This window comes from Homo sapiens, chromosome 22 (genome assembly GCF_000001405.40).
Source record: "Homo sapiens chromosome 22, GRCh38.p14 Primary Assembly".
Taxonomy (NCBI): domain Eukaryota; kingdom Metazoa; phylum Chordata; class Mammalia; order Primates; family Hominidae; genus Homo; species Homo sapiens.
In genome coordinates, this window is record NC_000022.11 from 31056807 (window position 1) to 31609118 (window position 552312).

A 552312-nucleotide genomic window follows, 5' to 3' on the forward strand; every position below is an offset into this window, starting at 1 on the left:
GCTGGTCTGCCCTAGATCTTTTCCCACAGATGATGTTCTGACTTTCCCCCCAAAAAGGTAGCTGTTCACCTTTCTCTGCCAGCAGCTCACAAACAGCTTGATGACCCCCCTCCAACATTCCAGGGCAGCTGGCTGGTTTTGCGGGCACCAAAGAGTTTTCTTTGGCTAAAGGTTCAGCCGATTAAAAAAGGGGGCCCCCATGCATTAAAGCTGGGGGTGGGGAACGGGCAGTCACAGAGTAGAGTAGGGGCTGAAGGTGTCATTAAAGCTCGGGTCGGGGGAGTGGAAATGGAATCTGCTAGCTGGCCTGAGACTAAAAGCCAGATCCCTGGATCCTTCCAGAGGACTATGAATGTGCTAGTCAGGCTCTGCCTTAATCCTAAAGCTGGAGAATTATCCAGACCCATGAAGAGCTGCCAGGAAGAAAAAATTCCTCCCCAGTGTGGTCTGCCCTACCCCCACCTTCCATGGTGCCCTGAGAAACTCCCTTTTCCTCTCTTGGCTTCAACATAATGGAGTTGGAGAATCCAAGACAGTGGATCAGAGCTCCTGAGATCATGGACTTAGACTCAGGTTCAGGCCCAGACTCTTCCTCTTGCTGGGCAAGGAGCTAGGGCAAGTCAATTTCAAGCCTTAGTTATCACATCTGTAAAATGGCACTAAGTTAGAGGGATATTGTCCAGATGACTGTGTCTGGTACATAGTAGCAATAAAAAAGACATTAGCTGGCCAGGCATGGTGGCTCACGCCTGTAATCCTAACAATTTGGGAGGCCAAGGAGGGCGGATCACTTGAGGCCAGGAGTTGGAGACCAGCCTGGCCAACACAGTGAAACCCTGTCTCTACTAAAAATACAAAAATTAGCTGGGCATAGTGGCTTGTGCCTGTAATCCCAGCTACATGGGAGGCTGAGGCAGGAGAATTGCTTGAACCTGGGAAGTGGAGGTTGAAGTGAGCCGAGATCAGGCCATTGCACTCCAGCCTGGGTGACAGAGCGAGATTCTGTCTCAAAAAAAGAGAAACATTAGCTAATATTACCCTCAGCATGGATACTCCTACCAGTCTGATGTTCTGTTTTAGGTACTTCGTACCATCATAACCTCATTGTTGGAGCACTCACTATGTTCCAGGTACTACGCTAAGTGCTTCACAAGCATTCTTTCATTTCATCCTCCCAACATCTCTCAAATAGGTACTAGCACTGTCCTCACTATTCAGGGGAGAAGTCTGCGGTTCAGAGGGGTGAAGTGATTCCTCTAAGACTGCATAACTTGTAAGTGGCAGAGCTAGGACCTGTCAGACTCTAAGCGCTTCATACCACACCTACAGGAAATATCTAGCAGCCAGTTCCATGCTCAGTTTCTTGAAGCATGAGATTCCAGGCCCCTAATATGGCATGTGACTGTGGGCAGTACAGAGGCCTCAATTCTCCCATCTGAACCATGGGGAAGGTCCCCCCGCCCTGAATCCCCTACAGGGCTGAGAGGAGGGCTCTGGAAACCTTGAAAAGGACTTTGTAGACTCTGAGCTGGGCACCCTCAAAGGCTTGGTTAGGAGGGAGACAAGAGAAAGAATTAATCCACTTCCCACCAAGGAAGCCAAGAGCTGAAGGAGAAATGGTCCGTGTCCTCCTCCAGGGCCTGCCCCTCAGCATGGTTCCTCCCTTTGTTAGGAGGGTTAAGAACTTGGCCAAGTCTCAGCTCCACTCATCTCTGGCTGTATGTTCTTTGTACTTCCCCTCTCTGAGTGTCGGGCTTCTCAACTGTGAAATGGGGGTGATAATGATAACAGCCTTACCAGGACTGTAGTAAGGACAAGCCTTGGCCCATTGGTTCATTGTCTTAGTCTGCTCCTGTTGTTATAACAAAATACCTCAGACTCAGTAATATATAAACAACAGAAATATGTTGCTCATAGTTCTAGAGGCTGAGAAATCCAAGAACAAGGTGTCAGTAGATTGGGTGTCAATGAGGGCCTGTTCCTCATAGATGACGTCTTCTATGTCTTTACATGGTAGAAGGGGTGAACAAACTCCCTCAGGCTTCTTTTATAAGGGCACTAATCCCATTTATAAGGATGGAGCTTCATGAAGTGATCGCCCCCAAAAGTCCCACCTCTTAATACTACCACATTGCAGATTACGTTTCAATATATAAATTGGAGGAGACACATTGAGACACATGGATATTGGTTGAATAATTATCTTTCTTTTTTCTTTTTTTTTTTTTGAGACAGAGTCTTACTCTGTTGCCTAGACTGGAGTGCAATGGCACGATCTTGGCTCACTGCAACCTCTACCTCCTGGATTCAAGTGATTCCTCTGTCTCAGCCTCCCAAGTGGCTGGGATTACAGATGCATGCCACCATGCCTGGCTAATTTTTGCATTACTAGTAGAGGCAGGGTTTCACCATGTTGGCCAGGCTGGTCTCAAACTCCTGACCTCAAGTGATCCGCCCACCTCGGCCTCCCAAAGAGCTGGGATTACAGGCGTGAGCCACCATGCCTGCCCTGAATAATTATCTTTTGACACCTGGTCTGCAATTCTCATGGAGTTTCCGGTCTGGAAGAAGAGTCTGTATGTAATGTGTTTGGCACAGGTAGGTGCCCAATGGGTGGGTAGATGGATGGATGGATGGATGGGTGGATGGATGAGATGAGTGACTTACTGCAGGTCTCACAGTTATAAAGTAACTCTTCCTGATAGCTCACACTGGCCACCAAAGACACATTAAGCACTGATTAGAGAGGTACTCCATGGACCAAATTACTTGAGCAAAGTCTTAGAATTAGGAATTATTGCAGCATGGATAAGAGGCATTCATTTTATGTTCTCTTTTAGTATTTTTCCCAACAAGATCCTGAGAAGGAGGATCTGGATGGAGGTTCTGCCAGAGCCCCCTGGAGCAGAGCCAGGAAGTTGAGTAGGGAGTAGCGCCCCACAGCCCATATGAGCAGGCAGGAGCAGGCCAAGCCTGAGGGTCGGGCCTCAGAGGCCTGGCCTGGCCGTATTTAGTTTTCAAGGCACTGGAAGGCTTCTCACCTCCTCTGCTGTCCAGGCACAGAAGCAAGGCCACCCACAGTTGCTGAGTCAGGGAGGCCCCTAGGGCAGGAACAGAGGCCCCACAGTGGGGTAACTTGAACACAGTGGTTCAGAGCCTGGTCTCTGTCAAGAAGATATGGTGCTGGGAACAGTGGTGTGTCCCTGTGGTTCGCGCTCCTCGGAAGGCTGAGGCAGGAGGATAAGCCTAGGGATTCTTGAGCCCAAGAGTTCTAGGCTGTAGTGTACTATATTGATCGAGTGTCTGTGCTAAGTTCAGCTTCAATATGGTGACCTCCTGTAAGCAGGGGTGTCTAAGGAGGGGTGAACAGGCCCAAGATGAAAATGGAGCAGGTCAAAACTGTGCTGATCAGTGGTGGGATTGTGACTGTGAATAGCCACTGCATTCCACCCTAGACAACATAGTGAGACTCTGTCTCTAAAAGTAAATAAATAGGCTGTGCGCAGTGGGCTCACGCCTGTAATCCCAGCACTTTAGGAGGCCAAGGCAGGCGGATCACTTGAGGTCAGGAGTTCAAGACCAGCCTGGCCGATATGGCGAAACCCTGTCTTTACTAAGAATATAAAAATTAGCTGGTCATGATGTCATGTGCCTGTGGTCCCAGCTACTCAGGAGGCTAAGGCAGGAGAATCACTTGAACCCGGGAGGCAGAGGTTGCAGTGAGCTGAGATCACATCACTGCACTGCAGCCTGGGCAATGAGTGAGACCCTATCTCAAAAAAAAAATTAATTAAATTAAATTTAAAAATGTAAATAAATAAGTAAATAAATAAATAAAAGCTGTGGGTTCAAATCCTGCTCAACAACCAATAGCTGTGTGCCTGGCCTACATATCACCTATCAGAGCCTTTGTTTTCTTTATTTGTAAAAACAACAACAAAAATGGCGGTAAAAACAAGCACCATTACTGAGTTGGTTATGTACAAGCCTCTGCTAAGCACCTTACCTGCATTATCTTATTTAATTGTCATCACAATAAACAAGTATTATTATTGTCCTCCTGAAACAAAATACATGAGAACGGTGTCTCTCATCCATGCTGCCGTAATTTCTAACCCAAGCCGCTGCTCATGCAGTCCCATCTACCTGGAGTGTATCTCTTTTTTTTTTGAGACGGAGTCTTGCTCTGTCTCCAGCTGGAGTGCAGTGGTGCAATCTTTGCTCACTGCAGCCTCTGCCTCCCGGGTTCCAGAGATTCTCCTGCCTCAACCTCCCGAGTAGCTGGGATTACAGGCAAGTGCCACCACACCTGGCTAATTTTTGTATTTTTAATAGAGTCGGGGTTTCGCCATGTTGGCCAGGCTGGTCTCAAACTCCTGTCTTCAGATGAGCCACCTACTTCAGCCTCCCAAAGTGCTAGGATTACAGGCATGAGCCACTGCACCCAGCCTGTAACCAACTCTTATGCAACCTTCAGTGTTCAGTGTAAGGTATCCAAAAAGTTACTTCCTGACTGTGAGACCTGGATTTCCAAATGAGGAAGCTGAGTCACACAGGGTGAGATCACATTCAAGTAAGAGACAGAGCTAGAGACCGGGTGCAGTGGCTCACACCTGTAATCCCAGCACTTTGGGAGGCTGAGGTGGGTGGATCACCTGAGCTCGCGAGTTCGAGACCAGCCTGATCAACATGGAGAAACCCTGTCTCTACTAAAAGTACAAAATTAGCTGGGCATGGTGGCGCATGCCTGTAATCCCAGCTACTCGGGAGGCCGAGGCAGGAGAATCGCTTGAACCTGGGAAGTGGATCCCATCTACTCGGGAGGCTGAGGCAGGAGAATCGCTTGACCCCAGAAGGTGGAGGTTGCCGTGAGCCGAGATCACGCCACTGCACTTTACCCTGGGCAACAAGAGTGAAACTCCGTCTCAAAAAAAAAAAAAAAAAAGACAGAGCTAGGAAGTGCTTACAACTTCCTCACGCTTACCTACATTTCAATTTCTGTTATTGAATCTTTTCCCCCTCAGATATACCCTATCAGCTTCTATTTTTATTTTTATTTTTATTTTTTGTGATGGAGTCTTGCTCTGTCGCTCAGGCTGGAGTGCAGTGGTGTGATCTTGGCTCACTGTAGCCTCCACCTCCCAGGTTCAAGTGATTCTTCTACCTCAGCCTCCTGAGTAGCTGGAATTACAGGCGGATGCAACCACACCGGGCTAATTTTTGTATTTTTAGTAGAGACGGGGTTTCACCATGTTGGCCGGGCTGGTCTGGAACTCCTGACCTCAAGTGATCCACCCGCCTCAGCTTCCCAAAGTGCTGGGATTACAGGCATGAACCACCACACCCGGCCCCTAGCAGCTTCTATAAAACAACACTGGGCACCTGTCCCATCCCCTGCTGCCTCCTTCAGCTCCAAATTGCCACCAAAGCCTTATTCAACCCTTTGCAACAGCCCTGTGCAAAAGGTAGGCTAGATATCATCCCCATGTCACAGACGGGGAAACTGAGGCTCAGAGAAATGAAGCAAGTTGCTTGAGGCCTTGCAACCAGCAAGAGGAGAAACCATAGGTGGACAACAGTGCTGTCTGACTCCCACCCCAGTGCTGTTTCCCCACCACAGCGAGCTGACCCTCGACCCCTCAACCTTCCCAGATGGGAGACTTCACCTCAACTCTCACACCTACACAGGTGATTAGGATTAAAGAGAAAATCAACATGAGATCAATTTGAAAGGAAGGGCCCTGCAGGACTAATAGGGTATTTTGCAAATAAGTAAAAAAATAAAAATAAAAAGTAAGCCTCCTTGAAAAATCGTAAAAGAACTGGGGGAATGAATAAGCTGTAACTGTTCTAAATCAGATCGTATTCCTACAAGACACAGGAGACCAGAACAGCTCCCTACAGCCATTAGCTCATCTCACTCATTTACAAGGCTCTCTGCTGAGAGCCAAGAGGGGGCCCCACCCAGAGGAATCATTACCTGGCCAGCACTTCACTGGGATTTCATGTCCCAGTAAAGTTTTTTCCTAAATTGGGGTACACAATTGCCAACATCTTGTTATTTGTCAAAGAATATTAAAAGGAAAAATAAATTGCTACTTTCTGCTGTTACCATCATCTCATAAAATTCAATAACAAGGACTAATCCCAGAATTTGGCAATTTTAAAAATTACCTATGTAAGTGACTCACTATGTTGTCCTAGTTTTCTCACTAGCCTTGGGCCAGTGAGAACTGTATCTAAGATGGGCATTTGGCAACCCTCAGATGAGTAGGAGAGAGAAAACATGTATGCAAATAACTCAGAGTAGCTCATTGCAACTTGGGATGAGAACCACATAAAACTCTTCTAATTACTTAATTTAAAAAAAAAGATTTATTGGAAGAGGGTTTTACCAGAAGATTTTTTGGATTCTGAGGGTTATGTAGTGACTAGGGATCAACCAAACAACCACTCTTGGCAAGGACAGAAAACTTCAAGAACAGGTGGAATCAGCCCATTTGCATGCACTCTCTCTCTCTCTTCTCTCTCTCTCTCCTCATTCTGTGTCTCTGCTTCTCTCTCTGCCTTAGCTGTCTTCTCACTCTAGTTACAGACAGGGTTCCTCCATGTGGCAGAGAACATGGTGGCTAATGTTACCAGAAAAACTCTGAACTAGGTACGGTGGCACGAGCCTGTAGTCCCAGCTACTTGGGAGGCTGAGGTGGGAGGATCGCTTGAGCCCAGGAGTTTGAGTCCAGTCTGGGCAACATAGCGAGTCCCTACCTCTAATTGGCGGTGGAGGGGGGGGCACTTTAGGCAAATTAAATTTAACAAAGTGTAACTGCAGAAAGAGCAATTCACAAATCCAGAGCCTTGCAGAACCAGGATAGGTTCACAGCAACTCAGAGACTGCCACAAGGGTCAGATTACATTTATGGACAGAAAAAGGAAAGTTACATACAGAAAACAGAAGTGGGGTACAGAAACAGCTAGATTGGTTACGGTTGGCATTATTGGTACACTGTTTGAACTGTGGTCGGCCTGCAATTGGCTGAAACTCAGCAGCTGTGACTGGATGAGACCTAGCCACTTGTTACAAGAGTACCTTACGGTCTGTTTACATACCTAATTAGATTACAGTTCACAATGTATGGAGAAACCTTTAGACCCAAATTAATATACAACAGGTAAGGAAGAAGCTTTAGGTTAAACTTAACTCAGTTTCAGTGAGAAAGAAAAAAGAAAGCAACTGCCACAAAAACAGGGAAGGTGTCTGATTGGCCCAGCTGGGTCAGATGTCTATCTCTGGACCAATCAGCTGTGGGGTCTGTAACAACATGGCAGCTCCCATGAGAACGGCATGGTTGGAGTCAGAAGAGGAAGAAGCAGAACTGGGCAGGTGAGCTGGGAAGAGAATACCATAGATGTCCACTATGGAGATGATAAATGCCCTAATAGATGCGCACAAAAAATGTCATGGGCATTTAGGGGATGAAGACACAATTTCTAGCTGTGCAACTGTGGTGATCAGTCAGAGCTTCTTGGAAGAGGTGGCATTCGAGCTGGGTCTTGAAGCCGAGAATCATCTGGAACGTACAGAGATTCTAAATGCCACCTCACATTAGAAAAGAAAGATGATCCCTGGTAATGGAGAAGATAGCATCCGAAAGAATTAAATATGAATGTCTCACTTTGTCAAGATTTCATAGGTTTTTTATTTTTACAGATGGTGTGTCTCGCTCTCCCTCCCAGACTGGAGTGCAGTGCGATCATAGCTCATTGCAGCCTTGAACTCCTGGGCTCAAGCGGCCCTCCAGCCCCAGCCTCCAGAGTAGCTGGGACTACAGGTGCACACCACCACACCTAGCTATAGTTTTCAAAATTTAGATATAATTCATATATAAATTATATTTTATAGTTATTTTGGTGTTTAATTTTGAAATAATTTTAGACTTACAGAAACGTTGCAAAAATAGTTCAGAGTTATCCTAAACTCTTCATTTCCTACACCTTCACCTAGCTTTCCCTGATAGGAACATCTTACCTCACCTTAGTACAATTATCAGAACCAGGAAATTAACACTGGTACAGTAACCTACATACCTTATTTGAATTTTAGCTGTTTTCCTTTTGATCTAATCCAAGGTCCAACATTGCATTTAGTTGTAATGTCTTCTTAGTCTTCTCTAATCTATGACAGCTCCTCAGCCTCTCGCTTTTTTTCTCAAATGACCCTGACACGTACTGTTCAGTCATTTTATAGAATATCCCTCAATTTGAATGTCTGATTTTTTTTTTGGTGATTAGATTGAGCTTATGCACTTTTGGCAAGAATATCACAGAAGTAACGTTATGCCCTTCTTAGTGCATCAGATCAGGGGCTACTTTCTGTTGATATGACTTATTACTGGGCATGTTAACACTGATCATGTGGTTAAAGAGGTTATCTGCTGGGTTTCTCTTTTATAATTTTATAATAAGTGTCCTTTTGTAATTAGTAATTATCTTGTGGGGAGATAATAAGACCATGCAAAAATGTAAATTTCTTGACATTTACGGTATGTTTGTTTGTTTTTTTGAAATGAAATCTCCTTCTGTCACCCAGGGTGGAGTGCAGTGGTGCCATTTCGGCTCACTGCAACCTCTGCCTCTTGGGTTCAAGCGATTCTCCTGCCTCAGCCTTCCGAGTAGCTGGGATTACAGGGGCCCACCACCATGCCTGGCTAATTTTTGTATTTTTTAGTAGAGACGTGGTTTCACCATGTTGGCCAGGCTGGTCTCAAACTCCTGACCTCAGGTGATTCGCCCACCTCGGCCTCCCAAAGTGTTGGGATTACAGACGTGAGCCACCGCGCCTGGCCTACATTTTTTTTTTTAAGTGCTGTCAAATGCATGCCGTCTACTTTTCTTCAGTAAATGTCAACTCTTTACCCATTATGTGCCAGTCCCTGTGGGGTGTGCCAAGCAGAAAAAGCACTGATCTAAGATGTGTGGCTCAGTTATGTGTAGATCCATGACCTTGCTGGGCTTTAGGATCCTTATCTATAAAATGGATATCATTATATCTTACCAGTAAGAACTGCTGAGGATAAAGGCAGACCGTACTTGTGAACGTGTTCTGTAATACAAACTAGGGTTGTTCATTCTCCTTCTGCAGTGCTCAGCTCTGGCCTCTCCTCTCCTGTTTGCATTTCCCTTTTCCTTCCTGCCTGTGTTCAGGCCTGCAGACTTCTGTCTGTCCTCCCTGGTCTAACTCCCTTATCCTACTTGCCAAGCCTTACTGTGATGTCATTTAATAAATTTTGGAGACACAAGGAGCGCCTCATAGAGATGGACAATTTCCTTCAGTAGTCTCCTGCTGTTTTTAGAGTTGCCTCCAGGTGCCTGGGCCTGTGGGTGTTGGGCAGGAGAACCTTCCTCCTATGGCAGAAATAAGTGGGAGAAGTAGGGATTGCCTTCCTCCAATAATAATGCTTTGGCCCTAAAAAGGAAACTCTTGAACCCCATAGAATATTTTATTTTATTTTATTTTATTTTTGAGACAGAGTCTCGCTCTGTCGCCCAGGCTGGAGTACAGTTGCACGATCTTGGCTCACGCAACCTCTACCTCCCAGATTCAAGCAATTCTTGTGCCTCAGCCTCCCAAGTAGCTGGGACTACAGTGATGCACCACCACGCCTGGCTAATTTTTGTATCTTTAGTAGAGATGGGGTTTCACTGTGTTACCATGCTGGTGTCGAACTCCTGGCTTCAAGTGATCCGCCCTCCTTGGCCTCCCAAAGTGCTGGGATTACAGGCGTGAGCCACCGTGCCCAGCCAAACCCCATAGAATATTGAAGAAGCCCAAATGGATACTTGTGTCTTACTGAGTGGACACACTTTAAAGTTACTTCAAAACATGAAAGGATGACTTACTCCATATCAAACCTCCTAATTAATCCAACAGTAATTTTTTTTATTTTGTTTTATTTTATTTTATTTTTTGAGACAGGGTCTCACTCTGTTGCCCAGGCTGGAGTGCAGTGGCACAATCACAGCTCACTGCAGCCTCAACCTTTTAGGCTCAAGTGATCCTCCCAACTCAGTTTCCTGAGTAGCTGGGACTGCAGGTGTACGCCACCATGCCTGGCTAACTTTTGTATTTTTTTGTAAAGACAGAGTTTTGCCATGTTGCCGAGGCCGCTCTCGAACTCCTAAGCTCAAGCAATCCACCCACCTCGTCCTGCCAAAGAGCTGGGATTACAGGTGTGAGCCACCACACCTGGCCTGCAATTTTAATCTAAGGCAGGATTTACTTATTTATTTAGAGACAGAGTCTGTCTCTGTTGCCCAGGCTGGAGTGCAGTGGTGTGATCATGACTCACTGCAAGCTTAAACTCCTGGGCTAAAACAATCTTCCTACTTCAGCCTCTTGAGTAGCTGGGACTACAGGCACACACCACCATGACCAGAAAGGTTTTTTTTTTTTTTGACACGGAGTCTTGCTCTGTCGCCAGGCTGGAGTGCAGTGGCATGATCTTGGCTCGCTGCAATCTCCGCCTCCCAGGTTCAAGCAATTCTCCTGCCTCAGCCTCCTGAGTAGCTGGGACTACAGGTGCGTGCCACCACACCCAGCTAACTTTTGTATTTTTAGTAGAGATGGGGTTTCACCATGTTGGCCAGGATGATCTTGATCTCTTGACCTCGTGATCCTCCCCCTTAGGCCTCCCAAAGTGCTGGGATTACAGGCATAAGCCACCACGCCCGGCGCACCTGCTTCTTCTTCTTTTTTTTTTTTTTTTTTTTGAGACGAGTCCCCCTCTGTTGCCCAGGCTGGAGTGCAGTGGCACGATCTTGGCTCACTGCAAGCTCTGCCTCCCGGGTTCACGCCATTCTCCTGCCTCAGCCTCCTGAGTAGCTGGGACTACAGGCGCCTGCCACCATGCCCAGTTAATTTTTTTTTTGTATTTTTAGTAGAGACAGGGTTTCACCATGTTAGCCGGGATGGTCTCGATCTCCTGACCTTGTGATCCGCCTGCCTCAGCCTCCTGAAGTGCTGGGATTACAGTCATGAGCCACCGCGCCTGGCCCACACCTGCTTCTTAAAGGACCAAGTCCTGGCTGGGCTCGGTGGCTCATGCCTATAATCCCAGCACTTTGGGAGGCCAAGGTGGGCAGATCCCTTGAGTCCAAGAGTTCAAGACCAGCCTGGGCATAGCGAAATCTCATCTCTACAAACCATTAAAAAATGTTTTGGCTGGGCACAGTGGCTCACATTTGTAATCCCAGCAGTTTGGGAGGCCGAGGCGGGTGGATCACCTGAAGTCAGGAGTTTGAGACCAACGGGCCAATATGGTGAAACCCCATCTCTACTAAAAATCCAAAATTTAGCCGGGCGTGGTGGTGGACACCTGTAATCCCAGCTACTCGGGAGGCTGAGGAAGGAGAATCACTTGAACCTGGGAGGCGGAGATTGCAGTCAGCCAAGACCGCGCCATTGCACTCTAGCCTGGGTGACAAGAGTGAAACTCCATCTCAAAAAAAAAAAAATGTTTTAAAGGGACCAAGTCCTTTTAGGGGAGCTTCTGATCATTTGAATCTCCAATAACAGAAGAGGTTTTCAAATGTTACCCCGGGGATTCCTCATTGCCTGCTCCCAGTATTTTCCAAGAAAGACCTGAGGCTCCTTTCTGAGCTTCATTCCCTTGTTCTCCTCCCAGCCCCTCAGCTGTCTTTTGTACCAATTAGGTAGTTATTAATTGCTCCCTAATTGCAAATTGGCTGCCTCCTTACTGGCTCCCACCCATGCTGGCTGGCTGACCAAGGGGTCACATGCATCCTTCAGGGAAAGGTGTTTTGTGAATCCAGTGGTTCATTTGTTCCACACGTGTGTTGAGCCCCTTCGTTGACGCCAGATCCTTTCTAGGTCCTGGGGACCGTGTTGAGCGAGACAAACCCAAGTCCCTGGCTTCTCAGAGCTCACAGTCTAGCAGGAGACAAACAACAAAAAAATTAATCATTTCCGATCGTCAGTGCTGTGATGGGGAGTAATTACAGTACAGAGTAATTTTGGGGAGCTTCAGATACGTGCTCTGGGAAGACCTTTCTAAGGAGGTGATGTGTGAGTTAAGATCTGAATGGTAATCTGGAGCCAGCCAGAGTGAAGATGTGGTTGAAGAGCACAGTCCCAGGGGAGAAGAAAGCAAAGGCAGAGGCCAGGGGAGAGAAAGCAGCATGGCCTCTCTCAGGGGCATTCATCTTATCTATGAAGCCCTAAGCGATTCAGAAGTCAAACATCAGGTTGGGGCTAGTTGTAAGGTTTAGGGCAAAACACCCCTCCTACTCCCTGTTGTTAGAAGACCGGAGGCGGGGTTTGCCCCCACCTGGCCCCGCTCCAGAAGGAGGGGTTATTATACGTCTGATTGAATCAACTTCCAGGATCCTTATTGGTCCTTGGTGGTAACTAGGGCGCTCTCTTCCAGGATCCTTATTGGTCCTTGGTGGTAATTAGGCCACTCTCGCTTCAAAGTCCCAAATTCAGGCGCCCCGCTGGGGACTAGAGCGACCGTTCCCCACCTCACCCACCCCAAGCTCAGAGGTTGGAGAGAACTGCCTCCCCAAAGGAACCCAGACCCAGGCTTGAGACTTTGCAAAGAGACACAAGATGGGGATTGCCATGTGAAGTTTCCAGATTTTTTAAAATGTTAGAACGATGAATTCGAAAAGCTTTAAAACACTGCACAGGCCAAACAACAAGTCTATGGGCAAGACCTGGCCAGCTGGCCTGGGTGCGGTGGGGCTTGGTGAACGCCTAGAGGTAGGGACGAGGGAGAGAAGGAGTCAGGAAGGATGCTAACTGCATCCTGGATTCTGGGACACCCATGCCCTGGCAGAGATGTGCCCTAAGAGGAACGAACTCACGGCCACAGGCACAGATTGAGCACCTAACTGTGTGCATGGCTCTGTGCTAGGATGGGGGACACAAAACACTTCATAGGACTGCACCCTCGCTCAGGGCTGGGTGGGCCGACCTCAGGAAACCTGGGTTCCAGCCCTGACTTGCTCTCCTATAATTGCTGTGTGAACTTGGGTTGATTCATCATCTCTCTGGGATTCAGCACACAGCCTTTGTTGACATTAGATTAACTAAATCCAGTAAGGGAAGATTTTGAAGGGCCTCTGGGTGTCTGGATAGGGAATCTGGGCTGGGTCTAATAGGAAGTAGGAACCACCCCAGGTTCTTGAGCAGGGGAGTGACATGTTGAAGAGGAAAGTGAAGCAGGCCACCTGTGCAGAGACACACATCATCCAGGTGTGGGGTAGTGAGGACAGCAACTGAAGCGTATGCAAATCAGATCTGATCACCTCTAGCTCAAAAACCTTCCATGGCTCCCTGCAGCCCTCACATGAAAGTCCTTTCCTCTTACTATGGGCCATGGGCAGGGCCAGCTTCACGTAATGAAGGGTCGGTGTAATGCTCTGCTGTCACTATCTTGAAATACTTCAGAATTTTTGAACAAGGAGCTCCGTTTTCTCATTTTGCACCAGGCCCTGCAAATTGTGAAGGTTCCCACAGGGGCCTTTCAGTCTGGGCCTTTCCCCTCTCCCCATCCAAACCCCACTTCTCCCTTACCCTTCATACTTCACTCACGTTGGTCTTCCATCAGTTTCTGGAGATTGTTCCTGCCTCGGGACATTTGCGTAGTCTGTTCCCCTTGCCTGGAACACCCCCACCCCCACGTCGAGACCAACTTAGTTTTTTGTTCAACAATTTCTTATCTTCCAGACTTGAGCATAATTATCTCCTGAGAGATAACTCCTCTGACCTCCCAGAACTACCTGTTCAAAACAAAACTTTAAAAATTATTTAAGCCAGCCGGGCACGATGGCTCATGCCTGTAATCCCAGCACTTTGGGAGGCCCAGGTGGGTGGATCACTTGAGGTCAGGGGTTCAAGACCAGCCTGGCCAACATCTTGAAACCCCGTCTCTACTAAAAATACAAAAATTAACCGGGTGTGGTGGCAGGAGCCTGTAATCCCAGCTACTTGGGAGGCTGAGGCAGGAGGATTGCTTGAACCCGGGAAGCAGAGGTTGCAGTGAGCTGAGATCACGCCATTGCACTCCAGCCTGGGTGACAGAGTGAAACTCTGTCTCAAAAAAAAAAAAAAAAAAGAAAAGAAAACGATTTAAGCCTGAGTGCAGTGGCTCACTCCTGTAATCCCAATACTTTGGGAGGCAAGGCAGGAGTATTGCTGAGGCCAGGAATTCCAGACCAGTCTGGGCAACACAGCAAGATCCCATCTGTACAAAAAATAAGAAAATTAGCCAGACATGGTGGTGTGTGCCTGTAGTCCCAGCTACTTTGGTGGCTGAGGCAGGAGGATTGCTTGCGCCCAGGAGTTCAAGGCTTCAGTGAGCCATGATTGCGCCACTGCACTCCTACCTGTGCAACAGAGCTACACCCTGTCTCAAAAAAAAAAAAAAAAGCAATAATGGAGGCATTTCAGGCATGTGTCAGCAGCCATAGGTGTTCAGGGGCTTTGTGCTTATGAAGGTTTGTTCAGTAACAAATATTCAGCTGGAGCGGGCATCATGGCTCACACCTGTAATCCTAGCACTTCGGGAGGCTGAGGCAGGAGGATTGCTTGAGCCCAGGAGTTTGAGACCAGCTGGGCAACAAAGTGAGACCTGATCTCTACAAAAAATAAAATACATAAAATTAGTTGGGCATAGTGGCATGCACCGGCTGAGGTGGGAGGATCGCTTGAGCCCAGGAGGTCGAGGCTGCAGTGAGCTGCGATCACGCCATTGCACTCCAGCCTGAGAGACAGAGTGAGACCCTGTCTCAAAAAATTAAAAACTTAATTAATTAAAAAAAATTCAACTGGGGAAATAGTTCTAGCTCTCTCTTTCTCTCTCTCTCTCTCTTTTTTTTTTTTTTTTGGAGGCAGAGTTTCACTCTGATACCCAATCTGGAGTGCAGTGGCATGATCTCGGCTCACTGCAACCTCCACCTTCCAGGCTCAAGGGATTCTCCCACCTCAGCCTCCCAAGTGGCTGGGACTATAGGTGCATGCCACCACACCCAGCTCATTTTTGTATTTTTTGTAGAGATGGGGTTTTGCCATGTTGCCCAGGCTGGTCTCGAACTCCTGGACTCAAGCGATCCTCCCACCTCAGCCCCCCAAAGTGCTGGGATTACAGGCATAAGCCACCACACTTAGCCATATTGCCATCTCTTAATGAAGTAAATAAAACCATTTACACCACAAGAGATAGAGGGAAGGGATAGGATTTGTCCAAAACATAATAAATCCCCTTGGCCAAATTCATGGACCCTGGCAGGGTAAGATCAGAGATAGCATCATTTCTGCCTATGTGGCTGACATTCATTATGTAAGTCCCATGTACCAGGATCCCCATCCCATGCAAGCTCCGTGAATGATCACTCCCAACCTTATAAGGTTGGAAGTATTAGCTCCCCATTTTGTGGATGAGGAAACTGAGGCCTAGAGAAATTAAGTAACTTGCCAAATGTCACACAGTAAAGAATTGACAGAGTTGGGATTCGCACCTAGATCTGTCCAACTCCAGATCTCCCTGAGCCCTTCACTACTGCAAAATAGCTACTCAACTGGCTTGCTGTATGATTTGGGGCAAGTTCCTCAACCTTTCTGAGTCTCAGATTCTTTTTTTCTTTTTCTTTTTTTGAGATGGAATTTCCCTCTTGTCACCCAGGCTGGAGGGCAATGCACGATCTCAGTTCACTGCAACGTCCGCCTTCCGGGTTCAAACCATTTTCCTGCCTCAGCCTCCCAAGTAGCTGGGATTACAGGTGCCCGCCACCACGCCTGGCTAATTTTTGTATTTTTAGTACAGACAGGGTTTCACCATCTTGGCCAGGCTAGTCTCGAACTCCTGACCTCTGGTGATCTGCCCGCCTCAGCCCCCCAGAGTGCTGGGATTACAGGCATGAGCCACTGTGCCCAGCCTCTTTTTCTTTTTTTTAAGACAAGGTCTTACTCTGTCACCCAGGCTGGAATGCAGTGGGCAATCTCTGCTTACTGCAGCCTCAACCTCCTAGGCTCAAGTGATCCTCCCACTTCAGCCTCCCAAGTAGCCGGGACTACAGGCGTGCGGCACCAGGACCAGTTAAGCTGAGCCTCAAATTCTTTACCTATAACTTGTCCCTTATTTAAGCTAACACATGGTAGGTGCTGAAGTTGATTCTCTCTCTCTCTCTTTTTTTTTTTTTTTTTTTTTGAGACAGGGTCTTGCTCTGTCACCCAGGCTAGAGTGCAATGGCATGATCTCGGTTCAGTGTAGCCTCAACCTCCTGAGCTCAAGCGATCCTCCTGCCTCAGCTTCCCAGAGTAGTGGGATTACAGGCATGCACCACTGTTGATTCTTTATAGATGTTAATTCTCTGCTTAACACACATGCCCCTCCAACTCCCACCACACATACAGACACAGACACACATACACACGCACGCACGCATGCACGCATGCACGCCAGCCCCACAACAGGAGGAATGTAACGGAAGCAATGCTTTGTGTTCTGTAACCTGTTTCCTTTTCCTGGACACACAGGAAGGTCATGTTCTCATTTTTCCTGCAGTTAGTAGAGTCACGTGACTACATAAAGGCCAGTGAAATTATACGTGACCCCTGCGCAAAGGCAGTTAAGTGTGGATGTGCCTCCTTTGATTTTCTGATTCCCTTTCCACATGCAGAGGATTCAGGAATAGATTCCAGGGAAAGCCTGGGGTGGAGGCAGGATTCGGGGGCAAGGTCACTGCTTGGAAAAGAGCTCCCTGGGAGAGCCCCAACCTGTATCAGACTTTGCAGGGGTGAGAAATAAACTCTGATTGGGTTAAACCACTGAGATATTTGGTTTGTTACAGCAGTCAGCATTAATTACACTGAATAAAACAGTGTATCAGTTATCAATTGCCACAACAATGCTACATAACAAACCACCCCAAAACTTAGTGCCTTAAAACAGCAACCGTTTTTTTAGCTCAAGATTTCATGGATTGGCACTTTAGCCTGGGCTCAGCTAAAGATTTTTCTGGTCTCAGTTGGGCTTACTCATGTATCTGTGGTCAGCTATTGGATTAGCTGGTGACTGACTAGGACAGCTTCAGCTAGGATAACTAGTCCCTGTTCCAGTGGTCTCTTAGGCAGGATAGCCCAGGCTTGTTCACATAACAGCTGCGAGAGTTCCAAGAGAATAAGTGGAATCTCTTAAGGCCCAATCTCTTAACACCCAGGCTTCGAACTGGCAATGCCACTTCCGTATATTCTATTGGCCAAAAATAGTCACATGCCTGCCTGGGCATGGTGGCTCACACCTGTGTAATTCCAGCACTTTGGGAGGCTGAGGTGGACGGATTACTTGAAACCAGGAGTTTGAGACCAGCCTGGACAACATGGGGAAACTCCATCTCTATAAAAATTAGTCAGGTGTGGTGGTGAGTGCCTGTAGTCCCAGCTACTCGGGAGGCTGAGGTGAGAGGATCACCTGAGCCCAGACAGGTCAAGGCTGTAGTGTGCCATGATCGCACCACTGCACTCCAGCTTGGGTGACAGAGATCCTGTCTTAAAAAATAAAAAAGAGCTCAGCCTCTAGAATCACAGCCCTGGGCTTAAGTCCTGACTCACTTGCTATTGATTTTGGGCAAATGCCTTCCCCTCCCTGAGACTGACATTTCCCTTCTATAAAACAGGTGCTGGGGCTGGGCATGGTGGCTCACACCTGTAATCCCAGCACTTTGGGAGGCCAAGAAGGGCGGATCACCTGAGGTCAGGAGTTCAAGACTAGCCTGGACAACATGGTGAAATCCTGTCTCTACTAAAAATATATAACTTAGCCAGGCGTGGTGGTGCACACCAGTAATCCTAGCTACTCACTACTCGGGAGGCTGAGGCAAGAGAATCGCTTGAACCCAGGAAGCGGAGGTTGCAGTGAGCTGAGATTGTGCCATTGCACTCCAGCCTGGGTGACAAGAGTGAAACTGTCTCAAAAAACAACAAAAACAACAACAACAACAACAACAAAACACAGGTGCTGGAAGAGAGGAGTCCTAACGTTGGGGGCTATTGTGAGAATTGACTGAGGGAATGCACCGTGGAAACGTGTGCTGTAAATTACCTATTTTATTACACCCAAGGTGGGCTTAATAGCTGTCAGGGAGTGTTAGTATTATCTCAACCAAACCCCCAATTTACAGAGGAGAAAACAAGAGCCTCAGGCAGGTGATGTGACTTGCCAAGGCTGCATAGCTAGGGAGCAGTGATGTCCCCACCGTACTCAAGTTTGTCTGTTTCCAGAAGCTAAGGTCTTAGCCTCTCTACAGTTAGAAAGTCCTAGGTTTGAGTCTCGACTCTGTCCATTATAGCTGTGTGACCTTGGGCAAGTCACTTTTCTCTCTGGGCCTCATTTTTTTTCTTCGTCTAAAGAAATTAGCATCTGTCTCATAATGCCATGGGGAATCAATGGGAAAATACAAAGAAAGTGCTTAGCAGAGTGCCAAGGAGGGACAGTGTGCATGCTCAGCAATTGAAGGCTGCCAAGTTCCTGTTATCATCAGGGGCAGTGTTCCATCCATCAAAAGGGCTAAGAATAGTCTTAGCCCGGCCAGGCGCGGTGTAATCCCAGCATTTTGGGAGTCCGAGGCAGGTGGATCACCTCAGTTCAGGAGTTCAAGACCAGCCTGGCCAACATGTCAAAACCCCGTCTCTACTGAAAATACAAAAATTAGCCAGGCGTGGTGACGGGCCCTTGTAATCCCAGCTACTTGGGAGGCTGAGGCAGGAGAATCACTTGAAGCCGGGAGGCAGGGGTTGCAGTGAGCCAAGATTGCGCCACTGCACTCTAGTCTGGGTGACAGAGCGAGACTCTGTCTTAAAAAAAAAAAAAAAAAGGAATAGTCTTAGCCAGTGGGGGTAGGGTGAGGAATAAGTAAGTTACTGTGGGCTAAGCTTTAGCCCAGTGCCCAGCACATATTATAAACTTCATAAGCAGTTGCTATTTTAAAGGGTTTTTGTTTTGTTTTGTTTTGTTTTTGTTTTTGTTTTTGAGACAAGGCCTCGCTCTGTCGCCCAGGCTGGAATGCAGTACTTTTAAAGTTCTGAACCCTGTTGGAGGCCAATATGAGACCATGGGGGACCCCAGGCCCCAACTGGCAGTGGCTCCAGGCACTGCCTCCGTGCCATTTGGCTATTATTAGGCCCGGCGTCCTCATCTCAAATCCAGATGGGGATCGAGAAGGGCGGGTAGGGCAGGGCCTGGCTGGCGGAAGGCTGGGAACACGGCTTGGAGGCTGGGTTTGGGTTTGGGCCCCACCCTGCCTGCCTTCCCTTGCTTGCAGCTGGTCCAGCCGCCACGTCTACACTTGGCTCTGAGGTTGTTGCAGAGCACTCCCTCCCACCGTGGCCGCCTCCTCTGGGAAGATGCAGAGCCCTTCTGCAGCCTCAGCACTTTTCTCCCTGCCCCAGAGAGGCCAGGCCTGCGTGGAAACTCTGAATTGGACACTGCGTGCCTTCAGAACCGGCAAAGGAGCCATCCACCCCGCTGTCTACAGGTCTTCATGCCTCCAGTGAGGCTTACTGGATCTGCTGAGGGGGAAGGGCCTATATACCTGGGTTCAAATCCCTTCGCTACCACCAACATGCAGTGTCAACTTGGACAAATGACTTCCCCTCTCTGAGCCTCAGTTTCTTTGCCCATAAAAGGGACAGAACATTAGCATCTGCTTTATAGGGCTGTGGTGATGGTTACATGAGTGCATGGTATGCCATAGGCACTCAATATGTGTCAGTTATTTCATGCTTAAGTGTGCCAGGCCCTGAGGAGGAAACAAAGTTTTGAGAGGTTGAGAATCTGGGATGCAGAATGGCTCTGCTCCTGATTTGCTACACTACCTGAAGCCTGTCCCTTGTCCTCTCTGGGACTCAGTTACCTATTTGAACCATAAGGTGGGTATCTAGGACTCTGTGATGCCAAGATTCAGGTGCTATGTTCAGAAGTAGAGAGAAGGGTTTGCTGGGATCCCACACTGACAGGTTGGTAAAATATTCATTCTCGGACTGGACTCTGGAGCCAAAATACCCTCAGCCCCTGAGCTGCTCCAGATACTCCCTACTCTGCCAGTCCAGAGCTGAACCTGGAAGAATCTAGACCCTTCTTGTTACAGTTTTTTGCCCTAGGAGGGCCTGAAGGAGGCGAGTCAAACCCCCTCATTTTACAGATGGGCAGACTGAGGCCCAGGTCTCCCCAGTGCTCAGGCGTCATCCAAGTGGAGCTTCCAAATGGTGGATGGTAGAATATGGTGATTAAGAACAAATGTTCTGGCCGGGCGCAGTGGCTCACGCCTGTAATCCTAGCACTTTGGAAGGTCAAGGCAGGCGGATTTCTTGAACCCAGGAGTTCGAGACTAGCCCCGGCAACATAGGGAGACCCTTGTCTCTACAAAAAATAAAAAAATTAGCCAGGCATGGTGGCACGTGTCTGTAGTCCCACTGTGAGCCTGGGAGGTCAAGGCTGCAGTGAGCCATGGTTGTGCCACTCCACTCCAGCCTGGGCGACAGAGTGAGACTCTGTCTCAAAAACAAAACAAAACAAAAAAAAAAACAACAAAAGAACGAGGGTTCTGAGCCTGTCTCCTTATCTGTATAATGGTGGTCCTACCTCACAGGACTCAAGCTGTGAAGGTCATAGTGGTAACAAAATTGCCACACATGTAGTATAAGCATGATCAGGAGCCAGTGTCCAACCCATCAGGTAGCAATTACATAGTGTCCCACCATGAGCCTAGACCCCCACTCCCTGCGCCCAGGCATCAGGGACTCCCAGAAGTCTAAAGAGGTCCAGGCTGGCACATCCAGAACTCTCTCCTTCCTGTTCCAGCCCCTTGCCTCTCCTTTGTCTGTGAGGCTGGGTCTCCTGGAATTCACTGCTGCCCAGTGGGCATCTGAGGCCCCTTCTCCTCCTGCAGGGCCAGAAGTTTGCCTGGCACTGTTGCCCAGAGAACACAGCGGCTGGATGACATCCTGGAGATGATGGCCTTGCCAAACTGGTTTCCCAGCAGGTCCTCAGTCCCACTCCGAGGGCTGCTGGCCATGACCTAGGACGCATCCAGTTCTGCACATAAGGAGGAAGGTCATACCCCTTGGATCCAGCCAACCCCAACAAGAACCATCCACCTCTAGGGGCTCCATTCTCCAGCCTCACCTGCCTGTCTGTTGCCCAACAAGGTCGTCACAATCCTACTTCCGTTCCTTTGCTAATGCTGTTCCCGTCTCCAGAATGACAGTGCTGTCCTGGGGAGAGAGGCTTAGAGAGCCCAAGGCACAGCTCCTCCATTGTGCATATGAGCAAGTTGAAGCTCCAAGAGGGCCAACCCTTACCTAGGGTTGGAGCCAGGGGTAAGACACCCATCACCCTTCTTGCCTCCTGACCCAAGGCCTGGGCTTTCTCTGAAGGACCCTGACTGGGTGGAGGGTTAGCCAGGGTGACTTAGGGATGCAACACAGACAGCTTGGTAAAATAGTCATTCTCAGACTTGAGCTCTGGAGCAAAATATTACCCCTAGCCTCTGAGCTGCTCCAGCCACTTCCCATTCTGCCTTTCCAGGGTTGAACCTGGAAGAACCTAGAGTAGACCCTTTCTGTGACAGCCCCTTGCCCTAGGAAGGCTTGAAGCAGACCAGTCTAATCACCTCATTTTACAGGGGGCAGGCTGAGGCCCAGGCCTCTCTGGTGCCCACAAGATACATTCATCCTGCTCATCTGGCATTCAGAATCCTTGGCAAAGAGAACCACCCACATTTCCTGCTCCGCCCACAGCCTATCCTCCTCCTTTTCCCAGACTATTGGTCTTTGCTCACACTGTTCCTCTGCCACAAATGCCCTTTCATGCCTTTCCCCCTCTTCTATGTGGGATGAATTTTAAAAATTAGCTGGGCGTGGTGGTGTGTGCCTGTAGTCCTAGCCTCTTGGGAGGCTGAGATGGAAGGATTGCTTGAGCCAGGAGTTTGAGGCCATGGTAAGCTGTGATCATGCGACTGCACTCCAGCCTGTGGGACACAGCAAGACCCTGTCTCCAAAAAAAATAAAATAAAATAAAAACAAGTGTGACACACAGTTTATACACCACTTCCCTAAGAAGTCTTCCAGAGCTTCCCCCATCCTAGTGGCAGCAAAGTGGAGGGAAGGGGCTTCAGCATCAGGCAGAATTCCACTTTAGTCTGAATGCCTTTACTAGGCCAAGGTGCCTTCACCTCCCTGAGCTTCAGCTTCCTCTGTCGAATCAGAGTGTACCTATCTTGCACAGTGGTCACCTGGCAGTAGTGGGAGCCCCACGTCTGACATGCAACAGGTGTTCAGCAAATGCTGGGGCCCTCGTCACGGGATGTTTACTCTTTCCTCGGCTGTAGCTGTAAACTTCCCTAGCACTGTACCGGACTGCCCTTTGATCTCTAGATCACCCCCACTCCCTTGCAGAGAGGAAGACAGAGGCAGGCGGGTATGTCTGGAGGTGGACCCAGGCACTAAGGGCTTGAAGGGGCAGGACCCACACATCCCTTCCATAGGGCCAAGGGCTAGTGAGCGCATGTGCCAGACAGTAAATCCAAGCATGGAGGAACTCACCTGTACCATTCCTCCTAGCCTACAGTAGGGCAGGGAGAAAGGAGGGCATTAGCACAAAGCAGGCCATTCATTGGAGCTGGTGACCGCCATTCAGGCAGGCCCTGAAAATCAGAGGTGGCCTAGGTGTGCCCTGCATGAAGGGGAGGTCCCAAGGGACGCGTGAATTTTGAAGTATTCAGAATTGGTCTTAGAGGGCGCCTGACCCTCGTTCTGGATAATAACATGGCATCTCGCCCAGGTAGAGAAAGCCTAGGACCTTGAAATATGTCCTCCGAAGTGAGCTCTGTTTGCCTCTCCTGCTGTGTAGCATTGACAAGTCGCTTTCTTCTGTGCCTTGATTTTCTTTTTTCTTTTTTTGAGACAGAATCTTGCTCTGTCGCTTAGGCTGGAGTGCAGTGGCACAATCTCGGCTCACTGCAACCTCTGCCTCCAGGTTCAAGTGATTCTACTGCCTCAGCCTCCCAAGTAGCTGGGATTACAGGTGCATGCCACTTGCCCGACTAATTTTTGTATTTTTAGTAGAGACGGGGTTTTTGCCGTGTTGGCCAGGCTGGTCTCGAACTCCTGACCTTGGGTGATCCACCTGCCTTGGCATCCCAAAGTGCTGGGATTACAGGCATGAGCCACCGCACCTGGCCCGTGCCTTGGTTTTCTGATGTGTAAAATGGGACCACTTCTCAGGGGTGTGGGGATGAAATGAAATGACACATGGAAAAGACTCTCAGTGTGGAGACTGGGCCTTTCCTTAGATGGGGGCTGGGGGGTGTCACAGAGGACCTGAACCGGGGCTCTTCTGGGTTAACAGGCTGAAACCACCTCCCCAGAATCCCACATTATAGTGGTTAAAAGCAGGGTCTGGACTCAGAAGGTGCTGGGTATGAATCACAGCTTTACTACTTATCAGCTGTTGTCCTCATCTGTAAAATGGGGCAATAGTCATGGTCTCATGTGCTTGTTATGGGCATTATATGCCTGGTACATGGCAAGTACAAAATAAATGATTTGTTATTGTTTTTATTTGACAGGACTCCAGACCCCATCCTCCCAACTCCACCCACTTTAGTCTCCATGGAGACCCAAGGGCGGCTTTAGGGCCTCTGGCACTGAAGATGGAATAGCTTTGCCTTGTGGATCTGACCTCCTGGGTACCCTGGCTGATTCCTTGTTTGGTCTTGGACATGTCAGCTCTCTCTGGGCCTCAATTTCCCCCTTTTGCTGAATGACAGCCTGGACTCCATATTCCCTATTTAGGACTCCAGCGCTCCTAAAGGCAGACTCTCAGGGCTTGGAAGGTAGAAGCATGCTACAAGAAGGCAATGTCTGTTCAAAGGTGTGTGGGCTGGGGGAGGCGTGCTGTGTGATTGATTCTGCTCCACCTGAGATGGTCCCGGCACTCCAACACAGGGTCAAGGTGCTGCCAGTCACTCAGTCCCTGCTCTGAGGTGGCTCAGACCAGGTGTCCCGAAAGCAGCCTAGGGACGGCGGCCAAGCTTAAACACTGACGCGAGAAAGGGGTGGAGTCGAGGGAGGGGACGTGGTCTCAGGAACAAAGAGGAGGGCGGAGAGGGGCTGTCCTGAAGGCTCTGAGACTCCTACGACCCCAGGAAACTTACCTCGGCTCGGGGCGCCCCCCCCGACTTGGCGCAGAGCCTGCGTCCCCCTGCCGATGCCCACCCGACTCGCTAAAGCCACCGAGGCAGACGACCCCAAGACTCCCAATTTCCGACCTCCCTGGCCCGCGAGGGGCGGGGCCTTCCTCTCGGGGCGTGGCCGTCAAATTGAATTTTCCCAATGGGGCACGAGAGTGGGAGGTACCCAATCGAGGGTTGGCTGGCGCGTCGGGGCAGGGCGGGGCCAGCCGGGCTGCTGGCGCGGCTGGACGGGCAGCTCTCCGCAGAATCCAGGGGACGGTTGCTGAGCGGGCCTGGGACAGCGGGTCGCGGCACCTCCGGCCTGCGCGTGTCTAATCCGTCTGTCGGGTCCCGAAAGAGCTAAGCCGAGCCTGCGCCGGACGGGTGGGCTGGACTGAGAGGTGGGTGTGCGGACCTCGGGGGGGATCCTGGTGCTGCCCCAACGTGTCCGGGGGTGGAACCCGGATGTCTAGACAGGAGTTCTGGAACGTCCAGACCTGGGAGCCCCCACCCATACGAGAGGTCTAAGCCATGGGATAAAGTTATGAGACTGTTGGGGGAAGACGCCCCCGGATTCCTAAGAGACTCCACGCCCCACAGGGGCGCTAGTCTGTGGCGGCAGAAACCCTGGGGAAGCTGCCACAGAATCCTGAGGCCCCTCACAATGTCCGGCGACCCCAGACTGTGTGACAGGGAGATTGGAGAAGAGCAGCGGCAGGGATCTTCTTATAATCCCATGGGTGTCCTAGATTAGGCATTAGGGTCAGCTGCCCCATAGAAGAACAGACATGGGGGGAATCAGAATGTCCGCAGAACCTAAGGCTGGTGACCACTGGACAGTCTTGAAGAGGTTTAACCCAGACAGAGTAACTAGGTAAGAGGCAAGGATCCTAACAGGCAGAGATTGGGAGGTTGACACCTCTGAGCCTACCAGGATGGGAGGGGGAACAAGCAGTGACTTGAACAGGCTGGGACCCACACACCCCAACTGTGTGGAGCGGTAACCCTCACCCCCCACCCATGCACCGTATGGGGTGACTTCCCAAGTGACTGTTCTGAAGAGAGGGAAGGGATGATTGAAAGATGAATCAACAGGAGGTGGGGGGCAGGCCTGGGGCCACACATTAGTCAGTCACCATACATTAACTAAGCATCCACAGTGTGCCAGACCAGGGCCCCTCAAATTCCAGACAGACATTAGTTGGGGCTACAGGAGGAAGGAGAGATCTGCGCTGGGAGGCTGGGCCAGGATTTAGGGGTCCATTTTGATGGGCAGCACTGGGGCAAGATGGGGCTCTTGCCTCTGTCACTGAGAGTGTTCCAGGCCCTTGAGGGCACTTTGGAAGGGAGCTTCGGAAGCCGGAGATGACGAAGATTTTGATTACATCCTTCTCTGCCCTCTAAGTCTTTGGCTTCCTCCTTGCTCAGTGACAAATCCTTGGCCCTCTCCAATCTTCTCAGTTTGCCTGAAATCCAGGGGTTGGGCAGGTCAGCTTCTGAAAGCCCTTCCAGGTGGGGAATTGAATTCTGTATGAATTGGCAGGAGGTGCTGGGTGCCTGGACACCTGGCTTCAGGAGGTCTGGACAGCAGAGCTGGCTCCAAGAATCGGAAGACACAGTGTACCTTCCTATACCTGGGGGAATGACAGTGGTGGTGGCAGCAAGAACTACGGGTTCAGCCCACAGCCAGAAGCTGAGCCTGCGGAGTGGGTGGGGGCTGGGTAGGCCCTGTGGATGGGTGGGTGGGGCAGGAAACTGGAGACTGGAGTGCACCCCCTGGTGGTAAGCACAGCTTGGGTGGGTCTTGCCAGGCCCTGGCTTCTCAATCCAGGTCCCTGCCCTCCCTGTTTTGAGGTTTAGACAGGATGAGAGTCCATCCCAGGCCACACAGCAGACTGGCGGCCAAGCTGGCAGGGCTGGAACCAGAGACCCCCTACCCTGGGTTTGGTGAGTTTTCCAGCAAACCACCCTAGGGCAGAGGGCAGCTTCCAGCCAGGAGCCACATTATAGGATGGGACAGTAATGGACGCTCCTAGGTTAGAGAGGGAAAGTAAGGCACAGAGCCTAAGTGCCTGTGGTTTCTGGAAGCCCCAGCATGCCTGATTCATGTCTGTCCCCTGCAGAATTCTCTGAGCTGGTGACAGGTGCCACAGGCACTGGGGATCTCACCAGAAAGGAACCGACGGAGCTAGGGGCCAGCGAGATGGCGGACGAGGCCTTAGCTGGGCTGGATGAGGGAGCCCTTCGGAAGCTGGTAAGTGGCCCCATCACCCACTGTGGGGACAGGAAAGCCAAGCCAGAGAGGCAGGGTCAATCCAGGGTACCTCTCAGCTGACAGGAAGAAGTGATGGGGGAAAGGTCAGGAGGAGGGGGACATGGGAACAGGGGTAGGCCAGTTCCATGTGGCTGATGCAGAGGCCCTTGTGGCATGTGCCTGTCCATGCCTGGTACTGAAGCCTAGTCCCTCCCAACCCTCCACAGCCACCACCTGTTTAAACAGTAACTGCTGTAGACTCGCCCGTATGCAGCCACAGGTGTGGGGAGGCTGGATATGCCTCTCCAGAGCAATAGCTCGGGCAATGCCCACCCCTGGAAGCTGGCCCAGTGATAATGGTAGCAGCAATGATTAATAATGCCAAGGCCTGGCAGGGGGCAGGCTGGGTACTGGGTATACCATGTCACAGAATAATCACAGCAGCTCTGAAAGCCTGGGCACTGCGACTCAAGAGAGTTAAAATCACCTGCTCAAGGACACCCATCTAAGAAGGAGCTGTGCCAAAATCCCAACCCCATAGTGGGCCACGGGGGACCAGAGTCCTGGGAAAGTCAAGGCTGGACGAGGCCATAAGAGAGAGACAGGTTTTGTGGGCCCTTATGGATTCTGTGGCTTCTCATCTCATTTTTCTACTCTTGAGTCTCAGTTCCTCTACCTGTAAAATGAAGGGAGGGAGGGAGATGTGTTTGCACACAAGCTCTAGGTCCTAGAGTTGGCATGGGGACAGAATGAGGCATGGACCCAGATCTCAGGTGGAGGAAAGATGAGCCCACTCCATCCCCTTTCTTGTTCCTCTTCCTGAGAGCCCTGTCTACCTCCATGCACAGAGGCCGTAGGGCAACCCAGTGGGGCAGGGCTCCTTCCCCAACCCCAAAGGCCAGGCAGCCTGACCTGGAGGAGGGGCCAGAGGAGCTCCATCTCCTCAGTCCCTGACCCTTGTCCATGGGGGTAAATTAAAGATTTACTTTACCTAGAAGACAAGTGACCCACCCCACTCTCATACCTTCCCCCGCAGGCAGAGGCTGGAACCAACCAGCGTAGCCCAGCCACTGGGCAGTGCCCAGCTGCTGCCATGACCTCCCCAAGGCACTCTGCCTGTATGTTCTCGGACCAGCGCATTAGACTCTCTGGGTGTCTGCCTCTCCACTATCACCGCAGGATGTGTGCAGCCTGGAGGGGATGAGGTTAGGTTTCCAAAGGTGCCCGCCAGTCAGTTCGACCTTCCCTCAGGAAGTCCAAGTCCCAGTGGGGGTCGTAGAGGCAGCACAGTCCAAAAAGAGGGAATGCCAGGCCTGGTTCCCGCACATCCTCATCTCAAGGTATCCACAGGCAGGCTCAGGGTTCTTCAGCCGCCACCTCCCTCTCTTAAGCGAGGCTCGGGCGGCGCTGGAAAAGAGTTTTGGAGAGAAGCTGGAGCAGTGGTTGAATCTCTGGGAAAGGACAGATGAGAACCTGCCCCGGTCTCGGGATCGGTGCCTCTCGAAGTCTTTCCGACCCCGGGAGCGGCTCCTCCAGCACCCGGCGCCCGCCATTACTGCGCCCCGCGCGCCGGCCCGGCCCCCGCTGGCCTCGTGGCAAGAACGGGGGCGTCCCGAGCCGGGCTCCTCCCCGCGGGGCCGGGCCATATAAGGAAAAGCTAGGCCCGCTCCGCCCGCCCTGCGCCCCAGCGTCTGGCCGATTTGGGGACGCGGGCAGTCGCTTCCGGCCCCGGCTCCCGCACATTCTTGAGGATTGGGCCGGGGATGGGAGGAATGGGGACGCCTGGGGACTTGCACGCCGCGTGCCCCTCCACCACCCGCCGGGACGCCCTCTGCCTCGGTCCCGAGTTCGAGTTCGACCTCCGCCACTCAGCTGGGTGTCCTGGGGACCTTGGTTTCTTCCCTTTAGATCCGGACACTGAAGCAGGCGGTAGCGGGTGTCTTCCTACCTGGCTACCCCTTCGGCGCCTAGCGCGAGGCAGGGTGGGCGAGGCGAGGGCGGCGCCCTGCGAGGGAGGGCGGTCGCAGAACCTGCGGGCCTTCAGCGCCCCCTGGCGAGGCTTCCCTCCACCGCCGGCGGGACCCCCATGGGCAACCGGGGGAGCTGGGACTGAAAGCCTGGAGAGCCCCCTCCGTTGTGCTGTTGGGGAGACTGAGGCCCAGTGAGACCTCAGGGCCTGCCAGGCGTTCCCAACAGCGAGGGCAGAGAGTACACGGAGAGCCGGCTCCCCAGGGGGAGGAAGCACCCTCTTTCCTCCCGGGAGAATTTCACTGGGCAGTTTCGGAAACCGCCCCATCCCCTTCCCCTTCCCCCTCGGTAGACAATGGCGCTTTGTACTTCCTTCCCTCCCTCCCACAGCTCCCTCCTTACACAGCGGTGGGGCCTGGGCGGGTGGAACTCGGGACACACAGAGGAGACACTGTGGTCCAACCTTTGCCTCCAGGCCCAAAGGGAAGGGTCGTGCCAGAGGGTGACCAGTGGAATGAGGTTGTCAGTCTCCAGCCTTGCCCACCCACTTTGGGGGATCAGAGGGAGGCTCCCATTTTCCAGATGGGGACACTGAAGCTCCGGGGGTTGTGCTGTAGAGGTGGCCAAGTTCCTACATCAGGCTTTTGTCAGAGACAAGGACCCCATCTCCGAGCCCAGAGCACTGAGAATGGGGACCTAGGAGACAAAAGGCTAGCCCTTGCCCCTCTGGGCCTCTTTACCCTCTGTACAGAAGGGGCTGGACCCTCTGTCCCCTCCAGCCCCCAGCCTCCAAATGTACCACAGAAGGCTCTAGGCCTGAGACACAGCCAGCACCGGGGGCTGGGGAGTGAGCCTCATTCCCCCCGCCTCTGCTATAAGGCCTCCTTAGGCCTCAGAGCATCTCTAGTCCAGGCTAGAGGGGTCTCCAACACAGTGCCAGGATCCCTGAGGTCCCCACCATGACACACAGACCCCAGTAGCAGAGCTATCTTCAGCCTAGGGCAGGCCCTGGAGTCAGAGAGACCTGGGTTCAAATCCTGGCTCAGGTCATTTGACCATGAGCAAATCACATGTCCTCCCTGGACTTCAATCTCCTCATCTGTCAAATGGGAATAACAGTAGTATCTAGGGTTTTTGTGGGCTTAGGACAAGTAGGGGGCTCAGCACAGGGTTTGACTCACAGGCTCTCCATAAATGTTACTGATGCCTCGGGGTATCCTGCCCTTCCCATTTGCCCCCTTGTCTCTCTCCCTCCTCCTGACTGGCTAGAACCAAGTATGGGGGTGATGCTTATTGCAACTGCAGCTATGTACAGGAGAGGCCAAGTCACTGTTCCCAACCCCACCCACTGGCAAATGAAAAAACCAAGACACAGAGAGTTTAAGGGATATGCTCTTGATCACCCAGCCAGGATTGGACTAGGGCTGGAACCAACTAAGGGCTCTGGCCTGAGTTTCAGGGGGTCTTCTCATAATTCCTCAGGAATGTGGAGCCTGGAGGGCTCTTCCCCCAAGACTCTCCCTGCTCTCTTCAGACTAGGACAAGCTGGCTCATGGCTGAGTTGGGCCAGCCCACACTCCCTGCTGAAAACTATCTCCATCCCATCCCCACCCTTGCCACCTGGCCTTCCCGCTAAGCAGAAAGGAATGACGGGGGGGCGCTAAAAAGGGAGATGATAGAGGGTTCTTTGGCCCTACCCCTGAATGATTTGGGGGGTGGGGACAGAGGAAATCACCCCGCCTTTACTGGCTCCCGTCTGGTTATCAGACCCACACTGGAGGCTTATCTCTGCCACTATCTTCCAGGGGAACCCTGGGCCAGTCCTCTCTCCCTTGAGCCACGGAGGATCTGTATGTAGCAGGTGGCTCTACATGGTGGAGGTGTGGGGGAGGCAACAGGATTGGCTGACTCACTCCAGAGAAGGTGTTCTTTCCTGAACCTGGTTAGACCAGTCACCCCCAATTTCCCGGGAACTGAGGGGTTGAGAACCGGTAGAAGCAGCTGTCACCCAGGGATGCCCTCTATAAGGCCCTGGGGTGGCCCCTAGTGCCAGCCACCTTATATGTCTGGGGGATTGGTCCTCCCACTCTGCACCCTGGCTTCTTCCATGGTGGCTAGGTCCAGGCCAGTGCAGTGGGGACAATAGCCCTCAGCCAGGCAGGACTCCTGAGCACCTGTCCTCAGTTTCCCCATCTGTGGATGAAGCAGTCAACCCCCAGCTGGGCTGTGGTGTTTGGTGACTAGACCAGGGAGCCTCCCTTGCTCAGAGGGTGGACTTCATCTGTCACCTTTCCCTCTAGGGACCCTGTTAGTGACCCACAGGGTGGCCTCCCTCCTCCTCCTACAATAGCTCCCTGACTTTTGGGGATCTGGGCTCTGAGAGGCAGGAATCGAGTTGTAGAAAGGAGTGCCTGGCTTGGCACCTGGCACAAGTGGGCAGTTTCTGGCTGTCCACTCACAGTTGTGTGCTCTGTGAACCACAATGCAAAGTGGACTACCCAAGATCCCTGAAACAGTGGGCTGGGTCTACCCCCGGGACCCTGCGTGGGCAGGCAGGCACGTGAAGAGCTTGGGACACAGGGAGTGGACACAGGCCACACATTGTGCCCTAGGCAGAGCCGTGGGCAGCTGGTGCCAGCCCTCCGCCCCTGGCAGCCAAAATGACCTGCCTCTCGCACCCACTGCAGCTGGAGGTCACAGCAGATCTGGCAGAGCGGCGGCGCATCCGCTCAGCCATCCGGGAACTGCAGCGGCAGGAGCTGGAGCGCGAGGAGGAGGCCCTGGCATCCAAGCGTTTCCGTGCCGAGCGGCAGGACAACAAGGAGAACTGGCTGCAGTGAGTAGCGGGGGGTGGAACATGCGGGTGAGAAGGTGAGTGTGAGCCCTGGCTCAGCTCATGTGTGCAGGCAGGCGTGAGCACAAGTGTATCTGTGGATTGCATGTGCTAATGGCAGTACGTCCACACACGCTTCTGGAAAAACAGAGATGTTTGTGGGCATGGAGCATGTACTGATTGTGGCGTCGCGGCCGTGCTGATGTAGCCAGCACGTCTGAGTGTGTGGTATTAGTGCCCACGTCCATGGGCATATGTGTATCAGTGTGCAGTTAGAGGGTGTGCACAGCCACATGCCCTTCTGCCAAGGTTCTGGGTACTCTGTTCTGGCTCCTACCCTTAGCCCACATCCTCCACGACCTGGCCATGGCAGTGGTGGTTACAGTCATGATGTCTCTGCAGCTCTCAGCAGCGGGAAGCTGAGCAGCGGGCTGCCCTGGCACGGCTGGCAGGGCAGCTGGAGTCCATGAACGATGTGGAGGAATTGACTGCACTGGTGAGGCCCAGGCTGGGGCAGGGGATGGGGGCAGGGCAGGTGAAGACCTGGACTCCACAGCCCAACACCCGCGACCTGTCTCTTACCCACAGTTGCGAAGCGCTGGTGAGTATGAGGAGCGCAAGCTGATCCGAGCTGCCATCCGCCGTGTACGGGCTCAGGAGATTGAGGGTATGTGGCCTGTCCCGGCCCCACCCCTGCCCTGCTGTCTGCTGTCCACAGCACCTCCCTGTCACTCACCTGCCACTTGCTCCTTCCCTTCCAGCTGCCACCTTGGCTGGGAGGTTGTACAGCGGGCGTCCCAACAGTGGCTCAAGAGAGGACAGCAAGGGGCTAGCGGCACACAGGCTGGAACAGTGTGAGGTAAGGAGGGTGGGAGAGTGGCCCAGTGTCCTGTGCCCATGGATACCGGTAGCACAGAGTGCCTGAGTGTCTTTGCTAGGCTGGTATTTCACTGTAAGGGGCCCACCCCTGCCATCCAGCCTCTATTTAGCAGTCAGAGGGATCTCCCAGAAATGCAAATCCGGCCCTGGCACCTCCCCTGCTTCAACCCGTCCCAGGGCTGCCCCTCACCCTCCACACAGCCCACATCTTTACCTTGGCTTATGGGGCCTGCATGTCAGACCCCAGCTGGCTCACAGTTCACTCTATTTTCCAGAGTGTGGGTGAGAGGTCAGGCCATGCAGGTTCCCCAAGTGGCCAGCAGAGGCCGCTGGGTCCACGGTCCTGGCAGGACCCCACTCCCACTCCAGATGAACCAGGCTGAGGCCAGGAGTCAGGAACCTCCACTCCAGGGATCTATTAAGGCTCCCGTCCCCAATAGGTCTCCTGCCATACCCACCCACTGACATCAGGACCTGGTCCTCTCTGAACCCCTTTGGCTAGGTAGTGCCAAGAGATTGGGAAGTGGGGATCAGAGACTGCCCTTAGCATGCCAGTGCCAGTGCTTGCGCAGGTGTGCCTACAGGAAGCCATGCCCCACCACTCTGCTTTGCATGCCCTGCCCTGGGCACTTGCCAGCCTGGCCCTCAGTGGTGGGGGTGGCGTTCAAAGCCTAGGGAGCCTTGGTTGCATCCTGTGGGTCCCTTACAGGTGCCAGAGCGAGAGGAACAGGAACAGCAGGCAGAGGTTTCAAAGCCAACCCCCACCCCTGAAGGCACCAGCCAGGATGTGACCACAGTGACACTCCTGCTGCGAGCCCCACCTGGGAGCACATCCAGCTCACCTGCCTCACCCAGCAGTTCACCCACCCCTGCCTCTCCTGAGCCTCCATTGGAGCCTGCCGAGGCCCAGTGCCTTACAGCTGAGGTTCCAGGCAGCCCAGAGCCACCCCCCAGCCCACCCAAGACCACCAGCCCTGAGCCTCAGGAGTCTCCAACGCTCCCCAGCACTGAGGGCCAGGTGGTCAACAAGGTGAGTCTGGATGAGGGGCAGGGATGCCAGGCAAGTGAGCAGGTCTGGGAGTCAGGCCTTGCTCAGGCCCTGTTCTTCTCCCTTGCAGCTTCTGTCTGGCCCCAAAGAGACCCCTGCTGCCCAGAGCCCCACCAGAGGCCCCTCTGACACCAAGAGAGCAGGTGAGGGTCCCAGCAGGGGTAGTCACAGGCATCTTTCTTCCCCTCCCCCTGCCTCCCTTTCCCTGCCTAGAAAATGGGCTCTTGTGCCTGGCAGCTCTAGCTTCCTCAGGTCCATGCAGTCCCTGATACTGCACCCCACCCCTGAAGTGTCCCCGCCCCCAGCTAGGCCAGCCTCCCCCTCCACCCCCATGGCTAGAGGCCTCCCCTGCAGCCTTGAAAGGCAACGGGCCTCAGGCACATTCTTCTCCCCAATAAGGGAGTCCACCCATCTCCCAGCTGGAGCTGTGGGCAGCACTGGCCAGGAGGGCTGTCCCCCCTCCCCATCTGCAGAAAGGATCTGGGCACCCTTCCTCCAGCCTAAGCCTCGCCTGGCCCCCAGGAGTGTCCAAGTCATCCTAGGGTCAGTGTGGCAGGAGAAGGAGGTGCCTGTAGGAGAGATGCAGCCGAGTGGGGATGCCGGAGTGTGGGAGATCCAGGAGGGGATGGAGAGGTGGGGTGGGGGTTGAGTACAGGAAAGGGTGGGAAGCTAGGGAGGTGTAGAGGAGAGGATTATGAAAGGTGGACACCCACTATCCCCTGTCTTTTCTCTTTCCCCACATGGCCATCACCCCCTCCCCAACCTGCCAGACGTGGCTGGACCCCGACCCTGCCAACGCTCCCTGTCGGTGCTCAGCCCCCGCCAACCAGCCCAGAACCGAGGTACTACCTATTCTCACCCTGCCTAGGATCTGTGCAGACCCTGTCCCACCCAGTTGCTGACAGCCCTCCTGTTCCTTCTAGAGTCCACCCCCCTTGCCAGCGGACCTTCCTCATTCCAGCGGGCTGGCTCTGTGCGGGATCGTGTCCACAAGTTCACATCTGATTCTCCTATGGCTGCTAGGCTCCAGGATGGCACACCCCAGGCTGCCCTAAGTCCCCTGACCCCCGCAAGGCTCCTGGGCCCCTCCCTCACCAGCACCACCCCTGCCTCCTCCTCCAGCGGCTCCTCCTCTCGGGGCCCCAGTGATACCTCCTCCCGGTTCAGCAAGGAGCAACGAGGAGTAGCCCAGCCCCTGGCCCAGCTTCGAAGCTGCCCCCAGGAGGAGGGCCCCAGGGGGCGGGGCTTGGCTGCTAGGCCCCTTGAAAACAGAGCAGGGGGGCCTGTGGCACGTTCAGAGGAGCCTGGTGCCCCGCTGCCCGTGGCCGTCGGCACTGCCGAGCCAGGGGGCAGTATGAAGACCACATTCACCATCGAGATCAAGGACGGCCGTGGCCAGGCCTCCACAGGCCGGGTGCTGCTGCCCACAGGCAACCAGAGGGCAGGTAGGCGCCCCCCACTGCCTCCCCAATGGGGATGAGTGCCTGCAACCGCACTTCTGCATGCAGGACAGGTGCTGCGGCCAGGACTCAGGGTGTCTCCAAAGGGTGTGCTGGGAGCGAGGGCATTATCAACCTTGTCTGGCACTGCCCTCACTCCACCTGATCCTCCTGACAGCCACCTTTCTCCCCACTCAGAACTGACACTGGGGCTGCGGGCGCCCCCGACCCTACTCAGCACCAGTAGTGGGGGCAAGAGCACCATCACCCGTGTCAACAGCCCTGGGACCCTGGCTCGGCTGGGCAGTGTCACTCATGTCACCAGCTTCAGCCATGCCCCCCCCAGTAGCCGAGGAGGCTGCAGCATCAAGGTGAGCCCCTCCTCACCCCACCAGCCTCACCATCCGTCAGCCTCACATACACTGCTTCAGGGTGTAGGGCTAGCAGGGTTCCTCTGCTCCTCCCCTACTGCACACACAGAGAAACCGAGGCCCAGAGAGGGAAGGTGGCTGCTCACAGACCACAGCCAGTCGGTGGCAGAGCTAAGGCCAGACCCTAGCATATCAGTCCCTAAGTGTGTCGGAAGCTTACTCTGTACTGGCGTTAAGCTTCCTGGATGCTGATCTCTGATCCTTAGTTCGAAATTGGTTGGTTCATTCCTGGTGAACAGATGGGGAAACTGAGGCTCAGAGAGGGTGGTAAGGGCTTGCTCCCCTCTTCCTGTGGCAGCCCCAGTGCCCCTGCGCCCACCCACACTGGACATCAGCCCCGAGGTATAGAGCAGCTCATCTGCTCATCCAAGATCAGCCTGGCCCATTAGGAGATTGGAGATTAGTGATTAGCATCTGCGTCAACCTCCCTGTGGGGGTTGGGCAGAAGCTCTGAGGGGGGACAGACAGGCAGAGGGGCGCCAATCAGGTGAGGCAGCAGCCTAGCAGGTGCCTTGGGAACTGAATACGCAGCACCCTTCCATTATTCATTCCCAAGCCCAGGATCCACTAGCCGGGAGCTCAGCCGGGAAAGGGATCCCCAAGCGGGCCACCCGGCTGCCCAGGTAATGCCCTCTGTGCTAAACCAGGGACTGAATGGGACTTTGGCTGAGGTGAGATGGCTAGACCAGCTTTGGGCCTTCTCAGGGGAGACAGGGAGAGAGTGAGGGAAATAAAGCACCCTTCCTTTCCAAAAAAGCAGGATCCAGCTGCCCTCTGACAAGGGATTGTGTGGGGTGGGGTGGGGGGACCCGCTGAGGCCCTTGAGGTGGATGGGAGGTGCCACAGTGAGACCTGGGTCTGACACCACCAACTTGCCTCAGTTTACCCATCTGGAACCAAAGGGGACAGGTGATGTACCCATAATGTGCTTGCTCAAAGTCTGTGGTTGGACGTGAGCACCATGGGCAGGCCAGAGGGCATTTATGTAAGACCAAGACACTTTTTATAGCAGATCACTCAAAGTCCTGCCTCCCTGTGCCTCCATTTCCCCCATCTGTTCCAGCTGTCTAAAACAGCTGGAGTTAGGGTAAAGGGTAAAGGAGTACAGGCTGTGGAGTCCAGCAGACTGATTCTCACAGCTAATGTACATGGTGGCTAGGCCAGGTCCATTCCCTGTTCCCTGCCTCAGTTTCCCCACCTGTGAGGCATGGGGCCCCGATCTCAGTGATCTTCAGAACCCATGCAGTCTTACTGTGCTGCAGGCCTATGATTTCTGTAGGGCTATAGCCAGGCCTGGCGATCCGCCTGCTTGGGCAGGCCCCCCCTCCCCCACTGCCCCTTCCACGGAGGAGCCCAGAATAGGTTTCTATTTGGGCTGCAGCTCCAGCTGGCTGGTGGCGGGCTGGGAGGCAGGGGCGGGGCAGGCCCGCTGCCCTTGCCTTTGCCCTCGGACCAGCTGCAAAGACTCAGACACTCAGCCAGAGACAGCAGCCCCTGCCACTGCCCCACCATTACCCCCCATAGAGTCCCCACCAGCACCATGCCGGGGGTACCAGGGCCTGGGCCTGAGCTGGCCGCAGCCCTTGAGGAGCAGTTGGGCCGGGCACTGGAGGAGCTGCGGGCGGTGGCTGAAGCAGGCCGGGTGGCAGTGACCCAGGCAGCCGAGGTAGCTGTAGCCACCGTGGAGCCGGTGGCCCGGGCAGCTGAAGAGCTGCGGGCAGAGAGAGCAGCACTGAGCCGGCGGCTGGATGCACTGAGCAGGCAGGTGGAGGTGCTGAGCCTACGGCTGGGGGTCCCACTTGTGTCCGGCCTTGAGCCTGAGCTGGAGCCCAGCGAGCTGCTCCTGGCTGCCGCCGACCCCGAGGCCCTCTTTCAGGCTGCCGAGGATGCCGGGACCCCCGTGGCCCACCCACCTGCCTTCAGCACCCGCCGCCGCTCCTCCACCGGCACCACCCGCAGCACTAGTCTCGTAAGTGCTTCTGGGTTGGTGGGAGGGGTAGTTTTGAGCCAGGCTCTGCCTCCTCTTGACTTTAGGTATGTCACCACCTTCTCTGAGCCTCAGTTTATCTATCTTGACAGGGGACTGGGGCACTAGTGCTCTAAGACTAGGGCAAGAGGGTGCCAGGCTCCAGCCCTGAGGCATGTGTGGCAGCTGCCTTGGCAGCCCCTGGCATGACCCAGGCCCCAGCCCCCAGCTCCCTGCCGCCCTGCACCCTGGCCAGACCAAGCCTCCCTGAAACAGCTGCCACCTCAGCTCTCCTTACCCTTATAGCAGACGGAGAGGCCCTGCCAGGAGAGGAAGGGCCATAATAGTTGGCTTGGGGCCTTGTCTTCAAGGGGCTAGGGAGATGCCCTGGGAGGGCTGCAGGGCTAGAGACTCCTTAGAGGATGGTTTCCAGCAGGGGCGAGGCAGGGGGAGGTGGTACAGAGGAGAGCTTCATAGAGGTCTTGGCTCAGGGCAGCCCCAGTCAGACACCTGGTCAGGAGCCTACAGGCCCCGGGCCAGCCCTCTTGGCAAGGTAGCAGGCAGATGGGGGGCAACATGTGCTGCCTGGGCACTGGCCCAGGAGGACCTAGGCCTCGGGAACTGGCAGCACAGAGCAGAGCCTGCCTGGGAGGGGGCTGGGAACAAAGCAGCAAAATGAACTAAGGTTCAGGAGTTAGGCTGCCTTCAGCTCAGATCCCAGGCTGCATCACACTTAGAGAGAGACTGTGGGCAAGTCAGTTAGCTGCCCTGAGCCTCAGTTTCCCCTTCTGTTTTTTTTTTTTTTTTTTCCGGTCTTGTTTTCTTTGCAACAGGGTCTTACTCTCTTGCCCAGACTGGAGTGCAGCTGCATGATCATAGCTCTCTGCAGCCTCTAACTCCTGGGCTCAAGTAATCCTCCTACCTCAGCTTTCTGAGTAGGTGGGACTACAGGTGCACACCACCATGCCTAGCTAATTTTTTATTTTTGTTTTTGTAGAGATGCGGTCTCGCTATGTTACCCAGGTTGGTCTCAAACTGCTGGCAACAAGTGATCCCTCCCACCTCGGCCTCCCAAACTGTTGACATTACAGGCATGAGCCACTGCGCCCGGCCTTCCCTTCTGTTAAATAGGGACAGTAAAGTCCCTAGTGTTTATACAACACTTACTATGGACTGGAAATCATCATTATTATCACTATCCATTGTATTAATACAATTCGGGGTACGTGGGAAGCCCTACAACAAAACTGTCAGTGCCTCTTCCCTGACTGACGCTGACATGGCCATCTTTGGGCAGGCAGGCTGGCAGGCTAGTGGTTATTTCCAAGGCGTGCCAGCAACCCTAGGATCTGCTTCCCTATCCATTGGAGACATGATGAGTTTCACCCATACCCCTGCTTAAAGTCCATGCCCTCTCCCCACCCTGCAGATGGAAGCAGAGCCAGCAGAGCCTCTCGCTGCAGCAGTGGAAGCGGCCAATGGGGCTGAGCAGACCCGAGTGAACAAAGCACCAGAAGGGCGGAGCCCTCTGAGCGCTGAGGAGCTGATGACTATTGAGGATGAAGGAGTCTTGGACAAGATGGTATAGCCAGATCCGGTGGGCTGGGGGTTGGCAGAGGCCAGCAGGCACCAGGTAGGCAATGATGGGCTCTATATGCAGCTGGATCAGAGCACGGACTTTGAAGAGCGGAAGCTCATCCGGGCTGCACTTCGTGAGCTCCGACAAAGGAAGAGAGGTAGAGAGCCAGTTGCCCTACCCTAGATCCAGCTGCCCCATTCCCCAGCTGCTCCCCTCATACTCTGGGGTCCATTTGTGGACACCCCAGCTTAATAACTGCCCTACCCAGCTTCTCCTTCTCTAGACCCAGCAGTTCCCTTGGCTATTCCCTGCTGGATCCAGCTGCTCCTTCCCTAGCTCCTTCTCTCCCGCTGGTGACCCCAGTTATTCTCCCCAACCAGCTTCTCTTCTCCTTCCTAGACCCAGATACTCCCTCCCGCAGCTACTCTCTCCTTGGATCCAGTTGCCTCTCAAAGTACTGTCAACGACTCCTTCCCTGAATCCAGATACTCCTTCTCCCTGCTGCTCCTCTCTCCCTGAAGTCCATTGATGGCCATCTTAGCCTCTGCCCCATCCAGCTTCCCTTTTCCTGGACACAACTACTTCCTCCCCCAGATAGTTCTTCCCTGGACACATCTATTCATTCCCTTAGATTCTGGGTTCAATTGCTTCTCCTCTCAAACACTCTCAATTACTCCTCTGAATCTAGCTGCTTCTGCCAGGGCCCACTGATGGCCACCCCAGTCTCTATCTCTACCCACCTACTTCTATTTTAAGCCCAGTTAACCCCCTTCACTAGCTTCTCTCCCAGCTACTCTTCCCCTGGATCAGATTGCTTCTCAGATCCCATCAATTGCTCCCTTCCTGGATCTAAATATTCCTGCCTCCAGCTGCTCTTCTCCTCCAACCAAAGACCTGCTGATGGCCCACCCAGCTACTTCCTCACTCAGCTTCTCCTTCCTTGGACTCAGCTACCCCCTCACTAGATCTAGATACCCCTCCTGACTTAGCTACTCATGCCTATAGAAACCCTTTTTGGATCCATACCCCTTTGAGTTTAGCTACTCCGTATTCTCTAGTTTCTGCCTGAGTCCATCAAACCCTTCCCACACTCCATTCCCTGTCAAGTTATGGCTGTCCCCTCACCCCAGCTGCTCCTAGAGAGGCCCTTGTTACCTGTGTCATTCATGTTTCTAACAAGCCACCCTCCACCCCGTCTTGTGTGCCCCATGCACCTGTGCATCTGTGCTGTGTGGGTGTTGGTGGCCCTTTTGCGCATGCATGGGGCATCCCCTGCCCAGACCAGCGGGACAAGGAGCGGGAACGGCGGCTGCAGGAGGCACGGGGCCGGCCAGGGGAGGGGCGCGGCAACACAGCCACTGAGACCACCACGAGGCACAGCCAGCGGGCAGCTGATGGCTCTGCTGTCAGCACTGTTACCAAGACTGAGCGGCTCGTCCACTCCAGTAAGGGGCCAAATGGGGCCGGCCCAGGGCTCAGGGTGGGAACACATCCTCCCCCAGCCCCCTGTGCCTTTCACATCCTTCTCATCCCCTGCCCCTGCAGATGATGGCACACGGACGGCCCGCACCACCACAGTGGAGTCGAGTTTCGTGAGGCGCTCGGAGAGTAAGGCCACCTGGTGTCGCCCTGTGCCTGCCTGCCTGTCCGCCCACCTCCTCCGGCTCTTCCTTGAGCTCTCTCTCCGTGTCTTCAACTGTGCCGTCACTTTCTCTTCTCTGCCTGCGGCTATCACCACCCCTCCATACAGCCTCCCATCCCATCTCCTGATGTCCAGCCCAGGCCCTCACCTGGTGCCCCTTCCCCTTTTTTGCAGATGGCAGTGGCAGCACCATGATGCAAACCAAGACCTTCTCCTCTTCCTCCTCATCCAAGAAGATGGGCAGGTGAGCACCAGCACCCAATCCCTGACCATAGAGGAGTCAGTGCCACAGGGGACCTAACTGCAAACCCGTTTTACAGAGGGGTGGGCTGGGCACAGTGGCTCTTGCCTGTAATCCCAGCACTTTGGGAGGCCGAGGTGGGCGGATCACTTGAGGTCAGGAGTTCAAGACCAGCCTGGCCAACATGGTAAAACCTCATCTCTACTAAAAATACAAAAATTAGCCGGGCGTGGTGGCAGGCACCTGTAATCCCAACTACTGGGGAGGCCGAGGCACAAGAATCACTTGAACCTGGGAGGCGGAGGTTGCAGTGAGCTGAGATCACTCCACTGCACTCCAGTCTGGGCAACAGAGCGAGACTCAGTCTCAAAAATAAATAGATAAATAAATAAATAAATAAATAAATAAATAAATAAAACAGAGGGGTAGACTGGGATGCTGGGAGGTAATAGGTCTATAGCCAGGGAGGGGCAAAGTGAGAGTTAAGGATCCTGCTCTCCTTGGGATCTCATTTTATTCTCAACCACACCACAGGAGAGGTGGATGCTCAGGGAGGCCAGTGAGTTGCTTAGGGGCTCACATCTCTGAGTGGCTGCAATAGCATTGAACACTTACAGAGGCCTACCTACCACACTGAGCTGCCTGGTGGCACTGCCACTTCCCAGTATCTGCAAACCATGTCCCAGGTCACACAGCACCTTTATACCTTAGCCCCATGAGAAAGGAGGGTACCCCCATGTAACAGAGGCTGTTGGGGCTGGCAGAAAGCAGGAACAGGATCAGAATCCAGGATGAGAACCAAAGGGGTCCAGAGACTCTGAATCAGAGAGACCTTGTTCAAGTTCTAGTTCCGCCCATCACGTCCTCTGAAATCTTAGGCAAGTTACTGCCAGAGGTCTCAGTTTCCTCACCTTTAGTGGAATTGGTAAGGCCCCTCCCTGCTCTTGTGAAGTTTAAAATGGCACACAGGAAAGGATCAACAGAGATGAATTATTATTATTACTATTATTATGCTAGTCATCATTTTTATTATCGGATAGTGCCCAGAAGCTGAACTCCCCTGTAACTTGAGGGTACAATGAGGCTTCTCAGAGAACTACTCGTGGGTGGGGGAGGGGGAGGCGGAAACCTGTTGAAAACCTTGCTGTCATTTGAGACTCAGTGTACTCCTCTAAAATGCGTGTGATGAGGACGCCTCCCTCCCTGGCAGGCGTTTGTGGCAGTGGAGATACTAGTGTGCTACAAGACCCCCCCTCCTCCTCGCGAGTGGTGGTCCAGGCTGGGGAGCAGCCCTGCTCTCCCTGCCTAACATGCGCCTCCCCAACCCCTAGCATCTTCGACCGCGAGGACCAGGCCAGCCCACGGGCCGGCAGCCTGGCGGCGCTCGAGAAACGGCAGGCCGAGAAGAAGAAAGAGCTGATGAAGGCGCAGAGTCTGCCCAAGACCTCAGCCTCCCAGGCGCGCAAGGCCATGATTGAGAAGCTGGAGAAGGAGGGCGCGGCCGGGTGAGCTGCAGAAGTGGGCTGGGCAGTGGGGGGCGGGGCGTGATAGGCAGTGGGGGGCGGGGCTTGATAGTTGGCCCGGCAGAGGCGGGAAGACCGCGCGGCTAGATCTGTGGTGCAAAGGCCCGAAGGTCATGGAAGGCGGGGCCTGGGATCCACTGGGTGGGCCCACCGAGGCATGCCCCTTATAGTCGTGTGACCTGGTCCTGACACCGCCCCTACAGCAGCCCTGGCGGACCCCGCGCAGCCGTGCAGCGATCCACCAGCTTCGGGGTCCCCAACGCCAACAGCATCAAGCAGATGCTGCTGGACTGGTGTCGAGCCAAGACTCGCGGCTACGAGGTGAGCCCCGGGAGGCCAGGGGGCCTGGAGGCCTCCCCAGACCCCAGCTCAACACCTCCTTCTTAGCAGAGCTCCTATTACCCAGTACACTTCCTGCCACTGTGTGGCCTCACAGGGAACATGGAAAGGCTCTTGGGGTGAGGAAACTGAGGCTCAAAGAGGACACAAGGCAAGCCCTAGATTCCAGAATCAGTGATGAAGTAACAGGGCCTCTTGGGTGGTGGGCAGGGTTCAAGGCCGGATCCCACTCTTGGAGTCCCCTCCTTGTTGCTCTGTAGGAGGCCCTGAGTCAATTTCTCTAAATGAGGGAAGGAGTGATGAGGCATGACCATAGCCTTAGCTGGGTGGCGCTGGGCCTCTCAGTAGCTCTGTCCCTTGAAATTGCAAATATGGGAGTTGACAGGCTGACTTGGAGGAGGCTCATGTTCCAACTATTCACTCATTGTGCAAGCTACGGGGCCTCTTTGTGCCCAGTGCCCTAGGTCTGGAATAACAGAATGCTGAGGGGTAGACAGCAGGGGGGAGTTGCCCCCAGGTTCCTGACCAGTCCTCCTACGGCTTATAGCACGTCGACATCCAGAACTTCTCCTCCAGCTGGAGTGATGGGATGGCCTTCTGTGCCCTGGTGCACAACTTCTTCCCTGAGGCCTTCGACTATGGGCAGCTTAGCCCTCAGAACCGACGCCAGAACTTCGAGGTGGCCTTCTCATCTGCGGAGTAAGTGTGGGCCCTGGCCCTGCTAATGTTGCTGCACATCTGGGGCTGGACATCGGGACCAGGCCCAGTTGCCCTGAGAACCCCTGGAGCGGGCCAGCCACATTGTCAGTCAGCGGCTGAGACCCCCTTCCCCAGAGAGTCCCCGTCCTTCTCCATCCCCACCCCCCCGCTGCTGAGCGTGCCAGGTGCCCGCCGGAACGAAGGAGCCGCAGGCCGGCCTACCAGCCCGGGCCAAAGCCCACCAGGTGGCCCTGTCCATATCCCCTCCATCCTCCCTCTGCCCCCTTCTCCCTCTCTCTCCCTTTCTCTGTCCTGCTCTCCTCCCACTATCACCAGAGCTTCCTGCTCCCACGGGATCCCGGCTGGAGATTCCAAAAGGAGGCTCCTGGCCCGGGCACCGTGCCCGCCCAGCCTATATAGTGCTGCCAGAGGCTTATATAGGACCTCAGCAAGCCCTCCACTTTGGAATCGTTGCCCCGTCTGCTCACCTCACCCTCAGCACCCTTCTCCATCTGTCTTCCCTTCTTTCCCCTTCTCTTTCTGGTTTCCCTCAAATTTCTTCCTCCTCCTCCTTCTCCTCTTCCTCCTCCCCCCACCTCCTCTCACGCCTCCCTCACCCCCTCTCCCCGGGGCACAGCCCTCCTCTCCAACCTTGGTGCCAACGCCATCGCCCCCACCCCGCGTTCCCGCTTGCCCCTAGAGTTCTCTGCACCTGTGACTGGTTTGGCCCCCACCCTTGTCTGCATTGCACACCATTAGTGATGGGTAGTGAGCGGCACGTCCACAGTGGGGAGGAGGCATGCGGGGGGCTGGCAGACTGCAGCACTGGAATCGTAATTGAACTCATGTCTCTGTGTGTGTGTGTGTATGTGTGTGTGTCTCTGTTTCCTCCCCTCTCTCTTCTCTGCCTCTTCCCTCTCTTCCCCACCCGGGGCCCTGGCCTCCTGCCCCCGTCCCCCACCCCTTCCCGGCCCCCTACCCTCCCCAGGACCCATGCGGACTGCCCGCAGCTCCTGGATACAGAGGACATGGTGCGGCTTCGAGAGCCTGACTGGAAGTGCGTGTACACGTACATCCAGGAATTCTACCGCTGTCTGGTCCAGAAGGGGCTGGTAAAAACCAAAAAGTCCTAACCCCTGCTCGGGGCCCCACGGTGAGAAACGCCGCCTCTACCACCTGCCCCGTTTCACCAGAATCTGCTCAGCAAGGCCAGAGAGGGTCCAGGGAGGCGGGTGGGGGAAGTAAGGGGGGCATTTAGTCAAGCCAGAGGAGCCAGACATAGCCCTGTCTTCTGGCAGTTCAGGGCCCAGCAGGTGAGACCATTCTAAATGGGCAGTGATGACCCAGGTGGGCAGCACTGTGATGGGGGAAGCCCAGGGGAGATGCCTGACCCAGGCTGCAGGTCTGGGCCCCCCATCTGAAAAAAGTGCAAACTAAGCTGGGATCTGAACAAGTTCAGGCTAAAGGAGGGAGAGGGAGTTCCAGGCAGAGGAATCAGCCTAGGCTTAGCAGGGCAAGAGAGCTGGAGAGCACAGCACATCAGGAAGGGAAGAAACTTGAGTCTGGATATGAGGGAGGAGGGGGCCACAGTTAGAAGTTTGACCTTCTGGCCGAGCACGGTGGCTCATGCCTGTAATCCCAGCACTTTGGGAGGCCAAGGTGGGCAGATCACGAGGTCATGAGTTCGAGACCAGCCTGACCAACATGGTGAAACCCCATCTCTACTAAAAATACAAAAATTAGCCAGGCGTGTGGCGCACACCTGTAATCCTAGCGACTCAGGAGGCTGAGGTAGGAGAATCACTTGAACCCAGGAGGCGAAGGTTGCAATGAGCTGAAATCATGCCACTGCACTCCAGCCTGGGTGACAGAGCGAGACTCCATCTCAAAAAAAAAAAAAAAAAAAAAAAAGTTTGACCTTCCTCCTGAGGACAACAGGAGTTATAAAGGGTTTCCAAACAGAGAAGGGATGGATATAGCATTCTAGGACCTTCCTCGGATGAGGCTTGGATGAGAGATGGGATGGACTAGATGACTGGAATAGCTTAAGAGCTAGAGAGACAGGCTTCCCAATAGATCTGGTTTGGAGAGGGAGAGGGAAGGTCAAGAAGTCTGCCAGGCTCCTGTGTGGGCACTGGGGAGTTGGTGGTGCCATACTCCAAAGTGGGGAGCTCAGGAGCAGGACCAGTTCAACAGGAAGATGTTTCTGGCTGGGGACTCTGGATCCTAAGCCAGCTGTGGCATTTCCTCTCTGGTCACCTCACCTCAGTACCAAAGTAAAGAATTCAGATCCTAAACTAACTACCCCATTACAGACAAGGAGCTCAGAGAGAGACGTGGGCTAAGACTGTCCTGGGGGTGGGAGGGAGAGGGAAGATGGTTAGGTCAGAGCTGGGGCCAGAAACTGAGACTCCAAACTCCCCACTTAGTGGCTGTTTTCCTTGCCCCATCACTGTGTTCCCGCCCATTTTGTAGAGAGGATTGAAAATAGAGGCCCAGAAGGAGCAAGGGGATTGGCTGAAGGAATGTGAGTCAGTGACAGGTAGGGGCACACTCAGATGCCCCTCAGGGCCTGGAGCCATTGTGGGGGGCAGTCCACATGTGCACACACACACTCAGAGAAGGAGCACAGATGAGTGGCGGATGGGCTTGGTGCTATCTCCAGATCATATATGGACTTAGGAGCTGCTGCCCAGCAAGCCAGCTTGGAGGGAGAGGGGCCCAGCCCAGCCCTGATCCAGTTGGAAAGTGTGACTCAGCCGTGCTGTTGCTCAAGTTGCCTGGTGTTTGGCCTGTCACTGGGGCAGCCTGAGCCCTGAGCCCTGAGCCCCAGTGTAAACAATGGCTTTATAAGGTCTCCAGGGAAGGGAGTGGGGCGGGAGGGAGCACCAGGTTGGAGAGGGCGGTCGGGATCCCCAGGACGATAGCCACAGCTGGAAGAAGCTTCAGAGAGAGGCTGCCTTTGCATCATGGTACAGCTCGGGAAACAAGCCCAGTCTGGGATAGGGATGACCCTAGGGGCACGTGGCACATCAGCAGCAGACCCAGAACCCTCTCACTCATCCTAAATTCTTGTAAGGTCTCAAATGAGATAGAGAATAACTGTCCTGTTCTAAAGAGGGGGAAACAGTCATAGAAAAGGGCCTTATCTAGCACCCACAACTGGTTAGGGATACAGTCTGGACTAAAACAGAGGTGTTCGGTGTTCTGCCTCCCAGGTTTCTTCTCTGAAGGAGTCCAGGTGAGCTGGGGGTAGGCCCAGCCCTACCACAGTTCTGAGTTTGTCCATAAGGGCACGAGATGGGAGGTGGTCTTGGGTTCTCAGGTGTCTTGAGAATAAGGAGCAATTGTTGCCATTATGCCTTCCCTGCCATAGGAAACTCATTCAGCAACATTGAATGCTTGCTATGTCCCAGGTATGGCAGATAGGAGGGATCAAGGCAGAAGAGGTCTTGCTCTGGGGGTTGAGGGACAGGGGAAAAGGAGCCAGAGAGCAGACTCCAGCTTCAGAGCTCTGGGAGCTGTCAGTTGCTTAATAGGCACAACCCACTCACTCCAGAGTGGGGAAAAGGCTTTGCCAACACCCAGAACTGGGGGCCTGGGTCCCATGCGGCCTAGCCTGCACTTACTAAGCCATGGGGCTTGAAACAAATGGCTCCTCTGCTCTGTGACTCAGTTTCCTTATCTGTGAAGGGCAGCTAGCATTCTGAAGGATGGCCAGAAGGGTGGTCCCCCCGAGCATGGCATAGATGGTCCATTGGTATTGGCTGGGATCCTCATCTGCCTCCTCTGCTCTACCCAAGGCAGGTGATAAGGGTTAGAGAACCCCTCTGCTGCCCACACGTTCCCTGGCCTCCATCTCCAGCAGCAGGGTTATCCCCACCCCCTGTCAAAGAATAGGGGTCCCTGGGCCTCTCAACAGGAAGTACCAGATCAGGCAGCTAGCAGACAATCATCGGTGGACCACAGGGCCACTAGAGTGAGACCTATCCATAGATAAAGATTGGCCAGTGATGAAGCCCATCTGGGTGCAAAGGCCGAGCTGAGAGGCTTCTACCAACTGGAGTGTGCCAGTGAGGGTGAGCAGAAGGTGGTCTCCAGGGAGAACATGGGCAGGGTTTGGAGCCAGCACCTCCCCAGGGTTGGAGGAAGCAGACCCAGGACCTGCCTGACTGGGATGGGGCTCTCTTCTGCCATCTCCGCCTCCACCTGCCTAGCTCTGCTCCCCCGCCCCGAGAGATGCCTCCAGGCTTGGGTAGATGAAGCCAGGGGCTTCCTGCCTTCCTGGAAGGCTTTTCCCTGTCTGGAGTTTATGAAAGACCAGCAGGCAATGCGGCAATAAAAAAGACCTTGGGGTAGAGGGGCGCCACGAGAGGCGGGTCTGGCGCTGACATCCAACCCCGTGCCCCCTCCCTGCAGGATGCTGGTGGACTGTGTGCCCCTGGTGGAGGTGGACGACATGATGATCATGGGCAAGAAGCCTGACCCCAAGTGTGTCTTCACCTATGTGCAGTCGCTCTACAACCACCTGCGACGCCACGAACTGCGCCTGCGCGGCAAGAATGTCTAGCCTGCCCGCCCGCATGGCCAGCCAGTGGCAAGCTGCCGCCCCCACTCTCCGGGCACCGTCTCCTGCCTGTGCGTCCGCCCACCGCTGCCCTGTCTGTTGCGACACCCTCCCCCCCACATACACACGCAGCGTTTTGATAAATTATTGGTTTTCAACGATCCTGACTCCTCTCTGCGTCTCCTGGGGGTGGGGAGGGGGTTTGAACCGAAGGCAGCTCCGCAAGGTCTCCAACTCCAGCAGGGATCCTCAGAGGTTCTTCTTCCGACCTCCCACCCCACCCGCCCGCAGCAACGAAGGAGTCGAGCCTCAGTTAAGGCAGGAGGGAATTTAGTGGAGCTGGGGAAGGAAGAAAGTGGGGTTGGGAGAACCTCCCCAACCCCATCCCTGCTGGCCCGGGGACGGGCATCGGCTCTCAGCAAGAGAAGTATTCCCGGGATGCTGAGCGCTTCATTCTGTCTCCAGGACTCAGGCAGGTAGGTCCCAGCTCCGCCGCGCCCCCGGACCTACAGGTCAGCGTGGTCCGAAGTTTCCTCTGGGGGCTTCGCGGGCGCCCACACGTACTCGGGGGGCACCTGCGCGTCGGGCGCCGCCTTGCGGTAGAAGCCGAGCTCCTGCACTAGCGCATTGATCTCTTCGCGGGTCATTTCACTGAGTGGGATGCGCTGAGGCGGAGGAGGGGCGGGGTCAGCAGGCTGGGCCTCGCCTCTGGCCTCGCCCCCAGCCCACCTCCCACGGCCTCACCTCTAGTTCCTCGTAGCGGCGGCCCAGCAGCACGAGCTCAGGGTCGGCCCCAGGGAGGTGTTTCATCACCAGGTTGTGACTGGAGGTGGTGTTAAGGAGCGGGGTGGTGGGCAGAGGGAGGTGGTGGTTTCCGCAGCCTTACTGATGGGAACAGCATTGCCTCCTTTGCTCAGAGCTTACTCTGTGCCCGGGAGGGGCCAGGGTCTCCGCTTATACGTGAGAAAATTAGGGTTCAAAGAAGTAAAGGGCCCTCCTCTCCATTCTGTGGCAGTCATCACTAGTCAATCTCTCTTGCCCACCCAACATGGAGACCACCTCAGAATCCTCTGGGAGCCACTACCAATCAATTCAACTTGTCAGTTGAAAACCATCTGCCACCCCTTTCTGAAGTTACGTGGAGATTCTCCCAGGTGCCCATCCCATTTCCCCTCCCCCAGAACAGAAGGATACTAGAATGGAATGTCCTGCGTGACGAAAGCCTTCACCTGGGGAGGAACCAGAGCATCAGAGACCATGACCTCAGTCTACTCGAGGTACAGACGAGACACTGAAGCCCAGTGAGGTCATAAAGCAAGTCAGGTGCAGGCTAGACTCTCAGCCTAGGCTAGACTCTCAGCCTAGGGATCCTTCCCCCCTCCCCGCCCCAGTCATTGGGACCATGTTGCCCACTCCCCAAGAGGCTCAGGGGGAACAGAGCTAGGGACCTCTTCCTTCAAACTCACCTCCTTTAGGCGGTTCAGCTGTCATCCCCCGCAGGTCTGGAGGGGGATAAAATGGGATAGGTCAGGAGTCCTTCACGTTTATTCCAGTCACATCCCCAAAGCCATACTTCCTTATCCCTGAGTTGGGTCGGGCTGTGAGTTATCCCCGGATCAGCAGTTCCCAAGGTCTGAAGGAAATGCTGGACCCTTGTGGGCAGAAGGGGGAACTGTGTATACAGGTGGGGAGACTCAGGCCTAGAGACACCAGGGGAAAAGAGCAAGGCCAGAGACCCACAGTGTGCCTGCCAGCCTTGGGGCCTGTACATCCTACTGGCTGTGGACTGACTCCCAATGCCCAGGGGAAATGATCACCCTGCTCCTCTTAAGCAGTAGAGACCTGGGCTTGGCCTTTGATCCCTGAAATCTCACAGTGGAGGCAGAGCAGAAGGAAACACCTCAGAATGGCCCTGGGGGCCCCCATTGGAGACACCTACCATCTGGTCCCTACTCTACACAGGCAGACCTCACCCTGCCTGCCACCTGCGGCCCAGCCCCACAGACCATGTGGTTGCTTCCCTGACATGGGAGGATGGGAGGGCTCCTCCCTGCCTTCCCTGAGGAGATGCCACCATCCAGCAGGAGTCTAGACCCCAGGACCACCCACTCCAGCCCTCCTCCATCCTACCCTCAGCCCTTTTCTTAGAGACAGGGTCTCACTATGTCCCCCAAGCTGGTCTTGAACTCCTGGGCTCAAGCAATCCTCCTGCCTTGGCCTCCCAAAGTGCTGGGATTACAGGCGTGCACCACCGGCACCCAACCATTCTACACCCTTTTGTCAGACAGAGCTGACAAAAAGCTCAGAGGCGGGCTGTGATGGTCAAAGTCACATAGCAAGACAGGGACTCCGAACGGGAATTTCCTGGTTGGGGGAGGATGGGAGGCTGCTGCAGAGTAAATGTTGGCAACCAAGTTCCCAACTCGGTTGCCCCTCCGAGTTGGCCCCCTTCCCCGGATCCTGCATATGGGAGGAGGCACCCAGAAAGTCTTCTTTCCCCCCAGGAGAAGGAAAAGAGACTTTCTGGAGCCTCCAGCCCTGGAACCGGGTCGGGGGGGAATTCCAGGAAAACATGAAGTGATGGGGGATGGGAAGTTGGGACAGGATTGGGAGTCATAGGCCACGAGAAGAGTTAGGAGACTGCGTCAGTGTGTCTGGGTGTCCGCTGTCGGACCGGGTAGGGGGAGCTGGGGAAGGGTTCGGAGTTCCAGGCCCCAAAGTCGGTGTCTCAGGCTTCCACGGTGGATGCTGGGGCCATCTGGGGCTAGGGAACAGGAGGGATGGTCCCGGCGCCAGGGGGAAAGCAGGGAGACTCGCGGTTCGAGGTGGTCTTGGGGCCGGGACGGACGGTGCTCCCATGGGGCCGCAGGGTTGGGGAACGATAGTGCCGGGGCTGGAGGCCGGCGTACTCACCTCTACCCGGGCGCGGGTTAGGCCGCTCAGACGGTTCCAGTCCGGCCGGTAGGCAGTGGCGGCTGTGGCTGGGGCCACAAGCGCCGCGAGAAGCAGCAGCAGCGCCAGCGGAGGCAACAGGAGGCTCATCGGGACCCGGCCGCAGATGATGCGCAAGCTGGAGGCGAACCTCCGAGTCGCTGCGCCACGTCTGGGCCCCCAGGCTGGCCCCGCCCCCGCCCCCGCCCCCACTCCCGCTAGAGGCCCAGTCCCGCTGGAGACCACGCCCCCAGCGCTCGGTCTCCGCCCCAGGACTCCCCGCCGTTACCTCCCGCTAGCTCAGGGCGAGGTCCTGGCTCCTCCCTGGCGTTTGGGCCGTCACTTTCCCAGGTCCGAGAGTGTCGACGCTCCTTTTGTCGACCGAGGATGTGGACGCTCCCCCAGGATGCGGCCAGGCAGCGCCACCTCACGCCGGCAGAGGGTGCCGGCGAGACGCTGAGGGACACTGGAGTTTCTGAGCCGAACCTGCGACTTTAAGATAGGGAAACTGGTAGGACATCCAAGAAAAAAAAAGGAAAGAAAGAAAGAAGAATAAATAAGGGAAACTGGCTTTCTGAGGACTCCTCGCTTTGGAGCGTGGGAGATGAGGAGTGAGGTTCGGTGGAGGGGGTGCGGCTTCTGGGAGCCACTGAGACCTACCAGCGTGTCTTCTTACCATCCACAGCTACTGCTGAGCAGACTTTCTGACCTGGGGTGAGGAAAGGAATTTGCTATTCAAAGGTGGGAAAATGCAAGGAGGGTTACAGCTGATAGGCCACAACAGGGTCTTAAATCAGCTGGGTTAAATTTATGGAGTCAGGATTTACTTTTTTTTTTAATGTGGCTATCCAATTCAATTAAAAATCTTGTCTTTTTCATTGCTACTCTGCCGCGTTACCTCTGTTATATATAAATAGGCAACCACGGCCGGGCGTGGTGGCTCACACCTGTAATCCCAGCACTTTGGGAGGCCGAGGTGGGTAGATCACTTGAGGTCAGAAGTTCGAGGCCAGCCTGGCCAACATGGTGAAACCCCATCGCTACTAAAAATACAAAAATTAGCTGGGCGTGGTGTGGGCGCCTGTAATCCTAGCTACTTGGGAGGCTGAGGCAGGAGAATCACTTCAACCTGGGAGGCAGAGTTTGCAATGAGCCGACATCCTACCACTGCACTCCAGCCTGGGCGACAGAGACTGTCTCAAAAATAAATAAATAAATAAATAGGTAACCATATAAATATATGGGAGTCTACTTCTGAATATCATACCCTATTCTAGTCCTTCAGTGGGTTTGTCTAACTACGCTGTCTTATTAACTATAGCTTTATAGTCAGACTTGACATCTGGTTGTGTGTTGGTCCTCTAGCTTTGTTCTTTCTTTCTTTCTTTTTTTTTTTGAGACGGAGTCTCGCTCTGTTGCCCAGGCTGGAGTTCAGTGGCCTGATCTCGGCTCACTGCAACCTCCGCCTCCCGGGTTCAAGCAATTCTCCTGCCTCAGCCTCCCGAGTAGCTGGGACTACAGGCACGCGCCACCACGCCCAGCTAATTTTTTTGTATTTTTAGTAGAGATGGGGTTTCACTGTGTTAGCCAGGATGTTCTTGATCTCCTGATCTCATGATCCGCCCGTCTCAGCCTCCCAAAGTGCTGGGATAACAGGTGTGAGCCACTGCGCCTGGCCCATTTTTTTTTGTTTTTTTGTTTGTTTGTTTTTTTGAGACAGAGTCTTGCTCTGTCAGCCAGGCTGGAGTGCAGTGGCACGATCTCAGCTCACTGCAACCTCCACCTCCCAGGTTCAAGCGATTCTTCTGCCTCAGCCTCCCAAGTAGCTGGGATTACAGGTGCCCACCACCACGCCCAGCTAATTTTGTATTTTTAGTAAATATGGGGGTTTCATCATCTTGGCCAGGCTGGTCTCGAACTCCTAACCTCAAGTCATCCACCCGCCTTGGCCTCCCAAAGTCCTGGGATTACAGGTGTGAGCTGCTGGGCTGGCTATTTTTTTTTTTTTTTTGAGACAGAGTCTTGCTCTGTTGCCCAGGCTGGAGTGCAGTGGCTCAATCACAGCCTGAACCTCCCAGGCTCAAGCAATCCTCCCACCTCAGCCTCCTGAGTAGCTGGGACTACAGGCATGCACCATCATGCCCAGCTGATTTTTTTTTTTTTTTTTTGAGACGGAGTTTCACTCTCATTGTCCAGGCTGGACACTCTCATGTCCAGTGGCATGATCCGGACTCACTGCAACCTCTGCCTCCCAGGTTCAAGCGATTCTCTTGCCTCAGCCTCCTAAGTAGCTGGGATTACAGGCGTCGGCCACCACACCCGGCTAATTTTTTGTCTTTTTAGTAGAGACGAGGTTTCACCATGTTGACCAAGCTGGTCGCAAACTCCTGGGCTCAAGTGATCCTCCTGCCTTGGCCTCCCAAAGTACTGGGATTACAGGCATGAGCGACCATGCCTGGCCTGTGGCCTACATTTTCCTGTGGTGAGGGCCATGTGTGATCCCACAGCCTCAGTAAGCCATCGCAGTCTAGCTTTGTTCTTCTTGAAGGTTGTCTTGACTATACTTGGCCTTTCACACTTCCAGGTACAATTTAGGGCCAGCTCGTCAACCTCCACAGAAAAACCTTCCAAATTTCTATCAGGATTTCAGATTCCCACTGGGGAAATCAATGTGGGGAGACTCTACAGCTTTACATTATTGTGACTTTTCTTCCACGAACATAGTAAGTCCCTCCATTTCTATAGGTCTTCTTTAATTTCCTTCAATAATATTTTGTGGTTTTTAGAATAAATATCTTGCATATCTTTCATTAGATTTACTCCTAGGTATTTAATTTTTTATAGCATTACAAACTCTATTGTTTTTACATATTCATTTTCAAGTTGCTTGGTAGTAGCATATAGGAAGACAATTGATTTTTGTATATTAACCTTGCAGCCAGTGACCTTACTGAATTTTCTTACTCTAATAGTTTAACTGGATATTTTTTTTTATTTTCTACATATGCATATTATATCATCTGGAAATAAAAGTGGTTTTCTTCCTTTCTGGTCCTTATACCTTGGTTTTGTTTCGTTGCACTGTCTTAATTTTACGGTCTGGGGCCTCTGGTACAATGTTGACTGGAACTGATAATTGTCTTTTTCCAGATATCATCTTTAAACGATCATGTTTGCTGTAGGTTTGTTACTGGTGCCTTTTGTAAAAGAAAGTTTTCTATTTCTATTTTTCTTAGAGCTTTTATCATGAATGGATGTTGAACTTTGTCAAATGTTTTCCTGCATCTATTGAGATGATCATGTGGTTTTTCTCCTTTATTTTATTAAATGTGGTAAAATATGTGAACTGATTTTCATATGTTAAACCTTGCATTCCTGTAATAAACCAATTTGGTTGTAGAAAAAAAGAGATAGGAAAACCGAACCCTAGGGAATCCCTGTTTGCGCTGTTTGTTTATTCAGTAGATTACGGGGTCTTGCTGCTGACCAGGCTGGTCTCAAACTCCTGGTCTCAAGTGATCCTCCTGCCTCAGCCTCCCAAAGTGCTAGAATTACAGGTGTGAGCCACTCCACCTGGCCTTTTTATTTCTTTGGACAAAAATTCCAATCAAGGTTTTTACTTCCCAGAGCACACATTGTGGTGATGCAATATTGTGTACCCTGTTGGGATTGGCAGGATAAAGGGGTTAACACATATAAAGCTCATTAGAACAGTACCTAATACAGGACGGGCATGGTGGCTCATGCCTGTAATCCCAGCACTTTGGGAGGCCAAGGTGGGTGGATCACCTGAGGTCAGGAGTTCGAGACCAGCCTGACCAACATGGTGAAACCCCCCACCTCTACTAAAAATACAAAACTTAGCCAGGCATGATTCTCATGTCTGTAATCCCAGCTACTCGGGAGGCTGAAGCAGGAAAATTTGCTTGAACCCGGAGGCGGAGGTTGCAGTGAACCAAGATGGCGCCACTGCACTCCAGCCTGGGGAACAAGAGCAAAATTCTGTCTCAAAAAAAAAAAAAAAAATTTAGCTGGGCACATAGTGGCGGGCACCTGTAGTCCCAGTTACTCCAGAGGCTGAGGCAGGAGAATCGCTTCAACCCGGGAGGTGGAGGTTGCAGTGAGCCGAGATCGCACCACTGCACTCCGGCCTGGGCGACACAGTGAGACTGTCTCAAAAAAAAAAAAAAAAAAAAAAGACTGAGGCGGGCAGATCACGAAGTCAAGAGATCAAGACCATCCTGGCCAACATGGTGAAACCCCGTCTCTACTAAAAATACAAAAAAATTACCCAGGTGTGGTGGTGCATGCCTGTAATCCTAGCTACTCGGGAGGCTGACGCAGGAGAATCACTTGAACCTGGGAGGCGGAGGTTGCAGTGACCCGAGATCGCGCCACTGCACTCCAGCCAGGCGACAGAATGAGACTCTGACTCAAAAAAAAAAAAAAAAAAAAGTACCTACTAGGACAGTGTTAGCTTTCATTATCAGTTCCTTCCTTACCTCATAAAGACCCCGTGAACTCCATTTTGCAGGTTAGGAAACAGGCTCAGAAAGGTGAAATGAGTGAACTGTGGATTTGGGACTTGAACCCAACATGTCTCTGCACTCATCTTGAGAGTCCGGAGTTTCTTCCTTCCAGTGGGTTGGTGGTCTCACTGACTTCAAGAATGAAGCCGCGGACCTTCACTGTGAGTGTTACAGCTCTTAAGGATGGTGTGTCCAGAGTTTGTTCCTTCAAATGTGTCTGGAGTTTCTTCCTTCCAGTGGGTTAGTGGTCTCACTGACTTCAAGAATGAAGCCACGGACTTTCACGGTGAGTGATACAACTCTCTTTTTTCTATTTTTCTTTTCTTTCTTTCTTTTTTTTTTTTTTTTTTTTTGAGACGGAGTCTCGCTCTGTCGCCCCCAGGTTGAAGTGCAGTGGCACAATCTCAGGTCACTGCAAGCTCTGCCTCCTGGGTTCACGCCATTCTCTTGCCTCAGCCTCCCGAGTAACTGGGACTACAGATGCCCACCACCATGCCCAACTAATTTTTTGTATTTTTAGTAGAGATGGGGTTTCACCGTGTTAGCCAGGGTGGTCTTGATCTCCTGACCTCGTAATCCGCCCACCTTGGCCTCCCAAGGTGCTGGGATTACAGGCTGTTGCAGCTCTTAAAGGTGGTGAGGACCCAAAGAGTGAGCAGCAGCAAGATTTATTGGGAAGAGCGAAAGGACAAAGCTTCCACAGCACCGAAGGGCACCCAAGCAGGTTGCCGGCTGCTGGCTGGGGATGAAGGGTGGCAGTGGCGGCCAGCTTTTAGTCCCTTATTTGTCCCCGCCCACATCCTGCTGATTGGTCCATTTTACAGAGTGCTGATTGGTCCATTTTACAGAGTGCTGATTGGTGCATTTACAATCCTCTATCTAGACACAGAGCACTGATTGGTGCATTTTTACAGAGTGCTGATTGGTGCATTTACAATTCTTCAGCTAGACACAGAGCGCTGATTGGTGCATTTATAATCCTCTGGCTAGACAGAAAATTTCTCCAAGTCCCCACTCCACCCAGGAAGTCCAGCTGGCTTCACCTCTCAATCTCATACATAAGCAGATAGCTCTTTCTGCCATGTGCTGCCATAATGGTGTGCATGAATGTCCCGGCTGATGCTCTCAAGAGCATCAACAATGCCAAAAGAGAGGCAAACACCAGGTTCTTATAATGTCGTCGTCTGGTTTCTAACTGTGGTGATGAAGCATAGTTACACTGGTGAAGTTGAAGTCATTGATGATCACAGAGCTAGGAAAACTGCTGTGAACCTCACAGGCAGGTTAAACAAGTGTGGAGTAATCAGCCCCTGATTTGATGTGCAACTCAAAAATCTAGAAAAATGGCAGAATAATCTGCTCCCATCCTGCCAGTTGGGTTTCATTGTACTCACAACCTCAGCTGGCATCATGGATCACAAAGAAGCAAGACGAAAACACACAGGAGGTAAAATCCTGGAATTCTTTTTCTAAGGAGGTAATATGCATTTGCAGATAAAATGCCTACAATTAAAAAAAAAAAAAAAAAGGAGAACGGATCACCAGATCACCAGATTAGGATGCCAGTTCTCTTCTTCATGCTTTCTTCCACAGACACAGCAAGTTCGTCACTGTCCTCTTTTCCCATTGAATCTAGGGACTCCTTCTCAATACCGAGCCAAGGCTGCATTATGACTTTCATGGATCCTAGGGTTTTCTTTCTTTTTTCTTTTTTTAATTTTTATTTTTATTTTGAGACGGAGTCTTGCTCTGTCGCCCAGGCTGGAGTGCAGTGGCACAATCTTGGCTCACTGCAATCTCCACCTCCTAGGTTCAATCGATTCTCGTGTCTCAGCCTCCTGTGTAGCTGGGATTACAGGAGCGTGCCATCATGCCCGGATAATTTTTTTTATTTTTAGTAGAGACAGGATTTCACCATGTTAGGCTGGTCTCAACCTCAAGTGATCCGCCCGCCTCCGCCTCCCAAAATGCTGGGGTTACAGGCATGAGCCACTGTGCCTGGCCTCTTTTTTCTTTTTTTTTTTAGAGACAGGGTCTTTCTGTGTTGTCCCAGCTAGTGTTCAACTCCTGGCCTCAAACAATGCTCCTGCCTTAGCCTCCTGAGTAGCTGGGATATGGACACATGCCTCCATTAAATATACATAATATACATAAATATTATATATATTTGATTTTCAATTGCTTTGGTAAAAAGATAACTATAATCTAGGCTGGATTCATTATTATTAGTATATGTTTCCTTTTTTTTTTAACCTTAACTTCCCAGTGTATCCTTCTAATTTTAAAGAATATTAAAAACATTTTCGACCAGGCGCGGTGGCTCACGCCTGTAATCCCAGCACTTTGGGAGACCGAGGCGGGCGGATGACAAGGTCAGGAGATTGAGACCATCCTGGCTAACACAGTGAAACCCCCCCGTCTCTACTAAAAATACGAAAAATTAGCCAGGCGTGGTGGCGGGCACCTGTAGTCCCAGCTACTCGGGAGGCTGAGGCAGGAGAATGGCGTGAACCCGGGAGGCGGAGCTTGCAGTGAGCCGAGATCACGCCACTGCACTCCATCCAGCATGGGTGACAGAGCGAGACTCCGTCTCAAAAAAAAAAAAAAACACTTTCATGGACCCCCTAAAAGTATAGTGGGCCCTAAACACTGAGCCTACTGTGCCTTCTAGAGAAGTTAAGTCTGCACTGAGTCTTTTGTTTGCACCCTGCTAACTTCCCCTTTACTAACTTGATTGTAAAGATATAAAAATAATAGGCTTGGCCGGGCATGGTGGCTCATACCAATAATCCCAGCACTTTGGGAGGCTGAGGCAGGGAGATCACTTGAGTCAGAAGTTCGAGGCCACCTGGCCAACATGGTGAAACCTCGTCTCTACTAAAAATACAAAAATTAGCCAGGCATGGTGGTGCATGCCTATAATCCCAGCTACTTGGGAGGCTGAAGCAGGAGAATCACTTGAACCCGGGAGGCAGAGGCTGCAGTGAGCCAAGATTGTGCCACTGCACTCCAGCCTGGGTGATAGAGCAAGACTCCGTCTCAAAAAAAAAAAAAAAAAAAAAAAAAAAAAAAAAAATATATATATATATATATATATATATATATATATATATATATATATATAATATGAGTATGTAGTCAATATGATTAGTCTTGTCCAGACTATTCACACAGTAAGCTATCTCTAACACTCTGTTCACTGCTGGGGAAGTATGAATTCACCCTGGCTTTCTGAAGGGCAAAATCAAAACTCTAAAAACTTTTTTTGACCCAGTAATTCCATTTTTCAGAATTAGCCCCAAAGTAATCATCAGAGAGAGGATTGTTAGGTCAAGCTTGTTTATTAGAATACCATTTATCGTGGTGAAGAACTGGGGATATAACCTAAGCATGTCACAGCAGGGGATGAGTTAAATTAATGAGTGTACCTCCATAGGATGGAAAACCATGCAATTGTTAAAAATGATGCAGCAGGCTGGGCGTGGGTGGCTCACGCCTGTAATCCCGGCACTTTGGGAGGCCGAGGTGGGCGGATCACCTGAGGTCAGGAGTTTGAGAGCAGCCTGGCCAATATGGTGAAGCCCCATCTCTACTAAAAATATAAAAATTAGCTGGGCATGGTGATGGCTGCCTGTAATCTCAGCTACTTGGGAGGCTAAGGCAAGAGAATTGCCTGAACCCAGGAGGCAGAGGTTGCAGTGAGCTGAGATCGCACCACTGCACTCCAGCCTGGGCGAGTGAGACTCTATCTCAAAAAAAAAAAAAAAGATGCAGCATAGATGGAATGACATGGAGAATGTTCGTGGTTATGGTATTAAATAGCAAGAAAAAAGCAACAAAAACAGTAATCTGGTAATATCAATTGGGAGTTGTGATGCTGTGGGCTGCAAGTCATAGAAACCCCAATTTAAACTGGCTTAAACAATAAAGGGAGCTGGTTGTGGTGGCTTGTGTCTATAAACCCAGCTACTCAGGAGGCTGAGGCAGGAGGATAACTTGAGGCCAAGAGTTCCAAACTATCCTGGACAACATAGTGAGAACCCATCTCTAAAAAAAGATATTTAAAATCTAGCCAGGCATGGCAGTGCCTGTAGTCCCAGCTACCCCAGAGGCTGAGGTGGGAGGACTGCTTGAGCCCAGGAGTTCAAGACTACAGTGAGCTATGATCATGCCACTGCACTCTAACCTGGGAGACAGAGTGAGACCCCATCTCCTATAAAAAATAAAAAATAATACAGTGAGCCAAGATCGTACCACTGCACTCTAGCCTGGGCAATGTGAGTAAGACCCTGTGTCAAAAAATAATAAAAATAAAGGGGCTGGGCCCAGTGGCTCATGCCTGTAATCCCAGCACTTTGGGAGGCCGAGATAGGCAGATCACTTGAGGTCAGGAGATGGAGACCAGCCTGGCCATCATGGTGAAACCCCCTCTCTACTAAAAACACAAAAACTAGCTGGGCATGATGGTGCACACCTGTAATCCCAACTACTTAGGAGGCTGAGGAAGAGAATTGCTTGAGCCCGGGAGGTGGAAGTTTCAGTGAGCCAAGATTGCGCCACTGCACTCCAGCCTGGGTGCCAGAGCGACACTCAGTCTCTAAATAAATAAATAAATAAAGGGACTCTGTTGGCTCAAATAATTTTAAAAGTCCAGGACAGGCACAGTGGCTGACGCCTGTAATCCCAGCAATTTGGGAGGCTGAGGCGGGCAGATCACCTAAGGTCAGGAGTTTGAAACCAGCCTGGCCAACATGGCGAAACCCCGTCTCTACTAAAAATACAAAAATTAGCCAAACGCAGCGGTGGGCACCTGTAACTCCAGCTACTCGGGAGGCTGAGGCAGGAGAATCGCTTGAACCTGGGTGGCGGAGGTTGCAGTGAGCCAAGATCGTGCCACTGTACTCCAGCCTGGGCGACAGATTGAGACTCCATTTCAAAAAGAAGAAAAAAAAAGTCCAATGGCAGGTGGGGCTTCAGGTGAAGTTTGATCCAGTTAATGAAGTCACCAAAGCCTGGTGTCTCTCCATTCTGCTTTCCATAATGTCAGTTTATCAGTAGGCCAATTTTCTACATGGTGTAAAGATGGCTGCCAGCAGTAACTAGAGCCATTGGCCTCTTCATTTACATCTAATGGAAGGAAGATCATCTTTTTTGGCAGCCTCCTCAGGAGAGAAAATAAGCTTCCTTTCCCAAAAGCCCTGAGCAAAAATTTCCTTGTATCTTGCTAGTTCATTCGTGATCTAATCATGTGCCTGGGGAAATGGGAATTGCTTACTGGCTTAACCAACTGGGACCCATTCCTGAAGCTGAGGGTGGGGTCCACCATATTCCAGTTCCTGTTAAGAAGGAGATGGGCTGCAACCTTAACAGGATCCTAACCCTAACCCTAACCCTACTGTGTTGCTGGACATTGTGGCAGCAACACAGTAACCAACCAATTCTATAAAACATGTATAGGCCCAGTCTTGGTGGCTCACGCCTGTAATCCCAGCACTTGGGAGGCCAAGGCATGTGGATCACTTGAGTCCAGGAGTTCAAGACCAGCCTGGTCAACAAGGCAAAACCCTGTCTCTACTAAAAATACAAAATTAGCTGGGCATGGTGGTGCATGTCTGTAATCCCAGCTACTCGGGAGGCTGAGGCAGGAGAATTGCTTGGACCAGAGGTGGAGGTTTCAGTGAGCTGAGATCATGCCACTGCACTCCAGCCTGGACGACAGAGTGAGACTCCATCTCAAAAAATAGATATAGCTATATAAAATATATAACACGTATATGTAAATATACATGTATATAAATATATATGCATATTATATACAACATGTATATAAATATATATGCATATTATATACAACATGTATATATAAATATATATGCCTAGACCCCCGCCCCCACCAAAAAATATCTATAAGGAAACAAACCAATAAGTCAGAACGATTATTTCTTGGTGGATGAAATTATAGGTAAATGTTTTCCTTCTGTGTTTTGTGTAATGGGCATGGATTACCTAAACACAAACAGTAAACTTTATTTACGAAAATAATGGGACATACCCCACTATTTCCTTCTACTCCAACCCCTACCCCAGCAAGGGCCTCAGAGTAACTGAAGCCAGAGGCCCCACGGAGTCGTTCTTGCTGCTGACAGAGCCAAACCCCAGTACCCCATGGGCCCTGGTTGTTTGCTGGACAGATGCCACCAAACCACTCTCATTGCATTAGCCTGGATGCTGTGGCCCCTAAAGGCCACAGCTTGGGCTGCTGAGGGTTGACCAACCAGCCAGTGGAACCAGTGGTGGAGACTGTGACCATAACAGTACCAGGAAGGAACACTGTGGCATCAGCAGCATGAGAAGCCCAAGATCTCCCAAGACAGATCTCTGCCCATAATCCATGCCTCTTATGTGGCAGCATGTAATTTAGGCCAGCAGTCTTCCTCAAGTGGGGCCAAGGTTGGGGATTAGTCTGTGATGGGGTCAGGCTCAGACAGGGTCTAGGTCAGCCCTTAGTTGAGTAGTCTGTAGCCTAGGGCTAGATACAGGGCTCAGTCCATGATTGGGCTTAGTCTTTAGTCTGTGACCAGGAGCCAGGCTCAGTCTGTGACCAGGGTCATGTCTCTGTCAATGACTAAGTTCAGGGCTCAGTCTGTGACCAGATTCAGGGCACAGTCTTCCGTTTAGGGCTCAGTGTGTGACCAGAATTGCATGATCCAGGGTCAGAATTCAGTCTGTGGTCAGAGTTCAGTCAATGATTAGGCTCAGGACTCAGTCTTTGACCAAGATTAGGGCTCAGTCTTCTGCCAGAGTCAGGGTTAAAAGGTTAGTCTGACTCTTCTGCCAGAGTCAGTCTAAAAGGTTAGTCTGGGCTGGGGCTAGAATTCAGTCTGTGACTAAGGCTCAGTCTTAGAGAAGGATAAGGGCTTGATCTGGGCCCAGAACTAAGGTCTCAAGTTGGGATCAGCCTAATTCAGGCTTAGATCAGTATGTGACTAGAGTCAGGGTTCATTCTAAGGTGATGTCAGAGCTCAGTCAAGAGCTGGAGTAGAGGCTTAGTCAATACCAAGAGTCGGGTTCAAGTTGGAGGATCAGGACCATGACCAGGGCTTAATCTGGCTCTATGCTCTGTTCTGAGCTCCAATAAAGAAGCTTCTGGAGGCATAGGAGCCCAGAGCAAGTCAGTCTGCAAGAAATGAGAGCCCCCAGGCAAGCTTAGCAGGGTCTGGTGGCTGCAGGAAGTTTCCCCTGGACTGCTGAGGCCGGGTGTCCTAGAGCCTCTAACCTACATGGCTCTGCTGCTTGAGATCCCCTCGCACCAGAATAAAAATAGCCACTCACTTCAGAGCAGCTGACAGCGGGTGCTGGGCTGCCTAGGAGGAGGGGGAGCCGAAGAGAAGGAGGAGAGAGGCCTGAGCTCAGCCCCAGCTGTGTGACCTTGGGAAAGTCACTCCTCCTCCTCCAGCCCATTTCCTGAGTGGCAGAATGGGGAGTGAGGATGACATCTGCCTCAGAGGGTGAGAATGAAGTGCTGGGGACATAACATGTGAAGCTTGTTACCAACAAGAAACCCTGGAGTGAAGCCTTGGGAGAAGAAATGCTCTTTTGTGCCCTGTATACTTCCTCCTCAGGGAAGCCCTCCCAGATAACCCCTTCTTTCACATTCCCACAATATCCTGTATCACCCTCTACACCTTTGCAGATGGTAGCCATAGCATGACCTCCCTCATGGCGGGCCTGGGTCAGGGTGACCAGGGAGAGAAAGGAAGGAGGACAGACCCTCGGTACCGTTGCCATCCTCAGGTGCCCCTGGAAAGTGAACCGAGGAAGAGGAGGAGGAAAAAGACAGGAAAGACTTCTCTCCCTTCCCTGCTCATGTTTACTCCGAACCAAAGGGCAGGAGGGTACATGTCCAAATTTCTCATCCTTTCACAGCCAGAACCTTCCTTCCCCATCCATGCTTTGTACCTGCTGTTCTCTCTGCTTTCCAGCCAGGGCGTTTCTCTTCTTCGATTTGGCAGCACGGACTCTCCTTCAAAGAAGGGGTTCAACAGTCAGCTCCTCTGTCGGGAAGAATTATCCACTGCCTCTCCAGGAGCTCCATGCTCTGTCCTCTCTCTACTGGCTGTGTAATCCCTGGGCCTCGGTTTCTTCCTCTGTCCAATGGGGGCCTCATTACCAACCTCACAGGGTTACTATGGAGAGTAACTGGGATACTCCATCTATCACTGGCATCCTGCCTTCCTATCCCTGACCCACACAGCCTGAAGGACAGCACTGAGTTTCCAGGAGTGGGCTGGATGAGCCCTGGACCCTGCCTCAGTACGCCCACCCCCCTCCCCCACCAAGAGTGAGGGCAAGGAGGGAGCCAGAAAGGGCCTCCAGAGACAGCCGTCTCCAGGGGGGCGGTTCTCCCTGACAGCTGCCCCCAGCCTGCCGCCCTGAGCCCCAGAGCCTGTTATCAACCTCCTTAGTCATCACACCAGGAGCTCAAATATAGCTCCAACTCACTCCCTTTTCAGCTGGGGTCCGCCCCCTACCCCCTTCTCCTGACAAGACCAGGCTTGGGTCTCAGAGCCCCTTCCTTGTCCTCCCAGGAGAGTAACCACCCTCAGCCTGTTTCAGCATCCACCACATGGGCAGGCTGAAGTCAATGGTGGTGATGATGATGATGATAAATACAGAGCAGCCACCTTTATGGAGAGCTTGCTGTGCCAGGCAGGCTCTATGCTAAACATTTCATATATATTATCCTGTTGAATCTTCACCAGCAAACTTAGGAGGTGTCTGCTGTTTTAATCTCCCTTACACAAATTGGGAATCAGAGTGACCTCCTCAAGTAAGTCAGTGGCAGGGCCAGAAACAAAGTCCCCTGCAGGGTCTGAGCTCAGGGAGCGGGTGGTGGGAAATCCTGGGTTGCCCTCCTGAGGCAGAGGAGCCCTCTGCAGACACATTTGCATGACATTTGCCTGGCTTCCAAAGGGCACTGATGCCCCTGTCCCAGCCCTAGATGGCTGAGCCTTAGGACTGGTCCCAGAGGCCTGGATCTGCCCATCATTCCCTCTAGGATTGCATGAAAAGCTGGGTAGTCTTGGGGGCTCCCATTTTCTTTTTCTTTTTTCTTTTCTTTCTTTCTTTTTTTTTTTTTTTTTGAGACAGGGCCTCTCTCTGTCACCCAGGCTGGAGTGCAGTGGTACGATCTTGGCTCATTGCAACCTCCACCTCCACCTCCCAGGTTCAAACAATTCTCCTGTCTCAGCCTCCCAAGTCGCTGAGACTACAGGCATGTACCACCACACCCGGCTCATTTTTATATTTTTAGTGGAGATGGGGTTTCGCCATGTTGACCAGGCTGGTCTCGAACTCCTGACCTCAGGTGATCTGCCCACCTCAGCCTCCCAAAGTGCTGGGATTACCCGCACTTTGCCAGTACTCCCCCAGCCCGGGGGCTCCCATTTTCTTATTTGTAAAACAGGAGACAGAGGATAAGACAGGATGAGTTCGAATCTTCCTTTTTCTGGTAACCTGAGCATCACCACCAGGTCTACTCTCACATCCTCCCTGACTGTCACCTCCAACTCCAACACTACCTCTTTCATTGACACAACACCATCATCAGTATTGGTATCATCATCACCTCTACCTTTGCCATCACCATCACCTCCACCACCTTCACCACAACCACTGCTAGCCCCCTACTTCCATCATCACAGTTACATACATCATCACATCCATCACCACAGTCGCCTTCCCCGTCACCACTGTCACCATCTCCACTATCGCTGTCCAAAGACCTTTCTACCCCAACACTCTAATATGGCCTGAGTCTCTGCCCCTGCAAATTCCAGCAGAGATGCTGGCCTGAGAATACAGACTAGACCTACTGACAGTCAAGCAGAGGTAGGAAGTGCCTTCAGGAGAGGAAAGTGAGGCATCTGCCTTCATGTAGGAGACTGCACAGGCCCATGCAGATGCTCCATGTTGGTTAACAGGGAGCTCTGCACACACAACTCTGAACACTTTCTGCCTAAAGTGGGTGGGATCACTCCTCTCTAAGCCATGAGAAACAGATCCCACAGCCATCCCAGCCCAATCTGACCCTCATCACCCATTCACTCTTCTAATTCATTTATTCATTCAACAAACACTCCCGTAGGCCTGTTGGGGACCATGTCCTGGGCTGGGTCCTGGCTGTAGCAATTCTCAGGCCTGTTTGTAACTCTCTTGTCAGTCTGTTACCCCACTGCTGGGCCCTTCTCCACCCAAGTTCCCTTCCCCCAGATAGCTCGAAGGGCTTGTGCTCATCCTAGGTCACTAAGTTTTCTCACTGAAACACAGGAGACCTTCTCAGTTCACCAGGTGACCTTGAGCAAGTTCCCCTCCCAAACCACACCCAGTGAATACTGGAGAGAAGAAAGCTGACAGAAGCCGGGCTGGGTTAGGCCTGGCTGTGGGGACATCTGAGGGCAGCTAGGTGTCTGCAGAAGAGGAGGGGCTGGTGCTGAGGCCTGAGATGGGAAAAGACTGCAGTGGCTGGAGCCTGAGTGTCTGGTTCTGGGTTGGGAAGAATAGAGCCTGGGACTGGCAGTAGGAGTGGAGAGGGTGGCACCAAGACCTGAAAATGGGGCAAGGGTGGGGGCCGGGGCAAGCTCTGAGCTGGCAGGGAGCCAGGAAGGTCACAGGATCAGGGCAAGAACTCAGTTGTCTCTGAGGCCCTGGAGAGGGTGCAGACCTCTGAACCACCTGTCCTACCTTAAGGCAGGTGTGTTAATGCCCCTCCCTGGAGCAAAGGGCTGACCAGGCCTACGGCAGAAAGGTGAAGGTAGACAGACAGCCTCCTTCCTGCTGCCAGTTGGGACCTGGGCCAGGCAGATGGGTACACTCTCCCCTCCCCACTCCATGGCTGTTCCAGCCTCAGCAGCCAGTTTGAAGGATTCCCAGGGGGTAGCCACCTTGCTTCGGCCTCTTCCAGGCTGGGAAGTGGGAGCCTGTGCCTTTAAATTCTCAGCAGGTTGAAATGGCTGATGACATCACTGGTTCCCGGGAGCGGTAGAGCTGGAGCCGGAGCCAAGGGAGTCCAGGCTGCCGGGGGCTGCAGACATGGAGGGCCAGAGCAGCAGGGGCAGCAGGAGGCCAGGGACCCGGGCTGGCCTGGGTTCCCTGCCCATGCCCCAGGGTGTTGCCCAAACTGGGGCACCCTCCAAGGTAAGACCCCTGAGACCCAGTGCCCCCCGCTTTCCTGATCCCTGGTTCCACACACCCCCCCCACATACACTGCAGGCTCCCTGGTGCTCCTGACTGAGGGGCTGGTACTTTCCTCTGCTCAGCGAGCAGGGGCTAGGTGAAGAGAGCACCCTGGGGGCTGAGGGGCAGTGACAGGATGCCCGGAGACAGATGAAGTTAGCCATCTCCAGGAGCCCTTGGGAGAGTCCTGGACTGGGTATCAGAGGACCCAGCTGTGCTCCACCTTTGCTGTGTGACCTTGGCCAAGTTGCTTTTCCTCTCTGAGCCAATGCAAAATGAGGGGGCTTGTCGCTGAAGACTAAAACTGTGACATCTGGGATGGCTAAGTTGTTAGTACTGGAGGCGGTGTGATAGTTGGGGGGAAGCCGGCACACAGTGTGACACTTGGAGCCAAGGAGGGTGCCTAAAATGCCACCTCAAAGAACTGAGTTTGAGAAGGGAGGTGGAGATGGAGTTTTAGGTACTCTGAACTGAGAAGGATACGGGACAGAAACAGAAGTGCGTCTCCAGAGGCAGGGCCTCCCTGCGCCCTGTTACCCTACCTAGGGCCATCCTGGGGCAAGTATAGACATTCTTCTGCCCTCCTTGGTGAAGGACACTTTATCCTGTCTTCTGGAGACAGGGGACATCAGAGAGAATAGATGGGGAAGGAGGATAGGTCTCTACAGGACTCCGTGACTCCCCACCCCTCCCACCTGCCGGACATAAATGGGATACCTGCTTGCCTGTCCTTTCAGGTAGGGGAGAAAGTGGAGGATGTAAGAGGGCACAACCTGGGCACAGAGAGATGTGACACCAGGATCAACTTAGAATCCTGGACTTGCTCTGAATGCTAGATTCACACTTGGTGAGGATGGACTATTCAACGGGGCTAGATGGAATTCTAGCAAATGTTGGGCTCATAAATGCAGACAATGGGAGATGAAGATTCCCCAGAATATAATGTGGCCAGGAACCCTAGACCCCATCCCTTCATTTTACAGACAGAGAAACTGAGGCGCTGGGCAGAGAGGTACTTGCCTAAGGTCACACAGAGCTGGGCTTTGAATCTACACAGCCAGTCTCAGCTCCCAGCTCTTGCTCCTGAGTGGAGCTCTGGGAATGGGTAAGAGAACAGAGAGGGCTGTAACCAAGGGATTTGGATGTTTAGGGGGCGGTGGGGAACTGAGGGTTTCTGGGCATTATGAAGGAAGGGAGAGGTATTTAACAAGCTGCACCTGTAGGTCTGTATCTTGACAATAGAAAAAGAAAAGAAACAGGCTGTCCCCAGTGTGCCCAGACCTGGGATGTCAGGTCAGTAGCCGTGGCTGGGGGAGCTTCAGGGACTGCAGTGGGAGGGTTGCCCAGGGAAGCTGCCCCGAATGGGCAGGGTGTGGGTGCCAGCCAGGAAGGCAAGGCAAGTCCTCAGGTTTAGGTTCACACTCTGCCTCATTTGAGTCAGGGTCTGAGTTTCCCCATCTGTGAAAGAGGTTTCAGACTTAAAGGAGGGGTTAGGGTTTTGTGTCCTATCTCCTCCAAGACAGAAGTTGACCTGCAGCAGAATAGATTGAAGTGAGATAGTAGGAAGAACTTCCTTGGAAAGATGTGCCTTTCTTAGCTAGATGAACTCTGCCAGGGTCTATATGGAAGTTGGGGCCCAATGCCCTGGTTAGGGTCACTCTGAATCTTTGACTTGTCCTCCACAAGGTGGACTCAAGTTTTCAGCTCCCAGCAAAGAAGAACGCAGCCCTAGGACCCTCGGAACCAAGGTTGGCTCTGGCACCTGTAGGGCCACGGGCAGCTATGTCAGCTTCCTCGGAAGGACCGAGGCTGGCTCTGGCATCTCCCCGACCAATCCTGGCTCCACTGTGTACCCCTGAAGGGCAGAAAACAGCTACTGCCCACCGCAGCTCCAGCCTGGCCCCAACATCTGTGGGCCAGCTGGTGATGTCTGCCTCAGCTGGACCAAAGCCTCCCCCAGCGACCACAGGCTCAGTTCTGGCTCCGACGTCCCTGGGGCTGGTGATGCCTGCCTCAGCAGGGCCAAGATCTCCCCCAGTCACCCTGGGGCCCAATCTGGCCCCAACCTCCAGAGACCAGAAGCAGGAGCCACCTGCCTCCGTGGGACCCAAGCCAACACTGGCAGCCTCTGGCCTGAGCCTGGCCCTGGCTTCTGAGGAGCAGCCCCCAGAACTCCCCTCCACCCCTTCCCCGGTGCCCAGTCCAGTTCTGTCTCCAACTCAGGAACAGGCCCTGGCTCCAGCATCCACGGCATCAGGCGCAGCCTCTGTGGGACAGACATCAGCTAGAAAGAGGGATGCCCCAGCCCCTAGACCTCTCCCTGCTTCTGAGGGGCATCTCCAGCCTCCAGCTCAGACATCTGGTCCTACAGGCTCCCCACCCTGCATCCAAACCTCCCCAGACCCTCGGCTCTCCCCCTCCTTCCGAGCCCGGCCTGAGGCCCTCCACAGCAGCCCTGAGGATCCTGTTTTGCCACGGCCACCCCAGACCTTGCCCTTGGATGTGGGCCAGGGTCCTTCAGAGCCTGGCACTCACTCCCCTGGACTTCTGTCCCCCACCTTCCGGCCTGGGGCCCCCTCAGGCCAGACTGTGCCCCCACCTCTGCCCAAGCCACCCCGATCACCCAGCCGTTCCCCAAGCCACTCCCCGAATCGCTCTCCCTGTGTTCCCCCAGCCCCTGACATGGCCCTCCCAAGGCTTGGCACACAGAGTACAGGGCCTGGCAGGTGCCTGAGCCCCAACCTTCAGGCCCAAGAAGCCCCAGCCCCAGTCACCACCTCCTCTTCTACATCCACCCTGTCATCCTCCCCTTGGTCAGCTCAGCCTACCTGGAAGAGCGACCCCGGCTTCCGGTGAGGGGGCCCTCTCCCAAGAAAGGTGGCTGGGGCTTAGCTCTGAGGTTAGCCATTCTTCCAGGGTGGATGGTGTGCTCTACCTCAGCTTCTCTCTCTGAGGAAGAGTCTTTGGGGAGGGGGTTGCTGGGCCCACTCTGTGACGCTCAGAAGATAGCATCCCCTCCTAAGGAACTTGCCGCCTCTCAGTTGATCTCCCCAGGGAGAGTGTGGCAGAGGGACAGGATTCGGGGCCTCCTGTGGGTCCTTCTTAGGGCTTTGGCCCACACCTGCCTCCATTTAGTTCCCCAGGGAGTCCTGTGAAAGGAAGCTTGAGGGTGAGGGAGTGGTGCCAGGACTACACCCTCATATGCCCCTGCCCTCAGGATCACTGTGGTCACATGGAACGTGGGCACTGCCATGCCCCCAGACGATGTCACATCCCTCCTCCACCTGGGCGGTGGTGACGACAGCGACGGCGCAGACATGATCGCCATAGGGTGAGGTGGCAGGGCATGTGGACCCCCTCCTGAGCCCCTCGGGCCTTCCGGGCCCTCCACCCATGGCAGGGGCTTCCAGGGCACCTCTCCAATCCCATGGCCACCCTGCCCCCACCCCTCCAGGTTGCAGGAAGTGAACTCCATGCTCAACAAGCGACTCAAGGACGCCCTCTTCACGGACCAGTGGAGTGAGCTGTTCATGGATGCGCTAGGGCCCTTCAACTTCGTGCTGGTAACGCACCCCTCACCCCCTGGACAGCCAGAGACCCTGCTGAATTCCTGGCTCCAGCTGTACCCTGGCTCACTGTGGGGCCCGCTGGGCCTCTGTGGCTGGGTCCGTGACATGGGTGGGTGGAGGAGCAGACCTGAAGGTGGGCGCGAGGGCGGGGGAGTTGTGTTCTGTCCCCCAGCCACGTGGCCTCCCGCTGCAGGTGAGTTCGGTGAGGATGCAGGGTGTCATCCTGCTGCTGTTCGCCAAGTACTACCACCTGCCCTTCCTGCGAGACGTGCAGACCGACTGCACGCGCACTGGCCTGGGCGGCTACTGGGTGAGCCTGTGAGCAGGCCCAGAAGAGGATGGGACATGAAGGGGGCTTTAGATTAGTCCCCCCGCCCCATGCACAGCAAGGTCCCCTTCCCATCCTCCACCCTTTACCCTGCGGCCCAGCCCCCCCATGCACCACCCAATACCCCATCCTATTCCTCTATACCCCCGCCCTTTTCTCTCCCCACTGTGTCCCAGCGTTGTTCCTCATTTCTGTAGGACCCACCCACCTTCCACCCACATCTCCTCTCTAACCCCCGCTCCCAGTGCCTCACCTCCTGGCCTAAGCCCCGCCCATGAGCCATCCGACCCTGCCTCCCTAGGGTAACAAGGGTGGCGTGAGCGTGCGCCTGGCGGCCTTCGGGCACATGCTCTGCTTCCTGAACTGCCACTTGCCTGCGCATATGGACAAGGCGGAGCAGCGCAAAGACAACTTCCAGACCATCCTCAGCCTCCAGCAGTTCCAAGGGCCGGGCGCACAGGGCATCCTGGATCATGAGTATGGGCTGGGGTGGGGCCAAATAGAGCTTGGGTGGGGCTAGTGATGGGGGTTTTTGTACCACCTTGGGTGGGGCTTATGGAGAGAGGCAGGGCCTATGGGGTTTAGTGCCCACCCAAACTAGTTGTAGGAACACGAAAGCAGAGAGCAGTTGGATGGGGAGGGGCGGAGCTTGTAGGGTGGAGCTTTGCTGAGGGGCCCCGCCTTGCTGAAGGTCAGAACCTAATTTCCTGTAGACCGGTCCCTCTGCTTTTCCTCTGCCCTTTGGTGGGCTGGAGGCTCTGGCACCACTCACCCACTCACTACATCCCCTCGGGTTGGATGGGCTGGAAGGATCTGGGCTGAGCCCTTATCCTCCATGGACCTGTTGACACCCCCCACTGCCCCCCACATCTCTCCCATCCCCCACCCCAAACAGCCTCGTGTTCTGGTTCGGGGACCTGAACTTCCGCATTGAGAGCTATGACCTGCACTTTGTCAAGTTTGCCATCGACAGTGACCAGCTCCATCAGCTCTGGGAGAAGGACCAGGTGGGGTCCTTGTCCCCAGAAGCACACAGAGCATGTCCCAGGACACGCCTGTACCTTAGACTATGGTCCCTGTCCTCACCTGCCCCACCCCCTCCCTGGGCACAGCAGAGCCCAAGCTGTTGTCCAATCTGCTCTCCTGGACCCCCCACAGCTCAACATGGCCAAGAACACCTGGCCCATTCTGAAGGGCTTTCAGGAGGGGCCCCTCAACTTCGCTCCCACCTTCAAGTTTGATGTGGGTACCAACAAATACGATACCAGGTGAGCTCAGTCCGAGGAGGGACTGAGGGGAAGTGGGCTGAGGTCTTCTCGAACAGGGAGACTTTGGGAAGAGGGGCAGGAGGCAAGGTGGAGGGTTACATCTTGATCCCCAGCCCCTGAAACTTGGGGTACCCCTGCTCACTGCAGTGCCAAGAAACGGAAGCCAGCTTGGACAGACCGTATCCTATGGAAGGTCAAGGCTCCAGGTGGGGGTCCCAGCCCCTCAGGACGGAAGAGCCACCGACTCCAGGTGACGCAGCACAGCTACCGCAGCCACATGGAATACACAGTCAGCGACCACAAGCCTGTGGCTGCCCAGTTCCTCCTGCAGGTGAGTTCTGGCCTCATCCTCCCCGCATGAAATCCCCAGGCCCAACTCGGCATACCACTGCCCCTCACCATTACCCTTTGTATAACCCCTTGTACCTGCCCTCAGCAGCATCCATTTGTTGTAACAGTGGAAATGGGGTTGCAATCTACATTTTCAGATGAGGAAGCTGAGGCTCAGACACATGGCATCACCTGCCCAGGGTCACCCAACTAGTAAGAGGAACAGTTAGGATTTGAACCCAAGTGAGTCTGGTTTCAGAGCCCATGCCTTTTCTTTTTTTTTTTTTTTTTTTTTTTGAGACAGAGTCTCATTCTGTCACCCAGGCTGGAGTGCAGTGGCACGATCTTAGCTCACTGCAAGCTCCGCCTCCCGGGTTCAAGTGATTCTCCTGCCTCAGCCTCCTGAGTAGCTGGGATTACATCACCCGCCACCACGCCAGGCTAATTTTTGTATTTTTAGTGGAGACAGGGTTTCACCATGTTGGCCAGGCTGGTCTTGAACTCCTGACCTCCTGATCCACCCACCTTGGCCTCCCAAAGTGCTGGGATTACAGGCGTGAGCTACCGTGTCTGGCCAACTTTTTTTTTTTTTTTTTTTTTCTTTGAGACGGAGTCTTGCTCAGCCGCCCCAGGCTGGAGTGCAGTGGCACAATCTTGGCTCACTGCAACCACCATCTCCTGGGTCCAAGCGATTCTCCCGTCTCAGCCTCCCAAGTAGCTGGGATTACAGGCACCCGCCGTCATGCCCGGCTAATTTTTGTATTTTAGTAGAGACAGGGTTTCACCGTGTTGGCCAGGCTGGTCTTGAACTGCTGACCTCAGGTGATCCACCCACCTCAGCCTCCCAAAGTGCTAAGATTACAGGCATGAGCCACTGTGCCCGGCGCCCTTTTTTTTTTTTTTTTTTTTTAATGCAGTCTCACTCTGTTGCCCAGGCTGGAGTGCAGTGGCGTGGTCTCGGCTCACTGCAACCTCTACCTCCTGGGTTCAAGTGATTCTCCTGCCTCAGCCTCCTGAGTAACTGGGATTACAGCTGCCCGCCACCACGCCTGGCTAATTTTTGTATTTAGTAGAGATGGGGTTTTGCCATGTTGGCCAGGCTGGTCTCGAACTCCTGACCTCCGGTGATCTGCCCACCTCGGCCTCCCAAAGTGCTGGGATTACAAGGTGTGAGCCACCACACCCAGCCTTAGAGCCCGTGCCTTTTCTGCTAATCTCTAACTCCTGTCTTCTGAGAAAGGTTTAGAGTAATTTATCTTAAAATTCATTTATAGGCTGGCGCAGTGGCTCACACCTGTAATCTCAACACTTTGAGAGGCTGAGGTGGAAGGATCACTTCAGCTCAGGAGTTTAAGACCGGCCTGAGCAACACAGTGAGACACTGTCTTTAAAAAAAATCAAAAAAAGGCCGAGCGCAGTGGCTCACGCCTGTAATCCCAGCACTTTGGGAGGCTGATGTGGGCGGATCACATGAGGCCAGGAGTTTGAGACCAGCCTGGCCAACATGGCGAAACCCATCTCTACTAAAAATACAAAAATTAGCCTGGCGCAGTGGTGCATGCCTGTAATCCCAGTTGCTTGGGAGGCTGAGGCACAAGAATCACTTGAACCTGGGAGGCAGAGGTTGCAGTGAGCCAGTATCGTGCCACTGCACTCCAGCCTGGGTGACATGAGCAAGACTGTGTCTCAGGGAAAAAATAAAAATAAAAATAAAATTTAGCTAGGTGGTGCACACCTGTATTCCCAGCTATTTATGAGGCTGAGGTGGGAAGATCACTGGAGCTTGGAAGATCTAGTCTGCTGTGAGCTGTGATCGTACCACTGCACTCCAGCCCAGGCAACAGAGCAAGACCTTGTCTCAAAAAAAAAAAAAAATTCACATATGCATCATCATTTTCACTACTAGTGTCTTAAAAATAACAAAGAAAAGATATAAAAATTCACATATATAATAAGACCAGCAAAATCAAACTCCATGTAACATTCATTCATATTCATTCATTCGTTATTTACTGAGTACTTAACTGTCTTACCATATGCCAAGCATTATGAGAGTGTGTAGTGATGGGGAGGGAGAGCAAAGATATAAAAAATACAAAGCTGAACTCTTAAGTAGTTACTATAATTTATATTGTATTTAGGATTGAGGTTCCTGGTTGCCGACATCAAAATGGGAAATCCTAGAATCTCAGAACCAGACCTGTGAGACCAATTTGGCCCACTCCCTTTTTTTCTGTGGCGGGATCTGAGGCTCCTCATGGGGTAGGCACATGCCCCAAACCATACACAGGCTCTGCAGTGGCAGAGCAGGGTAGATCCCATCTTTTCAGCCCTGAAACCCAACTCTGGGCTCTTCAAGTCTCTTGATCTGATAAGAGGGAGCCCAGCAGGCCAGAAAATGTTTTTCCTGGTAACTTTGTCACATGGCCAGTCAGTGGGACATTGGCCAATATCTTTAGCTGGGAATGGAAATATCCCCACGCTTGGCCTGCCATGACCTCTGGCAAAAGTGTTGGGCATGAAGATTTAACCCACAATTAGGGACCTCACCTGAAAAATCACTCCTTTTGACACCCCATCCTGTCCTTCCCACCTCCTCCAGGACTCTGTCCCTTTAAAAACATTTCCCAACCAGGTGCAGTGGCTCACGCCTGTAATCCCAGCACTTTGGGAGGCTGAGGCAGACGGATCACTAGGTCAGGAGTTCGAGACCAGCCTGGCCAACACAGTGAAACCCTCTCTCTACTAAAAATACAAAAATTACCTGGGTGTGGTGGTGCGCACCTGTAGTCCTAGCTACTCGGGAGGCTGAGGTAGAGGAATTGCTTGAACCCGGGAGGCGGAGGTTGCAGTGAGTTGAGATGGCACCACTGCACTCCAGCCTGGGCTACAGAGCGAGACTCTGTCTCAAAAAAAAAAAAAAAATTCCCATTGAGTACCTACTACATGCCAGGCCTGTGTAGTGCACTTTACATATGTCATCCTTTTGAATGCCTCAGTAGGCCCTGAGATGTCCCAGTTTTCCTCTCTGTTTTACTGGTGAGGGAAACTGAGGCTCAGAGAACTTAAGTCTCTTAGCCAAGGCAATGCAGTCAGAATAGGGCTCAGTAGGGGTTTTGATGCTGCAAGGCCTTGGAGGGCATTTTCAAAGGTCTACCCTTGCCCGCCCCTGCTGTTAGGAACACAGGAACAGGGAAAGAATGTGCCAGTTACTTCTGGAACAGATTGGCTCGGAAGCTGAGGGAGGGAAACCTGAAACTAGGTAAACAGGGGATCAGACAAAGATCTGGTGTTGGCAACAACTCAGTCCTTCCCTGAGGGACAGAGGTGGGGTCAATATCCTGGCAGCCTGCCACCTCAGCAGCTCCACCCATTCAGGTGGCGCCCCTGGTGGGTCTGGGTTGACCTTGGGGAAAGGATACTCGTGGTTATAACTTTCCTTCATGGACTGATGACAAGGTAATAGTTAGTAACCGCTTAGTACTTAGACTCAGTTGGAGAAACTGAACCTTGGGATGGTTAGAGCCTGCCCTGGGGTAACATAGCGAGTTAGCAGTAGAGCCTGGAAGTGGACTGAGGTCTCCATCCTCCCACGCAGAGCTCTTCTTGCCTGCTCAGGAATATTCAGCTTACCCCAAATACCCAGTGCATCATAGGATTTTATTGGTCTTCCTTGCTAGCATAGAGACAAATCATTTATTGAGCACTTACTGGTATACTGGGAAATTTATGGGATGCTTTGCAAATGGTGTCTCACTGAATCTGCTGAACAACTCCAAGAGTAAAATAAGAGTCTCTGAGTTTGGCCGGGCACGGTGGCTCATGCCTATAATCCCAGCACTTTGGGAGGCTGAGGTGGGTGGATCATTTGAGGTCAGGAGTTCAAGAACAGCCTGGCCAACATGGTGAAACGCTGCCTCTACTAAAAATACAAAAATTAGCCAGGCGTGATGGCGGTACCTGTGGTCTCAGCTACTGGGGAGGCTGAGACAGGAGAATCACTTGAACCCGGGAGGTGGAGGTTGCAGTGAGCCGAGATTGCACCACTGCACTCCAGCCTGGGTGACAGAGCGAGACTCCATCTCAGAAAAAGAAAAAAAAAAAAAAGAGTCTCTGAGTTTACAGATGAGGGCCCTGGCATTCAGAGAGGCTGAGGAACTCACCCAGCCTGTCAACGGCAGAACCAGAGCCAAATCCAGGATTTGCTAGCTTCAAAGCTATGTTCTCACTCACTCCCTAAGGAGGCTGTGGGCAGAAGGAACCCTGGGCTGGGAGGCAGCACAGGGCTTGGTATTTATACTAGACCTGTTCTGCCTCAGTTTCCCAGTCTGTAAAGTGGCCCTTTGTCTCAGGCAATTTGTGCTAAGACCCAAGAGCCTTAAGTGTGTGGGATACTAGAGGGTCTCCCCTGATGTGGCCCCCTGCCCCTGCCTTGCCTGGACAGTTTGCCTTCAGGGACGACATGCCACTGGTGCGGCTGGAGGTGGCAGATGAGTGGGTGCGGCCCGAGCAGGCGGTGGTGAGGTACCGCATGGAAACAGTGTTCGCCCGCAGCTCCTGGGACTGGATCGGCTTATACCGGGTGAGAGGGGCAGTGGTGGTCAGCGACTCAGGGAAGAAAGGGGCCTGGAGGAGCAGCTGAACAGCATGGTGGGGTCACTGGCTTGTCCAGATCTTGATGCCACACTGGGAGACTGCTGGGATCAGACATTATAGGGTCACAACACTGATTCCACAACACTGATCCCCCAGGTGGGTTTCCGCCATTGCAAGGACTATGTGGCTTATGTCTGGGCCAAACATGAAGATGTGGATGGGAATACCTACCAGGTACTTAAAAGGAGTGGGAGAGTCAGGGCAAGTCCTTGTTGCCTTTGGGACCTCAGAACTCACCTTGGGGGCTCTCAGGTGGCCTCCCTGACCCCCAACTTAGGCTTATACCCCTGGGCCTACCAGGTAACATTCAGTGAGGAATCACTGCCCAAGGGCCATGGAGACTTCATCCTGGGCTACTATAGTCACAACCACAGCATCCTCATCGGCATCACTGAACCCTTCCAGGTAAGTAGGCCAGACTGCTGGGCTGGGGGTGCCTAAAGACTTTTGTCAAATGCCACAGCCTCTACATTCTGCTCCTTGAGTTCAGACAAATAACCTGACCTCCCAAGATCTGCCAACGAGAGAGGCAGACCTCGGGAGGTCAGGCCTCAGTGGCTGGGTTGGGGAGCAGGGCGCCCCAGTGACCAGCATTTCCCCCAGATCTCGCTGCCTTCCTCGGAGTTGGCCAGCAGCAGCACAGACAGCTCAGGCACCAGCTCAGAGGGAGAGGATGACAGCACACTGGAGCTCCTTGCACCCAAGTCCCGCAGCCCCAGTCCTGGCAAGTCCAAGCGACACCGCAGCCGCAGCCCGGGACTGGCCAGGTTCCCTGGGCTTGCCCTACGGCCCTCATCCCGTGAACGCCGTGGTGCCAGCCGTAGCCCCTCACCCCAGAGCCGCCGCCTGTCCCGAGTGGCTCCTGACAGGAGCAGTAATGGCAGCAGCCGGGGCAGTAGTGAAGAGGGGCCCTCTGGGTTGCCTGGCCCCTGGGCCTTCCCACCAGCTGTGCCTCGAAGCCTGGGCCTGTTGCCCGCCTTGCGCCTAGAGACTGTAGACCCTGGTGGTGGTGGCTCCTGGGGACCTGATCGGGAGGCCCTGGCGCCCAACAGCCTGTCTCCTAGTCCCCAGGGCCATCGGGGGCTGGAGGAAGGGGGCCTGGGGCCCTGAGGGTGGGGTAGGCAGATGGGCCAAGGTGACCACCATTCTGCCTCAATCTTTTGCAAGCCCACCTGCCTCTCTCCTGCTGCTCCTCCAGCTGTATCTGCACCTGCCTCTCTGTCCTGGCCAGGGGTGGACAACTGGGGTCCCCCAAAACTCAGTCCTGGCACCTCAACTGTGACAATCAGCAAAGCCCCACCCAGGCCCCCATCTGGGATGATGGGAGAGCTCTGGCAGATGTCCCAATCCTGGAGGTCATCCATTAGGAATTAAATTCTCCAGCCTCACTCTCGGCTCTTTCCTACTTGTTAGTAGTCTTGGGATGGTGGTAGTCAGAGGCAGGGACTGAAGAGGTGAGGGAATGACAGAACCGACATTTACCAGGCACCAGCTGTATACATTACACATGCCATCTCCTTTAATCTGCATCACAACCCTGTGAGATCAGTGCTATTCTTAGACCCATTTCACAGGTGAGCGAACTGAGGCCTTTAAAAGGTTACATCAACCTCTCAAGATCAGACACCAAACCATAGTTCAGCTAGGTGTCGCAGGGGGGAATACTTATTAAGTGCTAAGCACTGTATATGTATTGGTTCACTTAATCCTCAACAACCCTATGAGGTAGCTCCTGTTTAGAGACCCCCTTTTTTTAGAGGAGGAAACTAAGGCTTAGAGTGCAAGAGGGAGGTCCTTTGCGCAAAGGCATGGAGGAGATTTGAATTTAGGTTTAGGGCTGGGCCAGGAAGGGCACGGCAGCCGTTAAAAAAAGAGGCCCCCCTGGGAGGAGGGGAGCTGAAAGCCCTCTCCAACACCCACCCCAATCCTGGATTCAGACACAGACATTTCTGTGACATCCCTAACTTCCCACCTGCTACCTCAGGCCACAGCACCCAGGCACTAGGGCTCCCCTAGGCAGGTTTTTGAGGCATGTATTATTTTTGCAACACGGACATACATGTACCTCCTCCTGGTACTGCCTGGGGCTGCTGCAATAAGTTACCCTTTCCCCATTCTCATCTGTATGTGAAGTTCCCTGGCAAGGCCAAAGCCCAGGGCATCAGAATGAGCTTCCTGAACACCACATCCAGGCATAGAAGAGTTGTGTCATACATAGCTCAAGGTTACCCAGAACAGCAGGAGATGTGGTCCAGCATTTGGGCCTTGAGATCCCCCCATTCATCCTCTTGATTGTCCACAACAGCCTCTGCCATGCTTCAGTCTAACCTACGGAGGGGAGGCTGAGATTCCCAAGGCTTGGCATAGCCATGGGCAAGGTCCAGGCTGGTGCCCAGGAAAGCTGAAACTGAGGTCACTGGCTCCAGGACTTCTGCTGCCTGTCGGGTCTCCTGGCTGCCTGGGTTAGCTGCAGGCACTGGTTGTAGAATGACATGGGGCCTCTCAGGGGCTCTGAAGGCCATGGCTGCCTCTCATCTGTGCCTTTATCCTGGAGCTGGTGTCGCCTCTGCTGAAGCCTCCGCAAGTGCCGGGCTGACACCCTGATGGCCCTAGGGTCTCTGGAACAGCTGTAAGGAGAGAAGAGTGGGGCAGATGATCAGGGCTGACAAGGATCCCACCTTACTCTGCAGACAGTGGGCTGAGGCCCAGAGAGAGAGGGGGCTGGGGCCACAGTCACCAGCAAGGCAGAGAGGGGTGGGTTTCACGGAGAAAGGGTATAATAAACCGGGCTGGTACCTGGAGGCCTGGGTTCTGCCACTAGCTGGCTGTGGAAACCTGAGCCAGAAGCCTCAGCCTCATCTATGAAATGGGAAAGTTAAGAAGGAGCTGGCTTTGAGAATCGGAATCCAGATGAAAGCAGAGCACAGTGGCTCACGCCTGTAATCCCAGCACTTTAGGAGGCCGAGGTGGGAGGATCGCTCGAGTCCAGAAGTTCAAGACCAAATGAGATTGTGGATTAGGAGTGAGTTAAGTACACATTTTGCTGTGTGCCAGGCGGGGCATGACCTATGTGCATCCTGCCGTTTCCTTGGTTCCTACGACCATTTTACAGACAAAGACATGGAAACTTGGAAAGGTGAACCAGTTGCCAAGGTCATGTGGGAATCAAATGACAAAGCCAAGATGCGACCCATAGAGGCCAACTGCAGAGCTGGACCTGGGGCAGCAGGGGGTAGAGGGATGAGGCTATGGATAGGAGCTCAGAGGTCTCCGGATCCCTTCCCCTACCCCTTGGCCCAAGCATTCAAAGTGGGTATAGGCAACCCACCCTTTGAGAAAACCCCCCATCCCTCCTGGCTCTGACATCACTTACTTTTTGCCTTCCACACAGTCCAGTGGAGGGGCCAGCTTGAAGCAGGTTGTGCCCAGCAGCTCCCAAAGCATGTTGGTAACCTCGGGTGGGCTGTGGAGCCTCAGGAAGCGTGCCAGACTGAGAACAGAGGCAGGCTCAGGCCGGGGCAGGGCCTTGCCAGCCAGGGGCCCCTTCCCATGCCTGGCAGCAGGCAGCCCACCCCGCGAGGGTTCAAAGGGGCCTCACCGGCGCGTGCAGTTGCAGTGGAAGAGGGGCTCTTGGGCGCTGTTGAGCAGCTGGAACTCGATTTCCCGGGGCCCAATCTGGTGCTCACACTGGTCCAGGTGGCGGCGGAAGCTGCGGCAGACCCAGCGGGCACCTGAGGGGTGGATGTGGTGTTGATGGGAGCCCAATCCACCAGGGAGGCCCCACCAATGCCTGCGCCATCCGGGAGAAACACCAGCACGTGTGCTCAGTCACACACACAGATTCCCTCCATTTCATGCCTTCTGAGTCTTTGTGCCCTCAGTGTGCCGCCCTTGTGGCAGTGCCTCCCTACCCCCAAGCCGCCAAACACGGTAGTACTGCTATGGGGGACACCCAGAGTACTGACGGTAGTCAAGAAAGGCTTCCAGGAGGCATAGGCTGCTAAACTGAGGGTGGGAGAGAAGACAAGGAGAGGAGGAACAGCATGTGCAAAGGCCTCACGGTAGGAGAGAGCCTGGCGCTTTTGAGGAACCAAGTGAAGTTTGTGAAACTAGAGTTTTGACTGGGGGTAGGGTCTGCAGGGCCAAGGCTTGAGGGCCTCTGGGTGTTGGGACATCATTGGCTGAGATAAAGAGGAGTGGTGGTGGGTGCACAGTGGGGCCTGATGTGGTCAAATTCGTGGATTATGAAAATCCTGTGCTGCAGTGTGATTTCATGGGAGAGGTTGGGAAATCCCAGGAGGAAACTGGTGCAGGAAAAGAGGCAACACATGGCCACCCCTAAACAGAAGCAGGGACACCCCCTCATGTCAGGAACCCCCAAGGTTAGGTTCTGAGCTCACCCTGAGGTTTTAGGCCACCCTGTGGGCCCTGGAGGCCTGTGGGGGCCACATCAAGCCTGGGAGAGACCATAGGGTCCTGGAGGGCTGTGGTGTTGGCTTTGCTGGGGCGCTTGGACCCTTTCTGATGTGGTGGCCCCTTCCGAAGGTGCTGCTTCTGTCGAGGCTTGGGAGGGGCTGGGCTCCGGGAGCTGGGAGTTGGGGAGGTGGCCCGGGAGCTCCAGGAGGCATTGTAGAAGGTCCTGGGCTGCAGGCGAGCGAGGGGCACTGTGCCGTACATCCTACACCTGGGTGGTGGCAGTTGGTGGAAATTGGTGACTGGGAATCCCCCTTCCAGAAGCCCCCAGGGTCGTCTCCATGGAGATCAATGCTCTGCCAGTCCCATCCCCCATCCCGCTGGGTTGTGGGGGACACCCAAGGAGGGTCTGCATCCCGGGCCCTCAGGAGAGGACATGCAGGATGGGACATCATTCCCTGGAAGACAGACAGACAGATAGCTCTCCCTCACCAGGCTTGGAGCCTGGGCTCCCTCTCTGTCTGGAAAGGGACATGAGGGGGTGGCCACGTACCCGCCCCACCAGTACCACGCCACACACGCCTCCTGCTCCTCCAGCACAAAGCAGGGGATCTCCAGCACGTTGAAGAAGGCCACGCCCACGATGTCCGAGATGGAGTCGTGCTGATTCTGTAGGCATTGCTGAAACCTGCCCCAGAACAGATACCCAGGACCCTGGGGCATGGAGGGCTGTCTGGCTCCTCCCACAGCCCACTGTGCCACTACCAGCTGGGTGGTTTGGGGTCCAAGCATCCCTTCTTTCTGGCCTCAGCTTTCCTACCTGCACTGTGGGGTCCAAGCTGGCTGAGCTTTAAGATCCTCTGCAATCCCAATGTCTAGTTACCCAGGAACTGGGTAACTCTGCCCTGTCCCTGAGCTCTGGGCCCTCGCTGCCTGCCACCAACCTGGTGTCACAGTCACAGTGGGAGATGGTGTGGAATCGGTAGTTTCGGATGCCATAGTTGTACTGCAAGGGTGAGATGTTCTGTGGGCAGCGGTCATGTTCCCGGCAACAGAGATCAGGTCCCTGGAAGACCCCTGCAGGGAGGGGAGGGGAGAGGGCACCAACTCAGCAGGGTCCTAGGCATCATGCACCAGCTATGCCCCCCTGGTAGGAAGAGGGCAGAGACCTGGTTCTCACCCCAGCCCTGACACAAACGCCATGAGGGTCCTCAGACCAGTCACTCTCCCTTCTGTGGGACTCTCAGAGTTTCAAAGCTGGAAAAGAGAAGCCAAGCTGCAGCCTCTGTTGGGCAACTCTAAATGCCAGGTAGCCCACCCATAAATACATGGAAAGGTCTTCCTCAGGGGAATTGGAGTCTGCCTCCAGAGTTCCCAAGCCCACGCCCCAAATAAAACTCCAAAATTATGAATGTGTGTATGATGGAATGGCAAACAGGCAGGGTGCAACCTTTCTCACTGGCACAAGGAGGTGTCGCCAGGATGCCAACCTACTCTGACTCAGGTGCCAAGCCCTCCCCCAACCCTGCACACAAACGCACAGACATCTGTACTGATAGTGCAAGAAATTCATCTATGTTTATTACCATCTAAAAAATAGCACTCTTTACTAAGCATTTCCCACATGCCTGGCACTTCCCACATCCAGGTTCACAGCCAGCCCTGAAAGGGAGGTATCACCTTCATTTTACAGGTGAGGAAATAAGTCCAGAGAGGGGAAGTGACTTGCTCAGCTTGTATGTGCTGAGTTGGGATTTGAACCCAGGCCTTTCGTCTCAGCATCCATTCCACTGGGCACCCCGTGCCCACAAAGCCTCCTCCTGGGTAATGGCTTTTTGGCTCAGTTGACCCTGGATCCTCCCCCAGCCTGCCCAGTCCCTCGGATGGCATTTAATGAGGACTCCCAGGTTTGAATAAGACTTTCCCCAACCGTGACCTCATTTAAGCACCCCATGATGAGATTCGTGATTGCCCCCACTTTACAGATAAGGAAATTGAGGTTCACCATGGTCAAGTCACTCCCCCAGGGACACACAGCCTAGGAGAGTAAGGGCTGGGGCTGAAGAAACCTTGCTTCCCCGATCGGACCCCCCAGCCCACACACCCCTCATGGCTCACCCAGCTCCGAGGAGTTCCCAGCAGAATCTCCAACTCCACACCACAGTGTGCCAGGCATGGTCCATCCTCTCTTCTCTCGCTGGTGCCCTCCACCAGGGACTCCACTCTGCCCTGCTGCTCGCTTCTTCCTGGCCCCTGCTGGACTCTCCTCAAGCGCTCGGCATGCCTCCCACTGACTCTGAAGAGTGGCCAGTGCTCTCTGCAGCTCGGGTCCGGGGGTGTGGATGAAGGAGCCCCAGGCAGTCTCATGAGCACAGAGAGCACCGTAGGCTGCGGTGAGCTCCGGCTCATCCTCCCAGCTACATGACTGCAGCCTCCTATGCGCATCCCAGCGGGCATGGATCAGGGCCAGTCCCTGAGCATCCTTGGCCAGGAAGCTCAGGTACCCCAGTGGGTTGCCAGGGACGGCCTTGGTCAAGTGGCAGGAGGTCCTGTACCAGCGGAGGGCAGGGGAGCCCCCCAGGGCCACCCCCAGGAAGCCCAGCATCCCAAACAGCCCTGCCTGAACCCCCATTCTGCACTGGCCCAGTCCAGTCAGACAAAGCCCCTGGGATGCCTGCCCTTGGTGGCCCCACCAGGCGGCAGCTGAGCAGTGGAACGGAAGCGGAGCCCAGCAGGCCCGGTGCGGCGGGACCAATGAATGGAGCTGCGGGAGGAGGAGGAAAGAGGCTGGAGTATGGGGTGATCTTGGGCTTGTAACCGAATCCACCAGCCGGGCAGGACGCTGATTGGCTGAGGAGTGCACTTGCCAGGGCCCACGCCCCCATTCTGCCTGCCTTCTCAGCACCATCCAGTCACCTGCTGCCAGCCCTGCCTAGATTGGGACTATGGGAGCCAAAGCCCTAAGCTGTGGGATGGGGACCAGGCTGGGGCTTTCACATCTCCTTGAAGGGAAGGAAAAGGGTTCAGGAGCTTGGAGGAGTCCCTTAGAACCCACCCTTCTCACCCTTACCACAGCGGTGGCTGCCACATCCACCTCCATCAGGCTGGCAGGGGGCCATGGGCCTCTGCCAGGGCTGGGTGAAGGAAGGGCTGGGGCTCTGAAGCTACCACCCTGGGAGTTCCCAAGGCTTCTGGGAAAGGGAGTGCCACCTGGGGTGCTCCCCTGCCAAGTCCTGGTTCTTAGAAAGGCTCTCGGCATACTCAGGGGACAGAGCCCCAGGGCTCCCCGCTTCCTAGGACTCCAAGCATGGGCCTGGCCTTGCAGCAACCCTCCTGGTCTGATAACTGGGGGAGACGCAGCGGGAACAGGCCTTGAGAGCCACACAGGGCAGGGCTGATGCTCTGGATTTGAAAGAACTATGGTCCCTAGAGTGGCAGAGAGTGGCCCAGGGTGTATGTCTGTGGCCACCTCCATCCCTGGCCACCTGGGGGGACACAGCAGGCATCATGTGTGCCTCATGAGACAGGAATCTCTCCATCAGGAAGGGGCTATACCCAGGTATTGTTCCTGGATCCCAAAGCCCAGCTTCCAACCATCTAGTGAGGCCAGGGTGCTTACACCCATAGTGCAGATGAAGAAACTGAGGCTCAGTGAGGGTGGGAAAACCTCAGGTGACAGGCTCCAGCTGGGGAGGGCTTAGAGGATGGGAATGCAGCGCTTGGGGATCTGGATGGGAGTCAGGGCTGGCCAGGACAGTGACTTGTCTGTCTTCCATCTGCCCATTAGCCTGCTGCTTCTCCAGCCTCCCCCTGCCCCAGGCTCCATCTGAGTCTCTTCCAGGGGATGAGCCCCAGTGAGGTAAAGCCAGGGGCAGAGCTGGGGAAGGAGAGCTCACTGTGTGGCAGAGGGGGAAGGGGGCTGCAGGGTGGGCAGGTCCATCTCTGTAGCTTCAGAACCAGCCTGGGCCTGTGGCTCAAAGCATCATAGCTGGGAACAATGAAGAGAAGGGAAAGAGGGTAGGGCTAGTCCAGGGACCAAGCGCCTTCTTGCCAGAGGTTGAGAAAGGGGGTGTGGAATACAGCGAGTGGTGGCAGAGGAGGTAGACCTGGGGTCCCCAAGGGCAAGGATGTAGCTGAACAAAGGTGAGTCCTTCTGTGAAGAGTTGTGATGTTTGAAAAATCATCATGCTGAGACTTCCTCCCATCATAGGAACTGCCACCCACCTCTGCCCCCTTTTCCACATTGCTGAGCCCTTCCCTGCCCATCACCTGGGGAGGCTGGGAGGTAGGATACGAGGAGCCAAGCTTTCGAGGTCAGACAGGTCCAGCTTAGGTTTCCACACAGACCCTAGGCTTGGAAATCTTAACTTCTCTGAGTCTTAGTTTCCTCATCTGTATCATGGGCATAATCACAGTAGTCACTCCACAGGATGTTGGGTAAGATTCCCAGCACAGTTCCTGGCACCCAAAACACCATCACTAAAGCCTCAGGATACCCCTGGCCAGGAAGCAGTTTACTCAGGAGAAAGCAAGTCCCAAGATTTTGGGGCCACAGCATCTGTGATATCTGAGAGCTCGGGCTAGATGGCAACTGTGGGAACAGTGGCCAGGACACTACCTGCCTGGGTCACTCCAGGCTTGTCCCTGTCCCTTTCTGGGACTCAGTTTCCCCCACTGTACAGTGAGAAGTACAGTGGAGTTGAACTTTGAGGTCTTTTCCAGTCTGGGTCTCAAAGAACATCAGGCTGGGGCTTGCCCAGGCCTCGAGGGAGGGTGTCACTGAGCTTTCTGTCCAGACTCCACCCAAAAACAAGTCAGTCAGCCACAAGACAGGCTCAGAGTCCTGCCTTCCACCAGGGTGTCCCTCAGAGGCCCTGGAGCAGAGGGGCCAAACCAGCGAGACAGGAAGGCCTGGGTCCTGCAGACGGAAGAGGGTCTGAGGCTTTTCTCTGGCCCTCCACCTGTCTGGGTGAGGCAGGGTGCATAGTGGGTGCCAGTGGGGAGTAGGGGTGGGGGTTCATGAGAGAAGGAGGGGCAGGGCCTCTCCTTCTTCCCTGTGTGATCGTCTATCCCTGTCTCTCACCATCCTTCCCCATACACAAACCCCCAAACCCCGTGTGCCCTGCCCTTTCCCATTCATGTTTTCCCAGACATGACTTCACCTGAAGCTCACTACCCCTGCCTCTCCCTAGGGAGACAGGCAGGGTGGGGCTTCTCATCCCATAGTCCCATAGAGGTATGGAGTAAGGCCCAAGAAAAGGAGTGACTTGCTCACCCAGCAGATCCAGAGAGAAGCCAGCTTCGACTTCCCCTGGCATGTGAGGAAGGCCTCCCTGGGATCTGGGAGTCTCTTGGCTCTCCCACAGCCTCCTAGCCTCAGGCCTTCCTTCCCCAGTCGCCTGAAGGGTGCCTTCCTTCTGGCCCATGGAGCTGGCACTCCCAGCCTTACCCAGGGGCCTCTCTGTGGCTCTCTATGCCAGGAGAATGGGGGGGGCAGTGCCTAGCTCCAGAGTATTCTGTGTCCATTCAAAAACAAGTAGTTACTGAATCTACTATGTGCCAGGCACAGGTTGAGACTGTGGACACAGCCTGCGAAAGAGAGGAAGGAAGAGGGAATAGAGCGGTCAGGAGGGGTGGAGAGGGAACTCATGCCCCAGGGAACTGGGATCTGGCAGCCACAGAAAAGGGCCAGGGCCAGGGTGTCAGCTGGGTCCTCTAGGAAACTGCTGCCAACCTAGAGTTAGAAGTCCAAGAGATTCATCAGAGGAAATGCCTATGAAAGATAAAGGGGGAAGAAGCAGGACTGGGCAGGGAAAGCCTTCCGACTGTGTTTCAGATCTGACATCTATGGGAAGAGAGGGGAAGGAGGGTTGGTTGAGAAGAGCCTCATGTTGAAGTGCCACTCTGAAAAAGTCTCAGCCAGCCAACAGGGAGCTCTGGTGCAAAGACTGCCTGTAGAAGAGTCCCAATTGGGCAGAAATGGCCAAGCCCTAGTGTCCCAGCTGTGCCCAGACATTGGCTGGCAGACTTCCCAGGAAGACAGTGGCCTCTGCTTTGCAGATCCTGATGGTGCTCTGGCTGGAGGTTGTTAGGAGACTGCTGCCACATCTGGGAACGTACGCACCCATTTGGCTGGGGCAGCCCCCACTGCAGACCAGGAGAGGAAACCCAGTGAGACAGACAGAGTCTGGCATCTGGGGAGGAAGCCCAGAAGGCAGTCTTCTTCCAGGAGATCCTAGGGTTATGGAGTACAAATCTATGGCTATAGGACCATGCCTGTAACATTTCCAGGTAGTTCAGCCCCTAGCATACCTGCCATCAATGAAACCCAGCCCTAAGTATGAGGGAATAAAGAATGAGACACAACTTGTGTCTAAAACTAAACATCTCAGTAGATGGGAAGAAACACATTATTCAATTCAATAGCTTATTAAACTAGAATAAAAGAGACAGAGAGAGATGGGGAGTCAGGGACACTACAGAAATCATTCTAGGTCACAGAACAACATTAGAAGCTGTGGTGGTTTAAGAAGATGTGCAGAAATTCTTTGATACTCCTCCTTTCAAATGGTGGAGCCTAATTCCCCTACCTTGAGTATGAGCTACACTTAGTGACTTGCTTCTAACAAATAAAATGTGATGGAAGTGAGGTAACTTCTGAGACTAAGTCATAAAAGGCATTGTGCCTGACTTCTTGCTCTTCTTCCTGGATGACTCACTCTGTGGAAGCCAGCTGACATGTCACAAAGACATTTAAGCAGGACCAGGTGTGGTAGCTCACCCCTGTAATCCCAACACTTTGGGAGGCTGAGGCAGGAGGATTGCTTGAGGCCAGGAGTTTGAAACCAGGCTGACCAACATGGCAAGACCCTGTCTCAAAAAACAAACAAACAAACAAAAACAAAAACAATTAGCTGGGTATAGTGGCACACACCTGTGGTCTAGCTATTTGGGAGGCTGAGGTGGGAGGATCGCTTGTGCTCTGGAGGTGAAAGCTGCAGTGAACCATGATTGTACCACTGCACTCCAACTGCAACAGAGTTGCAGGATCTCACTGCCTCAAAAACAAGACAAAAGAAAAACAAAACAAAACAAAAAACAAAAAGGACATTCAAGCAGCCCTATGAAGATGCCCATGTGGTGAGGGAGGAACTGAGGCTTTCTGTTAACATTCTTGTGAGTGAGCCACTTGGAAGCAGACCCTTAAGCCCCAGTCAAGCCTTCAGATAAGTACAGCCCCATCTGACTTTTTTTTTGGAAACAGAACTTTTAAGATACAATTCACATACCATACAATGCATCCATTTAAAGTATACAGTTCAATGTTTTTTAGTATATCCATAGTTGTGCAACCGTCACCACTATCTAATTCCAGAACATTTTCATCATCCCAAAAAGAAATCCTGTAAGTCATTCTGCCTTCCTCTCTCCCCCATCCCCTATAAACCACTAATCTACTTTATGTCTCCATAGAGTTGCATATTCTTTTGTTTTGTTTTGTTTTGTTTTGTTTTGAGACGAAGTCTCGCTCTGTTGCCCAGGCTGGAGTGCGGTGGCGCAATCTTGGCTCACTGCAAGCTCCGCCTCCCGGGTTCACACCATTCTCCTGCCTCAGCCTTCTGCGTAGCCGGGACTACAGATGCCTGCCACCAGGCCTGGCTATAGAGTTGCATATTCTATACATTTCATATCTAGAGAATTGTACAATGTGTGGTCTTTTGTGATTGGCACTTTTCATTTAGCATAATGTTTCCAAGGTTCATCTGTGTTGTAGCAGCATCTATTTGTACTTCATTCCTTTTTATGACTGGATAAGATTCCATTGTATGGATATACCACATTTTGCTTTTCCATTCATCAGCTGGTGGACGTTTGGGTTGCTTCCATTTTTTGGCTATTATGAATAATGCTACTATGAACATTCATGTGCAAGTTTTTGGACATACTATTTTAATTTTTTTTTTTTTTTGAGATGCAGTCTTGCTCTGTCACCCAGGCTGGAGTGCAGTGGCATGATCTCGGCTCACCGCAACCTCCACCTCCCGAGTTCAAGCAATTCTCCTGCTTCATCCTCCCAAGTAGCTGGGATTACAGGCGTGCGCCACCACGCCTGACTAATTTTTGTATTTTTAGTAGAGATGGGGTTTCATCACATTGGCCAGGCTGGTCTTGAATTCCTGACCTCATGATTCACCTGCTTCAGCCTCCCAAAGTGCTGGGATTACAGGCATGAGCTGCCACGCCTGGCCATGGACGTATGATTTTATTTCTCTTGGGTATATACCTAGGAGTGAAATTGCTGGGTCATATGCTAACTCTATATTTAACATTTTGAGGAACTGCCAGGCTGATTTTCAAAGTGACTGCACTATTTTTTTTTAATTTATTATTATTATACTTTAAGTTTTAGGGTACATGTGCACAATGTACAGGTTAGTTACATATGTATACATGTGCCATGCTGGTGCGCTGCACCCACAGTGACTGCACTATTTTACATTCTTTTTTTTTTTTTTTTTTTTTTTTTTTTGAGACGGAGTCCCGCTGTTTAGCCCAGGCCGGATTGCAGTGGCGCAATCTCGGCTCACTGCAAGCTCCGCCTCCCAGGTTCACGCCATTCTCCTGCCTCAGCCTCCCGAGTAGCTGGGACTACAGGCACCCGCCACCGCGCCCGGCTAATTTTTTGTATTTTTAGTAGAGACGGGGTTTCACCGTGTTAGCCAAGATGGCCTCGATCTCCTGACCTTGTGATCCGCCCGCCTCGGCCTCCCAAAGTGCTGGGATTACAGGCGTGAGCCACCGCGCCCAGCCACTATTTTACATTCTTAACTGCAGTGTATGAAAGTTCTGATTTCACCACATCCTTGCCAACATTAGTTATTGTCTGTCTTTATAGCTGTCCTATTGTGAAGTGGTATCTCATTGTGATTTTGATTTGCATTTCCCTGATGACTAATGATATTGAGCATCTTTTCATGTGCTTATTGGCCATTTATATACATGTTGAGTATCCCTTATCTGAAATGTTTGGGACCAGAAGTGTTCAGATTTGGGTTTTTTTCAGATTTTGGAATATTTGCATTATACTTAACCAGCTGGGCATCTCTAATCAGAAAACCCAAAATCTTAAATGCTCCAACAAGCATTTCTTTTGAGCATCATGTTAGCACTCAAAAACTTTTGGATTTTGGAGCATTTTGGATTTTGTATTTTTGGATTAGGGATGCTCGACCTGTATTTTCTTTGGAGAAATGTGGCTGATGTCATCACTGTAACCTCATGCATTCTGAGCCAGAACTATTCAACTGAGCTACTCTTGAATTCCTAACCTTCAGAAACTGTGAGTTAATAAATGTTTGTTTGAGATGCTAATTTTTTTTAACACAGCAATAGGTAACTAACATAGAAACATTCTATTAAAATCAGGAACACATCATGGGTACCTACTATTAATGCTACTAAAAGTCCCAGCCAATGCAATAAGACAAGAAAAAAATACAAATTGTCAAGTTTGGAAAGGAAGAAACAAAACTGTTATTGTTTGCAGATTAGTCTTCCACCTAAAAACTCCAGGTGTATCTAACACCATTGGTGTAGGGAAGGCAGTATGGTAGGATGGAATAAGCCCAGATCAGACCCAAATTTGAGACCTAGACTTTTTCTCACTTTCTGTGTGATCTCAGCCAAGTCTTTTTGCCTCTTTGGGCCTCATTGGTAAAGCGGAGATAATAACATTTATGCCATGAGGATTAATGTGAGTGTAACTAAAGTGCCTCAGTGACTGACACACAGTAGCCTTTGACAAATGAGATCTTCATTTAAGGAGGGCACTTGAGGGCAGAAGCCAGGCAAGATGGTGGTGTGACTGACCTGATATTCAGTTCACCAGGCTGTAGAATGTGGGCTCCTTGTATGTCCCCAGATGACTCCAGCCTGCTAGTGGGGTTCTAAGAAGCCCAGGAGATCCTTCCCTATACCCTGGGTTCAACCCCTAGCTCCACTTCCCCTCCTGGGCAGCCTTGGGCAAGTCAGTTACTTTGGCTGAATCCCTGTTATACACTCTACTGATTGGGATGCTTATGCCTACTTTTCTTTCTTCCCTGGAGTGCAGTGAAGATCAGAGTTGGGGAAGGAGCTCACTGAGGGGAATGCCTCACAGTAAGCCAGAAACTATAGGGAAATCCAGTAGAAACAAGGGGCAGAATGGGCTGTGAGAGATCTACCTACCTGGACAATGAAGCCCCAAAGGACCTTGGGGTATGGGATAGAATGATGCTGAGTGCAAGATTCACTCCCCTCCTGTTCCAACACCACTTGACATCCTACCATGTCCCAGTACTAGAGTTGTCAGATAAAAAAAAAAAAGTCTAGTTACATTTGAATTTCAGAAAACGATAAATAATTTTTATGTAAGTATATGCCCAAACATTGCAATTATTATTATTTATTTTTATTTTTATTTTTTAGATGGAGTTTGCTCTGTTACCCAGGCTGGAGTGCAGTGGCACAATCTCGGCTCACTGCAATCTCCACCTCCTGGGTTTAAGCGATTGTCTTGCCTCAGCCTCCTGAGTAGCTTGGATTACAGGCTCCCGCCACCACACCCAGCTAATTTTTGTATTTTTCGTAGAGATAGGGTTTCACCATGTTGGCCAGGCTGGTCTTGAACTCCTGACCTCAAGTGATCTGCCTGCCTTGGCCTCCCAAAGTGCTGGGATTACAGGCATGAGCCACTGTGCCTGGCTGCAATTACTTTTTTAGTTATCTGAAATTCTAATTTAACTGCATATCCTGTGTTTTTGTTTACTATATCTGGTAACCCTGCCCAGCAGGAGTGAAGTGAAGACACCCAGGGACTCTTCACCTCATTTCACAATGGAGGCCCTAGGAGGAGATCAGATTTGCCCAAAGCTCTGCGACATATCCACTATTTTGTTCTACACAAGGCCCCTTGGCTGAGGTTTAAACCTGGGCTGTTTGTGTTGGCTCTAACTCAGAGAACTTAGCTCACATCCCTTCCTTCCCTCTTAGGGCTGGCCTGGGCCTTGGGGCCATTGACAGTCTCTGGGAGTCTAACTCACAAGATAGAATGAAGAGGGTGGGTGGACAGGGAGCATTAAAGGAGGATCAAGAGGCTCAGCAGGAGATCTAACTACAGAATGTGGCTCCTGGTAGACTAATAATGCCACTTCTATTTCTACAGCCAAAGACTCAAGTTCTCAAGCAGTTTTTAATCTTTGAATTTGCCCTATGTCAATGGCAGAGGGGAAATGGAGCTAGGGCTAGTCTCTGAGCCTCCTGACACCCAGGGCTCTCCTTGCTGCTCTGGGGTCTGGAGAAAAGGGTTAGGAAAGAGGCCCTCTGATGCCCAGACCAGGGAAATGGAAAGAGGAAGGCTTGTGGAAAAGCAGGGTGGGTCCTGCCCGAAGCCCCTGGAGTTTGGTCCAGCCTCTGCTGTCATCTAGTGGACACCCCATGCCAGTGCCTCCTTGAGACTCCTGAACAAGGCTGTCTGCTCCTTTCCTGGTCGGTTGTGCCTGCTAGCCTAGTCCTTCTTGGCTCTGATTCGCTATATGACCCTGAACAAGCCCTTTTCTTCTCTGGTTCTCAATTTTATCTCTTGGAACAGTGGTTCTCCAAACGGTAGCAGGCCCAATCTTTCTAAAACACAAACATAGCCAGTTCTCTCCACTGTCTACATCTGTCTTCTGACCAGAGAGGCTCATGCTGAAGCCTGGTGGGCACTGCAGGATCTGAGCCCAGCTGACCTCACCTACTCCCCACATCTCTGTTCTAACCACACGGAACTACATTCATATTCTCAATTAACACACTCTCTAAGAGCCTTTGCACATGCTGTTCCCTTTGCCTAAAACACTTTTCCCCCTTCTTTACCTGGCTTGTTCTTACTCATCCTTCAGATGTTGGCTTAGCCATCCTGAAACCACCTTTGCAAAAATTATAACTGAGGAAATCATGACACTGAAAGAAATCAGACCTCACCGACTCCATCTTGCTTCTAACCTTTAAGCTGACCTTGTTCATTCCTGGGCGTAGGCCAAACTAACTTTGGGAAGGAATTCAGTTAATCATTTGACTCTGAAACAAAATTGGTAATAGCCCTTTTCCAAAAAGACCCTTTTCTTGCCTGGTGGGGACCAGTCTGTTTTTGCAAGACTAACAGATTAGCTACAAGATTAGAAATTACAGTTTAGGGTCATGCAGCCTCCGGCTCCAAGAGTCTGAACCTCCCCAAATTGCTCCTGGGGATAACATCAGTATTGTAAAATCTAAGATCAGTGCTTGAGGTATTTTGCAGACCCTGCACTGGATGGATCAGCTGACACTACCCAGACAAGTAATGTGGCTCAACCAGCTCTGCCATCCCACCCAGGAACAGAAGACAGCAAGAAAAACTCCCTTCGACCCCCTATAATTCCATCTCCAACCTGACCAATCAGCACTCCCCACTTCCTAAGCCCCTACAAATTATCTTTAAAAACTCTGATCTCCAAATGCTCTGGAAGACTGATTTGAGTAACAATAAAACTCGGGTCTCCCCCACAGCCGGCTCTACATTAATTACTCTTTCCCCATTCCAATTCCCCTGTCTTGATAAATCGGCTCTGTCTAGGCAGCAGGCAAGGTGAATTTGGTGGGGGGTTACAATCCCATTCAGGAAGCCCCCGCCCCCACCCCCACCCCCAAGTCCCCACACTAGGATGGGCGAGCATACCTTAGGTCTCCACTGAGGACTGGTTGTGGTTTCAGGAGGGCATATGATTCTGGAAGAGGTCAAATGTCAGCCCAGGGGGCTGACGGGTAGCCATGGGCTCAGGGTTCAAAATAACCTGATTTCCCATCCCACTATGCCAAGGTTGGACGCTGCGTATGACTATGAGCCAATGACTCCACCTCTCCAAACCTATTTTACAGATGAACAAATCAGACCATGTCTGCACCCACACTGGTCAACAGAATTCCAATGCTAGCCACAAATGTAATCTGAAATTTTCTAGCCATCGAGAACATAAAAGAAAGAGGTGAAAGTAATTTTAATAAGACATTTTGTGAGCTGGACCTGGTGGTGCACCCCTGGTGGCTGAGGTGGGAGGATCACTTTGAGTCCAGGACTTCAGGCTGCAATGAACTTTGATCAATCCTGCCACTGCACTCCAGTCTGGATGAGAGAGTGAGACCCGGTCTCAAAAAAAAAGATTAATAATACACTTTATGTGATCCGATGTGTAAAATATTATTTCAATATGTAATCACTATTTTTAAATTATTAACAAGCCATTTTACACCCTTTTTTGGTACCAAGTTTTTGATATCCTGTGTGTATTTTATTTACACTTATTGTGCATTTCAATTTGGATTCCATCTCAAGCACTCAGCCACATGAGACCGAAGACCACTGTTTCGGATAGCACAGCTCTACATGTAGCATTGGGGAAACAAGAATGATTCCCAGGTTTTTGGTCTGAACATGGAGGACAAAGGATAGGGTAATTTCTTGGTATGGAGGAGGGTGAATAAATGTGGTACAGGGTTGGGGAGAGTCTGAGGGCCTTTGTCCCTTTAAGTGTTCATTGCCCTACATCCTGGGAAAGTTTCTAGACACCTGTCCGGGAGCTGTGTAGACCCTGGTTTGTGTAGACCCTGGTGGCTTGGTGCTAGTGCCTGGGCCTCCTCCTTGAGGCCTGAGAAGGGGTCGCGAAGTCACTCTCACTTCTCTCCCAGACCCCACAGTCCTAGGCTCTGCCCTTTTATGCCGTCAAGGTGTAGGCATTCCCTCTACCAAAGATTTAGCAAAAAAGAAAAGTCAAGTTAATTTTGAATTTCAGATAAAGAACATGTAATTTTTTTTTCTTTTGAGACAAGATCTTGCTTTGTTGCCCAGACTGGAGTGCAGTGGCACAATCATGGCTCACTGCAGCCTTGAATTCCTGGGCTCAAGTGATCCTCCCATTTCTGCCTCCTGAGTAACTGGGACTATAGGCGTGCACCACCACGCCTGGCTAATTTTTAAAACTTTTAGTAGAGATGGGGTCTATGTGGCCCAAGCTGGTCTCAAATTCCTGGCTTCAAGCGATCCTCCTGCCTTGGCTTCCCAAACTGTTGGGATTACAGGCATAAGCCACCGCACCCAGCATAATAATTTTTAAATGTAAGTATGTCCCAGGTGATATTTGGGACATATTTATATTTTTTAAAATTTGATGTTTATGTGAACTTCAAATTTAATTGGGCATATCCTGTATTTTATCTGGCAGCCCTACTTCTAGTTCACCCTTCTGGACTTGGAAGCACTGAATCTGGCTCTATTTCCTTGTTGTGTGACCTTGGTCACATTTCCTCACCTCTCTGAACTTCAGCTTCCTCCTCTGTAAAGTGGCCACAAATACTTCTTTCCTCAATGAACTGTTAAAAGGACTCACTGAGAAAAGTATGAGAAAATGACCTCCAGGAGTTTGAGACCAGCCTGACCAACATGGTGAAACCCCGTTTCCACTAAAAATACAAAATAATTAGCTGGGCGTGGTGGCGCGCACCTGTAATCCCAACTACTCAGGATGCTGAGACAGGAGAATTGCTTGAACTCGGGAGGCAGAGGTTGTAGTGAGCAGAGATTGCACCACTGCACTCCAGCCTGGGCGACAGAGTGAGATTCTGTCTCAAAAAAAAAAGAAAAAAAGAAAAGGACCTCCCGGCCAGGCACAGTGGCTCACATCTATGACCTCAGTAATCTGGGAGGCCAAGGCAGGCAGGTTGCTTGAGTCCAGAAGTTCCAGACCAGCCTGGACAACATGGCAAAACCCTGTCTTTACAAAAAATACAAAAATTAGCTGGGCATCGTGGCACATGCCTGCAGTTCCAGCTACTCAGGAGGCTGAGGTAGGAGGAGCACCTGAGCCTGAGGAGGTTGAGACTGCAGTGAGCCAAAATCGCACCACTGCCCTCCTCCAGCCTGGGTGACAGAGTAAGACCCCGTCTCAAAAAAAAAAAAGAAAAAAAGAAAAAAAGAAAAAAGGAAGGACCTCCCCATAATGCCTGGCACATAGTAGGCCCAGAGCAAACATCTGCCCTTCCTTCAGTCTCCCAGATGTGCAAGGCAGCTCCACTGTCCAATGAGTGCCCCACCTCCCTCCCTCTCCACACTACCCAGGATCCCATAATTCCATAATTTCTCAGTGCCTTTTTGTATTGTCCTTCTCTTCACTAGTATTTCTTTCCCTGGTTTCCAGACTTTTTTTTTTTTTTTTAGAGAAAAGGTCTCACTCTGTCACCCAGGCTGAAGTGCAGCGGCGTGATCATAGCTCACTGCATCCTGAAGCTCCTGGGCTCAAGCCATCTTCCCACCTCAGCCTTCTCAGTAGCTGGGACTACAGATGAATGCCACCATGCCCAGCTAAATTTTTTTTTGTAGAGACAGGGTCTTGCTATATTGCCCAGCCTGGTTTTGAACTCTTAGCCTTAAGTAATCCTCCCTTGTCGGCCTCCCAAAATGTTGATATTACAGATGTGAACCGCTGTGCCTGGCCAGCTTCCTGAACTTTTGGCCATGCTTCATCTTTGCTAGGAATATACTAGAATCCTCTGGAAAGGGCCTAATTCCCAAGAATAGAGTCCTGCTGACCTAGCTCTCAGAAGATTCCAGAATATGGCTCAGATACTACCTGGTGGCTATGTATCTAAACAAAAAATACTATCACTACCAGACGTGAATCTGAAAGGTCAGGCTGGTTCACTCTGCCCCTGACCAGCAGGGCCACCATAAGGGCAGAGCCCTGGGCCAGGCCCCAGTAGAAGACTGAATAGACGGACCCTGAGCTGTCCTGGGGCAGGGAACTTGATGGCAGGGGAGCAGCAGGCTTCAACGTGACCCTAGCACCCATACACAGAGAATGAGAGGAGCCTGAGGCCCAGGGGTGGGTGGCCTGTCTGAGGGCACACAGCAAAGATTTGCCTATTTGCCCCAGATCAGGGGACTAATGAGGCCATGCTCCTAACCTGCCCACTCCTCTGTGGAAGAACTGGGATTTAGGAGAATCAGGGAGTGCTTTCTCTGGCTTATTCTCACTTCTGTCTGCAGACACAGTCTTCCTCTCTCAGCCTCCTGTACCCATGAGGAGAGACTAATGTGGGGTAGGGGTAGGGAAATGGCTAGGTCCAGGGAACCTTCTCCCCCATGTCAGGTGAGGAGACTGGAGGAGAAAGTGATGCTACCTCCTTAAGAGCTGGTGCTCCCTGGGATGCTGGAATCCTCTCTCTCTCCTTGCATTGAACAGATCATAAAATTGAGTCCCAGAGAAGAGCAGGGACCTGTGAGTCCTAGAAGATCAAATAGGCCTGGCTGATGCCTATAATTCTAGCACTTTGGGAGGCCAAGGCAGGCGGATTGCCTGAGCTCAGGAGTTTGAGACCACCTGGGTAACATGGTGAAAACCCGTCTCTACTAAAAAGACAAAAAATTAGCCGGGTGTAGTGGTGAGTGCCTGCCTGCTTCCAGCTACTCGGGAGGCCGAGGCATGAAAAATCGCTTGAACCCAGGAGGCAGAGGTTGCAATGAGCCAAGATTGTGCCACCGCACTCCAGCCTGGGTGACAGAGGGAGACTCTGTTAAAAAAAAAAAAAAAAATCAAGTGGGCCAGAAGGTCCCCCAGACTTCTTGCCTCTCCTCACTTGGCAAGTAAACACCTGTGGCCCAGGTCCTTAATCATGCCCTTCTCCCACCTTATAATTTACCCACTCTTTGGTTGTTGTTTTTTGTTTTTTGTTTTTGTTTTTGTTTTGTTTTTTTGAGACAGAATTTCACTCTTGTCGCCCCGGCTGGAGTGCAATGGTGTGATCTCGGCTCACTGCAACCTCCGCCTCCCCAGTTCAAATGATTCTCCTACCTCAACCTCCCAAGTAGCTGGGATTGCAGGCACCCACCACCATGCCCAGCTAATTTTTGTATTTGTAGTAGAGACAGGGTTTCACCATGTTAGCTGAGCTGGTCTCGAACTCCTGACCTCAGGTCATCCGCCCGCCTCAGCCTCCCAAAGTGCTGGGATTACAGGCATGATGAGCTACCGCGCCTGGCCTAATTTACCCACTCTTCAACCTTCCTGGTCCCCCAAACTCATGGCTCCCCCTGAGGTTCTACAGGGGCCTCCTATTTGTGTTGTGTTCCTAATCTCCATCCCTTCCCTCTGCCCTCTGGAGAGGGTCTAAATGCCTCTGCATGGTCTTCCACTCCCACCCACCCCACCCACTACCCCAAGCCCTTCCTTCCTTGCCAGTCTATCACTCCTTCCATCCCTTCACAGACCCTACTCTCTGTGCCAGGGTGGTGAAGCAACATTTCAACAGGAGCAGGTTTTGAGGGCGGATTCCAATTTTGGGCCTGATTCTTACCAGCTGTGTAGTCTTGGGCATGTTGCTTAACTTCTCTGGTCCTCTAGCCTCTCATCTGTAGTAAGACTTCCTTCACAATCCTGGGGTGAGGGTTAAATTGCATAAAGCCCTTAGCACAGTATGCAGCACTTTATAAACATTCAATAAATGTTAGCTACTGCTATTATTATTATTAAAGGAGTAAGGGCAAAGAAGGGGAGGGGGCAGGGGGACTTGGGAGCAAGCAGAGGAAGAAATCAGAAAATTTATATTTTTAAAATTATTTCCCACCGGAATGAATATTTTTTATTCAGCACAATGTTGTAGGCATCAAATAATATTAAATCTATGCTGGGTTCCAGCAGGATAAATGCCAACATCACCAACAGGGCTTCCAGGGATTATAAGTGCCTTAGTGTGCTAAAGCAGAGAAGATATTACTTGATATATTTTTGAAGCTGAAGTGCTTCCAAGTTTGGTAGTTCCAATTCTGCTACTTCTTGGGAACGTTTTTAATAACAAGAACATGAAGAAATAAACAGTGCTGGTTCCCTAATGTTAAAGTTTCAGGAACGTGGTTATTGCTTTCCAGAAAATACCATGAGAATGACCTCATTTCCGACTAAGGAAAAGTTGAACTCTCTCCATTTTTTCCACCTTATGAACCCAACAAAAAGAGCAAAGAGGAATATAATCAGGGAGTTTATCTTAATGAAAGCTGATGGCTTCAATATCTTTTTTCCCACAGTTTAATTGCTTTAGGCATTTATTATTAGCTATGATTAACGCAGAAAGAAGGGACAAAAAGCTCACAAACACTATACAATTTCACAAGATGCATTGCAGGGGGAAAAGTGACTGAGATGGATCAGCAATATCCCAGGGTCTTGGTGGATGCATTCCTGGTGGAAAGGGTCTCATTCCTGGAGGGGGCATGCCTACTGGCGTCCCTCTAGCAAGGGGAAGCCCAATTGGTGGGCCCATGGGTGGTTTCATACCAGGTGGAGGAAACATAATGCCTAGAGGTGGGGCTGCTCTGCCAACAGGTGGGGGTGGAGCCCCCGGTCCTGGTGGGTACTGTGTTGGGGCTCCAGTAATGCTCTTCTCTGTGGAGTCATTACCTGCTGGGATGGTCCCCCAACTCCTGGGACGGGGCCTGCTAATCCACCAGGAGCCTGGGGAATTGGTACACCAGCTGATACTCCTCTACCAGCTGCCCTAACAACTCCAGGGCCTCCTGCAGCTCCAGCAAGTGGTACCCGAGCAATGCCAGTATATTTTGGGGGTAGCCCCTCCACAGTCATGGATACCAAGTTCTCCCCATGCAGCAACACCAGACCCCAAAAGTGCTTTTCTTCGAGCTCTGGTTGCTTCACGTTCTTTGGCTTGATCTTTCTGAACTCATCACAATCGCAGAGGATCAAATTCACATGCTTGTCAAACGCCTTAAAGATGCCAAAGAAGATTGTGCCTTCCTGTAGGATGCATTTCATTCTATAGTCAATGTGCTGCTGCAGCCTTGCTACTCGTGCCCACAGTCGTGATTGCTGCTTCACCAAATCCCGTGTCCACAGTTAAAACTTCGTGCTTCTTAAGACCTGGGGGAAAGCTATAGATAAAGGTATGGTGCAGGTTCTCCCAGAAACAATGCAAGCTGAGGGGGAAACGTGGTGGCTCACGCCTGTAATCCCAACACTTTGGGAGGCTGAGGAGGGCAAATCACCTGAAGTCAGGAGTTCGAGAGCAGCCTGGCCAACATGGTGAAATCCCATCTCTACTAAAAATACAAAAATTAGCTGGGTGGTAGTGGCATGCACCTGTAATCCCAGATACTCAGGAGGCTGAGACAGGAGAATCGCTTGAGCTAGGGAGGCGGAGGTTGAGGTGAGTCAAGATGGCATCACTGTACTCCAATCTGAGTGACAGAGTGAGGTGCTGTCTCAAAAATATATGTATAATTTTTAAAAGTATATTGAAAGCATTGGGTGAGGTGGCTCATGCCTGTAATCCCAACACTTTGGGAGACCAAACTGGGAGGATCCCTTGAGGCCAGGAGTTTGAGACCAGCTTGGGCAACAGCAGGACCCTGTCTCTACAGAAAAATAAAAAATATTAGCTGGGTGTGGTGCGTGCCTGTAGTCACAGTTATTCAGGAGACTGAGGTGGGAGGATCACTTGAGCCCAGGAGTTGAAGCCTGCAGTGAGTTAGGATGGTGTGCCACTGCACTCCAGTCTGGACCACAGGCTGAGACCATGTTTTTTTAAAAAAATAAAAAATAGATAATGGATCGATTGATAGAGAAAGCTCACTCTGTGATGAACCTGTTCCGAGTATCCTCATAACAACTTTTTGAGGAAGGAAGAAATTGGAACACACCTGTGGTTAAACAAGTTGAGTTTATCACTTGTTATGGGGTAAGGGTGAGAGGACATGAATCATGAGAAACAATAGGGCAGCTGGGCTTGGTGGTTCACATCTGTAATCCCAGCACTGTAGAAGCCCAAGGTGGGAGGAACACCTTAGGTCAGGAGTTCGAGACCAGCCTGGCCAACATGGTGAAACCCTGTCCCTACTAAAAATACAAAAATTAGCCGGGAGTGATGGTGGGCGCCTGTAATCCCAGCTACTTGGGAGGCTGAGGCAGAAGAATCACTTGAACCCAGGAGGCAGAGGCTGCAGTGAGCCGAGATCACACCACTGCACTCCAGCCTGAGTGATAGAGTGATACTCTGTCTCAAAAACAAACAAACAAACAAACAAACAAACAAAGGGGCATCTCAGTAACAAAGTGTTACAAAGGACACATAGGATTTGGGCTTGCATTAGGTGATTTGGACGAGGGCTTAAGAAAATGGGGTTTTCTGGATTGGATGCTGCCTATGAGTGAGTACCTTGATAAACATTATTTAGAAGGAGGGAAGAGTAGACCGAGGCTAAATCTATAATCTCTATACAAGCCAGAATAGGGAAATGTTTGGCCATTTTTGTAGTTCGAACAATGCTCATGTTTTGTCTGGGTTTAGACATGATTCAAGTGGTTTTGTTATTGTCTTGATCCATCATGGTCACATAGTGGCTTTGTTTGATGTTGATGTTCTGTGAAGTTTTTATGTTCAATAAGAGAACACACCAAGGTCTATTTGTGAGTGCCAGACCATCTCCTGGATGTCAGGGGCTGTTTTTCTCTTAGCGCTTGGTTTCAAATCCAGGTTTGTGTGACTGGAAACATCCCTTGTATTACTTCTTGATCACAGGAACTTGCAAAGGTGGCTGGCAGACTAGGACTTTCATCTATGAGCTTATTTCATCTACTATTTTTTATTTTTTTTTCTGAGATGGAGTTTCACTCTTGTCGCCCAGGCTGGAGTGCAATGGCACGATCTTGGCTCACTATAACCTCTGTCTCCTGGGTTCAGGCAATTCTCCAGCCTCAGCCTCCCAAGTAGCCGGGATTACAGGTGCCCGCCACCACGCCTGGCTAATTTTTGTATTTTTAGTAGAGATGAGTTTCACCATGTTGGCCAGGCTGGTCTCGAACTCCTAACCTCAGGTGATCTGCCTGCCTCGACCTCCCAAAGTGCTGGTATTATAGGCGTGAGCCACCGCGCCGGCCTTTATCTACTATGTTCACCTCCTACTCAGGTCCGATCCCTAACCGTTCCTGGGATAACTGTAGGTACTTAATAAATGCTTGTTGAATGAATGAAGATGGCTGTCAAGAACTCCAATGACTGCTTGAGTGCAAATCACAAGCTCCATCACCTATCAGTATGTGATTTGATACAATATGTATTAACAGCTAATCCACAATCCATATTCAAATTTCATTACTTGTCCCAATATTGTCCATTACAACTATTCCACCACCACCACTACCCCAGTCCAGGGTCCTATTTAGAATCACACACCACATTTTGTTGTCATGCTTCTTTAGTCTCCTTTAAACTGGAACAGTTCCTCAGCTTTTCTCTGTTTTTCATGACAATGAGTTATTTTGTAGACAGTGTCCTTCATTTGGGGTTCTCTAGCACTTCCTCATGAGATGTGTACGGTGCACTTTTGACAGAAATACCACAGATGTGTTCTCAGTGCATTTTATTAGGAGGCCCTTGATCTGACCCATTAACTAGTGGTGTTAACTTTGATCACTTTGATCTGTTTGTTCTGCTAGGTTAAACCTCTGTAACATCACCATTTTCCCTTTGTAATCAATAGCTAATTTATGGGAGACACTTTTGCTGTTGTAAACATCCCGTTTCTCTAGTTTTACCACACATTATTGATTTCCTAATTCCACCATGTTTATTAGCTAGCATTCTACTAAAAGGAAGACTTTCCCTTCACCCATTAATATGCTCACTTCTTTATGTTTGTAAAGACTCATGGATTACTATTTTATTCAATTAGTTATACTCTATTACTATCACTCCATATTTTGATTCTGAAATTGCCCTGACTTGGCCAGTAAGATCTCCTTAAAGACAGCTCCTGTGTTCTTTGACACATTCCCATGATTCTTATTACCATCATCCTTATATTCTGGTGTAACAAGATGTTCCAAGTTTATCTGGTACTTTCCGGAATGAGTTAGTTCTTTCTCTCTCTCTTTTTTTTTTTTTTTTTTGACGGAGTCTCACTCTGACGCCCAGGCTAGAGTGCAGTGGTGCGATCTCAGCTCACTGCAACCTCCGCCTCCCGGGTTCAAGCGATTATCCTGCCTCAGCCTCCCGAGTAGCTGGGATTACAGGTGTGCGCCACCACGACCGGCTACTTTTTGTATTTTGAGTACAGAGGGGTTTCACCATTTTGGCCAGGCTGGTCTCGAACTCCTGACCTCAAGTGATCCATCCGCCGCGGCCTCCCAAACTGCTGGAATTACAGGTGGGAGCCACCGCGCCCGGCCGGAATCAGTTTTTTTCTTTTAGGAGCCCCGAACCCAAAGCTCTTTGAAAAGCTGCCGAAGCTCCAAGGTTCCTCCGCTTCCTGCCCGCAGGCGGAACCTTAGAGCTTCAGCCATGGAAATTAACCTCTTCCGGTTGGGGCCGGAAGTCCCTCCGAGAGGGGCGGCTCCGCGTCATGTGACTGGAGTCCGCGTAGGAGGGGTCGGAGGTCTTACCCAACAGATTGACGCGGCGTTAGTATTGGCCGTGTACCCGAAAAACTGATTGACTGGGCTGGCGTTAACTGTGCGGAGGCAGGTATGTGAGGGGCTGGGGTTGGGGCGGGGGCGCCAAAGTTTAGGGACGGGGGCGGGAGACCCGGGTCCGCCTTCCCAGGACACACGGGCTTGAACATCTGAGCCCAGGGGCCCAGAGACAGCAAGACCGGTCGTGTCTGTCCCCGAAAAGAGGACGAGCTGGCGTTGTGGTTCTGCGTCCCATGAATACAGATTGGGGAAACTGAGGCCTTGCGAAAGAGAAGGGCTCCCACAAGCTCTCCTTTCGAGGCATGGGCACTGATTCCCATTCTATCCCCCGTGCGAGACCGCCTCTATCATCTGGGAGTGCATTTCACGAGTTTGCCCTGAGTGGAGAAGCAGAGGCCGGGGAGCGCGGTGAACAGAGTTGGGCTGAAAGTAAGAGACCTGGATTCGAGACTTCGCCACCGACAGACAATTGTGCGTTCTGGGCCAAATCTCTTCCCTGTGCTGGGCCTCAGTTTTCTCGTCTCTAAAACGGGGCAGTGTTTTTCAAAATATGGTTCTTACACCATCTGCTTTGTAATTCTCTGAGATGCCGGCTTTACAGCGCGGGACTCAATTCAGACTTCTGGTTTAGAATCTGAACTTATGCGTAGGGGGGTCCTGTATATACTAATGTTTGAAGCTCATTGATTTTAAGTGCTTTCCTGCTGTGAGCACTAGATATCCATTCTTCGCTTTGAGGCAGCTGGTGCCAGTTCAGGAACTTTGAAAGAACTGGAATGGTTAGCTCAGTAAAGAGAGCACTGGAAGGGAATTAACTTTTTAAAAATTGAAAATACTGTTACGGCAAAGAGGGCTTCCACTTCATCTTTAGGCTAAAAGAGGCAGAACTAGGACTAACAGGTGAATTCTACAGGAAGGCAAGATTTTTGCTTAATAGAAGAACTTAAATGGAAGAATCGTCAGAGGTGACCACCGATGGAGTGAATGGATTGCCTCCGTGCCTCCTTTCGAGGGAGGTATATAGGTATTAGATGAAGGTCCTTTCCAACTTGAAAGTCTGTGATTCCAAGGAGTTGTTCTGCATCTTTCTGGTGCTGACTCTGCTCTCAAGGCAAATGTGACTTTTTTCTTCTCTTTTGACACTTCCATCACTTTAGCCTACATCTCCTGTAAATAAGGCCAATGCATCTGACCTTACATAATCTCTTCCTGGTTGTCCTGTGCACCATCCTTCTTTTCAAGGACTTTGGAATGACCCAATATCTGATAGAGGCACCTTAAATGTTTATTGAATGAATAAGTAAACTGGGTCCCACCCCATGGGTTAGTAGCTTTTTTCTAAGAACAAGTTGGAAATGCCTCTGAAGATTTTATGTTTGACCAGGAGAAGCCAGTGAACTCTGAATCACAAAATTGAGGACTCTCAGTTGAAAGCACCCCTTGAGGTTGTTCAGACCAGCCTTCTCTTCCCTGGAACATAATCCCTGCTTGAATCCTCTCTTCAGCAATATGTGTATAGATGTGAGAGAATTTTTGCAGTCTGTTGGCTAGCTTTCCATGCATCATATAAAAACAGTCCTCTTATAGACTTGACTTGCCAGTTCACACACATGACAAGTTCCAGCTTTTTTTTTTTTTTTTTTGAGTATTTAGTAGAGATGGGGTTTCACCATGTTGGCCAGGCTGGTCTCGAACTCCTGACCTCAAGTGATCCGCCTGCCTCAGCCTCCCAAAGTGCTGGGATTTCAGGTGTAAGCCACTGTGCCTGGCCTCTAGCATACCTTTGGTTTTCTAATCAAACATTATTATGTCCTTATTTTGTGCATTACAAAGCTCTGCCTAAATCACTTTTTCAACACCTGCTAGAATGCTTAGGAATGTTTATGTTGTCTTAGGGAGCAGAGGCTCCATATTATGACCCAGTTCTGCTGACTTGCTCCCCCGCCGCCACAAAAGTTAGGGTTGAGCCAAAACTTCCTGCCAGTTATCGACTTGTGTTTCCCAAGATTAAAAAATAAAAAAGTTGTGAAATGCTTATTCAGATGTTATCCAGGTACTGGGTAAAATGATCTTAATTTGTTGGAGTTTTTAGAACTTCTCGATCTAAAAGTTTCCTTTTAAAGAAGTGTCTGAATTGACATTCTCATAAGTATGTTCTTCAGGCCACTGGTCTGAAGAAGTGGCTCTGAAAAAAGGATTTGATGCTAATAATAAGTTTGAGAAAGCCACATACCATTATTCTTTCTTGGAGCTTCTCAATGTGTAATACCACATTAAAACCACTGAGAGGTCCTGCAATAAGGAAATGTGCCTTATAAGCCAAGATAATAACTTGTTCCATTTGTTTAATCTACTTGATGTCAAATCTTTTTTTTTTTTTTAATTGAAGCACACGTTAGCAAATTCTGACCTAGAGTGGGGATCTGCATACTATATATAGGCTGTGAACCAAACCTGGACCTACTGCTTGTTTATATGGTCTGTGAGCTAAGGGTGCTTTTTACATTTTTCTTTCTTTTTTTTTTTTTTTTAAGACGGAGTCTCGCTCTGTTGCCCAGGCTGGAATGCAGTGGCTCCATCTCAGCTCACTGCAAGCTCCGCCTCCTGGGTTCATGCCATTCTCCTGCCTCAGCCTCCCGAATAGCTGGGACTACAGGCGCCCACCCCGATGACTGGCTAATTTTTTGTATTTTTAGTAGAGGTAGGGTTTCACTGTGTTAGCCAGGATGGTCTTGATCTCCTGACCTCGTGATCTGCCCGCCTCAGCCTCCCAAGGTGCTGGGATTACAGGCGTGAGCCACCACGTCTGGCCTGCTTTTTACATTTTTAAATGATGGGAAATAAAAGAAGAATAATATTACATAGGTGACAATTACAGGAAGATAAAATTTCAGTGTTCATTTCAGTCACACCCATTTATTTATATTCATATATATTTACATATTGTCTTTGGGTGCTTTAATGCTACTCAGTGGAGTTGATTACTTCCCATAAAAACCATATGGTCCACAGAGTCTGAAGTATTTACTCTATGGCCCTTTATGGAAAAAAAATTGCCAATTCCTGACCTGCATCGTGTACATTTTTTTTTTTTGAGACAGTGACTCGCTCTGTTGCCCAGGCTGGAGTGCAGTGGCACGAACATAGCCTACTACAGCCTTGACCTCCTGGGCTGAAGCCATCTTCCCACCTCAGCCACCCGAGTAGTTGGGACTACGGGCACACACCACCACACCCAGCTAACTTTTAGGTTTCTTGTAGAGATGAGGTCTCACTATGTTGCCCAGGCTGGTCTCAAATCTCCGAGCTCAAATGATTCTCCTGCCTCAGCCTCTCAAAGTGCTAGGATTACAGGTATGAGCCACCACTCCCAGCCATGTATTGTTTTTTAACTTTTTATTTTATTTTATTTATTTATTTATTTATTTATTTATTTATTTGAAACGGAGTCTCACTCTGTCCTCCAGGCTGGAGTGCAGTGGCGCAATCTCGGCTCACTGTAACCTCCACCTCCCGGGCTCAAGCAATTCTCCTGCCTCAGCCTTCTGAGTAGCTGGGACTACAGGTGCACGCCACCTTGCCTGGCTAATTTTTGTATTTTTAGTGGAGACGGGGTTTCACCATGTTGGCCAGGATGGTCTCAATCTCCTGACCTCAAGTGATCCACCCACCTCAGCTTCCCAAAGTGCTGGGATTACAGGCTTGAGCCACCGTGCCTGGCCCCTTATTATTATTATTATTATTTTTTAGATGGAGTTTCACTCTTGTTGCCCAGGCTGGAATGCGGTGGGACAGTCTCAGCTCACTGCAACCTGTGCCTCCCAGGTTCAAGCGATTCTCCTGCCCCAGCCTCCCAAGTAGCTGGGATTACAGGCATGTGCCACCACACCTGGCCAATTTTTGTATTTTTAGTAGAGGTGGGTTTCACCGTGTTGGCCAGGCTGGTCCTGAACTCCTGACCTCAGGTGATCCACCCGCCTTGGCATCCCAAAGTGCTGGGATTACAGCCGTGAGCCACTGCGCCTGGCCTTTTTATTTTGAAATAATTTTACTCTTATACTAAACTTGCAAAAATAATTCACAAACTTTCTGTATATCTGTCATCTAACTTCACCTAATGTCAAAACTGTACATAATTATATCAGAATTATCCAAACAAGAAATTTAACATTAATACAATATTACTAGCTAATCTAGAGACTTTATTCAGATTTTGCTATTTGTCCCACTGTGTCCTTTTTCTGTTCCAGGACCCAATCCTGGATCCTACATCACATTTAGTTGTCAAGTCTCCCTGGTCTCATCAGATATCTGGGACAGTTCCTCATTGTCTTTTTTTTTTTTTTTTTTTTTTTGAGACGGAGTCTCACCCTGTCACCCAGGCTGGAATACAGTGGCATGATCTCAGCTAACTGCAACCCCCCTCCCGGGTTCAAGCGATTCTCCTGCCTCAGCCTCCTGAATAGCTGCAATTACAGGCGTGTGCCACCATGCCCAGCTGTTTTTTGTATTTTTAGTAGAGTGGGGTTTCACCATGTTGGGCAGGCTGGTCTTGAAGTCCCAACCTCAGGTGATCCACCTGCCTCGGCCTCCCAAAGTTCTGGGATTACAGGTGTGCCACCACACCCGGCCTGCATTTGCACTAAAATTTATTTTTTTTTTAATTGTTTGTTTTTGAGATGGAATTTCACTCTTATTGCCCAGGCTGGAGTGCAGTGGCGCAATCTTGGCTCACCGCAACATCTGCCTCCCAGGTTCAAGCGATTCTCCTACCTCAGCCTCCCGAGGAGCTAGGATTACAGGCATGCACCACCACGCCCGGCTAATTTTGTATTTTTTTTTTTTTAGTAGAGACAGGGTTGCTCTATGTTGGTCAAGCTGGTCTGGAACTCCCGGCCTCAGGTGATCTGTCTGCCTCAGCCTCCCAAAGTGCTGGGATTACAGGTGTGAGCCACTGCGCCTGGCCATTTGCACTAAAATTTATGAGGGTTCCAGTTTCTCCGCATCCACAACACTTGTTATTGCCCACTAAAAAAATTATATCTCTCCTAGTGGGTGTGAAGTGATATCTCATTGTGGTTTTGATTTGCATTTCCTTAATGGCTGATGATGATGATGATGATGTTCTTATTGGCCATCTGCATATCTTATTTGGAGAAATGTCTGTTTAGATCTTTTGCTCATTTTGTAATTGAGTTATTTGTTATCGTGTACAATTTTGAATGTAGGTATTCAAAGAGTTTGCAGATCTCTTGAAATAACTCAGTGATTTGACCTGCAAATTCTGAGGCAATGCCAGTATGTCCCTGATCTGAATGTAGTTGGATTTGGACATACTAAAGCACAAAGTAAATTTCCATTTGAGGCTACTGACCATGCAGAGCTTGACTCAAACCCAGCCACTTCTGGCCATGTGGAGTTGGAGTGGCCATGGGCAAGTGAAAGGAAGGGTACTATTTGCGTCCAGAAATGAGGTTGTCATCCAAGATATGATAAGACTAGTCAGGGAGCCTTCATTTTGGGTGCCACTCTGCTGTATGTCTGGTTATAGGCAGGGAGTAGAGGAGTCAGTGGTGGTTTGAATGCTCAGGACTAGCTGCTCATAGCTACATAACTACAGTGCTCCTAGGCCTATCTTGACCCTACAGCATTTGGCCATAACCAAACCATCTTGGACACATACCTTGAAACAAACAAAAGCTTCAGTAATGTAAATTGTGAAAGTAGTATGTGCTTATTTTATTATTATTTTTTTTTAGAGATGGAGTCTTGCTCTGTTGCCCAGGCTGGAGTGCAGTGGCACAGTGTTGACTCACTGCAGCCTCCATCTCCCAGATTCAAGCAATTCTCGTGCCTCAGTTCCTGAGTAGCTAGAATTACAGGCAAGTGCCACCATGCCCGACTAATTTTTGTATTTTTAGTAGAGATGGGGTTTCATGATCTTGGCCAGGCTGGTCTCGAACTCCTGACCTCAAGTGATCCGCCCACCTCAGCCTCCCAAAGTGCTGGGATTACAGGCATGAGCCACCATGCCCTGCCGATGTGCTCATTTTAGACATTTTGGGAAATACAGAAAAATCTCCCTCTCCCCACCCTAGTCATCCCTAGCTCTAGTATCTAGAGAACCTTTGTTGCAGTTGCTATATTTCCTTCTTGTTTCCTGCTACGGGGCACATTTTTAATAGTTGGAATCACTCACTGTACACAGGTCCATATCTTGCTTTTTCTTATTAACATCTAAAACTGAAGAAAACACACACTTTAATTTTAATGTCTCCATGTTTTTGCCAGCCTCTTCTATAAGCATTTCTTCTTCTTCTTCTTCTTCTTCCCCTTCCCCTTCCCCTTCCCTTCCCCTCCTCCTCCTCCTCCTTCTTCTTCTTCTTCTTCCTCTTCCTCTTCCTCTTCTTCTTCTCGAGACAGAGTCTGGCTCTGTTGCCCAGGCTGGAGTGCAATGGTGCGATCTTGGCTCACTGCAACCTCCACCTCCCGGGTTCAAATGATTCTCCTGCCTCAGCCTCCCGAGTAGCTGGGATTATAGGTGCCTGCCACCATGCCCAGCTAATTTTTGTATTTTTGGTAGAAACGGGATTTCACCATGCTGGCCAGGCTGGTCTCGAACTCCTGACCTCAGACGATCCACCCACCTCAGCCTCCCAAAGTGTTGGGATTACAGGCGTGAGCCACCACACCTGGCCTATAAGCGTTACTTCTGATGGCCTACATAGATTTCCATTTCCTTAACTGTTCATTTATTTAATAAGTCTTACTATGTAGACGTAATGTGTATAATAAGTACTTGGTGTGTTCTTAGTGGGATAGAAATGTAGTTTTGATTTTTAAATAAGGAGCATAGATTTTCTTAAAATTTTTTTTATTGTGGTAAGATGTACATAACAATATTTACTGTTTTAACTAATTTTATCTATTTAAATTTTTTTTGAGATAGGGTCTCACTCTGTGGCCTAGGCTGAAGTGTAGTGGCAACTCACTGCAGCCTCAACCTCTGAGGCTCAAGCAATCCTCTTGCCTCAGCCCCCTAAAGTGCTGGAATTACAGCAGTGAGCCATTGTGCCTGGCCCATTTTAATTATTTTTAAATGTACAATTCAGTGGCATTAAGTAAATTCACAATGTTGTATAACCATCACCACTATTTCTAAAACTTTTTCAGCATACCAAACAGAAACTCTACCCATGAAGCAATAACTCCTCATTCTCTCCTCCCCCCAGCTCCTGGTAACCTCTGATCCACTTTCTATCTGTATGAATTTGCCTATTCTGGATATTTCTAATAAGATTCTAATAAGAAAATCACACAATGTATGACCTTTTATGGAAACGTAGGGGGGTTTTTTCCTTTTTTTTTTTTTTTTTTTTTGAGACAGTCTCACTCCGTTGTCACCCAGGCTGAGTGCAGTGGTGTCATCTCAGCTCACTTCAACCTCCGCATCCTGGGTTCAAGCAATTATTGTGCTTCAGCCTCCCAAATAGCTGGAATTACAGGCGCTCACCACCACACCTGGCTCATTTTTGTATTTTTAGTAGAGATGGGGTTTTGCCATTTGCCCAGGCTGGTCTCGAACGCCTGACCTCAAGTGATCCGCCTGCCTTGGCTTCCCAGAGTGCTGGGATTATAGGCATGAGCCACCGTACCTGGGCCCAGTTTTTTAAATTGTAGTGAAATTCATATAAAATTTACCATCGTAACCATTTTTTTAAATGTACAGCTCAGTGGTATTAAGTACATTCATGTTCTAGAAACATCACCACCATCTACCTCCAGAACTGTTTTCATCTTGCAAAAGTGAAACTCTGTGTCTATTAAACAATAACTCCCTATTTCTTCTTCCCCCTAGCCACTGCCAACCACTATTCCACTTTCTGTCTCTATGATTTTGTTTACTCTAAGTACGTCATATAAGTAGAATCATACAGTATTTGTCCTTTTTATTTTTGAAGATGAGGCCTAACCGTGTGGCTGGTGTCAGACTCTTGGGTTTAAGTGAACTTTCTGCCTCAGCCTCCCAAGTAGCTGGGGTTATGTGTGGGCACCACTGCACCCAGCTTAGTATTTGTCTTCCTTTGACTGACTTACTTCACCTAACATGATGTTCTTGAGGTTCATTTATGTTGTAGCATATGTGAGAATTTTTCTTCCTTTTTAAGATAAAATGATTTTCCGTTGTATGTATTTTGCTTATCCATTCATCTGTCGATGCAAACTTGGATTGCTTCCATGTTTCAGCTATTGTGAATACTGCTACTGTGAACATTGATGTATAGCTATTTCTTTGCGACCTTGCTTTCAATTATTTGGGTACATACCTAGAGGTAGAATTGCTGGATCATATGGTAGTTCAGTTTTTAATTTTTTTGAGGAGCCTCTGTGCTGTTTTCCACAGCAGCTGTACCATTTTACATTCCCACCAACAGAGCACAGGGGTTCTATTTCTCTACATCCTTGCCAAAACTTGTTATTTTCTGGTGTTATAAAAATAGTAGTCATTCTGATGGTATCTCATTGTGCTTTTGATTTGCATTTCCCTGATGATTAGTGATGTTGAGCACCCTTCTGTGTACTTTTGGGACATTTGTATTTCTTCTTTGAAGAAATGTCTCTATTCAAGTCCTTTGCCCCCCCGCCCCACCACCACCCTTTAAAAATTTTTTTTGAGACAGAGTCTCTCTCTCTCTTGCCCAGGCTGGAGTGCAGTGGTGGAATCTGGGCTCTGCAACCTCCACCTCCTGGGTTCAAGCAATTATCTTGCCTCAGCCTCGCACGTAGCTGGAAGTACAGGCGTGTGCCACCACACCTGGCTAATTTGTTTTGTATTTTTAGTAGAGACAAGGTTTCACCATGTTGCCCAAGTTGGTCTCAAACTTCTGACCTCAAGTGATCTGCCTGCCTAAGCCTCCCAAAGTGCTGGAATTACAGGCCTGAGCCACCATACCTGGCCCCACTTTTGAATCAGGTTGTTTGTTGTTAAGTTTTAGGAGTTATCTATGTATTCAGGATATTAATTCCTTTTCAGATATATGATTTGCAAATATTTTCTCCCATTCTGTGAATTGCCATTTTACTCTATTGGTAGTGTCTTTTTATGCACAAAATTTTTAAATTTTTATGAAATCCAATTTGTCTACTTTTTCTTTTGTTACCTGTACTTTTGGTGTCATTCCAAGAAATCATTGCCAGAAATATAGTTTTTAAAGTCATGACCAAGTGGCTCCTGGTTTAAAATTCTCAGAGGCGGCCCTAATTGCTGCCTGGTTATCATACCCTACTTCTCTTTTTTTAATTTTTAGTTTTTTAAAGACAGGGTCTCTCTGTCGCCGAGGCTGGAGTGCAGTGGCGTGATCTCAGCTCACTGCAACCTCTGCCTCCCGGACTCAAGCAGTCCTCCCACCTTTGCCTCTTGAGTAGTTGGGACCACAGGCATGCGCCACTGCTCTTGGCTAATTTTTGTATTTTTTTGTAGAGATGGGGTTTTGCCATGTTACCCAGGCTGGTCTCAAACTTCTGGGCTCAAGTGATCTGCCTGCCTCCACCTTCCAAAGTGCTGGGATTACTGGCTGAGCCACCACACCCAGCCTTCAAACCGTACTTCTCTACTCTGCATCTGCTGTAGATGACAGGAGTCCATCTCTTCATTTCATTGGTCGTTGGGAACAAAGCTCCCGAGTGTTGGATCCTTGTCTTCCAGCTGGCCTAAGGACATGCAAAGATTAGAAGCAGCACTTCTATGTTCATTGAGCCAGATTGTGTCTGCTTCTGTGGAAATGGCCTAGGGGACTCACTGGCCATTCTGTCCTGGGTCCAGTTGCCAGGTTAATTCCTGTGATAGTTTCTATAGCACCTGACTCTGATACTCGCTCTCTTAATTGCTCCTCAGAAGTGCCTTGTGATGTAACAGTGATGTGGTTTTTTGTTTTTTTTTTTTGTTTGTTTGTTTGAGACAGAGTCTTGTTCAGTCGCCCAGGCTGGAGTGCAGTGGTGCAATCTCTGCTCACTGCAAGCTCCGCCTCCCGGGTTCATGCCATTCTCCTGCCTCAGCCCCCCGAGTAGCTGGGACTACATTTGCCTGCCACCAGGCCTGGCTAATTTTTTTCGTATTTTTAGTAGAGACGAGGTTTCACCATGTTAGCCAGATGGTCTCGATCTCCTTACCTTGTGATCCACCCGCCTTGGCCTCCCAAAGTGCTGGGATTACAGGCATGAGCCACCACCTCTGGCCAGATGTGGTTTTTATTTTTTATTTATTTTATTTATTTATTGAGACAGAGTCTCACTCTGTCACCCAGGGTGGAGTGCGGTAGTATGATCTCAGCTCACTGCAACCTCCACCTCCAGGGTTCAAGCGATTCCCATGTCTCAGCCTTCCAAGTAACTGGGATTACAGACATGTGCCACCACACCCAGCTAATTTGTATTTTTTAGTAGAGATAGGGTTTCACCATGTTGGCTAAGGTGGTCTCGAACTCCTGACCTCAGATGATCCACCCACCTTGTACTCCCAAAGTGCTGGGATTACAGGTGTGAGCCACCACGCCTGGCCAGGTTTTTATTTTTTAATATTTATTTATTTATTTTTGAGACAAGGTCTTTGTATGCTGCCCAGGCTGGTCTCAAACTCTTGTCCTCAAGCAATCCTCCTGCCTCAGCCTCCTGAGTAGCTGGCATGTTCCACTGTGCCTGGCATGTGGGGGTTTTTAAAGATGGACAGGTCTCTGAATACAGGAGTGGATCCTGGGCAAAGCCTAAGGAAGTTTGTTGTTTTTTCTTAACACTATCATCTCTGCCAAGGCACTTCTTAGTGTGAGAAGCTTTTTGTTTTTTAATAGTTACATTCTGACTTGGTTATAAACTCCTTGAGCACAGGAACCAGGACCTTCTCTGATTTACTTATTTATTTATTTATTTATTTATTTATTTATTTTTGAGACAGAGTTTTGTTGCCCAGGCTGGAGTGCAATGGCGCCATCTTGGCTCACTGCAACCTCCGCCTCCTTGGGTCAAGTGATTCTCCCGCCTCAGCCTCCCTAGTAGCTGGGATTACAGGCGCCCACCACTATGACCAGCTAATTTTTTTTTTTTTTTGGTGTTTTTAGTAGAGACAGGGTTTCACTATGTTGGCCAGGCTGGTCTTGAACTCCTGACCTCAGGCGATCCACCCGCCTTGGCCTCCCAAAGTGCTGGGATTACAGGCGTGAGCTACTGCACCCAGCCCTGATTTATTTTTATCATGGGTCTGGTAGTTGGCATTCTCTAAGTGTTTGCCAAACAGCACTGGTAACAAATACAATGGAGGTGGCTCAAGGCACAAGAGCAATTTGTAAAAGTCAATATTATAGACTTTTCAAAATGGTATCATTTTGGTTTTATCTTTAATCACAGTTGGTCCTAGTCAGGACCTTCTGTTGAAAGAAGTGAGAGGCTGGGCATGGTGGCTTGTGCCTGTAATCCCAGCACTTTGGGAGGCCGAGGCAAGCGGATCACCTGAGGTCGGGAGTTTGAGACCAGCCTGACCAACATGGAGAAACACCATCTCTACTAAAAATACAAAATTAGCCAGGTGTGGTGGTGCATGCCTGTAATCCCAGCTACTCAGGAGGCTGAGGCAGGAGAATCGCTTGAACCTAGGAGGCGGAGGTTGCGGTGAGCCAAGATTGCGCCATTGCACTCCAGCCTGGGCAACAAGAACGAAACTCCATCTCAAAAAAAAGAAAGGAGAAGTGAGATCATTGTTTTGTCAAGTATATACCGGGTATTAAAATTTAAAAAGTTTTCTACTTAATTGGTTAGATCTTGTCAAACTTATTGTTTTTATACTCTACCTTCAGAATATCTTAGAGGTCTTTAGCTCAACCTCAGGTAAAATATGAATTAATGACATTTTATAGAATATGAATTAATGAGATTTCACTGACTGTGTGAAAATAAAAGTGAAACCTGGCCAGGTGTGGTGGCTAATGCCTGTAATCCCAGCATTTTGGGAGGCTGAGGCGGGCAGATCACTTGAGGTCAGGAGTTCGAGACCAGCCTGACCAACATGGCGAAACCCTGTCTCTACTGAAAATACAAATAAATTAGGCAGGCATTGTGGTGCACACCTGCAATCATGAATTCAGAATATTAATCTTACTGCTTCCTCATTAATTTCTTTGTCTAATAGGGGCTAGGCACTGTTTCATACTTATTTAAAATAACAACAAGGCTGGGCGCGGTGGCTCATGCCTGTAATCCCAGCACTTTGGGAGGCCGAGGCAGGCGCATCACCTGAGGTCAGGAGTTCAAGACCAGCCTGGCCAACAAGGTGAAACTCCATCTCTACTAAAAATACAAAAATTGGCCAGTCATGATGGTGCACACCTGTGGTCCCCGCTACTCAGGAGGCTGAGGCAGGAGAATCACTTGAACCCAGGAAGCAGAGGTTGCAGTGAGCCAAGATCTTGCCACTACACTCCAGCCTGAGCAACAGAGTGAGACCCCGTCTCAAAAAAAAAAAAAAAAAAAAGCAAAACCCTTATTTTTTAAACTTTTCTCATGACAAAGGGATGGCTGGAACAATTATTCCCCATTTGCAGGTAAGGACACTGGCATAGTGAGTGACAGACCTGAGCCTTAGGCTAAGTCCTCTGGCTCCAGATTATTTCTTTCATGGTGTTATACTAGAAATTCACAGCCCTTGACTGGTATCTGTCCAGTCTGAAGAGCTTTTCTTTAAAACACTATTTTCCTCAGCTGTATTGGTTTGATTGAAATTAAATCCCCTTCATTCATTCACATACCTTAATCAAACATCTACTTCCTGTCAGGAACTGTGCTGTTGGCCCTAGGAGGTATCTCACTGGAGTGGGTAATAGTTCAGTGGATAACCAAACCTCTGTGTGAGTATGTTATCTTTAATAGGGAGAAATTTGAGAAAACTTGAAACTACTTCTGGTTGCAGATCCCTCAATTTTTTTTTCATTTGTGTAAGAGTTTTGGGTAATACTTAAAAAAAAAAAAATTGACTCTAAGTTATGTAACATTTCCAGTTCTGAACAGCATGTTTTGCTGTTATAGGATACTGATTTTCCACAACTCTAGTTGGCTATATTGAGTTGTACAGTTCTAATTGCTCCTGGGCATCAGATCTGTCAACTCATTCACACACACACAGACACACACACACACACACACACACACGTATGTATATATCAGGTGCTCCTGAGGCACCTAGCCCTGTGCTGAGTAAGGAACCTGGAAGCTGGGTCTGCGCTTGACAAGACGCACAAGAACAGATCACTGAGTTACCATTTGTTAAGGACGTTGGCTTGGGTTGGGAAGCTTTGCCTCTGACTAGGTCTGTGACCATGGGCAAGTGACCTAACTACTCTGAGCCTTTATTTAACATCCCAAGGGATGCTAATGATGATACAGTAGTGTTTACCTAAAGGCAGGCCATAAAGATTAAATGAGATAATTCATGTAGAGGGCTGAGCAGTGTTAGCTATGTTACTTATAGTGATAAGAAATATAACAAGTGTCCCCTAATTTTAACACTTGGGGAAAATCTGATTTTCTCTGGGTCAAATTGTATCTAATTTTAGATTTCCTCTCAGTTCATAAACATACACAGTTCTGATGTCTCATCTACTCTGCATTCAAGGAATGATGCTCATTGAGAAAGGAAAGTTGTGACTCATTTACTCAGCAAATTAACCAAGTACCTGCTGGTTGCATATGTCTATGAGGAATATACAAAAACAGTTTACCTTCAGTGAACTCAGAGACCTTAAAAGGGAGGGGGATTAACATTTCATGAGTACTTAACTATGTGCCAGGCACTATGCTAGTCCCGTACTGTTTTATCTCTATTTCTTAGAACTGTCTTGTGAGGAAGATATTAGCCTCATTTTAGCAAATGAGAAAAACAAAGGCTCAGAAAGAAAATAACTTGTCTGAAATCACAGAATAAGTTGCAGAGCTGAGATTTGAACTCAGCCATCACATTCCTCTGTGCCGTGCTAGTTTTTAAGGAAAAAAGTTAAGGAACATTTTATGACAAAAGGCAACTTCTTAGATGACACTTAAAAGTTTGTGCCAGTGGTAGTACAAATCCCATTTCACTCTTTAAAAAAAATTTTTTTTTTTAATTTAAGAAACAGAGTCTCCTTCTGTCTCCTAGGTTGGAGTGCAGTGGCGTCATCATCGCTCACTGCAGCCTTGAGCTCCTGGGCTCAAGTGAGCATCCTGCCTCAGCCTCCCAAGGAGCTAGAACTACAGGCACACGCCACCATACCTGGCTAATTTTAAATTTTTTTGGTGATGGAGTCTCACTATATTGTTCAGGCTAGTTTTGAACTCTTGGCCTTAACTGATCCTCCTGCCTCGGCCTCCCAAAGTGCTAAGATTACAGGAGTGAGCCACCATTCTTGTCCTCCATTTTGTCCTTTTTTAAAAATGAAACATGGTAATTTTTCAAAAATAATTGAAGCTTAAAACCCAACAAATGAACAAAACATTCTTTGTATTTAAAAATAATGGAAGAGGCTGGGTGTGGTGGCTCATGCCTGTAATCCCAGCACTTTGGGAGGCCGAGGTGGGCGGATCACCTGAGGTCAGGAGTTCGAGACCAGCTTGACCAACATGCTGAAACTCGGCCTCTACGAAAAATACCAAAAAAATTAGTTGGGTGTGGTGGCGGGTGCCTGTAATCCTAGCTACTTGGGAGGCTGAGATGGGAGGATCGCTTGAACCCAGGAGGCAGAGGTTGCGGTGAGCCGAGATCGCGCCGTTGCACTTCAGTTGGGCGACAGAGCGAGCCTCCGTCTCAAATTAAAAAAAAAAAAAAAAAGTAGTGGACGAAAATGTGAAAAAGTAGGAACAGCTGGCTCTAGAATCCCCACTCAGATATGTGTTATCTCTGGGCTTGGTGGCTGATTGCCTGTAATCTCAGCAATTTGGGAGGCCAAGGCTGAGGCAGGTGGATTGCTTGAGCCCAGGAGTTCAAGACCAGCCTGGGCAGCATGGCGAAACCCCATCTCTACAAACAAACAAACAAAAAACTAGCTGGATGTGGTGGCGCACAGCTGTAATCCCAGCTACTCAGGAGGCTGATGCAGGAGAATTGCTTGAACCCGGTAGGTGGAGGTTGCAGTGAGCCGAGATCACGCCATTGCACTCCATCCTGGGCAACAAGAGTGAAACTGTCTCAAAAAAAAAAAAAAGCCATATATCATCTTTTGGAAAACATACATGTCATTGTCAAGGACTTAGGGAAACAAATGTCTTATGTATTTCTCATAGGAATATAAATTGGCACATCTTCCCTGGGGGTATTCAGCACTGTCTCAAAGTTACAAATATAAATACTTTGACCCTGCAGTTCTACTTCTAGGGTTTATACTAATAATATAGTCAAGCAGTCTTGAAGGTAGAAAACAGGGCTGTTGGGTTCCAGGGATAGGGAGAGACTTTTCAGCCTATATCCTTTTGTTGTACCTATTGAATTTTGAGCCATGTAAACGTGTTACTTATTAAAAAAATAAATTCATAAAATTAAAATTGTTAAAATTTCTGAGATGATTATTATTCTAAGGACCATTCACACCTCAGTTGTGAATGTACTTAATTCAGATTGGTTTCCTTTTTGTTCTCTACTGAGATCTGAAGGTATTGGACCTTTCACATCTTTTATTTTGTAATTTGAGATGGGAGCTCTCTGTGTTGACCAGGCTGGTCTCGAACTCCTGGCCTCAACCAATCCTCCCATCTTGGCCTCCCAAAGTGCTAGGATTACAGATGTGAGCCACCATGCTTGGCCTATTTTCTCCTGAGTATTAACAGAGTACTCACTATGGAAAAGGTGGCAAGTACATGTAAGTATTTTTTAAAGCTTAAGAAATTTGTCCATAAGTCCACTGTCCGGAGACTACTACAGTTAATATTTTTGACCTCTTTTTTTGGTATCTTTTTAACCTGCTGATAACAAATAAATTCAATTTTTTTTTTTTTTGAGACAGAATCTCGCTCTGTCGCCCAGGCTGGAGTGCAGTGGGCTCGCTGCAGCCTCTCCCTCCCAGGTTCAAGCAATTCTCCTGTGTCAGACTCCCAGCTGCTCCAAATCCTGGGCTCAAGCAATCTTCCTGCCTCAGCCTCCCAAAGTGCTAGGAATGCAGGTATGACCCACCGCACCTGGCCACATATATATTCAACTTTGTATACAATTTTACATCCTGCTTTTTTCTTTTTCTTTTTTTTTTTTTTTTAGACAGAGTCTTGCTCTGTCACCCAGGCTGGAGTGTAGTGGTGCGATCTCAGCTCACTGTAAGCTCCGCCTCCCAGGTTCACACCATTCTCCTGCCTCAGCCTCCCGAGTTGCTGGGACTACAGGTGCCCGCCACCATGCCCGGCTAATTTTTTGTATTTTTAGTAGAGACGGGGTTTCACCGTGTTAGCCAGGATGGTCTCGATCTCCTGACCTCGTGATCCGCCTGCCTCAGCCTCCCAAACTGCTGAGATTGCAGGCGTGAGCCACCGTGTCCAGCCCATCCTGTTTTTTTCACTTAACATTATGTCATGTAATTGAAATTCCTACGTAAGCAAAATCTCTGTGGAAGCATTATTTTTAGTGGCTGTGTAATCTATTATGTGGACGTACCAGTTTATTTAACCAGGTAATGGGAGCTAGTTGGGGAGAAAAAGAGACGTTAAAATCATGGAGCCCTTTGGAAGGTTAGGCAGATCTGGGTTAGGTACCCTATAGGGTATGTGAGCCAGGCAGGCCAGGGCTGAAGGGCACTGAGAGTCAAAGGCTTTTCTTCTTCCCTTAGTCCCAGCCCTTGCTGCCTTACCATGAATTATGCACTTGTTCCTTGTACTGTGTCTACATCCTCCCCAGCATTCCCTGTCTTCAGGTACTATGTACACACTTCTGTCAGTTCCCAGTACACTGGGTTGCCTTGTTGGTTCACTTGTCTGTGTCTCCCTTTAGACTGAAAAAAAAGTTTTATTTCTGTATCTTGAATGCCTGGCAAATAATAGGATCTTTAATGAATCTTTGAAGATTCATTCCTATCTACTAAGTAGATAGGAAGATTAGAGGGAACCAGAGAAAAGGACCAGTGCAGCCCCAATGAAAAGAAGCCAGTCCTTTCAGCCTTCTCTGTTCTTCTGATCCTGTATTTGAGGGCCAAATCTCCATGGGCTAGCCTAGGAACCTAAACACCACTTAGACTTTAAAATTTCAAAGCTGGTTTATGTGTTTCCAAGTTCCAATAAACTTATTCAGAGTTCTTCCCATTCCAGCCTTCTATGAGTGTGATGTAGACATTCTTGGAATGCAGGTCCCATTTCTGCCTACGTGTGGTCCAGCAGCAGTCTAATGAGCAGCGTAGACAGGCTCAGGCATGCCAGGGTTCCTGGCAGAAAGCTTCTGTGTGAATAAGCATGTGCTCACAGAAATGAGACCTCTGCTGGGATCATGCCTGTTATTTATCACCCAAATTCATAGTCTTCATATCTAAGATTAACATTTCTAGGTGTCTCACTACACCCTGGTCTAGAAATTCTTGGAGTTAAAGGGACAGAAAAGGCAGATGATGAATTCCTACAGTTCTCTAGAACTTGATAATTGAATTTAAGAATGCTACAGAGAAATTTCCTCATGAGATCAAGTTCCCTGGTGGTTCCTGCAGGGATATTCAACTCTCGTGTTCTCTTTCTTGCTCAATTCCTGTGAGGTGGGCCAGACCAAGTAGACCAAAGGCCAGCTCTGGGAAGGTAATATATTGAAGATACTGGGTCAGTCAACTTCAGCCGCCAGGCTCTGTGTTCCTACAGGATCATTAAGTATTGCAAATCCGCGTTAGTCCCAGCACCACATGTGTTGCCCTGGACATCTCAAAGTTAGGACTGTTTTTTAAAACTAGGTGTGAACTTATTTCTTAAAATGATCAGCTGTGTTCCAGTTGGACTAAATGCTGATTAATCTGAATTCAGCAGATTTGTCCCTTACCCCCCAAGTTTATCTGACCTCTCTGTAGTCCCTGTGGATTGTAGCTGGATAGGCCCTGAGGTTTCTGTCCTTCTAAAATACTGTATTTTGTTGGTATTGCTTTGTGCTATTGATAGAGCTGTACCCTCTTCTAGAGCTGGGTTTCCAAAACTCTGTTAATTAGAGAATCATCTAGGGTAGAAAGTGAGGGCTACATTAAAAGCATACAGATTCTTAGGCCTGATCTAGGTCCAGATCCTATTTAAATCTCTGAAGGGATCTGGGAACCAGATCTTTCGTGGGGTGAGAGGATGCTTTGTTTAAGAAAAACAGGCAAAAACAACAACGAAAGGAAAAACAGGTGAGTTTGATGGAGCCCCTTGTTTAGAATTCTTAAAATTAATCTATGTGCCTTCAGCTCCTGTACTAGACTCCAAGACCTCAACTTGGTCTTATTCCTCTTTGTAACTCCTCCACAGTTGGTAGCACCAGACCTCAAATGTAATTGGCATTGGAAAACTGCTGGTTGGTTGAATGAATAAGTGGATGAGTGATTAATTTACTCTGTACTCATTTCAAACAGCACAAAAGTTACAACATTGCACGATAAATTTGAGGGAAGACAAAAACCAGGTATTTAATTTTGTAAAGCAGCATGTTAATAGAAAAACATAAGAATGAAGAGAGTGCTGAATATTGTGTTAGGAAGTCTGAATTTGGCATTGCGTGGTGTCCTGGCCTTAGGCAGTCCTCTAATGTCCCTGGCCCAGTGTCCTCATCTGTAAAATGGCATGAGGATAAAATGCAGCGATAGATGTGAAATGCTTTGAAAACTAGAGAGTGGATTCTGGTCAGGAGAAAAGAATGGTCAGGGTAGGGACAGAGGCACAGAACTAGCCACAACAAGGTTGCTCTGTGGTTAGGTGAAAGTCTATAGCTTCTACAGGGACCATGAGAAATTTTAGCAGGATGGCCATATAGGTATGCTCAGGACCTGATTCTCTTTCTGCCTAGTTCCTGAGCCGATCAGGAACCTCTATGTTTTGGGCCACTGTCCCAGTCCTGGTAGACCCATATGGTTCTGTAGGTGCTCAGTAGACAATCCCCAGGGGAAGCTGCTGATTTCTGCCATGCCACCTTGGTGTACTGAGATTCCTGTGCATAGGTGTAGGAGAAGGTGAGAAGAGGTGGCTCCAGGGATGAGTATGCAGCTGTGGGGCCCAGAATATGTTACAAAGAAAAGTTGGTGACCAGCCAGCTGGGAGTTGACCAAAGTCAGTCATGCGTGCCCATCCTCACTCAGCAAATATTTGAGTGCCTGCTAGGATGAGGCTGTAGATCCTGGGTGGGGACCATGTGGTGTCTACTAAGATTTACAAGGAGAGTGATATGGCCTGCCTACAGTTGGGACATGCAGGCCTGTCTCAGTGCCTGGCCTGGCACAAGGCTGCCACTCCCTGCAAACTCTGAGCTGACCTGTTACTGTCCCTTAACCATTCCTACTCCAACACCTACCTTGATCCTGGTTGTCCCCTCATGCCTGTGTGTAGGAGTATGGGCCATGCACAGCTTTGTTGGGTCCACGAAGTGGGGTGGCAGTGGACCAGGTTACATGGTATGAAATGTGTGCCTCCCCAACAGCAACAGCCCTGTCCTGCCTTGGAGGGCCCTCCAGGTCACTGTGTTATTTCATAAGGCCACCTCAGTAGCCATGTAGGAGGCATGATACTCTCACTTTTCAGGTGAGAAAAGAGATTCAAATCATCAAGAGATCTACCGTGGCCATATGGACAGTCAGTGATGGAACCAGGACTTGAACTCAGAACTTTCAGGATTGGGGAAAACCAGAACATGGGGTGGAAACCAGAACATGGCGGGGGGGTGGGGGGTAGGAAATTTTATGTATTATTATTCTTTTGACTGATTTCAAAAGTAATACATGTAAAGGCCGGGTGCAGTGGCTCACACGTGTAATCCCAGCACTTTGGAAGGCTGAGGTGGGTGGATCACCTGAGGTCAGGAGTTCAAGAGCAGCCTGGCCAACATGGCGAAACCCTGTCTCTACTAAAAAGTACAAAAATTAGCTGGGCGTGGTGGTGGGCACCTATAAGCCCAGCTACTCAGGAAGCTGAGGCAGGGAGAATTGCTTGAACCCGGGAGGTGGAGGTTGCAGTGAGCCGAGATCACACCACTGCATTCCAGCTTGGGTGACAGACTGAGACTTGTCTCAAAAAAAAAGAAGAAAAAAAAGTAATACAGTTGAGTATGTTCTTCCACATTGTTAAAGACTTTTTTTTTTTTTTTAATACAATCAGAGTCTCGCTCTAATTGCCCAGGCTGGAGTGCAGTGGTACATTCATAGCTCTCTGCAGCCTCAAACTCCTGGGCATAAGTAATCCTCCTACCTTGGCCTCCCAAAGTACTAGGGTTACAGGCATGAGCCACCATGCCTGGCCTAAAGCCATTTTCTAATACCTATATTCATTATTGTAACATATGTAAAATACTTCACATTTTATGATTTCCTTTTTAAAAATGTTCTTGTGAAAGTAATACTTATTTGTTATAAAACATTGAAACAGGGTAAGAATATAATAATTCAATGTCTCCTAGCCCTTATAATCCCAGAAATAACTGTTGATGGTTTAATGTGTATTTTCTAGGCATTTTCTCTCTCTCTCTGTGTGTGTGTGTGTGTGTGTGTGTGTGTGTGTGTGTGTGTGTCTGCCTGTCTGTCTGTGTATGGATCCACACACATACATACTCATATACATACTTAGTTTTTACCCAAATAAGTTTATATACATACTCTTCTACAACTTAATCTTTTTAAAAAATACCTTTTATTGGGGCTAGGCATGGTGGCTCACTGGGAGGCTGAGGCAGGAGAATTGCTTGAGCCCAGGAGTTTGAGACTACCCTGGGCAACATAGACCTTGTTTCTACAAAATAATTTAAAAATTAGCTGAGCATGGTGGTGTGCACCTGTAGTCCTAGCTGCTTGGGAGGCTGAGGCAGGGGATTGCTTGAGCCCAGGAGGTTGAGCTTGCAGTGAGCTGTGATTGCACCACTGCACTCCAGCCTGGGCAACAGAGCGAGACCATCTCAAAAAAAAGAAAAAAAAAATACCTTTTATTGTAATTTTCAAACACACACACAGACTATTACAGTGAACCTCCATTCATCACCCAGCTTCAACAACCAACTTCCTTGTTCTTGTTTCATCTTTTCTCTCCATTTTTATTTTTTTCCCCTGGAGTATTTTAAAGCAAATCCCAAACATTGTATTGCTTCAAAAATATGTGTCTCTACATGCACACGTATGTTTATTGCGGGACTACTCACAATAGTAAAGACTTGGAACCAAGCCAGATGTCCAACAATGGTAGACTGGATTAAGAAAATGTGGCACATATACACCATGGAATACTATGCAGCCATAAAAAATGATGAGTTCATGTCCTTTGTAGGGACGTGGATGAAGCTGGAAACCATCATTCTCAGCAAACTATCGCAAGGACAAAAAACCAAACACCTCATGTTCTCACTCATAGGTGGGAAATGAACAACGAGAACACTTGGACACAGGAAGGGGAACATCACACACCTGGGCCTGTTGTGGGGTGGGGGGAGGGGGAAGGGATAGCATTAGGAGGTATACCTAATGTAAATGACGAGTTAATGGGTGCAGCACACCAACATAGCACATGTATACATATGTAACAAACCTGCACGTTGTGCACATGTACCCTAGAACTTAAAGTATAATAAAAATATATATATATTTAAAAAAATGTGTCTCTAGCAGATCAGGTTTTGTTTAAAAAAAAAAACACAATATCATTATTATACCCAACAAAATTAACAGTAATTCCTTTTTTTTTTTTTTTTTTTGAGACAGGGTTTCCACTCTGTCACCCAGGCTGGAGTGCAGCAGCACAATCACGGCTCACTGCAGCCTCCACCTCCCAGGCCCAAGTGATCCTCCCACCTCAGCCTCCTGACTGTCTGGGGCTACAGGTGTGTACCACCACACCCAGCTAATTTTTTATTTTTATTTATTTATTTTTTTTGAGACAGAGTCACTATGTCACTCAGGCTGGAATGCAGTGGTATAATCTTGGCTCACTGCAACTTCCGCCTCGCAAGCTTAAGCGATTCTCCTGCCTCAGCCTCTGGAGTAGCTGGGACCATAGACATGCACCACCACACCCAGCTAATTTTTGTTTTGTTTTATTTTGTTTTGGTAGAGATAGGGTTTCACCATGTTGCCCAGGCTGGTCTCCACCTCCTGAGCTCAAGCGATCCACCTACCTTGGCCTCCCAAAGTGCTGGAATTATAGACATGAGCCACCATGCCCAGCCAACAATAATTCCTTCATATCGAGTAATACCTAGGCTAAACAGTTTTTGTCAATCATGTCACAAGTGTCTTTGTACAGTTGGTTTGTTTGAATCTTGTTCCAATAAGACCCACATACTACAAGTGGTTGGAATATCTCGTATCTCAATCTATAACCCCAATCCTGTCCATGCTATTTATTTTTTGTAGAACTTTATTGTTTGTCCTGTAGAAAGTCCCACATTCTGGATTTGGCTGATGACATCTTCATGGAGTCGTTTAATACTTGCACCTATCCTCCATATTTTCTGTAAATAGGTAATTTATTTTATTTATTATTATTATTATTATTATTATTATTTTTGAGATGGAGTCTCTCTCTTGTCACCCAGGTTGGAGTGCGATGACACAATCTCAGTTCACTGCAACCTCCGCCTCCCGGGTTCAAGCGATTCTCATGCCTCAGCTTCTCAAGTAGCTGGGATTACAGGTGTGTGCCACCATGCCCAGCTAATTTTTGTGTTTTTAGTAGAGACAGGGTTTCACCATGTTGGCCAGGCTTGTCTTGAACTCCTGATCTCAGGTATCCACCTGCCTCGGCCTCCCAAAGTGCTGGGATTACAGGCGTGAGCCACCATGCCTGGCTGGTAATTCATTTTAGATGCTTGATCAGTGTCTGAGTTTTAACGCAAACATGTTTCATTGGTGGTGCTGTGTACTTCTGTTGCATCACATCAGGAGGCTGATGTGACTGATCTGACTTTATGGTTGTCTTTCCAAAATCTATATGCATAATTTTTAATTTTTTTTTTTTTAATTTTAGTATTTATTGATCATTCTTGGGTGTTTCTCGGAGAGGGGGATTTGGCAGGGTCATAGGACAATAGTGGAGGGAAGGTCAGCAGATAAACATGTGAACAAAGGTCTCTGGTTTTCCTAGGCAGAGGGCCCTGCCGCCTTCCGCAGTGTTTGTGTCCCTGGGTAGTTGAGATTAGGGAGTGGTGATGACTCTTAACGAGTATGCTGCCTTCAAGCATCTGTTTAACAAAGCACATCTTGCACCGCCCTTAATCCATTTAACCCTTAGTGGACACAGCACATGTTTCAGAGAGCAGGGGTTGGGGGTAAGGTTATAGATTAACAGCATCCCAAGGCAGAAGAATTTTTCCTAGTACAGAACAAAATGGAGTCTGCTATGTCTACTTCTTTCTACACAGACACAATAACAATCTGATCTCTCTTTCTTTTCCCCACATTTCCCCCTTTTCTATTCGACAAAACCGCTATTGTCATCATGGCCCGTTCTCAATGAGCTGTTGGGTACACCTCCCAGACGGGGTGGCGGCCGGGCAGAGGGGCTCCCACCTCCCGGACGGGGCAGCTGTCCAGGCGGGGGCTGCCCCGAGCTCCCGGACGGGGCAGCTGGCCGGGCGGGGGCTGCCCCCCCCCACCTCCCGGACGGGGCGGCTGGCCGGTCGGGGGCTGCCCCTCCCTTCCCGGACGGGGCGGCTGGCCGGGCGGGGGCTGCCCACCACCTCCTGGACGGGGCAGCTGCCGGGCAGAGACGCTCCTCACTTCCCGGACGGGGCGGCTGCCGGGCAGAGGGGCTCCTCACTTCTCAGACAGGGTGGCAGGTCAGAGACGCTCCTCACCTCCCAGACGGGTGGCGGTGGGGCAGAGACACTCCTCAGTTCCCAGACGGGGTCGCGGCCTGGCAGAGGCACTCCTCACATCTCAGACGGGGTGGCGGGGCAGAGGCGCTCCCCACATCCCAGAGGATGGGCGGCCAGGGAGAGACTCTCCTCACTTCCTAGACGGGATGACCGCCGGGGAGAGGCGCTCCTCACTTCCCAGACTGGGCGGCTGGGCAGAGGGGCTCCTCACATCCCAGACGATGGGCGGCCAGGCAGAGACGCTCCTCACTTCCTAGATGGGGTGGCGGCCGGGCAGAGGCTGCAATCTCGGCACTTTGGGAGGCCAAGGCAGGCGGCTGGGAGGTGGAGGTTGTAGCGATCCGAGATCACGCCACTGCACTCCAGCCTGGGCAACATTGAGCACTGAGTGAGCGAGACTCCGTCTGCAATCCTGGCACCTCGGGAGGCCGAGGCTGGCAGACCACTGGCGGTCAGGAGCTGGAGACCAGCCCGGCCAACACGGCAAAACCCCGTCTCCACCAAAAAATATGAAAACCAGTCAGGTGTGGCGGCGCGCGCCTGCAATCCCAGGCACTCGGCAGGCTGAGGCAGGAGAATCAGGCAGGGAGGCTGCAGTGAGCCAAGATGGCGGCAGTACTGTCCAGCCTCAGCTCGGCATCAGAGGGAGACCGTGCAAAGGGGAGACGAGGACCGTGCAAAGGGGAGAGGGAGGGGGAGGGGGAGGGAGAGCAATTTTTAATTTTTTAAGATTTTTTTTTTTTTTTAAAAAGAAACACACATAGGTTGGGTACTTAGGATTGATTGTTGAGCTGGAATAATGAGGAAAGATAGTAATGTGGCCCTCAAAAGTGGGTTTTATCCTAAGATGAAGAGAGCACATGTAATATGAAGAAGAGGAAGGTCAGAGAGAAGGTCTTGGAGCCGAGGCCAGCGCACGAAACTGGTGCCACCAGCATCCAGCTACCCTTCTGGGACATTATGTAAAATGATGTAACTGAGTGAAAAAGTGGTGAGCTGGCCTCCTCTCTCTGCTCAAGTCACTGAGCTGGTATCGTGGTGAGGGATACTCATGAGGCCAGAGCTCTGAGTCCACCGTGTGAAGGCAGGAAGCTTTCTGGGTCTGAGAAGGCTGTAACTTTTTTGGTCCTTGTCTTCTCATACTCTGGAAGCTGACATCAGGGTGACCTTCTGGTGTTCCAGTGGTAAGTCCTAAATTTGTGAAGGGGCCGCTTGTTTTGGAGGTAACAGTAGGTTAAGATGACCTGGAGAGGCACAGTCTAAGAGCTGGAGGGGGCCACCCAGGACACCAGGGAGTCCAGTGCCTCATTTTACAGATGAGAAAATTATGATCAGTAGAGGGAAAGGGAGGTTCCCAGAACCACCTAGCAAGCTAGAGGCTGAGTCCAGTATCCAGGCCTCCACTTCTCTGACTGTGGTAGCCAGCGAACATTTCCTACTTGGAATTTCTGAGGTGATGAGGGTGGCCAGATAAGGCTCCTGACAGATTGTTAATGTGCATCCAGAATTCCTGGGTATCCCTTGGTGTTGGTTTTATCCTCTTTCTTGTTCAACTCCTGGCTGGGTTCTTTGACTTGGAGGTGGTGGTCAACAGTGGTCTGTTTATACCAGCATTTAGTGGCCAGTTTAGTATGTAGTGGTACGGTGCAAACAGGGTGTCCATGAGTCCCAGTCTCAGCCCCACATTAGTCAGCTAGCCAAGGTAACTGCAGTTTCCTAAAGAAATTGGACCAGATCAAGATTGTCCAAAACATAGTATGAGTGTGCCAGGTGATGTCAGGTGGTATGAGGGTAAACTTTTCATTTGTTACTTTTATATTAACCTTTTTACTTATGGTAAGTATTACTGGTTTTCCATTTATTACAGTGACATAAACCTCTTCTTTAAATGTACTGAGGCTAAAAAGTTGATATATTTAGATAAAATAAGGTGAATAGTATTCCAATGTGGCAGAAGGAGGATTGAAAAAGATTGCAATATGGAAGACCTTGGACCAGATGATCTTTCTGGTCCTTATTAGCTTCCTATCCTTTCATAGTTACAGGAATTTCTTAATATTCTGGCGTATGGGCTGGGCACAGTGGCTCACACCTGTAATCCTAGCACTTTGGGAAACTGAGGCAGGTGGATCACCTGAGGTCAGGAGTTCAAGACCAGCCTGGCCAACATGATGAAACCCCATCTCTACTAAAAATACAAAAATTAGCCAGGTGTGGTGGCAGGCACCTGTAATCCCAGCTACTCGGGAGGCTGAGGCAGGAGAATCACTTGAACCTGGGAGGCAGAGGTTGCAGTGAGCCAAGATTGTGCCACTGCACTCCAGCCTGGGCGACAGAGTGAAACTCCATCTCTTAAAAATATATATATATGTTCTGGCATATGACAATCACAACCTTCCTGCCTCAGCAGATTCACCCATCAATATAGAGGCTGGACAGCCTGAACATTCCATTTAATGTAGCATGTATTTGTCACCTGGGTTGATTGTCATGGGGGAATCTAAAGACAAGTGAGACAAGGTCCTGGTTCCTGTGGAGAACCATCTGGAGGCTGCTCTGTATTTGGTGGAGTTTGCGTATCTGTGTGATATATTCTGGACCATATTCATGAGAAGTTTCTGGGTCACTGCCCTTTGGGTAGTGCCCTACAACTCTTGTCTTCTGTAGCGCTTTGGGAAGTCTGCTCAGGGATTCAGTCATAATCAGCTCTGGAGCCTAGAGAAGACAGGAATGTTGGCATGGAAGCTGGGGGGAGAGGGCTGCAGAAATGGACAGTCAAGAGTTCTCTGCCTTTTAGGATTTCCCTGGGGAAAGTCTTCACTCAGAGCTTCGCTGACAGCCAAGGATGGCAAGCAAGGGGCCCTCGGCCTCTGCATCTCCTGAGAACTCCAGTGCAGGGGGGCCCAGTGGGAGCAGCAATGGCGCTGGCGAGAGCGGAGGGCAGGACAGCACTTTCGAGTGCAACATCTGCTTGGACACAGCCAAGGATGCCGTCATCAGCCTGTGTGGCCACCTCTTCTGGTCAGTACCCCTACTTCCACCCCAGAGAGCACATTGCCAAGTTTGGAAAGCCTGTGGCCCTGGGTGGTTTGGAGCAGAATGCTTCCTGCTCACTTTGGGAATACACTCAGGCTCAAGGGACAAGAGACCTGAGTTCCCATCCCAGCTCTGCTACCAATGAGCTGGATGACCTTGGGCAAATCCTGTCTCCACTCTAAGCTCGTTCTCCCCATCTCTAAAGTAATAATACTTACCATTTAGTGAGCACTTACTACCTGCTACTTGCTGTGCTGAGCCTAGAGGCAGTATAGCATAATGGTTATAAGCAAGGACTGTGGAACTGGGCTTCCTCCTTTTGAAGCTTGACTCTGCCACCTTCCTGTTTGACCTTGGACAAGGTACTTACACACATTCTGCCTCATTTTACAGGGTCGTTTGCAAGCATTAAATGACTCAAAATATGTAAAAGGCTTAGAAGAGCACATAGCTTGCAGTAAATACTATGTGTTAGCTATGACTATAATTGTTACTATATTTTATGTTTATATATAGATAGATACACTCATCAAAATGAAGTGTCAAGGTCGGTGTCTGTTCCAGCCTTGACGGTTACAGGAGCCCTTTCTGGCTCTGAGAACCTAGGTGCTAGGTGAAGGTCGGATTTTGGTTTTTTGTGTGTGTGTGTGTGTTTTTTTTTGTCTTGAGATTTTGAGCTGAACCTTGAAAGGTCGATCAAAAAATGCTAGGTAAAGGCGAAGGGTGTGTGTGTCACTCCAAGGCAGGGAGTTTCTAGGGACAGGCACATGCACTGTTGGACTCATCTGAGACCCTTGAGGCTACTGTATACCTCTCACAGCACTCTGGATGAGGGTCTGGGAGTGTTAGGAAAAATAATGGTTACAGTAGTGTTGAGCCAGATTATCAAACCCAGATTCGACTAAAGGGACATAGAGGTAATGAATATTTTTGAGCAGAGAAATCGTGTGAAGAAAAGGCCGTTTAAACAATATTTAAGGGATTTTAAGTTGGCAACAGCGTAAAACATCAATTTATTGGTGAATAAATAGAATGGAGCAGAGATTTTTGTTCTTGAGGCTCTTGCCCTAATTACCATCTTGTGTAAAAGCTGTTGTGATCCACATTCTCCTAGAAATTCAGGATACTTCAGGGTATCGTAAAACCAGGACTTGAAATGATTGACAAAATTAAGAATTCAAAGACAGGATACCCCTGATTTGATTATGTGAATGTATCAAATTATCACATATAACATAAAAAATGTGTACAGCTATTATGGCTGGGCTCAGTGGCTCACACCTGTAATCCAAACACTTTGAGAGGCCATGGTGGGAGGATCACTTGAGCCCAGGAGTGCAAGATGAGTCTGGGCAACATAGTGAGGCCCCACTATGTTTAAAACTAGTCAGGCATGGTGGCGGTACCTGTAGTCCTAGCTACTCGGGAGACTGAGGTGGGAGGAAGGCTTGAGCCCAGGAATTCGAGGCTACAGTGAGCTATGATTGTATCACTGCACTCCAGTCTAGGCGACAGAGAGAGACCCTGTCTCTTAAAAATATATATATATTCTGGGCTGGGCGCGGTGGCTCACGCCTGTAATCCCAGCACTTTGGGAGGCCAAGGTGGGCGGATCACAAGGTCAGGAGATCGAGACCATCCTGGCTAACACGGTGAAACCCGTTTCTACTAAAAAAAAAAAAAAAAAAAAATTAGCCGGGTGTGGTGGAGTGCACCTGTAGTCCCAGCTGCTGGGGAGGCTGAGGCAGGAGAATGGCGTGAACCCGGGAGGCAGAGCTTGCAGCGAGCTGAGATCGCGCCACTGCACTCCAGCCTGGGTGATGGAGCAAGACTCTGTCTCAAAAAAAAAATGTGTGTGTGTGTGTGTGTGTGTGTGTGTTTGTGTTTGTGTATGTATTTATTAAATTTTATAATTATAAATTTTAAGATTATAAATTATGTATTTTATGTATATATTAACTATACATATATTTAAATGTACAGCTGTTGTATATCTTTTTTTTTTTTTTTTTTTTTTTTTTTGTGGAGACAGCCTTGCTCTCTTGCCCAGGCTGGAGTACAGTGGTGCAGTCTTGGCTCACTTGCAACCTCTGCCTCCTGGGCTCAAGTGGTTCTCCTGTCTCAGCCTCCCAAGTAGCTGGGACTGCAGGAATGCACCACCACGCCCGGCTAATTTTCTTTTTGTATTTTTAGTAGAGATGGGGCTTCGCCATGCTGGCCAAGCTGGTTTCAAACTCCTCACCTCAAGTGATCTGCCCACCCCGACCTCCCAAAGTGCTAGGATTACAGGCGTGAGCCACCATGCCTGGCCCTGTGTCAAATTTTTTTTTTTTTTTTTAGAGACGAAGTCTTGCTTTGTCACCAGGCTGGAGTGCAGTGGCACAATCTCGGCTCACTGCAATCTCTGCCTCCCAAGTTCAAGCAATTCTCCTGCCTCAGCCTCCCGGGTAGCTGGGATTACAGGTGCACCCAGCTAATTTTTGTATTTTTAGTAGAGAGAGGTTTTCACCATGTTGGCCAGGATGGTCTCGATCTTCTGACCTCGTTATCTGCCCGCCTCGGCCTCCCATAGTGCTGGGATTACTGGTGTGAGCCACCATGCCTGCTATCAATTTTTTTTTTAAAGGCAGAATGCCATTGGAAAGAACACAGACTCTAAAATGAAACAGATGCTTCCAGTCTGGATGGTGCATCCCTGAGCAAATCTGCTAGCTTCCCTGTACTTTGGTTTCCTCATCTGTAAGATGGAGATGATGGTACTGCCTCATAGGTTAATGTGACCGTCCAGTGACATTAAGAAATGAAAAGGTATTCAGCCACAGCGTGGCACACAGTACAGTCATGCAGTACATAATGACATTTTGGTCAACAATGGATTACATATCCAACAGCGGTTCCATAAGATGATGATGGACCTGAAAAGTTCCTATAATCTAGTGATTTTAAAATGTTATAGAGCAGTGCGTTACCTTTTCTGTGTTAGGTATGTTGGATTTTTTGTTTGTTTGTTTGTTGTTTTTTTGAGGAGTCTCACTCTGTTGCCCAGGCTGGAGTGCAGTGGCGTGATCTTGGCTCACTGCAACCTCTGCCTCCCAGGTTCAAACGATTCTCCTGCTTCAGCCTCCCGAGAAGCTGGGATTACACATACGTGCCACCACACCTGACTAATTTTTGTATTTTTAGTAGAGACGGGGTTTTACCATGTTGGCCAGGCTGGTCTTGAACTCCTGATCTCAGGTGATCCAACCGCCTCAGCCTTCCAAAGTGCTGGGATTACAGGCGTGAGCCACCACGCCCAGCCTGGTTTTTGGTTTTTTTTGAGATGGAGTCTCACTGCGTCACCCATGCTGGAGTGCAGTAGCACTCCAGATTGAGTAGCACGATCTCAGCTCACTGCAACCTCCACCTCCCAGGTTCAAGTGATTCTCGTGCTTCAGCCTCCTATGTAGCTGGGATTACAGGCATGTGCCACCACACATGGCTAGTTTTTGTATTTTTAATAGAGATGGGGTTTCACCATGTTGGCCAGGCTGGTCTCGAACTCCTGACCTCAAATAATCTGCCCACCTCAGCTCCCAAAGTGCTGGGATTACAGGCATGAGCCACCACACCTTGGCTCTATGTTAGGTATGTTTAAATACACAAATATTTACCACTCTGTTACAGTTACCTATGATACTCACATGCTATTCAGGTTTGTAGCTTAGGAGCAATAGGCTATACTATGTAGCCTAGGTGTGTAGTAAGCTATTTCAGCTAGGTTTGTGTAAGTACACTCTGTGATGCTCACAATGATGAAATTGCCTAATGACACATTTCTCAGAATTATCCCTGTCGTTCAGTGATACATGACTATCGTTGCTTAATAAATGGGAGGAATGGTCGTTGTTATAAAGCCTGACTTTCCCCTGAGGGTCATTCATTCACCTCCACTTCTCCCCTAGAGTCTTTAAGGGAACTTGCCAGTGGAGATCTGCCATGATTTGGGGTTATTCTCCACTCAGTTTAGAATGACATTGCAAGATTAATGTTGGAGTCAGATGTTATGGCCAGGAAGATTGTGTATTTGGTTTGTGAAGCTAAACTGTGGTTCAGGAATTGGAAAAGGAACTATCCTTTGAGTTCAAAGTGTACTCAGCTAAAGATACTTGGTATGTGAGGTACAGAAGCCATGCCTGCATTTTCCACTGTCCTGGCCTACATAGTAGGTACACAGTAGATATGTGTTAACTAAATAAACGAGAGAAAGAAATTAAAAATGTGGGCCAGACACGGTGGCTCACACCTTTAATCCCAGCACTTTGGGAGGCCAAGGTGGGCGGATCACCTGAGGTCAGGAGTTTGAGACCAGCCTGACTAACACGGTGAAACCCCGTTTCTGCTAAAAATACAAAAAATTAGCTGGGCGTGGTGGCACACACCTATAATCCCAGCTACTCAGGAGGCTGAGACAGGAGAATCGCTTGAACCTGGGAGGTGGAGGTTGCAGTGAGCTGAGTGAGCTGCACTCCAGCTTGGGCAACAAGAACAAAACTTCGTCTCAAAAAAAAAAAAAAAAAAAAGTGGAGTTGAATACTTTTCTTTCAATTCTGTAGATATCATTTTTTTTTTGTATGTGGTGTTAGATTATAGAAAGGGCAATGAACTAGAAGTCAGGAGACTTTTTTTTTTAATCCTGATGCAGTTCATTTTATGTTTCTGAGCTTTGGTTTCCTCATTTGAAAATGGAGAGAGATTGGACAGCAGCTCTCTAAGCTGAAGGTAACCCTTTCTGTCAAGTAGCATCCCCATCCTTTCTATTACTTAAAGATGCTTTTAGAGTAGACCTGAACTTTTAAGCTGCTTCCTGCTAGGAGAGTTCTCAAGGATGAGGACAGCCTGAAGATTTTGTTAAACTGGATCTGGACTACCTGAGAGTCCACACATCCCTTGTGAGCCCGAGGAGACTATGAACCCACTGAAATTGAGTGTAAAATAGTGTGTAGTACATGTGTATGTGAATGCCCCCATCAATTTTTTGCACAGGGTGTCCTTAGCTTTTATTGGATTCCTTCAGATGTTGTAACCTCTCACAGGGTGATTTGTAGAGAAGCTGGGTCTGTGTGGTCTGAGCCCTGGGGATTTCACATATACTGAGATCTCAGGGGCAGAGGCTGGGGTCTTATCTCCATTGCGTTATTTATTTTCTGTGATTTTTACCCCAGTTTTTTTTTAATTTCCGATACCAGTAATCCCTACAGAACCTCAATGGGCATGCAGTGCTCCATAGTTTACTCCTGTTTTCTCATTCTGCTACTACCACTCCACCCATCAAGTGTTTCTGCTAATGAAAACATTTTTCTTCCTTTCCCCTTTTCTCCTTCTCCTTGATGACTGGTTGCCCTGGGGACTCTGGCAGTTGGCCGTGTTTACATCAGGTAAGATGCATTTCATTTTACTTTGTCTTTCATCAGCTCTGGTTGCACAAGAGAGCCCTAGTCTCAGGAGACTGCTTTCAGAAGCTGCAATCTGCCCTGCTTGTGGGCTCATTTGCTTACTTACCCCCACAGCCTTCTTTACATACCTGTCCACTGACAGACACTTGATGAAATCGGGATGGTCCTAATTCTGCCACAGAGGGCCTTTTTGGATCTCAGTTACTCATTTATAAATTGGATTGGATTGATAGTATGTTAGTTAGGTCCTTTTTATTTTTGAGATTCTGCTTCTATTAAAACAGTGCCTCCTATCATATCAACAGTCCCCCAGCCCTTAAAGGTTATGAAAATATTAGGAAGGGGAAAATTTTTTTGGTGTCAACAAAGAGCTTTTGTGAGGAGAGAAAAGTCTATTTTCCTAGCTTTAGCACCTACTTGGTGAGACAGAGCTGGGCCTGGCATTCACAAGTGGCTGTGAATAATCACAGCCTGCTGAAAGTCTCCCTGGTCGTCAGCAGTAGAGTACCACACTCGTAGGTGGCCTGGGAATGTGGGGGAGGACAGAAGTTCCAGACTGCTAAAGCTTCAGAATCTGGATGGGAGAAAGAAGGTGGGAACAGGGCTGCACATTCTGTCCCCAGCGGGACCTGGTAGTACATATTGACTATGAGTTTATGAAGAACACATAACACATTAAGTTTTGGAGCTATGAACAGTAAGAGTAGTAAATAAAATCATTCAGTGCTGCCATCTCCTCAGCCCTGAAGTCCTAGATTCATGTTTATAGAATGTCTATAAAAACACATTTTGGCCGGGTGTGGTGGCTCACACCTATAATTCCAGCACGTAGGGAGGCCAAGGCAGGTGGATCACTTGAGGCAAGGAGTTTGAGAACAGCCTGGCCAATATGGCAAAACCCCGTCTCTACAAAAAATATAAAAATTAGCTGGGCGTGGTGGTGCACGCCTATAGTCCGAGCTACTAGGGAGGCTGAGGCACGAGAATCGCTTGAATCTGGGAGGCAGAGGTTGCAGTGAGCTGAGATTGCACCACTGCACTCCAGCCTGGGTGACATAGTGAGACTCTGTTTCGAGAAAAAAAACCAAAAAACCGAAAAAAAAATCAAAAACAAGCAAAAAACAAACAAAAACAAACCAAAAACATTTTTTATCACTTGTTTTTTTAAGAAAATTAATTTTTTTTTTTTTTTGAGACAGTCTCATTCTGTCGCCCAGGCTAGAGTGCAATGGTGAGATCTCGGCTCACTGGAACCTCCGCCTCCCGGGTTCAAGCGATTCTTGTGCCTCAGCCTCCTGGGTAGCTGGGATTACAGGTGCACACCACCACACCCGGCTAGTTTTTTTGTCTTTTTAGTAGAGACAACGGAGTTTCACCATGTTCCCCACGCTGGTCTTGAACTGCTGACCTCAGGTGATCCACCCGCCTCAGCTTCCCAAAGTGCTGGGATTACAAGCGTGAGCCACCGCGCCTGGCCTAAACAAAAAATTTTAATGTAACCAGTGAAAGGGCCTGAGAAACCCAAAACGGGATTTTTTTTATATTGAAAGAAATAGGTGAATGCAAAAAATCAATGAAAGTACACAAAAAGCATTAAGCAAATTTAGATAATGAGCAAAACCTATCCTTTAGCATGTGGTAAGTCACCAGAAAATGATCAGCTTATCTCCTGATTCTGATGCCTGGGATACACAGTTGTTGGGAAAATGCTATAAAAATGAGAAATTGGCCGGGCGCGGTGGCTCATGCCTGTGATCCCAGCACTTTGGCAGACCAAGGGAGGAAGATCACGAGGTCAGGAGTTTGAGACCAGCCTGGCCAACATGGTGAAACCCTGTCTCTACTAAAAATACAAAAATTAGCTGGGCGCAGTGGTGGGCGCCTGTAATCCCAGCTACTTGGAAGGCTGAGACAGGAGAATTGCTTGAACCCAGGAGGCAGGGGTTGCAGTGACCTGAGATCATGCCACTACACTCCAGCCTGGGTGACAGAGCAAGACTCTGTCTGGGGAAAAAAAAATGAGAAATCACAGAAAGAAGAATATGACTGACAGGAAAATACAGTTGCTCCTACTGGGAAGGTGGGGATTTAAAGTTTGCTGTACTTACACCAGCAGCCTAAATTGAGGCTGGGCATGTCAGACTTGACAGCCCCAGACTTGCAGTTTCCCTCCCCCTGTGTTGCTAGGAGGCCCTAGAGAGAAACAAAGCATGAAGAAGCCTAATTGTGATGATTTTTTTTCTTTTTTTTGAGACAGAGTCTTGCTCTGTTGCCCAGGCTGGAATGCAGTGGTGCAATCTCGGCTCACTGCAACCTCCGCCTCCCGGGTTCAAGCGATTCTCCTCCCTCAGCCTCCCGAGTAGCTGGAACTACAGGCATGCGCCACCATGTCTGGCTAATTTTTGTATTTTTAGTAGAGACGGGGTTTCACCTTGTTGGCCAGGCTTCTCTTGAACTCCTGACCTCAGGTGATCCACCCACCTCCGCCTCCCAAAGCGCTGGGATTACAGGCATGAGCACCGCACCCGGCCAATTATGATGATATTTAAAGGCAATTTTGATTTTACCACTGGTAGGTATTTGCTGAATGGTAGGAGAAGGAATGGGAGTCAGGTTCCTTGAGATGTTCCCTGCTCATGCTGGTGTTTCCCAGTTTGAGGCCTCTGGCCTGTGTTGTTCTGGTGGCTCTGGCTGATCACTCTGGTGGGTCTTGGGCCATCCACATGCATTTTTCTCTCCTGTTTGCAGTGGTTGGAGACCAGACCTAACAGACAGGTGTGTCCTGTTTGCAAAGCTGGCATCAGCCGAGACAAGGTCATCCCCCTCTATGGAAGGGGCAGCACTGGGCAACAGGACCCCAGGTGAGGACTCAGGATGCCTCTCCCAACCACTTCTCCCCTTGGATGTGAATTCACTCCCATTCAGCATCCCCTAACCCCACCCTTTACTTAGTACTAGATGATCTCTTGGTTTCGAAGCAGTCTCATCCAGATGAGAGTCAGCTAGGAGGGGAGGGAAGAGAGGGGATCCAAGTTGCCACTTGCTAGGACCCAGCAGTGAACAGACATCACAATCACAAGTGTGCAGAGCCCTGTGAAAGAGCATTTCTGCAACCTGGGAAGCAGGATATGTAGCAGGAGAGGCTCCAGGGAGCAGGGTTGCTGCATCAGTGATGTATAAAGCATGGCGGGAGGGGAAACAGGATCTGGGTGACTTTGTGGAGTTTGGGATTTCTAGAAATGGAGATGTGCATGGGTCCAGCATTCAACAAACACAAGTATTGAGAGCCCTTCATGGTCTGGCATCCCCAAGCTCTCCAGAAGAATCTCTTACCTTTATCCAGCTACCCTAGCATATGCTGTGTACCCGACATATTAGACTTTCTCTTAAAGGGACTTGCTCTTTCACATTTATCAGCCTGTGTATTTGCTCTCTCTTCTGCCTTCTTCCCTCCCCAGTCCTGCTCAAGCTACCCCTCTACCCCCACCTGCTCCTCTAACTTCTACTCATCTCTTATGAGCAGCCCTAAAGTTCCCTCTTCCTTGAAGTGGTCTGTCTTCTTCACATTAGTTGCTCTCACCCAGTTCCCACCACAGTGTCATATGACTGGCTTTATCCCCCTTGAAACCATGAACACTTCAAGGGTTGGGTCTGTCATCAGTATTACAGCATCCTGCATAATGCTTATTGTATAACTAAGCCCTCAATTGAGTATTCATGGGTTGAGTGATTTGAGGGGGTGAGACTCAAAAATAATAGCATTGGGTATTTGCCCAAGAATAGTAGGAGATAGAGCTGAAGTTAATAGGGGAAGGTCAGAGAAACCATGAACCTCAGCCCTTACTGCTGACAACCCACCCTCTGTTCCAGTATGGATTTGGGATTTCTGTTATCTGTAACAGGCCCAGGGAAGGCATCTGGCCATGATTCCTAACCGATCTGAGTCAGGATCTCTGTAAGAGGAGTAGGCTGTAGTGCAATCTGGTGAATATCTCATAACGAGTTGATTTTCTCCCTGGTTCTCTATACACGTGGGAAGAACAGTTGCAGGTAGAATGAAGAGTTCGTATTTGGAGAATTAATCTGGCATAAGTTCATGTCCTGGACAAGAAAGAGGCTATGGCCCTGACCCTGTTGGTAAAGAGCTCCAGGTCCTCACAGGGAGCAACTCAAAGCAATTTGTAATAGACTTATTTTACACCATTTCTGTTTCAGAGAGAAGACCCCTCCTCGTCCTCAAGGACAGAGGCCAGAGCCGGAGAATAGAGGGGTGAGGAACATTCTAGGAGAAGCTTCTACAAATGAGCTGATGGCTTTAGAAGTTTCCTTCTTAGCCTTACAATTTTTCTCCTTGATTATAAAAGTAAAGGAAAACTTGTAAAATACAGAAAGGAAAAGAGGGGGAAAAAAATCACTTATAACCACACCAATCCAGAGGTAACCACTGGAAACATTTTGGTTCTATTTTCTTTTCCATTTTTCTATAATTATATATACACACAAATTTTACAAATCTGTGCGTGTATTTTACAGATGTGTGTATACTTTTTACAGTTTTTGTTTTTTGTTTTTTACAATATGTGGCTCCTGTTTTGTAACCCTCTCTTAAAATTTCATTTGTTCTACAGATACTTAGTACCTTCTTTGTGTGAGTGGGAGTCTTTTAGTATTATCTTGAGATTTTACATTGCCAGCAATATTTTACTAACTAGCTGTTTAGCATTTAGTTGTGTGGATTTAACATAATTCAATCCTTTGTTAGACATTAGCGGCTTTCTTTTTCCAAGTTAAAAAAAATCCTGATGAACTTACAGATAAATTTGTGAGCATGTTCATTATTATTTTATTAGGATAAGACAGGGTCTCACTCTGTAGCCCAGGCTGGAGTGCAGTGGTGTGATCACAGTTCACTGTAGCCTCGACCTCCTGGGCTCAGTCTACCTCAGCCTCCCATGTAGCTGGGACCACAGGTGCACGGCACCATGCCCAGCTAGTTTTTTGAGTTTTTTTTTGTCTTTCTTTTTTTTGTTTTGTTTTGTTTGGGTAGAAACAAGGTCTCACTATGTTGCCCAGGCTGGTCTCTAACTCCTGGGCTCAAGCAATCCTCCCACCTCAGCCTCCCAAAGTGTTAGGATTACAGGCGTGAACCACTGTACCTGGCTTAGGATAAATTCTTAGAAGTAAGATTACTGGCTAAAAAAAAATTGCACATTTGTCTCTAGTGGTCTAGTGGCTAGGAACAAAAACATTTACATTTTTTGCATATTTACATCAAATGTTACTCTTAAAAAAATTCTGTTAAAATGTTAAAGAAATTTTAAAAGCAAAATATTTACCCACCATTGCCAAGAGCCCAGAACAAGTATATTCTCATATCCTCATGTTCTCTTCATCTGTAGGCTGTGCATATGTATTTTTATGTAGCCATCACCATTCTGTTTGCTTTAAAATTTAATTTTGGCAGGTTTTCCATGATGCTCTGAAGTGTCCTCTTTATTATTTAGGCTGCCATTTATCCTATTGAGTTTTTTATTATTTTTTATTTTTCCATGCTATTGCTGGGAACCCATTGAGTTTTGGTTCATTGTAATTTGGGTTTTCCTCATCGAAGGACCTTTTAGTTGTTTCCCCATTTTGCTGTTTAAATAATGCTACAATAACCATCTTTGCACACTTTTTTTTTTTTTTTTTTTTTTGAGATGAAGTTTCACTCTTGTTGCCCAACTGGAGTGTAGTAGTGCGATCTCGGCTCACCACAGCCTCTGCCTCCCGGGTTTAAACAATTCTTCTGCCTCAGCCTCCAGAGTAGCTGGGATTATAGGCATGGGCCACCATGCCCAGCTAATTTTTGTATTTTTAGTAGAGACGAGGTTTCTCCATGTTGGTCAGGCTGGTCTCGAACTCCCAAGCTCAGATGATCCGCCCTCCTTGGCCTCCCAAAGTGCTGGGATTACAGGCGTGAGCCACCGCGCACTGCCACTTTCTTTTTTTTTTTTTTTTTTTTTTTTTTTGAGTTTGAATAATGGCATTTTATTAGGATTTCCAGGAGTAGGATTATTGAGTCAGGGATCTTGAAAGAAATTAAGGTTCTCGGCTGGGCGTGGTGGCTCACACCTGTAATCTCAGCACTTTGGGAGGCTGAGGCGGGTGGATCACCTGAGGTCAGGAATTCGAGACCAGCCTGACCAATATGGTGAAACCCTGTCTCTGCTTTCTTAAAAACATAAAAATTAGCCGGGTGTGGTGGCATGTGCCTGTAGTCCCAGCTACTCGGGAGGCTGAAACAGGAGAATCACTTGAACTCGGGAGGCAGAGGTTGCAGTGAGCTGAGATCACACCACTGCACTCCAGCCTTGGCGACAGAGCAAGACTCTGTCTCAAAAAAAAAAAAAAAGAAAGAAAGAAATTAAGGTTCTCTTCTCCGGATTACCCTTAATAATAATACTAGCAGTGAACACTTGTTGAATGGTTACTATATGGAAATAACTATATGTTAAGAGCTTTATATGCATGATCTCATTTAAGCCTCACATCAACTCATTTAACGGAGGAGGAAACTGAGGCCCAGATAGGTAAAGTGATCTGTCCAGGGCCACACGTACAGTGCTGAAACCCAGATCTGGCTGGTATTGAAGTCTCTGCTCTTGACCACCAGGTGACACCACTTTAACATTCCTAGGTTTTGGTTTCCTACAGAGCATTAGCAACTAATGCAGGAATCAGAGGCCCCCAGAAGCCAGAGGCCCTGGCCTTGTTGACCAAAGTGCATACCTCTAGCATTTATAAGCACCTGCAGCTACTAGCGATGTTTTTTTGCATACTCTGGCCCAGGAACATAATCCCACCAAATGTATGGACTGGTGAGATCATAAAGATGTTGCTAGAAGGGAAGCAGAACGGTTAGTCCTCAGGATTGCACTGAATGAATCTGTGGTTCCTGATGAAACAATTGCACCTTCCCAAGTAAGGCAGCCTCAGTCCCAGGAGCCATTAGATTCAACCATGAACTGAGTAGGAGGCATTTTGTATTGAGGAGATGGAAACTCTTTGTTTTCCCTCCCTTTAGGTTTGCCCTCTCATTAAGTCAGCTGTTAGGCTTTATAGGTGATGCCATCTGGCAAGAAGTTTGGAACTAGATGCCAGGCTGATCAGTGTGTGATGGAGAGCAGCTATTTTTGTGACTTGCAAAAAACTCATAAATGAAGGCCATTGAGCTCTTTGTGAAGAGCATTTGACCCAATAGTCTGTCTGCTTTTTATTATTTTTAAAATCATTTGTTCTAAACCTCTCATCAGGGGTGCAGGGGAAGAGAAAAAAATATTTGAAAGATGCGCACAGTAATTAAGAGCATGAAGGCCGGGCACAGTGGCTCTGGCCTCTAATCCCAGCACTTTGGGAGGCTGAGGTGGGAGGATCACTTGAGCCCAGGAGTTTGAGACCAGCCTGAGCAACAAAGTGAGACCCTATCTGTACAAAAAATTTAAAAATTAGCAAAGCATGGAGGGGTACACCTGTGGTCCCAGCTACTCAAGAGGCTGAGATGGGAGCATTGCTTGAGCCTGGGAGGTTGAGTCTACAGTGAGCCATGATTGCACCATTGCACTCCAGGCTTGGTGACAGAGCGAGACCCTGTCTCAAAAAAAAAGAAAAGAAAAAGAAAAGCATGTGTTTTCAGATCAAATTGACCTAGTTTTAGATCTAAACTGTACTCCTTGGTCAAGTTATTTCACCTCTCCAAGCCTCAGTTTGGTCATCTGTGAAATGCAGATGAAGCCAATGTAAAAATTAAACATGATTTATATGTCCTAGTGCTTAACATGGTGCCTAGCACAGAGCTCACGCTTTAAAAAAGGGAGTTATTTATTCACAGTATTGTTCCTGCTGAATCTTTTCATGTGAAAGATGATGCAGTGTAGAACATGCACATGGAAAGAAAACTGAGGGTGATATACCAAACTGCTGATAGTGGTTATTTCAGAGGTAAAGTGGAGTGGCTGCGAAGTGGGAAGGTGAATAGAAGATCTCTGACTCTGTCAATTATTTCTGTAATATGTGAGTTTCTTATAGCAAGTATATATTACTTTTATAACCAGAAAACATTATAGTGTTTTAAAATGTAAAAATTCTATGTAACAGTATTAAAAGAAATTTTAATCCGTAACTTGTCCATATACCTACATATTGTCATGTAGTTGTGACCACAGTGTTCAAACAATTTTGTCTGATAACTTGGTCACAAGAGTTGTTCAGTGTTACCGCTTAAGTCAGGGTAATGGTTCTTTGAATGCATGTATCAAGATTTTGATCATGACTTCCATTGTTGGCTAATTAGAGTTTCAACATTTTTGCTATTAAAGATAATGTGTAGCTTGTTTGATGTTCCCTTGGGCACAGGGGTGGCTGTCAATATTGCTCCTATAAAGCATGTAGAAGGTGTTACTAGCTAATGTGGGACTATGGAAAATATCCTCAAGCCCTGTGAGTGCTGACTTATGTCAGCAGAGTGTTTCACACTGGGTCAGAGCCAGTCCTTTTTGGCCCATTCATAGATTCTTAGCTGGAAGCTAAGGCTAAAAGGGCAGAGGGCTTGCCAGAGTTCCTCTACTTCAGGGTATATATGGGAGGAAAAGCTGTCCCCCACCTTCGAAACATGTGGCACAAGGTAGGGAGAAGAGGCAGGTGCCACATGCAAGACAACGTGAGGTATGTTGAGTTTTGACAGGCACAGGAGAAACCTGCCTGATTCTCCTGCCCTTAATTGCCTTTCTTCCACACAGGGATTTCAAGGATTTGGATTTGGAGATGGTGGCTTCCAGATGTCTTTTGGAATTGGGGCATTTCCCTTTGGGATATTTGCCACAGCATTTAATATAAATGATGGGCGGCCTCCTCCAGGTAAGACCCTATTTCCTTGAGAAATTAGGAAGATATCTTAGTAATATTGCTTGAAAGCTCCTTGGAATTCAGCAGTATATAAGTTACAGATAATTGTCACTACATGGATAATCAGCCTTTTCAAAATATCTTAAGCTGTTTTTAGATCACTTACAGACATGGTAACAATGCTGAGCACTTACCAACTATTAGGCATGCATATATATAGCACTTTCCATTCCAAGCTCAGGGGATCATCACAACCACCCTATGGAACAGGTGTGTGATTAGCTGCGTTTAACAGATCAGAAAATGCTCAGTAATGTTACCAAGACATACCCCATGTCTATAAAATGGAAAACTGTAAGTGATACTCAGCTGAGGAAAAGCCTAGTTCTGCACATTTACTTCCCACTTTGACCATTTGGGGGCCTGGAAATGTGAGATGACCCATAAGGAGTGAAGGCATCTCCATTCTCTGGCATCTCTGTCTAGCTTCCTTCAGGACACAACATGAGGCTGGTCAGAAGCAGCCTCAGCCCTGTGGGAACCATGCCTAGGTCTACCAACTGCTGCTGCAGTTCTCCCTCCTACTGCTTGAAAGTGCCATCCGCATTCGGTATAGAGCCCTTGCTCTATAGGTGCAAGCCACCTCTATGAGGTGGGTGCCTTGAACTCTTATCACAGTCTGACACCCAAGCCAAGATCCTTACTGTGGAGCCTGCAGAGATGCCATGATCGGTTGAGCTCTGCCTGCACTTGTTGGAGCTTCATGTGCACTGGACACAGCATATGGTACAGAAGTGACCATTGTGTGGTTCACGCCAAGAGCTTATGCCCTAAAGATGGTAACTGGGTCATCCCAGTTATTCTCATCCCCACCCTGGTCCTTGGTACACAGCAGGTGATCTATAAGTCTTTCTTGACTGCCTGCCTGCCTGCCTGTCTGTCTTCGTGAATCCATCAGAGCATCTAGCTGAGGAATCTCAGCACCAAGATATCTTGGGAATGCCTTTTTTTTTTTTTTTTTTTTTTTGAGATGGAGTCTCGCTCTGTCCCCCAGGCTGGAGTGCAGTGGCACAATCTCGGCTCACTGCAAGTTCCACCTCCCAGGTTTACGCCATTCTCCTGCCTCAGCCTCCCGAGTAGCTGGGACTACAGGCGCCTGCCACCACGCCTGGCTAATTTTTTTGTATTTTTTTGTAGAGACAGGGTTTCACTGTGTTAGCCAGGATGGTCTCGATCTCCTGACCTCGTGATCCGCCCGCCTGGGCCTCCCAATGTGCTGGGATTACAGGCGTGAGCCACCGCGCCCGGCCCTGGGGATGCCCTTTCTTACTTTATCTGCCTTGAAGGTTTATCCTCTGTTCACATTTGTTTTTCAGAGGAAGTATACCCCAAAAGATAGGGTGTACTCTGCCCTGAAGAAAGGGCAAATTCCTGTGAAGCCAGCAAGAACCTGCCTGATAGCTTGCATCCTTCTAACCTGGTCGAAGGCTAACCTTGGATTCCCCAGCTAAGCAGAGTTCCACAGCCAGGCTAGACTCTGGATTACTTTATCCCCCTGCCACAGTCACAGTTTTCCCTTGTCATGCTTGGTACAATTTGCCCATCCTGGACACAGATTCTTTTATCCTCCTTCCCCCAAAGTCAGGACAGGGAGCTCTAAATGGTAGCTTTTCCTAAAGCAGAGAGGAGTGGAGACTTAGGTTCTCACCCCAGTTCTGCCTCTACCTTGAAAAACAAGTCATTTTGCCTGTCTGGATCCTAGTTCTCTTCTGGAAAAGGAAGGCAATCCCTGTGGGGCCCTTGAGAGGCAGTGTGTGGAGAGGCTGCAGAGCTCTGCCACTAATTTCTGAGCCTTTCAATCTTGAACAGGTCACCTCAAACCTATGTTTCAGCTGCTTCCTACTCAAAATGGAAATAATAATATCCACCAAATAATAACATGTACAAAACACTTAGCAGATAGAAGATACTTAACAAATAGTAGGCTTGCTTTCATTATTTCCTGCAAGAGTTTCCTGTTAATCACCTGGTTTATTTGCATGTGCAGGCCAAACCTTTTATGATAAATTGGACCGTGTCTTGTCCTTATTGTTATTGTTCCACATAGTTTCATTTTGCCTGATATTATTTGGGGTTTAGAAATTTTTTTTGGCTGGGCGCGATGGCTCATGCCTGTAATGCCAACGCTTTGGGAGGCTGAGGTGGGCGGATCATCTGAGGTCAGGAGTTTGAGACCAGCCTGGCTAACATGGTGAAACCCTGTTCCTACTAAAAATACAAAAAAAAAATTAGCCGGGTGTGGTGGTGCGTGCCTGTAATCCCAGCTACTCAGGAGGCTGAGGCAGCAGAATCGCTTGAACCTAGGAGGTGGAGGTTGCAGTGAGCCGAGATCGTGCCATTGCACTCCAGCCTGGGCAACAAGAGCAAAACTCCACCTCAAAAAGAAAAAAAAAAAAAAAGGCCAGGCATGGTGGCTCATGCCTGTAATCCCAGCACTTTTGGAGGCTGAGGCAGGCGGATCACAAGGTCAGGAGTTCGAGACCAGCCTGACCAACATGGTGAAACCCCGTCTCTACTAAAAATACAAAAATTAGCCAGGCTTGGTGGCGCACACCTGTAATCCCAGCTACTTAGGAGGCTGAGGCAGGAGAATCGCTTGAACCTGGGAAGCGGAGGTTGCAGTGAGCTGAGATCGTGCCACTGCACTCTAGCCTGGGCAACAGAGCGAGACTACATTTCAAAAAAAAAAAAAAGAAATCTTTTTGTGTGTAGGATTCTGATGTTGTAAAGAGATAAAGATTGATGCTGTCAACTTCTGGCCTGAGTGGGCAGTGTGCATAGCTGCAGTGTTCTAATAGCCTGTTTTCTCCTTTCTGTCTCTCCAGCTGTCCCTGGGACACCCCAGTATGTGGACGAGCAGTTCCTGTCACGCCTCTTCCTATTTGTGGCCCTGGTGATCATGTTCTGGCTCCTGATTGCCTAATGCTGGGCTCCTGCCTACATCCGTGGCAGGGCTCTGGACTGGTGACGTGCCACCCCAACTCCTGGTGTTTGGCTTCCTGGCTAATCTTGACTCCTGGAATCAGTGGGATCAGTAACACATCAAGGAGTCTTGTTTCTTCATCAGAGCTTTGGAACTCGAGACCAGTTGGCGATGACCCCTGAATATCGCCACCGCTGTAAACACTCTATAACTTCAGGCCTTGGCATTGAGTCATCTCTCATGGGTGACACCATGAAATCTTGTTTCAGCCAGTTCTGCAGGTCCTGACTCTGCAGAGGGAAGAGGCAGAAAGAGAGAAACTGTCAGAGTATAATTTCACCTGAGTTTAATATTACAGAAACAAAGGGATGCACCAAATGGTATTTCTGGAAATTTTCATGTCTTTAAATACCCCTTGGTAAGTTGCTTCTGAAGCCAGTGGGGGCTCCTCAGATAGAGAGGTTCCCCTTTCAAATCCCAGTGCCGCTCTGTTCTCTTTCCTTCCCCTCCCACTCCCCCTCTTCTTCCTCTGTAGAGATGCAAGAAATTGCTGTCCCATAAAAATCATAATTGCAGTAGCTAAAGCTGGGGTCACTTCGTGAATTCACCAGAGACTCAAAGATCTTTTATTGGCTCTGGGCTGTGCTCAGTGTCTTTGGCCTCAGAGAACAACTTGAATGACTTCCTGGTTTCCTGGCATAAATTATTCCTGGTGAGACATGTGGCTTAACTCACAGGTTTCCCATCAGCTTTCTCCCTAAAACTATGTTCATCTGCCTCTCTCTGCCAGAGAACATACAGCCGAGAATACTGCCGAAGCTGAGACTGACTACTGTGCATTAGGAAAGACCTGGAGTCAGGACTTTGGTGGGATTTGGAGCTCCGAGGCAGTAATAACTGAACAAGCAGCCCTGTCCCCTAGGCTGCAGAAGCTTGAATGCATCCTCTCCCAGAACCTGCCACAGGAAACTGGGGGCTTTGTCAGGTCAGCCCAACTGCATGCAAAAGACCACCATCCTCAGAAGCCAAGTTGTCTTTTATGAAGAGGCAAGGAAAGGGGAAACCCACATGTGACCCTGATTTTGGTATGGCTTGATAGAGTTCCCTGAAAACTCCTTGTATGTGTGCTAAAACCAGGGAAGCATGTGACTGCCAAGCAGGCAACCCCTGATGATTTGTAAAGCCAGGTGGCAGGGCCTTGGGGAGCCCCAGCACAATGATATTGTGTGGTCTTCCCTCCTGTGGAATCGAGGGGAAATTATTCTTCCCAATACCTTGATTTGATTTTCAGTTTCATAAGCTTCTTCCTCTGAATCTTATTGAGGGACTATGGTACCAAGCAGGTAGGACTGTTCACCTGGTGGAACAGTTCTTGCTCTGCCTTCTAGGCTTCATCCCAGAAATCCAGCCTCTTTCTGGAGACCCCAAAGCTGGAGGGAGATGGGCTTTCCTCTGGGCCTCTCTCCTACTTTGCCATCCACACTGCTCCTGGCTAACCCCAGCAATAACCAACAAATGGTAGGAAGCCCCATCTATTGCTTTTTCTCAATTATGACTGCATAGTTTATGGAAACAAAGATCTTGAGGAAGATGAGGGAAGCCCTCCCCTCTTCACAGTCCCCATCTCTTCTCCTTTGTACCTGTCAACACCAGAGTTCAGTGTTTAAACAGACAAAATATAAAGTATTGAGTAGGTGGTTCATATGCCGAATCCACTTGGTAGGAAGAAACCACCAGCTTTATAGTGTGCCTGATAGATTTTAAACATTCCTGGGCACCCACTCAAGAGTGCTCTTTTTATCACCTTCTGGAAATCCGCAAAGTTGCAGGGGCCTCTGGAGTGTCTCTTCTCTAGAGAGAATTGGTGGGACCCCCCTCAGTGCAGTGGCCCCAACTAGTGGAGGGAGAGAGGACTTAAGTCAGATGGACTCAACAGAAATGGGTTTCCAGAAGAATAATGAAAAGTTGTGGGTAGGAAAATGAATCATTTGGACTCTTCAATGAAATGGAGTGAGCCCAGGAGAGCTCAGCCAACAGAGGCACTCTGGGAACCTGTTAGTAAAGCCAGGCTGGCCAAATGCCATTTGATTTTGAACCTCGTAGGTCCCCACTCACCCTCTGCCAGGAGCTAAGTAAGGCAGGAGAGCTGACTTGGGACTCCTGGCTCGGCCCCAACAGGGAGCCCCCTTCCCACCATCCCTCGGCAAGCTCACCACCTCATCCTTCTGCCAAGGCAGCTTTCCTTTCTTTTGTGTGTTTTCTGTGTTCTTAGCCTCCACCCTCCTCCTGCCACCCTTGTGGACTAGGACCAGGTCCTGACCCCAGTCAGAAAATGATGATATGTACAGTGGCACACCTTAACCAGTCACTAATTTTCACTGTTGTGAAAGTGATTTGATTTAGAATTAAACAAATGGTTTTACATTACTATGAGCTTGGACTTCTTGTCTGTGTTGTGGAGGGCGAGTGGGTGGGGAGTAGTCACACTGGTATGCCCTCCTGGAGGCTCCTGTGCATCCTCCGTAATGTCACACTGAGAACGAAAGTCTTCAAAGAAGCTGGGCATGACTTATGCCTGTAGTCCTAGTTACTCTGGAGGCTGAGGCAAGAGGATTGCTTGAGCCCTGAGTTTCAAGGCTGCATTGAGCTATGATCATGCCACTGAACTCCAGCCTGGGTGACAAAGCGAGACTGTCTCTTAAAAAAAAGGAAAGAAAGTCTTTAAACGACTATTGATAATTAGAGATGATAAATGTAGGCTGGAGGCCTGGCTTCATACACAGCCTTGCCCAATATAAAACCTGTCTGACAGGCAGCCCCAGTCCTGACAAGTACATGGCATTCCTGAGCTTCGTAAGTGACAAGCTGCCACAATAGAGCTTAGCTTGTCACTTATCAGAGCCTTTAGAACAATCAGGTTACTCACTGTCAGCGTCTCTCCATCTGTTTAGTAACAGGGCAGGTGGGCTGTCAGCCAAGTCCTCTCTCTCGAGCAGAAGGTGTGTCCCTCCCTAAGGTTCCTTAGTAGCAGGGTGTAGTGTGAGATGGAAGATGTTGCTGAGGTTACAAATCTGGCCCAGCCTCAGCCTTCCCAACATGCCAGAGCTACAAGTAATTCCTCTGAAAAGAGCTTTTTTTCTTCCTCTTAGATTTTGATCTAACAGTTATCAAATTGAATAGTACCAAGATACAGTGGGGAATGCAAAGGTGAGGGAACTTCAGGAGCTCATAAGCCCAATGAGAAAAGACCAGGTTTTTTTTTTTTTTTTGAAAGATTTTAATTTTAGGCCAGGCATGGTGGCTTACACCTACAAACCCCAGCACTTTGTGAGGCTGAGGTGGGAGGATCGCTTGAGGCCAAGAGTTTGAGACCAGCCTGGGCAACACAGGGAGACTCCATCTCTACAAAAATAAAAAATATTAGCCAGGCACAGTGGTGCATGCTTGTGGTCCCAGCTACCCGGGAGGGAGGCTGAGGTGGGAAGATCACCTGAGCCTGGGAGGTCAAGGCTGCAGTGAGTTGTGATCATGCTAGTGCATTCCAGCCAGGGCAACAGACCCTTTTAGAAACAGGGTCTTACTCGGGTGCCCTGGCTAGAGTGCAGTGGTGTGATCACAGCTTACTGCAGCCTGGAACTCCCGGTCTCAGTAGGTTCTCCCACCTCAGCCTCCCAAAGTGTTGGAATTACAGGTTTAAGCCACCATGCCCGGCCTTAGGTTTTTGTTTTCGATGGGGAAAAAAAAAAAAAAACAGTAGTAGAACAGGACAATAAAGCCTCCATGTAGCCATAACCCAACTCCAGTAACTATCAACTCAGATCAGTCTTGTTGCATCTATACCTCCCGCACGCTGTTCCTCTCCCACTGTCTGAACTATTCGGAAACAAACCCCAGTCATGTCATTTATTAAGTATTTCGATATGCATCTCAAGTATTTTAAAAACAAGCAAAATATGCCGGGCACGATGGCACACACCTGTGATCCTAGCACTTTGGGAGGGTGAGGCGGGCGGATTGCCAGAGCTCAGGAGTTTGAGACCAACCTGGGCAACATAGTGAAACCCCGTCTCTACTAAAATACAAAAAATTAGCCAGGCGTAGCGGTAGGCGCCTGTAGTCTCAGCAACTCGGGAGACTGAGGCAGGAGAATCGCTTGAACCCGGGAGGCAGAGGTTGCAGTGAGCCGAGATCGCACCAGTGCACTCCAGTCGGGGCGACAGAGCAAGACTCCATCTCAAAAAAAAAAAAAAAGCAAAATACCTTTAAAAAATTTCTTAAAATCATCATATCCAATCACATTGTTCAGATTTCCCTAGTTGTCTCATAACTTGTGTAGTTTCAATTGAGATCCAAATCAGTTTCATACATTGCTATTATTTGTCTCTGAATTTTTTTTTTTTTTTTTTTTGAGACAGAGTTTCACTTGCCGCCCAGACTGGAGTGCAGTGATGCGATCCCAGCTCACTACAGCCCCCGTCTCCCGGGTTCAAGTGATTCTCATGCCTCAGCCTCCTTGGTAGCTGGGACTACAGGCGCCCGCCATCATGCCTGGCTAATTTTTTGTTTTTTTGTGTGTGTGTTTGTGTGACAGAGTCTCGCTCTGTTGCCCAGGCTGAAGTGCAGTGGCGGGATCTCGGCTAACTGCAAGCTCCACCTCCTGGGTTCACACAATTCTCCTGCCTCAGCCTCCCAAGTAGCTGAGACTACAGGTGCCCGCCACCACGCCCGGCTAATTTTTTTTGTATTTTTAGTACAGACGGGGTTTCACCATGTCAGCCAGGATGGTCTCAAGCTCCTGACCTCATGATCCACCCGCCTCAGCCTCCCAAAGTGCTAGGATTACAGGGGTGAGCCACCTTGCCTGGCCTGTCTATGAAATTTTTTCTACTCTGCAGTTTATCTGTTAAAGAAACTAGGTTATTTGTCCTGTTGCATTTCCCACAGCATCATTTTTGCTATTTGCATCATGGAAATGTTATTAAGCTCCTCTTCTCCATGTATTTCCTGTAAGTTGGTTGTTAGATCTAGAAGCTTGACCAGATTCAAGCTTATTATTTTTGTTTTGTAAGACTACGTCATAGGTGATAGTATATACTTGGTGCGTCTTACCTGGAGGCACTTAATGTCTGGTAGTCCTACTTTGTGATGTTACAGATGCCACTATATCATTTAGAGTTGAGAAACAAGACTGCACTCTGGGCAGAGTGGGGCACAAAATTACAGAGAACCTGGAGAGCTGGTTGTTGTAGGAATGGCAGGTGGCGCAAGGCAGGATGTGCTCAGGAAAAAGCAGAGTCCTGGAGTGAAGGGAATAGGGAGACAAGTCCGCAGGGTGAGATGTAGTCAGCTCATGAGGACTGGTTTGGCTTTTATTTTGTAGGCAGTGGGGTGCTGTTGAAGGGTTTTGAACAGAGAGATGACAGGTCCAGAAACATACTTTTGGAAGATTAACACAGTCAGTTTTGGGTAGGATGATTCAGGGAGGGCAGAGACTGGCTCAGTTTGAAGCAAGTGGAAGTGACACTGGGCAAGTCTGGTTGGGTACCAGTGGACCAGTACCTTCAAGAGGGCAGAACCTTGAGTTGTTTTTCAAGGTCCAGGTTTCAGGATCCTAGGCTCAGAGAGTTGACTGTGAGGCGGCTGGCAGGATCTGGCCCTAGGGACTGACCAAGCTATGGCCAGTGAAACAAACTGTGGACAGGTAACCTGGGTGCTATTGAAACTCAGTTGGTCTACTCCCTGCCCAGGCTTTCTCTACCCTCCAGAAGTCCCCCTTGAGTTCACAAGTGATTTCTGGAATGTTCTTTGGGTCCATATTAAAAATATATCTCTTGGCTATAGCATTTCTATAGAAAGCTATTCCCTTCCATTACATTTTCAACTTGTGTTTCTCAGAGTCGCCTGAACTTCCCTGGGAGGAACTTGGGGGACTTGGCTATTCCCCAGCTCCCTGCTGGTGAAGACCATGAGGCTGGAGGTAGGAGGAAGTGGAATGTGAGAGAGAATGAGGAGGGAGAAGAGATAGACCTGGGTGCCTTGGTGTGGAACGGAGGGAGAGGGAAGACACCCAGGAGGTTTTGGTTCCCAGGATGCCAGTGCTTTGTTGCCTGGGAAAATACAGTGTTACATCTTTCTGTAGGAAGGATGGGGAAAGTCCCTGTCCCCTGTTTGCTAGCCATGAGGCAGCTTGTCAGGAGAGTCTCTGGATTCCTGTCACTTTAATTCAATACACAATCTTGTGTTTACTATAATGATTTCCTCAGAAACTACAAAACTGAGTACTGAAAAGAGTTCCCAGGAATTAACGGAAATGGGACAGAGCCCTCCTCCCCAGCACTTTGTGCACACTCAGGACATCGTGAGCCACCTGCCACACCCAGAAGAGAAAAATCTGACCGGCATCCGGTTTGAATTAGAGCAGGAAGGAAGAGAATTGTGCTCGCCTTTGTCTTTGCCTTTGCCTTTGCTTACCCAACTGCTGGGACCAGAGGCAGCTGGGTTGAACTTTGTCTTTGGTCAGGGGTGGGGGTGGAGGGGACAGAATCCATTTCCCTGGGCTCCATCCTCTTTCTGGTCATTTGGACATGTTTCCTGTGATCTAAATCTGATGTAAGGAAATGACAATTGTGAAAGACCCAGCGTGAGAGAATCTGATGGGAGGGTGGGTCATCAGGGACCAGCTGGCCTGGCTGATGATGTATTAATATCTTAATCACACAGAGGACCCCAATCTCCTTCCAAACCTAATGAGCGGAAGTGGTTCTCAAAGCTACTCAGCCAGCTAGCAGCTGCCATAACCCAGTCAGCTGTCCTAACTCTTAGTCCTGTAATCCCTCCTCCTCATAGAAGATTGTAAACTGGCAGCCCACAGGGCAAATCTAGTGGCCAGGTGTGTTTCATTTGGTCTACATGGCATTTTAAGAACTTTTTGATGCTATCAACATTTTTTAAAAGTGGCAAATTTCACCTAAATATCTGGATTTTTGGCATGTTTTGAAAGGTTGGAAGACCTGGGAATGGTAGGCCCATGTTCCTGCAGGGGAGTGCTCGTCTTCCAATGCGGCGCACAAGCTCCAGCGTCCTGCGCTAAACCTAATTGGCCTGGCTGAGGATCTGCTCCTGGAATGCTGGTTGGTCGCCTCCAACTGTCTTTGACTTAGAGATTATTTACTGTCAGCTTACTCATAGTGGCGCAGAGAAGTGGTTTCTCTGAGCTAGAAGCTTCTAAGAAAAGTCCATCCTCAAAGCTGTTTGTGGGATAGACCTGGCTCCTCCATTGTAATATTCCTGATTCCAAACACTACTGGAAAGAGCTCTGAACTGGCAGTTAGCAGGCCTGGGCTCCCATCCCGGCTCTCCTCCTAATGAGCGAAGCCATTTCAATGTAGTCGAACTTAGCCTCTGATCCTTAACTTTCCCTATCTGTAAATGAGGGCGACTAGATGGGTGCGGACTGTCATCCGTGTTGAGACTTCCGGCCCCCGCAGAATCAACCTTACCGGCGGGAGCACCTCGAGGGGACGCCGCTCGCACTAGGGGGCGCCAGGGCCGCTGCAGAGCCCGAGCCAGAGCCAGGGGGCGGGGCCGCGTCTCGGGAGCGAGGCCTGAGAGCGGCGGGGCGGGGCGTCGGCGGGCAGTCCCCTGTGCCAGGTGTGGTTTGGTCCTCCCAGGGCGCCGTAGGCGGTGCATCCCGTTCGCGCCTGGGGCTGTGGTCTTCCCGCGCCTGAGGCGGCGGCGGCAGGAGCTGAGGGGAGTTGTAGGGAACTGAGGGGAGCTGCTGTGTCCCCCGCCTCCTCCTCCCCATTTCCGCGCTCCCGGGACCATGTCCGCGCTGGCGGGTAAGGAAGGGCTGCTCCGCCCTGTCCCGCTGTTATCTCCGAAGTCCGGTTCCATGGCGCCTGAGGGAAACCGGCTGTCTCTCGGGGGTTTCGGGCTGGTTGGGTCCTCGTGGGTCCGAGCTCCTCAGAAAAGCTGGGAGGCGGGGTGGGCACAGCGCTCCCCAGGCATTTGGAGGGTGGGACTCCGGGAATGGGGAGGCAGGGCATCCTGGAGACAGAGGGCTCCGAGGGGCAGGCGGGTTGGGAGGCTTCCCGCGAGTTGAGGTCCCGGGGAGGAAGAGATTCTGGGTCTGCCAGGAATCCAGCTTTTTGGAGGGACCTGGCGGCCGCAGACCCCCAAATTAACCCTTTTTAAGGAAGTTGAAAAGCATGGGGTTCTCTTATAGTGGAAGCTCTGTGGAATTTGAGGAGTACAGGATCCTCTAGGGTTCAGGACAATTAGGAGAGTTACCCCGGGTTCTGGGTTTTCTGAGGGAAATGGAGGATGTGACTTCCCTGCCAAGACCCAAGGCTTCTCGCGGGCATCTTGGTGTCTGGGAGTCCCCCGGGGCTGGGAGCTCTTTGCAGAAAATAAGGGAGTATGGAGCCCCTTGAGGTTTAGGACAGGACTAAGGGTAAGGAGAGATCGGACCATTCTTTTTGGGGCCCAAAGATCTCTGCTACAGGTGGCGAAAGTAGGCCACCTGGGGTTCTGAGTCCTCCTGTGGAAGCTCCCTTGGCCTCTCTAGACTAAAGACTAGAGGGATTCGGCCAAACACCTCCTGGAAGGAAGAGTTGTCTAAGGGTGAAGGGTAGCTTCAGAGTTGGGTTAGTTGCACCTGCAGTCACCTCCCCGCCACCTCACACACCACCCTGCAGCTTCCTGCCTTCCCCATCTTTTCCCCCAGCAGTAGGAACCTTCTGTCTCCTATGTTTCCCAGCCACCTGTGTGGGTGGCCCACCTCTGGGTCCACCAGGGTCAGCGTCCAGAAGCTTTGGAGAGGCGGCAAGAGGGTATTGAGGTGGAGGGGGGCTGGCTATCTGCCCCCTGCTTCCTGGCTTTCCGTCTGTGGACAGTCACTTCCTTCATCTTGAATGCAAGGACTGGGCTACCAGTGGGTCACTTCCTCAGCAAGGGAGCATGGGATTTTCTCTTCACTGGTGATAACAGACTTCTGGAGAGAGCTAGGGGTGGAAATGCCTAAAACAAATTTTTTTAGGCTGGGCGTGGTGGCTCATGCCTGTAATCCCAGCACTTTGGGAGGGCAGGGCAGGAGGATCGCTTGAGTCCAGGAGTTTGAGACCAGCTTGGGCAATATAGCGAGACTTCATCTCTTAAAAACAAAACCTTGTCTCTTAAAAAAGATTTTTTTTAAGCTTACAGAGTCCTTCAACTCGAATGATTTCCAGTAACTTTTTTTTTTTTTTCTTAGATGGAGTCTTGCTCTGTCGCCCAGGCTGGGGTGCAGTGGCACAATCTTGGCTCATTGCAACCTCTGCCTCCCGGGTTCAAGCGATTCTCCTACCTCAGCCTCCCGAGTAGCTGGGACAACAGGGGCCCGCCACCACGCCCGGCTAATTTTTTTGGTATATTTAGTAGAGATGGGGTTTCACCATATTGGCCAGGCTGGTCTTGAACTCCTGACCTTGTGATCCGCCCGCTTCGGCCTCCCAAAGTGCTGGGATTACAGGCGTGAGCCACCGCACCCGGCCGATTTCCAGTAACTTTTTCTAACAGCTGTGTAATATAGGTTGCCTGTCTTGAACCCTGTTTCTTAGAAAATTGTGAAAGGTTTCACAGTACAATAGTCTAGAGGCATAAAGCCTCTAGATGCATTAGTTTATGCATTCTTTCTTTCATTCAAAGAATATTTGTTGGATTCTTCTGTGTCATATACTTAGCCAAATGCTGAGTACAGTGGTGACATAGTTCTTGGCTTTGTGGTGCTTAATAATCCTAGAGATGGACAATAAATAATTGTAACAATTGCAATAAATGCTATAATAGTTAAGGTAAACAATTGAGATAAGTGCTGTAAGAGTGCACCAGGGGTGAGGGTTTTCTCTACTTTTTTTTCTGTTTTGGTAGAGACAGGGTCTCACTATGTTGCCCACGGTGGTTTCAAGCCATCCTCCTGTCTCAACCTCCCAAAGTGCTGGGATTACAGGCATGAACCACCATGCCCATCCTCTACTTTTTTTTTTTTTGAAGGGAATACTTTTCTTAAAAATGCAAGTTTATGCTGACCCCTGGAGATAAGTAAAAGTTAGCCTGGCAAAAAAAGCTCACAGAGCATTCCAGGCAGAGGAAACAGCATAAAAAGGCCCTAGGGTAGGAAGGCATGTAGTGCCTTTGAGCCTTGGAGCTGGGAGGTCAATATGGTTTTTTGATTTTTTTGTAGGGGGTGGGGAGGAAGAGTCTTGCTCTGTTGCCCATGCTGGAGTACAGTGGCGCGATCCAGACTCACTGTACCCTCCACCTCCCAGGTTCAAGTGAATCTTCTGCCTCAGCTTCCTGAGTAGCTGGGACTACAGGCAAGTGCTACCACGCCCAGCTAATTTTTTGTATTTTTATTAGAGACGGGGTCTTACCATGTTGCCCAGGCTGGTCTCAAACTCCTGAGCTCAGGCAGTCCACCCGCCTTGGACTCCCAAAATGCTAGGATTATAGGCGTGAGCCACCATGCCCAGCCAAGTATGGCTTTTTTATAGATGAGGAGACAGGCCCAGAAATGACAAGGTTCCATAGCTAAATGAGCAGTGGTGGTCAGAGTTCATATTTTCCAACTTCAAGTTTAGTGCTTCCTCCTCTCTGTAGCACAAAAAGCAGAATGAAGTTGACTATGGAGTCTGAGAAGGAAGTGGGACTTAAACTTTCACTTGTTATTCCATTCAAACCATGTTCTGAGACACCTCAGATTCCTCGTGTAACCGGAGAATCGATAACAAATCAAATATTTACTGAGTGCCTGTGATGTCTGTGGCACTGGGCAGGACCAAGTTTTACCTCTTATAAATTTTAACAGGTGTTAGAGCCAGGAGAGAGTTTTGAGATAATGTATAGTCTCCTTGTTTTACCTATGAAGAAACTGAGGCTCAGGGAAAAAAAACGGAGTTGTCCAGGGTCACTCAACTAGTGGTAGAGCCAGAACCAAGGTAAGACTTCTGCAGTGTTCTTTCCAGTATTCCAGGCTGCTTAAGACGTACAGGGTCTGGCACATGGTAAGCCCTTAATAAGTATTTGTGGAAATGAGTTATATATAGTTTGTGCCTCTGAGAAACTTACTGTCTAGTTAAGGTAATTAAGGCAAAAAACAAAACTGCCATGCTGATCAGTAGTGGGATTGCGCCTGTGAAAAGCCACCGCACTCCAGCCTGGGCTACATAGCAAGATCCCCATCTCTTAAAAAAAAGAAAAAAATTGATAAGACAAGCTGTTATAAGGCTTGCGTATGATAACATTATAGAATTTCAAAGATGAGGGAGAATTCTCTTCAAACATTTATTCCACAAATATATATTGAGTTCCTGCTATGTGCTAAACTCTTTTGGCCCCTAGGGATACAGCAAGGAACAAGATAGACCAAATCCCTTCCCTCATGTAGTGTATGTTCTGGTGGGGAGAGATAGACAGCAAGTAAATGTATGAACATCATATTCAGGGATAAATCCATTGAAGAGAAGTGAAGTAGGGTAAGGGGATAGAAGAAGTGAGTTGTCAGGGAATGTGTTTGGCATGTTTAAAGAATAGCAGGGTATCCAGGGTGGCCATCAGTTTTGGTTAGGGAATACTTCTTGAAGTGGGTAAGACTTGAGAAATCTTAAATAGGCTTAAAGAAGGTGGGGAAGATGATATCTTAGTAGGGAAGAAACTTTGGGAGTAGGAGACAAAAGTAGGCAAGTTTCAGGTCTTCATAAAGGGTAGCAAATACGTGTGGTAGAGGCAAGGATTGGGAGGTGGAAGATTCATAGGAAGTGGAAGGTACAGCTGAGAATGTGGGTGCAACCGGACTAGAGGGTTTAATGCCAGGCTGAGGATTTTGGAAGTTTCTAGTCTACAGTAGGCACCGTAGGTTTAGAGAAAGGAAGACTCATGATGTGGGCACAGGGCCACCAATCTGGAGGTGGGTATAGTGGGCCCTGAGATGAGGTCTTAGTGGTAGCAATGAAGAAGGCACCAACCAATAAAAGATGCCTCCTGACATAGGCAGGCCAGGGTGACTTGGATGGTCCTGGATATGTGATGGAGCAGGGTAGGGTCCAAAATGACCACAAGATTTCAAAACTAAATAAAAATCCGTCATGATCAAGGGGCTGTATTAGGCTTTCCACATTCATGGTGGATTTTCTGCATCTTCTGGAGGCTGAGCTGATTCCCAGAACAGGGCTGCCTTCTTGTTAGTGTAACCTTGAGCGGGTCTGATAGGGCCCACCATCACACACATCTCATTTCAATGAGAGGACCTGAAACTGTAGCAGTCTCTTACAAGTCTACCTTCTTTCTCATCCTTTATCTATTTTTATATAGTAGAAAGAATTAGACTATTTTACCTATTAATTTACATTGAATAGTAACTAGAACATGAAACCAATGCCTGGTTTCATTAAAGTGTTCCTTGAACATTCTTTCTGGGATTCTTTTTTATCATGTCTTTCTGCCTGTAATTTGTTTTGTCCAGGAAAGAAAGTCTAAAATGTAGTTAAAGACAGGCTTTGAGCCAGGTGCAGTGGCTCACGCCTGTAATCCCAGCACTTTGGGAGGCTGAGGTGGGTGGATCACAAGGTCAGGAGTTCAAACCAGTCTGGCCAAGATGGTGAAACCCCATCTCTACTAAAATACAAAAATTAGCCGGGCATGGGGGCAGGTGCCTGTAATCCCAGCTACTCGGGAGGCTGAGGCAGAGAATTGCTTGAACCTGGGAGGCAGAGGTTGCAGTGAGCCGAGGTTGCACCACCGCACTCCAGCCTGGGTGACAGAGCGAGACTCCGTCTCAGAAAAAAAAAAAAAGACAGGCTTTGGAGACTAGACCTGTGGTCTAATCCCAGCTCAAACATTTATTAGCTGAGTATTTCAGTTTCCTCTTCCGTAAAATGAGAACAATAATAGTTCTTTAAGACTAGTCCTGATCTCATGGGATCTTTGTATTCAGTTAGCTCATACTTGCGTAGTGCTTAGGACATTGTCTGGCATAAAGTAGTTTTTTTCCTCTATCATTGACAACTGGCAGAGAACTGCTGTATGAGAATATATCAATTGGTTAACCAGTTCTCTGATAAAGATATTTTTATAGGCCCTCCATAGATAAGAAAATGCCTACTCATTCACAGTTGAGTGAACTTCTGGTTGGAAGTTGCAGTCTGGGTGGCCTGAAAGACATAAGAACCATCTGTCTCATTTGTCACTGCAGTGTATTTTGTTAATGTACTGAGTTTGCCTTGCCTGTAGCACCTGGTTTGTCCCTCTCTGACATGTTATTTCTGTGTATATCCATGTCCTTCACACCCCATGAGTACACACCAAGGGCCCCAGTAATTCCTGGCCTACTCTGTGCCTTGTACATGGGCACATAGAAAAAAGTTTGCTGAGTTTGTTTTGAAAACCTTCCCTTCAGATTTTAGAAGTTTCTGTATTCAGCTTAACCTTTTCCCCAGCCAACTTCCTAGATACACACGCAGGAAGGAAGAGAAGTTAGTCACAAATCGGTCCAACTAAGTGCCTGGCACCATGGGAGATATTTTCACATCTATTACATTATTTCTATTAATCCACTTGGTAATCCTGTAAAGCAGGTGGTATTATCCTCTTTTTAAAGATTAGGAGACAAGCTCAGAGAGGTCAAATAATTTGCCCAAGGACACAGAGGCAAACAGTGACAGATTCAGGTTTCAAACACACATACATTTACCCCTCACAAATTTTTCCAAATAAACCAAAGAAGGGAAGAAGAGAATAACAGCAAGAAGGAAACTTTCTGAGATACCTGTGTCTGTGCCTTAACCTGAAAAAGGAGAGGCCCTTGGTTTGGTGTCAGTCTCTCAGAGCTGGAAGAAATCACTTGATCCCTCCTTTTACAAAAGAACAATCCAAGGTTTAGAGAAGCTCGAAAGCTCTTTTAAAAATCATCTAATCTTTTTTTTTCCTGAGACACTCCTTTTGGTAAAATTTGGTAAGCTAGTGAGGAAGAAAACCCTTTGGGTTACAGGGAGAGTATCTAGAGGCATGTTAATCCTTACTGTTAGTCTTTTTGATAGTCACTTCATTAAAATGTGATCTTTTTCTCTTGGCTTTTCCCCAGCAGCTGCTGCCCTGCCCTTCTGCTTTCTGCTTTGTCCCAGAACAAGTGGGATTTATACACCTGACCCGCCAGTTCCCAAGGGGCCCAGGGGTTACCATACTTGTTTTATGCTGCACTGAATTGGCTGAGTTTTGTTCCTGGTTCTCGTTGTCTGGTGGAACGTGAGAAGCTTCAAAGATTTTTTTAAATGAAAGGATAGGATGTTGATTTAAGCTAGGCATTAGAGTCTCATGAGCTCTCAGTGCTTGAGGATTTCTCACCATTTTGAAGCCTAAAAAGGACTCATTTGCAGAAACCAAGCTCTTAGACCAAATTTAAGGTGAACATTGTGGGGACTGCATTGGCTCTGAGCTGGGATACCAGGCCAACCCTTCCACTGAATAGCTGTGTGTTCTTGAGCAAGTCTCAACTTGTCTGAGGCTGCATAGGGTATTAAAAATATGACTGGCATGGTAGTCTCTGAGCATGGGTTTGAATCCCTCCTGGACCATCTTTCAGTAGCTTTGTGGTGGTTAGGCAAGTCTATTTTCCTTCTTTTTTTTTTGGCGCCTGCCCCAGTGGATTCACATTTGTTTGAGGGCCACATTGCTAATTAAGTTGGGAGAGAGAAGCATTCATAAAGTGAATGTAAAGTGAATGTATTTTATACCAAGATTGAAAAGGTCTTAAAGGTGAGAACCCCTATAATGAGACATTTGTTGCAGTGCTCACCTTACGTTGCACAGTTGCACTTATTAAAAGCAACAAATTCCAATAATAACTGAAAACACAGTTTTCTGTTTATTAAACACCTAATAAGGGTCCTTTATTGTTTGAAGGTACTGTGAACATTTACTTAAATCAAGCTCCTTTTCTGGACTCTTCTTTTTTTTATTTTATTTTATTTTTTTGAGACAGAGTCTGGCTCTGTCGCCCAAGCTGGAGCGCAGTGGCACGATCTCGGCTCACTGCAAGCTCCACCTCCCGGGTTCATGCCATTCTCCTGCTTCAGCCTCCCGAGTAGCTGGGACTACAGGCGCCCATCACCATGCCCGGCTAATTTTTTGTATTTTTTAGTAGAGATAGGGTTTCACCGTGTTAGCCAGGATGGCCTTGATCTCTTGACCTCGTGATCCACCCGCCTCGGCCTCCCAAAGTGCTGGGATTACAGGCGTGAGCCACCACGCCCGGCTCTTTTCTGGACTCTTAACAATCAGTAGCCACTGTTGATAAGTCTGCAAATATGAGAGGTAAACACTATAGAGGGAGAGAATGAACAGCCTGGTACAATGAGATATTTTCTTAAGAAAGAACTTCCCAGGCTGACTGGACTTTGGATTGATCCTCCACTAGGCTTCACAGAAATCCCTAAGACTTTGCATTACAGTATTACATTTCTTTTACATTTCCTAGAATAAAGGTGGTAAGAGAATAGATCAATGAATTTTTAAGACTGTAAGAGAGCTAAAGAAGTCAAGAGTGTTCTCTTGAAGAGGGTCTGGGCGTAGGAGGCTGTGTGCTTTGGGTGAATATCTTTGCTCAGGTACTTCCTAACAGAAAAGCAGTGTGAATGCATAACAGGTAAACTGAGGCCAGGTTTATCCACATGAGACTACTCATAGGTAATCTGGGAGCCAGAACAGTTATTCCAGTGGAATCATCTGTGCTGACCTTTGGAACTTATCTTTGGAAATTGCTTTTATAGCTGGCAGTTGGATCCAAATTTTCAGTTGGGTTCACCACACAAAGGAATGTCTGTTTTGCACCAGGCCCAAGGTTAGGCCCTGGAGATAAGAACATAATAAAGATACAGTTCTTACACCTTAGTTCTCTGAATGGGGTGTGGGGGAGGAGAGTGGAGAGAGAGGGACTGAAGGAGAGAGAAACATATGCAGTGAACTGTAATTAAATAACAAATTATGTAAAATAGGTATAGACAAAATGAAACAAACACTGCCTGATTTTAGGGAACTTTAAAGAAAGGATAGAAATTTGATTAAGGGGCCGGGAGCAGTGGCTCACGCCTGTAATCCCAGCACTTTGGGAGGCCGAGGTGGGCAGACCACCTGAGGTTGGGAGTTTGAGACCAGCCTGACCAACATGGAGAAACTCCGTCTCTACTAAAAATACAAAATTAGCCGGGCGTCGTGGCGCATGCCCACAATCCCAGCTATACTCGGGAGGCTGAGGCAGGAGAATCACTTGAACCTGGGAGGCGGAGGTTGTGGTGAGCCGAGATTGTGCCATTGCACTCCAGCCTGGGCAACAAAAGCAAAACTCTGTTTCAAAAAAAAAAATTTTTTTTTTGATTAAGGGAAAAGATAGAGAAGCTTATACATAGAGAATAACTGGAGGTGTGAATGTCAGGATGCAAGTACATGAATAAAAGTGGCAGGAATAGAAAATAGGTCAAAATGTAACTAGAGCATTCTTTTGTAAGGAATGGTGAGAGAGAAGGGTCCTTTGGGACCACATTGTAAGGACCATTTGCTCTTTCAGTAACTGTTTATTGAAGGATTGTAGCAGACCAGGGGCCAGACATGGTTTGCTAGCCCTTTGGAGGTAGCAAAAGCCAACTTTAATGATGTGTGAGAAGTTTTTGTTCCTGCCCCAGGGCCTTTGCACATGTCCCCCCTCTCCAGTGTTAGCCTTCCTTCCCCCCTTTTTTGCCCCGTTAATTTGTATTCATCCTTTAGAGCTCAGCTTGGAAATTACTTCCTCAAGGAATACTTTGGCCGCCCGCCCTTTTCCTAGTTATGAACTTGATATCTTCGTACCACTTGCCCCAATTATAAATAAATAATAATAATAATTATTATTTTTTGAGACAGAGTCTCGCTCTGTCGCCCAAGCTGGAATGCAGTGGAATGATCTTGGCTCACTGCAACCTCCGCCTACCAGGTTCAAGCAATTCTCTTGCCTCAGCCTCCTGAGTAGCTGGGACTACAGGCGCCCACCACCATGCCTGGCTAATTTTTGTATTTGTAGTAGAGACAAGGTTTCACCATATTGGCCAGGCTGGTCTCGAACTCCTGACCTTGTGATCCACCTGCCTCAGCCTCCCAAAGTGCTGGGATTACAGGCGTGAGCCACTGCGCCCGGCCCTCAATAAATAATTATATTATTGTTTAATATTTGCTTTGTGTTTAATCTCTCTCTTGTTTGCTCCTCTTTCCCCAACACAGTGTCAGATGCATAGTTGGCATGCAATAAATATTTGCTGAAAGAATGACTGAAGCGGGTCCATTGAATTTAGCAATAAGCAGTTACTGTTACTGTTGACCTTGGTGAGACAGTTTCAGAGAAATGGTGGGGGTGGAAGCCAGATTGCAGTGCATTATGCAGAAAGTGGGAAGTGAGGAAATGAGGGCAGCGATGTGTAGACAACTTTTTTTCTTTTTTCTTTTTTTTTGAGTTGGAGTTTCACTCTTGCCCAGGCTGGAGTGCAATGGCGAGATCTCAGCTCACTGCAACCTCTGCCTCCCGGGTTCAAGCCATTCTCCTGCCTCAGCCTCCTGAGTAGCTGGGATTACAGGCATGCACCACCATGCCTGGCTAATTTTGTATTTTTGGTAGAGATGTGGTTTCTCCATGTTGGTCATGGCTGGTCTCAAATTCCCGACCTCAGGTGATCCACCCGCCTCAGCCTCCCAAAGTACTGGGATTACAGGCATGAGCCACCGTGCCCAGCCTCTTTTTTTTTTTTTTTTTTTTTTTTTTTGAGACAGAGTCTCGCTCTGTTGCCCAGGCGTGAGTGCAGTGGCGAGATTACTGCAACCTCCACCTCCTGGGTTCAAGCGATTCTCCTGCCTCAGCTTCCTGAGTAGCTGGGACTACAGGCGTGCACCACCATGCCCAGCCAATTTTTGTAGTTTTAGTAGAGGTGGGGTTTTACCATGTTGGCCAGGCTGGTCTCAAACTCCTGACCTCAAGTGATCCACCCACCTTGGCCTCCCAAGACAACTTTTTCATACATGTGGCTGTGAAGGGGAGAAACAAGGATGGTAGCTAGAGGAGAAAAGGATCCAGTGGTTTGGTTTTTTTTAAAATTAGATTTTAAAACTAAATTAGATTTTAAAACTTAACGAGTTTGCATGTCATCCTTGCGCAGGGGCCATGCTAACCTTCTGTGTCTCAGTCCAATTTTAATGTATGTGCTGCTGAAGCGAGAGTACCAGAGGTTTTTTTGATGGCAGTGACTTGAACTTATTTAAAAGATAAGGAGGAGCCAGTGAGGGAGAGGGGTGCTGTAAAGATAACTAAAAGTGCACTTCTTCTAAGAAGTAAGATGGAATGGGATCCAGAACAGGGGTGTCATACCGAGTAGCCCAGCCTTTGTTCCGTGGACACTGGGGAGTCTAACCCAGAGCTGAGATAGCTTGCAGTGTGGATGAGCCAGCTGAGTACAGCAGATAGGGAAAAGAAGCCAAAAATCTGAAGTAGGGCTGGGGTGAAGGACAGGGAAGGGCTAGAGAGACATTTGGAAAGTGAAACCAGGTGGATATGAGAGGAGAGAGTAGAGGGTCTTGATTTCGGGTCTTTCATGCTTAACCCAAAGCAGGTACTAAAGTATGTGTTGATTGAATGTCTTTGGGTTTCTCAAGACTGGAGAAAGCAGGGCAAGCTCTGGAGGGTATGGCAATAACAAGTTATCTTGAATATCCTCATGGTGGAAAGTCCTGATCCTGTTTGAATTTTGGAAATAGAAATCATTCAGAGCCAAGAGATTGAATTGTTGAGTAAGTGGGTGGTCAGGTTACAGACTTAATTTTGGGTTAAAAAGTAAAAACAAGAAACAAGGTGTGGCTCTAAAATAATGAGATGTGCTGGGGGTGGGGCATGGCAGCTCATAAACTGACCCTGAAAGCTCTTACATGTAAGAGTTCCAAAAATATTTCCAAAACTTGGAAGATTCATTTGGATGTTTGTGTTCATTAAAATCTCTCACTAATTCATTGTCTTGTCCACTGTCCGTAACCCAACCTGGGATTGGTTTGAGTGAGTCTCTCAGACTTTCTGCCTTGGAGTTTGTGAGAGAGATGGCATACTCTGTGACCACTGTCACCCTAAAACCAAAAAGGCCCCTCTTGACAAGGAGTCTGAGGATTTTAGACCCAGGAAGAATGAGTGATGGGCATATATATATCCTATTACTGAGGCATGAGAAGAGTGGAATGGGTGGGTTGAGGTGGTGTTTTAAGGCCTCTTGCCAGCTTGTTTAACTCTTCTCTGGGGAACGAGGGGGACAACTGTGTACATTGGCTGCTCCAGAATGATGTTGAGCAATCTTGAAGTGCCAGGAGCTGTGCTTTGTCTATTCATGGCCCCTGTGCCTGTGAAACAGGGTTCGGTGACTGTCACTGTGCCTGTGGCAGTCTGTAGTTACCCAGAGAGAACAAAGCTGCATACACAGAGCGCACAAGGGAGTCTTGTAACAACCTTGTCCTGCTTTCTAGGGCTGAGTCAGGTACCACAGCTTGATCTCAGCTGTCCTCTTTATTTCAAGAAGTTGACATCTGAGCCATACCAGGAGTATTGTATTTTGTTTGAGGCCTCTCTTTTTGGAGGAACATGGACCGACTCTGTGCTTTTGTCTATGCTGGTCTCTGAGCTCACACAACCCTTCACCCTCCTTTCTCAGCCAGTGATAGGTAAGTCTTCCCTATCTTGCAAGGCTCAGCTCAAGTGTCAGCTTCCTCTACAAAGACTTTCCTGGTTCCCCTCATTGGAGTGAACAAGAGTTGACATGGTAGAATGGAAAGAGCAGAAGCTTTAGAATGAGCCAGACCTGAGTATGAATGCTAGATCCACCACTTAGCTAGTCAACCCTGCCCCCTGCCTCAAGTTTTAATTTTCCTATCCATTAAGTGAATATAATAATACCTGTGTCACAGGATTATTTTGAGAATTAAATGAGATTAGGTCTATGAAAGCACCTAGCAGAGTTCTTGGCATATAGGAGGCATTCATTAAATATTTGTTCTTCCCCTTTTATACCCATTACTTTTCTTTTTCTGAACTAAAATAATACTTGGTTCTATCTCTGAAATAACATCCAAGTGAAAAATCAACAACATGAAAGAGCAGTTCTTTTCCAGTGGATTTGCTTCTTAAGGAGCAGAGATTATGTAATCTAACAGCCTCCAACATACAAAGAGCTTTGTATCTAGAACAGGGGTCCCCAGCCCCTGGACCGCCAACTGGTACGGGTCTGTAGCCTGTTAGGAACCAGGCTGCACAGCAGGAGGTGAGCGGCGGGCCAGTGAGCATTGCTGCCTGAGCTCTGCCTCCTGTCAGATCAGTGGTGGCATTAGATTCTCATAGGAGTGTGAACCCTATTGTGAACTGCACATGCAAGGGATCTGGGTTGCATGCTCCTTATGAGAATCTCACTAATGGCTGATGATCTGAGTTGGAACAGTTTGATACCAAAACCATCCCCCCGCCCCCCAACCCCCAGCCTAGGGTCCGTGGAAAAATTGGCCCCTGGTGCCAAAAAGGTTGAGGACTGCTGATCTAGAGGACCAATTTATTCAATGTTGGTTGAGTAAATGAGCTCTTGGATTAGGTGATGGAAAAATCTGAAAAAACAGGGCTTTTGAGGAATAGGAAAAGGCAGTAACATGTTTAACCCAGAGAGAAGTTTCTGGCTGTTGGCTGGGAATAGTCATAGGAAGGGCTGACACTGAAAAGAAGGAGATTGTGTTCGTTTCTTCTTCTCAGAGCTATAAGCAAAGGCTGAAAGTTCTAGAAAAAGGCAAGTTTTGTTTCAGTAGAAAAAAGGATAATCAGAACCATTTTTAGAAAATGGAATGAGACTACTTTTGAGGCCATGAGTTCCTTGTCCCTGGAGAGATGAGCAGAGGTTGGACAAGTGCTTACCAGAGATCTTGTGGAGGCAGAAACTGTGCATCTAGCAGAGCATTGGCCTAACCCTTTCAAATGAGATGCTGTTAACTCAGTCTTATTCTACATGGTAGGAATCCTGTCCCTTTGCCTCCTGCTACTTTGGGCCTCTCAACCTCTTGGTTTTGTGTGCAGGTGAAGATGTCTGGAGGTGTCCAGGCTGTGGGGACCACATTGCTCCAAGCCAGATATGGTACAGGACTGTCAACGAAACCTGGCACGGCTCTTGCTTCCGGTAGGTGGGCCTATCCTCCCATCTTTACCAGTGTACTATGGGCCAAGCACTATTTCATGTTCTGATGGAAAACACAGAAACAAGCTTCTGAGTTGAGAATTTCAATCTTAGGGTGGGGAAAGGAATGTACCAAGGAAGAGCTCATGACCAAACCTCAAGTGTGGCCCCCCTGAACCCAGGTTAAATTGGAAGAGCCATAAATGGGCCAGCTGGAGGCAGGGTGGGGGGATGAGAGGAGCCCTTTCCAGGGTTGTCCCATATCCCTCACTTTATGGGTGAGGAAACTGAGGCCCAGGAAGAGTGACTTTCCTGTGGCTGCACTACAGATTATGCAGGTACTTCAAGAGTTGTTTGTATTCTTATTTTATTTTATTTTATTTTATTTTATTTTATTTTATTTTATGAGAGGGATTCTTGCTGTTGCCCAGGCTGGAGTGCAGTGGTGCAATCTCGGCTCACTGCAATCTCTGCCTGCTGGGTTCAAGTGATTTTTCTGCCTTAGCTTCCTGAGTAGCTGAGATGACAGGCACCTGCCACCATGCGCAGCTAATTTTTGTATTTTAGTGGAGACGGGGGTTTCAACATGTTGGTCAGGCTGGTCTTGAACTCCTGACCTCAAATGATGCACCCACCTCGACCTCCCAAAGTGCTGGAATCACAGGCGTGAACCACTGTGCCCAGCCAAGAGTTGTTTTTAGTGTGGTTGGCAGAGCCAGCTCTTCCTCACCACAGGTTGCCTCCCTAGGTTCCTACTTTTTGTTACTAGCTTTATTATAGCTACATTATTATTATTATTGTTATTATTATTGAGACAGAGTCTCGCTCTGTCGCCCAGGCTGGTGTACAGTGATGTGATCTTGGCTCACTGCAACCTCTGCCCCCCGAGTTCAAGCAATTCTCCTGCTTCAGCCCCCCTAGTAGGTGGGACTCCAGGCACCTGCCACCACGCCCAGCTAATTTTTGTATTTTTAGTAGAGGCGGGGTTTCACCTTGTTGGCCAGGCTGGTCTCAAACTCCTGACCTCAGGTGATCCGCCTGCCTCGGCCTCCCAAAATGTTGGGATTACAGGCATGAGCCACCGCGCCCTGCCTATAGCTACATTATTTTTGTAGGCAGCTCAGTTTCTTAAAAATTATACAGACTTCAAATCAGATTTGTTCCTGCTGTCTGAGGCTCAGTTTCTTCATCTGGAAAATGGATGGTAATAATCTTGTTGAGATTGAATGAAATAATATATGCAGTGTATCCAGTACATGGTAGACACCCAGTGAATGGTTATTCCTTCCTCCCATCGGATTGGAATTCTCAAGGGTGGGAACTTGTCTTTATATTCTTCACAACGTAAAATAGTTGAAATTTGTTGGTGGAAAGAAGAGCAGTCCACTCCAGAGGCTGGATGGGCATGCCTGGCCCCCAAGGTCTGAAGTGGTAGGGCTGTGCCTATATCCTGAGAATGAGATAGACTAGGCAGGCACCTTGTGCTGTAGATTCCAGCTCCTGCACATAGCTCTTGTTGTAAAACATCCCTGTGCTTATACCAAGTAATTGAGTTGACCTTTAAACACTTGCCTCTTCCCTGGGAACCATATAGGGGATTGGCCTGGAGACGTCTGGCCTCTGGAAGAGTTGGAAAGCAACCATCATTATTATCCTTTCCTTTCAGCTATAACTCAGAGCTCTCAAGTCTTTTCTGTGGATCTTATTGCCTTGGTTCTTGCCCCTTTTACTCCCAGGGAAGTTGATTCTGTCTTTTCTGTTCCATTTAGTATGACAGGAGCAGAGAATGTCAGAGCTGTAAGGGACCTTATAGTTAAAGCCTTTGGCTGGTCCTTTCATTTTATAGCTGGGACTAATAAGTAACGTCAAAACCCAATGAGTTCACAGATTGGGTCTCGCCTTGGCATGTAACCCATATGTTCATATTCTTGCTGTTTTCCTATGTGTATGAATATTTTCTATCCAAAATAAGCAGGACAGGGTAGAGCAAGTTAATCTTTGGAATTTCTGGATTCTCTTAGAGCTAAAAAACTTCAGAACTAGAAGAAACCACCCACTATATGGTATAACCCATTCATATCACAGATGAGGCCTGAAACCAAAAAGACTTGCTCAGGCCATGGATGACAAGAGCTGGCCCTAGCACTGAACTCTTGGGTCATTTGTAGGTCTAGTCAGATGCTAGCTTGTTAGCTCTGTGCGTGCGTGTGTGTGTGTGTGTGTGTGTGTGTGTGAGATAGAGACAGAAAGATAACATATGTACACAAATACATAAAGAGGAAGTAGACACGTTAGCATGGTAGATAAGAGTACAGGCAGGCCAGGCGTGGTGGCTCACGCCTGTAATCCCAGCACTTTGGGAGGCCAAGGCAGGTGGATCACCTGAGGTCAGGAATTCGAGACCAGCCTGACCAACATGGTGAAACCCCATCTCTACTAAATACAGAAAAAAATTAGCTTGGCATGGTGGCACATGCCTGTAATCCCAGCTACTTGGGAAGCTGAAGCAGGAGAATCGCTTGAATCCGGGAAGCAGAAGTTGCAGTGAGCCGAGATTGTGCCATTACAGTCTAGCCTGGGCAACAAGAGGGAAACTCCATCGCAAAAAAACAACCACCACCAAGAGTACAGGCTATGGAATGAGACTATGGTTTTAAATCCTGGCTTTGCAATTTATTAACTAGCCTTAAGTGACTTCCCTGAGCTTCAGGCACCAATCTGTAAAATGAGGATAAGAATATTACTCATGCCACATGGTTGTTAGGGAGGATTAAATGTGATAACCTATATAAAGTGGCTAGCATAGCATCTGACATATAGAAAACTCTTAATAGGGCCGGACGTGGTGGCTTATGCCTGTAATCCTAGCACTCTGGGAGGCCGAGGCAGAAGGATCGCTTGAGCCCATGAGCCCAGGAGTTTGAGACCAGCCTGGCCAACATGGCAAAACTCCACCTCTACAAAAAATACAAAAATATTAGCCAGGCGTGATGGCACACACCTGTAGTCCCAGCTACTTGGGAAGCTGAGGAGCGATGATTACCTGAGCCCAGGGATATCAAGGCTGTAGTGAGCTGTGATCATGCCACTGTACTCCATCCAGCTGGGGGACAGAGTGAAACCCCTGTCTCAAAACAAAACAAATGAAAAAAAAAACCCTTAATAATCAGTAACTGTCACTTTATATTATGTTGTGAGTGTGTGTCTATATACACCTATATGTATACATTTCTCTTATTACACATTCATTGGTGATCTGATGTGGAGCCCCAGGGATTAAGGGCAACTTTGAACTACCCTGACACAATCAAGCCAAATATCATTCCCGTGGAGGAAGTAGAGTATCTAGGTTCTGTCTCCTAGTTGCAGCTTTACCTTGAGGACAGAGACTCTAATCCAGCTGTGCTGAAGGAGCACATCTCCTGACTTCTGAGCTTTCCCCTGGTAAATTCAAACTGGATGTCACGGCGCCCTCAGATAGAGCCTGGTAATTTGCCCTGGGGAGAGTGACTGTCTTTTGGATCTAATTTGACTTTTGCCCCAGTTGGAGGAAAATCTTCAGGGCTAGGAAGGATTGTATTTGTCTGACCCCAGAGATAACCTGGGTTTTGAGGAACATGGGGCATCAACCTGAATGGTCTTGTAAGATCTCTCCCACGCCAGCTTGCCAGTGTTTCTCTGATGAATTTAGAGTACCTGAGTAGTGCAGGCCTGCTGGGAGGAGGACTCTCCCTCTGTGCTACTCAGAGAAATTCATTCTTCAAGGCCCCCTTCCAGCCTTGCTCTTACCCAGCTGGGCTACAGTTACAATAAAGGAAATGACTTTTCTTCTCCCCTTCCCCCAGTACCTTTGTTTTCCTAGTCACAGGGTGGGGCTGGATATTGAATGGAGAAATTGCTGGGGTCCATCCTAAACTCCTCCCCTCATCTCTCCCTTACATTACCCCATTCTTCTGTCTGCAGCCACATCCATAATCCTGCCTCTGTTAGCCTTCCGACAGACCCTCAGGTGCCCAGGACAACAGGAAGCTACTTAAAGCTGGAACCTCAGACTGTGCAATGGAGGCCAGTGACAAAACTGAAAGTAGCTCTGTCAGTAATTGTGCTGGTGCGATTAGGCAGCTGGCCAGAATCTTTTGGATCTCCTGGACATATGGCTGACTAGTCCTCCCAAGCCTTCCCAACAGGCCTCTTTTTTTTCCTTTTTTTCTTTTCTTTTTTTTCTTTCTTTCTTTCTTTCTTTTTTTTTTTTTTTTTAGGCTAGTGAAGTGAAATTGTGGGAGTGGAAAAGGAACAAAGAAATCGGTAACTGGTAGTGATCAATTACTTGTAAACACTATTGTACTTGGACCAGCCCAGTAGGCCTTTTTTAAAACTCTGAGTTACCTCTCTTTCCTTTCCTTGAGCAGTGCCATTAATTCTGTATCTGGGGCAATCCTTTCTGATGTTCTCTGGACCTGGCTCTCTCTCCTTAGGAGAGGCCAGGAGAGTAGCCAGAGAGCATGTCATTTGTAGCTGAGGTTAAAGTGTGGAGCTATCAATGGTGACCTGGCCTCTTGGCATGTTAGCAAGCCAGAGGACCTTGACAACTTTTTTGATGATTGTCCGTTCACCCTGATCAAAGGTGTTTGGCTTAGGAGGAGGGAAGAAAAGCTACCCCTATTAGTCTTGATGGCCCCAGCGTGGGTCTCTATTGCTTGACCTGGTTCCTAGCAGCATTATCAGAAGGAAAATCCACCGCTCTTAAGGCTCCTGGGAACTTTCAGGACTTCCTTTCTCAGGATTGCAAACATAAGACTATTTGAGCTTTCACTTTTGAAAAGCGGTTACTAATACCTATACTCTGGGAAAGGGCTAATGCAGATAGAAGACTGTGGTCACTGCATCAGGCAACAGACCATTTCCGCTAAATTTAGTGACTCCAGGAAGGCCAGTGAAGAAATAACACACGTAGCAACCAGAGACTGTGTTGTAATATGTTGGCTGACAGCAGGGTACTTTCTGTGATGCTGAAAGCCACATTCATTTTCTCTCCCCTCATCCCCATCTAAGCAAGCCTGGTAGAATCATAATTACAGTAATAGGTACCACTTATTGAGTACTCTGTGCCAGACACCCTCCTGAGCATACGACATGCATAGCACATTTAATCCTTACAATGACTTAATAAAATGTAGTACTAGTCTTACCTACTTCGAGAATAGGGAAATGGAGGTTACTTGTTTAAAGTCACAGAGCTAATAGGTAGCATAGCTGAGATTTGAACTCAGGCATTCTTACTCCTTGCCTGCAAGAGTCTCTTGGCATTCTTGAATGCAAGCATATTTCTTAACCTCACTGAGGCTCAGTTTCCTCTTATATAATATGGGGTAAAGAGCCCTCACCCTGCCTGCCACACACTGGTAGTGTCAGATAACATTGAAGGGTGTTAGTTTAAAGGCTTCATGGACTCTATAATGTCAACAAAAGTGCTGTTAACTTTCTTCTGGGTCTCAGGCTCCTGATGTAGAGTCAGTGGAGCAACCCTGCCATCTGCTGTTATGCTGTTGATGTTGCTGCCACACTTACTAACCTAAACCTTTGATTCTGGCTGTGGCCTTCTCCAGAAGGTGTTTACTCATTTGTCCAGTTTATCTTTTAGGAAACAGCCAGCCCGTAGATCATTAAGGCTGGCTATTGGACAGGGGGCTGGGGCCTGCCTGACAGAGGAAGGAAGGGCAGACATCTGGTTCTTCCTCTGCCCCTACAAGAGACTCCAGCCTGACCACAGAGTGGTACTCCTAGGATGTAGCAGCAGCATATGAGCTTGAATGTGCCTTAATCCTGCTCTTTACTTTGAGAAGAGAGAACTAAGGACCCACAGATGTTTCACAGCTTCTATAGGAGGCAGAGGTAGAAAAATGGAGAGAGATGAGGCCAGAGATAGATAACTGATATTAATTAAACGTTGTATTAAGAACCTCACTTAGATTATCTGATTCAATCTTCATAATAACCCTGCAACCCCCACCTTTTTTTGAGACAGGGTCTTGCTCTGTTGTCCAGGCTACAGTGCACTGGTACAATCATAGTTCACTGCAGTGTCAACCTCCTGAGCTCAAGCAATCCTCCCACCTCAGCCTTGCAAGCAGCTTGGACTACAGGCGTGCCACCACACCTTGCCATTTTTTTTTATTTTAAGTAGAAACAAGGTCTTATTAATACTATGTTGCCCAGGCTGGTCTTGAACTCCAGCGATCCTCCTGCCCCAGCCTCCCAAAGTGCTTGGGATTACGGAAGTAAGCCACTGTGCCTGGCCAGTGCAACCCCCATTTTATACTAAAACAGGAAGGCCCAGAAAGGTTTGGAGTAACTTGTCCAGGGTCACACAGATGATATTTGAACTCAGGTCTCCCTGGCTCCCAAGAGAGTCTGCTTTCCACTAGGACTCCCAGGAGAAAAAAAAAAAAAAAACAGTAGACTTGGAGACAGAAAATCTGATTTGAGTCTTAGTTGAGCTAGGCTAACTGTGTAACTGTGGGCAAGTTCCTTAGCCCCTGTGAGCCTCAGTTTCTTATCTGTAAAATGTCATAAAAGAAATCCATCTCATGGAGTAGTTGTGATGATCAAGGACTCTGAAAACATTAGAATGGTTTAATGTGAAGGATTAGCAGCAGCACATGGCAACATTGTGCATCTTATATTAACTATCCAAATATATCAAGCGTCATTTGCTATATATAAAAGTCATCAAATTAGGCACTGTGGGGGATACGGAGTTGGCATACTAGCCTGGCCTCTTAATTAATTCATTAATTAGCTTATTTATTTTTGAGATAGGTCTTGCTCTATTGCCCAGGCTGGAGTGCAGTGGCATGATGATAGCTTACTATAGCCTCAATCTCCCAGGCTTAAACAATCCTCCTGAGTAGCTGGGACTACAGGCACACACTACCATGCCCAGCTAATTTTTTTTTAATTTTTTGTAGAGACAGGGTCTTGCTCTGTTGCCCAGGCTGGTCTCAAACTCCTGGGCTCGAGATCCTCCCACCTGGGCCTCACAAAGTGTTGGGATTACAGGTATGAGCCACGGCACCTGGCCTGGTCTCTTAACTGGTTCCCTAAGACAGCTGGAAATAGAGAATGTCATGGAGCATTCCTAACCATGGGCTCCAGCCTGGCTTTCATTCTGTTTCTCCCCTGAAACAACATTCCTTTAGTAATATTCCGAATAACAGCTTCATCAGTCTGTCTACCGACCACTCTTCAGGCTTCATCTTATATGACCTCCCAAACTGCACTAAGGGTTGTATTAGAGAAAAGTGGATAAAGTTCGGAGTCAGGCTGCTTGAGCTTAAATGCCAGCTTCACTTACCAGCCACCTGACCATGAGTCAGCTGCTTAACCATTCTTTGCCACAGTTTCCTTGTCTATGAAAAGGGAAATGGCTCCCACCTCAAAAAGTTGTTAACATTAAATTCAATCATGTATTCAAAGTCCTGAGCAGAATGTCTGGCCATGACTGGGACTTAACAGATGTTAGCATTTATTATTAGTATCTGTCAGTCTTGAAATGTTCTCTTCCCTTGGCTTTCATGACATTCCACACTCTCCTGGTTTTCTCTTACCTCTCTGGTAATACCTGTTTGCTTATCCTTCTTTGTCCAGCTCTGGGATGTTACCATTCCTTCAGGCGTGCTGTTTTCTCCTTAGGCAGTCTTACACACACTCATGACTTCCTTCCATTGTCCTCCACACACTGATGACCCTAAAATCAGTATCTCCAGCCTAAACCTTTCCACTGAGTTCTAGACCCATATGTTGTACTATCAACCTGGCTTGTCCATTTGAATGTCTTCCAGGCACTTCAGACTCTCTTCTCTAGACTTTGCTGGACTTTCACTCTTCCCCCTAAAACTGGCTCCTCTTCCACTGAAACATGTATGTCATTGAGAGGCACCACCATCCACCCAGTGCCTAAGCCAGAAACCTAGGAATCCTTGATACCTGTTCTCTCTCATCCTGCATATCCAAGCCTATCAGTTTTATCTCTAAATTATATTTTGGTAGGTTTACTTCTTTCCTTTTCTCCCACCACCACCCTGCTCCAAGCTACCATCATCTCACCTGGATGTCTGCAATAGCCTCATCTCCCACAGCCACTCTGCACCCCCTAATCTGTTCTCTATAGAGCAGTTGGAAGGAGTGATTTTTGTTGTTTGTTTTGTTTTGTTTTAGACAGAGTCTCACTCTGTTCCCCAGGCTGGAGTGCAGTGGCACAATTTCGGCTCACTGCAACTTCTGCCTCCCGGGTTTAAGCAATTCTCCTGCCTCAGCCTCCCAAGTAGCTGGGATTAAGGCACCGGCCCCCATACCCAGCTAATTTTTATATTTTTAGTAGAGATGGGGTTTTGCCATGTTGGCCAAGCTAGTCTCGAACTCCTGACCTCAAGTGATCCACCTGCCTCGGCCTCCCAAAGTGCTGGGATTACAGGTGTGAGCCACTGCACCTGGCTGGAAGGAGTGATCTTAAAAAAAAAAAAAACAAAAAAAAACTTGACTGTGTCACTCTGTGTTGTCTCTCCTACCTTGTATACTTCCACAACTTCCCAGTGTTCTTGGATAAAGACCAAAATCCTTAACTTGGCCAGGCGCGGTGGCTCACACCTATCATCTCAGCACTTTGGGAGGCCGAGGCAGGCAGATCATGAAGTCAAGAGATTGAGACCATCCTGGCCAACATGGTGAAACCCCATCTCTACTAAAAATACAAAAATTAGCTGGTCGTGGTGGCGTGTGCCTGTAGTCCCAGCTACTTGGGAGGCTGAGGCAGGAGAATCACTTGAACCTGGGAGGCAGAGGTTGCAGTGAGCCCAGATCACGCCACTGCACTCCAGCCTGGTGACAGAGTAAGACTCCATCTCAAAAAAAAAAAAAAAAAAAAAAATTCCTTAATTTGGCCTACAGTAGAGCCCTCCGTAATGTGGCCTCTCTCCACATCTCCACAACCTCCTGCTCCCTGCACTTCAGCCTCACCTCTCTTCTGGACAGGCCCTCCTTCTGACAAGGGCTTTGTTCATTCTGCTCCCTCTGCCTAGAATGCCCCCTTACTCTGTTCACTTAACTCCTGCTTATCGTTTAGATCTTTACCTGGATGGCTCAGAGAAATATAGAAGTAATTCCTCACCCTGAAAAATAGGTTAGGTCCCTGTTTTATGTTTTCATAGACCTTTCCTTTGAGGCTTTTTTTAAAAAAGTAGTTTTAATCTCACATTTATTCATGTGATCATCTCCTTAATGATATCTTAAGACCTCTAATAGAACAATTTGGTCATGGACTGTGGGGTTTTTGCCCCTCATTGTGTCAGCACTGAGCATATTGTTGGCATAGGAGGGATATTTGTTGAATGAATTGCTAGAGGTGGCCAAGAGATATGATGTAAGTCAGGCTTTTCCCTGCCCTTCCCCTTCCCCTTCCCCACATCCTTCCTATAGCAGCCACCGTGGCTGCAGTTACTGTAAATGGCAAGACGGAATCAGTTCCGGACATTGGGTTGTTTTAGAAAATTGCCTGCAAGTGTCAGGGTGATAAGTTAAAGCTTTGTCTTTTGCCCTCAGAGGAGCTATCCCATAGTGAGTAGAAGCCAGAGAAGCTGACCCCAGGAGTCCTTCTTTCCAGCAGCAGGTCTTGAGCTGCACTTCTCTGTAGCTACAATCCAGGCAGGAACAAGCCCTAGGTACCTCCGGAGAGGAGGGCAAGAGAGGAAGAATGAGTTCAGCTACTCTAGCCACCAAACTGATTATGAATTGCCCTGAAATCTGAAAAATTTCAATTCCAATCGTAAGTTTGTTTTGTTTCATTTTGTTTTCTTAAATTGTATATTTGAAAGATGGCATTAACTAAAGATATATATTCAATATAGAGTGGAAAAAATGGAATACTTGCATAGTATCTTTTACTTATAGGTGATTTATGATGGGGAGTGGGGTGGATAGGTTGGCAGTTCCCCCAAGAAGTTGGAAATGAAGTTTGTCCTCTGTGAGTTGAACTAATTAGATCCACAAGTAATGAAAGCAGTATTGTGTTGTAGTTAAGAGCACACTCTAGAACCAGATTGCTTAGTTTCAAATCCTGGTTCTGCCTTTTATTATCTGTGTACTTTGGGCAAGTTACTTGCCCTTTGTGTGCTTCATTTTTCTCATCTAGAAAATGGAGAGGCCAGGCGTAGTGGCTCATGCCTATAATCCCAGCACTTTGGGAGGCCGAGGTGGGCAGATCACCTGAGGTGAGAAGTTCAAGACCAGCCTGGCCAACATGGTGAAACCCTGTCTCTACAAAAATACAAAAATTAGCCAGGCATGATGGCGGGTGCCTGTAATCCCAGCTACCCAGGAGCCTGAGGCGGGAGAAACACTTGAACCTGGAAGGCAGAGGTTGTAGTGAGCCAGGATTGCACCACTGCACTCCAGCCTGGGTGACAAGAGCTAGACTCAGTCTAAAAAAAAAAAAAAAAAACAAACTGGAGATACAGGCTGGGTGCAGGGCTTACACTTATAATATCAGCACTTTGGGAGGCCTAGGCGGGAGGATTGCTTGAACTCAGGAGTTTCAAGATCAGTCTGGGTAACAGAGCAAGACCTCATCCCCACAAAAAATCAAAAATTTAGCCAGGCATGGTGGCTCATGCCTGTGGTCCCAGCTACTCAGGAGGCTGAGGCGAGAGGATTGCTTGAGCCCAGGAGGTTGAGGCTGCAGTGAACCATGACTGCACCACTACATGCCAGCCTGGATGACAGAGCAAGACCCTATCTCAAAAAAAAAAAAAAAAAGAAACGAGCCAGGCGCGTTTGCTCACGCCAGTAATCCCAGCACTTTGGGAGGCCAAGGCAGGTGGATCACTTGAGGTCAGGAGATCGAGACTAGCCTGGCCAACATGGTGAAACCCCATCTCAACTGAAAATACAAAAATTAGCCAGGCATGGTGGCATGCTCCTGTAGTCCCAGCTACTCACTTGGAGGCTGAGGCACGAGAATCGCTTGAACCCAGGAGGCGGAGGTTGCAGTGGGCCAACATCATGTCACTGCACTCCAGCCTGGGAGACAGAGCGAGACTCTGTCTCAATAAATAAATAAACATAAAATAAAATAAAATAAAATAAAATAAAATAAAAAAATATGGAGGCCAGCAGGCACGGTGGCTCACGCATGTAATCCCAGCACTTTGGGAGGCCGAGGGGGGCGGATCACAAGGTCAGGAGATCGAGACCATCCTGGCTAACACAGTGAAACCGCGTCTCTACTAAAAATACACAAAATTAGCCAGGCATGGTGGCAGGCACCTGTAGTCCCTGCTACTCAGGAGGCTGAGGCAGGAGAATGGCGTGAACCCGGGAGGCGGAGCTTGCAGTGAGCTGAGATCGCGCCACTGCAGTCCAGCCTGGGCGACAGAGCAAGACTCTGTCTCAAAAAAAAAAAAAAAAATGGAGGTTGGGCGCGGTGGCTCGCGCCTGTAATCCCAGCACTTTGGGAGGTCGAGGCGGGCGGATCACCTGAGGTCAGGAGTTCCAGACCAGCCTGGCCAACATGGTGAAACCTTGTCTCTACTAAAATTACAAAAATTAGCCAGGCACGATGGCAGGCACCTGTAATCCCAGCTACTTAGGAGACTAAGGCAGGAGAATAGCTTGAACCTGGGAGATGGAGGTTGCAGTGTGCTGAGATCGCGCCACTGCCCTCCAGTAGAGTGAGATTCCGTCTCAAAAAAAAAAAAAAAGAAGAAATGGAGATACAAACTTACTACCTACCTCCTTACAACCTACCCTCACAGTATTACTGTGAATAAAAGTGTGTGTAGCACTGGGAACACTATTCACAGAGCACTCATGAATGTTTGTTCTTTGTTATTAGTTACTAGAGAGGCAAATGTCTGCCAGGGCTGAATAATATGTGTGAATTGGTGATTGTCGCACATATCTAAAGAAGTAGTTATTTTTTTCAATTAAAACTTAGTTTAAAAACCAATATAAGGCCGAGCGCAGTGGCTCACACCTGTAATCCCAGCACTTTGGGAGGCCGAGGTGGGCAGATCATTTGAGGTCAGGAGTTCGAGACTAGCCTGGCCAACATGGTGAAACCCTGTCTCTGCTAAAAAAAAAAAAAAGTACAAAAATTAGCCAGGCATGATGGCAGGTCCCTGTAATCCCAGCTACTTGGGAGGCCGAGGCAGGAGAATTGCTTGAACCCAGGAGGTGGAGGTTGTAGTGAGCCGAGTTTGTGCCACTGCACTTCAGCCTGGGTGACAGAGGGAGACACTGTCTCAAAAAAAAAAAAAAAAAACCAAAACCAATATAATAAATAAGTGGCCAGCAATGAAACAGAAAGTGAAAAGTTAGTGAAGCAAAACTAGTACTGTATTCAGATAAAGATGCTGAATCTAGATTTGGTCACCAGAATAGGGTCCTTTGTGGCAACCTGGGCTAGTTTGGCTGACTCACCACTGCCAGGATGAAATTTCTTTCAGTGGCTACTCATTTCCCTTTATTTTAAGTCCATGCTCACAGAGCAACCTTCTGATGCCTAATTCAGCTTCCTGGGATACTTAATAACAGGAAGGGTCTGGAAGTAGTACCTGTATAGGGGATATGAGTGTTCTGATTTTAATAGTCAATTCATAAGTGTACAGAGGGTTTGATAAATGGTTAGGTCAGAACCATCACAGAATGTCTACACCTCTTTGGACATTAGGAAGGTCAAAAACCTGAAAGGCCAAAAGCTAGGCCTAGATTAGGGTCATTCACCAAGAAAACATCAGCCTTGAAGAGTTCTCTGGGTGGTCCACCAGTCAACCTTCCTTTGATCACACCTCCTTCCTCGTTGCTTCTTTAAGCATTGACCTGTAATGGGTATGGAATTTTTTGCTCACCTAACTCCTTCCTTTTACAGAGGAAGAAGTTGAAGCCCAGAGAGATTTAATGGCTTGCCTAAGATCACACGCAGATTTTCTGTTAACCAGGGTGATTTTTCAGGTGTTCCCTGCCAGACGAGGGCTTTTTTCCTTGAATTGCCTAGAGATTTCTTGAGATATCCGAAGCATTTTTCCCAGTGCAGCCTGGAGAAGGATGTCCCTGTCAACACAGCATTTGTTACTCAATGTTAGACATTCAATTTTCTAATTAGTATCATGGAGCAACAGTGGATGATTATCTATAAGGGGTTGCAATTCCATGCTTATGTGCTTACAGCCCATATAGACAAATATCAGCTGTTAAAATGACAAGGCAGTAGAGATGTGGCCCCAGGACAAAGGCATACTCTGCTGTTAGTGAACACTAGTTGGCCAGCAAATTTCACATGGGCATATACACGGCCAACTGTAGACTTTAGGCATTTATACCCATTCAGAGAGCCAAACTGGCAACTAAAGATCAGCATTCTCTTTGGCATTTCAGCTTTGCGTTCTGTTAAAAATCACTGCTTGCTTAAATACCTCTGATAGCTCTTCACTGCCTGTAGGCAACTCTTTAGCCTAGCAGACTTGGTCTTTAGTGCTCTGCCCCTACTCTCTTCCACCATTCTGGCCTCCTGTCTAATTGCTGCCCATATGTGCCATGCACTAGAGCTTACAGACCTGCTCAGCGTTATATGAGCATACCATACTCTTTATGCCTCAGTGCATTTGCACATGTTGTTCCTTCAGGCCAGAATGCCTGTTACTGCCTGGCAATCAGCCTATTAGAGTCTGCCAATACCATCCCATCTTCTGTGGAGGAGCCCCCCGCCAAATCCACCCATACCTCTCCCCACCAATCAGAGACTTCTTCTCTCTTTGTTATTCTCTTCGTTATTCTCTTCATACCTCAGTTATATCCATTTCAGTATTTGTTTACACATCTAGCATCACTCTTAGAGTGTGAAATTCTCCAAGTGTGGAGCCGTATCTAGTTTGTCTTTGTATCCCAGAGCTTAGCAAAGTGCCTAGAATGTAGTGGGTGCTCAGAGTGTTTGCTGGGTGAATGATGTATTTGTTGAACGACTCTTTGGACACTTGAATAAAGTCCATCCAGTATGCACCATTACCATCTCTTCGCTCTACAATATTCTTTTAGGCAAGAGCTTATCTTTTGAGGTGATAAGATAAGCTCAAACTTATGTAGACTAAGACCTCAGTCTGTAAATGTCATCCCTAAGTCTTAAACCATCAAAACCAGGGCCTCAAGGAATGGCATGCCTTCTGCAACTGTAGCAACCTGCTGTGCTTATTTTGCCGTGTTTTTCATTTTTCCCCCAAAAGCTAGAGTCCCTTCTCCCATGGGCAGTGCTGGAAGTGTGCTAACAAATTCTTTCTCCATACTGCTTACGATTACAAAAAAAACCCTCAGCATCTCATGCCAGACTTGAGTTAAGGTTGTTTTCTTTTGTGTGTCAGCTGTATTCTGGTCATGACTTCCTGATGATGCCCTATAGAGATTTTGCTGAGATCAGAGGGTGCTCCACTGCCATCAGTAGCACTGACTCTTGCAGAAGCACCGTTTCTGAAGTTGGCTAATGTCATCCCTCACGTTTGTTTGTTTGAAATTTGTTTTAGTTCCAGAGATAGCACTTTCATGGAATGACGCTATCTTCTAGAATCACTTTTTTTTTTTTTTTGAGTTGGAGTCTCGCTGTGTCGCCAGGCTGGAGTGCAGTGGCACAATCTCAGCTCACTGCAATCTCCACCTTCCGGGTTCAAGTGATTCCCCTGCCTCAGCCTCCCGAGGAGCTGTTACTACAGGCGCACACCCCCACTCCTGGCTAATTTTATGTGTTTTAGTAGAGACGGGGTTTCACCGTGTTGGCCAGGATGGTCTCGATCTCCTGACTTTGTGATCTGCCTGCTTCAGCCTCCCAAAGTGCTGGGATTACAGGTGTGAGTCACCGCGCCTGGCCTAGAATCACCTTTTTATACCATAACGTGAGCACCACTGCCGCGTCACCAAGGAAAGAGAGAGGCAGCTACTGTGGGGTTACAAATGGGTAAGAGTGGCACCAGGAAGGTGAAAGTCTCTACTTAGCCAAGGCTTAACAAAATGTCAATCACCAAACATTTATTTATTAAGCTACGTTCAGGATAAGAAGATGAACAAGCTATCTGTACATTCATTTTCTCGTTTGTAACAAGGTAATGATAGTGATCTATCCTGCCTGCCTCTGAGGGTTATTGTGAGAATAAAATGAAATCAAGTGGAAAAGCACTTAGGAAAAAGAAAAGCATTGGTTTTCAATTGTTAGTGTGGATCAGAAACACTGGGGCTTGTTTAAAATGCAGATTCTTAGCCCCAGTCTCAGCGATTCTGATTCTGTATATCTGAAGTGGGACTCAGGAATCTTGATTTTCAACAAGCTGACCAGAGGGTCCAATGCTGCTATTCCTTTAGTTACACTTTCAGAAATATTACTGTAAATCAAATGGCAAGAATAAAATAGTTATTTGAGGCAGTTTTAGTATGTTGGACCTGGAGTCCAAAGACTTGGGTCAAACTCCAGCTTTGTCAGTTCCTAGACCTGTGACCTTAAACAGCAACCTTCTCTGTGAACCTTAGTTCCCTCAGGAACGGCTCTGGTCACCTCCTGCTGTACTCCATTGATGACTCACCACATAAGGCTCCCTGGGAGTCCCCCAAACCTTTGCTCTCTTAACTCCTTTTACAGCCTCCTACATCTCCTGCAGGTGCTGTCTTCTCCTCCTTTTTCCAGGCCCTGCTCTGACACAGCATTCATTCTCCTCTGGGAAGGGTTCCTTCAATGTGTCTCCAAGCACATCACACCCAGGAAGGACCCTGTGGCCATATCTGTCTATCACCAGATCAAACTACGTGAAGGCAGGCACTAGGTACTGTCAGTGCCCAGCATAGGCCTGGCCCATACCAGGTGTCCACAGATGCCTAGTAAAGAAACCTATGATTCAGGACCCCCATGATGAGCAACTATAGCACTAGAACAGTGATAATAACTAATGTTTATAATGCATCTTCAGTTTACAGAGGGCTTTTGTACTCATCATCTAGTTTAGTTCCTGCAACAACCTCTTGAGGAATATAGCACAAGCAGGACAAGGGAAGCCCAGAGATGTTAAATAATTTATCCAAGTTTATGCTGCTGGGAAGGGCAGCACTGAAATTAAAAGAAAAGTTTTCTGAGCTCAAATCCCATGCCCTTTCCTCAATGTGAGCTCTAGCAAGGTATTCAGGAATCCTGCCTCTACAGTTTAGAGCCTCAAATTGCTGGGTATGTTGAGTTCTTGTATCTGATTTTTCTAGATTTCCTGCCCACATTCTTACTGTCTGGATATCAGGAAAGAGTTTATCAAATGCCTGTGGAAATCCAAGATAAGGTCTCATGATGAGTAACCCAGTGAAAACATGAAGTCAAGTCTAACTAGTCACTACTATTTCACTACTGCTGACTCCTGATGATCAGCTCCTTTTCTAAGTGCTTACTGTCCACTTATTCCATCATCTGCCTAGAATTTATGTGAAGGAATCAAAGCAAAAGGATCATAAGGCTTCCTTTTTCCAGTATGTTTTTCCTCCTTTTTGAAAACTGGGCCAGTTAGCTATCTCCATTTTTATTTCATGAATACATCCCCAGCGCCTGGTATATAGTAGATATGGAACATTACACTTTGGAGATATTGCACCCATTCTCCAGTTTCTCCAAAGTTACTAACAATGGTTCCATCACTGTGCCAACATATTTTCTTTTTTCAATATATTGGGAAATAATTCTCCCAGTCTGAAAATCTGAACACATTTCATGTGACTTGGTATCCTCATATGTCTTGGGCTTCCAATTCTCCATTCCTAGTTTCAAGTTCATGAACTGTAAAACAAAGGATTAGACTAAATCTCTAAAGTTCTATCCAGATGCCAAATTCTTTTCTCTTTCCATGATACCTAAGATAGATGCCAAATATTGTCTTTTACCTGGTGTTTGTGAACATGACATCACATTACAGGAGTAGCAGATACTAAACTCTCACTCTGTAAAACACTGACTGAGTTCCATGAGCCAGATACTGAAGTGAGCTTGTTCACATATGTTCTCATTTAATGCTCATAACCCTGTGAAGCTGGGAATTGCTGGGACATTTTATTTATTTATTTATTGAGACGGAGTCTGGCTCTGTCACCTAGGCTGGTGTGCAATGGCATGATCTTGGCTCACCGCAACCTCCGCCTCCCGGGTTCAAGCGATTCTCTTGCCTCAGCCTCCGCAGTAGCTGGGATTACGGGCACACACCACCACATCCAGCTAATTTTGTATTTTTAGCAGAGATGGAGTTTCTCCATGTTGGCCAGGTTGGTCACGAACACTTGACCTCAAGTGATCTGCCTGCCTCAGCCTCCCAAAGTGCTGGGATTACAGGCATGAGCCACCATGCCTGCCCGGGACCCTTGTTTTAGAAGGATGACTGCTGCTATAATGTAGAAAGTGATTTGGAAGAGGGGAGGAGTGGGGCACGAAAGATGGTTAGTAGATGGGGGTGGTAATGCTTACCTTTCAGTATTTGGAGGCTTCGGAGTCCTCAAAAATTCTCTTCCTTGATTGGAGTCCTCCCAGCCAATAGAGGGCTTCACACAAACAGTTTCTTGGGTTTTGAATTGTTTGACCAGAGCTTTCTTCCGACAAAAGGTTGGGGTGATTCATTCACTTACCACACCTTGCCTGAACATTCACTTGGGGCTGCCGGTTATGAAGGCTATTGTTCTCCAGCCTGTCACAGACGCTTTGAAGACCTGTGCCTCAGCTGGTTCTAAGGAGTCAGTTTGTTCAGCTCCGTGCCAGGTTTCCAACTTATGAAATGTGCTGGAGATTAACACCTCTCCTGCCATTTTATCCCTACTATAATTGCCAGTCAAAGGATTCCTGCAGTTGCCTCTGGCAGCCATAACTGATGAATGTTCTGCCAGCTGCTCTGAGGACCTAGAAGAGCAGTTTTCTATCCAGGACCAGTTTCCAAGGGTGGGAGGGTGAAATATATCCTCCAGTGTGACATTTCATCTCCCAGTGATGGGTGGCTTGGGCCCTTTGAAGTTGGCTCTGAGGAACCACACACTTGGGTCTGAGCAGCCAGCAGCTTATCACATCTGGTGATCAATCCTTCAAAGGTTCCTCCTGAAGTCTGAATTTTTGGAGGTCAAATGGATTCCACCTGGGAGGGGCTTCTGCTTCAACTCAGGACATGGGGAGAAGGCTGTTCCTCTTCCAGGGGGAGGCAGTTTTCATGGCATTGAGATGTCCTCTCACTTATTCCCCACCCACCCACCAAGTCCTTTGTAAGAGGAGTAGGGGGAGAGGAGAGCGCCTGCAGCCTCCTGCTCACATTCCTAGACACCGACTCACTGAGCCCGTCGCCGCTGGAACAGCAGAGCTGTGTGAAATGTCAAGAGGAGTTATGCTCATAGGCTCCCTGGCCTCAGTCTCTTTGTGGCTTGCATATTCTTCCATTAGTACTGTGTTCATCACATGGAAATCAGAGGGTACAATTAAAAGATAATTTGCTAGTCCCAGACTTAATTTGGGGCCCCCTTCTTGCCTGATTGAATTACAGGGGAACATAATAGATTTTTGGTGAGAAATAGTTGTCTGTGTGGCTGGGAGAAAGATTGCTCCCAGCTCTCCAGCTGGGCAGCCCTTTCAGTATCCCGTATGTTATTTCCCCACTTCCAGCCCACCTCACCTCCTCTGTGGCCCTTGTGTGTCCCCTCGGCTAGGATCCTGACCTCCTGCTCAAGAGTTTAAACTCAACTTGAGACCCAAGGAAAATAGAGAGCCCTCTGCAACCTCATAGGGGTGAAAAATGTTGATGCTGGGAGCTATTTAGAGACCTAACCAAGGCCCAGACAGAGAGAGTGACTTGCTAAAGGCCACATAGCTAGCCCACAGTAGTTGTAACAATAGTCTTAATGATATTAATGGCTAACATTTATCAACCTTTAATGTGTCCCAGACTTTGTGCCAAGGGCTTACATGCAGTGCATTGTCGCATTCAAACCCAGACAGTCTGGCTCTGGGCCCAGGCTGAGCTTTGGTATAGCATGGTAGAACGTTGTCTATAATGTCTAGTCTGGGTTCAAATCCTGGCTTCACTTCTCACATTTACAGCTGAGTGACCTCAGGCAAGTGATTTAACCTCCCTGTACCTCAGTTGCTTTATCTGTAAAGAGAAAAATCACAGCACTGTGGAATAGTGGGGGTTAAAATTCATTCATACAAGTAGTGCTGCAAGCAATGTTTAATACAGGGTGAGCACCTGTTCAGTGCTTCCTTCTTCTGGCTGCCTCTGGGGCTAGAGTGTGGTGTCTTCGTGGTATAGATAGATAGATATGGCTGAGCTCTGCACAAACACCAAGAGCTGTTCTTCACTATTAGAGGTAGTAAACAGAGTGGTTGAGCTCTGTGGTTCTAGAACAGAGGCCGGCAAGCTATGGCCCATTGCCTATTTTAATACGGCCTGTGATTGATTGATTTTTTTTTTCTTTTTGAGACAGAGTTTCACTCTTGTTGCCCAGGCTGGAATGCAATGGCACGAACTCAGCTCACCGCAACCTCTGCCTCCTGGGTTCAAGCGATTCTCCTGTCTCAGCCTCTCGAGTAGCTGGGATTACAGGCATGTGCCACCACGCCTGGCTAATTTTTGTATTTTTAGTAGAGACAGGGTTTCTCCATGTTGGTCAGGCTAGTCTCGAACTTCCAACCTCAGGTGATCTGCCCGCCTCAGCCTTCCAAAGTGCTGGGATTACAGGCGTGAGCCACCATGACTGGCCTGATTGACTGATTTTTTTAGTAGAGATAGGGTCTTGGTTTGTTACCCAGGCTGGTCTCAAACTTCTGGCTTCAAGCAGTCCTCCCTCCTTGGCCTCTCGAATGCTGGGATTATAGGCATGAGCCACTATGCCTGGCCTATATGACCTGTGATTTTTAATGGTTAGGGGAAAAAAAGCAAAAGAATGCTTTGTGACATGTGGAAATTACATGAAACTCAAATATCAGTGTCCCAGCCTGGGCAACAAAGTGAGACCCTGTCTCTACAAAAAATAAAAAAAAATAAGCCAGGGCCGGGCGCAGTGGCTCACACCTATAATCTCAGCACTTTGGGAGGCCGAGGCAAGTGGATCACCTGAGGTCAGGAGTTCAAGACCAGCCTGACCAATATGGTGAAACCCTGTCTGTACTAAAAACACAAAAATTAGCCGAGCATGGTGGCATGCGCCTGTAGTCCCAGCTACTTGGGAGGCTGAGACAAGAGAATTGCTTGAACCTGGGAGGCGGAGGTTGCAGTGAGCCAAGATCGCGACACTACACTGCAGCCTGGGCAACAGAGCGAGACTCCGACACACGCACGCACGCACACACACACACACACACACACACACACACACGCTGGGTATGGTGGCCAGCACGTGTGGTCCCAGGATGCACTGGAGGCTTAGGTAGGAGGATCACTTGAGCTTAGGTGGTTGAGACTACAATGAACCATGTTTATACCACTGCACTTTAGCCAGGGCAACAGTGTGAGACTGAATCTCAAAAGAAAAAAAAAAAAAAGAAAAAAATCTTTCCATAAGTAAATATCTGTTGGAACATAGCCATGTCCCTTAGTTTATGTTTTATATATGGCTGCTTTTGCCCTATAATGACACAATTGAGTGGCCACGACAGTCTGTATGGCCTGCAGAGCCTAAGATATTTGCTCTCTGGCCCTTTACAGAAAAAGTGCCTTGACCTGTGCTCTAGAGCCATATGTACCAGGTTTGAAACTCAGCCTCACAGCTGGGTGTGATGGCACGCATCTGTAGTCCCAGCTACTCTGGAGGCTGAGGTGAGAGGATCACTTGAGTCCAGAAGGTCGAGGTCAAGATTGTAGTGAGCCATGATGGCATCACCGCACTCCAGCCTGAGTGACAGAGAGAGACCCTGACTCAAAAAAAAAAAAACAAAAAAAAAAAACACCCTCACCACTTATCAGCTATTTGTCTTGAGAATAGTGACATAACCCCTCAGAACCTATTTCCTAATCTGTTAAATGAGGCTGATGACGTTTCCTCCTTTTACTGGCAATTTAAACATGATGGATAATAAATGCTAAGCACTTAACACAGGGCCTAGAAGATATTAACTGCTCAATAAATGGTAGCTTCTTAACAGTATTCAAACCCATGTGCTCTTATCACATGCATTGTTGTCCCTGTGTCCAGTTGGTGGAATGGGAAAAGGCTCCCTTGTAACCCCATCTACCATCTTTATCAGACTTTCCTGCCATGGTTCACAGTAAGAGATAGAAGCTGCACGGTGACTTCTGGCTCTTTACAATGGTGAGCGGTGTGTGCCTGGTAAGGGAGAGCTGATGTCACTGCCCCAAATCCAGTAGTGAGATCTGAGTGTTCTGGTTTCCTCCAGCAGCCTTGCTTTTTCCTTTACAATCCTGCAGGCAGGGAGACAAGGGCTTTCTACATGGTAGGCTCTGGTTTGGTCATCGTCACAACTGGGGGCTGTTCAGGTGGGCTCCCATTCCAGATACCTAGGCTTATCAATCCCTTTTGGCACCCCAGGCCTTTTTCTCCCTCATGCCCCATTTTTCAGTTTGAAAAGCATGGTTATCACAGGACAAGTAGAAGAAGCTCCACTGTCCACTGAGGCCAATGGATGGTGTTCTGCATGTGAACACTCAGTGAATAGTGAGTGAATGAGAGTAACCTGGGCTCCATCCTATTTGCAGAGAGCTTTGGAAAAGATTTTTCTCCTTAAAGAGCCAGAATGAAGCCTGGTAGTGGGAGAGCTCCAGCTCTAGAGTCACATGAGCCTACATTTAAATTCCAGCCCTGCCACTGACTCCCTTTTTGACCTTGAGTGAGTTACCTAATCTCTCTGTACCTCACTTTTCTTGTCTGTAGAGTGGGAATAATTCCTGTCTCAGAGAAATAAAAGAGTGCATATAGTGTTTGCCACATGGAGACACATCAGGTGTAGGTTAATACTCTGGGCCTTGTTTCCTTATTTGCAACACAGCCCTGCCCTGGAGTGGAAGTGGCACCTCCCATTGGTCAGCTCTTGAGGCTGTCCCCAGGACAGGCAGAGGGAGGGAATGAATGGGAGCCCTAGTGCCAGGACAGAACAGATGGCAGCTCAGAGCTAGGATGGCTCTCTGGACCTGTCTCTCCTACCAGAGGTCCCCCCGTCTGGTGTGGCTCTTCCTGGACCTGGCATCCTCTGCTTTTTTTTTTTTTCCACCTCCAAGCAGAATTACTGTCCTGTAGGCAGCTCCTCTGCTTGAGGACATCTGGGGCCAGATATGTTCACACTCTATCCTGCCTTGCCCTTCCCTGAGCTCAGGATGGACGCTCAATTGGTCCCAGTTATTGTCTGCAGCGCCTGCCTGCAGCCTCGATCCAGCCCAGCTCCACCCCTTGCCTGCAAGGTCTGTTTCCTAACAGCTGCTCCAACCACACACCTCGGTTCTGCGGGAGCCCCTCCTCTTCCTCCCTCCCTCCCTCATTCAGGGGTGGGACTGAAGAAGAAGGCTAACTTGACAGCAGCGCTTCTTTCTTAGCTAGTCACCGGCCCCTGCTCAAGAATGCCAGTGTGTGTGTAGCCTCCACAGAGAGGTCGTTTTCTCGGAGTCCAGAGGGGCCGCCTGAGCTTCTGAGAACTAGGGAGGAGCCATCCCAGCCATGAGCCCCTGTGGGAATCTGCTGGGGGCCAAGTGGCCTGGAGTCCTCAGGCTCCCGCAGCTGCTCCGGAGGGAGAGGTGAGCTCAGGGCAGCCTGCCTGCAGCCAGAGGTGCCGGGAGCCCCGGGCCTGTCATGGTGGCCATCTACAGCCGGCCTGAGGCAGTCACAGACGGATTTGCAGCTGAGCCTGTCTATCTGGTGTGGGAAGAAGATGGGGAGTTACTTGTCAGTCCCGGCTTACTTCACCTCCAGAGACCTGTTTCGGTGAGTTGGTCTCCGAGTTCCCCTCTCCATCTCTCCTGGCCCCTGGTCCTGAGAGGAGGGTGGTCTCCCTAAATCTCCTTCTCACTTAGTCCTTTACCATCGGTTCTGCCGGGCAGAAGCCAGCGGAGGTTATACCCAAGGAGAATCGGCCTTGTGAGGTACCCCCATTATGTCCTGGAAGTGGTGAGGGGAGGGATATACCCAGAAGGAACTTCTTAGGGAGCTCCAGCTCCCCTTCTATCCCAGACAAACCTGAAGGAGCCTCCAAAAGATGCCACTGACCTGCCCATTGTAGATGTTACTGCTTCCGGGGGGAATAGCCCAAATAGAGTGCTGTTTCCAGCTCTCACATGTCTTACCTGCGGGCCATGCTGCCTGCCCAGGAATTTGTCCCAACAAGCAGGATGGGCAGGTTTTGCCAAACTGTGGAAACTGGCAAGTCCTGGGTGTGGGTAGCCTGGTACACAGTAGGCACCTTATAAACGTTTGTTCTCTTAATGGCAGGCACATTTGCCTCTGGCCTTGAAGGGCTTCTGAGCTCCCAGGTGAATGTAGTTGCTGGGGAAAGACCTGGGCGAGTGCTTCTAAGACTGGAGCAATGGGCTTTAGAGTGTTCCTGAGCTGCTGGGCCAGCCCCCACACCTCCTCAGTCCCTAGGCCTAAGTACCTCCACGAGCCTCTCTCTGTGGGGCTTCTCAGAGGGAGATGTGGAAACTCTACCTCTAACCTGGCTTTCTTTGCTCATTGCCCCACTCCACCTCCCATAGAAACTCCCCAGGGGGTTTCTGGCCCTCTGGGTCCCTTCTGAATGGAGCCATTCCAGGCTAGGGTGGGGTTTGTTTTCATTCTTTGGGAGCAGCCTGTTGTTCCAAAAAGGCTGCCTCCCCCTCACCAGTGGTCCTGGTCGACTTTTCCCTTCTGGCTTCTCTAAGCTAGGTCCAGTGCCCAGATCTTGCTGCCGGGATACTAGTCAGGTGGCCAGGCCCTGGGCAGAAAAGCAGTGCACCATGTGGTTTTGTGGAATGACCGGACCCTGGTAGATTGCTGGGAAGTGTCTGGACAGGGGGAAGGGGGAAGGGAACTGGTCCTCAATGCTGACTCTACCAAGCGCCCTGCTAGACACTTTATCCTTTAATCTCTCAACAGCCTAAAGAGATTATATATCCCCATTTTACAGATGAGGCAACCAGTTTCAACAGAGTTAACATATGGAGCCTCACTGGGCAGCTTTTTCTGTCTTCCTGACTTTCTCTCATCCTTCAGGGGGCTGCAGGTTTGTTTTCTTCTCCTAGTGGAGAGGAAATTCTCAGGTTTGTTTTCCTCTCCTAGCAGAGAGTAAAAAAAGGGATAGTTTGCCTGACTTGTTGAAGGTGTGGCTGAGATTGTTTTCTAAAGAGCCAATGGAAATTGATCTTGAGTTTAGGAGAAAGCTTTTACATGTGGAATTAAGATGCCAAGTGTTGAAGTAGCCACATTTCAGGTCCTCATTAATTTCTCTTAATCCTGGGAAGGCAGCTTAGGAGAAGGGTTGTTCCTTTAGGAGCCAGGAACTATACCCCTTTTACCCTTGGAGAGGCAGGGAAGCCAGGGAGGACACAACTTCTCAGGAAGAGGAGAAGCTAGAGCAGATAGTGAACTCTCAACCTGAACCTTTAAGGGCCAGACCACTAATGCCACCCAAGTCCACCTGCCGTTTGTCTTGTTCTGTCCCAGGCTTTCTGGAGAACCTGATCTTCTTGCCCCTACCCCCAAGCTCCGTTTGCCCAGCTAGAGTCTGGGGGGTACTGACTGACTTTCGTAGACATTCTTCCCTTCCCCAAATAAGAGGCCACATTCCTGAAGTCACTTCTGAAGAGATAGCTGCCACACAGGGCTCTTTCCCCCCAGGGAGGGACCACCCAGACCCTCTGCTCTCCCAGGTATCCGTTACCACATCACTACCTGGTCAGAAAGCTGTTTCTGCCATTAGCCCCTCCCTCTTTTATTATAGGATATCCTCAAGGGCTCCTCTTTGGGCCTCAGTTTCATCCTTGGCAGAAAGTAGAAGCTAGACTTCTTGGGCTCCTGAACAGGGTCCTTGCTGGATTCTGTGAAACAAATTAAGTTCTTGACCCTAGGCCTCTGGGGGAGTACAAAGTCTATGGGAGTTCTGGGGCTGTGGTTGCAAGGAAAGTGACGCAACCAGATTCCATGGGGACATGATCAGGCGTGACATGTGAGGGAGGAAGAGGGAGCAAGGGAATGAAGAATACAACTTCTGTGTCCCATACACCCCTGCCTGACAGGCCATACATACTCAGCAGAGAATGCACTGTCTTTCCTACCACACTAGCGTGAGAAGTGAGCTGCAATTACCACTGTGCTTCCAAGTAAGAAAATACCTCAAATTGGAATTTACAAAAGAGGTAAATTAGGGAGTGGCTTTTGTCGGACATCTTTAAAGCATTTTTCTTTTTATAGAATTTCACTTAATGTCCAATACTGATTTAATGAGCTTGGGTTTACACATTATCTCTTGAAGAAAACAAATGAACCTTTGTGTTCCAAAGCAATCCATGTTTAAAGGGAAAAAATTATGCATAACTCTGCCCAGCTTCACAGTAACCTTTGGCAGGTGCCTTAGGTCCTCTGGGACTCTTTTCCTTATCTGAAAAATGAAGGACTTGGATCAGGTGAATGGTTCCCAGCTCTGCAACTTATGTGGCTCCTCAGAGGCACACAAGCTCTTTTCCATTATTTGCCAAATAATGGAGGCCCTGTCTTTAACTGCAGTACAACTACACAAAATACTTGAAACTACAGTCTTCCTGGTTTTTGGTTGGAACTGAATCAGTGCACTCTAGCAACACTTATTTCTTGCTGTTCGTAGGCTTCATTATGTGTTTGGTTAATTTTTTAAAACAACAATAACATATTCCATAATAATTACAGCTTAATTGGCAGACTGTTTCAGTCTATAGGATCTGCAGGAAGGAGGAGTAATAAAGGGATTTTTGACTGAGCTCTTATGGAACAGAGTCTCTCTAGGCCCCTGTCATATCTGCCCTTCTGGGCCCTGGGGAAAAGTTGGCATCCCCAGTTGTGGTGCTCTCCAGGTGCCCTCAGGCTGTGGTGGAGGGAGCTTCCCATTCTCTCCTTCAGCCCACTCAATTCAGAGGCTAGGGGCTGAAAGAAGCTTCTCTACAACTGGCTGTTCACTGGGAGGTTAAGGGATGACCATCCAGCCAGGCCTTCCTCAGGACATGGGAGGGCTTATGCTTTAACATGTGTAAATCCACTGCAATAATGACTGGTTCTTTTACCCCATAAGGTTGAGAATTTACCTGTAAACATTTTTGTCTGAAGAATTTGGATGTAAGTGAGGGCTGGGCCTCTATCTTATCTCACTTGGCTTCTCTCAGCACAGCACCTTGCCTGCTTGTTCTTACACATCCTAGATGCACAGTAACTATTTCCTAATTATTAGAAATCTATTAGAATCAATTGATTTCAGCTGGGCTTGGTGGCTCCTTCCTGTAATCCCAGCACTTTGGGAGGCCAAGGCTGGAGGATCACCTGAGTCCAGGAGTTTAAGACCAGCCTGGGCAACATAGGGAGACCCTGTCTCTACAAAAAATAAAAAATTAGCCAGGCATGGTGGTGTGCACCTGTAGTCCCAGCTACTCAGGAGGCTGAGGCAGGAGGATCTCTTGAGCCTGGGAGGTCAGACTACAGTGAGCAATGATTGTGCCACTGCACTCCAGCCTGGGTGACAGAGTAAGACTCTGTCTCTTAAAAAAAAAAAAAAAAAGTTGATTTCTATTTGGATAGATAAATAAAGGTCATTTTAGGACCTTTCTTTTTCACTTACAGAAATCTGTTTCATTCTGGGCTGAGAAGCAGGTCCATATTGCTAGGCATAGGAGAAAAAGGGGTCTGTCTGCATTTGCCCTTGGTGGTCTCAAATTGGGGAGGGAAAGAAATGAACACTTACTGGCTACCTTCTGTGAGCCAGGCATCATGCAAGACATCTGTACATAATTTAATTCTCATAACCCCATAAGATATTATTAGCAATGTACAAGTGAGGAAACTGAGGCTCAGAGTCATGAAGTAACTGGCCTTGGGTGACACAGATGGTAAATGGCAGAGAAGGAATATGGATCCAGGTCTTGAAAGAGAAAATCTCAACTGATTATCTTTTTTAAAAAACTCATATGTTCTCTGCTGACTCAAAAGGTCTCTGTGTGGATCTGGGTTGACCCACTGAACTGACCATCAGGGTTCCATGCACTTTGTATCTGCCCAAGCCCTCAGAACCCCTCAGTAATGTTTTGGAAGATGAGTTTTGGAGGTTGTCCTTAGGCATAGCCTCAGCGTATGTAGGCCTCTAGGTGATCTCCCCTAACCTGAGGATTTCAGCTCAATTCACTCTGGCTCCTCAGGACAGTGGGATGACTGGTTCAGACCTCAGCTTTACCACCTCCCAGCTGGGTACTCTTCTACCTACAGCCAGGGCAGATTTTGACTTTCACTTGAAACTTCCAAAAATTGAAAGGTAGAAAAACAGCCTTGGCTTTGGGAAGAACGTATGATGTCCATGGCCTCTAAGCATCTGAGGTGGGACATGTTCGAGTAGCACCTTACAGTTCCAAAGTGTGTTCTGGGTTCTTTGTTTAAAAGAACAGAGACTGCTGGGGAATTGAACACTGTGAAGTATATGAAGGAGGAGAATTGTGCTATTTAACATTCAGTACTTGGGCTAAAGGAGAAGCATCACGAAGTGTTAACACTCAAAGGGTCTTGAGCTGTCAGGGCTCCAGCTTCCTTATTTTCACAGGTGAGAATCCTGAGGCTCAGCTGTTGAGATGTGCTGTCTCACTCCGGTGACATAGTACAGTGGATGTGGCTTTGCAGCCAAGCACACATAGCTTCACATTCCAGCTCCATCAATTATGTATTGGGCAGCTTTGCAGAATGATTTGACTTTAACTCTGCTTTTCAGTCTTCTGTAAAACAGGGATAATCCTGCTACCGTAGGGTTGTCAGGATTAGAGATAATATAAATAAGGTACCTCATATAGGACCTGGATTATGGCTGGCATTCAATAAATAGTAGCTGTTAATTGATAGCTAAGCTAGAACTCTGAAGTCTACCATGGCAACTTCTTAAGTGGTCTGAGAACCCAGTTGTGTTCTGTGGCAAAACACAGCTTAGGGATCCATACCCAGCCCTCCTGTCAGCTGTTCACCTTCCAGTTCTTCAGAGACATGTGTGGCAGTGACTTTGGCCACATAGCTGGCTGTGCCCTTTAAAGGCATTCCTTGACACAGATATGTGGACTGGTGACGTTGCTCTCCAGCCAGGTGTTCTTCCCAGCAGGCTGGCCTGGCTGTCTCCTGCATGCCTGTACTTGTTTGTCTCCCTGCTCCCTCTCCTGGGCCTGGCCAGAGCTACTTGCAGCAAACAAAAGCAGGATATTGGCAATGGAAAGGAGGGTGTGTTCTGGTGCTCCCATGCCCTGCGGCGCACATACCATTGCAAGGGCGTAACAGAGCCCAGGCCTGCATTTGGGTGCAAATAAGTCTGCACACAGAAGAAAAGAAGGACCTGGTGACCAGGAGCCATGGAACCCTTGTGCTCCCCTACCTGGGCTACTGGTTCTTGCCACTCCTACCATTTTCAGTTTGGAAATATTTGTTAAGGCTTTGCTCTTCCAGGTCCTTTGCTTGGTGCTGAGTCTACCAAGAGTAAGTGGGATGCTGTTTTTGTCCTCAGGGAGCTAACAGTCTAGTGAAGAAGAAAGATGGTTGCCCAGGAACTTCTAAGTCAGAAGGCAGGAGGCAAGAAGGAAGCCCCTGCTCCTACTGCCAGCCCTCTGTTGGGCACCCCATAGTTCTTCAGAACCACATTTAATCCTCACTGCAGGCCAGGCATAGTGGCTCACACCTGTAATCGCAGCACTTCGGGAGGCCAAGGCGGGCAGATCACTTGAGGTCGGGAGTTCGAGACCAGCCTCACCAACATGGGGAAACCCCGTCTCTACTAAAAATAGAAAAATTAGCCGGGTGTGGTGGCATGCGCCAGTAATCCCAGCTACTCAGGAGGCTGAGGTGGGAAAATCACTTGAACTCGGGAAGCAGAGGTTGCAGTGAGCCGAGATTGTGCCACTGCACTCCAGCCTGGGCGATAAGAGCAAAATTCCATCTCAAAAAAAAAAAGAAAAAAGAAAAAATCCTCACTGCTACCTTGAAAGTAGGTGATGACATTGCCATTTCACAAATGAGAAGTGAAGGGGCTAGCCCAAGATCACTTAGGTGGTAAATGGTGGTGCTAAGATTAGAACCTCAGATCATCTAGGGAAAAACACAGATATGCACAGAGTTAAGGGGACCCAGGGTATTGTTTGTCCTCTTGTTTCACAGGTGGGGAAACAACCCAGAGAGGGAAAGGGGCTTGTCCAAGGCAATTTAGCACCCAAGAACTTGAACCCATATCTCTCTCCTCCTCATTTAGAGCTCATCCCACATGTATCTTATATTGAGAGGAGTGTGAGCCACATACCAAGAACAGTCTTCCCCTCTGCCTCCAACCTCACTGTGCAGTTTTGAGACACTTCACAGCCATACTCTTCATGCCATACCCAGCCCTTAAGACCCTGAAGTTCCCCTTCCATAAGACAAGTAGGAAAAGCTATAGGGTAAAAATAGCCATCAGTGTTTGTTGAGCACCCAGGAGGAATTGGGCACTCCAGAAAGATAAAGGGATTCTCAGGGACTTGCTTCTCTAGACTTCCCTAGCTCAGCTGCTTCAACTCATTCCTGCCCCTCTTCTCTACCTCCCGCAGTGCTCAGAAGTAGTAGAACTCACTGTGGCCTCTCACCTTGCATTGTTGAGTTTTATTTAGACTTTCTCTTCCTCAACTCTTCATAAGCTCATGAAAGGTGAAGTAGGGTGCCCTGTGTATTTATCTTTTATATCTGCAGTGCTTAGCAAGTTATAATAATGCACTTGCCTGGCAAAAGGCTTTCTCTCATACATTAGCTTATTTCCTCTTCACATTGGCTCTTTGTAGTAATAGGATGCTATTAGTTATTTTCAATGAGAGAAAGCTACTAAGAGAAGTTGTCCAGCTAGTGACAGTAAGTGGCTGATAAAGTGAGCTGCCATTACATTGTCATCATCTTTAATAGAAGTTAACACATACTGAGTTTCTACTATATTGGGTCTTTTTTTTTTTTTTTTTTTTTTTTTTTTTTTTTTTTTTGAGACGGAATCTTGCTCTGTTGTCCAGGCTGGAGTGCAGTGGTGCAATTTTGGGTCACCACAACCTCCGCTTCCCAGGTTCAAGCGATTCTCCTGCCTCAGCCTCCTGAGTAGCTGGGACTACCAGTGCACGCCACCACGCCCGGCTAATTTTTGTATTTTTAGTAGAGACAGGGTTTCACCATGTTGGCCAGGCTGGTCTTGAACTCCTGACCTTGTGATCTGCCCGCCTCAGCCTCCCAAAGTGCTGGGATTACAGGTGTGAGCCACCGCGCCCTGCCTATATTAGGACTTTTATATAAGCTATCTCTAGCTAGCTAGCTAGCTAGCTATAATGTTTTTTGAGACAGAGTCTGACTCTGTCACCCAGGCTGGAGTGCAGTGGCGTGATCTCGACTCACTGCAACCTCCACCTCCTGGGTTCCAGTGATTCTCCTGCCTCAGCCTCCCGAGTAGCTGGGATTATAGGTGCATGCCACCACGCCCAGCTAATTTTTTGTATTTTTAGTAGACCAGGTTTCACCATGTTGGCCAGGCTGGTCTCGAACTCCTGACTTCAAGTGATCCACCCGCCTCGGCCTCCCAAAGTGCTGGGATTATAAGCATAAGCCACTGTGCCCAGCTGCTCTCTATATTTTTAATACATATTATTTCCATTAATTTTCACAGCAGTTCATTTTATAGATGAGGAAACTAGGCCAGAGAAGTAAAATATCTTGCCCAAGATGATGTAACTAGTAAGTGGCAGGATCAAGATTCAAACCAAGCAATGTTCAAACCTCTTGGAAGCAAGAATGTGGCCACTGTGGAAGGTGCAAGGCCTTGACAACAAGAATAGGGAAAAGAAGGAGCTAGAAGGAAAGAGATGGCATGGGCTCAGCAGGCCAGGGAGCTCTTAGCTGTGTGTGTTGGGAAGCTCAGAAGGGAGGAAGAGGTTGTCTGTGCAGGTAAGTCCTGAGAACACACCAGACTTTTGAGAGGTGGAGCTTCATAGCCAGGTCATTAGGGGAGAAGGGAGCTATAGATTTTTTTTTTTTTTTTTTTTTTTTTTTTTTTTTTAGAGACGGGGTCTTACTATGTTGCCCAGGCTGGTCTTGAACTCCTGGGCTCAAGTGATCCTCCCACCTCAGCCTCCCAAAGTGCTGGGATTAGAGGCATCAGCCACCCCGCCCAGCGAGCTATGGATCTAACATGTACATCTTACACAGTGCTAATAGAATGTTGGGTTTCTTCCCCAATATTTTATTTTGAAAAAAAATTCAAATATATAGAAAAGTTGAAAATGTAGTTCAAAGAACACCTACATACCTTTCACATAGATTCATGATTTGTTAATGTTATGCCACTTTGTATATATCTCTCTCCCTCTATCTGTATACTTTTATTTATTTATTTTTGCTGAACTATTTCAGAGTAACTTAAAGGCATCTTGATTTTACCCTTGAACAGTTCAATATGTTTCTGCTAAGAATTCTCCTATATAAGTCAGATATCATTACATCTAAGAAAATTCACGGCAATTTTACAATATAATATTATAGTCCAAATCCATATTTCCTCAGTTGTTCCAAAAAATGTTCATGGCTGTTTCCTTTTTTAATCTAAATTTGAATCCAAGTTTGAGGCATTGTATTTGGTTGCTGTGTCTCTAGGGTTTTTAAAATCTGTGCCTTTTCTTCTCCCCATGACTTTTTAGAAGAGTCAAGACCGGTTATTCTTATAGAATAACCCACATTCTAGATTTGCCTGATTAGTTTTTTTATACTTAACGTATTTTTGGCAAGAACATTACATTGGTAACGCTGTTGGTGATGGGTCAGTTTTGAAGAGTGGAGATGATTAAACTGCTTTTGTTCATTGAAGTATCTGTCAAGACCAGAGATCCTTAACTGGTGCCATAAATAGGTTTCAGAGAATCCTTTATATATACACCCTGTCCCCCACCTAAATTATATACACATCTTCTTTATATATTCATTTTTCTAGGGGAGGCTTCTTGGCTTTTATCAAATTCTCAGAGGGCCCCAAGACCCAAAGAGGTTATGAAACACTAGTCTGTCCACTGAGGCAGGCAACACAGAGCTGGTTTCTGGGGCCTTGTTCAGTCTGAACCAGCTTCCCTTGGGGAGATAGCACAAGGCTGTAACTTTGCCCCATCTTGGCTTTGGATCAAAGAGGACTGTCCATTTTGTTGTCATACCTAGGAACCAGGGACAGCTTATGTGGCCTGGTTCCAGGGATCCAGGAGAATTTCAGTTCTTGTCTTGCCTTTCAGGTGTTCAGAATGCCAGGATTCCCTCACCAACTGGTACTATGAGAAGGATGGGAAGCTCTACTGCCCCAAGGACTACTGGGGGAAGTTTGGGGAGTTCTGTCATGGGTGCTCCCTGCTGATGACAGGGCCTTTTATGGTGAGTGAATCCCTTCATATCTGCCCCTCTTGGTCTTCAGAGTCCATTGACAGTGCTTCCAGTTCCCTGTGGCCTGTTAATCTTTTAGTCTTTCCATCAGCCAGGGCATCTCCCTTTATTTATTCATTCATTCAACTAGCAGGTATCAATTGAGCACCTACTAAGTGAAAGGTAAGATCCTTCCCTCAAAGACTTAATAGTTGAACGTTGGGAGTGGGAGGAGAGGCAGGCAGAGAGGAGACACAATATAGTTGGATAAGGACCTCCAAGGAGAGTGTTACAGGCTGAGAGGAGGATATACTTAGGTTGTCTTTAGGGAATCAGAAAAGGAGACTCTGGAATAGGCTGGCAGAGAGAGGGGCTACCTCCTATACCTGCTCTGGACAAACGACTTTAAGCATAGTGACAGACTTGCCAACCCTGTATTGGAAGAACTGATCTTTTTTAGTGGGGATGATTACTTCTGGGGATTTCTTCTCATAACTGAGACCAAAACAGTTTTGTGCAGTCTCAGAAATGACAGGAGGTACCAATCTGACACTTCCTTTGGAAGCTCTAGGGCAGAGAGTGAAAGAGTGGATTTTGACGGGGGCCTTGCTTGGAGGTCATTCACCCACCCCTGTCCTCACTCCAGCAACAGTGATAACTCACTTCCTTCCTCCCTTTGTACACCCTTCTCCCCACCTGCTCACAGGTGGCTGGGGAGTTCAAGTACCACCCAGAGTGCTTTGCCTGTATGAGCTGCAAGGTGATCATTGAGGATGGGGATGCATATGCACTGGTGCAGCATGCCACCCTCTACTGGTAAGATAGTGGTCCTTTGTCTATCCTCTCCCATATAAGAGTGGCTGGCGGGGAGGGACAGTGGCAGGGTGAGTTGGGCAGAAGGAGTGTTAGGGTAGTCAGAGCATTGGATTCTTACCACAGCAGTGCTCTTAACCAGCTCTTTAACTTGTAAGCAGAATGATTTACACATGTCTCTACCCTTTTTCCTTACCAACCTTGAAAATGTCTTCACTCTGCCCTGCAATCCTCCCAGTGGGAGGCACTCTTCAAGGACGATCCCAGAACATTAAAGTCAAAGACCCCTTAGAGCTCACCCTGTCCAACCACCTTGGTTGATAAAAGAAGTCAGCCTGGGGCCCATGGAATAGAATAGTACAAGGGCAAGGTTCTCATTGTGAGTCAAAGGTAGAGTGAAGAGAACCCAGACCATCTCACCCCAACCCAGGCCAGTGTTTTTCCAAATATACCACTTGCTGCAGATCTAGCTCAGCACCCCCAGTCCCAGCCCACCCTGAGAACCCAGGCTCCTCATTCTGAGCAGCCAGCTAGAATCATGACAAAGAGGGTGGTAGTGAGACTATGGGTACTGTTGCTTAAAGCCACATGGTGCAGTGGTTGCTGGGGGGCTTCTGTGTGGGACTCTAGCATCTTATTCCCCCCTGTGCCCTCTCCCCAGTGGGAAGTGCCACAATGAGGTGGTGCTGGCACCCATGTTTGAGAGACTCTCCACAGAGTCTGTTCAGGAGCAGCTGCCCTACTCTGTCACGCTCATCTCCATGCCGGCCACCACTGAAGGCAGGCGGGGCTTCTCCGTGTCCGTGGAGAGTGCCTGCTCCAACTACGCCACCACTGTGCAAGTGAAAGAGTAAGTATTTTGAGAACCCTTCAGCAGGGGTTCTTGAGCAGAGTCTGTAAATGGGCCTCAGAGGGCTTAGACCTCCAAAGTCTCATGCAGAACTCCCTTTATTCTCATCTCATATCTTTCTCCTGGACCCCACTATGCTGTAACCGTACCTGGGCCTTGGCACTTACTGTTCTCTCTGCCCAGGCTACTTCCTACCCGATACTTAAGGCAAGAATCACTCACCTTTCAGGTGTCAGGTTTCAGGTCATGTTTGCTCTTTGAAATCATCTGGCTTGATTATGTGTATTAGTTGTTTATCTTCTATCCCCTCCACTAGAATGTAAATTCCAGAAGAAACTTGCTGTCTTATTCAGTGCTGCATGCCCAGGGCTTGGAAGAGTACCTGGCATATAGTAGGAGTTGATTGATTATTATTTTGTCAGTCGAGAGAATGAATGGAGAAAATGTGGTCCATGGCCCAAAAGAAGTTAAGACCCTATCCTAGATTCAGGCCAGAGACCAGATGGAGAAAGAGTCTGTGTCTATCTAATACCAGTAATGTCGTACCTCTGGCCGCTTACCATGTAAATATTGATTGTGTATCTACCATGTGTTGGACACTAGGCTAGTGCTTGCACAGCAGGTGAAAGATACTAGAGTTTGGGAAGTCAGGAGGAGCTAAGGTCTGTTCTACAACCTTATTAGATGAAGAGGAGAGGGAATTGTGTTCAGGGCAGAGGGAGAAGCATTTCTCCAAAAGTAGGAGTCTTAATCATGTCTGATGTAGGTTGAGTGTGGCCAGAAAAGGGGCTGTTAAGTATAGAGGGCCTGGATTATGAAAATCCAGCAGATCCATTGAGAGTTTAAGCAGCAAGGTGTTGTGACCAAGTTAACATTTTAGAAGGATCACTGGTATGGAGGTTGGATTGGAGAGGGGAAAGCCTAAAGGTATAGAGACTAGTTAGGAAGCTATTGTAGGCTGGGCATGGTGGTTCATGCCTGTAATCTCAGCACTTTGGGAGGCTGAGGTGGGAGGATTGCTTGAGGCCAGGAGTTGAAGACCAACCTGGCCAACATAGCAAGACCCCGTCTCTGTTTTTCTTAATTAAAAGAAAAGTCCAGACGTAGACATAGTGGCTCACGCCTGTAATGCCAGCACTTTGGGAGGCCAAGGTGGGCAGATTGCTTGAGGTCAAGAGTTTGGGATTAGGCCAGGCGCAGTGGCTCACGCCTGTAATCCCAGCACTTTGGGAGGCCGAGGTGGGCGGATCACAAGGTCAGGAGATCAAGACCATCCTGGCTAACACAATGAAACCCCGTCTCTACTAAAAGTACAAAAATTAGCCGGGCATGGTGGCGGACGCCTGTAGTCCCAGCTACTCGGGAGGCTGAGGCAGGAGAATGGCATGAACCTAGGAGGCGGAGCTTGCTGTGAGCAGAGATCACGCCACTGCACTCCAGCCTGAGCGACAGAGCGAGACTCCATCTCAAAAAAAAAAAAGAGTTTGGGATTAGCCTGGCCAACATGGCAAAACCCCATCTCTACAAAAAGTACAAAAAAATTAGCTGGGTATGGTGGTGCGCGCCTGTAATCCCAGTTACTCAGGAGGCTGAGGCATGAGAATTGCTTGAGCCTGGGAGGTGGAGGTTGCAGTGAGCCCAGATCATGCCACTGCACTCCAGCCTGGATGACAGAGTAAGATGCCATCTCAAATAAAAATTAAAAACAAAGTTTAAAAAAAAAATAGAAGCTATTACCGTGATCCAGGTAAGAGATGTGAATAACTACAATGATGGAAAGAAGGCAGAGTTCTTAGAGATGGGAGTAGGAGAGATGAGGGAACTCCAGATTGGGAAGATGATGTTCAAGTTTCTGGCTTAGGCCACAGGGTGAGTGGCAATTCCCTTCACTGAGATGGGGCATCCTGGAAAAGGTGTTGCCTTTCTGTGTGGGTATCCTGGGCCCCTTAGGGGCCACTGGTGGCCTGGGACCTGGTAAACCTTCCCTGCACAAGCAGAATTGGTCAAGCAGGTTTTTAGGACATCTTTACCCTGCCTCAACTCTTGTCTGGCCCAGGGTCAACCGGATGCACATCAGTCCCAACAATCGAAACGCCATCCACCCTGGGGACCGCATCCTGGAGATCAATGGGACCCCCGTCCGCACACTTCGAGTGGAGGAGGTAGAGTGTGTGTCTAATCTGTCTTGTGAGGGTGGGACATGGAACAGATCCTCTGAGAAATCAGGCTGTAGCCTTTACCTTTTCCTACCCCCAGCCCATCTCTTTGTCTTAGCATTGAGCCTGTGACCACTGGTGACCTATTTCAGCGTAACAGGTTCCCAGGGTAGCAGGGATGGTTGATGGACGGGAGAGCTGACAGGATGCCAGGCAGAGGGCACTGTGAGGCCACTGGCAGCTAAAGGCCACCATTAGACAAGTTGAGCACTGGCCACACTGTGCCTGAGTCATCTGGGTTGGCCATGGGTGGCCTGGGATGGGGCAGCCTGTGGGAGCTTTATACTGCTCTTGGCCACAGGTGGAGGATGCAATTAGCCAGACGAGCCAGACACTTCAGCTGTTGATTGAACATGACCCCGTCTCCCAACGCCTGGACCAGCTGCGGCTGGAGGCCCGGCTCGCTCCTCACATGCAGAATGCCGGACACCCCCACGCCCTCAGCACCCTGGACACCAAGGAGAATCTGGAGGGGACACTGAGGAGACGTTCCCTAAGGTGCCACCTCCCACCCTGGCTCTGTTCTGTCCTATGTCTGTCTCTCGGATGAAGCTGAGCTGGCTTTCAGAAGCCTGCAGAGTTAGGAAAGGAACCAGCTGGCCAGGGACAGACTATGAGGATTGTGCTGACCCAGCTGCCCCTGTGGGGATCACAGTTTACAGCCAGAGCCTGTGCGGACCCAGCTGTCTGCCAGGTTTCCTTAGAAACCTGAGAGTCAGTCTCTGTCCACTGAACTCCTAAGCTGGACAGGAGGCAGTGATGCTAAACCCTGAAGGGCAACATGGCCTATGGAGAAAGCATGGAGCTCAGAGCCTGGAGTAGGGGCACAGATAGGATTGAATAAATTGTGTAGAAAGACTTTGAAAACAATAAAGCAAAAGATGAATGAACGTTTTTTTTAGACTTGAGGGACCAACAACCCCCAAACCCCAGATTCTGCCAGGTCCATGGGGAAGGAGAAGTTGCCTTGAGTGGAAGCCCCAAGTAGGGAGACTTACAGAAAAGAAGTCAAGAGCACTGGCTCCCAGGCAGAAATACTGATACCCTACTGGGGCTTCAGGCTGAGCTCCTCCCTTCACAAATCACTTCATCTCTCTGAGCCTGTTTCTGCATCTGTGACATAAGATGGTAAGATAAAGGTGGCTGTCTCACCAATTATGTAAGGATTAAATGTGGAAAAGGACATAAAGTTGTATAGTGCTGCCATAGGGACAGTGTTCAGTAAACGTGACACATTCTTAGTATCACTAAGAATCAGGTTCTTGGCCAGGCACCGTGGCTCATGCCTGTAATCCCAACACTCTGGGAGGCCTAGGTCGGAGGATGGCTTGAACACAGGAGTTTGAGACCAGCCTGAGCAACATAGTGAGACACTGTCTCTACAAAAAAAAAATAATAATAATAATTGTTTTTAATTAGATGGGCAGGGCACTGTGGCTCACACCTGTAATCCCAGCACTTTGGGAGGCCAAGGCCGGAGGATTGCTTGAGGCCAGGAGTTCAGGAGCAGCCTGGGCCACATTCCTGTCTCTACAAAGAATAAAAAACTTAACTGGGCATGGTGGCACATGCCTGTAATCCCAGCTACTCAAGAGGCTGAGGAGGAGGATTGCCTGAGCCCAGGAGTTCAAGACTGCAGTGAGCCTTGATCACACCACTGTACTACAGCTTGGGCAACAGAGTGAGACCTTGTCTCCAAAAAAAAAAGTTTGTTTTTTTTTATCCACTCTCCTCACCAAACAAACTGAGTAAGTTAGAGCCCTCTCAGCTGGCATGTGTTGGAAACAGTGCCCTCTCATTAAAGTGCTGCCCTCACTCCCATTGCCTCTTGGCCTTGGTCAGTATGATGAAATTAGTGGGAGGCAGGGCAACAGAGGGCAGGGAAGAGCTAGAAATCCATGGCCTGGAAAAGGGAAGATTTGGGAGTGGCCAGGTATCTGTAGAGCCACCATGCAGAGGAGGGGGGCAGCTAGCCTTGTGTGCTCTGGTGGGCATGGTCAGCAGGAGGCAGAGCAAAAGGACAAGGGTAAGTAAACCTGTAGGTCGGGACAAGCCAAGAGCCATCCAGCGTCAGTCCTCTCTGGGTAGCCCAAGTAAAGCAGGAGCATACCCCAGAGAGAAAGTTCGCAGGGCTGTTCACCTGCAGTGCTGTGGACTTCAACCTTCTTGTTCCTTCTTCAGTAAGTGAAAATAACAGTCATTGACCATGACTATTATCGACCGCTTTTGAAAATGTAAACATAGTGACTTTATTGCTGTAAAAATCATACGTGTTTATCATCTTAAAATTCAGGAAACATGGACAGGTACAAAGATGTGCAAAATATCATCCAAAATCCCATTTGCTGGCCAGGCACGGTGGCTCACGCCTGTAATCCCAGCACATTGGGAGGCCGAGGCGGGCAAATCACTTGAGGTCAGGAGTTTGAGACCAGCCTGGCCAACATGGTGAAACCCTATCTCTACTAAAAATACAATAATTAGGCTGGGCGCAGTGGCTCACGCCTATAATCCCAGCACTTTGGGAGGCCGAGGTGGGCGAATCACAAGGTCAGGAGTTTGAGACTAGCCTGGCCAATATGGTGAAACCCCATCTCTACTAAAAATACAAAAATTAGGGCCGGGTGTGGTGGCTCACGCCTGTAATCCCAGCACTTAGGGAGGCCGAGACAGATGGATCGCGAGATCAGGAGTTCGAGACCAACCTAGCCAACATGGTGAAACCCCATCTCTACTAAAAAAATACAAAAATTATTCGGTTGTGGTGGCACACGCCTGTAATCCCAGCTACTTGGGAGGCTGAGGCAGGAGAATCTCTTGAACCTGGGAGGCAGAGGTTGCAGTGAGTGGAGATCCCGCCGTTGCACTCCAGCCTGGGCGACAGAGTGAGACTCCATCAAAAAAAAAAAAAAAAAAAAAAAAATTAGCCGGGCGTGGTGGCGTGCACCTATACTCCCAGCTACTTGGGAGGCTGAGGCAGGAGAATCGCTTGAACCTGGAAGGCGGAGGTCGCAGTGAGCCGAGATCGTGCCATTGCACTTCAGCCTGGGCGACAGAGCGAGACTCTGTCTCAAAAATAATAATAATAACAATAACTAGCCGGGCCTGGTGGCACATGCCTGTAGTCCCAGTTACTCAGGAGGCGGAGGCATGAGACTCAGGTGAACTAGGGAGACAGAGGTTGCAGTGAGCCAAGATCACACCACTGCACTCCAGCCTGGTTGACAGAGCGAGACTCTGTCTCAAAAAAAAAAAATCCCATTTGCTCATTTTTTGGATACTAGTATAACTATCACTCTAAACCAGTTAGTACTTAAATCAAGCAGATATGGGAGATGGTGAATTACCATCTACAGTGTTGTCATATATGTCACATACTGAGCATTATCAGCTAGTAGAATCTAGTTAATTGTTCTATGTGTGATGTATGCAGAGTTCCCATTTTGAATGTGTTTTTACTATGCTTAAATAAATGACTGATGTCAGCAACCCCAAAATGATACATCTGATGTAAGAGCCCCTGTTCCCCAATAATAACATCTAAACTATAGACATTGGAATGAACAGGTGCCCCTAAGTTTCCTCCCTCCAGGGTTTCTTGGCCGGTCTCTGAGGACTACACATCCCTACTCCCGTCTTTCCTCATCTTCAGGCGCAGTAACAGTATCTCCAAGTCCCCTGGCCCCAGCTCCCCAAAGGAGCCCCTGCTGTTCAGCCGTGACATCAGCCGCTCAGAATCCCTTCGTTGTTCCAGCAGCTATTCACAGCAGATCTTCCGGCCCTGTGACCTAATCCATGGGGAGGTCCTGGGGAAGGGCTTCTTTGGGCAGGCTATCAAGGTGAGCGCAGGCAACAATTGCTTTGCTCTTCTGCCCCCAGTCCCTCTGTCACTGTCTTTCGGGGATTTCTCATCACTTGGCCCCACCCCACACCATGCAGGATGCCAGGCCTCCTTCCTGGCTTTGGGTGTTGGTGTGAGAGGTATCCTTCACCCCCACCCAGGCCACCTAAGGTCAATGTTGCTGTTACAGTGAGCTTGTGGACCTGGAGATCCAGGTTGGGTTGAGCTGTGCCTGTGGCCCTCCTGCCTCCAGTCAGTGGGTGTTTGTTAGGTGCCTGCAGACCTCAGTACCGGGCATGCTACAAGGAGCACACAGGGGAATGGCTCCTGCCTCCCTGGTGAACAGTCTCAGGGACTAACCTCTCTCTTTCTCTCCTCCTCCTCCTCTTCTGCTGAGAACTGGGAGGGGGGGTCAGGTAAGACGTGTGTCTCAGCTTGGGGGCAGCAGGGCTGGAGAGCTCACCCCCGATCCACCCAGCTCCCTGGTGCATGTCTTTGGCACTGACCTTCCTGCCCCCAGACTTCTGTTCACTCAGGAGACTCACTTCTATGCCAAATGACCAGAGCCCCTGCTTGGCTTGGCAGCATCCCCTCCTGCCTTCTTCCCCACTTCCCTTTTCTGGGTTCTTGCCTGTCCTCTGTGCATGCCCAGCTCTCCAGGAAAGAGGGTTTGCTTCCGTGTGAGTCCCATGTTGCTCCACGCTGCATCTTCCACACATGAACTCTGTCATTCTGACCCGGCTCAGTGTGCCCTCCAAGGGATGGGATGGCCAGCTGCATAGATTTTCTCAAACAGTTCTCCAGAACTTCCTCTGGTCTCAGCACCATTAACAGTCACCCTCCCTGTAGGTGACACACAAAGCCACGGGCAAAGTGATGGTCATGAAAGAGTTAATTCGATGTGATGAGGAGACCCAGAAAACTTTTCTGACTGAGGTAAGAAGATGGAGGGGGCCCGGGAGGTTGGTGTCACCATTGGAAGAGAGAAGACCTTACAAATAATGGCTTCAAGAGAAAATACAGTTTGGAATTACTGTCTTAAAGACTAAGCAGAAAAGAGCCCTAGAGGAATATCCCACTCCCTCTAAATTACAGCGTAATTATTTGTTCAATGAACACTTACTAAAAGCAACACAAACAGGGTACAAGGGATGCAGTAACAAAAGATACAGGGTTCAGAAGAGCTCTCAGGTTATGAGGATGATGGACATGAAAACACTCCAATTTAGTACAACTCAATGTTATAATCCTCACCTGAACGCCCTGCTAAGGGAGCCTGGAGGGGAGCTCCCTGAGCACTCACACTCCTTGGGCATTTACAGTTTTCACTACCCCTCCCAAGTTACTTCATGGAGTAACTTAAGTTGGGGACACCTGTGGTCTGGGTATTGCCCTCCAAGCCACTTGGCCACTCCCACCCCAGTTCTCCCAATGCAGTTCCAAGGGTAAGGCCTATGAAGCCATCTCCATCTATATGGTGGTGGTCTTCCCTCATCCTGATCTTAGTGCCCTGTCATATCACAAGATAGGAGGTAGGAGATACAGGTGGTAACACTTGTCAAGCTGATTCCTTGGAGGGAAGAGGTAAGGAAGACAGTGAGAAGTTAACCACCAGCTTTCCTTGGCTTCCCCCACCCCCAGGTGAAAGTGATGCGCAGCCTGGACCACCCCAATGTGCTCAAGTTCATTGGTGTGCTGTACAAGGATAAGAAGCTGAACCTCCTGACAGAGTACATTGAGGGGGGCACACTGAAGGACTTTCTGCGCAGTATGGTGAGCACACCACCCCATAGTCTCCAGGAGCCTTGGTGGGTTGTCAGACACCTATGCTATCACTACCCTAGGAGCTTAAAGGGCAGAGGGGCCCTGCTTTGCCTCCAAAGGACCATGCTGGGTGGGACTGAGCATACACAGGGAGGCTTCACTGGGAGACCACATTGACCCATGGGGCCTGGACCACGAGTGGGACAGGGCTCAACAGCCTCTGAAAATCATTCCCCATTCTGCAGGATCCGTTCCCCTGGCAGCAGAAGGTCAGGTTTGCCAAAGGAATCGCCTCCGGAATGGTGAGTCCCACCAACAAACCTGCCAGCAGGGCGAGAGTAGGGAGAGGTGTGAGAATTGTGGGCTTCACTGGAAGGTAGAGACCCCTTCCTATGCAACTTGTGTGGGCTGGGTCAGCAGCTATTCATTGAGTTTGTCTGTGTCACTGAAACTGACCCCAGCCAACTGTTCTCAGTTCACAGCCCTGTTTTCAAAGAATTACACATCTCTAAAGGCAAACAGGGCACGGACAAGGCAAACTGGAGAGGCAAACTGTAGCCTGAGATGGCCTGGGCTTGCCATCACAGGTATTCAGGTGCTGAGGGCCCTTAGACCAACTAGAGCACCTCACTGCCTAGGAAATCAATGAAGGGGAAATGAGTTCTAGCGGAGCCCTGAAGGATCAGAATTGGATAAAGTTCTTATTGGCAGAGAGGCACCAGGATTGAAGTGACAGGAGCAAAGACCTGGGAGGAAAGAGGAGAAAATCATCTATTTCACCTGGAAACAAATGATTCCAAGCATAGAAATAATAACAGCTGACAAGTACTGAGTGCCCTCTATATGCTAGGCACTGGGCTGAGGGATTAACATGCATGTGCATGTTTATTCCTCATGACAACCTTGGTTTCCAGATAAGCTGGACTGGAAAGGGACAGAGCTGGGATCCTGGGCTAATCAGTCTGGTCGCCAAGCCTGAGACTTTAGCCACTGCCCTTCACATGGGGGTCCATGAAAATAGTAGTAGTCTGGAACAGTTTGGGGGTACATCAAGGTCGCTGTGTTTTAAGCTATGGAGTCTGGACTATAGGAGACAAATGTAAAAGAGTTTTTTGGTTGACTGGCTTTTTGGTTTTTTTGTTTGTTTGTTTGTTTGTTTTTTTGTTTTTTTTTCCTGTTTCTGGGGCTTGAATCAGGAAGGAGGTTTTTTTGTTGTTGTTGTTTTGAGAAAGGATATTGCTCTGTTGCCCAGACTGGAGTGCAGTGGCACGATCATGGCTCACTACAGCTTCGACCTCCTGGGCTCAAGCAATCCTCCTGCCTTAGCCTCCCAAGTAGCTGGACTACAGGTGTGTACCACCACACCTAATTTTTTGAATTTTTTTTTCTTTTTTTTTTTTTTTTTTTTTGGTAGAGACAGGTTCTCACTTTGTTGCCCAGGCTGATCTCAAACTCCTGGGCTCAAGCATTCCTCCTGCCTCGCCCTCCCAAAGTGTTGGGATTACAGTTGTGAGCCACCATGCCCGGCAGGAAAAGATTTTTAAGCAAGAAAGCTTAAGAGCTGTGGTTTTTCCAAAATGAGTCTGGGCTGGCACAGTGGCTCATGCCTGTAATCCCAGCACTTTTTTGGGAGGCCGAGGTGAGTGGATCACTTGAGGTCAGGAGTTTGAGACCAGCCTGGCCAACTGGTGAAACCCTGTTTCTACTAAAGAAAAAAATGCAAAAATTAGCTGGGCGTGGTGGTGCACGCCTGTAGTCCCAGCTACTCAGGAGGCCGAGGCAGGAGAATAGCTTGAACCTGGGAGGCAGAAGTTGCAGTGAGCCAAGATCACACCACTGCATTCCAGCCTGGGTGACAGAGTGAGACTTCATCTCAAAAAAAAAAAAAAAGAGAGACTGATATGGTTAGTACATTGGGGTGGAATGCGGAGGGTCCAGGGAATGGAGCCCTGCATAGGGGGCTAATGAAACATTTCAAATTTCTGAATTAAGGTAGTGGCTGTGGGGACAGGAGCCTGGGAGGCCGGGTGGAGTCAGAATGGAGAGACTGGTTGGCAATGAGGGAACAGGAGGAGGAGGAGGAGGAGTTACGAGTGGCTTGAGGTGTCACTTACCAGACATTTGGGGGATGGGGGATAGCCATGATTGTTGAGCAACTGGTTTGGGAAGAGCTAGCATTGATCCCTGCTGTTCTGTGCTAGCAGAACCTATCAGCATCTTCTGGGCAGGAAACTGGCTCCATGAGACTGGCTTAGGGAGAGGCTGCTAGTCACCTAATCTGCAGAGAAGGGGCAGCTGGAGCTGTGGGACAGAAGAGGCATCCATGTAGCTGGTGGGGGTGTCTCAGCTTGTGAAGAGGAGATGGCTTTGAGCAGGGCTGACACTGAAAAGGCTGGAAGAAAAAAACAGACACACAAGAGTCTCAGGATCAGGTAGCATAGGAAAGTTGTGGACAGTCTTTGAGGAGCACTCCCTCAGGCAGGCAGGCAGGCAGGTCATGAGCTATAGCGATTCAGGAAGAGCTCCCTGGGTGTGTGAGCAGCTCCAGGAGCCTAAGGGATGAAAGTAGTATTGCAGGGGGCTGGAGAGCAAGGAGTGGCTCCTTCTACATTTGCAAGGGAAGGAGAAAGGAAGTTGCTCCTGAGAGTGGTAAGAGTCAGTGGTGGAGGCCTGGAGAGGAGACATAACAAACAAATTTGTTGACAAACATTTTGGTAGGAAGGGGGAGAGCTTAAAGTTTAGACAGTGGGGAAGGTGGAGTCTTAGAGGAGGTGAATGTCTGAAAGACAGAGCTAGCTGGAGCAAGAAGTCACTTCTCTGTTGCAGGCAGGAAGGATCCAAAGTGGCTCAAGCCAGAGATTGGGAGAGTGGGGAGGAGGGAGCAGCCTGGATCTAAGTAAAATGGGTAGAGGTGGAGGGGGTGCTGCAACGGCCAGGGTTTTCTGAAGTTGGGGACATTAGGAGAGAGCTGTGAGGGCTTTGGCCAGCCACTGTGCTAGTGATTGGTGAACCAAAGGATGGGCAGGAGATGGCAGCAGGGAAGCAGAGGAAGTCCAGGCTTCCTGTTGGTATTGGGACAAGGGAGAGGCCATAGGAGGCCCTGGCCCTGTTGTCCAGGTTGGGTTCTGAAGCTGGGTGGGCATGGCCTGGTAGGAGAGCATCTATGGCGCCCAATTCCAGATTCAGGGTCTAGTTGATTTGCTGGCCCTGTAGCCTCAGCTCATGCTTCTGTTCCAGGCCTATTTGCACTCTATGTGCATCATCCACCGGGATCTGAACTCGCACAACTGCCTCATCAAGTTGGTATGTCCCACTGCTCTGGGCCTGGCCTCCAGGGTCCTATCCTTCCTGGCTTCCTTGTCACAAAGGAGGCTGACTTGTCCCCTCTGGCTAGAGGGCAGAGGTGTTGCCTAGGAGCTCCTATCTTTCCCTTCCTGCTTCTTCCAATGCCCTTCTCTGTCCTCTGGGAGCTCCGAGACACACACAGACATAATTTCACCTTCTCTCATTAGCAACCTTTGAAATAATTTGATTAGAAGGGACTTCAGAAGTTTGTTGACTATATGTAGAAAACCCTGTCATTTTACCTGCTTTTGCCCCATAGTAGTCTTGTAAAACAGTTCATTGCTGACCCCATTTTACAGTGGTGGCACCTGAAGCCTCAGCCTGAGGCCACCGAGCTAGTAAATTTACAGGGACCAGTTTGAGACCAGCATTCCTCCCACTGCCCCTCAGCTGTGGTGGTTACAATGTTGTTTGTCTTACTGACTTGCTATCTGGCTTCCTGGGTGTCTACCGGCTGGCCCTGGCTCTGCCCTCTAGACCCACACCACGCAATCTTCATTCCTTTCCCACATGACTGCCCTGTAGCTATTCAAAGAGCTTGTCTCCCCCAAGTCTCCCCATCTACTGCCTCCACCTTGCCTTTTTCTGTCTTATCCTGGTTCTAGCCACTGCCTGAAATCATTTTAGGAATAAGACAGGACAGGGAAAAACAAAAGCAACCCCCTGTCCCACCTCTGAGTTCCACTCTCCAAGTCCCTGAGCCTCACCTCCAGGGCTCCAGTGGCTCTGCCATGAACCCACTGTGGGCTGGGAGTCTGCTGTGCACAGATACCAGACCCTCAGAAACACAAATGCCAAGTGTGTCTGTTTTTTTGTTTTGTTTTGTTTTGTTTTTTAGATGGAGTCTCATTCTGTTTCCCAGGCTGGAGTGCAGTGGTGCAATCTTGGCTTACTGCAGCCTCTACCTCCCGGGTTCTAGTGATTCTTCTGCTTCAGCCTCCCAAGTAGCTAGGACTACAGGCGTGTGCCACCACGCCCAGCTAATTTTTTTTTTTTTTTTTTTGTATTTTTAGTAGAGACGGGGTTTTGCCATGTTGGCCAGGCTGGTCTTGAACTCCTGACCTCAGGTGATTCACCCGCCTTGGCCTCCCAAAGTTCTGGGATTACAGGTGGAAGCCACCGTGCCTGGCCTGAGTGTGTCTATTTGATAGAGCTTTCTGCTCTGATTCTCCCTTGCTATACACCTTTTCTCCCCTTCTCAGTGGCTTCTCTTGCCTATGCTTCCTCCCCAGGGCCAGGTTTGAGAACATCCCCATGAAGTCCTGACCTGTCTTTTATCCTACCAGGACAAGACTGTGGTGGTGGCAGACTTTGGGCTGTCACGGCTCATAGTGGAAGAGAGGAAAAGGGCCCCCATGGAGAAGGCCACCACCAAGAAACGCACCTTGCGCAAGAACGACCGCAAGAAGCGCTACACGGTGGTGGGAAACCCCTACTGGATGGCCCCTGAGATGCTGAACGGTGAGTCCTGAAGCCCTGGAGGGGACACCCGCAGAGGGAGGACAGATGCTGCCCTTGCATCAGAGCCCTGGGAATTCCAGGGGAGGCCTGTGAAGCGTAGGACCGGATACCCAGAGCTGAGGATATTTTTCCCTTGCCAGGTGGGGCCTCACGATTTAGCTCCTGAGCTCAGGGGGCTGGGAACTGATCAGTGTCCCATCATGGGGGATAAGGTGAGTTCTGACTGTGGCATTTGTGCCTCAGGGATCGCTAAGAGCTCAGGCTATTGTCCCAGCTTTAGCCTTCTCTCTCCATGGTGAGAACTGAAGTGTGGTGCCCTCTGGTGGATAATGCTCAAACCAACCAGAGATGCTGGTTGGGATTCTTGAAATCAGGGTTGTGAGGCCTCAGAAATGGTCTGAATACAATCCATTTTGGAGTCTGAGGCCCAGAGAAGTTCAGTGAATTGCCTAGGAGCATACAGCTGCCTAATGGCAGAGGCTAGATGAACCCTAGTCTGGTTCTTTTCCACTTTAACGTGCAGTTTCATCCTAGGCAGTGTTATGTTATAAGGGCTCTCCAAGGCAGTTCACCTACAGCTGAGGAAGGACTATTTTCAGGTGGTGTCTGCGCAGGACAGCCTGTGGGGTGTCCCTACAGAACCTGTTCTAGCCCTAGTTCTTAGCTGTGGCTTAGATTGACCCTAGACCCAGTGCAGAGCAGGTAAGGGATGTAAACTTAACAGTGTGCTCTCCTGTGTTCCCCAAGGAAAGAGCTATGATGAGACGGTGGATATCTTCTCCTTTGGGATCGTTCTCTGTGAGGTGAGCTCTGGCACCAAGGCCATGCCCGAGGCAGCAGGCCTAGCAGCTCTGCCTTCCCTCGGAACTGGGGCATCTCCTCCTAGGGATGACTAGCTTGACTAAAATCAACATGGGTGTAGGGTTTTATGGTTTATAACGCATCTGCACATCTTTGCCACGTTCGTGTTTCATTGGTCTTAAGAGAAGGACTGGCAGGGTTTTTTTGTTTTAGATGGAGCCTCACTTCGTTGCCCAGGCTGGAGTGCAGTGGCACAATCTGGGCTCACTGCAACCTCTGCCTTCTGGGTTCAAGTGATTCTCCTGCCTCAGCCTCCCAAGTAGCTGGGACTACCGGCACACACCACCATGCCCGGCTAATTTTTGTATTTTTAGTAGAGACAGGGTTTCACCATGTTGGCCAGGCTGGTCTTGAACTCCGGACCTCAGGTGATCCGCCTGCCTCAGCCTCTAAAAGTGCTGGAATTAATAGGCGTGAGCTACCTCGCCCGGCCAGGTTTTTTTTTTTTTTTTTTTAGTTGAGGAAACTGAGGCTTGGAAGAGGGCAGTGGCTTGCACATGGTCGATAAGGGGCAGATGAGACTCAGAATTCCAGAAGGAAGGGCAAGAGACTGTTCATGTGGCTGTCTAGCTAGCTCTTGGGCCAAATGTAGCCCTTCTCAGTTCCCTTCAAGTAGAAGTAGCCACTCTAGGAAGTGTCAGCCCTGTGCCAGGTACCACGTGGACAGAGTGAGGAATCTTGGAAAGATTCCTACCTTTAGGAGTTTAGTCAGGTGACAGCATATCTCAGCGACTCAAACACACACACATTCAAAGCCTTCTGTAATTCCTACAAAGTTGTGAGGGGTAGAGGAGAGGAGAGACAAGGGATGGTTAGGATAATGAAGGAATGTTTTGTTTTTGTTTTTGTTTTTGAGATGGAGTTTCACTCTGTCACCCAGGCTGGAGTGCAGAGGTGCAATCTTGGCTCACTGCAGCCTCCGCCTCCCAGGTTCAAGCAATCCTCCTGCCTCAGCCTCCCAAGTAGCTGGGACTACAGGTGTGCGCCACCACGCCTGGCTAATTTTTGTATTTTCAGTAGAGACAGGGTTTCGCCATATTGGCCAGGCTGGTCTCAAATGCCTGACCTCAGGTGATCCACCCGCTTCAGCCTCCCAAAGTGCTGAGATTACAGGCATGAGCTACCGTGCCTGGCCATGAAGGAAGATTTGTTTTAAAAAATTGTTTTCTTTAATATTAATTGAACACCTCTGTTCAGAGCACTGGGCTGGTGCCAGAGGGTTTCAGACATGAATCAGATCCAGCACCTCATAGAGCCTTAACTCTGGCACACACACACAGCCACAAGGAGACACAGACAAGGCAGGGTAGGATGAGTGGAAGCTAGGAGCAGATGCTGATTTGGAACACTTGGCTTCTGCAGTGAAGCCCCTTCTTAGTCCTCTTCAGTAACCCAGCTCTCAGTGGATACAGGTCTGGATTAGTAAGATTTGGAGAGATGATTGGGGATTGGGGAGAGCTCTCTAACCTATTTTACCACCTCCTCTTCTGCCATTCTTCCTGTCCACATCCCAGCATCCCTTTCCCTTGCCAAGTATCTGTGGCCTCTGTAGTCCTTTGTAAACAGCTGTCTTCTTACCCTACAGATCATTGGGCAGGTGTATGCAGATCCTGACTGCCTTCCCCGAACACTGGACTTTGGCCTCAACGTGAAGCTTTTCTGGGAGAAGTTTGTTCCCACAGATTGTCCCCCGGCCTTCTTCCCGCTGGCCGCCATCTGCTGCAGACTGGAGCCTGAGAGCAGGTTGGTATCCTGCCTTTTTCTCCCAGCTCACAGGGTCCTGGGACGTTTGCCTCTGTCTAAGGCCACCCCTGAGCCCTCTGCAAGCACAGGGGTGAGAGAAGCCTTGAGGTCAAGAATGTGGCTGTCAACCCCTGAGCCATCTGACAACACATATGTACAGGTTGGAGAAGAGAGAGGTAAAGACATAGCAGCAAGTAATCTGGATAGGACACAGAAACACAGCCATTAAAAGAAAGTTTAAAAGAAGGAAATTCACCCAAACCATTTGAATACAGTAAGTGTATTCATCTTTCGATATTCCCCTGTCCATATCTACACATATACTTTTTTTTATAGTAAATAGTTCTGTATTTTGCCCTGCATTTCCCTTGTGTTTACTATCCAGTCTTCCTGTTTATCATTTTTGTCGACAACATGAAATTCTATTGAGAGACTGTCTGAACATATTGTAATGTAGATGTTCAGGTTTTTCCAGTTTCTCTTTACAATAGGTATTTAACTACAGTGAGCAGTTTTATGCATTTAGCTAATTTCTCCTTTGAGGAAGTATTTTCAAAATTACCTTTATTCTTCTCAGGTAATAATTTCATTATTACCAAAGTTACCCTAGGTCTTTTCAAGTGTGTGGTTAAAAAACGAGAATCTGGCTGGGCGCGATGGCTCACACCTGTAATCCCAGCACTTTGGGAGGCTGAGGCTGGTGGATCACCTGAGGTCTGGAGTTCGAGACCAGCCTGGCCAACATGGTGAAACCCCATCTCTACTAAAAATACAAAACTTAGCCAGGCATGGTGGCAGGTGCCTGTAACCCCAGCTACTTGGGAGGCTGAGGCAGGAGAATTGCTTGAACCCAGGGGCGGAGGTTGCAGTGAGCCGATATCACGCCATTGCACTCCAGCCTCGGCAACAAGAGTGAAACTCTGTCTCAAAAATGGGGTTCTTTTCCTGCCATCAAAAATCATGTTTCTTTTAAAAACAAGTTCAAACATTACCAAAGTTTATAGCACAGGAAATACGTCTTCTGTAATCTCCCTTAACCAATATATCCCTCAACATTCTCCTCACCCCCAACTCCACCCTCCCAGGATAACCAGTTGGGACATAATCTTTATTTAAAAATGGTTTCCGGATAGAGAAAGCGCTTCGGCGGCGGCAGCCCCGGCGGCGGCCGCAGGGGACAAAGGGCGGGCGGATCGGCGGGGAGGGGGCGGGGCGCGACCAGGCCAGGCCCGGGGGCTCCGCATGCTGCAGCTGCCCCCGGGCGCCCCCGCCGCCGCCCTCGCCGCGGAGCCGGCGAGCTAACCTGAGCCAGCCGGCGGGCGTCACGGAGGCGGCGGCACAAGGAGGGGCCCCACGCGCGCACGTGGCCCCGGAGGCCGCCGTGGCGGACAGCGGCACCGCGGGGGGCGCGGCGTTGGCGGCCCCGGCCCCGGCCCCCAGGCCAGGCAGTGGCGGCCAAGGACCACGCATCTACTTTCAGAGCCCCCCCCGGGGCCGCAGGAGAGGGCCCGGGCTGCGCGGATGATGAGGGCCCAGTGAGGCGCCAAGGGAAGGTCACCATCAAGTATGACCCCAAGGAGCTACGGAAGCACCTCAACCTAGAGGAGTGGATCCTGGAGCAGCTCACGCGCCTCTACGACTGCCAGGAAGAGGAGATCTCAGAACTAGAGATTGACGTGGATGAGCTCCTGGACATGGAGAGTGACGATGCCTGGGCTTCCAGGGTCAAGGAGCTGCTGGTTGACTGTTACAAACCCACAGAGGCCTTCATCTCTGGCCTGCTGGACAAGATCCGGGCCATGCAGAAGCTGAGCACACCCCAGAAGAAGTGAGGGTCCCCGACCCAGGCGAACGGTGGCTCCCATAGGACAATCGCTACCCCCCGACCTCGTAGCAACAGCAATACCGGGGGACCCTGCGGCCAGGCCTGGTTCCATGAGCAGGGCTCCTCGTGCCCCTGGCCCAGGGGTCTCTTCCCCTGCCCCCTCAGTTTTCCACTTTTGGATTTTTTTATTGTTATTAAACTGATGGGACTTTGTGTTTTTATATTGACTCTGCGGCACGGGCCCTTTAATAAAGCGAGGTAGGGTACGCCTTTGGTGCAGCTCAAAAAAAAAAAAAAAAATGATTTCCAGCGGTCCACATTAGAGTTGAAATTTTCTGGTGGGAGAATCTATACCTTGTTCCTTTATAGGCCAAGGACCGCAGTCCTTCAGTAACACCAGTGTAAAAGCTTGAGGAGAAATTGTGAAGCTACACAGTATTTGTTTTCTAATACCTCTTGTCATTCTAAATATCTTTAATTTATTAAAAAATATATATATACAGTATTGAATGCCTACTGTGTGCTAGGTACAGTTCTAAACACTTGGGTTACAGCAGCGAACAAAATAAAGGTGCTTACCCTCATAGAACATAGATTCTAGCATGGTATCTACTGTATCATACAGTAGATACAATAAGTAAACTATATTGAATATTAGAATGTGGCAGATGCTATGGAAAAAGAGTCAAGACAAGTAAAGACGATTGTTCAGGGTACCAGTTGCAATTTTAAATATGGTCGTCAGAGCAGGCCTCACTGAGGTGACATGACATTTAAGCATAAACATGGAGGAGGAGGAGTAAGCCTGAGCTGTCTTAGGCTTCCGGGGCAGCCAAGCCATTTCCGTGGCACTAGGAGCCTGGTGTTTCCGATTCCACCTTTGATAACTGCATTTTCTCTAAGATATGGGAGGGAAGTTTTTCTCCTATTGTTTTTAAGTATTAACTCCAGCTAGTCCAGCCTTGTTATAGTGTTACCTAATCTTTATAGCAAATATATGAGGTACCGGTAACATTATGCCCATTTCTCACAGAGGCACTACTAGGTGAAGGAGTTTGCCTGACGTTATACAACCAGGAAGTAGCTGAGCCTAGATCCCTTCCACCCACCCCATGGCCCTGCTCATGTTCCACCTGCCTCTAATTTACCTCTTTTCCTTCTAGACCAGCATTCTCGAAATTGGAGGACTCCTTTGAGGCCCTCTCCCTGTACCTGGGGGAGCTGGGCATCCCGCTGCCTGCAGAGCTGGAGGAGTTGGACCACACTGTGAGCATGCAGTACGGCCTGACCCGGGACTCACCTCCCTAGCCCTGGCCCAGCCCCCTGCAGGGGGGTGTTCTACAGCCAGCATTGCCCCTCTGTGCCCCATTCCTGCTGTGAGCAGGGCCGTCCGGGCTTCCTGTGGATTGGCGGAATGTTTAGAAGCAGAACAAGCCATTCCTATTACCTCCCCAGGAGGCAAGTGGGCGCAGCACCAGGGAAATGTATCTCCACAGGTTCTGGGGCCTAGTTACTGTCTGTAAATCCAATACTTGCCTGAAAGCTGTGAAGAAGAAAAAAACCCCTGGCCTTTGGGCCAGGAGGAATCTGTTACTCGAATCCACCCAGGAACTCCCTGGCAGTGGATTGTGGGAGGCTCTTGCTTACACTAATCAGCGTGACCTGGACCTGCTGGGCAGGATCCCAGGGTGAACCTGCCTGTGAACTCTGAAGTCACTAGTCCAGCTGGGTGCAGGAGGACTTCAAGTGTGTGGACGAAAGAAAGACTGATGGCTCAAAGGGTGTGAAAAAGTCAGTGATGCTCCCCCTTTCTACTCCAGATCCTGTCCTTCCTGGAGCAAGGTTGAGGGAGTAGGTTTTGAAGAGTCCCTTAATATGTGGTGGAACAGGCCAGGAGTTAGAGAAAGGGCTGGCTTCTGTTTACCTGCTCACTGGCTCTAGCCAGCCCAGGGACCACATCAATGTGAGAGGAAGCCTCCACCTCATGTTTTCAAACTTAATACTGGAGACTGGCTGAGAACTTACGGACAACATCCTTTCTGTCTGAAACAAACAGTCACAAGCAAAGGAAGAGGCTGGGGGACTAGAAAGAGGCCCTGCCCTCTAGAAAGCTCAGATCTTGGCTTCTGTTACTCATACTCGGGTGGGCTCCTTAGTCAGATGCCTAAAACATTTTGCCTAAAGCTCGATGGGTTCTGGAGGACAGTGTGGCTTGTCACAGGCCTAGAGTCTGAGGGAGGGGAGTGGGAGTCTCAGCAATCTCTTGGTCTTGGCTTCATGGCAACCACTGCTCACCCTTCAACATGCCTGGTTTAGGCAGCAGCTTGGGCTGGGAAGAGGTGGTGGCAGAGTCTCAAAGCTGAGATGCTGAGAGAGATAGCTCCCTGAGCTGGGCCATCTGACTTCTACCTCCCATGTTTGCTCTCCCAACTCATTAGCTCCTGGGCAGCATCCTCCTGAGCCACATGTGCAGGTACTGGAAAACCTCCATCTTGGCTCCCAGAGCTCTAGGAACTCTTCATCACAACTAGATTTGCCTCTTCTAAGTGTCTATGAGCTTGCACCATATTTAATAAATTGGGAATGGGTTTGGGGTATTAATGCAATGTGTGGTGGTTGTATTGGAGCAGGGGGAATTGATAAAGGAGAGTGGTTGCTGTTAATATTATCTTATCTATTGGGTGGTATGTGAAATATTGTACATAGACCTGATGAGTTGTGGGACCAGATGTCATCTCTGGTCAGAGTTTACTTGCTATATAGACTGTACTTATGTGTGAAGTTTGCAAGCTTGCTTTAGGGCTGAGCCCTGGACTCCCAGCAGCAGCACAGTTCAGCATTGTGTGGCTGGTTGTTTCCTGGCTGTCCCCAGCAAGTGTAGGAGTGGTGGGCCTGAACTGGGCCATTGATCAGACTAAATAAATTAAGCAGTTAACATAACTGGCAATATGGAGAGTGAAAACATGATTGGCTCAGGGACATAAATGTAGAGGGTCTGCTAGCCACCTTCTGGCCTAGCCCACACAAACTCCCCATAGCAGAGAGTTTTCATGCACCCAAGTCTAAAACCCTCAAGCAGACACCCATCTGCTCTAGAGAATATGTACATCCCACCTGAGGCAGCCCCTTCCTTGCAGCAGGTGTGACTGACTATGACCTTTTCCTGGCCTGGCTCTCACATGCCAGCTGAGTCATTCCTTAGGAGCCCTACCCTTTCATCCTCTCTATATGAATACTTCCATAGCCTGGGTATCCTGGCTTGCTTTCCTCAGTGCTGGGTGCCACCTTTGCAATGGGAAGAAATGAATGCAAGTCACCCCACCCCTTGTGTTTCTTTACAAGTGCTTGAGAGGAGAAGACCAGTTTCTTCTTGCTTCTGCATGTGGGGGATGTCGTAGAAGAGTGACCATTGGGAAGGACAATGCTATCTGGTTAGTGGGGCCTTGGGCACAATATAAATCTGTAAACCCAAAGGTGTTTTCTCCCAGGCACTCTCAAAGCTTGAAGAATCCAACTTAAGGACAGAATATGGTTCCCGAAAAAAACTGATGATCTGGAGTACGCATTGCTGGCAGAACCACAGAGCAATGGCTGGGCATGGGCAGAGGTCATCTGGGTGTTCCTGAGGCTGATAACCTGTGGCTGAAATCCCTTGCTAAAAGTCCAGGAGACACTCCTGTTGGTATCTTTTCTTCTGGAGTCATAGTAGTCACCTTGCAGGGAACTTCCTCAGCCCAGGGCTGCTGCAGGCAGCCCAGTGACCCTTCCTCCTCTGCAGTTATTCCCCCTTTGGCTGCTGCAGCACCACCCCCGTCACCCACCACCCAACCCCTGCCGCACTCCAGCCTTTAACAAGGGCTGTCTAGATATTCATTTTAACTACCTCCACCTTGGAAACAATTGCTGAAGGGGAGAGGATTTGCAATGACCAACCACCTTGTTGGGACGCCTGCACACCTGTCTTTCCTGCTTCAACCTGAAAGATTCCTGATGATGATAATCTGGACACACAAGCCGGGCACGGTGGCTCTAGCCTGTAATCTCAGCACTTTGGGAGGCCTCAGCAGGTGGATCACCTGAGATCAAGAGTTTGAGAACAGCCTGACCAACATGGTGAAACCCCGTCTCTACTAAAAATACAAAAATTAGCCAGGTGTGGTGGCACATACCTGTAATCCCAGCTACTCTGGAGGCTGAGGCAGGAGAATCGCTTGAACCCACAAGGCAGAGGTTGCAGTGAGGCGAGATCATGCCATTGCACTCCAGCCTGTGCAACAAGAGCCAAACTCCATCTCAAAAAAAAAAATCTGGACACAGGCTGCAGTTGTCACTTTCCAGTAACAGGGCGAGGATGAATGAAGAAAAGGCCCAGAGCTTGCCACATAGGTGTTGACAAGGTAACCCAAAGCTTCTCAACTTACACGGAGGGTTCCTGTTACCCCTCAAAAACTTGGCAATGTGGAGTCTTTTTTTTTTTTTAATTAAGTCAAATGCAGAGCAATTTCCCACACTATATGCAGGTGTCAGAATGAGGTATATAAAACATGTATATAGAGAAATGCCTTTATAGAAAAGTAGAAACCAGTAATATTCTCTTCTCCAGCATCACTAACACCAAGAGACCACCTGAGGTCTAGGTCCCCAAAGCAGATGGCTCCATAGAAAGCCCCACTAACCCGTCTCCACATTGGGCAGTGGAAGGGTTCTGGAAAGGAAGCTCTATGGCTAGGAGCTGCCAAGGCCTCTTGAGTGTGACATCACAGGTTAGAGGCCCTGCTGAGCTGCTAGCACAGTGCAGTGGAGAAATGTTGCGCTCCGTCAGGAAGCTGGGCTCTTGCCATGCCAGTAGCTTGCTTACGACCTTGGGCAAGTCACTTTTTCCTCTCTGGGGTCCTGTGTCCAAAAGGCTTAATGAGCCCTTTCTAATGGTTCTTTGATTGCTTTATGAGTTAGGGGCTGTGACCCTAGCCCCAGTGCCCTACAGGAAGGTGCTGACCTGGACGCCCGCAGGACCACCTGCTAAATCAGGCCCACTTGGGGAGCAAGCCCTGAAGTGCTTTATTACCTTGCCTCTGAGCTTAGTTTCCAGGTTAGCCTCTTAGAAGCAGCTCACAAGGCCCCACAGTATAATTCCCATAGGTTAGCTAACTACTCTCTTACCTGTGCAAAATGAAGACAGGTCACTATCCATCCCTGAAGAGAAACTGGGGCATCCCAGGTCTGCCTCTGCTCCTGTGGCCAAAGGCGGAGCAGATCCTTCTCTATCCTCTTCCTAAGTGGAATGCTCAGTGCAATTCTTCCTTTCCTTATGAAACAGGAAGAGTCCCTGGGCCCAGGCCTGGCCCACGGTTGTCAAGGCACATCATTGCCAGCAAGCTGAAGCATACCAGCAGCCACAACCTAGATCTCATTCCCAACCCAAAGTTCTGACTTCTGTACAAACTCGTTTCCAGTTCTCAGAGGTCAGTAGGGAGTTCCATCCCAAATATTTTAAAAACTAAATATATTTTTTCAATGCCATCCCTTGACCTGCTTTACCTTAACCATGAATAACAGTGTATGCCACTCAAGCCCACAGTGGAGACTGAGGCCATCTTAGTAAAGCACAGAGGAGCCTGGGGGAGCTCCCCGTCTATCCCTGGTTCAGTTCCAGGGGTGCAGGCAATGTTTGGAAGCCCTTAGCAGCAGCATCACTGTGGGAGCTGCCACTGTCTCCATCCACAGACAAAATCTGCTCCAAGGGATGGACAAGGAGCACTGTTAGGACCCTACCCAGCCTTACCCTCAGCCCACAGGGCCACCTGCTTCTGTCACTCTTACTAGGATTCGCCAAAAAAGCGGGGGAGTGGTAGGGTTTTAACCAGAACACAAAGTGGTAGTTCCTCCTAGCTGTAGGAGGGTGGGCTGTCCTGCACCAGTGTCTGCATGGGCTCCTGCCCACTGGGGGGGCTCAGGCCCCAGGAGTCCCGGCCTGGCCCATAAGGGGGGTGGTGCCCTCCTGAGGGTCAACTGGAGTCTGGCTGGTGTGGACCACGACAGTCTTCTCATCCACAATCTCACAGGTGGGGTTGGTGAAGGCAGACAAGGGCAGAGTGATTCGCTGCATCTCCCTCTCACATACTTTCTGATCATGCTGTTCTTTCAAATCCTTCCCCCTGGCAGGAAAAAAACAAACAAACATTCAGGCTATGCCTCCTGCATAGCTTTGCTCATTAGATAGCATCCCTGAGGCTCAGCAAGAGCAGCAGCTTGCCATTGTCACAACAAATCAGTGGCTGAGCCAGGACCCAAACTCAGGTCCAGGATTCTAGGATATCCATTCTGCAAGACGGCGTTAAACTCAACAAGAAGCTCCTGCACCTCTGGTCTTAGGTTCTCCATCTGTAAAATAGGGTGACAGCAGTATGGACTTCATACAGCTTCACCGGGGCTCAATGAAAATAAAGTAAAGGACAGAGACTTTTTTTTTTTTTTTATGGTTGAGACAGGGTCTCAACATGTTGCCTAGGCTGGTCTCAAACTACTGGGCTCAAGCGATCCTCCCACCCCCCAAAGTACTGGGATTACAGGCGTGAGCCACTGCACCTGGCCAGATAGAGACTCTTAAAGCAAGACACAGTTTTGTTCTTTCAGCCCCAGAGACCCAGAGAACTATCTGAACTTCGGACCTAACCCATAAAGTTGTCCAGAAAACTGACCTGATCATCCTGCTGTGAGACAGCCTCCCAGAGATGCTTATTACTTTTAATAAGCATCTACTAAATGTCAGCTACAGGCTTTTTTTTTTGGAGATGGAGTTTCGTGCTTTTTGCCCAGGCTGGAGTACAATGGCACAATCTCGGCTCACTGCAACCTCTGCCTCTCAGGTTCAAGCGATTCTCCTGCCTCAGCCTCCCAAGTAGCCAGGATTACAGGCATGCGCCACCACGCCCAGAGTATTTTGTATTTTTAGTAGAGATGGGGTTTCTCCATGGTGGTCAGGCTGGTCTCGAACTCCCGATCTCAGGTGATCCACCCGCCTCAGCATCCCAAAGTGCTGGGATTACAGGCGTGAGCCACCACACCCAGCCTAATCCCTGTTTTATAGATGAAGAAACTGAGGCTTTTGAGTTTAACTTCCGCGCCTTGCTTTCCTCAGCAACCTCCTTTACCTGTGGCCAGCTGAGCTGCTGCTAATGGCCAGGCTGCATCATATACAAGTCTTTAGGGGAAAAAAATCAATTTGTATTAATGAGGCAGAGCAGGGCTGGAAGAGCAGTCAAGGGTAAAGAAAGCAGATGCTGGCACTAGTCTGGATTAGTCTCATCCATTTGGAAGCCTGGAAGCACACTCAATCCCATGTGCCTGCTGTTAATGGTGCCTGTGAGTCCTAGAGATGCAGTGGCTGCTCCCAGCTCCCTTGGGTGACCTTTGAGAGGCCACTAGGCCTGCTACACTGACCATCAGGCAGCCTAGCCCCTTCTCACTGCTTGGGGGTAGGGGGTGGTTAGCCTGGGTGTTGTGTGGCAGCCAAGAAAGAACAAAAGGCTTGTTCACTGACTTAGTTCCTCTCCTAAGGGAGTGGAGTGGTGTTGACTTACAGTTTTTCCCTCCCCTTTTTATCAGAAAATAAGACCTCCCTCTGAAGCTAGTGCAGACAGTACACTTAGCTCCTCAGTCACAGACTGGCCATTTGAACCTCGTGGCCTAGACTACCAGGACAAAGACCCGGCCAGGCTGAGCTCCCACCCACCCCCATTTACAGCCCTCCCTCCCTAAGAGGAAGCCTGGTGCCTGCCCACCCATCCCAGCCAGGGAAAAGCTCCATCCCATTAGGCAAGCCTCATGGCCTTTGGCAGAGCTCAAGGCTTACAGTACCTACCCTGACTGCTTGCTCCAAGGCCAGGGTGGGACTGGGAGCTGAGCTGGCCAGAGAGAGCAGGTGTAGAGGAAGCTGCTGCCTACCTCCAACTTCCTCTCCCAGAGTATGGAAGCACCACAGACCTCATTCAGACTACACAGGTCGTCTTCAATTATTACTCTGAGCCGCTGCTATTTTCCCAGTCAGAGGCAGTGCTGTGCCACACTGCTGCTCAGGAAAAGTTCCCAAGGCAGCTACAGGTAATAATCACAAGAGCAGCCAACATTTATTTCCTGCTTTCTTAATAAGTAAGGCCCTACTGTATGCTGCCTCCAACTTCCTCTCCCAGGCTATAGAACACCAATTGTATGCCTAAACTATACTGTCCAATTTCATCCTCACAACCTATGTGGTATCTATTTTGATCTGTTTCATAGATAGGAAGGCAGATGCAGAGAAGTTACACTATTTGTTCAAGCAAATGGCAGAGCTGGGATTTGAACCCAGTCTTAGCACCGGCAATATTGTCTTTTTAGGAAATAGAGTTGGGAGTATCACCATATCTAACCCCCTTACAGTACAGATGAAGAAATTGAGGTCCAGAGAAGGTAAATAACTTGTCCAGTGTCACATCCAGAATAGGTGAAAGTTCCAGAACTAGATCTTGTTTCTTCTGACTTTAAACCCAGCCTTTTTTTAAATTTCTATTTTTCCTACTTTCCTTTGCAATTCAAAGCAAATTTACATGAGGCTACTTGGCCTCACTGGACTTGCTGGAGATACTAATACTCCTCAGACATACATTACTAGCTGTGTAGCCTGGCCATTGTACTTAACTCTGCTAGGTCTCAGCTCCTCACTGTAAAATCTAACAGTGCTCCTAGTGTGGTTGTGAGGCTTAGTCAAGGTAATCAGGAGGCTGGGTGCAGTGGCTCATGCCTATAATCCCAACACTTTGGGAGGCCGAGGCGGGTGGATTGCCTGAGGTTAGAAGTTCAAGACCAGCCTGGCCAACATGGTGAAACCCCGTCTCTACTAAAAATACAAAAATTAGCAGGACATGGTGGCGGGTGCCTCTAATCCCAGCTACTCGGGAGGCTGAGGCAGGAGAATCACTTGAACCCAGGAGGCGGCGGTTGCAGTGAGCCGACACAGCGAGACTCTGTCTCAAAAAAAAAAAAATTAAGAAAAAAAGATAATCAGGGAAGAGCATACAGTAGGGCCTTACTTATTAAGAAAGCATGAAATAAATGTTGGCTGCTATTGTGATTATTACCTGATTGGTGTGCTATTGTTTCTGTTTACATTTAATACTTATAATCTTAGATGGGTAGATGTGGAGGGAGGATATATCCCCATTTAACAGACAAGATACCAAGGCTCAGAGGGCACCTGAACCCACACTCAACCTACAGCTCTTTTCAGGACACTCTGCTCTCTGACTTTAGGAAGAGATGAAGGCTGCAAGCTTGTTTTTAAGCCCACATGCGGTTTCCTGTTGTACAGTCTGTTCTCAGAGCAGTTCTGCTGAAGAAAGGGGTGATCTGGTCGTTAGTGACGGGGAGTCTGATGACTGGGTGCCTTGCCCTGAGTTTACAGGAAAATAAATTTTAGGCCTCAGGGCAGTCTCGTGACAGCCTAGAGGAACAAATCTAGAAGAAAAAAGACTTCCACTGGACACCAGAACTGAGCTCAGAATTAAGAATGTTTAGTCAGTTCAAGCACCTGGAAGGCCTGGAAACTGTCACAGGATTGCAGGACAGCCAAATGCTGTTGGGTGGCTGAGGAAAAAGGAGATAGTTCAAGGACTAAACTCAGCCAATGTGGCTTAGGTCTGCTTATGAATTGTAAGGCCAGGGCCACTATGTCATTAACTCTGAAATGAACAAGCAGGTGTCCCTGGACCTGCATGTCAAGCATCCCATTGTGGGAAACAACCTCAGACTGGGCGTCAGGATGTCCTCTCAAGTCAATACTTTCCCTCTCTGGACCTCTGCTTCCTGCATCATAAGAAATCAGAGAGTACTAGTCCATTACCCACTTTTTTTTTTTTTTTTTTTTTTTTGAGACAGCATCTCACTCTGTCACCCAGGCTGGAGTGCAGTGGCACAATCATGGCTCACCATAGCGACTTCCCAGGCTCAGGTGATCCTCCCATCTCAGCCTCCTTAGTAACTAGGACTACAGGCGCCCACCACCATGCCTGGCTAATTTTTGTATTTTTTTGTAGAGACAGGGTTTTGCCATGTTGCCCATGCTGGTCTCGAACTCTTGGGCTCAAGCGATCCACCCACCTCTGCCTCCCAAAGTGCTAGGATTACAGGTGTGAGCCACTACGCCTGGTCCATTACCTACATTTTTTTTTTTTTTTTTTTGAGACGGAGTATGGCTCTGTCGCCCAGGCTGGAGTGCAGTGGCACAATCTCGGCTCACTGCAACCTCAGCCTCCCAGGTTCAAGCGATTCTCCTGCCTCAGCCTCCCAAGTAGCCGGGATTACAAGTGCCCGCCACCACGCCTGGCTAATTTTTTGTATTTTTAGTAGAGACAGGATTTCACTATGTTGGCCAGGCTGGTCTCGAACTCCTGACCTCATGATCTGCCCGCCTCGGCCTCCCAAAGTGCTAGGATTACAGGTGTGAGCCACCACGCCCAGCCACACATTTTATAGAAAAGAAAAACAGCCATCATTTACTGACCACCTACTATGTGCCACACCCTGAGCTAAGTAGTCAAAAGCCATAGCTCCACACCATGATGTGGAGTAGGAAATTGAAGCAATTTGCCCAGGGTCACAGAGATAGCTAGTTAAAGGACTTCTCTCCACCAAATGCTAGGTGTGTAACCTCAGGTAACGTATATAATCCCCTCTTGCCTCAGTTTCCTCATCTGTAAATTGGAGATGACAGCATTTACCTCATAAGGGTGATTATGAGTTAAAGCATGTGCTTCAAGCAGTGTCTGGCATACGGTACATGTTTGCTACTGCTGTTATTATTATACCCAAACTTCCCCTTTTTCATCTGTAATGAGGAGGTTGACTACAAGGCCTTTAAAGATGCCCTGCTGGGTGATCCACTGAGGCTGTGGGCTCAGACATGGCCCTCATCACTGGAAAATGCAGGCTGCATGCCAGGCATGGTGGTTCATGCCTATACACTTTGGGAGGCTGAGGTAGGAGGACTGCTTGAGCCCAGGAGTTTGAGACTAGCCTGGGCAACACAGTGAGACCCTGTCTCTATAAAAAAATTAAAAATCAGCCAGGCATGGTGGGACATGCCTGTAGTCCCAGCTACTCAGTGGGGGTGGGTGGGGGTAATTACTTGCGCCCTGGGAGGTTGAGGCTGCAGTGAGCCGTGATCGCACCACTGCACTCAAGCCTAGGCAATAGAGCGAGACCCTGAAAAAAAAAAATCAAAGAAAGGAAGGAAAGAAAGGGGAAGGAAGGAAGGGAGGGAGGGAGGGAGGAAAGGAAGGAAAAATGCAGGCTACTGTGTCACTTTCCTCACAGGAAGTTTTCTCAGACCACAGAGGAGAATATTACAGACACCCAGGGCTAGAAGTCAAATCCCCCGATTTTGCCCAAGAATGGCAAATAATTTTCCACAATCAGCCAGTGCTGTAAAGATGAATGCCAGTCTGGCTTACCATCATGCACCAGTCACTGACGGACATCTCGTGGGACCTTTCAAAATAAGCATTCTTCTCCTGCTGTCCCAGCCACAGGTCATGTCCTTGAGTTTCACAAGTAGCCTCTTTGGCTTTCTCACACGTGGTGAAGAGTGGCAAACAGACTTTCTGTTCTCCAACTCACTTTTTTCTTCCCTAGCAGAGGAGATCCCACTGCTTATAGCTCAGGAAATTTAAGCCTCAACTGCAACAGTGGCTGGAAACCTTTTCTAGTAGCAGAATTTTATAACTCACAGAAAGAATTTGGTCTTAAGGTCCCTGCAATCAGTGTCAAGCCTGATTTCTGCAGTGCCACTCACTTCAATGCCAGGCATGTGGGATCAGACAGCAGGGAATTTGCTATCAAAAGAGCTGGGTCTGAATCCAGGTTCTGCCACTCCTAGGCTATGTGACTTTGAGCAAGTCTCTGACAGAGGCTTCTTCATTTGTAAAATGCGGAACAAGAACATCCCTCACAAGGCTTTTAAGTGAGGTGTAAAGGCACCAAAGGAAAGGGTTTGTCCAAGGTCAGCAGATAAAGACTAGGACCAAGTCTCTACATCTTGAGCTGATTTTCAACATCTTGCTTCCTTTTGGGTAAGAAAGCCACAAAGTTTGACTTTGTGTACCTTCCTCCCCTCCTCCTAAGAGGGCCCAGAAGAGAAGCTACTGACCTCTTGTAGGAGTAGCCCAAGATGATGCCAGCTCCGATGGCAATGATGATCACCATCATGGTAATGCCCAGCACGTAGCCTGCCAAGGATAGGACACAAGGTCCCATTAGCCACACCCTAGACAATCAGCAAATGACATCTCTTGATGAATCCCAACGAGGGCAGGGGTGGGGGACCGTCATACCCAGAGTTCCCAGGTCCTTTTTCTCCTTGGAGTTCATCCGCACCCGCTGGCTGATCCCAATCACTGGCTGCACAGCTGCCGCCTCACTCCGAGCGGGCAGGGCGTTGGCAGGAGCGAACACCTGCACCTCATCTGCACCTGGCCCTTCAGACGCTTCCTGGATTTCTGTCGTGAAGGCTGGCAGGGCCTGGGAGGTGGTCTCTGGAGATGAGGTGGGAAACAGCTCTCATCAGGGACTGCCCTGAGTGAATTCCACAGCTGAACCTGGCCTGAGTGTTAGGGTAGATGAAGGTGGGTCACCTAAGAATTTCCCCCCACACACAACCCAAAGTCAAATTCTGCCCCAGAGGTAAGATCAGGCCTGAGAGGGCTGAACCATCTCAGGGACAAGGCAAATGAGAGAGGAAGGCCGTAGGGAAGGGCTTCTCTCCTACCTCCCACGTCTTTATCTGTCCAAATCCTTGCTATTTCCCAAGGCCCCTCTCGGTTGCGTTCTTCTGCAGGGGATTCCCCCCACTTCTACTTCAGGAAACAACCCATGCTTCCTTTGAGCAGCTCACATCTAAGCGTACGCTCTGTGCCAGTCCTTAGGTAAAATGTTTTACTTTGTGCCGGGAGCGGTGGCTCACGCCTGTAATCCCAGCACTTTGGGAGGCCAGACGGTCGGATCACCTGAGGTCAGGAGTTAGAGAGCAGCCCGGCCAACATGGTGAAACCCCGTCTCTACTAAAAATACAAAAATTAGCTGGGCGTGGTGGTGCACGCCTGTTATCCCAGCTACTCAAGCGGCTGAGGCAGGAGAATCACTGTAACGCGGAAGGCGGAAGTTGCAGTGAGCCGAAATTGCGCCACTGCACTCCAGCCTGGGTGACAGAACGAGACTCCGTCTCAAAAAATAAAAAATAAAAAATAAATGCTTTATTTTGATTATCCCATTTAAACCTAGAAAACTCTCTTGCTGCTTTGGGAGCAAAAAGCCTGCGCTCTGGAATCTAAGAAACGTGAATTCAAATCTGTCCCCTGCCATTGCCTTTGGTAAATCGCTTAACTTCTCTGAAGCTCAGATGCCTCAAACGACTTCTTCCCGCGGTGTGTGTCAGGGGAGGTTGGGGAGCTGGGGTTGTGAGCAGTGTGGGTCTAGCACACTGCAGACGCTCCGCAAACGGTCAATAAACGCTGAGGGGCCAAAAGCCACTCCTCAGGACGCGCGGCGGAGAGACCTAGCCTCACCCCAGCCTCGCCCCGCGCAGTTGTTTACAAGCGCTCGCGGCGGATGAGCTCATACGAGTGGCGGCGGCGGCCAATAGGCTTTGAGCCCCGCGGCCTGGAGACAGCCCTGGCCAATCGGACGGCGCGGAGGCGGAGCGGGGCCGGCCGGCATCGCGCGGCCGCACGTGCGCCACGAGTGTCTCAGCCGCTTCCTGTCAGCGCCAGGAGCGGGGATTCCCGGGGTCCCGGGCAGGTACCTGGACAGCGCAGGTCCTCGCAAGGCCGTTTCTCAGGGACGCCGGCCTCGCCACTGACGTAGCACCAGGGCCCGCGCGGGTCCTCGTCCGGGTTTCGGCAGTAACTGTGATTGCCGGCCCCTAAGAGAGGAGAGAAGGAAATGTGTGCCGGGGCTGGCACCGGGAACGCGGCCGCCGCCCGCCAGCCCCGGGGCCGTCCCCCGGAGGACACTTACCCGACACGGGGGCCGAGGCCAGCCCGCTCTGCGCGTCCAGCCAGTTGAGGCAGCGGAGGCCCGGCGCGGGGGAGGTCTGGTCCTCCCGGTACAGGTGGCCGTTGTCCCAGAAACAGCCTGTGAGGAAAAGAAGCCCCCGGACACAGAATAGCGGGCAGCGAACGGAAGACGCCCAGCGTGGCGGACAGGGGAGCCGGGACCACCCGGGCTGAACCTCAGCCTGGTTAGGGGACCCCGGGCCCTGCTGGGCCTCCCTCTCCTCTCGTGGCAACACCCCCACGCCCCACGCACCCCCCCCCCCCAACTCCACGCACACCTCAGGGTGTGAAGCCCCCAGCCTGTGCCTGTCCCCCAGTCAACGCTCAGAGACTGTTAGGTTTTATTTATTTTTGAAACCTGGAAAGCGCTGCAGAAGTGCAAAGCGTTGTTACTCTTGAACTTGTGACCACTTTGGAGGAGGAGATGGAGAGGAGGAGGCCTGGCTTAGGGTCCCTTTGAGGAGCTGGGAGTTTTGGGACGGGGGGCGCCCAGACGTGACATTTGTCCCTGTGTTGTAATGGCCACGTTACATAAACTCCGGTGTTTCCTCCTTCACGGATACGGCCACCTTCTGCCCGTTTAAAAGGCAAATACTCCCTCCCAGGAGAATTCTCCAGGAGCCTTGACTCCGTCAGGCAAAAGATTCAAGACAGCCTCAAACGGAGGAAACCGGCCTCATCGCTGACTGGATGAGACTCCAAGCTCCCACTCCCCTCTGCAGGAGAACCACAGAAGGAGGCTGGGGAAGGAGGACCACACCATGCAAAGGGCTTAGAAAGAACAGGACTTGGGGAGTAGGGGAGATGAACCCCCAAGCTCCATCCACTCATGAGCAAGGAAAGGCAGAGAGAAAGTGGCTTCTTGCCTTTGTTCTTAATGGCAAAGATGGAGCTGCAAGCCCCTGACAAGGAAAGGAGGGGTGGAAAAGCTTTCACGGGACAACAGAAACCGGCTAAACGCTTCGTTTCCTGTCATCCTGGCCCTGTTTGGGAAATAGGGGGCTTTACCCCTTCTGTTTCATGAAGTTGCTGCGGAAAGGAAAGATTGTAATCTCACCTCCAGATCCATAGGCTTCTGCTAGGAGCATGTTGCTGACGAGGAATGCTTGTACCCAGGCCAACAGCATCCTTGCCTCCTTCGTCTTGCAGGTGATTGAACGACCAGTGTTTAACCGAGGCCCCCTTGGCGGCGGCTCTGCCTCCCAGTCCCAGCCTTGCAGTCAGACCTGCCCTTGTTATGCTGTTCTGGTAAACAGCCTCTCTTTAGAACTGGGAGCTTCCCAGCTAGCTTGCTGCAGCGCGAGCTGTTTTTCAGCTGAAAGGCGCCCCCTGGGTCCTAAGCCTCCTAGGTCATGCAAAATCTAACTGAGCCAAGAAAGGAACTCAGCCAAGAGATATGCAGGTTGTGCTTAGCAGCCGATCAGTTTGAGACCTGCGAGGCCGCATCCCCAGGGTTTTTCATCTCTTCTGTTTCCATTTGTGTGAGTACAGAAAAAATAATTCTATCAAGGGGCATCATGGGATGTGGGAAATTATAAGCACTAAAACACAGAACAACTTAGGGAGCTATGCACCCAGGAGGAATTCATGACCACATAGGGGGGAAAAAATAAGAGTTTCTGGTGGGGAGTGGAGTAATAGTTTTTTTTTTTTTCTTTTCTTTTCTTTTTGAGACAGAGTTTCACACTGTCGCCCGGGCTGGAGTGCAATGGCACAATCTCGGCTCACTGCAACCACCTGCCGGGTTCTCGCAATTCTGCCTCAGTCTCCGGAGTAGCTGGATTTTTTTTTTCCCTCACTCTATAGGAAATCCATTTGCTGTAATTTATATCCATCATTAAATCTCACCATATCCATTTGACTTAGGCCTTTTGGAGTTAGGCAGAAGGGCCCTTCTTCCTGTTTGGCTGACAGCTCCCAGGCAGCCTCAGTAAACTGAGAGAGAGAGCAGAGTGATTCGTCAAGACTACCTTGTGACAGGGGCACACCACCACAACCCAGCTAATTTTTTGTATTTTTAATAGAGACGGGGGTTTCACTGTGTTGGCCAGACTGGTCTTGAACTCCTGACCTCGTAATCCACCTGCCTCGGCCTCCCAAAGTGTTGGAATTACAGGTGTGAGCCACCGCGTTCGGCCGAGTAACACTTTATACCCATCCTTGAAAAAGAAAAAGGGCCTTTATGAACACTGACACTTAAAAAAAAAAAAAAAAAAAAAAAAAAAAAAAAACAGTGTAACTTGGCCAGGGTCAAATCTGTCACATTGCTTTTTCTTACATTTGAGGTTTTTTGGGGTGTTGTATATAGTAGGACTATAGAAGGAGTATCTTTAGTTGAAAACACATGTTATGCAAACATGGAAAAATTTGCTCAGCTACATTGTAATAGTCTACCCTTTCTGCCAGCCCTAAATTGTATAGAGGAATTTAAGTAAAATGTTTGCTTTTTTTTTTTTCCCTCACCCTATAGGAAATCCATTTGCTGTAATTTATATCCATCATTAAATCTCACCATATCCATTTGACTGAGGCCTTTTGGAGTAGGCAGAAGGGCCCTTCTTCCTGTTTGGCTGACAGCTCAAGTTCCCAGGCAGCCTCAGTAAACTGAGAGATAGAGCAGAGTGATTCGTCAAGACTACCTTGTGACTCAGTCAGATCCCAAAATAGAAATGGGGAAACTCTGTTTCAATCTTGCAGGCTGTAATTTAAGGAGGAAAACAACTAATTTTTTTTTGGGTGGGGGGGACAGAGTCTCTGTCTCCCAGGCTGGAGTGCAGTGGCACCATCTCGGCTTACTGCAACCTCCACCTCCCAGGTTCAAGCAATTCTCCTGCCTCAGCCTCCCAAGTAGCTGGGATTAAAGGTGTGCGCCACCACGCCTGGCTAAATTTTTTTTTGTATTTTTTTAGTAGAGATGGGGTTTCACCATGTTGGCCAGGCTGGTCTCAAACTCCTGACCTCAGGTGATCCACCCACCTTGGCCTCCCAAAGTTCTGGGATTACAGGTGTGAGCCACCATGCCTGGCCACTTTACTAAATAAATTTTAAAAGCTTTATCAGGGAAGAAAACTAGTGTCAATTCAACTAATCTGAGGTGAATCTGAATTCACTACACTCATAGAAAGGATAGAGAGATACATTTAATTCACTCTTTAAAATAGTTTACTGATAATGTTTGATCCCTTTCGTCCATTTAATAAGATAGATTGCTTTGTTTTTGCAATCACTCTCCTATCTCCCCACCCAAGCTTCTGATCCTCTGACTCTTGACTTGGTCTACCCTGTGAATTACACCCTAGAGTCTGTAAATTTATTCACACATATTCATACACAGATACGGTAGCATTTTAAAATTTGGCCAGGTATAGTGGCTCACACTTGTAAATCCCAGCACTTGGGAGGCCAAGGTGGGAGGATGAGCCCAGGAGTTTGAGACCAGCCTGGGCAACATAATAAGACCCTCATCTCTACAAAAAAAAAAAAATAGGTAGGTGTGGTGGCACTCATCTGTAGTCCCACCTACTGAGGTGGGAGGATCATTTGAGTTCAGGAGTTGGAGGCTGCAGTGACCTGTGATCATGCCACTGCACTCCAGCTTGGGCAACAAAGAGAGACCCTGTCTTAAAAAAAAAATTTATTTTTTTTGAGACAGAGTCTTGCTCTGTTGCCCAGGCTGGAATGCAGTGGCGCCATCTCGGCTCGCTGCAAGCTCCGCCTCCTGGGTTCACGCCATTCTGCCTCAGCCTCCCGAGTAGCTGGGACTACAGGCGCCCGCCACCACGCCCGGCTAATTTTTTGTATTTTGTTTAGTAGAGACGGGGTTTCACTGTGTTAGCCAGGATGGTCTCGATCTCCTGACCTCGTAATCCGCCTGTCTTGGCCTCCTAAGGTGCTGGGATTATAGGTGTGAGCCACTGCGCCTGGCCAAAATTTTTTTTTAATTTAACAATTCCAATATAATAGGGATTTTTAAATTTTATTAATTTTACAAATATTTTTGAGAATCTGCTACATGCTAAATATAGTTGTAGATACTGGGAATACATCTGTGAACAAAATATTTGAAATCTCTGCCCTCATGAAGCTTATATTCTAATTGGGAGAGACATGATAAACATGTAAAATATTAGGTAATCTTAAGCGTTATGCGAAAAAAAGTGAAGCAGAGTAAGGGAGAGAGTAACAGGGTGATATTCCACTTGCCAAAGAAAGCATATACTATTTTCAGGGAAGTAGTAGGATATTTCTATAGCAAAAAGCTGAAGGGGAAGGGCTCTTTGCACAATTTTTGGTGGGAGGGGTCCTATGTTTACTCTTACAGTGCAGCAGGAGACATATGATGTGCATTTTGTTTCATTACATAAAATACAGGCTTGAGGAAATGAGAGTAGTTTTAAATTTCAGAACAGCAGAAGGTTCTTTGAAGTTGGTCACTCAGCACGTAATGTATTGCCTTTGTATGCAGCGAGGGTTCATTTATTGATATCTGATGAAATGCTCCTCCTTAGATTTTGAAGGGCTACTTTTGCTGGATTGTAATACTTTTCCCTCTGATTACGGTAGAGACAGGCTATAACAGGCCAGCACTTGTACTAGTTTCAGATTATCTACCATGCCTATGTAGGGATGCTAGTATTTCTACCTCAGAAGCCCAAGGCTTCTTTACCTGTTGCTGTTGTCATCTAATTTTCCTATTTAAAAAATACTATTTTCCCTAACTTACCTTGATACTCAGCAAAACCATATTTTGTGTCATGTGTCTTATCAGGAACAGCACTGCCTAGAAAAGATACAAAGCCAGAAGATTTTTTTCAGCTTAGTCATGTCTATTTTTTCTCCCCTGTAACTAAGACATTTATCAGCATGATTGATTGGATTTTTTTAGGGGGCGAGGGAATGAAGGACTTGATTCTCAGTCCTTCAGAGATGTACTCTAACAGGTTCAGTACCTTCCTTCCTCAAGGCAATCAGATTTGGTTTAGAAATGTGCCTCTTGTCTTTTTCTGATGATCCAGATTTGAACTTTGCTCCATTTATTGGGGCAAGATGGCCATATTTTATGGCCTGTAGTTAGCGCAGACTTCAGATTTCTTCTGAAAATATCACGGCAATAATAATGTGATACAGTGCTACTCAAATACTTAAATTTTGAGTTGTTTATATCCTTGAAGACAACATTGTGAAACATAATACTCATATCCTCAGTTTCGTATTAGATGATTACTAATCCAGAGACAAAGCTGTGCGATGAAATCAGGAAATATTCTCCAGAGTGTTTCCCAAGAAGGATGGGCACTTCATTTTGTTAACAGGATATGTTAGTGAGTGAACTCTAATAAGGAAGTTATAAAGCTGTTAAAAGGCTTAAGAATCCTTTTTTGTCAGCAAAAGAGGGCCAAAGTGTTGGTAAAAATCTTTGGAATAAGACCTAATGAGTTGGCTCCAGCAATTCACTTTATATGATGTGCTGTAGAAGTAGCTACTGAAATTGTGCTCAATATTTTGGTGTATAATTACAAACTGAGCAGGAATGGTTTTATGCAGCTTGTTAGGGAAATAATATTCTAGTCAAAATATGTAAACACCAAGGCTGTTTCTTTGAAGTGTAGCCTTCAAAGAGTTAGGTTATATCCATTTTGTGTATGCTTGGTACATAGTTTAGTTTTAATAAATGCTTGAAATAAAGGGGAAAAGCAGAGTACCATGTAAGGAAAAGCAGTCTAATGAGCCGACAGAGAGAACAGATTTTTTTTAGGGTAAACTACAGAATAGCCAAGAAGGCTTGTCAATCACAGGTTGCTTTCAGAAATAAGACATTCCACACTGGAAACTAAGGAGCCACAAAGGCAGAGAACTTGGGAACATGTCACTGGTGTTGAGAAATAAAAGGAAGAATAAATTCTGAATGAGAGTGGATTTTGATTTAGCTTAGATAACATGGTTTTCACATTGATGAAAACAGTCTTCAGTGTCACAGGAAGAATGCAGAAACTACAAACTTAATTGGTTCATAAGGCTAGACTGTCAATATAAAAGGTGAATTCACCCAGTAAGCTACAATTATGCCTCTCTTGGAAGGGGATCTGATATTCTCCAATTTCAGTAAACTGGATTTGCAGTTTTAAAATGTATTAACACCCAGTATGAGCTTAGTACTGACTTTTAAAGTAGGAGAAGCAGTATACCAAATAATTTATGAGCGTAGGCTTTGGGGTTTTTTTTTGTTTTTGTTTTTGTTTTTGAGACAGAGTCTCGCTCTGTCGCCCAGACTGGAGTGCAGTGGTGCGATCTTGGCTCACTGCAACCTCCGCCTCCCAGGTTCAAGCGAGATTCTCTTGCCTCAGCCTCCCGAATAACTGGGATTACAGGCACCCGCCACCACGCCCAGCTATTTTTTGTATTTTTAGTAGAGATGGGGTTTCACCATGTTGGCCAGGCTGATCTCAAACTCCTGACCTCGTGATCCACCCACCTCAGCCTCCCAAAGTGCTGGTATTATAGGCATGAGCCACCACGCCCAGCCGAGCGTAGCCTTTGAAAATACTTGGGTTCTAGTCTTAGCACTGCACTATGATCTTAGTTCCTTGCCTACTAACAAAGGAAAAAAAAAACTTTTTAAATGTTTAAAAAGATCTTAGGTAAGTTACTTAGCATCTATAATTTTAAGCTTTCTTAGCCTGTTATCATAGTGGTTAAGAATGCAGGCACCAACATGAGGATTCAAATCCCAGCTCTGTTGCTTCCTAGCTATGTCATCTTAGGCAAGCTACTAAACTATGGCTCAGTTTCCTCATATGGAGGGAGGCAGAGAGAGAGAGAAAAATTACCAAAATCATTGGATTGTTGACATTCATTGATCCCTGAATAAATGTTAGCTGTTATCAGGAATTTTTGTGAGTACCTCCTAACTTGTAAGTACTAGGTATAGGCCAGGCATGGTGGGTTTTGCCTATAATTCCAACATTTTGGGAGGCTGAGGCAGGAGTATTGCTTGAGGTCAGAAGTTCAAGACCAGCCTGGGCAACATAGTGAGACCCCCATCTCTGCAAATAAAAGAATCAGCTGGGCATGGCAGCACAGACCTGTAGTCCCCGCTACTTGGGAGGCTGAGGTGGGAGGATCTCTTGAGCCCAAGAGTTCAAGGCTGCAGTGAGCTATGATCATGACACTGCACTCCATCCTGGGGGACAGAGTGAGACCCCATCTCTAAAGATAATTTTTTTTTCTTTTATGAGACAGGATCTCGCTTTGTCACCGAGGCTGGAGTGGCATGATCATGGCTTACTGTAGCCTCAGGCTCTGGAGCTCAAGCCGTCCCACCTCAGCTCTCCTGAATAGCTGGGACCACAGGTGCATGCCACCATGCCCAGCTAATCTTGCTTATTTTTTATAGAGATGAGGTCTCACTATACCCAGGCTGACCTCAAACTCCTCGACTCAAGTGATCCTCCTGCCTCAGCCTCCCAAAATTTGGCGATTATAGGCGTGAGCCACTGCACCCAGCCTAAGAGTAAATAAATTTATAAAAGAAGTACTGGGTATAATTGCTATCTTTCAAGAAACTGACATTCTGGTTATAAAGATCAGGCTAACACATATGAAAATAAAATCAATATAGGGCATTATATAAGTAAGTGTTAAAGAGTGTGATATAGACAATAAAGTTTTATTCATTAAATGAATATTGCCTACCGTGCACCAGGTAGGCAGCAGTGAGTACTGAGGATACAACAGTGAATCCTACACAGTTCCCATTCTCAGGAAGCTCACAATCTTGTGATAAAGCAGATATTAATATTAGTAGATGGGTAGTAGAATCATATAACACAGTGAAATAAATGCTACAGTGAGAATTAGAACTGGGAGCTGTGGGAGCTCACAGGAGAGGCATATACCCTGGTCTTAGGAAATCAGAAAAGGCTTATCAGAAGTCGTCGAATGTGAAGGTGGGAAAGAGTGTTCTTGGCACATCAAACAGTGCAGAAACCTGGAAGTATAGGCTATCATTGTGCTAGTGGAGCTTTTAGGGTCGTGGTTAAAATGGGGCCAAAAACCAAAAACATGAAGCCAAAGAAGTATACACTTTCTGGCTAGGTTATGGAGGTCCCTGAATGTCATATTGAGTGTAGACTTTATTCTGAAGGCAATAAAGAGCCAGTAAAGATTTTCATGCAAAAGAGTAGCAAGAGTCAGACTTCTGTTTTAACAAAGATCACTGTGGCTACAGGGAAGCCATCCATGATGGAAGGCTGGAAACCAAGGAGGCTGTTGCAGAGATTTCAGTGAGATAGGATAGTGACCTGGATCCAGAATTGAGTCAGGCCACCTGGGTTTGAATCCTGCTCTGCCACTTAGTAGTTATGTGACTTTATGCAAGTTATTTAACCACTCTTTGCCTCTGTTACCTAATCTGAAAATTGGAGATAATAAAATTTACCTTATGGGCTTATTGTGAGGATAAATCACTTAGAACACACCTGCCTAGCACATATTTAAGTGCTTTAAAAATGTAGGCAGTGAAGGCTGGTCACAGTGGCTCACGTCTGTAATCCCAGCACTTTGGGAGGCCGAGGCGGGCGGATCACGAGGTCAGGAGTTTGAGACCAGCCTGGCCAATATGGTGAAACCCTGTCTCTACTAAAAATACAAAAATTAGCCGGGCCTGGTGGCACGTGCCTGTAGTCCCAGCTACTCGGGAGGCTGAGACAGACGAATCACTTGAACCAGGGAGGCGGAGGTTGCCGTGAGCTGAGATCATGCCACTGCACTCCAGCCTGGGCGACAGAGCGAGACTCCATCTCAAAAAAAAAAAAAAAAAATGTAGGCAGTGAAGAGAAGCAAACTAAGAATAAGCAGGATTCCATGACTGAAGGAAGGTTAGAAGCAAATAAGAAGAATAAGGAATTCGGTTTCTGGTTTAGGAGCTTAGGGGATGGTGGTGACTTTCACTGAGATAAGAAACCTGAGGAAAAGCAGGTTTGGGGGAGGCTGAGAAGGCACCACCAGAGGTGACTGGATTGCAACCAGAAGAGTATAATGTCAGAGAAGCTAAGGAGAGTGTTTCAGGGAGGAGGGAATGGTCAGCATTGTTAAATGTTACCAAGGATGATCAAGTGAAATAAAAGCTAAAAAGAATTAATTGGTTTTAGCAACAAGAAGGCCATTGGTGACCTTGTCAGGAGGAATTTTTATGATAAGGAAGGAGGGCTAAAAATGTATGGATTATGGAAGGAATAAGAGATGAAGAAGGGAGACTGTGAGAACAGACAATTCCTCCAAGTTTAGCTGGGTAGAAGGATTATGGACAGGGCTGACATTGGACCCAGTACACTGATTTGGCCTATTGCCTGTGGCATTCTGAGTGGTTGGACATTCATTCTAATTGGTCAGTAACCATACCAGGGAGGTGAGAAAGGGGAGCTGATGTGGGAACACACATTGGATTTGCTCTTGGTAGTTTTGAATTTGACGTAAGGACAAGCAAGCTATGTATATAGAAATGTCCAGCAAGCAATTTGATAGGGGACTAGTGGTGGGAAGACTGGACAGAAAATTAGAGTAAAAACTCAAGTGAGTGAGGATAGGCTAGAAGGTACCAAAACAAAGGCAGGCTGGCAGGAAGGCACAAAGAAGCTTTAGGTCTAGCCATAAAATTCATGAACATTTTGAGATTGTGTGAACTCGGGGTGGGAAATGAGTTGCAAAGTTGAAGTAAGAAACCAGACCTCAAATCCAGATTTCATAGCTTATAAAGAACATTTTTAGTAAACAGAGGAGTTCAAGGATGGAGTCCAGTAGCTCTAAGCTGTTAGGGAGAGGAAATAGGAAAGGAAAGTCCCCGGTTTGGAGCCGGAGCAGTGAACTTTGGCATGGCATGATAGGCTCTGTGGGTTAACTTTAGGAATGCAGCACTTTAGCCCCAGTTGTTGGTTGCTGTGTCTTCAGCATGTAAAAACACTCATTTGTGTATTTCAAGTGCACCAAACCCTGATTGCAATGTTTGGCATTAATTACTTCACTTTTTTTGTTTTCTTTGTTTAGAGACAGGGTCTTGCTATGTTGCCCAAGGGGACTTGAACTCCTATGCTCAAGCAGTCTTCCCACCTCAGCTGGGACTATAGATATGCACCACTGTGCCTAGCGTATTACTTTAAATGTATCATATATGGTTGTAGTTTGTATTTGTATGTATGTAAACAATACATAAATTAGATGTTAATCTATTAACGATTCAAAAACCGCAATTACTTTTGCACCAACCTAAATATATCCTGGGTGGGGTAACAACAAAGTAGATGGGAAAATATCTTTGTTCCCTCTTTATAATCCTGGTATTTCATTCTCTTATTAGTGTTTATTCTTTCAGTCAGCAAATAGCTGTTGAGTACCTTCTGTGTCAGGGACTGCTTTTCCTTTTATTATCTCACTTTTCTCCTGGCCATCTTTCCCATTCTGCTCTGTGGAGTCTTCTCCTTGAAACTTTCTTCACCCATTTTTTTTTCTGACAGTTGGCTCCATCTCATCTCTTCTTAAGAGGTGTCCTTTAGATAATTCATCTATTAGGAAACACAGTGAATGTTACACATTCTTCATATATATTCCTCATACAGATTGAGAGCTTCTGCTATTATTCCATTACAGTCAGCAAAATGGAGAGAGAAAGGAAAAAGAATCTCAGACAAGATCATAGAGTGATTGTGGCTGGAAGGAAGTCCAAGGACAACAGAAATCAACATTTTATTACAATGAGGCCCAATTATATGATCTGATTGCTGCCCTTCTCACCCTCTGTGAAGCCCAGTTAACAGAAATGAGCAGTGCTGTGGGAGGTGTCATAAGTGGACTCAAATTGGCCCCAGAATGGCAAACTCTGAGTTCAATAATAGATTAAGTACCAGCTTCAAACACTCAGTGTGTTCTCTGAGTTCCCAAAGATATTTCTACCTGGAGCTTTCTTCTACACTTACCTTAATGGCTCAGTTGGAAGTCAGCCATCACTGCTAAGTGTTCTTAGTTCTATGCAGCATTGGCAGGAGCTTCCCTATTATCCTGATGTTAGTAATAGAAAGTCTGCCCAGTTGTAGCCAGGCTGTTCCCCCTAAAGCAATAGTGGAGCATTTCCACTTTCTAGGATCTTGTCCTTTCCAACACTGAGTGGACTAACCTCTTGTCACTTTCACCAGTCATTAGATTTATGAGAAAATCTCCCCATTCCTAGAGTGGATCTGCTATCAGGCAGCAATCTGCTTTTTGCTCTGAATTTCTGATCTCTTGGATACAGTAGGAGAATCTGCTCCGATGAACATTAAATTAATATATGTAAAGCATTTAGAAGAATGCCTCACACATATTAAGAGTTTCTGCTATTATCATTAATACTATCGTTGTTATTGCCACCATCTAGGATCAGAAGCTAGAGCTTAGCTGAACATCTAATTCTTGCTCTTGTTATTCTGAGTGGTTTAGCAAATCCAATTTATCTGGAAATGGGGCTGAATATGTTTGGTTTCCGCTCAATTTTGTGGCCATTGCCACTTCAAAGAGTTTTCAAAAGGTCAAAATGTTATCATTTTAGTGTTTTTACTTCTTAGGGCTTCAACATCCCCTCTCTGGATTCTTAAGAGACTCTGATCCTGAATCAGTGAAATGGATAATCGAGCAATCTCTGCATGAAAGATGTACATTTTATCCAGTCATCCAGTGTTTAACAAACACCAGCTCAATGTGGGACAGTAATAAATGTCATCGCTAACATTTATTGAGCACCTAGTATGTGCCAGATACTGTTCTAAGTGCTTTATATATACTATCTCATTTATTCTTCATAAAAACCCTATATATAGGCACTGTTATTATCTTCCTTTTACAAATGAAGAAACAATCATAAAGAGGTTAAGTAATTTGCGTAAAGCCACAAAGATAAGTGAAAGAGCTGGGATATGTACCCAGGCAGTCATATCTCATAGCTTTTGCTAGTTACCACCTCACTGTACTGACAGGGAGAACCCTGGATTTAAGAGGCAGAAGTTCGGCTGGGCGCGGTCGCTCACGCCTGTAATCCCAGCACTTTGGGAGGCCGAGGTGGGCAGATCACGAGGTCAGGAGATTGAGACCATCCTGGCTAACACGGTGAAACCCCGTCTCTACTAAAAGTAGAAAAAATTAGCCGGGCGTGGTGGCAGGCGCCTGTAGTCCCAGCTACTTGGGAGGCTGAGGCAGGAGAATGGCGTGAACCTGGGAGGCAGAGCTTGCAGTGAGCTGAGATCACACCACTGCACTCCAGCCTGTCTCAAAAAAAAAAAAAAAAAAAAAAGAGGCAGAAGTCCAATCTGGTCTCAACTCCTCCATTCCATCATTTAACAAGTTGAATGACCTTAGGTATACCTTTCTTGAAACTCAAGTTTCTTTATCTGTAAAATGGATAGGGTAATACGTACTTCACAGGATGGTTGTGAAGACTGTTATGTGCCCTGGACTTCTTAGGCATTCAGTAAATGTTAGCTTCTCTCACTACCCGATTCTAAGCACTACACTGGTGCTCAAGATTGACTAAGAAAGTTGTACCTCCGGCCGGGCGCAGTGGCTCATGGCCGTAATCCCAACACTTTGGGAGGCTGAGACGGGCGGATCACGAGGACAAGAGATCGAGACCATCCCGGTCAACATGGTGAAATCCCGTCTCTACTAAAAATACAAAAATTAGCTGGGCATGGTGATGTGCGCCTGAAATCCCAGCTACTGGGGAGGCTGAGGTAGGAGAATCACTTGAACCCGGGAGGCAGAGGTTGCAGTGAGCCGAGATCGTGCCATTGCACTCCAGCCTGGCGACAGAGCAAGACTCTGTCTCAAAAAAAAAAAAAAACAGAAAAAGTTCTACCTCCTTGTGGTCCCAGTCTGGGATGAAGAGGGAAGAAGAGGACAAATATGGGACCAGGTCATTATGGTATAGTATAAGAAATACCACTTTAGAGGAATATACAGAGAGAAGAATACAGAAAGTTACATTTTCTGAGATGGGGCAAGGAGGAGTTGAAGTTTCAGGGTACCAGTGACATTTGTGTTGGGCATTGAAAAACAGGCTTGGATGGGATGGACAGAAGGCACAAAAGTTTCTGAGCAGAAGAAACAGCATGTGTGCAGGCGCTAAAGTATGGCAGAGCTCAGAGTATGTGTTCTAGTAATGGCTAGAGGTTTGGTATGCAGTTGGGTATTGGAGGTGAGATGGTAACTGAGTAGTAACAAATGAGTTTGCAAAGAGAGGCATTCAAGGCTTCAGATGTCAGTTATGTCCCAGCACCACGAAGACAGTAAAACATAGACATCTTTTAAAAGAAAATTTACCGAAAGTAAATAAATTTAGCAACAAAAACTTTATAAATGCTCTTTTCTATTGAGATACAATTCACATATCATGAAATTCATCATTTTACAGCATACAGTTCAGTAGTTGTTAGTACCTGTGCGTCACTTAACAACAAGGATAGGTTCTGAGAAATGCGTCATGCAAACATCATAGAGTATAATTACACAAACCTAGACGGGACAGCCTACTACATATCTAGGCTATATGGTGTAACCTACTGATCTCAGGCTACAAACCTGTACAGCATCTAACTGTACTAAATACTATAGGCAACTTTAACACAATGATAAGTATTAGTGTATCTAAACATAGAAAAGGTACAGTAAAAATATGGTATTATAATCTTATAGCGGGGATCCCCAAACCCCAGGGCTGTGGCCAGTTAGGAACCCAGTAGCACAGCAGGAGGTGAGCAGCAGGTGAGCAAACATTACCATCTGAGCTCTGCCTCTTGTCAGATCAGTGGTGACATTAGATTCTAATAGGAGTGTGAACCCTATTGTGAACTGCACATGCTAGGGATCTAGGTTGCGCACTCCTTCCAAGAATCTAACTAATGCCTGATGATCTGAGGTGGAACAGTTTCATCCTGAAACCATCCCCCCATCACCCCCAGTCCATGGAAAAATTGTCTTCCATGAAACCAGTCCCTGGTGCCAAAAAGGTTGGGGACCACTGTGTTATAGGACCACTGTCATATATGCGGTCTGTTGACTGAAACATCATTATGTGGCTCATGTCTGTATATTCACAAGGTTGTGTAACCATCACCGCTATCTAATTCCAGAACACTTCATCACCCCAAAAAGAAACGCTGGTACCTGTCTACAGCCATACCACCCTGAACATGTGCAATCTTGTCTGATCTCAGAAGCTAAGCAGGGTTGAGTCTGGTTAGTACTCAGATGGGAGAAACCTAGTACCTGTTGGCAGCCACTCTTCATTTTCCTTTCTCCTCACCCTCTGGCAACCTCTGATCTCCTTCTTTTTTAAATAATAATAATAATAATTATTATTATTATTATTATTATTATTGTTATTATTATTTTGAGACGGAGTCTCGCTCTGTCAGCCAGGCTGGAGTGCAGTGGCATGATCTCGGCTCACTGCAAGCTCCGCCTCCCAGGTTCACGCCATTCTCCTGCCTCAGCCTCCCGAGTAGCTGGGACTACAGGCGCCCGCCAGCGTGCCCGGCTAATTTTTTGTATTTTTAGTAGAGACGGGGTTTCACCACGGTCTCGATCTCCTGACCTTATGATCCACCCACCTTGGCCTCCCAAAGTGCTGGGATTACAGGCGTGAGCCACTGCGCCTGGACTCTTTTTTAAAATTTTTATTATTTTATTTGTTATTGTCCCAAGTGTTCCAAGTAAATACTGATCTCTTTGTATTTCTATGGATATGCCTATTCCAGACATTTTATGTAAATGGAATCATACTATATGCAACCTTTTGTGTCTGGCTTCTTCTACTAAGCATGATGTTTTGAAGGTTCATCTAAGTTGTAGCATGTATCAGCATTTCTTTTTATGGCTGAATAATATTCCTGTGTATGGATGTACCATATTTTGTTTATCTAGTCATCAGTTGGTGGACATTTGAGTTGTTTCCACCTTTTGGCTATTATGAATAATGCTACTATGAATATTCATGTACAGGTTTTTGTTTGATACCTGTTTTCATTTCTTTTGAGTATATACCTAGGAGTGGCATTGCTGGTTATTCTGTGTTTAACTTTTCGAGGAACCATCAAACTATTTTCTTTTCTTTTTCTTTTTTTTTTTTTTTTTGAGATGGAGTCTCGCTCTGTCACCCAGGCTGGAGTGCAGTGATGTGATCTTGGTTCACTGCAATCTCCGCCTCCTGGGTTCAAATGACTCTCCTGCCTCAGCCTCACGAGCAGCTGCGATTACAGGTGTGAGCCACCACACCCGGCTCTACTAAAAATACAAAAATTTGTATTTTTAGTAGAGACAGGTTTTGCCATGTTGGCCAGGCTGGTCTTCATCTCCCAACCTCAGGTGATCCACCCCCCTCAGCTCCCCAAAGTTCTGAGATTGCAGACGTGAGCCACTGTGCCCGGCTGATCAAACTACTTTCCGTATCAGTTTTTCCACATCAAAGTTTAGACAAGATTGGACATGTTCGTGGTGGTATGGCTGTAGTCAGGTACTGGTGGCTGTACCAGTTTACATCCCACCAGCAATGTATGAGGATTCTAATTTTTCCACATCCTTGCCAACAAGGATGTTGTTGATTTTTTTCCTTTTTTATTATGGCCATATTTGTGAGTGCGAAGTAGGATCTCATTGTGGTTTTGATTTGCATTTTCCTAATGACTAATGTGCTTGTTGGCTGTTTGTTTATATTCTTTGAAGAAATGTTTATTGAAGTCCTTTCCCCCATTTTAAAAATCAGGTTGTCTTTTTGTTGTTGAGTTGTAAGAGTTGTTTTTCATTTTTGTTTTTTTTTTTTTTTTTTTTGACAAGGTTTCACTCTGTTGCCCAGGCTGGAGTGCAGTGGCACAATCTTGGCTCACTGCAATCTCTATCTCCCAAGCTGAAGTGATTCTCCTGTCTCAGCCTCCCAAGTAGCTGGGACTACAGGTGCATGCTACAGTGCCCAGCTTATTTTTTGTATTTTTAGTAGAGACGGGGTTTCACCATGCTGCCCAGGCTGGTCTGGAACTCTTGAGCTCAGGTAATTCACCTGCCTCAGCCTCCCAAAGTGCTGGGATTACAGGCGTAAACCACCGCACCCAGCCAAGAGTTTTTTATATACTCTGGTTACTAGACCCTTATCAGATATATGACTTGGAAATATTTTCTGCCAGTCTGTGGGTTGTCTTCTCACTTTCTTGATAGTCCTTTGATGCACAAAGTTGTAAATTTTGATCAACTCAATTGTATCTGTTTTTTCCTTTAGTGTTTTATGCTTCTGATATCCTATTTTGCATGTGGATATCCAGCACTATTTGTTATAGATTAACCTTTCTCCATTGAGTAGTCTTTTTTTTTTTTTTTTTTTTTTTTTTTTTTTTTGAGACAGAGTCTCACTCTATCGCCCAGGCTGGAGTGCAGTGGCACGATCTCTGCTCACTGCAAGCTCCGCCTCCCGGGTTCACGCCATTCTGCCTCAGCCTCCCCAGTAGCTGGGACTACAGGTGCCTGCCACCATGCCCGGCTAATTTTTTGTGTTTTTAGTAGAGATGGGGTTTCACCGTTTTAGCCAGGATGGTCTCGATCTCCTGACCTCGTGATGCACCTGCCTTGGCCTCCCAAAGTGCTGGGATTACAGGTGTGAGCCACCGCGCCCGGCCAGATAGTCTTAATACTCTTGTGGAAAGTCAGTTGACCACAGATGTTTAAGTTTATTTCTGGACTCTCAATTCTGTTCCATACATATATATGTCTATTCTCTACCAGTATGATATATTGTTTTGATTATTTAGCTTTTTGAATGCTCTACTTTTATTACTCCAAATGTGCTTCTGACTTTTAGTACATTTTAGTATATCATGATCATTATTTCATATTTTCCTTTTTTTGATGCAAGTACTTCTGTGTGGATCATTTGCATAATTAGCACACTTGCCATTTAAGGTAATTAAGAAGTGTTTGTTTTATTGCCTTACTGTGCTGTGGTTAGATTTTCCAGGCTCTTATTTTCTGAGTTGTTTTTTACTGTTTTAGAAAGACTTGTTTGCACTATTTCTTCTGGACCCAGACTCATTCACTACTGAGGCCCACTCCCTTGATGTCAAAGAATACTGGCTGCTGTTTTTAGTTCATCCTCACAGAAACTCAGGCTATACCTATCTGCTTCAGCTCAGTGCTGATACTTCCTGCCAGTTGTGGACTGAACTTCTGATGCAGAAAGCCTGCTAAGAAAACCTCTTCCTTGAACCAGAGCTTTCCAGAAGTCAAGAGTGGCACTGGCCTTATGATCTATGATATGCTTTGTTGTAAATTACAATCCCTGAGATGTCATACTGATGAGGAGACACATGGGAAAGAACCTGTCTTTTAAACCTCTTTCATGGTGCCAGAACAAGCATTTATAAGCACTGTTTCCATATGTACTGTACCCTCGTCTTTAGAAAGGAAGAGCCATCAGAAATTATGGGTCTTGTTCAGGGTCATCCAGTGATGTCAGAGTGCTGCCAGGAACAGAATTCATCCCCCACTCCCATGGATTCCTTTGTTGTTATCATTACCAAATGCTCCTTTCCTATTGGTCAACAGAAAATATATCTCAGTATTTTTTCCAAGGGAGGTTTTGAATTTCTTATTCCCTTTTGGGAAATCAAGATGATTTTCCTCTTCCCCAGTTGGATTCTGTACCCATTTCATTAAAGTCCGTGCTAGATTTAATTTTTTTTTTTTTTTTTTTGAGATGGAGTCTTGCTCTGTCACTAAGGCTGGAGTGCAGTGGCTCGATCTCAGCTCAGTGCAACCTCTGCCTCATGGGTTCAAGCGATTCTTGTGCCTCAGCCTCCCAAGTAGCTGGGATTACAGGCATGCACCATACACCTGGCTAATTTTTGTATTTTTGGTAGAGACGAGGTTTTGCCATGTTGGCCAGGCTGGTCTTGAACTCCTGACCTCAGGCGATCCACCCACCTCGGCCTACATAAGTGCCGGGATTACAGGTGTGAGCCAGTGCACCGGGCCTGATTTAATGTTTTATAACAAAACTCTCTAGTCTTTGTGCCTACTGAAAATTGTTATGAACTAAATGAGTTTAAATTTGCACAAGGTAGAATTTTGTTTCAGTGATGAAAGTAGATGGTTTCAGGTTGATTTCATTAACCCACTTTTTTCTGTTTTTTTTTTTTTTTGAGACAGAGTCTCACTCCTCTGTCACCCAGGCTGGAGTGCAGTGGCATACTCACGCCTCACTGCCGCCTCAACCTCCTGTGCTCAAGCGATTCTCCCACCTCACCCTCCCGAGTAGCTCAGACTACAGGTGAGTGCCACCATGCCCAGGTAATTTTTTTGTATTTTTTGTAGAGACAGGGTTTTGCCATGTTGTCCAGACTGGTCTCAAACTCCAGGCTCAAGCAATCCACTGGACTTGGCCTCCCAAAGTGCTGGGATTAAAGGCATGAGTGACCACACCTGGCCATTAACCCACATTTAAGATCCCAATTTCCAACTCTCCATTCCCCATTCCCCCAGCCCCTGGAAACCATCATTCTACTCTCTGACTCTATAGTATGAATTTGACTACTCGAGGTATGGCATATAAGTGGGATCATACAGTATTTGTTTTTTGTGACTGGCTAATTTTACTTAGCATAATGTCCTCAAGGTTTATCTATGTTGTAGCACGTGTCAGAATATCCTCCCTTTTTATTTGTATTTTTTTTATTCGAGACATGGTCTCACTCTGTCACCCAGGCTGGAGTGCAGTAGCACAATCTTAGCTCATTGCAACCTCTGCCTCAGCTATCCTCCTGCCTCAGCCTCCCAAGGAGCTAGGACCACAGGTGTGCACCACCACGTCTGGCTTTTTTTTTTTTTTTTTTTTTGAGATGGAGTCTCGCTCTGTCACCCAGGCTGGAGTGCAGTGGCGCGATTTTGGCTCATTGCAACCTCTGCCTCCCGGGTTCAAGCAATTCTTCTGCCTCAGCCTCCCAAGTAGCTGGGATTACAGGGGTGTGCCACCACACCCGGCTAATTTTTTATATTTTTGGTAGAGACGGGGTTTCATCATGTTGGCCGGGCTGTTCTCAAACTCCTCACCTAGTGATCCGCCTGCCTCAGCCCCCCAAAGTGCTGGGATTACAGGCCTGAGCCACTGCGCCCAGCCCACGTCCGGCTATTTTTTTGTATTTTTAGTAGAGGTGGGGCCTCGCCATGTTGCCCAGGCTGGTCTTGAACTCCTGAGCTCAAGCAGTCTGGTCACCTCTGCATCCCAAAGTGCTGGGATTACAGGCTTGAGCCACTGCACTCAGCCTTTCCGTCCTTTTTTTTTTTTTTTTTTTTTTTGAGAGGGAGTCTCACTCTGTCGCCCAGGATGGAGTGCAGTGGTGCGATCTCGGCTTACTGCAAGCTCCGCCTCCCGGGGAGGTTCAAGCGATTCTCATGCCTCAGCCTCCCGAGTAGCAGGGACTACAGGTGCCCGCCACCACGCCTGGCTAATTTTTTTTGTATTTTTAGTAGAGACGGGGTTTCACCGTGTTAGCCAGGATGATCTCCATCTCCTGACCTTGTGATCCACCCACCTCGGCCTCTCAAAGTGCTGGGATTACAGGCATGAGCCACTGTGCCTGGCCCTTTCCTTCCTTTTAAAGCTAATAATATGTCATTGTATACCATCTTTTGTTTATCCATTCACCCACTGATGGACACTTGGGTTGTTTCTACCTTTTGGCTATTGTGAATAATGTTGCTGTGAATATGGGTAGACAAATACCTCTTTGAGACCCTGTTTTCAATTCCTTTGAGTATATACCAGAACTAGAATGGCTGGATCATATGATAATTTGAATTTTAATTTTTTTAGAAACCACCATACCATTTTCCAGTAGTGGTACTATTTTACATTGCTACCAACAGTGCATAAAGGTTCCAATTTCTCCACATCCTCACCAACTCTTATGTTTTGATAATAGCCATCCTAATGGGTGTGTAGAAGTACAGTGAATATATATTTTAAAGAACCTTGAGTCATAACCCAACTCATATTTTCTGTACAGACCTTTTAAATAATTATAACATATTTGATGTGCATTCAATAAATTTTTATTGAATCCTGGCTACATTCCAGGATTCAAATATGAAATAGGCACAGTCCCTGCCCTCATGAATAACATAGATAAGGAGCCCCTATGAAATAACTTATAGCCATTGTACCCCTATCTAAAGGATCAGGACCATAAGCTCTAGCAACATATCTGAGAGAAGGGGACGGGAGAGAAAACATCCACAGCTTTGGTGTGTTCTGAACTCTTTAGGAATTTTGCATGGGCAAATCTGCTCAGTTTTCTCCCATAGCAAATAGGGTGTCCTGTGTGAAACTTGGCTACAGTGGTTATTGACTAAGTTGTTGAGAAAGAGATATATATTAGCTTTCCCTATGGAAATTTAAAAACATGCACAAAAGTAAAGAAAGTAATATAATAAATCACCAAATACCTGTCACCCAGTTTGTGGAATCATCAACACATACCCAGTCTTCTTTCATACCCACCCCCACTCACTCCCTCTTACCACTAGATTATTTTGAAACAAAGTCAGTATATTATTCAAGTTTTCATTTTCTACTTGTTCTTGATGCTGTTTCGCTTAGATACTGGGGTGTGTGCTCTAATTTTGACTTCTTTTAGCAGTCTTATTGTGTACAGTATTCTTTCTCTGAGAGAGAGTTTTGTTTTGTTTTGTTTTGTTTGTATTGATAGAATCACAGTGTTTTCCAGCCTTAAACTCTCTTTTGTCTCTCCCATTTCAGAGTCCCATGAACCTGCCACACATTTTCACTTTACTCAAGTCAAAGTGACTTGGACCTCCACTCACCAGCTCTCTTAGTTCATCTCTATAATGTATGAAGTTAGGGACTTTAGCAGTCTTCTTAATTATTCTACATACAGTGTCTAACCTGGTGCATAGTAGGTACTTAATAAATAGTTGTTGATGCCAAGGCAGATGGATCACGAGGTCAGGAGTTCAAGACTAGCCTGGCCAAGATGGTGAAACCCCATCTCTACTAAAAATACAAAAATCAGGCCAGGTGCGGTGGCTCACGCCTGTAATCCCAGCACTTTGGGAGGCCGAGGCGGGTGGATCACAAGGTCAGGAGATCGAGACCGTCCCGGCTAACACAGTGAAACCCCGTCTCTACTAAAAAATACAAAAAATTAGCTGGGCGTGGTGGTGGGCGCCTGTGGTCCCAGCTGCTTGGGAGGCTGAGGCAGGAGAATGGCGTGAACCCGGGGGGCAGAGCTTGCAGTGAGCCGAGATTGCGCCCCTGCACTCCAGCCTGGGTGACAGAGTGAGACTCCATCTCAAAAAAAAAAAAAAAAAAAATTAGCCAGGCGTGGTGGTAGGCCCCTGTAAATCCCAGCTACTCAGGAGACTGAGGCAGAGAATTGCTTGAACCTGGGAGGCGGAGGTTGCAGTGTGCCAAGATCGCACCACTACACCCCAGCCTGGGTGAGAGAGCGAGACTCTGTCTCAAAAAAAAAAAAAAAAAAGTTGTTGATGACTAAATGGATGAACTCCATTTGGGTTTCCGCTCATCTGAACCTCAGAATCAGCAGTTGTTTTAACAATACACTTGGTTCTCTCTAGATAGGTAGGTAGGTAGGTAGGTAGGTAGGTAGGTTGGTTCTCTCTAGATAGGTAGGTAGGTAGGTAGGTAGGTAGGTTGGTTCTCTCTAGATAGGTAGGTAGGTAGGTAGGTAGATAGATAGATACAGATACAGATACAGATGCAGATATAGATACAGATACAGATGCAGATATAGATATAGATTTTTTTTGAGACAAGGTCTTGCTCTGTCACCCAGGCTGGAGTGCAGTGGTGTGACTTCGGCTCACTGCAACCTCCACCTCCAGGGTTCAAGTGGTTTTTGTACCTCAGCCTCTGGAGTAGCTGGGTCTACAGGCGCATACCACCATGCTTGGCTAATTTTTGTATTTTTTGTAGAGACAGGGTTTCACTGTGTTGCCCAGGCGGGTCTCAAACTCCTGGCCTCAAGTGATCTGCCCAACTTGGCCTCCCAAAGTGCTGAGATTAAAAGTGTGAGCCACCACACCCAGCCGGTTCTCTGTAACTTAAATGAGGAGAAAATTACCTGGGCCTTGAGAAACAACTTTTATCCTGGACCTCTTTTGTCTAGCTGAAAAATCTAAATTTTTCTGGCTCCCCCTGCTGGTCGCTCCTGGGCAGTTGCGTACAAGTGCCCTGATAGGATTGGAGCCAGAGCCAAGTTTGGGAAGGGAAAACAAAGCATTGTTGGTAGAGTGCCCTGACCAGTCCAGGCAGGTTTGAGGAGGAGGAAAGCAGCTTGTTGAAAACAGTTCTGGGAAGTGCAGCTTTCTGTGTAAAGGGCAAGGAAGGTGGCCCACTGCCAGCCAAAATCAGGAGAGCAGGGATTGGGGCTACAGCTTCCTGGTCTGCAGCACTGTAGACCATGAGAATCGTGACCACACGAGCCCATAAGTGAGCTGGTCATTATGTGAGGATCAGACCCTATCTTGAGAATGGAGATGGGCTCCTTTTCTAAGACAAAGCAGTCTGGGGTCAGACATAGTCACCATGCAGGCATAGTACCTACAGTGTTTGTTTTATTTTGGTAAGAATGGTGGTGAATGTAGATGGGAGCATCCCCAGAGTTCACAGTCCTGCGTTGGCTACATGACCGTACTATCTCCCAGTTCTTAAGACCATTAACAACTCTGTGGAGCTCTGGGTGGAGCTTCTGCCAGGGCCTTCCTTCTCCACCCTCTGTAAAAACAATAAATTCCCCACACCTCTCATACCAGTCAGAATGGCTATTATTAAGAAGTCAAAAAATAACAGATGCTGGTGAGGTTGTAGAGAAAAAAGAACACTTTTACACTGTTGGTGGGAGTGTAAATTAGTTCAACCATTGTGGAAGACAGTGTGGCGATTCCTCAAAGACCTAGAAGCAGAAATACCATTTGACCCAGCAATGCCATTACTGAGTATATATCCAAAAGAATAGAAATCATTCTATTATAAAGATACATGCATACATGTATCTTTCATTTCATTGCAGCACTATTCACAGTAGCAAAGACATGGAACCAACCTAAATTCCCATCAGTGATAGACTTGATAAAGAAAATGTGGTACATATACATCATGGAATACTATGCAGTCATAAAAAGGAATGAGATCATGTCCTTTGCAGGGACATTGATGGAGCTGGAAGCCATTATCCTCAGCAAATTAATGCAAGAACAGAAAAACAAACACTACATGTTCTCACTTATAAGTGGCAACTGAATGATGAGAACACATGGACACACAGAGGGGAACAACACACACTGGGGCCTGTTGGACGGTGTGGCGGGGGAGGAAGGAGAGCATCAGGAAGAACAGCTAATGGATGCTGGGCTTAATACCTACGTGATGGGATAATCTGTGCAGCAAACCACCATGGCACACGTTTTTCTATGTAATCCTGCATATGTACCCCTGAACTTAAAAGTTGGAAAAAAAAAAAAGAAAAAAGAATTCCTCACACCTACCTACCCTCTAGATCACATTTCTCAGTTGTTTATATTTACTTGTCCTTTCCACAAAACTTCCCAGAAAGTGGACTGTGGCCAAATGAATCTCTCCAGACTCCAGCCAGCTGAGGGCATCAGGAAAAGGGTTAATGATGTCAAGACACCAAGGGCAGATCCCCTCCTCTTCTCTCCAATCCCAAGCCCCAAGCACCAGCATAATTCCACTTAAAGTTGAACGTAGAAAATGGGCATTTGTTTTACTTCAGAACAAAGGGGTAAGCACGTGACTTTCCCCAATACACAAGGAAGGGAAATGAATCCAGAAGAACCCCAGGGCATGAATATTACCATTAGACTTAGGTAAGTATAGCTGTGAAATGGTCATGGTAAAGAAATGTTTGGGGTAGGCACAGCAGCTCATGCCTGTAATCCCAGCATTATGGAAGGCCAAGGCAGGAGGATTGCTTGAGCCCAGGAGTTCAAGACCAGCCTAGGAAACATAGTGAGACCTCATCTCTACAAAAGTTTTTTTTTTAATTAGTCAAGTATGGTGGCACATGCCTATAGTCCCAGCTACTTGGGAGGCTGAGGTGGGAAGATCACTTGAGCCCAGGAGATGGTGATGGCAGTGAGCCATGATCACACCAGTACACTCCAGCCTGGGCAACAGGGCAAGACCCTGTCTCCAAAAAAAAAAGTCCAATGCCCACTCATGATAAAACTCTCAGTAAACTTCGTCAGCTTGATAAAGAATACCTACAAAACCTACAGCTAACATACTTAATAGTGAGAAACCAGAAGCTTTCTCACTAAGATCAGGAACAAGGCAACGGTGTGCCCTCTCATCACTTCTTTTCAACATTGTACTGGAAGTCCTAGCTAATGTAATAAGACAAGAAAAGGAAATAGAAGGTATACAGATTGGGGAGGAGGAAATCAAGCTGTCTTTGTTCACAGATGACATGACCATCTCTGTAGAAAATCTGAAAGATGAATGATGAAGCCTTGGGAGATGTTAAAAAAGAAAAAAGAAAGGAGGACAGGACAGGAAAGGAAAAAGGAAAGGGAAGTGGGGAGGGGAAGGGGAAGGAAGGGAAAGGAAAGATCTGAAAGAATTGACAGAAAAACTCCTGGAACTAATAAGTGATTACATCAATGTTTCAGGTTATAAGGTCAATATACAAAACTCAATTGTCTACCTATATACCAGCAATGAATTAGTGGAATTTGAAATAAAAAACACATTTATATTACCACCCCACAAAATTTGTATAAACCTAACAAAATATGTACAAGATCTGTATGAAAAAAACTACAAAACTCTGATGAACAAAATCAAAAAAGAATTAAATGGAGATATATTCCATGGTACATGCATAGGAAGACTCAATATTGTCAAGATGTCCGTTCTTCCCAACTTGATCTATAGATCAAAGCAATCCCAATCAAAATCCCAGAAGTTATTTTGTGGATATCAACAAATTGATTCTAAAAGTTTATACAGAGAGGCAAAATTGAAGGAGAAGAATGAAGTTAGAAGACTGACACTACCTGACTTTGAGACTTATAAAGCTACAGTAATGAAGGCAGTGTGATATTTGTGAAAGGATAGACAAATAGATCAATTGAACAGAATGGAGAGGCCAGAAATAGACCCACATAAATATAGTGGAAGGAATAAATATAGTGGAAGGAAGCAAAGGCAGTACAATGGAGCAAAGATAATTTTTTCAACAAATGGTGCTGGAACAACTGGACATCCACATGCAAAAAATTAATCTAGACACACACCTTACACTCTGAGAGGATAACAGAAGAAAACCTTGGATATGGTTATTATTTTTTCGGTACAACACTCAAAGGCATGATCCATGAAATAAATAACTGACAATCTAGACTTCATTAAAATTAAAAATTTCTCTTCTGTGAAAGACCATGTCACAAGAATGAGAAGATGATGGCTGGGCACAGTGGCTCATGCCTGTAATCCCAGCACTTTGGGAGGCCGAGGTGGGCGGATCACGAGGTCAGGAAATCGAGACCATCCTGGCTAACATGGTGAAACCCCGTCTCTACTAAAAAAAAAAAAATACAAAAATTAGCCGGCCGTGGTGGCAGGCGCCTGTAGTCCCAGCTACTTGGGAGGCTGAGGCAGGAGAATGGCGTGAACCCAGGAGGCGGAGCTGGTAGTGAGCCAAGATCACGCCACTGCACTCCAGCCTAGGTGACAGAGCAAGACTCCGTCTCAAAAAACAAAAAAAAAGAATGAGAAGATGAGCATAAGCATGTACTGGAGAAAATATTTGCAAAAGACACATCTGATAAAGGACTGTTATCCAAAATATGCATAAGCACTCTTAAAACTCAACAATAGGCCAGGCATAGTGGCTCACGCCTGTAATCCCAGCACTTTGGGAGGCCGAGGTGGGCGGATCACGAGGTCAAGACATAGAGACCATCCTGGCCAACATGGTGAAACCCCATCTCTACTAAAAATACAAAAACTAGCTGGGCGTGGTGGCGCACGCCTGTATTCCCAGCTACTCAGGAGGCTGAGGCAGGAGAATCACTTGAACCCAGGAGGCAGAGGTTGCAGTGAGCCGAGATCACGCCACCGCACTCCAGCCTGGCAACAGAGTGAGACTCCATCTCTAAATAAATAAACAAACAAAATAAAACAATGCATTTTAAAAATGGACCAAAGACCTTAACAACACCTCACCAAAGAAGATATACAGATGGCATATAAGCATATGAAAAGATGCTGCACATCATATGTTATCAGAGAAATGCAAATTTAAACAACGATTAGATACTACTACGCATTTATCAGAATGGCCAAAATCCAGACAACAAATGCTGACAAGGATGTGGAGCAACAGGAACTTTCATTCATTGCTGGTAGGAATGCAAAATTGATGGTAGAGCCATTTTGGAGAACAGTTTGGCATTTTCTTACAAAACTAAACATACTCTTACCATGTGATTCAGCAATCACAGTCCTTGATATTTTCACAAACGAGTTGAAAACTTAAGTCCACACAACAACCTCCACACACAGGTTTACAGCAGCTTTATTCATAATTGCCAAAACTTGGAAGCAATCAAGATGTCCTTCAGTAGGTAAATAAATGAATATACTGTGGTACATCCAAACAATGAAATATTATTCACTGCCAAAAGGAAATGAGCTATCAGGCCGCATGTGGTGGCCCACGCCTATAATCCCAATACTTTGGGAAGCTGAGGTGGGAGGATTGCATGCGAGCCCCCAGGAGTTTGAGACCAGCCTGGACAACATAATGAGACCTCATCTCTACCAAAAAAAAAAAAAAAAAAAGGCCGGGCGCAGTGGCTCACGCCTGTAATCCCAGCACTTTGGGAGGCCAAGGCGGGCGGATCACGAGGTCAGGAGATCGAGACAATCCTGGCTAACACGGTGAAACCCCGTCTCTACTAAAAATTAAAATTTTAAAAAAATTAGCTGGGCATGGTGGCGGGCACCTGTAGTCCCAGCTACTCAGGAGGCTGAGGCAGGAGAATGGTGTGAACCCAGGAGGCAGAGCTTTCAGTGAGCCGAGATCGCGCCACTGCACTCCAGCCTGGGCAACAGAGCGAGACTCTGTCTCAAAAAAAAAAACAAAAACAAAAACAAAAATTAGCCAGGTATGGTTGTGTACCTGTGGTTCCAGCTGTTTAGGAGGTGGAGACGGGAGGATCAGTTGACCCTGGGAGGTTAAGGCTGCAGTGAGGCAGTGAGCTTTGAAGGGAACCTTGAGATGGATTTTTTTTTTGAGACGGAGTCTTGCTCTGCTGCCCAGGCTGAGTCCAGTTGTGTGATCTTGGCTAACTACAACCTCCACCTCCTGGGTTCAAGCGATTCTCCTGCCTCAGCCTACTGAGTAGCTGGGATTACAGGTGCACGCTATCATGCCCAGCTAGTTGTTGTGTTTTTTTTTGTATTTTTAGTAGAGACGGGATTTCACCATGTTGGCCAGGCTGGTCTCGACTCCTGACCTCAAGTGATCCACCCGCCTCAGCCTCCTAAAGTGCTGGGATTACAGGCGTGAGCCACTGTACCCAGCCGAGATGGACATTTTTAAATGAATATTTTTATGTGTAAACATTTTAAATGAATCTTAAATACAAGTTGGAGACTGTTCTAATTCCTGAAAGCAGCTGAGTCTATGGCAGCCATCATGAAGCTACCCACTGGAAAAGAGGAACTTGACATGGTGTTACTGAGGATGGCTAGTGAAAATCACTAAAAATGCTTACATTTATGTAGGATGAGACACCCCAATAAATCTGTTGCAACTGCATTCCCTTCCAGTCTTTTTTCTATGCGTCTTTTTATTTGATTGATTGATTGATTGAGACGGGGTCTCCCTCTGTTACCCAGGGTGGAATGCAGTGGCACAATCTCGGCTCACTGCAACCTCCACCTCCCAGGCTCCTGAGTAGCTGGGACTACAGGTGCACACCACCATGCCAGGCTAATTTTTGTATTTTTGTAGAGATGGGGTTTTGCCATGTTGCCCAGGCTGGTCTCAAACTCCTGGACTCAAGTGATCCGCCCACCTTGGCCTCCCAAAGTGCTGGGATTACAGGTGTGAACCACCGCACCTGGCCTTTCATGCATCTTTTTAAACATTGTTCAGGTCTTACCACCTAGGCAATTTTGTTCCTTTAAAACCTGCTGTTTTCTCATAACCACTTTTTATTTATTTATTGAGGCAAGATCTCACTCTGTCACCCAGGCTGTAGTGTAGTGGCATGATCACAGCTCACTGCAGCTTTAACCTCCTGGGCTTAAGCAATCCTCCCACCTCAGCCTTCCAAGTAGCTGGAACTACAGATGCATGCCACCACACCTGGCTAATTTTTTGTATATTTTTTGTAGAGATGAGGTCTCACTATGTTGCCCAGGCTGAGCCTCATTTCTTACCTATGAAGTGGAGATGACTCTACCGTTCATGGTCATGAGGATTAGAAGTGTGCTCAATAAATGGTAGTTGTTAATATTATAATGAGAAGATAAAGATTGCTATCTAAAAAGCTGGCTGCAGTATTCCTCTTAGGAAATTGTCTTTTTTCAGGAAGTACCTTGATAATCTGTTTGGACATGAAAGGTGAATCCCTGTTCCTCCTTATCCCCACTCAACATAGTTCATAATTAGAAAAAGAAAGATCTCGACTGGGCACAGTGGCCCACACCTGTAATCCCAGCACTTTAGGAGGCCAAGGTGAGCAGATCACTTGAGCTCAGGAGTTCAAGACCAGCCTAGGCAACATGGCGAAAGCCTGTCTCTACCAAAAATGAAAGAAATTAGAAATTAGCCAGGTGTGACGGTGCACACCTGTGGTCGTCCCAGCTATTTGGGGGGCTGGGGTAGGAGGATCACTTGAGCCCAGGACGTTGAGGCTGCAGTGACGAGATCACACCACGCAACTCCAGCCTGGGTAACAGAGACCCTGTCTCAAAAAAAAAAAAGGAAAAAGAAAAAATCTAAGTAACCTGCAAAATACAGTGAGAATTGTGTGTCTCTGGGGAGGGGATGGGGATAAGCCCAGGATGAAGGAATTGAGGGGGCCAAGGAAGTAGGACAGGTGGCTGGGGAGATTGAGAATGAGCAGCCACCTGAGGGCAGCTGAGGGTACTGAGGAACAGCCTCACCAGGGAGATGTTTCCTGTGGCAGGTATGAAGGGACTGGACTGTCAGTGCGTTTTATGTGCTGGCTATGACTTAGTCTCTGTTGTCCCCAAATCAGGGTGAACATCAGAGCACCTACTGATTTTGAAAAAAAATGAAGGAAAAGCCCTAGGTTCCATGTCTGGGCTGATGCCAGTGGAGAGAGGGACCATTTAAACATTTTTTTTTTTTTTTAGAAACAGGGACTTGGTATGTTGCCCAGGCTGGACTGGGCTTAAGCCATCCTCCTGCCTTAGCCTCCTGAGTAGCTGGGACTACAGTCATGTGCTACTGCACCTTGCTTGAGAAGGGACCTTTTTTTTTTTTGAGACGGAGTCTCACTCTTTCGCCCAGGATGGAGTGCAATGGCACAATCCCGGCTCACTGTAACCTCTGCCTCCCAGGTTCAAGTGATTTCCCTGCCTCAGCCTCCCAAGTAGCTGGGATTACAGGTGTGTGCTACCACACCTGGCTAATTTTGTATTTTTAGTAGAGACAGGGTTTCACCATGTTTGGAGATGTTGGAGGAGATGCCTCCCACCCTTTATGGAATGGGGCCAAAGCCATTCTAACTTCAGTATTAATGAGAAGGATGATCCCATACAGCAGGAGGTGTGGAGGGCAGATGCTCAGGCTGACATTAAACAACAGTCTGAGGAAATGTGAAACGGGCAGGGAATATGGCTTCCATAGGCATGGCCTACTTGGGGTTCTCAGGTGCCTCGTTTGTTTACACAGTTGAAAGCATTTTAAAATATTCTCAGGACCTGTAGTGGGGTGAGCCCTGGGAAGAGGCCCCATGTAATGAGGATGTCCACCTCTCCTGCATTCCCACCCAATGCTCTGGCTTGGCCTTTCCTCCTGAGCTCTGGCCCTGGGCATGCAAGAGGGTTGTGAGGTATGGGGCTGTGTTATTGGGAAAGGCAGCCTCGAGTGAGGGAAGGTAACATCATTTTATCCTGTGTTCATCCTGGTGTCCAGCCTCAGTATGCTTCCCACCAAACTGGCCTCCATGTTAGAACATGGTCTATCCTGCCCCCGGGGCTCTTCACAGTCCGATGGCTGGCCAGCATTTTCCAGCAGCTTCTACAGTCTGAAAGGGCCCTTTGTCTCCCTTGGTGACATGAAGAGGTTTGTCACTTCAAATGTCAGCTGTTACTTGGACTTGAAGGGCAAGTTTGCCCATGTCCGCCTGTGAGCACCCTGCCCCCCTCCCTACATGTCCCAGTCCTAGTGTGCTCCAGGGTCCTACTCTAATGCCACCTGGCCAGCATCTTAGACCAGGACGGCATCCCATCTTTCTCCACAGCACCAGAGCATGTATTTTCCATCACTTCCCATGCCTCATTCTCTCTTGTGTTATAGACACTTATTTATGTGTATGTCCCATGTCCTGTGCTACTTTATGCTAAAGCTCCTTGAGGACAGGAATTAAGTCTCTCTTAGCACACTCAGAATATCTGTTGAATGAATTAGTGGCTGCCAAGTGCCAGGAACTATTATTCTAGGCAATGGGAATACAGAGATGAATTATCTTTGCCTGATCCCCATTGGCAAAGAAATCTGGTCTCATGTGGGGAGATAGATCCCTAAAAAGATGATGCAAAAGTGGAAATATGTGCAAAACAGGGAGGTGGCACAAAGTATCACATCCATCATGATGGAGTCCTGGGCTCCCTGGTCAGACAGTTCTGAATTCAAGTCCTGGCTCTGCCACTTCACAGCTATGTGACATTGGCAGTTGCTTCTCTGGGACTCCATGAGAACAAAATAATACCTACAGCATAGGGTTGTTGATGTATGTAAGACCCCTGTCATGGTGCTTAGCACATGGTAGTGATGTAATACACATAAGCTGTCTTGCGGAGGGGGCAGGAAAAGCTTTGTAGGCAAGGGGCAATCTGAACTGAGCTTCTGAAAAAGAGTTCCTTAGATAGACAAGAGATAAGTATTTTAGAGGCAGAGGAAACTTCACAAATAAACAATAGTTTATCATCATCCAAAGAAAAGCTTTGAAAAATGAAACACAAGCCCCACAGCTCATGGAGTTTGTGCTGCTTAACATGGACTCCAAAACATTCAGCAGCTTCAGGGCACAGATTTTGACTTGGAAGGAGGGAGGGAGATGTTAATAATCTCGAAGTCCCTCTTCATTGCTGCCACAGGCTCTGACCTCTGCCTGGTATGGACTGGCCATGGGGTAGGGTGCCAGATTTTGGAGGGCAGAAGACTTCCCTGAAGGAAAAATAAGTTATTTTTTTGGTATGCCCATTCACAGTGATACAAAGAAGTTTTATTTCAGAGGCTCCTACCTCTGCACTGCCCTGTCCTTAAAGGAAACTTGTTTTGTTAGGATGGATTAGTCTCTTAGATAAATATTTGGTATTTCCTTTCACAGCAGTTTAGCAAGAGATGCAAATCCAGACATTAATCATTCTGCCCTTCTCCTACCTTCCCCCAGTGAAAATCATTTCACACCATCTACCAGTCGTCCTCCACTCTTGGAGAGGTGCAGAGTAGGGTACGCAGCCTTGGGAGAGAGACTGAGAGGTAGAGTTTGTAAGGAGTAGAATTCTGGAGACACTGCTGCCAGGTGCTAAGCAGCCAGGCACAATTATGTAAACTGGAGGGAATCCCGCCAGCCTTCCTCCTCCAATGGACAGGAGGGATTTGTGAGACGCTAGTGATACTTCTGGGTAAGTTTTAGGTACCTTTAGAGTGAGTGCTGATCATTGTCACTCAAGGTAAGAGAGGGCATGGCTGTGGAATTTCCTCCTTCAAGAGGCACTTGTGAGCTGGGCACCATGGCTCACGCCTGTAATCCCAGCACTTTGGGAGGCCAAGGCGGGCAGATCACTTGAGGCCAGGAGTTTGAGACCAGCCTTACCAATATGGTGAAACCTTGTCTCTACAAAAAATACAAAAAAATAATTAGCCAGGTGTGGTGGCGTGTGCCTGTAATCCCAGCTACTTGAGAGGCTGAGGCAGGAGAATCGCTTGAACCCGGGAGGTGGAGGTGAGCCGAGATAGCACCACTGCAGCCTAGGTGACAGAGTGAGACTCTGTCTAAAAAAAAAACACCAAAAAACAAAAAACCAGAAACTATCACTGGGAGCTTAGGAGTAAAGTCTGAGGACAAGGCAGACCTCAGTTTGAATCCTGACTCTTCCACTTACTATGTGACCCAGGGGAGTTCCTCCATCCCTCTGAGCCTGTTTCCTGCAAGAGGGGGATGATAATAGAATAATGAAACCAACCTTATAGGTTGTGCAGGGGATTAGCTCATGATGATGGTTTCTTTTGGTCTCCACAAAAGACCTGATCAGGAAACAGGCTCAGAGATTTAGGGATTTCCCCAAGGTTGGCAGAGAGCAGATGATGGAGCCGAATAGCCAAAGCTCAGGTGGTTCTTCCTTTTTTTTTTTTTTTTTTTTTTTAGCGTTAGGGCCTCACTCTGTTACCCAGGCTTGAATGCAGTGGCGTGATCATAGCTCACTGTGACCTTGAACACCTGGGCTCAAGCGATCCTCTTGCCTTAGCCTCCTGAGTAGCTAGGACTACAAGCGGGCACCACCATGTGCAGCTGTTCTTCATTTTTTGTAGAGATGGAGTCTTCCTATGTGGCCCAGGCTGGTCTCAAACCCCTGGCCTCAAGTGATCCTCCTGCCTTAGCCTCCCAAAGCTTAGGCTGCCAAGGGAGCAGTGCTTTGGAAGATGCAACAGCCTGCTTGCTCTGTTGTTCCCCTCCTGCCATGTGACAGATACTCCTTTCTAATACCTGTGGTCCCTACCTGTCCATGGACATGCTCACAGGTCTCCAGGGAGCAGAACTAAAATGCGTTCAGGAGCTCGGGCTGGCCCAGTCAAGTCCTTGGTTCAAGGCCAGGTTCTCTTAACACTCAGTGGGTGTGACCAGATTCTGTGGTGGTCACAAAGCTACGTGTCCACAGGGCCTCCACATTCTAGGGTCACCCTTTCCTTTGATACTCACATCTAATGGCCTAAGCCTCTATTCCACACAGTCTGCAAAGCCCAGCAGCTTACCAAGGATTTTGTGTAAATGGCTTAGAATTGTTTTTTAAAAAATTCAGCTGAGAGTCTTTACCTTTACACCAGAACAATGTAATTCTAGGCAGGGTGCAGTGGCTCACGCCTGTAATCCCAGCACTTTGGGAGGCCCAGGCAGGCAGATCACCTGAGGTCAGGAGTTCGAGACCAGCCTGGCCAATGTGGTGAAACCCCGTCTCTACTAAAAATACAAAAATTAGCCAGGCATTGTGGTGCATGCCTTTAATCCCAGTTACTCCAGTTACTCAGGAGGCTGAGGCAGGAGAATTGCTTGGACCTGGGAGGCGGAGGTTGCAGTGAGCCGAGATCACACCACTGCACTCCAGCCTGGGCAACAAGAGCAAAACTCCGTCTCAAAAAAACAAAAAATAATGTAATTCTGATACCAATGTGGGTCTAAAAATTTTTGTGCTGTTTGTTCCCCTAGGTCTGTTTTTCTCTCCTTTACCATTGTTTTGTTTTCTTCTTGCTTGGAGGTTAAATGCTGTCTCTATCCTTTTAGGGGTTTCCCTCTTCCCTGAGATTTCTCAAGATGCCCAGGGTGCCTTAAGTCTGCCTGTCCCTTCTTGTTCCTCATTCTTATTCCTATTAATTCTCCATCGTGCTTACTTCTTGCCTCCTGTTTGTTGTTCTTTCCCTCTTTTCTTCATACATTCACCATTAACGGTGCACCAACCTTTTACTTAACATCAGGTAGATAACATGGTGGGGGAGACAAGTTGCTGAGCTTCTTAGAGCCCCTTGGCCATGAGGAGTCCCTGCCCACATCCCTCCTCAGGTGCTAGCTGGGTAGGCTGTGTCAGATCCCCTCTATAAGCCTTCCCTCCCAGAGCCCCAACCCCACTTCACACCTCCCTGGTCCACCCTACTCACCCTCCTGCTGTCACTGTCCCCTCACCTTGCCCAGTTCTTCTCCTTGTATTTCTCATTATCTGAACTCATATTTAAGTTGTCTGTCTATCCCATTAAGCCTCACAGTGGTGTCTTGTTCACCACCATATCTCAAGAGCATGAAACCATGCCTGGCACACAAGCAGTGAAGACAAGCAGTGGATATTTGTTGAACACATGGGTGAATTCTGGCATTCTAAGTCTTCAGTGGGACCATCTACCTGTCAATCCCAGTGGAACTGGTGCAATGAAGTGGAAAAGGGGTCTCCTGGGATCCCACTCCCACCCCAGGTGCTGGGGTATGGACTGCCCACCTCTGGGTCCCAAAGACCCCCACAGCTGAAAAACTGGACTCAAGGGAGCAGATAGAGTAATGTACTAACATTTTTAATACAGTCTGATCAGATCAATTCACATCACAAGGTCAACCTGGGCTTGCTCACATGTGACACAACTGAGGTACACAATGTCCCTACCTGCCGGCTGTCCCACCTTCCTGGTTCCCAACAGCATTGAAACCCCCTACTTCCCTGACCAGACTGGCATTTTTTAAAATTTTGCATAAAACTATTTCTTCCATAGACTTCAAACAATCAACTAGCCAAGTTAATTATGGTACATCTAAACAAAGTTTAATACTAACCCTAATGTGTGACTGCGGTTTACAAAGAGCTCTGTATCACCTGGGATAGCTTTCAGTAGCAATTCACTACAACTGGTCCTAAAAAATAATAACAATAATAATAATAATTAGAGAATTAAAACCCAACAGCATGTTGAATGGTTAAAATCACGTAAGAACTGAAATTTGGGGTGGGGGTGTCCTCAACAGCTGAGCTTGTCCTAGCAGTGAAAATGCTCGCCTCCAAGCAGGGCTCAGAAAGGTCTGGAGCCCTCCAGGCAGAGGGCTGAGCTCAGGGGGCTCTTGGAGGACACTCACCCCATGGTCCATGGGATGCTTCTGGCTTCCTTAAAAACAGTTGGGCATCCGCATTGTATAAGTAGGTGGAGACCCTAGTGTGGTTCTTTTGAAGGATATGGGAAGGGAGGATGACGAACTAGAGAAGTGGGAGGGGACCAAAATCACTGAGGTCCCAGAATATCATAGATTTGGGTATAGGATTGGGGTCACTAAGAATTGAGCACCAGGAATTCCAGCTTCTTCCCATTAAAGAAACTGGGACTGGTTTTGCCTTGGAGGCCTATGTAGTGTTTTCTGCCCCTGTCCCATACCAAGTCTCATTGATATTTCTGCAGAATATCAGATGAAAATCTATTTCTAAAGACCATTGGGAGAATGGGTGGTGGAGAAGGAGTTGGAGTGGGGTTGGGGGGCAGTTAAAAATGAATAAAAATCTCTCAGCTACAGAACCCAAACATCACTTCCCTCCGCATTCACAGCATTTCCCAGCAGTCCCCAGATGGTTGTTTCCGTGGGGACACAGCAGCTGCCTCATTTCCCTTCAGGCCCCATGGGCTGCTGGTCAACCTCAGGATCTACTAAAGATGACGCAAATGCCGACTGAACAATCTGAAACCCAAAGGACTCGAGGAGAGACATGTTCTGCTGAGGAGAGAAAGGTGAGCCAAGGGCAGGGCCCAGGTCCCCCAGGGGGCCCCCGAGAGCCCGGACATGCACCTTCTGGATGTGTTTGTTCAAGTAGGACTTAGAGCGGAAGAAGCTCCCACATTCAGGGCATGGGTACTTCTTCTCCCCATCAGACTCCATTTTGTTTTTGGGGACTGCCATGTCGCAGGAGAAAGAGCCATTGGCACTCTGCTTCTCTGGCGTCTTCAGGTCGCTGGCATCTGAGAGGTCACCATAGGAGTCAGAGCTCTCAATCGGATCCTGATGTGAGCATTTCTGGCCTTCTACGAAAAAACAAAATATAGGAGAGCGATGAGGCCAGGCTCTGGAGATGCCCCCTCCTGGAGGGGTCATGAGGGGCCAGCTCACAGACCTGTGGAGGGCAGCCATTGGCCAGCCACTGCCCTGGCAGAACCCACGGAGGGTCAGCTGGTCAGTCTGGGAGCCTGGAGTGCCTACAGGGGTGAAACGGCAGGGCCCTAGGGCTGCCAGCCTCCCTTGCTGTGGACTCTTCATGCAGCTGCACATGTACTGCTCACCGTCATCTCAGCCTGCTTCAAGGAAGGGATACAGAGAGGGCAACTCTGCTACAGCTGCCCAGAACAACTCAAAGACCCCCAACTCCTAGGCGCTCTTTTGGGTGCCTCTGAGGGTAAAATTGGTATTCTGATGATGCCGAGCCAGTGTAATAGTAGCCTCGCCTCCTGCACCAGACTAGCTGCACCCTAGCAAGACAGGCAGAACCAGAGCCATTAGGTCCTCAACCTGGGTAGACCCCATCAATGGCTCAGACAGAAGCCAATCCTTTTCCTAATGCTGCAAACATAGCCCTGTCCTTACCGCCTTCCTTCTGCCAAAACCTTTTCAGGGCCAAGCAGCCCAAGCACAGAGATTGAAAGCAACTCTGTACTACTCAGTCGGCTGGGTGTCCCCACCCTAGGCCCCAGACAAGCTGGGCCAAGAGACAACCCTGGCTGCTCTGCCTTGCCCGGCCCACACTGGAGTCCTCCACCAATCAGCAGCTTCCTGCCTGGGTCCAGAGAGCCATGCCGGGAAGGGAGGTCTGTGATGGGAGCATGGAGCATGCCATCTCTGCTGTTTCTACCATCTGCCAAGCCCCTGGCCTCATCCCCAAGGCAACGACAACGTGACATACCACAAAACAACCTGAATCAACAAGTGAAGGTGGGCCTGGGGAGCTTTCTGCAAACCAACTCCCAAGTCAGAGGAGTCAGATAGCTCATTATTGCCATGCATCTCACAACCATAGCCAGAGGCTCTCCAGAAAGGGCCACTCACAGTAACCAACCACTCCTACTGTGAGAGAAGCCAGACATTGGCTCCCACCGGCCCACTGGGTCAAAAGAGGAGAAAGCATTCAGCCGCAGCTCCACACCATCCTAAAGGGCAGCAGGCAGTGACAGGCCCATAGTGACTCATCATGCAGGGCTCTTCTTCTGCCCAGGGCCCGGGGCATCCCTGCAGGGCTCCAGACAGTGGGGGCTGGCCAGGAGGAAAGGAGGAGGGCTGGGGAAGAGGAGGCGGAGGCTGGATCTCGGCAGTGCCCTAAAGCCTCACTCACTGCCCTGGAGTGAGATACCCACTGTGACTTTTGTCCTGGAGGCCACTGCCACTCAGATCTCTGAGTCTCCTCAAGGCAGCCAGAAAGCCGGCAGCCTTCCCGCCTCCCCACGCCCAGCCCAGCGCCCCCACAACACAGTCTGCGCAGAGAAGCAAAGTGCAGAGCAAGGGGTCGCTTGCCTTTGTTGCCATAGGTCCTGGCGCAGTGGAACGCTGCTCCCCCATTCAGGATGGGCTCCTGGTGCCTGGAGACCTGGGGAAGGGGAACACCGTGGTGGGTTTTAACATGGACCTTTAAGTAGGAGGCAGAGGAGAAACCTAAACAAGACAAAAGGAGATGAGATCCCGCGGCCAGCAAGAGATACCTCTCTCCTTCCCCCAACTCCTCTCCTCTGGCCGCTCTGGCTAGCATTCCCAGGTCAGCTGCACCTAGAAGGGGCCCCCTCCTGGCTCAAAAATGGCTGCAACCACATGAGCCATGTGACTCAGGATGGAGGGTGGCACTGTCCACAAATCGGCTTCTCTGCAGAGCCCACTCTGCAAGGCTGCGGTGAGGGGCTGAGGCTGGCTGCCTGGTGGGATGGCCTGAGATCCTGCTCCTGCTAGGGCCAGAGGCCAACTGCCTCTAGGGTTGCTTGGTGCCTCAGTAACAGGTGGTTTGAGTGGATGTCTCCTGCAGGAACCATGACTAGAAATGTGGTTAGACAAGAATTTGAGGCTCCAGGGAAGCCACAGGATTCTAGCCAGCAGGATGCCTGCTTAATCCTCGTAAAAGGAAACTGGACAACAAACGAGATGGAGGTAAAATGAAATCCCAAAGGAACGCCTCCAAGGATCCCGTCTTCTACCTGTCAGGAGATGTTCTATTTTTCTAACTTCCCCACCTTCAGCATAACAGGATTTAGTAACTGTTTAGACCTTTTGAAGAACAAAGACAAAAATAGGAAGTTGTGTCAGAGGAGTGCAGTCATCTCTTATTCATGGTAGTGTTTTGGTTCGATTTTGGAGCATCCACCAGGTTCGCGTACAGGAGAAGAAACACGGATGATCTCTGTCTTTATTTTGGGGGAGGACAATCCGGCCTTCTTGGGACTGTTCCAGCCCACCTCCCAGATGCTTCGGTCAGTCTGATCCACGAGATATCTCAGGCTGGGAAGAACACATCTTGGGCCAACTTCCACAGCAGCCATGCGTCCAAGGATACAGAATCAGGCAGGCCGATAAAAGGATTTTGACTTGGGTTTCACAGGAAGGAGGTATGCCATCAAACCCCACTGTAGTCAAGGATCAGAAGGTGCTTTTAGCAGGAACTGAAGCTTTTTAGTATAAGGCCCACTTAGGGTGCCAGCACCCTGACAGTGTCCCTTTAATCCACTTCAGATCTGGTTGACTCATCATCAGGTGTTTCCATTCACTTTCAAAATTACACAGTCACAGGATAACAGTGAGATCCACTGCTAAAGGGTAAAGGGTCAGAGGCTGAAGAGTACTGTGTAATGTCTGCATGAGATTTGTTTTAAAAAAGTCTGAATTGGCATGGTATTTTGAATGCTGCTGGAACTGTAATAAAGGTTCACCTTTAGGAAGTGCTGATGGCACACCAGGGCCCAGCACACCGCATGCACTATTCTATAGAATTTGCCCAACACCCTTTGTGCTACAGATTACTATTATACCCATTTTACAGATAAAGAAATAAGAGGCTTTGTGAGGTTAGGGAGGCTGAGGTGGGCAGATCACGAGGTCAGGAGATCGAGACCATCCTGGCTAACACAGTGAAACCCCGTCTCTACTAAAAATATAAAAAATTAGCTGGGCGTGGTAGCAGGCACCTGTAAGCTGAGATCATGCCACTGCGCTCCAGCCTGGGCAACAGAGCGAGACTCCGTCTCAAAAAAAAAAGAGGCTTGGTGAGGTTAAGTAACCTGGTCACACGTACAGCTACTGAGTGGCAGAGCCTGGACTCCAACCCCAGGATCATGTGCCACCAGAACTTGGCCCTTAGCTACTGGGCAGATGCTTTAACCCACTTATGCCTCATGTTCCATTATTGGGACGCTAACCTTTTAGGAATTATTTGTATCCTACTGCTCAAGATCATCATTAAAGTCTGATTTTTCACAAAAAAGTTTGTAACCTCCAGCATAAATGGGTTAATTGGTTCCTGTGTCTTAGCCCTGAGCCCTAGAAATATCCAGTGGACTTTTACAATAGGTTTCATTATTACCATTTACACTCATGTATTTTTCGACCATAATGGTATGTTAGAATGGAAGCTGCTGGAAAAACAGGGCTGGCCTGTGGGAACTTTATTTAACAAGTTCTCCTCTGACAGCAGCAGTTAGTGGTTCTGAAGGGAAATGTGGGATTGGGCCAATTTTCCTTCCTTTCCCAATACAGCTACTTCAAAGATCTGTCTAGACCAGGTGCTGGTGTCCTGCCCTGCCTGGTAGAGCAAGTTGTCCTGTGCTATGACCGCAGTGGTCTGCCTGAGGCTGATCATGGGTATAGATTGGTGTAAGAGGGTCCCATGTAGACATCCCTAAGAGGGAGGCTGTAGTCAGGAGTGAGGAGACAAGGCTAATGGGAAAGAGGCTGTTAGCCCTGCCCCTTGGGGTGGTACTGTAGAGTCCCCTAAAACAAAGCAGAACCAGGAGACATTGGCTCCCACCAATCAGTACAAGATATTAGAACTTTCTGATAATATGATGATACCACTTTAGAAGGTAATTTTTTCCTTTTTTTTTTTTTTTGAGACAGAGTCTCACTCTCGCTCAGGCTGGAGTGCAGTGGCACCATCTCGGCTCACTGCAAGCTCCGCCTCCAGGGTTCATGCCATTCTCCTGCCTCAGCCTCCCTGGTAGCTGGGACTACAGGCGCCCGCCACCATACCTGGCTAATTTTTTTTGTATTTTTAGTAGAGACGGGGTTTCACCATGTTAGCCAGGATGGTCTCGGATCTCCTGACTTCGCGATCCACCCGCCTCGGCCTCCCAAAGTGCTGGGATTACAGGCGTGAGCCACCGTGCCCGGCCTTTCCTTAGTTTTTTAATCCCTTGTGGGGTCTCTAAAATAGCATGAAGCTCTCTCCCTGTGATGAACCAGAGCAGGTCCACTGCAATCAAAAGGGGACAGAAAGGAGCGGGAGAGCACCAGGAATTATTATGTTTACTCCTTACTGGGAGAGCTATACCAAGAGAACACAGCAGATGCTCAATAAAAACTTGCTGAGTTTGGCTGGGCGCAGTGGCTCATGCACTTTGGGAGGCCGAGGCAGGCAGATCACCTGAGGTTGGGAGTTCCGGACCAGCCTGACCAACATGGAGAAACCCTGTCTCTACTAAAAATACAAAATTAGCCGGGCGTGGTGGTGCATGCCTGTAATCCCAGCTAACTAGGGAGGCTGAGGAAGGAGAATCGCTTGAACCAAGGAGGTGGAGGTTGTGATGAGCTGAGATCGCGCCATTGCACTCCAGTCTGGGCAACAACAGCGAAACTGTCTTGCTGAGTTTTCCTGAAAAACAGTCTTAGAAACACGTGGCTGAGTCCTCTTGACTTTACCCCAGCTGCAGACTGTACTATCTATAGCAAAACCACATGGCGGGGTGGTAGGAGTGGATCCACAGCTGCCACTTAAAGCCTAGAATTTAAACACAGAGCAACTCAGCAGCCAAGTGTTAGGATGAAACAGAAGCTGAGCTTCTGAGCAGAATACGTCTTTGAAGCCAGACATATTTAGCCGGAATTCTAAACTTACCCACCCATTCACCACTGATTAACCAAGATCCAAAGAGGCAGCTTGATCCAGCCATCCACGCAATGGAGATGCTGAGCACACATATGACTGCCACTACAACCAACAAGCCACCGGCCCTTTCACTCCAGAGACGATGGTCTTATTAGCAAAAGGCCACTGCTCCTCAGTTGCATTTTCTTGCCTGGTGTGCCTGCACTTGGCACTCCAGAAGCAAATCATCCTTTGGCAGGTTCCACATCAATGCAGGGGTTGGGGACTGCTTTCTCCTTGTCCAAACCCTGAAGGGGCCATTCCCAACTGCACTGTGTTGGAGTGGGCCTACATAGCTTGATGTGAGTCCAGGGGAACAGCAGGTTCCCTGCATCCATCCACTTGTGTGCTTACCTCTGACTGGGGAGAAGGCTTCCTCTACCTTTCAAGCAATGATGTTTGCATTCAAATGTCTCTGTCAAAGGCGGATTCCTGATAATCTGTTCCTCTTCACCATACCAGCACATAGGCATATATACAAAGATCCTGCTACAGAAACTTTAAAGGAAGAAAATCATGGTGATCAGCCAGGGCCTTCTCCCTTTTCCACTGTTCAACTCAACTGATTTCCTCAACTCAAAAATGTGGGAACAAGCTTTTCTAGCCATAATACTCCCTCCACTGCAAATGATCTTCCTGTACAAATAGTATCATACACATCCTGATATGTCTGTATGACAAAGCCAGAGTCATCTGTCTCTTCAACTTGCATCTGACTCACGTGTGAGGCTGCAGGAGTCAGGCTGCCTTTCCTCTTTGCCATTCTTCACAGCCAGGAGTCATTTTTGTGGCAAAAATTGAAAAAGACAGATCTATAGGTAGATACTTAAGTCAACTATTTAAGAATTGTTGGGATTGAAGGATCTGAGGGCACCTGGAAGTTCACCTGATTCAATCTTAACTGTTCTGACATTCAGCCTTTGTTTGAACACATGCAGAGATAAGAACATTCGTTTATTCGTGCAACCCCTCCTGTAGGTACAGGCTTGGTGGCAGCAGGGCAAAGGAGGACACAGAGCTCTCTGCATTTTGATTCCAATGTCTCAATGTTTTTGGTGCTCAGAAAGAACTTTATCCTCTTCCTTTTTTTTTTTTTTTTTTTTTGTCTCTTCCTATTTCTGCCCAAGGAATGAGTCCAGGAGTAGAATCCTGCTCCTTCTCTTCTGATAAAAACTGCAATTGTTTTCTCTTCTTTCTGAGTACCCAGCATGGGTTGGACCAGCACCTTCTTTAGTCTTCTTGCAGGAAAGGGACTTCCCGCTCTGGCTCTGGAACCCAGAGATGTTTGGCCTGTGATCCAGACCCAGTCTTGGCTTTTCTGAGAAAAAGTAGACTCTGGTTTACTCTTCTGGATTCTCCATTCCGGTCATGTAGCTTATGGCTGTTGCCCAAGTTCTCTTTACTAGCCCTTGGAAAATAAATCCTGATGTACAATAGTTGTTGGCTTTGCCACATCAGCTGCTTCCTTACTGGGCCAACTTTCCCACTGTCCCTGCTGCTCTCAGTTTTTCTCTCCTCCTGAGCTGGGCTTCAAGGGCTGTAGCCCTGGGTCTCCTGTCCAGTTTCTGCCCTACTCCACCATCTGGTCTGGGCTTTCTGAGTTTTATCATGAGCACCCTTCTCCACTCAGCAGTTTTCAACCTCTGGTCTCTGACCCCAGTTCTCAGACTGGGAACTTCCATATTGAAAACTTGACAAAATGCCTGCTAACAGCTTGTTACAGCAGGTTTTGAGTTATCCGGGGGAGCTGTCAGGAAGCCAGGTTAGGATGAAGCAAGACAAGAAACGACATTATTTCTAGGGCTGGGGAAGCCCCAGTCAAGACAGTCAGCCACAGCCTGATAACTCTCCCTGCATGCGCAAGCCCACCGCTTGCAACCTGGAGGAAGCTCCTGTCAGCAATGGGCTCTAATGACATGTCAGAAAACAGAACAGACAGCTTAAGAGACCTTCACTACTACTTCCCTGCTTTCACAGCAGGTGTCCTGGTGGTACAAACCCCAGGTATGAAGCTGCAAGGAGGGACCCAGTTCCAGGACACCAAGAACACCCAGCTACTCAGCAATCTCCTTCCACCGTGGACCTCGGCACATGAACACAGCACAGGCACCCAACGATTCCGCCAAGGCCTGCAGGAGTGTTGTGCCTGGTCCAACCCAGAGTGTCAACAAGCATGTCTTTCCCAACATTGTTACAAAGTGCAAGGATAGAGTCTCCCAAGTGTGCGGCTCCTTTCACCTACCTTGTCTCCTGGGATCCTCATAACAGCCCTGTGAGGTGGGAAAGGGGGCTATTCTTAACCCCATTTGAGAGATGAAGAAACTCAAGCTTAGAGAGGGAATGGGAGAACTCGAGGCCACCTAGTGAGAGGCTGGGACTAAACCCTGGGTCTCTTGACTCCTGGTTCAGTGCTGCACCCACTAAGCAGGCTTTCGGAAGCATTGGGACAAGCAAGAATGCCCCAGGAGATAAGGACATCCCAGTGCTCCCCACTGGCCAAAGCAAAGCACACCATGCAGAAGCATCCTCACGTTCACAGATAGCTGCTCCAACCTCCTTTAGCACAGACACAGTGCAAGCCTCCACTGATGCTGTGCTTGCAAAACACAAACATCTAGCACTTCCAACAGCCAACTAGACCCGGCAGAACCTTGGGGACAGGCTTGACTTCACCCAACACAACACCACTGCCACAGAGTTAGACACTACTTAGGCCCACCTTGTCCTCAAGCATGCTGCCCTGCTCAGAGCACCTTCCACTTTCCTCTCTCAAGGCCACAATCTACCTGAGTTTGGGCTCTCTTCTGACTACTTGTGCTACAAAGTGTCTGCTCCTTGTTTATCTCCAGACTCAACCTCCTTCCCTGGCTGCTGAATTTCATATGCCAGTGAATCAACCAGCAAAAGCTCTCAAGCCGGACCAACCTCTTTTTCTCTCACTTTGGGACCTACTAACTCCCCCACCAACCTCAGTGGTTCAGTGGTGTCTGCAAAATGCATCCATCCTGCCATCTGAGTAGCAGGTGAGAGTTATGGGCCCAAGCTTGGGAAGAACCTCTCTCCTTCTGTTTTGACCTGCTGGTCTCCTGGGACTTCCCATTCTAAGCACCCCAAGCTTCTTGGGAAGGAAGAGGTAGCAAATAGCTAGTTGGGTGATGAAGGTGTTTATCATTCAGTGGGAAGTAGGGGGTGGCTGTGCAAAGAGTGGAGTCTGAGGCAGGGTGATTGAGACACCCCTAGGCCTCCCATACACGCTCAGGCCCATCCTCTGGAAGTGAGGAAACAGTGGGCAGATTACCTCGGTTACAGATACTGCAGAAGTTGCTGGGCCCCTCGCTGTGCTTCTTCAGGTGGTCTGCCATGTATGCTGCCCGCAAGTACTTCCCACACACCTGGCAGGGCACCTTGTCTTCATGACAGGCCAGGTGGGAGCGCAGACGGTCTCGGGTGGCAAAAGAAGCATTGCAGGTCTGAAGGCAGAAAAGAAAATGGGATGATGTGAAACCCAGCACCCCACACCTGACTCCCCACCAAGTGCACCATGAAGCAAAGGCAATTTCTGGCCATCACATGACCTCCCTTTATAAAGACAGCTTTAGAGTTTGGCTCAGGCTCCCTACCCAGAATGCCAAGAGGCTGCTCTTATTTCCCATGGTACCTCCTTACGGGACACTTGAGTGGGAATCACTGGTACTAACTAAATGACTACTGGAAATGTACCCAGGACATGGCAAGCTAAGCTCTATACCCCTCTACACAATGAAGAGTTACACATTTGCTCATCCTTAGACATTAAGAATTGACTTTAGGTGCATTAGCTATAATGCACAGAATTACATTTACATGAATTTACAGATGAGTTATTGGCATATAAACCAGCCTTCCTGTTCTGTATCCCTGGGTTTCCCCTAGTTTTATACAAAGAATTATATTTGTTCATTTTATTCAAAAGTGACATTAGTCTTGGCCAGGGAAATGGAAAGGAAAGGCAGGACAAAGTGCAGAGATAATTATTCGTAATATTTTCACGAGTTTGAATTGAAAAAGCAGCCCATTAAATGATAGTGGCAATTCTGACGACATGAGAATTAGCAGACAGCAAGGGCCAGAGGCTTCAAAAGTGTCTGTGGGCCGGGTGCGGTGGCTCATGCTTGTAATCCCAGCGCTTTGGGAGGCCGAGATGGGTGGATCACCTGAGGTCAGGAGTTCAAGACCAGCCTGGCCAACATGGTGAAACCCCATCTCTATTAAAAATATAAAAAATTAGCCGGGTGTGGTGGCAGACTCCCGTAATCCCAGCTACTTGGGAGGCTGAGGCAGGAGAATCACTTGAACCTGGGAGGTAGAGGTTGCAGTGAGCCAAGATCGTGTCACTGCACTCCAGCCTGGGCAACAAGTCAAGACTTCCTCTCAAAAAAAAAAAAAAAAAAAAAAATCCGGGCGCGGTGGCTCACACCTGTAATCCCAGCACTTTGGGAGGCTGAGGCGGGCGGATCACGAAGTCAGGAGATCAAGACCATCCTGGCTAACACGGTGAAACTCGGTCTCTACTAAAAACACAAAAAAATTAACCAGGCATGGTGGCAGGTGCCTGTAGTCCCAGCTACTCGGGAGGCTGAGGCGGGAGAATGGCATAAACCCGGGAGGCAGAGCTTGCAGTGAGCCGAGATCACACCACTGCACTCCAGCCTGGGCAACAGAGCAAGACTCCGTCTCAAAAAAAAAAAGCATTTGTGAAACGTTAAGCTGGGGAAGTGCTGGTGACAGCAAGGATGATGATACTACCCTGTATTGATTAAGCATTCATTGTGTGCCAGGCAGGCACGGTGCTCAGCCTTTTAGAGGCACTTATCTCATGCAACCCATCCTGACAGCAGCCCTCCGAGGCAAGCTGTGTGATCACCCTCCAAGACAGCGTGGCTTTGGAAAGCTGTGGTGTGAGCTGAGCACCAACTCACAGCCAGGCCCCCGGGGTTGGATGAGTCAGGAGCTGAAGGTCAGAACCAGCACCCTGGAAGGAGGACTCAGGTTGGCAGGCACTTCCTGTACCTGAGCACCTGACTTAGTACCAGTGATCAGTCTCCTCACAACATCCCTTCCTCAGCTGGAGCTTACAAAGGCATTCCAGCTGTGGGGGTCATAGAATATTGGGAAAGCCCTGAGAAGAGCTGAATCCGTTGGCTTTCAAGCTATTTTGGTTCCAGGGAGGTGTTTCATGGGTTCTAGTCAATTTTGACTCATTTCTTTTGTGTGTGTGTGTGTTTACTGTTTTAGAACTGTAAGAGAAAGCAACATTCACCTTTGTGTCACAGATCAAATGGTAACCCACTGAAGACCACCCCATTACCTTGTGCTAGAACGGAACTGCCTCTGCCATCTCTCTTTAACAGAAGCACATCCTGAGAACCTGAGAGCTCAAGGTAAGTGGCTGAACACTGTCAACACATACAGACATCTAACTGTCTCCTTACTGTACAGCCATAGCAAGAAACAAACGCATGCAATGCTGTCAAGGTAGAAGACACCACTGTTTACTACCCCAGTCCCAAATATCTGTGTACGTTAGCACAGCCTACCTAGCTCTTCTGTCATTGTCTTTTTAAGTAAACATTATACATTTGAACTGAATTTGTAGCAATGACATACTGCTTTTATCTGTTTTATATATTCAGTGTATTCATATCATAAATGAGGAAACCTTCAGAAGGTGAACTTGCTTAAAACACAAGACTCAGCTACTAAAGAAAGTCTAGCACACCCACCCCCACCACACCCAGGCCAGTACTTTACCAATCCTCCTGGACACCCTGGGGGATTCTGATCTCTCCCAGTTTACAGCTGGGCCAGTGGAGGCCGTGAGAGGATATGAGACAGCTGGACTAAGAACCAGTCCCAGAGCCTGTGCTCTTACCATCTCCAGATTCAGGAGAGGGAGCTTCTGCTGAGTGAAAGGTGCTCATACTTTATAACACAGTGTACAGTACTTGGCAGCCAGGACTCCCAAAAGGGAAAGGTGAACAGATTTGTGCAAGGAAATTCCAGCATGTAGGAAGTCAGAAAGCACCATGGATGCTTGCTCTCATGGCCACATGTGGGCCCCACGTCAGCCAGGGACCTCATGACCCAGTGACAGGCCACAGTAGGAGAAAAAAACTCCTAACCTCTACACAGCCCAGCAGTCTCTAAACCAGAGCAGGGGCTGCATAAACACCCCCGGGAAAGAGAGGTACACCTGTTGATTTATTTGGGGACAAGAGCTAGCTTTGCCAGGCAGCGACCCAAAGACCACCCCTCCAATGGTGAGAGAGGGTGTGTTCTAAGCCTCAGAACTCAAAGGAACCAACATGGATCAGGTGTAAGAAAACAGGGCTGAGGCCAGGCGCAGTGGCTCACACCTGTAATCCCAACACTTTGGGAGGCCGAGGCGGGTGGATCACAATGTCAGAAGTTTGAGACCAGCCTGGCCAATATGGTGAAACCCCGTCTCTACTAAAAATACAAAAAAATTAGCTGGGCATGGTGGTGGGCGCCTGTAGTCCCAGCTACTCGGGGGCTGAAAGCATATTCAGGATTTTGTCTTCCACAGTCTCTGGGAGAGGGAGCCACAAGAGGGATAGGAAAGAGATGCCTTGTTTCTCTTGCCAACCTTCTTTTGGGATCTGTCCTCTAAAGGCTTTGCCTGTCATGCTTTGCTACCTAAAGATGATGGATAGCCAAACTTCAGTTACCCACAAGTGGCTTATCCATTTGGGGATTAGCTAAGCAAAATTAAAATCCCAGACTGGGCTGGCTTCCCCCACCCTGTCCTCCATTGATTATCTCTCAAGGAATGAAAGCTAACTTTCGCCTGAGCAAACAGAATTAGGAATGTAAATCTGCTGCTGGGGGAAAAAACACAAACATGACAAACGCTTTCCCTGTGTTCAAAGCCAAGCTGAAGTGATTGTTGGCTTCTCTGTGCCAGGATTGACCCTCTGCTGCTGCAGTCCCCAGGTTTTCTGGGGAGCCTGTGAAAGTCCAAAGTCTAGGCACAGCAGAAGTTCAGACAACACAGAACATGAAAGAGCCTGGTCACACAACCCAGGAGAGAAGGGGCGGAGGGAGACAGATCTCAAAGGGAACATCCAGAACTTCCATGCTGGGGTGTCAGGAGAAGAGCATTCTTTGTCCTAGAGACAGGGAGAAGACAGAGGGACGCTGATGGGAAGAGAGTGAGCCAGAGGCAGAATGCTTTGACTGCCTGTGGCACTCGGAAGAGCTGCCCGGCCCACAGCCCTGTGCTTAGTTAGACAGCCTGCTGTAATTAAGGGCCATGCCTGCCAGGTCCTGGCCCAGGCACCCTGAGTGCAGGTCATCACCACTCAACACTGAGCCCCAGTCCTGCTCCCTTCCCAGACTTCCTAAAGCTTTTCTTCCTAAGGATTGAGCAGCTTGGGAATGGGGCCCAAGTGGTACCAAGGGCACTAGTGCACACCCCCACCCTTAGTAGCCCTTGAACTCAGGCAGCCTCAGGGGTAGTCTCAAGCAGCTTTCTCCCACAGCCCTGGAAAACTCTAAGGGCAATGCATGAAGGTTCAGCTCCCTGGGCTCTTTGGCCCCCTTCTTCTCGAGCATATGCCCATCTCAACGCATTCCTTCTCTAACCAGCCCCCAAGAAGTGGAGCCCGTGGAAGCTAGGGAGGTCTGAGCTGCTCCAGCCTCTCAGCTTCAGGTTGAACTCCATGTGGGGGAAATGTCCCAGCCCACTAAGCTCATAAATCCAGCAGTACCTGGGGCATCTGGGCCAGTTAAGGACACTCAGGCCAAGTCCCAAAGAGACATGCCACTGTCAAGCCTGAGGCTTCCTGCCCCTACATTCAGATGGCCTTTCTACTTAAGCTATGGCACTAGTCTCTGTAACTGGCCTCTTTCATTCTCTCTGGCATCAGGAGGGGATGAGCGATACGGACTGTGCCTAGCCAGTGGGGAACTCAAGGAATGAACTCCCAGAGAGCCGTCTCTTCACCTCTTATGTTTTCAGCATCCCCACACTATGCCAACAGGTGCCCCTGCTGTTTAACCAAGTCCAGGCACACCTGGCTGGCCAGCCCAGAGCAAGAGAGCCAGCATGTCTTCACCTGCTGGGTCCGTTAGGGGAGTTGTGGCTGTAGGGCTGGAGGAGGGGCCAGCAGGTCTGTGAGAGTGTATGTTGGGAGGGGCAGGGCAGGAGCGCATTTGTACACCAAGGGACAGTGATGTCAGTGTTATGACACAGACCAAGGACAAAACACACAAAGCCTCAAATGTTAGAATGAAAAATTTTATCATCACTCCTGTTCACCCCGCAGAGTCTGCGGAGTGCTAAAGGGCACACCAATAAGGATCCGAGGGAGGGGGTCTACATCTGCTTTTTCAGCCCCCAAAGCCATATATTGGGGTGGCCCAATATAAAGCTACTCATTAGTTTGGTTCCTGAGCAGACCTGCTAATAAACCTCAAAAACACAAAAGTCTACTTCACTAGCCAGAAATGAAAGCAGGATCTAGATCTGAGTGGGAAGGGCAGAGGGCAGCATGGGTTGACTCTAGTTGGAATTGTGCCAGTCTTCTCTGGAGGCCGACTCACTCGTGGAGTGGGGAAAGGGGTGGCCAGGCCCCAGTCTAGAAACCCCAGGCCTATGGGAAGTGATGCCAGGGGAAGGGAAGCAGATAAGCTGGTGGCTAGTTCCCAGGAAGGCACCAACCTCCAAAATCACCTAGGCAAGGACAGATGCCCAGGGGTGCCATCTGTGAAAGGGGGGAAAAGGCAAGAGAGCCCAGAAAGAAACTTGGATGCTATAGGGGGTTCCAGAAAGGTGCTCCTTGCTACCCCCATTTGGGGGCTCTGACATGGGAAAGACTCCGAGTCACCCAGGGAGGAGCTGGGCATGCTGGGCAGGAACCACCCTGCTAGCCTCTCCCAAAAGCAGGGGTCTCAGGCCAAATGCCCCTCCTGTTCCCTTCCACTGTCAACCCTCTCCAGGGAGGCCCAGGCTAGCCAACAGGCCACTGGGTAAAGGCCCTGCTGCCCTCTGGGGTGGTCCAGCCCTGCCTCAGATATCCCGGCGGGGCTGGGCAGAAGAGAGTGTTGCTGGAGTGTGCTGGGCCCAGGTTTTCAAGGGCTGGGAATGATTTTTTTAGAGAAAGGGAAAAGGCGGTGTCAGGAACCGAATGGGACGACCTCCACAAAGCAGGCTGGGCAAAGTCCCATGATGGCAGGTCGCTAGGAAGAGGTTCCAGGGGCGGCAGGCCGCTGCTGCTCCCAACCCACACCTGGAAAAAGGGCAGAGAGTGCAGGTTACCCCCCCAGGCCACCGGGCTTGCCCCCACTGCCCTCTGGGCTCCTCCTACTCTGCCCGGGCTAATCAGCACACTACCTGAGTCAGAATGTGCTCTGTGATGAGAGAATCAGAGACAGAGAGAGAGAAGGCAGCAAGGCAAAGACAGATCCCAGCAGGCCCACCCTGGGTCATCCTCCAGGGAGACTGCCTAGCCCAGCACCTGTGAACACCGTCCACGCCTGACCCCCAGGGGCTCTGCCCTACTTACGGCACATTCATCCCTCCCTGCTGGTCTCCCTGAACCCTCTCCCCTTGCCACCAACAGGATAAGGAGAAGCAGGTTATCCTATCAGAGACTGCAGTGCACACCCCACAATCATGGCTCGCCCTCACTTGATGGGAACTTGGCATGGGAGAGGGGAGATAACCAAGGAGAAGACAGAGGTGTGTTCGCTATCCACACAGGAAGGCTCAGTGGCCAGGAGAGGAAACTCAATCTTTTGGGTACCAGCAGGGCCCCCAGATATTGTTCAAGCAGGTAAACCAAGGGTGAGAATCTATCTGGTCCAGCGTTTCCTACCTGCTACTTTGCAAAGAGCTAAAAGAAGAAGAGCCCACTTTGCTCTCCAGTCCTCCAGAAACCCTGGCTTAGGATGGGTTAAACAGATGCCAGTGTGGGAGAGGGGACCACCCACTCCCTACCTCCTACCTCCCCCACTGCCTTGTGCCCTAAGCTGAGGGGACCCAGGAGGAGCTCTAACTGAGGTCAGAAAAGGGGAAGAGTGGTTGGCTGGACCACCAGGAGCCCTTTTAAAAAAACCTGCAGTCCCTACAAACTGCTGGAAACCAACAGTCAGGCCCAGCGCAGTGCCGGGTCTCCCAACACAACATCTGTGTGATACGGCCCACCATCCAAGGAGCCGGCAAACACCAGGAGAGGAAAGCCAAGCAACAGAGTGAAGGCAAAGACAGGGTGGGAACCAGGACCAAGCAACCAGGAAGGAGGAACGTCAGCTGTGGGGGAAGGGGGCCTGGGGGAAGAACAAAGGAGGAGAGCAGAGGGAGGGTGGAGGAACAGAGGGGAGGTGTGCAAAGCGGTGGGCGGTCAGCCGGGCCCCCGGCACACGCAGCGGCTGGCTCAAGGCTGCGACCGTGAGAACAGCATCATCTCCTTCAGCCCATCTCTGCCCTGACCCAGCCCCTACCTGACACTTGTGAGGCCGCTCAGAAGTGTGCACCTGCTTGATATGTCCGTTCAAGTGATCAGGCCTGGAAAAGAGAGAACCAAGAGGGACTTTAGAAACTTGGCCAGACCCCACCACACAGGCACATATGCATACGTGTGTACACACACACACACACTCACTGCTGGAAAGGACTCCCTCTCCCCAACCCCAGCATGACAAAGACAAAGTCACCACCCAGTTCTGGCTCCACAGGCCCAGGCCTCTCTGCCCTGGTTTTCTCTGGAGGGGGGAAGAGAAATGGGCATTTGTCTCTGATTTTGCCTCCCCACTCCCTCAATTCTCCCCACCAGAAACTCAGTGTTTTCTAGGACCAGAGGCGGTGGCAGTAGAATGAAACAGAGCTGCCTCACTGCAGCCTTTCCAGGAGGGGATATGTGATTCATTGTCCAGACTAAAGCCCCTTAGAAACTCAGCAATCCCCTCCCCCAGCCTCTCCCGCCACGGGCAGCCAATGAATGCCACCCGGATGGAATTCAGTCCCCAGAGGCCAGCAGTGGAGCCTTAAGTCCCCAGCTGGGCTGGTAAGCCAGATGCCCGCCTGAGCAGGTGGGCAGGGGCTGCCTGACCGGTAAGACTGGTTCCTGGTCGGGGCCCTCTGAGGGAGTTCTCCATCCCTGTGTTCACACACACAAGGTCCTACAATCCAGGTTAAAACCGGCCTTTTAGGAGAAAAACAAAATCACCCTCTGCTCCCAGACAAGTCCTCAGTTCCCCAACAGGCTAACTAGAAAGTGAACCTACATAGAGATCCTGTCCCCATTCCTTTCTGTCCTGAAAACATAAAGGGGCTCGTGGGTCCCATTAGGCTCTAGAGCTACCAGGTCAGAGCAGATCAAAGCTTTTGGTGTTAAGCAGCAGCTCTGGGTGACCAGCTCTGTGTCCCATGATCCCAGGGTGGTGTGAGAGGCACAGCTGGAGTCTACTGATCAGGATGGCCAGTGTTCTGTGTTGGGGAATCTGGTGCCTCAAGAGTGTAGGGAGTCCCAGATGCACTTGTTCCAGTACCTCCCTCGGCAGCCATTCAAGCGGGGAAGTCGCTGGAGGAGCCCAGTCTCCCGCCCCCAGAGGGGGCCCCACGCCTGGTGCCGGAAACACAAAGGGAGCCCTGGGGGAAGAATGGTGAGGTCCGGTGGCTCTGGCCTGAGGAATCCGGCCCCAGGAGGAGAGACAGTAGGGCACACTTAGCGTCAAAAAAACTTCCCTGAGGGAATGGAAAGCAGGTCTCAGGCATACCATCTCAAAATAAGGGCCCTTAAAAACACTCTACCCAAACCTGGCATGGTTCTATAAGGTCAAATGACCCCCACAAATCCCACACCCCCAGATCTTGGCAGGAGCCTTTTCAGGACTAAGATAACGTGTGGCAGGGGAGGAAGAGGGGGCCTTTCCTCACCTGGAGAAGCCTTTCCCACAGCTCTGGCAGATGTAAGGCTTGCCCACGGACCCATCATGGGACCGCACATGGTAGGACATGCGGTCTTTTCTCTTGAACCGCAACCCACACACAGGGCAGGAGTAGGGCTTCTCCCCAGAGTGGGACAGCTTGTGCCGGTTAAGATGATACACATCACGGAAGATCTTGCCGCAGATCTCACAAGCCACCTGCTTCCTGGTCCGGCTCCTCTTTCGGGGGCCGTCGGGGTCTTCAGAGATGGGTAGCCCATTCTCACCCAGCCTCGGAGGAGGAAGGTCGATGTAGCCCAGCTGGAGGCTGGTGACACCGTGCTGGGCCTCGTGCTGCCGGAGCCGGTTGGCATCAGTGAACACCTTACCACATAGACCGCATGGAAGGATGCCTGCCTCCCTCAGGCCCCCTGGGGACCCAAACATTGAGTCCAGCAGGTTGGCCTTCCTTGGGCGGCCCCGGCCTCGCTTGCCAGTCAGGGGAGGGGCACTGGATGCCACACTGGGGAATGGGGAAGTCAGCAGTTGGGGGGATAGGGGTCCAGCCACCATGGGCAAGCGGTCCACCCCAGGTAACACAGGCAAAGAGGCTTGGCCTGCAATGGCTGCACCAGCCGCCCGAGCTGCCTCCTCCTCTGGCTGCATGCTGCCGGCGATGCCATTGCTGTTGGCTGCCAAGGCTGCCCCGTTGGTCATGTCCAAAGGGAAGCCCAAGTCCGAGGTCCCAGGGGGGCGAAAGAGCATTATATCGGCGCGGGCAGGGGGTACCAGGATCTGTACGTTGGACTGTTTGATGACTTCCTGGCAGATCTCGATAACCGACCTCATCAGCAGGAACTTGGCGGCCGTCATGAGTTCGGGAAAGCTCTCCAAGCGCACCACGATGCGGGAAGTGTAGGCGAAGTCCAGAATGTCCCCAAATACCTTGGAGCTGATAGTGTGCATCTCCAGCTCCCGGCTGCCCCCGGCCCCGCCGCCTGGTGCTGCCGTCGCGCCCCCTACATCAGCCGGACCCCCGTCCGCAGCTCCGCCGTCGCCCAACTGGGCGCTGAACACCGACTCAAAGTACTCGCTGCAGGCGGCCAGCACGGCGCGGTGCGCTGGGAAGCTCTCGTCGCCTACCCGCAAGAGCACGTCGCAGAAGCGCCCGCCGTTTTTGCGCTGCTGGTTCAGGTTGTGCAGCATCTCCGTGCTGTGTCTGCTCACCTGGTATGTGTAGCAGCCAGACGGGCCGCACGAAGCGTCGTTCACCCGCTCCATGGCCGCCGCCCCCTCCCACTAGCCCGGCCGCTGCACCTGCCCGCCCCCTCCCTTCCCCTCAGCAGCGAGAAGCGGGGCGCAGCAGACGTGTCCACACTCCCCACACGTGCCGGCCCGAGGCTCTGTAGTCTCGCAGGTGCGCCGAGTGTACACGCCCCCAGCCCGGATCAGACTGTCTAGACTGCGGGGTGCACCACCCCCCACATAGCCAACCCCCGCCCTCGCTGGACTGCGCGCCACTCTCTCCTCTCCGCCCGCCCGCCTCCCCTTCCCGGTCTACCTTCCGGGGGGGTGCGCGAGCGAAGAGGTGCGCCCCTCCTGCAAACGCGCCTGCCACCTCCCCTCCCGCCCGCCAGGCGGCGCCGGCGCGCAGCCAAGAAGGGCACGCGCACGCGGGGAGGAGAAGGAGGGGTCCGCCGCGCAGGCGCGCGCGCGCGCCGCGGCTTTTCCCGGGCCCGCTGGGGGCGCGCGCTGCGTCCCCTGCAAAGCGCGAGCCGGGGCGGGGGCGCCGGAGCGGAGGAAACAAAAGGCGAAGGCGAAGGCGGCGGCGGCGGGGCGCGCACGGGGGCGGTGGCGCGGGCCGGGTCCCGGAGCCTGGAGGGCGGTGGCGGCGGCGGCGGCGGCTGGAGCGGGCGGGCGGCGGCGGCGGCAGAGTAGGCCCTTCCTCAGGCCGGGAGAAGGCGGCGGCGGAGCGGCGGCTGTGCGGCCCCGGGCTCCGTGTGTTCGGAGCGGAGGAAAGATGGCAGCGGCTGCACTTCCTCTTGCACTTTCACCCCTGGGGGGAGGAGAAGGAGGGGGCGATACCAACAACACCCCCCCTCTCGCTTGCAGAAAAAAAAGAAACGGCGAGCTCAGAGTGGGGGCCCCGGCGTCCCCGGCCTTGCACGTGCGCGCCCGGATGCCTAGCCCGGGCCGCCTGGCGCTGCAAACTTTACACTTTCTTTGTGCCGAGCGCCCCCCCCTCACCAAGACGAGGATGCACGTCCCCCCTTCCCTATTTATACACCCCCCCCCCGCAGTCCGCTCCCCCCGCTTCCTGCCCCCCCTCCCCATTCCCCAGATCCGCCAATGCTAGAGCAGCCTGAGCCCCCGTCCGGCCCCCGCCTCCCCACCCCGCCCGCGGGGCCGGGGGCTGCAGTCTCAGCCCCCCCGGACCAATGCAAACGAAGCGCCGAGCCAGCAAACCAGCTCCCACTGCCCCTCCCCTGCCCGCTGAGAGTGGCGGCTAGCAGGGTGGGGGGGCAGGAACTGAGGGGTGCGGATCCGGGCCCCCCAGCCTGCGAAGCGCACTCGCAGGTCGAGCGGGCGTCGTCCACCCTTCGGAGCCCCGCTTTCATGCGTGAAATTCCCAGAAGTCGCCTGCGACCGCCTCCCTGCTTCAAACACCAGAGAGGGCCCGGGGTCCTGGCCGGAGACAGGCCGAACCTCCGGAGCTGCTTCTGCACCCGGTACATTGATCGATCTGATGGGCTGCGCGCCCGGAAGAGCTGGAGAGATGAAGCCAGCGTCCAGCTTCTCCCCCAAACCACAGCACGCCGAGCTTTGTCCCCGGGGAGCGTGAAGTCACCAGCTCCGGGAGGCGACAATATGAGGGCGATGGACGGGGCAGGGACCCCCGGAAGCCCCAGCAATCCTCAGGGAAGTGGGGGTGCCGGAGGAGTCGGGGACACCCTCAGGCCTCTCCAAGCCCGGAGCATCCCCAGCGCCCGCAGCCCTGTGAGACGCCGGGTGCTCTGGTAATGGGCCCTGCCGCCAGGCCTCGGCGCTTTGTCCCCGGCCCGCCCGGGGATGCTACCACGCTAGAGTTGTACACCAAGGTTTGTCTTCCCAGGAAGCGCTGGCGGCTGCCTTTGGGCCGCCTGGCGCGGAGCCCCAGGCTGCAGGCGCCGCGTGTGCGGGCGGGAAGTTCCCACAGTTGCAAAGAGGCAGCGAAGTATGTGTTCCAAACTTTCCACGGTTCCAAACTGAGCGCTTCCATTAAGAGAAGCGGTGTGCGGGGGAAAAGCATTCTGGGTATTAGCATGCAAATGAACGGGCCCGGCTTCCAACTCCGCTCGGGATTCCCACCGCTGCGCGCCGAGCTCGCGCCCAGCCACGCGCGCCCTGAGGCTTCCGGGCGTTGCCCTGGCGGATGATCCGAGTTCAAAATCGAGACCTCTGCCTTCTGGTTTCGTGTCCTGGTGCTTAGTCACTTGGCCTCCCTGAGATTCAGTTAAACTGTTTCTTAACCTGTGCACAGGGACAGCAGCACCTGTCCTGCACACCTCCGCTCTAGGGCATAGTACATGCCAAACTCCTGTTGGAGAGAATGAATTAGAGGCATGAAGAAAGTTCCCTGGACACGAAGCCAGGAGATCTGTGTTCTAAGCCCAGACTCACTGTCACCTTAGGCTAGTGCCTCCCTCTCTGAGCCACAGCTTTCTTGGGCGGATTTTGGGAACTGGCACGTTTTATTTTTGAGAGAGCTGCTGGGAACATCCACAGAGAAAGAGAAAGGGGCCGGGCGCGGTGGCTCACGCCTGTTATCCCAGCACTTTGGGAGGCTGAGGCGGGCGGATCACCTGAGGTCGGGAGTTCGAGACCAGTCTGACCAACACGGAGAAACCCCATCTCTACTAAAAATACAAAACTAGGCCGGGCGCAGTGGCTCATGCCTGTAATCCCAGCACTTTGGGAGGTCGAGGCAGGCGGATCACCTGAGGTCGGGAGTTCTAGACCAGCCTGACCAACATGGAGAAACCCCGTCTCTACTAAAAATACAAAATTAGCCGGGCGTGGTGGCACATGCCTGTAATCTCAGCTACTAGAGAGGCTGAGGCAGGAGAATCGCTTGAACCTGGGAGGCGGAGGTTGCCGTGAGCCGAGATCGTGCCATTGCACTACAGCCTGGGCAACAAGAGCGAAACTCCGTCTCAAAAAAAAAAAAAATACAAAATTAGCCGGGCGTGGTGGCACATGCCTATAATCCGAGCTACTGGGGAGGCTGAGGCAGGAGAATCACTTGAACCCGGGAGGCGGAGTTGCGGTGAGCCGAGATCGCGCCATTGCACTCTAGCCTGGGCAACAAGAGCAAAACTGTTTCAAAAAAAAAAAAAAGAAGAAGAAAGAAAAGAAAAAGAGGTTTGCTCTGAGTGTCCAGTGTATACACACATCGTTTCTCCATAGTAGGTACAGATATTCCTATTCAACCATTGGAACTGGGGAAGGTGAGTGACCTGCCCAAGGCCACACAGATAGTGATGGAGCCAGGATTCAAACTGGTTAACTGCCCCTTTCTCACCAGTGGCTTCTGAAACCTGTCACCCGTCCATGGCTCCACTTGAACCAGGAACTGACTCTCTGTCTGCTATGCTTAGAAAACAAGGTGCCATGACTGGCCCCATTCCAGCGGATTCACCCGGTGAAGGTGGGTTCAGAAGGTGGTGCTCTGAGGAAAACAGGGAACGTGCATCAGCCCTGTTTTGCAGATAGGAAGCCTGAGGTTCAAGGAGCCAGAGTGGTCCAGGATCCCACCTTGGGGAAGTGGCCAGAGACAGTCCAGACGCCGTTCTGATCCCACCTGGGAGCTTTTTTCCAAATGTCGCCTTGGCAGTGTGATTGTGGGGGTGGGAGTAACCTCTCTACTTCATCCATTACTCTCAGTCTTGCCCATCTCTCAGGCTCCTAGGAATCCATTATGTAACTTAAGGCATGCTTGCAGAACATGTCTTTTTTTTTTTTTTTTAGGTAACATTCAACTGACATAAAATTAACAATTTTAAAATGTATCATTCACTAGCACCTAGTACATTCACAATGTTGTGCAACCAGCACGTCTGTCCAGTTGCAAAACATTTTTATCACCCCAAAAGAAAACTCCGTACACGTTAAGAAGTCACTTTCCATTCCCTTCTCCCTTCATCCCCTGGCAACCACCAATCTGCATTCTGTCTCTATGGATTTACCTATTCTGGATATTTTTTTTATTTATTTATTTTTTGAGACGAAGTCTCTGTCACCCAGGCTGGAGTGCAGTGGCGCGATCTTGGCTCACTGCAATCTCTACCTCCTGGGTTCAAGCGGTTCTCTTGCCTCAGTCTTCCAAGTAGCTGGGATTACAGGCGCATGCCACCGTGCCCGGCTAATTGTTGTATTTTTAGTAGAGATGGGGTTTCGCCATGTTGGCCAGACTGGTCTCGAACTCCTGACCTCAGGTGATTTGTCCACCTCAGCCTCCCAAGGTGCTGGGATTACAGACGTAAGCCACCATGCCCAGCCTGGATATTTTATTTAGTTGGAATTATACAATACTGTATGTGACCTTTTGAGTCTGGCTTGTTTCACTTAACGTAATGTTTTCAAGGTTCATTCATGTTGTAGCATGTATAAATACTTTGTTCCTTTTTATGACTGGCTGAATGATACACCATTGTATGGATATACTACCTTTATCCATTCATCCATTGGTGGCCTTTTGGTTATTATGGATAGTGCAACTATGAACATTTGTGCACAAGTATGTATTTGAGTGCCTATCTTCAGTTCTCTTGGGTGTATACCTAGGAGTGGAATTGCTGGGTCATATGATGGTTCTATGTATAACTTACTGAGGAACCACCAAACTCTTCCACAGTGACTGTACCATTTTGCATTCCTACCACACATGTTTTTATAAATAATTTTAGTGCTGGTCAAACCTCTCATTTTATGAATGAGCATGCTGAGGCCCAGAGAGGTTAAGTAACTTGCCCAGGGTCACACCCTTAGTCAGGATCCAGACTAAAACCAAACTTTCCTGAGTTCCTAGACTTTCAAACACTAAGAGCCTCCCATGTCACCTTTAAAGACCTCGACTACTTGCCCGAGTTTTCATTAATTGACTTAGAAACCTGCCTGGTGAACAACTGAGTTAGCCGTATTTATGAAGCTTTTTTTCTCTCAACATCTATTGAAAGAACCCACCGCCATGTTCCGGATTTCTAGGCCACACCTTGAAAACATGCAGAGCTCACAATCCCTGCATCTGCCTCCTGCTGCTGGCCTGTCGGGCCCTCTTCTGTTGCCATGGAAACCATGCACCTCAGTTTTGGCAGCAGACCAGCTGGACAGCGAACTGAGAATATCCTTGTCTCCTAGGCTAAGCAGAGCTGTCAAGGTCATGTATTCATTAACTAGATTTGTATTTATTGATCACCTACTAAGCACCAGGCTTTTGTTTTGTAAGATGCTAGGGATACAGCAGTGAACAAGCCAGACCACAGATCCTGCCCTCAAGGAACCCGTAGTCTAGAGGAGACAGACAAAAACCAAGGAACAAAAAAGGCTTTACCTGGCTCCTCTCCCTAGTTCACATTCTCCCAACCTTCCAGGCTGTGCTAAAATCCACTTCCCCTGGACCATCCCCGGAAGAGCCCAAATGCAGGTGATAGCTCCTCTCAGGATTTACATTGCATTTTTTGTTGTTACTCCCTGATTGTAAAAGTGCTATGTGCATTGTGGAAAATGTAGGAGATACACAAAAGCACAAAGAAGAAAAATTAAATAAAGATCTGTAATTTCACCACCAAGAGTCGAGCGCTGCCAACATTTCCTTCTGGTCTTTTTCTACATATGTGTATTTCTCTTTAAAAAAAAAAAAAATTATTGGCCGGGCGCAGTGGCTCATGCCTGTAATCCCAGCACTTTGGGAGGCTGAGGCGGGCAGATCACGAGGTCAGGAGATCGAGACCATCCTAACACAGTGAAACCCTGTCTCTACTAAAAAAAAAATTAGCGGGGCATGGTTGCGGGCATCTGTAGTCCCAGCTACTCAGGAGGCTGAGGCAGGAGAATGGCTTGAACCCTGGAGGCAGACATTGTAGTGACCTGAGATCATGCTACTGCACTCCAGCCTAGGCAACAAGAGCGAGACTCCATCTCAAAAACAACAACAACAACAAAAATAATAATAATGACAGGGCACAGTGGCTTATGCCTGTAATCCCAGCACTTTGGGAGGCTGAGGTGGGTGGATCCCAAGGTCAGGAGTTGGAGACCAGCCTGACCAACATGGTGAAACCCTGTCTCTACTAAATATACAAAAATTAGCCAGGCGTGGTGGCATGCACCTGTAATCCCAGCTACTCGGGAGGCTGAGGCAAGAGAATCACTTGAACCTGGGAGGTGGAGGTTGCAGTGAGAGGAGATTGTGCCACTGCACTCCAGCCTGGGCAACAGAGCGAGACACCGTCTCAAAATAATAATAATAATAACAACTTTGTTAAGCACTATCTGTGCCAGCCATAGTGCTGAGAGCACTCCTTGGTTTACCCTCTGGAATCCTCACAACAACCCTATGAGGCACTTACTCTGATGATTCCCATTTTACTGGTGTGGAAACTGAGGAATGAGCAGATAGGGAAGGGAGAGGAAGGCCCAAAGCATGCTGAATAGCAGGTACCTCTGCCTGCTCCAGGGGCTTTCAGCACAAATCCAGGCTGCCAGGCTTTATTGAGGACCTGATGGGAGGAGGAGATGGAGGGAAACACAGGAATGAGGCACCCTAGTTTCTGCCCCACTCGCCTTTAGCCTTTATCAGTCTTTCTTAGAAGGCATGTGAAGCCAACCGACTTTCTTTGCTCACTTCAATGCTGGGCTGTTCAACTTCTTAATAACAATAGCAACAAGACCATTCCTTGAACAATCATGGCACTTCAAGCATGAATGGAGTTGTTTTGGAGCCAGACAGACACAAGTTCAAGTTCAAGGTCTGCCCTTGCTGATAGTTTGGCTTTGGGTGAACAGTGCCAGAGGTTCATTTAACCCCCATAGCCTCTCTCTGAGGGTAGGATCATTGTCCCTGCCTTTTGTTTTTTCAGAGACAGGGTCTCTGTCACCCAGGTTGGCATGTACTGTCACCATCATAGCTCACTGCAGTCTGGAATGCTTTGGACTCAAGTGATCCTCCCGCCTCCACCTCCAGAATAGCTGGGACTCTGGGTTATGCCACCACGCCCAGATCATTTTTACAAATGTTTGTAGAGATGGAGTCTCACTATGTTGCCCAGGCTGGTTTCAAACTCCTGGCCTCAAGCAGTCCTCATGCCTCACCCTCCCATAGGGCTGGAATTACAGATGTGAGCCACTACACCCAGCCATTGCCCCCTGTTTATAGGTGAGCCAACTGGAAAGTTAGTTGGTTCATCCACGCCTGCCCTCGTGAAGGTTGTGCGGTCCAAACTGAGCGCAGGTCTCCCTGATTCCAACAGCCAGGTTCTTTCTCCAGCACCTTGGACCCCTTTTCTTTCTCGACAGTTGGGTTTCCTTCATGACTGGGAGGAGTGGGCAAATCTTCCACCTCACACGGAGGCCTAGCTCCTTCAGCTACACAAGGATCTTGCAGGAGGGAGAGGCTCAGCAGTTCCTGCTTCCCTGCTCCGTCCAAGTTATCTCAGCCCCTCTGTGCTGTGGTCTTCAAGGCCCGACTGGGACCCAGTAGGCCACGGTTTATCATTGGCCATGTTTCCTGCCTCTGCATCACTAGCAGAGACTTTAACACTCTTTCTTTTCATTAATCAGGCACAAAAAGGAAAAAAAAAGTCCTCATGTGTAATTGTTTGTATTTCTATACTTTAACCTGGGAGGATTTTTTTGTTTTTTTGTTTTTTTGAGATGGAATTTCGCTCTTGTTGCCCAGGCTGCAGTGCAGTGGCATGATCTCAGCTCACTGCAACCTCTGCCTCCCATGTTCAAGCAATTCTCCTACCTCAGCCTCCAGAGTAGCTGGGATTACAGGCGCCCGCCACCATGCCCGGCTAATTTTTGTATTTTTAGTAGAGATGGGGTTTCACCATTTTGGCCAGGCTGGTCTCTAACTCCTGACCTCAAGTGATCCGCCCGCCTCGGCCTCCCAAAGTGCTAGGATTACAGGCGTGAACCACCGTGCCCACCCCAGGATTTTCTTTTTTGTGCCTGATTACCTGAAGGAGAGAGAGTCAAGGTATCGCTGGTGACACGGGGGCAGGAAACATGGCCACACACATACATACACGTGAAAGGCAACTGTCTAACTGAAGAAAATCAGCTGCACATTACAGAGAAAGAGTTAATGTCCAGAAGTGCCTGAAGGTCTTCCTGGAGGTTGCCCGTGAGCCAAGATCACACCACTGCAGTCCAGCCTGGGTGACAGAGTGAGACTCAGTCTCAAAAAAAAAAAAAAAAAAAAAGTCATAGTGCTCGCATGAGTTAAGCTTTTAGGTGAGATTCCTGAGTGACATTTGATTCAACAGCAGTGTATAAAAACACTAGGTCCTTCCCATGTTGGGTTAGCTGTAATGGTGGTTAGTGAAATGTCTGACAATTTGAGAGCCAAAATGATTTTTTCATTTATTCATTCAAGAAGTATTTATGGGTGTCTTATTTGTGCCACGCACCGTGCTGGGCAATGGAGATGCTGTGGGGACAAGATATTTGGGGTCACGTCTGTAATCCCAGCACTTTGGGAGGCTGAGGCCGGCAGATCACCTGAGGTCAGGAGTTCAAGACCAGCCTGGCCAACATGGTGAAACCCCGTCTCTACTAAAATTACAAAAATTAGCCAGGTAAGGTGGTGTGTGCCTGGAATACCAGCTACTCGGGAGGCTGAGGCAGGAAAATCGCTTGAACCCAGGAGTCGGAGGTTGCAGTGAGCCAAAATCACACCATTGTACTCCAGCCTGGGTGACAACAGCGAAACTCTGTCTCAAAAAAAGAAAAAAAGAGGCCAGGCACGGGGGCTTAAGCCTGTAATCCCAGCACTTTGGGAGGCCGAAGTGGGTGGATCACCTGAGGTCAGGAGTTCAAGACCTGCCTGACCAACATGGTGAAATCCCGTTTCTACTAAAAATATAAAAAATTAACTGGGCGTGGTGGCGGGCACCTGTAGTCCTAGCTACTCGGGAGACTGAGGCAGGAGAATCACTTGAACCTGGGAGGTGGAGGTTGCAGTGAGCCAAGATCGCATCGCTGCACTCCAGGCTGGGTGACAGACTGAGACTCCATCTCAAAAAAAAAAAAAAAGAAAAGAAAAGACGTTTAATTGACTCATGGTTATGCAGGCTCTATAGAAGCATGGTGCTGGCATCTGCCCAGTTTCTGGTGAAGACTAAGGGAGCTTTCAATCATGGCAGAAGGCAAAGGGGGATCAGGCAAGTCACATGGTGAAAACAGGAGCAAGTGAGAGTAGGTGCCACACACTTTTATTTTTTAATTTTATTTTTAAAAATTTTTGTATTTTTTATATTTTGAGACAGAGTCTCGCTCTTTCACCCAGGCTGGAGTGCAGTGGCATGATCTCAGCTCCCTGCAACCTCCGCTTCCCAGGTTCAAGCAATTCTCCTGCCTCAGCCTCCTGAGTAGCTGGGACTACAGGCACATGCCACCATGTCCAGATAATTTTTTTTCTTTCTTTCTTTTTTTTTTTTTTTAGACGGAGTCTCACTCTGTTGCCCAGGCTGGAGTGCAGTAATGCTATCTCGGCTCACTTCAACCTCCACCTCCCAGGTTCAAGTGATTCTCCTGTCTTAGCCTCCCAAGTAGCTGAGATTACAGGCACCCATCACCACCCCCAGCTAATTTTTGTATTTTTAGTAGAGATGGGATTTCACTGGTTGGACAGGCTGGTCTCGAACTCCTGACCTCAGGTGATCCACCCACCTCAGCCTCTCAAAGTGCTGGGATTACAGGCGTGAGCCACTGCACCCAGCTGTTTTTATTTTTATTATTTTTTGAGACAGGGTCTTGCTGTGCCAACCAGGCTGGAGTGCAGTGGCACAATCTCAGCTCACTGCATTCTCTGCCTCTGGGGCTCAAGCGATCCTCCCACCTCAGCCTCCCGAGTAGCTGAGACTACAGGTGTGCACTACCATGCCTGGTTAATTTTCGTATTTTTGATAGAGACAGGGTTTCACCATGTTGGCCAGGCTGGTCTCCAACTCCTAAGCTCAGGTGATCTGCCCACCTCTGCCTCCCAAAGTGCTGGGATTACAGGCGTGAGCGTGAGCACAAGCCCAGCCTATTTTTATTTTTTGTTAAAGACAGGGTCTTGCTCTGTCACCCAGGCTGGAGTGTGGTGGTGCCATCACGGTTCACCGCAGCTTCTACCACCTCCTTGGCTCAAGCAATCCTCCCTCCTCAGCCTCCAGAGTGACTGGGACCACAGGTGTCAGCCACCACACCTGGCTAACTTTTATACTTTTTGTAGAGGGGTTTTACCATGTTGTCCAGGCTGGTCTCAAACTCCTAGGCTGAAGCGATCTGCCCGCCTCGGCTTCCCAAAGTGCTGGGATTACAGGCGTGTGCCACTGCGCCCGGCTAATTTGTGTATTTTTTGTAGAGACAAAGATTTCATTACGTTGCTCAGGCTGGTCTCAAACTCCTGGGCTCAAGCCATCTGCCCGCCTTGGCCTCCCAATGTGCTGGGATTACAGGCGTGAGCCACTGTGCCCAGCCTTATTTTTCTTTTTAATGTTTATTTTCTCCATCAAATATAATTTGGAAAATGAGGCAAAGCAGAGGAAACGATAATAAATTATCCATAGTGTCTCACCACTTAAATAGAAGTACTAAAATGTTGGTATATTCTTTCTTTCTTTCTTTTTCTTTCTTTCTTTCTTTCTTTCTTTCTTTTTCTTTCTTTTTTTCTTTCTTTCTTTCTTTCTTTCTCTCTTTCTTCCTTCTCCTCCTCCTCCTTCTTCTTCCTCTTCCTCTTCTTCTTTTTCCTCCTCCTCCTTTTTCTCTCTCTCTCTGTTTTTTTCTTTTCATGGAGTTTTGCTCTTGTCGCCCAGGCTGGAGTGAGTGCAACGGCGCCATCTCAGCTCACTGCAAACTCCACCTCCCAGGTCCAAGTGATTCTCCTGCCTCACCCTCCCGCCTGCCACCATGCCCAGCTAAGTTTTGTATTTTTAGTAGAGATGAGGTTTCACCATGTTGGTCAGGCTGGTCTTGAACTCCTTGACCTCAGGTGATCCACCTGCCTCAGCTTCCCAAAGTGCTGGGATTACAGGCGTGAGCCACTGTGCCTGGCCAAATGTTGGTATATTTTCATCTTGACTTTTTTTTTTCAGTTTCAATGCACTGTTGTTAAAAATACTACTAATGAATATATGCTTTTTTTTTTACATTAAGAAATGAGTGTCTCACTTTATCGCCCAGGGTAGAGTGCAGTGATGAGTTCATAACTCATTGCAACCTGAACTTGTGGGCTTGAACAATTCTCCTACCTCAGCCAAGTGAGTAGCTGGGATTACAGGCACCCACCACCACACCTGCCCTCTCCTGCTTCTTAAATGAAGCAGTATATTATGAATATGTTGCAGATTAACACTGGGACTGTAGGTAAGTGTGTTTTGGGGCCACTTTCACTTTTTATCTTAAACACTTTCATAGTGTTTTATTTTATTTTTACAACGCAAATGGTTACTTTTGTCATTTGAAAAGCAATAGAGGCGCCAGGCACGATGGCTCACACCTGTAATCCCAGCACTTCTGGAGGCCAAGGTGGGTGGACCACCTGAGGTCAGGAGCTCGAGACAAGCCTGACCAACATAGTGAAACCCTGTCTCTACTAAAAATACAAAAATCAGCCAGGCATGGTGGTACATGCCTGTAAACCCAGCTACCTGGGAGGCTGAGGCAAGAGAATCGCTTGAACCTGAGAGGCAGAGATTGCAGTGAGCCGAGATCGTGCCATTGCACTCCAGCCTGGGCAACAAGAGTGAATCTCTGTCTCAAAAACAAAAACAAAAACACTTATATAGTGTTTTATTTTTACAACGCAACTAGTTACTTTTGTCATTTGAAAAGCAATAGAGAGGCCAGGCGTGGTGGCTCACACCTATGATCCCAGCACTTTGGGAGGCTGAGGCGAGTGGATCATGAGTTCAGGAGTTCAAGACCAGCTTGACCAACATGATGAAACCCCGTCTCTACTAAAAATACAAAAATTAGCCAGGTGTGGTGACGCACACCTGTAATACCGGCTACTCAGAAGGCTGAGGAAAAGAGAATCGCTTGAATCCAGTGGCGGAGGTTGCAGTGAGCCGAGATCGCACCACTGCACTCTAGCCTGGGCAACAGAGCAAGACTCTGCCTCAAAAAAAAAAGAAAAGAAAAGCCATAGAGAACCCATAATATCATGAGTACCTTTCAAGTCATTACATAAAAATTAAAAATAAAATAAGTAAATATTAAAGAAATCTTATTTTCACGGGCTGCAAAGCTTCCCGACTGGATGATTGGTTGTATCTTGATCTTGATTCTCTAACGGTTTCTCCTGTGGAACACTTAGGTTGTGTCCTTTTTCATTTTCTTTGCTATTATAGATAGCACTGAGAAGAACGTCTTTGCACATCATACATACCAGAAGCTTTAATATGATAATCTGATTTCATATGCTGGACTAGAAATGGAGAAAGACAGCTTGTGGGGCGACGAGTGCTGCTTTTATGAGGCGTTTTCTACTGGAGGTGGGAGGTAAGTAGATTGGTGGGGGAAAGGAGCTTAAAACAACAGTATTCTGAAATTCAAAATTTAGATTTAAAATAAGAATTATGAGCCGGCCATGGCGGTTTATGCCCGTAATCCCAACACTTTGGGAGGCTGAGGGTGGGGCAGATCACTTAAGGCCAGGAGTTCGAGACCAGCCTGGCCAACATGACAAAACCCAGCCTCTACTAAAAAAAAATATATATATATATTAGCTGGGTGTGATGGTGCGTGCCTGTAGTCCCAGCTACTCGGGAGGCTGAGGCACGAGAATCGCTTGAACCCAGGAGGCAGAGGTTGCCGTGAGCTAAGATTGCGCCACTGCACTCCAGCCTGGGTGACAGACGAAGACTCTGTTTCAAATAAATAAATAAAAAGAAGAATCGGGGCCGGGCACGGTGGCTCACCCCTGTAATCCCAGCACTTTGGGAGGCCGAGGGGGGCAGATCACAAGGTCAGGAGATCGAGACCATCCTGGCTAACATGGTGAAACCCCATCTCTACTAAAAACACAAAAAATTAGCTGGGTGTGGTGGCGGGCGCCTGTAGTCCCAGCTACTTGGGAGGCTGAGACAGGAGAATGGCGTGAACCCAGGAGGCGGAGCTTGCAGGGAGCCGAGATCGTGCCATTGCACTCCAGTCTGGGCAACAGACTCCATCTCAAAAAAATAAAAATAAATAAATAAAAAGAAGAATCATAGCCGAGTGTGGTGGCTCACACCTGTAATCCCAGCATTTTGGGAGGCTAAGACAAGAGGATTGCTTGAGCCCAGGAGTTCAAGATCAGCCTGGGCAATATGGCAAGACCGTGTGGCTACAAAAAAATTTTTTTGTTAATTAGCCAGGCAAGGAGGCATGAGCTTGTGGTCCCAGCTACTCGAAAGGCTGAGCCAGGAGAATGGCTTCAGCCCAGGAGGTTGAGGCTGCAGTGTACTGTGTTTGAACCACTGCACTGCACTCCAGCCTGGGTGACAGAGTGAAAAAAAAAAAAGAATTATTAGCTAAATGAGCCTCAGGTCCATTCCAGCTCAGGAATTTGGAGTGTTTTATTGTCATCTGTCTCAGGTCCAGGCTAGAGTGAGGGGTAGGTGGAGATACAAGCAGAAGGTTGCAGTCCACAGTCCACATTCACAAAAACACTTCCAAGCCCCTTGAGATTCCCTCCTGGGTTGACTCCCCAGCTCCCTCCTGTGCAGACCTGACTTTGCAAGATTCATGTGAAGAACCTGGAGAGTCAAGGTGATAGAGTCAGCCTGCATCCTCAAGGTTTGGGGCCTCACTTGTCTCTGAAAATCAATTTCTTTTCTTTTTCTTTCTTTCTTTTTTCTTTTCTTTTCTTTCCTTTTTTTTTGAGACAGAGTTGCGCTCTGTCACCCAGGCTGGAGTGCTGTGGAGTGATCTCAGCTCACTGCAACCTCTGCCTCCCGGGTTCAAGCAATTCTTGTGCCTCAGCCTCCCAAGTTGCTGGGATTACAGGCATGCAGCACCATTCCTGGCTAAGTCTTCCATTTTTAGTAGAGACATGGTTTTGCCATGTTGTCCAGGCTGGTCTTGAACCCCTGACCTCAAGTGATCTGCACACCTCAGCCTCCCAAAGTGTGGGAAATTACAGGCATGAGCCACCGAGTCTGGCCTGAAAATCAAATTCTATCAACTGAGGTGGAGCTTGGTTCTGAACCCACTTCCAGCTTTGTAATTTGGGGCAAATTTACTTAACAGCCCAGAACCTAAGAGGTTCTTTATTTGAGGGAGGGTCTCACTCTGTCACCCAGGCTGGAGTGCAATGTCATGATTACAGCTCACTGCAGCCTCATCCTCCTTAGCTCAAGCAGTCCTCCTGCCTGAGCCTCCCAAGTAGCTGGGACCATAGGCATGTGGCTCCACACCCAGTAAAAAATTTTTTTTTTTTTTTTTTTTTTTGTAGAGATGGAGTTTCACTAAGTTGCTCAGGCTGGTTTCAAATTCCTAGGCTCAAGTGATCCTCCTGCCTAGGCTTCTCAAAATGTTAGGATTACAGGAGTCAGCCAGCCACCAAGCCTGGTGCCTAAGGGGTTCTTATAGAAATGAATGAGAATATTATTATGCACATCGTAAATGCTTAATCAGTGACAGCTATTTGTTGTTGTTTGCAATTCAGTGTTAAATGCTGTGATGAAAGAAGCACAGGAATTACAGAAGTCATATTAAATATGATAGGACCTAGCCTGGGGCATGGGGGCAGGCTTCCTACAGGATGCCACAATAAAATTCTGACTGGTGAAGAAGAAAGGCCCTGGGGTATTTCTTTTCTGACAGCTGGATCTTTCTAGGTGAGAATGTAATATATTCAATGCCAGGTGATTCCCAAACCTGTGTGTGTGTTACAATCCCTTGGGGTGAGGGTGGGGAGGAAGTGATAGGTTACAAAAGATTCTAGAGGCACCAGCCCAATCGGAAGTGCTATATGAGGTACATATTATTCTATGTGAGGCACTTCGCATAAGACGGCTCTCAACCTTCATATCAGGAACAAGGATTCCTAGTTTTCTGGTTCCTGGCATGTGCTCTAAAAGAAATGCAGGGCTGCCCAGGCGTGGTGGCTCATGCGTGTAATCCCAGCACTTTGGGACGCCGAGGAGGGTGGATCACTTGAAGCCAGGAGTTCGAGACCAGCCTGGCCAACATGGTGAAAACCCGTCTCTACTAAAAATACAAAAATTAGCCGAGCGTGGTGGCATGTGCCTATAATCCCAGCTACTTAGGAGGCTGAGGCAGGAGAATTGTTTGGATCTGGGAGGTGGAAGTTTCAGTGAGGTGAGATCGAGCCACTGTACTCCAGCCTGGGAGTAAGACTCCGTCTCAGAAAAAAAAAAAAAAAATGAAAACAAAACAAAACTGCAGGACTGGGACTTGGGACACAGCTGGAGTCTTCAGTTTTTGCTTTGTTATGCTCTTATCATTCTTACCAGCTCAAATAATTATTTATTTTTTTTAAATTATTGTGGTACATAGTAGGTATATATATTTACAGGTACATGAGATGTTTTGATACAGGCATCCAATGTGAAATAAGCACATCATGGAGAATGGGGTATTCATCCCCTCAAGCATTTATCCTTTGAGATACAAACAATCCAGTTACACTCTTTATTTTTAAAAGTACAATTAAGTTATTATTGACTATAGTCACCCTATTATGTTATCAAATAGATTTTATTCATCCTATTTTTTTGTACCCTTTAACCATTGAATTTTTTTTTTTTTTTTTTGAGACAGAGTCTTGCTCTGTTGCCCAGGCTGGAGTGCAATGGTGCAATCTCAGTTTGCTGGAGCCTCAACCTCCTGGGCTCAAGTGATTCGCATGCGTCAGCCTCCCAAGTAGCTGGGACTACAGGCATACACCACCATGCCTGGCTAATTTTTGTATTTTTAGTGGAGACGGGGTTTCGCCATGTTGGCCAGGTTGGTCTGAAACTCCTGGTCTCCAGTGATCCACTCACCTCAGCCTCCCAAAGTGCTAGGATTACAGGCATGAGCCACCATGCCTGACTATATTTTTTATTTATTTATTTATTTTGTAGAGAGAGGGTCTCACCATATTGCTCAGGTTGGTCTTGAACTCCTGGTCTCAAACAATCCTCCCGCCTCAGCCTCCCAAAATGCGATAATTACAGGCGTGAGCCACCACGCCCAGCAAAGTCTCCAGTCTTTGTGACCCTAGTTAAGTCCCCTCCTTTCTCCATGATTCAGTTTCCTCATCTGTAAAACAAGGGAATTGATCTAAATTAGGAGTCTCAAACTCAGGTGTTTCTAAGGGCCAGGGTAACTTGGTGAGATGTGTGGCACAAATGGGAACTACAGGGCTGAAGAAGGCACCACAGCAAAGGGGAAAACAGGCTGGACACAGCAGCTCAGGCCTGTAGTCCCAGCACTGTAGGAGGCCCAGGAGGGAGCCCAGGAGTTGGAGACCAGCCTGGACAACATAGAGAGCCCCTTGTCTCTACAAAAAAAGGGGGGCAGCCAGAGTCCAGCCTGTGAACCCAGAAGTATCTGATTTAGATCTCAATCAATTTAGAAAGTTCATTTTGCCAAGGTTAAGGACGTGCCCATGACACAGCCTCAGGAGGTCCTGAAGACATGTGCCCAAGGTGGTTGGGGTGCAGTTTGCTTTTATGCATTTTAGGGAGACATGAGACATCAATCAATATGTGTATATGTACATTGGTTCATTCTGGAAAGGCAGGACAACTGGAAGGAGGGGCTTCCAGGTCATAGGTAGATAAGAGAGACAAAGGGTTGCATTCTATTTTTTTTTTTTTTTTTTTGAGAGAGTCTCACTGTGTCACCCAGGCTGGAGTGCAGTGGCTCGATCTCCACTCACTGCCACCTCTGCCTCCTGGGTTCAAGTGATCCCGCTGCCTCAACCTCCCAAGTATCTGAGACTACAGGCGCGTGCCACCACACCCAGCTAATTTGCATTTTTAGTAGAGAGACGGGGTTTCTCCATGTTGGCCAGGCTGGTTTTGAACTCCTGGACTCAGGTGATCTGCCTGCAGTGGCCTGCCAAAGTGCTGGGATTACAGGTGTGAGACACCATGCCCGGCTCCAAAGGGTTGCATTATTTTGAATCCTTGATCAGCTTTTCCCTGAATCCACAATTTAGTTTGGCTCAGTGAATCTGCATTTTTACATAAACAGTAGGGCAGAGGAAGCAATCAGATATGCATTTGTCTCAGGTGAGCAAAGGGATGACTTTCTGTCTGGCACCTGTGAAGATAAGCTATCTCTTTACATTGCCAGGTGAAATTCAACAGAACTGATTTAGTTCTGTTGAACTAAAGATATAGGGAAAGGGGCCGGGGGGTGGGGGTGGCTCACGCCTGTAATCCCAGCACTTTGGGAGGCTGAGGTGGATGGATCACGAGGTCAAGAGACCGAGACCATCCTGGCTAACACGGTGAAACCCCGTCTCTACTAAAAAACAGAAAAAATTAGCTGGGCGTGGTGGCGGGCGCCTGTAGTCCCAGCTACTCAGGAGGCTGAGGCAGGAGAATGGCGTGAACCCAGGAGGCGGAGCTGGTAGTGAGCTGAGACCACGCCACTGCACTCCAGCCTGGGTGAGAGAGCAAGACAGCATATCAAAAAAAAAAAAAAAAAAAAAAAGATGTAGGGAAAGGGAATTGCCCCAGGTGTAGCAGCAAGAATTACAGAACAGATTTATTTATCTTGAAAAAGGCCCAAAGTCAGGAGGTAAAGATCTTGAGGCTCACAAGAAATTTCCTTATGGGCAAATTGTGCGGCGGGAGGTATGTAGCTTTTTTGTATCTTTGTAGCTATCTTATTTAGGAATAAAGTTGGAAGTAGGTTTGCCTGACATAGTACCCAGCTTGACTTTTCTTTTTTTTTCTTTTTGAGATGGAGTTTTGCTCTTGTTCCCCAGGCTGGAGTGCAGTGGCGCGATCTCGGCTCACTGCAACCTCCACCTCCTGGGTTCAAGCGATTCTCCTGCCTCAGCCTCTCAAATAGCTGGGATTATAGGCACCCGCCACCATGCCCACCTAATTTTTGTATTTTTAGTAGAGACAGGGTTTCTACTAAACCTGTTGGTCAGGCTGATCTTGAACTTGGCCTCCCAAAGTGCTGGGATTACAGGCGTAAGCCACTATGCCTGGCCCCAGCTTGGCTTTCCTTTTGGCCTAGTGATTTCGGGGTCCGAAGATTTGTATTTTCCTTTGACAAGCCAGTCACGGGAATGAGGGCCTAGTGCCATCAGGTTTTCTGGTTTTTCACAAGAATCTGGAAATCCATTTTTAAATGTTTGGCAACTAGTCTAAAATTTCCCATAAACATTATGCTGGTCAAGTGGAGCAGGCCAGTGGGCCAGAGTGGGCTGCCAGTCCCCAGTTTATCACCCCTGGAGTGGCTGTACTTGGAGGAGTCCTCTGACTAGCCATTTGCCATTTTATGTGCCTGGAAATTGCTCCCAGTGTTCCCAAGTGGGCCCTTCTCTGCCGATGGGATGTAATGTATGACCTTGGGCAGCAGGGTCAAATAGTTTGAGGCTGCAGGCCATACCTCCACGAGAGGAGTGCTCTGAGATGGGGCCTGGGCCTCAGCACAAGTTGCCTATAGCCTCCAGAAACTCTGAGTTCTCTTAGCAATTCCTAGAAACCTCAGCAGAGTCCCCCACCCTTGGCAGGCTTATCCGGTCCAGCAGACCCAGGTGGCTGACAAATAAATTGCAGTGAATCAGAACTTGGATCCACAGCAAGTAATCATGGACAGAGGCTGAAGTATCATCTAGTTGAATTTCTCCATTTTATAGACCCAGAGGAGAAAGTGGCCTGCCCCAAGTCCTAGAGAACCCAGATTCCTGCAAAAGGGCCAGTGGTTACTGTGAGCCCCTAGGAGCTGGACAGGCCTGGGTTCAAATCCTAGCTTTGTCAATTGCCAGCTCCTGACTTTGGGCCTTTTTCAAGATACATAAATCTATTTTGTAATTCTTGCTGCTACACCTGGGGCAATTCCCTTTCCCTACATATTTCTCTTCCAAAAAATAAAAAAGGCCAGGCGCGGTGGCTCACGCCTGTAATCCCAGCGCTTTGGGAGGCCGAGGGGGGCGGATCACGAGGTCAGGAGATCGAGACCATCCTGGCTAACACGGTGAAACCCCGTCTCTACTAAAAATACAAAAAATTAGCCGGGCGTGGTGGCGGGCGCCTGTAGTCCCAGCTACTCGGGAGGCTGAGGCAGGAGAATGGCGTGAACCTACGAGGCGGAGCTTGCAGTGAGCCGAGATCACGCCGCTGCGCTCCAGCCTGGGCGACAGAGGGAGACTCCGTTTAAAAAAAAAAAAAAAAAAAAAAAAGTCTTGGCTGGGTATGGTGGCTCATGTCTGCAATCCCAGTGCTTTGGGAGGCTGACCAGGGAGGAACCCTTGAGGCCAGGAGTTCCTGATCAGGCTGGGCAACATAAAAAGGCTTTTTTTTCTCTACCAAAAAAAAAAAAAAAAAAGTTCTGCTTATTTTTTCAACAGTGGATCCGATTTCAGCTCCTCTCTGAAGCCTTTCATTCATCTATTCCTTTGACTAGATAATAACTTCACAGATTCCAAATTCAAACGGTATGAGGTATTTATATTCTTTTTCTTTTTTTTCTTGTGATAGGGTCTCACTCTGTCACCCAGGTTGGAGTGCAGTGGTGCGATCATGGCTCGCTGCAGCCTCCACCTCCTGTGCTCAAAGCAATCCTCCCTTAATTCTTGTCTGTAGGAGCAGCTACTTGGAAGGCTCAGTTGGGAGGTTCCCTTGAGCCCAGGATCATGCCACTGCATTGCAGCCTGGGCAAGAGAGTGAGACCCTGTCAAAAAAAAAAAAAAAAGGAAAGAGGAAGGAAGGAAAGAAGGAAGGAAGGAAGGGAGGCAGGGAGGGAGGAAAGGGAGGAAAGGGAGGGAGGGGGAGAAGGGGAGGGAAGGGAGGGAGCTGGGGAGGGAGGAAGAGAGAAAGTGAGAGAGAGAGAGAGAGAGAGAGAAAGGAAGGAAGGAAGAAAGGAGATTCACAAATTGTTGAATTAAAAGAGTGAGCTACCAGGCTAGGTGCAGTGGCTCATGCCTGTAATCCCAGCACTTTGGGCGGCCAAGGCTGGCAGATCACCTGAGGTCGGGGGTTTGAGACCAGCCTGACCAACATGGAGAAACCCTGATTCTACTCAAAATACAAAAAATTAGCCAGGTGTGGTGGCACATGCCTGTAATCCCAGCTACTTGGGAGGCTGAGGCAGGAGAATAGCTTGAACCTGGGAGGCAGAGGTTGTGGTGAGCCCAGATTGTGCCGTTGCACTCCAGCCTGGGCAACAAGAGCGAAACTCCATCTCAAAAAATAAAACAAATAAATAAAAGAGTGAGCTGCTCCATACAAATAATAGGATCTCAGTTTTGCCTGGATAAAATAAGACAGGCATAGAAAAAATATTTGAAGATATGTAACAAAATCTTATCAGTTGCTCAGTTGCGGGACCGAATCACAGGTTAATTGTTTTCCTTTTTTTTTTTTTTTTTTTTTTTTTTTGAGATAGAGTCTTACTCTGTCGCCCAGGCTGGAATGTAGTGGAGCAGTCTTGGCTCACTGCAATCCCCACATCCCAGATTCAAGCCAGTCTCCTGCCTCAGCCTTCCGAGTAGCTGGGACTACAGGCGCCCACCACCATGCCTGGCTAATTTTTTATATTTTAGTAGAGACAGGTTTCACCGTGTTGCCTAGGCTGGTCTCAAACTCCTGAGCTCAGGCAATCTGTCTCCCTCGACCTCCCAAAGTGCCAGGATTACAGGCATGAGCCACCATGCCTGGCCCATGTTTTTCTTTATTTCCAGATTTTATCTTTTTTTTCTTTTTTCTTTCTTTCTTTTTTTGAGATGGAGTCTCACTCTCTCGCCCAGGCTAGAGTGCAATGGCACGATCTTGGCTCACTGCAACCTCCGCCTCCCAGGTTCAGGTGATTCTCCTGCCTCGGGCTCCCAAGTAGCTGGGATTACAGGAGCCTGCCACCACACCCAGCTAATTTTTGTATTTTTAGAAGAGTCAGGGTTTCACCAGGTTGGCCAGGCTGGTCTTGAACTCCTGACCTCAGGTGATCCACTAGCCTTGGCCTCCCAAAGTGCTGGAATTACAGGCATGGGCCACCACACCTGGCCTATTTCCAGGTTTTTCTACCTAACCATGGGTTTACCTTGTAGTCTTTAAAAATGACAATTCTTGGCTGAGGGCAGTGGCTCACGCCTTTAATCCCAGCATTTTGGGAGGCCGAGCCGGGTAGATCACTTGAGGTCAGGAGTTTGAGACCAGCCTGGCCAACATGGTGAAACCTCGTCTCTACTAAAAATACAAAAATTAGCTGGGAGTGGTGGTGCATACCTGTAATCCCAGCTACTTGGGAGACTGAGGCAGGAGAATCACTTGAACCTGGGAGGCGGAGGTTGTGGTGAGCTGAGATCACACCACTGCAGTCCAGCCTGGGTGACAAAGTGAGACTCCGTCTAAGAAAAAAAAATGTTTTAATAAATAAATAAAAATGATAGTTCTTTACTGTTTTTTTTTTTTTTTGAAAGAGAGGGTCTTGCTCTTTTGCCTAGGCTGAAGTGTAGTGGAGTGATCTCAGCTAACTGCCACTTCTGCCCCACCTTGCACTCAAGTGATTGTCCCACCTTAGCCTCCTGAGTAGCTGGGACCACAGGCACACAGAACCACAGCCAGCTAATTTTTTATATTTTTAGTAGAGACGGGGTCTCACTATGTTGCCCAGGCTGGTCATGAACACCTGGACCGAAGCGATCCTCCCGCCTCACCCTCCAGAGTTGCTGGGATTACAGGCATGAGCCACTAAGCCCAGCCCTATTATTTATATTTTAGAGATGTGCATACTGAGGTTAAAGGAAGGTGTAGGATGTGTCCAAAGTCTGAATCTAAGGTGTAGAGTCATGACTCTGAAACCCATATCTCCCCAAATACTGTCCTCTGCTTCCTTAGGGGAAATCCCCCAGTCACTTCCTTCGTTCTCCTAGCCATGAACATGTGATATCTAAATACTGTGCAAGGGGCCAGAGAGGCCGTAAGTGGAAATACAGACACAGCAGTATCTTGAATGAGGCTGGCATTCTTGGTGACAATGTTGAATTCCACATATATACAGGCATATGTTCATGCCTTCACGGGTGCAGATGTGTTGTTTTAGTCAAAGCTCTTTTGGAAACAAACAGCAAGGACCTATTCAAATTAGCTTAAGTGAACAGAAAATGAATTTACCAGAAGGGCACTGTCACGTCTACAGGACCCAAAAGTAATAGGGCCTCAGCGGGGCCTGGAAGGATACATGGGAAGGAGTCAGGAACCCCGGGAAGCAGTTGAACTCTTTTGGTTGCATGTAACAAAGTCAACTCAAGTGCCTCCATAAGTAAAAAAGAGCTTCATTTGAAAGACACAGAGGTGTCTCCTGGAACCTATAAACAGAAATGGCAGCAAGCCTGCAAGGAGGGATATGAGCACTTTGAAACCAAGGAAGTCCTTTCTCTCCATCATTTGTCTCTGCTTTTCTTTCTCTTTTTTTTTTTTTTCAAGACAGAGTCTTGCTCTGTTGCCCAGGCTGGAGCACAGTGGCGCGATCTCAGCTCACTGCAAACTCCACCTCCCAGGTTCAAGTGATTCTCCTGTCTGAGCCTCCGGAGTAGCTGGGATTATAGGCATGCACCACCATGCCTGGCTAATTTTTGTATTTCTAGTGGAGACAGGGTTTCACCATGTTGGCCAGGCTGGTCTTGGACTCTTGGCCTCAAGTGATCCACTCACCTCAGCCTCCCAAAATGCTGGGATTACAGGCATTAGCCACTGCACCCAGCCTCTGACATGCTTTTCTGAGGATGCAATGATCAGCTGCTCTGTTTCTCTGGTACAGATGCAGGGGGGCCAGAACATGCCTGCTCTCTGGCTCCCCAGTTTCTTTTCTTTTCTTTCTTTTTTTTTTTTTTGAGACAGAGTTTCACTCTTGTTGCCCAGGCTGGAGTGCAGTGGCGAGATCTCAGCTCACTGCAACCTCTGCCTCCTGGGTTCAAGCGATTCTCCTGCCTCAGCCTCCTGAGTAGCTGGAATTACAAGCATGTGCCACCACGCCCGGCTAATTTTGTATTTTTAGTAGAGACAGGGTTTCTCCATGTTGGTCAGGCTAGTCTTGAATTCCCGACCTCAGGTGATCCACCCACCTCAGCCTCCCAAAGTGCTGGGATTACAGGCATGAGCCACTGTGCCTGGACAAAAAACAATTATTTTTATTTTTTATTTTATTTTTTAGACAGAGCCTCACTCTGTCGCCCAGGCTGGAATGCAATGGTGCAATCTTGGCTCACTGCAACCTCTGCCTCCCGGGTTCAAGCGAGTCTCTTGCCTCAGCCTCCTGAGTAGCTTGGATTACAGGCACTCGCCCTCATGCCCAGCTAATTTTTGTATTTGTGTAGAGATGGGGTTTCACCACGTTGGCCAGGCTGGTCTTGAACTCGTGACCACAGGTGATCTGTCTGCCTCGGCCTACCAAGGTGCTGGGATTACAGTTGTGAGCCACCCTGCCCAGACCAATTTTTTTTTTAATTTGATAGAAGAAAATGTGCATTGCTATGAACTGGGCAGATACTTCATAACATGAGGGCTCTTCCTGATATGATTATTTTGTTTCATGGCTGCTAACCTGAAAAGCATCTTCATAAATGGAGGTGGGGCTTCACTCTCTTCCACTGAAGCCCCAGAAAAAACTGGGCTGTCTTTTCTTTTTCTTTCTTTCTTTCTTTTTTTTTTTTTTTTGAGACAGAGTTTTGCTATTGTTGCCCATGTTGGAGTGCAATGGCGCGATCTTGGCTCACTGTAACCTCTGCCTCCTGGGTTCAAGCGATTCTCCTGCCTCAGCCTCCTGAGTAGCTGGGATTACAGGCAGCCGCCACCACGCCCAGCTAATTTTTTGTATTATTTTAGTAGAGATGGGGTTTCCTCATGTTGGCCAGGCTGGTCTCAACTCCTGACCTCAGGTGATCCACCAGCCTTGGCCTCCCAAAGTGCTGGGATTACAGGTGTAAGCCACTGTGCCTGGCTTTTCTTTTCTTTTTTTTTTTTTTTGAGACGGAGTCTCACTGTGTCGCCCAGGCTGGAGTGCAGTGGTGCACTCTCAGCTCACTGCAAGCTTCGCCTCCTGGGTTCACGCCATTCTCCTGCCTCAGCCTCCCGAGTAGCTGGGATTACAGGCGTCCGCCACCACACCCGGCTAATTTTTTCTGTTTTTTAGTAGAGACAGGGTTTCACCGTGTTAGCCAGGATGGTCTCGATCTCCTGACCTCCTGATCCGCCCGCCTCGGCCTCCCAAAGTGCTGGGATTACAGGTGTGAGCCACCACGCCCGGCCTGTCTTTTCTTTTTAAGAGCATCAGGACTAGAAGCATTTGTGCACACTAATTCAGTCCAGTCAATATATTGAGCACCTACCTTGATCGAGCCACTGCCAGGCCTGGAAAGTCCAAAGATAATCAGATATCATCTTTCCCTAGTAGGTTCTGCCCCTAGTATTGTGTTTGTATCAGTCAAGTTCATTTAGAAATCTATTATTTCTGACACAGCTGGCTTAGGAATTTGTATTTGACTGCATTAGGAGGCACTAAATTGCATGAATTCATCTGAGAGTTGAGATCACAGGAACTAATAATGTATTTGATCTCTTTGCTCGCAGTCATCATTTTTTAAAACAAAAATATTATGAAGTCCATTGATGGTGGTGAAATTAATATCCGGTTGGGATTTCCCACACAGACTGGGAGGCCTGTCATTAAGGAGCTGAATCTGGGCCAGACACACTCATTATATGTGTTGTGTTGTTAATGGGTCTGCCGAATGCATGGAGGAAACACGCACCTTGCAAGGGTGGACTCATCCTATCCAGGTGCAAGTTCCATTTCTTCCATTTGCTACCTGGGTGACTGCGGATGGCTCACTTCCCCTTGCTGAGCCTCAGTTATCACCTCCCTAGACAAGGGCACAGAACCACAGACTAGCTGCTGTGACTTCTGGGAGGGATGAGGGATTTCACTGAATAGCAAAAGGAAATTTTCACTTAGCACTTCATTAGGAATTGTTTGAATTAACTACAGAGAGCCTGTGTTTCTCTTGTGATATTTATTTATTTATTTATTTATTTATTTATTTATTTATTTAAGACAGAGTCTTGCTCTGTCGCCCAGGCTGGAATGCAGTGGCACGATCTCGGGTCGCTGCAACCTCCACCTCCCAGGTTCAAGCAATTCTCCTGCCTCAGCCTCCCGAGTAGCTAGGACTACAGCTGTGTTTCACCACATCCAGCTAATTTTTGTATTTTCAGTAGAAACGAGGTTTCAATATGTTGGCCAGGCTGGTCTCGAACTTTTGACCTCAGGTGATACGTCCACCTCAGCATCCCAAAATACTGGGATTATGGGCCTGAGCCACTGCGCCCGGCCTCTCTTATGAGTTTTAAAATAAGTTTTTAAAACTCAGACTAAGGTCAGGCGTAGTGGCTCAGGCCTGTAACCCTAATGCTTTGAGAGGTCGAGGAGCAAGGATTTCATGAGGCCAGGAGCTCCAGACCAACCTGAGCAACATAGTGACACTCCCATCTCTACCAAAAAAAAATTGTTTTAATTAGCTGGGCGTGGTGGCATGCCTCAGCTACTCAGAAGGCTGAGAAGGGAGGATTGCTTACGCCTAGGTCAAGGCTGCAGTGAGCTATGACCGTGTTGCTGCACTCCAGTCTTGGTGAGCAAGACTGTTTCAAAAAATAAAAATAGGCCAGGCGCAGTGGCTCACGCCTATAATTCCAGCACTTTGGGAGGCCGAAGCGGGCAGATCATTTGATGTCAGGAGTTTGAGACCAGCCTGGCCAACATGGAGAAACCCTGTCTCTACTAAAAATATAAACATTAGCTGGGCATGGTGGCACACACCTGTAATCCCAGCTACTAAAGAGGCTGAGGCAGGAGAATCACTTGCACCAGGAGGTGGAGGTTGCGGTGAGCTGAGATCACACCACTGCACTCTAGTCTGGGAGACAGAATGAGATTCCATCTCAAAAAATAAAAATAGGCTGGGCGCGGTCACTCACGCCTATAATACCAGCACTTTGGGAGGCCGAGGCGGGTGGATCACCTGAGGTCAGGAGTTCCAGATTACCCTGACCAACATAGTAAAACCCTGTCTCTACTAAAAATACAAAATTAGCGGGGCGTGGTGGTACATGCCAGTAATCTCAGCTACTAAGGAGGCTGAGGCAGGAGAATTACTTGAATCCAGGAGCCGGAGGTTGCAGTGAGCTGAGATTGTGCATTGCCCTCCAGCCTGGGCAACAAGAGCGAAACTGTCTCAAAAAAATAAAATAAAATAAATAAATAAATATAATAAAAATAAAAATAAAAATAAAAACTCAGACTAGACTGGGCACAGTGGCTCACACCTGTAATTCCAGCACTTTGGGAGGCCAAGGCGGGCAGATCACCTGAGGTCAGGAGTTCGAGACCAGCCTGGCCAACACGGCAAAACCCCATCTCTACTAAAAATACAAAAATTAGCCGGGTATGGTAGCGGGCACCTGTAATCCCAGCTACTCAGGAGGCTGAGGCAGGAGAATCACTTGAACCCGGGAGGCAGAGGTTGTAGTGAGCCGAAATCGTGCCATTACACTCCAGCCTGGGCAACAAGAGTGAAACTCCGTCAAAAAAAAAAAAGACTAGAATGGACTAAGGCAAATTTTTTAAAAAACTTGAACATTGGTTTTTGGCATGACCAGGTACATGTTGCTGTTAATACATCTTGTACTAAAGCTAGATAAACAGGACTGCTATCTCACCTAGGTTTTTTTTTCCTTTTACTTCACTCAGAAGCAGAGATCCCAGGGTTTTTCTTTTGGCAGTGCCTATGGCTGGCAGTGTAATTTTTTTTTTTTTTTTTTTGGAGATAGCTCACTCTGTCACCCAGGCTGGAGTGTAGTCGTGCAATCTCTGCTCACTGCAACCTCTGCCTCCCAAGTTCAAACTATTCTTCTGCCTCAGCCTCCCAGCTAGCTGGAATTGCAGGTATGCATCACTATGGCCGGCTAATTTTTGTATTTTTAGTAAAGATGGGATTTCCCTGTGTTGGCCAGGCTGGTCTCGAACTCCTGACCTCTGATGATCCATCTGCCTTGGCCTCCCAAAGTGCTGGGATTACAGGCATGAACCACCACGCCTAGCCTGGCTGTGTCATTTTTGAGACTCAGTGCAAAATGAAAATGCAGGGACCTTTGTACAAAAGGCAGGGGAAAAAAATGTGCTGGTTTTTTGGTTGTTTTTTTTTTTTTTTTTTTTTTTTTTTTTTTGAGATGGAGTCTCGCCCTGTCACCCAGGCTGGAGTGCAGTGCTGCAATCTTCAGGCTGGAGTGCAGTGCCGCGATCTTCACTCACTGCAACCTCTGCGTCCTGGGTTCAAGCAATTTTCCTGCATCAGCCTCCAGAGTAGCTGGGACTACAGGCGCGTGCCACCATGCCTGGCTAATTTTTTTCTATATTTAGTAGAGACAGGGTTTCACCATGCTGGCCAGGCTTGTCTCGAACTCCTGACCTCATGATCCACCCGCTTCGCCCTCCCAAAGTGCTGGGATTACAGGCGTGAGCCACCGTGCCTGGCAAAAAATGTGCTGTTGAAAGTAATAACATAGCCCCCAGGCACGGTGTCTCACGCCTGTAATCCCAGCACTTTGGGAGGCCGAGGCAGGTGGCGGATCACGAGGTCAGGAGATTGAGACCATCCTGGCTAATACCGTGAAACCCCATATCTACTAAAAATACAAAAAATTAGCCGGGCATGGTGGCGGGTGCCTGTAGTCCCAGCTACTCGGGAGGCTGAGGAAGAGAATGGTGTGAACCCGGGAGGCGGACTTCACTCTAGCCTGGGGGACAGAGCAAGACTCCCTCTCAAAAAAAAAAAAGGTAATAACATTTAAAGCTTTTTCCTTTCTTTCAAGATCTTTCTGGACTTGTCATGGCTTATTTATTTATTTATTTATTAGACAGAGTCTCACTGTGTTTCCCAGGAGGAATTGGAACTCCTGGGCTCAAGTGATCCTCCTGTCTCAGCCTCCCAAACAGTAGGGATCATTGTGTATTTATTTATTTATATGAGATGGGGTCTCACCCATGGTGTGTTTTCTTGTTGTTTTCCTTTTGAGACAGTCTCGCTTTGTCACCCAGGCTGGAGTGCAGTGGCGCAATCTTGGGTCCACCTCCGAGGTTCAAGCAATTCTTATGTCTCAGCCTCCTGAGTAGTTGGGATTACAGGCGCGTACCACCACGCCTGGCTCAATTTTGTATTTTTTTTTTTTTTGAGATGAGTCTCACTCTGTTGCCCAGGCTGGAGTGCAGTGGCATGATCTCGGCTCACTGCAACCTCCGCTTCCCGGGTTCAAGTGATTCTCCTGCCTCAGCCTCCCGAGTCGCTGGGACTACAGGCACGTGCCACCATGCCTGGCTAATTGTTGTATTTTTAGTAGAGACGGGGTTTTACCTTGTTCGCCAAGCTGGTTTTGAACTCCTGACCTCAGGTGATCTGCCCACCTCAGCCTCCCAAAGTGCCGGGATTATAGGCATGAGCCACTGCGCCCAGCCTAAATTTATTTTTTTAATTTACAAAATTATATATATTTATGGTGTACAACATGATGTTTTGAAATTTGTAGAATATGTGAAATGGCTAAATCAAACTAATTAACATATGTCTTACCTCTCATACTTTTTTTTTCTGTGGTGAGAACACTTAAAAACTACTTTCTCAGCCATTTTCAAGTATATATCTTCTAGTACTTATTTGTGGCCATTTTTTATTTTTATTTCTTTTGAGACAGAGTCTTGCTGTGTCACCAGGCTCGAGTGCAGTGGAGCGATCTTGGCTCACTGCAGCCTCTGCCTCCCAAGTTCAAACAGTTCTCCTCCTTCAGCCTCCTAAGTAGCTTCGACTACAGGTGTGTGCCACCACATCCGGCTAATTTTTGTATTTTTAGTAGAGATGGGGTTTCATCATGTTGGCTAGGATGGTCTCGATCTCCTGACCTCGTTTGTAATTCCAAAGCTTTGGGATTACAGGCATGAGCCATTGCGCCCGGCCTTAATATTGTATCATTTTATGAAAAATGTAAAACTCTCACAACAGTATGATTCCATTTACACCCTCAATATTGTCTTCTGTGCTACGATAGTCTTATATTTTATGAGTGTTGTAAAATCTCACAATACAATATTTTTGTTTTTGCTTTAAACAGTTGTCCTTTAAAGAAATTTTAAAAATATAAAAGACAATTTTAGGCTGGGTGCAGTGAATCATGCTGTAATCCCAGCACTTTGGGAAGCTGAATTTGGAGGATTGCTTGAGGCCAGGAGTTTGAGACCAGCCTCAGCAATAAATCACCTCTAAAAAAAATTTAGAAATTAGCTGGGTGTGGTGGTGCATGCCAGCTACTTAGAAGGCTGAAGTGGGAGGATTGTTTTAGCCCAGGATTTCAAGGCTGCTGTGAACTATGGTTGTGCCACACCAGCCTGGGCCACACAACGAAAGACCCTTCTCTAAAGAAAAAAAGAGGACGTTTTGGCCTTTCTTTTTTCACATAGTTTTTCCACTCCATTATCTCTTCTCTCCTTGTGGACTCCTATTACAGGTGTTATAGTTTGCTAGTGGCCCAGGAGACACTAAGACTCTGTTCATTTTTTCCTTTCTGTTTTTCCAACTTGGATAACTTTTATTGGTCCTTCAAGTTTATTTTAGCTTTACTCTGTACTTTTTAATCTTTTGTTAACTCTCCATGGTGAATTTTTCATTTCTGACATTGTACTTTTCCATGAATCCCATTTTTTATATTTTTCATTTTTCTGTTGAGATGTTACTTCACTATGGCCTTTTTTTTTTTTTTTTTTTTTTTTTGAGAGGGAGTCTCACTCTGTTGCCCCGGCTGGAATGCAGTGGTGTAATCTTGGCTTACTACAACCCCCACCTCCCAGGTTCTCAGCTTCCCAAGTAGCTGGGATTACAAACTCGCACTACCATACCCGACTAATTTTTTATATTTTTGGTAGAGACAGGGTTTCACCATGTTGGCCAGGCTGGTCTTGGAACTCCTGACCTTAAGTGATCTGCCCGCCTCGGCCTCCAAAATTGCTGGGATTACAGGCGTGAGCCACCACAACCAGTCCATATTTTCCTTTTAATTCCTTTTTTTTTCTTTTGAGACAGAGTCTCGCTCTGTTGCCCAGGCTGGAGTGCAGTGGCGCGATCTCCACTTACTACTGCAACATCTGCCTCCCGGGTTCAAGGGATTCTCCTGCCTCAACCCCTGAGTAGCTGGGACTACAGGTGCGTGCCACCACGCCCGGCTAATTTTTGTATTTTTAGTAGAGATGGGGTTTCACCGTGTTAGCCAAGATGATCTCGATCTCCTGACCTCGTGGTCCGCCCACCTCAGCCTCCCAAAGTGCTGGGATTACAGGCATGAGCCACCGTGCCCAGCCCTTCCTTTTAATTCTTTAAAAAAAAAAATTATTTTTTTGAGACGGAGTCTCAGTTTGTCGCCCAGGTTGACGTGGAGTGGTATGATCTCGGCTCACTGCAACCTCCACTCCACCTCCACTGCAAGTGATTCTCCTGCCTCAGCCTCCCGAGTACCTGAGATTACAGGTGCCCACGACCATGCCTGGCTACTTTTTGTATTTTTAGTAGAGATGGGGTTTCACCATGTTGGCCAGGCTGGTCTTGAACTCCTGACCTCAGGTGATCCACCCATCTGGGCCTCTGAAAGTGCTAGAATTATAGGTGTGAACCACCATTCCTGGCCTCCTTTTAATTCTTGAACGTGTTTATAATAGTTGTATTAAGTCCTTTTCTGTTAATTCCAACATCTAGGTCCCTTTTTCTTCTGACCTTTTTTCTAGATTTCAAAAATTTTTATTATTATTTTTAGAGTCAAGGTCTTGCTCTGTCGCCCTGGCTGGAGTGCAGTGGCACAACTATAGCTCACTGCATCCTGAAACTCCTGGCCTCAAATGATCCTCCTGCCTTGGTCTCCCAAAGCTCTGGGATTGTAGGTGTGAGCCACTTTACTTGGCCCTTTTCTCTAGATCGTGTCTCATTTTCTTCCATCTTTGCAAGTCTAGTACTTCTTTATTGTATGGTAGACATTATGAATGTTACAGATTATGATCTGGAGTCTGGATTTTGTTGCCTTCCTTTCAAAGGCTTTCAGTTTTTTTACTTTGTTTTATTTTGTTTCGTTTTGTTTTGAAACAGGGTCTTGCTCTGTTGCCCAGGCTGGAGTACAGTGGCACGATCTCAGCTCACTGCAACCTCCACCTCCTGGGTTCAAGCGATTCTCCTGACTCAGCCTCCCAAGTAGCTGGGATTACAGGTGCGTGCCACCACGTCCGGCTCCAGCTAATTTTTGCTTTTTTTTTTGTTGTTTGGTTTTAAGGAGTGGAGAGTTTAATAGGCAAGAAAGAAGGCAGAAGGAAGAGGCTCCCTCATACAGAAACAGAAGGAGGGGGGCTCCAAAGCCGAAAGAGGAGGTCCCCCTGACTTTTTTTTTTTTTTTTTTTTGAGAAGAGTCTTGCTCTGTCGCCCAGGCTGGAATGCAGCAGTATGATCTCAGCTCACTGCAACCTCCACCTCCCCGGTTTGAGTGATTCTCCTGCCTCAGCCTCCTGAGCGGCTGGGAGTACAGGCACACGCCACCACGCCTGGCTAATTTTTGTATTTTTAGTAGAGATGGGGTTTCATCATATTGGCCAGGCTGGTCTGGAACTCCTGACCTCAGGTGATCTGCCCACCTCGGCCTCCCAAAGTGCTGCGATTACACGTGTGAGCCACCACACCTAGGCAAGGAGCTTTAAGTTTTGTTCTGGTAGGTAAATTACTGGTGAATCCTCTTGTTCCTGTCAGGTTTGGTTTTAAGTTTTGTTTAGGCAGATTTATTTTGGTTTTGTCTTTGGTCCTAAGGCATGGACCTTATTCTAGCACTTAGTCCTTACTCCTGACGCATGGCCTTTTGAGGATCTCAACTGAATGCCCAAGATATTTGGCATGTTCTTTTCACTCTGGCTGGATTTGAACTCCCACATGTCCCAACACTGAGCAAAAGCTGTTATCTCTGTTCAGCTGTCAATCCTGCAACAGTTGTTCTCTGCTGGGCCTCGCAGAGTCCCACTCTGTACATGCATAGCCCACAGCCCAGCCTTTTTTGGCTAGAGAGGCAAGAGGAATTCCCATGTAAACCTAACCTCCCCCTCCCTCTTCCCCTCCCCTCCCCTTCCATCCCAAGTCTTATTCTGTTGCCCAGGCTTGAGTGCAAAGGGACGATCTCAGCTCACTGCAACCTTCACCTCCCAGGTTCAGGTGATTCTCCTGCTTCACCCTCTGAAGTAGCTGGGATTACAGGCATGCGCCACCATGCCCAGCTAATTTTTGTATTTTTAGTAGAGACGGGGTTTCAGCATGTTGGCCAGCATGGTGTCCAACTCCTGACCTCAAGTGATCAGCGCACCCGGCCTTCCAAAGTGCTGGGATTACAGGCCACATGTAAACTTCTGTCTCTTCCCACTCCCTATGGTGCTGCTCCCTTCTTTTCTGTGCCCTGTCCTACACATTCCAGCTACTTCAGCAGCCCCAAACACTGATTTCTGCCTCTGCAGCTCAGGAAGAATTCTCCTTTGCTTGGAATCCACTTTCCTCCACTGTAATTGGGAAATTGTCCCCAGGCAGAAAGCCAGGACAAACATAGGGCTTATCTTTTCTATTTCCCTTTTTCTCAAGAATCATAGTCTATTTTGCCTTTTTTTAAATAACTGAAAACATCTGCCTCTGATTTTGTCCAGTTTTATAGTTCTTTAATATTGTTGGGCGGGGCGCGGTGGCTCACACCTGTAATCCCAGCACTTTGGGAGGCTGAGGTGGGCGGATCACTTGAGGTCAGGAGTTTGAGACCAGCCTGGCCACATGGTGAAACCCCATCTCCACTAAAATAAAAAAAATAGCTGGGCATGGTGGCACACGCTTGTAATCCCAGCTACTCGGGAGGCTGAGGGAGGAGAATCTCTTGAACCTGTGAGGCAGAGGTTGCAGTGAGCTGAGATCATGCCACTGTACTCCAGCCTGGATGACAGAACGAGACTCTGTCTCAAAAAAAAAAAAGATTGTTGGATGAGTTCATCATCACTGAAAGTGGAAGTCTTACTTTCATTTTCATCATGTAAACATCTTTTCAGAAGTATAATTGACATATAAGAAATTGTTCATACTTAAAGTGTACAATTTGATGAGTTTTGACTTACGTGTATACCCATGGAACTATTAGCACAATGAAGAAATTAAGATAAGGCTCCACCTGTTCTTTACAATCGGAGACAACTGGCTGCGCATGGTGGCTCACACCTGTAATCCCAGCACTTTGGGAGGCCAAGCCGGGTGGATCACTTAAGGTCAGGAGTTCGAGGCCAGCCTGGCCAACATGGTGAAACCCTGTCTCTACTAAAAAAAAAAAAAAAAAAAAAAAAAATTAGCTGGGCGTGGTGGCATGCACCTGTAATCCCAGCTGCTCAGGAGGCTAAGGAGAATCGCTTGAACCCAGGAGGCAGAGGTTGCAGTGAGTCGAGATGGTGCCACTGCACTCCAGCCCGGGCAACAGAGTGAGACTCCGTCTTAAACAAACAAACAAACAAACAAACAAACAAACAAACAAAACAAGACTCAGCTGTAAAACCATCTAAGCCTGATGCCTTTTAAAATGAAGACTTACTTTTCTAATTTCTTTTATTTCTATTTTGTTTTATTTATTTATCTATCTATCTATTTTTGAGATGGAGACTCGCTCTGTCGCCCAGGCTGGAGTGCAGTGGCACCATCTTGGCTCACTGCAACCTCCACCTCCCCAGTTGAAATGATTCTTGTGCCTCAGCCTCCCAAGTAGCTGGGATACAGGCGCAAGCCACGAGACCTGGCTAAGTTTTGTCTTTTTGGTAGAGATGGAGTTTCACCATGTTGGCCAGCCTGGTCTTGAACTCCTGACCTCAGGTGATCTATCCGCCTCAGTCTCCCACAGTGCTAGGATTATAGGTGTGAGACACCGTTTCCGGCTTCTAATTTCTTTTATACTTATTAGTGTATTTACATCTTATCTCTCTTCTTGGGAAAATTGTAACATTTTATTTTATTTTTTATATGGAAGTCATTATTTCTCCTATATTTCCTTTTCTTTTCCTTTTTTTTTGAGACAGAGTCTCACTCTCGCCCAGGCTAGAGTGTGATGACGCGATCTTGGCTCACTGCAACCTCCGCCTCCCAGGTTCAAGCGATTCTCATGCCTCAGCCTCCCAAGTAGCTGGGACTACAGGTCTGAGCCACCATGCCTGGCTAACTTTTGTATTTTTAGTACAGATGGGGTTTTGCCATGTTACCCAGGCTGGTCTCAAACTCCTGGCCTCAAGCAATCCCCCTGCCTCAGCCTCCCAAAGTGCTGGGATTACAGGTTCCGCTAGATTTTCTAAGTATTTGGCAGAGAGTTACATGTAATAGTCTTTTGTAATTCTTTTTTTCTTTTTTTAAATAAGATCTTGCTCTGTTGTCCAGGCTGGAGTGCAGTGACGTGATGTCGGCTCACTGCAGCCTCTGCCTCCTGGGTTGAAGCGATTCTCATGCCTCAGCCTCCCGAGTAGCTGGGACTACAGGCATGCACCACCACACCCAGCTAAGTTTTGTATTTTTAGTAGAGACAGGGTTTCACCATGTTGCCCAGGCTTGTAATTCTTTTAATTTGCTATTATCAGTGGTTGTATGTCCTTTCTTACTCAAGATTGCTATTTATTTATTTTATTTTATTTTTTGAGACGGAATCTCACTCTGTTGCCCAGACTGGAGTGCAGTGGCATGCGCCACCACACCCAGCTAATTTTTGTGTTTTTAGTAGAGACAGCATTTTGCCATATTGGCCAGGCTGGTCTCTAACTCCTGATCTCAAGTGATCTGCCCACCTTGGCCCCTCCAAGTGCTGGGATTACAGGCGTGAGCCACTGTGCCTGGCCTATTTTTTCTTTCTATCCTTATTCAAGCATTTTGAGATATTTTTCCTTTCTGTTTTACTGATCCTTTCATCTTTTCAAGTTCTTCTTTCTTTCTTTCTTTCTTTTTTTTTTTTAAGACAGGGTCTCGCTCTATTGCCTAGGCTAGAGAATACTGGCATGATTATAGCTCACTGCAACCTCCTGGGCTCAAGGTATCTTCCTGCCTCAGCCTCCTGAGTAGCCAAGACTACAGGTGTGCACCACTACATCAAGCTAAATTTTTTTTTTTTTACTTTTATTTTAGGTTCAGGAACAGCTGTGCAAGTTTGTTATATAGGTAAGCTCGTGTTATGGGGGTTTATTGTACAGATTATTTCATCACTCAGGTACAAAGCCTGGTAACCAATAGTTATTTTTTCTGATCATTTCCTTTCTCCCGCCCTGCACCCTCAAGTAGGTCCCAGTGTCTGTTGTTCCCCTCTTTGTGTCCATGTGTTCTTATTGAGCGCGCGCACACACACACACACACACACATTTATATGTACAAGCAATTGTCCTGCCTTAGCCTCTGAGTAGCTGGGATTACAGGCATGCACCACCACACCCAGCTAATATTTTTGTATGTTTTTAGTAGAGACAAGGTTTCACCATGTTGGTCAGACTGGTCTCAAATTCTTGACCTCAGGTGATCCACCTGCCTCAGCCTTCCAAAGTGCTGTGATTACAGGTGTGAGCCACCACGTCCAGCTGAGCTCCCACTTATAAGTGAGAACATATGGTATTTGTTTTTCTGTTCCTGTGTTAGTTTGCTAAGGATAATGGCCTCCAGTTTCATCCATGTTCCTGCAAAGGACATGATCTTCTTTTTTGTGGCTGCATAGTATTACATGGTGTATATGTACCACATTTTCTTTATCCAGTCTGTCATTGATGGGCATTTAGGTGATTCCACGTCTTTGCTATTGTGGATGGTGCTGTGATGAATATATGCATGCATGTATCTTTATGGTGGAATGATATATATTCCTTTGGGTATCTACCCTGTAATGGGATTGCTGGGTCAAATGGTAGTTCTGTTTGTAGCTCTTTCAGGAATCACCAGACTACTTTCCATAGTGGTTGAACTAATTTACATTCCCACCAACAGTGCATAAGTGTTCCCTTTTCTCCACAACCTCACCAGTATCTGTGGGGTTTTTTCACTTTTTTTTTTTTTTTTTTTGAGACAGAGTCTCGCTCTGTCGCCCAGGCTGGAGTGCAGTGGTGCCATCTTGGCTCACTGCAAGCTCCGCCTTTTGGGTTCAAGTCATTCTCCTGCCTCAGCCTCCTGAGTAGCTGGTACTACAGGCGCCCGCCATGACGCCCAACTAATTTTTTGTATTTTTAGTAGAGACGGGGTTTCACTGTGTTAGCCAGGATGGTCTTGATCTCCTGACCTTGTGATCTGCCTGCCTCGGCCTCCCAAAGTGCTGGGATTACAGGCGTGAGCCACCACGTCTGGCCCCCTTTTTTTTTTTTTAAGACAGAGTTTCGCTCTTGCTGTCCAGGCTGGAGTGCAATGGCGCAATCTCGGCTCACTGCAACCTCTTCCTCCTGGGTTCAAGCGATTATCCTGCTTCAGCCTCCCAGAGTAGCTGGGATTACAGGCAAGGGCCACCACGCCTGGCTAATTTTTGTATTTTTAGTAAAGACGGGGTTTCAACATGTTGGCCAGGCTGGTCTCGAACTTCTGACTTCAGGTGATCCACCTGCCTCGGCCTCCCAAAGTGCTGGGATAACAGGCATGAGCACTGCACCTGGCCTTGACTTTTTATTAATAGCCATTCTGACTAGTATGAGGGAGTATCTCATTGTGGTTTTGATTTGCATTTCTCAAATGATCAGTGATATTGAGCCATTTTTCATATACTTGTTGGCCACATCTCTGTCTTCTTTTGAAAATTGTCGGCACATGTCCTTTGCCCACTTTTTAACGGGGTTGGGTTTTTTCCCTTGTAAATTTGTTCAAGTTCCAGCCCAGCACTCAGTCTCAAAACTCAGTCTCAAAAAAAAAAAAAAAAAAAGTCTTCAATTTCCTTATACATGCTGGATATTAGACCTTTTTTTCAGATGCATAGCTTGCGAATATTTTCTCTCATTCTGTAGGTTGTTCATTTACTGTGTTGATAGTTTCTTTTGCTGTGCAGAAGCTCTTTAGTTTAACTAGATCTTGTCAATTTTTGCTTTTGTTGTGATTGCTTTCAGTGTCTTTGTCATGAAATCTTTGCCAGTTTCTACATCCCCAATGGTATTGCCTAGGTTGTCATCCAGGGTTGTTATACTTTTGGGTTTTACAATTAAGTCTTTATCCTGAGTTGATTTTTTTTTTTTTTTAAGATGGAGTTTCGCTCTTGTTGCCGTTGCTGGAGTGCAATGGCGCTATCTTGGCTCGCTGCAACCTCCACCTCCCAGGTTCAAGTGATTCTCCTGCCTCAGCCTCCTGAGTAGCTGGGATTACAAGTGTGTGCCACCATACCCAGCTCATTTTTGTACTTTTAGTAGAGACAAGGTTTCACGATGTTGGTCAGGCTCGTCTTGAACTCCTGATCTCAGGTGATCCACCCGACTCAGCCTCCCAAAGTGCTGGGATTACAGGCATGAGCCACCTCACCCGGCCCTGAGTTGGTTTTTGCATATGGTGTAAGAAAAGGGTCCAGTTTCGGGGCCGGGCGCAGTGGCTTACGCCTGTAATTCCAGCACTTTGGGAGGCGGAGGCGGAGGCGGGCGGATCACGAGGTCAGGAGATCGAGACCATCCTACCTAACACGGTGAAACCCCATCTCTACTAAAAATACAAAAAGTTAGCCGGGCGTGGTGGCGGGCGCCTGTAGTCCCAGCTGCTCAGGAGGCTGAAGCAGGAGAATGACGTGAACTTAGAAGGCGGAGCTTGCAGTGAGCCGAGATGGAGCCACTGCACTCCAGTCTGGGCGACAGAGCGAGACTCTGTCTCAAAAAAAAAAAAAAAAAAAAGAAAGAAAGAAAAGAAAAGGGTCCAGTTTCAATCTTCCGCATATGGCTAGCCAGTTATCCCAGCCCCTTTCATTGAATAGGGAGTTCTTTTCCCACCGCTTGTTTTTTCAGCTTTGTCAAAGATCAAACGGTTGTAGGTGAGTGTGCAGCCTCATTTCTGGGCTCCCTATTATATTCCATTGGCCTATCGGTCTGTTTTTGTACCCAGTACCATGCTATTTTGGTTACTGTAGCCCTGTAGTATAGTTTGAAGTTGGGTAGTTTGAAGCCTCCAGCTTTGTTCTTTTTGTTTAAGATTGCCTTGGTATTCAGGCTGTTTTTTGGTCCCATATGAATTTTAAAATAGTTTTTTTTTCTAGTTCTGTGAAGAATATTAGTGGTAGTTTGATAGGAATAGCATTGAATCTGTAAATTGCTTTGGGCTATATGGCTATTTTAATGATACTGATTTTTTCCTATCCATGAGCATGGAATGTTTTTCCATTCATTTGTGTCATCTCTGATTTCTTTGAGCAGTGTTTTGTAATTATCATTGTAGAGATCTCTCACCTCCCTGGTTAGCTGTATTCATAGGCATTTTATTTATTTATTTATTTTTTGAAACTGAGTTTCACTCTTGTTGCCCAGGCTGGAGTGCAATGGCTCAATCTCGGCTCACCGCAACCTCCATCCTGGGTTCAAGCGATTTTCCTGCCTCAGCCTCCCGAGTAGCTGGGATTACAGGCATGTGCCACCACGCCCTACTAATTTTTTTTTTTTTTTTTTTTTGTATTTTTAGTAGAGACAGGGTTTCTCCATGTAGGTCAGGCTGGTCTCGAACTCCCAACCTCAGGTGATCCACCCGCCTCGGCCTCCCAAAGTGCTGAGATTACAGGCATGAGCCACTGCACCTGGCGGCATTTTATTATTTTTGTGGCAGTTGTGAATGGGATTTTGTCATTTGTGTCTTGGCTTGGCTGTTGTTGGTATATAGGCATGCTAGTGATTTTTGTACATTGATTTTGTATCCTGAAACTGCTGAAGTTTATCAGCTGAAGAATCTTTTGTACAGGGACTATAGGGTTTTCTAGATGTAGAATCATGTCTTCTGCAAAGAGAGATACTCTGACCTCCTGTCTTCCTATTTGGTTGCCCTTTATTTCTTTCTCTTGCCTGACTGCTCTGACCAGGACTTCCAACCCTGTGTTGAATAGGAGTGGTGAGAAAGGGCACCCGGGTCTTGTGCCAGTTTTCAAAGAGAATGCTTTCAGCTTTTGCCCATTCAGTATGATGTTGGCTTTGGGTCTGTCACAGATAGCTGTTATTATTTTGAGGTATGTTCCTTCAAAATCTAGTTTACTGACAGTTTTTAATACGAAGCGATGTTGAATTTTATCGAAAGACTTTTCTGCATCTATTGAGATAATCATGTGGTTTTTGTCTTTAGTTCTGTTTATGTGATGAATCACTTTTATTGATTTGTGGATGTAAAACCAACCTTGCATCCCAGGAATAAACCCTATTTGATCGTGGTGGATTTGCTTTTTGATGTGCTGCTGGATTCAATTTGCAAGTATTTTGTTGAGGATTTCTGCATCGATGTTCATCAAGGATATTGGCTTGAAGTTTTCTATTTTGGGTGTGTCTCTGCCAGGTTTTAGTGTCAGGATGATGCCGGGCTCACAGAATGAGTTGGGGAGGAGTCCCTCTGCCTCAATTTTTTGAAATAGTTTCAGAAGAAATAGTACTATCCCGTCTTTGTACATCTGGTGGAATTCGGCTGTGACTTCATCTGGTCCTGGGCTTTTCTTTGTTAGTAGGCTATTTATTACTGATTTCATTTTGGAGCTCATTATTGTTCTGTTCAGGGAATCTATTTCTTCTTGTTTCAGTTTTGGGAAGGTGTATGTGTCCAGGAATGTATCCATCTCTTCTAGGTTTTTATTATTATTCTTTTTTGAGATGGAGTCTCACTCTGTCACCCAGTGTGGGGTGCAGTGGCGCAATCTCGGCTCACTGCAGCCTCTGCCTCCTGAGTTTAAGCAATTCTCCTGACTCAGCCTCCCAAGTACCTGGGATTAAAGGCATGTGCCACCACGCCCAGCTAATTTTTGTATTTTTAGTAGAGATGGGGTTTCACCATGTTGGCCAGGCTGTTCTTGAACTCCTGACCTCAGGTGATCTGCCCGCCTCAGCCTCCCAAAGTGCTAGGATTACAGGTATGAGCCACTGTGCCTGGCCGCTTCTAGGTTTCCTAGTTTGTGTGCATAGAGGTGTTCATAGTAGCCTGCGATGGTTATTTTTATTTCTGTGGGGTCACTGGTAACATCCCCTTTGTCATTTCTAACTATGTTTATTTATTTTTTGTTTATTTATTTATTTATTTATTTTTTGAGATGGAGTCTCGTTCTGTTGTTCCGATTGTAGTGAAGTGGCACCATTTTGGCTCACTGCAACCTCTGCCTCTCAGGTTCAAGAGATTCTCGTGGCTCCGCCTACCAAGTAGCAGGGATTATAGGCATATGTCACCATGCCCGGCTAATTTTTGTATTTTTAGTAGAGACGGGATTTTACCATGTTGGCCAGACTGGTCTCGAACTCCTGACCTCAAGTGATCACCCACCTTGGCCTCCCAAAGTGCTGGGATTACAGGCATGAGCCATATTTACTTATTTTTGAGATGGAGTCTTGCTCTGTCGCCCAGGTTAGAGTGCAGTGGCGTGATCTGGGCTCACTGCAACCTCCACCTCCTGGATTCAGGTGATTCTCCTGCCTCAGCATCTCAAGTAGCTGGGATTGCAGGCGCCCACCAGCACGCCTGGCTAATTTTTGTATCTTTAGTAGAGACAAGATTTTGCCGTGTTGGCCAGGCTGGTCTTGAACTCCTGACCTCAATGATCCACCCGCCTTGGCCTCCCAAAGTGCTGGGATTACAGACATGAGCCACCGTGCCCTGCCTTAATTGTGTTTATTTGGATCTTCTCTCTTTCTTCATTAGTCCAGCTAGTGGCCTATCTTACTAATTTTTCAAAAAAAAAAAACAAACAAACAACCAACTCCTGGATTCATTGATCTTTTGAATGGCTTTTTGTGTCTTGATTTCCTTCAGTTCAGCTCTGATTTTGGTTATTTTTCTGCTAGCTTTGGGGTTGGTTTGCTCTTGCTTCTCTAGTTCTTTTTTTTTTTTTGAGACAAAGTCTCACTCTGTCGCCCAGGCTGGAGTGCAGTGGCGTGATCTTGGGTCACTGCAACCTCCGCCTCCCAGGTTCAAGTGATTCTCCTGCCTCAGCCTCCCAAGTAGCTGGGACTACAGGTGCCGGCCACCACACCCAGCTAACTTTTGTATTTTTAGTAGAGACAGGGTTTCACCATATTGACCAGGCTGGTGTCAAACTCCTAACCTTGTGATCCACCCGCCTCAGCCTCCCAAAGTGCTGGGATTACAGGCATGAGCCACTGAGCCTAGCCTCTAGTTCTTTTTTTTTGAGATGGAGTCTCATCCTGTTGCCCAGACAGGAATGCAGTGATGCAGTCTCGGCTCTCTGCAACCTCAGCCTCCCAGGTTCAAGCGATTCCCCTGCCTCCACCTCCCAAGTAGCTGAGATTACAGGCGCATGTTACCACACCCAGCTAATTTTTATATTTTTAGTAGAGATGAGGCTTCACCATGTTGGCCATGCTGGTCTCGACCTCCTGACCTCAAGTGATCCACCTGCCTCGGCCTCCCACAGTGCTGAGATTACAGGCATGAGCCATTGTGCCCGGCCTCTTCTCTAGTTTCTTTTAGTTATGATATTAGGCTGAATATATATGACCCAACACAGCAGCACCCAGATTCATAAAGCAAGTTATTAGCGCTCTTCAAAGAGACTTAGACTCCCACACAGTAATAGTAGGAGACTTCAACACTCCTACTATTTTATGGTTCTCTTTCTAAGTTTTTGAGACCTTTCTAACTTTTTTTTTTTTTTTTTGAGGTGGAGTCTTGCTTTGTTGCCCAGGCTGGAGTGCAGTGGCGTGGTCTCGGCTCACCACAACCTTCGCCTCCCAGGTTCAAGCAATTTTCCTGCCTCAGCCTCCCAAGTAGCTGGGACTACAGGTGCGCGCCACCAAGCCTGGCTAATTTTTGTATTTTTAGTAGAGATGGGGTTTCACTATGTTGACCCGGCTGGTCTTGAACTCCTGACCTCATGATCCTCCCACCTCAGCCTCCCAGTGTGCTGGGATTACAGGTGTGAACCACCGTGCCGGCAAGATCTTTCTAACTTTTTGATGTTGGTGTTTCGTGCTATAATTTCCCTCTTAACACTGCCTTAGCTGTGTCCCAGAGATTCTAATATGTTGTATCTTTTTTCTCATTAGTTTCAAAGAACTACTTGATTTCTGCCTTAATTTCATTACTTACACAAAAGTCATTCAGGAGCATGTAATTGTATGGTTTTGGGCAATTTTTAATGTCTTGATTTTTGTTTTTATTGCATTGTGGTTCAAGAGTATGTTTGGTATGATTTTGGTTCTTTTGCATTTGCTAAGGATTGTTTTATGTCCAATTGTGTGGTCAATTTTAGATTATGTTGCATGTGGTAATGAGAAGAATGTATATTCTGTTGTTTTGCAGAGGAGAGCTCTGTAGAGGTCTATCAGATCCATTTGGTCCAATGTTGAGTTCAGGTCCTGAATATCTTTGTTAAGTTTCTGTTTCGATGATCTGTCTAATACTGTTAGTGAAGTGTTCTACTATTACTGTGTGGGAGTCTAAGTCTCTTTGAAGAGCCCTAATAACTTGCTTTATGAATCTGGGTGCTTCTGTGTTGGGTCATATATATTTAAGACAGTTAGGTCTTCTTGTTGAATTGAACCCTTTACCACTATAATGTCCTTTGTCTTTTTTGACCTTTGTTGGTTTAAAGTCTGTTTTATCTGAAATTAGGATTGCAACTCCTGCTTTTTTCTGATTTCCATTTGCTTGGTACTTTTTCCTCCATCCTTTTTATTTTATTTTTTTGAGACTATGGATGAGATAGGGCTGTTGAAGACAGAATACCATTGAGTTTTGTTTTTTGATCCAGAAAAATATGGAACATTTCATGAATTTGCATCATCCTTGCACAGGGGCCATGCTAATCTTCTCTGTATCATTCCAATTTTAGTATATGTGCTGCTGAAGCAAGCACACCAAGCTCATTTTTATTTTTATTTTTATTTTTTTGTAGAGACAAGGTCTTGCTATGTTGCCCAGGCTGGTCTCCAACTCCTGGCCTGCAGTGATCTCCCTACTTTGGCCTCCCAAAGTGCTGGGAGTACAGGTGTGAGCCACCTTGTCCAACCCTTTCAAGTAACTTTTTTTTTTTTTTTTCCGGATACAGGGTTTCACTCCATTACCTAGTCTGGAGTGCAGTGGCATGATCCTGGCTCACTGCAACCTTGAATTCCTGGCCTTAAGTAATCCTCCCACCTCAGCCTCCCCAGTAGCTGGAAACACAGGCATGCACCACCAACCCAGCTAATTTTTTAATTTTTTGTAGAGATAAGGTCTCCCTATATTGCCCAGGCTGGTCTCAAACTCCTGGCCTCAAGCAGTTCTTCTACCTCAGCCTCCCAAAGTGTTGCGATTATACATGCCTGGCCTATTATTGACAAATTGTTATTTTATTAATTTTAGATTTTTAACTTTTAGTATTTTATTTTTGTTATATGGTTCTCTTTCTTTTTTCCTTCCTTCCTTCCTTCCCTCTCTCCCTCCTTCCTTCCTTCCCTCCCTCCCTCCTTCTTTCCTTCCTTCCTTTCCTTCCTCCCCTCCTCTTCCCTCCCCTCCCCTCCCCTTCCCTTCCCTCCCCTCCCCTTCCCTTGCCTCCCCTCCCCTCCCCTTCCCTTCCTTTTCCTTTTAAGACAAGGTCTCGTTTTGTTGCCCAGGCTGCAAAGATGCAATCCTGGCTCATTTCAACCTCTGCTTGCCGATCTCAAGTGATTTCCCACCTCAATCTGCTGAGTAGCTGGGACTACAGTAACATGCTACCACGACCAGTTAATTCTGGTATTTTTTGTAGAGATGGAGTTTTGCCATGTTGCCCAAGCTGATCCTGAACTCCTGGGCTCAAGTCATCCTCCCACCTCAACCTCCCAAAGTGCTGGGATTACAGGCCTGAGCCACTGCACCTGGCCTGCATGGTTCTTTTTCTAATTTATTTTTAAAATTTTATTCTCTTTTGTTTTTTCTTGTCTCTCTTAATTTGAATGTTTAATGAATTTATATTTTGAAAAAATAGAAAAAATAATAAAAACTTTTAATACCACACAATTTTCACTGAGTACAGCTTTAGCAGCATTCCTATAGTTTTGGTATAAAGATTCATATGATTTAGATAATTGAAATTTCACTTTTTGGTTTTATTTATTTAGGAAAGTTTTTTTTTTTTTTTTTTTTTGAGATGGAGTCTCACTCTGTCACCCAGGCTGGAGTGCAGTGGCGTGATCTCTGCTCACTGAAACCTCCGCCTCCTGGGTTCACGCCATTCTCCTGCCTCAGCCTCCTGAGTGGCGGGGACTACAGGCGCCCGTCACCACACCCGGCTAGTTTTTTCTATTTTTGGTAGAGAACAGGGTTTCACTGTGTTAGGCAGGATGGTCTCGATCTCCTGACCTTATGATCCACCCGCCTCGGCCTCCCAAAGTTCTGGAATTACAGGCATGAGCCACCACGCCAGGCCATATTTAGGAAAGTATTTCTTAATTTCTGGGTTATATTTATCTGCTATATCTTTGTTGCTTATATTTAGTTTTACTGGATTATGTTCAGAAAATGTAGTTTATGTAATCTCTGTAATATTTGGACTATTTGAAAGATTTTGGTTTTGTTTTTTCATCTTCAATTGTCCTCTTGTGCCTTTTTTTTTGAGATGGAGTCTCACTCTGTTGCCCAGGCTGGAGGGCGGTGGTGTGATCTTGGCTCACTGCAACCTCCACTTCCTGGGTTTAAATGATTCTCCTGCCTCAGCCTCCCAAGTAGCTAGGACTACAGGCACCCACCACTGTGCTCGGCTAATTTTGGTATTTTTAGTAGAGATGGGGTTTCACCTTGTTGGCCATGCTGGTCTCGAACTCCTGACCTCAGGTGATCTGTCCACCCCGGCCTCCCAGAGTGCTGGGATTACAGGTGTGAGAAATAATTGTCTAATCCAAGGTCACAATTTATTGTTTTCTTCTACGATACGAGTTTTACTTCTTTTTTTTTTTTTTTTTTTTTTTTTAGATAGGGTCTCACTCTTTTGCCCAGGCTGGAGTGCAGTGGCTTGATCACAGCTCACTGCAGCCTCCACCTCCCCAGCTCAATCAATCCTCCTGCCTCAGCCCCCCAAGTAGCTGAGACTACAGGCGTGCACCACCATGCCTGCCTAATTTTTGTATTTTTGGTAGAGTTGGGGTCTTGTCATTTTGCCCAGGCTGGTCTTGAGCTCCTGAGCTCAAGTCCTAATCTACTTTCTCTATATATAGATTTAACTATTCTAGACATTTTGTGTAAATGATACTTCCAGCTTGGGTGACAGAATGAGACTCCGTCTCAAATAAATAAATAAATGATATCACACAGTATATGATCTTTGTGACTGACTTCTTTCACTCAGCATAATGTTTTTGCTGGGTGCAGTGGCTCACGCTTGTAATCCCAGCACTTTGGGAGGCCGGTGGGCGGATCACTTGAGGTTAGTAGTTCAAGAACAGCCTGACCAACATGGCAAAACCCCGTCTCTACTAAAAATACAAAAAAATTAGCTGGGCGTGGTGGTGGGCACCTGTAGTCCCAGCTACTCAGGAGGCTGAGGGACCAGAATCACCTGAACCCGGGAAGTGGCGGTTGCAGTGAGCCGAGATCGTGCCAGTGCACTCCAGCCTGGGCAACAGAGCGAGGCTCCATCTCAGAAAAAAAAAAAAAAAGTTTTCAAGGTTCATACATGTTGTATGTAGTGTGAGTATTGTGTTCCTTTTTTATGGTTGAATATTATTCCATTATATGAGTATACCACATTTTATTTATTCATTCATCAGTTGACAGGCATTTGGGTTATTTCCACTTTTTACCTATTATGAATAATACTGCTTTCTTTTTGTTGCATTTATCTGGTATATCTTTGATCATCATCTAATTTCATTCTTTCGGCCAGGCACAGTAGCTCACGCCTGGAATCCTAGAACTTTGTGGGGCTGAGGTGGGTGAATCACTTGAGGTCAGGAGTTCGAAACCAGCCTGGCTGGCATGGTGAAACCCTTGTCTCTACTAAAAAAAAAAAAAAAAAAAAATTAGCCGGGCATGGTGGCGGGCGCTTGTAATCCCAGCTACTGGGAAGGCTGAGGCAGGAGAATCGCTTGAACCTGGGAGACAGAGGTTGCAGTGAGCTGAAATCGCGCCATTGCACTCCAGCCTGGGTGACAGAGTGAGACTGTGTCTCAAAATAATAATAATAGTTTCATTCTTTTGTCCTTTCTTTGTCACATTGTTTAGGTGTTTTTTTGTTTTTTTCAAATCCAGCTAGAGGCTGAGCGCAGTGTCTCATGCCTGTAATCCCAGCACTTTGGGAGGCAGAAGCAGGAGGATTGCTTGAGCTCAGGAGTTTGAAACCAGCCTGAGCAACAGGGATACCCTGTCTCTTCTTTTTAAAAGGATTTTAAAAACAAAATCCAGCTAGATTTTTTACAAGTCCAATTTGACAATCTCTGGTTTTGGAAGGGGAATTAGCCTGTTTATTGTGTGATAACAGGTATATTGGATATTATTTCTTTCGTTCCATTTTATGCTTACTATTTTATTCTACTGTATTATTTCCTCTTTCTCTTTTCCTTACTTTTGGTACCTTAATCAAATTCTTCATCCCCCTTTTATTGTATTTTATTTTATTTATTTATTTTTTGAGACAAAGTCTCACTGTGTTGCCAAGGCTGGAGTGCAGTGGCACGATCTCGGCTCACTGCAACCTCTGCCTCCCAGGTCAAGCAAGTCTCCTGCCTCAGCCTCCTGGGTAGCTGGGATTATAGGTGCATGCCGGCATGCCCAGATACTTTCTGTATTTTTAGTAGAGACAGGTTTCACCATGTTCATCAGGCTGGTCTTGAACTCCTGACCTCAAGTGATCCTCCCACCTCAGCCTCCCAAAGTGCTGGGATTACAGGCATGAGCCACTGCATCTGGCCTATCCTTCTATTATTTTAGAAGCTCTGCTATGTTTTATCAGTTCCAACATAGCTACTTTCCCATTGCTAACATCATGATCAAATCTATATTTATCTGTTGACATATCACAAATAAAGAAAGACTAAACATTTAGATCACAATTATTTTTATATTCCCCCCAGTCCCAACACCTCCATTTTGCTAAAGTAGATTAATATTTCTACGCTAGGGTTTTAATTGGGTTTCTCTTTAGTCCAGTTCTTCTGTTTCTTCTCTTAAGATACTTAGAACAATAATTCTGGGGTTTTGGACATTGTTGTAACTTTTTGTTAATACAAGTTTATTATATCCTTTAGCAGAGTAGTATTTTATTTTTACCCCAAAACGACTGCCCATGCCAACCACATTCATGATCTTGAATGAGCAGAAGGTGTTCTGATATTTAAGAATAATTTTCTGGGCCAGGCACGGGGCTCATGCCTGTAATTCCAGCACTTTGGGAGGCCAAGGCGGGTGGATCACGAGGTCAGGAGATCGAGACCTTCCTGGCCAACATGGTGAAACCCCGTCTCTACTAAAAATACAAAAAAATTAGCCAGGCATGGTGGTGGGCACATGTAGTCCCAGCTACTTGGGAGGCTGGGGCAGGAGAATCACTTGAACTCAGAAGGCAGCGGTTGCATTGAGCCGAGATCGTGCCACCGCATTCCAGCCCAGGTGACACAGCAAGACTCCGTCTCAAAAAAAAAAAAAAGGAATAGTTTTATGGGCCAAGTTCAGTCTCTCCCATCTGTAATCTCAATGCTTTGGGAAGCCAAGGCAGGAGAATCGCTTGAAGCCAGGAGTTCGAGACCAGCCTGGGCAACAATGTGAGACCGTATCACTGCAAAAAATTAAAAAATTAGCTGGGTGTGGTAGCACAAGTCTGTAGTCCTAGCTATTCGGGAGGCTGAGGCAGAAAGATGGCTTGAGCCTAGAAGCTGGATGTTGCAGTGAGCTACCATTGCAGCCATTGCACTCAGGGGGACAGAGTGAGATCCTGTTGGAGGTGAAGCCAGCTGGACTTCCTTGGTTGAGTGGGGACTTGGAGAACTTTTCTTTCTTACTAGAGGATTGTAAAAGGCACCAATCAGCACTCTGTAGTTAGGATTGTAAAACACACCAATCAGTGTTCAGTGGCTAGCTAGAGTTTTGTAAAATGTGCCAATCAGTGCTCTGTAAAAATGCACCAATCAGTGCTCTGTGGCTAGCCAGAGGTTTGTAAAATGGACCAATCAGCGCTCTGTGAAATGGACCAATCAGCATTCTGTAAAATGGACCAATCAGCAGGATGTGGGTGGGGACAAATAAGGGAATAAAAGCTGGCCCCCCTCCCTCCCCCAAGCCAGCAGTGGCAACTCACTTGGGTACCCTCCCATGCTGTGGAAGCTTTGCTATTTTGGTCTTCGCAATGAATCTGGCTGCTGCTCACTCCTTGGGTCCGTGCGACCTTTAAGAGCTGTAACATTGACTGTGAAGGTCTGCAGCTTCATTCTTGAAGTCAGTGAGACCAAGAACCCACCAGGAGGACGGAACTCTGGACACACTTTCCCCAAAAAAAATTCCATTTCAGGATTCCTTGTTATATACACTCTCTCTCTAGCCCAGCGGCTCTTGTCATCTTGTGGAGTCTGCAGATGTGTGCTGTGTTTCCCCTTGTCTGGGCTTTGCTCATCTGCCTGGAATGTTTTCTTTCCTCCATGCCTATCTCCATCTTTCCAGGCCCATCTTTTCCCAGTCTTTTTCTGACCCAAACCAGATGTGAGCACTTTTTCCTTTGAATCTCACAAGGCACCCTGTAACTATTCGGACACCTACCTCATTGTGCCTTGTATTACTGACATTTGGGCATTCCCATACCTTCACGCCTCTTTTGTCTTCTAGGGAAAAAAAAAAGTCTCTTTGTATTCCCAGTGTCTGTCACCATCCCTGGCATATAATACAAACTGAACTGAAATGACTAGACATGGATCAAGGAATCACCAACTTGGATGGTGAAAGAAGCAGACTTTGATTTAAGGAGTACTTTTATAAACTTTTATTTTTTCCATTTATGAGACACATTTGTAGGGGAAAAACTGTCTTCATTATGCCCTAGATGTGCTCATTCCTGAGATTCCCCTTTCTTATTTTATTTTTTCATAGAGATGGAGTCTTGCCATGTTGCCCAGGCTGGTCTCAAACTCCTAGGCTGAAGCGATCCTCCTGCCTTGGCCTCCCGAAGTGCTGGGATTACAGGTGTGAGCCACCATACCCATCTGAGATTCCCCATTCTAAAAGGAAAACATCTATCACTCAGTAATGAAGTTAATCACTATCCTTCATCCAGGGCTTCCCATTCTCTACTGCTACAATATACTTGGAATTTTGATCTGTTTAGAAGGTAGCCTTAAAAAAATGGTAATGGCTGAATGTGGTGGCTCATGCCTGTAATCCCAGCACTTTGAGAGGCCGTGGTGGGTGGATCACTTGAGTTTAGGAGTTCAAGACCAGCCTAGGTAACATGGTGAGACCCTGTCTCTACTAAAAATACAAAAAAAAAAAAAAAAGTTGGGCATGGCAGTGCAAGCCTGTGGTTCCAGCTACTTGGGAGGCTGAGGTGGGAGGATGGCCTGAGCCCTGGAGGCGGAGGTTGCAGTGAGCCTAGATTGCACCACTGCACTCCAGTCTGGGTGACACAGTAAGACCCTGTCTCATAATAAATAAATAAATAAATAACATGGATTTTTCTTGTATCATTATCCTGTTACTTCTTCCATCAACCTGACTCAATTATTAAGGTGTCTATAATAACATATACAGACTACTTAGAAAAAAAATTAAATACTTTTTCTTTCTCTTTATGTTATTTTATTCTAAAATTTTTGTTGATATTTAATAGTTGTACATATTTGGGGGCTACATGTGGTATTTTGATACATGTATACAATGTGTCATAAAATCAGAGTAACTGGGATATACATCACTTCAAACATCTTTTCTGCTTCTTGAAAAAAAACAATTTCTCTCTTAAAATTTCCATTTTTAAAATATCTTTCAAGAGGTTGTTGTAGCTGCACATCTGCTGGTGCTGGAGATAGATATAGTATCACTCCTTCCTCATGGGATCATGTCTTTTTTGTTTTGTTTTTTTCTTCTTTGTCTGTTTTGTTTTTTTGAGACAGGGTCCCACTCTGTCACCCAGGCTGAAGTGCAGTGGCATGATCACAGCTTACTGCAGCCTCGTCTTCTTGGGCCCACCTCAGCCTCCCGAGTAGCTGAGATTATACCACCACACTGATTTTTTGTAGAGACGGGGTTTCGTCATGTTGCCCCCTGTACCCAGCTAATTTTTTTTATTTTCGTAGAGATGAGGTATTGCTGTGTTACCCAGGCTGGTCCCAAACTCCTGGGCTTAAGCGATCCTTCTGCCTTGGCCTCCCAAAGTGCTGGGAGTGAGCCAGGCGTGAGCCACCAAACCTGGCCAGGGATCATGGTTTAATGGGAGTCAAGAGAAGTAAAACAGTGCCCGAGAAAGCCTATGTATTTGACCACATATAATTGTTCTGGAATGGTGGGAGTGTCTCATCAAGAGATGAAGCTTTTCTGTCAATCTTTGTTTTACTTATTTATTATTTATTTTAGAGGTAGTTTCTCGCTCTTTCACCCAGGCTGGAGTGCAGTGGTGGGATCATAGCCCAGTGTAACGTCAAAGTCCTGGGCTCCAGTGAACCTCCTGCCTGAGCCTTCCCAGTAGCTAGGACTACAGGTGCGGGCCAACAAGCCTGAATAATTTTTTTTTTTTTTTTTGAGACAGGGTCTTGCTGTTACCCAAGCTGGAGTGCAGTGATCTGATCATGGCTTACTGTGGCCTTGACCTCCTGGGCTCAAGTGATCCTCCTGCCTCAGCCTCACACATAGCTCAGACTACAGGTATGTGCTACCACGTCTGGCTAATTTTTAAATTTTTTGCAGACCGGCTAATTTTTTTTTTTTTGTAGAGATGGGGCGTCTCCCTATGTTGCCCAGGCAGGTCTTGAACTCCTGGCTTCAATGCCCAGGCTGGTCTTGAACTCCTGGCCTCAAGCGATCCTCCCACCTCAACCTCTGAAAGCACTGGGATTAAACTGTGAGCCACTGTCCCCGGCCTATTTATTTTTTACACATTTAATACCAAGGTGCTAGTGCTTTATTCATATGACCAAATGGGCTCTCCTTGCTGCAGTTGGTACTTAACAGACATGGGGTAGCTATGGCTCTTAGGAGCTGAACCTAAGGTCCTGGCCTTGGCCTCCCAGCCTGGATACTTCTTTTTTTTTCTTCCTTGAGATAGAGTCTCGCTCTTGTCGTCCTGGCTCCAGGCTGTAGTGCAATGGCATGATCTCGGCTCACTACAACCTCTGCCTCCCGGGTTCAAGCGATTCTCCTGCTCAGCCTCCTGAGTAGCTGGGATTACAGGCGCCCGCCACCACGCCCGGCTAATTTTAGTATTTTTAATAGAGACGGGGTTTCACCATGCTGGCCAGGCTGGTCTCGAACTCCTGACCTCAGGTGATCCACCTGCCTCGGCCTCCCAAAGTGCTGGGATTACAGGGGTGAGCCACTGTGCCCAGCCCCAGCCTGGATACTTTTTTTTTTTGAGACTGAGTCTCCCTCTGTCGCCAGGCTGGAGTGCAGTGGCACATTCTTGGTTCACTGCAACCTCCGCCTCCCGGGTTCAAGGGATTTTCCTGCCTCAGCTTCCTGAGTAGCTGGGACTACAGGTGCATGCCATCATGCCTGGCTAATTTTTTGTATTTTTAGTAGACACCGGGTTTCACCGTATTAGCCAGGATGGTCTCGATCTCCTGACCTCGTGATCTGCCACCCACCTCGGCCTCCCAAAGTGCTGGGATTACAGGCATGAGCCACCGCGCCCGGCCTAAATACTTGTTATGTGCAGGAACATATCTGATTCACTCTCTACTCTGTCCCCAGTGTTGTCACAGTGCCAGGCAGCAGTTGGAGCTCTGTAAATAACGATTGCATGAACAGGATGGCCACCCAGGACTCGGGAAAATGAGTATTACTCTTTGGTGCCTATTGACAGTTCAGGGCCCCAAGGTGGGTCCCAGGGTGTCTTTGAGCAGTAAGTGTTAACTTATCTGCAGGCCTCATATAATAGATTTGCTAAGGAGCACCTACTCACAGAGCAGTGATGCCCTTGATATTGTCAGCCAATTAATTCCTTAAGTACTTCAAGTTAGGATAGGCCTGCTGATTTGATTTTATCTGTCTTTTAAGATTGATCTTTGATCATGTCCCATTCCAGCTGGACCTCCTCATCTTCCCTCCTCCATTGCTAATAGTGTGGGATCTAATTACCTCATCATCCCTTAATTTATTTATGAAAAAGGCTGAGGTTAAAGAAAAGAAAGAAGAAACTCTCTTTGGCCCTTTGGGGACCTTCTGTAAAAGCTTTCCCTTCTGTTTCTCCCTCTTTATGCACAAGAAAACCTCCCTTTTTTGTCTCTGGGAAGTTAGAATAGTTCTTGTTTACAAATTTAACTAAATTAAACTTCCCTCCCAGGGCTGGGTGGAGGCCAGCCCTGTGGGTTAAGCCTGGCCTGTCGACTGTGGGTTAAGCCTGGCCTGTCGACTCCCGCTGGAATAATCAATCTATCAAAACAACCCATTGATCCTGAGGCAAACCGCTTTCAAAACCACCACATAGTTCCTGGACGTCCTGGCTTCCTCATGACACTTGGGGAAGAGGAGTCTTTTGAAATTTTAAATTTTATTATTACACAAGTAATACATGGATACATTCGTCTTGTAAAAATTTAACTTCAAAATTCTGTGGAATAAAATGTGAAAGGCCTTTTCTTTGCATCCCATCCCACAGTTAAGAGCTTCTGATGTATTTTTCTGTTTAGGCCTTTAAACTGCACGTTCATACACGTACACCTATATAAATGTACATTTAATTTTAAAAATAACATAAATGGTATCACTACGTAGGTGCCCTTCTGCTAGTTGTTTTCCCATTTAACATGTCCTGGGTAGCCAGTCAGACCACAGATCTACGTTTTAACGGCTGTAATCATATTTCAAAAACAGGATAGAGGCATTATTCATTTATCCATTTTCCTACTGATGGGTGTTAATATAGATTTCAATTTTTTGGTATTACAAACTATGTTGCAAGCAGCAGTTCTCTGGGAATTATCCATTCAAGTATGCACTTATTTTGGGCTCCCCATGTGCTCTACTCGGGGTTCGGAGTAAACAAAACCGACCTAAAAATAATTTTGAATGATAGAAAGGGGGCATTTTCTTTATCCAAGGGGGTGAGGCAGGCTGAAGATGGGTCTCTACTCCCTCCAAGACCATGGAGGGCGTCGGGGTGTCACCCCAGCTGTGAAAAAGGGACCCAGGACCCGCAGATGCTGGCGAGGAACAGGGGTGCGGAGCATGAGTCGGCTTTGCACCACGCCCTGGGGTCTCCAGCACTGAAGCGTTCAGTACCATGCAGAGCAGCTGGGAGCGGGTCCCGCTGGGCGGGGCCGAGCTGCGCGCGACCCTCGGCGCGCTCGGGGAGGCCCAGACAGGGGTGGCCTCTCTGGCCTCCGCTCCCGCGGGCTCTATGACACCGCACTGGCTCGCGGGACGGGGCGGGGTCGGGTGAGGGGGAGGAGACAGCCCCACGCTTTGCGACTCGCGGTGACCCCTACGCGGAACTCTCTCGCGGTAATTCGAAGTACCGCGCCTGCGTGCTGCAGTAGCGCCTGGTGGCGGTGGCAGTTTGCCCGCGGGTGTGTGAAGGGAGACAGTGTGGAGGCCACAGGGTACTCGCCACGATGAGCAGCACCTTAGCTAAGATCGCGGAGATAGAAGCAGAGGTAATGGACGCAGCTGGCGGTTCACTCTTAGTCTGAGCATTCCTTCTTTGGTGGCGTCGCTCCTTCCTGTTCTCCTTTGAGCCGCGTCAGGACCGGGCCTAGATTCCGCGACTTCTCTCAGCGAGGCCCGTGTTCCGACTGCCCTCTGCCACGATTAGGAGTCCCCGACTCTCCTCAGTCAGGGCCCCCTTTCCCCTCGTCCCGCGTCTACGCTCTCGGACTCCCCTTTGCCCGGGCCCGCGTTCCGCACCCCTGCACCTTAGGCCCTTAGTCCGTTCCCCCTCCCAGTGTTTGGCTCCTGTTCTGATGTTGTTTCTTTCCGTTTTGCTCTGAGAAACACTGAATCCTGTCCCTTATTCCATCTCTGACTTGGTCAGATAGTTCAGGATCTTTCCTCATCATCCTTCGCTGCGTCCCCCTTATTCCCCCTTTTCCCAGTGTCTACCCTAATGACCCCCTGATTCAGAGTATTTGCTCCCGGTAATCGGATCTGGAAGTAAAATGACATCTGTGTGGGAGCAGTTTATTCCGCCTGGATAGTGTGTGATTCCATTGCGTGCGGCCCTGAGAGCGCTTTACAATTAGGAAAGTGGTGTCCCAGTGTTAGATGGATCCAAACAGCTGCAAATAGTAGAAAAGGAACCCGCAGACGGGTTTCAGTCTAGTCTGGGGGCACTAATTGGAATGACCTTAATCGTCTTTCCTCTTTGGGCTTTGCTTTGCTTTGTAGTGAGGGAAATGAGCTGGATGGAGGAGATAATGGACTTTTACTCTTTTAAAGCCTGTAAACTGGGTGTGCTAACATTAGTAGGACTTGGGGAAAAAAATTATCCTCTCAAAGCTGGGGGAAGCGTTCACTGCTTCTAATTTATGGCTGTGATTCCTCCCTTTTAGATGGCTCGGACTCAAAAGAACAAGGCCACAGCACACCACTTAGGGCTGCTTAAGGCTCGTCTTGCTAAGCTTCGTCGAGAACTCATTACTCCAAAGGGTGGTGGTGGTGGAGGTCCAGGAGAAGGTTTGTGTTCTTCTTCAATATATATATTTTTAGGTATAATTTTTGTCAAAATAGTACATACATGTGGTTTAAAAATAACTAAAGATGGCCCAGTGCAGTGGCTCAACGCCTGCAATCCTAGCATGCTGGGAGGCTGAGATAGGAGGATCACTTGAGGCCAGGAGTTCAAGACCAGCCTGATCAACATAGACCCCCATCTCAAAAAAAAAAAAAAGTTTTTTAAAAACAGAAAAATAACTAAAGATGTTCTACTAAAGTAGATTTATATTTTCTAAGCATGAATTCTTGAACTGTGTTTATTTTTATTCTGCCGGTTTCAGAGGCAAATGAATATTGTCTAAGTGTACTGTAGTTTTATTTATATCCTGCACTGATACAAAATAGATTTACATGCGCTGGGTGCAGTGGCTCACCCTTGTAATTCCAGCACTTTGGGAGGCTGAGGCGGGAGGATTGCTTGAGGCCAGGAGTTCGGAACCAGCAAAGCCCTGTCTCTATGGGCTTAGAAATGAGGGGTCCCCATAGGTATGAAAGAAGATGTACCAAAAAAAAAAAAAGGCTGGGTGCGGTGGCTCACGCCTGTAATCCTAGCACTTTGGGAGGCCAAGGCGTGGATCACGAGATCAGGAGTTCAAGACCAGCTTGGCCAGCATGGTGAAACCCCATCTCTACTAAAAATACAAAAATTAGCTGGGCATGGTGGCGCATGCCTGTAATCCCAGCTATTTGAGAGGCTGAGGCAGGAGAATTGCTTGAATCGGGACCCAGGAGGCAGAGGTAGCAGTGAGTGAGATTGTACCACTGCACTCCAGCCTGGGCTACAGAGCTAGACTCTGTCTCAAAAAAAAAAAAAAAAAAAAAAAGTATCCTAGCATGGTGGTGCATGTTTGTGGTCTCAGCTACTTGGGAGGCTGAGTTGGGAGGACTGCTTGAACCCAGGAGGTTGAGGCTGCAGTGAGTTGTGATGGCACCACTGCACTCCATCCTGGGTGATAGAGCGAGATCTCATCTTAAGAAAACCAAAGTAGGGCCAGGCGCGGTGGCTCACTCCTGTAATCCCAGCACTTCGGGAGGCCGAAGTGGGCAGATCACAGGTCAGGAGTTCGAGACTAGCCTGACCAACATGGTGAAACCCCGTCTCTGCTAAAAATACAAAAATTAGCTGGGCATGGTAGCACGAACCTGTAATCCCAGCTACTCAGGAGGCCGAGGCAGGAGAATCGCTTGAACCTGGGAGGTGGAAGTTGCAGTGAGCCGAGATCATGCCACTGTACCCCAGCCTGGGTGACAGAGCTAGACTCTGTCTCAAGAAAAAAAAAGAAAAAACAAAACCAAAGTAGATTTATATTGGCTTACAGAAATGTAAACCTATATCATCAACAAGATTAAAAATAAGTAAAAAAATTGATGCAAAGGGAAAACGTAGGAAAAATAAGTCGAAGCCAAGCGAGATAAGATTTAGGACTAAAAGGAATGGCGTAAGATCTGTGCACCTGGTAGAGAAGGGCCACAGATTTGACTCTGAACTTGTTGGCAGCCATTGTAAAAAGAAAAAAGAAAAAAAGAAAACCCAGTCAGTCATACAATTTACAGAATTTGAAAGACAAAAAAACAAAAACAAAACTCTTTTTAATTAATTAATTTGTTTATTTTAGTTATAAAAGGGCAGCTCCTCCATAGGCAGAGCAGGGCTACACCATAGGTAGAGTAGCTAACAACTCTATTTTTGGATCATTTTTCATACATATATTTGGGCTGTACCTTTTTTTTTTTTTTTTTTTTCGAGACAGGGTCTTGCTCTGTTGCCCAGGCTGGAGTACAGTGGTGTGATCACAGCTCACTGCAGCCTCAACCTCCTGGGCTCAAGCGATCCTCCCACCTCAGCCTCTGAAGTAGCTGAGACCTACAGGCATATGCCACCATGCCTGGCTAATTTTTGTATTTTTTGTAGAGACAGGGTTTTGCCATGTTGCTCAGGCTTGACCTGAATTCTTGGACTCAAGAGATCCTCCTGCCTCAGCCTCTGGAATAGCAGGGACTATAGATGTGTGCCACTGTGCCTGACTTTTTTGAATACAGTTTTTTTATATCAAACACTGCATTGAATTTTGTGAATTGCTGTGCCCTCAAGTTTTGTGTGCTTTAGTTCTCCTTTAAAGGTAAACCATAAAAAGTTTGAGAAATAGTGCCTAGAGGGATAGGCAGTAAAAATGTGAAAGAAGTTATATGAGTCTTAACACTCTGGGGGATAACTCTCCTCTTTTTGGTATTCATTGATGTTTTAGGTTTTGATGTGGCCAAGACAGGTGATGCTCGAATTGGATTTGTTGGTTTTCCATCTGTGGGGAAGTCAACACTGCTTAGTAACCTGGCAGGGGTATATTCTGAGGTGGCAGCCTATGAATTCACTACTCTGACCACTGTGCCTGGTGTCATCAGATACAAAGGTGCCAAGATCCAGGTGAGTCAAGCCTGCAGACTAAGGAAGGAAAGAAATCTATTCTTCATTTAGGAAGAAGTTTATTGGGAGCTCACTGTATGCCAGGCCTGATCTTTGATCTACCAGGCACTTACTACCTGGTAGGGGAAATAGAGCAGTACGATAATAAAATGGGATAGCGCATGTGAAAATGCAGAGAAAGGGCCGGGCGCAGTGGCTCACGCCTGTAATCCCAGCACTTTGGGAAGCCAAGGCGGGCAGATCACCTGAGGTCGGGAGTTCGAGACCAGCCTGGCCAACATGGAGAAACCCCATCTCTACTAAAAATACAAAATTAGCCGGGTGTAGTGGCACATGCCTGTAATCCCAGCAACTCGGGAGGCTGAGGCTGGAGAATCGCTTGAACTACTTTTTCACCTGAGGGTGGGGGCTGGGACTACAGGTGAGCACCACCATGCCGGGCTAATTTTTTGTATTTTTAGTAGAAATGGGGTTTCACCATGCTGGTCAGGCTGGTCTCGAACTCCTGACCTTGTGATCCGCCCGCGTTGGCCTCCCAAAATGCGGGATTACAGGTGTGAGCCACCGCGCCCGGCCCCCTGGTTGTATTTTTAATGACCCTTTTTCCAGCTGGTCAGGTGCCCATGCAGAGACACATGTCCCTTTCTGGGATCCCGTGTCCAAATGTATATAACAAGAATGAAGCAGTGTGGACATATCTGGACCATGGCTTGATTCTAGCTGGTTTCAGAGTCTTGTTGAGAGTCACAGCTTTGGCAGCTCAAGAGAATAACTTTTTTTTTTTTTTTTTTTTTTTGGTAGGATGCTATTGACACCTCTCTCAGGACTTTTGAGTATTTCAAAATAGAGAGTTGCTTAACTCCTCTCCTCTTTCCCAGAAAACCTTCACTCATTTCAGTGTCTTCTGACCTTAGAGACCCCCAACTTTTTTTTTGCATGGTGCTCTCTTTCCTCCCTTTGTCCTCTGCCTCTGTTTTTCATCCTCTTTTGGCTTTCTCCAGAAACTAAGTTATGTAAGCTTACTAGTGGGTATCCTTAATCTTCTTTTTTTTTTTTTTTGAGACAGAGTCTGTCTCCCAGGCTAGAATGCAGTGGTGCAATCTCAGCTCACTGCAATCTCCGCCTCCTGGGATCCAGTGATTCTCCCGCTTCAGCCTCCCGAGTAAGCTGGGACTACAGGCACGCACCCCCATGGCTGGCTAATTTTTGTATTTTTTTGTAGAGACGGGGTTTCACCATGTTGGTCAGGCTGGTCTCGAACTCCTGACCTCATGATCCTCCTGCCTCAGCCTCCCAAAGTGCTGGGATTACAGGCGTGAGCCACCGCGCCTGGTCTCGCCTGCTTTAACTTCTAAAGGCATTGGAGTTTGAAGTAGTTTAACATTTAATTCCTTAAAATTGTGTAATTCCATGTTTTTTTGTTTTGTTTTGTTTTGAGACAGCATCTTGCTCTGTCTCCCAGGCTAGAGTGCAGTGGCATGATCTCGGCTCACTGCAACCTCCGCCTCCAGGGTTCAAGCAATTCTCCTGCCTCAGTCTCCTGAGTAGCTGGGATTTCAGCCACATGCCACCACACCCAGCTAATTTTTTTGTATTTTTAGTAGAGACGGAGTTTCACCATGTTTGCCAGGCTGGTTTTGAACTCCTGACCTCAAGTGATCTGCCCACCTTGGCCTCCCAAGATGTTAGATTACAGGCGTGAGCCACTGCACCAGGCCCCATGATTTAAATAAATATTTTTTTTTTAGGTTTTGGTTGGTTGTAACATGAAATTCGGATATATAAAGCATTGACTTTTTATTGAATGTTACTTATTAGGCATTGACTATTTTATTGAATGTTGTTATTGAATGTTGAATTATTAGTTGCTACATTTAAATTCTTCAGCCTAACTTTTAAAATATTTCCCTCTGAAGAAAAGCTAAATTTAGGTTGCCTTTACTTTTGTAGAGGCCTTAATAAATTTTCTTTTTTTTTTTTTTGAGACAGAGTCTTGCTGTGTCACCCAGGCTGGAGTGCAGTGGCGTGATTCGGCTCACTGCAACCTCTGCCTCCAGGATTTAAGTGATTCTTCTACCGCAGCCTCTCAAGTAGCTGGGACTACATGCGCATGCCACCACACCTGGCTAATTTTTGTATTTTCAGTAGAGACTGGGTTTCACCATATTGGCCAGGCTGGTCTTGAACTCCTGACCTTGTGATCCACATGCCTTGGCCTCTTAAAGTGGTGGGATTATAGGCTTGAGCCACCGTGCCTGGCCGGGCCTTAATAAATTTTCTGCCTGTGTTCAGCTGCCACAGTTAGAAAGCCCTTGCCCTTTTTCCCTCAGTTTATTCATTCTCTCTTTCAGATGATCTTTTTGAAGTTATAGTCATATTCCAGTTTTGAACAGTTTTAGATTATTCATGTAGATTATCCTTTTGAGTTCTTGCTAACATCAGTTAGGCTCATACTGTTGGGCATGTGTGTGTGTGTGGGGGGGTTTATTTATTTTTTTATTTGAGACGGAGTCTTACTCTGTTGCCCAGGCTGGAGTGCAGTGGCGTGATCTTGGCTCACTACAATCTCCGCCTCCCGGGTTCAAGTGATTCTCCTGTCTCAGCCTCCCAAGTAGCTGGGATTACAGGTGCCCACCACTATGCCCAGCTAATTTTGTATTTTTAGTAGAGACGGGGTTTCACCATATTGATCAGGCTAGTCTCGAACTCCTGACTTCAGGTGATCCACCCGCCTCGGCCTCCCAAAGTGCTGGGATTATAGGCGTGAGCCACCATGCCTGGCCGTTTCTTTTTTCTTTTTTCTTTTTTTTTTTTTTTTGAGACGAAGTCTCATTGTGTTGCCCAAGATGGAGTGCAGTGGCACAATCTCGGCTCACTCCAACCTCCTCCCGGCTTCAAGTGATTCTCCTGCCTCAGCCTCCTGAGTAGCTGGGACTATAGGTATGTGCCACCATGCCCGACTAATTTTTGTATTTTTAGTAGAGACGGAGTTTCACTATGTTGGCCAGGCTGGTCTTGAACTCCTGACCTCATGATCTGCCTGCCTCGACCTCCCAAAATGTTGGGATTACAGGTGTGAGCCACTGCGCTTGGCCACTTACCTGCTTTTTGTTACTGTAGATTAGTTTACATGTTAAGAACTTTACATAAACAAAAACCACATATAAATATAAATGCACTTTCTTTTCCATAGGCTTCTTTCATTCTGCATAATTTTGCATTCATGTTGGTGAGCTTTTAATTCTCTCTCGTGGTCTTTTTTTCTCTCATTTTGTATAAACTTTTTGAGCTTGGCCAACATGTTGAAACCCTGTCTCTACTAAAAATAAAAAATTAGCCAGGCATCTTTAATACCAGCTCCTAGGGAGGTTGAGGCAGGAGAATTGCTTGAACCTGGGAGGCAGATGTTGCAGTGAGCCGAGATCGTGTTACTGCACTCCAGCCTGGGCGACAGAATGAGACCCTGTCCCGGAAAAAAAAAAAAAAAGTTGCAAACATAGTACAAAGAGTTCTCGTATCACTTGCCTGCTTCTCCTGTTGTTAACATCTTACATAACCATAGAAAAATTATCAGAGATAGATGAACATTTCTGCAACAGTATTCACTAAACTATAGATCTTATTTTAATTTTTACCTGTTTTTTCCACCAGTGTCCTTTTTCTCTTCTAAAATTTTTATCTAGGATCATCCCATGATGCATTTAGCTATTTCTGTCTATTTGTTTGCCATCTGCAGTAGTCTCTGTCTTATCTTTTGTGACCTTGTCACTCTCAAAGAGTAATGATCAGTTATTTTGTATAATGTTCCTCAATTTGGGTTTGTGTGATGTTTTCTCTTGGTTAGACTTATTAGGTATTTTTGGCAAGAATACCACAGAAATGATACTGTCTTTCTCAGTGCCTCCTACCATGGGATTCATATTGTCAGTATGTCTTATTGGTGATATTGTCCTCCATCAATTGGTTATGGTTGTGTCTGTAGGGTTTCTCTAAAGTTACCTTTTTTTGGACAGTTAATATATATTTTAGGGGAGATACTTCAAGAAGATGCAAATCCTGTTTTTCCTCAAACTTTTGCCTGCTCATTTTCGCATCCATCTGTGGGTCTTGTCTGTAACAGTTATTATTGTACTTTTGCCTCATGGTAATTCTCCCTCGCTCTGTCACCCAGGCTGAATGCAGTGGCACGGGTACGATCATGGCTCACTGCAGCCTCGACCTCCTGGGTTCAAGTGATCCTCCCACCGTAGCCTTCCAAGTAGCTGGGACTATAGGCATGCACTACCATGCCTGACTAATTTTTTATTTTTTTGTAGAGACAGAGTCTCAATATGTTGTCCAGGCTGGTCTTGAACTCCTGCACACAAGCAGTCTACCTGCCTCAGCCTCCTGAGGTGCTGGGGTTATAGGCATGAGCCACTGTCCTGGGCCTGAGTATGTTCTTTTGTTTGTTTTATTTTTATTTTTTATTTTCATTTTTCTTTTTTTTTTTTTTGAGTACGTTCTTGAATGGAGAAGTTGAACTGTCTCGCACCTGCTAAATCAGTTTTCATTGCAGTTTATTTAATGCAAAGTATATTTCTGTAATTTCTTATATTCTTAGAGCAAAGCATATCTGATTTAAATTATGTTTTGGTCAGGCGTGGTGGTTCAAGCCTATAATCCCAGCACTTTGGGAGGCCGAGGTGAGCGGATCACCTGAGGTCAGGAGATCGAGACCAGCTTGGCCAATGTGGTGAAACCCTGTCTCTACTAAAAATACACAAAAAAAATTAGTGGGGCATGGTGGCGGGCACCTGTAATCCCAGCTACTCGGGAGGCTGAGGCAGGAGAATTACTTGAACCTGAGAGGCAGAGGTTGCAGTGAGCCGAGATCACACCACCGCACTCCAGCCTGGGTGATGGAGCGAGACTCCCCTTTTTTTCCTTCTTTTTTTTTTTTTTTTTTTTTTGAGATAGAGTCTTGCTTCATTGCCCAGGCTGGAGTGCAGTGGTGTGATCTCAGCTCACTGCAACCTCTGCCTCCTGGGTTCAAGCAATTCTCCTGCCTCAGCCTCCTGAGGGAGCTGGGATTACAGGTGCCCGCCACTACGCCCCACTAATTTTTTTGTGTATTTTTAGTAGAGACAGGGTTTCACCATGTTGGCCAAGCTGGTCTTGATCTCCTGACCTCAGATGATCCGCTCACCTTGGCCTCCCAAAGTACTGGGATTACAGGCTTGAGCCACCATGCCCAGCTGAGAATCCCTATGAAAAAGCAAGGCCAGACACTGTGTCTCATGCCTATAATCCCAGCACTTTGGGAGACTGACGCGAGCAGATCACTTGAGGTCAGGAGTTCGAGACCAGCCTGGCCAACATGGTGAAAACTTGTCTCTACTAAAAATACATAAAAAAAATTGGTGGGGCATGGTGGCGAGCACCTGTAATCCCAGCTGCTCAGGAGGCTGAGGTGCGAGAATCGCTTGAACCTGGGAGGCGGACATTGCAATGAACCAAGATTGCACCACTGCACTTCAGCCTGGGCGATAGAGCGAGACTCATTCTCAAAAAAAAAAAAAAAAAAAAAAAGATATTTTAAGTGATGTTTTAATAAGCTGCATCTGTTTTCAGTTCATTTATGTGTATAATTCAGTATTTGCCATACAGTAGACCCTTGGTATTTTTAGATTTTATATTTGTTTTAACTGTTTTGACTGATTCTTAAGGGCAGTCAAATTAATAGTTTATAATTTTGCTGAGATGTAAATTTGAATCACATGTGCTGTGGGGTTGGTTTTTCAATCACATCATTAGGTACACTGAGTTCTGTGAAGTTTTACCTTACTGCATTTCCTGGGCAGTTGAGCAGTCATTTTTATCTTTTTAAAATCTTTTAAAATTTATTTATTTATTTTTATTATTTTTTGAGATGGAGTCTTACTCTGTCGCCCAGGCTGGCATAATCTCGGCTCACTGCAACCTTCGACTGTCGGGTTCAAGCCATTCTTGTGCCTCAGCCTCCAGAGTAGCTGGGATTACAGGTGTGTGCCACCATACCCGGCTAATTTTTGTATTTTTTGTACAGACGGGGTTTCACCATGTTGGCTAGGATGGTCTCGAACTCCTGAGCTCAAGCAATCTGCCTGCTTCGGCCTCTGGGAAAGTGCTGTGGAATTATAGGTGTGAGTTACTGGGCCCAGCCTGAGCAGTCATTTTTTACTGGGGACATACATCAGAGTCACTTGTAAAGCCTTTTGAAGTACAGATCCCTATCTGTTGGCCCTTCAAATCAGAATCTGCAGGGATGGGTTTCAGCTCTCTACATTTTAAAAGTTTTTCCAGGTGATTCGGTTGTGCCTGCTTAAGAACGGCTACAAAAATTTTTGTGAGTTGGGGATTTGCAGAAATTGCAATATGTATCATATGTAAATATCAAGATTCAGCTGATACCTGCTGTAAGGAATTTATATGGAGGCTCAGCCTTCTGAAAAGTGGGGGAACACTGAAAAATATTAATGTAGAATTGGCTGGGCATGGTGGCTCACTCCTGTAATCCTAGTACTTTGGGAGGCTGAGGTGGGTGGATTGCCTGAGCTCAGGAGTTCGAGACCAGCCTGGGCAACACGTCGAAACCCTGACTCTACTAAAATACAAAAAATTAGTCAGATATGGTGGCATATGCCCTGTAGTCCCAGCTACTCTGGAGGCTGAGACAGGATAATTGCTAGAACCTGGGAGGCAGAGGTTGCAGTGAGCCGAGATCACGCCACTGCATTCCAGCCTGGGTGGCAGAGTGAGACTCCGTCTTTTAAAAACAAACAAACAAAAAATAATGTAGAATAATGGATTTTGGCTAGAAAACATGGGTTATAACCTATTAGGACTATGACTTTGGACAAGTCACTTACCTGCTGTGAACTTCAGCTAGTATCCTTATCTCACAGGGTTGTTAGGCATTTTCAAGGAGGTAAGGTACATAAAAAGCCCGGCCTAGGTGCAGTGGCTCATGCCTGTAATCCCAGCACTTTGGGAGGTCGAGGCGGGCAGATCTCGAGTTCAGGAGTTTGAGACCAGCCTGGCCAATATGGTGAAACCCCGTCCCTACTAAAAATACAAAAATTAGCTGGGCGTGGTGGCGTGCACCTGTAGTCCCAGCTACTCGGGAATTTGAGGCAGAAGAATCGCTTGAACCCGGGAGGTGGAGGTTTCAGTGAGCAGAGGTGGCACCACTGCACTCCAGCTTGGGCGGCAGAGTGAGACTCCTCTCCCAAAACAAACAAACAAACAAAAAACGCCTATAGGCTGGCATCTCCCAAAACTAACAGACAAACAAAAAACGCCTATAGGCTGGGCGTGGTGGCTCACGCCTGTAATTCCAGCACTTTGGGAGGCTGATGCCGGTGGATCCCTGAGGTCAGGAGTTTGAGACCAGCCTGGCCAACATGGTGAAATCCCCGTCTGTACTAAAAATACAAAAAAGTTTGCCAGCGTGGTGGCAGGTATCTGTAATCCCAGCTACTTGAGAGGCTGAGGCAGGAGAATCCCTTGAACCCGAGAGGCAGAGGTTGCAGTGAGCTGAGATTGTGCCGTTGTACTCCAGCCTGGGCAAAAAGCATGAAACTCCATCTCCAAAAAAAAAAAAGCCTGTAGCTGACATTTAGTAGGTGCTTATTAAAAGTAATATTCACACACTCGCTTATAAGGAAGATTGGATTTGGGTCTGATAAATTATAGGTACTTGAGAAATAAATTAATTCTGTTTGATATTTTCAAATTTATAACCAGTTTTTTCTTTCATCCTCTTCCCCCATTCTTAATCTTGCAGCTCCTGGATCTCCCAGGTATCATTGAAGGTGCCAAGGATGGGAAAGGTAGAGGTCGTCAAGTCATTGCAGGTGAGTGGTTTAAGTGCCACCATCCTGGGATATCATTCCCTTCTCTGGTACTATTCTTTTAGTCAGGGACTACTTGGCTTGGAGATTATACCACAGTGAAGGGCATAGTTTCACCTGACTTCTCATTTAAGTTGAAGCTTGAAGGGACCTCAGCTGCAACGTTAGCAATGTTCTGAATCTCTGCTGTCCAACATTGTAGCTCCTAGGCATGTATGGGTATAGAGCTCTTGAAATGTGCCTAGTACAATTAAGGAGCTAGTGGAGTCTGTATTGGACAATGCAGCTTTAGACATTTTATATGGCTGTCGTCTTGAGATTTTCTGCTCTTGTGTGGGATCTTCTGTTTCCTAGAGGCAGTGTCTACTTTTTTGGGATGTTTTGCTGAAGCACATTCTTTAATAACTTCCCCAGAGAAGATGAATGATACAGTTAAATTTTTCTGTCTTTTCTTTTTTTTTTTTTTTTTGGGACAGTGGCTCACTCTGTCATCCAGGCTGGAGTGCAGTGGGAGAATCTTGGCTCACTGCAACCTCTGCCTCCCGGGTTCAAGGGATCCTCCCACCTCAGCCTCCCAGGTAGCAGGGACTACAGGGGTGTGTCACTATGCCTGGCTAATTTTTTTTTTTTTGGTAGAGACGGAGTTTCACCATGTTACCCAGGCTGAAGCTCAAGTGATCTGCCTGCCTCAGTCTCCCAGAGTGCTGTCCTTTCATGTTTGAAGGTTATTTTTATTTTACCCTTGTACTGGAGTCATTAATTTGGCTATTTATAGAATTATAAATTAGAAGTCATTTTCCCTCAGAAATTTGAAGAACGCTATCTTCTAGCATCTACTATTGCTGTTGAGTCCAATAGTTAGAACTTTTTTTTGTTTTTTGATAAAAAACCAACTTTTTTCCCTCACTGGAAGATCTTAAAAGCTACTTCAGGCCGGGCACTGTGGCTCACGCCTGTAATCCCAGCATTTTGGGAGGCCGAGACGGGCAAATCACGAGGTCAGGAGATCGAGACAATCCTGGCTAACACAGTGAAACCCTGCCTCTACTAAAAATACAAAAAAAAATTAACCGGGAGTGGTGGTGGGCGCCTGTAGTCCCAGCTACTTGGGAGGCTGAGGCAGGAGAATGGCGTGAACCCGGGAGGTGGAGCTTGCAGTGAGCTGAGATCGTGCCAACAGAGTGAGCCTCTGTGTTAGAAAAAAAAAAGCTACTTCAGCAAACTAATTCTTGGTTTGGGCTTTTCCTTTTTCTTTGTTTTATTTTCTTTCTTTCTTTTTTTTTTTTTTTTGAGATGGAGTCTCGCTCTGTCGCCCAGGCTAGAATGCTGTGGTGCCATCTTGGCACACTGCAAGCTCCGCCTCCCGGGCTCATGCCATTCTCCTGCCTCAGCCTCCTGAGTAGCTGGGACTACAGGCGCCCGCCACCATGCACGGCTATTTTTTGTATTTTTAGTAAAGATGGGGTTTCATCGTGTTAGCCAGGATGGTCTCGATCTCCTGACCTCGTGATCCGCCCGCCTCGGCCTCCCAAAGTGCTGAGATTGCAGGTGTGAACCACCGTGCCTGGCCCTCTCTTTCTTTTCTTTGATTTATTTTGCTGGATATTTGGTGGAGCCTTTTTTTTTCTTTTTTTTTGAAACACTCCCATCACCTAGCCTGGAGTGCAGTGGTGGGATCTCGGCTCACTGGAGCCTCGACTCCCTGGACTCAGGTTATCCACCTCAGTCTCCCGAGTAGCAGGGACTACAGGTGCGTGCCACCATACCCGGCTAATTTTTTTGTATTTTTAGTAGAGACAGGGTTTTGCCATGTTGCCTGGGTTGCCTTTTTTTTATTTTTATTTTTAATTTCCATCTCCCTTTCCTGGTGTGGTAGACTCTTTCAGCATGATGACTCATATCTTTCATTTTATGGAAGATTTTCCTGTTTTCTTTGATAATTGCCTCTATTTCTGAGTTCCTTATTTATGGAAGGACTGCTAATAGAATGCTGGACTTCTGGGTTTATAATTTTCTTAATTTTCTTTTTTTATAAAGATAGAGTCTCACTCTGTCACCCAGGCTGGAGTGCAGCGGCCTGATTGTACGTAGCTCACCGTAACCATGAACTCATAGGCTCAAGCAATCTTCCCATGTCAGCTTTCTGAGTAGCTAGGACTACAGGCACGCAACACCGTGTGGGCTAATTTTTAAAATTTTTTTGTAGGGGTCTTGCTCTGTTGCCCAGGCTGGTCTTGAGCCCCTGGGCTCAGTGATCCTCCTGCCTTGACCTCCCAAAGTGTTGGGATTACAGGTGTGAGCTGCTGCACTTGGCCCTTTTAATTTTTTAAAATTATCTTTTGTCTCTTAATTTTTTCTTTATGTGATTTTCTCAGCATTGTCTTCTAATCCTGCTATTGAGTGTATTTCTGCTCTAGTATTATTTTTAATTTCTAAGACTTTGTTTCTGTCTTCTGATTTTTCCTTTTTTTAGCATCTTATTCTTGTTTCATGGATGCATTATTTTCTCTTAGACTCCTACCTATTGTGGGTTTTTTTTTTTTTTTTTTTTTTTGAGATGGAGTCCCACTCTGTTGCCCAGGCTGGAGTGCAATGGTGCGATCTTGGCTCATGCAATATCTGCCTCCCGGTTTCAAGTCATTATCCTGCCTCAGCCTCCTGAGTAGCTGGGATTACAGGCACCTGCCACCACGCCTGGCTAAGTTTTGTATTTTTAGTAGAGATGGGGTTTCACCACGTTGTCCAGGCTGGTCTTGAACTCCTGACCTCAGGTGATCCACCCACCTTGGCCTCCCAAAGTGCTAGGATTACAGGGGTGAGCCACCGGGCCCTCCCGACACCTGTCTATTCTTAACAAGAACACATATGACTTCCCTGTTGTCAAACCTGATGGCCAATTTATTGTCCACATCTTTCTAAAGAGAATAACACAGTTGATCACTCCATCCTTGGAGTATTTGCTTTACCTGATCTCTGACACCAGTGCCCCTTCCTGGTCTCCTTTGCTTGATCTGCCCCATCATCAGACTCTTTAAATGTGGATTGCCCCAACACCTAATCTTGGAGATTCTTTTTTTCTCTGTCTCTGCTCTGTCTATGCCAAATGAGAGTTATTTCATCTAGTTCTTTGGTTTTAAATGTCTGGATCTATATTCTAATGATTATGAAATGTGTGGCAGTAATTTGCCCTCTGATGAAGTGCATACCAGCTGCCAACATATCTCTGCTTGGATGTCTAATTAGGTGTCTCAAAGTTAACGTGTAAGATTACATTCTTGATCTTAGCTGAGGCGGGAGGATCACTTGAGCTCAGGAGTTTGAGACCAGCCTGGGCAACATAGTGATACCTCATCTCTATTAAAAAATGAAAGTAAATTTAAAAATTAAAAAACAAAAAAATTCTTGATCTCCCATCCTCAACTTGCTCTTCCCTTAGTCTTTTCTATCTCAGTAAAGGCAAATTTATCCTTCAGAACTTTTAGGTCAAATCTTTTTTTCCCTTTCATCCCGCACATCTACTGTGTTGTTATATCCAGCTGGTTTTACCTTTGAAATATATCTAGAGGCCAGCCACTCTTTTTTTCCCCCTTTTTCATCCTTAAGTGAAAAACTTATGTGACTGACATGCTGGCTACTATGCTAAGGAGGAAACTCTACCAAAAGGTTGAGTTAATCATGCTTCTCAGTTCATGGCACATTTTCTTTTTTTTTTTTTTTTAGAGATAGGATCTTGCTCTCTTGCCCAGGCTGGAGTACAGTGGCATGATCACAGCTCACTGCAGCCTCAATTTCCTGGGATCAGGTGATCCTTCCTTCTTAGCCTCTTGAGTAGCTAAGGACTACAGGCATGTACCATCATACCCGCTAATTTTTTACTTTTTGAGAGACAGTCTCACTATGTTGTTCAGGGTGGTCTCGAAAACCCCGGGCTCGAGAGTCTCTCTCTTCTCAGCTTCCCGAGTAGCTGGGACTGCTGGCATGTACGACCATGGCAGGCTGATTGATTTTTACTTTTTTAGGGGTAGAATCTCGATATATTGCCTAGGCAGTGATTGTTGTCTTACTGTTTTTCAAGTATTTCTCTTAAATTCTATGTCTAATATGATATCTACTAGTTACATGTGACTAACATTTAATTACAATTGAATAAAATTTAAAATTTAGTTCCTCAATTATGTAAACCACATTTTATGTGTTTATTAGCTACACTTGACTAGTAACTACTGTATTGCACAGTACAGATGCAGAATATTTTCATTATTACAGAAACTTTTATTGGATACCACTGCTCTCGATATTAATTCCTTGTCATCTTTAGACATTATAAATATCTTCTCCCGTTAATTTTGTCCAAGGTGGTATTTGTTGAATAAAAATCCTTAATTTTGTTAGAATCTACACTTTATTTGTAGCTGGGACCACAGGTGTGTGCCACCACGCCTGGCTAATTTTTTTGTATTTTTAGTAGAAACGGGGTTTCACCATGTTGGCCAGGCTTGTCTAGAACTCCTCACCTCAAGTGATCCGCCTGCCTCGGCCTCCCAAAGTGCTGAGATTACAGGTGTGAGCACCTGGCCTACTCTTTATTTTTTCTTATGGTTTGTGCTTTTAAAGTTTTATTTAAGAAGTCCTTATCTTTCCTTAGGTCTTAGATATAGTCTCCTGTTTTTTCTATACTTTTAGGTCCTTTATTTACCTAGAGACTACTCTTATATCTGATATTAGAAGGGTATCCAATTTTAATTTTCTCTGTATAATGGGTCACTTTCCCCAACACCTTCTTTTTTTTTCCCCTTTGATTCGTAGTGACTGCAAACTCTTCACCTATATTGTCACTTCCTTCATTATGCCTTGTCTCTAACATTATAGCCCCATAACTGGCCTTCTTGCTGCTATCCTACTGCTCTGTAGTATCTTCTCACTACAGCTAGTATGATTGTGTATAAGAAGTCAGATCAGTCCAGGCACGATGGCTCATGACTGTAATCCCAGCACAGAGGCAGGCAGATCACTTGAGGCCAGGAGTTCCAGACTATCCTGGCTAACACGGCAAAACCCGATCTCTACTAAAAATACAAAAATTAGCTACTTGGGAGGCTGAGATGGGAGGATCACTTGAACCTGGGAGGCGGAGGTTGTAGTCAGGTGAGATGACACCACTGCATTCCAGCCTGCGTGACAGAGTGAGACTCTGTCTCAAGAAAGCAAACAAAAAAAAGAAGTCAGATCATGTCATTTGTTGGCTATACCTTCTGATGTTTTCCCATATTATTTGGGATGAGACCCAAAGTCTTAACATAGCTTACAAGCTACGGTAAATGACCTGGCCCCTGGCTGCCTCTCTGACCTCCTTTTCTATCACTTCAGTCACTGGGCTTAAGATATCACTGGCCGTCCGGGTGTGGTGGCTCACAGTCTGTAATTCCAGCACTTTGGGAGGCCAAGGTGGGTGGATCACCTGAGGTCAGGAGTTCAAGACCAGCCTGGCCAACGTGGTGAAACCCCATCTCTACTAAAAATACAAAAATTAGCCAGGCATGGTGGCAGGTACCTGTAATTCCATAGTCTGTAATTCCAGCACTTTGGGAGGCTGAAGCAGGTGCATCACAAGATGAAGAGATCGAGACCATCCTGGCCAACATGGTGAAACCGCGTGTCTATTAAAAATATAAAAATTAGCTGGGCATGGTGGCGTGTGCCTATAGTCCCAGCTACTCAGAAGGCTGAGGCAGGAGAATCGCTTGAATCCAGGCGGCAGAGGTTGTAGTGAGCGGAAATTGCACCATTGCACTCCACCCTGGTGACAGCAAGATTCTGTCTCAAAAAAAAAAAAAAAAATAGCTGGATGTGGTGGTATGCTTCTGTAGTCCCAGCTGTTCGGGAGGCTGAGGTAGGAGGTTCTCTTGAGCCCAGGAGGTCAATCTGCAGTGAGCCATGATCATGCCACTGCACTGCAGCCTGGGCAGCACACAGACACCCTGTCTCAAAAAAAAAAATAATAATAATAATAAGGCCGGGCATGGTGGCTCACACCTGTAATTCCAGCACTTTGGGAGGCCGAGGCGGGTGGATCACCAGGTCAGGAGATCGAGACCAACCTGGCCAAGGTGGTGAAACCCCGTCTCTGCTAAAAATACAAAAATTAGCTGGGTGTGGTGGTGCGCGCCTGTAGTCCCAAGCTGCTCGGGAGGCTGAGGCAGGAGAATCGCTTAAACCTGGGAGGCAGAGGTTGCAGTGAGCCGAGATTGCACCACTGCACTCCAGCCTGGCGACAGAGCAAGACTCTGTGTCAAAAAATAATAATAATAAAAATAAAATCATGGCTGCTTGGTGGCTCATGCCTGTAATTGCAGCACTCTGGGAGGCTGAGGGGGGTGGATCACTTGAGATCAGGAGTTTGAGACCAGTCTGGCTATCATGGTGAAACCCTGTCTGTACTAAAAATACAAAAAGTAGCTGGGCATGGTGATGCATGCCTGTAGTCCCAGCTACTTGGGAGGCTGAGGCAGGAGAATAGCTTGAACCCAGGAGGCGGAGGTTGCAGTGAGCCGAGATCACGCCATTGCACTCCAGCCTGCATGACAGAGCAAGACTCCATCTCAAAAAAATAAAATAAATAAAATAAAATCAGGCTGGGCATGGTGGTACATGCATGTAATCCCAGCACTTTAGGAGGCTGAGGCGAGCGGATCACCTGAGGTTGAAAGTTTGAGACCAGCCTGACTAACATGGAGAAACCCTGTCTCTATTAAAAATGCAAAATTAGCTAGGAGTGGTGGTCCATGCCTGTAATCCCAGCTACTTGGGAGGCTGAGTCAGGAGAATTGCTTGAACCCAGGAGGCAGAGGTTGTGAGCTGAGGTCGCACCAATGCACTCCAGCCTGGGCAACAAGAGTGAAACTCCATCTCAAAAAAAAAAAAAAAGTCTACCACTGAGGCTGGGCATGGTGGCTCACGCCTGTAATCCCAACACTTTGGGAGGCCGAGGTGGGCAGATCATGAGGTCAGGAGTTCAAGACCAGCCTGAACAACATGGTGAAATGCTGTCTCTACTGCATCTCAAAAAAAGAATGAGGGGTCAGGGTCAGGTGCAATGGCTCATACCTGTAATCCCAGCACTTTGGGAGGCTGAGGCAGGAGGATCACTTGAGGCCAGGAGTTCGAGACCAACCTGGGCAACATTGCAAGACCCTGTCTCTACAAAAATAAAAATTAAAAAAAAGAAAAAAATAGCCATGTGACATGGCACACATGTGTAGTCCCGGATATTCAAGGAGACTGAGGCAGGATGATCAGTTGAGCCCAGGAGGTGGAGGTTATAATGAGCTATGATCATGCGACTGCACTCCAGCCTGAGTGACAAAGCGAGACCCTGTCTCTTCAAAAAAGAGAATTTTAAAAAATGAGGAACTAGAAAGTTGATGGAAGCAGAATATTTTTTTTTTTCTGAGATGGCGCTCTGTTGCCCAGGCTGGCTGGAGTGCAGTGGCATGATCTCGGCTCACTGCAACCTCTGCCTCCCTGGTTCAAGTGATTCTCGTGCCTCAGCCTCCTGAGTAGCTGGGATTACAGGTGTCCACTACCATGGCCAGCTAATTATTTATTTATTTATTTATTTTTGTAGATGGATTCTCGCTCTGTTGCCCAGGCTGGAGTGCAGTGGCGCAATCTCAGCTCACTGCAATCTCTGCCTCCCGGGTTTAAGAGATTCTCCTGCCTCAGCCTCCCAAGTAGCTGGGACTACAGGCATGTGCCACCACATCCGGCTAATTTTTTGAATTTTTAGTAGAGATGGGGTTTTACCATGTTGGCCGGGATGGTCTCAATCAGCTCACCTTGTGATCCTCCTGCCTCAGCGTCCCGAACTGCTGGGATTACAGGCGTGAGCCACTGCGCCGGCCAGTTTTTCTATTTTTAGCAGAGACAGGGTTTCACCATGTTGACCAGGCTGGTCTCAAGCTCCTGACCTCAGGTGATCTTCTCGCTTCAGCCTCCCAAAGTGCTGGGATTATAGGTATGAGCTCCCGTGCCCAGCTGGAAGCAGGATTTTTGACAAATGAATTTTAATATAGAAAAAGGCCAGATACTGTGACTCATGCCTGCAGTCTCGGCAGTTTGGGAGACCAAGGCAGGAGGATTGCTTGAGGCCAGGAGTTAAAGGCTACAGTGAGCTATGATCATGCCACTGCACTCCAGTCTAGGCAATAGAGCGAGACTCTGTCTCTGTCAATATAAATATATATTAATAAAAATAAGATATGCAGGCACAAAAGACTACTTTTTTTTTTTTTTATACAGATTGAATCTTACTTTGTTGCACAGGCTGGTCTCAAACTCCTGGCTCCAAGCAATCCTTCTGCCTCAACCTCCCAAAGTGCTAGGATTACAGGCATGAGCCACTGTGCTAGGCCAAAATAATATATTTTATATGATTCCATTTATATGAAATTCTAAAACGTGCAAACTATGGTGGCAGAAAGCAGATCAGTGGTTGGCTGGCAATAGTGGGGAAGATTGAAAGGAGGCACAAAGGAATGCTGTAGGTGATGGAAATATTCCATGTCTTGATTGGTTTGGTGGTTACACAGGTATATACATTTGTTATTGAACTGTGTGCTTTAACATGGATACAATTAAAAAAAAATTGTACCTCAATAAATTTGGTTAAAAATTTGCTAACCAAGGGTGGGCGCAGTGGCTCATGCCTGTAATCCTAGCACTTTGGGAGGCTGAGGTGGGCGGATTGCCTGAGCTCAGGAGTTCGAGACCAGCCCAGGCAACATGGTGAGGAAACCTCGTCTCTACTAAAATACAATTAGCCAGGCATGGTGGCATGTGCCTGTAGTCCCAGCTACTGGGGTGGCTGAGGGAGGAGAATCGCTTGAACCCGGGAGGCAGAGGTTGCAGTAAGCCAAGATTGTGCCACTGCACTCCAGCCTGGGCAACAGAAAATGTGTCAACTCTTGGGCAAATAGGTGCTGATTTCATGGCATACAAAGCAAATTGACTTCTGGTATAAATCTTCTGTAGCTATAAGAACTTCACGTATGCATGTATGTATTACAGAAAAATCCTTTGACACTTAAATGTAGGGGGAAAAAACACCTCTACTTGAGTATTTGGGTTAGTTAAGGCTTTATTGAACTTTCTTGCGTATGTTTTTTTCTTACTCTTCAGTGGCCCGAACCTGTAACTTGATCTTGATTGTTCTGGATGTCCTGAAACCTTTGGGACATAAGAAGATAATTGAAAATGAGCTGGAAGGCTTTGGCATTCGCTTGAACAGCAAACCCCCCAACATTGGCTTTAAGAAGAAGGACAAGGGAGGCATTAATCTCACAGCCACTGTAAGTGGGGAATATGACATGGGGCAGGCTGCTGCAGGAATTGGAATGGGGAGTGGATTGGGGTGCATGGACCCTGACATTGGAAAATTTCCTGGCTTTTCCCTGCACTAATTGAGATAACACAATGACTTTATAATGACTGACAAGAAAAACTTCAAGATTAGGATAGGAGCCAGTCTCAGACTTACCTTTGCTACTTATTTCCTCTTTTGGATTATCTATTGGGAATGATATGGGCGTGTGGACCAATATTATGCTTGCATAAAGTAGATGGCCGCCAATATCTTCTGTTTTCATTCATTTAACACAAATTTATAGAGTGCCTACCACGGGCCAAGCATTATTTTAGGCTCTGGGCAGGAATGGAAGAGGGAATAGTGAAACCCCCTGCTTTTATATTCTAATTGGATAGAATAGAAAACAATGTTAATGAGTAAAATATAATGTATTCGTCAATGATAAATATAAGAACACAAAGTAGGGAAAGGAGATAAGAGTGTTGGTGTGAGGGTTGCAGTTTTAAGAACGTTGGTCAGGGAAGTCTTTACTGAGGTGACATGAAGGTGTGAACCAAGTGGATATCTTGAAGAAGAGCATTTGCTTCATGCCTCAACCTCCTGAGTAGCTGGGATTACAGGTGCCTGCCATCGCACCCAGCTAACTTTTGTATTTTTAGTAGAGACGGGGTTTCACCATGTTGGCCAGGCTGGTCGGTTTCATTCTGTTGCTTAGGCTGGAGTACAGTGGCACAATCATAGTTCACTGTTAGCTCAAAACTCTTGGGCTCAAGTGACCCTCCTGCCTCAGCCTTCTAAGTAGCTAGGGCTAAGTCACATGCCTCCAGGCTTGGCTAATTTTTTTTTTTTTTTTTTTTTTTGGTAGAAACGGAGATTTGCCATGTTGCCCAGGCTGGTCTTGAACTTTTGGCCTCAAGCTGTCTCCTGCTTCGGTCTCCCAAAGTGTTGGGATTACAGGTATGAGCCACCATACCCAGCCATGTTTTTTATTTCCTGAGCTAAAAAAAAAATGAACTCTTATTACTAAAATGGTAGGACTTTTGGTAGAATAGATTTGGAGGGAAGGAGAAGATCAGGATGTTAAATTTTAGATGCCAGTGAGACATCCAGGTATTTCAGTCAAGAGGGCATGTGGGGTAGGCTGGGCATGGTGGCTCATGCCTGTACATCTATAATCCCAGCACTTTGGGAGGTTGAGGCAGGAGGATCACTTGAGCCCAGGAGTTCAAGACCAGCTTGGGCAACAAAGTGAGACCCCATCTCTATAAAAATAATAAAGAAGGCATGAGGAATTATCTAGGCTGGATATATAAATTTGGTGATTATCAACTTTAATGTCATGGGCCTAACTGAGATCACCAAGGATGTGAGTATAGATAGAAAAGAAAAGAGAGCTGGGTGCAGTGGCTCACACCTGTAATCCCAGTACTTTGGGAGTCCGAGGTGGGCGGATCACAAGGTCAAGAGATGGAGACCATCCTGGCCAACATGGTGAAACCCTGTATCTACTAAAAACACAAAAATTAGCCGGGCATGGTGGCACGCACTTGTAATCTCAGCTACTCGGGAGGCTGAGGCAGGAGAATCGAACCCAAGAGGTGGAGGTTGCAGTGAGCCGAGATGACGCCACTGCACTCCAGCCTGGTGACAGAGCGGGACTCCGTCTCAAAAAAAAAAAGAAAGAAAGAAAGAAAAGAAAAGAGAATCGGCCAGGCACGGTGGCTTACGCCTGTAATCCCAACACTTTGGGAGGCCGAAGTGGGCAGATTACATGAGGTCAGGAGTTGGAGGCCAGCCTGACCAACATGGCAAAACCCTGTCTGTACTAAAAATACAAAAATTAGCCAGGCGTGGTGGCACGTGCCTGTGATCCTGGTACTTCGGAGGCTGAGGCAGGAGAATTGCTTGAACCCAGGAGGCGGAGGTTGCAGTGAGCTGAGATCGCGCCACTGCACTCCAGCCTGGGCAACAAGAGCAAAACTCCGTCTCAAAAGAAAAAAAAGAAAGAAAAGAGACTCAGAGAAATAAGACTTCTTAGACCAAGAGAGAGAAGGAAAACTGAAAGAGTTTGAAATACTGGAAGCCAAGTAAAGTGTTTCACATAGGAGTGACCAATTCTGTCAAATGCTGCTTCTCTGTCAGAATTGAGGACTGAGAGTTTCCTACTAAATTTAACACTTCAGAGCCCAGATGATTTGACTGGCATAGGTTTCAGCTGTCCTGCCCAAAACATCTTTCCCATTATCCCGTCTTAATATTCAAATTTGAACATTTAAGATTATTTCTGTGTTAGTTTCAGTGCTGCCATAATACGGTACCACAGATGGGTGGCTTAAATAACAGAAATTTATTTTTCATAATTCTAGAGGCTAGAAGTCTGAGATGAAGTTGATGGCAGGGTTGATTTCTTCTGAGGCTTCTGTCCTTGGCTTACAGATGGGACTTCATATGGTGTTTGCTCTGTGTGTCTGTGTCCTAATCTCCTTTTCTTATTAGGACCACCAGTATTGGATTATGGCCCCACCCTAATGACCTTATTCTAATTTGATTACCGCTTTAAAGACCCTATCTCCAAATACATCACATTCTGAGATACTGAGGTTAAGACTTCATGTGAATTATTTGGTGGGGGAAGGAGGAACACAGTTCAGCGTGTAACACCTTCCTTGGAGTTTGGACATTTATTTCCTACTAAAAGTCAGTGACACTCATCCCGGATGTATTTAGTAATGAGTTTGCATCTTAGCTAGAATTTTCCAGGTACATGGATATTGGTACACTTGACAAGTATTTTTTTTAAATTTTGTGCTGACTAGTCATCTGCTATTCCCTTTCAGTGCCCCCAGAGTGAGCTGGATGCTGAAACTGTGAAGAGCATTCTGGCTGAATACAAGATTCATAATGCCGATGTGACTCTACGTAGTGATGCTACAGCTGATGACCTCATTGATGTGGTGGAAGGAAACAGGTACTGACTGAGTGTGCAGTCTGTGCCTGACTGAATTGGAAGCCTTGTGATGGAAACAGTATTGGATCTTGAATCTGGCAGAAGTTTATCTTAATTCCAGTTGTCCTACTGTCTTTTTTTTTTTTTTTTTTTTTGAGATGGAGTCTCACTCTGTTGCCCAGGCTAGAGTGCAGTGGCGTGATCTCAGCTCACTGCAAGCTCCACCTCCCAGGTTCAAGAGATTCTTCTGCCTCAGCCTCCCGAGTAGCTAGGATTACAGGTGCGCACCACCACGCCCAGCTAATTTTTGTATTTTTAGTAGAGATGGGGTTTCATCATGTTGGCCAGGCTGGTCTTGAACTCCTGACCTCAAGTGATCCGTCTGCCTCGGCCTCCCAAAATGTTGGGATTACAGGCATGAGCCACTGTGTCCAGCCTGTGCTACTATCTTAAATGATAGTGGGCTTTGGTTTCTTTTTTTTTTTTTTTTTTGAGATAGAGTTTCGCTCTTGTTAGCCAGGCTGGAGTGCAGTGGCGCAGTCTCGGCTCACTGCAACCTCCACTTCCAGGTTCAAGCGATTCTCCTCCCTCAGCCTTCCTGAGTAGCTGGGATTACAGGCCTGTGCCGCCACGCCTGGCTAATTTTGTATTTTTAATAGAGATGGGGTTTCTCCGTGTTGGTCAGGCTGGTTTCGAACTCCTGACCTCAGGTGATCCACCCCACCTCGGTCTCCCAAAGTGCTGGGTTTACAGGTGTGAGCCCGGCCTTTTTTTTTTGAGACAGAGTCTTACTCTGTCACCCAGGCTGGAGTGCAATGGTGTGATCTCAGCTCACTGTAACCTCCTCCGCCTCCCAGGTTCAAGCGATTCTGCTGCCTCAGCCTCCCAAGTAGCTGAGATTACAGGTGTGCACCACCATGCCCAGCTAATTTTGTATTTTTAGTAGAGACGGGGTTTCATCATGTTGGCCAGACTGGTCTCAAACTCCTGACCTCAAGTGATCCGCCTGCCTTGGCCTGCCAGAATGTTAGGATTACAGACATGAGCCACTGCGTCCAGCCTGTGTTACTATCTTAAATGATAGTGGGGCTTTGGTTTCTTTTTTTTTTTTTTTTTTTTTTTTTGTGAGACAAGAGTCTCACTCTGTCACCTGGGCTGGAGTACAGTGGCGCGATCTTGGCTCACTGCAACCTCCACCTCCTGGGTTCAAGTGATTCTTCGGCCTCAGCCCCCTGAGTAGCTGGGATTATAGGCGCCTGCCACTACATCTGGCTAATTTTTTGTATTTTTAGTAGAGATGGGGTTTCATGTTGGCCAGGCTGGTCTTGAACTCCTGACTTCAGGTGATCTACCCACCTCAGCCTCCCAAAGTGCTGGGATTACAGGTATGAGCTGCTGTGCCCGGCACCCGCCCCCCCCCCCTTTTTTTTTTTTTTGGAGTCTTGCTTTGTCCCCCAGGCTGGAGTGCAGTGGCACGATTTCAGCTCACTGCAACCTCTGCCTCCCGGGTTCAAGCAATTCCCCTGCCTCAGCCTCCCAAGTAGCTGGGACTACAGGTGTCCGCCACCATACCCAGCTAATTTTTGTATTTTTAGTAGAGACGGGGTTTCTCCATGTTAGCCAGGCTGGTCTCAAACCTCAGGCAGTCTGCCTGCCTCTGCCTCCCAAAGTGCTGGGATTACAGGCGTCAGTCACCCTGCCTGCTGGCTTTGGTTTCTTTAGGGGTAAACTGAGGGATTAGTTTTTATTTCTGACATCCTTCCTTGCTTTTAAATTTAATTATGATGGTCATATTCCCCATTTCAGTTTTTTTCTTTTACAGCCTCTTCCTATGAAATTCTCCGTTTCAGTTACTTGCTGTAAACTAAGCTGCCCCCTAAACTTTGTCATGTGATAGTTGAAGAAAGTAGTAGGTCAGTCTGCTCTTCCAGAATTAATCCACCTGAGAAGTTATATAGGCTGTGTCCTACAGAAGTCCGAGCAGGCCAGGCTGTGTCTGTTTTCTCCATCCTAAGAGTATGTAGCTGAATATCTGTTTCATGATACATTACTTTTTTTTTTTTTTTTTGAGACAGAGTCATGCTCTTGTCGCCCAGGCTGTAGTGCAGTGGTGTGATCACGGCTTACCGCAGCCTTGAACTCCCGGGCTCAATCCATCCTCCCACCTCAACCTCCTGAGTAGCTGGGACTATGGGCGTGTGCCACCAAGCCAGGCTAATTTTTGTATTTTTTGTAGAGATGTTGTTTCACCACGTTGCCGAGACTGGTCTTGAACTCCTGGGCTCAAGCAATCTGCCTGCCTTGGCCTCCCAACGTGTTGGGATTATAGGCATAAGCCACTATGCCCAGCCCATTAATATTACTGAGACTTTAATAAGTTAAGTCACTGTTAAAATTACTCATAGCATTTGCATGTAATATTTTTAGTTGCTCTCCTAGTCATTTGTTCCTGTATGTTGGATGAGTGTACTTACTCCTCATTTGAAAACAAACAGAAGCCAGTGTTTTCAGTTAGGCATTTTACAAGTGAGGCAGTTAAACCTGAGAAGTTGTGGCTTGCCTAATTAGTAGTAACCTTAGCTGTCATATTGATTGGACACTAGGAATATGACATTGGTAGATGCTATATCAGTTTTACCAATATTATTTATTGTACCAATAAATAAAACACTTATTTTTTAGTCTTTAAGTATAAATTATGTTTTAAAACAGCCTTGTAGGAAACTGACTCAGAGGTTAAGTGACTTTCCTAGGGACACATAACATCACCTCTTCATATCCACAGAGGATTGCTTCCAGGACCCCTTGCAGATAATGAAACCTGCAGATGCTCAAGGCCCTTATATAAAATGGTATAGTACAGCTGACCCTCCGTGTCTGTGGGTTTTTGATCTGCAGTTGGTTGAATTCAGGGATGCAAAACCTGCATATTTGGAGGGCCAGCTGGGATTAGAATCAGTCTGAGCACTTCAAAGCTTGTGTTCTTTCCACTGCAGTATGCTTTCCTAGCAGTTAGCTTTGTGGCTGGTACTAGGGCCTGACTTCTGTTACTTTTCAACCCATAGTTCACTTTTTCTTTTTCTTTTTTCTTTTTCTGGCTGATCTGCTACTTACAGTCCCTCTTGGGAGCGCCAGTTGGGTCTGGGTGAGGGTGTGCTGTTCAACAGTCTGACAGTTCTGTCAACAACTCCAGACTAATACCCTGTTTTTCTTCACTTTCTGTAGAGTTTATATCCCCTGTATCTATGTGTTAAATAAGATTGACCAAATCTCCATTGAGGAATTGGATATCATCTATAAGGTGCCTCACTGTGTACCCATCTCTGCCCATCACCGCTGGAATTTTGATGACCTATTGGAAAAGATCTGGGACTATCTGAAACTAGTGAGAATGTAAGTCTTTGTGGATAGGGTAATGTTGCTATAGGAATTAACCAGACTGTCCTAAAATGATACTTTCTGGAGCTCATTAACAAAATCTGGCTCTTTTTGAAAATATAAGTAAATTGGTTCCTATTATCTACTAGGTCATTAGGTCATATTGAGGACACTTTTTCCCTTAAGTTGGAGGTTGTCCTGGTCTGATGTCAGGGGTGATGGAGGGTTGCTATACATTCAACACATGAGATAGTCTAAGAAGGCAGTAATCTTTATGCCCTCTCTATTCTAGTTACACCAAACCCAAAGGCCAGTTACCAGATTACACATCCCCAGTGGTGCTTCCTTACTCCAGGACCACAGTGGAGGATTTCTGCATGAAGATTCACAAAAATCTTATCAAAGAATTTAAATAGTAAGTATCATGGGCCTGTGGTCCCTCCTTTTTCCTATGAGTTACCAATTTTACTAACTAGTAATTCTTAGGATAGCATTTTAAAAAAGAAGGCAGGAAGGAGGCTACTGAAATGTTTGCTTGGCTAGAACTCTGCAGTGTCTTCTTAAAACCGTGCCTAATTAGAATAGGAAGAGCTCTAGAAACCTCTTTAGGTCAGGAAGCCTGATGACACAAACAACCCTGACCTTCCCTCATTATTTCATCTTCCTCTTGGCAAACACAAATATTAATAATTCCTGCCAATGTCACACTGGCCTCTACTGGGTACTGAGCCCCCTTCTAAACCTTAAACATGGGCAAAACCTCCCTAATCTCTTACATTTTTCACTGCTGACACAGGCTGAAAAAAAATTATTTTATTTTTGCGACGGTCTTGCTGTTGCCTTGGCTGGAGGGAGTGGTGAGATCATAGCTCACTGGAGCCTCAATCTTCTGGGCTCAAGCAGTCCTCATGCCTCAGCCTCCTGAGTAGCTGGGACTACAGGTGCACACCATTATACCCGGCTAATTTTTAATTTTTCATTTTTTGAGACAGTCTCGCTTTTGTTGCCCAGGCTGGAGTGCAATGGCGTGATCTTGGCTCACTGCAACTTATGCTTCCCGGGTTCAAGTGATTCTCCTGCCTCAACCTCCTGAGTAGCTGGGATTACAGGCATGTGCCACCCACCATGCCCAGCTAATTTTGTATTTTTAGTAGAAACGGGGTTCCTCCATGTTGGTTAGGCTGGTCTTGAACTCTTGACCTCAGCCCCCCAAAGTGCTGGGATTACAGGCATGAGCCACCGTGCCTGGCCTTAAAAAATGTTTATTAGAGACGAGGTCTTGCTTTGTTTCCCAGGCTGGTCTTGAATTCCTGAGCTCGAGCAATTCACCTGCTTCAGCCTCCCAAAGTGTTAGGATTATAGGTGTGAGCCACTATGCCCAGCATATTAATTTTTTATTTTGAACTTATTTTAGACCAATAGCAAAGTTGCAAATACAGCACAAAGTTTCTTTTTTTTTTTTGAGACGGAGTCTCGCTGTGTCGCCCAGGCTGGAGTGCAGTGGCGCAATCTTGGCTCACTGCAAGCTCTGCCTCCAGGGTTCATGCCATTCTCCTGCCTCAGCCTCCCGAGTAGCTGGGACTACAGGTGCCCGCCACCACGCCCGGCTAATTTTTTTGTATTTTTCAGTAGAGATGGGGTTTCACCGTGTTAGCCAGGATGGTCTTGATCTCCTGACCTTGTGATCTGCCCGCCTCGGCCTCCCAAAGTGCCGGGATTACAGGCGTGAGCCACTGCGCCCAGCCCAAAGTTTCCTTTTATCTCTCACCCCACTTCTAATGTTAACAGCTCACATTACTATAAAATTATCAAAAACAGGAAATAAGCATTGGTATGATGTTGTTAACTATAGATCTTATTTGAAATTTATTACTTTTTCTTTTACTAGTGTCTGTTTTGTGTTCCAGGAACCTGTGTGGCATTTAGTTGTTGCTTGTTTGTAGTCTTGTGTTCTAGTCTACCAGTAATATTTCCTTAGACTTTCACTGTCATTGATGATCTTGACACTTTTGAAGAGTGTTCACTAGTTATTTGATTGAATATTCCTTAGTTTGAGTTTGTCCAGTGTTCTCTCATGATTGAAATGAGATTATGCATTTTTGGTAAGAATACCACAAAAATAATGATATGTTCTTCTCAATGTATCATTACATGAGATTCATGATGTTGATATACCTCACCGATGATAATATTCACATTGATTACTTGGTTAAGTTGGTGTAGGGTGGGTTTCTCTGCCGTGAAGGTAGTATTTTTCTCTCCGTATTTTATAAGTATCTCGGGGTACTTTTGAGACTGTGAAAGTCCTTTTTCTCTTCAAATTTTTGCCTGCTATTAGCATCTACTGGTGAGGCTTGTTTGTGACATTTATGGCTATGGTGTTTACCTAGCCATAGGCTGGAGTGTAGTGGCACGATATCAGCTCACTGCAACCTCTGGCTCCTGGGTTCAAGCAATTCTTCTGCCTCAGCCTCCTGAGTAGCTGGTACTACAGGCGTGTGCCACCGTGCCCGGCTAATTTTTGTATTTTTAGTAGAAATTTTTGTATTTTTAGTAGTCAGGCTGGTCTCAAACTCCTGACCTCAGGTGATCTGCCTGCCTCGGCCTCCCAAAGTGCTGGGATTACACACAGGCATGAGCTACCACGCCTGGCCTAATGGTGATTCTTTATTTTCCTTTTTTATTTTACATTTATTTATTGGACTTCTGTGTGTTAGAGCTACCACTTCTTTATTTAACTCATAATTCCTATCAGTATGAGCTCTTGGTTATTTTATTCTATAGGATGTAATCTAATACTATTATTATTTTGTTGCTCAAATTACTACAAAGCTTTGGCCATTAGGAACTCTTTCATGTTGGCCCCTGTGTTCTTTTGATAAGCTCCTTTTTTTTTTTTGAGACACGGTCTCACTGTTGTCCAAGCCGGAGTGCAGTGGCACGATCACAGCTCACTGTAGCCTTGATCTCATGGGCTCAAGCCTCAGCCTGCCTCAGCCTCCTGAGTAGTTGGAACTCCAAGTGTGCGCCACCATGCCCAGCTAGTTTTTTCTATTTTTTTTGTAGAGACAAGGTCCGACTTGTGTTGCCCAGACTGGTCTCCAATGCCTGGGCTCTAGTGATCCGCCTACCTTCACCTCCCAAAGTGCTGGGATTACAGGCATGAGCCATTTATTTATTGTAGAGATGGGGTCTTGCAATGTTGCCCAGGCTTCTCAAACTCCTGGGTTCAAGTGATCCTTCCATCTCTGCCTCCCAAAGTGCAGGATTACAGGCATCAGCCACCCTTTCCTTACTTTTTGATAGTGTTAATACTTAGATGTTCCCAAATGACATTGATTTTGCCTGCACTAGCCCTGAAAATTAGTCACTTCTCCAAGGAGCCCCAGTTTTCAAGATGTGGGTGCTAAGCATGCTCATTGTTAGCAAGTAGGTTATCATTGCCTGTAGGCCCTCTCAGCAAATAAAGTTAGGAAATACATGTATGGATACTAATGATGCTTATATACACAACTGTATTTCTGTATCTGTCTTATCCTTCCTCACTATCCATCATTTATCCATCTTTCCTAAAAACCATGAGTTTATACTGTTATCTCTGATTCTAGTTCAATACTACAGGGTTAATTTTTTTTTTTTTTTCTTTTTTTGAGATGGAGTCTCGCTCTGTCGCCCAGGCTAGAGTGCAGTGGCGCCATCTCCGCTCACTGCAAGCTCTGCTTCCCGGGTTCACGCCATTCTCCTGCCTCAGCCTCCTGAGTAGCTGGGACTACAGGCACCCGCCACCACACTCGTCTAATTTTTTATATTTTTAGTAGAGATGGGGTCTCACCGTGTTAGCCAGGATGGTCTTGATCTCCTGACCTCGTGATCCGCCCGCCTCGGCCTCTCAAAGTGCTGGGATTACAGGCGTGAGCCATCATGCCCGGCCACTACAGGGTTCATTTTAGCCTTCCCACTTAGTATTATTTTTGAGACAGGTTCTCTGTCTCCCAGGCTGGAGTGCGGTGGCTCTGTCACAGCTCACTGCAGTCTCGACTTCCCAGGCTCAAGCGATCCTCCTACCTCAGTTTCTGAATAGCTGAGACCATAAGTGTATGCCACCATGCCCAGCAAATTTTTTTTTTATTTGTAGAGACAGGGTCTCCCTATGTTGCCCTGGCTGGTCTCGAACTCCTGGGTTCAAGCGATTCTCCTGCTTTGGCTTCCCAAAGTGCTGGGATTACAGACACTAGCCACTGCACCCGGCCTTCCCCCCCCCCCCCCGCTTTTTTTTTTTTTTTTTTGAGACGGAGTCTTGCTCTGTTGCCCAGGCTGAGTGCAGTGGTGCGATCTCGGCTCACTGCAAGCTCCGCCTCCCGGGTTCATGCCATTCTCCTGCCTCAGCCTCCCGAGTAGCTGGAACTACAGGTGCCTGCCACCATGCCTGGCTAATTTTTTGTATTTTTAGTAGAGACGGGGTTTCACCATGTTAGCCAGGATGGTCTCGATCTCCTGACCTCGTGATCTGTCCACCTCGGCCCCCCAAAGTGTTGGGATTACAGGCGTGAGCCACTGTGCCCGCCGCACTTTTTTTTCTGAATAGGAAAAAGGGTTAAAAACAAAAGAAGAAAATAGGGCTAGGTGTGGTAGCTCACGCCTGTAATCTCAGCACTTTGTGGCCAAGGCAGGAGGACTGCTTGAGTCCAGGAGTGTGAGATCAGACTAGGCAATATAGTGAGACCCCGTTTTTATCAAAAATAAAAAAATTAGCCAGACATGGTACCAGGCACCTGTGGTCCCAGCTACTCAGGAGGCAGAGGTAGGATTGCTTGAGCCCAGGAGGTTGACATTGCAGCGAGCCAAGATAATGATCATGCCCCCTGTACTCTAGCCTGGGCAGCGGACTGAGACCCTTCCTCAAAAAACCAACCAAAGAAAGAAAAAACTTGTTTCTGATCCTAAGAGTACTGAGAGAGTGAAGTCCTTTATTGACCTTCAGATCCTTACATATAAAACAACTATATTCCACATGTAAGTGCTAATTTCCACCACAGTCAAAACATTATGCTTTGGCAGTTACTTTAACTGGTAAAGATGACTTTTGTAAAAAGTTAAACACTGTCCTTTTTCAAACTTTGTAGATTTATATATAGCTCTTTCCTTCTATGGTGGCAAAACATTGTTCAAAACCTTCAGAACTTTAAATTTACCAGGGAATTAAAAAGGGGAGAAAAATGTCTCAGATAAGAAACATATCGAAGCAAACAGGATTTTATTTGCTCTTATTTTACTGTTTTTTTTTTTTTCTTTAATTATTGCACAACTATCTTTTTGGTTTTTTTGAGATAGGGTCTTGTTCTGTTGCCGCCCAGGCTGGAGTCCAGTGGCGTAATCGTGGTTCACTGCAGCCTTGAACTCCTGGGCTCAAGCGATCCTCCCACCTTAGCCTTTTAAATAGCTGGGACTACAGGTGCAAACCACCATGCCTGGCTAATTTTTTCTATTTTTCTAGAGCTAGGGTTTCTCCATGCTGCCCAGACTGGTACAACTCTCTTAATAATAGAAAACTTTCATCTTCAGGCCTAATTAATTATAACATTTATCCCTTTTCCATTTCCTTCATGTCCTTGACCACACTGATCCCTTACTCTGTGCTTTGTGTTTTTTGTGTGTGTGTGTGTTTTTTTTTTTTTTGAGACTGAGAGAGACTCAGTCGCCCAGGCTGGAGTGCAGTGGCGCGATCTTGGCTCACTGCAACCTCCGCCTCCCAGGTTCAAGCGATTCTCCTGCCTCAGCCTCCCAAGTAGCTGGGACTATAGGTGCGCGCTACCACGCCCAGCTAATTTTTTTGTATTTTTAGTAGAGATGGGGTTTCACCATGTTGGCCAGGATGGTCTCGATCTCTTGACCTCATGATCCGCCCGCCTGGGCCTCCCAAATGCTGGAATTACAGGTGTGAGCCACCACGCCTGGCCTAATTTTTGTATTTTTAGTAGAGACAGGGTTTCACCATATTAGCCATGCTGGTCTCGAACTCCTGACCTCGTGATCCGCCCGCCTCAGCCTCCCAAAGTGCTGGAATTAGAGGCATGAGCCACCGTGCCCGGCCTGGAATATAGATTTTTTAAAGAGGTTTTGACTCAATGATAATATAACAACAATATGGCCACCTTTTTTACTCTTGGTACATAGTTCTTAGTCTCTGTGAGGCAGGTCTCGGTGTCTTATTCACCAGTTTTCATCTCTAGCACAACATATTCTTAAGTTTGGAGGCCCATGGATATAAATTACCTTCACATATTCCAGTAAATCGGGAGGACATATCAATTACAGTTTCTGGTTAGGGAGGAAGATTTTCCTGGCATGGCTGAAGAGGGAGGCCCTAATTTCTTGTCAGTACCCACTGATGGTTTCAGGAAACCCAGCAAAAACAGGTATTCTCTAACAGTCTATAAGTGATATTGTATCTGTAAGAATCAGTCTGAAATTTTCAGGGTATTTCTCTATGAAGATTAAAGACGGATTTTTTTTTTTTTTTTTGAGGCGGAGTTTCGCTCGTTGCCCAACCTGGAGTGCAACGGCATGATCTTGGCTCACTGCAACCTCCGCCTCCCGGGTTCAAGCCATTCTTCTGCCTCAGCCTCCCGAGTAGTTGGGATTACAGGCACCCGCCACCATGCCCAGCTAATTTTTGTATTTTTAGTGGAGACGGGGTTTCACCATGTTGGCCAGGCTTTTCTTGAACGCCTGATCTCAGGTGATCCGCACCCTTCGGCCTCCCAAAGTGGTGGGATTACAGGCATGAGCCCCTGCGCCCGGCCCAGAGTATTTCTCTATAACAAATCCATGCTTTCTTTTAATTTTAAACTAGGCTCTTTATACTAAACATGTTTTTTGTCTTTGACTTTCTGCAATAAGAGGAACCACACAACTTCCAGAAGTCTTTACCGGCTTTTATGTTAAGGCTTCAGTGTCTCATGCTGCTAGGGAAGATAAAGCTTTTGTAGGTCTATGGTTCTTAAGGGTATGATACTAAATCTGAGCAGAAGGGTGGCATCCAGGCAAATAGGGCAGAAGCTAGGTTATTATTTACACTGACTGTTCTTTTTCCCTTCCATGCAGTGCTCTGGTCTGGGGTCTCTCTGTGAAACACAATCCTCAGAAAGTGGGTAAAGACCATACGTTGGAGGATGAGGATGTCATTCAAATTGTGAAGAAGTGAAACCTTTCCCTTTTCCCATCTGCCGGACGAACCACAACAGCGTTCCCCATGATCAAGCACCCTACCCCAGTTCTTTCTGGTTTTGGCAGTCACTGGATCAGGATCCAGGGGAGGGAGATGGAGGCACCCAAACTGGAACTTCATTTGTCTTACCTTGGTGTCACCTTGTATGTCGAACTGCATAAAAGATCTGGTAGGCTGGTCAGCTACATGCAGCTCATGTGTCATTGTCAGAATTTGTTTTGGGATGGGCTGAATGAGGAAGGGTATATACGGTGAAGCAGCTACAGAAGGGATCCTTGGGAACTTCATCTTGAGTGTGAAATGGATAAAAATATGACATGCTGCATCTTACTTGATGTTTACTTATGGGAACCCCTTCCAAACTAGATATGGCTTTCAGTCCTTTCAAGTAGTCTTTCCCACATGATACTGGAGAGAGGAAGGACTTTATGTAAGTTAATTGATCACTCCCCGCAAGGCTAACCTATTTTGGGAGATCATGTAATTAAGTACTCCGACCAGGCAGATCAGGGTTTGAAATTGCAGGTCCACCTCTAGTTAGCTGTGGAGCCCTGAACAAATTACCCAACCTTTATGAGCCTCAGTTTCCTCATGTAACATGGGGATAGTAATAGCACTTACTTTCTGCGGTGGTGATTGTTAGTAATGGAGGGAGATGGTACTTATATGTCAAATACTGTGCTAAGCAATTTGTAAGTACTCAATGACTCTTGGCTTTTGTTGCACCGAGCCTTTTACTGGGCTGTCTGCCCTATGCAGAGCACAGCTGTACATCATCAGTGTTGGGTTGAATGTTGAGCTGAACTATGTTGCCACCTGGGCCACTAAAATGCTTTTTTCTTTTTCTTTTTCTTTTTTTTTTTTTGAGATGGAGTTTCGCTCTTGCTGCCCAGGCTGGAGTGCAATGGCATGATCTCGGCTCACCGCAACCTCCGCCTCCCGGGTTCAAGCGATTCTCCTGTGTCAGCCTCCTGATTAGCTGGGATTACAGGCAGGTACCACCATGCCCCGCTAATTTTGTATTTTTAGTAGAGATGGGGTTTCTCCATGTTGGTCAGGCTGGTCTTGAATTCCTGACCTCAGGTGATCCGCCTGCCTCAGCCTCCCAGAGTGCTGGGATTACAGGTGTGAGCCACCGTGCCCGGCCAACTAAATGCCTTCTTTCCCATAACCCAGACTTTCTGCTTGAATCCCCATGAAAGTCCTGGCTTCAGCCAATAACTTGGGCGAAGGTGCATTGCAAGTGAGGCAACTGGTGTGATCAAAGCAGGTTTGTGTGTTCACATATGTGTATATATGGAGGTGGGCGGTTTAGGAGGAGGCTTGGTGTCAGGACTACTTGAGAGGATGCTAAGGACATAATCAGATATTTGGGGGACTAGGAATATAGGAATTTAAGGGGATTGCTCTGATTATGTGAAACTGGTTGATGAAAATCTTGGTGTGGTGGGTAACAATATGGACGGAGGGGGCTGGGCCCAGTAGCTCACACCTGTAATCCCAGCACTTTGGGAGGTCAAGGCAGGAAGATCGCCTGAGCTCAGGAGTTCGAGACCAGCCTGGACAACATAGCGAGGCCCAATCTCTACAAAAAAATTTAAAAAATTAGGTGGGCATGGTGGTGCATGCCTGCAGTCCCAGCTGTTCGGGAGGCTGAGGTGAGGACTGCTTGAGCCTGGGAGGTCCAGGCTGCAGTGAGCTAAGATGGGCCACTGCACTCCAGCCTGGGTGACAGAGTGAGACCCTGTCTCCAAGAAATAAAAATTAAATAATTAAAGAATATGGGCAGAAGGGAGGGTATGGACATGTAAGTATGGGGGAGAAATCTTAAACTTGTTAACTAACTTGCTCTTGGGAAGAAGTCAAACATTATTTCAGTATGGATGGAGTAGTCCCTGAGAAAATCAGGAAGAATAGGTTTGCAGCAAGACAGAATTTGATTATTTCTTCAAATGAGGCAAGCCAGAGCTTTTAGCAGGTCATGAGTGATCACAGTGTGGGATTATTCACATACTCAGCCTCTCTCCAGTGCTTGTTTCTCCTGCTGCCCTAATAGCAGTTGTTTCCCTTTGATAGTCTTCCTGGAGCTTGGGCTTGTCACTGTCCCCAGACCTGGAAGGTAAGCTCCTGAAGCCTGGTATGCTAGTTACTTTTCAGAATATCGGCCTTGATACCACTGGTGCATTCATGATAGAGGCCGTGGTCTAGAGCCTGCCCCAACCCTGCAGGGGAACAGGGAAACATTGGCTTTCTGAGCTACGGGATTTCCAGGAAGGTTTGTTCTCCAGCCAGAACATATTGGGTTTCTGGGGACTCTTCTTGCCAAAATTCACTTTCATTGAGCAAGCATTTAGCACTGCCAGAATGTTGGGGAGAGAAGGTTGCTGAAATCCAGTTCATCCTAAGGCCTCAGGATGTTCTGTGAATAGGCTTTGTGTCCATCATTTAGCACCCTCCCCATGGCTTGGTCCAGGGACCCCTGGTCTCCTTGAGGAGAGAATTACCCTACCTTTCCCTTTCTCCTCTGGGCTTAGACTTAGCAGTTCTGGGAGAGGGGTATGTTTGGTATTGGGAATGCTGCCTAGGGTATGGCCACTGTGGAGGTACAGCTAAAGGCTTTCTCCTCATTAACTCTAAGACTTTACTGGTTTGGCTGTCATAGCATGATTTGAATTTCCTGTGCTTTTACATATTCCATGTTTCTTTCCTGACTTTATTACAAGTAAACAGATCCATTGTTCTGTGCCATTTAACTAGTTAGAACACGTTTAGCTGCATTTAGCAGAAAGTGCTAACTTAAGCGGCTGAAATGGAAGGGAACTTGGTCTTACCTTTTTGGGAAGCTGTTTTCCAGAAGCCACCCAGTTTGTTGTCTCGTGGCCTAAAATTGGGTCACATGTCTATTTTTGAATCAATTGTTGGTAAAGGGAATAGAATTATTGAAGAACCAGAATTTAACCCTGTAAGTTATCGTCATTCTTGGTTTGTGTTTATGCTCATAGTTCACAAAGGCCAATGGACCTCCCACTTCCCTTCCCTGTTAATAGAGTCTGGCTTAAAAGACACTCAGTAGCTATCTCCTAGGGGAAGGCCTAGCTGCACTCTCTGTTCACTTCATTCCCACTTCCTTTTACCACTGACCTCCCACAGACTTATTTAACTGCTTCCTTTGGGAGGGACTATTCTTTCCTCTCCTACCTGACCTCCCCTGCTTAACAGATTTTCCATGATATGCTTTGTGGTCCTCAGCTGTTTTACTTTCAGGATGCCTTCTATATCCTCAGCTTCTCTTAACTTTTATTTTGCACATCCTTCCAGCACTGATTGCTTGTGAACTCATCTCGTGCCTGCAAGACATCAAAAGTTTCTCCAAAGACATCCCTTCCTCTCTGCCCTCATCCTATATCAAGGTCTTAGCTCCTTGAAGACTGCATTAATGTGTCTTTTGCCTTCATCCCCCCCCCACCCTCCCGCTTCCTCTAGTCCTTGTGTTTACCAAAATACTTTTGCTAAAACCTGTATGTCTAGCTTCTGCTGATACTCTTAGCAATACTCCCTTATTTCCTTCTGGCGCCATTTGCCAATCACCAGCTAATGGCTTTGCTCTTTGCATGGTACCTGTTTCTGTCCTACTAGCTTCTAGTCTGAAAAGGAAGCCTTTACTAGCAGCTTCAACCCAGTCCTCCTTACCTTGCACCTATTAACGTTGGTTCAACATGAAGGGGAAGTAAGATAAGTGGAAGAGGATACACAGGAAAGGTGGAACTGGATTCAGGTGTCTGTGTTCTGCCATTGACACTTGGGACTGCGTTCCAGCTTCCACCTGTGGAAACCAGAAAGCATTTGCCAAAAATTCTAAACAGAGGGTCTATTTCTGAAGCTGAGGAATCACATGGAGTGAATAGCATGGGGGAAGGGGATTACTAATGAGGCTGAAAGAAAAGTACCAGGAAGAGACTGACTTCATGCATAATCCATAAAGCCAGGTTTTCTTGAAAGGTGACCTGCTTTCTTGTATTCCTGCAAGTACACGGCAGGGTGGGCAGTTCCAGGCTTATAGTCATTATTCCCTAACAAACGGTCAAGACTTAGGCTGCCCAAGACTCTACTACCCTTGTAGTCAAAAATCCAACCACCTTGACCTTTACCTCATTATCTGACCCTTTAGCATGGAGTCCTAAAATGGTCCTGAATGGACAAATATCTAGAACTCTGGTAAATTAACTTGAGTAGCATGGGAAATAAGTATCACCTCATAGCAGGACTGAAAAACCTCCAGTTAGGAAAGGGGACTCAGAACTGTACTGTATTCTGTAGAATCTTTATCCGTAAGTGCTATGTATATACTAATAGTTAAGGTGAATAATAAAACAATTGTGAGCTAAGGAATGTGATACAGAACACAAGGAGTCAATTAATGCATGAGTCTTAAGGGAAATTCTTAGACTTCAGTGGGTCTAAGCTCAGAACTCTGAGCTTAGAGAAACAGGATGCCCCAGTAAACATGATTTGTTTGAGAGAAACTACCATATGTAATAGATGATTCCTCAATAAACTGTTTTCACTAGGTCAGTTTAATCTTGGAAATTACACTATAGATATCCTGGTATTAGCCACAAGGCTATGCTATCTATAGGGTCAGTCCAGTATAAACTGACCTGTTGGGGTCTTTAAAGCTCAAGGAAAAAGGCCATAGTTGATTTCTCCTAAATCAAGATAGAGTCCAATTAACTTTTTTTTTTTTTTAAGATGGAGTCTCACTCTGTCGCCAGGCTGGACTGCAGTGGCGTGATCTCAGCTCACTGCAACCTCTGCCTCCCAGGTTCAGGCGATTCTTCTGTCTCAGCCTCCCGAGTAGCTGGGACTACAAGTGTGGGCCACCATGCCCAGCTAGTTTTGTATTTTTAGTAGAGATGGGATTTCACCATCTTGGCTAGGATGGTCTTGATCTCTTGACCTTGTGATTCGCCTGCCTCTGCCTCCCAGAGTGCTGAGATTACAGGCGTGAGCCACAGTGCCCAATTTCCATGGGTTTTCAAGAAAAACTTAACTTACTTAAACTTCAGATCACTTCCTTAAAGGAACATACTGAGCATAGCTTGGCTGGTTAGAAATTAGGAAGACTAGCTTGGGCTACATGGTAAGACCCTGCCTCTACAAAAAATAAGAAAAAAGTTAGTGGCATGTGCCTGTAGTTCCATCTACTTGGGAGGCTGAGGTGAGAGGATCGCTTGAGCCCAGGAGGTTGAAGCTGCAGTGAGCCACGATTGCACCACTGTACTCCAGCCTGGGTGACACAGAGTGAGACCCTGTCTCCAAACAAAATTAGGAAGGGTTTCAGAGAGGAAATAAACACAACAATGTCAGTTACTTCATTCACACACTTAGCATATGCAATTTTAATCAACCAAAAGAAAATCCCAAATGTACAAGTGAAAAAAATCCAAACTGTTGACACAGGCCTAACTAATATCAGCTACTTTTATGTACAGCTGTATAGTTCAAAAAAGCTATCCTATATGTATATACAAAAGTTGTTTATACACAGGTCTGTACATAAGGGTCTATACATTTATTTCCTCAGAACCCTTAGGTGCCACCTCTTGGTGAGGACACCAACACTTCATTCACATATCTTACAAAAAAGAAAGACCATTTCCAGGATTGACAACATTGTGCATCCTGTATTCAGACAATGTACACTCCACTCGACTGGTTAAGATCCTTCCATCATAATGCGGACCACACCAGATGCATGGGTTCCACCAAACAGCTTCACACAGAGTGCTCCAAAGTAAAAGCCCATAAACCAACCCGAGATGAAGCAGGGTCCTGCCCAGTGTGCCACCACAGGTCCGGGCTTAGTTGAGTCTGCCTGCCCTGCTCACTGTCGGTATTCCAATTCATCTACACTGATAACTTTGGCGGGCATGGAGGGCAGGGGTTGCTGTAGCACATCTGAGCCAAACCATTTGGCAAGGCCCACAGGGGAGCTGCTCCTCTGGCTGGGGCGATGCTCCAGCTGGGAGTGCATGTGGGGCAGGCCTGACCGGCTGGGCACGTTCTGAGGGGTTGTCTGAACGCTGACAGCTGCTGCATGGGAACCAGAGCCTGGAGGATGCAGAACTGTGGAGATAAGAAGGGTTATCATTCACAGCATGAGAAGGAAAGTTTATTAGACCCTGCTTCATTCAAACCCTATCCAAAGAAAAGTCTTTACTAGAGGATTTTTTCTAGGGCTTCTTTAGAAACTCCTTTGCAAAATACCAACAATGCCAGAAAACAGTACCATGGAAAGCTGAGCTATTCAGAAGCTACCAGTATTGAAAACCCACCCTGGATGACATGACCGCTACTTCTCATGGCTAAGTAACCACATCACAGAAGCAGCAACATGAACTGGTGAGGGGGTATATACCCTGGGCAGGCCGGATGCTGAACCTCTGTTGGATTCTCAGCCCTCTCTCCTAACAGGCAAAGGAAAAAGCCAGAAAACACTTGGCTTTTCCCACTGACTTTGCAGGAACAGTAATCCCAAATTGCATAGAGGTCAATTTACTTCATCTTATTATCTGGTTACACTTTGTCCCAAACTTAGAACAAGTTAAAGAATGAAAGTGTTAATTCATCTCCACTGGAAACTAGTCCTCAAAGCTTCAAGACTCCCTAAGTCCGTCCCAAACTCACCTGTCACATTCCTGAACCTACCTGAGCGCTGTAGCTGCTGTTGCACCATTGCCAGATGCAGAGGTGTTCCAGGACGAGGGTTTAAGAGAGGGTGACTAGCAGCAGGTAAAGGGTAAAAGGGCTGACCCAGGATGGGGCCAGATATTCCCTGTAAATGACTCAAGTCCATCCCAGGAGGAAGCACACCTGTTGAGCAGAAAAAGCAAGCAGCTGAGTAGTCTTAATGTTACCTGGAAGTTTTCCAGCTTCACTGTACAGTTTTGCTGATCTGGAAGTTTGTTAAGAATGAAGGGCTCTGCGCAGTGGCTCACGCCTGTAATCCCCAGCACTTTGGGAGGCCAAAGCAGGCGGACCACGAGGTCAGGAGTTCGAGACCAGTATGGCCAACATGGTGAAACCCTGTCTCTACTAAAAATACAAAAATTAGCCAGGTGTAGTGGCAGGCGCCTGTAATCCCAGCTACTCGGAAGGCTGAGGCAGGGACCTAGAACTCGGGAGAGGCAGAGGTTGCAGTGAGCAGAGATCGCGCCACTGCACTCTAGCCTGGGCGACAGAGCGAGACTCAAAAAAGAATGAAGAATTCTCTGGCTCACGCCTGTAATCCTGACACTTTGGGAGGCCGATGTGGGTGGACTGCCTAAACTTAGGAGTTTGAGACCAGCCTGGGCAACACGGTGAAATCCTGTCTCTACTAAAATACAAAATAAATTATCCGGGTGTGGCGGCGTGCACCTGTAGTCCCAGCTACTCGGGAGGCTGAGGCAGGAGAATTGCTTGAACTCAGGAGGCAGAGGTTGCAGTGAGCTGAGATTGCGCCACTGCACTCCAGCCAGGCAGACAGAGTGAGACTTCTGTCTCTACAAAAAGGAAAAAAAAAAAAAAAAAAAAAAAGAATCTTCAAGCTAGGTTCCTAATCTTTTAAAGGACTAGGGGATTGACTGGATTGGGCCCACTGCCTGCCAGTTAGATGGGAGAATCTAGTAACATCTTTCTAGGGATGGAAATCTCCCACATTATAGCACTTCATCAGTGCCAACAATTGTCCCCTAGGCCCACAAACTGACGACACCCAAGTCAGGCTGGAAACTCACCAGTTTGGAGCAAACTTGGAAGATGCTGTGGATGTACTCCCTGGGCCAGCATCCTCTGTACCAACCCTGGGTGAAGCTGGTGAGCAGGCCTAACCATAGGGACATGGGGGACAAGGGGAACTTGGTGGACAGGGCGGAGAAAAGGTGTTGTAGGAACTGGGGATGCCAAGGTGGGTGTTTTTCTCCCAGTTGCTTTAGGTCGATAATCTTGTTCTTTGGTGTAACGGTTGGCCTGGGACAGTGGGGTGGAACACGAAGACCTCTGTAATGCTGACAGTTTGGAATTTGTAGTGGGAGAAGAGTCTCGATCGGCACTGGGTACAGAGCTGGATGACAGGAGGTTTTCTGTGAGGAACCAAACAAAAAATATTTTGGCAAACCTCTCCCAAACACTTGTGGCCTCCCACTGGTCTAATAAATCTCATTTCTTAAGGTCACAATTCTTATCTGATACCCTTAACAAGTTTAGAGGACTACACGGTAGGAACCATCGTTTGCTTCATAAACAGGACCAGAAGATGAATTGTTGGGCACCCTTCTCTGCACAAATGGCTGTGGCCTAGATTATGCAAATCTATCACAACAGAAAATCTAAATGGCAATTAGAGTCTGGTCAAAGAACCCAAACTGTCTTAATAGTACCAACAGGATTTCCTCCCCACCACCCACCCCAAGCCTTCTCAAACACAGGCAAAAATCTCTCAGATCTGTACTTTTAACACCTCTGTAAACCCTAATTTGGAATCCGCATGTTACCACGTCCTTCACAATCCCTACTGTGCAACTCCTAAAAGCCTCTCACATATTTTCTATGTTGGACACTTAAGTCTCCACAGGCTGGACATAATCTTTCAGAAGTAAAACTCGCTGAATTATATTAATTTGCCAAATAAGTATACTAATTATTAACTTTGAAGCCTAACTAAGGATTCTAAACTAACACTCATTCTACCCGTCTGGTAGTAGCACTCTTAGATTGGTCAAATTTCAAGCAACCAAGCAATTGTGAGCTGGCCCAATTCTTCTCACTGTCACACAGAACCTTCTCACTGACACAGAACCATAGTCCAGAGAAGCTAGTGGTCTTGCCCAGGGCTTTGTATAGAATATCAGGCTGGTCAGCGCTCAGGCCCATGTTTTCTCCATCACATACTTTCTTGAGCAGTGCCCTTAACAGCTCTGCAGTACCTTCACTGGCCTTCTGAGTATCCTCTTTACTGTCACCAAGAGCTGCTTTTCCAGATGCTGGCTCCTCCTTGCTTTTCTCTTTGCTCTCGTACATCTTACGAATCACTGAGGTAGGGGTAAAGGAAGGAGAAAGCTGCAGAGAAAAACAATTGGCATTAGCACATTCTCTAAGTGCCGTTCTCTAATACTAAGCCAGGATTAACTTGTCAAGATACTCAACAAAGAGTCCCCACATTGGTAGCATAGGCCAACTGTAGTATTCTGTTCTGTAGCTGCTGGAGGAAAAACAGAATGGGGCAAATAGGCAGTGTCCCAAGTACATTATCCCTTGCTTACAACTGTGTGATAATGGGGACATGCCTATGCAGCCTCTGCGTCACAGATTTCCCAGCCTGGGATTAGGCTGGCAAGAGAAAGAACATGGCCAGAAATATAACTTGGAGCAACAGACCTTCCTTGACATTTCAAAGATAACATCAAAACCAGAATTACTCCATACTCCTAATATTTCCCTTAACTTGGCTACCAGAAAAGTCAAATTTATCTCAATAGTCTCCTCAGCCATCAGGATTAATCATTTGGAGTCATTTCTTACCTCTTCACTATTTCTACCTTGGTGATTTTATTATGCATTTGCCTTTTCTCACCAAACAACCCCACATCTTTGATGGCAGGAGACAGGGCTTGACTTATAAACAAAAAAGTTCTTTCCAAACCCTGCTGCCTTCAAGGTCACCGGTGCAAAGACCCACGTGGGGTTCTGAAGCACGCAGCAAAGTTATTTTTTTTTTTCCTTCTTCTCTATCGGCTTTGATTAGATGATAAAGATTTGTGGGGAATGAACCTTTTTTTTTTTTTTTTTTGAGACGGGGACTCACTAGGGAGGGCAGTGGCACGATCTTGGCTCACTGCAACCTCTGCCTCCTGGACTCAAGTGATCCTCCCACCTCGGCCTCCCGAGTATAGCTGGGACCACAGATGTGCACCACCATGCCCGACTAATTTTTTGTATTAGGGGTAGAGACAGGGTCTCACTAGGTTGCCCAGTCTGGTCTTGAACTCCTGAACTCAAACAATCTACCTACCTCGGCCTCTGAAAGTCCTGGGATTACAGGCGTGAGCCACCACGCCCAGCTGGAATGAAACATTTTTTAAAGTAATGATAGTTATAAAACTAGACTTCTCACTGCATATAAGCAAACCCTTCTGTTCCAGCCTTAGTTTATATCACTGAGACCTGAAGTGGTGAATCCGAATTTGTGAACTCCCCTGCAAGTTTCAATAGACTCCCCACTGTCTGACCCAGTCACCTCTGTCCACTTCACCTCCTGTCTCTCACTATCGTCCTCCTGTCTCCCCACACCTGGTTCATTTCTTTGAACATACTATATCACCTCGTGTGCCCTGGCCCATGATCATCTCTGCTGGAACATATTTTCCCCAATATAGGGGCTTCATTAAAATCCTAAGACTTAGACTGTGTCCTAAAAGGGAAAGACCTAATAGACAGTTATGAAAAACTACTAGGTCAGTTATTTCCGTGGAAGGAACTCAAGGACATTTAGGGCACACAGTGGTACAATCCATGCACAACCAAACAGGGAGAAGCCTTAAAGTCCTTCACAGTTACTAAAGGTCACTGACCATGCTTGTGATGGAGGCAGCAGGGGCAGGGGAAGAGGAATTCCCTCGATGCACGGGTGCTGGTGACTTGGTCACTCGCTGTTGCCTGTGAACAAACCAATTATCAGCATGAACCCCAATCTGCTTAACTTCAAGTCTTAAAACCATATAATACTCAAGACCAGCCTAGAAGTTTTAACATCCCCTTTCCCTTATCCAATTCAATTTCCCAAGCATTTAGGCCTAACATACACAAAAGCACATGCTAAGCTCTGAGGGAAGACAAAAGGAAAATGAAACACAGTCCCAGTCTTGTAAGAGCTCTCAGTCTAGCGGGGGAGACAATCACCTAGAGCAAACCAAGGCATGTAGATATTAGGCACCAACAAAGTACAATGGGAAAATGGAGGGGTTAGAAGAAATAACAAGGCACTGCAGGGATGCTTCCTGGGGAAGAAGCTGCATTCCATTGGGTGCGATCAAGAAGAAGCTAGAGAACAACAGTTCAGGTAGACAGAATAGGTACAGGAACTTGGGAGTTGTAGGGTTATCCAGAGCTGGTGTATAGTTTACTGCAGACTACACCAGTGAGGTGCGCTAGGGAGGGCCTTCATTCTTGGGCTGCCTGTGCTTCACTGGGCAGGGAGCGGCAATAATTAGCACAGTGCCTGGCACAGAACTGATGCTGTGTGTGACACTCGTTCAAATCAAATACAGAATCAAGAGTTTCAGCTATTTTAGGACCACTCTTGGTCTACACAAGATTGACCTCAGGCCTCAAAGGTCAAGGCCCAAGTATAGTCACTGACCTGAAGTTCTCTGAATCACAGATAGATGGAAAACCTAAATTCATGGCTTCTTTCTAGTTAGTACCCCATTGCTGCCATGCTGTGACTGTGTGTATGACAACATGGGCAGACAGATCAGTACTATTCTGAGTGACTAAAAAATGAACCCCAAACTTGAGGGTCCCACATGACCTATCATTCCTTCTGGTAAACATATTTGAGCACCTGCTACAGACACTGTTCCAGGTTCTTGGAATACAGCAGTGAATAAAAGAAAAATAATCTCTGGCCTCATGGAGGTTACATTCTTGGGGCTGCAGGATGGAGTGGGGTTACTACAGGCAGGGAGACAAACAATAAATAATATGCTAGACAGTGATGAATACAATTTAAAAAAGCAAGGTAAGGGGAAAGGCATGTTTGTTGGAGGGACACAACTGTACACAGGGAGGACCTAAGAGGCTGATGCTGATCCAAAACATGAAGGCTAGACTGAAATGACTCAAATATGCTTGCTAGTTTTGAGTAAGCCATGTTTTAAAAACCTGTTTTCTGTATCTGTAAAATGCAGTTACGTACCGCCCCCCCCCCCCATCTACCTCACAGGGTTGATATGAAGATCATATAAAATTCTGGGCCAGGTGCGGTGGCTCATGCCTGTAATCCCAGCACTTTGGGGACCGAAGCAGGTGAATCACTTGAGGCCAGGAATTCAAGTCTGGCCAACATAGCGAAACCCCATCTCTACTAAAAATACAAAAAACTAGCCGGGTGTGGTGGCACACTCCTGTAATCCTAGCTACTCGGGAGGCTGAGGCATGAGAACTGCTTGAACCCAGGAGGAGGAGGTTGCAGTGAGCCAAGATTGTGCCACTGCACTCCATCCTGGGCAACAGATCAAGAGATTGTCTCCAAAAAAAAAAAAAAGTTAAAAGTACTGTGAAAGTCACAAATCACATCAATGAATACTAGGTAACTGCATTATGCTATAGACAGAAAGCACGTGAGAGGGGTTCAGCAGACCAGTCTGGAGCTCTCTGTTTCGGTGGAAGGGTGCTATAAATAGGATGTGCTTGTGTAAGGCTATCTCCTGGTCTCAGTATCTTCTGAAAGGGTTAACAGGTAAAACCAGCTGAAGCAAAACACTGAGGCACTGTGGTAGTAACTTTAAGAATCACATCAAAACATTAAGTACCGAGTATTTTAAAGGTAGACTAAACTATAGTGTTCAGGGATGTGCATTTTGGTGATAAATTATTTTTAATTAAGGTAGTGATTACTTTTAAAGGCTGGACAGTGGAGAGTTCTGAGGAGGAAAAGGGGTATTACTGGCACAGGGCACATGGAGGCCCTCTGAGTAGTTAACAAGGAAGTTTGCCTTATAATAAGCTACACATTTGTTTTATATAGTTTTGTCTGTTTTATTTTACAATAAAATAATATTGCCACTCCTTTCCCTTTTCTCCCTAACTTATGATTAATTTCATTTTACCATTTGTTGCAACTATCGAAAAAGAGAAGAGTGAACTCAGTACTCTACTTGTTAACAGCTCTGATCAACAAACCTGTCAGCTCTGGCCAAAAAACTGCTGATGTAGCAAACCTGCATCAAGGGAGTTTGATAAGAACATTGAATCTGTGGGGAAAGGAATAAGGAGCTATGCTAGTTTCATTTGTAAAAATGAATGGTTTAACTGGTAGAAACATCCTAAGATTTTAAAATATATTTACTCATAACAATCTTGTGAGGTAAATTAGGCGAGCAGCATCCCTTCCATATGGCTAATTAGCAAACTCAAGGAAAAAAAGTAATTTATAAATCAAGAACGGAAATAAAACCATATAGAATGAAAGCCCTATGCCTTGCAGTAGAATTTAATCATATTTCCGCTATTAAATCTATTTCTTCTATTGATTTGGATTGGGATGGAATTTCTACCACATACTGAACATACCACAGTATGTACAACAGAATTATACTGCAGATAAGTAATTTATTAGTTTCAGGAAAACTTATCCGTAAATCTCCACATGAGCAGGATTAGTAATTTACCTGTTTCTGAATCCATCTCTGGTTCTGTCCACCTGTGGTTTGCCAAAACCAGGCTGGTAGAAGTTTGCTGCCTGTACAGCAAGGTCATGTGGCAAGGCCAGCCCTTCTAAAGCTGCCTGTTGCAACTCCAGCTGGCTCATCTGCTGAAAAGGAGAGGGGAGGGTCAGGAGAAGAGTAAGGACACCACACTTTCTACAAAGGTTTCTCTTCACTCTTAGAAAGGTATGTTAAGCAGAAGCTGAAAAAAATTAGATACTGCGAAACTGACTAGATTGTGCTGCCATCGCAGTGAACAAGATTAACAATTTAAGTATTACTTGAATTATTCAGCAAATTGTCTAACCTTCACTGAGCTTGAAATATAGATCAAAACCATTTCTTTTAGAGACAGGGTCTCACTCTGCCACCTAGGCTGGAGTACAGTGGCACCATCATAGCTCACGGCAGTCTCAAACTCTTGGGCTCAAGCGATTCTCCTGCCTCAGCCTCCTGTGTAGCTGGGACTACAGATGCATGCCGCTATACCTGGCTCATTTTTTAAATTTACTTTTGGGCTCAAGTGATCCTCCTGCCTCCACCTCCCAAAGTGCTGGGATTACGGGCATGAGCCACTATGCCTGGCCTCAAAACCATTTTTAAGAATCACAACAGTTCAGCTCTCCACTCCCCATGCACCAAGAGGGTGAAGGGCAAGCAAGAGATTGAGTTTGAGAAAGCTCAGCCTGACCTGGGCTGTGATGGGGCTCATGGGTTTGCGCATGCCTTGGAATGGATCTCCGAGTAGCTGCTGTGGTCCTGGTGTGAAACCTGTCGGGAAAGTTAGTCTCAGTGAGTACCAAGATGGTATGTGTGCATCAGGGAGGCATTTTCATTAATGCATGACATTTCTTGCTGAACGCCATCTCTTGGAAAGCACTGATTTATTGGGCTGACAGATGTCCCTCTCCCTCTGTGCCCCAACAGTGGGCTATGTGGACCTCAACCAGAGCACTGTCCAAATTGCTTCTCAACTAAGCCATCAGCATTGCTCCTTTTAAAGCCAAGACCTCTCTCTGGGAGAGAAGAGCTTTCCTAGCCAGCAGTTTGTCCCGTTATCACTAAGCCAGCTGGTATTAAAATAGACACCATTGCTCTGAGAATACACATTCTCTCCATTGTTTGACTGTGGACAGAAGATTTCAAAAAATGCCTCTCAAGGTTTGTTTGGCAGGAGCCAGAGTGGCCAGCAGCCTAAAGTGGCCTAGGATAGCAGGAACACTACGACATTCCATGTAAATACTTTGCTAAGACACTTTCTGGAACTTTTCTTTCAGTCACATTCTGAATTAGCCATAAGACTTAACAGCAGATTGTCTATCAAAACTCAATAGCTTCATAGATAACCACTACACTGACTTCTACTATATCAAAGAAAAACTTAAGAAGCCAAATTAACTTTTTTTGGATTGAATTCCCAAAATAAGGAATAAGACTAAAGAGCTAGATCAAAGTTAGATTTCAATAAAAAAAAAATCTATAACATGAACATATTCACCTAGAAGAGCAGCTGGTATCTTCCACGTTTGGTACCCCATCCCCCAAAAGTATATTTATTTATTTTTTTGAGACAGAGTCTCGCTCTGTCGCCCAGGCTGGAGTACAGTGGCGTGATCTTGGCTCACTGCAACCTCCGCCTCTCAGATTCAAGCGATTCTCCTGTCTCAGCCTCCTGCGTAGCTGGGATTACAGGCATGCACCACCACGTCTGGCTATTTTTGTATTTTTAGTAGAGATGGGGTTTCACCACGTTGGCCAGGCTGGTCTCAAACTTCTGACCTCAGGTGATCTGCCCACCTCGGCCTCCCAGAGTGCTGGAATTACAGGCATGAGCTACCGTGCCTGGCCATAAATTCATATTTCTTTTGACAAATAAGTATATTTACCAATTGGTGATGGTATTCTTGGGCGAAGGTAGTCAGCTGAGGCTGCTCGAGTTTGAAACACCTGTGACAAGGGAGGAGAGGGTGCTCTTTGGCCCAGTAAAGATGTTGTAGGCTCCAAGCTCCCCATAAGGCCACTCAGAAGATTGGAAGAAGCAGGTCTCTGAACTGGTTGACCCAGAAGTTCCTAAAGGCAGAAAAGCCAAATCCCTGTGAACTTAGTTATTCCTTCTACTCAGAGGCTGTGAATTATGGATTAACTTTTGAGAGCCACAAGATGGATCTCCCTCATGCTCAACTGAAGGACTTGGCATGTGTACATGCAACACATTTATCTGAATGTTCAGCTAGCAACATATGCTCTAAGTTAGTGCTATAAATAGAGGTTCCTTTTTTTTTTTTTTGAGACAGAGTCTCACTCTATCACCCAGGCTGGAGTGCAGTGACATGATCTCGGCTCACCACAACCTCTGCCTACCGGGTTCAAGCGATTCTCACGCCTCAGCCTCCTAAGGAGTTGGGATTACAGGCATGTGCCACCACACCAGGCCAATTTTTGTATTTTTAGTAGAGTCAAGGTTTCACCATGTTGGCCAGGCTGGTCTCAAACTCCTGACCTCAGGTGATCCACCCACCTCAGCCTCCCAAAGTGCTGAGATTACAGGTGTGAGCCACCGTGCCTGGCTAGATACTTTTAAGTTTCACAGAAACTGCAAAGGAAACTAGAAGTCAAGGCTTACTTTGTCAACTTTTTTAGCCATCCCCTATCCCCTGCCCATTGAGATTAAAAGCAACACCAAACTATGTCAGGCAACAATATCACCTCTCTGATTGCCAGGCAACACAGATCATTTTCTAAGGCCCAAAGTTGGACCACTAAGCAAAACTGGTTCAGAAGACTACTGTTCAAGACTCCAAGGCCTCAGTATAAGATTGTGAAGTACCTGCAGGATGTTCTTAGGGACAGGCTGGCCTGGAATCTCAGCAGGGGACATCAAATGGCTTTCAAGGTTTCGCTAAAAGAGTCAAAAGAAAACTGGTTTTAACTTTCTTAACTCACTTAACTTACAGATTGATTGGGGACCACAAGAAAGCATAAAATACTCCTAGGGAGTTAATAGCAGAATGATACTCAAGTCACAGAAAACTTAGACCAACGTGTTCCGCTCTCATCACACAGGTCTCAAAGATCTGGGGATGGAAAGACCGTTCACATGTACATGCAAAGTCCCCTCAGAGATCCTCACTATGCTAATCCTAAGTCCATTTCCCTGTTTCTAACACTGTGACCAAAAGGGGGAAAAATGGTGAAACCGGGGAACACTTACTTGAGATAACTCTTGCTACCCATTACCTTTAACAAGATTTATTGGAGACACACACACACACACACACACTCATATATACACACATACATATATACATACATATATACACACACATATACACATATACATACACATACATATACACACATACATACACACATATATATATACTACACACACACACACACACACACACACACACACACACACACACACACACACAAAAGAGACAGGGTCTTGTTCTGTTGCCCAGTCTGGAGTGCAGTGGTGCAATCATGGCTTGCTGCAGCCTTGACCTCTCAGACACAAGCGATCCTCTCATCTCAGCCTCCTGAGTAGCTGGGACTACAGGTGTATGCCACCACACCCAACTAATTTTTATATTTTTTGTAGAGATGGGGTTTTGCCACGTTGCCCAGGCTGGTCTTGAACTCCTGGGCTCAAGCAATCCTCTGGCCTTGGCCTCCCAAAGTGCTGGCTAAATTATAGACGTGACCCACCACACCCTGCCTACACATATGGTTTTAAAATCCTAGTAAACAACATGCAGGTTTGGCCAAAATTGTTATATTTCAGAGTTTCATATTTCAGGAAATTTAAGCTTTATTATTTTATTTTTTGAGACAGAGTCTTGCTCTGTCACCAGGCTAGAGTGCAATGGCACGATCTTGGCTCACTGCAACCTCTGCCTCCAGGGTTCAAGCAATTCTCCTGCCTCAGCCTCCTGAGTAACTGGGACTACAGGCACATGCCACCACGCCCAGCTAATTTTTTTTTTTTTTCAGTAGAGACGGGGTTTCACCATGTTGGCCAGGATGGTCTCGATCTCCTGACCTCGTGATCTGCCCGCCTCGGCCTCCCAAAGTACTGGGATTACAGGCATGAGCCACCGCACCCGGCAACTTTATTATTTTTTAAACGAGCTGTTCCAAAATGGGTATCACATACAGGGCAAAATTCAAATCCTCCACTCTTAAAGCAGTAGTGGTTACTTTTTTTTTTTTTTTTGGGACAGGTCTATGTTCTCCAGGCTGGCCTTGAACTTCTGGGTTCAAGCAACCCTCCCACCTTGGCCTCCCACGTAGCTCGAACTATAGGTGTACACCACCAGGCCTGGCCAGTGGTTACATTTTGTGCATCCAACCTGGAGTCCCCTCCTGCATTTCAGGACATCCCTATGCCCATTTAGCTCTGTGTGAAGTGCTTTCTCTGGTGTAGTTTCCCTTCCACTAGATGGAGCTGTCAAAGTCCAAAGCAGTGTCTAGGCATGACAAATAGCTCAAGAATACCCAAGTATTTTATTGTTGATTTTGGAACTGGGACTAAAGGCAGATGATTTTATAAGTAATCTCTTTAAGAGTCATTTACTTCCATCTAATAAAAACAAATAGACAACTTTATACTGCATGGCTTATTATACTTGGAGGATAGAATCTATAATTTAAAACAGAATTTAGATTGAACCAGCATGTATTATTTTTGGATGAACCAATATGACAACCTAAATGGATGGAGGCAGATCAGAAATAGTATACAAAACATACACAGCAGTAGTAATTAAAGACACCGAATTCAAAAAGTAAACCATGACTTAACAACATGCAAATTGAGCAATATTTTGAGATAACACCTGCTATTCTTACTCCATTACTTTCCTTGTTGTATTCTTTCCTGCTAGCTGAGTTTGTCTTAGCCTTTGCCTAGCCACTTGAATGTGTCATCCATCCGTTTGGCAGGTGTTTGAGGCTCATTTGCTCAGCTAAAACCAGATACACTTCTGAGTGCTAAAACCCCAACATCAAACCAACTGCCCTTACAACTCGAGTAAATTGTGTTAATATCAAATCCTAGAATCATATCTGCAATAAAATGTGGAAAAACATCAGGTAAACTGCTGAATGCCCCCTTCCATATTTTTAGTTGCTCACACCAAAAGAAAGAAGCTAATTATAAGATATGAACCACACCATTGCAGTCAGCACCCAATCACCAAGACACAAATGTAACGAGAAAGGAAAATAGGATAGTCTACCATCTTTCAGTCTGATCTTCATTTGAAAGCATTTGTATCTAATAATTCTTTGTATAAAAGTAACTCTAAAGCAGTTTTACAGGGACATTCTCCTGCAACTGGTATGGTGTGGTCAGATACAAAGAAGTCAGTCTACCTATCTGAGGTGCCTCCTTTCAAGTGTAGGTCAGTCCTGGCACTAAGGAATAATGGAACCTCTGTCTGTCCTATTGGTCAGATAAGGAATGCTAAAAGTCAGTTGCTTTCTTTTGGTATAAGACATAATGATTCAAACAGCTATTGCTACTTGCATCTTGGCTAACTGGTAAGTTCCCAGGCAAGCAGGGAACAGGAAAAAAAGAGAGAAAACTCAATTTGGTAAATTTGCTATAACTTAGCAACTAGAATAAGTCCATGTTTATGTTTTTATTATTCATATCTACCCTGCTTCCACATTAGTTTGTATCAAGAGATAGTGATATTAACACATAGGCTATGGGTAAGAACTACCCTCTCAAAATTGTTAGGACAAAGAACCAGTATATTATAAACATTTGCATTTACAAGGTGATATGCAGTTGTGTCACCTTGTAACCTAACTTCATGCCTACAAGTTTTGTTTTTAACTTGGAGCCACAACTTTTTCCATTAGTAAATTGACAGAATGTAATTATCCTGACAAACCCATCTTACTTTTTTTTTTTTTTTTTGGAGACAGTCTCACTCTGTTGCCCAGCCTGGAGTGCAGTGGCGTGACCTCGGCTCACTGCAACTTTCATTTCCCAGGTTCAAGCAGTTCTCTTGTCTTGGCCTCCCAAGTAGCTGAGATTACAGGCGCATGCCCCCACGCCTGGCTAATTTTTATTTTTAGTAGAGATGGCGTTTCACCATGTTGGCCAGGCTGGTCTCAAACTCCTGACTTCAGGTGATCTGCCTGCCTCAGCCTCCCAAAGTGCTGGGATTACACGCGTGAGCCACTGTGCTCAGCCCCATCTTAGATACTTTACAAATGATTTGTATGACTGCAAGAATGCAGGTAATCCCTGGTATCTGGGAATAATTAGAAGATGTGAATAAAGATTTTACTATACAAATATGGTAAAGAATATGAACTTAAGTAGCTGAATAACAAGAAAATTGTCTCTGGAGTTCATCCAAAAAGATAGTTTTATACCTCATTTTAGCAGTGACTTAAAGTTATACAGGCATTACCATTAAGACTGAATCTTTTAATCTTTATACTGTCACCCACAATACATATAAATTAACCACAAGCCTGCTTTTTCCAGTAACAAATAGCATATCAATAATTAAGGAACACACAAAAGCATCAAGGACCAAATGACTACTAAAGAATTTCCAACTTACTCAGAATACCTTTTTAAAAATCCTTTTATTGTGGTGGGAAAAAGAAGAAAAAAAAAGGAGAAAAGGGTGGGGGGTTTGTGTCAGATACTTACGCTGACTTTGGGCTGAGAAGGCAAAGTCCCACTTGCCTTCATTGTGCTCACTAGCTTGTTGAACGCAGTCATGTCTCCGTCTTTCTTCAGTTGTCGATTGTTGGTTACGGCACTCAAGGTCTCTTCTAGGTGTTCTGCCATGAAGGGAGTTGAATTCTTCACTTGCTGGTCAACCTTCAAGCCCTTCAGACCTGCTTCTACCTCCTCCACTGAAAGCACAACCCCTGAATGTGCTGAGAAGTTGAGAACGTCCAGGTTAAATCAAGCAAAGAGATATCTGGTAGGAATTCTCTTTGGCTAGTATGACAGATAAGATGAAAATAATTTATTTCAAAATTGAGATGAGACTGTCAGAAAAGACTGACACCAAAAATAAACTAATAACACTTAAAATCAAATTGTGTACTAAGAGATGGCATAAACTAAACCTAAAATGTTTAGATGCTAGAAACTGGGGGACCACAACTATGAAGTGCTATTCTTTAAAACTTGACAAGCTCCTGCTGTGCATCCTGCAGAAGGATATGAGTCTTCTGGGAGACTTGTTACCTGGGACAAGAATCCCAGATAGCCCAACATTGCCAAGATTGCTGCCTGCACCGTGGTCATTATATCACTAAGTTTTTATGTTGAGAATTTATAGCCTAAGCAAGAACATGGAAGACTAGGGCAGATTTGTGAGGAAATGGTAAGTTATGCTCTGGAGGAATAAAACATTCACTGGAGTTTGTTTTCAACATTCACTGGATTATTACAACCAGACCCTAGGTAAGAACTTACAGGAAAAGTTCTCATAGGGCTCATGACCCACTGTGAGATTCTCAAAGAGGTGGTATTGTTTGATGAAATGAGTTTTTAAAAAAGAACATTAAACAAAAACCCAATATATATTTGACTTTTTATGAAACAGAGGTTATGTTAGACCCAACTGCCTGAAGACTGAACATCTAGACCTTTTCAGATATCTAAAACAGATATTCATAAACACTTACAGCTTTCTTTAAGTTTTTCTTTATTTGCAGAAAGGCTGGAAAGAAGAGGTTTCAAATCCACTTTGGCTTTCTGTAGCATTTCTAAAATATCCACTTTATTTTCAGCATGGTCTTCCAATGGTATAGGAGCAAAGTAATTCCCCGAGTTCTGTCCAGGAGAGAGGATGGCTTGCTCCAGACCTGATATTGCAAATAAACATACTCAAAATTAATCTGTTCCAGTAAAGAAACATGCCTTCGACAGTATTTTTCTTTCTTTCTTTTTTTTTTTTTTTTTCTTTGAGATGGAGTTTCGCTTTTTCGCCCAGGCTGGAGTGCAGTGGCGCAATCTCGGCTCACTGCAACCTCCGCCTGCCAGTTTCAAGCGATTCTCCTGCCTCAGCCTCCTGAGTAGCTGGGACTACAGATGCCCGCCACCACGCCTGGCTGATTTTTGTATTTTTAGTAGAGATGGGGGTTTCACCATGTTGGCCAGGCTGGTCTCAAACTCCTAACCTTGTGATCTGCCTGCCTTGGCCTCCCAAAGTGCTGGGATTACAGGCGTGAGCCACTGCACCCGGCCCCTTCAACAATATTAAAAGGACACAAATTGAAGGCTTTTCAGTTGTCCAGAGACCCTTTGACCCTAATTGACTCCTGACTAATGAAGATAAAATGAACCATATCAGGGAAAAACCCAGGTTTACCTTCAAGGGCAGAATCTGAAGCCATTTTACCTGCAAGTCTCTCTAGCTCTTCATGTGGTGTTGACCCAAGACTGCTGGATCGGCTTCCTGATCTGCTCGGGTTAGAGAACCACCTACTGAACCGACTGGCAGAGACTGACCCTTCTCCCAAAACATCTTCTATCATCTGAAGAAAAAGACAATAAAAACTAATAGTTTCTAGATGAAAAAGGACAAGAAGGTTTAAATCTTATGAAAGGGTCACTTACTTTGAAACTTCCTTTCATGCTCGTGACCTGAAGATAAATACTCTCAGAACCTAGGAATTTGAACACCTTTTTCTTCCTCCATCCTGGGTAATTTCTGAATAACCCAAACTTGAGTATAACCATCTACTTACTTTCCTTTTTTATTTTTTATTACTTTTTTTTTTTTTTTTTTGAGACAGAGTCTCGCTCTGTCACCCAGGCTGGAGTGCAGTGGCACGATCTCGGCTCACTGCAAGCTCCGCCTCCCGGGTTCACACCATTCTCCTGCCTCAGCCTCCTGAGTAGCTGGGACTACAGGCGCCTGCCACCACGCCCGGCTAATTTTTTGTATTTTTAGTAGAGACGGGGTTTTACCGTGTTAGCCAGGATGGTCTCGATCTCCTGACCTTGTGATCCGCCCGCCTTGGCCTCCCAAAGTGCTGGGATTACAAGCATGAGCCACCACACCCGGTCTACTATTTTTTTAAGACAGTCTCGCTCTGTTGCCCAGGCTGAAGTGCAGGGGTGCAATCTTGGCTCACTGCAACCTCTGCCTCCCAGGTTCAAGTGATTCTTATGCCTCAGGCTCTCGAGTAGCTGGGACTACAGGCATACGCCACCATATGCCTGGCTATTTTTAATTTTATTTTTAGTAGAGATGGGTTTTTACCATGTTGGCCAGGCTTGTCTCGAACTTCTGACCTCAAATGATCCACCTGCCTTGGCCTCCCAAAGTGCTGGGATTACAGGCATGAACCACCACTACTTTCTAAGAATATAAAGCAAAGCCTCTATGCTACAAAAAGGTTTTTGGGTTTCTATCCTTTGCCTCAGGAGTAAATCCACGTACTACCAAATGTTCTCAGAGAACAGTGTCAATGCCACAGCATTCCACTGACAAGCTGATGAGTGACCTTCAACTAAATATCAAGTATGGGGAACTGATGAAAGAAAACCATTGCTTCAAACTTAGTGGTTTCAAGGTTGTAATGAACATTATGAAATTCAATCTTGAGAGTTTCAGAAGCCAAAGGCTAAAAAAGCAGAGCTCATAAAGACTGTAATTCCAAGTCAAAGTTTAGAAAAAGTATGATTGTGGAAGATGAAATTTCAACTGATCTCTAATTTCTGTTTGAGATTAATAGAGAGTTTTCAGGTGTTTTCTGTTTCCAAATCCAACCTCCATAGTTTACATTTAATAAGGACAATTAAATAACACACTATGAACAATAAATTGCTTTGGTAGAAATTATGAAATAGTGCCAATCTTTCTTAAAAACTAGATTTAAGCATTTAAAAAATTTTTCAATTCAAATCATACCATAAATTCAGTCAAATATCCAAATTGATTTTTTGCAGTATTCTTATCAATATTTAGAAAAGACAAGATAGAGCAAACATCTATCCAAAAATCAGACATATCCTTGAAAATAAGTCATATACTTTCACGTCAATCCCACTGATAAACAGAAAACATGCTTTTTCAAAAACTGGTACATGGATGACAGAATTAGTGACTGTTTTATTTGAAATCTGGAACCCACAGTTTCCAAAGTTAAGCAGGGGAAGCTTAGATTTATTCTTTGTTCTTATCTGGAAGAATGTTTTCATAATCCATACCCAAATTAAGCCACAATATACTTCTTTTGAAGGGATTTTAATTCAAGACCCTAATTATTGTTTCCAGAATTTCTATTTTCAGAGGAATTATCTAGACAATTTCAATCACATTCCACCTGTAGATGCTCATACCTTAAATAATGCTGACTTTTAAGTGCACTAATTTTGTATTAATTAAAATATAAGATAAGCATGATACATCACTGTGAAAAATTGGGGAGTGTATCCAAAATATAAGCATCTTAGTGATAAACAGGAATTCTAAAAATAACTTTAAAAAGCCAGGTGCGGTGGCTCACGCCTGTAATCCCAGCACTTTGGGAGACCAAGACAGGAGGATCACAAGGTCAGGAGTTCAAGACCCGTCTGGCCAACATAGTGAAACCCCATCTCTACTAAAAATACAAAAATTAGCTGGGCATGGTGGCACACACCTGTGATCCCAACTACTCAGGAGGCTGAGGCAGAAGAATCGCTTGAACCCAGGAGACGGAGGTTGCAATGAGCCAAGATCGTGCCACTGCACTTCAGCCTGGGTGACAGAGTAAGATTCCAACTCAAAAAAAAAAAAACAACAAAAAAAGAATTTTTAGTCTAACACCACCAGCTTAAAAAAGAGTTAACTGGTACAAAAATCTCATATTATCCATTAAGCCTCTCAAAACAAAGCCAACAAAAATTTAAATATGTAAGAATAAAAGCCAAAAACCCCAAAAGCATCTAGCAAAACAACACTTTCAAACCGATGTCTTAAATACTCAGGTCAAATTTAACCACACATTTTTTAAGTGTGCTGCTACACTCACCGAAGCCAAGCATGGCACCTTATCAAGGTTAAAGAACTCATTAAAGTCAAAGTCTCCTGGGGACTGCTCAGGCAAGACAGCATCCCTTGGCACTTCCTGATCAGCCGCAGGCTCCTGTGCAAGGATGACCTCCACTTCATCCTCTTCGGCCACTCCTCCATTGCACTCTACTATACCTGAAAGCAAAACCAGGACAAAAACCGTCTGATAAGTAAATCACTCCAGTGTCCCTCTGTGGCTTCAGCCATCAGTATACATGTAGAAGAGCCACACATGACTTAAAAAGCAGACTTCTCGTGCAGGTACTGTACTTGCAAGAATAAAACAGTCCCCCTTCTACGGGAGGCAGAAAAGGAAAAAAGCCTTAATAAAGCTAGAATACCAATGGGATGTGGGGAGGATTATGGTTCCCTTCGTGGGAACTTCATATTTTCTATAGTGGAGGGGGGTCTTTTTTTTTTTTTTTTTTTTGAGATGGGGTCTTGCTCTGTTGCACAGGCTGGAGAGTAGTGGCACGATCACAGCTCACTGTAGTCTCTACCTCCTGGGCTCAGGTGATCCTCCTGCCTTAGCCTCCAGAGTATCTGGGACCACAGGTGCACACCACCATGCCTGGATAATTTTTTAATTTTTTGTAGAGACTGAGTCTCGCTAAATTGCACAGCCTGGACTTAAACTGCTGACCTCAAGTGATCCTCCTGCCTTGGCCTCCCAAAGTGCTAGGATTACAGTAGTGAGCCACTGTGTCCAGCACCATGCCTAGTTCTTTTTCTAGTGATTTTTTTTTTAAAGGATAGTCTTTGCAAGTCTCTTACTGCTTAAAAATGGAACCAAATTAATTTAGCTCTGCTTCTGCCCATGCACCTGTAGCACCACTTTCAGTCAGGGCTCAGCAACCTAAGGTATTTATGAGAAACCTGGCATGAGGGCAATTTTCACTTGCCTACAGGTTGGTTGTTGTAGCTCATCCTTCAAGGCGAAATTCAAATGTGACCTTCTCTGGGAAGCTTGCCCTGCCTACCCATTTTTGCCCTACCTAGTAAAATTAATTGCTACCTTCTCTATAATCCTTATGTCATCTCTGAGTACTTGTCACACTGTATAATAGTAACTCTCTGGTGAGGCTAAACTCTGAGGGTAGGGAACCTGGTCTAACCAGCTTTGTCTTACTCTGTAGTGCCAGGTATACTCTACAATGTTCAGTTGTTTTTAGGATGGGGAGACAAAGTGAAACTGCCAGATGCTAACATTTAAGGCATCTGACATCTTAGTTTTTAATGTTTTTATTTATTTTAAATACATAGCAAGGGCAACCTAGAGACATTCTGTAGTTAGCTAATGGGATGAACCAAGACCCCTGGATTCTACTCCAGGCTCTGCCATGAAATCCATCCCTTCTCTCCAGGTCTCAATTTCTCTCTGCATCTGTAAAATAAGGAGGTGCCACTACCAATCTATCTCACTCCTGACTCCTGCACTTGATACAAGAATGGTTGAAATTCAGATTTCACCTCACTTAAGAAAAACATAATTTTTTCTCACCAGAAGCCTGATCTTTATCGTTAAAGTGGTGCTTTATTGGGTGCTGCTTTAATTAAGAATGAGACAAAGACATATCTCAAAGCCAATTTAATAGCAAAGTCTTCCAAGTTACCTATCAATTTCTTACATTATCCTAGGGAACACTGTGTGATAGCACAAAGATAATGGTAATATGTACTATATTTTGAAGACTACAAAAGAAGATGAGTATTTTGATTCTCCATTTCCTTCTCCTTCTAAATAAATGCCATCAGCTTATTTCTGCTTATATTTGTCTTCATCAAAATGTTAAGGTGGCACTGATTTTTCCCTTATTTATTAAAATAGCTTTCCCAGACCAGGCGCAGTGGTTCACGCCTATAATCTCAGCACTTTGGGAGGCTGAGGCAGGTGGATCATGAGGTCAGGAGATTGAGACCATCCTGGCTAACACGGTGAAACACCATCTCTACTAAAAATACAAAAAATTAGCTGGGTGTGTTGGCACGCGCCTGTAGTTCCGCTACTCCGGAGGCTGAGGCAGAATTGCTTGACCCTGGGAGGCGGAGCTTGCAGTGAGCCAAGATCGCACCACTGCACTCCAGCCTGGGTGACAGAGCGAGACTCCGTCTCAAAAAAAAAAGAAAATTAATTAAAAAAAAAAATAGAGGACTGGCGCAGTGGCTCACGCCTGTAATCCCAGTACTTTGGGAGGCTGAGGCGGGTGGATCACGAGGTCAGGAGATCGAGACCATCCTGGCTAACATAGTGAAACCCCATCTCTACTAAAAATACAAAAATTTAGCTGGGCGTGGTGGTGGGCGCCTGTAGTCCCAGCTACTCGGGAGGCTGAGGCAGGAGAATGGCGTGAACCCGGAGGCGGAGTTTGCCGTGAGCTAAGATCGTGCCACTGCACTCCAGCCTAGGCAACAAAGCAAGACTCCATCTCAAAACAAACAAACAAACAAAAAACAAAAAAAAAGGCTTTCCCCTTTTGTTGCCTAGTATCTGCCAAAAGGCTTTCAACTAAGCCTGAAAGCTTGAGGCAGGTAGAATTTACTGAGTGCCTTCTTGGAGGCTGAGTTCTGATGGGTACATGTGTTCTTCAATGCTAAAGGTAACCCTTAAGTTATGATAGGCATTGTTCTTCCCTTTACAAAGAAACAGGCCCAGCTGTCAAAATTTTGTCAAAAATTATCCTTTTCTAAGCAGGAGCCCTAGTACTTTAACCCAGGTTAGTCCCCACCTGGCTCTACAGTGCCTCCTTCCCAAGACCATCAGCCTGGGACTGGCCACCTTAGAGCCAGGTCACTGCCCTAAAAAATGATTGGCTGCAGACCAATGGGCTCCCACTCTGCAGCAGGTACTTCACACACATTAGCTCTGGCTCCTTCAGTTTAGCAAGGGAGATATCTGACCCCATCTTACAGCTGAGGAAACTAGGTTTTTTTGGTTTTTTTGGAGACAGAGTCTCAACTCTGTCTCCCAGGCTGGAGTGCAGTAGCACAATCTCGCTGCAACCTGTCTCCTGGATTCAAGCAATTCTCCTGCCTCAGCCTCTCCAGTAGCCGGGAGTACAGGCATGCGTCAACACACCCAGCTAATTTTTGTATTTTCAATATAGACAGGGTTTCACCATGTTGGCCAGGCTGGTCTCAAACTCCTGACCTCAAATGATCCACCCGCCTTGGCCTCCCAAAGTGCTGGGATCACAGGCGTGAGCCACCGTACTCATCCTGAAACTAAGTTTGAGAGAAGGCAAATCACAAACAACTGACCTGGGAAGGCCTAATACCATGATGAAGAAGGTAGGCTCTGATGCCCAGAAGCATCTTGCTTTACTCTTGACTTCACTACTTATTTCCATGGTGACTACCTTAAGTGTCCTTGAGTTACTTAAGCCCTCTGAGCCTCCATTTGCTCATCTATGAAATGGGCATAAAAAAGTACCTACACTGCACAAGGTCATTAGGAGATGAAGGATTACACAGACAAAATACACTCACCACTGTGTTTAGGACATAATTGCTCAATAAATGAGACCTCTCATTTTTCTACCACGTTTCTTATTTCTGGGGAACTCTTTCATGTACACAGTCCTCTTACAGGATAACTTCAGACTTTTCTGTTTAGTGTGGCAGGCAGAACGAGTTAGGGAAACAGTATGATCTACACTTAGTGAATCCTCACTTAAGCAGTTGCAGGGGCTGGGCATGGTGGCTCACACCTATAATCCCAGCACTTTGGGATGCCGAGGCGGGTGATCACCTGAGGTCAGGAGTTCGAGACCAGCCTGGGCAACATGGTGAAACCCCATCTCTACTAAAAATAGAAAAAATTACCCAGGCGTCATGGCAGGCACCTGTAATCCCAGCTACTCGGGAGGCTGAGGCAGGGAAGAATCGCTTGAACCAAGGAAATGGAGGCTGCAGTGAGCTGAGATGGTGCCACTGCACTCCAGCCCGGGCAACTGAGCGAGACTCCGTCTCAAAAAAAAAAAAAGATTTCAAAATCAGGATGCATCATGAAAAACTTGCCATTTCCTATACATCTGGTGCCCATTCCTAAGTGTACAATTAGCCAGTGATAATCACATCTCTATTTTATTTTTGAGACAGTCTTGCTCTGTCACCCAGGCTGGAGTGCAGTGGTGTGATAGCTCACTGCAACCTCTGCCTCCCAGGTTCAAGCAATTCTTGTGCCTCAGCCTCCCGAGTAGCTGGGACTACAGGCACCAGCCACCACACCCCACTAATTTTTGAATTTTTGTGGAGACGGGGTTTCACCATGTTGGCCAGGCTGGTCTCAAACTCCTGACCTCAGGTGATCCGCCCACCTCGGCCTCCCAAAGTGTTGGGATTACAGGTGTGAGCCACCACGCCCAGCCTACATCTCATTTTAAAACAGCGAACTTCCCTCCCAAAGTTTGAACTGACCTTCCTTCACAGAGGCTGTCCGTCGCCTTGTTCTTTTTCTCCCTTTGTGATCTTCTTCTAGTATCTTATCATCAAAGCCAGTCAGTTCGATGGTTTCAGACTGACTTGTGGGTCCAGCAGAGAACCACTCTGGTTCTTCTTCTGTGTAAGAATCATTTCTTCTACGCTCACCAAAGACACGCTTACTATCTCCAAACTCTCTCTGGAAAAGTACATAAAGCAAGATTAAAAAATTTCTAGTCAAGCCATTTCTACTTCAGTCAAGGTCTTCGTTGTAATGTTCAATAGTGAAAGGAAGATATGATGCTGTATACCTGAGGCCCATCACCACCCCCACCCCTTCCTCCCTGACTGGTTTAAGAGCAGGCTGTGTTCATGCCTGTTCTCAAAGTAACCTGGTATAAAAAAAGTGAATATCAAGTCCCCAAGCACATGAACTACCAAAGAATCTAGAAGACAAACCCAGGTCGGGTGTGGTGGCTCACGCCTGTAATCCCAGCACTTTGGGAGGCCGAGGCAGGCCGATCACCTAAGGTTGGGAGCTTGAGAGACCAGCCTGACTAACATGGAGAAACCCCGTCTCTACTAAAAATATAAAAAGTTAGCCGGGTATGGTGGTGCGTGCCTATAATCCCAGATACTGGGCTGAGGCAGCAGTGAGTCAAGATCGTGCCATTGCACTCCAGCCTGGGCAACAAGAGCGAAACTCCGTCTCAATTTAAAAAAAAAAAAAAAAAAAAAAGACAAACCCTGAAACGCTTGTCCTTGAAGTCCCTCTCTCGGTCTCTGTCTCTCAAGTCCCGCAGGTCCTTATCGCTAAGACGGTGATCCTTCTCAAAGGTCCGGGCAGAGATTATCCTCCCACTGCCAATCCTACGTCCACCAAGCAGACGAAGCCCATCACTATCTTTCTCTAATGGACTTCCTGAGCGCCGGGAGCTAACAGCGGCTGTCACGTGGCAGCCCCCTCCAAAGCTCCGTCTCTGAGGGCTGAGAACAACATCTAAGTCATCTTCTTTCACACGCTCTCGTGGATCTGGAAGGACGTGGGAAAGACAAAGTTAAACAAACCAACAAGGGTGTTTTCTTCTTTTTTAGATAGTATGTCCATGACTGATGGGAGGAAGGGGATGGTTGGAAGAGAGTCACCACTAAAATTGGGCTTATCAGCAGATTCAGGGTAACATGTACATTATGTATTTAAATAAGGCTGAGACATTGGCCTTCCTCTTTGCAGCAATAGAAGTACGTCACGATAAATAATTTTCCATGATTAGTCTTTGCAGTGCCTTTATTTTGACCAAATCCTTATCTAAGAATTATTAGCAAATGTTTTGTCAACTAATAAACTACAGCAGGCGTATTTGAAAAAATAACTGCTTAAAAAGTTAAAGTGTCTCTTCAACAAAATGGTGTTGAACGGTTAGATATCCACAGACAAAGAAATGAACTTAAATCTATATTTGGGGCCGGGCATGGTGGCTCACGCCTATAATCCAGTACTTTGGGACGTCAAGGCAGGTGGATCACGAGGTTAGGAGTTCAAGACCAGCCTGGCCAAGATGGTGAAACCCCGTCTCTACTAAAACTACAAAAATTAGCCAGGCATTGTGGCAGGTGCCTGTAATCCCAGTTACTTGGGAGGCTGAGGCAGGAGAATCGCTTGAACCTGGAGGCAGAGGTTGCAGTAGCAGAAGTCACCCCGCTACACTGTAGCCTGGGCAAAAGACTAAGATTCAGTCTCAAAAAAAAAAAAAAAAAAAAAAAAATATATATATATATATATATATATATAAACAGATATATACAAAAATTAATTCAAAATGGATCACAGATCTAAATGTAAAACCTAAAACTAAAAATTTCTAGAACAAAATATAGGAGGAAATCCTTGTGGCACTGGGTTAGGCAAAGTTTTCTTAGGCATGACACCAAAAGCATGATCCATTTAAAAAACACTGATAGACTGGGCTTGATCAAAATTTAAAACTTCTACTCTTTGAAAGACACTGTTTAGAGAATGCAAAGACAAGCCACAGACTGAGACAAAATATTTCAAAGCATTTTTCTGATAAAGGACTTAAATTCAGAACACATAAAATCTCTTAATAAACCAACCCAGTGGCTCACGCCTGTAATCCCAGCACTTTGGGAGGCTGAGGTAGGTGGATCACCTGAGGTTAGGAGTTCGAGACTAGCCTGACCAACATGGTGAAACCTCGTCTCTACTAAAAATACAAAATTAGCCAGGCGTGGTGGTAGGCACCTGTAATCCCAGCTACTTGGGAGGCTGAGGCAGGAGAATCGCTTAAACCTGGGAAGTGGAGGTTGCAGTGAGCTGAGACTGCACCACTGCACTGTAGCCTGGGCACCAAGAGCCAGACTCTGTCTCAAAAAAAAAAAAAAAAAACCAACACAATTGAAAAATAGACAAATGGTTTGAACAGACACTTCACCAAAGAGGTTATGTGGAAGGCAAATAAGCATATGAAAAGATACTCAACATAATTAGTCATTAGGGAAATGCAAATTAAACCATGTGATACTACTACACGCCTATTACAATGGCTAAAATTTAAATGACCATTCCAAGTGCAGATGAGGATGTTGGAGCAAGTGCAACTCTCATACACCACTGGTGGAAACGTAAAATGGTACAACTACTTTGGAAAACAGTTTGGCAATTTCCCAGAAGGTTAAACATACATCTGCTATACAACCCAGCCATTTTAATCCTAGGTTTTTACCCAAGAGAAAAGAAAGCTTATGTCCAGAGACTTGTACATGAATGTTCATTGCAGCTTTGGTTATTTAACAGTCAAAAACTGGAAACAACCCAAATGTACATCAACAGATAAACGGATCAACTGCTAAATCCATACAATGGAATACTATTAAGCAATGAAAATAAACTAGACACTCAACAACGTGGATAAATCGTAACTATTCTTAATGAAAAAAGCTATACAAGGAGTATATACTATAGTAACTCCATTTATATAAAATCCTAGGAAATGTAAACTAATCTATAGAAACAGAAAGCAGATACAGAAAGCAGATCAGTCCGGACACTATGGCTCATGCCTGTAATCCCAACACTTTGGGAGGCCAAGACAGGTGGATCACCTGAGGTTGGGAGTTCAACACCAGCCTGGCCAACATAGGGAAACCTTGTCTCTACTAAAAATACAAAAATTGGGGCCAGGCACGGTGACTCATGCCTGTGATCCCAGCACTTTGGGAGGCTGAGGTGGGTGGATCACTTGAGGTCAGGAGTTTAAGACCAGCCTGGCCAACATGGTGAAACCCTGTCTCTACTAAAAATACAAAAATTAGCCAGGCATGGTGGCGCACGCCTATAATCCCAGCTACTTGGGAGGCTGAGGCGCGACAATCGCTTGAACCCGGGAGGCAGAGGTTGCAGTGAGCCGAGATCGCGCCACTGCACTCCAGCCTGGGTGACAGAGCAAGACTCTGTCTCGGTGGGGGGAAAAAAAAATTAGCTGGGCACGGTGGAACGTGTATGTGTAATCCCAGCTACTCAGGAAGCTGAGGCAAGACAATCGCTTTAACCTGGGAGGCAGAGGTTGCAGTAAGCAGAGACCACGCCACTGTACTCCAGCCTAGGCAACAGAGGGAGACTCTGTCTCAAAAAAACAACAAAAAAAAACAAAGCAAATCAGCGCTTGCTTGGGAAGGGGGAAGTGTTGTGGGGGGGGCAGCTAAAGGGAGGGACACATAGGAATACTAGGGAACTTTTGGGGGTGATAAAAATGCTTATGTTGATTTTGGTAACGGTTTCACAGGTATATACACATGTCAAGACATCAAATGGTATACTTTTTGTGCAGGCTATATGTAAATTCTATCTCAATAAATTTATTGGTGTAGGAAGAACAAACATGTCACCATACAAAAAATGTCTTCCTAGAAAAACCAGGAAACTGAAGATTAGTCCATGTGAGAAAAATCTGCTTTAATTCTGTTATCACAAACAGCTCCTAGAATGTTCTGTTGTGTACTTTTACAGAATTTCTGTGCAGTCTGTTTTTTCCAAACACAGGATACAATATGGAGAGTTTTCTATGAGTCAGTACGTCATGAACATTATTTGCCAATAAACACATCTGCAACATGGTTTTACAGGACAATGCAATGTAACATTCCCATATATGGATACACCGAAGTTTACGCGACCCATTTCTACTGTTGGATATTTAGGTTCCTTCTCAGTTTTCATCATTTTAATAAAGTCTCTGCATATCTTTAATGATTCTGCTAGAATAAATTCTTTGAGAGACATTACTGTACTGAGTGTACTGACAGACTGTGTAGAAGGGTCTTATAGCTTAAACTAGAGCCGGGCTATCTTTTTCGTTTAGTTCCAAGTTTTTATGATGAGTCGTCCTCTCATCTCAAAAAAAGTTCTTGCAACAAGTTCCTTGACTGCTTTTATATTACCTGGTCTCCATTTCACCCTTAAACAACGTTTCTAAAGGGGTAAACTTTAAACTAGGAAAGTTGGAAGATCAGACTTAACTTCAGTCTCAAACCGTATCCAAGCCTTTATTCCGATCACAGTCCACTATGAATTAAGAATTGCCAGAACTAGGCCGGGCGCAGTGGCTCATGCCTGTAATCCCAGCATTTTGGGAGGCCGAGGTGGGTGGATCACGAGGTTAGCAGTTCAAGACCAGCCTGGCCAAGATGGTGAAACCCCATCTCTACTAAAAATACAAAAACTAGCCAGGCATGGTGGCAGGCACCTGTAATCCCAGCTACTTGGGTGGCTAAGGCAGAGAATTGCTTGAACCCAGGAGGCAGAGGTTGCAGACTAGGCAACAGAGCAAGACTCCGTCTCAAAAAAAAACAGAACAAAAAAAAAAGAATTGCCAGAACTAATTTATACCGGAGGACTGGTCTCACATATGAAAGAAAGCATAATGAGATTTCCAGCACAGCTTTATGCTACCCACCACATCTAACTCAGTTATCCATGCCAGTGAAAGATAATCGGTACTTTTAATTCAGAAGCACACAGCCTAACAGTCTTCTTATATAGCTGTGACAAAGTAGACTATGACTTTACCCTGCTGATTAGGAAAAATCCAACCGATAAATCAGTTTCCTGATAATGACATTTCCCCTCAAAGCATAAAATTCTCAGAGCTAAGAATGAAACCAGCAGGCAAAAGCATGTCCCCAAAATCACTAACCCCACTTCTGAGTGACTGTGTGCTCACCTACTATCCTGCGCACCAGGGAAGGCCGGTCTGTATCCAACTCTTTCTTCAGACTTTCCACTGGTGAGCTCCGCCCTGAAGCTGGGTAGAGAGAGGCATGCCACTTCTCAGGGTCCCAGACACCATCACTACAGGTCAAAAAATACAACTGTTAGCACTTACGCCCATGAACCATATAGGCAGTGTGATTTCTAAACCTCCTCAGCTAATAGTTATGGAAACCCATTTCTCCTTTTTTGAGACAGGGTCTCGCTCTGTCGCCCAGGATGGAGCGCAGTGGCGTGATCTCAGCTCACTGCACCCTCTGCCTCCCAGGTTCAAGTGATTCTTCTGCCTCAGCCTCACCAGTAGCTGGGATTACAAGTGCCCACCACCACATCTTGCTAATTTTTGTATTTTTAGTAGAGATGGGGTTTCACCAGTTGGCCAGGCCAGGTCTCTAACTCCTAACCTCAAGTAATCTGCCTGCCTTGGCTTCCCAAAGTGCTGGGATTACAGATGTGAGCCACTACGCCCAGCCAGAAACCCATTTCTAAAATAAAGCTTCATGACTGCCTGCAGAATTGTTACCTCTTTTAATATGAAAACAAAAACATCTATTAATTCAGTAATGCTTTGTTGTTGATCACACAACACCAACAGTCACTTGAAAACTAATGGTCTGTACACAATTGAAACATTCAGACCATATACCTTGGCATGCACATGGATTACAATAACTACGCCTGTACTATACAAAGAAGATGTTCCATAAATATTAACTGTTGTTTACTGAAGACTAATACAAAGGAGAAAAAAGAGTCCCTTAACTCTCTCACCAGAAGTAGCACCTGGATCATTTGATGTGTATTTTTCCAGAATTTCTATGCACAGTCTTAGTTTTTCCACAAGCAGGGCAAACAGCTCTTACGACCTAAAATGTGTAGTTTAGGTTTTATTTTATTCTCTGTGTAATGATGGGGTGGTGGGTAGTACTGTGCACGAGCAGAAACTCTGGAGCCCAAAATCTGGGCTTTAATTCTAGTTTTGCCACCACTACTGGGAACATCCTGGACAAGTTACTGAGCTGCATCTTCTGCAGAAAGAACTTCCCAGCCCCCAGATTAGACCAGGCCATGCTATACACTAGCAACGTACTTCACACTTGTCCTTTGCAGCCTGTGATGTTTGCAATGATAAATTTTTACAAGTATTTGATTATATCCTTCCATAGACCAATGCCCCATGAAGCCACGGAATATTTTATAGAATCTGGCACAGTATTTATGACATAGCAGGTACCAATGAACATTTCTTGAATAAGTGAGTTAGCTTTTCAGTCTCAAACTCCTCACAATAAAATATATACTACCTACCTTCTAGGGTAGTGGTGAGGATTATCTAGCATTTAAGAGCCCAACAAATTTTAGTTCTCAGAGAGGTGAAAGGAAATGAGAAGCTCTCTCCTCTTTCTTATTTTTACCACCAGGCACAATGTCTCTGCTTCAGAAATAAAAGCTGTTTGTCTGCCCAGGATAACTTTTTTATTTTTTTCAGACAGGGTCTCAGAGTTCTGTCACCCAGGCTGGAATGCAGTGGCATGATTATACCTCACTGCAGCCTGAAACTTCTGGACTCAGGTGATCCTCCCATCTCAGCCTCCTGAGTAGTTATGACTACAGGCAGGTGCCACCATGCCCAGATAATTTTTAAAAATATATTTTGTAGGCCAGACGCAGTGGCTCATGCCTGCTAATCCCAGCACTTTGGGAGGCTGAGGTGGGTGGATCACCTGAGGTCAGGAGTTCGAGACCAGCCTGGCCAACATGGTGAAACCCCGTCTCTACTAAAACTATAAAAATTAGCCAGGTGTGGTGGTGGGTGCCTGTAATCCCAACTACTCGGGAGGCTGAGGCAGGAGAATCGCTTGAACCCGGGAGGGGAAGGTTGTGGTGAGCCAAGATTGCGCCATTGCACTCCAGCCTAGGCAACAAGAGCGAAACTCCACCTCAAAAAAAAAAAAAAAAAAAAGAAAAATCCTAACTAATTGGCTATAGCCATTATTCAAGTATCAAGTATCACCTTCATCAGGGAATGTGGTATGAGGCATCCAGGTTTTTTTGTTGTTGTTGTTTTGTTTTTTTTGAGATGGAGTCTTGCTCTGTTGCCCAGGCTGCAGTGCAATGGCGCAGTCTAGGATCAACGCAACCTCCACCTCCCGGGTTCAAGCGATTCTCCTGCCTCAGCCTCCCGAGTAGCTGGGACTATAGGCATGTGCCACCACACCCAGCTAATTTTTGTATTTTTAGTAGACACAGGGTTTCGCCATGTTGGCCAGGCTGGTCTCAAACCCCTGACCTTGTGATCTGCCCGCCCTGGCCTCCCAAAGTGCTGGGATTACAGGTGTGAGCCACTGCACCTGGCCCATCATCTCTTAAATATCAAGGTAGATGGTTTATATTAGTATTAGCCTACATTTTTTTTAACATATAAAGCATCATATTAATGTTCAATTTCCTGGTTAAATAGGACTTTTTTTTTTTTTTTTTTTGAGATAGGATCTCTGTTGCTCAGGCTGGAGTGCAGTGACACAATCATAATTCACTGCATCCTCAAGCTCCTGGGCTCAAGCAAACCTCTCGCTTTGGCCTCCTGAGTACTTGGGACTATAGGCACTATAGTACCATAGGTACCATAAATACAAAAACATTAGCTGTGCGTGGTAGTGGGTGCCTGTAATCCCAGCTACTCGGGAGGCTGAGGCAGGAGAATCGCTTGAACCTGGGAGGTGGAGGTTGCAGTGAGCCCAGATCGCGCCAATGCACTCCAGCCTGGGCAAAAAGAGTGAAACTCTGTCTCGGACAAAAAAAAAAAAAGAAAAGAAATGACTAAGGTGGCCATAAGTAGTACAATATAGGATTATTGTAGGAGATTTTCAGACCATTTTTAGCTATAGTCTTCCCAAACCAAAGCCTTCTTCTTCTGAGGGAAACTAGGATGAAATAAAGCTAATCTGAACGGCTGAATAGTTTTTTGTGGGAATGCAAAAAAAAAGAACCAAGAGCGCCCCTGAGCAGCATACCTGAGGCAGGTACCCTCAAAGTACAGTGCAAAAAACCACTGGTAGAGGACAAGACCCTGGTGAGGACTCCTGGGTTCAAGTCTTTTTTTTTTTTTTTGAGACGGAATCTCGCACTGTCGCCCAGGCTGGAGTGCAGTAGTGCGATCTCAGCTCACTGCAGGCTCCGCCTCCCGAGTTCATGCCATTCTCCTGCCTCAGCCTCCCGAGTAGCTGGGACTACAGGCGCACGCCACCACGCCTGGCTAATTTTTTGTATTTTTAGTAGAGATGGGGTTTCACCATGTCAGCCAGGATGGTCTCGATCTCCTGACCTCGTGATCCGCCTGCCTTGGCCTCCCAAAGTGCTGGGATTACAGGCATAAGCCACCATGCCCTGTCGGGTTCAAGTCTTAATTCTGCTTTCTGACTATGTGACTCTGACCAGGTCATCTTTTAATTTTAGTTTCATTCCTAGGTAGTTGAAACCCATCTTATTACCTCTCGAAATCCCTCTTTCACTTATAATTCTACCAGAAAACTTCAAAACAATACAATTCTTAATTTACCAAGTTTGGTATAACAAAAAGTTATTGACTAGAAGTAGTTAAGGACTAGAATGACACACATACCTGTCATATTTTTCAGAAAGGCATGAAGGCCTCTGTTTGGAATGGGGGAGTTCTTTTATATCCAAGAGTTCTTCCTAAAAAGAGAAGTCAAATAGTCATTTTGAATTACATTTCTTAGGCCACACACTTTAAACTTCTGTTCTGAATAATTCTAAGTGTCCATCTTAAACACTTCACACAATTCTTATTTACATCTTGCCTTATTTCAGAAAGGACTGGAGTACATTGAGGTTCTCACAAGCTCAAGCAGAATAATCCAGTAACTTAAAAGTGATCAGTTTCTGGCTAAAACAATCTCTCATAATTGCTATTGAATAACATTTCGTAACACTGAAAGCTCATCAAGGCAAGGAAACTTTAGTGTTAGATAAAACCTCTGCCTAATCTTACCAATTTTCAATGCATTAGATGACAACTTACAAGGGGATTTTTTTTTTTTTTTTTACATGGAATCTCACTCTGTAGCCCAGGATGAAGTGCAGTGGCACAATCTTGGCCCACTACAACCTCCACCTCCTGGGTTCAAGCAATTCTCTTGCTTCAGTCTCCCAAGTGGCTGGAATTACAGGCACACGCCACCATGCCTGGCTAATTTTTGTATTTTTAGTAGAGACGGGGTTTTGCCATGTTGGCCGGGCTGGTCTCAAACCCCTGACCTCAGGCGATCTGCCCGCCTCGGCCTCCCAAAGTGCTGGGATTACAGGTGTGAGCAACCGGGCCGGGGGGCGATAGTTTTTTTTAAATGTAATGTTGCAAGACTGAAAAAACACAAAAAACATCCATATACTATGTACCTATTAACATTTCTCCCTATTTATCATTTACTTTTTTGCAGAATTTTAAAAAAATTGATACAGACATTTGTATACACTTATGGGGTATATGTGATATTTTGTTACATGTATAAACTGTGTAATGATCAAGTCAGGATATCTCGGGTGTCAATTACCTCAAGTATTTATCCTTCCTATGTTTTGGAGACATTTAAAGTCCTCCCTTCTAGCTGTTTTGAAATATACAATACACTTGTTAACCACAGCCACTCTGCTCTGCTATCAAACATTAGAATTTACTCCTTCAACTGCATGTTTGTATCCATATAACCAACCTCTTTGTATTCTGCCATCCCACCCACACACCTTTCCCAGACTCTGGTATCTATCATTCTATTCTCTATCTCCACGAAGCCAAGTTTTTTTGGCTTCCACATATGAGCGAGCTTTTTTTTTTTTTTTTTGACTAGAGAGTAAATTGCATAAGTCATGATGCCTTACTCCTAAATACTGCAGTGCCTATTTCCTAAGAATGAAGATATTCCTTTACAGCCTGTTATCCAGCTCCATGAGAGAATTTAGCCCTACAGAAAATGACCTGAGTGAACTATTTTCCCATTCTCTCAAGGATGTACTTAGCTGGTATGCACAGGAGAGAGGCTAATCCCTCACATATAACGGATGCCTCAGGGCATGAAGACTTCTGCAGACCCAAGTTGAGAAGAACTGCCAGTTTTTTTTATAACTACAACTATTGATAATACTTTTTTCTAATCTACCTTCCCAATTCCAGTTTTGTAAATTGACCCAGTAATGTCCTTTATATTGATCTTCCCCCTCCAAAACAGGATCCAGTCTAGAATCAGATATTTGATTGTTGTATCTCTTTGGTCTCCCTTAATCTAGAACATTTCTACAACTTTTGTCTCTTATGATAGTGACATTTCTAGAAAATATAGTCCCTTTCTGTAAAAGAACATTATTCATTTTGGGTTGGTCTGATGTTTTCTCATGATAGACTGAGCCTAAATATCCATGGGGCAGAATACTAACTGAAGAGGTGCTGTGTCCTTCACAGACCGTCACTTCTGGAGGCCATGATGTTCATCTGTCCTTTATCTATGGTGCTAATTTGGATCATTTGGTCAAGGTATTCTCTAGTTTCTCTACTATTTAGTTACTGCTTTCCCATTTGCATTTAGCATGCAATCTGTGGGGAGACACTTTAAAATCACCCAAATATCTTGGTCTTCAGTTTTCCACTAAAGTTAGCATCCATTAATGATTCTTGACCAAACCACTCTTCATTTTGCCACTCTAGCCCTCTCTCCACTCTCCATATTTACCAGCCAGCACTTGGCATCATACTGTAAAGGCAAGTCCTCCTTTCCCCTGTTTATATACCTATGTATTATTGGTATGGACTCACAGACTCCTAGTTTTTCCTCTTTTTTTTTTTTTGAGACAGTCTTGCTCTATCGCCCAGGCTGGAGTGCACTGGCGCAATCTTGGCTCACTGCAACCCCTGCCTTCTGGGTTGAAGCACTTCTTCCACCTCAGCCTCCCGAATAGCTGGGACTACAGGCATGCACCACCATGGCTGGCTAATTTTTTTTGTATTTTTAGTAGAGACGGAGTTTCACCACGTTGACCAGACTGCTCTGCAACTCCTGACCTCAAGTGATCTGCCTGTCTCAGCCTCCCAAAGTGCTGGGATTACAGGCGTGAGCCACCGTGCCCGGCTGACTCCTGGTTTTTCTGTTGGTCTATAACTCATTAATGTCCTCAATTATGTGGCGCTCAAACTGTCCCAGATTTTGCCAGTGGGTGCCTCTTCAAACTGGCCCATGTGTCTTTTTCAACATGCCATCTTTTTTTTTTTTTTTTCCTAAAGACTGTCATACGTTCTAGCTTATTTTGTATTCATCCTGTCCCAGCCCTGGAATCAGCTATTTCTGAGAAATCCTAGTTTCTTTAAGTGAGGAATTGCATAAAACACCAAGGTCTGGGAACTGGGTATCCTCATTTGCTTGAAGGCCCTTTCAGTAGAGTTAGGAAATATACACACTTACATATACACACATATATATACACACATGCACACTAACACACATATCTACCCATATATACAACAAACTACTGCCTCCTTTTGGTATACTTTGAAATATTTTTTATAATAAAGTTAAAAAGCAATTCCGAAACTTTCAGCACCAGTAAAATGCTGCAACTGCCTTGCAAAAAAGCACATACCACTATGCCATGACTTTGGCAACACTCCCATCCCAGGCCTTGTAGTAGGAGAATGTGCACTGCTTCTCAGATCACTGATTCAACATCTTGGGGTGAGGATGGAGGGACAGATTTGCTCAATCAGCCCACAAGAATCACTGGGTATAGCATACCATGAATTCTCTAGTGTTTACAGAAAACTGAAGCATCTAAATGTTTTCTTCAGGACAAGATGCCGCCTTAGGACTATATGATACTTCAGTTTTAAGACCAGGATATCAATCAGGCATTTGCATTTATTTAGGATTTATTTATCAATTACCTGTCTTATAACTGGATAGAAATACGAATAAAAATTTGTAAGACTGAGATAAACACAGTTCCAAATACAAAGACATACCTAAAGGCTGTTCAAAATTCTGAAAAAAAACTGTCAAAGAACATACAACCTATAAATCACCAGTAAAGATAGGAGTCAGCCAGGTCCAGTGGCTCACATCTGTACTCCCAGAACTTTGGGAGGCTGAAGCGGGAAGACTGCTTGAGTCCAGGAGTTCAAGATCAGCCTGGGCAATATAAGGAGACACCTGTCTCTACAAAAAATATTTTAAAATTCATCGAGTGGGCCGGGCACAGTGGCTCACGCCTGTAATCCCAGCACTATAGGAGGCTGAGGCAGGCAGATCACTTGAGGCCAGGAGTTTGAGACCAGCCTGGCCAACATGGTGAAACCCTGTCTCTACTAAAAATATAAAACTTAGCCAGGTGTGGTAGCGGACGCCTGTAATCCCAGCTACCTGTAGGGAGGCTGAGGTTGCAGTGATCTGAGTTCGCGCCACTGCACTCCAGCCTGGGTGACAGAGCGAGACTCCGTTTAAAAAAAAAAAAAAAAAAAATTCACCAAGTGTGGTCCCCGCTACTCAGGAGGCTGCGGTGGGAGGGTCACTTGAGGTCAAGGCTGCAGCGATCGCACCACTGCTCTCCATCCTGGGTGACAGAGACCCTGTCTCAAAAAAAGAAAAAAACAAAACACACCACGGGAGACTCCAGAGAAATCTTCAGGGCAAACATGGTGTCAGATCTGTAGGGTTAGCACAACTTTGGGGCTGGGGGGAGGGGTTCAGGGAGGATGGAGCAATAGTAATTATGAAAATATCAGATATTACTGTAACACAGAAATCCTAAGGACAAGAGGGCTTAAAATTTTTCTAGTAGAAACAGGAAGGACCTTGCAATATAGGAAATACTTATACATAATGCTACAGGAAAAACCACTGCAAAGCAATTTTTTACTCTTAAAAGTAACTAAAGATTATCACATATCCCCTTACTACCCCATGCAGATACTAAGAACCCTAATGTGCTATTCAATCAAAGACAATCTTTCACGCTTAAATGTGTAAATTCTTAATGTAGGGAAGTTTCTAAGTGGTGTTTTGTTTGAAACTTTTAACTCCAAAGGTAACAGGGATCCCAATAGGTGTTCTCAATTACCACTACAGCTGTTTGCTGAACTCTATAATGATTTTACCTATTTATTTAGGAGTCACCTGGGAAAGGTTAATACTTTAACACAACCACAAAACATCCAGAAAAGCCTAATTTTGGTCCTATTGACGAGGAATCAAAAAATACTTTAACAGAAGTAACAGTCTTAAAAAAAGGAAAATAGGAGGCTAAAGAGAGAGGACAACTAAACATAATATGGTATCCTGGATAGAATCCTTGAACAGAAAAAGGATATTAGTTTAAAAATAGGAAAATATGGGCTGGGCACGGTGGCTCACACATGTAATCACAGCACTTTGGGAGGCCAAGGCGGGTGGATCACTTAAGATCAGGAGTTCAAGACCAGCCTGGCACGCCTGTAATCCCAGCTACTTGGGAGACTCAGGCAGGAGAATTGCCTGAGCCTGGGAGGCAGAGGTTGCAGTGAGCTAAGATCACACCACTGCACTCCAGCCTGGACAACAGAGTAAGATTCTGTGTCAAACAAACAAAAAAATTAGCCAGGTGTGGGGGTGCACACCTGTAGCCCCAGCTACTTGGGAGGCTGAGGTATGAGAATTGCGAACCTGGGAGGCAGAGGTTGCAGTGAGCCAAGACTGCACCCTTTTTGAGGGAGACCCTGTCTCAAAAAAAAAAAAAAAAAAAGGCAGGGCATGGTGGCATGCCTATTGTCCAGGCGACTTGGTTGAGCCCAGGAGATCCAGGCCGCAATGAGCTGTAATTGTACCACCGCGCTCTAGCCCGAGTGACAGAAAACCTGTCTCAAAAAAAAAAGAGGCCGGACGTATTACTTGAGGTCAGGAGTTCAAGACCAGCATGGCCAACATAGCAAAACCCTGTCTCTACTAAAAATTAAAAAATTAGCTGGGTATGATGGCGCATGCCTGTAATCTCAGCCTCACTTGAGAGGCCGAAGCAGGAGAAATTGGTTGAATTCAGGAGGTGGAAGTTGCAGTAAGCTGAGATTCTCCAGCCTCGGCAACAGAACAAGACCTCTGTCTCCAAAAAAAAAAAAAAAAACAAAAAAAACAAAAAAAGAGAATTTGAAATTGAGAGGTTATTCAAAGTTAATGTTTTGTTCAATATAATCTTTCCTCTTAGAGTTATTGCTCTAATCACAGAGTGATAAACACCAACTACTCTCAGTTAAGAAGAGTTAACAAAATTCTCATTTTCACTTCCGTATTCCAGTTTTCGTTGTTGACTTTACATGCTTAGCATACATAGGTGTGATGCTTAAGTGAACAGATGTACAAACTTCACAGGCCTGTAAGAGCAGAAGGCAGAGTAGCAAGCTAGTTACACACTGACATTAACCACACCAGCAACATTATTTGTGCCAGGGCGCACTTTTGACCAAATACAATGGCTAAAACATAGCTCACCTGTCCATAGAGGATAAAGAGCCATTTTCTTCACTGAGAAATGGGCTTAGAAACAAGACAACTCTTGGGTTGTAAAAGTGGCAGGGAGTCACTGTAAACATCTAGGTAAACAGTATTTACTGTTCTTGAAAAGTAAGACTTCTTAAATCAGTTCCATGGTGTCAAGGAGTGTAAGACCTCCCATTTGAAACCATATGGAAAATGATGCATTTGTGCAATTTCTGCAGTGAATGTTCACACCTTCAAAAGATTTCCAATGAATGCCCAAGAGGTTAAAAATTATTGCTTCCAACTGAGCATGTTTCTCAAAATATGGCCCAAGGTCCACGTGGACATTTAGGGAAAAATGAGAGAAAACTTCCTCACTGTTTACAGCACTAAATGTGTTACCTTCCAGCATGATCCTAAGATGCTTAAGGTGGTATCCCAGCACAAGAAGATCCCCTACTTAAGTGGGGAAGAGAGAAACCATGAGCTAAGTCAATACAGTTTGGGCCAGGCATGCTGGCTGACACCTGTAATCTCAAAACATTGGGAGGCCGAGACCAGCTATCACTTGAGTCAGGAGTTCATGAGCAGCCTGGCCAACATGGTGAAACCACGTCTCTACTAAAAATAAAAAAACTAGCTGGGCCTGGTGGTGGACACCTGAAATCCCAGGTACTATTCAGGAGGCTGAGGCACAAGAACTGCCTGAACCCAGGAGACAGAGGTTGTAGTGAGCCGAGATCATGCCACAGCACTACAGCATGGGTGACAGAGCAAGACTCTGTCTCAAAAAAAAAAAAAAAAAAAATGCTGAGTGCAGTGGCTCACACCTGTAATCCCAGCACTTTGGGAGGCCAAGGCGGGCGGATCACGAGGTCACGAGATCGAGACCATCCTGGCTAACACAGTGAAACCCTGTCTCTACTGAAAATACAAAAAAATGGCCGGGCACAGTGGCTCAAGCCTGTAATCCCAGCACTTTGGGAGGCTGAGGCGGGCGGATCATGAGGTCAGGAGATCGAGACCATCCTGGCTAACATGGTGAAACCCCGTCTCTATCAAAAATACAAAAAAATTAGCCGGGCGTGGTGGCAGGTGCCTGTAGTCCCAGCTACTCGGGAGGCTGAGGCAGGAGAATAGCGTGAACCCGGGAGGCGGAGCTTGCAGTGAGCTGAGATCGCACCACTGCACCCCAGCCTGGGTGACACAGAGAGACTGTTTCAAAAAAAAAAAAAAAAAAAGTTTGCTCTCTTTACAACTGTCCACATAATATATCCTGTGTGCCCAGTTTAGTGCCACACATAGACAGATGACTCTTGTCCCCACCCCTACAGCTCTTCCAGTCTCTCGAAAGAAATTTTTTTTTTTTTTTGGAGATGGAATCTCACTCTGTCACCAAGGCGATCTCAGCTCACTGCAACCTCTGCCTCCAGCGTTCAAGCAATTCTGCTGCCTCAGCCTCCTGAGTAGGTGGGATTACAGGCTCATGCCGCCATGCCCGGCTAATGTTTTTCTTGTATTTTAGTAGAGATGCGGTTTCATCATGTTGGCCAGGCTGCCTGAGCTCAGGTAATCCGTTTGCCTCGGCCTCCCAAAGTGTTAGGATTACGGGTGTGAGCCACCATGCCTGGACAAGAGAAGAGTCTTTTTTTTTTTTAAATATGGAACACTTCATGAATTTGCGTGTCATCCTTGCGCAGGGGCCATGCTAATCTTCTCTGTATTGTTGCAATTTTAGTATATGTGCTGCCGAAGCAAGCATGAAAAGAGTTCTTAAACTTGCCATCTCATCAAGAGCCCTTAACATTATTCGTGGAAATACCCCTTTGGGATATTTTCAAAGAAAACGTTCAACTATGGCTAAAGACAGAATACTTGGGAAGTGGCCACTCTAACTAGGAGTGCTTCCTTCTTATGAGTATTTCAAGAAAGGATGTGATATTACCCTTTTGGAAAGGTGTTTTTTTTTTTTTTTTTTTAATCTATCCTTTTGGAGTTTTTTTTTTGAGACAGGTTCTCACTCTCAGGCTGGAGTGCAGTGGCATGATCATAGCTCACTGCAGCCTCAAAACTCATGGACTCAAGTGATCTTTCTTGCCTCAGCCTCCCAAGCAGCTAAGACTACAGGTGCATGCCACCACATCCAGCTAATTTAAAAAATTTTTTGTAGAGATGAGGTCTTGCTGTGTTGCCCAGGCTGGTCTGAACTCTTAGGCTCAAGTGATCATCTTGCCTCAGCCTCCTAAAGTGCTGGGATTACAAGTGTGAGCCACTGTGCCTAGCCTGGAAAGTCTTAACCCATAGGAACTTACTGATCACGAATGAATTCATTAAGATTACCATATGGCGAATATAAGAGTTAATACCTGAGACTTCACTTTTTGCACAGGTTACTAAAACCTGACTAGGCAAGAACAAGCTGCTAATTGCCCAAGAGCCACACACCCAAGGAAGCATAAACATATTTTCTTAGTTGCAGCAGCCTTCCTTAAAGAAAATGTGTCAAGGCTCCCAAAACCTATTGGGGAATTACTAGTATGAACACCCACTTTTGGTGATCACTATTAAAGTGGAAAGCAAATGAATCTCAACAAAAGCCCAAAAGAACAATGGTTAAAATCCTTATCCATTTCTTTCTGCAGAAATCCTATGCAGAAACAACTATGCATTCTGATGGACCTTCTGACATTATGTAGAATTTCACATAAGTCACATTTATGGAAGGGGGATTAAAAGGGAAATATTCCTGGGCGGGCGTGGTGGCTCACGCCTGTAATCCCAGCACTTTGGGAGGGTGAGACGGGCAGATCACCTGAGGTCAGAAGTTTGAGACCAGCCTAACATGGAGAAACCCCATCTATACTAAAAATACAAAAAATTAGCCGGGCATGGTGGCGTGCGCCTGTAGTCCCAGCTACTCGGGAGGCTAAGGCAGGAGAATCGCTTGAACCCGGGAGGCAGAGGTTGTGGTGAGCCAAGATCACGCCATTGCACTCCAGCCTGGGCAACAGGAACAAAACTCCCTCTGAAAACAAAACAAAACCGAACAGGCAGGGGCCGGGTGCAGTGGCTCACGTCTGTAACCCCAGCACTTTAGGAGACCAAGGTGGGCAGATCACTTGAGGTCAGGAGTTTGAGACCATCCTGGCCAACATGGCGAAATCGTCTCTACTAAAAAAAAGAAAATCAGCTGGGCATGGTGGCACACACCTGTAATCCCAACTACTCAGGAGGCTGAGGCAGGAGAATCACTTCAACCTGGGAGGTGGAGGTTGCAGTGAGCCAAGATCGTGCAAGACTCTGTCTCAACAATAACAAAAAAGGAACGGGTAGGAAAAAGCAGTCAGAAGCTATTCTCTATGGTCTTGCCAGCCAGCCTGCTCTAACAACTTCCAGTAAGATAGGTTTTCTGGACAGTTGACACATTAAGATTGAATAATTTTTTTTTCCTTTGAGACAGAGTCTCACTCTGTTGCCCATGCTGGAGTGCAATGGTGCAGTCATAGCTCACTGCAAGCTCAACTTCCCAAGCTCAAGTGATCCTCCCACGTTAGCCTCTTGAGTATCTGGGACCACAGGTGCACACCACCACCTCTGGCAATTTTTTTTTTTTTTAACGAGATGGGGTCTCACTATATTGCCCAGTCTGGTCGTGAACTCCTGGACTCAATTCATCCTCCCACCTTGTCCTCCCAATGACTTTTCATACCATAATTCTACCTTCTCCAACATAAATAGGTATCCTTAAATTAGTTTAAGAAGTTTATACCTAAATTTGTCACAGAAATGCCACCTGAGTTACTACTCAGTTTATAAAAGATACATTTAGTTATCAAATAAGATTTCTGTACTGGAAAAAGGGACCACCTGATTCCTGTTTCAACCTAGGATTTAAATCAGTTACTCTTTTCTCTGGGGATTGGCTTCAAGTCTTCTGATTATATCCAAGAAGGCTAGGATGACTCAAGTCAGTCACTTCAACTGCTTGTCCATTTTCCTGATTGTTTTAAAGGAAAGACAAACATGGCTGTACTGACTGCTATGACCAATTGGCCTACCAGCCACAAATTAGGATGGCCTCCCTTAAAGATCCCTGGAGACACTAATGACTACAATAATGCCACTTTGTAACTAGTCAAGGTTATGAGGAGTCCACATGGGGCCAGATGCAGTGGCTCACACCTGGAATTCCAGCACTTTAGGAGGCTGAGGCAGGAGGATCGCTTGAGGTCAGGAGTTGGAGACCAGCCTGGGCAACATAATGAGATCCTATCTCTACAAAGAAATGAAAAAATTAGCCATGTGTGGTGACACACACCTGTAGTCCTAGCTACTCAGGAGGCTGAGGTGGAAGGATCGCATGAATGCAGAGTTCGAGGCTGCAGTGAGTTAACTGTACCACTGCACTCCAGCCTGGATAACAGTGAGAGCCTGTCTCAAAAAAAAAAAAAAAAATTCCACATGAAGTTAAACTAAGATAATTCAACATTCACTTAACTTTAATACGCATGTTTAACACTGGTCAGTATCAAGCTGAATGTTCTGAGTGTCTCTGCTTTTATTCCCTGTCCAACTGGCAGGTGACAGTCATTTAATAAGGAATCAGTGGCAAAACACAGGAGCAAAGGAAGAACAGCATAACGTATGTATCCTTTATAAGATTAGTCTATTTGGCCGGGTGCGGTAGCTCACGCCTGTAATCCCAGCACTTTGGCAGGCCACGGCAGGTGGATCACTTGAGGTCAGGAGTTTGAGACCAACCTTACCAATATGGTGAAACCCCGTTTCTAATAAAAATACAAAAATTAGCTGGGCATCATGGCACGTGCCTGTAATCCCAGCTACTCAGGAGGCTGAGGCAGGAGAATTGCTTGAACCTGGGAAGCAGAGGTTGCAGTGAGCCAAGATTGCAACACTGCACTCCAGCCTGGGTGACAGAGTGAGACGCGGTCTCAAAAACAAACAAAAAAAAACAGATTAGTCTATTCACTTGACGAAAATAACATGGATGTGAGGCCAGGCGTGGTGGCTCACGCCTGTAATCAGAGCACTTTAGGAGGCCAAGGTGGGTGGATCATGAGATCAGGAGATCGAGACCATCCTGGCCAACATGGTGAAACCCCATCTCTACTAAAATGTAAAAAAAATTAGCTGGGCATGGAGGCACGCGCCTGTAGTCCCAGCTACTCAAGAGGCTGAGGTAGGGAAATTGCTTGAACCCGGGAGGCAGAGGTTGCAGTGAGCCGACATAGGGCCACTGCACTCCAGCCTGGCGACAGACAGAGACTCTGTCTCAAAACAAAAAAACAGAAAAGAAAACCACATGGATCTGAATAGTGGGATGGCCTAAAACATTTCTATTTTGTATTTCAAGCAGAAGATGGCATCACTAACAGAATAGCAGGTACTATATTCCAGAACTGGTGAACAAGGGCTTCTGGTGAAGAAAAAGTTGAATGAGCACCACTGCCAGGAGACGATCTTTTTTTTTTTTTTTTTTTTTTGAGACAGGGTCTCTTTTTGTTGCACAGGCTGTAGTGAAATGGCGCGATGATGGCTCACTGCAGCCTCAAACGATTCTCTCACCTCAGTCCCCTGTGTAGCTGAGACTACAGGCAATACGCCACCATACCTAGCTAATTTTTAAATTTTTTTTGTAGTGACAGGGTCTTGTCATCCTGCCCAGGCTGGTCTTGAACTCCTGGGCTCAAGCAATCCTCCCATCTCAGTCTCCCTAACTGCTGGGATTACAAGTGTGAGCCACCACACCCAGCGAGCAGGTGATCATTTCTTAAGCCAATGGTTCTCAAACTTGAACCAGAGCCAGAATCCCCTGAAGAGCTTGTTAAATGCAGACGGTTAAGCTCTACTCCCCAAGTTTCTCCTTTAATACCACTGAGAAGAGGCCTGAGATTTGTATTTCTAACAAGTTACCAGATGATGCTAATGCTAGTTCAGGGAGCACACTTTGAGAACCACTGTCTAAACCACTCTTAAACCATAACTTTCAGGTGAGACCCCACTCTATAACCTCCAAAAGTCCTTCAACATGATCCGATCACTTTAAAAATGCATACTTAGATACTACCAAAATATAGCTTTTGGTCTTAGGAATGTGGCCTAGAAAACAGACCAGCATTTATAACTTAGGGGTTCAAGACCCTCAGGGTAACAGGTGCATATGATAAACCCATTTATAACCATCCCACAATGAGATTTAGGAGTAGGTCTGAATGCACCCAATGTGACTCTAACTTGAGGTCCTAAAATATTCTTCGAAGCACAATGAACATCATCTGAACCCCAAAGAATAACTATGCATCTGAGTTACTTGACACCACCAACACCATTTATCAAGTTCTCTAAGGAAGACCAAAGCCTTGATACTTAAAGTATAGTCAGTGGACCAGCAGCATGTGCACCACTTGGGAGTGGGTTAAAAAGTAGAATCTTCAGGACCACCCCTGCTTACCACTCAGAATTCCTTTCCCAAGGCCTAAAGGTGATCCCCCAGGCATATTAACATTTGCGAAACAAGCTAACTAAAGGATGTCTTCACACAAAAGGAAACTCTGGTACATTACTCTGAAAAGCACCTGACCAAAACATTTATACTTCTTCTACTCATGGGGGAAAAACAAAAACTCTTCGAATTCTGAACAACAAACTACTAACATTATCCCAGAAAGCAACTGAACACTAAACTAAGAAGGGTCAATGGTTAAGGGGCCCTCTCATCTGGCCAACGTGTTTTTTTGACCCTGTAAGTAAACATACACAGCTACAAGTTTCCACAGAATACACCACCTATTTAAAAAAAAAAAAAAATCACCGGCCGGCTCACACCTGTAATCCCAGCAGTTTGGGAAGCCAAGGTGGGCGGATCACCTGAGGTCGGGAGTTTGACACCAGCCTGACCAACATGGAGAAACCCTGTCACTACTAAAAAGACAAAAATTAGCCGGGCGTGGTGGCGCATGCTTGTAATCCCAGCTACTCAGGAAGGTGAAGCAGGAGAATAGGTTGAACCTGGGGCGGAGGTTGCGGTGAGCGGAGATGGCGCCATTGCACTCCAGCCTGGGCAACAAGAGTGAAACTCCACCTCAAAATCACCAGTGAAAACAGTTTCCCTCTACTGCTTCTAGATCTTCTAGCCCGTGAACTTGAAGTGGCAGAAACATCATTAAAGTCTATTTATTCCAGTACTTTGATCTCAGTACATAGACAAGGAAGAAGGATGGTTTGAATATTATTCCAGTTGTGGAACTAACATATTTATTATAGTGCTAGGAACACATAATCATTTCAAGCTCTCTTTAAAGGGAGAAGACTTCTTTATCCCCAAGTCCCGCATAGAATTACTAGAGTGTTGAAAACCATGAAAGCACTACCCTAACACTGCCTAAACACTATCCTAAAATTGTCATTAACTAAATCCTCTTAAGAGTAGAAAGTAAACCTATTTCCAATTAATTTGGTAGAAAAGACTTAAATCTAAGCTCCACTGTCATTAAGCTAAAAAATGCTTTTAACCAGTTCTTCAAGGCACATTTATCTACGTATGACAGAATTCTGAGGCTGGACTGTCAAAAATGGACAATACTGAGGTTCTTAATCTTTACTGCAAAGAAACATAAGTCCTACCCTAAGAAAGAGAAATATCTCCCTAAAAATGATGTAAGCATAAAGATAGAAACATACACAAAGATGAAATATACATGTTAACCTCTGATCGGTGTGTGAAAGTGATTCAAAAGCCTCTCTGCCTGGACTCTACCAGTAGACTACTGGTTAGAACTTTAGTGAAAAAAATACTGGAAAGGGTGGGTGTGGTGGCTCACACCTATAATCCCAGCACTTTGGAAGGCTGAGGTGGGTGGATCACCTGAGGTCAGGAGTTCAAGACAGGACTGACCAACATACAAAATTAGCCAGGCATGGTGGTGCATGCCTGTAATCCCACCTACTCAGGAGGCTGAGGCAGGAGAATTGCTTGAACCCGGGAAGCGGAGGTTGCAGTGAGCCAAGATCGTGCCATTGCACTCCAGCCTGAGCAGCAGGAGTGAAACTCCATCTCAAAAAAATAAAAATAAAAGTACTGGAAGGGGCCAGGCTCGGTGGCTCACACCTATAATCCCAGCACTTTGGGAGGCCTAGGTGGGTGGATCACCTGAGCTCAGGAGTTCAACACCAGCAACACAGTGAAACCGTCTCTACTAAAAATACAAAAAAAAATAGGCCAGGTGCAGTGGCTCACACCTATAATTCCAGCATTTTGGGGGGCCGAGGCGGGTGGATCACCTGAGGTCAGGAGTTCGAGACCAGCGAGGTCAGGAGTTTGAGACCAGCCTGGCCAACATGGCAAAACCCTGTCTCTACTAAAAATACAAAAATGAGCTGGGCGTGGTGGCACATGCCTGTAATCCCAGCTACTTGGGAGGCTGAGGCAGCAGAATCACTTGAACCCCGGAGGCGGAGACTGCAGTGAGCCGAGATAGCATCATTGCACTCCAGCCTCGGCGACAAGAGCGAAACTCCGTCTCAAAAAAAAAAAAATAAAAATAAAAATAAAAATACAAAAACAAAATTAGCTGGGTGTGGCAGCGTGCACCTGTAGTCCCAGCTACTTGGGAGGCTGAGGCAGGAGAATCGCTTGAACCAGGGAGGCAGAGGTTGCAGTGAGCCGAGATTGCACCACTACACTCCAGCCTGGGCGACACAGTGAGACTCCGGCTCAAAAAAAATAATAAACAAAAAGTACTGGAAGGGGGCCAGGTGCAGTGGCTCACACGTGTAATCCCAGCACTTTGGGAGGCTGAGGCAGGTGAATCACTTGAGTTCAGGATTTCAAGACCAGCCTGGCCAACATGGCAAGATCCCGTCTCCACTAAAACTACAAAAATTAGCTGGGCATGGTGGCGCACGCCTGTAGTCCCAGCTACTTGGGAGGCTGATGCAGGATAATCACTTGAACCCAGGAGGCAGAGGCTAGTGAATCAAGATCGCACCATTGCACTCTGGTGATAGAGCGAGACTCCGTCTCAAAGAAACAAAAAAATAAGTACTGGAACGGCTGGGCGCAGTGGCTCACGCCTGTGATCCCAGCACTTTGGGAGGCCAAGGCGGGCAGATCACCTGAGGTTGGGAGTTCGAGACTAGCCTGACCAACATGGAGAAACCCCGTCTCTACTATAAAAAAAAAAAAAAAATCAGCTGGGCATGTTGACGCGTGCCTGTAATCCCAGCTACTCAGGAGGCTGAGGCAGGAGAATCACTTGAACTTAGGAGGCAGAGGTGGTGCCATTGCACTCCAGCCTGGGCAACAAGAGTAAAACTCCATCTCAAAAAAAAAAAAGTACTGGAAGATTTTCTTTTCCCTTCATTTGATGGCTTTTCTCCATTCAGAATTCACCTGTCAGCATTTTAGGAAATGAATTTAAGTTGTGAAACACTACTCAAACACTCTCAGGTTTGAGAGAAAATATATTTGGGAAGACCAAATCTGAATGTGGAAAAAGTTTTCTATCAACTTACATGCTGTCATACCAAAACAGATCATCCTAAGAGAGCAATCAACCAAGAACACTTTACACCTGAAAACATTTCTCTTACTGCAGTTCAGTTTCCTTCAGTGCTGAAAATGAGTATTAATCTGACAGTATTTGATACTTTATCAAGTAGGTAAGAGTAGTGCACCAGAACACAAACAAGAGCTGGCTTTAAAGCATTAACCAATCAGTATCCCAGGAAGCCAGGGACAATAAGCCATGTCAGAGTCAATGACTGAGGCCTGGCACAGTGGCTCACCCCTGTAATCCCAACACTTTGGGAGGCCAAGGTGGGCGGATTGCTTAAGCCCAGGAGTTTGCCTGGGCAACATGGCGAATTCCCATCTCTATAAAAAATACAAAAATTAGCCGAGCGTACTGGTGCACGCCTGTGGTCCCAGCTACTCAGGAGACTGAGATGGGAGGATGGCTTGAGCCCGGGAGGTCCAGGCTGCAGTGAGCCATGATTGCACCACTGCATTCCAGCCTCGGCGACAAAGTGACGCCCTGTCGGGTGCAAAAAAAAAAAAAAAAAAAAGAAAAATCCATACTAAGGAAATATATGGATGTGTGCCCAACTAGGATATAACCCTTCTTGTCATCAGTGGTCCCAACTGCTTCAACACTGTTGAGCAAGTTTTATGGGATCCAGCCTGACACATTTCAGGGACCCAGAAATGAATTTACAATTTGAGTCCTGTCAACCTCTTCAAAAACATTCAGTAGCCAACAAGACATGTACTGATGCAAGATCTTTAATAAATATGACTTCCTCTCTCTCCCAAAAGCAGTTATCTGGACAAGCAGTTTAAGCATCTCCAGTTTTTAGCTAGGGGAAATATGACTGAAGCCTTACTTTTTTGAGTCCATATCCAATTTGTAATAGAAAATAAAAAAACAGGATTGAAAAGCCAGTTACCCATGAAAAGCACACTCAAGAGCATTCCTATGGGGAGTCTGCCTCTTAAGGAAACATCAATACAGAGGACACTAACTTTGTAACGCATCCTAGGGCTTTAATCCTCACAGTACAGTATGTAAATCAATAAACGTACCAATTACATAGCTGTTACAGAACTTACAAAGTATACTGATCCGCAATTTTAAAAAAATCTAAGCCTACATTCCCTTCACCTAAAAGCCTCTCAAAGCAAATTCCAGCTTAAACGCTGGGTATCTACACTTGCAGAAAAATGTTCAAAGTAATGCACTACTAAATTTAGTTAATATTTAGTCCATGTAGTGAGTCAGAATGAGATTACCACTTAATAGGAATGAAATAGTTATACAATGTTACTAACTTCGCCACCTAAAAAGAAACACTATTTCATTAGTGGCAAACCTTACTTTTGTATAGCGATGGGGGCATTTGGAGGCAGGAGGCTTCTTCAGGTCAAGGAAAGCATCTCCACTTTCTGTTTCACCCATACTTCTCCTATCCATGGCTCCTTGGTCTACAATGCTCTGCACCTGGAAGATAAATCGGCACAAAATTGTCACCGAGAACAGTAAGTTTTCAGAAATCTTGGCTGTTTCTTCAGAAGCTGAAACTTTTTAATCTCTCAAAACAGCTAGTGTTAAAAACAAGTCCCCACCCCAAAATTATGCTATAAATTAGAACTTGGAGATAGAATCATTGGTACTCAGTTCTCTTTCCTAGTATCCTAAGCATCAACATGGTAAAAAGTAGAAGGTGCCCAATTCAAGGTATATAACCTTTAAGCAGCTTTAACACAAGAGAAACCAAGATTAGTAGCTGCCACCCATGGGGATCTTTCAAGACTGGTGGGGAAGTTTCCCGGAGTGGGGGCAGGTAGAAGACTGGTTAGGCTGGGAACCCGCGAAGTCTGTTGGAAAGTGCCTGTCACTTGCCAATGGACGGCGCCAGCTGCCCCTTGTTATCCGGCGATCAGGGACTGGGGACGGGGCCCGAGCGCCCCTCGCCAGGCCAGCCGCACCTGTGGCCATGTCAGGGGCGCCGATGGCAAGGAAAGGGCGAGCACCGGCTTCAGCTCCGAAACTTGGCTTCCCCGGGCCGCGACCCCAACCCGCAGCCCCTCACGCAGGCCCGGGCCCAGCGGCCTCCTTCGGAGGAAGGGCGGAGACCGTACTCACTGAGGGGCGGCCGGCCGCAGGGAGGAGGGAGGCCGAATCTCCCGGCCCGGGCGCTTCAAGCTGGAGCTAGCGCAGGCCCGCAGCCGTCCTCCCCGGCCCGGCGGCTCGGTCCCCGCCAGCCAGCCCGCCGGCTACCCGCCGGCCGCCTTGCGGGCCTCGCGCCCCTGCCCACCCCCTGCGGGCGCCCCGGCGCCCGCGCTCACGCACGCGACCCCGGGAGCAATGCGCCCGCGCCCCTTCTACACCCGGGAGCACCGGGCGCGCGGTGCCCCGGACCCAGCCGCCACCGCCGCCGACCCTTACTCGGTGCCTCCGCCGCTCGGCGGCCCTTTGCCTCGGCCGCCGCTCCCCTCCCCGCTGCCCGCACCGGTCCCAGCGCCGCTCCCCGCAGCCTTCGCTCTCGCGCCCCCACCCCGACCGGCTTGGGCTGTCTCTCTTCAGCCGCCGTAACTGCAGCCCGGCCCTCCGCCCCTCCTCTTCGGCCCCCTCCCCCTTAATAACTCCCTCCACGCACCCTGGCCCCGGCGCCGCCTTCCCCGCCGCGCGCCCGGATGTGAGGTGGCTGCAGCGGTGCCGGGCGAAAAAGAAGCATCGCCGCGCGCTTCCCGGACGCCAGCCCCTGCGCGGGCCGGGGGGTGGGAAGGTGGTGGCGGCGAGGAGGAGGCCACGGTGGGGATAGCGGAAACCCGCTCCCGTGCGCGCAGGCGGTCGCCGTGGGCAGCCCAGAGGCCACCGCCGCCGCGTTCCCACGCGCGCTGCAGGGCAGAGCGGACGGCACTTGGGACCCGCGACTCGCGGCACGCCACTCTCCCGGAGGCGGTGGCTAGATGGGGCTGGGCTGGCGGCTAGCACGGCCTGTGGCGCGACGACCGCTGTATTTGCATGGTTCGCATAGGCAGAGAACCGTGGGGCTTCGGCAGTGGGAATTTGAGATAGGAGATTGGGGTCTTCCGAGCCTTCCCAGTGCGGGTTCGAACCTCAGCTGTTTTGCGAGTGGCGTGATCTTAGGCAAAGCTGACTTAACCTAAGTTTCGGTCGTGTTTCTAAAATGGCCTCTGTAAATCTATGAGGCTTATGCGCGAGTACTGGTTGCTGCATTAAAAGACAAACTTGTCACGATTGGCTTTGATAGCGATAAAGGCGACTAACAAATTCATTGAAATGTTGTTTCCCTCCGGTAACCTGAATCTGTCCTTAGCCTGCACAGAAAGGGGAAGTGCGAGTGGAGTTGGGGAAATGAGACGGCGAATGTCAAGTGCTTACCACGTAGTGCAGACTCAGGCTGACAGGGGGCCACAGAAATGCAAATATGTGAGCAGTGTGGGTAACTGCATCCTGGGGAGGAAGTCCTATGTGCTGGAATACCACAAGCACCCATTTCTGCCCTGTGGTACTGCGCAGCGTTGGTGTGAAGCGATACATAGGCGTGAAGTCCCGAGAACGCAATTTTCCTGGTTAAAGGACAGCAACGTCTACATTTCTTCCAAGAGGCCTACTTTGTTGGAACTTCACTTCACTTGTGAAATTAGGGTGTTGGGCAGTGAGTGACCACTAACTCAGCTCCCTTCTTGTGAATCTTGGCAACAGAAAACTTTTCGTTTGTATTACTGAATAAAGTGTGTTTCTTACAAACTGTTTTTTTACAGGCAAGAGGCAGAGGGAAACACTTGCACATCAGGCCTGAGTTTGCATTCTCATCTCTGCCACCTCCTACAAGCTATGGAGAGTTAGTCTATTGATTCTTAGTTTTACCTGTGAAATTGCGAAGATGATATAACCTGCTCATGGGGCAGTTAAGATTAAACAGGATAAGGTGGGTAAAAAACCATATATAACCCATAAAGCTGCTGAGCCTTTTTAAGCCTATACAGAGACACGTTGCAGGTGATAATACAGATGTTATTATTTTAACAATCAAGCTGTTTTTGGAATCCAAATTCTTCCTAAAGCTGTGGGAAACAGGTCTAATCCCCTTTAGTGTCTTGGAGACTCCCTGGAGTAGTGGAGAAGGCCCGTTCTTTGAAGCTGCTAAATCCTGACCCTGCCAATTAGTGTGAAACCTGAGCCAGGCATTTCACCACCTGGATCTCCCTTTCCTCATTTTTCCGAAAGGGATCGCAGTATACCTACTTTTTAGGCTTGCAGAGGGAATTAAAGATAACATTAAAAACACTGCTCTGGTTATTTTATTTTGGGGGTGATGAAGTCTTGCTCTGTCATCCAGGCTGGAAAGCAATGGCACAATCATAGCTCACTGCTCCAGCCTCAGCCTCCCAAATAGCTGGGACTACAGGCTCCTGCCACTACAGCAGGCTAATTTTTAACGATTTTTTGCAGAGACGGGATCTTGCTATGTTGCTCAGGCTGGTCTCAAATTCCTGGCCTCAAGTGATCCTCCTGCCTCAGCCTCCAAAAGCACTGGGATTACAGGCATGAGCCACCACACCTGAGCTTTCTTGAAAAAGAAAATACTAGAAACCCGGAAATTATGGATTTCTGGTTACCTACTGTTACGTAACAAACCACCCCAGAATTCCAATTATATTTTGCTCTCAAATCTGCAAAATGGGCTGGTTCCTGCTGGGACGGCTGGTTTCTGATCCATTCAGCACCAGTGGGGGCAGCCCAAAGGCTGGGGCTGAGGGTCCCGTAAAAGCGTACATGTCTGGTGGTTGATGGTGGCTGTCAGCTAGGACCTGGGACCATTAGAGCTGTCCCTGGAACACTTACACATGGCCTCTCCCTGTGTCTGAGCTTCCTTGAAATATCAGGGCTGGATTCTAAGGGCAAGTGTTCAGAGAGCGAACAAGAAAGCCATATAGTTGCTGTATTGCCTTTCCTAACCTAGCCCTGGAATCAGTTCTACCACGTGCCACATTCTGTTCCTTAGAAAGGAGTCAGCACGGCTACCCTATATTCAAAGCAAAGGAACTTAGACTCCACCTCTATGTGGGAGGAATGTCAAGGAATGTGTAGGCATGTTTTAAACCACCACAAGCCATACATGATATCAGTGCCCAGGGCATTGTAGCTATCATGATTTGATAGCTGGAACTAATTTCCTGAGCCCTCTGGTCTATCCTACTTAGGACCTACTTTTCCACTAGGCTCCTTTAATGTCTTGTAGAACTTTGGCCTCAACTCATTTCTTACCTCTCAAAGTCTCACTCTGTCCTTATAGAAGAAGATGGTTATTACCTAGGAAAAAAGGTAATAATCTAAGGGAGGCTTCCCTAAACTTCTTTCACCTGTGCCTGGCAAAAGCTAGATGCTTACAAATTGCAAATTCTTGTTTCATTGTAGTTTTTGAGTGTTACTCTCCTTGGCAGGATAATTTTTATTTTTATTTTTTATTTTTTGAGAAGGAGTCTCGCTGTATCGCCCAGGCTGGAGTGCAATGGTGTGATCTTGGTTCACTGCAACCTCTGCCTCCCAGGTTCAAGTGATTCTCCTGCCTCAGCCTCCTGAGTAGCTGGGATTACAGGCGCATGCCACCACGCCCAGCTAATTTTTGTATTTTTAGTAGAGACAGGATTTCACCATGTTGGTCAGGCTGGTCTCAAACTCCTGACCTCATGATCCGCCCACCTCGGCCTCCCAAAGTGCTGGGATTACAGGCATGAGCTACCACGCCCGGCCTGATAATTTGTAATTTTTTTTTGAGACGGAGTCTCGCTCTGTCGTCCAGGCTGGAGTGCAGTAGCGTAATCTCGGCTCACTGCAAGCTCTGCCCCCTGGGTTCAGGCCATTCTGCCTCAGCCTCCCGAGTAGCTGGGACTACAGGCGCCCGCCACCACGCCCGGCTAAATTTTTTATTTTTAGTAGAGACAGGGTTTCACCACGTTAGCCAGGATGGTCTCGATCTCCTGACTTCATGATCCACCCGCCTTGGCCTCCCAAAGTGTTGTGATTACAGGTGTGAGCCACCGCGCCTGGCCTATAACTTGTAATTTTTTGAGACCAAGTTTTGCTCTGTCGCCCAGGCTAGAGTGCAGTGGCACAATCGGCTCACTCAACCTCTGCCTCCTGAGTTCAAGCAATTCTCATGCCTCAGCCTCCCAAGAAGCTGGGACTACAGGCCTGTGCCACCACACCTGGCTAACTTTTGTATTTTTAGTAGAGATGGGGTTTCACCATGTTGGCCAGGCTGGTCTGAACTCCTGACCTCACGTGATCCCCCAACCTTGGGTTCCGAAAGTGCTGGGTGTGAGCCATCGTGCCAGGCCAATAATTTGTAATTCTAAATGCCCCCTTCTGCAACTAATAACCAATTTTCAAGTATCAGCTTGGGAAAGCTCTTTGAGAGAGAAATTATTCTAGTTCTTTACTAAATATGTGTAAGATCTTGGTTTAGGTCTAAATTGTTGGCCCAAAGTTTGGCATAAGGGGTCTCAAAGGTTCAGTCAGTCGGGGAAATTAGCAGTCCAAGAACAGCAGAGAAGCAAATGAAAATACCAGAAACTGGCCGGACATGGTGGCTCATGCCTGTGATCCTAGCACTTTGGGAGGCTAAGGTGGGAGGATCACTTGAGATCAGGAATTCTAGACCAGCCTGGCCAACGTGACCAAACCCCGTCTCTACTAAAAATACAAAATTAGCTGGGCGTGGTAGCATATGCCTGTAATCCCAGCTACTTGGGTGGCTGAGCTAGGAAAATTGCTTGAACCTGAGAGGCGGAGGTTGCAGTGAGCCGAGATCGCGCCACTGCACTCCAGCCTGGGTGACAAAAGTGAAACTGTCTCAAAAAAAAAAAAAAAAGAAAAAAGAAAATACTAGAAACCCAGAAATTATGAGAGCACCTGTGAGAGAGTTTAATGCCAGGCCATGACCTTTCAGCAGCCTCATCACAGAAGGCTGGATTGCACCTCTCTAAATGGGCTTTTTCCTACTCAGTTTTTCTTGCTCCAAGAGTAACCCTTAGATTTTTTTTTTTTTCGAGACAGAGTCTCGCTCTGTCACCCAGGCTGGAGTGCAGTGGCAGGATCTTGGCTTACTGCAACCGCCCCCACCAGGTTCAAGCGATTCTCCTGCCCCAACCCCCCGAGTAGCCGGGATTACAGGCTCGTGACTCCACGCCTGGCTAATTTTTCTATTTTTAGTAGTAGAGATGGGGTTTCACCGTGTTGGCCAGGCTGGTCTCAAACTCCTGACCTCAAGTGATCACCCACCTTGGCCTCTCAAAGTGCTGGGATTATAGGCGTGAGCCACCGCGCCTGGTCAAATTTTTTATATTTTGTAGAGATGGGCACTATGTTGCCCAGGCTGTTCTTGAACTACTGGGCTCAGGCAATTCTCCTGGCTCAGCCTTCCAAAATGCTCAGATTACAGGTGTGAGCCACCGTGCCCAGCCTCTAAGATGTCCTTGTCCTAGCTATTATTATGTACTATTATCTTCTAATCTTTCCCAACAGGACTATTTTCATTGTAACTCAAATGGAAATGCCTTTCATCCCTCCTAAATTTGTCAAAGCTGAGGATGGTAAATGCACATAACAGGAAGAAAGCATTAGGAAATTAGCTCAAATCATCTAGAAAGAAGTGCTTATTGACTTATCCTAAATATATAATTTATATAAATTTACATAATTACATAAAAGTACTTAGGCTAAATTACAGTAAATATATTTTTGTTATACTGTTAATTACAACCTTGAAGCTTACTAAATTATTTTAAAACTACTTGGCCACATTAAGTTCAGATAAAAGTTGTCCCTAAAACATTAGCATTGATGTCCGCTAAAGTAGAACTCCCTTTAAATTATTATTATTATTATTATTGAGACAGTTTTGCTCTTGTTGCCCAGGCAAATGCAAATACACGATCTCGGCCCACTGCAACATTTGCCTCCTGGGTTCAAGCGATTCTCCTGCCTCAGCCTCCCCAGTAGCTGGGATTACAGGTGCCCACTACCACCCCCGGCTAATTTTTTAAATTTTATTTTTAGTAGAGACGAGGTTTCACCATATAAAACATAATTTAGGGCCAGGCGCGGTGGCTCATGCCTGTAATCACAGCACTTTGGGAGGCCGAGGCGGGCGGATCATCTGAGGTCAGGAGTTCGAGACACACCTGGCCAACATGGTAAAAACCGTCTCTATCAAAAAAACAAAAAAAAATTAGCCGGGCGTGGTGGCGTGCGCCTGGGAGGCTGAGGCAGGAGAAACACTTGAACCCGGGAGGTGGAGGTGGAAGTGAGCCCAGATCACGCCACTGCACTGCAGCCTGGGCTACAGAGGGAGACTCCTTCTCAAAAAATAAATAATAAATGTTTTAATTGCAAAAATTAGCATGTAGAAAATAGGGCAAAAATACAAATTGTCTGTGATGCTAAGCCCGAGACACCCAACAAGTTAATTTTCCTGTTTTTAGCGTAAAATCTTTCAAATAAATAACTACTGCTTTTAGTCTCTGCACCAGGAATCTCACGTGCTTTCAAATGTTTTACAAAGCACGTAAAAAAGTATTTGAAAAGTCCCACTTACCCCTCCCACTCCTATTTTTAAGATTATTAGGATCGGCCCAAATTTAAAAATTTAACAAAAAGAGTGCTTATTAATTACATTTTAAAATGAAGGGTTACAAAAAGAGATGAGCCTGGCATTTCTAATTCGGGGGCCTTGGGACCTCTCCCCTCCAAGTGCAAGTTGTAGCAACCTGCCGGGTCCACGCATGGGCGGGTCATACTCCACGGGTTCCGGTTTCCACTCCCTGTGAACCAAAAGCCAGAGAGGCCCACGCACGAGTCCGGAAGTGAGGGAGGGAGGACTTTCGTACGCAGCCGCCTCCCAGCTGGAACCTCATCTTTAGTGCTCGGCCGCGGGCGGCGTAACTCGGGGTTCCGCCTCGGAATACCTCCCACTTCTCTTGTCTAAGAGGAGCAGTAGCAAGCTGAGCTCAGAGCGAAGCTGGCGAGCCAAGGAGATAAAGAACCCTCGGTGGGGATGCCCAGAGGGTGCATGCTCCACGCCCCTCGAAACCGATTCTCATTGCTGCTGCTGCAAAGCAACCCGAAGTGCGCCACCTACCCGACTGAGGCTGCGCAAGCCCCGGGGTCTGGGCGGGGTGGTCCTCGTGCGCGCCGCGTCGCCGTGGAGACGAGGGCGGGCCCGCGCGAGACTGGCGTCTAGAGGCGCGCGAAGCGCTGAGGCGGGCGTGGACCGCGCGGGAGTTAAGAAGCAGGTCCCGGATCGCCGTATACCGCCGGGTTTTCTCCCAACGTCAGGCCCGATGGCTCGGCTTCCCCAGGTACGAGGCCCGGCCCTAACGTCCCCACCCTCTTCTGGGCTCGGCCTTTCCGGCAGTGAGCCCGGCAAGGACCTCAGTCGGGTTCCTCCGAGCCCGGTGAAATCTGTCCGAGCCTCCGCTTCCTCCCCTGAAAGTGCAGGTGATGTTGTCTACCTGCGGGTCTGTGGTGCGGGAATGGAGGAAGTGCGACAAGAGGGCGCAGGACGGGGCCCGGAGCCTGCCATCCTCTCCCGCCGCGTCTTCTCGGCTTCTTGTCTTCCGCCCTGGGGGCACCGCATCCTCCCAGGCGTCTAGTGCGCTCCTGGCCGGTGCTCGAGTCCACGCAATGCCCCTTAGCGTGCGCGGATCCAAATCAGGGGTTTCCTCCTCCCGGCTCCGTGGCCCAGGAGCGGAAGGGCTGGTATATGGGCGACCTTACTCCCACTGAGCCCGCAGGGAGTAACGCAGTAAACAAACCTGGAAGCCTTCCCCGCGTGGGAGGTGGGTACCTGTTTTTATGGGAGGCTGTTCAGGTTTCTTAACTGCTGTGTAGATGTGTTGTAAATATTTGTTGAATGAATGATGTGAGGGACTTGAGTACAGCCATACCTCGCTTTATTGCACTTCACAGATACCGTGTTTTTTACAAATTGAAAGTTTGTAGCAAGCAGCCCTGCACCGAGCAACTATTTTTTCAACAGCATGTGCCCACTTCCTGTCACTTACACTTTGGTAACTATCGCTATATTTCAAACTTTTTATTTCAGGTGCACCGTTACAGTGATCTGTGATCAGTGATCTTTGATGTTGTTATTGCAATTGTTTTAGGTGGCCACGAACCTCACTGGTATAAGACAGCAAACTTAAGTGTTGTGTCTGACTGCTCCACTACCTGCCAGTTCCCTGTTTCTCTCCTCCCTCTCGGTCCTCCTTGTAGCCTGAGAGGCAACAATATTGAAATTAGGCCAATTAATAGCCCCACAGTGGCCCCTAAGTGTTCAGTGAAAGGAAGAGTTCCATGTCTCTCACTTTATATCAAAAGCTAGAAATGACGAAGCTAGAAATGACGAAGCTAGAAATGCCTATGCTCTGTAAATGCAACAACAAACCCAGGATGACCACACATCTCTTTACTGAATGTCTTTACATCATATTTACAGTGTGGTTTACTGAATATTTTAAGCCTACTATCGAGACCTACTGTTCAGAAAAAAGGATTCCTTTCAAGATATTACTGGTCATTAACAAGGCACCTGGTCACCAAGGAACTCTGATGAAGATGTACAAAGAGATTAATGTTACTTTACATGTCTGCTAACACAGTATGCATTCTATAGCCCATGGTTCAAGGAGTAATTTTGACTTTCAAGTCATTATTTAAGAAATACATTTTGTGGGCTGGGCATGGTGGCTCATGCCTGTAATCCCAGCACTTTGGGAGGCCGAGGCGGGTGGATCACGAGGTCAGGAGTTTGAGACCAGCCTGGCCAACATAGTGAAACCCCGTCTCAACTAAAAAATACAAAATATTAGCCGGATGTGGTGGCGGGCACCCATAATCCCAGCTACTGGGGAGGCTGAGGCAGGAGAATCACTTGAACCCGGGAGGCGGAGCTTGCAGTGAGCCAAGATTGCGCCATTGCACTCCAGCCTGGGCGACAGAGTGATGAGACTCCATATCAAAAAAATATATATATATTTTGTGACCCCATAGCTGCCATAGGTAGTGATTCCTCTGATGGATCTGGGCAAAGTAAATTGAAAATGTTCTGGAAAGGATTTCTAGGTGCCATTAAGAACATTCATGATTTGTGGGAAGGGGTTAAAATATCAATTCCAGCCTGGCCAACTTGAAGAAACCCTGTGTCTACTAAAAATACAAAAATTAGCTGGGTGTGGTGGTGGGCGCCTGTAATCCCAGTTACTCAGGAGGCTGAGGCATGAGAATTGCTTGAACCCAGGAGGCAGAGGTTGCAGTGAGCCAAGACTGCACCACTGCACTCCAGCCTGGGCGACAGAGCAAGACTCCGTCTAAAAAAAAAAAAAATCATTAAAAGGAGTTTGAAAAAGTTGAGTCAGGCCGCCATGGATAACTGAGAGACTCAAGACCCGAGTGGAGGAAGTAACTGCAGATATGATAGAAAAATCAAGCAAACTGGAATTAGAAGGGGAGCCTAAAAATGTGACCAATTGCTGCAACCTCATGATAAAACTTGGATGGATGAGGAGTGGCTTCTTTTTTTCTTTTTTTTTTTTTTTGAGATGGAGTTTCACTCTTATTGCCCAGGCTGGAGTGCATGGCACACTCTTGACCTCCTGACCTCATGTGATCCACCTGCTTCGGCCTCCCAAAGTGCTGGGATTACAGACCTGAGCCACTACATGCCCGGCTTTGTTTTTACTTTTGTTTTCAGACAGGGTCTTGTTCTGTTGTCCAGGCTGGAGTGCAGTGGTGATCATGGCTCATTGCAGACTTGAACTTCTAGGCGAAAGTGATCCTCCTGCCTTAGCCTCCTGCCTCCTCAGTACCTGGGTGTGTAATACCATGCCTCGCTAATTTTTTTTTTGAGATGAGGGTCTTGTTAGTTGAGCAGGCTGGTCTTGAACTCCTGGTCTCAAGCAGTCCTCCTGCCTTGGCCTCCCAAAGTGCTCACCACAACCTCCGCCTCCCGGGTTCAAGTGATTCTTCTGCCTCAGCCTCCCGAGTAGCTGGGATTACAGGCATGTGTCACCACGCCTGGCTAATTTTTTGTATTTTTAGTAGAGACAGGGTTTCACTGTGTTAGCCAGGATGGTCTCCATCTCTCAGCCTCCCAAAGTGCTGGGATTACAGGTGTGAATCACCGTGCCTGGTGAAAGTGGTTTCTTGAGTTGAAATCTACACCTGGTGAAGATGCTGTGAACATTGTTGAAATGACAGCAAAGGATTTAGAGTATTACATAAACTTAGTTGACAAAGCAGTGGTAGGATTTAAGAGGATTGACTTCAATTTGAAAGATGTTCTACTGTGGGTAAAATGCTATTAAATAGCATTACATGCTATAGAGAAATCTTTGATGAAAGGAAGAGAGTCCATCGATGTGACACACATCACTATTGTCTTATTTTAAGAAATTGTCATAGCACTTTGGGAGGCTGAGGCGGGCGGATTACCTGAGGTCAGGAGTTCGAGACCAGTCTGGCCAACATGGTGAAACCCCGTCTCTACTAAAAATACAAATATTACCAGGCACGGTGGTATGCGCCTGTAGTCCCAGCTACTCCAGAGGCTGAGGCAGGAGAATCGCTTGAACCCAGGAGGCGGAGGTTGCAGTGAGCATTGCAACCACTGTGCTCCAGCCTGGGCGACAGAGTGAGACTCCATCTTAAAAAAAAAAAAAAAAAAACATTGAAAATGCCACAGTTGCCGGATGCAGTATAATCCTGCATTACAGGCTCATGCCTGTAATCCTAGCACTTTGGGTGGCTGAGGTGGGCGATCACTTGAGGTCAGTAGTTCAAGACCAGCCTGGCCAACATGGTGAAACCCTGACTCTACTAAGAATATAAAAGCCAGTTGTGGTGGCGGGCACCTGTAATCCCCACTATTTGGGAGGCTGAGGCAGGAGAATCGCTTGAACCCGGGAGCTGAGATCGCACCACAGAGTGAGACTCTGTCTCAAAAAAAAAAAAAAAAAAAGAAAAAATAAATTGCCATAGCCATTCCAACCTTCAGCAATCACTACCCTGATCAGTCAGCAGCTATTAACATGGAGGCAAGACCCTCTACTGGCAAAAATATTACAACTCACTGAAGAATCAGATAATTGTTAGCATTTTTTAGCAATAAGGTGTTTTTATTTATTTTTATTTTTATTTTTGAGACAGTTTCATCTCATCACCCACGGTGGAATGCATTGGCATGATCTTGGCTCACTGCAACCTCTGCCTCCTGGGTTCAAGCGATTCTCCTGCCTCAGCCTCCTGAGTAGCTGGAATTACAGGCACCTGCCACTACACCCAGCTAATTTTGTGTTTTTAGTAGAGACAGGGTTTTGCCATGTTGGCCAGGCTGGTCTCAAATTCCTGATCTCAGGTGATTCTCCCGCCTGGGCCTCCCAAAGTGCTGGGATTACAGGCGTGAGCCATTGTGCCTGCCCAATAAAGTGGTGTTTTTGTGTGTGTGTGTTTGTTTTGTTTTTGTTTTTTGTTTTTTTTTTTGAGTCTGAGTGTTGCTCTGTCACCCAGGCTGGAATGCAATGGCGTGATCTCGGCTTGCTACAACCTCCGTCTCCCAGGTTCAAGCAATTCTCCTGCCTCAGCCTCCTGAGTAGCTGGGATTACAGGTGCCCACCACCACCACCAGCTAATTTTTGTATTTTTAGTAGAACGGGGTTTCACCATATTGGCCAGGCTGGTCTCGAACTCCTGACCCCGTGACCCACCCACCTTGGCCTCCCAAAGTGCTGAGATTACAGGTGTGAGCCACTGTGCCCGGCCAAATATTTTTAAATTAAGGTATGTACATTAGTTTTTTAGACAATGCTATTGCACACTTAACTACAAGTGTAGACATAACTTTTTTTTTTTTTTGAGACGGAGTGTAGCTCTGTTGCCCAGGCTGGAGTGCAGTGGCGTGATCTTGGCTCACTGCAAGTTCTGCCTCCTGGGTTCACGCCATTCTCCTCCCTCAGCCTCCCGAGTAGCTGGGACTACAGGCGCCCGCCACCACGCCCGGCTAATTTTTTGTATTTTTAGTAGAGACGGGGTTTCACTGTGCTAGCCAGGATGGTCTCGATCTCCTGACCTCATGACCGCCCATCTCGGCCTCCCAAAGTGCTGGGATTACAGGCGTGAGTCACCGTGCCCAGCTGACATAACTTTTATATGAACTGGGAAATCAAAAAATTCATGTGACTGGCTTTATTTATGTGGTCTGCAGCTGAACTCTCAGTATCTCTGAGGTCTGCCTGTACTAGTCCCAGTTCCGCCACTTGTTAGCTGGGAACCTTGAGCCCTCCAGCTGTAAAATGAAGTTGATAACCACTTGCTGAGGTAGTTATATTAAAGTAGGTAGTTCATGAAAAGTGCTTAGCACTAATGCGTAGCAGAGTACCTTATCTATAGATGTTATTTTGATTATAGTCTATACATTTTTGATTGTGTGGTACTCTCAACATTTTGTTAAAACATAACATTGATAAGAAAAAATTGATTCTGGATGGGTCCACTGTCTGTCTGTAGTTGGCACATTCCTCATGCCTATGTGGGTTTTTGCCGGATGCTCTGATTTCCTCCCATGTCCCCACGATAAGCACATTAGCTTCATTGACATGTCTAAATGATCCTAGTGTCAGTGAGTGTGTGTGTGAGTGTGCAATGCCATGAATGGCTTCCTGTCCAGGGTGGCATCCCCCCTTGTGCCCTGAGCTGCCAGGATACACTCTAGCCAACCTTGACCCTGAACTGGAATAAGTGGGTAAATAATTATCTTACTTGTTCTTATGAATCTTCTGTACATATATGTATAGCTCACATTTATTTCAGTGTTTAATATTAAAAGGGTTTGGATCTTTATTTAGAAGTTTGGTGATGTTTTCTGACCAGAAATATGTTACAGGAACTTAAATCTTGTTTGTATCAACTACCTTTTATGGTAAAATTGGTCTCCTTATACATCATTTTGCTTAAAGTTGCCGTTTCCAAGAACCTATCAATGACATTAAGTGAGGACTTACTGTACTTAGTTCTAGATGAGGCTGGATGATATTCAGGTTCAATTTTTTTTTTTTTTTGAGATGGAGTTTCACGCTTGTCACCCAGGCTGGAGTGTAATGGCGTGATCTCGGCTCCTGCAGCCTCCACCTCCTGGGTTCAAGCGATTCTCCTGCCTCAGCCTCCCAAGTAGCTGGGATTACAGGCACCTGCCACCATGCCCGGCTAATTTTTGTATTTTTATTAGAGACGGGGTTTCACCATGTTGTCCAGGCTGGTCTTGAACTCCTGACCTTAGGTGATCCACCTGCCTCGGCCTCCTGAAGTCGTGGGATTACAGGCGTGAGCCACTGCGCCCGGCCAGGTTCAATTTTTTAGCAAGATTTCATCATGGGTGGTAGCACTTCATCAGTGCTTTGTTGGGTTTATTTTGGTCTCTTTTTTATTTGTTGGAGGTCTTTTCTAAATGTTTTATGATTCTCAATTGTCTGTTTATACTTAAGTGTAACTGAGAGATTATGGCCGAGCGTGGTGGGTCCCACCTGTAATCCCAGCACTTTGGGAGGCTGAGGCGGGCAGATCACTTGAGGTCAGGAATTCAAGACCAGTCTAGCTTAGCCAGGTGTGATGGTACTCAGGAGGCTGAGACAGAAGAATCGCTTGAACCCAGGAGGCAGAGTTTGCAGTGAGCCGAGATTGAGCCACTGCACTGCAGCCTGGGCAACAAAGCGAGACTCTGTCTCAAAAAAAAAAAAAAAAAAAGGTGTAACTGAGAAATTAGTTGGAAGCTCCTTGTGTCTGAGCAGGACTTGTGAGTTCAGGGGCTTCACTTTAGGGTAATCTAGGGACAAGTCTGCTTTTTCATTGATGGAGAGTAAGGCACAGGTCTCAGAATCTGGAGATGTGTTAGTTTTTATTGTTTTCTGAGAAGACTTTTCCAGTCTCCTGCCTGAGAGGTACCATCTAGCTACCAGAATTTTGGAAGCGGGACAGCAGAAGTGGCGTGAATACCCTGTCTGACAGGGTTGGAATTCTGTGTGGTCCACTTTCCTTTGGTATCCACTCTGAAGTTTTTCATTTCCTCAAACCTGTTAGGCCACTTCATTTTCCTTTCTTGTAAAACCTGTGGAAATCCCTCATGTCCTATAATCGCTTCTGTCATCTCTTTAACCTTATGGTTCGTTCCTTTGTATTCTTTGCTGCCACCTTAGAAGGTCAATCTACATGTTTAACTGGGAGTCAACACCTAATAATTTTTGTTTTTCTTGGACTGTTTTTTTTTTTTTTTTTTTTGAGATGGAGTTTCGCTCTTGTTGCCCAGGCTGGAGTACAGTGGTGCGATCTTGGCTCACTGCAACCTCCGCCTCCTAGGTACAAGTGATTCTCTTGTTTCAGCCTCCCAAGTAGCTCGGATTACAGGCATTCGCCACCATGCCAATTTTTTTTTTTTTTTTTTAAGTAGAGACAGGGTTTCACCACGTTAGTCAGGCTGGTGGCGACCTCCTGACCTCAGGTGATCCACCTGCTTCGGCCTCCCAAAGTTCTAGGATTACAGGCATGCGCCACTGTCCTCGGCCATGTTTTGTATTTGATTATCATTATATTCATTATATTCCAACTTATAAGCAAGTTTATATTCATACATGTCCTTATTGAAAGCAAACCTGTGTCCTAGTTTTTCCAGTATATGTGTATTTTATCTGTGAGGTTACAGACGTTGTTTTAGAGGCTGGAGATAGAATGGAGAGAAGATCAGATGTGATTCCTGTTTCCATGGAATTTATATTTTAGTGGGGAAGGCAGACATGTACAAATAGGTAGAATGCTGGTATAGAGTATATAACAGAAGGGAGTCCTTGACCATGAAGGACATTCCACAGGATCATTATGACAGAAACCCAAGGCGGTGACACATTGATTATAGCAGTATTTCACGAAAAATCACTATTTGAATACTCCATTTGATTTATTTATAGAAATAATCACTTATGATGACCTCTGTTACTTGGAGTGTAGTATCAGAAAAACTAGGACATCGGTTTGATGTAAGTAAGGATTATTCGTTTTGTATGGATAAACTGGCTAATTCCTTGTCTGATTGTCATTGAAATATGTGACCTTGATTATAAGGGTGACTTCATTCTTTTAGAATGAAACAACTTGTAAATGCATCACCGTTACTCAACACAGGATGTGTTCACCCTGTTAGCTTGCCTCCACCATTTACTTAAATCTTACTCTTCTGTCTTACTACTTGTATTAGTTTCCTAGGGCTGCTGTAACAAAGTACCACAAACCGGGTGGCTTAAAACTAATAGAAGTTTATTCTTTCACAGTTTTAGAGGCTAGAAGTCTGAAATCAAGGTGTCATCCTCTCCCTGAAGGCTCAGGGGAGAATCTGTTCCATGCCTTTCTCTTAGCTTCTGATGTTGCCAGCAATCTTTGGCAATTCTTGTAGATACATCACTCTAGTCTCTGCCTCTGTCATCACATTGCATTCTCCTCTTTATGTGTATCTGTCCCTGTATCTCTTCTCTTTTAAGAAAGACACAAATCGTGTTGGATTATGGGCCCACCCTACTCCCATGTGACCTCATCTTAACTTACATCTTAATTACTTCTGCAAAGACCCTGTTTTCAGATAATGTCACATTCGCAGGTAGCAGGGGTGAGGATTTCAGCAAATCTTTTTTGGGGAACACAATTCAACCCACAACACTGCTATTCCTGGCACTAAAAGAAAAATAGTAATAATAATAATAATTTAAAAAACTATGCCATAATTTATTCAGTTCCTAATGAATATTTTTGATACAAATTATCACCAATTGAAAATGAAAAATGGGCTCAGGCACAGTGGCTCACGCCTATAATCCCAGCACTTTGGGAGGCCGAGGTGGGCAGATCATTTAAGGTCAGGAGTTTAAGACCAGCCTGGCCAACATGGGGAAACCCCATCTCTACTAAAAATACAAAAAGTAGCCAGTTGTGGTGGTGCATTCCTGTAATCCCAGCTACATGGGAGGCTGAAGCAGGAGAATCGGTTGAACCCGGGAAGTGGAGGTTGCAGTGAGCCTAGATTGCACCACTGCATTCCAGCCTGGGCAACAGAGCGAGACTGTCTCGGAAAAAAAGAAAAAGAAAAAGAAAAAATGAAAACTAGGCAAGGTGCAGTGGTGCCTGTCTGTAGTCCCAGCTACTTGGGAGGCCGAGACAGGAGAATTGCTTGAGGCCAGGAGTTTGAGATTACAGTCAGCTATGAGAACACCACTGCACTCCAGCCTGAGTGACAGAGTGAGACCCTATCTCTACACACAAAAAAAGGCACTTTGGGAGGCTAAGGTGGATAGATCAGTTGAGCTCAGGAGTTTGAGACCAGCCTGAGCAATATAGCAAGACCCTGTCTCTACAAATAATAAAAAATAAGCTGAGCATGGTGGCACATACCTGTGGTCCCAGCTACTTGGGAGGCTATGGTGAGAGGACTGCTTGAGCATGGGAGGTTGAGGCTGCAGTGAGCCGTGATGGTGCCGCAGTACTTCAGCCTGGATAATAACATGAGACCCTGGGTGACAGCGTGAGAAAGAAAAAAGGCCAGGCATGGTGGCTCATGCCTGTAATCGTAACACTTTGGGAGGCTGAGGTGGGAGGATCACCTGAGCCTGAGGAGGTCGAGGCTGCAGTGAGCTGCGATTGCACTGCTGCATTCCAGCCTGGGTGACAGAGGGAAATCCTGTCTTTTTTTTTTTTTTTTCTGAGACAGAGTCTTGCTCTGTTGCCCAGGCTGCAGTGCAGTGGTGTGATCTCGGTTCACTGCAACCTGCCTCACGGGTTCAAGTGATTCTTCTGCCTCAGCCTCCTGAGTAGCTGGGATTGCAGGTGCCCACCACCATGCCTGGCTCATTTTTGTACTTTTAGTAGAGATGGAGTTTTCCCATGTTGGGCAGGCTGGTCTTGAACTCCTGACTTCAGGTGATCTGCCCGACTCAGCCTCCCAAAGGGCTGGGATTACAGGCGTGAGCCACTGTGCCTGGCCAGAAATTCTGTCTTTAAAAAAAAGAAAAGAAAGAAAATGAAAACTACACACAGTAACACTGATAACCATAAAAATTAATCTGAGGAAAAATAAGAAATCTTGGCCTCTACTGGTGTTTTTGTGAAGGGAAGTTGAAGGTGCTGAAGCATCTAGACATGAAGAAAGAACCAGGCACAACTTCTGAGTGTGGCTCGCTCTCCTCTCAGTTTCCTTCATTAGAAAATAACATTTTGCAGATGACATGATTCTGTATCTAGAAAACCCCATCGTCTCAGCCCAAAAGCTTCTTAAGCTGATAACCAACCTCAGCAAAGCCTCAGGATACAGATCAATGTGCAAAAATTGCAGACATTCCTGTACACCAACAACAGGCAAGCAGAGAACCAAATCATGAATGAATTCCTATTCACAGTTGCCACAAAAATAATAAAATACCTAGGAATACAGCTAACAAGGGAAGTGAAAGACCTCTTCAAGTAGAGCTACAAACCACTGCTCAAAGAAATCAGAGGTGACACAAACAAATGGAAAAACATTCCATGCTCATGTATAGGAAAAATCAATATCATGAAAATGGCCATACTGCCCAAAGCAATTTACAGATTCAATGCTGTTACCATTAACTACCATTGACATTCTTCACAGAATTAGAAAAAACTACTTTAAAATTCATATGGAACAAAAAAGCATGAATAGCCAGGACAATCCTAAGCAAAAAGAACAAAGCTGCAGGCATCATGCTACCCAACTTCAAACTATACTGCGAGGTTACAGTAACAAAAACAGAATGGTACTGGCACAAAAACAGAAACATAGACTAATGGAACAGAATAGAGAACCCAGAAATAAGACTGCACACCTACAACCATCTGATCTTTGACAAATGTGACCAAAACCAGCAATGGGGAAAGGAGTCCCTATTTAATAACAGGTGCTGGGAGAACTGGCTAGCCATATTCAAATATTGAAGCTGGACCCCTTCTTTACACCATATATAAAAACTAACTCAAGATGGGTTAAAGACTTAAATTTAAAACCCAAAACTATAAAAACCCTGGAAGAAAATCTAGGCAATACCATTCAAGACATAGGCACAGGCAAAGATTTCATGATGAAGATGCCAGAAGCAATTGCAACAGAATCACAAATTGACAAATTTAGTTTAATTTCTAATTAAACTAAAGCACTTCTGCACAGCAAAAGAAACTATCATCAGAGTAAACAGACAACCTACAGAATGGGAGAAAATTTTTGCACTCTGTCCATCTGACAGAGGTCTAACATCTAGCATTTACAACATTATGAGATAAAAACAGCCCCATTAAGAAGTGGGCAAACAACATGAACAGACACTTTTCAAAAGAAGACATATATATGGTGAACAAACATGAAAAAAAGCTCAATATCACTGATCATTAGAGAAATGCAAATCAAAGCCACAATGAGGCTGGGTGTGGTGGCTCACCACTGTAATTTTAGCACTTTGGGAGGCCAAGGTGGGCAGATCACTTGAGGTCAGGAGTTTGAGACCAGCCTGGCCAACATGGTGGAATCTTGTCTCTACTGAAAAATACAAAAATTAGTTGGGTGTGGTGGCAGGTACCTGTAATCCCAGCTACTTGAGAGGTTGAGGCAGGAGAATCGCTTGAGCCCAGGAGGTGGAGGTTGCAGTGAGCTGAGATCGTGCCACTGCACTCCAGCCTGGGTGAAAGAGCAAGACTTCGTCTCAAAAAAATTAAAAAAAAAAGTAATTTAAATATAATATTTTAAGTCAGAGACCTAGCCCACATTCATCTAGTGTTGAATTAAGGAGAGCAGGAGACTAGGAGCTGGCATATAGTTCAGAAATGTGGCTCCTGAGAGGCTGCAAATCATTTTCTCTCTTTTTTATTCTCTTTTTCTTGTAGTTAGAAGGGGAAGATAAAAGACTTTGATTCATGAAGAATCTGCTCACTGAGAAGTGTATATCAAGCCACAATTTCCATCAAAAAGTGATTAAGCAGAGAATGGAGAAGAAGGTTGATTCCAGGTGAGTGATGGGACTTGAGAAAAAAATATAACTGGAATGATGGTTCATATAAAACTAAACATTTTGTGTATGAAAAAATTATAAATTATGAGTGAGGTAGTAACTGTGGGTAAGTTTTTTTTGTCATTGATATTTCAAATTTTTCATCTATAAGATAATACACATTTCGTACATTATGTTACAGTCAAAAAACATTCTGAGTAGTGCATGGAAATATCAATCATTAAAATTTGATTCTGAGCAGAAGTGAGTATTATTTTCCTGAGCTTTGAAGTTATATCATCCAGGTTGGCTGGCTCTCGTGTCTTCTACTTTTGATCATGGTTGCTTTCAGACTTTTACCTTCAGTTGACTGTATCTCTCCAATGAAGCTCTCGGCACCTTATAACGTGGCAGCCTCTGTATAACTCTCCCTTTCTGGGTTTTGGTAATTGTTCCCTCCCCTCATCTCTTTGGGCCTAGAGGTAGTACCACCTTAGCTTCTACTGGCTTCAGGTTCCTGCACTGTTTCTTGTAGTTCCTCTATACCCACAAGTTTGTAAATATACCATCTTCAAATTATCCTATTTTTAGTATGTCATCTATTTTCTTGTGACCTTTCATAGGTTTTATCGTGAATGTTAATGGATTTTGTCACATGGTTTTTGTACATTTATTGAGATAATCATGTGGTTTTTGCTCTTTTTTCTATTAATAGGTGTATTACATAAATTGATTTTTGAATGTTAAATCAGCCTTGCATTCCTGGGATAAATCCCACTTAGTCATGGTGTTTATATGGCATATAGTTGTGTTAGTCAGGGTCCTCTAGAGGAACAGAACTAATAGGATATATGTGTATGTGAAAGGGAGTTTGTTAAGGAGAATTGACTCACACAATCACAAGGTGAAGTCCCGTGATAGGCAGTCTGCAAGTTGAGGAGCAAGGAAGCCAGCAGTGGCTCAGTCCAAGTCCCAATACCTCAAAAATAGGGAAGCCAACAGTGCAGCCTTCAATCTGTGGCCAAAGGCTTGTGAGCCCCTGGTAAACCATTGGTGTAAGTCCAAGAATCCAACAGCCAAAGAACTTGGAGTCTGATGTTCGAGGGCAGGAAACATCCAGCATGGGAGAAAGATGCAGGCTAGAAGACTTAGCTAGTCAGCTTCTCCTACCTTCTGCCTGCTTTTCCTAGTGGTGCTGGCAGCCGTTGGATGGTGCCCACCCACATTGTGGGTGGGTCTTCCTCTCCTAGTCCACTGACTCAAATGTTAATATCTTCTGGCAACGCCCAGATACACCCAGAAACAATACTTTGCGTCCTTCAATTCAATCAAGTTGACACTTAACATTAACCATCACAGTGGTTTTTATACGTTGTTGGATTTGGTTTGCTACTATTTTTTGAGGATTTTTATGTCTGTAGTCACGAGGTCTATTGGTCTTTTATTTTTCTTTTTGGTAATATCTTTGTCTTTGTTATGATGGCGATACTGGTCTCAATGAATTTGGAAGTGTTCCTCTATTTTCTGGAAGAGTTTATGGAGCATTGTTTTGATATTTATTTATTTATTTATTTATTTTTGACATGGAGTCTCGCTCTGTTGCCCAGGCTGGAGTGCAGTGGTACAGTCTCGGCTCACTGCAATCTCTGCCTGCCCAGTTCAAGCGATTCTCCATCATGTTGGCCAGGCTGGTCTCAAATTCCTGAGGTGATCTGCCCACCTCTGCCTGCCAAAGTGCTGGGATTACAGGTGTTGAGCGATAGTGCTCGGCCTATTATTTCTTTTTAAATCTTTGGTAGAATTAATCACTGAAACTATCTGTGCTTTTTTTTGTAGGAAAAATTATTTATTTTAGAGACAGGGTCTTGCTCTGTTGCCTGGGCTGGAGTACAGTGGCACGATCACAGCTCAGTGCAGTTTCTAACTCCTGGGCTCAGGCAATCTTGCTGCCTCAGCCTCCCAAAGTGCTGGGATTACAGGTGTGAGCTACCAAGCCTGGCCTCTTTGTAGGAAAATTTTTAATTACTCATTTAATTTTTTTTACTTGTTAGAGATCTATTAGGTTTCTATTTATTGTTTTTGTTTGTTTTTTGAGATGGAGTCTCACTCTTGTCACCCAGACTGGAGTACGGTGGTGTGATCTCAGCTCACTGCAACCTCTGCCTCCCTGGTTCAAGCAATTCTCCTGCCTCAGCCTCCCGAGTAGCTGAGATTACAGATGCATGCCACCACGCCTGGCTAATTTTTGTATTTTTATTAGAGATGGGGTTTTACCATGTTGGCCTGGCTTGTCTTGAACTCGTGACCTCAAATCACCCACCTACCTCGGCCTCCCAAAGTACTGGGATTACAGGCATGAGCCACTGAGCCCAGCTGTGTTTCTTCCTGAGTTAATTTTGGTAATTTCAGTTTTTCTAGAAATTTTTCCATTTCATTTATGTTGTCTAATTTGTTGGCATAAAGTTAATTGTATGCCCTTATAATACTTTTAATTTATGAAGGGTCAGTGGTAAATGTCCTCTCTTTCATACCTAATTTTGGTGATCCATGTCTTCTCTCTTTTCTCATTGGTTGATCTAGGTAAAGACTTGTCAGTTTTAATGAGGGACCCTTATGGTTACGCTCTTTTTTTTCTTAAACTAATTTGAATTGGGTTCCTGTAGCTTGCAACTTAGGGTGCTATGAATATACAGAAGTTTCTTATAGAATCCACTGGGTCTTGGGCAAAGTGGGAGAGAGAACTGTTTGAGACCTATTCAGCAGGTATTATGGACCCTTCTTCCTGAGCAGAGCCATCTTTGTGCTTCAAAATTTCATCGTGGGAGAATGAATTTGGTTGATCCAGCAAGGGTCAGTTTTTTCCCCCAGTGTAATCAACTAGGACTTGGAGGAAGGTCATTGAGTTCAAGCATAGCTGCTGAGATCCTGCCCCTGTTGATAGACGTTCTCATAGAAGGAGTCCTCGTAAGCTGAACCAGCACCCTGACAGTGTTTACTACATGGTCCGCAGAGTACTCTTTAGGCCTGCTTTATTTCATCTTCTCAAGCAAATTAACGATGGCCTTAATATGAAGCTCTGTGGCCTCTAACTCTGGCATAGTTTCTGTTTTTTTTTTTTTTTTTTTTTTGAGATGGAGTTCTGCTCTGTCGCTCAGGTTGGAGTGCATGGCGCGATCTCCGCTCACTGCAACCTCTGCCTCCCAGTTCAAGCAATTCTCCTGCCTCAGCCTGGTTTCTTCAAATACCCTGCTGCTTTAGGCTGGGGAGGCTAAGAAGGGAATGTATTTCCTTTAAGTTTTTTGTTTGTTTGTTTGAGACAGAGTCTTGCTCTGTTGCCCAGGCTGGAGTGCAATGGCGTGATCTTGGCTCACTGAAGCCTCTGCCTCCCGGGTTCAGTGATTCTCCTGCCTTAATCTCCCGAGTAACTGGGATTACAGGTACATGCCACCACGCCCAGGTAATTTTTTTATATTAGTAGAGAAGGAGCTTCGCCATGTTGGTCTGGCTGGTCTTGAACTCCTGGCCTCAAGTGATCCGCCTGTCTTGGCCTCCCAAAGTGCTGGGATTACAGGTGTGAGTCACCGTGCCCCAGCCTTAGGTGTTAAATTTGCAGATTCAGAAAGGTATGGGAAAATGTATCGTTTAAGATATCATTTTGAAACAAACAATGTAACCATAACACAGGTAAAGAAATAGGTTATTGGCCGGCGCAGTGGCTCACGCCTGTAATCCCAGCACTGTAATCCCCACACTTTGGGAGGCCGAGGCGGGCAGATCATCTGAGGCCAGGAGTTTGAGACCAGTCTGACCAATATGGTAAAACCCCATCTCTACTAAAAATACAAAATTAGCCGGGTGTGGTGGCACATGTCTGTAATCCCAGCTATTGGGGAGGCTGAGGCAGAAGAATTGCTTGAACCCGGGAGGCGGAGGTTGCGGTAAGCTGAGATTGTGCCATTGCACTCCAGCCAGGGCAATAACAGCGAAACTCCATCTCAAAAAAAAAAAAAAAATTACATGGTAAGAATATTTCAGTTTATCTATTTTGCTGATGGGCATTTGGACTGTTTTCAGTTTTTAAATTCCTTTTTTTATATATTGACAAATTATAGTTGTATGTATTTATAGGATACAAAGTGATGTTATTATTTATTTATTATTACTATTTTTTTTTTTGAGACGGAGTCTCGCCCTGTCGCCCAGGCTGGAGTTGCAATGGCACAATCTTGGCTCACTGCAACCTCCACCTCAGGGGTTCAAACAATTCTCCTGCCTCAGCCTCCCAAGTAGCTGGGATTACAGGCACCCGCCACCATACCCAGCTAATATTTGTATTTTTTTTTTTTGAGACGGAGTCTAGCTCTGTTGCCCAGGCTGGAGTTTAGTGGCGCAATCTCGGCTCAGTGCAAGCTCTGCCTCCCAGGTTCATGCCATTCTCCTGCCTCAGCCTCCCAAGTACCTGGGACTACAGGCGCCTGCCACCACGCCCGGCTAATTTTTTGTATTTTTAGTAGAGAGGGGGTTTCACCATGTTAGCCAGGATGGTCTTGATCTTCTGACCTTGTGATCCGCCTGCCTTGGCCTCCCAAAGTGCTGGGATTACAGGCATGAGCCACAGCGCCCAGCCAGTTTTTGTATTTTTAATACAGATAGGGTTTCACCATGTTGGCCAGGCTGGTCTCAAGCTCCTGACTGGGATTACAGGCGTCAGCCACCATGCCCGGCTGATGTTATGATTTTTTAATACAATGTAAAATGATGAAATCAAGCTGTTTAACTTATCTGTCACCTCAAGTATTTGACTTTTTTTTTTCTTTTGAGACAGGGTCTCGCTTTGTTGCCCAGGCTGGAGTGCAGTGGTGTGATCATGGCTCACTGCAGCCTCAGCCTCCTGGGATCAAGCAATCTTCATGCCTCAGACCCCCAAGTAGCTGGGACTTCAGTAATGCACCACCATGTCTGGTGAATTTTTGTATTTTTTGTAGAAATGGGGTTTCACCACGTTGCCTAGGCTGGTCTTGAACTCCTGGCCTCAAGCAATCTGCCCCTCCCAAAGTGCTCAGACTACAGGCGTTAGATGCTGCACCCAGCCTTGACATTTTTTGTGATGAGAAGATTTGAGATTTACTCTCTTAGGGATACTGAAATATATAGTACTCGGGCGTGGTGACTCGTGCTGGCAATCCCAGCACTTTGGTTTTTCGTTTTGTTTTGTTTTGTTTTGTTTTGTTTTATTTTAGACAGAGTCTTGCTCTGTCGCCCAGGCTGGAGTGCAGTGGTGCGATCTCAGCTCACTGCAACCTCCGTCTCCTGGGTTCAAGCGATTCTCCTGCCTCAGCCTCCTGGGCAGCTGGGATTACAGGTGCACACCACCATGCCTGGCTAATTTTTTTTGAATTTTTAGTAGAGACAGGGTTTCACCATGTTGATCAGGCTGGTCTCAAACTCCTGACCTCGTGATCCGCCCACCTCAGCCTCCCAAAGTGCTGGGATTACAGGCATGAGCCACTGGCCCGGCCAATCCCAGCACTTTCAGAGGCTGAGGCGGGTGGATTACCTGAGGTCAGGAGTTGGAGACCAGCCTGGCTGACATGGCAAGACCCTGTCTCTGCTAAAAATACAAAAATTAGTCTGGCATGGTGGCATGCTACTATAATTCCAGCTACTCGGGAAGCTGAGGCAGGAGAATCACTTGAATCTGGGAGTTGGAGGTTGCAGTGAGCCGAGATTGGAGATTGTGCCACTGCACTCCAGCCCGGGTGACGGAGTGAAACTCCATCTCAAAAAAAAAAAAAAAAAAAAAAATGTAGTACTGAATTGTTAGCTATAGTCACCATGCTGTTCAATAGATATTAAAAATCAACTGGCCGGGTGCGGTGGCTCATGCCTGTAATCCCAGCACTTTGGGAGGCCAAGGCAGTCGGATCATGAGGTCAGGAGATTGAGACCATCCTGGCTAACATGGTGAAACCCTGTCTCTACTAAAAATACAAAAAAAAATTAGCTGGGCGTGGTGGCGGGCGCCTGTAGTCCCAGCTACTTGGGAGGCTGAGGCAGGAGAATGGCGTGGACCTAGGAGGTGGAGCTTGCAGTGAGCCAAGATTGCTCCACTACACTCCAGCCTGGGCGACAGAGTGAGACTCTGTCTCAAAAAAAAAAAAAAAAAAAAAAAATCAACTGTATTTCTCCTATTTAACTGAGGCTTTGTGTCCTTTGATTACCATCTTCCCAATTCTCCCTACTCCTAGCCTTTGGTAACCACCATTCTCCTCTCTGTTTCTATGCATTCAATTATTTTAGATTCCACATATAAGTGAGAACAGGTCATATTTGTCTTTGTGTGTTTGGAGTATTTCACTTAATATAATGTTCTCCATTTCCGAAATTCATGTTGTCGAAAACGACAGAATTTCTTCCTTTTTTTTTTTTTTTGAGACGGAGTCTCACTCTGTCGCCAGGCTGGAGTGCAGTGGCACAATCTCAGCTCACTGCAACCTCTACCTCCCGGATTCAAGCGATTCTTCTGCCTCAGCCTCTTGAGTAGTTGGGACTACAGGCGTGTGCCACCATGCCCAGCTAATTTTTGTATTTTTAGTAGAGACAGGGTTTCACCATGTTGGCCAGGATGGTCTCAATCTCTTGACCTCATGATTGCCCACCTCAGCCTCTCAAAGTGCTGGGATTACAGGTGTGAGCCACTGTGCCGGGCTAACCATCTGTATTTCTAGTAAGTTCCCAAGTGATGGTTATGCTGTTGGCTTTGGTATCACACTTTGATAACCACTGTTCTATGGTATCCACCTCAGAATAGATTGTGGACCAAAGATTATGGGAATCTTCAATTTTGCTAGATAATGATTTTCTGAATTGTTTGAACCAGTTTATACTCTTGCTGGCAGTGTATGAACATGTTCATTGACTTACCAACACTATACTAATCTGGTAGGTATGTCTCATTGTTCGTGTGTGTGTGTGTGTGTGTGTTTCTTTTTTCTTTTTCTTTTTTTTGGGACAGGATCTCATTCTTTTACCCAGGCTGGAGTACAGTGGCATGATCATGGCTCACTGCAGCGTCGACCTGCCAGCTCATGCAATCCTCCTTCCTCAGCCTCCCAGCTCATGCAATCCTCCTTCCTCAGCCTCCCAAGTAGCTGGGACTACAAATATGCATCACTGTGCCTGGCTCTGTGTGTGTGTGTGTGTGTGTGTGTAGACAGGGTCTTGCTTGGTTGCCCACGCTGGTCTTGAACTCCAGAGCTCAAGTGATCCTCCTGCCTCACCCTCCCAAAGTACTGGGATTATAGGCATGAGCCATGTGCCAGCCTCATTGTGATTCCTATTTTCATTTCCTGAATTCCTGTTGTGGCTTAGTACCTTTTTTTTTTTTTTCTTTTTTTGAGATGGCGTCTCCCTCTGTTGCCCAGGCTGGAGTGCAGTGGCGTGATCTCGGCTCACTGCAACCTGCATCCCCTGGGTTCAAGCAATTCTCCTGCCTCAGCCTCCCAAGTAGCTGGAACTACAGTCACGCACCACCATGTCTGGCTAATTTTTGTATTATTAGTAGAGACGGAGTTTCACCATGTTGGCCAGGCTGGTCTTGAACTCGTGATCCACCTGCCTTGGCCTCCCAAAGTGCTGGGGCTTAGTACCTTTTTATGTGTTTATTGGGTATCTGGATTTTCTCTTTTTGAAGTACATATTCAAGTCTTATTCCTGTTTTTCTCATGAGTTGTATATTGAGTATTTGTACTAATTAATATATAGGAGGTTTTCTGTTTTTGAATATGAATCTTTTGTATGTTTTATGTGTGATAAATATCTTCTCCCTCTGCTCTCTTCATCATTTGATGAATTAAGATGTTTTAAATTTTAAGCCGGGTGCCGTGGCTTACGTCTGGAATTCTAGCACTTTGAGAGGCCAAGGAGGGTGGATCACTTGAGGTCAGGAGTTAGAGACAAGCCTGACCAACATGGCAAAACCCCGTCTCTACTAATAATACAAAAATTAGCTGGGTATTGTGGTGTGTGCCTGTAGTCCCAGCTACTTGGGGGGCTGAGGCAGGAGAATTGCTTGAACCTGTGAGGTGGGGGTTACAGTGAGCTGAGATGGCACCCCTGCACTCCAGCCTGGGCAACAGAGTGAAACTCTCAAAAAGAAAGAAAGAAAAAAAAAAGAAAGCCAGGCACAGTGGCTCAACCCCTGTAATCCCAGCACTTTGGAAGGCCAACGCAGGCAGATCATTTGAGGTCAGGAGTTCAAGACCAGCCTGGCCAACATGGCGAAACCCCATCTCTACTAAAAATTAAAAAGTCAGGCCAGGAGTGGTGGTTCATGCCTGTAATCCCAGCACTTCGGGAGGCTGAGGTGGGCGGATCACCTGAGGTCGGGAGTTCGAGACCAGCCTGACCAACATGGAGAAACCCCGTCTCTACTAAAAATACAAAATTTGCCGGGCATGGTGGCACATGCCTGTAATCCCAGCTACTCGGGAGGCTGAGGTGAGAGAATCGCTTGAACCTGGGAGGCGGAGGTTGCAGTGAGCCGAGATTGCGCCATTGCACTCCAGCCTGGGCAACAAGAGCGAAACTCAGTCTCAAATAAACAAACAAATAAATAAAAATAAAATCAGCCAGATGTGGTGTCGCATGCCTATAATCCCAGCTACTTGGGAGGCTGAAGCGGGAGAATCACTTGAACCCAGGAGGCAGAGGTTGCAGTGAGCCGAGATGGTGCCACTATACTCCAGCCTGGGTGACAGAGTGAGACTCTGTCTCAAAAAAAAAAGAAAAAAAAATTTAACTTAGTAAAATTTGTGTCTTTTCCTTTATAATTAATATGTGTTCTCTCAGGTTTAAGGAATCTATTTCTTCCCTGATGTCATGAAGATATTCTGGTTTTTGTTTTTTGGAGACAGGGTCTCGCACTGTCACACTGGCTGGATTGCAGTGGCACAATCAGGGTCACTGCAGCCTCAACCTCCCAGGCTTGAGGAGTCCTCCCATCTCAGCCTCCCAAATAGATGGCACTACAGGCATGTGCCACCACACCCAGCGAATTTTTGTATTTTTTGTAGAGATGGGCTTTCATCGCACTGCCCAAGCTGGTGTCAAACTCTTCGGCTCAAGCAATTCGCCTGCCTTGGCCTCCCAAAGTGCTGGGATTACAGGTGCGGGCCACCATGCCTGGCCTAAGATATTCTGTATCATCTTTAAGAACTCATTATTTTGCTGTTTACATTTTATTGTCCAGACCTCCTGAAATTGACTTTTGTTGATCATGTGAGTTAGGGACCCTATTTCTTTTTTTTTCACATGGGTATGTAATTGTCCTAGCACAGTTTATTGAAAAAACTGCTCTATAGTGCCATTTTAATCATTACTCAAGTGTCCATTAAGGCCAAGTCTGTCTCTTGGCTATGTACCTTGTTCCTTCGGTCAATTTGTTTCTGCTATACAAAATCGTGATGTCTTGAATATGTAGCCTTGCGATAAGCCTGATATCTAAGTAAGACTGCTTATCTAGTACTTTTAAGAATGTCTAAGCTATTCTTGGTCTTTTGTAATTCTATGAAAGCTTCAGAATCAACTTGTGAAGTCCTCTCCCTCCCCAAAATAGAATCTATTGTTGTTGGTTTTTTTGTTTGTTTGTTTTTTAAGACAGTCTTCCTCTGTCGCCCAGCAGGAGTGGCACAATCTTGGCGCACTGCAATGCCTGCCTCCCAGGTTCAAGCCATTCTCCTGCCTCAGCCCCCAGAGTAGCTGGGATTACAGGCACCCACCACCACGCCTGGCTGTTTTTTGTATTTTTAGTAGAGATGGCATTTCACCATGTTGGCCAGGCTGGTGGTCTTGAACTCCTGTCCTCAGTCAAGGTGATCTGCCCGCCTTGGCCTTCCAAAGTACTGGGTTTACAAGTGTAAGCCACTGTGCCCAGCCCTCTATTGTGGTTTTAATTGAGATTACTTTGAATCTATAGATCAGAGTGGGAAAAACTGACATCTGTATTGTACTGAGTTCTCCATTTTGCCTATAAAATTATTAGATTTACTCCTATATTTGATATTTGTGATGCCATTTGAAAATAGTATATAAATATATATAACTATTTTTTCCTTATTGCTAGTTTATAGAAATATAGAGTTGACCCTCATTTATTTGGTTTTCTCTCTTCCTGGTCAGTTTCACTGGCTGTCAACTGTATTAGTCTTTTTAAGGAACCAGCTTTTCTCTTTGATCTTCTCTGTTATGTTTGTCGTCCCTTTGTGGCTGCTGTTCTTAGAAAATAACTGCTTACAAGGCTGACCCTTGGCTGGTGTCTGGAAACTTAGATTTCAGAAGGGTTCCCACCATTCCCTAACTGATGAATAGTTAACTGGACCTACACTGTTGTGTGTTCATGCAATGTTGTTTATGCTGAATACTAGCACTCCCTCTAGGAGTCTGGAATTTTGGTATGTGTTAGGCAGAGGGTACCTGTCTGACCAGCCCTCAGTAAAAACTTGGGTACTGAGTCTCTAATAAGCTTCATTGATACACAACACTTCTCACGTGTTATCACAATTCATTGCCGGAGGAATTAAGAGTGTCCTTTGTGATTCCGCTGGGAGAGGATTCTTGGAAGCTTGCGCTTGATTTCTTCCAGACTATGCCCTGTGCCCCTCTTCCCTTTGTTGATTTGCTTTGCATCCTTTTGCATAAAGATTGAAGAAAAAATCGTAATGGAAGTTAGCAAATACGTTGTAATGCTCATAAAAATACTACATATCAATATATGAAATACAACTACAGTCATGCTTAGAGGAATGTATGATGGGTTTAATGCATTTAATGTATAGCATTAAATGCATGTATTATAAAGGAATTAAGACTGAAAACCAGCGAACTATGCATCTATCATTTTTTCTTTTATTTTCCATTTTTTTTTTTTTTTGATACAGGGTCTTGCTCTGTCGCTCAGGCTGGTGTGCAGTGGCATGATCATAGCTCACTGCAGCCTTGAACTCCTGGGTTCAAGTGATCTTCCTATGTCAGTCTCCCATGTAGCTGGGAGTAGAGGCATGCATCATCACATCTGGCTAATTTTTTTTTTTTTTTCCGAGACACAGTCTTGCTCTCCCGCCCAGGCTGGAGTGCAGTGGCATGATCTTGGCTCACTGCAACATCTGCCTCGTGGGTTCAAGCAATTCTCCTGCCTCAGCCCCCCGAGTAGCTGGGATTACAGGCGTGTGCCACCACGCCCAGCTAATTTTTTGTATTTTTAGTAGAGACAGGGTTTCACCATGTTGGCCAGGCTGGTCTCCAACTCCTGACTTCAGGTGATCCACCCGCCTTGGCTTTCCAAAGTGCTGGGATTACAGCCGTGAGCCACTGCACCCGGCCTAATTTTTTAATTTTTTGTAGAGATGGGGTCTCTCTGTGTTGCCCAGCTGATCTCAACTCCTAGCCTTAAGCAATCCACCCACCTTGGCCTCCTGTAGTGCTGGGATGATAGGCATGAGTCACTGCCTGGCCAAAAGTTTTTTTATTTTAAACTTTTAATTAATTAATTTTGAGACTGGGTTATGACACTGGCTAATTTTTGTATTTTTGGTAGAGATGGGGTTTCACCTGTTGCCCAGGGTGGTCTTGAACTCCTGGGCTCAAGTGATCCACCCGCCTCAGCCTCCCAAAGTGCTGGGATTACAGGCATGAGCCACCGTGCCTGGCCAAAAATTATTTACTGATAAATATAACACAAATACAGAAAACGGCATGAAACAAGTGGGTGCCCTAGCGAATTATTATATGGCAGACACCTTTGTAATCACCACCTGTTTAAAAAAAAAAAAAAAAAGATAAGACCTTGGCAGTCATTTCTGAACTTCCTTCCAAACCCACTGACTGCCCCTCAGAGAGTAAACTACTAGCTTGACTTGAATGGTAATTACTTTCTCACTTTTCTTCACGGTTTTATTACCCAACTGTGTATCCTTAAACACTGTATAGTTTAGCTTTGCTTGTGGGTTTTTTGAGCAGGATTATAAGCTACTTTCATTGTTTTCATTATAGTTACCAACATTTTTCAGATTTCCTAAAATGGTTCTATATTGCTTTTTTATTTTTAAAATTCATTGAGATATAATTCACATACTACACAATTCATTCATTTCAAGTGTGCAATTCAATGGCTTTTCTAATACTCACGGAGGGTTGGTTTTTTGTTTTTTGTTTTAGTTTGGGGTATGACTTCTATTGCCAGAGGGAAAGTAATATATGTACAAAACCAAATGTTTGTTGATATAACTTCTGCATCATAATTAAAATCCAGGGAGTATCTAAAAAAATAGTCATCTCAATCAAAATCCACTACTTCCATTTGGGCATGGTGGCTCAGGCACTTATAATCCCAGAACTTTGGGAGGTTGAGGTGGGAGGATTCCTTGAGTCCAGGAGTTCGAGACCAGCCTGAGCAACATAGTAAGACCCCGTCTCTACAAAAAGTAAAAAAAAAAAAAAAATAGCCAGGTGTGGTAGTGCTTGCCTGTAGTACCAGCTGCTCAGGAGTCTAAAGTGGGAGGATCACGTGAGCCTGGGAGACTAAGGCTGTGTAATTTGTGATTGTTCCACTGCATTCCAGCCTGGGCAACAGAGCCAGACCCTGTCTCAAAAAAAAAAAAAAAAAAAAAAAAGTAGAGTTCAAGACCAGCCTGGGCAACATAGTGAGACCTTGTCTTTACTAAAAAAATTTTTAAAAATTAGCCAGGTGTCATGGGGCATGCCTGTATTCCCCTGGAATCACCAACACTGTTAGAGCTGTTAGATTAATTAGAGACCTGAGATAATAAGAAATACAGGCATCCTTTACATAGTCTTCTGTTGTTCTTTCTTCCCAATCAGAGACTTGCGAATGTGTGGAATGACACCATCACCAGCAATTGTAGCCTTGATGAGAGAGTCCAATTCTTCTTCTTCACTAATAGCAGGTTGCAAATGATGAGGGGTAATAGCTTTACCTTTAAATCTTTTGGTGCCTTTGATGTCACTTCAAGTATCTCTGCAGTGAGGTATCCAAGGATGGCTGCACTGTTCACAGTGGCAGTCACGCCCCTACACATCCATGACTGGTCGTCCTACATTTGAGGTGTCTGTCTATGAATATGGCCCACCCGGAACTGTAAGGAGGCTCTCTGTGAGCGGGAAACAACCACCTTTGTTCTGGCCTTTCCAGTGTCCTGCTCAGCCTTAACGCCACCCTTGCAAATTCTGTCAAAGCTCAAACAAGGCAGAGAAAGGGCTAGTCAGACACACAGTGAGATCCTACCACCTACTGCTTCATGGCACGGTGATTGAAACTGCCCAGAGAGTTTATGTTTTGTGTGTGTGTGGTAACGTATACATAACAAAAAACTTACTATTTTATTTTAACCTTTTTTTTTCTTTTTTTTTGAGACAGTCTCACTGTGTTGCCCAGGCTGGAGGGCAGTGGCGTGATCTTGGCTCACTGTAACCTCCACCTCCTAGGTTCAAGTGCTGCTTGTGCTTCAGCCTCCCAAGTAGCTGGGTCTGCAGGCATGCGTCACCATGCTTGGCTAACTTTTTGTATTTTTAGTAGAGACGGGGTTTCATCATGTTGGCCAGACTGGTCTTGACCTCCTGGCCTCGAGGGATCCACCTGCCTTGGCCTCCCAAAGTGCTAGGATTACAAGTGTGAGCCACTACACCTGGCCTTTTTTTTTTTTTTTTTTTTTGAGATGGACTTTTGCTCTGTCGCCCAGGCTCGAGTGCAGTGGCACAATCTCTGCTCACTGCAACCTCCACCTCACGGGTTCAAGCTGTTCTCCCGCCTCAGCCTCCCAGGTAGCTGGGATTACAGGCGCGTGCCACCATGCCCAGATAATTTTTGTATTTTTGGTAGAGACAGTGTTTCACCATGTTGGCCAGGCTGCTCTCGAACTCCTGATCCACCTGCCTCAGCCTCCCAAAGTGGTAGGATTACATGCGTGAGCCACCACGCCTGGCCTATTTTAACTGTTTTTAAGTGTACAATTTAGTACCATTAAGTACATTGACAATGTGTAACCATCACCACTATCCATACCCAAAACTTTTCATCATCCCATGTGGAAATTCTGTATTCATTAAATGGTATCTCCTCATTCCTCCTACCCTAACCCTTTATAACCTTTATTATACTTTTCTGTTTCTAAGAATTTGCTTGTTCTAGGTACCTCATGTAAGTGGAATCATACGACATTTTTCCATTTGTGTCTGGCTTATTTCAGTTAGCATAGTGTTTTCAAGGTTTCTGTATCAGAATTTTATTCCTTTTTTTCTTTTGAGATGGAGTCTCGCTCTGTCACCAGGCTGGAGTGCAGTGGTGTGATGTCAGCTCACTGCAACCTCTGCCTCCCGTGTTTAAGCGATTCTCTTGCCTCAGCCTCCCAAGTAGCTAGGACTACAGGCGTGTGCCACCATGCCCAGCTAATTTTTGTATTTTTAGTAGAGACGGGGTTTCACCATGTTGGCCAGGATGGTCTTGATCTTTTGACCTTGTGATCCACCCGCCTGGGACTCCCAAAGTGCTGGGATTACAGGTGTGAGCCACAGCACCCGGCCTTATTCCTTTTTATAGCTCTATAATATTCCATTGTGAACTGTACGCCATTTTTTAAATCCATTATCAGTTTATGAACATCTGGGTTGTTTCCACCTTTTGGCTATTGTGAATTATGCTGCTGTGAACATTGTGTACAAGTTTTTCTGTGGACATATGCTGTATTGCTTTTATAATAAGAAAATAAATATTTTTAAAGCAGAAAATTCAGGCCATAGGATACATATCTCATTGTAGTAATAGATAATTATTTTCTCCTTCACATTCCTTCTACTGCCAGTAAATACAATGATATTTTCTTTTTATAATGTAATTTCCTGTACAGATTGTCTTGTTAAGGAGGGCCATTTACAAATGACCAGTATTTGGCCAGAGTCTCACCCACCTTCAGTGTAAATGTATAAACTGATGATGTTATGTTTTAGAAATTAGAAACCACTTTCCCAAATCAGGAGGAAAAAATCCAGTTTTAATTTCCAAGTTAACACAATTAAATATATGTATTGTGGTTCCATAAATTTATTTTATGAAGTTGAGCCTGAAGAATAAGCCAGTCTATCATCACACCTTAGAAATTCAGGTATCTGAATAGTAAACAGTTTGTCTTTAGAGTGTGAAGTCCGTTATCTCTTTTGATTCCCACAACCCCAAGCAATGTTATTTCCATTTACAGGGGAGGATACTGAGGGTAGGAAAAATCAAGTGATTTGCCATAAACTTCAAATCTGTGAAGTCCATTATCTCCTTTGATTCCCACAACCCCAAACAATATTATCTCCATCTACAGGGGAGGATACTGAGGGTAGGAAAAAATCAAGTGATTTGCCATAAACTTCAAATCTGTGGAATCAGGGTGTTTTTTTTTACTCCAAATCTTGATATATTTCTACTATTCTACTCTTTAATTGGCAATTATAAGTGTTCCTTGTAGATTAAGCAAGTGATTTTTGTATTAAACCTAAGTTGCAACAATAGCACACCATGGCAAGGACTACTTTTTTTTTTTTTTTTTTTGAGATTGTGCCATTGCACTCCAGGTCAGGGATTCGAGACTAGCCTGGCCAATATGGTGAAACCCTGTGTCTACTAATAATACAAAAATTAGCCGGGCTTGGTGGCGTGCACCTGTAGTCCCACCTACTTGGGAGACTGAGGCAGAAGAATTGCTTGAACCCAGGAGGCGGAGGTTGCAGTGAGCCGAGATGGCGCCATTGCACTCCAGCCTGGGCGACAGAGTGAGATTCCATCTCAAAAAAAATAAAAATAAAAAGTGTTCCCTTTTCTCTGCTTCCTTGCCAGCATTTGTTATGTTTTTTGGTCTTTTTGACAACAGTCACCTAACAAGTAAGATGACACCTCATTGTGGTTTTCATTTGCATTTTCCTGATAGTGATGTTGAGCATTTCTTCGTATATGTGTTAGCCATTTGTATGTCTTCTTTTGAGAAATGTCTATTCAGAGAATTTGCTCCCCTCACTTTTTTTTTTTTGAGACAGGGTCTCACTCTGTCACCCAGGCTGGAGTACAGTGGTGGGATCTCAGCTCACTGCAACCTCTGCCTCCCAGGCTCAAGCTATCCTCTCAGATCAGCCTCCGGAGTAGCTGGGACTACAAGCACACACCACCATGCTTGGCCAATTTTTTGTAGAGACAGGATTTTGCCGTGTTGCCCAGGCTGGTGTTAAATTCCTGGACCGAAGCCATCTGCCTGTCTCAGCTTCCCAAAGTTGCCCCTTTTTTAATTGGATTTTTTTTTTTTTTTTTGCTGTTGAGATGTTTGAGTTCTTTGTATATTCTGCATATTAATCCTCTGTCAGATAGTTTGCACATATTTTTTATAATATTTGTAATCCCATTTTTTTTTATGGAGTCTTACTCTGTCACCCAGTCAGGAGTGCAGTGGTACAAATTTGGCTCACTGCAACCACCACCTCCCAGGTTCAAGCGATTCTCCTGCCTCAGCCTCCCGAGTAACTGGGATTACAGGTGCATGCCACCACGCCCAGCTAATTTTGTATTTTTAGTAGAGATGGGGTTTCACCATGTTGGCCAGGCTGGTCTTGAACTCCTGACCTCAAGTGATCTGACTGCCTTGGCCTCCGAAACTGCTGGGATTACAGGCATGAGCCACCACGCCCAGCCTGTAATCTCATTCTATAGGTTGTCTTTTTACTCTGTTGATTGTTTCCTTTGCTGAGCAGAAGTTTTTGAGATTATCCCATTTTGTTTACTTTTGCTTTTGTTGCCTGTGCTTTTGATGTTTTATTCATAAAATCTTTTCCTAGACGTTTGAAGTATTTCTTCTCGTAGCTTTCTAGTTTTGGATCTTACATTTAGGTCTTTGATCCATTTTGAGTTGATATTTGTATAGGGTGAGAGGTGGGGAGTCTAGTTTCATTTTTCTGCATGTAGATACTCACTTTTCCCAGCACCATTTATTAAGGAGGGTGTCCTTTCCCCAATGTTCTTGGAGCCTTTGTCAAAAATAAATTGGCACTGGGTGCGATGGGTCACACCTGTAGTCTCAGCACTTTGGGACACCAGGACAGGCGGATCACTTGAGCCTGGGAGTTCAAGACCATCCTGCGCATGTGGCAAAACCCCATCTCTACAAAAAATTAGCCAGGTGGTAGCATGTACTTGTAGTTGCAGCTCCTCAGGAGGCTGAGGTGGGAAGATCACCTGAATCTGGGAGGTCAAGGATGCAGTGAGCCGTGATTGCATCACTGTATTCCAGTGGGGCAACAGAATGAGACTCTGTCATTCATAGATAGATAGATAGATAGATAGATAGATAGATAGATAGATAGATAGATAAAGTAGCTTAATAACTTGATACTCTCTGTTCTGTTCCATTGGCCTATGTGTCTGTTTTTATGCCAGTACCATGCTGTTTTGGTTACTACAGCTTTGTGGTTTATTTTGAAGTCTGGTGGTGTGATGCCTCCAGCTTTGTTCTTTTTGCTGAGGATCACTTTGGCTATTTGGGATCTTTTGTGGTCCTATACAATTTTTAAGATGTTTTTCCTATTTATGTGAAGAATGTCACTGGTATTTTTATAGGGCCTGTGTGCATTTTAGCATGTTCTTCTGTCCTCTGTTCTCAACCTTTTTCTGCAAATTGGTAACTGGATTTAGAGACTTAATTAGATTTAAGTTTTATTTTTTGGGAGTAGTACTAGATAATCTTATAGAAGCAAAGCACTGAACAGTACCATACTCAAATATGATACCTGTATTAGAGCATTCTCATGCTGCTATGAAGAAATATCTGAGATAAGTAATTTATAAAGGAAGGAGGTTTAATTGACTCATAGTTCTGCATTTCTAGAGAGGCCTCAAGAAACTTACAATCATGGTGGAAGGGGAAGCAAACACGTCCTTTTTCACATGGCGGCAGGAAAGAAAGTGCAGGGTGAAGTGGGGGAAAGCCCCATATAAAACCATCAGATCTCGTGGAAACTTACTCACTATCATGAGAACAGCATGGGGGAACTACCACCATAATCTAATCACCTTCCATGAGGTCCCTCCCATGACACGTGGGGATTATGGGAGCTACAATTGCAGATGCGATTTGGGTGGGGGCACAGCTAAACCATATCAATACCTATGTTTTGTTGTTGTTGTTGAGACAAGAGTGTCACTTTGTCGCCCAGGCTGGAGTGCATTCAGTTCACTGCAGCCTCTGCCCCCTGGGTTCAAGTGATTCTCGTGCCCCAGCCTCCTGAGTAGCTGGGACTACAGGCGTGTGCCACCACACCCGGCTAATTTTTGTATTTTGTATTTTTAGTAGAGACGGGGTTTCACCATGTTGTCCAAGCTGGTCTCAAATTCCTAACCTCAGGTGATCCGCCTGCCTCAGCCTCTCAAAATGCTGGAATTACAGGCTTGAGCTACCGTGCCTGGCCATCAATACCTACGTTGGAACTATCAGGGAATTTTATTTTTTTCTTTCTTCCTGTCCTGTCTTGTCCTGTCCTGTCGCCCAGGCTGGATGGAGTGCAATGGCATGGCTCACCGCAACCTCCGCCTCCCGGGTTCAAGCGATTCTCCTGCCTCAGCCTCCCAAGTAGCTGAGATTACAGGCACCCGCCACCACATCCGGCTGACTTTTGTATTTTTAATAGAGACGGGATTTCGCCATGTTGGCCAGGCTGGTCTCAAACTCCTGACCTCAGGTGACCCTCCCGCCTCGGCCTCTCAAAGTGCTGGGATTACAGGCATGAGCCACTGTACCTGGCTGAGAACCTGTCTTTAAAAAAAAAATTAGATTGCTTCTACCTTTTGGCTGTTGTGATTAATGCTTCTACCTTACTTTTTATAGTTACCCCGTGCCCTGCAAATATGTTCACTCTTGACTTTCATTTCTTTAAACATATTCATTTTAGCATATACAGCTGTGTGTGTGTAAAGAAAAAGGGGTATGTGGGAACAGTCTGTTCGTTCTTCACAATTTTGCAGTAAACTTCGAATTGTTCTTAAAAAACAAAATCTAAGAGACTGATTGTGGTAGCTCACACCTGTAATGCCAGCATTTTGGAAGGCTTAGTTGGGAGGATTGCTTAATCCCAGGAGTTCAAGACCAGCCTAGGCAACATAGCAAGACCCTATTTCAAGAAAACAATACAATAAAATTTTTTAAAAAGTATATTAAACTTTGTGTGTGTGTTTGTGTGTACATACGTGTGCTTTACCCTCAGTGCAGATATTCTGAAGCAAGAGATCAAGAATGAGATCAGGCCGGGTACAGTGGTACATGTCTGTAATGCCACCCCTTTGGGGGGTTGAGGCAAGAGGATTACTTGAGCCCAGGAATTTGAGACTAGCCTGGGCAATATAGTGAGACCCTGTCTCTAAAAAAATAAAAATAAAAAATTGGCCGGGAACAGTGGCTCAAGCCTGTAATCCCAGCACTTTGGGAGGCCGAGGTGGGTGGATAACCTGAGGTCAGGAGTTCAAGACCAGCCTGGCCAACATGGTGAAACCCCGTCTCTAATAAAAATACAAAACTTAGCTGGGCACGGTAGTGGGTGCCTGTAGTCCCAGCTACTAGGGAGGCTGAGGCAGGAGAATTGCTTGAACCCGGGAGGCGGAGGTTAAACGAGCTGAGATCGCGCCACTGCACTCCAGCCTGGGCAACAGAGTAAGACCTTATCTCAAAAAAATAATAAAAATAAAAAGTTAGCTGGTCATGGTGGTGCATGCCTGTAGTGTCAGCTACTCAGGAGGATGTGGTAGGAGGATTCCTTGAGCCCAGGAGTTCAAGACCAGCCTGGGCAACACAGTGAGACCTCATCTCTTAAAAAAAAAAATTATCAGGACACAGTGGCGAGCACCTGTGGTCCTAGTTGCCTAGTTGCTTGGGAGGCTGAGATGGGAGGATCACTTGAGCCTGGGAGGTCGAGGCTGCAGTGAGCTGTGGTCATGCCACAGCAATCCAGCCTGGGCAACGGAGTAAGAACCTGTCTCAAACAAAAGAAAACTGTGTTAGGCCTAATGACTCCAGGGGGTGCCCTCCAGCTCTGTAGTTCCTGCCTAGAGCTGACCCAGCAGTACCCACCTCTAGTGGTTGGCCAATATTTCTGTCAGATTGGGCTGCTTATTATCCTTGCAGCATAGGTATTGTCAGTCTCAATGAGCTTATCTGTTTAATTTTGCTTGTATATTAAAAGTATTTGCATCACATGCAGAGATAACTTTATTCTCTCCTTGCCTCTTTCGTCCTCAAATTTAAGGTATTTTAAGGATGGTGCAGTTAAGAAACCTTATTCTGCAAAGACACTGTCCAACAAGAAGTCTTCTGCATCCTTTGGGATCCGGAGGGAGTTACCTAGTACCAGTCATCTAGTGCAGTATCGTGGCACACATACTTGTACCCGACAGGGCCGGTTAAGAGAACTGCGCATCAGGTGAGCTTATGAGTGGCCACCAGTCTATGGGTACTTTGCTTTTGTTCTCCTTTCTTGGTTAAAATGGGGGAATGATTCTTATTCTTCCACCGCAATTAGTGGGAGATCTTGATGCCTGTTCTTGGTAGTAGAATGTTCAGATGAAAAGGATATTCAGGAACCTGCAGACATAAAATCTGTCATTGAGTGTTTTCATTTCTCCACTTGTGCCTCACAATATGACGCTATCAAGATTCTTCCAGAAAAAGTCTAAACGTGGTCCAAGAAAGAAGGAACTACTCTTTTTTGCTATTCTTTTTTTCCCCCCAGATTTTCTGGTGAATTCTAGAAGAGCTGTAACACTTCTGCTACTCTCGATTAGATATATTAGAGACATCTGTTTCTTCATTCAAAAATTTATCAGGTCAGGTACGGTGGCTCACACCTGTAATCCCAGCACTTTGGGAGGCCGAGGCAGGTGGATCACCTGAGGTCAGGAGTTTGAGACCCCGTCTCCACTAAAAATACAAAAAATTAGCTGGGTGTGGTGGCACATGCCTGTAATCCCAGCTACTTGGGAGGCTAAGGCACGAGAATCGCTTGAACCTGGGAGGCCGAGGTTGCAGTGAGCTGAAATTGCTCCACTGCCCTCCAGCCTGGGCGAGAGTGAGACTCTGTCTCAGAACAACAACAACAGATTTATCTGGTGCTTACCCATGCCAGGTGTTACGCTAGATGCTGAGCATATAAAGTGAGTAAGATCATCTTGGTTTATGACTTAATGAGAGTTTAAAATCAGGTAGGCTTGATAGACTCTTAAGCCACAACAATAAAGTGAGATTAGTGCAATGAGAGGAGAAGGATGTGGTACCACAGGCAAATACGGCGAGAACAGCCACACTAGTATAGCCAGCAGTTACTCTCTGGAGGAAGTGGAGTTTAAGCTCAGCCCTGAAGGATAATGTAAGAATAAGCCAGATAAAGGGCAGGAGAAGGTGTGTTTTAAGTTGAGCTCAAGGTTTAACTCTATAAGACAAGCCACCTTTGGCCGGGTATGGTGGCTCACGCCTGTAATCCCAGCACTTTGGGAGGCCGAGGCGGGTGGATCACGAGGTCAGGAGATCGAGACCATCCTGGCTAACACAGTGAAACCCCGTCTCTACTAAAAATACAAAAAATTAACTGGGCGTGGTGGCAGGTGCCTGTAGTCGCAGATACTCTCTGGAAGCTGAGGCAGGAGAATGGCGTGAACCCAGGAGGTGGAGGTTGCAGTGAGCCGAGATCACACCACTGCACTCCAGCCTGGGCGACAGAGTGAGACTCCATCTCAAAAAAAAAAAAAAAAAAAAAAAAAAAAAAAAGACAAGGCCGGGCGCGGTGGCTCACACCTGTAATCCCAGCACTTTGGGAGGCCGAGGCGGGTGGATCATGAGGTCAGGAGATCGAGACCATCCTGGCTAACATGGTGAAACCTGGTCTCTACTAAAAATGCAAAAAATTAGCCAGGTGCAGTGGCGGGTGCCTGTGGTCCCAGCTACTCGGGAGGCTGAGGCAGGAGAATGGTGTGAACCCAGGAGGCGGAGCTTGCAGTGAGCAGACATTGGGCCACTGTACTCTAACCTGGGCGACAGAGCAAAACTCTGTCTCAAAAAAAAAAAAAAAAAAAAAAAAGACAAGCCACCTTTGTGTGTATACCAGACACTGTGCTAGGTACTGGAGGTACTATAAAGCACCAATTTCTGCTTTCAGGGGCTCACAGTGCAGAGGGAATGACAGACACCCTGTGAGCTGATCTCTGTGATATGGTGTCATAACATTACAGGAGGGGTTTGAACAGAGTGCTGAGAGTACACAGCTACTCACTCTGTTTACATTGGAGAAGGTTCAGGCATTTGCCGGCCATTTTAGGCAGGAAGAATAATATGAACAAAAGAATTATTATGTACTTCCTGTACCTCATTTTTGAAGTTTTTAATCTCTTCACTGACAATTTATGTTGAAAATATTTTTTAAAAATAATCTGCTTGATTTTAGCTTTATAAATCTGCCCCATCCTATGCCCTGTATGATGCAAAATTAGCTATGATACCGCCTTTTGATTCATACTAACATCCCTCTGCTGAGACCTTAAAGGCTTCCTTTCCTTTCCAGAAAACTGCTGATGTAAGCCAAATGGAATTTTAAAATATGTATATGCTTTTTTTCCTTCTTTCAGATGCGTGGCCAGAAAGTTCTTATATTTATGGATTCGAATGACTTTTGGAAGAGTATTTCCCTCTAAAGCCAGGTAGTATTAGCTCAGAACAACATAATTGTGTTGAGTTCATTCTAGGGTTTTCTTTTATATTAAGCCTGTATATAAACTTCATTATGGCTTGTGCTGTTACATTCCTCCCCAGCCTCCAGTAGGTAGAAGCAGTCCCTAATATAACCATGTAATACAGTGGTAACTTCATATCTGTTAGTTGACTGCAGCTGCATTCATGGTGAGCTGTGAATGTTATCTACAAAGTAGCCAGTAAAGGTTAAGTTTTAGTGTTCAGTGGTGTGGCCTTTAGCTAGCTACTGTGGCCTTCAGCTTCAAAGAAAAAGAAAGAAAAAAAAATAACAAGCAAGTGACCAAATGAAAGAATCAGGCAGGGCGCCGTGGCTCACGCCTGTAAACCCAGCACTTTGGGAGGCCGAGGCGGGTGAATCATCTGAGGTTAGGAGTTCGAGACCAGCCTGGCCAACCTGGTGAAACCCCGTCTCTACAAAAATTAGCCGAGCAGCCAGGCATGGTGGCTCATGCCTGTAATCCCAGCACTTTGGGAGGCCAAGGTGGGCGGGTCACCTGACATCGGGAGTTTGAGACCAGCCTGACCAACATGGAGAAACCCCGTCTCTACTAAAAATACAAAATTAGCCGGACGTGGTGGCGCATGCCTGTAATCCCAGCTACTTGGGAGGCTGAGGCAGGAGAATTGCTTGAACCCTGGAGGCGGAGGTTGCGATGAGCCAAGATTGCACAGTTGCACTCCAGCCTCGGCAACAAGAGCGAAAGTCCCTCTCAAAAAAAAAAAAAAAAAATTAGCTGAGCATGGTGGCATATGCCTATAATCCCAGCTACTCGGGAGGCTGAGGCAGGAGAACCACTTGAACCCTGGAGGCATAGGTGGTGGTGAGCCGAGATCGCGCCATTGCACTCCAGGCTGGGCAACAGAGTGAAACTCCATCTCAAAAAAAAAATAAATGAATAAAAATAAGAATAAAAAAGAATCATACTTAAGTAAATCAGGATAGATAAGATCTCTCTGGGAAAAGTGTTTGCCCAAGAGAAGTAATTGAGCTCTTTCAGGGCACTGGTGAGACTGACAGATTGGCTTGATCAAGTGCAGAACCTGGGGGAAAAAATTGGCTTTGGCAAAGGAAATGAAATTTTAGTGAGGAGCAAATTCCTCTGTCATAGCTTCATTTTGTATAGACCAGTGCTGCCCATTGCTGTGGTTTTGGGTTATAATTGCTTTAGCTGCAGTGCTAAGAGTGGACTGCAAGAGAGAGTCACAGGAGTCAGGGACACCATACAGAAGGCAGGGGAGCTGGAGAGAAGGGACCAGTGCGAGGTATGTTTCCAAAGGAGAATTGGCAGCCTTTGAGAATGTAAGCACTTCTTAAAAACTGAAATGTCTTGGGTTCCCTCCTGCTCCCCTCTTCCCCTTTTCTTTCCCTTACTGTAATCTTTCCTGTTTCATTTTTTGACAGTCTGACTCCTTCATTCAATGTCTCTCAAGCCAACTTGGCCTGTGTGTGTTTTCTGAAATCTTTTCTTTGTATACTTTATGAGGGGCCCTGCTGTTCCATCTCTTCCTTTTTGTATGTTTACAGTGAAGCTCCTGATGTGGCTATGTTACTGGCCAGGTCTAGGTCCATTCTGCCCATGTGTGGTAAATCAATCACTGTGACACAGGTTTTGCAAAAGAGAAAAAACTTACTTGCAAGGCCACTGAGCGAGGAGGTAGGAGAACAGGTCTCAAACCGGCCTCCCCAAAGATAAGCCTTAGGGATATTTGTGGGTTAGGGAATTGGGGTGGTTTAAGGTGTGGGGAAAGGTGATTGGCAGTGGGGAAAATGCAGTAACATTCATTGCACACAAGTGTAGTCAGGGTTCATGGCATGTCATAGGACACGTGTACAGAAAATAGAGGCGTTAACATGATCCAAGGGTGGAGTTTTTGGCCCTCAGGCATCAAAAGTCCCTCTCGGGCTCCTTCACAGGCCCAGTTGAAGGGTTGGTGGTCTCTATCAGTTTGAACTGTACAGGAGCTAGCCCAGGTTTCCTGAAGAATAACTGAAGTGACCATTGCCATGGTGACCTATGAATGTTATCTACAAAGTAGCCAATGAAGGTTAAGTTTTAGTGTTCGGGCCGGGCGTGGTGGCTCCTGCCTGTAATCCTAGCACTTTGGGAGGCCAAGACAGGCGGATTACTTGAGGTCAGGAGTTTGAAACCAACCTGGCCAACATGGTGAAACTTTGTCTCTACTGAAAATACAAAGAAATTAGCCAGGCATGGTGGCAGGTGCCTGTAATTCCAGCTACTAGGGAGGCTGAAGCAGGAGAATTGTTTGAACCCGGGAGGCCGAGGTTGCAGTGAGCCGAGATCATGTGACTGTACTCCAGCCTGAGCAACAGAGAATCTGTCTCAAAAAAGTTGTAGCGTTCAGTGGTGTGGCCTTCAGCTTCAAAGAAAAAGAAACAAAAAAAAAAAGAAACAAGCAGCGACCAAAAGCAAGCAGGGCAGCTGAGCTGATCATGTTACTCCCTTGTTTTCAGCTGTAGCCTGTCCCAGCTGCAAGTGCTAGGCATTGTTCACCTCTATTTTACCTTCTTCTGAATCTTGGGCATGTCATCCTTCACTGCCTTGGTAGCTCTTCAGTGCCTTAAATAAATTTTTTTGCTCTGCTTTTTTTGTTGTTCATTGGGAGAATTGATCTAAATTGCTATTGTCAGAATTCTCTCTTTTTTGTTTAATTTATTGCATATTCTATTCTCCACTGTTAGCTTAGAAGTTATATTCTGTTTTACTCTTCCTTTACTGACTGTCCAGATAAGTTACAAATGTGAATGTGTATTTTCATTCAAATACAAATGTATATTTGTAACTTACCAGAATCTAATGTTAATTGGTTCTTTACCCTCTTCCTAGATAAGACAGAGTCCTTAGAATACTTTAGCTCTGCCCATCTCCCTCTCTTTGTGTATATTTTTAAATCTATAAAGCATTATTACTCTCATTTTATTTTATTTTATTTTTTGAGACAGAGTCTCGCTCTGTCGCTCAGGCTGCAGTGCAGTGGCACAAGGTTTTACCATGTTGGCCAGGCTGGTCTTGAACTCCTGATCTCAGGTGATCTACCCACCTCGGCCTCCCAAAGTGCTGGGATTACAGGCCTGAGCCACTGTGCCCAGCCTATTATTCTCATTTTATATAGCCAATATTTATTTAGATTTATTCACATATTTACCCTACTTACCCTTCCTTTTTCATTTGTTTTTCTTTTTTTGCCCTAACATTACAACAAATATTTACCCTTTCTGTTGCCTTTTTTCTTTCTTCTCACATCTCCAGGTTTCTATCTGTGATAATTTTCCTTCTCCTATCAGAACGTCCCAGGGTATTCTCTTTCGGGTAGGTCTGCTAGTGAGAAATTCTCTCATATTTTGTCTAATTCCATCTTCACCTTGGAAGGATATTTTCACTGGGTATGAAAGTCTGGGCTGCTGGTTTTTTCCCAGCACCTCAAAGATATTCCATCACTGTCCTATGGCTTCCATTTCTAAGCTGTTAGTCTAATTTTTGCTCTTTTGAAGATTCATTGCTTGTCTTAGTTTTCAGAAGCTTGGAATTTATTTTCTTATAATCTTTTATCTCATTTTGAGATTGTAAACAAGGTTTTTTTTTTTCTTTTTTGTGGACAAATCTTCTGGCATACTTGTGTTTATATATGTGTTATTCTGCTCCTTATCTTCTTTCCTCATATAACTTCAAATGCTTTTTTTTTTTTTTCCTGAGACCGCATCTCACCCTGTTGCCCAGGCTGGAGTGCAGTGCCATGATCTCAGCTCAGTGCAACCTCCGCCTCCTGAGTTCAAGCAATTCTTCTACCTCAGCCTTCCACATAGCTGGGACTACAGGCACCACACCCAGCTAACTTTTTTATTTTTAGTAGAGACAGGGTTTCACCTTGTTGGCCAGGCTAGTCTTGAACTCCTGACCTCAGGTGATCTGCCCAACTCAGCCTCCCAAAGTGCCGGGATTACAGGCATGAGCCACGGTGCCCGGCCTCAAATGCTTTTTTATTGCTTTTTTTTTTTTTTTTTTGAGACATAGTGTTGCTTGCTCCGTTGCCCAGGCTGGAGTGCAATGACGCGATCTCGGCTCACTGTAACCTCTGCCTTCCGGGTTCAAGCGATTCTCCTGCCTAAGCCTCCCAAATAGCTGGGATTACAGATGCGTGCTACCACACCCAGCTAGTTTTTGTATTTTTAGTAGAGACAGCATTTCACCATGTTGATCAGGCTGGTCTCGAACTCCTGACCTTGTGATCCGCCCGCCCTCAACCTCCCAAAGTGTTTGGATTACAGGCATGAGCCACCGCGCCTGACCTTTTTTTTGTTTTTTCTTTTTTTTCTTTTTGCTGAGACAGAGTCTCGCTCTGTTGCCCAGGCTGGAGTGCAGTGGCGCGATCTTGGCTCACTGCAACCTCTGCCTCCTAGATTCAAGCAATTCTACTGCCTCTCCTGCCTCTGCCTCAGCCTCCCAAGTGGCTGGGATTACAGACGTGCACCACCATGCCCGGCTAATTTTATTGCTTATTTTTATGTGAAATTAGTTTTCCTGAATTTTAGTTTTTAAATTTATATGTCTTTATATATTTTTTAGAGACGAGGTCTCGCTGTATTGCCCTGCAGTGGTGTGATCATAGCTCACTGCAGCCTTGAACTCATGGGCTCAATTAATCCTTCTGCCTCTGCCTCCCAAGTAGCTGAGACTGTAGGCACAAGCCACCACACCTGCCTTATTATACTGAACTTTTAGAGTGAGTCAAGGTTCGGTTAAGTTTTACTAATTTCATAGAACTCCTTCTTCTGTTGTTTTTGTTTAGGGTTCAAAAATATAGTGGCTTTTTTAATGGGGTATCCTGGTTTTGTTCCCTTACCACACTTGGTCTGGATTTTCTTTTTCCTTGTCTCTTTTGACCCTCTCCTGCTCAAATTTTTTTCTACCCGTGGCTGTTTCTCCTCCATATGAAGCCCTGTCCTAGAAGGGTACCCTGGCAGATGAGTTTTGAGATTCCCTAGGGGCTGGACTGCTCTAGCTGTTTCAGTTCTTATGTGAGCCCTCGTGCTGGAGAGGATAAAACTCATAGTTTCAGCTGCTGGTCTTAAATTGGGCCTCTGTACCTTCCAACAACAGCTCATTGGCTATTTTAGGGTTCTCCTGTTGTTAGGTTCCTCAGATGCTACTCGGGGATCCAAAGATTGAAAACTGTGTTGCTACCTCCACTATTTTCCTAAAATCCGTTTTATTTATTTATTTATTTTTTGAGACGAAGTTTTGCTCTTGTTGCCCAGGCTGGAGTGCGGTGGCACGATCTTGGCTCACTGCAACCGCCACCTTCTGGGCTCAAGCAATTCTCCTGCCTCCGCCTCCTGAGTAGCTGGGATTAAAGGTGCACGCCACCATGCTCTGCTAATTTTTTGTGTTTTTAGTAGAGACGGGGTTTCACCCTGTTGGCCAGAGTGGTCTCAAACTCCTGACCTCAAGTGATCCACCTGCCTTGGCCTCCCAAAATGCTGGGATTACAGGCATATGCCACCATGCCCGGCCCTAAAATCTATTTTTTACTCAATTTTATTTATCTATATTTGACCCATATTTGACTGGGAACCTCTTTTCAAATAATGCCTTCCAAGTCCTTGGGAAATGCTGATTGTATGTTAGAAGTACATTGACTCTAAGAGAAAGCCTAACAATGGCTGAAACAAATTGAGATTTGTTTTTTCTGTTTTTTGTTTTTTTTTTTAAAATTAACTTTTTTTTTACCTTTAGAGACAGGGTCTCACTATGTTTTCCAGGCTGGTCTTGAACTCCTGCACTCAAGCGATCCTCCCTGCTCTGCCTCCCAAAGTGTTAGGATTACAGGCATGAGGGGATTTACTTCTTTTTTTTTAACAAGCCACCTGGAGATTGGCAGTTACTGGTATTGCTTCAGCTGTTCAGTGATGTCGTTTTAGACTCAGGCTTCTAGTACCTTTCTAGTTCAACATCCTTAGCACATTGGCCCTTTGTCCTCATAGGTAACACTTCGTAGTTGCAAGATGACTATTCTAGCTTTACACAGGAAGGTGGGGGTAAGGGTGGCGTCAGTTTGATCTCTTTATCAGGAAAGAAAACTTCCCTGGAAGTTCCCCACTGCATTCTGCTTCTGCCTCATTGGCCAGAGCTTTGTCACCGGCCACCTTTAGCTACAGAGGAGGTTTGGAAAGAAATCTTTCTGGCCTCTGTAGTGGATACTTACGAGAAAAAGGGCTTGGCAGTGGGTGTTGGGTTAGCCAGTGACTGCTAGCTAACCTGCTACATTGCTTTAAAACATTCGCATTATGCTGTTTTTCATGTCTTCGCTCTTCAGTGGTAGGCGGGTGTAGAGGAAAGAATACTGGACTAGAATTAAGGAGACCTGAGCTTCGGTTCTAACCCAGGCCCTAGCTAATTGTTTGATCTGAGGATAGTTACGCCTGTAGGCCTCAGTTTTGCAAATTACAAAATGATAGAGTGAGAATATTTGTTTTCTAAGCAGCTACCAGAATTAGAATTCTGATACTGTGTTTCCATTGACTTAGAAATTTGTGAAGGGATAGTTATTTTCTAATATCTATATATCAATATCAAATATCAATCTGTTAAAATCAAGTAGGTTCTTTGTTACTTGGGGGAACATTGGGCATCCTGATCTTTGTTTTTAGGCTTTTTCCATACTGAGTTATTTATTTCTCAATTTTAGGAGTGTTAGGCGGGAATAATATCATACCACAAACTACAGAATAATGCCTTTATGTGCTTAGATAATGTTTTAGCTTTGTTTTTTGTTTGTTTGTTTGTTTTTGAGACCGAGTTTCACTCTTGTTGCCCAGGCTGGAGTGCAGTGACGCGATCTTGGCTCACTGCAACTTTCGCTTCCCGGGTTCAAGCAATTCTCCTGCCTCAGCCTGCCAAGTAGCTGGGACCACAGGCATGCGCCACCATGGCCGGCTATTTTTTGTATTTTTAGTAGAGACGGGGTTTCACCATGTTGGTCTCGAACTCCTAACCTCAGATGATCCACCCACCTCAGCCTCCCAAAGTGCTGGGATTACAGGCATGGGCCACTGCACCCAGCCTTAACCTTTTTTTTTTTTTTTTAAGTACAATTTCCATTTTATTTTTCTCTGGAGAATAATTTTTCTTCAGTCCTTAAGGACACAGTTTCTTAACGGGTTTTAGTGGGAGTCATGGGGCAACGCCTGCAGGTCGAAATGGAGGTGTGGGTATTCAGTCCTAGCAGCCTTCATGAGATTGATTTCTAACTACTTTGCTGTGAATGGCACAACTCACATATTAAGGTAGCTTCATATATGGCTTGGGTAGCACCTAGGCATCAAAGATCCTCACTTCAGAAATGTCCCTGACTGCTGCAGCCTCTACTGTGTTTCAAATGATGAATTTCTCCTGTTTTTGTTAAAGTCACTACATTTGCTAAAATCAATGATGAATTCCTAAACTTTCTTTAACTTGACCTACCAGGTAGCATTAGAGAGTCCATCATTTCCTTCTTCTAGAATACCTTTCTTCTCCCAGGTTCTAGTTACCATCCTCTTGTGTTTTTTCTCCTACCTGTTTGACTGCCCCTTCTAACTCTCCTTTGTTGATTCTTCCTCATCTGAATATCCCAACACCTAGTCTTTGCACTGCTTCTCTAGCTGCCTCACAACCAAAATCTCATTAAATCTCACAGTGATTCTCAGATGTGTATGCCCAGCCAAGACCTCTGCCTTGAAACTCTGGACTTTTACGTACGTGACAACTCCACTGGGTGTCACACCATAGTATGCCCGAAACTGAAATCGTCATCCTCCCCCTCTCAGTGAGTGGAAACTCCATCCTTCCAAGTGCTCAGGTCAGAAATGGTGAAGTCATCCTTCACACCTCTTGTTCTTTCACACCCCAATTTAAAATGCCATATGCCAAAATCATGTTGCTTCAACCTTCAAAATGCATTCAGAATCCAGCCACTTTTCAGACCTCCAGTAGCTACCACCCAGTCCAAGCCATCAGCATCTCTCCCCCGAGTGACTCCAATGGCCCCTCATTGGTCTCCTGCTTCCTGTCTTGCCCCTAGTCAGTATCTTCTCAGGAGGTAGTCTGAGTAAATCAAGTCACATCATTCTGTCAAACTTCCAGTGGCTTCCTGCTGAAAGTAAAAGCCCAGAGTCCTTACTGTGGTCTATAAGACCAACCAACTTTTTGTGTCACCTATTGAGTTTGTTTTTCATTTCTGCTGTCATATTTTTAATTTCCGAGAGCTTGTTCTTGTTCTCTGCATGTTCCCTTTTTAATTTCCAAAAGCTTCTTTTGTTCTCTGCATGTTTCCTTTCTTTTTAATAGTATCCTGGAGGCTCAAAATTTTTTGAGGATAATGTGGTTTAAGATTTTTATCTGCTTACACTGTGTTTCTTCTAAGATCCTTTTTTCTTTGTATTTTTGGTCACTCTGTCATGTTGGAGCCTTTCCTCAAATGTCAAGAGATTCTTTATTGTCTGTTTATATTTAAGAGCAGGACCCTAAAAAGCTTATTTTAGAAGCCTTTTTTTTTTGAGACAGGGTCTCACTCTTGCCTAGGCTAGAGTGCAATGGCATAATCTCAGCCCACTGCAACCTCTGCCTCCTGGGTTCAAGTGATTCTCCTGCCTCAGCCTCCAGAGTAGCTGGGATTACAGGCATGCACCACCACGCCTGGCTACTTTTTGAATTTTTAGTAGAGATGGGGTTTCACCACGTTGGTCAGGCTGGTCTCAAACTCCTGACTTCAGGTGATCTGCCTTACCTCGGCCTCCCAAAGTGCTGGGATTACAGGTGTGAGCCACCACACCCAGCCAGAAGCTTTTATATGTAAGCATGAAGACTTATAACTTGAAGGCTTCACTGTAGGCTTTTGGGGCAGATTTCACCAGGGAATCTAGCTGTCTGTGTCTCTGAAGGCCTTTCCCCTTAGGTTGATCAGTTTTCCCCAGACAAAAGAGATACCCTCTAACTCCTTCTGGCACGGGGTGGGGGGGTGGGATTGAGATGAAGGTGGTAATTTTTTAATTTTTTAATTTGTTATTTATTTATATTTTATTTTATTTTATTTATTTATTTATTTTTATTTTATTTTATTTTTGAGACAGAGTCTTACTCTGTCACCCAGGCTAGAGTGCAGTGGCGCAATTGACTCACTGTAACCTCCACCTCCCAGGTTCAAGCAATTCTTCTGCCTCAGCCTCCTGAGTAGCTGAGATCACAGGTGCCCACCACCATGCCTGGCTGATTTTTGTGTTACTAGTAAAGACGGGGTTTCACCCTCTTGGCCAGGCTGGTATTGAACTCCTGACCTTGTGATCCACCCACCTTGACCTCCCAAAGTGCTGGGATTACAGGCGTGAGCCACCGCGCCCAGCCTACATTTTTTTTTTTTTTTTAAACAGAGTTTTACTCTGTTACCCAGGCTGGAGTGCAATGGCATGATCTCGGCTCACTGCAACCGCCACCTCTCAGGTTCATGCGAGTTGCCTGCTTCAGCCTCCCAAGTAGCTGAGACCATAGGCATGCGCCACCACGCCTGGCTAATTTTTGTATTTTTAGTAGAGATGGGGGTCTCGCCATGTTGGCCAGGCCGGTCTCGGACTGCCCTCAAGTGATCCACCCACCTTGGCCTCCCAAAGTGCTGGGATTATAGACATGACACTGCATCCAGCTGAAGGTGTTAATTATAAGCTTGGCTGCAAGCAGGGAAAGGGATGGTGGGTGTCATTGTTCAGTTTGTAGACTTTTGGTCTAGGACCATCTCCCAAGCTTTGCCTAGTATTCTGGAGTCCAGTTCTCCTCTGGCTCGCCTCTCCGGAGATATACCTGAGTCTTTGCTTGAGTGAATATGAGTGAATAATGGGATCCAGGGGCCTAACCACTTCTGACACATAGGCTTGCAAACAGTCCTGTGTTTTCATCTCAGTCCACAGCTCCTCGCCTCCTGATGCGTCTCATTTCCACCCCTTTCTGGGGCCTGTGCCACCAGCTGGGTGCTTCTTGTCTCCCTTCTCCCCCTACAAGAAGACACTTAGTTCTCTCCTTTATCTGGTGATTCATCTGCCACTCTCTTGCCTAAAATTGACTAAAATTTGTTGACGGCTCTTGTCTGTCACCCTTTCTCCTATTCTCTTGGTCTTTTTAGGCTTACACCTTTTTGAATACATTTGCTGTTATTTAATGCGGCGTGGGGAATGGAAGGAGGTAAATGGTTATGTTCATTTCACCATGTGCAAACGGTTCCTTTTTATTACAATTTTTTAGAATTGTAGGCCAGGCGTGGTTGCTTGCGCCTGTAATCCCAGCACTTTGGGAGGCCGTGGAAGTGGATCACAAGGTCAAGAGTTCAAGACCAGCCTGGCCAACATAGTGAAACCCCGTTTGTACTAAAAATACAAAAATTAGCCAGGTGTGCCTGTAATTCCAGTTACTCAGGAGGCTGAGGCAGGAGAATTGCTTGAACTCAGGAGGCAGAGGTTGCAGTGAGCCGAGGTGGTGCCACTGCACTCCAGCCTAGGTAACAGAACAAGACTCCATCTCAAAAAAAAAAAAAAAAAAAAGAATTGTGAATAAATCTGTTCAACAGTCTTTCAAATATTATAGAAATGTACAGTTTAGGCTGGGCATAGTGGCTCACGCCTGTAATCCCAGCACTTTGGGAGGCCGAGGTGGGCGGATCACGAGGTCAGGAGATCAAGACCATCCTGGCTAACATGGTGAAACCCCGTCTCTACTAAAAATACAAAAATTAGCTGGGCATGGTGGTGGGTACCTGTAGTCCCAGCTACTCCGGAGGCTGAGGAAGGAGACTGGCGTGAACCTGGGAGGCGGAGCTTGCAGTGAGCCGAGATCACACCACTGCACTCCAGCCTGGGTGACAGAGTGAGACCCCGTCTTTAAAAAAAAAAAAAAAAAAAGAAATGTACAGTTTAGGAGCCAGTCTCCTATAATCTCTCCCCCACCCCCCGAGAGAGAACCACTGGCATTAGTTTGATATTCTGGAGTCTTTTCAGGCTTTTAATGTGTATGATGTAATCATTTATGTATGCATACACACATGCTTGTTTATATGTACACAAATGTGTGTGTGTGTGTATATTTGATGTATTCCAACATATGGGTGCTATAAATACATAAAAATAGGCCGGGCATGGTGGCACATACCTGTAATCCCAGCACTTTGGGAGGCCACGGCAGGCGGATCACCTGAGGTCAGGAGTTCAAGCCCAGCCTGGCCAACATGGTGAAACCCCATCTCTACTAAAAATACAAAAATTAGCTGGGCATGGTGGTGTATGTCTGTAATCCCAGCTACATGGGAGGCTTAGGAAGGAGAACCGCTTGAACCCGGGAGGCGGAGGTTGCAGTGAACTGAGATCGTGCCATTGCACTCTAGACTGGACGACAAGAGGGAAACTCTGTCTCAAAAATATATATATAAATACTATTATTTATTTATTTATTTATTCATTCTTTGAGACAGAGTCTCACTATATCATCCAGGCTGGAGTGCAGTGGCCTGATCTCAGCTCACTCCAACCTCCACCTCCTGGGTTCAAGCAATTCTTGTGCCTCAGCCTCCCAAGTAGCTGGGACTACAGGCATGCACCACAACGCCCAGCTAATTTTTGTATTTTTGGTAGAGATGGGGTTTCGCCACGTTGGCCAGGCTGGTCTCAAACTCCTGAGCTCAAGGGATCTGCCCACCTTGGCCTCCCAAAGTGCTGGGATTACACGTGTGAGCCACTGTGCCTGACTTAATTTTTTTTTTCTTTTTTTTTTTTTTGAGACGGAGTCTCACTCTGTCTCCCAGGCTGGAGTGCAGTGGCGCATCTCGGCTCACTGCAAGCTCCGCCTCCCAGGTTCACGCCATTCTCCTGCCTCAGCCTCCTGAGTAGTTGGGACTACAGGTGCCCGCCACCACACCTGGCTAATTTTTTGCATTTTTAATAGAGATGGGGTTTCACCGTGTTAGCCAGGATGGTCTCGATCTCCTGACCTCATGATCCACCCGCCTTGGCCTCCCAAAGTGCTGGGATTACAGGCGTGACCTAATTTTTTTAAAAAGATACCATATTATACATACCACGCAGTGACTTTATTTTTTCACCTAATCACTTTCTGAGGCATCTGTCCCTTCAGTACCCTTAGCTCTGCTTCATTCATAGAAAATGAGCACATGGCATTGATTAATTGTATTAACCTGTCCTCTTTTGATGGGTATTTGTGGTGGTTCACTCTTCTCTTATTATTATTATAAGCAATAGTGAGGTGAATTACCTTATGTATGTCTTTGTAAGCTAGTTTTTAAAAACCGTGAGTGGAATTGAGCATGGTGGCTCATGCCTATAATCCCAGCACTTTGGGAGGCTGAGGCCAGTGGACCACCCGAGCTCAGGAGTTCGAGACCAGCCTGGCCATCGTGGCAAAACCCCATCTTTACTAAAAGTACAAAAATTAGCTGGGCATGGTGGCACACGCCTGTAGTCCCAGCTACTCTGGAGGCTGAGGCAGGAGAATCCTTTGAACCTAGGAGGCGGAGCTTGCAGTGAGCCAAGATCGCGCCACTGCACTCCAGCCTGGGCGACAAAGCGAGACTCCATCTCAAAAAAAAAAAAAAAAGAAAAAAAACTATGAGTGGGTTAGGAGGAGTGACATGTTAGTAACCTGCAGAACCATGAAAAGAAATTTAAAGTGATTGACAGGCCAGTGTGGTGGCTCATGCTTGTAATCCCAGCACTTTGGGAGGCCAAGGTCAGCAGATTGTCTGAGCTCAGGAGTGCAAGACCAGCATGGGCAACATGGCGAAAACCCGTCTCTACTGAAATACAAAAAATTAGCTCGTTTGGGTGGCGTGTGCCTGGAGTCACAGCTACTCAAGAGACTGAGGCACGAGAATAACTTGAATGCATGAGGTGGAGATTACAGTGAGCAGAGATCATGCCACTGCACTCCAGCTTGGGTGATATAGCAAGACTGTCTCAAAAAAATTTTTAAAAAATCAGCACCATCTGTCACTGCTTTTCTGTGTTCCTTATTACCTTTTTCCTGACTAATTTCTCTTACTCATCTTTTGCTGTTGTTATGACTCCCCTCTTCAGATTTCAGCTAAATTAATATCCTGTGTTCCTGTTAAGTACTAGGAATATTATTAGGCATTTACTTATTTTATAAGTTTAATTTCCTATGTTTGTAAATAAGACATTACTACTTTTTAGTAATAAAAATATTTTTCATTCTGGTGAATGAAAAAAATTAAAAATAATAATTTTCAATTCACTTCATGGTGTTTGAAAAGTCAGATTTTGGGAGACCAAGGGAGGAGGATCACCTGAGCTCAGGAGTTCAAGACTAGCTAGGGTAACATAGTGAAACCGTGCCTCTACAAAAAATAAAAAATTAGCCAGGCATAGTAGTGGAGCATGTCTGTAGTCACAGCTATTTGGGAGGCTGAGGTGGAAGGATCACTTGAGCCTGGGATGTTAAGGCTGCAGTGAGCCATGACTGTACCACTGCATTCCAGCCTGGGCAACAGAGCGAGACCCTGTCTCCAAAAAAAAGTCAGATTTTTATTTTACTTTAACATCTTTAATCGGTAAAATCAATATTAAAAAATTTTTAACCTCATTTCTAGTTTAAGTAGCTCTGAGATTCTGACCTGAAAAAGCCAAATATATCTATTTTCCCTCTTTTTAAGTTTTTTTGATTGTTTAAGAGACAAGGTCTTGCTCTGTTGCACAGACCAGAGTGCAGTGACACATTCACGGCTCACTACAGCCTTGACCTCTGGGGCTCAAGCGATCCTCCCACGTAAGCCTCTGGAATAGCTGACACCACAGGTGCGTGCCTCCATACTTGGCTAACTAAAAAAATTTAGGGGGGGCTGGATGTGGTGATTCAGGCATATAATCCCAGCATTTTGGGAGGCCGAGGCAGGCAGATCACCTGAGGTCAGGAGTTTGAGACCAGCCTGACCAACATGGAGAAACCCCATCTCTACTAAAATTACAAAATTAGCTGGGCGTGATGGCACATGCCTGTAATCCCGCTACTCAGGAGGCTGAGTCAGGGAAATCGCTTGAAGCCGGGAGGCAGAGGTTGCGATGAACCGAGATCACACCATTGCTCTCCAACCTGGGCAACAAGAGCAAAACTCCGTCTCAAAAAAAAAAGAAAAAAAAAATTTGTAGAGCTGGGTACAGTGGCTCATGTCTGTAATCCCAGCATTTTGGGAGGCTCAGGTGAGGATTACTTGAGCCCAAGGGTTTGAGAACAGCTTGGGTAATACAGTAAGACATTGTCACACATTTTTTTTTCTTATTTTTTGGGTAGAGATGGAGTTTTTAATTTAATTTAATTTAATTTAATTTAATTTAATTTAATTTTATTTTATTTTGAGACGAAGTCTCACTTTGTTGCCCATGTTGGAGTGCAGTGGCTCGATCTCGGCTCACCACAACCTCTGCCCCCTGGTTCAAGCGATTCTCCTGTCTCAGCCTCCCAAGTAGCTGGGACTACTGGCGTGCACCACCATGCCTGGCTAATTTTTGTATTTTTAGTAGAGATCGGGTTTTACTATGCTGGCCAGGCTGGTCTCGAACTCCTGACCTTGTGATCCACCTGCCTCGGCCTCCCAAAGTGCTGGGATTGCAGGTGTGAGCCACCGTGTCCAGCTTTTTTTTTTTTTTTTTTTTTTTTAATGTATTTGAGACAGGCTCTTACTCTTTCGCCCAGGCTGGAGTACAGTGGTGCAATCTCAGTTCACTGGAACCTCTCCCTCCTGGGCTCAAGCGATCCTCCCACCTCAGCCTCCCAGGTAGCTGGGACTACAAGAGCATGCCCCCGCTATGCCTGGCTAATTTTTTATTTTTTGTAGAGATTGGGTTCCACCATGTCACCCAACCTGGTCCTGAACTCCAGCAGTCCAACTACCTCAGCCTCCCAAGGTGCTGGCATTACAGGCATAAGCCACCACATCCAGCCCTAGATGGAGTCTTGCTATGTTGCCCAGGTTGGTCTTGAACTCCTGGCCTCATGCAGTCCTCCTACCTTGACCTCTGAAAGTGTTGGTATTACAGGCATGAGCCACCATGCCTGGCCTCTATTTTTAATCTATCTTGGTGTTTACTTTTTCTTTTTTTTCTTTGAGAGGGAGTCTTGCTCTGTCATCAGGCTGGAGTGCAGTGGTGCAGTCTCAGCTCACTGCAACCTCTGCCTCCCGGGTTCAAGCAATTCTCCTGCCTCAGCCTCCTGAGTAGCTGGGACTACAGGTGCGTGCCACCATGCCCAGGTAATTTTTGCATTTTTAGTAGAGATGCGGTTTCACCATGTTGGCCAGGATCTCTTGACCTTGTGATCCACCCGCCTTGGCCTCCCAAAGTACTGGGATTACAGGTGTGAGGCACTGCGCCCGACCGATGTTTACTTTTTTTTTTTTTTTTTTTTAGTAGAGACGGGGTTTCACCATGTTAGCCAGGATGGTCTCGATCTCCTGACCTTGTGATCCACCCGCCTCAGCCTCCCAAAGTGCTGGGATTACAGGTGTGAGCCACCACGCCCGGCTGTACTTTTTCATGAGACGGCAAGAATATGTGATTTGGGAAGAGATGTTAGCTCCAACATCATCATATATATATATGATTTTTTTTTTGCCGTAGATTTTACTATGAGCAGCGATTACTACGGAAGGTCTTCGAAGAATGGAAAGAGGAGTGGTGGGTTTTCCAGCACGAGTGGAAACTCTGTGTTCGAGCTGACTGTCACTACAGGTCAGGTTTCATGTTACACTCCTTCAGTTTTACTGATGCACATTATCAGATGATTATTTGTTGGCGTGTTTATGGTCAAAAGAAGCAAACTTTGGGTCACTTTTGGTTTTTCTTCAAATCCTTTTTGGAGTTAGCAAGATCAGAGTTCCAAATTAAACCCAAGCATGCATGCACATGCTGGGCACGTGCACACAGACACACACACACACCTCCCACACCTCTAATTCAGGTAACCATTATGTATTGGTTATGCTAATACTTTGAATGGGATTTTCCCACCGATTTTCATTTCTATATAATTTCTCATTCTGAAAGTATTCTGGGTTTTTTGTTTGTTTGTTTGTTTTGTTTTGTTTTGAGACAGAGTCTCACTCTGTTGCCCAAGCTGGAGTGCAGTGGCACGATCTTGGCTCACTGCAACTTCCGTCTCCTAGGTTCAAGCGATTCTACTGCCTCAGTCTCCCAAGTAATTGGGATTACAGGCATGTGCCATCACGCCTGGCTAATTTTTGTAGTTTTAGTAGAGACAGGGTTATTTCATGTTGGCTGGGCTGGTCTTGAACTCCTGACTTCAGGTGATCCGCCTGCCTTGGCCTCCCGAAGTGCTGGGATTACAGGCATGAGTCACCGCGCCAGGCCTGTTTTTTTTGTTTTTTTTTGTTTTTGAGATGGAATTTCGCTCTTGTTGCCCAGGCTGGAGTGCAATGGCGCCATCTTGACTCACTGCAACCTCCGCCGCCTGGGTTCAAGTGATTCTCCTGCCTGAGCCTCCCTAGTAGCTGGGATTACAGGCATGTGCCACCACGCCTGTAATGGCGTGTAATGATGAGGTTTCTCCATGTTGGTCAGTCTGGTCTCAATCTCCTGACCTCAGGTGATCCTGCCACCTTGGCCTCCCAAAGTGCTGGGATTACAGGCATGAACCACCACACCCGGCCTTGTTTTAAAAATAATAAATTGTGGCCGGGCATGGTGGCTCATGCCTGTAATCCCAGCACTTTGGGAGGCCGAGATGGGCGGATCACGAGGTCAGGAGATCGAGACCATCCTGGCTAACATGGTGAAACCCCGTCTCTACTAAAAAATACAAAAAACAAAATTGGCTAGGCGTGGTGGCAGGCGCCTGTAGTTCCAGCTACTCGGGAGGCTGAGGCAGGAGAATGGCGTGAACCCAGGAGGTGGAGCTTGCAGTGAGCCAAGACTGCGCCACTGCACTCCAGCCTGGGCAACAGTGGAGCGAGACTCCATCTCAGAAAATAAGTAAATAAATAAATTGTTTTAATTTACATTGATTATGGGAGAAAATATATGGGGAAGGCCGAGTGTGGTGGCTCACTCCTATAATCCCAGTACTTTGGGAGGCTGAGGCGGGTGGATCACTTGACGTTAGGAGTTCCAGACCAGCCTGGCCAACATTGGTGAAACCTTGTCTCTATTAAAAAACAAAACAAAACAAAACAAAAATTCCAGCCTGTACAACACAGAGAAACCCCATCTCAACTAAAATACAAAAAAAAAAAAATTAGCCGGGCATGGCGGCATGCGCCTGTAGTACCAGCTACTCGGAAGGTTGAGACAGGAAAATTAATTGAACCCAGGAGGCGGAGACTGCAGTGAGTCGAGATCGCACCACTGTACTCCAGCCTGGGCAACAAAGCAAGACTCCGTCTCCAAAAAAAAAAAAAAAATTAGCTGGGCATGGTGGCATGTGCCTGTAGTCCCAGCCACTCGGGAGGCTGAGGCAGAAGAATTGCTTGAACCCAGGAGTCGGAGGTTGCAGTGGGCCAAGATCATGCCACTGCACTCCAGTCTGGACGACAGAGTGAGACTCTGTCTCAAAAAAAAAAAAATTCTTTTTTAAATGAATGTTAATAAAATATTTAAAACTAGGAAAATATGAAGAGATGAAGGTCTTAAGATGTATAGTGTATGTATCAAGAAGAAGGAAAAGGTGTCAATGAGCATATTGTAGTGCAAACGAGAAGTGATGTTTTTTACAGTGTGGATAGTTAAGATAATTAGGATGTGACTGTCGGCCAGGCATGGTAGCTCACACCTGTAATCCTAGCACTTTGGGAGGCCAGGGCAAGAGGATCACTTGAGCCCAGGAGTTCGAGACCAGCCTAGGGAACATGGCAAAATCCCCCTCTACAAAAAAATACAAAAATTAGCCAGGAGTGGTGGTGCGTTCCTGTAGTCCCAGCTACTCTGAGGCCAAGGTGGGAGGAGTACCTGAGCCCAGGGAGGGCTCAAGGCTACAGTGAGCCATGTTCACATTACTGTACTCCAGCCTAGGTGACAGAGTGAGACCCTGTGTAAAAAAAAAAAAAAAAAAAAAAAAAAAGACAAGATTGTCATTCCAAACATCATGGATTTTTTTTTTTTTAATTGAATTTGAGACAGAGTCTCGGTGTCACCCGGGCTGGAGTGCAGTGGAACAATCTTGGCTCACTGCAACCACTGCCTCCCAGGTTCAAGCCATTCTCCTGCCTCAGCCTCCCTCCTGCCTCAGCCTCCTGAGTAGCTGAGACTACAGGCACATGCTACTACGAGTGGCTAATTTTTATATTTTTAGTAAAGACGGGGTTTCACCATATTGACCAGGCTGGTCTCGAACTCCCAACCTCAGGTGGTCTGCCTGCCTCAGCCTCCCAGAGTGCTGAGATTACAGGCGTGAGCTACTGTGCCTGGCCCAAACATCATGAATTTGTGGATGATGAAAGTGAACTTATTCTTGGAGAAGTCAAGCCTTTTCTTCCTCAGTGACACTTTAAGGTATAGAGAATGACTCTTCTTCAAAGAGAATAGAGTTCATTGTGATTGTAGGAAATGAAATTTTAGCTTTGGTGCAGATATGGCTTTTTTTTTTTTTTAATCAGAAGCGTCCCTGTTCATTTCTTCTGAGTATAGAACAGACTTGGTGTGTTGGGTTAGGAGTTGTTTTGTTGTTGTTGTTTGTTTGTTTGTTTGTTTCTTGAGACAGAGTCTTGCTCTGTTGTCCAGGCTGGAGTGCAGTGGCATGCGATCTCGGCTCACTGCAACCTCCACCTCCTGGGTTCAAGTGATTCTCCTGCCTCAGCCTCCGGAGTAGGTGGGATTATAGACGTGTGCCACCACACCCGGCACACGGTATTTTTAGTTGAGATGGGGTTTCACCATATCGGCCAGGCTGGTCTTGAACTCCTTGCCTTGGCCTCCCAAAGTGCTAGGGTTACAGGTGTGAGCCACCGCGCCCGGCCTGTTATTTTGAAGAAATGCCATTTACTTTTTTTGGCTCCTCAGGTATTACCTGTACAACCTGATGTTCCAGACGTGGAAGACCTATGTGCGTCAGCAGCAGGAGATGAGGAACAAGTACATTAGAGCCGAGGTTCATGGTGAGAAAAAGAAGTCCATGTCTGAAGAAGATGCCCACATTTACTTTGCAGAAGGTCATAGGAAGGACAAACACATTGTCTCAGAGAGAGAGGAACTCTAGGCCAAAGGAAGATTTGTTTGATTCTCTTTCATATTTTTCAGAAAGTGTGATCTCTGAGTGGGCACCTGTATGATTGATCCCTATGGTTTTCTCCATATGGCATGGTTTGAGCCCTTAAAACTCATTTAATCAGAATTTGTGTGAACTGGCTGTTCCTGGCCTGCTGGTTCAGTGGGCTGGCTGTGACTCTCCTGTGGCACCTGGGGCTGCCATCTATCTTGCTGCGTCAAGTTGCCCAGAGACTCTGGAGCAGAGCTGCAGTGCTCTTTTCTGATCTGCTTTGCTCAAGTTGTCCCTTAGTGATACTGTGGCCACTTTAGGTCTGGTCAGAGTCTGGTTTCTCTTGTGAATTGAGCCCAGAAACACATGGAGAGTCTAAGGGAAAAAGACCTAGAGTTTCAAAATGATAATACAGGCTGCATTAGCAGCAGAATGTCCTAAAGGTAGCTCAAACTCTGCAAGTCACAAGTACAACCTGTCAACTCCCCTACCACTTACACCTGCTGTTCCTTTGACTCTTCTGTCTAGGAAGACTTACTTAGGAATGGTGTCCATTCCTCATGCCTCATGTCATCACTTACCTAATCTTTTAAGAAGGCCCTCTGAGGCATCACTTGCAATCATCGTTGCATTGCTACTGCCTGAGAGTAATCCTCATCTTTTTCCCAGAGTGTTGTAAGTGCCACTTCATTAATCTCCCTCATTTATTTTTTCGTGCTTCTCATTGTACACATAGCTGCAAGAGTGGTAAGACATAGATAAGATCATGACACTCCTTTACGTAAAGTTAACCCTGCTTGGTATGTCGTACAAGGTCTTCATTTCTTCTGCTTTGCACCCTCTGCCCTTGACACACTGGATGTGCACTTCTTTATCTTTCCATCTTTGTCCCTGTAGTTCTTCCTTCAGGCCCATTTAAATGTGTAGCTTTCCTTGATCTCCCCCAGCCCAGTGATCTTTCCCCTGTCTGTATTCCCAAAGTATGAGAAGCTCTTACCCAAGCCTCATGATTACTGCACCAAATGCACTGTTTCACTGGTAAGTAACTTACGCTGTTTGTTGTTTATTTTTTTAATACATACAGTAAGATTCATTCTTTTTGAAGTTCAGTTCTAAGACTTTGATACACACTACCACATACAGCTAAATTTTTGTATTTTTGGTAGAGATGGGCTTTTGCCATGTTGCCCAGGCTGGTTTCAAACTCCTGGACTAAAGCAATCCACCTGCCTCGCTCTCCCAAAGTGCTGGCAATACAGGTGTGAGCCACTGTGCCTGGCCTTAAGTTTAATTCTATAAGAAACTGGCAAGGTTTTTTATCATGGCTGTGCCATTTTGCATTCCCACCAGTAATTCACGAGAGTTCTACTTGCTCTGCATCCTCTTGACCTCTTTGTATTGTCATTAAAATTTTTTCTTTGGCCATACTAATAGGTGTATACAGGCATTTAATTGTGGGTTTTTAAAAATTGGTGTTACATGAGTATACTGCATAATGATGGAGATTTGACTGTCCACTACCCAAATAGTGAACGTTGTACATGATAGGTAATTTTTCAACCCTTGGGCCTCTTCCACCCTCCCTTCCCCTCGTTTGGAGTCCCCAGTGTCTATTATCTCCACCTTTATGTCTGTGTGTACCAACAGTTTAGCTCCCGCTTATAAGTGAGAATATGTGGTATTTGATTTTCTGTTTCTGAGTTAGTTCACTTAGGATAATGGCCTCCAGCTCCATCCATGTTGGTGCAAAGGACATGATTTCATTCTTTTTTATGGCTGGGTGGTATTCCATGGTGTGTATTTTCTTTCTTTTTTTTTTATTTGAGACTGTCTCACTCTGTCACCCAGGCTGGAGTGCAGTGGTGTGATCTCGGCTCACTGCAGCCTCCACCTCCTGGGTTCAAGTGTTGCTTCTGCCTCAGCCTCTCAAGTACCTGGGACTACAGGCGTGTGCCACCATGCCCAACTAATTTTTGTATTTTTAGTAGAGACAAGGTTTCACTATATTGGCCAGGCTGGTCTCAAACTCCTGACCTCAGTGATCTGCCTGCCTCGGCCTCCCAAAGTACTGAGATTGCAGGCATGAGCCACCACGCCCGGCTGTGGTGTATATTTTCTGTATCTGTTGATGGATGCTGAGGTTGATTCCATGACTTTGCTGTTGAGAATAGTGCTGCAGTGAACATATGAGAGCAGGTGTCTTTTTAATATAATAATTTCTCTTCGTTTGGGTAGATTCCCGCTAGTGGGATTGCTGGGTCGAATGGTGGTTCTGTTTTTAGTTCTTTGAGAAATCTCCATACTGTTTTCCATAGAGGTTCAACTAATTTATATTCCCACCACCAGTGTGTTAAGTGTTCCCTTTCTCCACGTGCATGCCAACATCTGTTATTAAACTTTTTTTTTTTAAAGACAGGGGATGTCTTGCTGTGTCACCCAGGCTGGAGTGCAGTGGCTTGGTCATAGCTCACTGCAGCCTTGACTTCCTGGGCCAAGTAATCCTCCCACCTCAGACTCCTGAGTAGCTGGGACCGTAGGCATGTGCTACCACACCTGGCTAACTTTTTATATGTTATGGAGACAGGGTCTGGCTATGTTGCCCAAGCTGGTCTTGGACCCCTGGGCTCCAGTGATTCTCCTTCCTCAGCCTCCAAAAGTGCTAGGATTACAAGCATAAGCCACTGCACCCAGCCTAACTTTTTAATAACAGTCGTTCTGACTAGTGTAAGATGATATCTCATTGTGGTTTTAGTTTGCATTTCTCTGATAATTAGTGATGTTGAGTATCTTTTCCTGTGCTTATTTGCTATTTATATCTGTTTGGTGAAGTATCTGTTCATGATCTTTTGTCCTTTTAAATTGGGTTGTTTGTGTTCTTTTTGAGATTTGAAAGTTTTTTGTTTGTTTGGTTGGTTTGGTTTTTTTTGACACGGAATCTCACTCTTGCCCAGGCTGGAGTGCAGTGGCGCAATCTCGGCTCACTGCAACCTCGACCTCCCGGGTTTAAGTGATTCTCCCACCTTAGCCTCCCGAGTAGCTGGGACTACATGGTGCGCTACCATGCCCAGCTAATTTTTGTATTTTTTTTTTTTTTTTTTTTTTCAGTAGAGACAGGGTTTCACCATGTTAGCCAGGGTGATCTGGAACTCCTGACCTCAGGGGATCCACCTGCCTCGGCCTCCCAAAGTGCTGGGACCACAGGGGTGAGCCACCAAGCCCAGCTGGTTTTTTAAAATATGTATTCTGTTATAAGCATTTTGTCAAAGCATGATTTGCTATGTTTTCTCCTAGTCTGTGACTTGTCTTTTCATTCTCTTAACAGTATCTTTTGCAGAGGAAAAGTTTTTAATTTTGATGAAGTCCATTCTATTTTTTTTTAATGGATTATGTTTTTTTTTTTTTTTTTTTTTTTTTTTTTTGCGAGAGTCCCACTGTTGCCCAGGTTGGAGTGCAGTGGTGTGAGGATAACCCATTGCAGCCTGGAACTCCTAGGCTCTGACCTCAGCCTCCCAAGTAGCTGGGACTACAGACAATGCCCCACCATACCTGGCTAAGTTTTTTATATTTTACAGAGATGGGGGTCTTGCTTTGTTGCCCAGGCTGGTCTGAAACTCCTGGCCTCAAGCAGTTCTCCCACTTCGGCTTCCCAAAGCCCTGGGATTACAGTCATGAGCCACTGTGCCCAGCTGGATTATATTTTTTCATATCCTATCTTAGATGTCATCTCTAAGAACTTTGCCTTAACCCAGGGTCACAAAGATTTCCTCTTATGTTTTCTCCTAAACATTCTGTAGTTTTACATATGGATCTTGTATATCCTGCATCCTTGCTAAGTTAATTTATTATTTCTTTTTCTTTTTTCTTTTTTTTAAATTTTGAGATGGAGTCTCGCTCTATTGCCCAGGCTGGAGTGCAGTGGCACGATCTCGGCTCACCGCAAGCTCCACCTCCCGGATTCACGCCATTCTCCTACCTCAGCCTCCCAATTAGCTGGGACTACAGGTGCCCACCACCCCGCCCGGCTAATTTTTTGTATTTTTAATAGAGACGGGATTTCACAGTGTTAGCCAGGATGGTCTTGATCTCCTGACCTCGTGATCCGCCCACCTCGGCCTCCCAAAGTGCTGGGATTACAGGCTTGAGCCACTGCGCCCAGCCTTTTTTTTTTTTTTTCAGATGGAGCCTCACTTTGTCACCCAGGATGGAGTGCAGAGTGGCGTGATCTCGGCTCACTGCAGCCTCTGCCTCCTGGGTTCAAGCAATTATCTTGCCTCAGACTACTGAGTAGCTGGGAGTAAAGGTACCTGCCACCACGCCCGGCTAATTTTTTTTTTGTATTTTTAGTAGAGACATTTACTGCTATAAAGTTCTCTTAAACACTAACTATATTACACGAATTTTAATAAGTTATATTTCTGTTTTCATTCAGTAAAAACTTGTTTTCTGATTTTCCCTGAGACCTCATCTTTGCCCCACAGATTATTTAGAAGTGTGTTTAGTTTTCTAATATTTGGGAGTTTCCCAATATCTTTCTGTTAAGGATTTCTAGTTTATTCTATTATTGTCAGAGAACAAGACTTAGTATGATTTCAGTTCCTTTATTTTTGTTAAGGTTTGTTCTGTGGCCCCAAATATGCTCTATCTTGTAAATGTTCTATATTTACTTGAAGAATGTACATTCTGCTGTCTTATTTATAGTTACAGTGAATCTAGCTAGATATTATGGAATAGAAGGAAAAAGTCACTTGGATGACTTTTTTATAGGCGGTGGCTCACGCCTATAATCCCAGCACTTTGGGAGGCTGAGGTGGGAAGATTGCTTGGGCCCAGGAGTTCGAGACCAGCCCAAGCAACATGGCAAAACCTCATCTCTACAAAAAAATACAAAAATTAGCCAGGTGTGGTGGTGCATGCCTGCAGTCCCAGCTACTCAAGAGGCAAGAGTTATTTCTGACATAAGACAAGTTATTTCAGGCCATTCCCCTAGACCTCAGGGAGTGTCCATTCACTCTTGGACTGTTAAATGAAAAGTTTGCAAGTACTTTTAGGCCTTAAGGAAGCATGGTTCTCAGTTGTCACGTGCATCAGAATCATGGCAGAGACAGTTAATGAGATTCCTGTGTTCCATACTCTGGAAAGAGCAGTTAGTGTTTATTTTAGATATTTTTCATAGTTAAATCATCTCATTTACACTTTCCAAACATAACTCTGAGAGAGGCACCATTTTACAGATGAGGAACTTGTATGAGATTAGGTGTGTAATAAATGAAAGGGCCAGTAAGTCTGGCTTGTCTTACTCAGGATCCCAAACTCTAAACCACAGCACTATACTAGTCCTGATTACCTGAAGTATGCTGATTCCTGAGGTCCACAGTGAAACCAAGGAAGATACATGTTAAATTCTCCTTCGTATGTTGATTTGTCTTGTCAACAACTGTGAAATATATAGTTATAGTCCTGTCGACTACATCTTGGAGGCTGTCCTAAAAATGATTTATATAATTTTATTTTCTCCTTTGTCTTCTAAAAAGAAGAGAAATTTGCTTATAAGTGGTAATTTACTTATTAGTGGTGACTTTCATAATGAAAATACAATTTACCACAAAGGGAGACCTGTGGGCCATTGCATCTTCCATATCTAGTAAATTATCTTTTCTTTACTAAAAAGAGTGAGCTTGGAGTCAAACAGCAAGTTTTATATCATGATTTCTTCTTCTTTAGCTTTGTATTATGGAAAACTTTAAATATCTATACAATTGAAATTTTTTTTTCTTTTCTTTTTTTTTTTTTTGAGACGGAGTCTTGCTCTGTCGCCCAGGCTAGAGTGCAATGGCGTGATCTCAGCTCACTGCAACCTCTCCCTCCCAGGTTTAGCAATTCTCCTGCCTCAGCCTCCTGAGTAGCTGGGACTACAGGCGCACGCCACCACACCTGGCTAATTTTTGTACTTTTAGTAGAGATGGGGTTTCACCACGTTGGTCAGGTTGGTCTCGAACTCCTGACCTCAGGTGATCTGCCCATCTCGGCCTTCCAAAGTGCTGGGATTACAGGCGTGAGCCACTGTGCCCAGACTGAAAGATATTTAATAGAATAATGAACCTCCATGTATCCATTACCCAGCTTTGATTATCACTCATGCCATTTTTGTTAGATCCATCTCTCCACTTCTTTGCTGCCTGTTTATTCATATCATTTCGTCTAAAAATTGCAGAGTATATCTATAGAAATAAGCGCTTTTAAAGCAAAGGGTTTTTGAGCAGTTCAGTACATGGGTTTTCCTTTAAATGCTTTGTAAATGTCGTTACTTGCACAGAGCCTTCATGTGTTCTTGCACTCTAATTAATTTTCTAGTGCTTCACAACTTTTCCAGCAGGGGTCACTTGTAGGCTGGAGGGATTTAGGTATTCAAAGGAGAGCCCTTGAGCTTTTATCATAACCCAGAGTAATCCATCTCTCCCCATGCCTTTTGAAAAATCTCTTTGGTGAATCTAGATGCAAAGCAAAAGATGCGACAGGCCTGGAAGTCCTGGTTGATCTACGTGGTTGTTCGTAGGACCAAACTTCAGATGCAGACTACAGCTCTGGAGTTTAGGCAACGGATTATCTTACGGTGAGTCTGCTCAACTGCCCTACAAAGTACCAGCCATCATTTTACCTCATCAGCTTTATGGTGCTGGAAAACAGCATAAAACCTCACCTTAAAACAATGGTTTGTATTTGGTTTTATTTTTGTGTTTTGTTTTTTTCGAGATAGGGTCTTACTCTGTCACCCAGGTTGGAGTGTAGTGGCCCAATCTCAGCTTACTGCAACTTCCACCTCCCAGGTTCAAGCAGTCCTTCCACCTCAGCCTCCCAAGTAGCTAGGACTACAGGCATGCGCCACTATGCCCAGCTAATGTTTTTTTTTTTTTCATTTTTTTGTAGAGGCGAGGTTTTATCATGTTTCCCAGGCTGGTCTTGAGTTCGTGGGCTCAAGCGATCTGCCCACCTCAGCCTCCCAAAGTGCTGGGATTATAGGCATGAGCCACCATGCCCCCTTCCCACCTTGAAACAATATTTTGAACATAGTTGATGCCTAATAAAGATTTACTGATAACTTGTTTATAAGATCGATTTTCACATAATCATAATTAACATGAATTGAGTGCTTACTGTGTTCTAAACCCTGTGTTAAGTTTGTGTGTGCATGTGTTAATTTTGTAATGTAAAGTATCTTATTTAACCCTTACCGTAAACTGTAAGTACCATTATTGTACAGATTAAGATGTACAATAAGGCTCAGAGAGGTTGAGTAACTTGCCTAGCACATACAGGTTGTAATTGGCAAAACTAGGGCTCACCCACCCATGCTCTTAACTGGTCTTCTGCATTGCAGCCCATCAGCATTGTAGACATACTGGAAGAACATGAATTAGTCCACTTTTATAGCCAGATATGTAACAATGAGCTGCATTATCATGGGACAGATTTCACTCTATGTTGTCTGTAGTTGTCCACTGGTGTCCTGAATGGTAATATATTAATAATTCACTTCCTGCCTGAAAGTTGGGTATTGAACAAAGTATGGATAATAGGAGAGGCTTTGCAGCTGCACTTACTTGGGTTTGAATCCCTCTTCCAACCTGTATTATTGGGTCATTTCATCTCTTCAGCTCTTATTTTCCTCATCTGTGAAATAGTTACACCATACTTAAAGGTTTGTCATCAGGAATAAATAAAGTAATATCTGTAAAGTATTTAACAGTGTCCAGAAAATCAGTGGACATAAAGAAGTTATTTAAGTAGAAATAAAATAGGCAGAGTGCAGTAGTTCAAACCTGTAATCCCAACACTTTGGGAGGCTAAGATGGGAGGCTTGCTTGAGGCCGGGAGTTTGAGACCAGCCTGGGCAACAAAGCCAAGACCCTATCTCTACACACAAAAAATTTTTTTAAATAATTAAAATCATTACTTAAAATGTATTTAGCAAGTATTTCAAAATGCCTAATTAGTATGCAGTTTTACTTGAGTCTGAGTGAATTTTTTTTTTTTTTTTATGAGATGGAGTCTCACACTGTTCCCCAGGCTGGAGTGCAGTGGTGTGATCTTGGCTCACTGCAACCTTCTGGGTTCAAGCCTTCCAGGTTCAAGCGATTCTTCTGCCTTGGCCTCTCGAGTAGCTGGGATTACAGGCGCCTGCCACCATGCCCAGCTAATTTTTTGTATTTTTACTAGAGGCAGGGTTTCACCATGTTGGCCAGCCTTGTCTCGAACTCCTGACCTCATGATTCACCGGCCTCAGCCTCTCCAAGTGCTGGGATTCCAGGCATGAGCCACCGCGCCTGGCCTGAGTGATATTTTTATATAATTAATTCATTTACTCAACGTACATTTATTTATTTATTTGAGACAGAGTCTCACTGTTTCGTCCAGGCTGGAGTGCCATGGCACAATCTTGGCTGACTGCAAGCTCTGCTTCCTGGGTTCAAGTGATTCTCCTGCCTCAGCCTCCCAAGTAACTGGGATTACACCATACCTAGCTAATTTTTTGTATTTTTAGTAGAGATGGGGTTTCACCACATTGGCCAGGCTGGTCTTGAACTCCTGACCTCAGATGATCCACCCGCCTCGGCTTCCCAAAGTGCTGAGATTATAGGCATGAGCCACCGGGCCCAGCCTATTTATTGAGGGTTTAAAATGTTCTTGGTACTGGGCCAGGCACAGGGACTCATGCCTGTAATCCCAGCACTTTGGGAGGCTGAGGCTGGTGAATTACCTGAGGCCAGGAGTTTAAGACCAGCCTGGCCAACATAGTGAAACTGTCTCTACTAAAAAAATACAAAAGTTAGCCTGGTTTGATGGTGCACGCCTATAATCCCAGCTACTCGGGAGGCTGAGGCATGAGAACCGCTTGAACAAACAAGGCAGACGTTGCAGTGAGTCGAGATTGTGCCACTCCACTGCACCCTGGGCAACAGAGTGAGACTCTGTCTCGAAAAAATAAAAAAAATGGCTTCCGCGGGAGGCCTACACACCGCCAGTTGTGTTCCTGCTATGTCTCTAGTGATCCCTGAAAAGTTCCAGCGTATTTTGCGAATACTCAACAGCAACATCAACGGGCAGCAGAAAATAGGCTTTGCCATCACTGCCATTAAGGATGTGGGTTGACAGTACACTCATAGTGTTGAGGAAAGCTGACGTTGACCTCACCAAGTGGGCAGGAGAACTCACTGAGGATGAGATGGAACGTGTGATGACCATTATGCAGAATCCATGCCAGTACAAGATCCCAGACTGGTTCTTGAACAGACGGAAGGATGTAAAGGATGGAAAATATAGCCAGGTCCTAGCCAGTGGTCTGGACAAGAAGCTCCGTGCAGATGTGGAGCGACTGAAGAAGATTCAGGCCCATAGAGGACCGCACCACTTCTGGGGCCTTCGTGTCCGAGGCCAGCACACCAAGACCACTGGCCACCATGGCTGTACCATGGGCGGGTCCAAGAAGAAATAAGTCTGCAGGCCTTGTCTGTTAATAAGTAGTTTATATACCTAAAAAATATAAATAAAGTAATAAATAAGTAAAATGTTATTGGTACTGTATTGATGCTGGGGCTGTATTCAGGGAATTTGTGATTCCCTGGATGCATAAGAAGATAAGTGATAATGTGAGATAGCTTGAGGTTTTGCAGTGAGTGCTGCAAGTGAGCCTGGTCTAAGAGAAATCTTTGTAGGTTAGAGTGACCAGGAAAAGTGAGTGTTTCTGTAAAGCACAGGTTGTAAACTCTTATTTCCCCATGACTCTTTTCCTAGAGCAAATTCGAAAATTAGTAGGAAAAAAAAAACAAGACTGAAACAAAAGTCTGACCAGGATTCTAGGAAAGAAAAGGATACATACAAGACTAGAAATCTAAAAGCCACTTGATTGCAGATTATTTTGTGAAATCTCCTGATTTTCAAATGTTGGTAATACTCTTTTTTTTTTTTTTTTTTTGAGGTGGAGTCTCACTCTGTCACCCAGGCTGGAGTATAGTGGCACGATCTTGGCTCACAGCCACCTCTGCCTCCTGGGTTCAAGAGATTCTCCTGCCTCAGCCTCCCAAGTAGCAGGGATTACAGGCACACACCACCATGTCCAGCTAATTTTTTGTATTTTTAGTAGAGACGGGGTTTCACCATGATGGCCAAGCTGGTTTTGAACTCCTGACCTCAAGTAATCCACCTGCCTCAGCCTCCCAAAGTGCTAGGATTACAGGCGTGAGCCACCACGCCTGGCCTTTTTTTTTTTTTTCCCGAGATGGAGTCTCACTCTGTCACCCAGGCTAGAGTGCAGTGGCGTGATCTCAGCTCACTGCAACCTCTGCTTCCTGGGTTCAAGCTATTCTCCTGCCTCAGCCTCCCGAGTAGCTGGGATTACAGGAGCATGCCACTACCACCTGGCTATTTTTGTATTTTTAATAGAGACAGGGTTTCACTGTGTTGGCCAGGCTAGTCTTTTAACTCCTGACCTCAGGTAATCCACTCTCCTCGGCCTCCCAAAGTGCTGTGATTACAGGTGTAAGCCACCGTACCAGGCCATAACATATCTTTTAACAAATCAAACTGTGTAGGTCAAACAGAGCATGTCTGTGGTGTCTAAAGCAGGATCTGACCGTAGGAACCATAAGTTTCCAACCATTAATGGGCAGATCTGGGACTTTTTCTCAATTGTTTTGTTTTATTTTTTTCCCCAGCAGTGAATCTAGAGATGGTACTATGAAGGAGAGGACTAGAGCTGAGGGTCTGAGGCCCCACACTAACTGCTCCTCTCTTTCCTGAGTGGCTTTTTACTGATGGATTCCATCTTTGATTTGCTGTTTCACAGGGTGTGGTGGAGCACGTGGAGGCAGCGACTAGGACAGGTCCGTGTGAGCCGTGCCCTCCATGCCTCTGCTTTGAAGCACAGGGCCCTGAGCCTCCAGGTGCAGGTGAGTCCAGCAGACGTGGGATTTGGCATCCTCTGTCAGTGTTGTCAAGCCTCTCACCCACAGAGGGCAGTGCTGGGCCTTCCCTGCAGCTCAGGGCCTGAGAGGGGGTGGGGACAGAGGTAATCTGGAAGGCTGGGCTCTTCCAGAGGGAGGCTGCTGTTAGGAATAAAGTAGAGGCTTGTCCTAGATGAGCCTAGATCAGTGGCTTCCAGAGTGCTTCTGGTAATTGTGGAGCTGGAGAGGGATTTATGAATTAGTTATAAACATGTTTAGAGAAACAGCAGTATACTCTGATTTCCTCGTTGCTGTTTTCCTACAGCAAATCAGAAAATAATTGGGGCAGAAAAGAAACTTAAGACTGAAAAGAAAACCTGTCTTCCTTTTCTTTATAGTTTTGATTGTCTTAGAGTGTTCTTTTAGGCAAGCCACTAGCTTTTTTTGTCAATCATAAATGGCTAAGGCCTGTACTAAAACTTTCTTATCCTTTGACATATTCTCTGAATTCTTGTCATGTTTTTGTGTCTGCTGGGTACTTACAGAGCTGCCAAATAAGTTATAGGAAATAGAACAGAGAAGAGGAAAAAAAAAATTAGTGCCTGTTTCCAAATGTAGGAATAGTATCTTCTTATTCTAACAACAAATTGCATAGTCCATGTGAATACGTGCAGATCACATGCAAATAGCATATATAGTCATCTAGATCAGTGATCAGCAAACTGGCTCACAGGCCAAATTTGGCCTGCTTTCTGTTTTTGTAAATAAAGTTTTATTGGGATGCTGCTACACTCATTCATTTATATATCATCTGAGGCTGCTTTCAGATTACAAGAGCAGTGTAGGGTAGTTGTAACAGAGACCTTATGGTCTACAAAGACTAAACTATTTGTTTTCTGACCCTTTAAGAAAAAGTTTGCTGACCTCTGAACTTGTAAGGTCTTCTGAGGCAATAGCAAGGAAATAAGAGACACAGTTCTCGCCAATAATAATAACAGTACCAATAGCAGTAGCAACTGCAGCCTGAGTGACTGAGTTGGGGCCCTGTCTCAAAAAAAAAAAAAAAAAAGAAGTAGATTTTATTGTGGTCTTACTTGTGTTAGGTGCTAGACTAAGTGCTTTACGTGCATTATCTAATTTTCATAAACCTTTTTTAAAAGTCCCATATTATTGTTAAGGGAACCAGGAAGGTTAAATAACTTGAACTAGGGTCACATGTATAGTGAAGCTTAGAGCCAGGTTTTTTTATTTTTTTTTGATTTTTTGAGACAGAGTCTCGCTCTGTCACCCAGGCTGGAGTGGAGTGGCACAGTCTTGGCTCACTGCAAGCTCTGCCTCCTGGGTTCACGCCATCATCCTGCCTCAGCCTCCTGAGTAGCTGGGACTGCAGGTGCCCGCCACCACGCCCGGCTAATTTTTTGTATCTTTAGTAGAGACGGGGTTTCACCATGTTAGCCAGGATGGTCTTGATCTCCTGACCTTGTGATGGCCTGCATCGGCCTCCCAAAGTACTGGTATTACAGGCGTGAGCCACCACATCCGGCCGCTTGGAGCCAGGTTTTAACCTAAGCAGCCAGAAAGCTGCATCATCATCTTTTATATATATATATATATATGTTTTGAGACAGAGTATTGCTCGCTCTGTCACCCAGACTGGAGTGCAGTGGCGCGATCTTGCCTCACTGCAACCTCTGCCTCCCAGGTTCAAGCAATTCTCCTGCCTCAGCCTCCCAAGTAGCTGGGACTCAGACGCATGCCGCCACGCCTGGCTAATTTTTTGTATTTTAGTAGTGATGGGGTTTCACCGTGTTGCCCAGGGTGGTTGCTAACTCCTGAGCTCAGGCAATCTGCCTGCCTCAGCCTCCCAAAGTGCTGGGATTACAGGCGTGAACCACCGCGCCTGGCCTGCATCATTATCATAATCACCATGCAGTATTGTGCTGAATAGACTTGTAACCTCAGGAGGGAGATGGAACTGATAAATGGGAAAATGCTATAAATGCAGGGATACTGACTAAACTTATAGACTGACTGTGAATATAGGGAAACTAAACATAATGAGACTGATTTTCTGTCATCGGTGGACAACTGTGCTAGTTTTCTTCCCTTTCTAAGAGCCACTTTGAGAGGCCATAAACTCATTCTACTGATGCTACTGTTGCTCAGAACATGTTTAGAATTCCCCTTTTCTTGTTTGTTGTTGTTTGTTTTTTTGTTTTGAGACAGTCTCACTCTTTTGCCCAGGCTGGAGTGCAGTGGCACGATCTTGGCTCACTGCAACCCCTGCCTCCCGGGTTCAAGCGATTCTCCTGCCTCAGCCTCCCAAGTAGCTGGGATTACAGGCACGCGCCACCATGCCTGTCTAATTTTGTATTTTTGATAGAGACGGGGTTTTGCCATGTTGGCCAGGCTGGTCTCGAACTCCTGACCGCAAGTGATCCACCTGCCCCTCGGCCTCCCAAAGTGCTGGGATTACAGGGGTGAGCCACCACACCCAGCCTACACGTCTTAATCTACACAGCATCTCTATGCACTAGGCAGGTAAGACATCATGAAATATGTAAAATTTTAATTTTAATTTAAAATTTAAAATTAAATTTGGTATTTCAAACATAGAAACACATAAAATATAAAACACTTAGAAAAATATTAGCAGATAGGCCAGGCGCGGTGGCTCACACCTGTAATCCCAGCACTTTGGGAGGCTGAGGTGGGCGGATCATGAGGTCAGGAGATGGAGACCATCCTGGCTAACACGGTGAAACCCCGTCTCTACTAAAAATACAAAAAATTAGCCGGGCGTGGTGGTGGGTGCCTGTAGTCCCAGCTACTCAGGAGGCTGAGGCAGGAGAATGACATGAACCTGGGAGGCAGAGCTTGCAGTGAGCTGAGATCACGCCACTGCACTCCAGCCTGGGCGACAGAGCAAGACTCCATCTCAAAAAAAAAAAAAAAAAATTAGCAGCTAGCCAAGTACTCACCAGCCTCACCCAGATTTAAAAGGTGTTAGCATTTTCTATACTTGCAAAAAAAAAAAAATTAGCAGATAGCCAAGTACTCAACACCCTCACCCAGATTTAAAAGGTGTTAGCATTTTCTATACTTGCTCCAGAATTTTTTTTAAGTTATTTTTTGGGGGACAGGATCTTACTCTGCTGCCCAGTCTGGAGTGCAGTGGTACCATCATGGCTCACTGTAGTCTTGACCTCCCAGGCTTAAGTGATCCTCCCACCTCAGCCTCCCAAGTAGCTGAGAACACAGGCATGTGCTACCATGCCTGGCTAATATTTTTTTTTTTTCCCTTGTGGAGTCGAGGTCTCACCATGTTGCCCAGGCTGGTCTGAAACTCCTGAGCTCAAGTGATCCACCCGCCTCGGCCTCCCAAAGTGCTGGGATTACAGGCATGAGCCACCATGCCTGGCCCAGAATTTTTTTTTTTTTTTTTGAGACGGAGTCTTGCTCTGTCGCCCAGGCTGGAGTGCAGTATCGCGATGTTGGCTCACTGCAAGCTCCGCCTCCCGGGTTCACGTCATTCTCCTGCCTCAGCCTCCCAAGTAGCTGGGACTACAGGCGCCCGCCACAACGCCTGGCTAATTTTTTTTTTTTTTTGTATTTTTTAGTGGAGATGGGGTTTCACCATGTTAGCCAGGATGGTCTCGATCTCCTGACCTCGTGATCCGCCTGCCTTGGCTTCCCAAAGTGCTGGGATTACAGGCGTGAGCCACCGTGCCCGGCCCAGAATTTTTTAAAGTAACAAAATTTAATGGACACTGCCAAAGCTTTACCCTCCCTCCGTCCCTTCTACTGCCTCTCCTCCTTAGAGATAGCCACTCTTTTGATTCTGGTATGATTGTTCTCCTATATTCTTTTTTCTTATAAAAATATGTGCACATATCTGTAAAGAATAAACATGTGGTACACTCCTGTAGTCCCATCTACTCGGGAGGCTGTGGCAGGATGATCACTTGAGGTCAAGTGTTTGAGGCTAGCCTGGGCAATATAATGAGACCCCATCACTTAAAAAGGCGGGAGGGGTCACGGTGGCCTACACCTGAATACTAGGACTTTGGGAGGCCAAAATAAGAGGATCACTTGAGTTTAGGAGTTCAAGACCAGACTAGGCAACATAGTGAGACCCCATCTCTACAAAAAAAAAAAAAAAATTAGCTAGACGTGGTGGCGCATGCCTGTTGTCCCAGCTACTTGGGAGGCTTAGGTTGGAGGATCACTTGAACCTGGGAGGTCAAGGCTGCAGTGAGCCATTGATCATGCCACTGCACTCCAGCTTGGGCAACAGAGCAAGACCCTGTCTCAAAAATAAATAAATAAATAAGTAAATGGTATGGCTTTGTGTAGTTAGGACATTTATGAATGTTGTCATACTGTGCTTTGCAACTTGTTTTTTTAGTGCAACGGTATATTTTTGAGGTTTAGCCATGTGATTTCTTTCTTCCTTTTTTAAAATAGAGACAGGGTCTTTCTCTGTTGCCCAGGCTGTTCTTGAACTCACGGCCTCAAGCAGTTCTTACACCTTGGCTTCTTAAAGTGCTGGGATTACAGGCCTGAGCCACCATGCCTGGCCCTATCTATGTGGATAGACAGAGATCTATTAACTGTGTATATTATGCCATTGTATAAACAAGGCACCATTTATCTGCTTACTTACTGATGGACTGTTGACTTCCTCTGCTTTTTAGAATTACGAACAGTACTACCAAGAGCATTCTTTTTCTATTTTTTTTTTTTTTTTGAGACTCCGTGCAGTGGCACAATCTCAGCTCACTGCAATCTCCGCCTCCCAGGTTCAAGCAATTCTTCTGCCTCAGCTTCCCATGTAGCTGGGACTACAGGTGTGCTCCACCACATCCAGCTAATTATTGTATTTTTAGTAGAGATGGGGTTTCACCATGTTGGCCAGGCTGTCTTGAACTCCTTACCTCAAGTGATCCGCCTGCCTCTGCCTCCCAAAGTGTTGGGATTACAGGCGTGAGCCACCATGCCCGGCCCCCAGTTTCTTTTAATTATTCACGGATCTGTTTCTCGGCTCTGTCTTCCATTCATGTATTTGTCTATCCAGACCATACCAATGCCATACTGGTTTAGTTACGATTTGATGAAGCAGTAAGCAACAGTGTAGGTTCTTGAGTCAGACTGTCCAAGTGGAATTCTGCCTCTATCACCTATTAGCTTTGTGCCTTTGAATGAGTTATTTCATCTGTTTGTACCTCAGAATTCTTATCTGTAAGTAGATTGTAATAGTACCTACCTCATGAGATTATTGAGGCTTCAGGAGGATGATCCAGTTATTAATATACTCAGAGCAATGCCTGGAATGTGGAAATGCTCAGTAAATGCTAGCTGTTTATATTCCTACTTGACATATAGTTCTCAAGGCTCTATATTTGACAGAGAATCTCCTTTATTCTTGTTTTGTTTTTAAACTTGTCTTAATTGTTCTTCTGTACTCTTTCTTATTAATTTTAGGAGCAACTTGTCAAGTTCTATAACAAAGCCTATTAGGAATTTTTTTTTTCTTTTGAGACATGTCTCACTCTGTCACCCAGGCTGGAGTGCAGTGGTGCGATCTCGGCTCACTGCAAGCTCCACCTCCTGGGTTCACGCCATTCTTCTGCCTCAGCCTCCCGAGTAGCTGGGACTATAGGCACCTGCCACCACGCCTGGCTAATTTTTTGTATTTTTAGTAGAGACGGGGTTTCACCGTGTTAGCCAGGATGGTCTCGATCTCCTGACCTCATGATCCGCCCACCTCGGCCTCCCAAAGTGTTGGGATTACAGGCGTGAGCCACCGCACCTGGCCAAGCCTATTAGGATTTTTATTACAATGTACTGACTGACAGCTTATTAGGTTAGAAAAATTGTCATATTGAGTCATTTCATCTTTGAATTTGATATATCTCATAATATATTGCTGAGCTTGAGAAGGAGAGTAGGAAGGATGAGGTTATGAGGTAACAGGGAGCCAGAACGCAGGGCCTGGCAGGCTGTGCCTGATAAAAAAGGCTTTGACTTTTATTCCTGGGAAGGTGAAGAGCTGCTGGCTCTGAGCAGAGGAGTGACATGATTATACCTACCTCTTAACAGGATTCTTTGATTCATAGTGTGCTGCTTTTGGGGTAAGAAAGGGAAGGATATATATGAATGTGTGTCTGTGTGTTTGTGGAGGGGGGGGGTGTGTGTGTCTGTTTGCTTATATTTTCAAGAAGGAATAATGGAAAAATAAATGAAAAACTTACCAAAAAATGGTTACCTATAGGAGGAGGGAGAGAAGGGTATAGGAATAAAGTACTTCTGTGAATTTACTTTGTTACATAGTTTTAACTTTGGAACTATGCATATATTTTATATAATTACAAAGCAAGAGTAAATAAAAAAACAATTGCCAGATTTTCAAAACAAACTGAAACGAACATATCAAGTTTGTGGCAATGACTACACAGAGAATAATTACTTCAAGTAACTTTAAAATACAATATTTTGACTGTTCACCCTGGTGGAATGTGTTAAAAGGACGTAATGAACTGCTAAGAAATCTAAAACCACATTCTTAGTAAAACAAGTGTTATTGTTGCTAGGAGGTTTGAAATTGTTACATTGAAAGTATTATAGTTACATTGTAAGATAAAGCAAATAATTATGGCAGTGTTGTTAGGAATAAAGATCTTCAATAGAAAAGAAAAGATTACAAGTATAAAAAGCAAAGAAATCTGCAATTGGAACTGTAAATATCAATATGGACTCTCTCTCTCTCTATATATATATGTGTGTGTGTGTGTGTGTGTGTGTGTGTTGTGTGTGTGTGTGTGTATATATATATATATATTTTTTTTTTTTTACCATAAATGCATTTCTGGTCTGGCGCGATGGCTCCCAGCACTTTGGGAGGCAGAGGCAGGTGGATCACCCGAGGTCAGGAGTTCGAGACTAGCCTGGCCAACATGGTGAAATCCCGTCTCTACTAAACATACAAAAAAATTAGCCGGGCATGGTGGTGGTGGGCACCTGTAATCCCAGCTACCTGGGAGGCTGAGCACGAGAATCACTTGAATCCAGGAAGCAGAGGTTGCAGTGAGCTGAGATTGTGCCAACTGCACTTCAGCCTGGGCGACAGGGTGAGACCCTGTCTCAAAAAAAAAAAAAAAAAAAAAAAAAGCATTAGAAGCAGTGACAGTAATATAGCATTTAGTATCCCCAGTGCCCAAGTTGTGGTCTTAACTATTTCCCACTAATAGGAACCAGGGCTTTTTAGAGAAATGGCTGATTATAGGTCCGGGGCAGGAAATAGACAAGATACACCTAGGACTAAGGAACTTAACAAAAGCTAATGGAATTGTGTCAGAAGGACTCAGGAACCAATTTGGAAGGGTTCCCAGGGCTTAAGATAGAAAAGTTTGAGCATCAAAAAACAATAAGCTAGGCATAGTGGTGCCTGTAGTCCCAGCTACTCAGGAAGCTGAGGCAGGAGGATCACTTGAGCCCAGTAGATTGAAAACATCAAATACATAAAAATTCATGCATTTGAAATAATTTTCAAAGAAAGTGGAACTCATCGGTCATGATTTTGGGTTGTTAGGGGAGTTAACTAAATTCTTTAAAAATTAAAGCATTTTAATTCTTTAAAAATTAAAGGCAAAAAATTAAGCATTTATCCCACCTTTCCTATATAAACTGTTAACTCCAAGAAACCAGAGGGTTAATGAGAGAGAAGCCTTCTTTATAGAAGAATTCCAGTTAATAAATGCTGAAGGAATACTAGAACTAGAAAATTGCTGTTTTGCCACCCCTAATGAGGACATAGATCTAGGAAGCCATCACTAGGTGAGAGGATGGTGGGAAAATATAGGAGAAATCTGGCTACCTGCCATCTGAATCCACCAAACAATCTTGGCATTGCTACAACTGTGGCAGCCAGACATGATGTGCCTCATGATACTATGTAAGGGGAAGTACCCAGCCACATTCATGAACTGTTCTTGCCTAAAAAATTGAACATGACTCCAAGCCTAATGCAAATCTCTCAGTTTATAGGAAATACAGGGGTCAGAGGAACAAGTTAAAGACACCTCGAGGTTACAGTCAGCCAAATCCAAAATGTAGGACATTTTATAGGATAGATGACTTGATTTCTCTAGTAGATTGATGGCATGAAAGAGAAAAAAAGCAGGAAGGGAAGTTGTCATATAAAACAGAACTTTAAGTGACCTAACAATTAAAGCGAACCAAAATGGACCACTCTGGCTGTTGTGTTAGGAGTACATCAGAGCCAGGCGTGGTGGCAGATGTCTGTAATCCCAGCACTTTGGGAAGCCAAGGCGGGGGGACAGCTTGAGCCCTAGCATCTGAGACCAGCCTGAGCAACATGGTGAAACCCTGTCTCTACAAAAAATACAAAAAATTATCCTGTTATGGTGGCATGTGTCTGTAGTCCCAGCTACTCAGGAGGCTAAGTGGGAGGATCACCTGAGTCCGGGAAATTGAGGCTGTAGTGAGCTATGATTGTACCACTGCCCTCTAGCCTGGGCAATGGAGCAAGAACCTATCTCAAAAAAAAAAAAAAAAAAAATTAGCTGGGCATGGTGGTGCATGCCTGTGGTCCCAGCTGCTCAGGAGGCTGAGGCAGGAAGATTGCTTAAGCCCAGGAGGTTGAGGCTGCAGTGAGCCGTATTCTTGCCATTGCACTTCAGTCTGGCAGTCTGAGTAACAGAATGAGACTCTGTCAATAAATAAATAAATAAATAAATAAATAAATCAGAGATGATCAAGGATATAAACAGGGAGGACAGGTAAGAAGCTATTACAAAATTCCAGGTGAGATTTTCCACAAAGATGATAAGAAGACGGTGGTTGGATTCTCAATGTCTTTAAAAGATGTAACTGACATCTTTAAAAGATGTATGGATGAGATACGAAGTTTTAGCGTCCAAGATGACTTCCAAGTTTTGGCCTAAGCAGTTGGAACAATGGAGTGCCATTTACTGAAATAGGAAAGACTGCAGGAGAAGCAGGTTTGTGGGAAGAGATTAGGAGGAGCCCAATTCTGGACTCTATCTTCAGCCTGATAGGCCTTTTGAATAGCCACAAGAAGCTATGTTAAGGAGGCAGTGGGATATTGGGATATATGTGTGGAATACTGAGGATGGGGCCAGGATGGGAGGTACATTTGGGAAATTCAGGAGTTCTTAGTAGGCAGATGGTATGTAAAGTTACTAGAGTGAGCGGGGTGCGGTGGCTCATGCCTGTAAATCCCAACACTTTGGGACGCTGAGGCGGGAGGATTGCTTGAGCCCAAGAGTTCAAGACCAGCCTGGGCAACATAGAGAGACCCCATCTGTTTTTTTAAAAAAAGCTACTAGGGTGGGTGAAAAAATAAAAGGAGTGAGTGTAGCTAGATGAGAGGTTCCAGGGCTGAGCCTGCGAGGTGCACAGAGGTGGGAGTCAGCAACAGGAACAAAGCAGGGACACATCCCGAAAGCCAGGTGAAGGAAGGAGGAAGGCTTTGTCAGACACTTCTGGCAGGTCAAGGGAGGTGAGGACCAAAATCTGACCTTTGGATTGAGCGATGTGGAGATTGCCGATGCACTTGATAAGAGTAGTTTCATTCAGTAAGCCTGTGGGAGCGGGCTCAAGAAAGCCTGCCTGGGAGACAGAAAGATTAGAAAATAGCTCTTTTGAGGAGCTTGAAACAGAAAGAACCAAAGTGTTAGCTGGATGGCACAATGCGGTCTAGAGTCTAGAGAGGGGTGTTGCTTTGTTTGTTTAAGAATCACTGGTTTATTCCTTTCAGAAAGTATTTTTGTGATGGCAGTCTTTCCCCAACAACTTTTTATTACTGACAAACACCAAATCATAGAAAAGGTGGATACTGTCTGTGTTTCACCTAGTTTAACCGATTGTGGTTTTTTGGTTTGGTTTGGTTTGGTTTTTTTGAGACAGGGTCTCACTCTGTTGCCCAGACTAGAGTGCAGTGGTATGATCACTGCTCACTGCAGCCTCAACCTACCAGGCTCAAGCGATCCTCCCACCTCAGCCTCCCAAGTAGCTGGGACTACAGGTACACACCACCATGCCTGGCTAATTTTTTTTTTTTTTTGGTAGAGACAGAGTTTCGCCATGTTTCCCAGGCTGGGCTCAAACTCCTGAGGTCAAGCAATCCTCCTGCCTTGGGCTCCCAAAGTGCTGAGATTACAGGTGTGAGCCACCCCGCCCCACCAACCCATTGTTAACATCTTGCCACATTTGCTTTCTTTAAGTATATAAATACATTTATTTTGTCTGAGCTGCTCTAAAATTGTAGACACAAAGTTTATCTTAAAGTGTATATCTCCTAAAAAGGATGGTCTCCCACATAACCATAATATCATTATTATATTCCAAGAAATTTAATATTGATATAATATATAACATGCAGTTCATATTAAAACTGTATATTGTTGCTATTTTCATTTCCATAGTCTAATTAAAGGTCACCCATTGCTTTTAGTTGTTACATCTTGAAGATTTTTTTTTTTAGGATAGGAAAAATAATAGCACATTGATATGCTGATTTCAAAAATCTATAGAGAGTGAAAACTGATGATTCGTAAGAGGGGAACTGCCAAGGCAGTAAACTCGGGAAGGTGAGAGATAGCCAGAGCTGGACAGGGTTGGGAGGGGACTGACGTTGGTGGGAGCATGGGCGGTTCATCCAGAGTAGCAGGAAAGAGAGAAGACAGAGCCCGTGGGCAGGTGGGTAGTTAAACATGGTGGACCTTAAGGAAATTTCCTTTTGATTGCTTTTATTTTCTTAGTGAAATGGGAACGATGGTATTCAGTTGAGAGGAGGGAAAGGAGAGGTGCGACAGGCTGAAGAAAAGATATGAAGTCTTTGTCTAAGTCGTCTTCAGATTAGGACATGCATTATCACTGATCTAAGGGTGTGCATTTATAGACCCTTGTAGACCCTTAGCTTCTATATATAGGCATCCCTGGAACTAATCTGCCTGAAAAAGGACTACTTTACAGTAGGCTTCCTCTGACTTTGGAAGAAAAGGCAGACCCTCACTTATCCCAAATCTGAATTAATTATATCACCCCTCGGATTGTTTCTGCTCCTTGTCTGCTTGTTTTTGTTTTTGTTTTGAGTTGGTCGCTCTTGTCGCCCAGGCTGGAGTGCAGTGGTGTGATCTCAGCTCACTGCAACCTCCACGTCCTGGGTTCAAGTGATTCTCCTGCCTCAGCCTCCTGAGTAGCTGGGATTATAGGCACCCACCATCACGCCCAGCTAATTTTTTGTATTTTTAGTAGAGACGGGGTTTTGCCATGTTGGGCAGGCTGGTCTCAAACTCCTAACCTCAGGTGATCTGCCCTCCTCGGCCTCCCAAAGTGCTGGGATTACAGGCGAGAGCCACTGCACCAGCCATCTGCTTTCTGCTTGTTGATTTTATTCTTCTTTTTTTTAATCCAGGAAAAAATTACTTTTGAAAGCAGAATGTCCCTCTTAAAGACCCTTTTACCCCACGGTCCCATAGCTTATCATCCTGCTAGGGGATTGCCACTTCCTTGTTTCTAATTTCAGCCTTTCCAGCGTGTGTGCCTTTCTCTTTTCCCTCTCCACCTGTACTTCACCCTGTTTTCCTGCCTCTCCTTTGACTGTTGCCTCTTCTCTGGTTTTCAGGCTTGGTCACAGTGGCGGGAACAGCTCCTGTATGTCCAGAAGGAGAAACAAAAGGTTGTCTCTGCAGTGAAACATCATCAGCACTGGCAAAAACGGAGATTTCTAAAGGCCTGGCTTGAATACCTGCAAGTCCGCAGAGTGAAGAGACAGCAGAATGGTGAGTAGGAAGCTCCAGGCTCTCGAGATAGAGGATCTGGTCACAGTTTCACTCTCCTGCTGCCAGTGGTACTGTACTAAGAAGTAATATAATGGTGCTACTCCAGAAATTTTGGTAAAAGGAGATTAAGGAGGAAAATACATCATCCTTGAGTCACATTTATTTCTCTTTGGGCTTTTATTTATATATCTGTATCTATATCTATCTAGCTATCTGTAGATAGATTTTTTTTTTTTTTTTGAGATGGAGTTTCGCTCTTGTCACCCAGGCTGGAGTGCAGTGGCGCAATCTCGGCTCACTGCAACCTCCGTCTCCTGGGTTCAGGTGATTCTTCTGCCTCAGCCTCCCTAGTAGTTGGGATCACAGGTGCCCACCACCTCGCCCGGCTAATTTTTGTATTTTTAGTAAAGATGGGGTTTCATAACTTTGGCCAGGCTAGTCTCAAACTCCTGACCTCAGGTGATCCGCCTGCCTCAGCCTCCCAAAGTGCTGGGATTGCAGGCGTGAGCCACTGTTTCCGGCCTCTTCTGTATATTTTTTATCTAAATAGGGTTTTCATTTTGCTATAAGTATTGTAATTATTTTGATTAATATGTTGATAACCTATGGTTTTGTATCTTCCTTTTTTCCACACAGTTAATCAACACTTCCCTACATCTTAAGTATTTGTCGTAAATGTTATTTTTTAACAACTATTCATATTTTATAGGATGGCTTACCTTAATATACTTAGCCATTCTCCTATTAATAGATATTTGGATAGTTTCTGTTTGTCTCCAGTTATGCAAATGCATGTGATTTTGATGTTGAGTTTTTTGGATACTGTTTATATGGTTTTGTTTCCCAATTAGATTCAGAAGTAATAATACATAGAAATGTGAACATTAGTACACTTTTTAACTTAAGTTTATTGAGTTTATACCAAAGTAAGTCAAGCACTGTGCTAGACACTGGGTTAAGGGTCTCTGGCGTTCACCCAAACCTCCCTGCAGAAATCTCTTACGCTGCCAACACTGTCTCTTGGGAGAGTTTGAATATGTTCATTGGAGGATAGTGACCCCAGACCAACAGTCCAGTTGCCCAGTCCTGGAATGTGAAGGCATTAAGCTGTTTAGTATGATAAGCTATAGACTAATGCCTGCCTCCAATTACAGCATTCAAATTCCAGGTCTGATTCCCATCCCCTTCCCAGGCCCTAGCTCATCAGACCATTATCTGACTAGCATTAAAAGGAGATGAAGCTGGCAGCCAGGATCAGGTTGGCTGAAAGCTCAAAAAAGCCTATGCCAGCGTGGCAACTGAATTTTATGTCATTGACTCAATCTCTAAGTCCTATCCAGGAGACATTTGTTTAGAAGCAAAAGTAAAACAGTCCTTTTTGAAAGTAACAGTTTTCATTTCTGTTCATCAGTATCTAACTAGAAGCCTCAGCCCTTTGATGTAACTGATTTTATAGCATCCTCCTCCCTAAAATCACAGACCTTTTCTCTTTCCTTGGAGAGAGGAGATGTAGCTCAGGGATTCCTAATGACCTTTCAAGGTTTAAAAAACTTGTATTTTGGCCGGGCGCGGTGGCTCACGTCTGTAATCCCAGCACTGTGAGAGGCTGAGGCGGGCGGATCACTTGAGGTCAGGAGTTCGAGACCAGCTTGGCTAACATGGTGAAACCCCATCTCTATTAAAAATGCAGAAAAATCAGCCAGGGGTGGTGGCACATGCCTGTAATTCTAGCAACTTGGGAGGCTGAGGCAGGAGAATCGCTGGAACCTGGGAGGCATAGGTTGCAGTGAGCCGAGATCCCGCCACTGCACTCCAGCCTGGGCAACAGAGCGAGACTCCAACTCAAAGAAAAAAAAAAAAAAACTTAGTGCGTGTGTGTGTGTGTGTGTGTGTGTGTGTGTGTGTGTGGCCTTGAACCCCTGCTCTCTGCCAGTAGTGGGGTTCAGCTTGTCTTAAAGATGTTTCCAGCTCATCTAACCTTAGGGGAGTAGCACTTAAGTTATTTCTCTGTTGCAGAGATGGCTGAGCGATTCCATCATGTCACTGTGCTCCAGATATACTTCTGTGACTGGCAGCAGGCCTGGGAGCGGAGGGAGAGCTTGTACGCTCACCATGCCCAGGTGGAGAAACTGGCCAGGAAGATGGCCCTGCGGCGCGCCTTTACTCACTGGAAACACTGTATCCTTTCAGATACTCAGGCTGTCCATTGCCTCAGCCAGGACAGCATGAGCTCAGCAGCATGTGAAACGAAAGTCATGAGATACATGGGAAACAATTGCCAAACGATTCAAAACAGCCTTATCTCTGTTGACAGTCTTAAAATTTTTGTTTAATTGGGATTGTGTATAAAAAGAGTGCTTATATATAGTTTAAAAATAATAAAATGAACAACTATATATCTTATCACCCAACTTTCAAAATAGAACCTTCCTAGCACACCTATTTGCTCCTCCCTGACTGCGTTCTTTTTCTTTTCCCTCAGAGGTAATCCCACTTTCCTGATTCACATTTTTTGGTGTTACAATTTAAGTGCTTTTCTCTACCCACTAGGTGGTGGAAATAGCCACCACTATCTTTTTCTTGGTGATACCATCACCGTGATCATAGTTTCCATTTATTGCGCTTTTACTACGTAGCAGACATTATGCATCATCCTCTTCATCCTCATAGCAACGCTGTGGAGTAGGTGCCACTATTACCATTTTACAGACGAGGAAAGAGATTCAGAGGAGCTGAGTGTATTCTAAAGTCACAGGTCATTGGCAGAGTCAAGATTTTCAAAACCTAGGCCTTTAACTCCTGTGTACATATTCTTTTTTTTTTTTTTTGAGATGGACTCTTGCTCTGTCACCCAGGCTGGAGTGCAGTGGTACAATCTCGGCTCACTGCAATCTCCGCCTCCCAGGTTCAAGCGATTCTCCTGCCTTAGCCTCACGAGTAGCTGGGATTACAGGCATGTGCCACCACGCCTGGCTAATTTTTGTATTTTTAGTAGAGACGGGGTTTCGCCATGTTGGCCAGGCTGGTCTCGAACTCTTGACTTCAGGTGATCCACCCACCTCAGCCTCCCGAAGTGCTGGGATTACAGGCATGAGCCAGCGTACCCAGCCTCTTTTTTTTTTTTGAGACAGAGTCTCGCTCTGTCACCCAGGCTGGATTGCAGTGGTGCCATCTCAGCTTACCGCAACCTCTGCCTCCCGGGTTCAAGTGATTGTCCTGTCTCAGCCTCCTGAGTAGCTGGGATTACAGGCGGCCACCACCATGCCCAGCTAATTTTTGTGCTTTTAGTAGACATGGGGTTTCTCCATGTTGGCCAGGCTGGTCTCGAACTCCTGACCCAAAGTGATCCACTTGCCTCGGCCTCTTAAAGTACTGGGATTACCGGCGTGAGCCACCGCGTCCAGCTCTATGTATAAACTCTTTTTTTTCCCTTTTTTTTTTTGAGATGGAGTTTCGCTCTTGTAGCCCAAGCTGGAGTGCAATGGCCCAATCTTGGCTCACCACAACCTCTGCCTTCCGGGTTCAAGCGATTCTCCGGCCTCAGCCCCACGAGTAGCTGGGATTACAGGCATGCACCACCATGTCCGGCTAATTTTTTTGTATTTTTAGTAGAGACAGGGTTTCTCCATGTTAGTCAGGCTGGTCTCAAACTCCTGACGACCTCAGGTGATCTGCCCGCCTCGGCCTTCCAAAGTGCTGTGATTACAGGCCTGAGCCACCGCACCCAGCCATATTCTTAATCACTACCCCTACCATACTGTGTGCCCAAGTGTGAGAATTTGGACTGCCTAGGATGTTCATCCACACATTTTATTTGTTCATCAAAGTCTTGCTTTGTATAAACTCCTGCTTAAATTCTGGGATATGAGGAAGCTCAGACTAATGATAGTTCATTGTCTAGTGGGGGAAATAGACATGAAAATATGTCTTTAAATATGGCATGATAATTCCTATCATAAAGATTTGTATGAAGTCCTGTGAGAGCGACTGTGGAGATTCAGCCAAGGAGGTAATGTTTGTGCAGAGTCTAAGTCATAGGAGATGAGAAGTTGGGAAGGTTGATGTCTTAGGGGAAGACTGCAGAAGGTTGGAAAAGGCATTTCAGTGAGGAAAAGCATTCAAGAATCCAGTGGGCTGTGGAGGTAGGGATGGTGGGAAGGTAGATGCAGGAACCTCTGGAGGTTTTTTAACTTTTAAAAATTTAGAGACAGGGTCACATGTTGCCCAGGCTGGAGTGCAGTGGCTTTCACAGGCGCAATGGTAGCTCACTACAGTCTTGAACTCCTGGGCTTAAGCAATCCTCCCCCCTCAGCCTACGAAGTAGGTGAAACTACAGGCACACACCATCACACCCGGCTTCAGGGGTTTTTAAGAAGAGAAGAGGCTGGGGGCAGTGGCTCACACCTGTAATCCAAGTGCTTTGGGAGGATCGCTTGAACTCAGGAGTTTGAGGCTACAGTGAACTATGATGGCACCCTTGCCCTACAGCCTGGGTGACAGAGTGAGACCCAGTCTCTTAAAAAAGAAAAGAAGTGCAGTCAGATTTGTGCTTTGGAAAGGATAATTCTGGATTAGCGGAGAGAGGCTAGCACTGGTGGGAGACCAGTTATGGGAGGAGGCTCACTTACCAGTCTACGTAAGGGACGAGTTGGATGAACTGCAGGGTGTTGGGGGTGGGGACAGAAGAGCAGAAGGGGATGGAGAGAGCCAAGAGATTTAGGAAGGGAACAGATGGACTTGGCGACCGATTAGATGAGAGTGGGAGGAGAAAAGGTTTGAAAATAACTCCAAGGTTTTTAGCTCAAATATCTAACTGGATTGTGATGCCAAAACAGAGACTATAGAAAAAGGAGCAGATTCTGCTTTAGATATGGTGATTTCTAAATGTTTACTGAAATTGATAGCAGTTTATCTCAGGTATTTTTTGCGTCTCATCTCATGGGCATTCAAGGGGAGGAATGCAAGACCAGATGTTTGATCAGTAACTGACAGGGTTTCCCTTTGCCCACTGCTTCCCTGGGTCATCAGGAGTAGACAGAGGTGGACCTCAGCCCACCTGGCACGTGTGTTATCCCCGATAGCCACGGCCCTTCAAGGTGGCTTGCTGAGAATGCACTGTGTAGGGGTCAGAACCTTGTTGGGACTGGAGGCCTTCACTTCCTGGCAGACATGCTGCTGTGTGCAGAAGAAGCTGCCCAGTTTGAGATGGCAGAAGAGCACCACAGGCACAGCCAGCTGGTAAGAGCCCTGCATCCTGGCACGGGTCCGCTTGGCAGCCTTGCTTGGGTATCCACTCTTGGGGGACCCTGACCCCTATCACCTTCATTAAATGCAGTCAGCTATGGGTGAGTTTTGGTCATGAAGCCCTCCTTTCATTGTGGGTGTCCTTCTTTTCATTTTGGATTACAGGTGCTAATGTTGTAGGGTCAGAGGGGTATGGAGCTGTAAAGGAACCTCAGAGATTATTTAGTCCTGAGCTTTTTTTACATGGTAAAACCCCTTTTGAGTGGCGGAAGCCTCACCTATAAAATAGGTCAAAGTAGCCATGCTGTGGTTGAAGCACGTCAGGGAGTCCGTCCCTGTTCTACCTGCTACTCTTCCCTTCCCTTGCTACACGAGGTGGTCTTCATATGTTTTCAGGAGCCTCTGGGGCTCCACAAAGCACAGTACGAAAACCCCTAATCCAGTCTGATATCTTCACTTCTGTCTCAGAAAATTGAAGCCTAAGGCATGGGGAAGTATGGGCAAATCAGCTTTGCTTAGCCAATTTGTGAGGCATTATTATTATTTTTTAGAGATGCGGTCTCACTATGTTGTCCAGGCTAGATTCAAACTTCTGGGCTCAAGCAATCCTCCCACCTCAGCCTCCTGAGTAGCTGGGACTATAGGCATGTGCCACCAGGCCCAGTGTTGAGGCATTAGTATTATTATCATTACTATTATTATTAGAGATAGGGTCTCCTCTGTCACCCAGGCTGGAGTGCAGTGTTAAAATCATAGCTTGCTGCAGCCTTGAACTCCTGGACTCAAGTGATCCTTCCACTTCAGCCTCCCAAGCAGCTGGGACCACAGGCACATGCCACCATGCCCAACTAATTTTTTAGATTTTTTTTTTTTTTGAGACAGAGTCTCGCTCTGTCACCCAGCCTGGAGTGCAGTGGTGCTATCTTGGCTCACTGCAAGCTCTGCCTCCGGGGTTCACGCCATTCTCCTGCCTCAGCCTCCCGAGTAGCTGGGACTACAGGTGCCTGCCACCACACCCAGCTAATTTTTTGTATGTTTAATAGAGACGGGGTTTCACCATGTTAGCCAAGATGGTCTCGATCTCCTGACCTCGTGATCCGCCCGCCTCGGCCTCCCAAAGTGCTGGGATTACAGGCGTGAGCCACCACGCCCGGCCTAATTTTTTAGTTTTTTTATACAGACGGAGTCTCCTTCTGTTGGCCAGGCTGGTCTTGAACTCCTGTGCTCAAGCAGTCCTCCTGCCTCAGCATCCTAAAGTGTTGGGATTACAGGTGTGAGCCACTGCACCTGGCCTTTTAGGCATTATTGATGGAGCTGGATCCAGGTCCATCCTGGCCCAACTCCAACCCTTCCTTTCACTAAAGATTCCTTCTTCCATTTTAGCAGCACTGCATTTATAATCATACAAATGTATGCACTGAGCCCACATGGTAAAAAAACAAAAACCACCACAGACAAAAAGTCTGTCTTCTCCTGAGAGGCAACAGTTGATGTTTACCTTGGTCTGTAGAATTGTCATGTGGGTCATGGGGTTCTTTCCTGGTGTGGGTGTGTTTGTTCTTGTGCAGTATAGATGGACAGCAGGGAGGGTTCAGCAAATATTTATTAAGTGCCTGCTGTGCAGGCTGGCTTGTGTTAGGCTCCCAGTTGAATCTCAAAGCAGAGAAACACTCAGGGAGATGGAACAGCTACAAGAAGCTGTGACCAAGCTTCTCCCCGCTGATTTGAGGCACTGTTTGCCTTCCTCTACTCTTAGTTTACAGACTCTACTGATCCCAGTCCTTGTAATCAGTTGTGTCCTTTCTTTGCACAGTATTTTTGCTTTAGAGCCCTAAAAGACAATGTGACCCACGCTCATCTCCAGCAAATAAGAAGGAATCTTGCTCACCAGCAGCATGGTGTCACGGTGAGGGTTGTCTTCTGTATCAAGGGACCTCTTCTGAAGGCCATTCTCTCTCGCTCTTTTTTTCAGTCTTGCCAAATTAAGCAGAACTCTTTTTAAAAAAACTTTTTGTGCTTCAAGATTTGTCCAGACTGTCAACTGTAAAACCTTAGTTTGCATTTTCTTTCTTTCTTTTCTTTTCTTTTTTTTTTTTTTTTTTTTGAGACAGTCTTTCTCTATTGCCCAGACTGTAATACAGTGGCACGATCTCAGCTCACTGCAACCTCCGCCTCCCGGGTTCAAGCAATTCTCCTGCCTCAGCCTCTTGAGTAGCTGGGATTACAGGCATGCGCCACTACACCTTCCTAATTTTTGTATTTGTAGTAGAGACGAGGTTTCACCATGTTGGCCAGGCTTGTCTCGAACTCCTGACTTCAGATGATCCACCCGCCTCAGCCTCCCAAAGTGCTGGGATTACAGGCGTGAGTCACCATGCTCGGCCTTTTTAGTTTGCATTTTCTTTGGTAATCCATACCTGCTGATAGAAAAACTTGTTTGATCCCATTTTTTTATCTATTTGCCAAGAAATGGATAGTTGACTCAAAGTTCAGGGACTGTGGATTTTAAACCTGACCTAGGGGATATAGTGATACAAATACTTTCTTTTTTTCTTTACTTATTTAGAGGCAGGGTCTTGTTCTGTCACCCAGGCTGTAGTGCAGTAGATCACTGCAGGTTCAAGTGATCCTCCTGCCTCAGCCTCCCAAGTAGTTGGGACTACAGCTGTAAGCCACCACACCCAGCTAATTTTTGTATTTTTTGTAGATGGGGTCCTACTATGTTGCCTAGGCTGATCTCAAACTCCTGGGCTCAAGTGATCTGCCCACCTTCGCCTCTCAAAGTGCTGGGATTACAGGTGTGAGCCACCGCACCTGGCCCAAATATACTTTTTTTTTTTTTGAGACAGGGTCTTGCTCTGTTGCCCAGGCTGGTGTGCAGCTGCAGTGGTGCGATCTCAACTCACTGCAACCTCCACCTCCCAAGTTCAAGCGATTCTCATGTCTCAGCCTCCCAAGTAGCTGGGATCACAGGTGTGCACCACCAAGCCCAGCTAATTTTTTTGTATTTTTAGTAGAGACGGGTTTTTCCCCATGTTGGTTGGGCTGGTCGCAAACTCCTGGCCTCAAGCAATCCACCTGCCTCGGCCTCCTAAAGTGCTGGGATTACAGACATGAGCCACCATGCCCGGCCCCAATAGGAGGCTTTGGTTGTGTTTCTATTGTAAGTCTATTCACTTCCATTGTAAGTCCATTATAAAACAATGGTTTGTTTACTTGATGCCAACATATATTGTCTCTACTTTCTTGGTGTAGGATTTTTTTCCCTGTTACTATTTTATGAAAAATGTTTAAACATACAGAAAAATAGGAAAAAAAAGTATAATAAGCCTCTATATAGTCACTACCTGGATATAGTAATTGTTAATATTTGCTATGTTTGCCTCATTGTTTTTTGCTGAATAATTTCAAAGTAAATTATAGACATCATGACACTTTGCACCTAAATATTTCAGCATGCGTCACTCAGAGACATTTTCTTATGTAACGACAATGTCATTATCATCCCTAAGAAAAGTAACAGTGATTCCCTAACATTAATATCTAGTCAACATTCAAATTTCCATAGTTGTCTTAAAAATGTCTTATTTGTAGCTGCTTTTTACAAACCAGAATGCAGTTAAGGATCACTAACTCCATTTGGTTCTTTTCTGATTGATTTTTAGCAGAAATGGATTTTGTTGCTATATTTCTTAAAGCTTTTAATCTAGAACTTTCCTTCCCCCAACAACACTTCTTTATTACATTTTATATATATATATATATATATATATATATATTTTTTTTTTTTTTTTTTTTTTTTTTTTTTTGAAACCGGGTCTCGCTCTCGCCCAGGCTGGAGTGCAGTAAGTAGCTTGATCTCGGCTCACTGCAACCTCCACCTTCCGTGTTCAAACTGTTCTCCTGCCTCAGCCTCCCAGGTAGCTGGGACTACAGACGCACACCATCACGCCTGGCCAATTTTTGTATTTTTAGTAGAGATGGGGTTTCACCGTGTTGGCCAGGCTGGTCTCAAACTCCTGACCTTTGGTGATCCTCCCACCTCGGCCTCCCAAAGTGTTGGGATTACAGGCGTGAGCCACGACACCCGGCCTATTATATTTTTTAATTGTGGTAAAAGATACATCACTTAAACTTTATCACCTTAACCATTTTTAAGTGTACAGTTCAGTGACATGTACATCCACATTGTGCAATCATCATCACTATTCATCTCTAGAACTTTTTCATCTTGCAAAATTGAAACTCTGTACCCATTTCCTCTTTCCTCAGCCCCTGGAAACCACCATTCTACTTTCTGTCTCTATAAATTAGATTATTCTAGAGACCTCATAGGTGGAATCATATAGTATTTGTCCTTTTGCAACTGGCTTATTTCACTTAGCATAATGTATACTTTTTAAAATGACTGCCTTTTTTTAAAAAAGGACAGGCCAGTTATTTTGTTTATACAATTTATTTATTATTATAATAATTATTGTTAGAGACAGGGTCTCACTCTGTCATCCAGGCTAGAGTGCAATGGTGTGATTGTAGCTCATCGTAGCCTCATCCTCCTGGGCTCAAGAGAATATCCTGCCTCAACCTCCTGAGGAGCTAGGACTACAGGTGCATACCACCATGCCTAGCCTTGTATAATTTTTTTTGTTGTTGTTTGTTTGTTTGTTTGTTTGAGATGGAGTTTCACTCTTGTTGCCCAGGCTGGAGTGCAATGGTGCCATCTCGGCTCACTGCAACCTCCACCTCCCGGGTTTAAGCGATTCTCCTGCCTCAGCCTCCCAAGTAGCTGGGTTTACAGGCATGTGCCATCACGCCCGGCTAATTTTGTATTTTTAGTAGAGACAGGGTTTCTCCCTGTTGGTCAGGCTGGTCTCAAACTCCCAAGAACTCAGGTGATCCACCCGCCTTGGCCTCCCAAAGTGCTGGGATTACAGGTGTGAGCTACTGCGCCCAGCCCAGTGTTTTATGTTATTGATTTATCTGATTGTTTCCTTTTGATATCATTTATATCATTTAATTTTCCTTTAGTCTACATGGTTCCTATAATCGTTACATCTGAGGGCTTGTTTAGATTGAAGTTAAACATTTATGCGAGACTACTTCATAGGTGGGAATATGCATTAAAATCAGTTTTAATTTCTAAAATGGCTTTCTAAAATGTCATTGTCTTCTGTGGGATTAGGAATAGCTTCTTCATCTAATTTCCATAGACTGGAAGAACCATCTTTTTGCCTTTTATGTTGGCCCAGAATAGCTCTATAGTTGAGCCCTCATTAATTTGTATGCCCACTGTATGTTGGCTGCTCCTAACTGAGGTCATTTCTGCTTTGGGGGAGCTCACAGTCTGTTGGAGTAAGGATTCACTGTTTTACCTTTCATCTCAGTACATTTCCATCTTCTTCCTCCCTTGCTTTAGCTGCTGCACAGGTTCTGGAACCTCTGGCGGTCTCAGATTGAGCAGAAAAAGGAAAGAGAGCTGCTCCCCTTACTGCATGCTGCCTGGGACCACTACAGGTAGGGACTCTGGTTTCATCCCTGGCTCTCAGGGACTTTGTGCCTCTGACTTACTGTTTTCCAGGAGTAATTGCTTGCCCTTCTATGCGTTAGTGTGGCAGATTCAGAAAGGCCTGCTGGGGTGGAGGTCCTGCTGTAAACCATTTGTTCCTGACTTTGGGTTTTTGGCTGATCAGATGGGAGATAGAATGAGCATATTTGCATTGGTTCTTGGCCACCATAGTCTGAAGTATGTGCCTGGTCGCTCACTGCCTTGGTCCTACAGGCATCAATATGTTCACAAGTTAGAATTCATGCATTGCTAGTGTTAAAGAGAAGGGTCAGGGACATTTGTGACTCAGTCTTAAAGTGTGCAGGGAATGTCCTCAATATTTTAGAGCTAGTCATTCAGTTAAATAAATAAAAACACTACATTTCTGTGAGGAAAACTCAGAATGTATAGGGTGGAAAGTATAAAGGGAAAAATAAAAGTTGCCTGGCCCCCTCCCTACAAGTAAGAGTAAGATCTTACTCCTCAGAAGGAAGCACTACGTATAAACTTTCTTGCTGCCAGAAATGTTCAATATGTCCTTCCTTTCTTTGCCCTCCTTTTTTCCTCTCCCCACAGTATAATCAACTTAATTTGCATAGTTTAGCTCCAATTTTGAAGCATTTTTTAATGAGTTAGTGAGAATCCCAATAATAAACTGACTCATTTAGAGTTATCAAGGCATATTATTCCAAACCCTGGTTTACAAAACCTAGTGTGAGAGGCAACATGTCGTGGACCCCCAGCGTTTGGCCATGAAACCAGAAAGTTCAGGATATCTAGGGGATTTCACACATATTTCCTAAATTCCAGAGCTACTGTGCTTTCGGTGGTCTAATTAGGTTTTACAAGAAAGTTGCAACATTTTAGGCAATCCACAGTCCAAAATCAGAGGTTGACAAATTTTATATTAGATATCAGGTTCTTATTGCCGTCTCTCCTAGAATGAAACTAGTAAGCCCATGGGGTGCCTTTAACTCACAGGAAGTAACTGTACCGCAATTTACCTGCCTTAAAACAAAGTTTTAAAAACTTGAAACCTGAAGGTGTTCTTCCTTTTGTTTCAGAATAGCACTGCTGTGCAAATGTATCGAATTGTGGCTACAGTATACTCAGAAGAGGCGGTACAAGCAGGTATGGAGTACTTTTTAGCAGATAGCTCTACTGGCTTACATTCTTGGACCCATTTGCTTTGGAAAGATTCTTGGAAAAGACCTATGCCAAGAAGTCTTATCGTTCTGCTTTGGAAGAGAGGGTGTTGAAAAAGCTCAAAGTCATTTCTTCCAGTTCCCACCTCTAATATCAGAAAGTCTGCATAACTCCCATTTCTTATCTGCTATGAAAATACAAGTTCTCTCTGAAAGTACTGAGCTCTTATCAGCCATTCACATCTTTACTCAAATTCATTTAGTCTCTGAGTTAGCCAGCCCTTCACCCAGTGGGACCTGCAAGAGGTACAGGGAGAGGTGCAGAGCATAAGTGCTGCATCCCAGTGCTAAACAGTGTGAGACACATGTCTCCCGGGGGTGGAGGATGTGAGGTCAGGACCACAAATAAGTAAAGGCAGATTGAGAAAGATAGATTCAATTCCATTTAAGAAATACTTATTGAGCAACTGCTGTTCTTCAGACACTGCACTAAGCACTGAGGATACAACTGTGATATAAAGTCAATAAAATTCCTGCTCTCCCAGGGCTCATACTTTAGCACCAGGGTGACAAATGAGTGTGACCTTACAAGCCCGTTCTACCAATTGGGAGTACCTGTCTGGAATGTTGAAGTGAGAAGGATTTCAAGGCCATATTTACACTCAGTGGGAAAGGGTTCAGTTGATGGCATCTGCCATTGTGAGAAGTGCCCCCTTTTTGGTCATCTCTGGCAGTGAAACAGAGGAAGACACAAACCAAACTCCTCCCAGTTATTTTCGTGCTGCCCACCCTACCCGTACCTCCATCTTCTGTTGGAGTCTAACAGGTGAATCTTTAGATTCACCTGTTAGCTAGTTCCCTATAGTTTGGGGATAGAATCCAAATTTTTAGCAAGGCCTACAAACTCCTTCGGGAGCTGGTCCCTGTCTGTTTCTCTCCCCTTTCCTGTTACCACTCTGTTCCTTCACAACTGCACTCTGACCAGTTAAGCTGCCAGTGGTTCCCTAAAGGTCCTCTGTGCCCTCCTGCTTCTCTTTGTACCTCCAGTTCTCTATTTCACACTCCCTTCCAGCTCAGATGTCACCTCCTCCCCCAGGCCAGTCCACCTCCACCCCTACCCCAGAGGCATAGCTTTATCAGAACATTCATCTTATAGTTGTTCACTGGCTTCTCTTTCCCCACAGGCTGTGAAGTCCTTTAGAGTACAGCCTGTCCCTTTTGCCTCCTTAGCCCACAGTGCTTGGCATGGGATATGTGCTAATATTTGGATGAATTAATGCACAGACCAACAAATGAACTGCTGTTGATTTCTTCAGAGTTTTTTTCCAAGGATGATCTAAGTCGATAGAGCTTGGATGCTACAGGGCATGGCCTCTTTTTGCGTCACTCTTGCCTCCTACACTTAAGAAATGCTAGAGTCACTGCATTCTTTGACATGCCTTTGGATTATGTTACTGGCTTTGAAAAGACATTGCCACTTGTTATCTTAAGTTCATGTAATACAAGTTCACCAGAATGCAGGAAAGCCTTTCAGAAAAAGACTATGAGTGTCAGAGTTGAAAGGTTGTATTTATTCAAGGTGGAGAGCAGAGGGTCTCTTTTATTTCCTTCCTGGAAAACGAGCACTCCCCTTGACACAGGGGCCCAACACTGGCGGACAGTCCAGGGTCAGCGTTTTCATCTCTCACACTGATCTAGCACGGCCTGCTTTCAAAGGTATAGCGGGTCTGAAAAATGGGAAGAGCACTGCTTAGTCATTCCTAAACCTTTAGCTAACAATCTGAATATCACCTCTTGGTATAGGTATCCCAGGAGCACATCAGATCTTTCTATTCTTAGACAAGATAAAAATATTATTTTTTGTGGGTTTCTTCCTTTTTAAAAAGTAACATACAGTCAGCCCTCTGTATCTGTGGGTTCCACATCCATAGATTCAACCAACCATGGATAAAAAATATTCAGAGGAAAAAAAGAGTAGTTGTGTCTGTACTGAACATATTCAGACCTTTTTTTCTTGTCATTAGCCCCTAAACAATATATAAACAATATAGCATAACAACTATGTACATAGCATTGACATTGTATTGGGTATTATGAGTAATCTAGAGATGCATACAGGAGGACTGTGTAGGTTATATGCAGATGCCAATTTATTTGTTTTGTTTTGTTTTTGAGACAGGTTTCACTTTGTCACCCAGGCTGGAGTACAGTGGCATGATCTTGGCTCACTGCAGCCTCACTCTCCCCAGGCTCAAGCGATTCTCCTGCCTCAGCCTCCCAAGTAGCTGGGACTACAGGTGCAAGCCACCACGCCCAGCTAATGTTTGTGTTTTGTTTTTTTTTTTGTAGAGGTGGGGTGCCACCATGTTACCCAGGCTGGTCTCAAACTCCCAAGCTCTGCCTGCCTCAGCATCCCAAAGTGCTGGGATTACAGGCATGAGCCACTGCACCCGGCCTGCTATACCATTTTATATAAGATACTTGAGTATCCATGGATTTTGGTATCTGAGAGGGGCCCTGGAACCAGTCCCCCACAAATACCAAAGGATGGCTCTTTGCAGAATGGCGAATGTTTGCTAACTGTTGAAGCTTGATGGTAGGGTCATGGGTATTCATTATACTGTCGGCTTCTACTTTTGTTTACATTTGAAAATGCCCATAATAAAAAATAGAAAAGCAATGTGTAGATATTATAGAAAATTTAGGAAGTATAAAAAGATATAAAGAAGAAAAAATAAAACCATTCATGACATTTGATGGGTAAGCCTGGTATCTCTCTTCCTCTGTTTGGGTAGGAGTGTATGTACCTATCTATTCACATACACATACATATGCATACTGATCCAATTATCTATTGCTATGTAAAAAATCACCCCAAACTCAGTGGTATAAGACAACAACCATTCTATTATGCTTTATGGATTATCAAAGATTGAGACAGGACTTAATGGGAATGGTTGGTTTCTGCTCCAAGATCAGCCTCAACTGAAAAGATTCTAATGGCAAGGGGTTAGAATTATCTAGACGTTTTCTTCACACACATCTAGATCCTGGATTAGAATGACTCAAAGACTGGGCTCAACTGGGAATGTTAACCAAAGAACCTGTGTATGACCTCTCTGTGAGGCTTGGGCTTCCTTACAGCATGGTGGCCTTGGGGTAGTCAGCTATCAGAGCTTCAAAATGAGTGTTCCAGTGAACAAGTCAGAAGCTCTGTGGCTCTTTGTATAGCCTCAGAACTCACACAGTGCCACTTTTACCATGTGCTATTGGTCAGAGCAGTCACTATCCCAGCCAGATTCAAGGGGAGGGAACATAGATCACTTCTCAGTGAAGGAGGAGCAAATAATTTGCAGCCATGTTTTTAAAACCTCTACACATTTGGGCTGGGCACGGTGGCTCATGCCTGTAATCCCAGCACTTTGGGAGGCCAAGGCAGGCAGATCGTGAGGTCAAGAGATCAAGACCATTCTGGTCAACATGGTGAAACCCTGTCTCTACTAAAAATACAAAAATTAGCTGGGCGTGGTGGCGCACGCCTGTAGTCCCAGCTACTCGGGAGGCTGAGGCAGGAGAATCACTTGAACCCGGGAGGCGGAGGTTGCAGTGAGCTGAGATTGTGCCACTGCACTCCAGCCTGGCAACAGAGTGAGACTCTGTCTCAAAAAAAAAAAAACAAAAAACAACAAAAAAAACAAAAACATAAAACCTCTATACATGCATATATGCTTTTTCCCCCCAAAGTTTTGGATCATGGAGACATATATGGTATATTCTTATGTCCATTGTCTGTCTTCCTACTGATGTATCAGTAAAATAGTAGACTTTTATAATTACATTAATGTGTATGACAAACACTATAAACAAAATCAAAAGATATATTATGGGGTGGGGAAATATTTAAGATTTATAACACATGACAAAGGACTAATAAATTGTTTAGGTTCAAAAACCCCATACATATCACTGAGTCAAATGCTAACAGACAGTGAAACAGGTAATGGGTATGAACACCTAAGCCAGGGGGAAGAGAGAGTGAGTGAGAGTGTGTGTATGTGTGTGCGTGTGTGTGTGTGTGTGTGTGTGTAGAAATGTTTAACTAATGTTTAAGTGAAAATTTTTTTACCTATCCTATTTCATTTTTCACCTAGCATATTGGCAAAGATAATAAATAATGATTCATCTTTTTCTCATTTTTATTATATAGGAAGCAATCCTCCCACAAGGGTGTGACCCTGAGAGGTCATGTTTAAAAAAAAAAAAGTTAAGTACAAAGGTTATTCATTCTTTTACTTTAGCTGCTACAGGCCAGAGCGGATGGTCATTTCCAGCAGAGAGCCCTGCCTGCTGCCTTCCACACATGGAACAGACTCTGGCGATGGCGCCACCAGGAAAATGTCCTCAGTGCAAGAGCAACACGTTTCCACAGGTATGTTGCGCAGCTCCTGTCTGCACTGGGGCAGGTGTTTCAAATCTAACTCTGACAACCACACAGCCCATTTGCTGTGCTTTTCAGCTTCCCAGACCCCAGGCCCTAGTACTTCCTGGATTTTCAGTAATGTGGGCTCATTGATTTCATCTAGCAGGAAAAGACAAGACAGTGTTTCCCCTGGGAAATCTTTTGTCCATCTTTATTTATTTATTTTTTTTGTGTGTGTGTATATATGTATTTATTAAAAAAAATGTGTAGTGTTTAATCTGAACAGCCAGTGGCTTAGTCAAGTTAACATATACATGAAGAGACTTATTATGAGGAATTGACTTACACTATTATGGAGGCTGAGAAGTTCCATGACCTGCCATCTGCAAGCTGGAGACTCAGGAGAGTGGGTAGTGCAATTCCAGTCTGTGTCCAAAGGCCTGGGAACCAAGGGGCCTCGAGGTGTAAATCCCAGTTGAAGGGCAGGAGAAGATGAGATGAGATCTGCCCACGCAGGCAGGCAGGAAGCAAAAGGGGCAGATTCTTTCTCCTTTTGTTCTACTCAGGCCCTCAAGGGGTTGGCTGAGGCCCCCGTACATTAGGAAGAGAAGTCTGCTCTACTGAGCCCACAGATTCAAATGCTTGTCTCATCTGCAAACACCCAGAAACACTGTTTAATCTGGGCACCCAGTGGCCCAGTCAAGTTGACACATAGAATCCACCACCATGGAGTAGAGAGAAGTCACAGAATCAGACTGCTTGGGTTCAAATCCTGGCTCTGTTCTGTGACCTTGGCCAAGGTACTCAAATGACCAATTCTCTAGTTTTCTCATCTCTGCAGTGGGGGAGTAATAGTGCTTACCTCAAAGGGTTATTCAGATTTTGGTAATTGGCTGTTGAGCTATTCAGATTTTCTAATTCTTATGTCAATTAATCATTTCAAGTTTTTTTTTGAGACAGAGTTTCACTCCTGTTGCCCAGGCTGAAGTGCGGTGGTGTGATCTCAGCTGACTGCAACCGCCGCCTCCCGGGTTCAAGCGATTCTCCTGCCTCAGCCTCCTGAGTAGCTGGAATTACAGGTGCCTGCCACCATGCCCAGCTAATTTTTTGTGTTTTTAGTAGAGACGGGGCTTTCACCATGTCAGCAAGGTCTCGAACTCCTGACCTCAGGTGATCCACCTGCCTGGGCCTCCCAAAGTGCTGGGATTACAGGCGTGAGCCACTGCGCCCGGCCAGCGTTTCAAGTTTTTAAGAGAATGTGTCCATTTCCCCTTCTCTTTTTATTTTATTTTTATTTTTATATATATTTTTAAATTTGAATTGCTTCTCTCTTTTTCTTGATTAGTTTTACTACTGGCTTTTCTATATTCCAACTTTTTTCTTTTTATTTATTTATTTATTTATTTATTTATTTTTTTATTGATAATTCTTGGGTGTTTCTCACAGAGGGGGATTTGGCAGGGTCATGGGACAATAGTGGAGGGAAGGTCAGCAGACAAACAAGTGAACAAAGGTCTCTGGTTTTCTTAGGCAGAGGACCCTGCGGCCTTCCGCAGTGTTTGTGTCCCTGGTTACTTGAGATTAGGGAGTGGTGATGACTCTTAATGAGCATGCTGCCTTCAAGCATCTGTTTAACAAAGCACATCTTGCACCGCCCTTGATCCATTTAACTCTGAGTGGACACAGCACATGTTTCAGAGAGCACAGGGTTGGGGGTAAGGTCACAGATCAACAGGATCCCAAGGCAGAGGAATTTTTCTTAGTGCAGAACAAAATGAAAAGTCTCCCATGTCTACTCCCTTCCACACAGACACGGCAACCATCCGACCTCTCAATCTTTTCCCCACCTTTCCCGCCCTTCCATTCCACAAAGCCGCCATTGTCATCCTGGCCCGTTCTCAATGAGCTATTGGGCACACCTCCCAGACGGGGTGGTGGCCGGGCAGAGGGGCTCCTCACTTCCCAGTAGGGGTGGCCGGGCAGAGGCGCCCCTCACCTCCCGGACGGGGCGGCTGGCCGGGCAGGGGGGCTGACCCCCCCCACCTCCCTCCCGGACGGGGCGGCTGGCCGGGCGGGGGGCTGAACCCCCCACCTCCCTCCCGGACGGGGCGGCTGGCTGGGCAGAGGGGCTCCTCACTTCCCAGTAGGGGTGGCCGGGCAGAGGCGCCCCTCACCTCCCGGACGGGGCGGCTGGCTGGGCGGGGGGGCTGACCCCCCCCACCTCCCTCCCGGACGGGGCGGCTGGCCGGGCAGAGGGGCTCCTCACTTCCCAGTAGGGGCGGCCGGGCAGAGGCGCCCCTCACCTCCCAGACGGGGTGGCTGGCCGGGCAGGGGGGCTGACCCCCCCCACCTCCCTCCCAGACGGGGCGGCTGGCCGGGCAGGGGGCTGACCCCCCCACCTCCCTCCCGGACGGGGCGGCTGGCCGGGCGGGGGGCCGACCCCCTCACCTCCCTCCCGGATGGGGCGGCTGGCCGGGCGGGGGGCCGACCCCCCCACCTCCCTCCCGGACGGGGCGGCTGGCCGGGCAGAGGGGCTCCTCACTTCCCAGTAGGGGCGGCCGGGCAGAGGCGCCCCTCACCTCCCAGACGGGGCGGCTGGCCAGGCGGAGGGCTGACCCCCCCACCTCCCTCCCAGACAGGGCGGCTGGCCGGGCGGGGGGCTGACCCCCCCACCTCCCTCCCGGATGGGGCGGCTGGTTGGGCAGAGGGGCTCCTCACTTCCCAGTAGGGGCGGCCGGGCAGAGGCGCCCCTCACCTCCCAGACGGGGTGGCTGGCCGGGCAGGGGGGCTGACCCCCCCCACCTCCCTCCCGGACGGGGCGGCTGGCCGGGCAGGGGGCTGACCCCCCCACCTCCCTCCCGGACGGGGCGGCTGGCCGGGCGGGGGGCCGACCCCCTCACCTCCCTCCCGGATGGGGCGGCTGGCCGGGCGGGGGGCCGACCCCCCCACCTCCCTCCCGGACGGGGCGGCTGGCCGGGCAGAGGGGCTCCTCACTTCCCAGTAGGGGCGGCCGGGCAGAGGCGCCCCTCACCTCCCAGACGGGGCGGCTGGCCAGGCGGAGGGCTGACCCCCCCACCTCCCTCCCAGACAGGGCGGCTGGCCGGGCGGGGGGCTGACCCCCCCACCTCCCTCCCGGATGGGGCGGCTGGTTGGGCAGAGGGGCTCCTCACTTCCCAGTAGGGGCGGCCGGGCAGAGGCGCCCCTCACCTCCCAGACGGGGCGGCTGGCCGGGGGGAGGGCTGACCCCCCCACCTCCCTCCCGGACGGGGCGGCTGGCCAGGCGGGGGGGCTGACCCCCCCATCTCCCTCCCGGACGGGCTGGCTGGCCGGGCTGAGGGGCTCCTCACTTCCCAGTAGGGGCGGCCGGGCAGAGGCGCCCCTCACCTCCCGGACGGGGCGGCTGGCCGGGCGGGGGGCTGACCCCCCCACCTCCCTCCCGGACGGCACGGCTGGCCAGGTGGGGGGCTGACCCCCCCACCTCCCTCCCGGACGGCACGGCTGGCCGGGCGGGGGGGCTGACCCCCCACCTCCCTCCCGGATGGGGCGGCTGGCCGGGCGGGGGGCTGACCCCCCCCCACCTCCTTCCCGGACGGGGTGGCTGCCGGGCGGAGACGCTCCTCACCTCCCAGATGGGGCGGCTGCCGGGCGGAGGGGCTCCTCACTTCTCAGACGGGGTGGTTGCCAGGCAGAGGGTCTCCTCACTTCTCAGACGGGGCGGCCGGGCAGAGACGCTCCTCACCTCCCAGACGGGGTCTCGGCCGGGCAGAGGCGCTCCTCACATCCCAGATGGGACGGCGGGGCAGAGGCGCTCCCCACATCTCAGACGATGGGCGGCCGGGCAGAGACGCTCCTCACTTCCTAGATGTGATGGCGGCTGGGAAGAGGCGCTCCTCACTTCCTAGATGGGATGGCGGCCGGGTGGAGACGCTCCTCACTTTCCAGACTGGGCAGCCAGGCAGAGGGGCTCCTCACATCCCAGACGATGGGCGGCCAGGCAGAGACACTCCTCACTTCCCAGACGGGGTGGCGGCCGGGCAGAGGCTGCAATCTCGGCACTTTGGGAGGCCAAGGCAGGCGGCTGGGAGGTGTAGGTTGTAGTGAGCCGAGATCACGCCACTGCACTCCAGCCTGGGCACCATTGAGCACTGAGTGAACGAGACTCCGTCTGCAATCCTGGCACCTCGGGAGGCCGAGGTTGGTGGATCACTCGCGGTTAGGGGCTGGAGACCGGCCCGGCCAACACAGCGAAACCCCGTCTCCACCAAAACCAGTCAGGCGTGGCGGCGCGTGCCTGCAATCGCAGGCATTCGGCAGACTGAGGCAGGAGAATCAGGCAGGGAGGTTGCAGTGAGCCGAGATGGCAGCAGTACAGTCCAGCTTCGGCTCCGCATGAGAGGGAGACCATGGGGAGACGGAGACGAGGGAGAGGGAGAGGGACAGGGAGAGGGAGAGGGAGAGGGAGGTGTCCATCTTTATTTCAAGGGCTTTCAAAACAGCCTGTTTGTAACCTTCATTATTAGCCACTGAGAGCTCCATTAAAGCAGCCCATTAGCTTTCTGGATCAGAGCACGGTGGGACCTTGCCTCACCTTGGCAGACATTCTTAAGTGTCATTTCCCCGAAACACTTAGTTCCTGTTCTGCTAGACCTGGCTTTTTGAAGTCTTGAAATGATAGTCATCAACAAAATTACAAAGGTCGGGCCGGGTGCAGTGGCTCACACCTGTAATCCCAGCACTTTGGGAGGCCGGAGCGGGCGGATCACAAGGTCAAGAGTTCAAGACCAGCCTGGCCAACATGGTGAAACCCTCTCTTTACTAAAGATACAAAAATTAGCCCGGTCTGGTGGCACATGCCTGTAATCCCAGCTACTCGGGAGGCTGAGGCAGGAGAATTGCTTGAACTTGGGAGATGGAGGTTGCCGTGAGCTGAGATCGCATCATTGCACTCCAGCCTGGGTGACAGGGCGAGACGCCGTCTCAAAAAAAAAAAAAAAGAAAAGAAAAAGGCCGGGCCTGGTGGCTCATGTCTGTAATCCCAGCACTTTGGGAGTCCAAGGCGGGCGGATCACGAGGTCAGGAGATCAAGACCATCCTGGCTAACACGGAGAAACCCTGTCTCTGCTAAAAATACAAAAAATTAGCCGGGCGTGGTGGTGGGCGACTGTAGTCCCAGCTACTCAGGAGGCTGAGGCAGGAGAATGGCATGAACCTGGGAGGCGGAGCTTGCAGTGAGCTGAGATCACACCACTGCACTCTAGCCTGGGCGACAGAGTGAGACTCTGTCTCAAAAAAAAAAAAAAAAAAAAAAATTAGAAAGCTCAAGGAGCAGATCTACATCTTTTTAGTTCCCACAGGGACAAACTTGCCCACAGCAGGTTCTTAGTATATGGTGGGACATAATGAAGAAATAATAATAATTTATTTATTTATTTATTTATTTATTTTTGAGTTGGAGTCTTGTCCTTTCGCCCAGGCTGGCATGCAGTGGCACCATCTTGACTCACGGCAAACTCCACATCCTGGGTTCAAGTAATTCTCCTGCCTCAGCCTCCCAAGTAGCTGGGATTACAGGTGTGCGCCACCACGCCCGGCTAATTTTTTGTATCTTTAGTAGGGACGGGGTTTCACCATGTTGGCCAGGCTGGTCTCGAACTCCTGACCTCGTGATCCACCCGCCTTGGCCTCCCAAAGTGCTGGGATTACAGGCATGAGCCACCACGCCCAGCCTGTAATGAAGAAATTATTAATCACTAACTGTATGTCTGCCACTGTGTTGGGCATTGTGTGATGGGAGACAGAAAACAAATACATAAACTCATTCTGCCCATGGCATCATTATCTTCATTAATAATTTCCTTTTCACAGTGATTCTGAGAGGTCAGGTTCAAAATGATAAATGGTAACACAACCAGTAAGTGGTACAGCCAGGTTAATTCACATCTCCAGTTCCAAAGTCCAGGTGCTTTCTTCTTGATCAAGAGGAAGATCTTTTTGATGACTTTGTAGGAGGGTGAAATTTTTGTGAGGAGATAAGAAACAACTGAGAACCAATTCAAGAGAACAGATCCACGTGTCCCCAGTCATGTCAGCCACAAGTTCTTCCAGTGCTCAGAGCTAGTGCTGAGGGAGACTGAGCATGGAAGTATCTGGGAGAGGCTTCCTGTGAGTGAGAGGGTGAGGATGGTGGCTGGAGTGGGCAAGATGGGGAGGCCCAGACTGAAGAGATTGGGCTGACCCTATAGATAGATATTCGAAAGATATTTGAGCAGGTACATGGAACTAGTAAAATGACAGTTTTGGAAATTACCTTAAGTTCAGTGTACTTTATCTTAGGACAGAGGGGTGAGATGGAGGGGCATGCATTGGGAGAAGTTGCAGTCATCTTTAATCTGGAGGATTTCAGGCCAGGTGTGGCGGCTCATGCCTGTAATCCCAGCACTTTGGGAGGCAGAGGTGGGTGGATCATTGGAGGTCAGGAGTTTCAGACCAGCCTGGCCAACATGGTGAAACCCCATGTCTACTAAAAATACAAAAATTAGCGGGGCGTGGTGGTGCATGCTTATAATCCCAGCTACTCCGGAGGCTGAGGCACAAGAATCACTTTAACCCAGGAGGCAGAGGCTACAGTGAGTTGAGATGGCGCCACTGCACTCCAGCCTTGGATGACAGAGCGAGACTCCATCTCAAAATAAATATCTCTCTCTCTCTCTATCTATCTGTCTATCCATCTGGAGGGCTTTGAATGCTAGTTTGAGGTTAGCCAGAACTCTGGCTTCCTTAGTACGAAGTCCAGGGAGATGGTTTTAGGTGGTGGCCACGGGAAATAGAGGCTGATGAAAGGACATCTCTTGTCTCTTCTGGCTTCTGCAGACAGAGCAGCTTTGCCTTTACCTAGTCATGTATTGTGGGCTGGTATAAGATTCATTCAAAAATGGCTTCAGGCTGGACGCGGTGGCTCACACCTGTAATCCCAGTACTTGGGGAAGCTAAGGCAGGTGGATCACCTGAGGTCAGAAGTTGGAGACCAGTCTGACCAACATGGCAAAACCCCATCTCTACTAAAAATACAAAAATTGGCCAGGCATGGTGGCGCACATCCCAGCTACTCGGGAGGCTGAGGCAGGAGAATCGCTTGAACCTAGGAGGTGGAGATTGCAGTGAGCCGAGATCGCACCACTGCACTCCAGCCTAGGTGACAGAGCAAGATTCCATCTCAAAAAAAAAAAAAAAAAATGGCTTCAGTACTGAAAACACGCACACACAGTACCCGTTTCTAAATGGCTTCAGTACTGAAGACACGCACACACAGTACCCGTTTCTAAATGGCTTCAGTACTGAAGACACGCACACACGGTACCCGTTTCTAAATGGCTTCAGTACTGAAAACGCGCACACACGGTACCCGTTTCTAAATGGCTTCAGTACTGAAGACACGCACACACGGTACCCGTTTCTAAATGGCTTCAGTACTGAAGACACGCACACACAGTACCCGTTTCCAAATGGCTTCAGTACTGAAAACATGCACACACAGTACCCGTTTCTTTTTTTACTGTCAAGTAGCCGTGCTTGGTTCTATTCTTTTTTTGTATTTTGTATGCTGTGAGAACCAAAAATTAAAAGTACCTTCCAAATAGCCAAGAGGAGCCTTTAAAGGATTTTTGCTAGGGAGCAGTTTGGGTGGTTTTAGAGCTATCACTCTGGAGAAAAAGGGCAGAGGGCGACTTGGAGACAGGGTATAGCCAGGAGGCTTGCAGGACGGTGTAGGCCTGATCTAGATTTTTACCTGTTTTGGCTTGGTTGGACCTTTTCAGTAAACTTGGTTTTTTGGATTCCTGTTTTCCTTGTTCATGAGCAGAGTGATTGAGAGTCTGGCTTAGAAGCTGGACAAGCCTGAGTTCAGACCTATGCTCTGTCGCCTGCCAGCTCTGTGACCCTGGACAAGTCAGTCTGTCTCTCTGAGCCTCAGTCTCCTCGAATGTAAAATTGAGATGATGTGGTCATAGTCTCTATCTCATATGGTTGTCATGAAAATGAAATGGGAAAACATGTAAAATGCAAACCAAGGGCCTAGCATAAAAATATGAACTGTCCCTGTGGCCCCTGGAGTTGTTTTAATTTGTGACTCTCATGGTAAGTACATTTTCAGAGGATTGGTTTGGAGTTTAGCAAATTAAAGTTCCAAATAAATATGTATCTTTGATATTCTTAGGGTATTTTTTAATGTTTTAGGAATATAGACAGATTTTATGATGGAATCTCATGAATTATGGCTAAAAATAATTTTTATAACCCTCCAGTGAAAGGTACTGAGAATGAGACAAAATTGGTTTGTCTTTTATTTTAATCGAGATAAAATGTGTATACAGTGAAAGGCATAGATTTTAAATAAAGTTCGATGAGTTTTCATAGGTTTTTTTTTTTTTTGAGACGGAGTCTCGCTCTGTTGCCCAGGCTGGAGTGCAGTGGCGTGATCTTGGCTCACTGCAAGCTCCACCTTCTGGGTTCATGCCATTCTCCTGCCTCAGCCTCCTGAGTAGCTGGGACTACAGGTGCCCACCACCACACCCGGCTAATTTTTTGTATTTTTTTTTTTTTAGTAGAGAAGGGGTTTCACTGTGTTAGCCAGAATGGTCTGGATCTCCTGACCTCATGATCCGCCCGCCTTGGCCTCCCAAAATGCTGGGATTACAGGCGTGAGCCACCATGCCCGGCCGAGTTTTCATAATTTATGCACCTATATAATCAACACTCCAGTCAAGATACAGAACATTTCTGTTACCCCAGAAAGTTCCTTCATGTCCCCTCCAGTCAGTCCCTACCCTGCATAGGTAACCAGTATTCTGATTTCCGTCATCATAGGTTAGTTTTGCATGGTTTTTTTCTTGTCGCCCAGGCTGGAGTGCAGTGGCGCTGTCTCAGCTCACTGCAAGCTCTGCCTCCCAGGTTCATGCCATTCTCCTGCCTCAGCCTCCCGAGTAGCTGGGACTACAGACGCCTGCCACCACGCCCAGCTAATTTTTTGTATTTTTAGTAGAGACGGGGTTTCACTGTTAGCCAGGATGGTCTCGATCTCCTGACCTCGTGATCCGCCCGCCTCGGCCTCCCAGAGTGCTGGGATTACAGGCATAAGCCACTGCGCCTGGCCTTTTTTTTTTTTTTTTTTTTTTTGATGAGCAGAAGTGTTTGAATTCTGTTGGATTGATACAGTCCAGTTTATCTTTTTTTTTTTTTTTTTTTTTTGAGATGGAGTCTTGCTCTGTTGCCCAGGCTGGAGTGCAGTGGCACGATCTCAGCTCACTGCAGCCTCCACCTCCCAGGTTCAAGCAACTCTCCTGCCTCAGCCTCCTGAGTAGCTGGGATTACAAGCGCACACCACCACGACCAGCTAATTTTTGTGTTTTTAGTAGAGACGGGGTTTCACTGTGTTGGTCAGGCTGATCTCGAACTCCTAAGCTTGTGATCCGCCCGCCTCGGCCTCCCAAAGTGCTGGGATTACAGGTGTGAGCCACCGCGCCCGGCCCAATTTATCCTTTTTTTTTATGGTTAGTGATTTTAGGGTCCTCCCTAAGAAATATTTGCTACTCTAAGATCTGAAAATATATTTTCCTATATTTTATCTGGAAGCTTTATAGTTTTAGCATTTACATTTAGGTCAATGATCATCTTGAATTTTTTTTCTACATATGATATGACGTAGGAGTCAAGGTTTATTTTTTTCTGTGTTTATCAGGTTTTTCCAGCACCATTTGTTGAAAAGCCTTTTTTTTTGAGACAGAATCTCGCTCTATTGCCAGGCTGGAGTGCAGTGGCAGTGGCACAATCTCGGCTCACTGCAATCTTCGCCTCCCAGGTTTAAGCGATTCTCCTGCCTCAGCCTCCCAAGTAGCTGGGACTATAGGCACACGCCACCACGCCCAGCTAATTTTTGTATTTTTAGTAGAGACAGGGTTTCACCATGTTGGGTTGGCCAGGATGGTCTCCATCTCTTGACCTCGTGATCCACCTGCCTTGGCCTCCCAAAGTGCTGGGATTACAGGCGTGAGCCACCGTGCCTAGCCCAGACTAATTTTTTTTTCTAATTTTTTGTAGAAAAAGGGTCTCACTATGTCACCCAGTCTGGTCTCAAACTCCTGGGGTCAAGTGATCCTCCTGCCATGGCCTCTCACTGTTCTGGGATTACAGGCGTGAGCCACCATGCCTGGCCCAGTTCTGTTTAGAATTAATATACCATTTCATGTTTAGTGCAAGAACATGAAAACAATAAAATTCTATTTTGTCCCCATCCTTGATGATATTTTTATTGTTGTTATTTTTTTTTTTTTTAAGAAATAAATCATAGTGGGGATTCACTATGTTGTCCAGGCTGGTCTTGAACTTCTGGGCTCAAGACATCCTCCTGCCTCAGCCTTTCAAAGTGCTGGGATTACAGGAGTGAGCCACCACCCCCAACCAGTGGTACTTTTTGTCATACATTTTATGTCTAACGATTGATTGATTGTAGAGACGAGGTCTCACTATGCTGCCCAGGCTGGTTTTGAACTCCTGAGTTCAAGCAATCCTCCTGCCTCAGCCTCCTGAAGTGTTAGGATTACAGGCATGAGCCACCAGGCCCAGCCTACAACGTTACTATTTTTGCTTTAAATAATCAGTACTCTTTTTATAAATTGAGAAGAAAAAAATTCAGCCTCTTATATTTACCCACATATTTTCCCTTTCCAGTGTTCCTTGTGTCTTCCTGTACATTTGAATGTTCATCTGTATCATTTCCCTTCAGCCTAAAGATGATCTTTTAGTGTTTTTATACTAAGGTCAACTGGGGTTGAACGATCTCAGCTTTTGTGTCTGGTCTCTGCCCTCTGGCTGGGCCAGAGCTCCGTCTTTCAACCCTGTCCAGCTTCTGCTGTCTCTGTTCCCCTCTTGGCCCTGCAGCAGTCACTCTCTGCTAGGCCTCCAGGCCCTCATCTGAGGACCTGGGACAACCTCAGTAAAATTTTGGGTATTTCCCTCTGTTCAGCTGTCTCCTTTCTAGTACCCTGACCCCAAATTCCAGCCCCTCTGGCAGTCATGAACTCCAGTCTTTGCCTCCTCAGCTCACTGAGACTGAGGGAGGCTCTGCTTAGCCTCCCTTCCCCTCACTGTTTAGAAGGTGCCCCCAGGCAGAAAGTCTGGGCGGCCTAGGGGCTCACCTCGCCCGTGTCCTATCTTTTCAGCATCAGAATCTACACTTACTGTCCAGCGCCTGAAGACAGTTGCCATATGTATTTTGTCTAGTTTTGTCATATATGGCCAGAGGGCAGATCCAGGACCAGTGACTGTGTTCTGACTAGAAGTGGAATCTTTGCTTTAAGTGATGTGTCTTGCGTGTTAAATGTCAGGGGAGCAAGATCCCCCAGTGCTGAACATGGATCCTGTGGCTTCACCAACATGTAGCCCCTAGTGGCTGTTGGTCAATTGTCCCAGCACTGCTGCTGCAGGATTTGATGTTGTTAATGGTGATCTGTAGGCCTAGGCAGAGATGACAAAACAGTGGTTCCCAAACCTTTTTACTTTTCTTTACTTTTTTTTTTTTTTTTTTTTTTGCAACCTCTGTGGCCCAGGCTGGAGTGCAGTGGCACGATCTCGGCTCACTGCAAGCTCCGCCTCCCGGGTTCATGTCATTCTCCTGCCTCAGCCTCCCAAGTAGCTGGGACTACAGGCGCCCACCACCAGGCCCAGCTAATTTTTTATATTTTTAGTAGAGATGGGGTTTCACCGTGTTAGGCAGGATGGTCTCGATCTCCTGACCTCATGATCCGCCCACCTCGGCCTCCCAAAGTGCTGGGATTACAGGCGTGAGCCACTATGCCCGGCCAACCTTTCTACTTTTCTAATTCACCTGAAATACTTGTTTAAAATACTATTTCCTGGGACCCCCCCTCAGACTTGCTCAGTCAGCCTTAGGGGTCTGCCCCTTGTTTTTCAACAGGTCCCCAAAGCGTTGGTCAGCATGCACTGGAAAGGGCTCTCATGAACAATCCTTTATCAGTGCTGTTAAGTCAATATAGAATTAATGAAGACCTGGGGTCTCAGGGTCTGAGTCTTTTTCGTACGGTGTGAAGGCTTGGCTGATACCAGAAACAACCTGGAAAATGTTGGCCTTTTTAACAGTTTATGGTTTTTTGGCTGTCTGCTTTCCTTCCCTTTCTCTTTGTGTTGCTTTCTCCCTCATCTAAGCTTATTCACCTCTTTTATTTTTTTCAGAGACGGGGTCTCACTCTGTTGCCCAGGCTGGAGTGGAGTGGCGTGATCATAGTTCACCACAGCCTCAAACTCCTGGGCTCAGGCGATCCCCCCACCTCAGCCTCCCAGGTAGTTGGTACTACAGGCACACACCATCACACCCAGCAATTTTAAAATTTTTTTGTAGAGATGGAGTTTTGCTATGTTGCCCAGGCTGGTCTTGGCCTCCAGCGATCCTCCTGCCTTGGCCTCCCAAAGTATTAGGATTGCAGACATGGGCCACTGTGCCCAGCCACTTAATTCACCTCTTATACGATAGCATGGTATAAAAGGAAAAATCCAATTATTTGGAACTTCTAGTTCTGTTTGGGTTAATTTTTATGTTTGTTTTAAGTGCTTTACATTCTTCCTTGTTTTTTAGGGAGACATTAGAGAAGCAAGTATTTTCTCTCTGGAGGCAGAAGATGTTTCAGCATCGAGAAAACCGCCTGGCAGAGAGAATGGTAAATGGCTGTCCCTGAGGAGATGTGTGGAGGGGCAGGATCTGATTCAAGCCATTGCACTCACGGCCTCCCCTCCTCAGGAAGTTGCTCGGACCTCACTGGAGGGCCCCTGCCTGTGACTGTTGAGGCAGGGCAGGCTCTGGGGCATCTGTCCTTTCTCAGTGGAGCCTACAGACAGCTTCTGGGCTGGACCACGTCCTGACATCCATTCCTTTTGCCTTAGTCATTATTTGTGGCCTGTAAATTCTTTCCTGGCTTCTGTGCCTCTCTCCTACTTGATTTATTCTGTTCTCTCCTTCCTGTCCTGCCTCAGGCCATCCTTCACGCAGAGCGACAGCTTCTGTATAGGTCTTGGTTCATGTGGCACCAGCAGGCAGCAGCACGTCACCAGGAGCAGGAGTGGCAAACAGTGGCCTGTGCCCACCACCGCCACGGGCGGCTCAAGAAAGCTTTCTGCCTCTGGAGGGAAAGTGCCCAAGGGCTCAGAACAGAGTGAGTGGCCAGTTCTGCCTTACAAGCCTTTCCATCACAGGCCAGCTTTGCTTGTTCTAGCAGCACCATGAGCTCCAAGTGCCTGTCTGGAGGACTGCATTACCCCAGACTCTGGTTGTAAGTTCTGGAAGTTCAACCTAAAAGAGTCTTAAGTAAAACTAGGTTGGCCGGGCACAGTGGCTCACGCCTGTAATCCCAGCACTTTGGGAGGCTGAGGCGGGCAGATCACCAGAGGTCAGGAGTTCGAGACCAGCCTGACCAACATGGAGAAAACCCTCTCTATTAATAATACAAAAATTAGCCAGGCGTGGTGGCGCAAGCATGTAATCCCAGTTACTCAGGAGAGTGAAGCACGGAAATTGGCATGAACCCGGGAAGTGAAGGTTGCAGTGAACCGAGATGGCACCGCTACACTCCAGCCTGTGCAACAGAGCGAGACTCTGCCTCAAACGAACAAAAGTGACCATAGCCAGGGAATAAACTGATGGGCCCATATTGTGATAGCTGACTGCTGCAGATAAGGGATAGGGACAGCAGCTGTGGCCAGTGGGTGGGTTGTGGCAGTTTTTAACCACACCACGTAGTTAAGAGAGAGGAGGGGAGGCAGCCCAGTCACTATAGAGACTGTCCTGCTTTGGGGCCTTTCAGTGTCCACTGTGTGTTCTGAGGATCTCACTCCCTGTCGCACACTGACCATGTTTAACCAGTTTCTCAGTTGGGGGCTTCACACCTGCACATGTGAGCTTCAATGGCACCTGAAGCCCTGGGAAGTTGTAGGCCAAAATTTGATCATAGGTGCTTTTTTCTGAGACTGCAAGTTCTTTGGCAGCTCTTCAGAGAGGGTCTTGGCTCCCCCAAAAACTTAACCAGGTAGGGCTATGGACTATGAGGAGGAACCCATAGAGGGTGCCCTCACTGGGTGGGGGCTGCAGCACTGAGCTCTGCCATCTCCCCACAGGAGGACGGGCAGGGTGCGGGCAGCAGAATTCCACATGGCCCAGCTCCTGCGTTGGGCCTGGAGCCAGTGGAGGGAGGTAAGGCTTTGGTGCGAGGTGCCACCCGTGTATGACTTTTGGACAGGTGGGCTGTGTGTCAGCAGGACTCACAGGCAACATATGGGCCACACCACCTACCTCTGAGCTGAAGGAGGAGAACAGGCAGCATAGAAAGTGTTAACTCAGTTTTATGAGCTGATTTGGCTCAAAATTTTGTGTTCTTTCAGATCCTAGGCTGTTCTTATTTGAACTTACTGCATCTAAAATTCCTGATCTAACCATTTACAGGAGTCCTACGTCCTACTGAGTGTAAAACATGTTTAAACTCACATTAATTGAGCTTTTACCGCAAATCAAGCACTTACCTCATCAAATCATCACAGAACCCCTAAGAAGCACGTATTTATAGATGAGGCCAGAGAGGTTAATTTACACTCACACAGATGATGTATAAAATGGAGGCAAAGCAGGAAGCCACCCCCAACTCAGACCCCAGCCCACGGTAGCTGCTTTCTCCTCTGTCTGCAGTGCCTGGCCCTGCGGGGAGCGGAGCGGCAGAAGCTGATGCGAGCAGACCTGCACCACCAGCACAGCGTGCTGCACAGGGCGCTGCAGGCATGGGTGGTAGGAACTGCTGCTTCCCTCCTGATCTTGCTGTGGGGACAGGGGAGGTTTCTGGAGACTTTGTTTTCCTTCCTTGTTCTTCCTGTCCGTCCCAGAACAGAGTCACGTGACACACCTCAAACCAAGCAGGTGCCCCGGACAGCGGGCCTTAGGCCATAGGGTTCTTTGATTCTTGCTTGGCCAAGTGGAAACAAGTGCTGTCTGTGGGTACTAGCCTTGTAGCGAAAGCAGCTCCTTTCCCTGGAGTCCCATGGTTTGACTTAGGAGGTGAGGGCCTGTGAGACAGTTTCTCCCTGTCGTCTGGGAGGGTCTGCTGGCCCTGGGACCAGGGGCTGTTGGCCTCTTCCTACCCTTTTTGAGTTCTCTGGGCATGGCAGCCTTGTGGTAGATGCACCTCTGAGGCCTGCCTAAACAGGGGGAAGTGTGGGCCCAAGAGCAGCCTCAGTCTTCCTTGTCCCCTACAGACTTACCAGGGCAGGGTGCGAAGCATCCTCCGGGAGGTGGCAGCCAGGGAGAGCCAGCACAACAGGCAGCTGCTGCGGTGAGTCTCCCGGGCGCCTCCCAAGCTCCAGCTGGGGAACAAGGAATGCACTCCAAACCCCAGCCTTTTAGGGGGTCCTGCTGAGGGCCAGGTCGGGGATGATCCCGGGTTCCTAGTCGCTAATATCATGGTCTTGGCTTTTCCACTTCACTCACGGGTTCGCCTTCATGTCTTAAGCCCCTGCTGTGTGCAGGGCAGGACCTTGGAAAGCAGCTGTTACCTGCATGCCTTAAAGGCCACTTGTCTTGCTCTTCTGAGCACTTTTTCCTCCCTGCTTCACGCCTACAAAATTCAGCTTTGCAAGGCACCTTGTCATCTCTTCCACTCCAGAGGCTTCAGCGACTCCCTTTCCTGTCAATTTCCAAGTAGTCCCCTTCCAGCTTGCTCTGCAGGCCTGTCACTGACTCTCCAGCGTCACCTCTAGGCCCTGTCAGACCATCTGCACCACTCACCCCTGTGGAGGGTGCTTCTGCAGCTTCTGCCACTCTTTCTAAGCCCAACTCTAACCTCACTCCTTCCCAGCAGTCCTCCCACATGCCCCCTTTCATTTCCTTCCTTTGTATTTGTTCAGCACATGATACTCCTGGTGGCCTATGGACAGTGGGTCTCGTGGACTTTAAACACCTCCATCCTTAGCTGGGCGCGGTGGCTCATGCCTGTAATCCCAGCACTTTAGGAGGCTGTTTGACACCAGGAGTTTCAGACCAGCCTGGGCAACATAGCGAGACCTTGTCTGTACTAAATATAAAAAAAATTAGCTAGGCACGGTCATGTATGCCTGTGGTTCAGGTACTTGGGAGGCTTAGGTGGGAGGGTCACTTGAACCTTGAAGGTCAAGGCCACAGTGAGCCGTGATTATGCCACTGCACTCCAGCCTGGGCGATGGAGTGAGACCCTGTCTCTCAAAAGTAAATAAATAAAATAAATGCCTCCATCCCTCATATGGAGTCCCATAGAGCACCCATCCCGCTCTTCAGACAGGGTGGAATAAGCAAGAACTCCCTGAGCTAACTCAGCAGCAAGCTGAGGCGTAGGCAACCTTCCTCCAGGTTCCCTGTCTCTCCACACTTCTCTTATCACAGTGTGAGTCACCTGTGTTGCCACTGCCTGGTTATGCCCTGTTATCCCCGTAGCACCTGGAGTTTGGTCTCCAGCAGTGCTGGGTCCCTCATGCACTCTTGGTGCCCAGCCCAGAGCAGCTGCTCAGTAGCCATTTGTTGGACATAGATGTGCAAGTAAACATAGGTGTTGGTGAAACAGACATTCTTAGGTGTAGAGTCCCTGACTCAGGAGTAGGGGAAGAAGTAGGAATGATTCACAGAAGCCTCCCTTCTCTCTCTATCCTGGTGTCATCTGCCTTCCTCGCACCCATGCATCTGCAGCGGGGCATTACGTCGCTGGAAAGAGAACACCATGGCCCGAGTGGATGAAGCCAAAAAAACCTTTCAAGCAAGTACTCATTACAGAAGGACCATATGTTCCAAGGTGAGGTATAAGGAGGCAAGCTGGTCACCCAGGAGAGTTGGGACTGTGTTCTGGTGAGGGCGTGGGATGTAGGGGGTGGTGCCAGAGATTTGAACTGAATAAGGAACCTAGAAAATGGGTAACTTTCCTCCAGCACACACACAAACATCCATGTGGGCACATGTTTAGTTTTTTACTGAATTACAAACCAATATGCATTAAATAGAAACATAACACATCATAAGTGAACTAGTTCTTATCAGAACCAGTATTTTCTTTTTTTCTTTTTTTTTTTTTTTTTTTTTTTGAGACAGTCTCACTCTGTCACCCAGGCTAGAGTGCAGTGGTATCATCTCAGCTCACTGCAACCTCCATCCCCCAGGTTCAAGCGATTTCTCCTGCCTCAACCTCCCGAGTAGCTGGGACTACAGGCTTGCGCCACCACGTCCGACTAATTTTTGTATTTTTAGTAGAGATGGGGTTTCACCACATTGGCTAGGCTGGTCTTGAACTGATGACCTCAGGTGATCCATCTGCCTCAGCCTCCCAAAGTGCTGGGATTACAGGCTCTTTGAATCCAGGAGGTGGAGGTTGCAGTGAGCCGAATTGCACCACTGCACTCCAGCCTGGACAACAGAGCAAGGTTGTCTCAAAAAAAAGAAAAGAAAAGAAAAAATACCCGAAGCTAGCCTGTGCCTCCCTTCCCCTGGAAGAAGGAACACAGGAATCTTTGCTTGGCTTCAGAGCTTGAAGAGGAGGCCTTTTTGGTGGGAATGGAGTTCATGACAGCTCGCAGAGCAGGCACCAGGCATTCCCTGGGCAAGTGTTTTGTTATTGTGATTTTGTAGGCATCACTCATACAAAAGAATGTATACGACGTAGGTGTGTTCCATTTACTAAATAGTAATAGAGGCCGGGCGCAGTGGCTCACACCTGTAATCCCAGCACTTTAGGAGACTGAGTCGGGTGGATCACTTGGGGTCAGGAGTTCGAGACCAACCTGGCCAACATGGTGAAACTCCGTCTCTACTAAAAATACAGAAATTAGCTGGGTGTGGTGGTGCATGCCTGTAATCCCAGCTACTCAGAAGGCTGAGGCAGGAGAATCGCTAGAACCTGGGAGGCAGAGGTTGCAGTGAACCGAGATCATGCCACTGCACTCCAGCCCAGGTGACAGAGCGAGACTATGTCTCAAAAAAAAAATTACATATATATATTTTATATATATATAAAAATAGAATTAAGACCCATGTATATAATGACTTCACTACTTTATGGCATGGTATGATATGTAAATCCTGGTAGAAGAGTCCCAGCAGCTGAAATGCTGGGCTTCCTGTGAGGGGCTGGGGCCCTGTCCTATTGCTCAGTGGTCTGCGTGCAAGGCAGTTACTTCCTGGACCGTGTGTGAGAAGCAAATGGCAACAGCTTGGCCTTGCCTCTCCAGGAGCCACCGTCACAGACCTGGGGTGGACCCGGAAGCCAGGAGGTATAGTGACTCTTGCTGTGCTCCTTGCCTGCCCATAGGTCCTGGTCCAGTGGCGGGAAGCTGTGTCAGTGCAGATGTATTACCGACAGCAGGAGGACTGTGCCATCTGGGAGGCCCAGAAGGTGCTGGACAGGGGTAAGTGGGGCCCCAGAAGCAAGTCATGTTGAGGAATGTGAAGACAGCGCTGTTGTGGAGATCCCTGTGGCCCGCATAAGTCTGTCTCCTCCTCATACATGCCAGTTCCCTGTGGTTGCCATGACAAAGTACCACAGACTGGGAGTCTTCAAACAACACAAAATTGCCCTCTCAGTTCTGGAGGCTGGCAGTCAGCGATCAAGGTGTGGCAGGGCCATGCTTCTCCACAGGCTCTAGGGGAGGGTCCTTCCTTGCCTCTCCCAGCTTGTTTCTTGCTTGTCATGGCTTTCCTGGACGTGTAGACCCATTGCTCCAGTCTTTGCCCCATCTTGACATATCGTTCCCTTCCTGTGTCTGGGTCCCTTAGAAGGACTCTGGTCATATCGGATGAAGGGCCCACCCTACTTGAGTGTGACACCATCCTAACCAATTACATCTGCAGTGAGCCTAGTGCCAGATAAAAGTCACATTGTGAGGTTCCAGGAAGGACATGAATACGGCAGGTGTGGAGGGGGCACTGTTCAGTCCAGTATATCTTAGAAATCTATTCCCAACTGACTGCCAACCAGTTTATGTTAAAATGGAAGGCTAGAGCTTGAGATCTACAGAGAAATAAAGAAAAGAAGCTGGAATGGAGGAGCTTGGGGTGGTTGGGGAGGGGGTTGTTTTGATGGGAAAGTCCTTGCTGCTTGTCAGGGCAGCCCCCACCGTGTTAGCGTCCTGCTTCCTTGTGTAGCTGGGCCCTTAAATGTTTAGGGGCCAGAGACTTTCTAATTCGATCTCAGGAAGTCCTGCTGCCTGCTGTATATACATCTTTGGAAAGATTGCAGGGCACAGTGGTACACACCTATAGTCCCAGCTACTTGGGAGCCTGAGGTGGGAGGATCACTTGAGCCCAAGAGCTGGAGGCTGCAATGAACTATGATCACACCACTGCACTCCAGCTTGGGTGACAGAATGAGACCCAGTCTCTCTCTTTTTTGAGACAGAGTCTCACTCTGTCTCCCAGGCTGGAGTGCAGTGGTGCGATCTCGGCTCACTGCAACCTCCACCTCTTGGGGTTCAAGCGAATCTCCTGCCTCAGC

The 552312-nt window shown here is 47.2% G+C and overlaps 11 protein-coding genes, 5 long non-coding RNA genes, 1 other non-coding gene and 11 pseudogenes across 94 annotated transcripts in view, besides 65 other annotated features; 14 read left to right on the forward strand and 14 right to left on the reverse strand.

The window, feature by feature from the left end:
* Positions 3183-3479, forward strand: RN7SL633P (RNA, 7SL, cytoplasmic 633, pseudogene; annotated as a pseudogene).
* SMTN (smoothelin) lies at positions 7312-47818 on the forward strand. 33 transcript variants are annotated; one of them, NM_001382643.1, is made up of 24 exons: positions 7312-7381; positions 23644-23763; positions 23870-23948; positions 26110-26196; positions 26373-26503; positions 31159-31307; positions 31707-31800; positions 31893-31971; positions 32066-32163; positions 32893-33213; positions 33302-33374; positions 34002-34073; positions 34155-34676; positions 34869-35041; positions 38497-38649; positions 38728-38803; positions 39927-40091; positions 40192-40254; positions 40463-40532; positions 41861-42034; positions 42256-42373; positions 42939-43090; positions 44079-44243; positions 47510-47818. In NM_001382643.1, the coding sequence occupies exons 4-23, from the start codon at positions 26115-26117 to the stop codon at positions 44221-44223; spliced, it is 2910 nt and encodes a 969-aa protein (NP_001369572.1). In that variant the 5' UTR covers positions 7312-7381; positions 23644-23763; positions 23870-23948; positions 26110-26114; the 3' UTR covers positions 44224-44243; positions 47510-47818. The 33 variants fall into 33 exon arrangements, 29 of the variants coding, with proteins under 29 accessions (NP_001369572.1, NP_001369568.1, NP_001369571.1 ...); NM_001382639.1 differs by lacking the exon at positions 26110-26196 and adding an exon at positions 20965-21223 and having other exon boundaries at positions 23644-23948; NM_001382642.1 differs by having other exon boundaries at positions 23644-23952.
* Positions 24394-24553: a silencer, noted in NCBI's record as "silent region_13621". NCBI's record gives its function as "represses an Ori minimal core promoter by ATAC-STARR-seq in GM12878 lymphoblastoid cells {active_cell/tissue: GM12878}" and the evidence as "EXISTENCE:reporter gene assay evidence [ECO:0000049][PMID:35858748]".
* Positions 27632-27701: an enhancer, noted in NCBI's record as "active region_18848". NCBI's record gives its function as "activates an Ori minimal core promoter by ATAC-STARR-seq in GM12878 lymphoblastoid cells {active_cell/tissue: GM12878}" and the evidence as "EXISTENCE:reporter gene assay evidence [ECO:0000049][PMID:35858748]".
* Positions 27952-28231: a silencer, noted in NCBI's record as "silent region_13622". NCBI's record gives its function as "represses an Ori minimal core promoter by ATAC-STARR-seq in GM12878 lymphoblastoid cells {active_cell/tissue: GM12878}" and the evidence as "EXISTENCE:reporter gene assay evidence [ECO:0000049][PMID:35858748]".
* Positions 28412-28601: a silencer, noted in NCBI's record as "silent region_13623". NCBI's record gives its function as "represses an Ori minimal core promoter by ATAC-STARR-seq in GM12878 lymphoblastoid cells {active_cell/tissue: GM12878}" and the evidence as "EXISTENCE:reporter gene assay evidence [ECO:0000049][PMID:35858748]".
* Positions 28920-29546: an enhancer, noted in NCBI's record as "H3K4me1 hESC enhancer chr22:31481712-31482338 (GRCh37/hg19 assembly coordinates)". NCBI's record gives its function as "activates a minimal SCP1, AML or CMV promoter by ChIP-STARR-seq in naive H9 embryonic stem cells {active_cell/tissue: H9 hESC(naive)}" and the evidence as "EXISTENCE:reporter gene assay evidence [ECO:0000049][PMID:30033119]".
* Positions 39464-40038: an enhancer, noted in NCBI's record as "H3K27ac-H3K4me1 hESC enhancer chr22:31492256-31492830 (GRCh37/hg19 assembly coordinates)". NCBI's record gives its function as "activates a minimal SCP1, AML or CMV promoter by ChIP-STARR-seq in naive H9 embryonic stem cells {active_cell/tissue: H9 hESC(naive)}" and the evidence as "EXISTENCE:reporter gene assay evidence [ECO:0000049][PMID:30033119]".
* Positions 40039-40612: an enhancer, noted in NCBI's record as "H3K27ac-H3K4me1 hESC enhancer chr22:31492831-31493404 (GRCh37/hg19 assembly coordinates)". NCBI's record gives its function as "activates a minimal SCP1, AML or CMV promoter by ChIP-STARR-seq in naive H9 embryonic stem cells {active_cell/tissue: H9 hESC(naive)}" and the evidence as "EXISTENCE:reporter gene assay evidence [ECO:0000049][PMID:30033119]".
* Positions 46996-47946: an enhancer, noted in NCBI's record as "H3K27ac-H3K4me1 hESC enhancer chr22:31499788-31500738 (GRCh37/hg19 assembly coordinates)". NCBI's record gives its function as "activates a minimal SCP1, AML or CMV promoter by ChIP-STARR-seq in primed H9 embryonic stem cells {active_cell/tissue: H9 hESC(primed)}" and the evidence as "EXISTENCE:reporter gene assay evidence [ECO:0000049][PMID:30033119]".
* On the reverse strand, positions 47971-50762 carry SELENOM (selenoprotein M). The gene is made up of 5 exons (NM_080430.4): positions 50571-50762; positions 49124-49159; positions 48852-48886; positions 48402-48480; positions 47971-48322 (listed from the first exon to the last, which is right to left on the reverse strand). Exons 1-5 carry the CDS (start codon positions 50697-50699, stop codon positions 48164-48166), a joined length of 438 nt encoding a protein of 145 aa, NP_536355.1. The 5' UTR covers positions 50700-50762; the 3' UTR covers positions 47971-48163.
* Positions 49446-50218: an enhancer, noted in NCBI's record as "H3K4me1 hESC enhancer chr22:31502238-31503010 (GRCh37/hg19 assembly coordinates)". NCBI's record gives its function as "activates a minimal SCP1, AML or CMV promoter by ChIP-STARR-seq in primed H9 embryonic stem cells {active_cell/tissue: H9 hESC(primed)}" and the evidence as "EXISTENCE:reporter gene assay evidence [ECO:0000049][PMID:30033119]".
* Positions 50763-50829: 67 nt separating the features above from the next.
* On the reverse strand, positions 50830-63496 carry LOC105372995 (uncharacterized). The gene is made up of 3 exons (XR_938163.3): positions 63077-63496; positions 51265-51297; positions 50830-51080 (listed from the first exon to the last, which is right to left on the reverse strand). It is a non-coding gene; the product is annotated as an uncharacterized LOC105372995 (long non-coding RNA).
* Positions 51076-53646, forward strand: LOC124905100 (uncharacterized). The gene is made up of 2 exons (XR_007068063.1): positions 51076-51302; positions 53173-53646. It is a non-coding gene; the product is annotated as an uncharacterized LOC124905100 (long non-coding RNA).
* RPS15AP37 (ribosomal protein S15a pseudogene 37) lies at positions 56188-56622 on the forward strand (annotated as a pseudogene).
* A 2311-nt stretch (positions 63497-65807) lies between the features above and the next one.
* Positions 65808-77891, forward strand: INPP5J (inositol polyphosphate-5-phosphatase J). Of its 18 annotated transcripts, none has more exons than NM_001423476.1 (15): positions 66160-66313; positions 67090-67199; positions 67336-67457; positions 68039-69204; positions 69570-69683; positions 69807-69915; positions 70115-70231; positions 70551-70726; positions 71145-71256; positions 71408-71517; positions 71665-71848; positions 76292-76429; positions 76600-76677; positions 76804-76908; positions 77107-77891. In NM_001423476.1, the coding sequence occupies exons 4-15, from the start codon at positions 68135-68137 to the stop codon at positions 77611-77613; spliced, it is 2820 nt and encodes a 939-aa protein (NP_001410405.1). In that variant the 5' UTR covers positions 66160-66313; positions 67090-67199; positions 67336-67457; positions 68039-68134; the 3' UTR covers positions 77614-77891. The 18 variants fall into 18 exon arrangements, with proteins under 18 accessions (NP_001410402.1, NP_001410401.1, NP_001410405.1 ...); NM_001284289.2 differs by lacking the exon at positions 67090-67199 and having other exon boundaries at positions 68039-68100; positions 69027-69204; NM_001423473.1 differs by lacking the exons at positions 67090-67199; positions 67336-67457 and adding an exon at positions 65808-65870 and having other exon boundaries at positions 66117-66313.
* A 109-nt stretch (positions 77892-78000) lies between these two features.
* Positions 78001-83702, reverse strand: PLA2G3 (phospholipase A2 group III). Of its 3 annotated transcripts, none has more exons than NM_015715.5 (7): positions 83035-83702; positions 81861-81993; positions 81470-81604; positions 80904-81187; positions 80102-80234; positions 79877-79993; positions 78001-79130 (listed from the first exon to the last, which is right to left on the reverse strand). In NM_015715.5, the coding sequence occupies exons 1-7, from the start codon at positions 83546-83548 to the stop codon at positions 78917-78919; spliced, it is 1530 nt and encodes a 509-aa protein (NP_056530.2). In that variant the 5' UTR covers positions 83549-83702; the 3' UTR covers positions 78001-78916. The 3 variants fall into 3 exon arrangements, with proteins under 3 accessions (NP_056530.2, XP_011528507.1, XP_011528506.1); XM_011530205.2 differs by adding an exon at positions 82097-82173 and having other exon boundaries at positions 81470-81993; XM_011530204.2 differs by adding an exon at positions 82086-82173 and having other exon boundaries at positions 81470-81993.
* Positions 80988-81488: an enhancer, noted in NCBI's record as "H3K4me1 hESC enhancer chr22:31533780-31534280 (GRCh37/hg19 assembly coordinates)". NCBI's record gives its function as "activates a minimal SCP1, AML or CMV promoter by ChIP-STARR-seq in primed H9 embryonic stem cells {active_cell/tissue: H9 hESC(primed)}" and the evidence as "EXISTENCE:reporter gene assay evidence [ECO:0000049][PMID:30033119]".
* Positions 83206-83764: an enhancer, noted in NCBI's record as "NANOG-H3K27ac-H3K4me1 hESC enhancer chr22:31535998-31536556 (GRCh37/hg19 assembly coordinates)". NCBI's record gives its function as "activates a minimal SCP1, AML or CMV promoter by ChIP-STARR-seq in naive H9 embryonic stem cells {active_cell/tissue: H9 hESC(naive)}" and the evidence as "EXISTENCE:reporter gene assay evidence [ECO:0000049][PMID:30033119]".
* Positions 83765-84324: an enhancer, noted in NCBI's record as "H3K27ac-H3K4me1 hESC enhancer chr22:31536557-31537116 (GRCh37/hg19 assembly coordinates)". NCBI's record gives its function as "activates a minimal SCP1, AML or CMV promoter by ChIP-STARR-seq in naive H9 embryonic stem cells {active_cell/tissue: H9 hESC(naive)}" and the evidence as "EXISTENCE:reporter gene assay evidence [ECO:0000049][PMID:30033119]".
* Positions 91068-91246: a silencer, noted in NCBI's record as "fragment chr22:31543860-31544038 (GRCh37/hg19 assembly coordinates)". NCBI's record gives its function as "represses an EF-1alpha promoter that drives an FKBP-Casp9 reporter gene in an ReSE screen in phorbol 12-myristate 13-acetate-treated (for megakaryocytic differentiation) K562 erythroleukemia cells {active_cell/tissue: K562(+PMA)}" and the evidence as "EXISTENCE:reporter gene assay evidence [ECO:0000049][PMID:32094911]".
* On the reverse strand, positions 99127-100007 carry SNRPNP2 (SNRPN pseudogene 2; annotated as a pseudogene).
* Positions 99137-99431: a silencer, noted in NCBI's record as "tiled region #9733; K562 Repressive non-DNase unmatched - State 24:Quies". NCBI's record gives its function as "represses a minimal TATA promoter and a strong SV40 promoter by Sharpr-MPRA in K562 cells {active_cell/tissue: K562}" and the evidence as "EXISTENCE:reporter gene assay evidence [ECO:0000049][PMID:27701403]".
* A 3248-nt stretch (positions 100008-103255) lies between the features above and the next one.
* On the reverse strand, positions 103256-103313 carry MIR3928 (microRNA 3928). Its single transcript, NR_037496.1, has one exon. It is a non-coding gene; the product is annotated as a microRNA 3928 (primary transcript).
* Positions 103314-103375: 62 nt separating this feature from the next.
* RNF185 (ring finger protein 185) lies at positions 103376-150213 on the forward strand. 6 transcript variants are annotated; one of them, NR_024209.2, is made up of 7 exons: positions 103376-103497; positions 126163-126260; positions 130241-130464; positions 135878-135896; positions 140130-140184; positions 144692-144809; positions 147683-150213. NR_024209.2 is itself a non-coding variant. In NM_152267.4 (7 exons), exons 2-7 carry the CDS (start codon positions 130289-130291, stop codon positions 147778-147780), a joined length of 579 nt encoding a protein of 192 aa, NP_689480.2. In that variant the 5' UTR covers positions 103376-103497; positions 130241-130288; the 3' UTR covers positions 147781-150213. The 6 variants fall into 6 exon arrangements, 2 of the variants coding, with proteins under 2 accessions (NP_689480.2, NP_001129297.1); NR_024210.2 differs by lacking the exon at positions 126163-126260 and adding an exon at positions 138663-138775 and having other exon boundaries at positions 140130-140351; NM_152267.4 differs by lacking the exon at positions 126163-126260 and adding an exon at positions 138663-138775.
* Positions 126825-127338: an enhancer, noted in NCBI's record as "NANOG-H3K27ac hESC enhancer chr22:31579617-31580130 (GRCh37/hg19 assembly coordinates)". NCBI's record gives its function as "activates a minimal SCP1, AML or CMV promoter by ChIP-STARR-seq in primed H9 embryonic stem cells {active_cell/tissue: H9 hESC(primed)}" and the evidence as "EXISTENCE:reporter gene assay evidence [ECO:0000049][PMID:30033119]".
* Positions 127339-127851: an enhancer, noted in NCBI's record as "H3K27ac hESC enhancer chr22:31580131-31580643 (GRCh37/hg19 assembly coordinates)". NCBI's record gives its function as "activates a minimal SCP1, AML or CMV promoter by ChIP-STARR-seq in primed H9 embryonic stem cells {active_cell/tissue: H9 hESC(primed)}" and the evidence as "EXISTENCE:reporter gene assay evidence [ECO:0000049][PMID:30033119]".
* Positions 137429-138112: an origin of replication, noted in NCBI's record as "region spanning amplicons 6-7; peak of nascent strand synthesis determined by quantitative PCR of size-fractionated nascent DNA". NCBI's record gives the evidence for it as "EXISTENCE:fractionation evidence [ECO:0000100][PMID:19815620]".
* Positions 137429-139418: a biological region, named in NCBI's record as "origin of replication in RNF185".
* Positions 139043-139214: an origin of replication, noted in NCBI's record as "amplicon 9; peak of nascent strand synthesis determined by quantitative PCR of size-fractionated nascent DNA". NCBI's record gives the evidence for it as "EXISTENCE:fractionation evidence [ECO:0000100][PMID:19815620]".
* Positions 139114-139418: an origin of replication, noted in NCBI's record as "ori2p amplicon; peak of nascent strand synthesis determined by quantitative PCR of size-fractionated nascent DNA". NCBI's record gives the evidence for it as "EXISTENCE:fractionation evidence [ECO:0000100][PMID:17668008]".
* Positions 155033-155212: an enhancer, noted in NCBI's record as "active region_18849". NCBI's record gives its function as "activates an Ori minimal core promoter by ATAC-STARR-seq in GM12878 lymphoblastoid cells {active_cell/tissue: GM12878}" and the evidence as "EXISTENCE:reporter gene assay evidence [ECO:0000049][PMID:35858748]".
* Positions 155193-155592: a silencer, noted in NCBI's record as "silent region_13624". NCBI's record gives its function as "represses an Ori minimal core promoter by ATAC-STARR-seq in GM12878 lymphoblastoid cells {active_cell/tissue: GM12878}" and the evidence as "EXISTENCE:reporter gene assay evidence [ECO:0000049][PMID:35858748]".
* LIMK2 (LIM domain kinase 2) lies at positions 155492-223274 on the forward strand. Of its 3 annotated transcripts, NM_005569.4 has the most exons (16): positions 155492-155618; positions 168914-169013; positions 201485-201620; positions 202315-202424; positions 203083-203271; positions 205328-205433; positions 205789-205985; positions 209140-209326; positions 210178-210264; positions 210970-211101; positions 211338-211394; positions 214330-214395; positions 215724-215898; positions 216646-216701; positions 218345-218502; positions 221491-223274. In NM_005569.4, exons 1-16 carry the CDS (start codon positions 155603-155605, stop codon positions 221633-221635), a joined length of 1917 nt encoding a protein of 638 aa, NP_005560.1. In that variant the 5' UTR covers positions 155492-155602; the 3' UTR covers positions 221636-223274. The 3 variants fall into 3 exon arrangements, with proteins under 3 accessions (NP_005560.1, NP_057952.1, NP_001026971.1); NM_016733.3 differs by lacking the exons at positions 155492-155618; positions 168914-169013 and adding an exon at positions 191578-191963; NM_001031801.2 differs by lacking the exons at positions 155492-155618; positions 168914-169013; positions 221491-223274 and adding exons at positions 191578-191963; positions 219983-220832.
* Positions 156175-157100: an enhancer, noted in NCBI's record as "H3K27ac-H3K4me1 hESC enhancer chr22:31608967-31609892 (GRCh37/hg19 assembly coordinates)". NCBI's record gives its function as "activates a minimal SCP1, AML or CMV promoter by ChIP-STARR-seq in naive H9 embryonic stem cells {active_cell/tissue: H9 hESC(naive)}" and the evidence as "EXISTENCE:reporter gene assay evidence [ECO:0000049][PMID:30033119]".
* Positions 165054-165143: an enhancer, noted in NCBI's record as "active region_18850". NCBI's record gives its function as "activates an Ori minimal core promoter by ATAC-STARR-seq in GM12878 lymphoblastoid cells {active_cell/tissue: GM12878}" and the evidence as "EXISTENCE:reporter gene assay evidence [ECO:0000049][PMID:35858748]".
* Positions 165953-166042, reverse strand: RNU6-1128P (RNA, U6 small nuclear 1128, pseudogene; annotated as a pseudogene).
* Positions 172982-173041: an enhancer, noted in NCBI's record as "active region_18851". NCBI's record gives its function as "activates an Ori minimal core promoter by ATAC-STARR-seq in GM12878 lymphoblastoid cells {active_cell/tissue: GM12878}" and the evidence as "EXISTENCE:reporter gene assay evidence [ECO:0000049][PMID:35858748]".
* Positions 190687-191577: an enhancer, noted in NCBI's record as "H3K27ac-H3K4me1 hESC enhancer chr22:31643479-31644369 (GRCh37/hg19 assembly coordinates)". NCBI's record gives its function as "activates a minimal SCP1, AML or CMV promoter by ChIP-STARR-seq in primed H9 embryonic stem cells {active_cell/tissue: H9 hESC(primed)}" and the evidence as "EXISTENCE:reporter gene assay evidence [ECO:0000049][PMID:30033119]".
* Positions 191578-192467: an enhancer, noted in NCBI's record as "H3K27ac-H3K4me1 hESC enhancer chr22:31644370-31645259 (GRCh37/hg19 assembly coordinates)". NCBI's record gives its function as "activates a minimal SCP1, AML or CMV promoter by ChIP-STARR-seq in naive and primed H9 embryonic stem cells {active_cell/tissue: H9 hESC(naive and primed)}" and the evidence as "EXISTENCE:reporter gene assay evidence [ECO:0000049][PMID:30033119]".
* Positions 219402-219982: an enhancer, noted in NCBI's record as "H3K27ac-H3K4me1 hESC enhancer chr22:31672194-31672774 (GRCh37/hg19 assembly coordinates)". NCBI's record gives its function as "activates a minimal SCP1, AML or CMV promoter by ChIP-STARR-seq in naive and primed H9 embryonic stem cells {active_cell/tissue: H9 hESC(naive and primed)}" and the evidence as "EXISTENCE:reporter gene assay evidence [ECO:0000049][PMID:30033119]".
* PPP1R14BP1 (protein phosphatase 1 regulatory inhibitor subunit 14B pseudogene 1) lies at positions 219631-220609 on the forward strand (annotated as a pseudogene).
* Positions 221659-222159: an enhancer, noted in NCBI's record as "H3K4me1 hESC enhancer chr22:31674451-31674951 (GRCh37/hg19 assembly coordinates)". NCBI's record gives its function as "activates a minimal SCP1, AML or CMV promoter by ChIP-STARR-seq in primed H9 embryonic stem cells {active_cell/tissue: H9 hESC(primed)}" and the evidence as "EXISTENCE:reporter gene assay evidence [ECO:0000049][PMID:30033119]".
* PIK3IP1 (phosphoinositide-3-kinase interacting protein 1) lies at positions 224787-235728 on the reverse strand. 2 transcript variants are annotated; one of them, NM_052880.5, is made up of 6 exons: positions 235469-235682; positions 234374-234490; positions 234159-234278; positions 232693-232893; positions 232509-232587; positions 224794-226482 (listed from the first exon to the last, which is right to left on the reverse strand). In NM_052880.5, exons 1-6 carry the CDS (start codon positions 235536-235538, stop codon positions 226278-226280), a joined length of 792 nt encoding a protein of 263 aa, NP_443112.2. In that variant the 5' UTR covers positions 235539-235682; the 3' UTR covers positions 224794-226277. The 2 variants fall into 2 exon arrangements, with proteins under 2 accessions (NP_001129383.1, NP_443112.2); NM_001135911.1 differs by lacking the exon at positions 232509-232587 and having other exon boundaries at positions 224787-226482; positions 235469-235728.
* Positions 232478-232527: an enhancer, noted in NCBI's record as "active region_18852". NCBI's record gives its function as "activates an Ori minimal core promoter by ATAC-STARR-seq in GM12878 lymphoblastoid cells {active_cell/tissue: GM12878}" and the evidence as "EXISTENCE:reporter gene assay evidence [ECO:0000049][PMID:35858748]".
* Positions 233675-233874: an enhancer, noted in NCBI's record as "active region_18853". NCBI's record gives its function as "activates an Ori minimal core promoter by ATAC-STARR-seq in GM12878 lymphoblastoid cells {active_cell/tissue: GM12878}" and the evidence as "EXISTENCE:reporter gene assay evidence [ECO:0000049][PMID:35858748]".
* Positions 233925-234154: a silencer, noted in NCBI's record as "silent region_13625". NCBI's record gives its function as "represses an Ori minimal core promoter by ATAC-STARR-seq in GM12878 lymphoblastoid cells {active_cell/tissue: GM12878}" and the evidence as "EXISTENCE:reporter gene assay evidence [ECO:0000049][PMID:35858748]".
* Positions 234335-234454: a silencer, noted in NCBI's record as "silent region_13626". NCBI's record gives its function as "represses an Ori minimal core promoter by ATAC-STARR-seq in GM12878 lymphoblastoid cells {active_cell/tissue: GM12878}" and the evidence as "EXISTENCE:reporter gene assay evidence [ECO:0000049][PMID:35858748]".
* Positions 235015-235064: an enhancer, noted in NCBI's record as "active region_18854". NCBI's record gives its function as "activates an Ori minimal core promoter by ATAC-STARR-seq in GM12878 lymphoblastoid cells {active_cell/tissue: GM12878}" and the evidence as "EXISTENCE:reporter gene assay evidence [ECO:0000049][PMID:35858748]".
* Positions 235729-236137: 409 nt separating the features above from the next.
* On the reverse strand, positions 236138-245980 carry LOC105372997 (uncharacterized). The gene is made up of 4 exons (XR_001755493.3): positions 244800-245980; positions 239135-239191; positions 236924-237015; positions 236138-236346 (listed from the first exon to the last, which is right to left on the reverse strand). It is a non-coding gene; the product is annotated as an uncharacterized LOC105372997 (long non-coding RNA).
* Positions 238685-238734: an enhancer, noted in NCBI's record as "active region_18855". NCBI's record gives its function as "activates an Ori minimal core promoter by ATAC-STARR-seq in GM12878 lymphoblastoid cells {active_cell/tissue: GM12878}" and the evidence as "EXISTENCE:reporter gene assay evidence [ECO:0000049][PMID:35858748]".
* RNA5SP496 (RNA, 5S ribosomal pseudogene 496) lies at positions 248598-248706 on the forward strand (annotated as a pseudogene).
* Positions 249901-249960: an enhancer, noted in NCBI's record as "active region_18856". NCBI's record gives its function as "activates an Ori minimal core promoter by ATAC-STARR-seq in GM12878 lymphoblastoid cells {active_cell/tissue: GM12878}" and the evidence as "EXISTENCE:reporter gene assay evidence [ECO:0000049][PMID:35858748]".
* Positions 268998-289540, reverse strand: PATZ1 (POZ/BTB and AT hook containing zinc finger 1). 4 transcript variants are annotated; one of them, NM_032052.2, is made up of 5 exons: positions 287526-289540; positions 286091-286154; positions 278886-279057; positions 271981-272053; positions 268998-270503 (listed from the first exon to the last, which is right to left on the reverse strand). In NM_032052.2, the coding sequence occupies exons 1-5, from the start codon at positions 288794-288796 to the stop codon at positions 270470-270472; spliced, it is 1614 nt and encodes a 537-aa protein (NP_114441.1). In that variant the 5' UTR covers positions 288797-289540; the 3' UTR covers positions 268998-270469. The 4 variants fall into 4 exon arrangements, with proteins under 4 accessions (NP_114441.1, NP_055138.2, NP_114439.1 ...); NM_014323.3 differs by having other exon boundaries at positions 271981-272118; NM_032050.2 differs by lacking the exon at positions 271981-272053.
* Positions 272173-272857: an enhancer, noted in NCBI's record as "H3K27ac-H3K4me1 hESC enhancer chr22:31724965-31725649 (GRCh37/hg19 assembly coordinates)". NCBI's record gives its function as "activates a minimal SCP1, AML or CMV promoter by ChIP-STARR-seq in primed H9 embryonic stem cells {active_cell/tissue: H9 hESC(primed)}" and the evidence as "EXISTENCE:reporter gene assay evidence [ECO:0000049][PMID:30033119]".
* PIK3IP1-DT (PIK3IP1 divergent transcript) lies at positions 278543-281215 on the forward strand. The gene is made up of 2 exons (NR_110542.1): positions 278543-278610; positions 280862-281215. It is a non-coding gene; the product is annotated as a PIK3IP1 divergent transcript (long non-coding RNA).
* Positions 281673-282173: an enhancer, noted in NCBI's record as "H3K27ac hESC enhancer chr22:31734465-31734965 (GRCh37/hg19 assembly coordinates)". NCBI's record gives its function as "activates a minimal SCP1, AML or CMV promoter by ChIP-STARR-seq in primed H9 embryonic stem cells {active_cell/tissue: H9 hESC(primed)}" and the evidence as "EXISTENCE:reporter gene assay evidence [ECO:0000049][PMID:30033119]".
* Positions 283211-284185: an enhancer, noted in NCBI's record as "H3K27ac-H3K4me1 hESC enhancer chr22:31736003-31736977 (GRCh37/hg19 assembly coordinates)". NCBI's record gives its function as "activates a minimal SCP1, AML or CMV promoter by ChIP-STARR-seq in naive and primed H9 embryonic stem cells {active_cell/tissue: H9 hESC(naive and primed)}" and the evidence as "EXISTENCE:reporter gene assay evidence [ECO:0000049][PMID:30033119]".
* Positions 285861-286398: an enhancer, noted in NCBI's record as "H3K27ac-H3K4me1 hESC enhancer chr22:31738653-31739190 (GRCh37/hg19 assembly coordinates)". NCBI's record gives its function as "activates a minimal SCP1, AML or CMV promoter by ChIP-STARR-seq in naive H9 embryonic stem cells {active_cell/tissue: H9 hESC(naive)}" and the evidence as "EXISTENCE:reporter gene assay evidence [ECO:0000049][PMID:30033119]".
* Positions 286399-286937: an enhancer, noted in NCBI's record as "H3K27ac-H3K4me1 hESC enhancer chr22:31739191-31739729 (GRCh37/hg19 assembly coordinates)". NCBI's record gives its function as "activates a minimal SCP1, AML or CMV promoter by ChIP-STARR-seq in naive H9 embryonic stem cells {active_cell/tissue: H9 hESC(naive)}" and the evidence as "EXISTENCE:reporter gene assay evidence [ECO:0000049][PMID:30033119]".
* Positions 286938-287475: an enhancer, noted in NCBI's record as "H3K27ac hESC enhancer chr22:31739730-31740267 (GRCh37/hg19 assembly coordinates)". NCBI's record gives its function as "activates a minimal SCP1, AML or CMV promoter by ChIP-STARR-seq in naive H9 embryonic stem cells {active_cell/tissue: H9 hESC(naive)}" and the evidence as "EXISTENCE:reporter gene assay evidence [ECO:0000049][PMID:30033119]".
* Positions 288296-288365: a silencer, noted in NCBI's record as "silent region_13627". NCBI's record gives its function as "represses an Ori minimal core promoter by ATAC-STARR-seq in GM12878 lymphoblastoid cells {active_cell/tissue: GM12878}" and the evidence as "EXISTENCE:reporter gene assay evidence [ECO:0000049][PMID:35858748]".
* Positions 288916-289335: a silencer, noted in NCBI's record as "silent region_13628". NCBI's record gives its function as "represses an Ori minimal core promoter by ATAC-STARR-seq in GM12878 lymphoblastoid cells {active_cell/tissue: GM12878}" and the evidence as "EXISTENCE:reporter gene assay evidence [ECO:0000049][PMID:35858748]".
* Positions 289706-289775: a silencer, noted in NCBI's record as "silent region_13629". NCBI's record gives its function as "represses an Ori minimal core promoter by ATAC-STARR-seq in GM12878 lymphoblastoid cells {active_cell/tissue: GM12878}" and the evidence as "EXISTENCE:reporter gene assay evidence [ECO:0000049][PMID:35858748]".
* Positions 289826-290045: a silencer, noted in NCBI's record as "silent region_13630". NCBI's record gives its function as "represses an Ori minimal core promoter by ATAC-STARR-seq in GM12878 lymphoblastoid cells {active_cell/tissue: GM12878}" and the evidence as "EXISTENCE:reporter gene assay evidence [ECO:0000049][PMID:35858748]".
* LINC01521 (long intergenic non-protein coding RNA 1521) lies at positions 289953-294349 on the forward strand. The gene has a single exon (NR_120386.1). It is a non-coding gene; the product is annotated as a long intergenic non-protein coding RNA 1521 (long non-coding RNA).
* Positions 331928-332031, reverse strand: RNU6-338P (RNA, U6 small nuclear 338, pseudogene; annotated as a pseudogene).
* Positions 342458-342737: a silencer, noted in NCBI's record as "silent region_13631". NCBI's record gives its function as "represses an Ori minimal core promoter by ATAC-STARR-seq in GM12878 lymphoblastoid cells {active_cell/tissue: GM12878}" and the evidence as "EXISTENCE:reporter gene assay evidence [ECO:0000049][PMID:35858748]".
* On the forward strand, positions 342798-377646 carry DRG1 (developmentally regulated GTP binding protein 1). The gene is made up of 9 exons (NM_004147.4): positions 342798-342919; positions 343814-343937; positions 346223-346398; positions 354206-354275; positions 363450-363619; positions 366474-366604; positions 369809-369976; positions 370254-370376; positions 377066-377646. Exons 1-9 carry the CDS (start codon positions 342878-342880, stop codon positions 377163-377165), a joined length of 1104 nt encoding a protein of 367 aa, NP_004138.1. The 5' UTR covers positions 342798-342877; the 3' UTR covers positions 377166-377646.
* Positions 342825-343730: an enhancer, noted in NCBI's record as "H3K27ac hESC enhancer chr22:31795617-31796522 (GRCh37/hg19 assembly coordinates)". NCBI's record gives its function as "activates a minimal SCP1, AML or CMV promoter by ChIP-STARR-seq in primed H9 embryonic stem cells {active_cell/tissue: H9 hESC(primed)}" and the evidence as "EXISTENCE:reporter gene assay evidence [ECO:0000049][PMID:30033119]".
* Positions 342858-342907: an enhancer, noted in NCBI's record as "active region_18857". NCBI's record gives its function as "activates an Ori minimal core promoter by ATAC-STARR-seq in GM12878 lymphoblastoid cells {active_cell/tissue: GM12878}" and the evidence as "EXISTENCE:reporter gene assay evidence [ECO:0000049][PMID:35858748]".
* Positions 377647-380156: 2510 nt separating the features above from the next.
* On the reverse strand, positions 380157-436762 carry EIF4ENIF1 (eukaryotic translation initiation factor 4E nuclear import factor 1). Of its 12 annotated transcripts, none has more exons than XR_007067979.1 (21): positions 432888-433036; positions 431817-431939; positions 415038-415111; positions 411369-411496; positions 406875-407161; positions 406126-406327; positions 401669-401844; positions 399046-399181; positions 398330-398509; positions 397338-397570; positions 393483-393554; positions 392542-392725; positions 391347-391426; positions 390620-390759; positions 387800-387884; positions 386156-386288; positions 384968-385312; positions 383898-384062; positions 383004-383315; positions 380880-381012; positions 380157-380536 (listed from the first exon to the last, which is right to left on the reverse strand). XR_007067979.1 is itself a non-coding variant. In XM_011530280.3 (19 exons), exons 1-19 carry the CDS (start codon positions 433174-433176, stop codon positions 383074-383076), a joined length of 3063 nt encoding a protein of 1020 aa, XP_011528582.2. In that variant the 5' UTR covers positions 433177-436762; the 3' UTR covers positions 382561-383073. The 12 variants fall into 12 exon arrangements, 8 of the variants coding, with proteins under 8 accessions (XP_011528582.2, XP_005261745.2, NP_062817.2 ...); XR_001755264.3 differs by lacking the exon at positions 432888-433036 and adding an exon at positions 432342-432530 and having other exon boundaries at positions 390620-390762; XR_007067978.1 differs by having other exon boundaries at positions 380157-381012; positions 390620-390762.
* On the reverse strand, positions 422579-422682 carry RNU6-28P (RNA, U6 small nuclear 28, pseudogene; annotated as a pseudogene).
* Positions 432345-432968: an enhancer, noted in NCBI's record as "H3K27ac hESC enhancer chr22:31885137-31885760 (GRCh37/hg19 assembly coordinates)". NCBI's record gives its function as "activates a minimal SCP1, AML or CMV promoter by ChIP-STARR-seq in naive H9 embryonic stem cells {active_cell/tissue: H9 hESC(naive)}" and the evidence as "EXISTENCE:reporter gene assay evidence [ECO:0000049][PMID:30033119]".
* Positions 432345-433591: a biological region, named in NCBI's record as "H3K27ac hESC enhancers GRCh37_chr22:31885137-31885760 and GRCh37_chr22:31885761-31886383".
* Positions 432421-432710: a silencer, noted in NCBI's record as "silent region_13632". NCBI's record gives its function as "represses an Ori minimal core promoter by ATAC-STARR-seq in GM12878 lymphoblastoid cells {active_cell/tissue: GM12878}" and the evidence as "EXISTENCE:reporter gene assay evidence [ECO:0000049][PMID:35858748]".
* Positions 432791-433440: a silencer, noted in NCBI's record as "silent region_13633". NCBI's record gives its function as "represses an Ori minimal core promoter by ATAC-STARR-seq in GM12878 lymphoblastoid cells {active_cell/tissue: GM12878}" and the evidence as "EXISTENCE:reporter gene assay evidence [ECO:0000049][PMID:35858748]".
* Positions 432969-433591: an enhancer, noted in NCBI's record as "H3K27ac hESC enhancer chr22:31885761-31886383 (GRCh37/hg19 assembly coordinates)". NCBI's record gives its function as "activates a minimal SCP1, AML or CMV promoter by ChIP-STARR-seq in naive H9 embryonic stem cells {active_cell/tissue: H9 hESC(naive)}" and the evidence as "EXISTENCE:reporter gene assay evidence [ECO:0000049][PMID:30033119]".
* Positions 433991-434050: an enhancer, noted in NCBI's record as "active region_18858". NCBI's record gives its function as "activates an Ori minimal core promoter by ATAC-STARR-seq in GM12878 lymphoblastoid cells {active_cell/tissue: GM12878}" and the evidence as "EXISTENCE:reporter gene assay evidence [ECO:0000049][PMID:35858748]".
* Positions 437488-437537: an enhancer, noted in NCBI's record as "active region_18859". NCBI's record gives its function as "activates an Ori minimal core promoter by ATAC-STARR-seq in GM12878 lymphoblastoid cells {active_cell/tissue: GM12878}" and the evidence as "EXISTENCE:reporter gene assay evidence [ECO:0000049][PMID:35858748]".
* SFI1 (SFI1 centrin binding protein) overlaps positions 439333-552312 on the forward strand; it is a 122450-nt gene continuing 9470 nt past the window's right edge. The window contains exons 1-22 of one of the 5 annotated variants that reach the window (NM_001007467.3): positions 439730-439831; positions 451449-451570; positions 471884-472057; positions 474252-474323; positions 490055-490165; positions 493448-493542; positions 500136-500253; positions 504484-504586; positions 516252-516408; positions 518425-518586; positions 521576-521646; positions 523466-523558; positions 527069-527166; positions 528262-528328; positions 532641-532771; positions 545406-545487; positions 545801-545979; positions 546938-547013; positions 547503-547598; positions 548063-548139; positions 549522-549624; positions 551131-551227. In NM_001007467.3, the coding sequence (NP_001007468.1) occupies positions 451479-451570; positions 471884-472057; positions 474252-474323; positions 490055-490165; positions 493448-493542; positions 500136-500253; positions 504484-504586; positions 516252-516408; positions 518425-518586; positions 521576-521646; positions 523466-523558; positions 527069-527166; positions 528262-528328; positions 532641-532771; positions 545406-545487; positions 545801-545979; positions 546938-547013; positions 547503-547598; positions 548063-548139; positions 549522-549624; positions 551131-551227 (2254 nt within the window). In that variant the 5' untranslated portion in view covers positions 439730-439831; positions 451449-451478. Of the gene's footprint in view, positions 439832-451448; positions 451571-471883; positions 472058-474251; positions 474324-490054; positions 490166-493447; positions 493543-500135; positions 500254-504483; positions 504587-516251; positions 516409-518424; positions 518587-521575; positions 521647-523465; positions 523559-527068; positions 527167-528261; positions 528329-532640; positions 532772-545405; positions 545488-545800; positions 545980-546937; positions 547014-547502; positions 547599-548062; positions 548140-549521; positions 549625-551130; positions 551228-552312 lie in introns of all 5 variants that reach the window. The other 4 variants (NM_014775.4, NM_001258325.1, NM_001258327.2 and 1 more) reach the window with 4 other exon arrangements.
* Positions 439572-439791: a silencer, noted in NCBI's record as "silent region_13634". NCBI's record gives its function as "represses an Ori minimal core promoter by ATAC-STARR-seq in GM12878 lymphoblastoid cells {active_cell/tissue: GM12878}" and the evidence as "EXISTENCE:reporter gene assay evidence [ECO:0000049][PMID:35858748]".
* Positions 439812-440081: an enhancer, noted in NCBI's record as "active region_18860". NCBI's record gives its function as "activates an Ori minimal core promoter by ATAC-STARR-seq in GM12878 lymphoblastoid cells {active_cell/tissue: GM12878}" and the evidence as "EXISTENCE:reporter gene assay evidence [ECO:0000049][PMID:35858748]".
* Positions 440692-440751: a silencer, noted in NCBI's record as "silent region_13635". NCBI's record gives its function as "represses an Ori minimal core promoter by ATAC-STARR-seq in GM12878 lymphoblastoid cells {active_cell/tissue: GM12878}" and the evidence as "EXISTENCE:reporter gene assay evidence [ECO:0000049][PMID:35858748]".
* Positions 464317-464887, reverse strand: H2AZP6 (H2A.Z histone pseudogene 6; annotated as a pseudogene).
* Positions 469420-469629: an enhancer, noted in NCBI's record as "active region_18861". NCBI's record gives its function as "activates an Ori minimal core promoter by ATAC-STARR-seq in GM12878 lymphoblastoid cells {active_cell/tissue: GM12878}" and the evidence as "EXISTENCE:reporter gene assay evidence [ECO:0000049][PMID:35858748]".
* RPS26P59 (ribosomal protein S26 pseudogene 59) lies at positions 481546-481783 on the reverse strand (annotated as a pseudogene).
* Positions 490590-490649: an enhancer, noted in NCBI's record as "active region_18862". NCBI's record gives its function as "activates an Ori minimal core promoter by ATAC-STARR-seq in GM12878 lymphoblastoid cells {active_cell/tissue: GM12878}" and the evidence as "EXISTENCE:reporter gene assay evidence [ECO:0000049][PMID:35858748]".
* Positions 502636-503174, forward strand: RPS18P14 (ribosomal protein S18 pseudogene 14; annotated as a pseudogene).
* Positions 523077-523371: a silencer, noted in NCBI's record as "tiled region #2577; K562 Repressive non-DNase unmatched - State 23:Low". NCBI's record gives its function as "represses a minimal TATA promoter and a strong SV40 promoter by Sharpr-MPRA in K562 cells {active_cell/tissue: K562}" and the evidence as "EXISTENCE:reporter gene assay evidence [ECO:0000049][PMID:27701403]".
* Positions 525586-525805: an enhancer, noted in NCBI's record as "active region_18863". NCBI's record gives its function as "activates an Ori minimal core promoter by ATAC-STARR-seq in GM12878 lymphoblastoid cells {active_cell/tissue: GM12878}" and the evidence as "EXISTENCE:reporter gene assay evidence [ECO:0000049][PMID:35858748]".
* Positions 534218-535027: an enhancer, noted in NCBI's record as "NANOG-H3K27ac hESC enhancer chr22:31987010-31987819 (GRCh37/hg19 assembly coordinates)". NCBI's record gives its function as "activates a minimal SCP1, AML or CMV promoter by ChIP-STARR-seq in naive H9 embryonic stem cells {active_cell/tissue: H9 hESC(naive)}" and the evidence as "EXISTENCE:reporter gene assay evidence [ECO:0000049][PMID:30033119]".
* Positions 535837-536645: an enhancer, noted in NCBI's record as "H3K27ac-H3K4me1 hESC enhancer chr22:31988629-31989437 (GRCh37/hg19 assembly coordinates)". NCBI's record gives its function as "activates a minimal SCP1, AML or CMV promoter by ChIP-STARR-seq in naive H9 embryonic stem cells {active_cell/tissue: H9 hESC(naive)}" and the evidence as "EXISTENCE:reporter gene assay evidence [ECO:0000049][PMID:30033119]".

What these genes read in the sequence shown, in the direction of transcription:
- SMTN (NM_001382642.1), top strand. Translation starts at nt 23,838, where the DNA reads ATGACAGCCTGGACTCCATATTCCCTATTTAGGACTCCAGCGCTCCTA. An exon ending in AAGGAGTCTTGGACAAGATG is followed by an intron (nt 38,650 to 38,727) that starts GTATAGCCAGAT and finishes CTCTATATGCAG; the next exon opens with CTGGATCAGAGCACGGACTT. An exon ending in TGAGCGGCTCGTCCACTCCA is followed by an intron (nt 40,092 to 40,191) that starts GTAAGGGGCCAA and finishes CTGCCCCTGCAG; the next exon opens with ATGATGGCACACGGACGGCC.
- EIF4ENIF1 (XM_006724281.5), bottom strand. Translation starts at nt 432,437, where the DNA reads ATGGCCACAGGTGCGGCTGGCCTGGCGAGGGGCGCTCGGGCCCCGTCC. An exon ending in GCAGCTGGCGCCGTCCATTG is followed by an intron (nt 431,940 to 432,341) that starts GCAAGTGACAGG and finishes TTTATCTTCCAG; the next exon opens with GTGCAGAGCATTGTAGACCA. An exon ending in TACTCAGAAGGCCAGTGAAG is followed by an intron (nt 385,313 to 386,155) that starts GTACTGCAGAGC and finishes GGTTCCTCACAG; the next exon opens with AAAACCTCCTGTCATCCAGC.
- DRG1 (NM_004147.4), top strand. Translation starts at nt 342,878, where the DNA reads ATGAGCAGCACCTTAGCTAAGATCGCGGAGATAGAAGCAGAG. An exon ending in TGGTGGAGGTCCAGGAGAAG is followed by an intron (nt 343,938 to 346,222) that starts GTTTGTGTTCTT and finishes TTGATGTTTTAG; the next exon opens with GTTTTGATGTGGCCAAGACA. An exon ending in TATCTGAAACTAGTGAGAAT is followed by an intron (nt 369,977 to 370,253) that starts GTAAGTCTTTGT and finishes TCTCTATTCTAG; the next exon opens with TTACACCAAACCCAAAGGCC.
- LIMK2 (NM_001031801.2), top strand. Translation starts at nt 191,911, where the DNA reads ATGGGGAGTTACTTGTCAGTCCCGGCTTACTTCACCTCCAGAGACCTG. An exon ending in CAGCATGCCACCCTCTACTG is followed by an intron (nt 202,425 to 203,082) that starts GTAAGATAGTGG and finishes CCCTCTCCCCAG; the next exon opens with TGGGAAGTGCCACAATGAGG. An exon ending in GGCCCCTGAGATGCTGAACG is followed by an intron (nt 215,899 to 216,645) that starts GTGAGTCCTGAA and finishes GTGTTCCCCAAG; the next exon opens with GAAAGAGCTATGATGAGACG.
- RNF185 (NM_152267.4), top strand. Translation starts at nt 130,289, where the DNA reads ATGGCAAGCAAGGGGCCCTCGGCCTCTGCATCTCCTGAGAACTCCAGT. An exon ending in ACTGGGCAACAGGACCCCAG is followed by an intron (nt 138,776 to 140,129) that starts GTGAGGACTCAG and finishes TTTCTGTTTCAG; the next exon opens with AGAGAAGACCCCTCCTCGTC. An exon ending in TGATGGGCGGCCTCCTCCAG is followed by an intron (nt 144,810 to 147,682) that starts GTAAGACCCTAT and finishes CTGTCTCTCCAG; the next exon opens with CTGTCCCTGGGACACCCCAG.
- PATZ1 (NM_014323.3), bottom strand. Translation starts at nt 288,796, where the DNA reads ATGGAGCGGGTGAACGACGCTTCGTGCGGCCCGTCTGGCTGCTACACA. An exon ending in AGCGGCCTCACAAGTGTCAG is followed by an intron (nt 279,058 to 286,090) that starts GTAGGGGCTGGG and finishes TTCTGCCTTCAG; the next exon opens with ACCTGCAATGCTTCTTTTGC. An exon ending in CAGGACCTATGGCAACAAAG is followed by an intron (nt 270,504 to 271,980) that starts GCAAGCGACCCC and finishes GTTTTTTCGTAG; the next exon opens with AAGGCCAGAAATGCTCACAT.
- PIK3IP1 (NM_052880.5), bottom strand. Translation starts at nt 235,538, where the DNA reads ATGCTGTTGGCCTGGGTACAAGCATTCCTCGTCAGCAACATGCTCCTA. An exon ending in CGAGGACCTGCGCTGTCCAG is followed by an intron (nt 232,894 to 234,158) that starts GTACCTGCCCGG and finishes CCTCATCTCCAG; the next exon opens with AGACCACCTCCCAGGCCCTG. An exon ending in TTGGGCTACTCCTACAAGAG is followed by an intron (nt 226,483 to 232,508) that starts GTCAGTAGCTTC and finishes TTTTCCTGCCAG; the next exon opens with GGGGAAGGATTTGAAAGAAC.
- PLA2G3 (NM_015715.5), bottom strand. Translation starts at nt 83,548, where the DNA reads ATGGGGGTTCAGGCAGGGCTGTTTGGGATGCTGGGCTTCCTGGGGGTG. An exon ending in TGGGAACTCCTCGGAGCTGG is followed by an intron (nt 81,994 to 83,034) that starts GTGAGCCATGAG and finishes CCCTCCCTGCAG; the next exon opens with GGGTCTTCCAGGGACCTGAT. An exon ending in GCGTGGTACTGGTGGGGCGG is followed by an intron (nt 81,188 to 81,469) that starts GTACGTGGCCAC and finishes GCCACCACCCAG; the next exon opens with GTGTAGGATGTACGGCACAG.
- INPP5J (NM_001423473.1), top strand. Translation starts at nt 66,209, where the DNA reads ATGGAGGGCCAGAGCAGCAGGGGCAGCAGGAGGCCAGGGACCCGGGCT. An exon ending in CTGCCCAGTTCCTCCTGCAG is followed by an intron (nt 71,849 to 76,291) that starts GTGAGTTCTGGC and finishes TTGCCTGGACAG; the next exon opens with TTTGCCTTCAGGGACGACAT. An exon ending in GCATCACTGAACCCTTCCAG is followed by an intron (nt 76,909 to 77,106) that starts GTAAGTAGGCCA and finishes CATTTCCCCCAG; the next exon opens with ATCTCGCTGCCTTCCTCGGA.